Source organism: Pseudopipra pipra, chromosome 2 (assembly GCF_036250125.1).
Source record: "Pseudopipra pipra isolate bDixPip1 chromosome 2, bDixPip1.hap1, whole genome shotgun sequence".
Lineage (NCBI taxonomy): Eukaryota > Metazoa > Chordata > Aves > Passeriformes > Pipridae > Pseudopipra > Pseudopipra pipra.
Genome location: NC_087550.1, coordinates 21007751 through 21548022, shown reverse-complemented (window position 1 = coordinate 21548022; position 540272 = coordinate 21007751). Strand labels below are relative to the sequence as shown.

At 39.3% G+C, this 540272-nt stretch overlaps 8 protein-coding genes and 2 long non-coding RNA genes across 20 annotated transcripts; 5 read left to right on the top strand and 5 right to left on the bottom strand.

The window, feature by feature from the left end:
* Positions 1-15565: 15565 nt before the first annotated feature.
* Positions 15566-18267, bottom strand: LOC135409136 (uncharacterized). Its single transcript, XR_010428031.1, has 2 exons — positions 16986-18267; positions 15566-16450 (listed from the first exon to the last, which is right to left on the bottom strand). It is a non-coding gene; the product is annotated as an uncharacterized LOC135409136 (long non-coding RNA).
* Positions 18268-147065: 128798 nt separating this feature from the next.
* Positions 147066-205265, top strand: DCBLD2 (discoidin, CUB and LCCL domain containing 2). 4 transcript variants are annotated; one of them, XM_064644294.1, is made up of 17 exons: positions 147066-147156; positions 149676-149800; positions 151702-151821; positions 180617-180844; positions 183800-183937; positions 185145-185196; positions 186177-186249; positions 188755-188888; positions 189538-189578; positions 192125-192340; positions 193885-194009; positions 197466-197613; positions 198001-198180; positions 199122-199215; positions 199583-199632; positions 199911-200048; positions 201127-205265. In XM_064644294.1, exons 3-17 carry the CDS (start codon positions 151791-151793, stop codon positions 201567-201569), a joined length of 2091 nt encoding a protein of 696 aa, XP_064500364.1. In that variant the 5' UTR covers positions 147066-147156; positions 149676-149800; positions 151702-151790; the 3' UTR covers positions 201570-205265. The 4 variants fall into 4 exon arrangements, 3 of the variants coding, with proteins under 3 accessions (XP_064500364.1, XP_064500365.1, XP_064500363.1); XM_064644295.1 differs by lacking the exon at positions 149676-149800 and having other exon boundaries at positions 147131-147156; XR_010428033.1 differs by lacking the exons at positions 147066-147156; positions 149676-149800; positions 151702-151821 and adding exons at positions 163187-163392; positions 200325-200500 and having other exon boundaries at positions 201127-201211.
* On the bottom strand, positions 155842-159941 carry LOC135409148 (uncharacterized). Its single transcript, XR_010428036.1, has 2 exons — positions 159505-159941; positions 155842-156021 (listed from the first exon to the last, which is right to left on the bottom strand). It is a non-coding gene; the product is annotated as an uncharacterized LOC135409148 (long non-coding RNA).
* Positions 205266-215381: 10116 nt separating the features above from the next.
* LOC135409132 (cell cycle control protein 50C-like) lies at positions 215382-225679 on the bottom strand. The gene is made up of 7 exons (XM_064644283.1): positions 224884-225679; positions 223954-224064; positions 222688-222789; positions 221239-221329; positions 218988-219125; positions 217772-217981; positions 215382-216701 (listed from the first exon to the last, which is right to left on the bottom strand). Exons 1-7 carry the CDS (start codon positions 225097-225099, stop codon positions 216511-216513), a joined length of 1059 nt encoding a protein of 352 aa, XP_064500353.1. The 5' UTR covers positions 225100-225679; the 3' UTR covers positions 215382-216510.
* A 134-nt stretch (positions 225680-225813) lies between these two features.
* On the bottom strand, positions 225814-448302 carry CMSS1 (cms1 ribosomal small subunit homolog). Of its 3 annotated transcripts, none has more exons than XM_064644288.1 (10): positions 448226-448302; positions 246870-246970; positions 242156-242227; positions 239040-239169; positions 236217-236276; positions 235413-235515; positions 233775-233835; positions 232835-232922; positions 230936-231024; positions 225814-226523 (listed from the first exon to the last, which is right to left on the bottom strand). In XM_064644288.1, the coding sequence occupies exons 1-10, from the start codon at positions 448263-448265 to the stop codon at positions 226440-226442; spliced, it is 828 nt and encodes a 275-aa protein (XP_064500358.1). In that variant the 5' UTR covers positions 448266-448302; the 3' UTR covers positions 225814-226439. The 3 variants fall into 3 exon arrangements, with proteins under 3 accessions (XP_064500358.1, XP_064500357.1, XP_064500359.1); XM_064644287.1 differs by lacking the exon at positions 448226-448302 and adding an exon at positions 260236-260378; XM_064644289.1 differs by lacking the exon at positions 448226-448302 and adding an exon at positions 258544-258716.
* On the top strand, positions 258896-446533 carry FILIP1L (filamin A interacting protein 1 like). Of its 3 annotated transcripts, XM_064644276.1 has the most exons (9): positions 258896-259032; positions 302300-302442; positions 347503-347593; positions 368649-368935; positions 371119-371292; positions 378374-378552; positions 427312-430063; positions 442697-442881; positions 444133-446533. In XM_064644276.1, the coding sequence occupies exons 4-9, from the start codon at positions 368666-368668 to the stop codon at positions 444221-444223; spliced, it is 3651 nt and encodes a 1216-aa protein (XP_064500346.1). In that variant the 5' UTR covers positions 258896-259032; positions 302300-302442; positions 347503-347593; positions 368649-368665; the 3' UTR covers positions 444224-446533. The 3 variants fall into 3 exon arrangements, with proteins under 3 accessions (XP_064500346.1, XP_064500347.1, XP_064500348.1); XM_064644277.1 differs by lacking the exons at positions 258896-259032; positions 302300-302442 and adding an exon at positions 339400-339415; XM_064644278.1 differs by lacking the exons at positions 258896-259032; positions 302300-302442; positions 347503-347593; ... (1 more) ...; positions 371119-371292; positions 378374-378552 and adding an exon at positions 410711-411028.
* A 927-nt stretch (positions 448303-449229) lies between the features above and the next one.
* Positions 449230-479587, top strand: TBC1D23 (TBC1 domain family member 23). 3 transcript variants are annotated; one of them, XM_064644279.1, is made up of 19 exons: positions 449230-449386; positions 455688-455799; positions 456032-456137; positions 457793-457997; positions 459516-459639; positions 461758-461882; positions 461993-462036; positions 462922-463025; positions 463802-463924; positions 464875-464967; positions 467042-467212; positions 467425-467467; positions 468117-468223; positions 468894-469036; positions 470459-470503; positions 473557-473645; positions 475599-475734; positions 476663-476857; positions 477890-479587. In XM_064644279.1, the coding sequence occupies exons 1-19, from the start codon at positions 449349-449351 to the stop codon at positions 477969-477971; spliced, it is 2085 nt and encodes a 694-aa protein (XP_064500349.1). In that variant the 5' UTR covers positions 449230-449348; the 3' UTR covers positions 477972-479587. The 3 variants fall into 3 exon arrangements, with proteins under 3 accessions (XP_064500349.1, XP_064500350.1, XP_064500351.1); XM_064644281.1 differs by lacking the exon at positions 449230-449386 and adding an exon at positions 454882-454978; XM_064644280.1 differs by lacking the exon at positions 470459-470503 and having other exon boundaries at positions 449231-449386.
* Positions 479588-480563: 976 nt separating this feature from the next.
* NIT2 (nitrilase family member 2) lies at positions 480564-492357 on the top strand. 2 transcript variants are annotated; one of them, XM_064644284.1, is made up of 10 exons: positions 480565-480664; positions 482514-482632; positions 485159-485279; positions 485398-485486; positions 486824-486917; positions 487920-487994; positions 488407-488485; positions 489135-489233; positions 490266-490321; positions 490707-492357. In XM_064644284.1, the coding sequence occupies exons 1-10, from the start codon at positions 480637-480639 to the stop codon at positions 490793-490795; spliced, it is 849 nt and encodes a 282-aa protein (XP_064500354.1). In that variant the 5' UTR covers positions 480565-480636; the 3' UTR covers positions 490796-492357. The 2 variants fall into 2 exon arrangements, with proteins under 2 accessions (XP_064500355.1, XP_064500354.1); XM_064644285.1 differs by lacking the exon at positions 487920-487994 and having other exon boundaries at positions 480564-480664.
* Positions 492358-493919: 1562 nt separating this feature from the next.
* On the bottom strand, positions 493920-516328 carry TOMM70 (translocase of outer mitochondrial membrane 70). Its single transcript, XM_064644282.1, has 12 exons — positions 516061-516328; positions 507601-507774; positions 506200-506326; positions 504248-504357; positions 502786-502934; positions 501433-501640; positions 500708-500842; positions 499493-499600; positions 498355-498471; positions 497426-497523; positions 496953-497075; positions 493920-496022 (listed from the first exon to the last, which is right to left on the bottom strand). Exons 1-12 carry the CDS (start codon positions 516307-516309, stop codon positions 495869-495871), a joined length of 1752 nt encoding a protein of 583 aa, XP_064500352.1. The 5' UTR covers positions 516310-516328; the 3' UTR covers positions 493920-495868.
* Positions 516329-519464: 3136 nt separating this feature from the next.
* LNP1 (leukemia NUP98 fusion partner 1) lies at positions 519465-529183 on the top strand. The gene is made up of 3 exons (XM_064644275.1): positions 519465-519755; positions 526573-526818; positions 528850-529183. The coding sequence occupies exons 1-3, from the start codon at positions 519606-519608 to the stop codon at positions 529048-529050; spliced, it is 597 nt and encodes a 198-aa protein (XP_064500345.1). The 5' UTR covers positions 519465-519605; the 3' UTR covers positions 529051-529183.
* Positions 529184-540272: the final 11089 nt, after the last annotated feature.

The following is a 540272-nucleotide window of genomic DNA, read 5'->3' as shown; positions in this document are numbered from 1 at the left end:
AACATCTTGGTCAGAATTTCACTCACAAAAACTCTGAAAGGAAGCAGTTCATAAATATATGCTAGTATAGCTAAAGTTTTCTGTTCAAAATAAATCCATAGGGAAGAGAGACATAAAAATTTCGGAAGTTTTTTATATGAAACACTTTGAAACAAAGCATTTCATGAAAAAAAAAAACAAAATAAAAACCAACCAAATACTTGGAAGTATATTTTCAAAACCATTGTCATTCAAAAAGCCCCTTTCATTAGAACAACACAAAAATAAACACATCATCCCTTTTGATTTGCTAAAAACCGAAGACATTCATTGTTTTAGATTGTTATGCTGTAACTTTTGCAGTTGTCAGCAAATGCAAAAGGTATCTGTACAGCCTTGATTAGAAGTTCTCAGATCAGTATGAGAGCTCACTGATACAATAATCTCTCTTTCAGGTTAATACCTCTATGACACGCTATGTTTTTATTACTGCCATGATGATTACTACAGTTGCAGACTCTAGTTTGGCTGTTCATCTGCCTCTCTGAAGTCGAAGTAATAAGGTGGTTAGATTATAAATGGGAAAGGAAATAAATAGGATTTTGATTTCCCCCCCCTGGATTTTTAAAAGAAGTAGACAGCTATGGAAAGATTCCCTCAAACCAATGTACCCTTTGAATTTTACGGAAGTCCTGTTTAAGAGCTGAAGTGGAATATGGGTTGTGCTGGTTACTTTGCATGGAAGTTAGCTTTACCCTACATTCATTATTTTATTCCATGTGGTATTCAGCTGTTTCTGGTAATGGACATTAGCCAAATCATCCAATTAACAGATATTTTCAGTTTAAATATGAAAGGAAAAAGAAAGCCTGCCTTTCTCATGTTGAAACATAGTTTCTTAATTTTTTTCTCATGACAGTGTTTAATTGCATCCTTCGTTATTTTTGACAGTATTTAATTTCCTTTTTGCTTCACCCTGTGCCTGTGAAAATAAAAGTAGCAAAGTAACTTTAAAATAAAACAAGCAGGACAATTGATGGGAAAAAAAAAAAGAAAAGAAAAATGAGTTTTAAGAGAATTTTGAGTCTCTGGTTATGCTCTAGTTTGTCCATAACACAAAATCAAATATCTGGTCTCACAATTACATGTGAAGTTTTAATAGGATAAATGGATTGATTGAAAATACATTTTGAAGAGGTTATGAGAAAGGACTTACCTAGTAAGCACAGCCAAGATTTAAGCCATTATTTCAGATGTGAAGCATTTGGCAACAAGAGATGATTTTCATCAAAAAGGGTGCCCTAGTTCATTACTTTTGGTCTGAGAATAATTTGGTGCTTTGTTTAATGCTACTTAGAGTACCATCAAACAAAAATTATATAAATAGAATGAAAATCCATTTTTTTCTTTAATCAAATAACATAGAACCTTAAAGAAATTAGTAACATTATTTTACAGTCATATGAAGTGTGAGATATGACCTGTTAATATACAAAATTGACACACATCCCCCATGCAAAATCAACCTATTTATTTCTGAGTGAAAACTGGCACAATTGGCCCAAGTGACTGGAAAGCTAAGTGGCTTTGCTTGTTTATTATTGCAGTGCAGCATAGTTTCCACTGGATAGCTATGCTAAACTGATGTGATTTCAGTGCAGAGATGTATATACAAGTGGATAAACCCTCTCAGAGGCTTAATTTGACTTTACATTTAAGTTTTTTGATCAGAGCTTATTAACTTATCTGAGCATCAAGCCCTCCCTTCTTAGTGCATACATCTAATCATCCTATCATGCTAGGAAGTAGTTTGCTCCTCTTTCCCCTCTTCCTTCCCATAGTACAATTACTACAGACTCTTGAGTCTTCTGATGTTGTGGTATTTAGGTCTCTCTTACTTGGCCAGTTCTTTTGGGAAGAGAATTGTTTTGTTGCTGGGCTCTGCTGCTTGCTTGAGGGAACCATGGAAATTCAGGAGTATTCTTTGGCTTCTCAGAGATTCAATTCTGTTCTACCGGATTTGGAGGATTTGACTGCAGTAAGAACCATGCCTATGGAAAAGCAAACAGACCTCAGAGGTCATTTTTTAAAGCAGGAGCACCTTTGGAACATTAACACAAGCTCTGACAGGGTGGGCACAGAAGAGGAGGAAAGAAGGGAGCCAGAAAGATCCATGACTAATGCAACAGTAGTCCAAACAGATCTGAATCTTACGACAGATTTCAACTATGCCATGGACTGGCTTAACTCTGATCCCATTGAAATCAGACTTCAAGGAGGGGGAGAAGGGCACTACTGATTGCTTTTATATCATTCTGCCTTTCAGTCCAGTTCTGATCAAGTGCTGGAGTGTATTTAATGCACCCAGAAATTACATCTAGGAGTATCTTACTGCTACTGCTGATGATAAATTCATGAAATAACATACACTTCCTGTGCCTTGTGTGTGCCAAGTTTGTGCATGTCTGCATTCAAATACAGATGAAAAATTAAATTTGTTTGGCTCGAGCAGTTTTCACTGACAGCATAACTCATTCCTCTTGAGTTTCTGGATAAGCTGTAGCTGAAACTATTTGTTCTGCTTTCACTGCCCAGTGCCTGAAAGCTGGAGTTAGAGCTGTCTTGCTCTAAATCAAAGCTGTGTTGAGACACACCAGCAGCCAGGACAAAGGCTGTCGCTTTCCCAGTCCTCCCAGTTCACCCACACTTTAGAAGGAATAGACTTAGTTGCAGATAACATTGGGAATTCCACATGACTTTCAGTAATTACATTAAAATGGGTTTCTTGGTATTATTTTTTTAATCGTCTGATACGTGACAGTAGTCATAGGTCCAGACATCCTTCCTTTTTCGTGTTGGAAATACTGGTAATTTCATGTCCTGCAACAATGGTAATTGGAATGAAAGCATAGTTATAAGATCAGAAACTGTCAACCCATCTTTGTTGAAAGCATGTCTATTTTATCTTGACAACTAATTTACCTCAGCACTTTTCCAGGATCAGGAGACTGTCACTCCAGTTAAACAGAGACTCCTCCCAGCTAACAGAAATGTTAGTTAGCATTGGCAATTGCACCAATTCCGAATTGATTTTAGAAGGAAGTGTGAAGTTTTTAATCCTCCCTATTGATCAAATAGGGTGACTGTCCAAGAAGAAAATGTGGGGAGACTTCCAGCTTAAGAATGTGTCTTTAAAATGTGTTCAAAGCTTTTTGCAAGCATATATAGTAAATATAGAACCAGTTCTGGTTTACAGGATAATTAGTGACATTACTCTGGAAGCATGAGTTGGCCATAAAAATGTCACAAATCAATTAAGTCCATGTTCCAACCCTGTAAGTTGCTGCTGGTTGAAAAAGGAAAAAATCTCATAAATGAGATTTCTTAATTACCAACAATCTCTGGCTGGATTATTCTTTTATTGTTCTTGACTAGGAAATTTTGTTTGATTAATATATGAAGGTATTTGCTTCTATAGGAAGATATTAAGCATGCTTATCAGTTTTTTCAGGTGTTGTTAGTGCTTTGAGGTGCCTCAGTTTTCAGAAGAATCAGAAAGGTTTCAGGGTATATTAAGTTAGTACAAAGTATCAGCTGTCACTTTTGAAGGAGCAGTGTAGCAGATAGATGCACGATTTTTAATTTCCAGAATTCGTACTATGACTGTACTAAAACATAATATTTGCAGCCTTAAATCCTACATCTTCTATGCTTACTTATTCCTTTGGAAAATACCTTTTTATGACTTACTGCTTCCAGTGCATTGAATACAAACTTTTTCTTTGATATTGCAAGTTTTCCAAAATACCAAAGCAATGCGAGAGAAACATCATCTGTGTGTTTTGCCAAACAGATTGGCTTTGGCTACCCACATAAATTTTTTTGGATCTTTTGATCAAATCCTCCACCCTGTTTCAAATTTGGAATTCATGCCAAATATAGCATCCAGCAGTGAGATAAGTCTGAATTCTTTCATGTGAACTACAGTGGTTTGGGGTTTTTTTCATTCTTATTTGTGATAAATTTTCTGTTTATATTGTTAGAAATGATGGTCAATTTATTCCTCTAATAATTTGAAAATACTGTTGTCGCTTTTGAATTCAACCATCTTAACATGCATTCTCAGAAAAGTCGCATTCCAATGCTGATTACAAGTACTACTGCTTTTCATTTCATAAATGTTTGCAAATACATATTGCTAGCTTTTGTTATTATCCAAAATTTCAATAGTTGGGAAAAAATTATATTTTTACTGGAACATGACGTCTGGTTATTGGAAAACAAAAAGCAGACAGGGCTCACCCACTGAAGGCAGTGAGACTTTTTCTGAAATTTCCATTTAGTATGTCTGACAGAAATGGGCTTAAATGCATCATGCTGCTTCAGTTCCAGATATTTCCAAAACCATTGTTGGGAAACATTGTGGCTGATAGTTTTCATCAGGAATACTAGGTACAGCCAGATTACCTGTTACTTAAGAAATCGTAATTAAAAAAGAAACAGGTGTAAAAAAGTGTTTAAACTGTCCAGGATTGGAAGGATCCTATAAGGGACAATAAGAAAACTTAGTCAGCATGGTCAGGCAAAACAAAAAGAGGGATATGATTGTATTATATAAATATATTTGAAAAAGTGCTATTTAAACTAAGGGAAATGCTGACACAAGGACAAATGGATAGAAACTATTTGTGTACAGTTATTCTGGATTTAACAGTGTTGCTAATTCTAAAAGAAATGAGAATCTATGACAGCTTTTCCCTAAAAGTACCAAGAGCAAAAAAAACCCACCAAAAAATCCCCAACTCTCAAACCAAAAAAATTCTAATTGATTATAAGCAGAGCCTAAGCAGCATATGAAAAAGATTATATGGCATGGCTGCCTGCAAAAACAAGGGACTGAACTCAATGACCCAAGAGTCCCTTCCAATCTGCTGTTCTTAATTAGATATATGAGTATCATGGGAGCTCTTCTAGCCTCCAGCCTGTTCCTGCAAGAGGATCCTTTTATTTATGTAACTTCTCACTGATATCCCTGCAAATCTGCAGATCCCCACTGACGTGTAGGTGATATGGATTCTTGGATCAAATTCCAGGGAAGGGTTCAGGATCCCAGAAGAAAATTCTATATCTGGCTTCTGTTTTCCTTCTTGGTTTTGCATGCAGCTTCTGTTTCAATCCCCGAAGCTCCCTTCCCTTCATTGCTTCATTTTCATTGTGAAGATAACATTTCTTCTTGAAGAATGATTTAAAGGCTAATAAACCATATATTTATAGTTAAAATTTATATGGCTGGAAATATTTTTACATTCAGGAATTCCTGTTGCCGAGACCTGAGTGCCCTTGTCACCGAAATCTGTGCAAGTGGAACATTCAGTGGTTTTTAGCCCCTTGAACCAATGTTATAACTTTCATCACCACAGGTCAAGTCTTGTGCCATAAAACTTGAAACACATACTTCTCACGGGATCAGTGGGTGAATGTTAAGGTAGCCTAAGCTTCCAGTATCTATGGAGAAAAAATTGTAGTGGGACCCTTGAAAATGAAGTTCTTGACCTGGTAGCATCATAGATCATCACAACAGATGCCCTTTATGGTGCTCCATAATGCAGTAGTTTTTGAGACGGGATCCTTATCTTACCACTTACGATCAGTTCAAAGTACTTGCTGAAGTCTTTCCTTTATACAGCATAATCTGGCCTTTTTTGCCTCTTGCTTCACCTACAAATGAGGGTAGTGTTCTGAGGATTGAACATACTTGCAGGGAACGTCTGGAGTCTCTGATAGAAAGTCCTACTTGTAAATTACTATGATGATATTTCCTAGAAATAAAACATTGCATTGCTAGTTCTTACTGGCTACGATGGCAGATGGGAATGGAATGATTCCCATTAATTTGGGATGGCTGGTAACAAAGCCTGACAATTTATGTTACTGCTTTCAATTGTTCAGGTGTTCTCTAATGTGCTGTTTTCACAGGGAAGTTCGCCATGACAAAACCCCAACAGTTCTGGCTGTTCATGAGCTTGCTTCATGAAAGCCATGACCTCCAGAACTTCTGAAGGACTCTCTCCTCATACCAGCAGCCATAGTGCCAGGCACCCAGTGCCAAGAGAGAAGTACAGTACCAGGGCCTGAAAAGAATGCAAGCCAGCCTCAAATGCTGAATAAAGATGGCTGAAATTTTCTTTGCTCTTCATTCTGAGTGGAAAGGATTTGATTCTGGCATTTTCCTTTGGCAGTGTTTTATCTTTGACTTTGTACTGAGAATAGTGTATTCATATTCTGGATGCTGTAATCAATAATCTTAGAATTTTATTGTATTTTTAAAAATATGTTATTAGAGCAAACCTCTGCCCTTGACATGATTTGTACCATTGTTAAAAGCTTGTTAAATTCAATCCTGACCATTAAGCTGATGGAAAACCTGTAATACCACTACTTCAGTCTGCACTGCAGAAGGTAGCCGGGTATCTTATCTCTGAGAGTCTAAGGCACAACCACTAATCTGTGACAAGAACAGACCAAGAACAAGCTTGCAAGAAAAAAGCACAAGCCAAGAGGTTTCTATGGCCATGGGCTTGCAAACTTCTGCAAACACCTGTCTACTCAAAACCTGTGAATGGAAAAGAAAGATCTTTTACCTAAAGCGAGTCAGCCTGAAACTCCTGCTGCCTTGTAGCTGTAAATTGGAAGCTGAAGTGTCTTTCATTACTGTGTGGCACCTGACATGCTGCTCTTCTACTTGGCCTTTTTGTCACTGTTATCTGTACAGATGACAACCTGCAATTTCTCCAGTACATTACAATAAACAGCAATTGCATGTGACTTAAATTTAGACAGTTAAATGTTTTAGGAAGGCAAACTATCTTCATTTTCTAGTTAGTAGAAGAACTGAACTCATAAATATCACATTATCTTTGTTTATGCAGAGAACATGGGGAAAGGCAAGACTGTCTACCTGCAAGACGTGTCAGGACATCCTCCTTGCTTTATGTTGTTCATGCTCTTATTTCCCATTTAAAAACACTTCATAATCTGTACTGCTGTTTACCTTCAGAGACTGTCAGGAATTTTAGTAGTTGGTAGTATAATCTTTTGAGAATGCCACAAAATCTTAATTCCACTTTCAGATAGTTTAAACCTATTATGTAAATATTGTTGCCCCTCTTTCACAGGTATGGAAAATCACACCAAAGAGACTGTACCACTACCTGTTCAGTATGCTCAGTTCCAGACTTTTCAGATGGGTATTCAGAAACACTGAAGAGTAACATCTTCAGTTAAAGTTAGTATTAACAGTGATGAACATCTTATGCTTACCAGTCTCAAAATTTCAGAATTATTTACATTCTGGTAATCCCTATGTTTGGGTCTCAAAGCAAGCCATTTTACATTGCCTTGTATTCCAAAGCATTGAGTACCTGCCCTTTGAGGATCCATGCTCCTTCTCTTGACGGTGCTGAACATGGGGACTAAGATGTGTCAGAGTGGGACCCTCAGAATGAATGAACACACTTTGGAAAAAGCAAAGACATTAAAAGACTTACAGCAGAATTCACTGTAATTATGGTCAGAATTAACACAGAAAATCAGGAGATTGTCACTCCTTATATTGTAATTGTTGTAATTCTTTTCTCCACATGAAGCCAAATAGAATCTCTGTGAACACTTTCATAGATACATATTTTCTGCCTGAGGCTGATAGCATGTGTCTGAGGCATGTCAGAAATAAGTTGATCTTCTTTCTCTGTATGATCCAAAATGTGTCAGCAATATTTTTCATGTTAGATAGGTCAAAATCCATAATGATGCTGACCAAAACCAGAATCCTGTACTTAAAGCCAAAAAAAAAATAAAAAAAGCCGAAGATCCCATATAAGAATAGACTTTCTGCTGTTGATCCATTTTTCTTTGCAATTATGCCATCCCTACTGGGAGACGAGGTAGAAAGTGGTCTATCAAACCGTAGTGCCAGAAGTCAGAGAGCTGCACAGAGGTTTATAAGAAGTTCTGGTAAAATGTTGCTTACTTAGTATTTCTGTGGACGCATCCATGAGCAAGAAATGTAGGTGGTGAAAGGCTTCTGTAGGAAACGATGGGAGAAAGAATATTCTTTTTTTTAGACTACTTGCTTTATACTCTTCTAGGGTTTGGGGGTAGTTTTCTTGTTTGTTTTTTGTTTGTTTGGGTGGGTGGGTTGTTATTTTTTTGTTTGTTTGTTTGTTTGTTTTTGAGAGGAAAAAAGCAAGAAAATTAGGGTAGACACAACACAATTTTTTAAGGGTTTATGGATTTCAAACTGGGACTGGCTTCTGTCCTGCTTATTCAGAGTACAAGCAGAATGAGATTGAGTCAGTCTGCACCCACTGGGGTAGACATATTCTAGGTGGTGTTTTAAGGTGTGTATATGTTTGTGTTACATAAGAATGAAAGTCATGGCAAATATTCTTGTCTGTATCTTCCACTGTATAAATAATTTTGACAGCTTTGCTGAATAAATCAGGGTTGATTTAATATATACAGTCCTTGAACACTTTTCAAATGTTGCCATATAAACCTCTTGATGACCTGTTTATGATGATCTCTTATGAAGCCGCTTGGCTGTAGTGAAAGCTTCACTCTCTGCCTTTAGATGTAACTCTCTTCAGTATGAGAGAAGTGTAAGACTTACCAGCAGCACTACTGCAGCTTCTGCAAATGAAGTATCCTTTATACCATCAGACTGTTAATAAGGATAGGTGTGCATCTTTTCTTCAAACCAGGGAAAAACCACAGGAATTTAATGGAATGGATCTGTACAAAGGAAATCTGCATATATCACTACATCAGATGTTTTGTTGTACGTGATTTTAAACTGAATGCCATTTTCCTGCACATGAGAGTTTGTTGCAGCTGACATTTAAACTTGTTTTATAGACGGAAAACTGCAGACAGCTGTACATAACTTGGCCAAAACATCTCTGCTGGAGTGTCATCTCATAGGGCCTCATGTTTTCCCAAATTTCTGCTGTTTGTGGCTAGGGGGAGAAGTAAAACATTTTTTCTACTCTGTTTAACTACAAATCCATTTGATAAGGTTCAGCTTCAGTAACCAAATCACTTTTGAGAATGAAAGAAAATAAATTTTTCATTCTTAAAGAAAAAGTTTATAAGTCTTTTTGAACAGCTGTACTGCTGAGGTGGGTGTGGGTAGGATGTTGAAGTCTGTCAGGAAAGTTGCCAGAAAGGGTTTCATGGATTTGAATATGCTTAGGAAAAAAATAGCTCTTAATTATTTTTTTTTTTTTGTAAGGTGGGGTAGTGGTTAAAGAATATTCTCATTAGGTTATTTTCCTCATAAGCTAAATGCTGTCAGTTTGGCATGACTCAGGTCTGTGAACAATGCAAAGCTAACCTGCCTTTGAGGGAAAAACAGAGGCTATCTTCTTTCTGGACTTACAAAGCCTTCAGGAGGAGCCTAAGACATGAAAAGAGCTCCAGAGAAACTCTCCTTACACCACTGCTGCACATGGGATTTACAGTCCTGGAGCCTGCTCTTCGTCCTTTTTATGGTAGGGCAAGCTTCCATGAAAAGAATTAGGAAACTGTTGTTGTACTGTCCTGAGTTTGGGGAGAAAAATGCTTTTTCCCTATAAGAAACAGTTCTTACTTCCTCCCTGTTCTCATCCTACGGAATGAATAGGGATATAGGAACAAGGATAAATGCTTCCTTCCAAGATTATTCTTAGGATTTTATGACAATCATGAACAAATACAACATGTTACGGCATTAAATTTTTGCCTCTGCATCTCTATAGCACAGTGTAGCAACTACTGAACTTTTAATACATCTTCATGTAGCATTTACCTACCCTCTGTTGACCTCTCCTCCTGTCACTCATCAAACTTTCTAGTAACTTGGGACAGCAAAGACACTCCAAAGTGTGTGTGTGTGTGTGTGTGTGTGTGTGTGTGTGTGAGCGCTGCTTAATACTAGAGTTATTTCTGTTACATTTCACACAACCTAGAATTTGAGTCATGATGCATAAACTAGTGAATTAATGTGTTTCTGGGTTCTTTCAGGGTCAGTTTTTTTGAAGCCATACACTTATGTTTGGAAGATTGATTCTCTTGAACTCCAGAACTTTAATCTCAAGGGACATCTGTATTAAAGTAATTTAGTATTAGAGTCATAGGGTTTGTTTACACAGGGAATTGATCAGCATTGCTACAGCAGAAATAGCTTTACTTCAGTGTAACTCCCCCATGTGGACGTTGTGCTCTGGAATAAAATGGACTTATTTTTTAAATAATTACTCTTACTAATTGTTCCAGAATAGAGTGTCCACAGGAGGGAGTTACGCAGAAATAGCTATAACAGAATAGTTACAGCTCAGCTGATTAAATTCACTGAGTAAGAATGCCTTGTGCAAGGGTGGCATGAGATTTACAAGGGTAAAAATGCAGTAGTTGCAATCAATTCTGGTCTTGTCAACCAAGTGGGTTGCTAGTGTTAGCTGTTTCTCCTACACAAGGATTTGTAGTTTCCACAGCGTTCTGGGAAACTACAGCAATGTTGCTTTGATAGTGCTCTCCAAATAACTCAATAAATTTGATATAAAATACAGCTTTGTCTCCTCTCTCTCTCTCCCCCATTTATTTTCACCTTCTAAATTCAATTACAATTTGGACATACAACTCCTGGGTGAGAAATAAGTTTTTTACTTTTTTACACTGTTCCCTGACCTGCTGGTGTTTGTCAGTTCACTGACCCTTCATGCCTCTCATTACCTCTGAATTAAAGAACACCTTCTTGAAAGATCTCTTCACCCTTGTCACCGTATGGTCAGGCTTTATCACCAAAAAGGATGTCAGGATGTCTGGGTTTTTTGGTTGTATTCTGCCCTGTAACAGCAAAGGGCTGTTTTCTAAAATGTATTTTGGACATTGCTGATAGCTGCCTGAATTTCAAAGGGCTGGGAAAAAAAAGCAAACCACAACAAACCAGAGATGCAAGATAAAAGCAAAACTTTAACTTCTTCCATAAAACCTGCAGTTACAAAATAGATTTTGCGACTCTTCAGAAACCTTAAGGAATTGAGGTTTGGGGCAGTTTTGTGCAAGCTTCTTCTGTAAAGGTGAGAATTGTATGTTTTAGTCTCAGCTCTGCTAAAGAAGCAGTATGTGGCCTTAATAGAATCTCTTATGTGCCACCATTTGCTCTCTCTATGCACACCACACAGCATGTCTTACAGTTCAGACCATCAGGTAACAGGTGCTGTGTCACTACAAGAGCTAAACACTACTTTTTACTGCTAGACTTGCAAGTTCTTAAAGTATCATTGAGGGAAGTGGCTTAAATTGGAAGCAAAGGTGCTGAAACTCCGATAACCTCTTTGTGATGCATTGTGGGCAGTAAGGAGCTTATTCTTTCAGGTCTTCAAGACAATTCAAAAGTAGATGGTTGCATTGCCACAGAGATGAGTATGAATTAATATACCTCTTTTTCCAAGATGTATCACTGTGCTAACATAGTCACTCATGGTGCACAGTAACCTGTCTACCTCTAGGAGTGCTGGCCCAGCAGGCTTGCAGCCAGCTAGAATATGCAGTATAGACATTAATTACAATGGTTCCTCTGTGAGGTTTGCAATGGATTTGAAATAGTCACCCTCACTGAACCCTTTTAATTCGGTTTCCGATTTGCAGAATCAGTGTATTGTGAAGGAAGGAGTGAGTGGAGAAGAGGCCTGAAAAGGAAGGAAAAGTTTAACTACAGTTAAAATCAAGGATAATTCAGGAAAATAAGGTTTGCTGGCTCGCTGTCCTGAGTATAGCAACATAAATGTTTCAAATCAGTGACAACAGTATAGAATAAAAGAATTTGCACTAAATCTAGTGAGAGAAAGTCAGTAGTGAAAAGGACAGAACATGCCAAGGTTAGATGAAATTCTCGTGGAATCACAGCAAAGCAGCTAAACCAGATGGTTTCTTTCCCTTTGCCTCAATAAATAGCCTGTCCCTCTACCAATGCTGTTTCCAATGAGCATAAAAATCAGTGGAATCCTCTCCACTCTGCAACAGCCCTTTATATATTGAAATATTGCTGTTTCTTCTCTCTTTGGTTTTCTCTTCACTGGAAAAAACCTATTTCATCTTACTCAGTTTTTTCTCATAGGTCTTGCTGTGTAGATCTCCACTTGTTCTTGTTGCTCTCTTCTGGACTGTTTCCAGCAGGTTCATATGTCATTCATTCACAGCACTTGAGGCTTTACCTGTACCTCACCTAGAGGCTAAAGGGCTACTTTATTCCAAGTACTTTATATATTCTGGTATGTTTTTTATTTGCACTAGTTTTAACATGAGGAAGGAGAAGCAAGTGCTTTTGCAAGTAATCTAAACTTACTTGTTCATATTCAGACTAACACTCAAAGTGAATGGGGGGAAATGGGCTAGACCTGGGTTGCTACCAAACTTAACAGAAGCTGTGAATAAGGAGTGATTTCCTCCCACAGAAATAGTGTAAGAGGAGAACCAGAAAAATGACAAGAGAAAGAGCAGCAAATTAAAAGTGAGATTCTCTCAGCCAAAGGCATCAGAAAGATCAAGCAGCACAAGATTAAAATGGTTGTGCCTTGATGTTGGAGCTACAATTCTTTTGCTTCCTCTAACATGAGACCCATATGCATCATACAACTGTTAATTCAGATGAGGTGTTTCTAAGTTGGATTAAGAGGTAATAGAGGCATGCAGTCCCATCTGTATCTCTACACTTACTGTACTATGATTGCTTGCATTCAGATCAGGCTACTGGAGGGAATCTTACTAAGTATCACTTGTTTAATTGTGCAGTTTTGGCTGGCTTGATGTGGAAAGAAACAGAAAGCAGAGTGAGGATTAAAGAGGGAGCTGAAGCAGATCGAAGTAACCACGTGGTCGAAAGGACTTATTTTTATTTTCTGTTATGGAAGGTATATTCATTTTGCTGTGACTTAGACATCATGGCAAAAAGGGGCCCATGTATTATTCATGCAGCAACTTTAGCAAAGCTCTTCAAATGTTATATTTCAGGGTCACTGTGAGTACTTTTGTCCAGCACACTCTTTCAAAGGATTTACTGTAGCAGCATATTTTGTTTTTTCCTTTAAAAAGTGTCTCAGAAAATATGAACAAAATATTTTTTAAAAATAAAAGCTATAGGAGGAGCTCAGGTGGAGCAGAGAAATGTCTTATTATGGCCATGTAGTGCTGATCTGTAACAATTGAGGCTTTGAGCACTGAAAACTTTTAATGCCCTTACTTCTAATCTAGTGCAGTGCCTCTGTGGGGAGGGAACTCTTAAACCTGCACTTAACTCTGAGAATTTGTACTGAGGCATTGAAGAGATTTTTGTAAAGAAGGATGTCAGATATCTGTTTCTTTGTCCTGACTATTGAGTTACTGAATTCTGAAATTAGTTGTCTACCTGTCTAGTAATATAATACTTTTCAGTCACTGGATAATTACCTCTGCAGAAAGAACAGAGCAAAGCATTATCCCCATCCTCCCATGTGCCCTAATTTCTCAGCAGGTTTGTGGAAGACTACAGCCATTACCAGCAGTACAGTGAAGCCCACAAAAATGGGTCACCCATGTCACTACTGAGTGCCCTGTTTCCAACATGTGACATTGTGGCAGTGTGAATAATTCCCTGAGGGAATATTTAGTTCAGATTGATTAGCTGGTAACTGTAACAGTTAAACCAATATGCTATTTAACATTTGTCTTCATTAAACTGAAGAGACAGGATGTTTATTAAAAAGGAGAATGTTTCTTCTAAATGAAAAGAAATTGTAATTCAGACCAAATGCCTGCCTACTAGACTTTCACAGCTGCTATGCTTGAAGTGAGGGGATTCAGTGAGAACTGGTTTTGAACAGCACTCAGGTGGTCAGCTTAGTCTCCAGGGTCCTGTCCTGAAGTACTGCACTGCAGTTCTTTCATGTAGCAGCAACTCATGTTAAAAAGTGCCTGGATGTTAGGAAGAGGACAGTGGGCACACCATTCCATCTGTCTGCCTGGATGCAGATCCTGGATGACATACAGAGGATCCCTGGGGTTTTTTTCCCTCGCTCCCTGTGCAACTCGGAAAGCAGTCAGCCCTCTGCTTCCTCTCACCTCTCAGATTGCTATCTTCTCTAAATATCCCAGTCCAACATGAAAAGCTGGTTTAGTAGTTAAAAAACAGTTTGCAATGGTGCCAAATGAAAAACTCCAATGTGAAGCTGTCCTCAGAGGGCTGCAAGATCTGATCTAGGGGGTAAAGATTGGTTTTTCTATCCTCTTAGCCTGGCATGTGAAGCTGTTTCTTAAAGAATTTAAACTATGTAATTGAGGCTCTTTGTTTTGTTTTGTATTTTTCTTGAAACGGGACTAATATGGAAATTTAAAGATCTAAGTGGTCCCTTCTGAAAGTTCCTAACATTGCTATCAGTATCATTCCTTTTTATAAACAGAACTGTTACAGTTCTAAGAAATAAAGTATTCAAAGAATGCACTCATAAAAGATTACGCATACAATGGAATTTTTTAGCCTCAATGGGAACAGTAGGCTTTGTGAGAAGTGTTTGTGTGCAATGAACAAAATGTTTAAATCAATTTTTAAGCTGTTGCTAATGAAACACCACCGTTTGAATAAGGGGCTACAAGGTGTGGGTCTTACAGATGCACAGTGTATCAGTTCCTGCCTGGCATATCAAGACCCTAGGGGTTTAGAGTGTGAAACAAGTGTTCAAAAAGAACCATTCTAAAAGGGGAGGGGAGGAGGGAAAGAGTCTGAAATGCAGCTTGATGTGAGATTTATTCCCTTAGCTCGTGTTTTCTGTAGTTTCATCATATGATTTGGCAATTCTGCAGAGCTGGTGTTTAATACATCATGTGGGAGTGCAACAGAGCCTTGGCCAAGTGACAGACCTCACAGAAGAGTAGTTACATGACAGCTCATACCTGTTCCACTTTTGTAGTTCAGCTTTTATTCCTTTTGTGGTCTCCAGTCTGTTTCTCCCATCACATATCTGATCTAACCACATCAGGGGTTTCCTTTTGGGATCATGGCTACTGACACTGCCCCTACTCAGATTTTTCAATGAATGGGGAAGTCAGGGCCTTCAGCTTCATCCTCCCTTCAGATACTTTTTCTGCTGCTAGAAGTGAAGATACCCTTCACAACTCAACCTCAGCATTGCTCAAACTCAGCAATACAGAAACACAGTTTAGGATTACTTGGTTATTCTGAAGTGTCCAGTGAATGGTTCAAATGGGCATGTACATTCTAGCCTGAGTTGCTTCCAAATCATTTCCTCAAAGAACTGTCAAAGTTGGTTGAGGCTGCCAAAAGGTTCATTGCTGGATTCTTGGTCTTGAATAGATAACTCTCAAGCTTAAAATGAATTTTCACCATAGGTATATGAATGTTTCCATTGCAGATAGACCTTCTCACAAACATCTACAAAACCTTGCCATCACGTGTTTATTTCACACGTGTTTATTTCTATTGCACACGTGTTTATTTCTACAAACTTTCATGAATTAAAAGCAAAAAGAGACATACACACAAAAAGCCACCAAGTGCATTTAATAATTTTTTATTCAAGTGAATGTTTAGACTGACTGTTGCACAAAAGTTGCCTAGAACTGCATGGAGCTGAATATCTCTGCTATGAATTTATCTCTGGAATTTCCATAGGTTAGCAGAGTTTGTTACATACCATTTCAGCAAGGATAACTCACTAGAAAATACTGGGAAAATACTGCATCTAGCTAGACCTTTCTTTGGCCTATTTTTATTTATGGTGTTTTTGTTTAACTGCCACTGCATCTGGTGAGCACATTCAGACTGGGGAGACCAAAAAAAAATAAAAGGCATAGAGAGCAAGTGAGAAGTTCTTGGAATATTACAAGCTGCTGTGTGAGTGGGAATGGCAAGACAGGCAGGCAGAAAGCTCCTCTCTCCAAAGTTGACACTACAGTGAGAAAATCTGATACTTATTAGGGGGTGAATTGACTGAAGGAATAACTTTGAAGTAAATGTTCAGTTGCAAACGAATACTGAATATCTGCTCCTCTTAGTTTCTTTTCCCCTTGATTCTTATACCTTATGCTTTTTAAGATATTCTTTCTGAACTGTATTCTTTGAAAGCTTATGGTCCAGATGGCATTATGTTTTGTAGACCTAGGGGCTACTGTACATCTTAAAATTACTTTGGTCCCACTTAGACAATAAAACAGATTTTTGTCTAGTTACATATGCCATTTGGGATGAAGAAGAGATTACCCTGTATGCATTAAAAAGACAAATTATTTCACTATTGCATCAGCAACAAAGTTTATGTGCTGAATCCTCAGAAACAGCGAAGCCTGGTTTCCATGCTGTTCCTGTGCACCATGTTTTCCAAAGATGCTGTCTGCTGGCACATACAGCTCCTTCAGGCTCCAAATGTGTGTAAGCTGTTGCCTAAAACAAGAGGATGTATTGTCCTTAAAAAAAATGTGAGAGTAGAAAACCTCACCCTCATCCTTCACACATGGATTTATTCCATTACCAGGATTGCATAAACAAAGTGTGTCTTTTTCTAGTCTTCCTTTTTGTCTCCCTTAGAACTTAGTTCTCTGAAAGCTTTTCAAAACGGGAAAAAAAGCAACCCAAAACTTAAGGGAGCAGTTGAGGGGATCTAATTCACATTGACCATTTCTAACCTTTCCTTACCCATCCCTCAAAGGCCTAACCAGGACAAGAATTACCTTTAAATTGTATTCTGGCTGGACTCATGGCTTAGGGCCTGATTCCCAAAACCACTGGATAAAGAAGGTTATCTTTCTTGACAGTTTAGGTATTCTTAATGTGACTATGTTGCATGGTAAGCAACAATTTTTGCTTCATGACAGACAAAAGTAATGTTAAAAAGATTCAAACATTACCCATTCCAGTCAAAGTTGAACATGGGAAAAAAGAGAAGAGATAAACAAGGCATTAATCCATGCACACATACCTGCAGGTTTCTGTAAGATCTGTAAGATCCATCTTCTTGTTATGAGTGCAGACCTAATAGATGCAATGAAGTCTGTAGAGTTCTTGCGGTGTGTAAACAAGTGCAGTCACTTGGTCAAGTGTTGCTCCTCATCCACCCTCCACTCAAGTGCTGGTAGCTGCTTCAGTGACTGAAAGAAAAAATGGTCTGTTTTTCAACCCAAATGTGCTTTTTATTTGTTTAAAAACCATTAACAGCTGAGTTACAATGGTTTTGGGGTGTATCTGCATAGTAATGGTTGCTCCACCCAAACTCCAAGCCACAGGGGCTGGTGACAACTGGAACTGGCATCCATTTTGGTGCATGGCTGTGGTCTGGTGGTTCGGGCACCAATTCCATGCTCAAGCATCTGAATGGCTTCTCAAGCAGCACATGTCCAGGCATCTGGAAACCCAGGCAGCACAAATTCACACTTGTCTGCACCTGAGTATGCAAACATCCCTTCTCTTGCTGTAACAGCCTCAAAATTTCCCAGTTTCAGTGGAGCTTAGCAGCTCATCGTGAAAAGTTTGCAACTGTTTTTTCTGACTTAATTTTCACTTAGCATCAGCTGAAAGCAGGCTGGCCAGCTTGTTAACAGCGCTTGGCCGCGAAGGGCTGTAAAAAGGAGGCTCTGGAGTGCTCATACAGGATGCTGCAGAGTTAACTGCTGCTTTTGAGTAGAAACCTTTCCTACAATCTCTTATGCTGCAACAAGTAACGTTTGGGAGCAGAGGAGCCACAGAGGAAGGCCTGGCTGCTCTAGGAATCGTTGCCACAAATCTCCGGTGCCACCCGGCAAGGCCGGGTCACCGGTGGGACTCAGAGAGGCTTTCACGCAGACAGTTCCATGCTTGTCCCTTAGCGCTGCACAGACAAGGGACAGCGTGGCGCTGAGTAAACGAGGCAGGTTTAATTTGCTCCTTCCCTTGTTCCTACACAAACATTTGGTCACACGGGAAAAGCTGCCTTTCCGTACACGTGGGAAGAGACGTTTACGCAAACAGCCCCGCCTGCCACCGAAACAGGCGCCGCCCGCGGGCAGCCCAGGGGTGGGAGCAGCATCTCCCGCGAAGGGCGGCGAAGCGGGGCCGGAGCGCGGGGTGACACCGGGGCGGGGGGCGAGCACCGGGACGCGCCGGGGGCGGCGCCGGCCCCGGGCACGCACGTGCGGCCTCCCGCGAACCCGCCAGGTGGCGCCGTCCCCCGCCCGCGGGCGGCGCGGCCGCTCCCGGGGCCGCGAGTTCGCGTCCCGGGGCTCCCGCACGGGCGCTGCCGGGGGCTTGTCCCGCGGGAGAGGCACCTGGGAGCCGCGGGCTCTGCCTCCCGCGTCGCCTTATCCCCGGCCGGTGAGACCGGCCCAGAGGGAGGAAGGCCCGAGGAGGATGTTCTGCCCTGGGGAGAATTGTTCCGTGTCTAGACAAATCCATGATGTGGGGGGAGACGGAGGAAATGATGAGGGTAGCTGTTCACCGGGAATACGCCTAATCTCCTCGCACCCTTACGGGTTTAAATCCTGCGGGGCAGTCGGAGGAGATGGGGCGGCGTGTGTGCCGCTCTAGCTGGGTCCTGGGAGGCTGGAGATGGAAAATATTCAGCTGAACAAAAAGTGTCCCTGTTATTCAGAAAGAGAAGCGTGTCAGAAGTGTGAATGTTCCAACAGGCTTTTCCCCGGGAAAACTTTGAAGACGGAGGAAGAGTGACATTATTATATAGAGACACGAGGATGGGCGACCGGGTTCGGTTACACCTCTGCTCAGAATCGGAGCAAGAGCACAAAACTGATAGGCCAAATCTAAAAAAAAAAAAAAAATAAAATAAAAAAAAATTTTTGTAATCTAGCAGCCTGCCATGAAATGGAATTGTTGTTCTCTTGGCTGTCATGGTGATTGATTGCGTTTTTTCCTTATCACGGTGAGAAAGCTCTGGTTTCTTATCAGGCTGCTGTATTTTTGTGTGTTCTATATGTTTTATTATTTGCTAGTTATCATAAGAGCTGAATTAAATAAAGCTTGATTGCTTGACAGTTGTTTACATGTATATGGAATACACTTTCATAATTTTTAACAAATATTGAAATATATATATGAAACATTAACTACTTGAGTCTTAAGACCCTGAGAGCTACAAGAATATTGCAGGTTCTTGTCTCGGTTTGCACTAATTTTACAGTGACTGATAAGCACACTATTGTATTTCTTAGAAAAATCTGAACTTCCCAGAAATGTCTGAGGTATTACAGTGGCAAAACAACTCAGTTTTGCAGACTTTTGATGATTTTGAGTTTGATGACAAACACAGATGCAATTGTGTAATGCAATGCCTAATACAGGCCCTCTTTAGTTCATTTGATTCCTCTGGTGTGTTTTTGCCCTTCATTGCTGGAGTTATCTTTCCTGTAACCATTCATAGGTAAGAGACTTGTTAGTACTTTTCACTATTAAAACACAATCGTGTTCATTTTGTCCAAGACAAGAGGCTTGAACAAATTCCTGGGAACCCACCACACAGGGGTCCCCATAGGACTGTGAGGAAGTTGCTTCTCTCTACCTTATAGTGGGCTCAGATGTAAACCAGGAATCATGGTATCTCATCTGTGAGAGAGGTCAAGACTTGTAGGTGAAAAATGTGACTGTAAATTCAAAGCTTTAGGAATAAATGAATTGGCCTTATGCTGTGTAGAGAAATAGAATGAAAACCCCACCCTTTTGTGGTGACTGATCCAGTTTCTCTGAAGTCTTTTGGAAAAGAACTGACTTATTTCACATGTACAGAAATCTACACAAAGGCTATCCAAGCTTGTAAAGAGTCAGATGGACCAAGCTCACTAAAACCGTGCAAGATTCCAAAAGCACTCTGGAAAACTTGTTTTTCTTCCACTGGCAACACTGAAATTTTCATATCCCTGCATAAAAATTGTTTATCAAGCATTAAGTTATTACTGCATGGCATCTATAAAAATTATTTCTTTTCTCTGATTACTCCAAAAAGAAGGATTAATTTTATCTATATCTAAAGTATAGCTAGATATACTTTATCTATACTATTTTTTACCATTGAAGCATTCAGTTTACACACTATGAACATCCTCTAATCAAAATAATATGTAACAACATATGTGATCATGATAGAATTATTTCGCTAACAGTAATTTCTATAACAGTTGATTAAATAGACTCCTGTTGTTTCCACAGGTTTTTATAATGAGAACAAGGCTGGTGATGATGGTTTTCAGTTAAAAGTACAGTTATTTTTGTAATTCAGCAAGCTACTTCTTTCAGATACTCATAACTTTCAGAGCTCTCGGGCAGAATTATTACATTCTTGCTTATAGACAAGTAAAAATTTATCAGGAGATTTTCAACAAAACATATCCACCCTTTATAAGTCATACTGGTGCCAAGTATTAGAAACCACAGCCACAGTGAAGAATGCTTTTACTGCTCCTACCAAAACATAAATGTGCACGTGCCTATCTTAACAATAATTTAGATGTATGTGGTATAACTTGCCTTTTTGTAGCATTCACTGAGTCCCAAAATTTTGAAAATAGGTTTTAAACTTATAACTACTTGCTTAGATTTTTCAATACCCTATTATTTGCAAGTAGCGTCAAGGACATAGGTAATACTATGCTTTAGCAGTGTCTCTGTATTTATTTTATCTTGGCATGGCTGGAAAATTGTAGAAGGGAAGGAGCAAATATAGCACTTTTAAGATGTATTCTTCGTCTCTCATGCTGTCATGTTTATCTTCCCTCTGTCATATTTAGCTCTGATTTGCAGAGTGCAGAGAAATGCTTTTGTGCGATTTAAGGCTTACAGGTTCTTTAACATGTTTTCATAAACACTTCAGGAAAGCTGTGAGTTTTGGTGCTGCTGCTGATGTACTCAGTTAGGAGACTTAGAAAAAGAAGAAGTGTTAGGATGAAAGCTCCCAAGTTCTGTTTCCCACTTGGTTTTCATCCGGACATACAAATATTTCCGTTAACACAAATAAATAGGCATCCCTTTGGACTGGTTATTACAACCCTTTCAAAGGGGGGAAGACAGAATTTCATGAAAGGATATGGGTGCTTAGGGATATATGTGTGAGGAAGGAATCAACATCTGAAATAGGATGTGGCTCTACCATAAGCAAAATTTTAACCCCAATATGTTAGCTGTTTATTTACCTCTAGGTAAAATTTCTTCTTCAATCTCTGCTTTCTTACCTGGAAATTGAAAAAAAAAAATGTGATTGAAAGGTAATATCAATCAGTTGTTTAATACAAAAGTCTTTTTTTTCTTATTAGCTCTTTTGTGTTGACTGTAATAAGATGCCTAAGGAGGTCACCATGGTAAATTGTAAATTAATGCATTATATAATGCAAAGTTCAAGCGCAGTAAGTTTCAGTACAGCCCATGTATTTTTCCTATGTGGCTCTGTCCTCAAGTTTCAAAGAAATACGCATGCAAGCCAAATTCGAAGAAATTTTTTTTGGAGCTTTCACACTGAGAAACTTATTCAACCTTTCCAGCAGCTTAAAAAGCCATGCTTTTGAAAGTTTTTATGTAGATTCCACTTATATTGACTTTATTAAAGTTGTTAATCATTGCTTTTCCTTCTGGTCTGAATTAGAACGCTGCCCTAACTGCAGAGCTAGAAGGTGGCTCTCTTGAATATCTATGCTATTTCTTTATTTTTCTTCTGCTGTCCCACCAGTGTCTCAAAAAGTCTATTTTAGTATACTGTCTCTGCAGGGCCACCTGGTTTGTCCATGGCCTGCAAAAGATAAAGCAGGAATACTGTAGTGACAAACTTGTTTCTTTTTTGTCAGTTTGCTTGTTGTGACTTTAACTGCATATTGAATATGTATATGCCAGTTTAGTAGCACCATGAAAGATTTGGTATTGTACATATCCTAGAAGAGCTGTCATAGCCTGTCCCTGCTTCATTTTGGTTGTGCTGCATGTGTAATTTCATAAATAAACATTTATTCACAGAATGTAAATTTGGCTGAATCATTCTGCATATGTGAACCATTTATTCTTGAACAGAGTAACGTTCCGTATTCAGTAACTTAAATATTATATAACCACTGCAAAGCTTGTCCATTTGAAGGGTAAAAGAAAACACAATTTTCTTCTGGCCTCTTTCCTTCATTTCCGTAGAAACCTTTTCAATTGTGACTCTGCTTTGAAACACAAAAACGTTAGCTCCATTTTATTCAACAGAGATTTAGCTTGTGTTTATCAAAGGCATAGTGGAAAAAAAGTAACCATTTACTGCCTTTTGCTTCTGTTATCATTTAGACATGTTGTGTCACATGCAGCATCAAAGCTGTTTACTACATTTTTAGCATTTGCAATACAGGAGCAAACCCACTGCTGGAGGTAGTCACTGAATCACGGTAGGAATACTTTCAGTGTGTCCAACCTCTCTGGTACTGTCAGCAATATATGAGATACTTCACATAATTTGCATAGCATAGGCTGTGATTGCACAGTGTGTGAATGGTTATATGTAATTGTGAGTCACTGAATGCAGTAAGCAGGGAGCTTCATGGAAATACTGGGGTCCATTTTGCAAAACCAGCTGTGGTGACTAACTGCTGCCATCCAGAGGGATGTTGACAGGCTTCAGAGCTGGGCCCAGGTGAACGTCATGAAATTCATCAGGCCAACAAGGCCAAGTGCAAGAATCCTGCACCTGGGTTAGGGCAATCTCAAGCACAAATGCAGGCTGGGTAGAGAATGGGTTGAGTTCCTCTCTGAGGTGAGGGACTTTGGAGTTAGTGGGTGAAAAGTGAAAAACCTGGCAATGTTTGCTCACAGTCCAGAAAGCCATCTGTATCCCGGGCTTCATCAAAAGCAGCGTGGCCAGCAGGTCGGGGTAAGTGATTCTCCCACTCTGCTCTCTCTCATGAGACTCCACCTGGAGTGCTTCATCCAGTTCTGGGCCCCCAACATAAGAAGGATGTGGACCTGCTGTAGCAGGTCCAGAGGGGGGGCCAGGAAGATGATCAGGGGGCTGCAGCACCTCACCTATGAAGATAGGCTGAGAAGGTTGGGGTTGTTCAGCCTGGAGAAGGCTCCAGGAAGACCTTTTAGCAGCCTCGTAGTACCTAAAGATGGCCTGCAAGAAAGCTGAAGAGGGGCTTTTTACAAGAACATGTAGATGAGATATGAGGAATAAATTCTTTACTGTGAGGGTGGTGAGGCACAGGAACAGGTTGCCCAGAGAAGTTGTGGATGCCCCATCCCTGGAATTGTTCAAGGCCAGATTGGATGTGCCTTTGAGCAACTTGGTCTAGTGGAAGGTGTCCCTGCCTATGGGAGGGGGGCTGGAACTACCTGATCTTTAGACCCAAACCTTTCTATGGTTCTATGATTTGCACATGTGAGGTTTTATATTAGGACAATAGGACAATAGCAATCAGACAAAAAGCTGCAGTCCAAATATGGGGAGAGCCTTGTCTGATAAAAGACAGGAAAAGCTGGTAGCTCAGTAGCACAAGCATGAGTGACTCATGTAAGCAGCAGTGACCCCTGAAGTCAGTTTATAGTGTAACAGGTGGAGGGATTTAAGTATCTGAGTCTTTGAGCATACATTTCCCCATTATTTTTTCTTCTCCTTCTTCTCTTTCTCCTTCTTCTCCTCCTCTGTTGTCTTCTTCATCATCTTTTGTGTAACAAGGGGCTTGCTGATAAAGGATTGGTTTTCCTGTGCTTCCCACCTAGTTTGCCAACAGTTTGCTTTTATAGAGAATGAAAAGCTTGGTAAGTTCAAGGAGATAGACTGCAATTGTTCCTTCCTGAATCTGCACAAGTACCCCCTAGACATGTACAAAGCCTCATGCATTCATATTTTTTTAAAATTTTCTCACAGAAGAGCAACCTGTCAATCAGTTGAGCCTACCCAGCAGGCTCTCATGTATTTCTGGTAACTGTTCTTCTCTTGGACTAGCAAATTTGTGACTGTGAATAAAGAGGCCAGTCTGTTTAAGCTAAACTGTTGTATAATTCTAACAACAGGGGAAAAGCATAACATTAGAGAAACAGGATATTAAAATTATACTAAGTCTGTATATAGTTCATTTTTCCAAGGACCTGACTTTCTTCTTCCTAATAGGTCAATATTTCCCTACATTTCCCCTCATACGAAAGAATCTGATTTCTCAATCTCAACAGATAATCTTTCTCACTTTCTCTAAAGTGTACTTAATGAAAAATTTGTGAATTCCTGGATTCCTGCTCTCCCTGCAAGTACTGTTTCTCTCCTGGGGGGAAAAAAAACAAAACAACCGAACAACTCCAATTTGTCTATTACAGGTTCTATTAAAAAAAAAAAAAAATTAAACCCAAAACTGCAAAAATCCACAAGCTTTTGCCTTATGTAACAGATGTGTGAAGAGTGTTGAACTAGCCTCACCTTCATTTTCCAGCGTGACTGTGCCACTATTATATTAGTTCAGTATCTGTACATAGTAAATCAGTATATAGGATTCAGGAATTATCATGGTCAGATCCAAATCTATTGTAGAGGAGAGGCTTGTTCTTTGCATTGAGTCAGAAAAAGTAAATGAAAAAAGCAAAAAAAGAAAGGTATTATTGGTGTTCAGTCTCAAAAATAAATTGAAGTGGGGAAGATGTAAATACTTAGTTTGTAATTACTTAGTCTGTGTTCAGCTTCTCCTATATCTTTCAGGGTCAGCATGAGATTTAAAGTATCTAGGTGATTAAAGATCAAGGCTGTTTGAGACTTAAGGGATTTTATGCATTTAAGGCCTCTCTGTACACTTTGGGCTATCCTTTCATGCTAATTTTTTCAGTCCCTAATGGTAGAAAAGCTGGAATATAACAACCTTTGTGAGCTAAACTGTATGTCTGCTATGGCACTGCAGGGCTGAGAAGTGTACCACAGGCCAGATGCATGTCTAATGGGGCTAGGCTCAATGATATAGGATGTGGTTTGATCCAAAGTGAGAGATATTAGCTTAATTTTCCGTCTGCAAAAGAGTTCCACTGTTCTGTTTACATTACTTCTCTGAGCCTTTCTCAGCCTGTACACTTGGTACAGTTCTTTGGAAGAGAGTAATTTACCCTCTCCCTTCATAAGATATTTATCTGCAAACTCTCAGGTCTCCAAGAACCCCCTCTGTTCCCTCTTACTTTACCTTTTCAGACGTTGGCACACTGCTAACTATTCTTTCTGGCCAAAAAGTTCTGGATGTGGCCCTAAGCAGCGTCATTCAACACTGCTATTGAGTCAGACAGAAGGATGAATACAAAACATGTGCTGCTCCTGCTCCTTGTTACACAAGCCTCTGCACTTCTCAACAGAGGTTGCAGTGCAACTCCTATTTAATGAAAACATCTGACAACAGAATAAATTGTCTTATCAAGTTAAGATTTTAAAGATGCTCTTTAAGCCGTTCAGCTGTCCCAGACTCCATCTTATTTGATCCTCTGCTGTTTCAGTAGCAAACCTTCTGTTTCTGGAGTCTTATCCAGTTTTCTATGATCAGCCTTAGGAGGAAGGAATAGGTAAGGAACTATAAAATATTCTTTGCTTTTCCACCAAGCAGGCACCTGTTGCATTTTACTCAGCAGAAACTTGATGCTTTTCAAAGGCAAACTTTTGAAAAAATATCTTTGTGTCACTGTAAGGAAGGTGGTTTATCTGTCTTAAAAGACAGGGAGAAATTCATCCAGGGAAAAGAAATCTCCAAGGTCTTCATAGTTTTAGAGAACAGAGGTTCGTGACTGGTGATATTCAGGATCCCAAAGAACTTAAGGCCTTCTGTGAGTGAGCCTGAGCACAGTAATAAAATTTAAGTCCTCTGCAGTGATCTGGAGCAATCTCAGGAAGGGAGCACGCTACCTGCTCAACCCCACAAAGGGACAGAGCTGCCACTAGCAGCTCTGTGTAAGGAAGAGAGAAAAGACTTGCAGTGAAGCTCAGGGAAAGTCCAGAAGACCAAGCGAAGGTGCTGAGGCTAAAAGGGGCTATGTAGAGTGAGTAAGGAGGGATGATAGTAGCATAGAAAAAATACCGTGAGATTTTGAACCAAGGATATGAAGGGCATCGATAGGAACACTGCAAAGAAGGGGAGAGGGCTCTCTGCAAGCTGTACAGCCATGCAATTGAGAACACCTGACTTTTACTGCTGACTCTGTAACCATGCCAGAATCTTCTCCTTGTGTTTGAATTATTCAGCTATAATCTGGGAGCTTGTCTCATAGGGAGTATTCATATCATTTTGGTATTTGCTATGTAAAATGTAAGAAAGAAATACTTAGTGAAACCTTATCTTCAGCAAAAGCCTTGATGAATCTGACAATTATATTGGCAGACACATAAATACTATCCTGTCATTGACAATATATTTTTTCATGCAAAAGCAATTGATTGTACTTACTCTGTAGTGTTCTTTATCAACCTCATTAATTTCAAATGTACTACATACATTCACAGCTCAGATTCTGTTAAATCATTTCTGAATTTTGCAGTGTTCTTGCTTCAAGCTCATAGGTACAAGGAAAATCCTTTATATTTTCCATTGTGTCAGGTGGGGCAGACACTTTTTAAAAATCAAAGCTTTCACTATACCACTTCTCTGGCCAACATCCCTGAATGCTGAATGAGCTAAATTTCATATTTAGGAGCCAAAATAAATATTTCTGCCACTTACTGCTGGCAGTGTTAGTCTGATTCCACTCTAAGCTAGAGTAAAGATGTTCCTGGAAAAAGAAATCATTTCTTTCAGAATGTATTAGAAAGCTGGATGTATTCTGACCTTCAGGAATACAGGATTTAGCTGAAAATAGATTAATAAAGTTTCTATAGTGTTTCTGTAGTGTGTCTATGTAGATGCCAACATGCTGGGGAATATTTATTTCAGCTAATACAAGCTGTCTTACAGTATAGGCAATTAGTCTGGCTCCTTACATAGGCTTTTTTGTGCGGTCAGCAGATAAACAGTTACAGAAGGCAATTATTCTACTTACCTTTGTCATCTGTGCTGGGAACTGGTGAATTTCCCTGAGGTGTCTCCCTTTATTGATTACAGAGGAAACCTCTATAATCAGTCAGGTCTAGATGCTCAAATGACTTAAGTGACTACAATTATTTATGATAAATTTGCCCGGTACTGTAAGAATATACAGCACAGAATATATACAATATACAGCACAGAAAACTTGGAGAGCCCAGGAAATACAAAGTAGTGTGATTGGTGTGGCATAAAGGATTTATTGTTATACACAGTACACAGACAAGTCTCTGTCAACTGTGACTTATCCCAAATTTGTCTCATTTCTGCAGCCTAGAATCTTGCCTTCCAAAGTGGATGATAACTATTTAACCACAATTGCACCATCACACATCACTGACAGTTGTTTCATCTGCTGTGTGATGTAGAAAATTTTAAGTGTCTATGCTCAGGTATTACCAGCCATGCTCCAAACTCATGCTAAATTACCATTTTATCACACTGCATCTGTTTCAGAAAACATGTTCTCTGTCTGTTACCAGGTTGTCCACAATCTGTTTTGAGTAGTCTGATGAAATGCTGGCTGCTTTTGCAGATATGAAGTTAGTTGAACAGGATTCTGAGGTAGAGAAAAAATTCCTTCTGGAATAAAACTGGACGAAACTGATGAAAAAATAACCTTATATTTATCAAATGTCACAATCTGAATTTTCTCTGACTTTCCTAGAACTAGGAAAAAAGTGCTTAGTTCTACTCAAATGAGTTTTGGTGGACACCTTAAGAACGTAGGGGTGGCAAATGCTAAGTAGAACAGGTTGTTCTGACAGGCAGAATGATTGCTACCTAAGAAGAATGGCAACTTTCTCTCTAGGAAATTTTCCTTGCAAATTTGTTTATTCTGCATTTATGCTGCAAGCCAAGGATTATGCATAGAACTGAATACAAGTAAAGGCATATGTTGTACACTGTTGACAAAAGAACCCCATATCTCGTCACTAAGAGAATAATGTCCAAGCTGTTCAATAGCTAGTCCTAACCGTGCGAATATGGCCCGGTCCTCTAAATTCCTCTTCCACTGTATTTTTATAGAATCATAGAATCAGTTAGGTTGAAAAAGACCTCCAAGGTCATTGAGTCCAACCTCTGATCAATCTCTACCTTGTCAACTAAACTACAGCATTGAGTGCTATGTCCAGTTTTTTATTGAAGACCTCCAGGGGTGACTCCACCACCTCACTGGGCAACCTATTCCAATTCATGACAACCCTTTCCATGAAGCAATGCTTCCTGATGTCCAACCTGAACCTCAGCTGGTGCAGCTTGGGGCTATGTCCTATTGTCCTATTGCTGGTTGCCTGGGAAAAGAGGCTAACCCCTGCCTGCCTACAACCTCCTTTCAGGTAGTTGTAGAGAGTGATAAGGTCCCCCCAAGCCTCCTTTTCTCCAGGCTAAACACCCCCAGTTCCCTCAGCTGCTCCTCACAGAACTTACTCTCCAAAGTTCTTTACAAGCTTTGCCCTTCTCTGGACCTGCTCCAGCACCTCAATGTCCTTTTTGTAGTGAGGGACCCAGAACTGGACAGAGAATTCAAGATGTGGCCTCATCAGTGCTGAGTACAGAAGGATAATCACTTCCTTAGTCCTCTTGGCCATGGCATTTTTGATATAAGCCCAGATGCCATTGGCTTTCCTGGCCACCTGGGCACACTGCTGGCTCGTTCAGCCACTGTCAACCAGGACCCCCAGGTCTTTTGCTGCTGGGCCACTTTCCAGTCACTCTTCCCCACCCTGTAGCACTGCCTGGGATTGTTGTGACCCAAGTGCAGGACCCAGCACTTGGCCTTATTGAACCTCATACCATAGGCCTTGGCCCATCGATCCAGCCTGTCTTGATCCCTCTGCAGAGCCTTCCAGCTCTCTGGCAGAACAACACTCCCACCCAACTTGGTGTCATCCACAAACCTGCTAAGGATGCACTTGAATCCCTCATCCAGATCATCAATAAGGATATTAAACAGGCCTGGTCCCAACACAGAGCCTTGGGGAACCCCACTAGTCACCAGCTACCAACTGGATGCAGCACCATTCACCATCACTCCCTGGGCCCGGCCCTCCAGCCAGTTCTTAACCCAGCCAAGACTGCACCTGTCCAAGCCGTGGGCTGCCAGCATTTCCAGGAGAATGACATGGGACACAGTTTCAAAGGCTTTACCGAAGTCCAGGTAGATTACATCCACAGCGTCTCCCTCATCCACTAGGTGGGACACCTGGTCACAAAAGGAGATCAGGTCGATCCTCCCTCAAAATTTCTTTCAGACTGAACAAGAAGCAATTTATTAAACAATACCCATTAGCTAAGAGAATGGAGCAAAAAACAGTGAAGATGTAGGCAGCATGGTCTTGGGGTTTGGGGTTTTTTTTTGTTTTTTCAGAGAAGTGAGAGAAATGGCATGGAGTTATCCAGTGGTTTTGTTCTCTCTCGAGATGAAACGGTGTGACAGGTTTAGTAATCCCAGTTTCATGCTTCAACATGACAGTAGATCATGTTTAAAATAGTGACAACAAGGGGTGCCAGGTCAAAGGGAACAAAACAATCAAGCTTTGATAAGACTTGGTTATAATTTATTTAAAATAGGCACTTCCAAAGGTGGCTCAGGTGAGATTTAAAGAGAAAGGAAAAACAGTAACATTGACCTGGGAGACCAACAAGTGGTCAGCTAAGACAAAGGCAGCATTTTGAAGGAATGGCTAAGGTCCCACAGTGCTCACAGCCAGCATGCCAAGCAAAGAGCGAGACACTGGTTTGTTAGCAAAAAATCTTTTCAGTGATTGATTGGGTGAGTATCTGGTAAGTCTGTCCTCCAGATACAATTGTTACCTCAGGGACAGCAACCTACAGTAATTCATTTATAATCATCACCAACTTATAAATACAGGCTCCAGGAGTTTGCCTAACAGTGGAAATTCAATTGGAGCACCGAAGAGCAACCCAGGGTGTGAATTTGTTTTCTCTTAGTGGTGGTGGGAAGCAACTGTGGGTTCATACACAAAGTGAGAAGTTCTGAAACGGCAGAAAATTCTCTCATGTTGGTCTTCAGTTTTTGGTGGGACAAGCCATATGTGGTGATCTTCCTCCTCTCCCCTCCCCCTCCCTTCCAGTTTATCCAGAAAAGCACTGCTCATTACAGGCTATTCAAATGCCAAGTTTCATGTTTTGTTGTTTAGCCATCCTGGAATAGTTGTCCTGGAAAAACTTTGTAACAATGGGCAAAATGTTCAATACATTTATTTCTCACACACATATCTCAGAAGTGTCTCAGTAGATTTTTGGTTTGGTTTGGTTTGTTTTTCCCAACTGTTCTCCAGAAAAAATTGCCTTTGGTCCAATACTAAGCATAGAAGACTTTGGGCAAAATTACCATTATTTTATGAAATCAATGGATTATCATGGAAATTACTTGATAACTTATGCTAAGATAGCTATTAATGATGTCAGCTATAACATGACAATGTCACAGGTGTGGTTAGTAGCACTGTCTGCCTGCCCCTCATCTTCCCATAATAAGACCTTGCTTTTCCTTGCTTTATAACTTTGTCAAACTCACATGGTTTAGGCTGAAAATTTCCATGTCAGGTGTCTGCCCAAGGCTGATTATTTTGGAAAACTCAATTCAACCATTTCCAAAAATAAGACTAGAGGAAAATATGTTGGTTCTAACTATGTCTAAAAAGCTGTGGCAAACTTTTCCTTGAAAAGCTCTAGAACTCCAGTGCCTTAAGACACAGATATACCATTTTGTAGGGTGATGAGGCTGAAAGCAGAGGAAAAGCTTTGTATCAGTAATATAATTTTTGTTGTTCCACTCAATGCTAGGCACATATAGTCAAGTTATAAACCTCTAGGAGAACACGTTTTGCATGGGTTCTGAAAAGGCCTGCTTGAATGTAATGGTTTAATATTCCTAATTTATGTCTCTGTTCAGATCATTTTGCACCTTAGGCTTTGGCAAGACTTTCTTTGCAACTACAGATGTGTGCTACGTCTGATCTAGGTACAAGCAAAGGAAACACTAAAAGTAGGACCAATGGCAGAAGATGGAAGTAGGGATCTGAACAAGGAAATAAATGTGAATTATATTTTGATATATAGATCTGGGATGAAGGAATTATCTGTGGCTAGTCAAGGAGACAGGAAATAAGGAAAGAAGACATAAAGGAATCAAACTGAGTTCCTGTACCAGGAAGTGGGTGCTAGGTTTGGAGTCCTGAGGAATGGTTTCAAGGAATGAACTAGTGAAGTAAGTGAAACTGTGCAGATTTGGCCATAAACATAAGCAAAATACTTAGAAAAGCAAAGTCCATTTACTTTACTGCTTATTTTGCTTTACTGCTTACTTTCACTATGCTAAAGCCATGAAAGGTTGACTGGCTTGTGAGGATGATGAAGCAGGAGATGGGATATGCAAAGCAGCATGCATTTCTCCTAAATCTCTAATCTCCCAGTTTCTGCAGGAGCAGGATGTCCTACTCTTCGGCACTCATTTTGGTAATTTGACATGGGTCACAGCTTTTCTTCTCAGGCCAGCCATGAAAAAGTACTGACATTGCCCTAGCATGGCAACAGGTAGATGTTGTCAGGGCCCTAAGCACGTCTCTCTTTTCTGTACCTTTGGCTGCCTGGGCTCATGATCTTGGAGCGTTACACTTTGCACTCTGCTAGGGTGGTGTCCACAGCAAGCCTTGAATCAAAGAGAAGCTTTGATGAGCTCTTGTCTGCTTTTCTCAGGAACTGTTTTTAAGCTGAGGGTTTTGCCCTTGTTCTGTCTGAGCTGTGTTGCAGCTATTCCTATGCCTGACTGTGTTTCTTGCTCATCCATACTTGAAAACTTGACATCCTGGCTTGACTTCAGACTAGGGACTGTCTGGCAGTCTGGGCTCTTGACAGAACCTGGCTACCATCAGCAGACCTGCTTCCGTTTGGATACTGTAGGACTGCACCCTTTTTTGGTGAGGCCACTCTACCTGCTTGCCTTTCTATCACTCCAGCTCCTGACTCCCCTTCCTTTATGAATCAGCACCACTCTTGTTAATCTCTGGCAGTTTTGAGAAATCTTCAGAGGGCTCTGGACATCATTGAGGATGTTAGAGGAAATAGGACTGAGATAAACACAGTCAGGGAAGACAGGCAAAGGCTTGGCCTTGATGTAGAGTCTTTGAGAGCTTGAGCTGGTACTAATACTGGAGTTTCAATATTCCTCTGCTGTCAGCAACTACCTGTGAAATGCACTATCTTTTCTGATTATTTTTTCCTTGAAATGGAAATCCTAGAAGAAATGCAAATACTTATTTTCCTGTGGAGAATTAATATCTATAAAACCCTATAGCTGTCTAATCTAAGTTGGGATTTTATTGTTGCATGTCAGTTATCCACAGTAGGAAAAATGCTGTTCAGATATATATAGGATAACACCACTGAATATGAAAAACACACAAGCCTAAATAAGGTAGGAAAGTGAACCTGCAAGTAAAGCCTTGATATAATCTATACCAATTTAGCAGCTAAAGCTCACAAATGAGATTGCAGCACAGTATTCTAATTGCTGTGTGTTCTTGCCTACGGAAATGCAATCTCACTGAACAAAAGAAAAAATAGGATTAAAAAATAGGACAGGGAGGTGCAAAACCATGAGAAATCATCAGGATTGAACCAGTTGAAAAGCCAAATATTATCTAGTTTTTCTGGCTCACATCTGGCTCACGCTGACAGCAGACACAGACATGAACAATGTCATAATCTGAAATATTTGCCATTCCTAGGTGGTCTTTGACCATTGCATTGTTTGTTAGTTATTTTTTGATAGGACAGACTGTGAGTCTGTCTTGAGAGGAATTGTAAGGGAAGTGGTTAGGAGGTGTCTTTGCAAATGACATCAGAATGCAGAACCATGAAATTAAATGCTTTTCATTGCTGGGTAACCCCTTTGGCTTCATTTAACACTTCATTACTATAGCTTTACACCACTGTAGTCGTGGCAGTAACACTAGCAAAGAACTGAAATTAAGTCTTGGCAGATTAGGAAGGCTAAAATTAACTACATTTCTGAACATTTATCTTGCTATTTTAAGGGTAAAATAGTATATTTTCATTAAAATGGATCACGTTGACACTTGTTTTACTGCTGAAGCAGGTTTTTCAAGTCCTGATGAGAATTTAAATGTCACTACTGTATGTCAGCATTTATAAACTTGATTTCTATAGAAAGACAATATGGTGTTTATCTCCAATATATATGAGTAAAGTGTCCAAGCCAGTAGTGTCTGGAGTGAATTTTAATATTGTGCATTCATACTGTAGTGCATGAAAGTAATTTCTTTCTGGCAGAGCTTATTTCATCCAGGTTTGACATAAACAGATAAAATCATATTAATAAATCCAGACCTCAGTTTGTGTCAACAAGTACATACCTGATTTTAAAAAAAACGCAACACCACACCTCTGCTGTATGCTATTGTCTTGGTCAACCACCTTTGATGTTTAGCTGGCTGGTGTTTTTCTTAGTATTGGCAAAACGAGTCTTAGGCAGGTAGGGTGTATTTGACAGTGAGTAACTAAAAGAAATGAAACTAGCAGAGTACGTCAGTTTATAGCAGGTGGTGACTTGTAATTTAAGGAGAAGAGAATATGAAGTTTTGTGGTGTGGCATATACAGTTTCTAAGTACAGATGTTGAATGTTTTGTCATATGGGAACACTAGGAAGGATTTGCACAGCTAATCACAAATGAGTGCCAGTGACACCTTTTTTCAAAATTGCTGTTATGTATTTATTGTATGTATACCAAGAAAGTGTATTTCAGGAATGCGCTTAAAAATCGTATTTCTAATTTAAAATAAAAATACTAAGAAATAAATAGAATAGCAGTGATACTAAAATTCAGAATTAGATTGGAGCTGGTACTTAAACAGACTTCGAAATATGTGGATTTGGACAGCTCGGTTTGGAGGCAAAACCCACAAACATAAAGCCTCTTCCCTCTGGGACAATTCAAATCTAATTCCATAGGGTCTGGCTGAGACCCAGATCTATAGTGCAGTATTTGCCTGCAAGCATGTACACATAGGAGAGACGAGTAAAAGGGAGATCCTGTTTTGTTACACCAGAGATAGCTGGGATAATACAAGTGACCTTGAGATTAGCTCAGGTGGTTAGAGCATGGTGCTAATAACACCAGGGTCACTGGTGCAATCTCTGTACATTCACTTAATAGTTGGACTATCACATATCTAGAGCTGCATGCCTAAATGAACAATATGATCCATGGTCTCCAGAGTGCTAAAAAAAACCCCAAACAAATCAGGGCAGTCTCTTGAAAGTTCTCTCTGCTTTTATCCTATTGGAATTATATAACATTTAATAATCCCTTCTTTATTTTGAGACCTATTTGTTAGGTCCAGGAATTATTATTTCTTCTTGGCAACAGCAAATCCATCATTCTCTAATTTCCCCACCTTGGAAATTACATTTTTTGTTTTATAGTTGGCATCATCCTCAAAAGAAAACAAACAAGCTGGTAGTCAGTGAAAGAAAGGACAAGAAACATTAAAGAAAGGAAAGGGAAAAAAATCTTCAAATCATGTTTAGCCCCATCTGGCCCTAGAAAAACATGGAAATGGGTGATCGAATACAGATTCCAGGATGGGCTGCCTTTCAAGGGAAACAAAATCTGGATATTTCTATGTCTAGACCACAGAAGAAAAAATGCTTTGGTGCTAATTAACCCATTAAAAGCTTACAAACCCTGAGTGATGCCTGGCAACATATGTAGGGAAGTTAGCAGATTTAAGCTACCAAAGGAAATGTGGAAGGGTGTAGCCTGGGAGTCAGGAGATCTGGGTCCTGCTATTTACTCTACTACTGGCTTGCTCTTTCATTTTTGGTTGTATCAATAGTTCAGCTTATCTCTGCCTCATTTTTCCTCGCTGTAAAGTGGGATTGTGACACTGTGCTCCCTCCAAGAGCTCTCTGATACCGAGAGAGGAAAAATGCTATTAAGCCAGTGCTAGGTCTTGCTCTTCTATGTAGTATGTAATTTATCTGGATGTTTTCTAAGAAGAAACCACAGTCTATAAGATTGTTTGCTGTAGTCGAGTATTAAGCAGTCAGCAAGTAAGCAATCCTTTAGAACCAGCTATATTGAAAATAATATATTCCATGCTTCTCTCTCAGTGCACATGCTCAGAGGGGAAAATAATGTGTTTGTTTCTAAGTGAGGTTTAGAGACATTACTGGTATTAGCCTCTCAGAAACCTATTAATTATGCTTTAGACTGAGGGTTTTTTTAACTACTAATGAATATGCACCCTAAGTGTGTCCCTAAAAAGTAGTTTCAGTATGGATGGAAATGAAAAGGTAGAAACAGTATTTCAACCAAGCAGGTGCTGCCTTTGATTCTTTCCATGCTTCTCAGCTCATCCCTGCAACCACCTGCCATTCTGGTCCTGCTGGTTGGGAACAGAGTGGAAATTGTTCCCATATGACTGCTTTTTGAGTTAAACGAGTAGCTGCTAGAAGACAGAAAAATCCACATTACCTTCATCAAAGAGAAAAAAATCAAAATCCAGGCCTGCCTGGGTCTGGGAAATATAGTGATCATCCAGTTTTGCTCCCTACTCAGCTCCCTCTAATGCCTTGGCAACCCTCCCTGTTGTCTGTTACCACAGCTGCCAACTCAGATCTTGCTCAGGTCTTACTAATTTCACTGTCTGCATTACCCCCATTCCCATTTGGAAGCACATGTTCCTCATTTCTTTACATGACACCTTTTTCCTGGATTGGTCTGACTTTCACATACAGGAGATTTCAGAAATTGCTAGGAAGGAAAGTGGAGTTGATGAAGGCTTCTTTGGTGATGGCTTATGGGAACTCTGTTACAGCTTCAAAACTTAGACAAATCTTCAATAGTACAACGAGGTAATTAATTAATGCATACTTGGGGAAGGAGCTTGGGAGGAAAGAGTCAGTATCTCCATACCAGGCAGGGAGCAGCTGTACAGGATCAGAGCATTCCTGTCCCTCTGAATGGACTGTTGTCCTTATAGGACAGCATGGAGGGGGTTACTACAGTGTTACTACTTGTCAGAGTTGGTGGGGAGTGGAGTAAAGGGTGGGGAAATATGGATTAGTGCAGGTGGAAACAACAGCCAGAATATATACAGTCTTTTTCAGACCTTGTGCAGATCTCTCTACTTTCAGCAGTTTGGCACTTCCATGTTTCTAGACATTTCACACTAATAAATGAGTTCAGTCTGTTCCTTAGCATCTACCTAGCTGATGTTTGGGTTGTCACCTACTGATTGGCAGCCTGAGAAGTGCTCAAACAGAACTTTGTAAGTGCCCAAACAGTCTCCCCAGGTCAAGATGCCTGTTCAGCAAGAATGCTGGCTTAGATGTTTAAGTATTTGTACCTTGAGGTTCTAGATTTTACTGATAAGATTTCCTACCATGCTTTTCTCCATCCTTTCCTCTGTATTGCCTCTTTCTCTCTCCAGTTTCCTAAAATATATTTTTATCCTCCATCCTCCATTTAGGTATGTATTTTTGTTCATTCTTATTCTGGATTTCATCTCTCCTTCCATGCACCTGCACTCGCTCCTGCATGTCTTTGTCGCTGAATCACAGTTACACCAAGTAGACCTCTGAAGGTCTCTAATCCAGTCTGCCTGCTCAAAGCAGGCTGCTTAGGGCTGTGTCTAGTTGGGTTTTGGATATAGCCAAGGATGAAGATTCCACAACCTCTCTGGGCACATTTTCCAATGTCTGACTACCTTTAGTAAAAAAATTATTTTTCTTTCATTTAGATGGAACTTTCTGTACTTCAGTTTCTGCCCATTGCCTCTTGTTCTGTCAGTGCATCCCTTTGAGAAGAGTTGGCTTCATATTTTTTATTTCACCATCTCAAGTATTTATACATATTGATAAGCTCCCCCCTTTCTTTTGATAAGACCCTTCTCTTCTTTTTTATAGTCTCAGTTGGTTATCATATCAAACCTTAGACAGTGAGAGGACCACTGCAGTGCAAAAGCCCTAAGAAATGCTGGCTGATTACAGGATGAGACTGCCTGGAGTCATCAGACTGCCTGTTCTTAGGAGACAAGTGCCCCAAGGCAAATGGATGTTGCCAGGGGAGGAAACAGGCTGACCATGGGCAGGAGCTCTCTCTTGGACTCCTTGGACAGTGGTGACAGGGAGTTGAACTCAGTATTCAACTCAATATTGGCTTAAAGCTGGAGAAAGGGAAGCTGTGCCAGAAGAAAGTCTCCCCTGGAGAAAAGGAGCTCTAGACAGAAAGACAAATAGTTTAGAGGCCAATAGGGTCAGACATGTTCTTACTTCTTGGTTGAGATAAGAATGGAACATGGATTACTGCTTTCATAGAGTAGGTTGCTAAAGCTGTCTGGAAGGTGGCAGAAATTTGAAGTTCATTTGGGGGACACAGGGAGAATAGTATCCAGACCCTTGAAAATACACCTATGCTGACAAAAAAAAAACTAATGAAAGGAGCTTTGATAACAGAACTTTGATAAAAACTGGCATTACAGGGTACAGGACACATTGCTGCAACAAGGGTGTCAAATACCAGCTGCAAAGTTCACGTTTAGCTTTACATCCATTGCTATAGCATATTTTAGCATTTCATTTTTCCTCTTCAAGCTAGTCTCCTGTCTTAAGATATGACAGTTAATGGCCCTTCCAGAGACTTCCTAAGTTCATGGAAGTGAAAGCTTTAAATCATATCCTGCTAATACTCATGCCAGAAGTGTGAACAAAATGTGAACTCCAGAGGAGACAGTAATAAGGGAAGTCAAGTCAGCTGACCTTTTAAACCTGGTAAGCAGATTTTTAAAAATATGATCTGATTTGATAATATGAAGGAAACTTGTTTGAATTTAGTGCTTTGTTGCAATTTATCTTAACTCTTCAGTCAAATGAAGCATGTCAGCATATTAAATTAAACCTACATAAAACCAGACTGTCAAATCCACATTGATTTATAACCTGCGAGATTATAAAATTACAATTAAAGAAAATACAAACTTTGAACAGTACAGTTCTGTGTTCAGCTTTGGTTACTCAGGTAACCTTATCAGTTCTTACCAGTTCAAAAGCATTTTCTTGTCTAAATGGGAAACCTTTCTCTTAGATTAAGATTCAAATATATAACTTCATAGTTGAAAATGGAAGTATTTCGTTATTCTTTGTAGATAGATGGTCTTTCTACTCTTCACCAAATATAATGTGTATGTGTTTGTAGTACATATATATTTCCAATGTAAACCCTCATCAAGTTAGTCTTCCATCAAATAAAATTACTAACTTCAGCTCAGATTTCCTCTGCTGAGGATTGTGCTAACAATGGATTTTTGGTTTGATAGCTGAATATTTAAGAAGTCAGATCTAAATTGAATTATCTATTCCTGACCAATGTGAATAAATGACGGGGGTTTTGTGGGTCAAAATAACTTTTTGGCATTTAAAAAGAACAGATAAGTGGAGATGAATGACTAGACTTGAGGAATGTGGACAAAACAGGGAGGCTTTGGGGCTGTGAGATAAAAAAAAGAGTATTCTCTTCTTTGGCTTTTTCTTTGCTTTTTGTACAACTATCGCAGAATGTAACTTTCTATTAATGCTCAAATAAAGTGTTCTTTGTGCAGGGAAATGCTTATTTTTCCCAGTTTTCCTCTAAAGTGAAGAAAATAAACAAGAGCTGGTTCAGTCTAATATTTAAAAAATTTCCTGTCAAACAAAAAGCAATTATTTGCTCATTCCTACTGACTAGCTTTTTATAATTTGAGTGGAAGTAAGAAGGTCCATGAAGCAACAGCTTTCAGTAGTAATTTCCCAACTGTGTACAAAGAGCTAATACTTGATTTTGGGTTGCTTGAAGAAGCCCATCATTCCCATAAAATTTCCCGTGTCCTATTAGCTTATTATTTCTTTTTTCTCTGGAAAAAGTCACACTATACTATACAATTATGAAACATCATTCCTGTTAATGTTTTATAACATTGTATAGAATATTTTATAAGTATCTATTTTTTCTTCTTTCCAGATATTTTAATATTAAGTAGCCCCAGTGAAATTAAGCAAACTATGTTTTAAAAAGTGAAGTTATTTCAAATGATGTTGAAAACCACCATGTTTTGCTCACATAAGGTCATTCTGTTAACAAAATAAAAAGACAAACAATAGCAGCTCTGCTTATAAATCTGTTTTAGTGACATGTTTGTGTAAGTTTATCACTTTCTGAAAGATGAAAGCAGTCCACAGAAGATTTGGGAAAAGACAAATTAGAGGACACTTAAATGGTTTGGTAAGTGGAATTCTAACATAGTGTTCCTACTAATTCCATTGGAACCTAATTTCATTAGAAGTAGAAATATGCAGATGATATGCAAAAATATTTTGAATATCTGTTTGAGCAAAACAGTTTTGGACAGAAGTATTGATGCCCTCTATTAGTATTCCAACACTATTTGTACAAACCAAGAAATTTAGTGTGGAGATTGCTGAACAATGTCATGAATTGTGAACATTTGATACGTGTATCAAAACTCTCACCAGAAGTATTCAGATCTCATTTTTGTACATGTTTGTTTGGAAGGAGAAGTAAGGTGAAACCATGTGACTTGGGCAGCCAACACAGTAGGAGGAATGAAAATATAAAGCAATAGTTGTTTCAAATATGCTGTGACCAGGCTACAGGTCAACATTAGTTTGCCTAACCTATTTAATGACATGGAAGGTCTCTACAACCTGTGAACCAACAAAAAGTGCTAATTCAGTTGAATTCATAGCCCACTGTGAATAGTTAATACATCTGAAGAAAGACCAGTGTTTAGCCTTATCTGTGCGGGCTGATTAAATCATGCTGGAAACCACTACCATTGCTGCTTACTCACTGTTTATAAACTTAGGTCCTTTGTGTAGTTCTGATTTTTCTCTCTCACATACCTTTCTAATGAGGTGTTGAAGTTACTTTGTGAACTACTGAAGCTGAGTAGCCAATTTCTTAGCATTCCAGGACTAGCTAATATTTATACTTCTGCCATGTGTTCCTGAGTGCTAGTATCTATTCCTTGTTTTACTTGCAGCCTGTCACCATGTTATATTTCATAGGTAGCAGCCCTGCTGTAAAATGCTTTAGAAATATGCAAACAGAACAGTGGGATTTCACTACAGTAATTAGTGCACTGTTCAGGATCTTTACCTTTCTGCTTGAATAGCAATCTTTGCCATAATTTCTGTCTTTCTGGAGCTTAAACTGAAAAAAACAGCATGCAGAGGGACTCAAAGGACTAAAGTCAGAATGACTTTTCTATTCCTGATTCTCTTGGAGTCTGTGAGGGTGCTTGGTTGATGTTGCCGTGATAGTTCCTAAGTCACTCCCAGTGCGGTATTGTGGAATGAGCTGTATGAAGATAGTTATCTAGATCTAAAAGAATTTTAAGCATCTGACTTTAGGTTTTGATTATAATATAAAAAAATCTTGTAGAGAAATAAAGTGCAAAGCACATTCCCAGGTGGTTATTTGTCACTCATCACGACAAGTTATACATCAGCGGTTTGCATGGGCATTTCTGCCTTTGAAACATTTGTTTTGGAAACTCTTGCCCCATTGTGCAGCACAAAAAAGCACATATTCCTGTTCTTCATTATTGCATAGCCTTTGGTGTTGCTATTGATATTGCTTGAGTGCCACTGTGTGGCTGGTGCCCTTCTATCATGAGGGAAAATTGTTGTGACTTCAAATGCTGTAGCACATGTTTACCCAGTGGTCGAACTATTATTTCTCTCTCAGTCTTTCTTTTGTATTTGTCGTTGGGCGTTCTTTGTAGCCTCTCAGCAACATCAGTTTTCTCTCCAAAAACAAGAGTGAGGTCCTTGGCTGCCTGAAGCAGCCAGAAGTTTTGCTTAGATGTCAAAGAATGTGTGATAGAAGATTTTTCCCCATAGGGAGAAATCTTGATAAAGTGCAGTTGTGTTTGTTCCTGTTATGAGTGTAGGGTAAGATTCTTTCTGGATCTCCTCTAGGATAGTGTAATGAAAAAAGCAAAGAATTGTGGTGAGATTTTTTATAAAAGGTCTGGTTCTGTTAATGTGTAGGAGACCAAAATAGGTATCTGGTAAACCTGAGAAAGTTTGTGCTTGCATTAGTAAGGCTTTTGAAGAAAAGAAACTCAGGTCTGATATCTGCACAGCATTGCAGAGAGATTGTGGGCCTGACAGGGAAACGTGTATCATTTTGCTACTCTTGTGATGCAGTGGCATATCTCTGGCAGAGATAGCCCAGCAGACTTTTTGGTAAGCTTAGTTATTAGAGATGCTAAAATCTGTGAAACTAACCTGAGTCAGAAAGACATGGGTTTTCTTGAATTGTTTGTGGGCTACTACTGAGCTCTTGTGTGTAAAATCTCTAGGGTCCCTAACTCTAGGTTTGCTAGGGCTCCCATGTAGTATTGTACCAAATTGGACACCAGAAACAAAATGTTTGCCAACAACTGGAATTTTTATAAAATCTTGAAGACCTTGTTTGTTATCTCTGGGCTTTACACTCCAGATAAGGTTTGTAGCTCTTATTTCTAAAATCCAAACTATGTCTCATAGTGATTTTTTGCACGATAAAAGCCATATAAGGTAATAATTATAATAAAAATAATAAAATCCAAGTACTTATATTTCTTTTTGCCTTATGACAATATATAAAAAAGCACGTTCATCTTTCTGTAGCTGTGCTTAAATGTTGCAGATGTGCAGGGAATGGTATCTTGTCTGACTGACTAAATGAAGATTGTTACTTCTTTTGGACATGGAATAAATGAAAACAGTTTTGGCCCAAGATGAAAATGGGTAGAGCACAAACTGATGTGTTATGTTTTCTGCAACAGGATGTTATTAATAAAAACCAACAGCGAGAATTACTCAGCATTACAAATTCATAAATATTGGTTGAAAAATCTTAGGCCCCATTAAAATGCGCCCTTGACATCATAATAAATTCATTGGTAAATAAAGCAATTATATGTGATTAAGCAAGCCTACAACAATCTCAGTCTACCTTTCATCATTATTTTAGATTTTCCATAATGATATTTTGGCAAGTAAACTTGAATTTTGACTTCATAATAAATGCACTTTGGTATGATTAAAGGCATACCAAAATCTCTGACGGGAGCAGTCAAACTTCCCTTGTTTATCTGGCTGGCTCCATAACAGGAGAGGAGAGAGAGCTCCCGGAGCCAGGTTCTGTTTGTTCTGGTGGATGCTCACAGCACAAGTCTTAACTATCACAGCTTGTGCTCACTTCTAGAGTTTACTTTGGTGGCTGTTTTAATTTTATCCAATGTTAAGCCTATATGATTGGGTTTATTACCGTTTTCAGCAATGTTTTCCAATCCTAGCAAAATAAGTGTCTGACTATTTGGAAAGGCTCACAAGTCTTCCTAGAAGTTGCAGGTGTATCACAGACACATGTTCCTGCAAGGAGTGCTGTGCTTGGTCTCATCAGGAATATCTACTGTTGCAGCAGGACAAAGGGAGAAAATCAGCAGAAAAAGGCTATTTTCTTGAGAGGCCAACAGCAGGGCAGTCCTGGAGGGCCAACCAGCACCTGACTTTAACCGCGCACAACTCAGTGAACAAAAGCAACAACAGAGCAATGCACTGAAAAGGATGCAGAGACACTTCATAAATCTGTAATTCAAAGAACAGTTCACCACACATTCTAGGCTGACATTCAGGCGAGCTTATTCTATTCAAACCTTTTCCTCTCTCTTCATCCATGCCTTTGTAAAGTTGCATTCAGCAACCACCATTACTAACAAACGGTTAAGGTTATAAAATGTCTTGGACTAAGCTAATCCTGTAGAGGAACTGCTGATGCTTAGTCTCTGAGAGTGTTGAGAGAACAGAAAATTGGTGGGATGATGGGTTGGAGGAAGACACAGAATGCCTTTTGAGCATATTGCTTCCTATTCAAGTTCTCAGCTGGATGCCATATCAGGAATGTACTTTTTCATTTGGCCAGGAGAGTCAGTCCGTTTTTGATTCCGCAAGTGGTTGTTGGCATGTGAACCTGAAATCGAAAGAAATAAAATGGAAGAAGCCAAGTACTTCATGTAAGATTCGGAAAATAGTGTTACAGGCACGTACAGCATTATACAGCTACGATACTTTTGCAGTATTCTTACAATACAATAGAGAAAAATAAAAGGCCCACATGGTTACCAACTCTATATCTGTCGTGGGGATTTGGTGAAACAAGTGCAGTTATCCATCAGCAACCTGATTCTTCTTCTATTGAAGTCATATGGAGTTTTGCCAATGGCTTTAGTAGGTGAAAGAATAGGATCTGGTAGGCTATAGAGGAAGAAAAGCCAGCACTTGTAACATTTTCTCAGCATGTTATTGGATAAGTGCCACTGTCTAGAGGGCAGTGGGTGGCCCAGAGAGAAGTTTCAGAGAAAAGAGATAGAAAGCAAATTCAAACAATTTGGAGAAAAAAAGTCTTGTATAAAAGAATAGGCTAGGCTTTTGAGGGAGACATCACAGGTCTGATCTTTCTATTTACTAAAAACACTGGAGTAGTCCACTGCATCAGAAAAAAAACCCAAAACAGTAACAAGTCTAGGTCTGAGTTTTTAAGTGTGTTGTTTTCCAAATGGGTAGTTTTAGAGAGGTGCATGAGACAAAAGAAAATGGATTTGGATGGCCAGTGAATGTTCATAGCTGTCAGCCCAAAGAAGCCAGACCTGAAGTGAGTGCATAGGAAGATGTGCCTTGGAGACACATTTTGTGCCTTGGAGACTTTTGTTCATATATCCTTATTTTAGGAGAAATAACTTTAAATCCTTGTAGACTGGTGTTAGGATCTGGTTATTAGAAGATACCTCTGCCCGAACTAAGGAGCAAATGAGACCATATGCCAAAGTCAGTAGTATGGTTTTATTTAACAGTAAATATGAGAGAGAGAGAAATAGAAAGAGAAATGAAGGGAGGGGAAGAAAGAGGAGCGACTGAGGTCATTTGGCTTGTTTGGCCCTAGAGACCTCGTTGTGGTCTACAGCTTCCTCATGAGGAGAACTGCAAATGCAGGAACAGATCTCTTCCCTCTGGTGACCAGTGATAGGACACAAGGGAATGGCCTGAAGCTGTGCTTAACCCAGAGGGTGGTTGAGCACTGGAACAGGCTCCCCAGGGAAGTGGTCACAGCACCAAGCCTGACAGGGTTCAAGAAGTGTTGAACAGTGCTCTCAGGCACATGGTGGTTTTTGGAGTGGTCCTGTGCAGGGCCGGCAGTTGGACTTTGATGATCCTTATGAGTCCCTTCCAACTCTATATTCTAGGGTTCTATGATTCTATCCTATTTTTCTACTTGGAAACAGCAATATGTATTACCACTAGCAACAGGAAAGGTCAGAGCACAGGATACAAACTTTACACTCTTTAAAGTAATATTATGGAAGCCACAAAGCAATACACTGATGACAAAATTCCTAATTCACCTTTTATGTCCATTTTCAGCATTCACAGAGGGGGATACAGTGGAGATTTGTGCATCAGATTTGCTAAACTAAGTAAGAATTTACTATCTCAGAATGACCTGATGCCATTCATTAAACCAGGGATCAATGAAGACCCCTCTGTTTGTCATCTCATTATATTTATCTGCCAAGAATCTTAGCTAATACATTCATCAGTTTTATAATGGAAAATCAGTTTGTATATAGTAAAGAACTTGAATTTTCTTCTTACCAAGTTTTTAATGTTTACAATGAAAAGGTATGCATCTGGTCTACAGACTTTGCAATAACCACTCTTGGACAGATGAGCATAAGAAAAAAACTGGAAGGAATAGGGACTTCTGTTCCACTGATATCTCCTTTTGGGATCCTTCCAGCAAACATATATTTAAACACTTCTATAAACCTGCTGTCTCAGAAAAAATATCAACACCAATTGCATTTCAGCCTCTTTTACAACTTGATAATTGTATGTGCTGTTTTAGGGACTTATGAACCTCTATTTTAAACTAAAGTCACTGGTTTATATTGCTTAATGACTTTTCCAATTTGCTTTGGTTAAATCTGTTATTAGCACTGTGTGTGAACTGCAACTGGGGGTACACTGCATACACTTCTATTACTGCACATGCAGATTGTTAAAGGACATCAGCCTTAAGTCTTATTGCAATGTCACAAATGTCTTCTTACACCAAAGAATATGGGAAATGTTTTTGCTATGGAGTTTCTTAACTCTCTAGGTTTAGATGCACAATGAGGCCACACAGTTAAGACACCACTGAGCATGAGAACCATTCTTCGTTCTTTACAAAAATACCTCCTTTCTGAAAGCCATTTGCCCCATGAAGATAAGGGAGTTAAATGATTTTCCCAACAAGTTTACTATACTGCTGAAGAGCTGCAATGGCTGCCTGAGGAGTAACTCTACTAAACTTACAGATTTTCAGGTATACATGCTGGTCAGGGAGATGTGCTAAAGGAATGAAGGGCACATCTTGTGGCTCTTGATGGTGTCCACCGAGCACATACTCTGTTCAGCTGTAACAAAAAGTGGCTGCACAAATACATAACACTCGTCATCACACCAGATCTGTGTTCACTTCTGCAAGCAGATCCAAAATTAACACGCTCATCCTGTCTTGGTCAGATTGTATGGATAGTTTCAGGCTTCTCTCAGCTCAGTTCTCTTGCTTTCTGTAAAAGGTTCAGTAATGGAGTGAAGCATTTAAAAAAAAAATCATGATCCAGAGCTTTTGTTTATTTCCACAAGCAAATATAAGTTTGCTGAGGCTGCACTAGGTGTTCTGAGAATGGTAGAGAGGTCTATGCTAGTGTGAGAATCACTGGTAGTTGGTCTCATGACTTATATATATATATATATATGTCTGAGGAATGGTGCTATCAATAGCATAGCTTTCATAAAGAGTGATTCTCTTTACACCAGCTGTGCAGAACACACCTTTATGCACATACAGTTTCACATACACAACTTGAGATGGATTTAAAAAGGACTCAGGATATTGCTTTAAAAAATATATTACTACTGAAAAAAATGCTAATTAAGGCTATCCAGATTAATCAGATTGTCATATATGGTAGAATAAGAGAATAATTTTGAAGTAGAAGTTTAATATTCTTTAAACTCAAAGTCTCAACTTACTTAGGAATATAATTTTATTATGTAAAAAAAAATAATTCTTGCAAACAAAGCTGGTAATGCCTTGGTCTTGTGTTTGGGTTTTTTCAGTTTCTTTGTTTTGTTTTTCCTGCAAACTATAAAAATAGTATTCATTACAATACTCAATTTAGAATCTCTAGTATTGACAGGAAAAATTATGTAGTCTCCACGTAGACACTCATGTTATAGTAAAGAGAGTATTACAACTGACACGATCGTATCATGTACCCTGTTTTTTTTATCTGAACCTCCTTTTTGTGTAAGGATTATAGAGGCACGCACCCATTACATTTCCAGGCAAACACAGGTATACAACTTCACATACATATTCTTTGGTTCATGTATAAAGCATATGAAGTTGGATTCATTGTTTTTGTTGCCTGGGTAATTTCCACATGCATTTTATTCTGTGAGATCTGAGAGGAGGAGTTGCTGAGGGAAAACTAGAGGCAATATGATGTAAATGTGTCATATAAAGTCATATTGCAAAAAAATTATATATGCCAAACAGAAAGTTCCTTGAAACTATGCTTACCTCTGAGCACATGAATAGTTTTTTGTACAAAGTGACTGATGTCTAGTCTCCTATGAGAGGAAAAAAATATGGACCCCAAATTACTTGCTAAATTTTGCTTTTTAGTGTAGAAGACTTAGATGCCAAGTGTGCTAACTGTAGCCCACCTTCAATATTTGGCTGAAAACACTGATGAGCACTGTGAGGAGGAAGTTTTATGCCAAGCAAGCCAACAGCAGCTTAAGTAAAAAGGAACTTAATGGGATAAGTGAAAACAGACACTAATACTGTTTCAGTCTCTGCTACAGAGCCATATGGTTCTCCAGGAATTGTAACAAAGACACTTATATATGACCTTATTGCAAATCAAGTACTGCAATTAATGGAGTAATACCTTTAAGACTTTTTTTTTTTGGTGAGGATAAAAACTCATTTAATAAAAAAGAAAGTTCACACACTTGATAAGGAAAGCCTGTCTCTTGACAAGAATTATAAATACTTTCTATTGGACTTTACAATGGCTTTGATTTTTGCTTTTATAAAGAATTAAGTAAGAGGAAATTTTATTTGTATTTTCCAAGTTGCACTGCCAGAGACTTATGATAAAAACAGACTTTCAGGAACGCATTTGAAGGAAGTATATTCCACTGGATCTGTAGGACTTCCATGCTCTGACAGAGAGATTGGCATTTGTTGAACAAATGGGGAGGTTGGCTCTTCCCTGATTCAACAGGGAATCTACTTACAGATCCCATTCTGGAGGATTCAGTACTTATCTGTGAGAGGTGGACACGCTGGCCTGGGTGTGCCAACACTGTTTACACAGGAAGATGAATTTACCCTCCTCATTTTAAGTTCATTTCCTGGCCAAAAAAGTGTATGGAAACAGCAAAATTTAACCAATATGAAGAATGGCAAGAATTACTAGCTTGCAGGTTTAAGGATCTGTACTTACCTGTTTATTGTGGGGCTTATAGCGGCAGACATATTTCCCCTGATTTAGATTCTATGTTTTGTTCATCCTGCCAGGAAGCAGATATATATAGGATTATTAGGTACATGGAGTAAGAAGGGACTATAATTTCATTGTCCTAAAATGCAAATGTTTCTTTCCTTTTCTGACCTAAGGCAACAGCTCTTCAAATTTTATGAAAGATATGGAATTTGCTTGAGCTTCATTCTTTACTGCAAGATTCACTCATATTATCACGAGACATATCTTTTACTCTGGTATCATTTAGCAGGTCAGCACTGTGATTTTTCAGAGACCTCTCTCCACGCTAATTGGCATTTGATGTTGGCCAAGTGCTGGTCATGTAAGTCTTATAAGAATGATTCCTCTAAATTACTTAGACCAGGGCCAATAGCTTCTTGTTGGCTTCAGGTGAGATTGATCTCTTTTTTATGTATGTGCTTTAGCTGTAGAGAGAGAAATCATAATGCCTTGATTAAAATGGCAGGGGGGGATTTAGGGATTCACTGGTTTTTTTCCTAAGAGTAGGTCAGTGAAGTTTTGCCATTCTAGGGTAGCCAGACATGCACAGATACTGCTTCATTTTTTTGCTGCTGACTCCCTCCATAAGAGTGAAATTCCGTGATAGCTTCCTGCATGCAACTACAGAGGGAGAAAGCAAGTTTCCAAGACAACCCACTCACCACATCCAATATGTTACAGGGTATTACAGTCCTGAGAATGAAGAGCATCTTCCCACTGGTTTAATTCCCCAGTAGTAGGTACTTGACTGCATGTCACACTGCTTAGGCTATGTGCTGGGTACCAGAACAGAGGTTGTATTAGAAACAAAATAGATTTTTTTTTCTGCAATATTTCTGTAAGACTGGGGTTTTCTTAAAGTGTGTCACCATTCTCTGTGTTTCTCAGGACACTCAGTAGACTTCTTTTTTCTGGGTTCATAATTCTGTCTGCTCTAAACATAACTATCTTCTTTTATGTATAACATAAAAGATAAGACAACATTTAGCTCTGACAGATACTGGAGTTTGTTGCAAATGCATTCCACCTAATACTTAAAGCATTTCTAAGTGATTTTCCTCTGAAAATTTTTAGCTGTCTGTGTCTCTGGTAGATTTTGCTGTTGCATGTTCATCTGTTAAGATGGAAATAACATTTGAGCTGGAGAGGCCTACTTGTATATTTTCAGTGGCTTCTAAGCTATCAAATACATCTGATGTGTTGCCAGTCTGTGGCAATATTTTCTTCTAGACTTAAATTCTCACTCATGCAGATTACTGCCAGTAATTAAAAACTGACCCACTCCTTGAATTCCTTAGCTTTTTAAAGTAATGGCTGGCTTTGGATTTCTGAGGTTTTCATCAGATTTGTCTTTATTTTGTCATTACTATTCTGTTTTTTCTAAGTTTCAACAATCTTTTATTTTTACTTGCATCTAAATTGAGCTTAGAAAGACCATACCATCCACAAAAAGTTCATAACACATTTCTGTGATGCTTGTTATGTACAGGTATTATGTACTGAGGTTTTTTTAAGTAGTCTTTTCTTCAATATGCAAAACTCTTAAATGCCTCCCTCTTAAATTCAAGTTTTTCTAAGAATTCTCTTTATAGGGATCTATTTTAATTTGAATTTGCTTTGCCAAATTTGAGCTGTTTATGCTGATGTCTTCCATGTTGGTCTTAGCCTGAATTTTTGGTTTTAATGTTTCAGATTAAATGGTACAGATGTTTCCAAGAACAAGATTAGGGATAAATGCATTGTCTTTATCTATTGTTGATCTTTTTTTCATAAGTCAATCAGGAATCTCTAGAGCCTTTCATTCTTTGGAACAAAGATTTGAAGCATTAGGATAAGAGGAAAGCCATGAGGAAGAGATGCAAAAAGAAATGAAATGGAAACAAGCCCTAAGGGATCAAACAGTCTATCTAAACAATGTTCTTCTCCTGAATGTTGCTTTGGACCTGTGAGTCCCAAATGTTTCTTTCCTTTGTTATCGGCAATTAGTTCTGGCATTTTGGAAAATGATTATTAGCCTCTTTTATGTGCATGTTGATGTCACTTGGGCAGTCTTCACTATGGTATTTCTTGAGGGGTTTTTTAAGCTTTGGATTATGACTAACATGATTTTAACCTTTTTTACCATTTGTATGATTATGCATGTGGTTTATATCATGAGGATATTCCAAAGGCAGTTAATGCAATGCAAAGTTGAAGAAAGAAATGGACTTCCATAAAAAGCTCATGCTTTAGTGCGAGGACTGATGAAGCATAGCAAGAATAATAGTGCAGAAGGTGACAAGGGCAATACAAGGACTAAACAAAGGATGTATATAAAACAATTGTTAAGTTTTTTAATATAGAGCTATCACATAGCTCTAGATTCTGTCTAAGGAAAATGGAAGGCTGAAAACAGGGCTCATATGGGCACCTGTTTATACATGGCCTCTACCAGCGTAAGAGATTGTAATGTCACGTGTAAATAAAACTTTGTAATTCCTGCATCCATCTCTGACCAAAAAAAAGAATCAATTTATTTTTTAAGCTTTCTTTTACTTATGGTAAGATAACAAACCCTACTGTGTATTATTTTTGTAGGAGACATTTTATCACATTGAGTTTTCTGTCTTTACAGAACACATAGTCCTTTGCAAGCATAGACTTTGTATCTTGCAACATATCACATACTCTAGTCAACAGAATATCACTGTGTTTGCAGAGCTTGGTATTTTTCCCTGGCAATTCTCTGTGACACACGTGGTTCTGTCTTGCACCCTTCACTAATTAAAGTTTCCTTCCAAAATATATGTGTCAAAGCATTAACCAGCTGCATATGGGGGCGGGGGGACATTTTTATAGGACAAATGTAATGGAAAAGAAATTTGTCAAAGAAACTGTTTCACAGATCTAAAAAGATCAATAATGCAAAGCATTTTTTGCATCCTTGGCTCACACAGCCCCCATGAATGCGGGGAAAAAACCCTGGTGCTTAGAAAACGTTTTCCCTTCATGTAGTCCAGCATCACAGATCTGCGTTGCCACAAATCGTAGCCAAAGATAAGTAAAACTTATATTTCCTGTGAGGAAGATCTCTGAGTGTGGAAAAGGTTCAGGAACACATGGAGGCCAGAGTTCATATCGACTGAACACAATTTACTAAATCAGATGCAGAGATAAGACCTGCAGCCCCTAACAGAATCACACCACTACCCAAAACAGTTGTGTCCCACGATGGCATTAGAGCAGCTCTCTAAGTTGCTCAGACTAAGGATAGACTATCCATATATAATGAAAAGGGCAAGCCTGAAAAGCTGAAAAGAAGGAAAGAGCAAAGGCTGGGAAGAAGTCTTATTGGGAAAGATGAGGCAGAAGGCAGGAAGATTGAGAAGACGTGGCAAAGAATCTGTAACGATCCCAGGAAAAAAGATGCAATCACATAACAAGGCATGTTGCCATCATGCACATGCAGAATTAGACCAACTTGCTTTTCACATTTCCCAGTTTTTGAGTGTTTGACTCTAAGATTACTTTCGCAAGTTGGTGGTTGGTTTTTGTTTGTTTGTTTTTAATTTGGAACTATACACACATGTATAGAATGAATCCAACTGTCAACAGAGAATGTGAAAAGAGTGCATGCTGCTTTGGGTTGACATGTTTATATGTGCAAGTTATATCTGTAATATGCATTTTCAAATGGAAGATCTGAATGAACATAACACAGCAGATGTGGATTTGTTGCGATTTCCTCAGGAATGTATCTTATTTTGTACATCTACATGTTCTTCCGCATGCTCTGCAGAAAGACAAAATAGGCTGAAGATGTGTTAAAAAACCTTCTAGTGCAGCAAGCAGGAAAGGTTTCTGAGCACAATGGTTAGAGATAACTTGCCATCTGAAAGAGTGTACCTGAGTAAAAAGCACAATGGGGATGTTTTGGAAGTGGAGGAGAAGACAAGCCATTAAGGACAGCCTGGTTGCTCCTTTATCTTGTCCATCTGGCACAGAGCATGGCTAGTTTAAAGTCCCAAAATACTAAGTATGACACAGACCCATCCTATAAAACTGCCTTGTGTACCCTGCCCTTTCCCTGCTCTCGCTCTGGTTGAATAGATGAGAAAAGGCAGAGAGGTAAGGAGTGTCCATGCTAATCTCCAGATCAATTCCTCTTGCCTGTTAACTAGCTAGCTGATGGACTAAGAACTTAACTCCTCACAGAGTTCAAAATCATAGGGCAGTTTTTGCTTTTAAATCAAATTTATCTATTTGGCACAGCATGCTGTATGTCTGTTACAAGGATTAAGATAAACTGCAAGCCTATTCCTCCTCCTTTTTCTTCTGTCCCTTTTTTGTCTTTGAAACTTTCTAAAATGAATACCAGACAGTGTCCTTTGACAAAGGGGTAGAGCTTCCTGCAGTTGTTTCAGAAGCAGTTTTGAAGTTCTCATGGGAAAATCAGATTGCACATAGAGTCAAGTGTTTAAATAAATTCTTATCTTTTGTTCTAACATTAGCATCTATCAAATACAATAAGTTGTTAAAACAACATGAGGAATTTGAGACTGAAATTATTTGTTTATAGGGAATCATTTTTATTTGATTTGTCGTAGGGTGCAGGTACTGTTAGTGAGTGAATGAAAACTGGAATTTGCAGATGGAAGAGGCTGCCAAATACCCATTTTGGTGAGATTCAAATACCATTAAATCAATTTGAAACTCCCACTTACAGTTCTTATATATATTGTTTTAGTCTATAAATGTTAAAAGATACTCCAAAGTTTTTAAGAAAGATGTATTTATCTAAAGTGATAAAGGATCTGGGTGTAGGAGAGTAACATGAGTTCTGTTCAGGTATTTTTTCCCCCCTCATATTTGCACACAGGAGAATAGGGCTGTCCAAGCCCTGGATTCTTCCCCCTCCAATCCAAGCAGTCCCCACTCCTTTCTTCCAGATGAATATACAAGACTTCACATCCAGGCTTTTTTGCTGTCCATCAACTTATGACAGACAGTCAAGAAAATAGTGTGCCCTAAATGTCATATAAATGTTAGTCTTAATCAGCCAGCCAAATACAATATTTTGCTGCAGCTAAAAATGACTTAAAGAACCTGCCACACACACTTCTAAAAATTTCCCTAGAAAGGAAGGTTTAGGGAAAGTTCAAATGCATAGAATAAGTAGAACATAGTCATAACAGGATATGCCTTTTGTTACCCTTTGAGGAAGGGTCAACATCCGTGAGAAATGATACCTGTTTAAAATGTTATGGTAGAGGGGAATCCATTGATACTGGATGAGAAGGCCTACCTGTCTGTTCTCCTTGGAGAATATGCAAATAAGATTAAAAAAAAAAACCAACCCAACCCAAATGATCTCCATTTCATAGTATAGAAAACTAAGACTTGATATCTCAAGGCACTGTGAAAAAAAGAAGTGGTAGGGAAAGCTGTTTACACCATTTCACTTCCACATTATCAATAACTCTTTCACAAAAATTGGTCACAGCCATCTTTCCTTTATCATTATCCTTTGGCACTGTGTTAGGGGTGGTGGTTGGCCCCTTTTACAGTAGAGGTACCACTGCAGCAATTATAGCATTCTCTGTTTCTTAATGGTATATGATGAACTTTGCAAACATCTAAGAAAGCTGTGCTATGAATTACACTGTATTCTGAGCAACCCAGTGGTTATCTGAAGGGGCAGTCTTTCTCTTGATTAGCAGTTCCCAGTTCCTGATTAAGAAAGTGATAGCAAAAAATGAAACTAGGGATCCTTTATTGGGTCTCAGTAATTTTCAGGTCAAAGATCCTTCTGGCCAGTTACTGAATGAGGTTTTCAATCTGTCCCCATATTCAGTCACAAATGCTTGCTTTGTGTGGCATGTGTAGCACTTTACTCTTATGGTGAGTTGTAGTCATGTGGTGTGATACCTTTCACTCGTGTTCCAGTCAGATCTACTTGCTGACTTTGGTTTGTTATTATATTCTCATTTTATTTCCTCCTGGGACATTGATAATTAGGTGACATTTGGTATATTTGATAACAGCTTTTATTGGCTCTTGTGGATATCACTACTCTTTACAAACTGCTTTGGGGTGGAGCTCAACAGCCTTGCTGTGATTATAATCTGAAGGTCTTTGAGGAGGCTTGTTATTTTTCTGTGTTCAATACAGACTGTAATACATTAGCCTGTTAGTTGTCTTAATTTGTGTTCCTTTTTTAATTCATGCAACCAAATAGCTAAGCATATCAGCTTACAATTAGTTTCTTGTAGGGAGAATGAGAATTAACAAAGTGGTTTCCTGTTGTAAGGAAAGTTGATAATCCTCTTTAAATGCCAGCAATAAAAAGTTCCTATGTGTTATTTCCATTTGGAAAAAAACAACCTGATGATGGTAAAGTACTCATTTGAAGCAGTCCTGCTTATGCATATGGGATGTACACAAATCATGTTCATCTGACCATATTTGAACAAAAGCAGTTACTTGACCTTTAGCTCCATGCCTGTCTTTCTGGCAAGCTGCAACCAAAAAGCTGGTTCTTTGCCGTGCTGTTTGTCTCCTCCTTTCTGTTTTCCTCCTTGCTGTTTACAGTACGCACCTAGAGTTGAATGCATCTCCAAATCCTGATGGTTTCTTTTGTTTTCTTGCTTAACAGAAGGGCACTGAACCTTCTCTGATTTTGCCCAAGTATATGTGGCTTCTCCCACTTGATTAACTGTGGAGGGGTTTGTGATTTCCTTTAAATCACAGACTTGTCGAGTAGTGACTAATCAACCACTGGTATTCTGGGCAATTGTGAAAAATTTTGCCTATCAATTTCTTTCTGTATATTTTTCTTTCAGTGTCATGTAATTCCAGGAGGAAAATCAGATTTCCAGCCAGGATCCCTTCTACATAATTTGTTGCCCTTCAGTCAAAGAATTGTTTTGGGATTTTGGCAGTGAAACAAGCTAATAATCCAGTTCACTTAGCCTGAAAATGAACTCACCCTCACTTTTTCTCTGCCTGGCTTTAATGGTGTCAGAGATAAAATGGCAAAAGGCAGGTTTGTTTCCTTTTAACATGAATTGTTAAAAGGCTATAGCTCTGGCAACACTTCAGTGTGTCACTTTTGTAGTATGTTGCCAGAACTAGCAACTCCCATGAAACTACTATGTTTGCTTCATTCAAGCTGTGATAAAGGTGACTCCACCACAGTATAATCCTCCAGGCAACAATGGATAGAACAAGTCTTAACAAAGTTCAAAGCTCTGGATTTTTTTACTGAAAAGTACCTGGTTTTATTATTTTGACATTAAAACTACTTATTTTTTACTTTATTCAAGTTTTGTGATGTAAGTAACACTGACATTAGGTTGAGAATGTATTGCTGTTTCGAGAGAAGAGGTGAGAGAGAGCTAAGAAAGCTCTCAAGGTATTAATTTGGCAATTAGTATTTGAAGTCTGGATAAAAATATTGGCTGCCTTCTCTTGTTTGCTACTTATGCTCCACTTCTGAATAAGAAGCACATTTGTCTGAAGTTTGTTATTTGATATATACAATCATGTGCAATTTTAACTTTTCTCTACCTATATTGTGAATATTTTTACTGATTATAATAGAGACTTAAAACTCATCTTTCTTTCAGTTAATACATTCAGAGATTTGCCTTTTGCCTTTGATGTATGATGTAGGAGCAAAAGCTAGTTTCATCCACCACCTTGCTGGGCACTGGACTGTTCAGTCTGTTTTCTCCTTAGTCCTGCCAGTAGTGATTGTGGACCTACGTTGCTCTCCTGAGAAGATTTCAAAAATCAGTATTCCAGAAGCAATTCAGATCCGCTATGGGCCCCTAGTTTATGTAGGGGAATTTTATTCTCTTCTGGAAGAGTGAAGGGCCACAGAGAATCAATGTGAGCTAAATTCACTTTAAGGCTTCTTCATATTGCCTAAGCATCATCCAAAGATTTGGAATCGGATTCTCACATGCCTCATAGTTCTTAGGAATCTTCTCTGTTTTCTCTACCTAATGGAGAAAGATGGTTCAGCTGTATAGACTAAAGATATGCCAGGATTCTTTTAGAGGCAGAGTGTTGCAGTTACAGGTGGGTCTGCAGCTGCCTGCAGTCAGCCATGTCCCTCCTACTTCTGACCCTGGGGTCTAGTTGGCACAGTTTTGCAGTTGCAAATGCAGAAGACAATGAGGCGAAGCAATGAATCCTAACCCTGGCCAGTTTCTCTCTTTTCCATTTTTAATTCTTTCTTACCTCTCTGTTACAGGTCCTGCTCAACTGTTATGACCTTCAGCCAGGCATTCCTACCTCATACAATGACCCCAGCACTTCAGTATGATAACTGTCCTGGCTAGGGAGGACCCAGCATAAGGGGTTTGCCTCATGCTAAATCCCACTTACCTCTGTTCTTGTTCTTGGCTCCTGACTGGTCATGGGCCACAATAGGGCCACTCTACCTGTAGACCTGGACTCTTTGTGCCTTACAGCATGGTGGAGCTGTCAGTGCTTGCCTGTCCTGTGATTCTTCCCTTATGTCAGCCACAAAACTATGCAATATCTAATCAAGGGAAAAATATCCTTGGGCTCTGTATGGGTGTCTTGTCTAGACATCAAAACAATCTACAGAGAATAACACCCATTATCTGCTGTAAATGATACAGAAGTGGGAGCTGCACTTGTTCCTCCTGTTAAAAGGCAAGAACAATATCCCTTGCTCTTGCATGTGTAACCTGCACAGCTGTGTATATGTTAGTCTTGCCTTTGCCCACCTATGTCCATAATGCAGCTCTTTCCTGGTTTTGCAGAAATGATATGACACTTGCATCCAGAAGAGGTTATACAACTGGATTCACAACAAGAAGGAGGCACATCAGATGTGTTTTCTACTGAGCATTTCTTTCAAATTGTAACTTTCTTTTCAGTTCTTGACTCCTAATCCTGCTACATAAAAGCCTTGACAAAGTTTGAGAAGGGCTTGTGTGTTCCAGTGCAGGAGCCAGGAGGACATTATCTGATTGGCAAAATAACTTAGCAGTAGACTATCTCATTGCAGGATTCGCATCACCTAACACATTTACCATAAGCAACAATTGTTAATACACAGTACAAATGAGATTTATGAACTCTCTTACAGGATCCTTTTGCATGCAGTAGTATTTATGTGAGGTTCAGTGTAAGGGACTGTGAAAAACTAGAGCAGTGCTTTCCTTGCACTTTGAAGAGACCCCAGTTTGCCTGTGAGGTTCACTCCAAGGTACAGCATTTACTAGTGAGGCCTCTTTCTGATGGCACAAGTACATAGCATGTGTCCCATTGAGTGGGCCAAAGATCATCTGTATTAATCTCTTAGGAAATGAGAGCTAAGATGAAAATTACAGTTTCCAAACCAGACAGGTCTTGCTGTTACTTAATACACTTTTAACACAGAGGGGCATTTGTTACATGGGAGTCTTTGGCAGTAACTTCTTAACCGCCTTTTCCTGAAACTCTCACAGTTGAGAGTTGCTTTCTCAGACTAAGACTAAATTACTTATGAACACACAAACATAGTTATTTTGTTAATGCTTTGGATATTAGTGTGAATGATAACATAGCCCTAAGCAAATTTCTCTTCAGGTTTTAGACTTGTGAAGGAACAATAAGACCAATGATTCTAAAGGGGTTATTTATTGTAATTCTTACGTTGTGTCTTTGCAGAGTTTGCTATTTTTACCAACTAAAATGCAGGGAAATTCTCAAAAGCAGTTTAAAATAATAAACTTGTCTTAAGAACAGATCCTGTCAGCCTTGGCTCCTTCGTCTGTTTTGAAAGGAGCAGTGCTGTACCAGCAGCCATTCTTCTGGTGTGAGTTTCCCATGGGTTTTCACTGTGGTCAATCTCTAAGTTTTGACCAGATCTTAGACAGTGGCATTATTGGAATTAACAGCTTATGAAGGAGTCCTATGGAACAACATTTGCGTGCTTTACAGCTTGTATGACAGATTAGTGTAAAGTCTTGACCTCCTAAGACTGTTTTCCTCATTCCATCAGATGTCACTGAGAAAGGGGAGAAAAAATAAAAATAAAAAAAAAACCAACCAAACCAAAAATCCCCATGTCAGACTGTGTTGGGTTTTTTTTCCAAGAAGTGAAATGATCTACAAAAAATTGGTGATGCATGTACATGATATCTTGACTTTATATTGCAAATGTGTGTACCATGGAGATCAAAATACACAGCATCAGTGTGAAGAATGTATGCTTGTCCTGGGGACCTTTCACACAGAAAGAACTCGCAGCATTGTGTGATCTGTGGGCTCGTCCTGCACCGTGTGTGGGGCATTTATCTGCTGTTGCAGTGCTCCTTCAACTCTGTCTTCTTGGACCGCAACAGGTTTACCACGAGTAAGTCTGACAATAAAGTAAGCCATGTGATTGAGGGCCACCAAGAAACCTCACAAAAATGCTTTTATACAGATTGGTAGACAAAGTCCAGAAATGTGAGCATAAAGGAGCGTCTCCCTACAAGCTCTGTTGCGAGTCCATGCAGGGAGGTCCTCAAACATCTGAAGTACTTTAGCCATATCCCTGAACCTAACCCGTCAGTTACTGCCTTTGTTGCATCCCTGTCAGTAATAGGGAGCAATACAGCCTCAGCAACCTACTATCCAGAAACTGGGATGTCATCTGTACTACCAAAAAAACTGCCACTAACTTCATCCTGCCTGGAACAAATGGCATCCTATCACAACTGACTCACCGTTCCTCTCCAGTACATCTCTGTAGAGGATGGTGGTCAAAGTGGCTTGCAGATTTTACATCCTTACCTGAAGTGGTGCTGTATCAGACTTGATACAGAAAAGTTGGTGTCCCCACCTACTGAAGATGCAGATTCAGCTCTGACTTAGATACAATCTCTTTGTTTCAGTCTGCACCATTAGTGGGACTTCAGGCTGAACTGTGTCCTCACAGGCATGTGCCAACTCTTTTTTCATTTATCAAAATTACTGATAAAGGAATTACTCCCAGAATGATATATTAAACATATAGAAACAGAAGAAACACAGAAAACACAGAAAAGTGTGCATGTGCACATGGCAAATCTGCTCAGAAATGGAAGATCCATCGAAAACATAAAATCACTCGGTGGCAACTTTTAAGCTATTTTTCAGCACAGACCTACAATAATGTTGTTCTTTCAGAGATCGGGCCAGGTATGGTGATCAGAGCAGGCTGGCTGTGGGTATGGATTCCTTGATTCTTTTCCAGATCTGTAGTCAATCCTCTGGATCCTCCTGCTAAGGCAACAGCATCTGCAATAGCAATAGTCATGTATTTGAACAGAATATTTGGATTAGATCCCAAGTGAGCTCAGACAAGTCAATTAACATACTTGCTATGTCTCATCTGCATTTGGTTCAGTAATACTTTTTATACATGGCATCTGGGAGCAGTGATTAATGATCAGAATTTGTTCTTGAAATTCTTGAATGAAAGTGACTACATCAGTAAAGTGTCTAAATATTTTAATACGTCTGTCACATTTTTCTCTCAGTGCCAGTATTTTGTGCATTGTAAACTCTTCAGCACAGCATGGAACTCCAATCCCATTAAATTTTATGGAGCAACTTAATAAAAACGAGTTAAGTTCCAAAAAGAAAGCAAAGCTCAAGTACAAGCACAAAGAGTTTTGTAAGCCCTGTTGTGGGTCCATGCAAGGATGCCTGGGTGCATATGGAGTCCTCCTTACTCCATTGGTGCAGGCTACCTGTTCTTGACACATAAGTGTTTAGCACAAAAAATAGATACAGGAGATCAACTTATTTCTTCTGTGGCTTGTACTATAGCAACAGTTCATGTTTGCACAGGCAAACCTGCAATAGAAGGCATTCCATGTGCCCAAAGCCTGATTTGCAAAGAGAGACATTGAAGGCAAGGATTGTTAACAGACTTGCTGGTTCTACTGCTGAGGTTGCCAGAGGAATTCTCAGAGTTCCCAATTGTTAAATGGCTTTTGCCATGGGAATGTTTTGTGGCAGTGAATTGGTCTGAGACTACTGAGCCCAGTATTAAGCTGGTAGCATGCCTAACAAATTTAATAGATTTGGAGCCAGTAACCTACAAACAGATAGAAATGCTCCCAAATCCAAATGTAATTCTTTAGGAAGACTCTGTATTTCTTTACATACATCTAAAATAATGCTGACCAAGTAACAAAAGGATGTTTCATAGATATGAACCTTTCCTAATTGGTTTTAATCTCTTTTTAATATTTATACTCTCTTTTCTGATTGTTCTTTACTAACCTGTAAAGTCACAGAACTCGAGAGCTTCTTTGCTCATAACCATATCCCGTGATACTTAGAGAGAGGCAGAAACAGCTAAAAATAGTGAAACTCTCCTCTACACAGCCCCCTAGGAAAATATTATGATAAGCCCAGAGAGCAAGCAGGAAGGCTTGAAAAGGAAAGTAAGACATACCTCTCTGAATCTATACAAACCTTAGGAAAGCACGGCTTAAGAAATAGACCACATTTAAGCTTTTATTTTATATGAATCAATTTGCCTACCCAATGTAAAACACATGTCATAATCCATTCAGGTAATAGGAACAAGGAAAAATCTCTTTCTGTGATCTTGCTGCTTTCTCTGCACCCAGATGTGACCCTGGCAGATGATCAGGGACTTGTTTTACATTTTGTTGGTCAGCATTATACATCAGTAAGGCTGTCAGGGAGCTGCTGTTTTTCCTGCTTGGATGTCCACAATGAGGCAGAGTTGCCTGAACCACAGGGTGTCCACAAAACAACAACAAAAAGTTGATTTTTATATGAAGCATTTAGAGATGGGAAATAGAATACACTGTGACTAAGATTATCGAGATAATCATGATATTTGGGTGCTGTACTCTCATGATGAGTAGTATGATAACACCAAGGGGGAGAAAGGGGGTAGAAACCAGGGAGCTAATTTTCTGGGAGTATGCATTACTTCACATTGTATTTCAAGAGTATTAGTGTCATCTGATTTCAATATCTAGCTTTAGTGCTGTGCCCTTTGGAAGGTCAGTGCCTACAACATAGTAAAAACTGACTGGCAGGTTCTAATCACTTCTGCAAACCTTGTTCCTCAGTTTTTGCTGTAGTTTCAAAGGCAAGAAAGGACCCTTGCTTTGCAACCCCTTGTATGTGTGGTGAAAACAACACAATCAGAATTTTTGCACTTGGGTCATTTTAGGTGGCATTTTATTAGCAAATTCTCTTCTTGTAAGTTAAGGACAACTTCCAATGTTACAGGTGAAAGCCCATCTTTACAAAATCATGGCTAACTATGTGTATGTCAGTTCTGTGAATCTCAGGGGAGGGGGTTCCAAAAAAACCAAAACCAAACCTGAGCTGTTTTTCAGAGTGATTCACCATGAGTACAGTGAGCAAGAGCACATCTGCAGGTTGGTGCCCTCATCTTTCAGGCCTGCCTTGAGAAAATTTAATGTTACATAACTCAGGAAAAGCTGGATAATGGCTTACCCATCAGGAAAACATAAAATATTATATGCTTCTGTGAAGTTTTGGAAAGCTCCCCTTTCCTGTGTGTTTTATGTTCTGTTCACTAAGGAGCTCATGTAACCAGACATCATGCCATACCCTGGAATCTGTCTGAACAAATGTAGCAAGCAAATGGCTGGCAAAGTGCAAGTGTTGTACTCAAAACCTTATAACAACCAAAAGAACCCTTAACACAAACCCTTAAACAAATGAAAACCAACCACCAAAACTCCTGACTTCAAACACAGTATTCTAAGGACATTTTTCAAGAGGACTGTTTTCCTACCAAGAGAATTGGAAGACATATTAAAAACCCAGGTCAATATACTTTGCTCAAGGCTGAAGTGAACTTTGATATTTGTCCTTAACCCTTACACTGAGTTCTCTCACTCACTTGAGTTGCATACTGATCTCTCCACATGGTTTTTTATCTGTTAAATGTGAAGCATGCTTTCAATGGGGCCACTCTAACACTTAGGGTTTTTAAGGACAAAATATATGTGCTAAGTATTGCACATTTAACAGGAAATTAAGTCATGAAGTGATCTTAAAATACTTTTGACAGCACAGAAAAAGCTAAGAGTTCCCACTAGGAGAGTATTCCTTAGGTCACAGTTCTTATTTTGATCATAGTACATATGGAAAACTCATCATATATGCACAAATGCTGTAATTTACTGGAGAAATTGTACCAGGCTGGTGTGGAAGAAGCTTAACAGGGTGGTCAAAGTGAGGCACTCACACAAGATTGCTCAGAAAAAGCAAGGCATGCTTCTTAGCATGTTCAGGAAAGGCCTGGAGTAGACAAAGCAGAGCTCTAGCCTACCTTTCCAAGAATTCTTAATGTCAAGTGAAGCCTGGAGCTATAAAAACATTTTCATACCAGTCAGTCTGTTATACGCATAAAGCTGGTATTTTACAGGGCATTAAATAGTTTTGCCGTATTTGAAGTAATTTTCTCTTGTTGTTGCCAATTCAAATACATGCTTCATTTTCTGATCTTTGTTACTTGCTCCTGACTAGCTCCCCGTTCATAACTTTCCTTCCTCCAGCCTGCAGTTCTCAAGGGCATCTAATTTTTTACTTATTTTTCCTCTTGGTATTTCACTAATTTGTTTTCCATAACATCTAGATCATTTTCAAGTTATTGGCTTCATCTGTCCTTTTTGGTCTGTAGTCACTTTTCATCACTCCTATTCATTTATTATGTTTTTTCTTATCAAATTTGTTTTCTATTTTTGCCTTGCGAAATCGGTATTTATGCCTTAACCTCTCTCATTTAGTATTTTCCTACCCTGTCTAAGGGAAATAAAGCCATGAGATAATAGGGCACTTCTGTCTCATACATTCCTTTCCCAGGAGACCAGGATTGTTCCCATCAGCGCAGGACCTGACTTATTCCTTGCTGAGGTCATTTGTATACCAAGTTTTCAAACCCAATTTTCAATCCCTGAAACAGAAGGAAAAAATCTCATCTCAAGTATGATTTCTTGTAATGATCTAAAAATTTGTTTGAGATGGTAATCTCATATAATTAGTGGGTTAGTGATTGATTAACATGGGTAAAGGAAAACTAATGCAAGCTGAGGGATAATCTAGAGGAGTAACAGCCAAGAAAGCTGTTGCCAAATAGCTGTTATTTCCCTGGTGTCCACATGGACACTTGCCTTCTAATTTCATTAAGTTTTGGATGGAAGCTATTTTACTACTGTGAAGATTTTGGAGCTGTGTTACAAGTGGATTTTTATTTTAACCAACTGAAATGGACAGCTAAGTGTTTCTAATCTTGCCCTCAGAAGGGCCAAAACATTTAAATTTTAAATTCAGCAAACTTAATTTCTATATTTATACTGAAACACACACAGTATGGTCTTAAGCTCTGCCAGGGGAGGTTTAGGTTGGATATTAGGAAGAAATTTTTTACAGAGAGAGTAATCAGACATTGGAATGGGCTGCCCAGGGAGGTGGTGGATTCACTGTCCCTGGAGGTTTTTAAGATGAGACTGGATGTGGCACTCAGTGCCATGGTCTAGCAACCACGGCGGTGTTGGATCAGGGGTTGAATCTGATGATCTTGGAGGTCTTTTCCAACCCGGTTGATTCTATGATTCCCTTATTTATGTAAATTTAAGCACACAAACTTGAACCATTCATCAAAAAAACCTCAATACTAACATGAAATCCCTAGGCTTTCCAGCCCTTCTCTTAGCCAATGTGCTATAAGTTGTTCTGTCCTGGAGACAAAAGTGAAGACTACAAGAACTCCCTCTTTAAAACTCTGCTAAAGGCAGGCACAGCAGCACACTCAGAATCTCCTATCTTAGGCACTTTCAATGTCAGCCCTCTTATTGTAGGGTGTAGGTGAGTGCAGCACAGCCATCACCTCTTGATGTGTAAGGTTAAAATGGCAGAAAGCAAAGAACTATTCTTATTCCCTGACAGAGTGGATGGGAGAGGGAACTCTGCAATACACAGAAATAGTAAGCCTGGCAGTACTGCCACTGCTGCAGTTAGTTTTCCTCAGTGCTGGACTAACTAAATATAGGGCTGACAGTTGCATGGGAGAGTTATGCGTGAAATATGAAGTGCATGGAAGCTTTATAAAATGTCCTTGCCAAGACTTGCCTGGTAACCTCTAACTTACATATGTGCAGCAATGCCTTGTGACACAGGGAAAATTATATATGTGAAAATCCCCAACTCTACCTTAAAAAAATTGTTGCCAAAAGGAATATGGAGTAGTTAAGAAAAGCTCAGCCAGGACTACTGAGCATGTCTTACAGGTGAGCTCCCCTTCTGTTCATACCTCCTTCCCTCCCTTCTATTGGACCAGCAAAATCATTCTGCATCTCTGTATGTTTGGATAAATATTGTTAAAAATTAATTGGAAGTTGCAGTTACAGCTGTCTGAATAGGATGTATTTTTTATTATTTTTTCCCTTTCTGGTAAATGTTTTCTTTAATTTATTACTTGAAAAAAAATATAGCTGTATATAACCACAGGGGCAGACTGCAATGGTAACTCCATCTGCTGCATTTGTATCAGTTACCTAGAGCCTGACACTGCCTTAAGGAAACAGCAAAGTTTGCATGTGCAAGCAAGTAAGGCTTATCTAAGATAAACTCTAATTCCTAGCAGAATGAACATTATGCTGATAATGAAAGCCTCGGTAATTAAGGAGTCCTTAAGATATTTGTTTAGAAATAGCTTCATTGGCAGATGCGTCACTTCAGGTTCTCTATATAGCAGTCATTATACTTCTGAAAATACAGAATCTGGGGTGAGGAAGGCTGGAGGAGGAGATGAAACAAACTCTGGTGTTTCAATAGTAAATAATACAGTACAGGAGTAACATCTAGTCCAAGTTAGACCTAGGAGATACAGTTTTCAGAAAACTATTGCAATTGCAACCTTGCTGAATAGTGCTTTATTTTCTGTGTATTTGAGAAATAAGGGAGTTTATCACTTTATTTTAAATTAATGGCATTTGGGGTTATTTTTAGGTGTGAGCTATTTAATGTCTTAGACATTGTCTTAGAAGCACGGAAAGTTTTTTAAAGGCAGTAATTAATGTTTCACTTGAGGAAAAACTTGGAAAGGGCATAATGTTGCTCTTATAGGGTAAAAGTCTTGAGATTGGCTTTTTAATTTTGCCATAGCAAAAGCAAAATAAAACAGCTGAGATTTTGTTAAGAACAGAACACAGCTGCCAAAATCCGGTTCTGTCCCCTCAACATACATGTGTAGTTTAGAATTGTTAATAAAAAACCTCTGAGAATGCAGATTCTGAAACTTATCCAGTTGCCCAATGCTAGTAATGATGATGACTGAAGACATTCGTATCTCCCTTTTGTGTGTCACAACATATTTGTTGTGACAAATCATCCAACTGTATTTCTTGTAATTTTGGTTATCTGAAAACATGAAATAATGTTGAAAGAATTCAGAATGACAGTGATTCTCACTCTGTTCCACATGGGCTAGAAAACTGATTTACATCACCAGTGTCAGAAGGGGAGGAAGGAAATCGTATTAAAAGTATGTAAGGGAGAAAGTACATGAAAAGGGAAAATTTTGCCTATGCTTAGAAAGAATGAAAAATCTAATGTACATCTCTCTTTGGGCTGTCACTACTGCAGTCTCAGTAGTACACGAAACATTTTCAGAACTGCAAGGAGTAGAGTTTTATTGGCACCGCCGCACATACACATACAAGGACTCCCTTGTAAATGTCAGTGTCTTTTCTGGGAAATTGGGTACATCTGCAGATGTTTTAAAGAGCGCTGACAGAAAGTTGTTGCTTAAACTTCATTTATAATATGAAAGTGACAAGTTCTGTAATAAGCGCTACAGTAGGCAAAATGTTCTAATTCATGCTGTTCCTCTTTTCTTCTTGAATTCAAAGAGGGATGAATGTACTCACAACTTAAAGATGAATCCTGAAATAGAGTTTGTGTCAGATACTGTGACAGGACTAGGGAGATGATTAAGTATTAATGTGCTAATGGACATACAGGATCAAAATTCATAGGTAATTCAAAGAATCCTGTTGCATCTGATTCTGACTTTAGACATGTTCAAGTCTCTCACAGAATATGTTTTCTAAAGTCTAACATAAGACTGTGTTTGTGTTAACAGAGGTACTGCCCTTGTGAGGTGCTGAAAGTCCCTTGAACTTGAAGAGTATCCTGAATTTCCACTATCTTCAGCAAGAGAAGAAAATACCCAGCATCAGGTAGGAAGTAAAAGAGACCTGATTTGCCATCTGAAAAAATGAGAAATCTTGAGATATATCAAAGCGCCTTGCATTCCCAAGTCTTGCAAGTCCTCGTGAATTCAAAATGAGGTTTCATTGTTCCTTAGGTGAAAAATCTTAGAAACTTGTCATTAAGTCCTGAATTAAGTATTTCTTATTATTATCTGATTGTATCCATATTAGATTGCTCTCTTGGCCTTACATGTCTTCAGGGTGGTGCCAAGTATTCCTTTTATTTCCCCTCCATATTTTTAATCTTAGCATAAGTCAGAAGATAGGGGTATAGAGACCTAAAATTACTGAATTTTGCCCTTTCTACTCCCTCTACCCTGTGTATATAGTACATCCAGTGTCACCGCTGACATTTATAGTAGTTATGGTGCACTGCTCCAGATATTGGAAAATCTCCAGCGGGGAAGCTTGCTGCATATCTGCATATCTGCTCCTATTCCTAGCAAAGGATAAATGCCAACATAAATACTGATACAAATTCTCTCAAATAAGGGCATCTGACAGACAACAAGTATTTTTTTATTTGTGGACGGAAGTAAAGCTCAAGTGGCTGTTAGGAGTTCTGAATCTAGGTTTGGCTGTTTGTCTTCGAGAATCATCTCTCACAAAGTATGAACTATGCACTGGGTATAAAGAGTTGCACCAGTCTCTAAGAGTCTGGAATGGATAGTACAAAACACATTTAAAGTGCTGCCAGTTAGTCAGCTAATGACAACACACGTTTCATTGCTCACAAAAACCCTTTGGGTTGTGGCCTTGCTAGGATGCAGTTAGTCTCCAGTAGTTCTATAGTTTATCTTCACTGTGGAACCAAGTTGTTGAGATCCCAAAGCAGAAATGGATTTTCAGAAAGGTAAGGAGTTAGCTGGACATAAAGCCCAGCAATCCTATGCTGGAATAAGAAATAAATGCATAACCTAACTACCTAAAAAGTGGAAAGTTATATTGTTTAAATTTTTATTCTGTTTGTATCAGAGGGATGTGGTAATTCTTTAGTAGAGCATGGGAACTGGACACAGAGGTCTCAGATGGTCTTGACTGACCCTTTAAATTTTGCAAGCCAGAATGGAACTTCATGTGTCATGTCAGTCTTGCAACGAGGCAAGAGCAGAGGGCACGGCAGAACTGAATGATGGTGTATCAAAAAGCTGAAGTCAGACACAGAGGGAGCAGAGCAAGCAGCTGTCTGGCATGGAGGGAAGTTAGTGTTGGTTTCCTCTTTTTTCCTGGCCAGTGTGAATACCTAATGTTAAAGACTGGGAATGAAAGGGTTCTTATCTATGGCCACTCCTATGTTCCTGAATGTGCAAGTAAACACTAATTAAGGATAAATGCTTACGATCTGAAAGCGAACTAGTGATTCCTTAGTTAGTAGTGATTCTTTTGGCAGTAGCTTTGGTCAGTAGCCTCTCCACAGTAGAGACAGTAGAGGAAATGTTGCTGCCTGTCCTACAGTCTGGCCTCTCTTAATATTCCTTCCAAACAGTCTGTGAGAACTAAAGGCCACGCCTGTAAATCGAAAACCTCCTTTTGCATATCATCACTACTTGATAAATATAAATGTAGCCTGTTCACACTTAACTCCTGACACAAAAGTCTTATGAGTGTTTTCCATATGAGGGAGTTTATAACATGTACAGAAAAACATAGCACCTGATTTTTGAAATGCAGGTAGCAAGAAAGAAGTTGGCTCATTTAAGACTATATGGCTCTAAGACACTTCATAAAGAGTCTCCAGTGAGATAATTTGCAGTAGAATAACAGAAACCTTCCTTCAAAACCCTCAGGGAATTCAAAGCTGCACTGACAGTAGACTTGTATAGCTTCCTATGGGCTGACACTTATTCCTGAGAGATCACTGTCCCTGGGGTCTTCTCTCCATGTTTTCCTGGCAAACTTCCATACAATATGTGGTTACTGAAAGCTGTCCTCAGATGATCTTCAGGATTTCCCAGGTAGGAATTCCTGAAACTGAACTGGGATTACAGAATAGCTAATTTGAAAGCCCAGCTATGGTTTAAAATGAATTCAGTTCTATCCTCAGTGCTTCCAGTTTTAACTTTTACACTCAAGTGGTACAAATTATTTTACCACAGCCTAGCAGCTGAGCCTGTTGCCATGCAACTTTCTGACCCTTAAAAAAATAAAGTTAAAAGGTAGCAAAGAGCCATCACAGAACAGCAGGAAACTGTGTTTCTCAGAACTTTACAGTGTGCAGGTGTGGAAGTGCAGCATGCTCTGGCCTGCTGGTGCTAGCTGATGAGGAAGGTGTCCTTGGCATGGGATCTGGACTGCTCTTTTAAATGTAATGGTAGCTGACTGGTCCAAATAAAGTGGATCAAGTCACCTGTTTATTTAAAAGAGAAGATTTGAAAGAGTGCAGCTCTGGGTTGGAGACTAACCTCTACATTACCTGAACAAGGAGAGAGAAACCTGTGTTTATCTATGTTTACCTGTGTTTATCTATGTTTACACGTGACTACACCACTGGGTAAAATGCAGAACAGGCCCTTTTCACGCTTCCTCCTCTTGCCCACAATCTTCAAAGACCAGATGTGGTCTGATCTTTGATCTGTGTGTGGCGTGTCTGGAAGGGAACCAAAAAGAGCAGGAACTGTGGTGTTCTGCTGTCCGGGTTCTGCCATGGGCTGGTGAGGATGTAAACAAGGGTGGGGAAGGAGAGAGCTTTTGTCAGTCTCCAGTCTACTCTCAGGAAGGCAGGATGCCCAAAAGCTGAAAACATTGCAGCATTGTCTTTTGGAATAGACTGAACATGTGAAAAATCACTGTTCTAATGATAAACACTGTAATAAATATTGGCAGGACGTGACTCCAGCCTCTGCAAAAGCTTCTCTTTTTTTTTTTTGTAATTATAAAAGCAACTTGAATCACATTTTTCTTTAGCACATCTTTTTAAAGTTTGTTATCCTGCACCCCTCTCTAGATTGCCTGCCATATGGTGAAAGAAATGGCTCTTAAAATTGTTTTCTGTAGAACTGTAGTAGACATGAATACCAAACAACTTTACAAAACCACTAAATATTTGGCAAACTCCTAGTCTACTGTAATTTTAAAAAAATGTTCAAGACAAATGTTTATGTTGAAGGGGGGAAAAGTCCCCAGGATAGAGCTGTCAATTAATAGATAATTTCAGCTTTCCTATATAACCCTCTTCTGTAAGTCATACTTCATAAAGAGTGAATACTCTTCTAATTAAACTTTTCTAAACCCTAAAAAGCATTTGAATTGTGAGTGGATGCTGCTCTGGCTTTTCTGGCATGTTACATGCAGGACGTCTGGCCAATTCTCCAGTCTTCTCTCAGATATGTTACTGGTCCAAAATATTTTCACCAGACACCCTGAAGTGGAATCACAAGTTTGCCAATTTCCATTTTGTGTATCTTTCTTAGGAAACTGAAAATTACAGCTCGTGAGCACTGGCAGTTTGATTGCTCAATGTCCAAACTTAACTCACTGGAGCAAAATAACAACAAAGGTGCAGAAGATGGTGCCTGGCCTCTCACAACAAAAAGACTCAAAAGTTACCTTATTTCCAATTCAGGAGTTAGGTCAGGGAAAACTGATACTCTTAAACCACCAATGAAGTACAAATCAACAATTATGGTAGACCTTCATCAGCAAAGTTATTGCACTGTTGCACTGACATTTCCCTGAACCTGCCCCGGTCTCCAAAGCAAAAAAGCAATTCTTGGTATCTTTACACTGTGTAATTTTCAATTTTCTGAATTCTTTGAGCTTCCAGTCAGCACTTTTTTTGAGAAACATATATGTTATAAGAAAAGTTCTCAACAAAGGTCTCATATTCTGATTTCCTTGGACTTTACAGCAAGATTTCAAATGCTGTTGAAACTGCCAAAGAAGAAAAATGTGTGTTATAGTGTTACAGATGATAACATAGTCCAGCCTGGATTTTTAACTTCTACCCAGTGGTGTGGGAGCTTAAGCAATGTTATTTCACTAGGCCAGGAAGTCTAGGCAGAATTACACTAAAATACAGCTGAATGACCTGTTACATGAACTGAGCTCCTCAAGAAAGTATTTGGGAGTTTGGCAATGTAATGGTCCTGCAAGTTGATTCATTATTCACTAAAGCTCTAGCTTGTGGCTTGAACATCTCTTGTCCTCTGGAAAGGGATAATCTTTCCTAGATGCCCAATAAGGTCTCCAGTCCTCATATTGAAAAAATCTACTTTGGTTCAAGTAAAAGGCTTGAACTCCTTACCTATCATCCTCACTCCTGCCTGCCCCCTCCTCGCTCCCCAATTTATTCAAGAAAAATGCTAATCCCTCACCCCATCCCATGTCCTTGCTCGTTCCAAGCTGGGGCTATGTGGTCAGGCCACTTCTTCTCCTTCCAGAAAATAGTTTGGGTGGAAGGAATATGGAAAATGGAAGAGAGCTGTGGCTTTAGTAGTGAATCCCGCAGGATATGTAATGCTGTGGTGATCTGACTTTGGAGGATGAATATCCAGCTGATGTTGCTAGAAGCACTCTAGGAAGCTGGTACAGATAATAGCTAGGCCGGGTCCTGTGCTCCAAGTATGATTGCTCAGAGTTACAGGATACTTAAATCTGAAGCCAAGGAGGGTAGCCTTTTAAGAACAAGTTCAGATTTGCAGAACTGGAGAGTGAAATGATAGCTGTTTAGAAGGATACCACAATGCAACCAAAGCTCCTAAGTTCCCTAAATTCAGACTTTGGCTGAGATATTTTGTCCAAACTCATGTTTTAACTTTGAAGGTGGCGCAAATCCCATGTAACTATAGTCAGTGAGAGTTTCTAGGGAAATCCCTGCTAGGCAGACCAGCTGCAATTTGGAGGAAGTGATACAAGAAGTTGAAATACACATAGAGCCAAAAGGAGTATCAGATCAGGAGGGCACCATCTGGGTTGGTGTATGGTAGTAGCCTGGCTGACTCTGACATTCCTGAGCTCTTGCACCAACCCAGTTGTTCTCAAAGCCTGAAAACTTTTTTCGATCCTCTCTCAGTGTAATGTAGCCACTCCACCATGGAGCCCAGGAATTGATGGGGAGTGTATGGGCGATTTCCAGTGAAGGATAACCAAACATGCTGTGAACAGTAAGCTTTACACAGTGAATATTGTACTTGAAGCAGAATAATATGATGTCTTGTGAAGGAGGGACTTCAATCCCATGGGCAATCATCCAGAATTGTAAAAGAAGGCTTTTATAGTAGTGTATATCAGTTTATAAATATCATCAGAGGGTTAAAGTAACTGCTTACAGACAGGTCATCAAAATAAAGGAGCCCTGAGGGGTTCCAGGAGCAGCTTCAGTGGTAGGAACACAGTGTTTTTATTTGTACTTAGAGACAATCTATCACTAGTTTAGCAGCCTCTTAATTTTGTGCAGTATAAAATGGGAGGGAACAGTGTAACTTCTGGCTGTGTCATCCCAGCAACTGCTTTGTGTTCAATAAAGGGCGTCACTCATAAAGACTGCCAGATCAGCACATTTCACTGAGAAAAAATAAGACATTACTTTAAAATGTTAAAAGCTGTCCTGGCCAAAACATGATCTAGGGAGCAGTAACATGCAGAAGCAAGATGGTTATCTTGTGTCCGACTCTCTCCCTTTTTTTCTACCATCATGAATTTCTGCAAAGTAAGTGACCACCAAATTACGAAAGTAAAGTATGAGCAATTTGTTCATCCGGTTTCAAGTGGTCTAGTTCTGGTCCAACCACTGAACTGCTGCTCATTCAGACTGATTCTTTGGCCCATCTACTCTGAGGTGACAGCCTGTACCCCTCTTTGCACAGTTATCAGTGCCTATGTGACAATCATGCCATGCTCCTGTCCTGGCCAGCCTCCCAGTCAGAGTTTCCTTCTCCTCACTTGACTGGTGCAGGCAGGATCAGGTTGCCCTACAGAAAAAACAGGTGATATGGGGGATCATTACAGAGTGTCCAGCTGGAGGTTTGCAGCTGCTAGTAAGGATTACTGCGTCTCAAGAGGTTCACATTGCCTTTGTGAAGGTGTCTCATAAGTAAAAGTATCAGGGAAGTTTTAATTCAAATCAGATTATTCCTCCTCCAAGTCACAGAACAGGCAAGTTGTCATTTCATCCTCCTGGTTTGTTTCTGTAGAGCTGCCCCCAGGCCTGTGCTGGGGGTGAGTGCCAGCAGAGTGCTGGGACTGGCCTTCTCCAGCTGCCTCCTGAGCTGCCAGTGCTTTGGCTATTCTAGTATTATGCTGCTTGTGTGCTGTCAAAGGGGAAATTACACATTATGGGAAGACCAGAGAGAGTTGGTGACCCTAAACCACCAAACAGAAGATTTGAAAGGGGTTTTTAGAGCCAGAGCTTTCAAGCACACAGCCTGAAGTTAAACATTTAAATCTGTGTTTAGGCATCAAAATAAACAGGAGTCTGATTTTAGAGAGTTGTGGAACAATGTGGGTTTTCCACACTGTTCCCCAGAGTCTGTAATTTGTTCATTTCTGGCAGCCTCTTTAGATCTTTAGGAATGGAGTTGCAGTCCCAGCAATCTGGGGAAGCCTGAGAGCATCCCTCAAAACTTTAACAAGTAAGGAGCTGAGGACTGAAATCCAATAAAAAAGGAGGCTCCTAGTCTGAAACACGGCAGAAATCTGGGTGCCTGTGCTCAGGAGCAAGACAAAAACAAGCAAGCGAAAAAAGAAATAAAAAGTAGATCCTCTCTGTTTACTAACTTCCTGGCCTTGCCAGTCTTGTATGGCTTTCCTAAGCACTGCAGTTTCCACACCACAGCTAGATCCTTGGAGCTGAGATTACTCCCTTGGGAGAGAACAAAAGGTCCCAAAAGGGAGAGAACCTCACAGGTCCCCCCCCCCGGACCTGTGAGGCTTCTCCTTTATGAGCCTGCGTTCCACTCCTTGTGCTGTGATAGGAAACAAAGCACTGTTCTCATCTGTGTCCACTTTTTTTTTCTCTAAAGGAAACAATAGCAGGAATGCTTCAAATCACTGCTTCCCTTTCTGCATCATCAGTAGCCAGGGATACTGAGTGTTGCACTAAGTCAAGCACCATGGCTTTAACTAGTCCCCAAAACTGCAATAAAAATGAAACAATCCAGCCAATACTTTGATGTCTTTTTCTTACTAAATCCATGAAAACATGACTCCTACCAGCACTGGAAATTTTCCCAACAGCCTTTCTGACAAAATGCATTATTTTAGTTGACCAACAATGTCAACTTTTTAAAAACTTTTTCATAAAAATGTGAGAAAGTGAAATGTATGTTCCCACCAGTATAATTAATTTCTAGGTGGCTAGAGATGAGTTTTGCCTGCATGGAGCAGGGTCATGAATGGACACCTGAAGAAATGCGGAATTCATGCATTTATTGATAAAAATATAAAAAACAAGTACTCTTTTCTGATGGGCAAAAAAAGGCTTGAAAGGAAGACAAAGCAAATAATTCCACTCATTCCTTCAACTCAAACAATAGGTCAGTGTGCAGACATTGTGATGAACAGAAAATTCTCCATAAATATTTCAGGTTAATGGTTTTGCAGCATTCTGTCTGGTACAGGCTTCCCAGTGCTCATTGCCTTTATGTTGTAGATTGACACTATGAATTCTTGATAATTGAAAATTCTATTCTCTATAAGATAATGCACCACAGCCCACAGTTTGGCCAAGTATTTATTTCAGCCTTGAAAGAAAAAGGATGACAGCTCTGGGAGGCTGTACTCTAACAGCTCCAATATACTGGCACATATATGTATATATATATATATATGGGTGTATATATACACCCACAGCTGGCAACGCTGAGCTGTGCTGTATCTAGCAATCTATGGAATCTATCCCAAGACATGGAGACAGCAGAGACAGCTCAAGAAATGGGCAGTACTGTGTTGAGGACAAGGCACAATAGACAAGGAAGGTAAGTTGATTCAAGAGATGTCTGAATCCCCCTCCCTCTGCAGGTGGGATTCCTTTTTAATCCCCTGGATTAAAATCAGAAAGGCTCATTTGTCAGAGCCCCTTGAATAGAGAGCAACTCTACTCGCACTTACTTTGTTAGGGTACACAACTTTTCTGTTGGTGTTGCTCCTGACTTAATAAGAGTCTGTGTGAAACCTGAACCCATGCAGTGTGACTTCATGACCAGGCCAAATGCTTTTGATCCCATTCAGTAGAATCTCAACTCAGAAATAATTTCCACGTCTGTATTGTACATGATCACACTATCTGTTAGATCCATTTTTGCACCTCACAGATGGCTGACAGTATGCCACAGGAAAAAAAAAATGCAACAAATCTGCCTTTAGAGTGGGTGTCTTCTGATCATTACCTTGCTGGTAAGGGGGCACTTGAAAACTCAGTAGAGAGAAGGTAGTCACGCAATCACTTCTCTAAACATGTTAAGAAAGTATCTGTGCTAAGAGTAAGAGAGCTTGCTAACAGATCTGAAAGTGATGATGTTGATGTCTTACATGAAACGATTCTGGAAGAAAGAATTTTTCCCTTGGCAGTTGTTTTCCTCTTGCTGCTTTCAAGCATAGCAGTTCTCAATTGGTTTCTGAAAGCCCTCCACAAAAAGTTTTTGTCTTACAATTTGTGACCTCAATTGTCACTTTGCAAGAATTCAAGAATGAATGTCTTCTGAATATGAGAATGTGTACTTACATGATGTTAAAATTGCAACTAACACTACTGGAATTACTGTTTCTATGGCTGCTACTAAGTAATTTTGTTAAAATACATTGATCAAAAAAGCCATGTCTGCCCATAGCTGATTCCATAAAGGCCAGCTATCACAGAATCACTATCCTAGAAACCCAGCTTTGCTGAATGGGAGGCAGGCAGCAATGCACTTTTTGGAGGAGCTCCTGACATCTGCATGGGCCCTTTTTTCCCCAGAATTGTTTTAGTACAGCCAGCATTTTTCATGTGACAGTTGTCAAATAGCATGCTAGTGCCATCTTAATAGTTTTGTATCAACTAAGCAAGGGGGTTATGGGCAGAACATTATGGCTTGATGCTGTTTCCATACAAATTCTGGAATATGGCTGAAATTCTGCATTTTCCTATATTAGCTTTAGCTGGTTGTATCAATCATTAATGAGTGCTCTGTCAAATCTTTATGATTGCTTTCTCTGTTTGTCATCTAGCTTTGTCTTAGGGTATTAGCAATATCTAGCTTGTGTATCATGCTTTAATCAGCAGGCCTTGTGGTCCTTTGCTGAGAGATCAATGTCATTTGCTCTGAGAAATGGAGGGATTCTGGGAGTGAGGCAGTTACATATCACATGATGAAAACAGAAATTCAGTATTTTGTTTTAATGAAATTTGTACCATCCTTTGTGTCCACTGGAAGAAGACAGAGTTTCTGTGTGGAAATTATAATAGATGACCTCTGATTAAAGGTTGCAGTAGAATGTATGCATGCAGGAAGATCACGTTCATCTTGATCAAGCAACAATTGATTCTGATATTCCCTCACATTTTAGTTCCTGATATTATTGTCTTAATAGGGTTATTTCTGGATATTTTCTTTAGTCAAAAGTTTGAGCATTCATACAGTGCCATGTTTTCCTAGTTTAAATCCACTCAAGTGAAATATAACAGCATAAAACTGGAAGAATAAACAAATCTTTTTGATATGAGTGTATGATAAACCAGCACTCAGAGTAAGTTTCAAAATATCATTTTCTTATAAGTGCAAAGTGCCACTGAGATGTAGAGACTTCTGATATCTAGAGATGTAACATTTTCACAGTATGAAACATCTCTTCATAGAAACTCCAGTTCAGGAAAATGTTACAGCATGTTCTTAAGTCCCACAGAAGACAAAGCACATTCTTTTCTCAACCAGGACCAGAAAAACTGTCTCTTTCCCTCTTACCCTCCCATTCACAATCACATAAAGTCTCTGTACCAACTCAAAACATTGTATACATGGAAAAATATGTGTGTTTCATTACAGGCAGTTATGGATAAGTGGTTCTGTCCGTTCCGAAATAAATGAATCATCCTGTCTACATTTGTTCTTGATTTCATCTACTTCTCCCATCTGTTCTCTTCCTCTCTCTCTTCCAGCTCCCTCTGTTTTAGCAGAGTTTTTCAGTTCAACTGAGATCAGAAGTTGGCTCAGCATGTGTTTTCAAATTTTTTTGTATGTGTCTTAGCAAGGTTTTGTTCAGAGGTTTGTGGTTTTTTATTTCTAAAATCTCTATCTCTAAAAATGGATGCAAGTTCCAGGCCTTATGGTCTCCCTTTTGTGGGAAGTCATAACAGTTTCCCCTACAGGTGGTCAAGTGACAGAGGCAGGGTTAGCAGAAACCTGACTGATGAAGCCTCTCTGAGCTGAGTAATCTGCTCAGCTTCTAGTTTTCTGGGCAAGAGCTGCTCAATAGCCAGGCACATTTAGGGAGCAGAATGTGGGGTGTTTGTGAGACAGGGCTTGAGGACCTTATGTCCCTCTCACCTCATCCAGAGGGAACTTTGCACCACATCAAGTGCTTTGTATGTACTCCTGAGAGTATGGCCAGGTGTGGCAGTTTTATTTGTTTTACTTAGGTATACATATTCTATTCATGTAGCCCCAAATACCAACACTCATCAAAGGAGATTAAATAGAACAATAAAGCTTCTAAGTCATTGTTTTGATGAGGTTTCTAATTCAAACATTTCTGTATGGTTTAACCTATACAGTAAACAACTGGTTTGCTTCTTTTCTTCATCTGCTATGAAGGTATCTTTAAAATAAAGAAAAATGTAGCAAAGCAAATATGTCATTATTCACTTGGAACATGATTTAAAGTTTCTGAAGGGTCATGTATTTCTGCCCTGTTCTTTCTAAAAGAATCCTAGTTTGCTGCACATACATGACATTTGAGAACTCTTGTAGGTTTGTAGAACAACTTGATGTGTTCCAAAACCTAACACATTCGTTACAGTCACATGGAAAGCCGTAACCCTCACCGGTGCATTTGGAAAGCAGAAAGTTTTCCAGTGCAACTGAAAGATCCAATTCTGCTCTTCATACTGCCACCGAAAATTGAGAGTAACTCCACTTGAAATCAGCAAAATTCTTGCACTGGAGTAATATAAAAATCAGACATCGCTTTCTAGACATAACATTTTTCAGTTTTAACAATAAAACCAAGGAAAAAAATCCTTGAAATTTGCATCCCTTTTGTTTCTTTCCTGATCCCACTGACCCTCCCTTCAGCCATTTGGCTCTCAATTTTTTGAGTCTCTCACAGGCACTCAGTACAGATTCCAGTCTGCCACTAGATTAATTACTCTCAACTATTCTTTTTTGTCTCATACTGTCCAGCACACATCACTTCTGAATTTGCTTCTGTGGGTTTCTTCTTCCGTGCTGTTAGTCAGTGGCAGTCATTTTATTAACAGAGAGAGAAAGAGGCTCCTTGCTTAAAGTTCTTGTTCTAGAATAATTTTGAGCCACTATTACTGTCCTGACCCTAATAACCTTAGCCTGGCTTGGCAGCACAGCCCATGTAGTAATCACTAGGAGCGAGGAGCAGTCTGGCCATGCTCTGTAGGACAAGAGCCTTCAGAGATCATAGCTACTAGAAAATCAAGGGGTTTTCTAAGTGTGTGTGAAATGCATCTTTAAAAAAGCTTTCACAAAGACAGCAAAAAGGTCTCCTGGCAGGAGTGCCCCTTCCCCTGCCAAATTTTATATACATTCTTTAAAGTATTAAACAAATTGCCAATAAGAAATGGTCTAAGTTTTTTATGTGTGGGCAAACCTTACTTTTCCGTAACTTTCTTCTTAGAAACAATTGAACCATGACTCTTGAAATTTAAAAACACTTGAATAACAACAGCCTGAAGCAAACACCAGGCATGGAAAATTTCAACTGAACTTGTAAAAGTTTAACTAAGTTATAACAGCATCTTATAACATGAAACGTCAAAAAATCTCTTAATAACAACAGAATAAAGGTGAAGCAAATCCAGTATTTGTTTTTGAAGGGTTGATTAGGGCACATATAGAATCACAGGAAGAATAAATGGAAATAAATGAGTGGCAGGTAGTAATAGGTACCATGCACAAATTGTAAAAGTTGTAGAAAAGTTTAGGAAGCACTTCCGAGTATGTTTTTCTTAATATATTTTTTTCTAATCATAAGAAATGTTAGTGGCAGATTTAATAACAGTGAGAAAAATATAAAACACACTGGAAGGTTGCAAAGTGATGATAAAGTGATGAATGCTTTCAAACATCCAACTATTTTCATGGGTAAGGAATAGTATGTTGGGTGATCTTTTGCCTTTGTCATTCCAGTCTGATATTTTTGTAAACCACGTTAATGTATGGCAGTCTACGCTGTGGCAGCCACTCCCATTGCAGTGATATTAGATCCCGTTCCTCCCATCCATGACAAAGAAAACTCTCCATTGCAGGAAACAAAACGACATGTAAATCAACCTTTCCTATGCATTGTAATGTGTGGTTGTTAGCTGTGGATGACTTTACTAGTGTACATCTGGGCCATGTCACAGATGAAGCTTTCTGAAACCCTCTCTTGCACTTGGTTTTCCCACCTATTTCACCCACAGTTCATGTACCTCTTTTCTGTTGCTGAAAAATGAAGAACAGCTTTCCTTTCTTTGCTGTCCAAAAGGAGTTTTGCATCAGAGCAAAAAATAGTTAGTATTCATGAAGATGAACAGGCTCTAGCTGAAGTTCTTTGTCTAGGAGCTTACAGGCAGTCTTTCCTTCTGAGGACCAAAGTGTGCTAGCAACAAAGATGAGGTAACCATCTGCTGTCATGTTCTATACTATACCCACACAATGGCTTATGAAAGGTCATCAGTCCCTGGGGCTGTCAGTCCAGAACCTACAAAACCCACTGAATTACCTGATTTTTGGGACCTGCTCTTATGAAGGATTTAGGAGTAACTCTAAACGGTTTTTTGGTCCCTCTTGTTATCTGCATTGGAGGTGTTTCATATGGATGTGCATCTGTAAAAATGAGACATTTTGGCCTTCTTATTAGTAATTTCTGGGGTAGAATAAAATTATGTGGGATAGCTATACATCTTTCTCATCTATTCTTGGAAGAGCTGTTTGTGTCTTTAGGGGAGGATCAGCTCAGGCTGGTTCCTTCCAAGCATTCTGTTCCATCAGCCAAGTTTGTTCCCCTATCTTATACTATGGGGTTCCCCCCACATCCAAGAGGTTTATTTTACTAGACAAAAAACAGCAGTTACCCAAGATTCTGTGCAATCATATATAAATCTAGTTGGACCTCAGAATAGAGGTGCAACTTTCAGCATTTTCAACATTAATGAGCTAGATGATACGATACAAAAAAATACATGTATTTTCATTTGTTTAAGTAGAAAGGAATAAGTCCCAGTCTGTGCAGGGTACAGTCTTTTGAGCAGCATTGCCTGTCTTAATGAAAGTCTTAATGAAAGCTAGAGCTTTGTGGTATGCCAAATACAGAACATTCTGACAAAAGAGTAGAAAAGCATATTCCAAAGAAAGGAATGCAATTGTATTTAATTCCCTGACAATATTAGTCTGAGTTTGGGCTTAATTTGTCCTCTAATATATTTTTCCCCAACAGGCTTAATTTAATTTCATACTGTCTCTTTAACATGAAACAGTGGACTGCATCATAATATTTTCTCGTTTGCCAATATTTGCTTTTCCAAATATGTGCATTTCTTGAATGAGGTAAAACCAGATTGCTTTCTGGTTAGGCAGCAGACATTGTAGATGTCTTCAGAAATTCCCTGGTAAATGGCTAGGACTCAGCAAATCCTATGTGGTGTAGCATCCAAGATGTTGCAGGGAGGGACAATGACACTCTAAGGAAAATTTATCGATGGAGAGAACTTTCAGAAAAATGGTTAGTTTTCACTAGATTAATGTGATACTGACCTAGCCAGACATGACACAATACATTTCAACTCATATTCCAGACAAGACATGTTAATTATCTGCTGATTTATTTAGACTATAATTATCAGTCAATGTTGTTATTTTCCACCCTCAACTGGAAAGATGCATTTCTGTGAAATGTTGTGAAATATTTTATTGTCACTTTCAATCCAATCTAATGTTGATGGCAGAGGGATGATATCCTTTTTATCTGTTTTCTGTTATATAACAAAAAAAATTACACGAATTGGGTAGCCTACACAGTAATGGTTGCACACAGTCATTATTAGTGACTGCTACCATTTCAGGAGTTGATATCCCTAAGGACTATGGTCCATTTTACCATAAAAAATCAGGGGTAGGGGAAAGGACTGTGGACATCAGTTTGAAAAAACCCTTTAAAAAGAAAATATAGAATAGACAAAAATTGTAATCTCAATTTGTAGCTTTGGTTGGTCAAAAATCTCTGTGCTTGTTTCTGCTTATGGAAAAAATATCTTCTTGCAGGAGAGTTTCTGTGTATATGCTTCTTCTGTTTCACATGCTTTTAAAGCCCAAGGCCTTGCTTTTGGTTTCACTTACATTTGGGGTTTACTTTAGCAGGCTAATTTAAACAAATATACATCTGCTGTTAATGGGTCACATTTGCTGCTGTGTACCAGGAACAGCAAGCAGCCATTAATCCAAGCTAACTTGTTATTTAACCCAGATTTACAGCTGCGTATTGTCAGTGGACTTCCCCTCTCAGCTTGCCTGTGCTGCAGCAGTGTTTTTCAAAGTGAAGGTCATGGTCCCTTGAGGGCTTTGGAAAGGATCAAAGAGTGGGTTGGAAGTTGCAGAAGTGGTGTTAATCACTAGCAGCCCCAGCTGTGGTTCCACTGGATTTGCTTTGACTGCAGTGCTGGTGCAAGTATTCCTCCTATCCTTCCTCTCTGCTGTCAGCTCCTCTCCTGCACACCAGCCTCTGGGTAGCTCCCATTTGGGTCTGTGGAGTCACTGCACTCTGAACCAGATCGAGGGGTCGAGCTGGCTGCTGAAATGCTCTGCCACACAAACACACACTGACACAGCCAAATCTCTGTTTCCAAGCCCAGTTCACCATGCAGACGCAAAATACCAAAGTGTCTGTTGGCTTCGTGCAGGCTGTGGCACAGGGTAAGAACAAGCTGTGAACACCAGGTTAAGCAACATAGCCACCAGCTGGGAGCATGATGTGTCAGGTCATTCAGGGTCGGGGAAAGAGGAGGCTGTAAATACTTGCAACAGTTTTTAACTAGCCAGGAAACTACAAATTGACTTTAATTGCAGACAGTTTGTCTGCATGGAAGATGTGATTATTTAACTAATACAACATATATGAGCAGCCATTCTGAATCAGAGCAATGTTCTTATTAGCACTGTATCCTGCCTTCAACATGAGCCAAGAAGTGTACAAAGAATGCAAGCATACACAGTACTTTCCCCAAATACCCTCCTTGCTGCCAGCCACTTGCAGCTCAGGCACTTCTGAGCTGCATATGGTTGAATTTAGCAATCCTCAGTAGATTTCTCTTCTATGAATTTCTATTTTCCCTTAAACTCATGTAAAATTTTAGTCTCCACAACATCCAAAGACAGTTTATGCCTTCATAATAGTAATTGCAGCAAGTCCTTGTTTTTCTGCCTTGGAGAAAATTACCTACAGGTCACACATGGAGTCATACCAAGACAGATGAGCCAAAAGGAGTGGATGGGATTACCACAGTTTCAAGAGGTTAAAGAAAACTCTTTTTATTCAAAAGAGCTAACTTGATCACTGTGTACATGAGTAGTCTTCTAGAACTCAAGAGGCCGATCCTTTAGCTGGTGAGCGTGGGTTTATCTTTACAGACTTCAACAGCAGCAAATTTCAGTTGAGCCGTCATCAGGCTTGTAACATCTGCTTTTGCTGCTGAGGGTGTTCTGGGCAAGGGAGTTGAAAGCAATACTCCATGCACAGCCATCACAAATCAGAAAGTGAATAGCTTAGATTGGCATACAATGAATCATTGGTTAGCTAAACAGCAGCAGAGCTGTCTGGTCATTGATCAAACATTTCAATATCCAGAATTCAATGTTTGATTTTTGTTCATTGGATCAAAGCCCTGCCAACTTAATTTCTGCCAAGGATCCATCAAGCTTTTGTGCTGACCCCTTGTTGCAGACAAGCTGTACAAACTCCCCCTGCTGAAGCATTTGTCTCTTTCTAACAATGAGTATCAAATGGATAGGTATACAGTCCAAGCATAAAACCTGTCTCATTTGGCTTTCAGTTTCAGTAGGTTGTTCATTTGGTTTATCGGATATTGGTTGAGGTAGAATCAGAGAATCATTAGGATTGGAAAAGGTACCTCTTAAGTACACAAATGTATACTAGCTTTCCTTTTGGTAAATTCACATTACAGCCTCAATTCCTAGCTCACAGTAGCAAAAATGTGCCCTTCAGAGACTCATTTACTTTCTTTTAATGTGTATCTAAGACTGTGAAAAACAGCATTATCCGACATGTCACTCGTGTGGACAGAAGGTTGGAAAGCTCAGAAACACCAAGCTGATGACTTCTAAGCACATCTGAGCTATGACAAGGTAGATGTGCATGTACAGTGAGTACCAGAGAATAAACATCTACTGTAACATGCATGTTAGAAGGTGCTGTGAGTTAGCCCTGGCAGGCAGCTCATTCCTACCCAGATACTCACTCACTCTCTCCCAGGAGGATGAGGGAGAGAACTGGGAGGAATAAAGTAAGAAAACCTGTGGTTTGCAATAAAGACAGCTTAATAACAAAGGCAGTTGTGTGCACAAGCAAAGTAAAATAGCAAATTCATTCGCTACTTCCCACGGACAGGCCGGTATTCAACCATCTCCACGAAAGCTGTGCTCCATCGGGCATATTGGTGGCCTGGGAAGACAAGCACCATCACTCCAGATGTCCCCTCTCTTCTTCTCTCCCTAGCTTTTATTGTTAAGCACAGCACCTTTTGGTGTGTATGTCCCCATGGTCAGTTGGGGTCAGCTGTCCTGTCTGTGTCCCCTCCCAACCTCTTGTGCACCCTCAGCCTTCTTGTTGGTGGGGCGGTGTAAGAAACAGGCTGTGTAAGCACTGCTCAGCAGTAGCTAAAACTTCCCTGTGTTCTCAACACTGTTTTTGTTACAATTCCAATATATGGCATCACAGGAGCTGCTATGAAGAATATTAACTCTATCCTATCCAAGAGCAGTACAGAGTCTGTATTTTCTCCATACACTGGGCTGGGAACGCATTGATTAGCTTAGCAGTTCTAGAATTTTGCCAGTGGGAGGTCGGTACATCCTAAACATTAAAGAGAAAATAAAACAAAAAATCCAACAGCTAGTGTTGAGTAAAAGCCATGGAAGTATTAAGATGTTATCTTCACCACTTATCTTTTATCATCCAGGTTAATTAGCTGCTTCCTTAGTTTCGCGAATACTTCCTGTCAGTATTCAGAGAAAGGCTCCCAGAGGGATTGATCCAGAGCACTAATGCTCTGAATTGCTTTCAGAAGAGCTGCACTGTCTGTTCTCACCAGAGGGAGGACCTAGGAATGCCTTTGGCCTGCTATTTTAGGTGCATAGAACTGGGTGACTTTATTCCCCCTTTTTCAGAGGGTCTAAGTAACTGAAAATCACTTTAAGCATTTTCAAAATTGTATGTGTGTTTCCAATACAGTATATTTGAATTTAGTCTGTGTTACATTACATACTTCTGTATATACTGGCTTTCCAGTCTCTTTTTGTAATTAATATATAACACACTTCATCACAATACCTCAGAGTCCTGCAGTAGCACTCTTAATTTATGCAATGATAAGGCTGCCAGTGGGCCAGGGCGCTGGAATAGAACCAAAAAGATATAAGTTCTCTTTCCATCTCTGTTGCTGAAGGATAGCAGAAGTGTTGCTCTCCTCCCGCTGCTCATTTGGTTTTCTGGTCTGTGGAATTGGGATAAGAAGAGTGTATCCATAACCCTCATTGAAATGTATTAATGGAAAATTGAGATAGTAAATTTTGCTGTAAGGTTTAACATTTCATACTATTTGTGTAGGTGCTCTCTCATCAGTCAGAACTAGAATAACTTCTCAGCTCTGTGCTCCGTGTAAATGCTCTGGCTGCATCCTGACTCTCAGGGATACACACTGTCCTCCTCCTTGTCAAAAATTCAGGGAACCGTGGCTGCAAGAGGATCAGAGCCAGGTCACCAGGCTGAGCAGTCAAGGTATGAGGACTGTGAAGAGTCCTGCAGAATGGCCCTGATACAGACATTGACTGCAGTGAGCATGCATGCTAACTGCAAGCACATCCACACATACACACTGAGCGTACACACATATTAACACTCTGCTTTTCTTAGTAGTTGGGTCCTGCATTTTCACCACTGCCTTTACTAAAGGATCTAAAGAATGGATGCAATTATACTTGTCTTTATTTCATTGGTGGCTGTAAGTGGCACTTTGTTACTGCTGTAGTATACCTGTGGCACAGAGAATGTGTTTGGCAAATATCTATGATGTACTATCTTTAGAGTGACAGCATTTGAAGTCAGCTTAAAGTCTTGCAGACGTAAATGATACAGCTATGGCACAGCTTCTGTGAGCAGCCCTTTGCCTGTCGGGCTACACAAGAAAAATGCCATCATCCCCTGTGCTGTAGAAAACAGCTGTCCTTTTGGTAAGGATCACATGCTAGGAGAAGTTCTCATAACTTCTGGGGCCTGAGTCATGCAGATTGTGGACTCTGAAGAGCAGTGCATTTGAGAGGGCACAAACACTTTGGATGCTGAAAAACAATGTGTCTGTGCTGAAGGTAAATGTAATTTCATATTTTAACTGCCCTTGGTCCTCACAGTCTCCTTCAAGGACCATGTTTAACTTCTAGAACCTAAAGAACTTTCCAAATTATCTTTTAATCATAGAGCTTTTTTTTTGTTGTACCAACCCAGGATACTTCCCATGTGTTCTTTTGCTCTAAGCTGCATTGACCTAAGGTAAGACAGGCAATAAGCAAATCTGAACTAATGGCAGATTTCAGATGCAGTGTCTCACCAGAGCTAAACATGGAAGCTTTCCAGTACTCTGTGAGATATTTAATAGACTGAGAAATCTCCAAGAACTTAAAGAATGAGTCTATGAAAAAAAAGAAATTATTTCTTCAATTTTTTTTTTAAAAGTTTCTAAGCTGTGGTAACTGTGGATTCTGCCTCTGTTTGAGATCCATTGTATCTCTAGATAGGAGAATAAGAAAATTTTAAATCCTCAGCATACTTCTTTTAAAATGCAGAATAATCCTTTGTTTATTTTCCTTTAAAATCCAGAATAATCTTTGTTCAATCATACAGAATCCTTGATATTTAGCCCGATAAGTTGTAGATTTTATCTGTACCTGTTAACTCACATAACTCATGTAAAGTTGACAACTTCTAAATACAGTTGGGAGCATAATGGCATTTTTACTTGGTGCTTGGGTGGAAAAAGTTGAAGAAATATTATTTAGATTCAATTTGGAGGGCTCAGGAATATAGAAACTACAGACAGGTGTTTTTGGACAACTCCAAATATTTCATTTACTCTGAAATAAAACATTTTAATTCATTTTTTCATCATCATCATTGCTTCTTATAAGCTTTTTGTGCTTCCTTACTTATAAGGTAGGTCTTTCTAATGGAAAAAAGACATTTTAAAACCAGAAGTAAAAATGTCAAAGCAGACCACTCTGGCTCTCCCTAGACAAATATTTCATACAAAGAGAACTGGGGAAATTGCCTTTTAGTCTTCAAATTCTTTTAGTTGATCTTGGAACAAATTTTTGTCTGTTTCATTGCCTCCAGAGCTCCATTTCTTCTACCACATCTATTGCTCACTGCAAAAAAAAAAGAAAAGGGGGGGGGGGAAATGTTAGTGCCTAACTATTCAAAATAAACCCATCCAAATTCATGCCAGGAAAACCTTCTTGCCTTAGCACTATGTTCTGAAAACCTGCTCATACAGGTACTATGTGCTATAATGATGCAGATTCACTACAGCAGTTGTTAAAATTGCTTCATCTTGGTCGAGACTCCAGGCTACCTTTGAGCAAATCTGCAGCACTCGTGCATGCACAGGGAACCTGCCCCATGTGATGACCCAAGGGATATAACCATCTTCTCTGAAATTCCTGAAGTGTTTGTGTGGGAGCAGGCAGCTGCTGCCTTGAGCACAGGGTACACAAAGCAGCTTAACCAGAGCTTTGCATCATGGCTGAGAGCATCAGCTAGTCTGATCCAATACCTACCTACCCACTGAAGTCAATGACTTTGAATTAAATATGGTGAAGAGAAGCACAGTAAGACAATAACATGCACCAAAAGAAGCCAGCCTTGGACTAAAGGCAACAGTGAATGTTTCGCATAAGGAATACAGCAGCACTTTTGGGAAGATCCATTCCACAGGAAAATTCTAGGGTGACTTACCCAGCCCACTAGGATCACCATCTGTCTGAAAGAGGACAGACTGCAACCCATACAACTATGTCTATTATGGCTGAAACAAAGAAATTTGCTGTCACTAAATACTGCATCATAAATATTTCTTCAGTTCTGATCTTTCAGGTGCAGATCCTAAAATTGCATGACATCTTGAGCTACTTCTTGTGGGAAATAGGAGGTGTCAGATAGACTTGCCGTATTCATGCTCTCTCACTTGAGGAGGTTGCTCCACGTGTGTGGAAGGAAGGAACTGGATAGGAAAGATGGTGTTTTCTAGAATACTTGCTACTTTCTTGAACCCTTATTAAGACTGTGCACATGGTGCGTCTTCTTCACTCTTTCTCCAAGATGTGGGTTTTATGCTTCACTTGCAAAGCACTAAAGAAACCCCTAGAGAATCAAAAAAGCAGACATGCAGTTCTACTGAAAGAACTGGGAAACAATAATCCTTTTTCTCAAGTCTGATTATTGTCATTTTACTCACCTCATGAAATGAGAAAACATGTTTTCAAGTGGAATTATTTGGAATCAGTCTAGATGCAGGATATATATCATTCATCTGAGATGTAGAAACTTCTGGACTTATTTAGGAAAACATTGCTTTAAAGGGAGTTCCTCAGGAGAAAGCAATTAAATGTCATTTAGGAAAAAAATGCATATTGCAGCATAAATGATGAAATACGATTGCAAAATGTATATCTTTCTCTCCTGGATTTATTTTTTCTGGTTGGACCTTCTCCACAGACCTGGATGTATCCTGAACAGCAATAGCTAATCTTACTGAAATGTGGGAAAGTTTTTGGTGGTTTTGGGTGTGGGAAAATACCTGCCAAAAGGACAACTTCTTGTTGCTCAGATCAGACTTACAAAGTTCTGATCTGACTCAAATTCCCAAGGGTAAAAAGCAAGTGCATTGGGAGCCCATAAAAATCAATGGCAGTCTTTCTTTTTACTTCTCTGACCTTTAAAAACGACTCTGAGGTTGAAATCCTGCCCTCACTAACTACAGTGGTTCTTGGATGACGTCCATGTAAAAGTGTTTACTACCCTCGGAGCATTTCTTCAAAAAGTGGGGAGCTTCCCTGTGCTTGCTACATACTAACCCCACCAGCAAAGTGGAACCAGAACTTGGACGACTTTACATTAATTCAAATGTATTTATTGATGAAAGTACTTTGAGCAGTCCTTGTGAATATCTTCATCTTTTCTATCAAAATTGTGCAGATGGTGATGGGTTTTTCCCTGTGCTTGATTCCACCTAAGCAATTTCTGCCCTCCTCCTCCATGGGGCTCTGTGCAGGTACAGCAATCCCCATGGCTCTCTGCTCCTCAAAGGTCAAGGCTCCTGACTGTGGGTTGGAAAGGTATTGTGATGATTTGAAAGATTTAGTGACCTGCTTTTTCTCCCCTATGGGTGGGAGTGAAAACCTGGATACTTTTCATAACATCCAATTATCATATAGAAAACCCTGAGAGACTGAAGACTGCATTTTCCCCCTTAGGTTTAAGTAAAGTACTGTCTACCCAGAAACAACTACAGAGGCAAACATAAAAAAAAAAAAAATCTGTCTGTACACTTCTATTAGGTTGATTCCCTATGACTTTCGTGGCTACTACAGAGACTGGCATTTGTCTGGTTTCAATATTGAAGCTTTGAAAACGTATTAAGGTACTAAATATGAAAGAAGAAATGTGTCAGCCTCAGCCCTCCATTCACTTGATCACCACTAGCTGGGACAGCAGTTCATAAGCTTCAAGTGGTTGTGGTTAAAAATGCTTTTATGTCTATCTAAAGTTACCACCAATAATGCAGGCCCTCTACCAGCACTGTAGCAGGGTACAAGTTCTTGGAAGCTGTAATAATAGGATTGTTTATCTTCCTGCATGTATGATCATTTTAACCTTAATTGTAGCTGTTCATTTATTAAAATAAATAGCTCAGGAATATAACAAGTTTTAAATTCCAGCTGTTCAAACAGTCTTTTTATTTTCTTTGTGCACACAATTTGGTGGGCAATTTATTGTATCCATTTTCTTCCCTTTTTTTTTTTTAAACTAAGAAATGTGCAATATATTTTCCAGATATACTTGGGAACTATGTATTGAATCACCACTGGTTCAACACAAGGCCATAACAAAAACTTTGCTCTTTTTTCAATAGCACAAGTGACCTGTGATATTAATTGATTTCTGATTAAGATGATTTACAAAGTCTGCTTGAGACTGCTGCTGTGCAGCTTAATATTCCACCCATCCCTTCACTTTTCCCTTTGTGAATTACCTGCTTGCTCCTTTTCCCTGATCATCACTTAAATGCTTATTAGCATCCACTGTGCCTTCTTCCAAAGGGATACTACTATTTGTCCTTGAGATATACACCACACTCCATTTAACAGCCTTCTTTGGCATGAGAAGCTCTACTTCCTCCATCAGAAAGTTTACAGGGCATATACAGGTGTAGATTCAAGGCCAGTTTTCCCCATGCTCCTCCAGTGAAGCCAAAGAAGGGCTTGCCCATTTCCATCTTTTAAAGGAAGAGGCAAGAAGGCAGAGAGGATCTGGCCTTGAACTGTCCTCCCACACACTGTCAGTCCTGAGGAGATGCAGGGAAGGGGAGGCAACTTGTAGCAGCAGAGAGAATCAGCAGTGTTGGCTGGCATCCAGGCATGATTCAGAGTAGAAGTTACAAAAATGTGCTTAGGAACTGGTTATGATTTTAAACCTTTTATATACATTATTAAGTCAGAATGGAAGGGCAATAGAATCCCTGAATCTGAATGGGGTCTTCAAAAAGGAATTGTCTTTCTTTTGTACTTTTGTATTCTTGTTATCACACCATCTCACATGTCAAACCAAGCTGGTGACTTTCTTGCATTCAGTAATGCAAAACATAATGAATCATAGTCCCACTTCTAGGAAGATAAAAGATAAAGAAAATAATATTTTGCATCTACTAGGGAAATAGGACACACAAATATGAATGCCTTGATTTTCATTAGCATTTAAAGTTGGCAGTATATTTGTCTGGTCCTAAAGTGGATATAGATCACTTTAAAACCCCACCTTAGTACTAGAATACTGTAAAACATCCTTGTAAATCAAACAAAAGACAGGGTCTTCTGACCATTTATCTTCCGACCACAGACACTGTAAAATTCTGATGTGGTCAAGAAAGCTTGCAGCTTTCCTGCATGTTGACAGGTTTAAATAATCAGGAAGAGTGCATGTAAGGTCTGCTTCAGCTAGCTTATGTTGCCTAATTCTGGCATATAAATGCTTCCCATATCCTAAAAATGGCAAAACCTGTAAAATTCACCTCAAAGCACCCTGAAATTCTGAATCCAGTTTGTGAAAGGAGCCAACGAGTTCTGCTTCAGAACTTATTTCCTTTCAAAAGCAAAAAGAAAATCTTTGTGAAGGAGTGGTTGTTCACAGGACTACTATTTCTTGATTTTCTCTGCATGATGTTCTCCTTCACACAGATTAATTGTCAGCACATTCTGAGTGTGTCATCCCACTTCCAGCATACTGTAAGATGCTCATAGAGGAAAACATACTATTACTATGAAAGATAATGTTCTGTCCCACAGGAGACACTTGGCAGAAGGAAGAAGGAAATAAAGTCAGTTTGAAACTATAGCTGAATATTTGCAGACTCTGTTACAGAGCCTGAAAAACAGGAGAAATCCCAGAACGTTTCAGTTGTATTTGCTCTCCTATATCATGGGCCCCATGATCTAGGCAGGTCTGTTCCATGGTTCACAAAAAGTAATAGTGGGAGAGAATAGATTGAAGTCAAGGACAAAAAGAGGCAAAGAGAATAGAAGCAGATTTCCTAGCTTTTGATGAGAAATGTCTAATATGGATTGTAAAATCTGACCTGTCTTTAGAAATGTTTGCTTGAAGTTCTAAATCCTGATAATGCTTCATGAAAAGTATTATAAGCCTTCTAGGCAAGTGTGTGTGCACATGCATGCATGTGTGTGTTGTTCTGGGGTCTGCATTTTAGTTCTTCACTTTGGAACAGAAGCTCTTTCTTCTGCTTATGAAGAACTACTTGTAAGGAAATGATACTGAATTTGTAAGCAATGTACTGAAATGCTTATAATCTAAAAGAGAAGCTAAAATGTCCAGATACCAAGATAGGCAGAGGGCTTGTCTGGAAAAAATTTGGAAAGTTGCTCTGAATAATGTCTAACAAAAGATCCCCTTTCCACTTGGACAGTAAATAAACTAGAAGGAAAATAACTACTGTCCACAGGTATGACAAAAATAGCTGATTTCTGTGACAACCATGAACAGATGCATGAAGAAACCTTCCCAGGGTTTGCAAAGCACTGCTTGGGGGCATCAGAAAGCTTTGTAGACCAGGCTGACTGCTGATGTTCTACTGAATACCACACACATGGGAACCACCAGGGAAGTCAGAGATAAAGTGATTTTGTCTGAATCCCTTCCCCTCACTGCTTTGCACACATCAGCACACACCCAGTCCCATGCAGAACTTTCCAAATTGAAATCACACATTGTGCTTCCCCTGAAATGTGCAAGCCATCTGCCACAACTCTGGTTTTGAGCCATTTCTTTGTGAATTGGTGCTTATCAGTTTCGCTTGTTATTATTTGTACTTCGAGGCAGGTGATGAGGGAGTTGAAGACCACCAACACTGTCTTCATCTGACCAGATGCATACAGAATTATTTTCTATAAATAATGGATGAAGTTCCTAAAAACTGTGTTTCTATTTATACTTCTGGTGGATTTTTCATTAGTTCTGGCTTGTATGTTTATGGTTTTTAATGTGTCAATAAAGAAGAATAGCCAAGTATTGTAAGTGTATTATGACAGAAGTGCTAATAACTTCAAAGAAAATAATCTGTTTTATAAAAAATGGTGAAGGCAGAGTTTATGATTCACTATAAATATATGCTAATGTTTGAGAGCCAATGTTTTTAGCAAGTGTCATGAAGTATGTGAAGTACTAGTAAGTAGTATTTGTTTCCCCCTGGGAATGGCTGAGATGGGCATCATTGATATATGGGAGGCAAAAGGACAGTTTTGTTTTGCTTTCTTTTGATTTGGATTTGAAGGAAACTCTCCTGAAGAAGTGGCCTTTTTATTGCTTTGACCTGCATGAGCTTAGGATTTGGTTTGCTCTCCCATAAAGAATTCCATAGCCAGTAATTCTAATCCCCAAAACACTCCCCCCAAACACTGTCTAAAAGTTCAAAACATGTCTTTTTTTTTTTTTTTTTTTTTTTTTACATATTGCCTCAGAGGAGCACAGCTGCTCTGTGGGTTGTGGACAGAAATGTGATCTGATGCACACTTCCTTGAGCATGCATATGAATATATATGCATCTATACTACTTTTTTTTAACAGTACTGAACATACTAGAAAAATAAATGTTATTCTCTCACAAAATGGAAAAGGTCTCAATAATTTAATAACCTGGAGTATTAGTTTGATAGGAGTGTCTCTTGCTTGATAGGAGTGTAAAAATAAGATGAAAAATCAAAGAATCACAAAATAATTTGGGGTTAAAAGGGACCTGTGGAGCAGGACTGCTTTTAAAGTTTTTTCTTTTTGCTCATGGCCTTATCTAGTCCAATTTTAAATACCTCCAAAGAAAGAGAACCCACAACCTCCTTGGGCATGAAATATAATTTCTTCATATACTTCCATATTTGAAATGGGAATTTCCATGGCTGGCTTAGTGTTTTTGTAGTGATTCTAACCTTTCATATCCATTATAGGAAAAACATAGTTCAGCTCCTTGTATCATTAATTTAGGTTTTCTTTTTTCAGATGACTTTAGAGCAAGCAAACATGTCAGGTATACCAGTTTTTATTAAATATAGCACACAGATAGGAAGGCAATAGACACAACCTGTAATCTTAAGTACTAATAGTCAGATAGACAAGAAAAGTCTTCCAAAAGTCTGTGGAATTTTTAAAGGAAATCATAATTTGATTTTCACAAAAGAAAAATTGAAAGTGTTCAGTCCATTTGGGACACACTTGCCAGAAATATTTTAGTAAATGAATTTATTTTGTAAAGAAAAGAAAATTATTCACAGGAAATTAATTTAAAGGTTTTATCCAGAAACCTGAACCTGAGTTTTAGGTTTATCCCATGAGCATAACTCTCTGTCCAAAGAAATAAAATGTTGTATGCTTGCACCAGACAGCAGAGCAAACAATTGACAAACCAAGGCTCAGTAAGTAATGGGTAAGTTCAAGAAGATGGCATCCTTCCTGCAAATACCTTTTAAGCAGAAAAAACAGCAGTGTATGCCAGGCTCAATACTTGTAACAGTTTTTCATACACCACGTACATTGGTGCAATCTGCAGAACATGTTATTTTAGAAATTTACAAAACCAGGTTGGCTGCTTGATAAAAGGATAATCTAGTTTCTCAGTGTTTCATAGCCTTTGTCATTTGCAGCACTTCTAACAACAATCTCTAGGAAAATTGCCTCTATATACACAAAATCTGCAGTGATCTTGACCCGAATGGAGGCAGTTCCTTTAACAGTGTCCAGAAAATAAGTGAGTTTTACCCAATGACCAATCTCAAATGCAGGCTGCTCTGTTGTACCAAACCACCGTTGTTCACTTTATTCCAAATGGTTTACAGGGGAAAAAAATTGCTTGTGAGTGTTTGGCAGCACTTTAAAATCACTAAGGTCAGTTCTTTTAAAATATATGTCTACCCATAAAGCCAGAAGCCTTGGGATCATGAATGAAGTTTATGGATGTCTGAGACACAAGAGGAGAGTGTAATTGATACTTTGTTTCCCCATCCCATCTGAAAGGTTGGTTTTACTCCTCCGAAGTATGGTATCATTTAAGGAAGAAAGGAAGCACCTTGGTTGAACTCAATGCTCTTAGGGCCTTTTCCAACCTTAATGGTTCTCTGACCTCTCCTGCTGTGGAGAGTGCCACTCCATCAGGTACTCCTGGAAGTGGGTATAAAGTATTGGATTTTTAACTTGTTAGATATCTAGAGTAAATGCTCCTTTTTCTCCTTGGACAAGTGTGTTTCTTTCTTGGGAAGATAAAACAGAAGAATTTTCTGACAGATTGCATTTTAGTTGGTTCTGAATTGAGATCTTGAAAGATTGCATATACTGAGTAGAGTAGAGTATAGACAGGGGACTGATAAAGTTACATTAACATGAAGTTCTGGACTGTATCAATCAGTGTCACCACCTGGACTTGGCTCTGCTTTCTTTCCAGATGGAGCTGACAGTACGTGTAGAACTCATCACCCAGTAAGGAGTAAAGTAAAGATTTTGGCTATGAGAAAGTGTACAATGGATGGAATTACCCACGCTGGCATCCACCCAGCACATCAAAGCTACGAAATCCATGGTAGCGTGACGTAGCTTGTTTTATCTAGATGATACAGAATGACACAGAACGTGTTATCTAGATGTGATACAGATGATACAGTATGGGAGCATGGGAGAGTTTGGAGCTTTCTGTCTTATCCCTAAAGATGCATGTAAATTTGAAAAAAATAGTGATATTTAAATAATGCTGAAGCCTCACTGTTGTTTCCTCTTTCACAAGTGGACAGATGTACTAAAACCTGCAAGAGGAGCAATCAAAAGCAGAAAAATTTCCACAGGTGTTTTGCCAGAGGCTGGTGTGCCTCAACTCCGTTTCTCTAATCTGAAACTACAATGTCCTCCTTAATAATGTGAAATAAAAAACAGAGTGACAGGCAAAGGGGGAGATCAGCAGGAGAAAAGTAACATGGGCCACATTTAGATGCTGACCTTAAATCTGTGAACTACTCTCTTAATGAGGACCTCATAATCAACAAATGTTTCATGGACAGCATTTCTATGAATTTCCCCACAATAACCTCAGCTCTGCCCATGCTATCTTTGATATTTCCCCTTGGAAAGAGGCAGCATTGCTGTGACCAGTCTGAATATGTATTATCAGTGAGTATATATGTACTCTCTGGCAAGGTTGCTGCAGTTAAATTGTATTTGTAAGGACAGAGTTCTGCCTACATTCCCTCTGAATCTCTCTTCCACCCAGCAGTGTTTGACACCAGTTGAAGGAACTTCATTACCTACCTCTCTTTGAAATCAGTTCACAAAACTCAAGTGATTGAGCTGGGCAGACAGACTCACAGACTACACTTTTATGTTAGGCTCATTTCCTTGCAAAACTCCCACATTTTGTCAATCTCTGGGCTGAAGGCATGACTTGGCATCAGTGCATGTATAAAAAGTGGTCTTATTTACAGTGATCTCAAAAGTTATAATGCTGACCTCATAAATGTCCTTTCACGCTGTCGTGACTCTCCTCTTTTAATATGAAATTTCCCTGCCTGTGAAATTAGAACAATATAGAGGAGCAGCAGCTCAAGATTGTGACAGCAAAGATGTTATGGATTTTCTTACTAAAATGGTGGGGCATGTATGGGCAAATTAATTCTTTAAGAAAAGATTACCTGTCCTGTTCAGTAAACATTTAGTATGAGGTGTATAGTTTAGACAGGAAGAACTTCGAGGTTTTTTCATCAATATAATTTTGCCCCTCTAGAAAAATCTAGTCTGATACTCCAGACTAGAAAAATGAGTTTGGGTGCCCTGTGTCCAGAACTACAAAGCTTGGAGTCTGTTGGAAGCCTCATGCAGCTTCCACTTTTTCCCCATGCCAAAAAATTTAGATAAATTCAGAAAGGCTTCAGGTCTCCAAAAGTAAAGATCTTCAAGTTTTACGTTTACATGTGTCTTGTTTTGAATTCTACTGCTATATCCTGTAAAACATACTTGGACTGACATTAATTCCTTATTGGCTTGTAAAACTTCATCATCTCTCCCGAATCGACATGGGCACTGTTTACTAAGGTACCAGTTTCCCAAAAGATGCCAGACACCTATAGGGAAAATTTAGTCTAGGAATCAATGTTTGTCAGCTTTTTCTGAAGTTTTGGATTGAAAGATGATGACAAAGATGCTGTTAGCCCCAAAATCACAGCAATGTAACGGCAAATTGAGAAGCCAGTGGCAAGTGGTGTTCAAGCACAACCTCCATTCGTGCTACTGTCATTTGCTGTTGCTGCCCACTGGTATGTGCTGAAACAGTCTGTTTTGTAATGAGGTGATCACCATAAATTTGATTACCTAAGGACTGCTAGTGTTCTTCTAATGGTTTGTATGTGTGAGGGAGGGCAAGGTTCAAGCTAGCACAGGCTTGCCTGATAATTGGTAGGGATTTTGATGACTGATAAATCCAGGCCAGCTAACTTCATATACCTTCCCTGGGTTTACCTAACAAAGTGCAAGCTTTCAGGGCACTAAAACACTCATGTGACAACTGCCAAATTCACTAGTGCTGGCGGATGCATTGGAAAACAGGAAATTCCCTGGTCGAGGAGGTGAGATACAGCCCCCAGAAGGGGCACTAAAGGATCAGTCAGCAGAACAGGATGTATCAGCTGGACAGCTTACATAGCCCATGGGTTGATTCTAAACAGCAAATGTGATCAAAAGCAGACAGAAGTTTTAATTAGTTGGTGGGGTAAAGGGAATTGCTGTTGGTGATCAGCTGTGCAGTGGCAGGTAGTTTGGGATTTATCAACCAATTTGCTAATTTGTTAACATCTAAATTTTCACCTGTTACCTTCTTTTGGGCTACACTGTCAACCTTTGAAAATGGTCCTTGCTGCAGTTTGAAGGAAGCTGCAGGAAGCAGAATATAGGCTGAACATATTAGCAGTAGAGGGATGTGAAAAAGTGTGGGTTCTTTTGCCAAACTTCAGCTTTTCTGTGCTGAATTTGACTAATTTTTCTGTTCTGACCTCTAACACTCTTCTTTAAGGGCTCTTGCATTTCATATGTTTGAGTTGCTGAACACTCAGACAGTCACAGCAAAGACCTAATGGCTTATTCATCATGGATATCAGGTTTTCAAGACATAACTTGTTTTTTAGCAAACAGCACCTTTCTTAGCTGCAACTGTGCATCTCTTGGGCCTATTGTACAGAGGCAGCAAATATTCTCATGAAGTGAATGTTCCATTCTTTTCCATGTGGATAGACTTATTAAACTTTTAATTCTCCCAGTCTTCTTTATAGCATGATTCTCATTAAAATGTCATGAAAGTTCTACCAAAAATAATAATGGTAATTTTTATTCCTTTTAACACCTTTCTTCCCATAGTCCTTCAGAGACTGACAAACTAGATGTAACAAGTAACCACAACTGAAATGCAGCCAATTCTGAGGTGAAACAGAGCAGCTATAAAATGGCAAACAATAACATTTCAAAACAGGTTAGGAGAGGACAGAAGTAGTAATAGTATATGCAAGTGAAAATTCAGAGGGAATGTAAGAATACACAGCAGGAATTTGGTCAGTACATGCTGTATTTAAAGCTCATACTAAAAATAAGAATTGCAGAGTAGAGTTAGTAGCTGAATGTTCTTTTGATTCTACATTCGGCTTGTTGCCAAGCACTTACAGTGTGTGATAAAAAGCAATTGAAATGTTTGATCAAAATGTGAAACATTAGGATTTTGTTTAACACCATATCTATTATTAGGAAATTATAATTATTTTTACTGGTGAGAGCTATTCTATGCAAAATAAGTAGCCACCCAGGAAAAGAAATAGGTGTGAGGAGTATCCACTGAGTTTAAGCCAAGGAACACTCTGTGTTGGTCGACACTTTTACTCCTCATCACAGCTTGTCCACAGAAGGATGTGACACTTATTGACACTAGGGCACACGGTATATTGATGGCTTTCTGTATTATCCCTCAGTATTCTGTAAGGAAAATGAAGTGTCCAACCACCTAGAGTTTAATTTGCAAGTAATACTGTAAGAGACCCTGGAGCTGAAGTGTATCTCAGTAAATTTTGCCTTGTCTGTATTCTCTTATACGCACTCGGGATTTCCCTGCAGTACTTCTCAGGCAACATAAACAGCCTCTCTGTTCAGCCTGTGAAAGCTCCCATTTGCTCAACCGCCTGATGGAAGTGCATTGGTTTTAATTACTTTCATCAAGGTAATATTGGGGTTTGGAGAATGTAGACCCTACTGTGTCATTAGTCTTTTCCTGGCAATTTCTTCACACTGGTGAAGAAAGCTGGTAATGGCAGCTAAAGGATGCAAAAATGAAATGAAGCAGAATCTTTACTTCAGGTTGAGAAGACACACCAGGGCGGTGCATCCATCTCAGCCTAGGTCTGGTTCAGCAGTAGAAGCAGACCTGTACCCCAAGCATTTTTCCCTAAGCTGCTCAGGGCATTAAACCCAAGTGAAGGCACAGCCCCAGGGAGAGCTGCTTCCCAGCAACATTCAGTCCCCACCTGCCTCTTTTTTGGGGGGGATCCCAGTAGGCACCCTATTACTGGGAGAATATCACCAATTCTTACAGCTAATTTCTCTCCATCTCCTGTTTCCTGGACTGACACTGTCTCTGGAAGCTGGATGAACACCTTGAGATCTTCTCAGGGAGAGAGGGTGAAGAGGGGATCTGCTCTACTGCTGATGCACGGTTGAATTTTGCCACATCCGGATTGCAGACAGGAAAGGGATTTTTGGCTTTGTCCCTGTCCTCCATCATTAGAACAACAAAATTGGATTTTTGTGTATGTTGTTAGGAAGTCTGGAACTAACTTTCAATAGGAAGTAAAGCTTTATGTCTTTTAAAGTCCCTGATACTGTTTAGCTCTCATGAAAAAGCTGGCTTAGTGCATAGCCTGAAATTCAGATGAATAGTCCCTGCAGTTAAAATTGTTTTGCTGTTAGTCCAGCTAAAATGTGAGGAAGCACTCTGACACATATTAGACCTTACTGATAGCCATTATAACCTCCAAATCCAGATGTTTCAAGCCAAATTGTTTAGCAGATGAACATGCATTTCACAGGAAAAGCATGTTGCTAAGTCTGAGTAGTAGGTGTGATGGAAAATATGCTGTATTGGCGTCCAGCTAGCACAAAGGCCAACTTCATTCTCTTTGCTGCGTTGACATTCTTCAGCTTCTTTTCGACATTTTTTCTGTTTGTTCAGACAACCTGAATCTTGAGATGATGGAAGGATGCCTGCAGCCTCCTGGGTAAACTGGTGCTGTTAGCAGTTCAGCCAAATGCTGTAGCTTAAGACTCTACCAGAAATCCAAAGAACTCAAATGTCCGTACACTCCAGCCCAAGCAGACAAAGTGTAAATGTTTAGTCTGAGATATTTTATTCTCTTGTTTCTCTTCTATTTGAGAATGAACATCTAACCTGTCCTGGATTTTTAATATTTTTTTCTGCAATGGTTGAAAAATATAGTGAAGTCAGTTTGCTGAACCTGCATCCTCCAAGTCTCAGAGAAAGAATAAAAAATTAAAAATTCTCTAGGTTGAGGGGGTGGGAAGTTATTGCTACGGACTCTCCTGTGAAATCCATGATTTATGTTAAAAAAAAATTGAAAATGCCCTCAGGCAAAATATTTTCAGAAAGAGATTTTTTTAAAATTGTTGAAAATTTTATCCAATACGGACAAGAGAAAACATTCTTCCATGAAATGCTGGAGAGGTTTCAATGTATTGGGCAGCTGGGAAACATTATAGATCAAATTAAAACCTTCTGAGTTGAATTTTTCATGGTGATTGGTGATTATTACTTATTACAGTACATGTTAAATTGCCTTTGCTTGCTCTTGATGAGTTAGCTTACATATTCACTCTTGAGTAGCTGAAAGATTTGAGTAGTGGAATTAATTCTGCTTGGAAAGAAGCTCCCAGACTTCAGCATAAGATATATCTTTCTGGTCAAATATTTCCTGCCTTTCCTGGCTGGAAGTTTTTCTTACAATGAGACGGCTTACAATGGAAGATCTCATTGTTATTTCTTGCAGAGATGTGTGGGTGCTATTTTTTAGTTTTACTAGGTGACATAATGATGTCTATCTTAAAATAAATGCTTTTTGAGAACTTCATTTTCACAGACATTTCAGATGAAATCCAGCTGAATCACTGGGCCAGCAGCCACCCCAAATAATTGAGGCCATTAATTTCAGAAGAATGACATCAATGTTCAGTTTGCCCAGGAAGCAGAAAACTCAAGATTAGTTACCTAAGTTAGGATGTTGAGTTGCTATTTAGGTTATTCAATTCACTTAAGGTAATTTAATTATGGAGTAACCACATGCCAGGGATCCAATGAACAAACTCTCATTTACACATAGAATCATCAGTTCATTCTCATATTTTATGCTTGTGGTGATCTGTGGTACCAAAGCTTTCTGACTTATTTGAAGGTATATATTATCAAGAGATCAAGGGAGAGGAGCAAATTCCTCATTTAGTAGATTGTTGTGCTATAGGTGCTAGTGAAAAGAAAGGATTTTCAGCAGCATATATTGTTATGATGTTCACCAAGTCATTTATTCAGTAGTGACTTTGGGACTAGAGACCTGCAATTTGAATCACTGATAGCCTTTCTCCTGCTCTTTATCCATCCAAGTTCATTTTGCTCATTTGAGAGATAAGATTTAACAATTTTTTTTTAACAAATTAACAAATATTTCAGCAGCAACAGTTAAGTCTGTATCTAATAAGTTGTGCAGAACTGCAATAACTTGTAACAAAGAAGTCTTAGAACCAGCATGAAAATATTTTAAAGCTTCAACCAAGGCAGGAATAAGCTTTTTACCTTTATGTTTATCAGTAAGAAAGTTCTTCCTTGTTGCTCAGAACCTTTAACCCTCCAAACCTTGCTACTCTTATCTTTGTACAGAGCTATCTCCGTTATTTGCATTAGCAGAAACACGGGGGTGGGTTTGTGACACAGGGCTGTTTTTCAGACAGGGTAGGAAAATTCACAGGCAAAATACTACTCTGTTGAGTTGAAAGAGAAAGCTATGTCACATGATGGAGGAGCCATGTCACATGATGGAGGAGCCTTTCTTGTTACCCTCACTAAGTAAATCCATCATGCTTGCTTCTACTGTCAAGATGGATTACGTTGCTTAATTGTACTTATTTAGGTATTGACCCAAAGGTCTATTAAAAACAGCATGTTCTCCATGTAGCCTTCAAGAGAAGGAAAACTTAAAAAAAAAAATCTAAAATTTGTTAAAATTTTAAAAAATGAGAATTTTCTCTTTTTTACCCCCCCCCCCCCAAACTTGAGCAAATATTGCAAGATAGGTGTTGTGAATTTGCATTCAAAATTTTAACTGGATGCTTAATACAAAAGCCATACAGATAGTTCTCTGCCTTCTTCTACCCAACATATGGACAAACTCAGTATAAAGTAATACTTCGTTTTTCCTACCTTTATAGTCATGTAATAGCTTCAAAAATTGAATTTCCCCCCTTGCTCCCTTAGTTGTAATGGTTTTCCTCATGATCTGAGAGTTAGGATACATGGCTGTGCATCTGGAAACTTTTTATACTTATCTCCAAGATCTTAGTACAAATGTTACTAACAGGCGACCAACCAAGGAAATTATGATGCTTGGATTGTGTCTTTGAAAAGGATGTTTTGAGTGATGCGTGGTTATAATTTTCCGGATTGCATTCACATGTCAGAACTGGCAATTGCTTCCCGAAACAGCAGGTGTTCAGTCTGACAGACAAGATGGTAATAATAACCAGCAGAAAAATTTACAACAAATTCTATATAGCACAATATCTGTGTTTGACTACATGCAGAGTCATTAGGCAGTGGAAGTTTTATTAAATCTACAAACTGATAATAACAGAGACTGAATTCAGCTACTGAATTTGAGGAAAGTCAGTGAGCGATATGCGTGAATGCTCTTTAATTCCTTATTAAGATGACAAAGGCTTTTCCAGTGCAATCCCCATATATTTACTCCACGTTTCTTCCGTGTGAGCACCCCTGTAAACATCCCTGAGACACTTACCTGTCGTAGCTCCTTGGGTTGTCTCACTGCAAACTGAAGCAAACAAAATTATCAGTAACATAGGAAAGATGCCCCTGACAAGTTCTGAGGCATAGACATGGGTGCTGGAGGAAAATTTACAGTTTGATATATTCTTAACCAGAGGAAGGCTACATCGATGTTTTCAAAACCTTTTGTGTTGCAGCTCACATAGATATGTCATGGGATAGTTTAGAAAGAATAAACACAGTATTTCAATACAAACTTGGCAGAACAACCATAAAAGAACCGTTAAAAAAAAATCAGGGAAAAAAAAAAAAGAAAGAAAGAGTCTGGGTTTAGGATGTCTCTGTTTTTAGGCTATAGAAAAGACACGGAACTTATTCTGAACTGCTGGATGATCCTTCTGACAGGCCTATGCTCCTATTCTGACACGTACATATTCTCTTAAAATATATGTTGTTAAAATTTCTTCCAGGACAACATTAAGCTGAAAAGGTGGGTGATCCAAAGAAAATGTGCTTGCTATCCAAAATGCCTGTTGTTCCCTCATTTCAAATATTGACATTTGTCTGGGTGCTTCTCCTTGTTTAGGTTGTCCACAGACCAATTTAACTGAGGCCAGCCTGCCAAGAAATAAGATTTGTCTCAGTAGGAAACTTCATAATCATTACCACTGTTTAGTGCACACTTCTTGTCTCATTAATTTTCTTTTACTGTAATCAATCAATTTAACTTACAAATTTATGAAGTTTGCTACCTGAAAGTCACCATGCCACACTGTTCTGCCTTCACAGTAATGTTAAGTACACCATTTTTTTCTACATTTATTTTTAATTAATGTTTAGGTATGCATTAATGGTCAGTGTTGTTCAAAGATCTGTTTACTGGTACGTTATTTTGGGATTTTAATTAACTGCTGTGAGCTTGGTGTCAAAGAAAGGCATTAAAAGAAACATGTCACACATGATTACAGACCTGCAGTCAGACAGAAAATAGTTTTCATTCTATAAAAGTGTTTCTAGAATGGCTGAAATATCTCCGGAGAAGGCAAACTCTGGTGAAGACTTGCTAGCCTTGAGGTATGCCTTCATCTGTCCTTATTGCGTTGTAACTTTTGCTTTTTGATTCTTATAGTTATGTTGTCATTTCAAGGGACAATTTAATGGCACAGGACAATAGAGACAGCAAGTGAAAAACTGATTTTATTCTAGAAAAAGAAATTCACAGCAAAAGAGATCAAACACTAGAACAAGGTGCCAAAGAAATATTAAAATCTTCATCCTTGGAAATATTCTAGATTTGACTGGATATGACCCTGAGCAACCTGCTCTAACTTCAAAGAAGGATTTGCTTTTAGCAGAAACTTGGACTAGATGACCTCCAGAGGTCCTTTCCAACCTAAATCATTCTCAGATTCTGAGAATATTCTGCTCTTTTGTCAATAGTTTGTGAAGCAAGTGCTAGCATACAAAGGCTTATAAAATCTGAAATTTTAAAGGATAGCAATAAAATTGTAATAGTAAATTTTCCCCTCTGAATATCACAGTGACATAAAATATTTCACTGAGTTGTCAGGGACAGAATTCACCAGCATTTGTATCAGGGAGGCCTCTACTGTCTTGCCCTAGCTAATCAGTCTAACTCCTTTTTCTTTTTGATGAAAATAAAGCATCAGCCTTCACCTTTCACTGAGTTTTTCTGGCACTTTACCAATTCAAATATCATAGATGAACATTCTAATGAATGGTTCATTCCACCTCCCTGGAAGATTCTTCCCTCCTGCATGCTGACGATGCTTTTCCTTGTCTCATTTTAAATCTCCCAAATGACAGGGTTTCCACTACTGCATTTGCCAATCCAATTGTTAAACAACAAACAGAGCTCACTCTCATTAAGTTTTCCTTAATACCAACCTCAGTTTTCTCATCTTTTCCTGTTAATTGTATCTCGCATATTATATTAACATAGCACTCTCACTATATGTGTTTAAATATTTCTCACTCTTTTAGAAGCTTATATGTTATCACCTCCATTTTCCTCTGGATATTGCTCTTCCCAGCCATTTTTTGCTTCTCTGAAGTCTTGCCATGTTTTTGATCACTGGGCATGTGGAACTAAGCATCGCCTTCGAAGCCCACATGTATGGAAGCCAAGAAGAATTTAGGTTATTTTCCCCTTGCTCTGTGATGAGGTACCTCTGCAAAAACAGGACAGAAGTGCATTTAGCTTTCCTTTCCTGAATTTCTATTACAGCACAGCTGTAAAAATTTATCATCCACTGTCCCCATCAGGGCTCTTTCAGGATTGCTGCCTCCCAATGGAATAGCCCCACTGTGTGGGTGAACTCTGGGGTCTAACACATGATCCTTTAAGATAGGTTGTTAAAATCACTGGGTTCGTATTTCTCATTGGAAAAACAGAAACAGAGGATAAATGTAGTGAAATGCTCTATATGCATTGAAACCAGCCAAGCCATGGGATCTGGCTCTAGCCTAGCCTTCCTTTCAACATGTTTAAAATATTAATAGATGCTACCTAAATGCCATGCAGCTCTATGAAAGCAAAGCCTATGCGGAGATTTTCATGCAGCTCTTAACTTACATCATGTGTTGTAAACAGGTCATCTGATGGACATGGGACCAAATAAGAAATAGTTCAAGCATGTGAATGAAGCAAACAAGTGGAGAAAGGGAGAAGAGAATCAAACTCAGTGTGGGGAGAAGGAGGAGGGAAATGCCAAGGAAATGGTAATTCCCCAATGTAAATATCCTATATAGCTCTCCCCTTCAGAGTTCACATGATAAACTGAGAGCTATCCAAATTCTCATTCCCTTTCCTCTTGCCAATCTCTACTCCATTTGACTCCAACCCAGAGGAGTCCTGCTGAGTGTGTGTCTCTCTGTGTGTGCACAGAAGGGCCACTTGTACCTGCTTATCTTTTGGGTATGTTCTTCATTCAACACTACCAGGAATATGTTTCTGTTTAGCTAGAAAAAGAACATGTTCCATTTCACATTGAACCTCCCTTGAGGGAAAAGCAAACAAATGTGTTTAAATTGCAGGAAGAAAAGGTTCACCAATTCAAAATAGTCTGATGGGTCTCTAAACTCAAAACAGAAGCATGGGAGGCTTGCCCACCGGTATGAATATGTGACTCTCAATCACCAGAGAGGGAGGTCAGCATGCCAGCAGAGCTCTGCCTTCACTATGTCAGGAAAAATCAAGGGCCTTGTGCTAACTGAGAATTCATCAGTCTGTGACAGTAGTCTACATCCACATTTCTACATTGTCTGCAGTGAGGCATGCAGGCAGTCTTGCCAACAGATAAATATTCAACCCACTCCCTGGGGGATATTTCCACACAGTCTGACCTGTGAGACATTGAATGCAGGGCCCGTCATCTAGACCCCCTTCTATACCTGCTTCTGTTTATCATGAAACCTGACTGTAGAACCTATTAGATAAAACAGCCTCTGTTAAGCCTCTGAATAATAGCTGTGCTGCAGTAACAAGCCAGTCACGTCTGTCAAAAGCTTGGGAAAAGTTGTACTCAGTTCAAAACAGTACTTTTATTTCCAACTTTTTAACAGAGACCAGCTTCTAAATATGATATCTTTTTGCTAGTCTTTCTGGAAGTCAACCTTTCTGACTGTTTTTCTTTGGCATCTGCTATTCCAGCAAAGAATGATCTTAATAATTTTATAGAGAGATGGTTGGATTTTTCATTACACAGTTATTAGAAAAGCAATGCTTATGAATTGGTCAGTGTTTCCAATATATTACAGTTTGCATCTCCAAAGTCGAAGCAATAATGATTTTATTTTTTCATTTGAGCATACCTTAGGAACAACACAAATTTTCGCATTAGCCTGCCTGTAGGCTCTGTCCTGCCCTGTTTGCACTGGCTTCTCTTCTTGTTCTTTGTGCTCAGCGATAGCAAAATGGCTTCCTCTCAGTGGGAAAAAGGGTTATGAGGGTTTTCTTTTTCTGTCCGGCATCTGTTCACAAAATAAAACCCCACAAAATTGAGGGAATGATTTCATAGAGATGTACCAGAACTCTAAACCAGGCTACTGGACTTGCAACAGAAAATGCACTGAGAAAGATTTTTAGAAAAATGTCTGCTGATGCTGCATCTCTCAGTTTGGGGGGGGGGGAGATGGACAGCACCATTACGTACCCTAAATTAACCTGATTTTCAGGAAAAACAATTTCTGAAAAGGGGTTCCCTTTAAAAGTACATCAGAGTAAGGAATTCCATTCAAACATTTTTTTGGACAGCCGTTGTTTTTCTCTACCTCTTTTGTCTGTATCCATTAAATATTACCAACCCTTTTCTTCAGCTGTGTAATTTCCACACATAAGAGATAAACATCAAGTGAAAAGTTGCTGCTATCTTAAAAGGATCCTAAAAAGATGCTTCCCTCTTTACATCTGATTTCTCTGTGATGCAGGCATAGGCCTAGTTATTGACATAGATATGAATCGACATGTATTTTATTTGTGAAACAGTAATCTGAAAATGCTCATTAGATTTTTATAAGGGAGTTATTTTTATTTCCTTGAGCAAATTTTTTTAGCAAAATGATAATTATATAGAGTTAAAGATCCCAGTAAAGCAGCATTTCCCATGGGATGTATGCTCTATTTTATTTTTTACTATTTTTGTCATTTTGCCAAAGGAAAATCTGCTGTTCAAGGAGCAACAAGGATTGTCTGCTCCCAAAGGGCTAGGTTGCTGGGAGTGGCAGGGACTCCCCAGGACAACAGGGCAGGACCTCATCAGGCTTTGGTCCATCCCACTGCCCCTAGCCGTGGAGAAGGTCAGTGATCACCAGTCACATCCATCGCAGTGGGGAGACACAGGGTCAGCCTGTGGGTCAGGGTCTGGGTCAGTGGGGTCTGCAGGCAGGCACAGGCTGCCATAGCTGAGGCTGGGGCCAAGCAGAGCCTCAGCTTGCAGCAGCTCCCACAGGAAGGGGAGTCAGCCCTGCCTGAGCCCTCCTCACAATCAACAAAGGAAGGAGCCAGTCCTCAGCTATATCGCCTCTAAGTCAGTCCTGGGCCTCAGCAGCCAAACCTACAGGACAAAGGATGCTGTCACTACTTACAGGGGTTTTTATAGAGATTTGAAAGTAATGTTTTTAGAAACCATGAAGATGTCTGTTTCTAGTGAGAATGTTTAATAAGATCTAAGACTAGGTAGCCACCTTCGTGGTTTCTTCAAGAAGTGACAAAATTCAAATAAAAGACTTTCAGTTGCCTACAGTGCTTCTCTGTGCAGTACTAAGAGACATAACACGCAGGGACTGTGCTGTCCTAAGAATAGCTAATGCTGCACATTCCATAGATCTTTTAAAGAAAAGGTATCTGAGGGGTCAGAGGGAGAGGATGAGAGGGGATGAGTGATGTGGTCAGGCAACAAGTATAGAGATTGTTCAAAATCGACCATAAGGAAGATACTAAGATGCTAATTTACTGAAGTTTAGCGACCTCAGCATAACACATTGAATATAGCAGTCCCTTTTCTCCTCTGTGTCTGCACTGAAATCCCAATTACAGCCTTTCATGGATAAAACAGTCAGAGCAGTATTAGTGATCTGATGATTTGATTTCCTATTATCGACATAAGGACATATGTAAATAACATAAGGGACAAGCTGAGAAGCCCCACCTTGTTCTTCATAATTTCTTAGTCCAACCATCAATCACTATAACCATGGAAAAGGGATTTCACTGACAGATATTGAACTTGAATGGATATTGATAATTTGTGACATTAGCAACTCAGTGCTTGTTGCAGCACCTGGCTCTTTGCTATGTTGAACACCTACCATTAAAATTGCCTCAAATACTGAAACAGAGGTCAGGCCCTAAAATAAAACAGAAATCTAACTGTGCTGTCCCAGTCAGCCTCTGTTCTACCCTTAGAAATGAACTTGTTCTTTCTCAAATTATGTTTTCTCACTTCTCCCTGTTGAAAAATTTTCCACTGTGAACTCAGGCAATTAGTTTAAAATTGCCTCTTTTGCCTGGCAATGACCTGTTATGGACGATCTGGCTGTAACACAGGAAGAAAAAGTTCTCTTTCTGGAACAGCAAATATGATCTTTTATCACCCAATCCCATTTATTTTTTAGCCAAGGTGGGGGTGGGGATGGAATAGGAAGAAAACTATTTATTTCTGCATTTGCATTGTGTTATCAATATAGCAAGGATCCTGGAAAGTTTTAATTCCTGAGAGGTTTGCCAAAAGTATCCTTAAAGAAAGAACTAATTAAGTTGCATCCTTCTGGAAATAAAGAGGTTCTGTAATATGGCAACTGTATAGACCTGGAGACAGTATTATTTATAGTATTAAAATCTAGCTCTTATTTGGCATTTTTTCCGACTTGGTCTCCAAGTGTTTCACAAAGTTTCTCATCTCCATTTTGCAGATGAAGTAACTGAGATACTGACTGTAAACTGCCTGCAAAGCATTGCCCCAAATGCTAGCAGGAGAGCCAGGATCAGGATTTGAGACTTGTGGGCTTAACCCTTTGCATGGAGCAGGAATCCATGCAAGGGCACTGGCACCATCATGTGAGAGCACTAAATGATTGGGGTAATTTCTTTGGGGTGGATTTTGGAGGAGCACTCTGCTCTCCTCCCAGTCAGCCACAGTTCTAGCACTGGAGTCAGAGGGAGATGAGTTCTAGATTGTGAGTTTTTAAAGAAATCCCTGTCTTACTACATCTTATTTGGAGCAGCATCTATTATTAGGGAATCTGTTTGCCTTATTCACCATGAGTCAGTCCCACGTGATTACATCTCTGCAGCTGAAAGCCTCTTCTAAACTCCAATTTGAGATGAAGTAGCTACTCTGAAGGTGTTAGACTTTCTACACTTAGAGATAATACACCAAATCTATTATACTAGCAATTATGCCTTACTTACAGAGCCATAATCTTCTTCAGTAAATAATCAGTCAAGATTTGGTCTGTTTGGGTTTTTTCCTGCTTCCAAAAGAGCAAGTGGTTATCTTCAGAGTGCCTTGTTTTTCTCTCTGGCTGCAAAGTAGCCAGAGTCTTCACTAACATGGGAAACCCAGAGGCTCAGTGGAGTACGAACATCAGGTTTCAAAATGAAGGCCTGTGAAGGTCTTAAACATCTTATATCTTGTTGACAATGTCCAATATGTCCTTTCTTCTCTGCTAAAAAGAAGTTGTCCCCAGTATGTCCTTTAAAAATAGGGATAACAAAAGTATTCAATGGAAATAATTGTTATGATAAGAAATTCTATTGTTTTTATTCACTGTCGTTTGAACATCTGCAGCCTTCTTTTCACTCTTGAAGGAGGTAATTTTTAAATTCCCTCTATCCTGACATTTTGCATTTTGTGGCTAATTATATATGGAAAGATGAACGGTTGTATCAGATATAATCGAATTGAACTCTAGGATCCTGCAACTAAGAAGTGAGTAGAAACAGATGCCTGAATAAGAGCATCAGAAAAGGGCAAGTTCACACTAATACGTGTCAGCATTGTCATGTTTTCTAGCGATCTGCAATTCAGAGACTATCTGAAGCAGAAATGATGATGTGTTTAAGTTCTGTCAGGAAAAAGAGAGTATCAGTTCAGGAGACATTGTGTCTGGGTCTGGTGCAATCATGTGACAATTACATTTTAATGCCATATTGCTTTCTGTTTAATTCACTTTTTTTTCTGCAGTTTGCAGTACTTTGTGAATTACTTTTGAAAAGCCTGTTCTTGCTAATTGGCTGCAGTGGAAAATTTTTAGTATAGAATGAAGAATTGCTCTGATCTGATGTCACCTGACTCAGAAGTATTTTCCATTTCACCACAGGTCTACCCATTAGCACTGCTTCCAAAAGATGCCAGAATCAAATTCTGTATGTTCCATATTTAAGTCATTATCGAACAATTCTTGAAAAGGACAAATCTTAACATGAAATAAACCCAAATGGGAAACAAACATCTTCTTTTATTATGAGTTCTTAGCTGTGTGTTCAGATTTCTTTCAGGAGGACACCGGCATGTTTTGCCAATTACGTACTATAATCTGTAATCCTATAGGACTTCTTTTTTTTCTTCATAGAAAGACCTGCAACTGCTTCTCCAAATTGCTGAACAACTAATCCACTAAAATTGGGACAGCATGTTAAAGTTAATGATGTGCTATGTAAAAGTCTAGTGGTAGTGTGTCTCCTATCCAAAAATCTTTAGACTAGTGGCATTCCTTAGAGGAAAATCTCCATTTAGCTTACATCTGTAAGAGTGGTATGTATTACAAGCTTAATGTTAAGAAGGAAGTGGAATTATATGTATGATATAGAAGTTACAATTCTGATTATCAGCATGTTAATTTATTGTAGTTTTGGGTAATAAATTGTGCTTATACACTGTCATGGTTAAGTTTTCTCCTATATGCTCCAGTGGGCTAGTATATAAGTATGCATCACTACTTACCTACATAGTACCAATAATAAGAATTACACCAAGGCTAAAATGAATAAAATCTGTCAGTCTTGAGTGATGAAAGTTTAAAGCAGACAAACATGTGACAAGACATGGGACCAAAGAGTTAGCATCATGAATGTATGGGGAGTTACTGTAGAACATGACTGAAGAAAGAATAACTTTAATGAAGTAGATTTTCCAGTCCATGAAAATGTGTATTTTGAAGAAATTGCTCAGAAAGCAATTATTGCTGGGAATTATAGAAAAGATTTGGATTTCTCTGAAAGAGCTTGTGTTGCAGGATACCTAAATGAGTTAATGTGGTTTTCATTAATGCTAAAGAAACGCTGTCTGTTCTAATGTATATACAGAAAGGTTGTATCCTCTTTGTGCTGTTTTAAGTTAACTGAAGACACTAAAGGACTAAGGTGTACAATGAGCAGGTTCTGTCTAACCCAATGGCAATCCCACTGTTCCTCCGCTGCTACAGACCTCATCTCAGGCTTTCATACATATGTAAAATACACATGGATCTTTCTTATCATTTTGCTATGTGAAAATCTCCCCTATGTCTACTCAGTGAAAGTCCTTTGCAGTGAAATTTGAGTTCTCGCATATTTATTTGTTGCATCTCCTGAGACACGTGGCACAGGAAGTGAGAACTGAAAATGTCTGTGCTAATATGGCTTAACACCTCAAGGCAGCTGTTGGAGCTGAAACATCCTCTTGTTTGTATTTCTGCCTTATGCTGCTTTGTACAACCATGCTGCTGATTAGCAGCACAGTGAAAGTAGATATAGAGGGACCACATTTACAGGCATGACAAATCTAATGCTGCTGCTATGTCCCTGTCTCCCACTTCTCAGCTTCAGTTTCTGGAGCTCTTTTCTTTGCCACACAACATGTCTCCTGCCTTGGCTACAAACAGGATATGCTGAACTCTGAACCCAGAGAGAAATGTTTATGTGCTGTGCTGAAACTTGAGCTGTGCATCCCACCCTGGCTTCTTGCCTCATCATCACAAATCCCTACTCCTTTTCCATGGCACAGCACAGGCAGTGGCACTGCAGCACATAGATGCACAGCTCTGGCAACAGTGAGAGACTGAGGCAGGACCCACACAGGTCCCTTTATTTTGACAATGACTTCACATTTCTCCTGTTTTCCCTTTGGAATCACCACCATCCTAGGAAGAATAAAGACCTTTCTCAGGACAATCATGGTCTTCTCTAAGATTCATTCATCTTTCTACTTTAGAAGATGTTACTTTCCTTGCCACAGGGTTCCTCCCAGGCTGCCTCATTTTTTGGCTCCATATGGAGAACTTAGAGACGTCCTGCTGCTACAGCTCAGGAAGACTAATGCCCTAATGACAACTGAAAATGTTAAAAACACAAATGTAATTATTCTTTCAGTTCTCATTTGGGTGCTTTGATTTCAAAAATATTATTTTCATAGCTGCCTTTTTAATATTACTCATTACCTTCATGGCTGCTTTGCACAATGTTTTCCTTTTCACTTAAGATGTATTTCTTACGCTGGGAGAAGTGCGGCCAACGGTTTGAGAACAAGGCCAAGTGGCAGGAGTTCCCACATCCAACATCCAGTTCACCACTGATACTACATATTGCCCTGGGCAAATTGTCTAGTGGGCCTGCATATCTCAGAGTCACAGAATTGTTAGGGTTGGAAGGGACCTCTGGAGATCATCCAGTCCAACCCGCTTGCCAAGGCAGGGTCACCTAGAGCAGGTGACACAGGAACACGTTCAGGTGGGTTTTGAATGTCTCTAGAGAGGAAGACTCCACCATCTCCCTGGGCAGCCTGTTCTAGTGCTCTGCCATGCTCAGTGTAAAGAAGTTCTTCCTCGTGTTGACGTAAAACTTCTTGTGTTTTATTTTATGGCCATTGCTCCTCATCCTGTCACTGGGCATCCCTGAAAAGAGCCTGGCACCATCCTTTTGGCCCCTACCTTGGAGATATTTATATACATTAAATATCAGGTTCCCTATGGATTTGTAAAAGGAGTAGATCTACCCTACCCTATGGTAATATTCTGACTGTGATCACTGCCTCACCAGGGCAGTTGTGTTTGCACACCCCAGCAGACCTACCCACCTCTGTGCTGTCAGTGGATTTGATCTGAAAATATAGCATGGAAAAGAGGGTGTAAAAAGAAAGCGGAGCAAGTAGGATGTAAGGAGAATGCTGGCCCACTTCTCACCAGCATCATTGTCCCTAGAGGAAATCAAAGAAACATGAGTTTTGCAGACACTAGCCTCTTAGTTTAAATGCCTTCTGTGGTAAGCTTGATTACAGCTGTTGTTGGATACCTGTGCTTAGGCTTCACATAATTTGTTCCAGTGGAATAATTCTGTAAGTATAAAATTAGAAATGTTTGTTATTTTTCTTGGAAGATTTTTTTTTTCATAATAGAACTAAAAGGTTTTTAACTGCAACAAAACCAGAAGCCAGATTGGTCTATATAGTCATACTGAATTTTTTTCACTGCAGTTGGCTTCAAGCATGAAGAGAGTGGTGGGGAGCTGGTCAGTGTTTGGCAAGTTCTGCCAAGTGCTTACTGCTTAAACACAGCAGGTTTTTAACCTGAAGCACAATGTTTTCCATTGTGTATTATCCCAAAGCTCAAGTGATTCACAGAAACGAGCAGATCATTCTACATATAGAGAACTGGTATGCAAAGATTATTAAGACACTTCTGTTTTGTCTTCAATCAAGAAAGTGTATTTTTCATTTCGGTTGTAAACTATGCCACAGTATTCAGATCTTCATAGCTGCTACTAAAAGTCACAGAGTAAATTTAAGTTTCTCAGGACAAGGGTGGCTCAAATATTAGGTTTACAGCTGAATTATTTTCCAAAAGTACCAGTTGGCCACTCCCCCAAAGTGTAGGTTGCAGTCCATGAAGTTTTAATAAAACATTTAACCTGTTCAAAAATACTAAACTTGCTATTTCTATTTGAAGCTAAAGAAGAGGTATGAATATCTATAGGTGAGGTTTTTTAAGGATACTTTCCTTCAAATGTGATTATCAAAAAATAGTTTAAGAAAACATTTTCTGTTGTTACTGAATGCAAAGTAATGTATTAAGATGGTTTTATTAAACATTGATCAGAAGGATGAGCCAGGGAGTCAGGGAATTCTCTGTGATAGCTTTCCTACAGGCTGCTTGCTCAGGTAGGAAAGACAGTGCTGACGTTTCAAAACCACAATTCCCTAACTGTTTCAGAAAGAACCAAAATACCAGGGACATTAGGTCCCTCTGCTCAAATTGGTTATTCTCCTGTAGAAACACCTGTATTTGAAATCCACTCTGTGTATTATCTCTGTGGTGAAGCCAGGAGAATTATTATTGGCAACATTTTCAAGTCTTTAATGCCTAGATTTAAGCATCTAAATATGTGGCTTCATTTTTGAAGTACTAAACACATGCACACATGCACAGAGGCATACACACAGATTTTATTGAAGTCAGCTGGAGAAGCTGGGTCAGAAGCATTTTTGAAAATCAGACCACTTATCTAACTGCCTAAATATGGATTTATGAGCCTAACTTCAGACACACCCAAGTCTAGTTGTAGCTCTCACAGATACTAGTGTATTGTCCCAGCTCTGTGTGTCCTACACACTTCAGACTGACTAATTTTTAAGTCCTGTTCCAGAGTCATACTTCCTTAAATAAAGCTGAATTAAAAGAAAGTTGTTTGGGATAATTTCCATAAATTAAAACCAGGTATTACTATTCTTTTAATTCTAGGAGGCAAAGCATATTATTCTTCCTCTGCAGTAACAGGAATATAAATACAGTAGCCCTACTGTTAACTTCTGAGAATTAGAAAATCAGACTAATTTATTCCCCAGTTTTCCTTTTTGTTTCTTTCAAATATCATAGTGTTTACTGAATCAGTGGGGCAGCTTGTGATTATTGCTTATAAAGAGCAAGAGGAACCCCAGATAGCCCTTGCTGTGCCACTGCAGCATTGTAATTACATACTGCTTCCTGCTCCAGACTTGGGACAAAAATGCAACCTTACCCCAGGGGCATTAAAACTGAGCAAATATACCAATTTTACCAAAATTTTCCTCTGAAAGTGGATATCAACGAGGTGCGATTCTGTTGATTAGCACATGAGCACTGCTTGTCTATGATGTGAGCTCATGCAAACCTTGGGAGATTGAACCTTTTTGAGGATTCCATTTGTACATGGAATGGAATCATGTGCTTCACATTTCCCTGAACCAGGCACATATTCCACTGTCATGACTAATTCAGCTGAAGTCTATTTGTTCTCTCCTTTTCTTTTCTCTCTCCTCTTCCCACAGAGAAGCTGATTAATGCAGAGGGCACTGCAGGGCTGAAGCCAGCTGGGCTAGAACCTTTGATCAGATCTGAGATGGTTCTTCCCCCTGCCCCAAGATAACTTTGTTTCCTCTGCCTTTCAGCATGTAACTTATAAAGCGTGGTCTAAAATTGCGTGAGTGCTAAAAAAAAAAAAGCTAAAATGCAAACCAAAGAAAGATTTCCAATGGTTGAGTCCACACAGAAAAACATATAAATGAATGTCAACAATGAGTTTTGGACAAACTCCTTAAAATATCCTAATTTGCTTTATAAAAGAGTTTGTGCAGTGTCAATTCCGTTTTTGTAAAGATTTCCAGAAATGTACATTTAATATAGAATTTCCATTGACACTCATTTTGTCCACTGCAGGGCAGGTTTCCCTGCTATTTCTATTGTCTAGCTTTACCTTTCTCAACCTCTTCTGCAGTACCTCATTTCCTAGAAGCTCCTTACCAACTCCATAAACAATGAGTGACAAATTAAATGGAGATAGGTTAGTAGACACTTTAGTATCAGAAAAGAAACTGCAGGAGAAACTAAATTTAGCTCTGAGAAGTAGGAAAATAAGAAAGGAACAGTTCCAGGTGAAGATTGAAATGTGCATGCCAGACTACAAAGGAACAGACACCCAGCAACAAAAGCTTCAGTCAACACCAGTGGGAGATTCCCAGTTCACTTAAACAGTAATATCGTCAGAGCCCAACGTTCTGGGCAAAATGTCATAGCAGTGTAAAAAGGTGCTTTTCACAAGTAGAGCAATTGTTCCTCTCTTACAGATCTTCATAGTCTTGAAAACAAAGGATGAGGGAGAGAAAGCTGTAATATCTAATAAAAGGACTGGGGCACCAGCAGATTTTTGGCTGGCTAATAATAACTTCTTGCTTCTTGCTGCAAAAATGCCCTATCCCTTAGCTTCCTACCATGATTCAGTTCCTTTTTTTTTTTTTTGCTTGCATCAGTTCACTCTCCATTCAGTGTCATCAGCCTACTAATTCTAATTGTCCTGTCTTGTCCACAAGAATATTGAGTATGCCAGCTGCTTAGCTCCTTACTTAGAAAGCCAGAGATCTTCAAGAAAGGAACGTAGTCTGTACAGAGAATGTACACCACGGTGAAGAGGTGAAGGGGAAGAAGTGAACTTGACAGAGTGATGCTCAGAACAGGAAACCAAGGATGATACAATCAGACAGAAGCATGGGAACATGAAAGTATGAAAGTCAAATTACTTTGTTTTTTTTTCACTCATGTAAACAATTAGCCTATCAGTGTAAGGTTACCTCTGGTACTTTCCATCACATAAACAGGCTGTCTCACAGTCTGGGAATGATCTGGGAATCATCTGAAAACCAGATCATTTGAAATAATTGTGCCAACCCTGGACAGTGAAGCACTAAGAAAATTTAGATTTGTGAGGAAGGGAAGGTTTTGAGCTAGTCACACTACAAAAAGATATTAAACAATGACCCAAAAATGCATAGAAATTGGAGAATGCGTCAGAAGATGAGATGTAAGACAGGCTATTTGAGGTGAGAAACAAATCAACATGTTTCTAAGATCTGGAAGGATACAATAAGCAAAGTACGTTGCTGTCTTAACCACAGCAGGATTTTCAGTTCCTGGCTACCTTCATCAATAAGGATTCTGCTAAAAGGAAAGAAAATTACTCATCAGATGTTTTTGGCAGCAGGACAGAGGTTATTCAGTCATAGGGTCACGTGCAGTACAAAGCCATTTATGACATCTGCAGGACAAGGATTTTATTGTGGTTTTCTTATTGATTGCTCTAAAAAATACAAAATTGAGTGTAACTTTTATTTTGAGAGTAACACATACATGCACACAGGCAGAACTCTGGGAAGAGGTCTTGGACTGATGTGGTGTAATTCAGGATTTGGGTTAAGGTTGGTTGCATGTTTCCATATTTGTTATTAGGAAAAGTAAGTGCCACTTAAGGACACACTAGGTTTGATACAAAGACAGAGAAAAAAATTTCTTCTCCAAAAAGCATTAAAGCTTTGGGGTTTGTCCAGTTATAATACAGAACTTTTTTTAACACATTTGAAGTGTTAAAGAAGGCCAATGGGATCTTGTCCTGTATCAAAAATAGTGTGGCCAGCAGGAGCAGGGAAGTGATCCTTCCCCTGTACTCTGCGTTGGTGAGGCCACACCTTGAGTATTGTGTTCAGTTCTGGGCCCCTCAGTTCAGAAAGGATATTGAGGTGCTGGAGCGGGTCCAGAGAAGAGCGACAAGGCTGGTGAAGGGACTGGAGCATAAGTCCTATGGGGAGAGGCTGAGGGAGCTGGGGTTGTTTAGCCTGGAGAAGAGGAGGCTCAGAGGTGACCTCATCACCGTCTATAACTACCTGAAGGGAAGTTCTAGCCAGGTGGGGGTTGGTCTCTTCTCTCAGGCACTCAGCAATAGGACAAGGGGACACGGGCTTAAGCTCCGCCAGGGGAAATTTAAGTTGGATATCAGGAGAAAATTCTTTACAGAGAGAGTGATCAGGCATTGGAATGGGCTGCCCAGAGAGGTGGTGGATTCACCATCCCTGGAGATTTTTAAACGCAGATTGGACGTGGCACTGAGTGCCATGATCTAGTAAATGGACTGGATTTGGACCAAGGGTTGGACTCGATGATCTCGGAGGTCTTTTCCAACCCAATCGATTCTATGATTCTATGATTCTAAGTTAGACAAGCTGAAGCTTGTTTCTCACAGGCTTAGCAGCTTGAGATTTCTAAAGGAATCCTGGACAGAATGTAAATGTACATTTACCCTACTTCACTCCCCTCTTATACAGTGACGGGGGAGAAAGATCATTAAAACCTAGGGACATAAAACTATCTGCCTGTCCATGTATGCAGAAGAGCATGCTCTGATTTCTCTCCTCATCTAATCTCCCCTGGATCCTCAACAGCACACTTTAGCATTGTCATTTTTTTCTCTGTTATTTTCTAACAAATATGTTTCTCAAAGTCTGGTCTTCAGCAAGATAGTATTGATTTGAATCCTGAATGCAGATATGGGTGAACTGAACTCATTTTTCTTAGACATGTGAAGAAAATTAAAAACCTTTAAATTAAACTATGTATAACAATAGACCAGGTGAGCCTGTATTGCTTTGCTGAACCACCTCATTTAGAATATACTAAAACTTTGGGATTCATTCTTGTATGTATTTGGTTTCCCAAAGAACACCTGGACTGCTCTTATCCAGAGGCTTTAACTCATACAGTGCTTGGTCCTTTACAGAAGTCATGAATCTTAATTATCTTTAGTTTCCATAATAGTAGCAACCAAAAATCTCAGAAATTGCTAAGGGCACTAGTTCTCATCTTTTTATCATCATCTGTGATCTGATGTCATCATGTGAGATGGTAGTGGGGAAAGAATTTTCTCTATCCCATAACGCAGCCTGGTGTGTTAGGGTTGAGGTGAGATGTATTTAGGTCCCTTTTAATAGTGGACCATCATCTGCCCTTGGAATAATTTAGTAAAGGGATTTGCTTGATAAATTTTTATAAAATTGAGTGTTTCAAGAATCAAATTAATTTTTCAGCACAGACACTGCAGAAGATGGCATGCAGAAATCAGATATGTGGCAGACAGATATTGCACACACCAGCCAAAAATGCATCTATTTGACTGATGAAAAGAGACATCACTCCTGTGTGTGCTTTGTCAGTAAAACAACCATTTGTGTTGTTGATGCTATATGAAAATGTGAAGTTACTGCCTGTAAGATGCCAAAGTTAATGCCTGTCTGAGAGGACATCAGAAAATCCATATGTTTTCATCTCAGGCTTTATATAATCTGTTGTCAAATTTGTAAAACACACTGCTGATGGCATTTTGTCAGCTGTGAATCCTGTAGATATAGAATTACATCCTAGCCCCACTAAAGTTGGGTTTTGTCCTTATTTACAGTTGATCAAGCCTAGTAGGTAGACTACACTTGAGCTACACCACACTCCAGTAAAGCCAGTGAAGTTGCATCAGTGTAGCTGAGAAATGAATGTTCATTTATCATTCCAGCACGGGCTGTCTCCAGTCATTGTTTTCATCTGCTGCTGCCTCTGAGCCACCAGATCTTTGTGCCTGAGAATGTTTGAATCCTTTGTTTTCCTCCCCACCTAAACCGTATCCAATGGGCAGCATATTTTCCCTCAGATCTTTAATATTGATTAGGTAACTGAATTTAAATTTTAGAACTATGAAAGTTTGGAAACATCTGCAGACATTGAATAAAGTCTGTTTTCTCTTCCACAGTCTGCGAACAGCTGGAATCCTCAGCCTGAAAAGCCGCCTTTGTTTCCCAGGTTTCCATTACACATTTTTGTACCACACATGCAAACTATCCAGGCCTGTGCAGGAGGGACAATTCTTATTTTTGTGAAAGATGTTTGCCATTTTCCATTCTGCACTCTTCAGACCTCTCCTTGTCCAATAAATGTTAAGTTGTTAAAAATGTCCCATTTTTCCCTCTACGGCTGTATTTTTAGTGCAGATATTAGGCCAAAGTTTGATTTTGCACCAAATTTAGTCTGTCACACACAATTAAGTTCAGCAAAGTTTCTCTATATTTGTATTGAGGCATGACATAAACTTCTTGTTAATCTCTTCCTCCAAAGCTTTAGAACAAGTAGGGCATGTATTAACCATGATACCCACAAATAATATCAGTGGCATTGGTGAAGAGCTGTATGTTCCTTTTTTCCCCTCAGATTTGTATACATAAAGTATGCTAGGTGAAGATTTATAGACCTCACTCTTCAGTCTTTTATTGAGCATAATTCTTGTCTTGATATATGACTTCATTGATGTTCCTCTAATTTTCCATGATTAGGCCTATCAAAAACTGCGTTTAGGTATTAGGGATTAAGAATCAAAAACTGCATGCTGGGCATGTTGTTAGTGTATGAAATTATCCTGTAATTAAAATGTTTCATAGATAACATTTGGTTTGAGTCAGTAGTCTAACCCTAAATCCTTGGAATACTAGCAATGTCTGATCAATGTCTACCTTACTTTGTCCTAGGTAACAGAATTCTTTTCAGCATTTAGTACCTTGTTAAGGAATCCTTGAATACAGATAGAAATGTCTATGAAGCTGAGTGATCCCCACTTCCTAGTGAGGCAGTATGGCAATATTTTCAAACCTGGTACTAAAACCAAAAGATCGAGGAACAATATGTACAATATGTAGACATTCTTTGTCCTTGCAGTTCCACACTCAAAAGAAAAGGATTGTAGAAGATTGCTTAGTCTACCCTTTACCAAGGGCAGTACACTACTGCACTGTATTGTACCATACTTCTAGCTATGGCTGATAGAAAAAAATCCAGCTCGTACTGAAAATATGCCATGGAAACTGCTGCTTTCCAGTGTTGTGTATTCCAGGCTGAAATAACTTGATGCTTTGAAAAGTTTTTCAGTGTCTTCTCTGAATCTCTGTATTTTTTCTTGCTACAGTGCACTGTGGAGAACAATATACACATGTCTGCTCTTTGCAAAGACTTCTCACATTTTGGAGATTGTGCCTTCAAAACATTTTGAAGTGGCAGGAAAAGAGTTCGTAATAGTCAAGGTGTTTTGACTGAAATGCAGAGAAACCTGAATTCGAAGAACTGCCTTTTAGTGATTGTGTCCAATGATACTTGAAAAGACCTGGAACAAATGTAAGTAGAGCATTTGTCTGTGCCATGCTTTTAGTCTGTCTTCTGCGCAGTCTGGAGAAGTTACCAATTCTAGATTGACTAGAAGGATTAGGGATAGACAGAATCATATGAACAGCAATGTGCAAAACTGGTATTGAAAACTGTCTTAGAATCATGCATCTGATGAACAAGAGTGAGCTGAAAAGTAGTCCTACAACTAGGAATATTGATTAATAAGGTATGTCAATTTTTTTAATTATACCACCAAAAGGAAAATGAGAATAGCATTCACTAATAACCAAACTAGATAAAAGAAAAGTTTTTTAGGTTTTAAATCTACTTCCACTGAGGGACCAGGTAATGGACAGGGTACTGAGATTTTTAAATCAGTATTGAACTAATTTTTGCAGAAACACATTTCCAGTAAACCCTCGCCTTTCAATCTGTATACACAAACCATTAATGAAATTGACTGCTCACAGAATATGTTCAAGCACAGATTTAAAAAACAAAGCTGCTTCATTATTAAGTGTATTTGTCATATTAATATCACATTTGTCCTGCCCTTTCAAGGGTATGAGATCCCTGATTTTAAAGAGATCTTTTCAAAAAAACTCCTTGTTAGCTATTTACCTAAATTTAATTCCCTAAAACTTCCTCCTGTTATTTCTAGGTATTCTACCCTCTCTACCTCTCTACATTGATGGTATTTTTCTTGATCATAAACAGAATTGGATGTCTCTGGATTTTATTTTATTCCAGTCAAGACAAGAAGAGTGCAGGAGCTCAAATAAATTATAACTTTGAATAACACTAGTTATAAAAGAATGGCAAAGCTTCTTGGCAACACATTTGTGAGCCAGAGCCAGAGAACCAGAGACTAATGTCTAGTAAAAGATGTCAGATTCAATTTTTGCTGCCAATGTCTGGCGAGAAAAATCTGCTCAATACATGGTTTACCTCATATGACCCAGTTGGCCCTCAGAGAAAGGATGCCTAATTGTCATAAAGATAGTGCAGGTAAATTATAAGGAAAGCATGTAGTGCTTCCCTTACATCCTATTTCTTGCATATTATTGATTTCTGGATTTTAATACTAGGCATTTGTCCATAACAGTACTGTTAGGGGCTTATAGGAACTTCAGTCTGCTTAAAATAGTGAAATATTTGAGATTTGAATCATTGCTGGCAGTGGGTGCTAACCCAGTGGATTCAAGAGAGCTTCTGCTCTTCTTCACTGACACTATATCTCTTTGACCTCATTTTCATAAGGGGGGGAGAATTGCAAAGTCCTTGTGTTTCTGTGAAAAGAGTACACTTCCTTTCCCTTTGGCTTCCCCCAGTGGCATCAAAACCATATATTGAATCATACAGTGTTATTTTAAGGGACAGAACACATGATTTCTGTCAAATACATGAAGCAGAGCTAGCCACGTTTCAGCTCTTGTTCCAGAAAGTTGGGAGATTGTATGCAGGATTTTGGTGGCCTATTGCTCAGCCCAGAAGCAGCTGTGAGAAGGTACTAACCTGTACTAACTGTAGGGGAATGGCATGGGAGCAAAAATGGCTAGCAAGTTTATCTGATTGGGGCAAATTGGCAGTAATAGCAGCTCATATCCCAGAACTGTGACACCAGCACCGCAGTGACATTTCTGAGTATATGCCTTAGATATCCCAATAAATTAGAGATGGTATTTTTAAAATGCCATTTCTCTCAGGCTATATAGAAGCTGTTCCCTCTACAGTAAGCTCAGTGTGCACAAACTCTGACAGCTTGACAAAGGCATGCTCTCCAAAAAAGTCTGAAAACAATCTGAAGTCCCCATCTTTGCTACTTATTCCTGAATTGATCTCCATTAGGCACTTCATTATCTTGCTAGCTTGATCCTAGAGAGGTCAATCCAATGACTGTTTTTAAGAATGAGATACCAGAACACCTGTCTTGCCCTCCTTGACAAAAGGAGGAAGAAAAAGTGCGAAGAAAAATTCTGGGTCAAGGGCAAGACATCAGCTTGAAATTTATACCTACTTACCATAGAAATCTCAAATAATGTAAACACCACTTGAATTCCCTGAATACCATTTCATTACCATGACAAGACAACTCTACAAAGCCAAGAGATGAAATCAAAGCACGAAAAGCATGCCCAAAATGAAGCAGAACTAAAGTTTGGCCAGTTAACATTGACTGGCAAAATGTTAATCAAGACCAAGTTGCTCAGTGCTCACATTGGTCAGCAGATTACCATTCAACAGATCATCTCTCTATGATGCCCAAAATGTGCTCTGCTTTGGTATCAGCAGTTTCTATGGTCATCAGGGACACCAGTCCACATTAGGGCTGCCCAGCACATTTAGTCCAGCTGGTTGGAGACATGCCATTTGAAAAAAAAACCAACACAAAACAAACAAAAAACAAACAAACCAAACAAAAAACCCCCAATAACAACAAAAATAAAATCCAAAATAATCTAAAGTTGTTTTCAGTGCTGCTTGCAGTATTCATGCCTGACAAGATTTCTGACTGACTATGCAACTCCCAGATAGCAAAGACACAATTTTCAGTATATAAAATCTGATGAATAAGCTGTCCCCTGGGGTTTGGCAGGACTTAGTAACTGCCTGAGATCTGCTGTAATTTTCTCCACTTGGACTAAATCTTTCATCATATGGGATGCTTGAAAGTTACACAACTAAAAGCCATCTTTAACCACTCAAAAAATCAGGCTTGTTTTAGAGACTGAAAACTACAATTACATTAGGAGCATATGGGAACACTTGCTGTGAAAATCAGGCCGTTGTCATAAATGAGTGCTCTAGGCACACAAGTCTGGAATAAAAAGGCCAATAAACTGAACAGTATCATTAGTGAATGGCCCACCAGCAGCATTCAGTCAAAAGCTTGGAGATAACAGTTTGGATTTCATTCATTTAGATTTGCATGCAATCAGTTTGCGCAGCTGCTATTTAAGGTATATTTTAGAGCAACAGTGAGAACTTTTTCAGTTTGGGGTTCTGTACTTTGAGTGCATATTTTATGAAGCATGTGTTTGGCTAATTTCATTTTAGCAGCCTCTTTGATGACATGCATTTTTGAAACAGATGCTTATGCTGATGGAGTGTCATGTTCCAGGGTTAAGTGGGTCCTCCAAGACGTAGCTCTGACTGCTTGCTACTGGGGTCACTGAACTACTTCAGTGGTTTTATTTTAGCTCCCTGAAAGACATCACTTCTCGTTGCTTTAGCTTTTAGCAACATTCTTTTGCTTCCTGAAGACATTTTCTGACTTTAGCATGAATGCAGAGGACACTGTTCTAACAATTCAATCCTGACTAGTTTTCTTATTTTCAAGGCCATTGTAATTAACCATGTCCTTGGGTTACATATTGGTTCATACTCCAAAAACCAATACATAGCATCAAGTGAATATTGTTAGTCAAATTTTTACAAGCCAGAGCAATCTCCCAGTTTGCAGTCATCTCTCATGAAGAGATGCATACATGTCTATTCAGCACTTAAGAAAGTTTGTAAGAGAAGTCCAGCTGGCTACTGAAAATTGCCAGGGACTGATATTCAACTCACAGTTTAGTAATATTCTTATGTTTCTCACTTTGTCATTTGATCTCTCAGTGTTTCAGATCCCTCTCTGTCTAATGAGAATACTACAGCTCTCTCATCCTACAGTCTGTTGTTTTAAGGTGTAACTTTTCAAGGACTGGGAGACACTCTAATAATATGGTAGGAAGTACCATGATTTTACTTCTGTCTACAAACTGGTCTGTCTATGCCTATGTATCTCCTCTTCTATGCATCTCCACTAGAGAGTCATGCTCCCTATTGAACATGACATTTTGAATAGCCATTTATTACGAGATCAGCAAACTTGCTCCTAAGGAGTCAAAATTGTCATTCAGAATCAGCACTTGTCTCCCTTCAAGGCTACAGGGAAACTTTACTATTTGCCTTCCAGGTATTTATCTATTCCTCTTCAAGTTCACCTCTTCAGGTTATGTTGTGTGAGAATAAGATACGAGCAGATCCATGTAAGTCTGAGGTCCTTGTCATGGTCCCCTTTGTCACAGTATACAAATACTTCATAGTCCCTAGGATAGCTACCCTTTTTTCACTGATGTGAAGTAGGTCACAGATAGTACCCCTCTCACAAATGACACTCCCTACCTTTTATAAGGTGGTTTCTGGCAGTAGATCTAGAGGAGCACTACAAAACAGTTTGCACGTTTTAAAAAAAAAAACCAAAACCAAAAACAACAAATAAAAGAGTACAGATCAAGTGCATAATGTCCTTTTTTAGCTCTGAAGTGAGATTTAAATAGATTTTAGGTGCCAAGTCCAGGTGTGGACTCTGACTTTGTTAAGCATTCGCATCCTCTAGCTTTGCCAAAAAAGGATCTCCCAAGTACTAAACCCGTGTTTCTGCATATGCTCAGGACAGCTTCTGATTTGGCAAGGCTCATCCACCCCTACATCTGCTGTTCAAGTGTTTAATCTGACGTCTCTGGTAATTCCTATCCCAGCCTTCTATTACAATCTAATTCGGGGATAATTTGTAAACTGGCATTATTTATTGCAGATCAAGCCAATTTATAGTGTTAATAATGCTACTGTAGGAACATTAGCAGACCTCCAGAGTTTCTTCCTGAGCAGTTAATCTGGTTTATGGGAAATTCCTGAAAAAACACGTATTTCTTCTACTCATAGTTGATGTCCAGACATAATTTTGGCTAAAACAAAGCATCTGGATATCCTGAGGATGTTTCTATTATCGTCTCACCAGATAGGCATTACTTTCTGTAGAGCGAAAATGCTGCAGAATAATTTGTCCTTATGCAAGTCAACAAGTATTTACTGAATCAGAAACCACCCAGCTACATCAGAGAAGACATAGGTAGAATACACTTGGAAGAGAAGGAGCATGCGGTCATAGAAGTGGCAGGTTTTCTGATCTAGAAGGCATGGAGCTTTGTGTCAGTTCTTCAGGAGATGAAAATGAAGGGTCAGAAAAGAAACAGAGGCATTATATTCCCATTTCCTACAAAAACCAATAAATAAATAAGTAATATCTGACATTCAGTTTACCCTATATTTGTTAAGTATGGTGATTATTAAACTAAAGCTATAGATTAAAGACTGGCAGTTTGAAATACACTCCATTAATTTAGAGAATAACTGGAAAATATTCTTAGTCCCAGCACCTGCTGTTGAATTCCCCTGCTTTTCTGTGGTTTTACTATTACATTTTCCAATTTAAAAAAAAAAAAGAAAAAAGCAAAGCAGACTAGACAGAAGATATTGACAAATGCCCAAGGTAAATAAACTGGAAAAATGGTAAGAAAATGATATATAACTTTCTATAATAGTAAAGGGAATATAAAGTGAATAATATTAAGTTAAGAGACAATTCTGATGAAAAAGGTAAAAAACTGGAATGGTGTTCCTTTTAAACAAATATCCAAAATGTCCCCTGAATCCTAATGGGTGAAAGCTTCCTGTGTTGCTTCAACACAGAATATGGAATATGAATCAATCAATTTATGCAGTAGATTAATTACACATTTTTAATGTGAATCAGATCTCTCAGGTTCTTTACTTATAAATATCACCTTTATTGGCCCCATATGAGAGCTTGGTGCCAAGACCACCCAGTGACATGGCTTTACTTTGAAGGATGGAGGAAACTGTACAGTCTTAAATTCTCATGCAAACGCTGATTCTCAAATTCCTAACTTAAAGAATAGGAAGATGGAAACTCATAGCACATTACAACAAAAACATCCTTTGCACCTGGAAGAGAAAAAGCCACTTGTGAAGTTCCCTTCTGGCTTTCCCTGTGCTTCCCTAAGATGTCTCCAAAAGAGGAAGAAAAAGCTTTTATCTTAAAGGCAATTATCAAAAATCAATTACTTCCAGTTCAGGGCATTCTGTAGGTGCTTGAGACACTGCGTCATTAAACCCCTTCTGCTGTTCTAAAAGGGAAAGATCTAAAATGGGAAAGAAGGCCAGTACCATGTTAAACTACTTAAGAGGTCAAATAAAATCTGACTGCAGCCAGCAATGTTTGGATTCTTCCTTTGGCTCAGAGAACAAGCTGTACATTATCCAGTAAATGTGTACTCTACAAGGGGTCACAGGAAAAAACATCTGCCCATACTGGGCAGCTTCTTCGGTCCCCTCTTGTTGCCAAGTTCCTAAAAAATGCCCAGAAACATCCTGTCTGATGCATCAGATCCTTGCCCCTTCCTGGAGTGGTGGGTTCATGTCCACCCCAGGCCCCTGTGGATTAAACATGACATGGAATATGCAGAAAGATGGGCAAGAGCACTCATGAAGTGTTTGCTTGTCTTTCTCCTGACAAGGCTGCACCTCTTAAGTTTTTTATCCCAGCTCGAAGGGGATTGTGGAAACCCTGAGATGGAGAGAGAGCTCCTCACTCCTTTGTTTGTTTGCCTCCAGTCCACAGACTTAAAAATCAAGTATGTTCCAGCCTTACCCTGATGACAATTTGTCTGCTTGCAAGAAAGGAGATAAGATTCTCATCTCAATGGAGAGCATAAAACCAGCCCGCTTCCACTGCATTGACTCTCAATAGAAAACCAGCAAAGCAGGAGGTGGTGAAACCTCCGTGGAGAGAGCATAGCAGCACAGGAAAAGTACGTGGCATAGGGAGGGGTAGTTGCAGTAACATTTTCTGACCCACGTTTTTCCTGTAAATATATATTAAAATATATACATAGGCTTGTGTCTGTGTGTTTGTCAGTGTTCAAAGGCATAAAATGTACAGCTTTTGTCAGTAACAACAGGGATGGACTTTCAAAAAAATCAGTTGTTCTGAGACACACTGAAAAGAAGAGTCACATCATAAATGTGGGGAAAACCTTTTTTGCTTTCATATACCTGTAGCTTTACAGTGTCTAGGGCTGATTTTTGGCAGGGTAAAGCAAACAAATATAAGGAGAACTCCGCAATGTACCAAACATGGTGAACTTTATAGATACCTGCACTCAAGATTAATTTTTAGTGTTTCAATATCGTCTAGGATAGCAGTAATCTGCAAAAGGGATGGAAATTATTTCTCCTTTTTCTGAACGTGCTATCTACCATCCCGACTTTACTAAAAAAATTTAGATTGGAGCCGGCCTAACTATTTGGCTAACACGCTGGCTTCCTGCCTTCACCTTGAGCTTTTTTCTTTCCTCTAGGCATAGAAAAACTCAGCGGTCTGCTTAAAAATGAAGAAGCCATGACACCTAGCGGTGAGTCAAACACCAAAACTTCTATTTCCTACAGGATTCGCACGTGTTTTCCATAGGCAAATTGTTCTCGGTCAGACTGTAACGCAAGAGATGTGGGCATTACCCTCATAGCTCCAGACATCAAGGCAGCCCCTCATTTCTTTTGCAGTCCCCTGCATGTGTGTGTATGTGTGTATGTGTGTGTGTCTCTTGTTGCATCAGACTGCTGTGCCTCTCCACAGAGGCCATATCACTAAGGCCTGCTGTGCAGCCCCTGGTCATGCTCCCTATTGAACATGACATTTTGAATAGCCATTTATTTCGAGATCAGGTTAAGTGCCTTGACTTTGGAGAGAAAGGGAGCATGGCAGAATCCTGGCGTAAGACCAACTGGGAATTTCAGACTCATTTTCTTGTCGAGTACTTATTCATCAAGGCTGTTTTTAGATGGTGACTCAAAAAGTATTGTATGGCATGCTGCGAATTCCTGGCAGGCAGCTTAAACTGACTCAGTTGCTGGCAAATTCTTTTGCTTTTGAAGACTACTCGGAGTCTGCCTTGGTCAGCAACAGTCTAAAAGTACATACTGGCTGTGAGACCATGACAAGAAGTCGCACTGAAAAGCAGTAAACCAGTCTAGACATGTGCAAAAAAATTATAGGTTCTTTCCAAACAGTGGCAAGCCTTGGAGATTTTTTTTTTTATTTATTTTTTTAGGGAAGCAGAACAGTGTAGAGTTGTGCTAGCAGTAACTAGGCTGCAATCACCAAGTGGCAAGATTTCTTGGCTTGTTGAGCTAACTGGCTGGGGACTGGCCATTTTTTATCACAGGAATGAGCTTCAGTGCAAGAAATTTCAAGTCAAAACATCACTGTAAGTTGTTCAGGATTCTGGGTGCATAGCAGTGCAGCCTCACAGTTTCATGTCCATATTTGTTCATGCTATATCAAGCATACTTTCCATTGCCTTCAGTAAGACAAACTCCTTCCTCCTCCTCTGTCTTTCAGAAGAGATGCGTGATAAAATCACATGTTGTAACCAAGAAACAGAAACTAAATTCCTTGAATATACATGATTTGCTTTATCTTAATATTTATTTTACCGCATGTCCACATGTATTAGTACCTGTAACTTCCCCAGTTTGCTGTCTTGGGTATAATTAACACTTCTACCACCTGAGTGTCTGAATATAAGGCAAGTGAATATAAAAACATCAGTTCTGTCCAAAATGTTCCAGTTTCCATCCCTTGAATCATCAGCATGTGACCTATTCTGTGCCAATATTAATAACCATTGCTCATGGCTTTCAAGCAACTCAAACTATTTAAAAATTAATTCTGTTTACAGTGCCTTCTAGAGGAAGTATTTTGTAAGAGTGAATAACTCAAACTGACTAGTGGCTACCCACAAAATATGACTATCCAGTAACAAAATGAATCATTTAGAACTTGTTGGCAAGGAAAGAGCGTGTTGTTGGAGAAAATATCAAGCGGAGATCAGATCCAGGAACTGGGAGTCCTGGGTTCTCTTTCCACCATACCATACATTTCCCATGCTGCTCTGACAAAGGCAGACCTAACTGCAGTGGTGCAGGCAGCTTTTAGCCCCTACCACCCCAAATCACACTGTTTACTTTTTTTACACTGAGCTGTAGGCTGCGGGGCCCTGTTCAGCTGTGGCTCCTAGAAACACTTACAGTCATGGGATGGAGCCCATAGGCATGCCAGGTTATGCTTTGCATTTGGTTTTCCCTCTGTAAAATGGAGATGGCCACCAACTGATGCATGACAAGTTGTTTGAAGTCCCTGTTAGTGGCCAAGGGCTAGTATTACTTCAATCTTCACTGAAGAGAAACAACACAAAATGGAAAGACAATACTAATGCTGACAGCTCTAGAACCTGAAATAGGTAATGCAGCCATGGACAGAAACAGTGCAGGCAAAGTTTTTGAGGTGCCAAATAGAGAACATGACTTTGGGCTGTAGGTCCAACAACAATGATGTGTTTGATCATTCTCATGCCAGACAGGACAGTCCTCTGCAGTCTGTGTTACATGGGTACACACCAGAACCTTTTCTATCTGTTGCTCTTGCATTTTCATGATTTTCCTACTAACAGATAGGACAGAGGTAGCCATGAGGTATAAAGTAGCTGTCAAAGATGCACTGAGGAGTAAATATCTGGATGATATTCACTCGCATAGGAGTTTGAATGCTCTTCTAGGATGTGTTTTTTAAGTTACTCTCTGTAGTGAGTGCAGAGGTGATATGGACACTGAATCCCCAGGGTATCACACTCCCTTGCATGGCTAAGCACTGGACCCAGTGATATGGTCTCATCAGTCTGAGTGGAGGGGAAGATCACCTTCTCTGACCTACTGGCCACCCTCTTCCTTATGCAGCCACAGAAGCCATTGGCTACCTTCGCTGCAGAAGCACATCGCTAGTTTGTGTTCAACTTCTTGTCAATCAGGACATCCATCTGATATCTAGTTCCACATTAATGACTTGTTCCAGCTGTAGCTTTCTTCAACTTCCTTGATTTAATGGCTTGAGTTTCTTTTTAATACATAGATAAACAATCCTGGTCTGTTGCATGGGCTCTTTCTGCATCAATGCTATTTAATTATCAAGTAGCACCGGGATGTCTAAAAAGGCCTCCGGGCTGTTGACCGGTTTAGCAGAATAGAGGCATACTTAACTGCCTAGAGCCAACAGAACCAGCTGCATGTTACTGTGTTTTCTGTTGAACCAGGGTAATATCAAAGCTCTTGCTATGCCATAAACTTTAATGGCATCCTAACAACTGCAGAATAGCTTGAATTGAGGGAGGAGCTGCTTTTCCTGGTTGTTGTCTTTATTGTGGACAAAACAATGACATGTTCTCTACATATGTATTTGGGGCACCTCTCAAGTCTACATCTCTTTGTCCTACAGCAGGAAGGAAAATTCACCCTTCCCCTAGTGATTGAGTGAAATTCTCCTACAAAACCCACAACCACTGTCTCCAAAGAGCAACAAAAATGAACACAGTGGGTTAACACTCCAAAACCAGAAATACCCATAACCAACACTCTATGTCATCACATAACCTAGATTTCAGTTGAGAATTTGGGTGTTGTTTTAGATAACAAAATACAACATGTGTTCATCATTAATCTTCTTGAACATTTGTTTGGCCAGAAACTTTCTCTGATCAAGTCACTTATGTAAACAGGTCTATGCTTCGGATCGCAGTGGTAAGATATTATTCCAAGTACTTGCATTATAAGGAATCTCTCCATAACACTAGTGAGATACATTTACTGACAGCCTCAGTATTGGTGTCTGTACCCCAAAGACTTACATGTCCAGTTTAGATTTCAAAATTTAATGAAAATTAAAAGGGGAAAAGCATTACCTCTAAAAAATCTACCGTTTGTCCCTACTCTATCTGCAGTTTCAATATCAAACACTTTTGCATCTGCTTTGTAAAGAACTGAAAAGCTGTTTCTTCTTTCATTATCAAAAGGCAGATGTATTCATTGCAGCTGAACACCCTTTCATCATGTAACTTGATACCATTCATCATGTAGTTCTTTTTACAGGTACAGGACCATATGAAAAAAAAGAAAGAAAGAATGAGAAAAATAAGCTTTGTTTATTTAAGGAAAATAAATGTTACATTTTGGTTGTGTCACCTAGTTCTGGGCTTAACTGGTGTATTTTTTTTATGTTTGAAAATGTAGGCACATAAACTATCAAAAATTTTACTTGCAGAACATTGGTGGACTAAATTAAAACACGCAATTTCCTACAAGCTCTTGCTCCCCATAGTTGCTTGGTCTCTTCATGTCTTTCTGTTTCGGACCAAAACAAGAACAGGCAAACATGTTCTCTAGCTGCGTGTGAGCAGGGAGCAAGGCTCTCCTGGAGTTGTTATCACTGCAGCTACTTACTGACTGTGAACCTTGCCCAAACTTCTTTGTCTCTCTTTCTGCATTTTTAAAACATAAAATATATCTAAGAACTACCCAAGAGCCATACATACTTCTCGTTAGTGGGAAAGTTAGTTCTTCACAATCAGAAGAGTTAAAGCTTTGATTGCTTGAAGGTTAATGCAAGGCTTTAAACAGTCTAATAGCAATTCACGTCCAAATAGAAGGAGCCCCAAGTTTGCAACAAACACAGCCATTAGAAATATTTATCATTGAGTCAAAGCATTGAGGAGGATTAATCTCAACTGCGCCAATTCCAGAACACAGTATCTTAACTGCATTGCATATCTTGGACGTTGTCCTGAAACGCTTCCGAAGATTGTAGAGATAAAGAACTCTCGAGATATGGTTTTGTTTTGCTTTTAAATCCGTAATTCAATTTACCCAGGACAATTGTTTTAATAATTTCTTACAAAGTCCTGCATTCAGTAGCTGGGAAAATGGTACAAAAAAGACTGTGTTAAGTGGCATATAGAATAATAAGGAAAGTACAGAAACTAGAAAGGACAGAGTAAAGGGAGAAAAGACAACTACACTGGCTCTTAATATTTTAAAAGGCTGAAGGGATGAGAAGAAAATAGAGTTACTTTTGTAAGTGGAAAGTGAATTTGGTAGCTTTAGAAAGGTGACAGCTGGTATAAATGACATGGCTGCTTCTCCCTCCTTTTTGGCAGAAATGTACCCCTCAGGAAACATGCTGCCATTCAGCTGCATTTTACTGCTTTTAAATGCATTTTAAAGCTATATCTGCAATTCTGCAGAGCTTGAAACTAGACAATCAGAAATGCTGACGAACGAAATTAACCAAAGTCAGGTGTCCCCTTCCAAATCCAAGAGTATTAATGCGACCCTTTTTCCATTTGGATTTCTGTCCTAGTATACTGAACTGAACAGTTGTAAGTCTTCAATATACTGGGGTTTTTTTTCTGCCAAGTATTGCTCTGCAACCCCTCCATTTATGCAGCTTGGCCTGACACAACCCTGTCATGACAAAGTTTCATCCAGAGATATTATCCAGTTAGTATCTACAAGTGATTGAGATCCATAGAAGTCTAGATTGGGTGTTTGGAGTTGTTGGAAATTACAAAAATCCATTTTAGCCTGTTACATAAACTTGTTTTGAAAGCAAAAAGAAATTAGAAGCAGATAGGTTGGCTCACATAAAACAGATAGTTAAAACAATTGCGATAGTGAATATTTGCAGCTATAATCATGCAATGATTACGACAATGAGAAAAATAGGAGGAAATTTTTGTAGCTGAAGTCACCTAAATGTACTGTAAGTAATGGTCATGGAATGTGGTTGTCAGCTTTCATGTTGTTTATCTGAACAGATGCAGAGGAAAACTGATTTGGAAGAGCTAATGTCATCGTAGCTGTCATCTGAATCCCTCATAGGGATCCATCATTACCCTAACACACTTCTAATAGATCCGTGCTCTGGTGCTAAACCTGGATTTTGGCTGGATATGTCCAGGGAGAAAAACTCATTTGTGAGCCCTCATTTCCTGAGTCACAGCTTTGGAGTACATTTACCATCTGAATAGCTTTGGGGACAAGCATGTTAAAGGTGCAGCAAATAAGGTCTTGAGCTATTCTTTTTCAGAATCTGGACAGCTTCAAGGCTCCTTCTTACAATTTGAAAACTCAGTATTCCAGATTTCATTATTCCTGGACTTCAAATATATGTAGAAGTTTAAGAATGCAAACAGAGCCAAACACCTCCCAGTCTGCTGTCAAGATAATTTTGTTTTGATACTGCCAAAATGTAACGTTTAGATTCTGGAGTTTTTATACTTTTGCTTCCAAAACCAACTTCAGATTTCCTGTCTTTCCTTCTGAGGTGGTATAATTTCCTTTCTCCTCTTCATTCCATCACTCTCCAGTTTCCATCCTGAAGAAAATTATGACTCTGAAAAGCTCCATAGTTCAGCAACACAGAATCAATAGAATGTTAAGTGTTGAAAGGGACCTTAAAGATCATCTAGTCCCAACCCCCATCATGGGAAGAGTGAAACTGTCACAAGAGGCCCAGTAAACTGATGTTGTAGAAATGGTCTGAACGTACCTGGATAATTTGGAAATAGGATTTTAGCCATGAAAAAACTTCTCTCTAATGGAAGGAAAAGAAAGCTGGGCAATGAACAGTTTAAATATTCTTGGTTTTCTCTTACACATGATACATTTTCTTCATATTCTGCTCTGTTACGGCCAAAGTTAAAACTACTATGATCTTCATACCAAGCCTATATCTGGAGGATTGTGTAAGTCTTCTGGTTGCTCTGGATGTTACTGTTTCAGTAAGTGGAGATTTACAACAGTTTTATTAAATTTCTGTTAGTCTCTGTCTAAGTTATGAAGGAACCAAAGAGTTACATAATTTCAGAAAGTGATTGGATAGAATATTTACCTAAGGTGCTACTGACTGTTATGCAAAACACTGAAGCAATGTCAAATGCAGATTGAGCAAACTGGCCCTGTTACTGAAACTGTTTACAAATGACTGCAATGCAGGTTTAAAATGGTCAGTGCTCAAAATGGTCTTGGTATGAGACACACAGCATGGGAAAGGAATCAGTTTCCTCTTTTGTAATGGGGGTTATCTGAGTTTATTTCACATTTATTCTGTATAAAGTACTGGTACTAAAATTTAAAACTACTTGATGCTGCATTTCTAAGAACCTAAATGGTTGCCCATTTCTGAGTATCTTTTGGGTGTTAAAGGTGCCTGCAATCTGACTATGCATCCAGCTTTTGCATATGGGCCTGTTTCTCCAGTTGGCCTCTCTCTTAGTGATCCAAACCAAAATGCCTACTCCAGGGGTCCCTGTTTTGAGGACATTTCCATGTTAATATCTGAATTTTACTGCATGCTCTTGCCCACAGAGGCAGACAGCAATGTCTGTCTACTGCTCATAGTAAGCATTTTTTCAGTTTCCAGGAGCTGTGTCTGTGCTCAGAGGGAGCAGCCAGACTGTTCTCAAACTGTGTTCAGGGTCACACAGAGGAGACACCCTCTTGGAAGCTGCCTAGCTCTTTATTCCTTCCATCAGTCTAAAATAAGTGCCATTGAAAAGGTCTCATTCCTCTTTGTGTATGCAAAGACCATGGGCACACTTACAAGTCAATCTCTTTCAGATACTGCATACAAAATCAGAGGAAATAACAATGTTTGGATCTTTCAAGAAAATCTGAAGTGTCCAGATTTCTTTGGCAGACATTCCCACTTTGTTTTTCCAAGCTGAGAAGCATGGAAGTGCCCCTTTCACCTCTTTCCACCTCCCTGTCACTCATAAGTTTAAGGCTGATGATACTTGAACTGAGAGATAAAATTTAAAAGTGAATGGAAAAACACATCCAGCTGACCTAAAGGGGAACTGTGTCCTCTACCTGCTGCTGCCTTCTTCTGCATGTTTTACCTTCTTTCTGCAGGTTGACTCACTACATTGTTCTGCCATTTACTTATCTTCTGTTTTCTCTGTGTGCACAGCAAATCTCTGATGCTCATGGGACTGTTCCAAGTTCAATAAAATTTCATTTTCTGAAGATTATAAGATTCCTCCAACTCCAGTCAAGATCTTGAGCCAGAGGGAGGTCCAGTTTGCATAAAACTAAAGCTCTGCCACAGGCAAGTGACACATATATCTCATCAACAAAATTTTCAATCTGAAAGTGTTATTTTCTATGTGGGAAAAGTCAGCTTAAGTGACTATAAACTGCTGCTGAAATTTTAACTGGAATTATGCACACAGTCCTGGCTGGCATAAGCAGAAAATATTTGCACAGACATCCACTGTCCTGACCCACAGATAGAGTTCAAACAAACACTGATGGGAAAATTAAATTAGAAGTACAGGATATTGTCCTTCATTCTCTGCATTCAGGCTACTCCGATGGCAGAATCTGAAATTTATATGGCATTTTAATTGGTCATAAACAAACTCAAACTGATTCCAAGGCTGGATCTGAACAGATTTCATACATGAATATTTAATATTCATAATGTTTGCCAGAAGGACTATTCTGAATGTTGAAACTTTGCATTCATCTGCAAAACAAGGAAAGCAATAGAGGTAAACAGTGGAAACTTAGGCAGAATAGCCTATTAACATGCTTCACATGCTACTCTGTGCTGGGCTAAGGTGATACAGAAAACAGCTTTTTACTCCAGAAATCCTTTATGAGGGTCTTGTGGTGATAACATATTGACAGTGAATCAGACCCTGATATTTTGTCAGTAGAACAGCACTTAATTTTAAAGATACTGCCCATCTGTGGGCTTATTAAATCTAAATAAACTGCATGTCTAAGGCAATTTTATTCCTTGCATGACAAACCTAGGTTGCTTTTAATCTGATCCCTAAATAGACCTCTCCCCTTTGCATTTAGCCAAATATTTTGTTGTAAAACTTTAACAAGGGGAATGATGATTCACCTGAATTATAGCTATACATCTGCAGTAACTCTTTGCAAGGATGCTTGGATGTTCAACACACCCATGGGACGGCTTGCAAAATAATCCACAGGAATGTACATTAGAAAAACACAGCCATAAACATAGCAAGATGAAGGTTTGACTGGGAATTAGTCAGTTAAAGCAAATATTTTTGCACTGAGCGATTAGAATCACAATTAAAAGGTGTTCTCTTCACTATGTGGTAGATGGATACGGCTCACCTAAAAGAAATTGTTAGCTCTTAGGTCAGTAACTGTATTCTTAACAATTCTTACCAAGTGCAAGCAGAAAGGGCAGATAAAGAGCCCGAGACCAGGTTGGCCTGGTATCACACATGAAGATTGATTGAGGCAGAGCAAGTGCAATAACAAGCATTTCAATCGTGCCCTAGGCCTTGCTAGAAAAGAGCTTTTAAAAGGCAACAATAGAGACACTACTGCTGATACAGGAAAACCCCAGTGTGTATCATCTGGATCTCCCAGATGCAAGGCTGTGAACTTATGATGGACTGACTTGTCTATACCATGAGAGCACGTGGGGAGCATTTCATTGTTCTGTTCTTCTGCCACTATTCTTTGGACTTAGCCCCCACAGTAATTGGGCACTGGGCTGCACAGGGCCTCAATGATATCACATTATTTCTTTCCTGAACTATCATCACCATGCCCTGATTGTTACTTTTCTTCCAGAAAAAAATTGTACAAGTTCTGCTTTTCCTTGCTCAGAAAGCAGCAGAAAATGAAGACGATAAGCCTTAACAGCCCTAGCAGACACAACCTATTTGATATGCTATTTTTATTCCGCTCTCGTGTTGGAATTAAAAGGAAATATTTGCCACCTCCTTCTTCCCAATTAAAAATCTCCATATGGAAGTTGACTGGACATGCCAGATAGCACTCAAAAAAAAAAAAAAAAAGCTATAACAAAATGTAGAGGGGCTTCATCTAGTATTGTCAAGAAGTCAAGTTGTATGGAAATAAAGGGTGACATTATCCGGGAAGATAGCAATACTGTTTGTCTACAGCACCAAAGCAGTACTCTACAGCTGCACAATTGGAATTTAAGGGATTCAACAATGTTTTTATATGAAAGAGTTACACATTAGATGGAAAATATAATAGAAAGCGGATGCACTCATTTGGTCAATGATCAGAGAGATCCCAGCTCTACAAATCACTGTACAAGTGATGCGACAGCTTTGCAGCACAGGAGTTATACTGGTCTTTGAGGATATCCAGATTGCCTGAGCTGTTTCCATTCTGTGTTGTGGATGGATTCTATCTGCCATGGAGTTGCTGCCATAATTCCTATTTATTCTGGCTGTAGAAGAATAAAACACTAGACATTTGTGGGACTGGGTCTCATTTCATGGAAGAAAATGCAGAAAAAACTGACCAAGTCATAAAATAGTAAAGGTGATTTGGAGGAGGAGAGAGTAGAAAAAGCAATTTTTTAGAGAAAAGGATTTTGGAGCACTGGAAAGCTGCTGTAGCAAAAAAAAAATTACCTGATTGGAAACTAGACCTTTGATAGATGAACAAGAGAGAGAATGGGCTCCTCAGAGTTGCATGATGAAGAGTTCTGTTCCTTCTGCTACATCACTCATTCATGTCGTCTCCTAGTGCAGAAAGCAGAGACTCAGGGTCACTGCTGATTTAAAAATAGATCTGCTAACCTGTGGTTTAATAACTATAAGCAAAGTGTATACAATTTGTTAAGATTCAGGCCAAGTTTAGTCATATTTCCACAGCACAGCAAATCCACCTACCCCTCTGGCAAGAAAGTGAGAGATCATAGAATCAAGAACAAACATGTACTACTGGAGGATGCACATTACATTTTTAAGCTCAAACGCTTGAAAGTTTTTGCTATAGAGCAGTTAATGATGGGCCAAAACCCCAAAGGTTTTTTTATCCTCCTTCACCAGCTGTCAGCTTCAGCTGCAGATAAACCAGGATCCTAATATAAGCTTCGTAGATAAAGCCAGCAAAACATGCAAAGTTTAGACCATTCCCACAAACCCTGGTAAATTCCTTACACACAAGACCACGGTGCTTCTCAGTGTTTATTTTCCTTTTCTTCTGTTTGACAAATAGCAAAAGCATCAAATTTTTATATTTGTGCCTGGGAAATATAGTTGTCTCTATAAACCTGTGAACTTGGTCCAAGAGTCAAACTTTTATACCACACAGCCCTCTTATCTCTGCATAAAATCATTGTAAGCTTCGTTCTGTGTCAAAAACTGTGCTAACAATTGCAATATGCAGACGTTTTTTCTCTGAAAGAAAGAAAAAGTAAGAAGAAAAATATTTATTGGTTTACTGTAATTTGTGGAAGAAGCTTCATCATTATAGAAGAGCCTTCATCTTTCATAGCTAGGAAAAAAAAAGCATCATGCTCTGCTTTCAGATGCCTCCACTGGGAGGCATCCCTCAAACACTAGATAACACTGTCAGGCATAAGACAAACTCCAATCTCCGCCAGGAGTGGAACTGGAATTGAAGCTCAGACATTAGGCTTTATAAAGTTACTTGAGAAAAGCAATGACAATTAGAGGATTTATGTTTAAAACAAATCTTAGAATTTATGAAAATCTGCAGGACTAAGGCACCTACCTAAGGTTAAATATATGCTCAAGTACTTTATTGATTTGGGACCACAGCTGGGAGGGAAAAGCTTCTTGTGGGAGTCAGCTCAGCCTCCCAAATGTCTGTCAGTGATGAAATTAGAAAGCAGTCACATTTGCTAGTATTCAGGTTCTATTCTAAATAACCTGCGCTGACTTGAGGTTTACAGCAAATCTTGCTCAAAATCATGTCTAGCTGGGGAAAGAAAGAAGTCACTAGTATAAAATCAGGGACTCAACACTAAGAACTCATCTGTGAAAACCTACAGGAAGATACTGCTTCCTTATAGTACTAAACAGATCATTTCTGTAGTTACTGCATTAGAACTCTGCATAGGCTGTTCAGCACTTTGCAAACAGCATAATAATTCCCCACAAGTAGCTACAAGATGAACTAGATCACACTGAACCATGCACAGCAGTTGAAATCTCAATGGATATCAAAGCATTTAATAAATTAAAGACTGTGATAAGCAGACAGAATAGATAGTGAACTGTGTCATAGATTTCAACTATTGTAGGTTTCAGAAAATGTCCCACAACCTCTTCCAGGAAGATGAAATAGCAGATAGGTGGTTAGAGTTAATTCCCTCTAGTACAGTATCAGCTACTTAAACAAATTAATGAATAACTTAATGTTGATTTCAGCCCTCTTGCAAACATACACACATAGATCATCAATATTAAATTGATGGAGGATCAATTCCAGTTGCAGAACAGCAATTTATTATCTGATATTGTATACAAGCAGAATAATCTCCTCTCCTTAGCTACATAACTTTCCCCTCTGGCTGGAAGTTTGTGGGTTACATGAGGTTATATTTCTTTTGAGATACAGCTACACAGAGAAGATTTTGTTGATGCTGGGAACACAAACGATGATCACTTTTTAAGATCCTGAAAGAGGTAGGGAAAGTGGTCTGTTCTGAAGTTCAAGTAATTACAAAAAGCCCCAATTCATGAAGAGCTGTATTCAGCTAAAGAATTAAGATCGTATTGTCTTCATTCTGTCTTAACTTGTTAATTTTCTTATACTACCCTCATAGAAATAATGTAGTTCAAGTGAATGATCAGAACCCAGTGAGCACAGATCAGCCATGGATTAAAGATGAATTAAAGTTTTAATTTAATTAAAGGTTAATTAAAGACTGTGCATAAAGAAACCTCCAGATAAAGTTCCTGTCATCTTATCTGAGAGCATGACTATTGAAGTAATTTCTACAGCTTTACTTGAAAATCTTTATATATAACATCAACGTAGCAAGTCCTCTTCAAGTCTTTTCAAGGTGCCAATCCACTGCCTTATTCATACTGCTTTTCTCCATCTCTAGATTTGTCAGACACAATTCATTCCTTATACATCAGAAATAGTAGGTTTTGTCAGCTGCTGTTTCTCCAGATGTTTTGTAATCTCACATTTTATTAATGTCTCCAGCATATTGCCTGTAATTGTTTGTCTCTTGCCCTTCCAAATGGCTCTCCTGCTGACTAACAGGTCTCACCAGCAAGGTCAGCCAGAGAAGGCACTTGGATAGTTGTTCACACGTCACATGCAGTGTATTTTTTCATTCATTCAGTGACCACAGTATTTTCAATGGTGTATTTCAAAAACATATATCTACTGGCACAAAGCCTGCTTAATCCAATGGTGAAATGGGAATGAAACAGTTATAAATAAAAAGAGAAAAAAGAAAGAGGAGATGTTTCTCATACCTGTCATTTGAAATCTCATCTTTGAAAGAAAATCTCTGTCTTACAAATACTCTTTTGTGTCTAGTGTGTTTCAAGTTGCTACTAGTTTTCAGGTTATGCCCTGAAAGGAGCTGAAACTGTAGAAGGAGTAAGATGTGACAAGAGAGCTGGCAGGAATCCAGGAGATATTATTTGCACTGTGCAGATTTGAGGCAGCCTTATTATTTGGGATAACCTACTCAGTTTGGGGGTTGAAATCTTAGGCATTCAAATTCTATTTATGCTAAGCTCTAATGTGTATTTCTGTAAGGGTGGTGTCATTGCCACCTTTACTGTTGCCTTAGACTAGGTAATGGTGAAACAACAATAATATTATCTACACAACACATGTCAGTCCTTGTGTCCTTTGAATTAAAAGGCTTCAAGTACATTTAGAGACAGCATGAATGTAGCAGAAAGTAAGGATGATCACCTTATAAAAACATTGCTGGTGCTGGACAGCTAGACAAAATCTTCAGCTGCTTCTGCTGCTATTCCAAATTCAAGTTTGCCTCAATATCATCAAATAATTTTCTTTCAAAAGCCAAGACTTTACATAATTTTAGAGCACAAACTAACATGTCTGTTCTTGTGCAGATGCTTCTCTCCTCTCCCAAATGTTTGAAAACTTTAGACACCCATATCTTCCTGCAGATTGACTAAACATCCTTGCTACTGGTCATGCAATTTCATCTGTTAGTTCATTCAGTATGGTACAAGTGAGATTATTTAGTTTATCCTAAAGGATGTCATCAACATTTCTGAAAACTATGTCAAATGGAACTTTACATAGATTACCCTTGAGCTTCTGTACACAACAAGCCCTCGAGGTTCTTTTGATTGTATATCTATACTGAAATTCTCTGTGCAAATCCAGTTCAACCAGGTATTCAGACCTTCTCCTTGCTTGGCGTGTTCCTAATATCCAGCTTTAAGTGTGTCACTAACAGACACTTGCCCCATTCCCCAGTTCTTCCTTTTTGTCTGCCTGGATTTAAAGGAAGAGGCACATTTAGGCTAATACATAACTACTTACACAACTTTTGAAAAGCATGGACTGATATATAAGGATTAAAGGGCTGTGAGACAGCATATCTTCACCCATGGTTAACAGAGGGAGACTAAAAACTCTCATAAATTCTTTAATGTAGAAGTTAAGGATAAAAAATCACGTGCAAGTAGAGTGACACGAGGTTTTGGGAAGCAGCTGACAGCTGCTAGAAATTCATTGTAAAGCACATAAATTTTGAGCTTCTCTTTACAACCAACCAAGTTATCAGCAAAGGCCAAGTATTTGGCATTCTTTTTCCTGCTTTAGGCTACAAATATTAATGTTATCTCAACACGCATTATGAATTCATGTCCTTCATTAGGAATAACTAGGCAGGGAAACATGAAAATAGGCACTTCAGAGGCTCTGCAGCATTTCTCACACTGTAAGGAAGAATGACAGGGAATTTTAGAGAGCTCATTTACAGTGGGCATACACCAGATCTTAAGTAAGAGTCGCTCCAGAAATGCAGCTTATTGACAAAAGCTGTACATTTTAATAGACACAAGCAAAGTCACCTTGCATTAATTGTATTCTCTTCTGTTTTGGTGAAAACTAAAAATAGTTAAAGGCAACCGCCTTGTCTTTGAACTAAAAGAGAACAGAAGGGCTCATAGATGCAGAAGAAAATTAAAGAAATTCAAAGTTTTTAAAGAAATTACAGGCTGATCTGAGACCACTTCCTGACTAATATTGCATACAGATGAATACACATTATCTTCAAACACGTAGATATGCTGAAAAATATGTGTGACAGAGCTCCCACTACACTACACTACATCTTTTGTGTAATCATGCCAGCACACACTCCAGTGCTATTCCACAGATAAATTTTAAATGTAGGAAACACAGACTACTGAAGTATATTTGGCAGAAACAGAAGCTAGATCAGAGTGGGTGTCAAAGCTGAAGGCTTTCCATGATTGGAGGGAGGAAATGTCAGGACATCCTGAACGGTGTAGAATTTTGAGTTATGTACATCCTACTCTGAAGCCAGATATGCAGTGAGTCCTTATCGCGAGAGGAGGTAAAACGGAGCTTCTTGCCCAAAAACAAACTTGACATGCAAAACTTTTCAAATGAGTGTCTCCCAAAGCTCTGAGAAGCATGTCAACCCAGCAGCGTTACAGACAACCACGGCCCTCAGAGGCCATGCAGACCTTGCCCATGGGCGACAAAAGCCTGATATCCTTCATGCTCATTTTCTTATTAGGGTGTTGACAGAGTGATGTCATCCTGACATTACAGGGAAGTGCATAACTTACCATCTGTGGAGAAAATGTGACACTTTAGGATATAATTTCATTGCACACAAGTTAAACAAAAATTACCGAATTCTGTGCTGGTTTATTTTTGTTTTGAGACAAATATTTTTATCATTCCCAATATTCCATAGAAAGTATCTGTATTCAAATAGCTGAATAACTTTATTTTTGCATGTTTTCAATATTACTAGAATGAGTAACTTCACAAGAATTTCACAGGCAAGTTGACAAGCAGAGATATACTTTGGCTAGTGAAATCAACGTTTTTCAGTGGCAAAACATTACAATGGGGTGAATGTTCAACTAGCTCTATGTCCCAGCAGTTATAAGAACATTACAGATGAGGAAATCTCCAAGCTACCATAAATGTTGTAGGAAAGATTTCCCTCACTGCTCATTCATTGCCTTCCCTGGCAATCCAGGAAACATGTACAAATCATGTATATGGACACTTTCTAGCATTCATTTACTTTGAAGCAACAACAGCTTTACCTGTCCCTGCACATCACAACTCATTCTTTCAACACAAAGCAATGCCAGCACAGCAGGATGCAGAATAGTTCACTGTGACAGCTGTGTGATTATAGCTAATCCTTTGATTCATAGCACTTCTCAGTCCTTTATTATCAGAGAAAAAGACAAATGGGAAAACCTTTAGGCATTCTGTTGTCTGTATACATTGCTGCAGGTAAGAGCTGCAGTCCAGAACGCAGTGCTCCTTCTGTGCAAATCCTTCTGTGCACTGCTGCAAGTCACCACTTACCTGACCTGGCCACCACCTATCTGTGTGTACTGTTTTCTACATTTCAGATGAAAAATATGTCCAAAAGTGCCAAACACTGAGTAGAAAAATAGTTTTGAAAGTATTTTGCAGCTTCTCCTTTTGTTATCTAATGCACTCAAGATTTGAGTTTGATTCTGGTACAATTAAATATAGGTATGAGAGGTATTAGATTTTGTTAGTAGGGGTAATTTACTCTTCCTATCATTTAAACATATATGAATGAAAAACAAATGGGAATCTTTCTCTCCTGAGAAAGAAAAGTTTACATCAATACTGCTAGAAGAAGGAATACTCAAGAGACCTCATTTCCTCTTCTCTCCCACTTGCAAGTGGTTCTTAAAATAGATTTTCCTGCCCATAAACTATCTGGGGCTTTTGAAAGTTACATGAGCAGAAGGTAACATTTTCATTCATGCATTACAGGGAGATTTTACACCTAGGACACATTTCCTACATGCTCCAAATATTACCATCATTCTTGAGAAACTGGAACAGAAACTGAGAGACCAAATGTTTGTCTGTTCGACCTCTCAAAATTAAATGGGCACTTGTGCACAGTGTCTAGGATGTTCTGGTCCTGAACACTAAACAACAGTTATTTTTTGCTATTATAAAACAGAAAGCTACTAAATACAGGAATACGTAAGAGCTCATATAGAAACAAAATGTCCCTGCCATTGTGGACACATCTCTCTAAAGGACTAAAATAAAGACAGAACTTCTGTTTCTCAAAATTTTGAACTGAAGAATCCATTTGGAATTTAGGCTCTGAATTTGACTGGCCAATTCAAAAAGCAGTGGCTGATGAAGAATCTCGACCGCCTAAGAAATTGCCAATTCTGGAACACATTCTGCTTGTTTCAGATTCCACATGCTGCAATTATGAGTGAAACACACATCATAAGCTTATATACATATTAAAGTGTTAGAAGTTCACTTTTTCTTATTTTCTTCGTCCTTTTCATGAGATTTGTGTTCTAGTTTAGAAATTGGGAATAGCCTTCTCTGCCATGCTCACCAGAACAAGAGATGAGCAGATTCCTACTTCCAAGCATCTCAGTATAAACAAAAAGTAAGCAGGAAGATTATTACAAATGTTTGGGGATTTTCCTCTGCTTCTAGACAGGTGATAAAAGCAAAATGCAGAGGCTTCAGTAAAGACTGTGAAAACCTTAAGCAGCTCTAGTCCAATTGGCTACATCCATTCTGGAAAGCATCCAGCTGGGAACAGTGAGAGGAGGAAAGAGGAACCTAAAGTCCATAAATGGAGAAACTACAGTGCCTTTGCCAAGTCCTTGCTTTCAGATGGACTTTTTACCACACTGAAGGTAAAGAAGAGCTGACAGAAACGAGCCCTGAAGTACGAACCTGCATTTAACTAAACTGGTCACCAGATGTCACTGTCAAATGCACCGAACACAGCAGAGGAAGAACTATCCCTGTCAGGAACCGGTCAGCCCCGCTCAGCACCCCCAGCTGCGACTGCGTCCTCCATAGAGAACCAGGAAACATCAAAGCCTGACTTGAAACGGTAAAAACCTTGCAGAATCAGATATCCATTAAGGAGTTTGGACATTGACTGTCCCGGCGTTGAACGCAGATCTCAGATTAGGTGGAATTTTCCCCTTTCTCGATGCCAAGCATTAATAGCTGGTAGAAGGTGGCTTATACACACCTTACTAAATGTTTGAGCTTCGCTCTACGCGTATAAAACTTGGACCTTTAACCAAGGTTATACCATTCTAAGCACCATAAAAGCCTCTGTTGAAAGGGGATCTTTACAAATGTAAATTAAATTGTATCCCAATGGAAATGCTCAGTAGCAGCTACAACAAAATCACTTGGGCCATATGCACTTCATGGGAAGTTAGGACAATTAAATTTCTTTCCTCTCTGAGAGAGCATTCTGGACAACTCTCTTGCAAAAGTGAATTTTTAATACCAAAATGTTCACAGTTCCTGTTACTGCTTTTTATTCTGAATTACTAGCCGGAAATTTTAGTTTTTTGGTTATGAATGTGATTCCCGTGGTACTTCCTTTCTAGCAACAAATTTCTTGTGGGCCTATTCCAGCTGAAATAAGTAGTAATTTGGGGGTTTTGTACTTTAATAAACCAAGTAAGAAGTTTCTTGGGGTTTTATCTTCACTCTTTCTTTTCCCCTAACAAAAGAAAGATTCCTTATGTTATATTAAACTGATGGTTTGATGATATAAATACACAACAGACAGAAATTTGGCCTTCCTTTGTCTGTGTAACACTGGAGCTGCTTTTCTGTCCCCCTTTTTTTTTTACTTCTAATGAATTTATAATATTCTATGCCTTCCTCTACTTCTGTCTCCACACTTTTCACTCCCCTTTTTGCAGAGGCTGTGAATTACTGTTTATTCTTCTTTCTTACAAACCTTTTCTCCCTATTTTCCCACCTACAGTGGAAGAGGCTCAGTGAACTGCACTCACCCTTCCCCAGCCTCCACCACTACTACCGGAGGACAGAGGAATTGCAGTCTTGCTTACTCAGATGTAAATAACAGGCACCGCAACCCGCCCGTAGGCAGGGCCTGGGCGTGTGCCCGCGCTGGAGCCCCCTGTAAGCAGGGTGGCAGCCTCGTGGGCTGCTGCTTGACATGCCCAGCTGCCTTTGCCCAGAGGGCCCGGCTCCCAGCAGCAGGTGGGACTGCGCCGTGCGGCGCTGGGGTGAGACCAGTTGAAGTTAGATGGGTTCATGCAGGTGGGGATAGTGGGGAAGTTTCTTTTTAGAATTTTTTTCCAATTTCTTTATGCCCAGGGATTGGAGTAATCATGGGCTGATTATTGGTTTGTTCTCTGTTTCTGACCTGCTCCTTTAGGCTTTTTGCCAGTGTGTTGTTTAGGAATCTTGTGGTGGTGTTGTGTCTGAATATGTTTAGGGTTTTTTGCAGCGTCCTAACAGGGGAGAAGGTATTTGGATCCCACTATCCACAAAATCCTTGTCCTTTCTATCCAGGAACACCAGCTGTGACTTCCATTTTTCCTGGTCCTCCATGTTTTTCATCAATAAAATGCTTTTTCCGTCTCTGTGTTTTACAGTTTTGCATACACAATTTTTCTTTTGTCATGGTCTTATGATTCTACTGTATTTTTTAACCTTTTCCCCTGCAGGTGCAGGTTCTGATGGTGTTGAGGGGTTTGTCTGTTTACCCTTGGTGAGTCAAGGGAGCATGACGGGGGGAGGGGTTCCTAGGGTGCACTTGGAGGTCCCTGAAAGTCCCTGTAGGGCACTTGGGGGTCTCTGTGGGTCAATGGGGGGTCACTTATGGGTCTCTCTGAGATGCTTGGGGTCACTATGGAGCAGGATGTGGGTCTGGTGGTCACTTGTGGGTCCCTGAGGGCTTCTGTGGAGCACTTGAGGGTCCCTATAGGTTGCCTGGAGCTCTCTGTAGGGCACTTGGGGGTCTCTAAAGGTCCCTCTAGGCACTTATGTGGTCACTCTGGGGTCACTATGGGACACCACTGGGTCTCTATGGGATGTTTTGGGGCATCTGTGGGGTACTGGGGTGCCCTTGAGGGGTCCCTGCGGGGCAGCGGGCTGTCCTTGAGGGTCCCTGTGGGTCAGTGACAGGGCGCTACAAAGCCCTCGGCGGTGCCGACAAACCCGGCTCTCTTTTATGCAAAAAACCCACAGATAGGCTGCCCGCCAGTGGACGGCACCACGCCCCTTTATGCAAATATAGCCATCTATGGCAAGCGTGTCACGGGGTGGTGAAGCCGCGCGCTGAAGACGAAAAGCGGCGGGGGGGGGGGGCGGGAGGAGGCAGCGCTGAAGCTCCTGAGCTTTGGAGCCCCCAAAAACGGCGAAATGTCCTCCTGGGTCCCTCGGTGTCCCCGGCGGTCCCTCCATCTGTCCGCCCAGCCGCTGCTTGCCGCCGTTTCTCTGCCTTCCTCCCTCCCGGCCGCCGCACTCTGATTGGCCGCCGGCGTGAGGCGCGCGGTGCTCCCATTGGCTTAGCTCTTCGCGCGCCTCCGCAAAGTCGGCGCTGATTGGTCAGCGCCACGGCGGCTCCCGGCGCTGTCCAGTTGCTAAGGGCAGCCGCGCACTGATTGGCTGAGCACCGAAAACCCGGGGAGGCACCTCCCTGCCCAGTGGGCGGGGTGTGCTGGGGCGCGCGGCGCACTGATTGGCCCTGGGCGGAAATGGGAGGGGAGCGACCGAGGTGATATAAAGGGCGGCGCGGGGCGCGCCGCTGCGGGGTGGCGGCGGCGGGCGAGGTACGGTGGAGGTTAATTACCAAATGTAATTAATTAGCAAAATTAATAAGTTACCATCGCTCGTGGGGTTGACTAAGATACTCATTAAGCCGTTAGTTGGCGCCGCGGAGAGTTTTGAGGCGGCTTGGGGTCTTAGTCGGGGAAATCCGAAGGGGTTTGGAGCCTGTTTCGAGCCCATGTAGTGACTTAATTCGTTGCCTTAATTTAATCCATTGAGGGAATAATTTAATTACTTAATCGATTAATCAGTTTTAATCGCGGCTGTTTGGGGGAGCTTTGAGTCTTTTTAGGGGTTTCAGGTGTTCTGAGGGGGTTTAGGGCTAAAAACGCCTTTTAACCCCCGGTTTTCCTCAAGTTAAGGCGAATTGCCTCAAATTTTTTCAATTACAGGCAACTTTTACCTCAGGTTCTTTCATTCTGATTAAATTTGTTCCATTTAAATGCGGTTTCAGGGCTTTTTTGCCCCATTTTGGAGCCAAATTTCTCTTTTAAACGCTTTAACTGAATTTCTACCCTAATTAAACTAATTAACCCTAAAACTTAAATGTTTATTAATTAGTTGAAATGCAGTTATTAGCATTTGGGGGGCTTTTTGGTGCTTTCTTGAGGTGCCCAAAGCACCTTTACCCCACGGTTTTTTAATACTACTGCTTTAATTTATTACTATTAATTCAACATTTATTTAATTTGGGAGGATTTCTATGGGGGTTTGAGTTTTTTTGGAGGCGTTTTTGAGGTATTTCAAGGGCAAAATCGCCTTTTCATCCTCCCCTTTCTTAAATAACTTAAATATTCTAATTTATTTCTATTTATTCTATCTTAGTTTTATTTAAATTCTGGCGCTTTTTGAGGTGTTTTTGTGGCGTTTTGGGTCTTTCCTGAGGCATTTTGGTGCCCAAAACACTTTTTAATCCTTTCTTAAATATCACCCTAATTTTTCCTATTTATTCCTATTTATTCACACATAGAGTAGAGAGGGATATTCGTATTTACTCAGGGCATTTTAATGCCAAAATCACTTTCCAACCCCCCCTTTTTTTAAGTATAACTTAAATATCACCTTACTTACTCATATTTAGTCAAATATAGTCAATTTTATTTGAATTTCTAGGGGGTTTGAATGGATTTTGTGTCTTTTTTGTGGCATTTAGGATGAAAATCACCTTTTCACCCTCTACTTTTGCTCAATAATTTATATATTGCCTTTATTACTCAAGTTTAGCCAATTATAGTCAATTTTATTACATCAGGATTTTGAGGTGGTTTTGGAGCCTTTTGAGGTTTTCTTGGTCTTTTTTGAGGCATTTTAGAACCTACCCTGTCTTTAAACAATTTAAGTATTTATATTTATTCAAATTCAGGATTCCAGCAAATGAGTAGCAAGTTCTTTTGTGTATGTGTGTGTTTATGTTGTGTGTGTGTGCATGAAAGTCTGTGAAAGTCTGACTTCTTTGTTATTGTAGTGGAATTACAGTATAAACATACCAAAATTTGTAATACCCCAAATGGCTAGAACCTTCAGAGTCAAGATAAGAAAAAAACCCCAAGAATAAAAACCACTAAAAAGAGTGCAGCAGTAATCAACACAAATCCTGCTGTGCTAAAGAAATCCCTCAACAGCTCTGGAAAAACTATAATGCCAGACTAAACCAGCTGTTGCAGGGTGGATGTAAAACATCCTAATTACTCCAAGTATAAAAATACATTTGTTGCCACTGTCTTCTGAATAATCTAATTTTAGACAAATATCGTACTTCTATTTTGGAAGACCAAACTAAAAGTTAAGCAAAAATTTGTGTTTTGTGGATTTTCTTTAAGATTCTCACACAGGGGATGAGTAATCTTTTAAATAATGAGTGGAAAAGAACCAAATTTTCCTTATGTTTGATAAATATGTTAAAGATAAGAACATTGCCGGACTGTCAAGAAAATACACACAAAGTTATTATGAAAAAAATGAATTGTTTCATGGATGACATAATAAGAAGGAATATTTCTTTTTAAAACCTGTAACTAAATTACATGCACAGATCAAAATGGATGAGAAAAGTACCTGCAAGGCCAACCTTGCAGTTGCCACAAGGGTGCAGTGGGGAAGCAGAGAGCACAGATCCTACAGGAATGATAGCAAGGGAAGGCCAGAAAGAGAAGGCATGTTCCAGCACTGTCTACCTGGTTAGGGATGCCTGGCCAGCACCACTGCTTATTTGTAGCAGATCCCCCCTGTCCTTTGACAGGGAAAAGAGCACTGCTTTTGGATTTGCCATTCACTACATTTCTGCTGCAGATTCAGTCGAATGTAGAGTGTTATATCTTATTATACCATGGCAGTTAAATACATTAGAATTTTGAGGACCTCTGTCAGTGCATCTGTGTGCATGTGTGTACCTGTTTGAGTGCTTTCTGCTGTGATACCATACCAGCCAATCTGAGTGGATTTGGATGAAACAATGAGTATTTCTCTATATTATCATGCTGGTCCAGGTTTAAACTCATCCTAACTCAGTACTCTGGCTCAGGTGGAGAGCAAGCCAACTGCCTTATGACAGTCATCTTCAGTTTGGTAGTGGTTTGTGACCCAAGAAAAGGATTTTCCCACTGACTGAGCTGAAGTAAGGGAGAGGAGCCTGTCCTGAAGCTTATGGTAAGTGAAAAAACCTCCAGGTGATCTCCATGAAAAAGATAGCAGGTTTAGCAGCCAAGGATGACGATGCAATTAACTGATACTGGGTAAAGAGGACTAGCAAAATAGTTGCAGTTCTCTGCTCTGAAATGAAATGTCATACTACAATATGGCAACTGGGTAAAGGATCACATTCAATGTCTAATGACCTATGTCTTGCTTGTCAATAAAGTACTTGAGCAAGTAGTAGCTCTGCTTCCTTTGTTGATTGCAGCTGCTGTGTAGTGCTCACATTGTTGTAGCGATAGCCCAACCTTTCAAATTCCCATCATTCCTGTTTTTCTGCTTAGGATTTTTCAGCCCCTTATCCAAATGACTTTTGTAATGATTTGGTTGTTTAGTTGGTGAATTTTTGTGGCTGATTTTATCAAGTTTTTAGATGCATTTTTTATGTTCTACACCAGGCTGCTGTTAGTAGCCCTTTGTGTAGCAAAGCCTCTATATTCTGGGCTGAAAAAGTATTATATTTAGCAGTACCTTCTTCTGCAGCACAGTTTTCACCTGGCTCACTAATAAACCTCTGAAAGCCTAAACTGTCAAAAACACTTACAGACTTTGAGTTCCAAGGAGGGAACATGCCAGCTCTCATTCTCAGAAGGGTCAAACTCAAAGTACATCCAGACTTTCATAGTCACCTTCAGTCACCCCTATACGTAGGGTCTGAATGCATTTTCAGCATGAGATTGTCACCTGCAGGAGGTTTGTATTTCCTTTATTTTTTTTTTTACTAAAATTGTATCAGAAAGCATAATACTTTCAGTTTTGAGACACTGGATGTGTTACACTACACTACAGACCCTCTGCATTTCTTCAACCAGACCTGTACAGTAATTCCCTGATTTTATCAGTTGCACCACTCATATGGTCACTCTCACAAATTGGGCAGCCTGAATAGCTGAGGATCTGAAAAGTTTCTGTGGAATTGTGAAATGGGAGCTGATTCCTTTCTTCCCTCTTAATGCCTTGAGTATTTTAAGGCAACGTCTACTTGTCTGGAAGAAGTAGCTTTAAAATGATCAGTTTTACCTGTAAATATTATACAGATGAAATCCCAGAAAAGAGTCTTTATAATAGTGGAAGAAATGAAGGTGGTGTAAAAAGAAAGCCACAAAGATTATCTGAATGCTGGAAAAAAAGCCCTACTGTGAAGGACAGAATGAATGCAATTTGCTAAGCTTATCAAAAAAGAGTTTGAAAGCTAACTTGATTGTAGCAGAGAAGTACTAACACGCAGAGAACATACCATGTATTAAAAGTCTTTTTAACCTCAGGGAAGAGAATGTAAGCAAAAACAAGAAAGGCCCTCTGGGCAAAGGTTGGCCCCCTGTCCTGATAATTTCCAATGGGGAAGCTTAGGGTGTGATATTCTGAGAAGATATAAGACAATCAGACTCTAAAAGAAAGGCAGTGAAAGCTACCAAGGGAGGTGAATTTTTGTTTTATTACAAAAGGGTGTGCTAGTTATTATGGGAAGAAATTCAGGTTATTAAAAAAAAAGATATCAGGAAAAAATATTCTGAGACCAAAATACACTACAGTCCAGAGACATCTTCCAAAGGGAATCTTGGAAGCAGAAAAGCCTTGTAGTTTCAAAAGCGGATTTGACAAAGCAATAGAATAGGTCCTGCATTTTTAAGCTGGCTAGCAGAGATTTTTTCCAGCTGTAGCTTCTATGTGTCTGTGTTCCCTACCTTCTCTTTCCCCAACAGATGTTCTACTCCTCATTAAATAAGGAAGTATCAGCACCCTTTGCTGACTGTTCCTGAGTTTTCACTCGTAATTTAACCCCAGATTTAAAGTACTGCTGCACTGCTTTGCATCTATTTCACTGAAATAAATTCTGTGTATTTTTTCCCTTCGAGGTACTGTTCCTGCCCATGACTCAGCAGAGGGGAAGGAAAAAATGCTACCTGCAGTTTAACAGTTCTGTGAATGAAAAATCTTACTTTTAATGCACAGCTTGCAACCTGGTAGGAGTCAAGGTGTGTTTTATTAATTCTGTTTAATATCACACACTGAAGTTTGAGGCACCAATGGCAGGTGATTGATTTTTGTAAAAGTAGTTCCCATATCTCTAATTTCTTTAGAGTCTTTCTTTGTACATTGTCAGATTTAGATGCAATTCCCCCTCAAACATTAGGCTGGAGTCATTCTTCATCTTCCAGGGTTAACTAATCCATCATTAGACCCATGCAGATCCACATGAAATGTTTGCTTTTAAAGCCAAGCTTTCTTACATCAGGTTTTGACATTTTATTCACTTGGACAAGCTGATTAATGGTGTCAGCATTGTTCATTTGCTTTGCAATGCGTACTGAGCAGATGTTATACTGGCTTGTTGCCTCACGCTGAGCATGAAGAGGTAAATCCTGTGAGACCTTGCTTTTGTTAGCAGGTCAGTTACCAAAAGGTCAAATAACGTCCCTTAGTCTGTTTTATACATAAATATGATATTGATTAATTTTAGATATTTTGATTCAGTTATTCTGGGAGGGGCTTTCTATTGGAAGTACAGGGCCAAAACCTGACATGTCAGACTAGGCGAAATGTCTGTTGACTGTAAGGGTATTTTTTTCTGTGAGGGTTTCCAGGTTGAATCAGTTGTGAGTTGCTCTCATTATAGCTTGCATTTTTTCTCTCAGGAGGCATGCAGGCAAGGCCTGTAGGGAGACCTAATGTCTTTTCATCAAGCCAATGGGATGTAATAAAAGAATGTTTCAGGCACACAAATCCCTCTTTAGGCATGAAATGGAAACCACAAACTTCATGCTCAATACAGAATGAGAAGGGAACTTCAGAAATTAACCCACTGAAGTAGGACTACAGCTAGTAGAAGAGAATCAAATGCATTGATATAAATTTCAGAAATAAGACTTTGCCACAAATTTCGAGCCAGATTTCCCAAAGCTCAGGAAGTATTCAGAACCAGAGTTTTTGGGCTCTTGTCACATAATTTACAAAATAGAGGCTGTAAGCTTACATTATCTGTTGCCTGGGACAAAGATTTTGAATATTCTACTCTCACTGAGAGAAATAGAATTATTACCTTTCTACCTTCTGAAAATCCAATGGAATTATTAATTTTATTTAATTAACCAATGTATTAGTTTTATATGTACATATGTACAATTGTTAATGTATCAATTTGTTAATTCCCATGTGGGGTGTTGCTTTTTTTCCCTCCAAATTCTTTCTCCATCCTAGCCAGAAAGAAGAAAGAAAATTGAAAACATGCACATTAATCCCATACAGGTAAAACTTAATCTATTTCAGTGGATTCAAAATATGAATATTCACAATTTTATCAGGTCTTATAGCCATCTGTAAGGCTTAAGGCCTGGATCCCAACTGAATCTCTGTTAATACCCAGTATTAAGCCTTAAAAAGAGGTTTTATAAAATAATTTTTAGTATTTGTAATATTTAAATACCAGAAGTATTATATTATCATTTTTATGCAAGCTACTTCAGTTAGAATGATACAATTATATTGACACAATTCTGCTGGTCTGGAAAACCTCTTCCTTTATAACTGTTCTTGTCCCACAGGTTCCTAGGAGCTTGGTTATTTAGCTTAAGCTGAAGAGAATGGATTCAGCTCTGGAGGTCCACAGTTCACTGTCTGCTTTTGAAGGGCATGATTAATATTTAATTCAATATTTCATTCACATCTCTAAAAAGACAAACATAACTATAGTCTGTATTAAGTATATTTCCCGATAATTGCATGTAGATTGTTTATATTTCTTTCCCTAAGCATAGATACCCTAGCTACTTGCATGTTATTAAAATAAGTCTTTCTCTGTCTTAATAACCAGTACGTTGTAAGCCTGTTGCTTTAAACTGTTGAGAGTTTATATGCACTAAAAGTAACAAGGCTTTTACTTATTGAACCCCTTTAATATCCTGTGTATCTTTCCCTGTGTAAGCTGAGTTTCAGTTGTGACATAAAGTGGTTTCTAACCGAAATTGCCTTCCAGTTGACTGCACCCTTTCCCCTGAATGAGAATTTGCAAGTGAGAAAGCTACTGAAAGGTCAATGAATAGAGAGAAAAAGCCCCCTGAACAGAATGACAGCTGTCCCATCTTACCACTTCAAGTTACTGACTCCCTTGCTGTCCCCATGCATTCATTTGCATAACAGAGGTGATCATCTGGCCTTCATTTTGGTGAATGTAAATCACTACTGAAACATAAAATACATCCAAGAGAACACTCTGCACACTGGCATAAAAATGAAGGGGCTAGTGCTGCCTAGGGATACCTCAGGTGACAAAATAAAAACATCAGTGTACTGATTGGTTCTCATTGTGACAACTTCCATGAGAGGCTACAGGAAGTTTTCATGGTCTTGGTGAAAGAAGTGCTTCTTTTAGTTTACCTCCTTTCTCCCATTGCTGTAAAATTGTTTAAGAGGCTGGACCTCATACCTCAGTATATAACTTGCCACCAAAGCCATGGCCACTTTTGACACCCTCTTGGACTGGACTCCCAACAGGAAGATTTCTGCTTACATTGAGATATAATCATGTACTTAGTGGCCACCAAACCTAATGAAAAGACCCTTCTGATCTGCAACATCTCACTGATCCATTCTGCTTAAAATATATTTCCAGTTTCTCTGGAAAGAAACTATTTTCCTTCTCAGGAAGCAGCTGCAGGATTTATCCCTAATATTTAGAAATAAACTGAAAAGTACAGACTACGCTCCTACTCAACCTTTTTAACAAGGATTTCCTACCTTTTATTTTTGCTAGAGCAGGCCAGGCTGCCATGCCTCTCTCTCATTTAAAAGAACTCCTGGACATACACACTCATTCCAGTACTTCCCAGGAAAATGGCACATCTGTGTTGCTGTGCCTTGTCTCAGTAACCCTGTCAGTTACTGCTCTAACCTCCTAATGTTCAATATGGTAATTCTTTCCCTTTAAGTTTGCCCATAAGATATGATTTAGTGAACCTTTTCCTTCCCATCTGCTGCAACTGGCTGTCCAAATTCTTCAGGAGTCTCCCCAAATCAGTTACACTAACATCTGTATAACTCGGATCTCATTCACAGGAGAGACTGGCACTGCTAAGATTGCAATTCATCCAGCACCTCACATCTTTCTCAGGAAGTCTTGTCTGAGGAATACTGGGGCATGTGTCAGCAGAGAAACTGTGGTGTTGCACTTCAACAGGAGTGTATGTCATTTGTGCCTCATATGTCTGAAAATGGAAGGGGGTTAGGGAACTGAGTATTGCCAGTCACAAAGTTCAAAAAAACTGCTAGGGCTGAAAATGCTGTTTTACAAAAATGTGGGGTCAGGGAGTGCAAGTCTTTCTTCTATTTTTTGTGTTCCAGTTGATTTGGGCCATCTTTTAAAATTATTTCAACAACCATAAGGGCCAGAAACTTACTGTTTTGTAACATCTTTTATGTCTTTTTTTTTTTTTAGTTTGTATTTTGATTCTTGAAACTCTTCATAAAGCTTGAATTTCATATAGAATAGCCCTATTTCTTCTTTAAATTTGATGATATGCTCTCATTTTCATGTATGTATTAGCAAAGTGTAATATTTCTTTTAAAGCTTTTAATATTTTCAGGCTTCCTTCCATTTAAAATTATAATTCTCTGCTATGTCTATTAAATGCTGCACCAATTTTCTTGAAGTTGAGTAATTTTTGCCTTCAGTTCTACCTCTGAATTTCATCAGCACCAGTTAGGGCTGTCCATCAGCAGCACATTACTCAAACCTGTACAAAAAATATCCAGCTTTTTATCATTAATCTGGTATTTCTAGAATATATTTCTACATTTCAATTCTTCTCTTTTCAGTACAATTCATTTTACTCACCACTAATGTGGTTGCAGCTCAACTCAGCTCAGTTTGCTTTGCTGGGACTACATTCAATCAGGAAAAAAATTCAGGCTTGTCTCCAATTTCATTATCTGGAGGAGAAAGAGCTGGTATCAGCATGTTCATACCCTGATTAACAGTTTTAAGAACAAAGTATAAACACTTGAAATAAATTAATTTATTTGCTAAGGAAATTACCAATCTCATCTGCATCTATTTCTGAAACAGAAGATTTGTTTGAAGTTCTTCCTTTTGGATCTTAGCTTCCAGACATTGTCTTCACAAATCCCAGGTTGTAACATCATAATCTCCCCTCAAGGTTCTGTTTACATCTGAGGCTCCCCTGTAGACAGCATTAGGTACAAATACATTAGAACTTAAACATTAAGTTGTTCTCTGACGTTGATGTGTGGACATAGTATTTATCTTTAGATGGATAGAGAGGCCTGAAATATGTGACACTTAATTCCTCTCTTTCACCTTCGTAAGGACAAAAAAAAGGGTGCTATTAATTATTTTCCTAATTTCATAAATATGATCTGGTCTCCACAAGCATGTAAAAAGAGCTTAATCTAAAATTTTTCTAGTTAGCACTGGTCAATTAGATTGGAAGCAGAAATCAGTGTAAATCAAATCATAATTTAACCTGATACAGTGACTAAAGTAATTCAGAGGCAAGAACAAATAAGGGTGCAGGCAGAGAAGATGTCTAGAACATTATAGGCAAGATACAGAATTTGGAGGAGGTGCATGTCATGAAAGGTTGTTTCAACTTGGGCTTTGCATAAAAGAAGAAAAGCTAAAAGAGAAAACTAAAATCCTGACAAAAATGCAAAATTTTGAAGAGAAGGCAAGGAACAATACATTAACCATAAAACAGAGATAAAATGTATGGAAATAATTGAAGCAGCAGACTCATGATTCCTGATGCATCAAAACAGATACAGACTTAAGTCTGTATTCCAACAGAAGCTAAAGCCATGATTAAAATTTTGCCTGTGTTTATGTGCTTAATTAATCCTATAGTAATCATAGTCTCCTCCTTCAGCTTTCACTGAGCCGTAGGATTCACTGCATCCTGGGAATTTAGATTGCTCAATATTTCGAAATACTGCTTTTATTTAAGTGTACCAAGCCCACAGTTGCAAGATACAATTCGTCTTTAATGTTTTTCTAACAGTTTTTACTTGAAGGATCTTAGTAGTACTGGGCATTGATCCAATCAACATGAACTTGTTCAAAGGTAGAAGACAGTATATGAGATCCTCCCTAATATTTTCCTTCTTTATTTTGCCCTGTTTAAATAAGCAAAAAATAGCTTAATTTTTTCCCCAGCATCCATGAATTGTTTCACATATATGATGCAGTCAAACTGTAAAAGAAAATTGCTCTTGGAATTTATGCTACCATTTCCCCCCGATAATGACTTTAAAAAGTAAAATTAACAGATTTTCTTACCAAAATAACCCAGAAATAAATGTTAAATGTTAAATGTTTATTCTCTTTTAAAAACAGAAACCACTCAGCAACCAAATAACTCTGGAGTGTCAAATAAATGTGCTTTATTTACAGTCATGAGGCTTGTATCTGAAGTGAATTAAAAATTTATCTTAGGTCAATATATCATGGTGGTTTTGTAAATGTGTTTCTGAGGACAAGACTAACTACAGCCATTGATGTGAATAATACACAATCAATACCCATTTTCCTTTCTAAAATAATGAATTAAAATCCATCTGCAACTAGGACTTTGTTGTTATTCTTAAAAAAGAAAATCAGCATAGTAGGCAATTAAAACTGGAGCAAAGAAAAAAATGAAAACAAAGAGAGGAGGAGTAGAAGGATTTTTACTGAAAGCTGTTACAAAAACCAGAATTCCCAAATGAGATGAAAAAGAGTAGCCAAGAGCAACAAAAGATACATCTTAAGGTCCAGCTCCTGCAGTCTTTTAGTAGTACACATTTAGCTCATGCCACAGAGCAAGCTGTAGGATTCTGAAGTGTTTGCAAGATCAGACACCAACCATTCAGCTTGGCTGTAGGTTAGCAGTAACAACAGTTACTACAATAACATTTGAAACACCATGTAAACTCCTGAAGTTCCAGAGATGTTTCTATTCTCGAGAACTAACGATAGCTTAAATTACTCACGATTTTTCATGTATTTTCTTTAGATTTTTAATTTAAAATACTATGGAACCATTTATTAAAAGGTGTTTTCCAAGAAGCAGAAGGAAGAACTATAACTTTTTCAATAACAATTTCTGTTTAATTCAAATACTTGTAATAATTAAAAATAATAAGAGAAGGGTGGGGGTTTGTTTGAGTGTTGTTGTAGCTGTTATATTATAAAGCTGTATTTCAGTGAGTAATCCCTTTAAATACTCTGAAGCCTGCACAAATTTAGAGATGGCATATTTTTTCCATGGCATATTTTAAACACACCTGCTGAGCTGGGTTCATGGGCAGGACACTGGATCTATCTACTCTCAGGTAGAACAGCTACCTACCCGCAGGGCTTAAAGATTTCGTTTAATAATAAATGATCCTTTTAGAGTGGCATCAAGACATCCCTGTATTAGAGTGAAGAAGTTTGCATGTTCAGTATATCTGCTGGATAGTTCGCTGAGTCCAAGAGCATTAAAACCAACACAGCTTCACAAGAACATAGGAGGAACTAAAATAGAGCAGATGACCTTACTCAGGTCCCTCATTCTGAAATGAAATTTATGCATAGTAAACTCCATGTTACTGCTAGAAGACATTTTGGCTACAGAAAATTCTGCAGTTAGTTTAGTTCTGAGTATTATATGCTTAACATTATTTGCATACCTAAGCATGACATCTGAGCAAATTGCAAGACCTAACCTACTGGACATTTTGGAAAGCACAGAGTTAATGTGCCATAATGAGGCATTTGGCTCTTGTTTTCCTGGCATTAAGACCTCTTAATTTATCAGCCAAATTTGACTATACTGCCACTGTAGCTGTAATCTAAACAACCCTAAGAATATGCTAATTAAGCAGATTGCTAGCAGATAGATTCTCTTGGCTGGAATTCTACCATAAGCAGTGAAATTTGTTTTCTGGAAAAAGAGGTAAAATTATCTAATAATTCAGTGAATTGCAGAGAGAAACTGTGAACCTGAATATAGATCTGGACTTGCTCACAAGTGAATGTGTGGTAACAGTGCTAGTAATAACCTTCAGGTGTCTGCTGACATCAAAAAGGAGACATATGTCCCTTAGATGCACATACAGCACTTGTACTGGATGGCTGGGCCTTTGAATTCTGTCACAGAAAAAATCTAGACCATGTGTTACGTATCAAGATTCAAGGGATAAGAAAATGGAGGTGCTAGCAAAGATCTAATGTGTCAATACCATGAAGGAAGTCAATAATTTGTCTCCTTTAAATGCATTATTCCTTTTCTTTGAGTTCAGAAGAATCAACCTTTTCAGAGTAAGTTCTTATTTCAATTAGAGAACACAGATAAGTAACTACAGAAACTGGAAAGCTGAAATCTCTTTTGCTTATTTAGAACATCACCTTTGCTTATTTAGAACTACGGGAATTTCCTCCATAGTACATTACATATTGCCTTAGAATCCTATAGTCACAAGTGAGGTCAAAAAGGACCTTCAGGGGTTATCTAGTTCAACTCCTTCCTCAAACAGGTCTAATCACATCAAGTTGATCAGGGCCATGGCCAGGGGAGTCCTGAACATCTCCAAATATGGAGATTCTACAACTGCTTTGAGCAACCCCCATGTTTGACCATTCTCATGGTATTTTTTCCCCCTTTTATCTAGAATATGGAATTTACCATGTTGCAACTTGTGTCTGTTGGCTCTTGTGCCATCATCGTGCACCTCTGAGAAGAGGCTAGTTCCATTTTCCAGTCCTGTCCTGCAGTCAGGAAGTTGTAAGCAGCAACAAGATCTCCTTTTAGCATTCTCTTCTCCAAGATGAAAATATTCCAGCTGTCTCAGCATCTTCATGTGCATTGTGTTCTGCAACCTCTGGCTGTTTTGGAAGCCTTTTGATTGACTCTGTCCCATGTGTCAATATCGTTCTGTACTGGAGGGAGCCCAAAACTGGTCACAGTACTCAGATGAAATCTCATGAAAGATCACTTCCCTGGCCCTCTTGTTAATGCAGTTCAAGAAGCTGTGTTGGTTTAAATGCTCCTGGACTCAGCGAACTATCCAGCAGATATACTGAACATGCAAACTTCTTCACTATAATACAGGGATGTCTTGATGCCACAATTAAACTTGGATGTCCTAGTGGACAATTCAAATATGAGTCAGCAGTGTGCCCTCGCAGCAAAGGCAGCTTAATTGTGCAGAGTTGCTTCCAAACAGCTCCCAGCCTGTACTGTTGCATGGGGCTATTGCTTCCCTGCAGATGCAGGACCTTGGGATTGCTTTTGTGGAGCTCCCTCTGAATAGCAGCCCTGCCCTCCAGCTGAATTCAGCTTTCGAAATGTAATGAAAGAATGTAAAAACCTAAAGAGCTGTGGTGGGAAAGAAGCCCAATTGCTCATAAGCTTCTCAAGGGAAAATGAGAGAACCAGATGGAGATGATAGTTTCAGTTACCTCTAGAAGTTACTCACAATGGGAAGGAAATATTACAGAAATGCTTAGTTGGCAAAACATTCTCCTATCAGCAGTAAGAAGATGGTTTGGTCTTCTGTCTCATTATCTTGAAAACCAGTATTTGTGCTGATGTCTTAATACGTGTTGGCAACTTGCCTTATGAGATTGGTATCATATGTTATTATATTTGTATTTGCTTCCCACAGCATTTTAATTCTGTATCTGTTTTGATTTGATGACAGGGACAGTTCTAAGTCACAAACTAAAATGGAATCTTTATTACACAGTTCTGTTTCCCCCTGAGGAGATGCCTGGGAACTCTCATAGACCAAAATGTGCAGTACTCTGCCGCTGGTGTACCTAAACTCATCTTGTGCTGAAATCTTCTGAGAAGAAGGAAGATTCTGGAAGCCAGGGTGACCATCTGGATTTGTATAGTTCTTCAGATTGTTTTGTTGAATGAAAACCATGTATTAAGACAACTCTTCTGAGCAGTTGCATTGCTAATTCTTTGGCTCTGTAGATTCTATGAATCTTTAAGGCTTTTAGGGTGTAGAACCTCTAATAGTTCGTCACTGCTGTTGTCAGGATGGTGTTCCCTGTGCAAAATATGCAACCGAGGGCTCCACAAAAACCATTTCTGGTCAAGGAATGTGGCTTTGGGACAAATTTCAAAGATAGATTAAGCAAATTCTGCCTCTGGCTGCTCTTAGGAATTCTACAAGTTTTCACATCCCATTTAAAAATCAACCCTCTCACAGATTCAGATACTCCTTTTTTACATGAACAAATCAAAACATTTAGAATACTCAAATCAAGCCAACAAAACACCTTCACAACACAACACAACATAACACAGGAGGAAACCTCTATCAGGTTCACCAGAGACTGTTGTTGAGTTATGTGTAGGATGTTCAGATGTTCCTGTTAATGCACAACACTACTAAGCCACAAATTATTCAAGGAGTGATTTTTCCAGTACACAACAAATACCACTAATGATTAGTGATCTTAGGAATGTGCTCTCTGTAGTATAGAAAGGATATTATTGTAGTGATATAACTCTTTCACGTGACCTATGGCATGAACTTCTGTGTTTGGTGAATGGAAGACAAAGGGACACATATAAATTATTTTTGATTCATCTTCCATTACGTGTTGCACAATGTCTTGTTGACTATTACATCTTACAAGCTGACTTAAACCAGCCTCATCTGTGATATCCTTCCATTGACTTTGCTTTCATAGGGGTCTCTTCCTGTATCACTAAAAAGGTTTCAAAAGGGGGAAAATATGAAATGTTCTAAAATCCTCACGTTTATCATTCCCTAAATATATGAGACTCCACCTCTTGGCAGCTATGGCACAAGTATGTGCCAAACAAGTAAAAAAATGTTCATCAGAATTTTGCTGTCTTTAGTCTGAGCAACAAAATCTATTCTGGATTCTTCCATGATTTGGCACAAGTGGTATGGTTGATATGCTCGAGGAAGGAGAGATAATGCCCTACATGTTTCTTTGTGGGGAAAAAAAAAAAAAAAGCCCTTATTAAGCCCTAAGCATAGACTTGGACATAGATCAGTTTTCAGCATCTTAACAAGGAACAGTAATGTTAAAACCCAATCTAAATAGTTCTCCAAGTAACTCTGTGGATTGGCATAAACATGAACCATCCTCAAATGGTTTTTCTGACATTTTGGTGGAACCTGCACTAGACTACCCTGGCCAGAAAAGCAGTATCAGTATCTTAGAGCTGTTTGAGAGAAGTGGGGAATGATTTCTTCCTTAAGACACTTTTTACAGTGGAACTGTTGCACCTGGATACCACCAAGGTATCCAGTGCTTCCACAGCAGAAAGGATGGACCTGTAATAGCTGAAAGGCTGATCTTTGGAACCTGTGGAGTCCAAAGTCCCTTCTCCTTTGTGGTGAGAGAGAGTGTGGTCAGTGGAGTGCTGAGTATGTTTGAATCATGAAGCCGAAAGAAATGTTAAATGATATCTGTGTAGGTGTGGCTCCCACCCTTCCTCTTTGCCCTCTGACCTCGCTGCTGGGAGGAATCTCGGCTGTGACTGCAGCTGTGGAAGCATGGACATGGCAACATTTCATCAGCACCTGAAAATTACATTCTTTTCATCTGCTACTGAAAACCATGTAACAAGCTGTTCCGCTGCATGATGATGGTGGTATTACAAGGGTGACTGATGCTACCAGTGCTTAGGGTGCTCTTTTTCCTCCCAAATATGCTTGACAACATAGGGGTACTAATTCAGTACTATTATCGAAAATCTGTGCAAATTTGCTATTTTGCCTTCTTCTTGTGACTGTAAGACTTGAAAGTTACTTTTTTTTTTCTTTTAAGTGTTTATTCCCCATGGTTGAATTCAGCCTGCTAAGGCAAGGCTGATTACACATGGTACGTGTTCAAAAGCTAGAGGACTAAAACTGCAATGGCTTGGGACCTTGCAGCCAAGCTGAATTCACATTTGCGTGTGGAGATCTGTGACACCAGATTATCCTCTTCTCTTAACAACAGCAATATTCGTGTTTCCAAGGAGTTTTGTTTGGTTTTTTTCCCAGCAATTTTGCCTCACTTAATCTCTGCTTTGGGAGAAAAATCGGAGTACTATCAGCCAACTCGTAAAGGAGGACGGAGGCGGAATGAGGCGGGAATTCAGGGGCTGACTCCCAGGGAGTTTGGGGCCGTGAACCTCGCAGGCCGCCCGGGAGGGCGCGGCTCGGGGGCCCCTCGCTCGGCGGGGCCGCGGGCGGAGGCGCCGCCGGTCCCCGGGGCTCCCGCGGCGCCCGGGGCCGGCCGTGCGGGACGGCGGGGGGGCGGCAGGAAGCGGGGCGGCCCCGCCGCGCCCCCGGAAGCGGTTGGGCGGCCGCGGGCTGGCGGGCGCGCAGGGCAGGGCAGGGCAGAGACGCGGCCCGGCGCGGCCGCCCCGCAGCCCGCGATGCCCTCGGAGCGCCGGCCGCGCTGCCCACGCCGCGGGGCATGGTGAGCACGGGGCGGCCGCTCCCCGCGGGGACCCGCCGGGCGGCCTCGCTGCTCCGCCCCAGCCTCCTCCTCCTCCTGCTGCTGCTGCTGCGAGGCACCGGGGCGCAGAAAGGTGGGTGCAGAGCGGGCGGGCGAGCCTCGCTGCCCGGGGGCTCGCCAGACCAACCCTCCGGGGCTCTGCTGCTGCCAGGGGCAGCCCCCGCCGCTGGTCTCCCCCCCGGCGTGTGGCCCCAGTCCCCGAACCTGCCCCTCCCGAGGCAACAAAGGGCGAGAGAGCAGCCGCGTTTTTGAAAAAAAAAAAAAACAACACAAAACCAAACCAAACTCTTTTTTGCTCCCCAGGGGGGAGGTGGCGGCGGGAGGGCTTCGCCCCGGCGAGGTACGACCGGGGGGACTCGGGAGGGAGCCGGGGCTGTGGAGGCAGTTCGGGGGCACAGGGGCCGCCGGGGGCGGAGGGCGCCGTGGGGTTTGCCCTCCCGGACAACATCCCGTGTCGGGGCAGCTGCCCGAGGCGCCGGGGTTTGTCCTCCTTCGGACTCCGTGTGAAGTGGTTGGTGCGAGCGAGGAGGCGGATAAAGGGGAGATTCTGCTTGCTGTGAAAATGAGCTTACACGCGCCCAAGAGTGTGTAGAAGCGCGTAGAGAGGTGAGAATGACAGGGCAGAGTAGGATTTTTTTGTTGTTTAGAGAAATCGGCGAGATTTCTCCTCAGGGCGGAATGAATGATCAGGCTTTAGCACTTTGAAGATTACGGGGCACAGTTTGGTCACTTCATGGCAGAAGATCAGAGGATGCCACAGGAACTGTCACTTGGGTCATATGCTTGGGAGAAAGTGGTGGGAAGTGAGTGTTTTGACAGCATCATGAGACTTTCGCCTCTGTGAGTACAGGGATTGAGAAGATAAATTTTACGATTTTCAATTCCTCTTGCTTCTTTGCACTGGTCTTGCATCGTTTCAGAAACTGGTATCTGTTTTCACATAGCTTTCTCTTTCTGTACATCTCAGAGATGGAAATATGATTAAGTACCACAAATGCTGTGTTTGAATACACAAAGGGAGCAAGAAATATATGCTCTCTTCTGGTTTTACATTTTAATTAAATATATAACATTAATTAATTAAAACTTTTTTTAATTGAGAAAAATCAGAGATTTGTCCGTAGAGCAAGCTAGTCATGTGGACTTACCTTTTCCTTGTATTTCCAGCTAATTGCATTTAATTTTAAGTATGTTTCTATACACATAGGAAGCTAATGCTAATAAGCATTTGGCAAACCTGATTTTGTTTTGTTTTAGAGGAGAAGAAGACCCATTTGCTTTTGAGAGGAAATTGTGCAATTTTAACATTCAGTCTTTTGAAGGTTGCTGCTGAGAGTCAGGCAACAGCAAGGTGTTAGTTTGTGCTGTAGGAGCATCACGCTCCAGATACTTGTGCTGACGTGACACTTGTCTGACCTTTTGGTGAGCAGACTGACTTTGTTATTCTAGGGGAAAACTGAAATAACTGTGGGGGTGGGGAAGAGTCATAATTTTCCTCCAGATGATTGAGTGGAACTGGCTCAGTGAGTGGTCAGAGGTGTCTTAAAGGGGGTGGGACCATGCAGCAAGAGGTGGCACTGCGTGGAGAGCAGGCTTTTAAGTATATGTCACTTTATCTTTCTGTACTTTGAGAAACCACTGAAGAGCTCCTACCTGGAATTTCAGTTTACAGTGTCCCTCTAGTTACTGCCTAAAATTTGCACAGAAGTCTTGCTTTTGAACAGGAGGGGAATCTCTTTATTGACAAGCTTCATTTGATTTGGTAACAAAAATCAGAGCTTTTTTTGAGGCTGGGGTCTCTGGTGTTGTCAAATACAATGCTTCAGTATGAGAAACTGCTGGAGCTTCTTAGAAAAGTTCTGCTTGTGAGGGACTGTTTCCTAGCCAAAATATTTTCATTTATCTTATTCCAGAGAAGGCTGGGGAGCCCATCTCCTGTATCATTAAATGCTGACATAGTTCTAATTTGGATAAAACTCCCATACAGAAAGGAAACTGCTGTCTTGCTCGTGAAGGGTCTGCACAAAGCTGCTACTCAATTAGTGTATTAAATACATGCGCAGGCTTCTAAGAGAATATGTTGATTGACAATGAAAGTAACTGAGACTTAGGAATTTCCACAATTAAAGTTGCTTTTAAGCTCTTTTATGAAAGTACAGTGAGTGATACTATGTAGGAACCTAGCCTCATTCATTATGTTAGAGAGACTCTAACATAATGTTAATCTTCTGTTAATAAGCAACTATGCATTTTCTTTTCTGCTGTTCAGAAGCTCTAAGCCTCACATACTACATGGTGCTTAAATATTTTTCTGAAGATAGAGTGTTTTCATTTCTCATGTGCTTTTCTGTAGGGCACCTCCCTAATATGAACTGATTTAAAAATAACAATATGATTTTGGTAAAATGTGAAGCTTGTTTTTAGTATTGGGTCAAATGTTCTCCTCCTCTCCTTCCAGAGAACAGCAAACTGAGAAATGAAAAAGGGCAGGTATTGTTGTGGTGAATATGTTTTTCACTTAATAGCCCAATGTATTATCTTGTAGGATTTGAGTGAGATTTTTTTCAGTTTGTCATATTTTAAATCATTCAGTGTATGTAATTCAGCATTCCTTGGTAAAAGGTTTGAACTTGAGCGTCTCACTGTCTTGGAAAATTATGAACATTTTGTATTAGCTCAGACACCTTCAGAAGAACCTCATGCTGCATTTCATAGTCTCATGCACTGGGGAATGTCCAGCTGATGGCTGCGCAGGTCAGCTCTTCGGATTTTTGAAACAGTTCTGTAGTGACTCTAACTCCTGCTCGCAAGGAAATTGATATTTGAAAAATACTTAAAGTGTTTTATTTGTTTTTCATGTAATTAAGCAGGTGTGAATGAAAGCAAGCCAGCAACATGTAAGCTTCCTGCTCTGTGTGGATTGGTTTTAAGAAACAGTGCTCTTAGCAGATGTTTAGCTATTGACATAAATTTAGTATGGCCTGTTCATTAGCTAAGTTTAACCTCTTTTTTTTTTTTAATTTAGAAAAACACAGCTACATGAGAAATGGTTCCGTAGCTTTCATCAAAGTAAAATTGAATAATGGCTCAGTTATTCTGAAGGTATGAAGCTTGTAGGGTCTGTGGAGCAATAACTTTGTTATCACACGTAGTTTGGTAGCCATCTGTTGGGATTCTTAGTGGATACTGATGTACATATAAAATTGGGAAAAAAAAGCCCAAAGTTAAAAGTAACCTTTGATTCTGAAGTTGATTCCCAAGTGACTTGAAGCAGATTTGTTTGTAACCTTTTATTTAAAGAAATTAATGCAGGATGCTTGTTTTTGAATGTGATACCTGTACTTTGTTCTAAACAAATAGCAGCTCATCAGGATGTTGTTATATCCTCAAACCACGTTGAAGTAAGTGCAAGAAAGTGATTCACCTCTGTAGTGTAAAGTTTGCTTCAGTGTAGAAAAGAAAAAGAATTTTTGAATGTATACTGCTGAGTTACCATGATCTGAAAATCCAGGTGAAAGAGCTAATGACTCTATGCCCATTGAACCTAACGAAATGGTTTTCCATGTCCTCACGTTTTGTGATTGAGCTTCAGTATTTGTGGATCCTTTGTGTGTTCCCTGTTCCTTTTCACTGCTGTGTGCACTCCCCTTCTCTCCAAAGTGCTCCTGGTCTCACCTCTACACATCTGGCAAGGCAGCAGACAATGGTGGCTTTGACTGGGGCCAGTCCAGAATTTGGTATGTGCTGATCCGTCAGCCTTAATTTGGGGAGAAGGAAGCAAAGAGAAGATGCTTCTAGCTTCATAGCCATCACCTGGGCAAGAGGGAGGGAGAGACTGTAGCTTCCCCTTGATGTCCTGGAAGAGATGATTTTTTTCTAGAACAGGGGACTGACAAGGTTCCAGCTGCCAGGGTGGTCCATTGCAGGGGTTTTTTTCTGCTGCAGAGAGGTCCTGGTGTGTGAATATAAGGCACTACCACAAAACCAACTGCCATATGAGCAATTGTTGTGGGTTGCCCTTCATACAAGTGCTGTTTTGTATTCTTGCTAAATTAGATTGGGTGGTGTCTCATTGCCCCTTGTATCTGTTTTCCTTGGCTGAGCTCATCTGGGGGGAAGGGAGTCACAGCCAAACCCACAAGGAATTATTTTGATTTAAAAGACCCCCAGATTTTGGATGAGAGATTTATTATACTTCAAATTAACATCAGAGTAAGTGTCTTATAATGAGGAGGGCAGTGCTCTAATGAGCTACTTGGCTTTGCTAATGGGACAGTTTTACTTAAGAATGCAGAGTGTTTTGAAGATGCAGTTGTGGGAGTAGAGACTTGAGGATTCAGGGGTTCCTGCCATGTAGACGGGAGTGCTGATGCAAATCCCTTTCATCCTTGTGTTGAGAGGTATGGAAGAATTTTTCAAGACCAGGGCTTAAAGTTCTGCCAGGCTTATTCAGGTTTTATCATGCTCTTTTTCACTTCCCGGCATTGCGCCTTGAGGAAGATGAACAGTGCTCCAGAGAATTGTGTGGAGGAATGCTGGTCCTGGGGGGAAGTGAGCTGTATATTGGAAGTATAGACCTAAAAAGGGTGAACAAGAATCTCTGAAAACTTATTTTTCCTCCTCCATTTAATGAGCCTTATTTGAAGTGGTTAAGTGAGTCTGGTGGACAGAAGGTACATACATGTGTTCTGCAGAGACATCCTTTCTGGGTGGTTGCCTTGCAGGACTGGTGTTGTTCAGCTCAGCTCATCTTTAGGAGTCTGTTGAGGTTGTGCTAGCCTACTCTGCTTCTGTAAAGCAAACAGGAATCACTGTTTTGTGTAAATACTCTTAGAGTTATCGCACTTGGTCCCAGAATGTACTGATTTTGGATTTAAGTAGTACAATGTATATTGGTTTTATATGTATATCTGTGTATGTATATATATATGCACGCACACATATGTATACACATACACACACATATATATGTAAAAATATAGCATCTGAGCTACTGTTAAAAAGGTAATGTAACTGTTCTTTTAGAAGCTTATATGCTGTTGCTGTGTGCATCTCAAGCCAGCGACCTTCTAGCATGTTGGTGCGGTCTTTAGGAAAACTGTTTACCTGCTACTGAGTGGAGATGTTCAGATTTCAAAATTTGCATGAGTGTTTTCTTACGTTATTCATATAAGAGAAAAATAATCTGTCTCCATTTTCTGCAGTTCTGCCACCTGCTTTGTACTCTGGGAAATGATGCATTAGGTTTTTAATGTGATCACTGCTGTTCTGTGTAGTTTCAATCATCAGCTAGTTAAGCACTGCCTTGAATGCATCAGCTTTCATAGCTCAGATAGTCATCAGTTCAAATGCAATCCTTGTTGGAATTGCTGCTCAGCATATTGTGAAATGTTCCTACATTGTTATTTTATCCATATTTTAAAAGGCTTTTAAATTAGCTGTTCCATGTCACCCCCACTTTTGTAACTGCACTCTGTGCTTTGGGGAAAGCACTTAGTATTTTTTTTTTACCTGGAATTTGTTTTGTAGTCAAAGGATTTCCTTCCCTCATGCATTTTCTGATCGAGTTGCTTTTAGATTAATTTCTTTAAATCAAATATTGTGGAACATCTGTGGTCCTTTTATTTAAAATAGTGGTATAGTTCAAACCATTGTCCAAGCATGGAGTGTGGATTTCTTAATAAACTGCGATTAGGGAAGGCGGGGAGGGAGAGCAGTAGTAATGTTAATGTCAAAGGCCAAGTAGTAACTTGCATTAAAATAAGATCTATAAATTTGTCAGTGCTGGCTTTTTTATACCCAGTGGTGGGGTTGTTGTCTGTGAAGCCTGTTCATTAATGGAGCAAGACTGTGAAATACCAGATTTTGCTAAGCTCCATCCTTTGCCTTCCATTATTGGAGGCAAACAGTTTGAGCTGTGCTATTCATATTGTATTTGAGCTTGTTGCTTGATTATTGAACACTTTTTATGTTATTTGAGTTAAAAATTATACTTGAAAATGTAATAGTGATTTGACATTTGGACCACAGAGTAACACATTGATTTTGAAAATGGCTTCTGTTTGATGAGTTTCTTTGTCTAGTGCTTGAAAAAGAAAACAAACCCCAGCCTTTGGATGGGTAAGAAACATTTAACCTGTGCTGTTTCTTTTTGGATATGTTATTTCTGCTGTTTCCATGCATGACCACTTAGTTTCCCTTGGTGAAGAGCTGTAAAAGGATAACATTTCTTTATGTTGCTAAATTCTTCAAAAATTAAATTAAAGCAGATAGTTCATATCTGTTTAGCTGTCTCAGTTATTTCAATCAGTTGGACCTTGGCATTGCAACACAGTCACTTGGTACTGCTTATGACATTTGGATGCTTCCTGTTGGCATTTCTTACAAAATCTCTGCTTGTGTGGGTTGCATTCTTTTTTTCTCTGCAAATACCGAGAGCTAGTCTTTAAGGTTTAGACCAGCAAACAGCTGAAGGTTACTGAAGCTCAGTGATTAGTTATCTCTTTGACTTTGTGAGATGAGTTGCATCCTGAAAATCAAACTCATCAGTGTTTATCTTTGCAAAAAATGATAACTCATACTTCTAAATATTTTGCTGCAAGTTTCCAGTGAGACTGTGATTTGGGTTCACCTCCTTAGCTATAAAACAATTGAAATATGTTTGCAGTAGCAACATAAAACATAAGTGCATGAACCACCAGAAGTGCAAGGATTCCTAGCAGCTCTTGGCAATTGTTTAAAAAAGGTAAATTCTTTTGAAGAAAAGGATTCCTGGAAGCAGAATATGTGTAGATGGGGACTGGATATGTACATGTCAGATGCCTGCTTTTAATGTGTGTTAACATGGAAAGGACATTTTGGCCTGTTCACTGGTCTCTGTAGAATTGGTGTTTTGCATTGTGACTCAGGTAGTCATTAGTTTCTTACAGTTACTTGACTGCTGATCCGAACAACCTCTGTTCTTAGTATCTGACTGAAAATACGAAATTCTGTCCTAGTAATAGGAATTCCACGCATCTTGTTTCTGAATGGTATCACAGGAAGGTTCCAGTTCTGCCCCCTTGTTACGATAGCGTACATAGCTACGGCATTAGTGAGTGTTGTTGTGTAAGCTGAATCAAGTTTATGAACTTAGTGGTGTCATCCTTGGCAGTGCTAGTAGGTGCATTTTTAAGAATTTCTGAGAAACAGATGGTGTAGTGGTGGTGTGTTGTTTTTGTATTTTGTTTATTTGTTTTCCCACACGAGTGTTTAAAGCATGCTAGCTTTAGAAATAGTTAAAAATTCTCTCTCTTAAGGTACCACCACTCGAGTCTGAAAACTTCCCAGAAAGAAATTTAATGCAACGTCCTAAATTCCCTTTGGTTAGAATAGTGACTAGCCAACTGTAAGTCGTTGTGGTACACAAGAAATCATACTTAAAAGGGCCCTTCTGGTCACTATTGTGAATCCATCTTTCTGTAAGATAACTTAAAAATTAGGATCAGAGAAGTTCAAATTTGGCACTTTTTTCTTTTTAAGAGATAGAGTCTGGAGGTTTTTTGTTGTGTAGGTTTGTTTTTTTTTTTTCCCAGGTTTTTTTTTGGGGGGGGGGGCTGGGCTTTGTTTTATTTTTTGTTGGTTTTTGTTTTTTTTTTTAAGGAAATATTTTTCTAGTGCTTTTTTTACACTGGAGTTTGTCTTTCATTGGCAAGACTATATTGCAGCAGTTTTGTTAACTGCAGTATTAAAGAAAAAAGCTATTTTAAAAATTTTTTTTTGTTCTGTTCTGCATGGATATCTTTGGTTTTGTTAACATTTTTCATTGTTCAGTAAAAGTTTTAAGTAAGTATATTACATTTTAATGTTCCTGCATTCTTTATGATGTGAAAACTCAATTCAACTCCAGCAAAGTCACAGGACACTGCCTTATTACCCATGTTCCAGAGATCATGCATCATTTATGTACTGAAAAATGAAAATAGACTCAATAGTCAGGTCTACTATATGCTTTATTAAGCACTTCCGTCTTCACTTTATATTTCCCTTGTTAATCCCACCTCTAAACTCTCCTCCTAGATTTTTGAAGTTCTTTCTAAATTTACTTTCAGCTCAAGGAAGAGGTTTTGTCATCCAGGGTTGGAATAGTATCCATCAGAATGACAGTCCTTGCCAGCTACTAATCTTTGGATTGTCAGTCTTGCTGAAATTCAATGTATTGTGCGTGAGGCCCCATGGATTCTCTTTTTAAACTTTTTCCCTCACAGTGGTTCTTCTGATAGAACCATTTATTTAAAGAATATGTTGATTTTCTTGGTTCTTTACTTGATGTGCTGTCAGAGGTAATCATTTGATACATCCTTGAGGAATATTATTAATGGTGGAAAAAGGAACTTGAAAACTTGGTATGCTTCTGAAAATGGTTGTGAGCAGATAACTCTTTTGTCATGGTTTCTAAAAAAGATGATGGTGTGAAAGCTTCCCAGAGTGATGCTGTCAGTCATATTACTGTTTATCTTGGCCTGGTGTTTAAACAAAGTTTGTAAATAAATATTTGTAAAATTATTCCAGATTTGCAAAAGTTTAATTATTTTTCACACGTAAGTACCATTTTCTGTTCCTATTCCGTGGTCCTTTTGTGGTTTTCCTAGACTTAGATAGAACAATCCTAATACCTCACATGTTGCTTAACTGTGAAGTGGAAATCTTTTCATGTCTCTTAATTGCAGTTTCTTGGAGTAGATGTAGTAGCTGCTTTAGTGCCCAGTTGCAGCTTTGGACGTTGAGGGTTAACACTGAACTGTTTTAGCATTTGTGCCACAGTTCTCTTTAGTTTCACCCCAATATAAGGCCAAAAGTGTAAAAACAGGATGTATAAAGTGTTTTATTTATTAGACTTGTCAAGACAAGCGTCTTGCCTACAAGTATAGCTACTTGGATGTAAGTTTTTTTTGGTAAGTGTGTAGAGAAGCCCCACAGAAATGAGGCATGTGAAAGAACCTCAATATCTTGAGTGGAAAGATGAGTTAGGAAAACAATGGAAATAGAAGTTGACTTACAATGGAGCAATTTTGCTTTGCTACTTCTAAGAGTTTGGAGAGCTTTTGACTGGGAAAGGATAGTTTCTGCATATCTAGCATGTGTATGGAGTATGTTGTGCATGTATGTTTGCCAGCAAGTCCCCAAAGGTTTTCGTAGCTGGTAGCTGCTGTACCTTTAGCAGGACTGTAGCCAGTTAAAGCCCATATCTGTTCTTTTTAACTTTGCTCCAAAATGGTTAAGATGTGGGGAAAAACATAGTTCAGTGTGGTGGAAAGAAGCTATCGGTGCCTAATTTTTCTTTTACAAATCTGTGAGTTTTGTGGTAAAACAAGAAGCCCTGAACCACGTTATTTATTAAATTCTATTTTTATGGAGTTGTGTGCAGGTATGAAAATACATCTCATTATCACAAGGATAGAAAGAGTGATGCATTAAATTTAATGCTTGTGAACACTTATGTGCAAAGCCCCAGTGGTGACCAGTTTTTATCTTTTTCTCAGGTATATTTGAAAACATCAAATAAAGCATTTGCATTCCATTATCTCTTAGTTTTTAAAGAACTGTTTTCAAGTTCTCCAGTTCTGTTACACGAGGCATCATTTTCTTCTTGCTACCAAGAAGGTACAGCAAAGCTGATGGGCAGGTTTAAAGTTCACAGATAGTTTTTACTAAAGCTTTACAGACTGCTGACTACCTACATGCTCTTGCTATACTTTTTGTGATAATTTTGGCACTTAAAGTTTAAATTTACTGTCATCTTCCTAATTAATAATTTTATTATTCAGTTGATTATTTTGTTGATTTTATTCCTAGAGGATCAGAAGTATGAAAATACCTCTAAGGGCAAATATCTTTGTTTTACAGGGCAAAACTAGGAATGAGTTGCTTCTTAGAACAGATTGTGTAATAAATTTTATGATACTGGAATGAAGCCAAGTTATTCAAAATGGGAAAACTCCAAACAGTCCCCATTGTAATTTTGCAAGTAGATTAGAAAATGAATGTTAGAAATCAATGTCACCTACACTGGGAGAAGGAAGTACTGGTGTGGAGATGTGGAGTGTTCTGTTGTATCAGTTGGACGACAAACTTTAAAGAGGGTTAGAAACTGATATTTAAAGTCACTGTTCTTGGTGCAGCTACAGGGTGCAAATAGTTACCACTGGTTTTTGAAGTTTTCTTTTTGAAAGCACCAATATGCCCTACTGGGTTTTTTGGGGTTTTTGTTTTGTTTTGTTCAGGTACTCAAGCCATCAGCTTCCCTTCCTGCCAGCTTCTGTTGATTCCATGGTAGCCAAAAATTATTTTTACCTCTGGCTGCTGCTGTCTCACCCTCCTCCCTGTCCCTGTCTTGCATCCTCTGCCAGGAGCCTCTGTGCAGGCTCCAGTGACTGACTATTCAGCCATTCAACCGTATCCGTGCCCTTACTCAGCTAAAGGCAGGTGGGATGATAACCTGGACATAAAACTGTGGTGCAACTCAAGAAGGGCACAATGAGCCCCAGACAGGGTGGGAAGTGGTAGATGCTCATGAAAGGCAAGGTGGTGCTGCAGCATCTGGTGTTTGGATCAACGTGTGCCACCACGGATCTGCAGTGTAGGCTGTGCAGTCTCATTTATGAGATGGAAATGGAAGGGGAAAAATGATGCTTGTAATGTTAATTTAGCATGTGAATTACTGGTATGATTGGAGAACTTTTTGCCTCTTTGTTGACATACGTAAGGCTTGTGAAATTGCATGTGGTCCTGGTGTGGTGAGGAGTTGGAAGAACATACAAGAGAGTTGAAGGCCATTCTGTCCACGACTGTTGCTTATTGTCATAGTATTTTGTGTGACCATCTGTGTGTTATTTTTCATTTCCTTCATCATCTGTGTTTCTGCTGAAAGCACTGAAGCACTACAGTGTTTATGAAAGTGTTGGTGCAGATTGCAAAGTAGATGCTATGTCTTGGGAAGTGGGAAAACTGCATGTGCCAGACAAACGACAGCATACAACATGAGCTGTCCCTATGATGCAGCATGGGCAGCAGATCAGAAGGGCTTCTGCATTATGTGTCATTGAGCATAGAGTCCTCTTACAGAGTCCTCACGTAAATCACTTTTCACCATGGCTAGCCTGTCTTTGCAGGCTACTCTTGCCAGCATAGTATTTAAGCAAGTCATAGCTGTCCCTGGGGACTTACATCGTGTCCCTGACATCAGTAACTGCAACACTGTCTTATACAACTGGTCTTTTTTACTGTATATTTGAAGCAGTCAGTTTGATTAGTATACAATAGTAGGGGAAGCACCTGTCCTACCTGCTCTGACAACTTAATAATTGAAGATATTTTCTTTTAAAATGTTACCATATTCTGGATGCTAAATTTAGGAGGGCTAAGTGTTCCTCTTTTGTGTAAAATTCAGTGGCTGAATGCTAAGACTGCATTTCCCAGAAATGGTAATTGTAAAGCTATGTGTGCAGATGAAAATAATAAAGTGCTAATTATCACTAGCCCAGCACGTGGCCAGCGTTGTAAATGAAAACAGTAAAATTTTGTTGTAATGGCATCTTAAATTTTGTATTTTTGCTATAAGAACAAGAAGCAGCCTCTGTCTCCTCTCACCCCATGCTGCCTCCCCACTGATCTGCCAACATTTTCAAAGGCAAGATGCTTGTTGTGCTTTACCTTTTGTCCCGTTCCTATCTTTGTTAAACCTCAACCCATGATTTGATTACCCTCCTAAGGGTGCCCCACAGCGGGTAAATCAATCCAAGCTGAGACAGCTGTAATCCCACCTGCCCTCCTGCCACTGGCAGTGGCACAGTGAGCTGCTTCGGAGGGGTGAGTTGGTGAAATCTAACACTGTGGTGGGAATGGGTCGGGCACTGTCTACAACCAGCTCAGCTCCTCAAGCCAGTGCACCAGTCTCGAGTGACTGCTCTTCCCAGGGGAGGGATAGTTTCTGCATTTCTGGTTGGGATTCAGGGTTGTATAAAATGTAAACGCAGGTTGGCAGTGCTGGTGAAAGGAGCAGTTGCTGGTGTTTCCTTACTCTCACACCGTCCTATCCCTCTGTCAGGGAAGGTGCTGTTGAATGTGCACACTAAAATAAATTAGGGGATTGCTCTAGGTTAAAACTAACAGCTGTTTTTATGCCAGGTCCCTGGTCTGGTTATCCATGTGGCCACAGAAGTGTTCACCTCCTGTACCAGGAAGGGTGTGAGAACATGTGGCCAAAAGTGAGATGCAGACAAGGCTTGCTTTTGTCTGTGGCTGTGCTAATTTGAAGTGCCTTTGAGTGTTTATTGAGCTATGGCCTCTCTTATGAAAGTGTGGGGTATTTTATGTTGTGAAACAGCTGTAATGGGATGAAATGCCCAAACCAGTGTGTTACTGAGGCAAATAAATGGCTTAAAGATGAAAGTCAACTGTATGCTTGTGTTGGCTTGTTAAGAAAATTAATTCTGACAGAGGAACAGATTCCTTCCTGAAGAGAACAGCATTCTGTGGATTTTGGTGGAAACAGCAGTGAATTTGGAGGACACAAATAAGGGCATTTGAAAATACGTGAAAAAGCTGTTCAGAATTTGATGTCTCTGTGGTCTTAATTCCTCAGTGTTTCTTATTCATGGAACTGTTTTGTTCATTGTGTAAACTTCCTTGCCCACACTGAGAAAAGCAAAAAGTATCTTTTAGTGGCACACTGATAAAAAGTGGGGAAATACCGAGCACAGGAGCTAAACAGAAGAGAAGAAATTATAGTGGTGTATTGATTCAGAAAGAGTTGTGCATTTGGAGTTAAATGAATGCTTTAAAATACCCATTTTGCTTACTTAGCTCTAATAGATTTGGTTCTACCTTTGCTTAGTTAAGAAAGTTTTAATTGCATCCTATGTGTAGTCGCAAACACAGAAAATCAAAGCTTATATATGTAAAATCTTCTCAGGAAACCCGCTGGTTAAATTGAGTCTGTTCAAAAGTGTGAGTGTGTTAAAACTGAGATTAGTGTATTATAATTATAGATTATAATATTAAACTGTCTAATGTCTTTATTTTATCATTCACTCTTCTCCAAGTAAAGAGTGGGAAAGTATTAACTGGTCTTAAAAATTAATTTTTTATGTGTTTTGGTAGTGAGAACAAGATTAGCAGTCACTTACAGCAGCCAGTCTCAAAGGGAAAAAGTTCTGATTAATTGACTTCCACAACTATAAAGAATAATTAATTTATAATAATTATATATTGTATTATATATGTATATGGGTGTTAAGAGGGTACTTGGCACCCACTCCTGCACATTTCACTTTCTTCATATACCAAAACCCAGTATATTTTGATATGTTTGTGTTGGTTCAAGTCCTGTATTTTGTTGATATAAAGAACTTGGGTATAAGAAATTGTTTTAAATCATCTGCATGATTGCATAGACATCAGTGTGCCATAGCCCAGTGTTATATGTAATCTGTCAGGATAATTCATCCAGACCGCATTCAAAGGCGCCTGCAGAAGAGATGGATGGTTCTCCTGATGGCAGCAGTCTGCTTTTGTATGCTGGCTCCTTAGAGGGGCAGTCCACGTTTCTAACACACGTTTGGGTGAAGAGCCGAGCTCCCTCGTGTTTACAGTGGACATGGACCTCAGGACACATGGAATTCGATGCACGTCTGCAGAAGGGTCAGTGTGTGTCAGGTGTGATGTGTGTACACAGGTGATCTGGTGCTTCTGCCAGGGCTTTTTCTGTTCTGCAGGTGCAGTAGGTCTGTTGTGTGACAGAGAAGACTGAAAGAAAGCAGGAGGCTCGTTCAGCTGTGTTCTGACAACAGAGGTTGTCAGCCCATTCAGGAATAATTGATTTAGGAATTGATGTCTCTCTCTTCTGTGTGTTCTCAGATACTCCACTCCCATGCACACAGATAAGCAGAGGCAAAAGATTCTGTGGCGCTTGACTTCTGAATGAATGAGGTAGCCAATGCTCCTATATATGTGGCTGTAGTGCAAAGAATTGTATTTTCTCTTTTTCTTAGAGAAATTGCTGAGTATTGCAGATTGCTCCCCTGATACAGGATGTGTGTGTGTGTCTCTGGAGTTCATCGGTGGTATTTATACAACTTTGGCAGAAATGATGAAGCACCACTTTACATGGAGAGGCTCAAGAACTACCCTTCTCTAGTAGCAGTAAAACAAAATGTGATTTCATTGTCCTGTAGGTTTCGCTGGAAGTCTGATTTTTTTAGAATTTTGCAGATAGCTCCTGAATGATGCCCTTGGCAGACTGTATATGCTGTGGTAATCTTCAAATTCTTCAGGCATGAAGTGTCTGGCATTTCTGTTATCACTAACCTAAGTGAAACATACAACAAAATGTGATATAAAATGTCCTTTCAGAATGTGATACTTGTAAAAATTGGATTTATAGTAAGATGATGCTCTAGGTGCAGTTCAGCACAACTGTTTTTCCTTTCCATTCATTTCTATTATGATTTGACAGCAGGTTTTTTTAATATGGATAGAGGAGTATTTTTCCTTTCATGTTTTCAAGAAAACCTACAACAAAAAAAGATTTGTGATTGGCATTTCTATTAAATTGTGTGAGACAGACTAAAAAGCATTTCTCTCTAGCCACTGGAAACAAGACAGTGTTCCAAACTTCCAGGGGAAATTTTAACATTTTTAAGTGATGTGTCTTTTAAAGAAAAGTCACAATGTCTTTTTAAAATTTATAGTATTTTATTTGCATTTTATCACCTAAATGTGTGAGGATTTTTTTGGAGTTCTTTGCTTTTCTCATCGGAAAGGTGCCCTGTTCATCATGCAAATGCAGTGCAGGTATTGTTTCATGCAGTGCAGGTATTGTTTCATGCTTGAGACAGCTGAACAACAAGCTACTGGAAAGAATGGTTTAAATGAATGTTAGGCATGGTCTTATCTACTTCTAACTAGAGAAATTTATGGTTTAAATACAGTTTGGGTCAAAAAAGAGACCCAGGCACTCCTTTGACTTTCAGCAGCATAGACTTAGGATGCAAAAGTGCAGGGAACAATCAAAGATACAGAATCATGTGCATTATTGGCATTCTTGGATGTAAGAAATAACATTTGTGTTGTTACTGTGTTGCAATAAAAGGCCCATTGAGAGGCGAAATAATTAACTGCCAAGCATTCTAGATCATGCAAGCATTCTTACTTTCCTTAGAATGCTCTCAGAGCAGTTTATCTGCCCATACAGGTGAAAGTTACTATGATTTCATGTTCAAAAGGCCACTGTATTAGTGTATCTGCATAATATTTTCAATCTGTGAATGAATAAGGAGTTGCTTACCCCATCACAGGATTGGAAAAGCACAGAACTGGTTAACTGGCTCGTTTTTATTTAGGAAATAAACTAAAACTGACTGCTGCTCATGTTGAAAATTATTTTTATGTGTCTGCAGTATAAAGAGTTTTGAAATACTAGCCACAAATATCACCATGAACATATTTGTTGTTTTTATTTTTGTTCATATAATAAGTTCCATGCATTTGGTAGTGTCTGGGAGTACTTGCTTGCAAAAAGCCAGTTTACTAGCAAAGGAATCCATTTTTCTTGACTGTTAAGGATATTGTGACTAATAAGGAGTCTGACATTTGAATGTTTACTAACTAATAAACCAAGACCATACAGGTTTTGAGTGATAAAGCTTTCATTTTTCTTAGATTTATAACATGCTTTTGGAAAGAAACCAGAATTATAATGATACAAAGAACATGCAGTTTAAGTTACCTCTTTGTAACACTGGACGATTGTGTCTCATGTATTCAACAGCGGTAATTTAGAAAAGTAATTTATCATCTGTCACCCAAATGGAAATACTTGTCATGGGATAGAACAAAGTGTTTTAAAGCAGATTGCATTAATAAAAACATGGCTGAACAACAGCTTTACAAATAGAAATTTTGATTTTACTGGAGCAGATATTCCAGTTAACTTTTCCAGAGATGCATCATTTTGATTCAAGACTGCTAGCAAGAAAATATGCTGCAGTTTGCATCTGTTTATGAATCTGTATATGTCAGCAGCACTTCAACTTTTAGAACATGCAGCTGTCTTTCAATGTGCTCAGATTATAAAGAGAACAGTTTTTGCTATTAGAAATTAGGTGTGTTTGTGTCTTGGTTTAGAGACAAATACTGGGGTGGGAACTAGTTTGCAAACAGGTTAATCAGATCTAGTTAAGTTAATCACAGTTTGTTTCCAACTCTCTTCAGTGCATTGGACTGACTTTTCCATTCAGTCTTGCATGAAATACATTTAAGAATTTTGAAATTTAGTTAAAATTCTTAAATATGTGTACAGTCTTTGTCCCTAAAGCTTAGCTTACCTTTTCATGCTTCGTAGAGGAACTGCACATATTGTGTAATATGAAACACTTTCGGACTGACACCTTTAGCTCTCAAAACCAACTTCTGTCAATACAAATCATGTTGATTATTGTGAATGTTACTTTAAGAACATTTTTATTTCCAAACCAACACATAAATTCTTGCACTTTTTGTTCCACACACTAGGGGAAATTCATGTCTAGTTGTTGAAATTCATGTCTAGATTTATCAGTTTGCTCTTCATAATTTCATATGGAGAATACACAATTGGTGCTATTTTTTCCACTTGTTAAACAAGTCTTCATTAGTATTGTTATTGCTATTTAAAGTTAATACTCAAATGTTAGGTAGAGGACTCCAGGTTGGAGTTACAGTTTAATTTGTTGTACAAATACAGAAAAATTGAATGAGTTCTCTAAGTATGAATGAATTGCAGCATTAAAATTGTGGTGCAGTAGAAAACAACGTACTAGTGGTTTGGTAGTGCTCAGAGCTGTGTTCAGTTGTGTTCAGTACTGTTTGCTGTTCATTGGCTTTCTACTTCTTTTCCATCATGTGAATACAGTAACTACAGTAAAACCCATATGCTCTTGTTTCATTGGCAGGTTTCTCCCTCCTTTTCAGAATCTGCTTCCCTCTGTACTGAGGTGTAGAGGGAACGTGAAATAACAGGGACACTTTCTGTGCTGTCTGTGCAATTTTTAAAGCCATTGGGGATGAATTTTCATCTCATTGAGGAATTTGTAGCAGCTCTCTGGCCATCTGTGATGAGAAGCTAAACATAAGGCAACATTAGTTGCCTTAATTACTGTTTCCTCTGCATGCAACTTACCTTGGAGTCTTCTTCTAACGTGATTATTGTGGTTTGACTAAATCCCCAGTGAAGCCTTAAAGATGAATGTGTGAGCTGATTTCTTCTTGTTCTTTTGTAGGTGATGGATGTGGACACACTGTTCTGGGCCCTGAAAGTGGAACTCTCGCTTCCATAAACTACCCACGGACATCTCCCAATAGCACAGTTTGTGAATGGGAAATTCGGGTAAAGCCTGGGCAGCGAGTTCAGCTCAAATTCGGCGATTTTGATATTGATGACTCAGATTCTTGTCATTCCAGTTACCTAAGAGTTCACAATGGAATTGGCCCCAACAGGACAGAGATAGGTAGGAGCTTTTATAATTGATATTTGAGAACTGTGTCTTGTCTAAAACTTGGATATAACTTTTGTTACTTTTTGACAAAAACTAGATGCTAAATGCAACATAGATCCTATAATAATCTTTGATTCTTAAGATTATCAAAGGAAACCCCTTGGTTATGTGGGGGTTTTTTCTCAGACATTTCCCGGTAGCTTGCAAAGTTCTTGTAAGCACTGAAGAGGAAATTGTAGAACTATAAGGAGTGTGTATACATATATATATATATATATATATGTATCTTACCTGAAATGCCTTTCCTGTTATATGGATTCGCTCTGATTTGAGCTGTTTGTCTTGGTGGTATTAAAGGATGTCCAGCTTCAAAAGTCGTGTAGTTCAATACCCTCCATGTTTAGATAATATTCATAGTTTAATCTTTGCTCTCTTCAGGAGAACAAATTCAATTTCTTGACTAGAAGTCTGTGTTGTTTTTTTTGAAATAGCAGTGTGATGTTATAATCTGTGCCAAAGTATATGTAGGGTGTTAAGACCCTTGTAGTTACTTGGCATAAAACTCAAAATGAATTGTCATTCTCTCTTCTCTAATATTAGTTGTTATTATGCAGATTAATTCTATTTTCTTACCTAAAACTTTAATTTGGAGAGAGAGAAAGGGAGATTTACCACACTAAGATTGTTTTTTTGCAACTCAAATGCCGATCCCACTAAATAGAGTTTTTTTATAAAGAGACTAGTGGAGTGTTAGCTTTGTTAACCCTCTTTTCCAACTGCTACCTAGGTAAGAGTGTGTGAAAATAAGTATGTGCTTGGCGCTGTTGAGCCAGGCTTAGTCTAAAATAGGAAACACTGAATACCTTAAATGGCAAGGAACATCAAGTTCTGATAAGTCTATTACTCACTTTTACAAGTGACTTAATGGGTTCGAGTAAATTTTCTACTTCATTTGTTTCTCTTGACTTTCAGCTGTTCCCAGCTGGGGTAGTAGCACAGTATGTTGAGCAAATGTGTGTGTTGTTCTGCTCTTAATAAATTAAATCACAGAACAAACAGTGATATTAACAGTGGCAGGTACAGATGATGCAGGTTCTTGAATGTTCATGTTTGAGGCAACACACACTGGAGAGATTAAACGGTGACCTCAATTTCCTTAGAAGAAATCTGGATTTATCCTAAGTTTTTCCATTCAAGACTCCTGACATGCTCTAGTATTAAAATACTTGTATTACAGAAAGTCTGAAATGCAATCATACCTATTTTAATCTGAAATTACTTAAAAATTGATTAGATTAAAAAATAAATTGTTAGTGGATTACTTAGTTGATAAAGAGAAGGTTCCTAATGAAGCTTTTAAGGGCTAGTGCTTATTCCAAGCCTCTTGAATATTTATCAAGAAATCAAATGAAGATTCAAATAGTTGCTGTTAAGTTTGTCTCTAATGTGAGATTTAGAGGTGTTTTTTATAAAATTTCATTACAGCACAATCACTGTACATCTGCAGTCAGGTGTACTTCAGACACAGGAATTCCCTCTCCTGCTGTGATGGTGCTGTACACAAACACTGGGGTCCTTCAGTGCATAAGTACAGAAAAAATAGTAATATTACATCTTCTGCACATACAGTTGACAGAGGTGTCACTGCAGTCGTGTTTTGTCCATTTCTAGTGCCTGCTTTTTAAAAAGATTGCTAAAAATCTGGCAAGAGGCCAGGGAAGAGTTAGAAAAATGATTTATAGTCTCAAAACTATGTCTTGCCATGAATCATAAGGTGCATCAGTCTACAGTTTGTCAAGGGCTGTATGTCCATGGTGCAAGCAACACTGGGTAGTTTATCCAAGCTAGATTTAGGTGTCTTGCACTGTGTATTTGCCTGAAGAAGGGGATAAATGGTGTTTTGAGGACAGTCTGACCTACAGTGAGAGAAATCTCATGCTGGTCAGTCATGTAACAAGATCCAGTGGCTGAAAACAAAACTTATGGAATGATAAGCAAATGGAATGATAAGCTGAAACATATGGAGTGTCATTTACTGCTGGTGATTATCCACTTTGATTATCCACTGCAGAATCTTAAATAGGGTTATAGATGATTTTTACTATATCGAATGATCAAGGGAGCCTATAGAACGGAAGATTTTTTTTTTAACAGGTTAATGAACTGATCAGTATCTTTATTAAATTTTCTAGTTAGTAGGACTGAAGAATTCCATATTGACTTGAGTCTGTTTAGCAGCCATTCATCCAGTAATGTTATTCGATAGCAATTCTAAAACTTCATGGGGCAAATATTGTCAACATCTGTGGATTCCAGCATCTTAATTTGAATTGTGTTATTTTTGTTCACTTTGTATGGCAAGAGAAGTATCCAGATACAGAACCTGTGTATGTTTTTTAGATGCAGCAAAACAGAAGGTGAACCAACTAGCAGTTTATATTAACGGTGCTCACATATGCTTGTATGTTACTACTGAAACGTAGTGAATCATGCCTGTTGTTATCCAAAACTGAGAAAAGTACTTGACAGAAACCATGGAAAAGTTGACAAGGAAGAAGTGCCCCAGCAACTGAGGGAAGACGAAGGCTATTTTCTCATTCGCTTCTCATTTGCTTCTGTAGATGCTTCTCATTGCCCTAACTTGATCCTTTTTCTTGACATGTTCTTTGAAGTACTGACTGTGAAGGTTATGTATGATTAGAGGTGAATGGCATAAGGTCACGTTTATCTGCAAGTGTTAAGAGACTCTCACCTGTTGACAGTGACAAAATAAATGTGTTACCCGTAGTCTGCCATTAAATGGACACTAACAACCTTATTTAGTGTCATGTACGTGTGTTTGTTTTTGAATATACACTGGAAATAATGTGAGCTTACACTGCAAGTAAAATAAGGTGCTGCCAATGAAATAAGATGCTTATTACCTATGTTGGTTTGGGTCAGTCTTTGTTCTCCTTCTCTCCATAGGAAAATACTGTGGGTTTGACTTTCAAATGGATGGTTTAATTACTTCAAAAAGTAACGAGGTCACAGTACAGTTCATGAGCGGGATTCACGCTTCTGGACGTGGATTTCTTGCAGCTTATTCAACCACTGACAAATCAGGTATTTATAATTATTTGGTAATTTTTCTTTGTTGGCAAAATTAGAGCTGTCTAGTAAAAACACAGAACAAATTTATTTATTCCCACAATCCCACAAATTAACTTCTAAAAATTTAATACACTCTTGCTGTTACTTCTGTGTAGGACATTGGTCTGCCAGTTACTTAAAAGTTGCTGTAGTTTTAAAGAGATGGTATCATAGCTTGCCTTGAATAGCAGAGGAGGAATGTCAGTTGTCTGTTACGAATGAAAGAACTCCTTCATATTAAGGATAAAATGCATTTTTTCAGCTGGTAGTCAAGGTGGCAGATAACTATAAAGTTTTCCTATCAAACGGTGTATATTTTATACAGACTAACCTCATGGAAAATTTTATTTCAGTAGCAGTATCCTATACTCCCTCAGCTCTTTAATTACATAATCTGCTGACTACCTTTTAGTCTTTTTGCCATTTCTTGTTTTTTTGCCACGTTTTTGGTTACTCTAACCTTCTGAAAGAGGTTGCTATATTTGTTTTGCATCTCCTTCCACTCATTGTAAAGGTGAGTGACCTACGTGGTCCGTGAGGAAATGAAGGATTACAAGCAACTGCTTCAGTAGGCAAAAGGCTTGAAAAAACCCTCTCTGGAAATAATTCTAAAAAGAGCAGATAAAGACTTTCAGTTTTTAATTTTGTGGAGATTTTGTTGCTTTCCTCTCTATATGTTGGACTGTATGTGCTGAGCCACATCAGACACAAACATGAAATTTGAAGTATCTGTCATGGATGCCAATAACATGGCACTATAATATTTGTTCCTTGTACTGCTTAGGTTCAGCACTGCAGAATTGTTAAATGCTGAAAACACAGGCCTCTTTAGGTAGAATATTAATTTAATTTTGTGAAAAGAGCATATGTTTGTGTCTCTGAATTATCTTGGGTTCTCTGAAGTGTGGCTATAAATTAAAATTAAGCTGTACAGGAGATGAATTTTTGTAATATGTCTTATGTCACATTTTCAGTAGATTTTCCAGTTACTTAGACAAATTAGCAAGGTTCTACTGTAATACAAAATCTGTTGAAAGAAATTTAGTCGGAACATGGTTTCTTCATTCTGAGACTTTTGGTGAAGCCTCAGGGCTCAAATGTTTATTTTCATGCACTTTAAAAAGCATACTCAAACTTACTGTCTTTATTATCCTCTTGACCTGACATTTTTTCTTTCCAGACTTAATTACCTGTTTAGACAATGCAAGTCACTTTTCCGAACCAGAATTCAAGTAAGACTGATTTTTACCTGTTTCCACCCAATCTCTTTAATAAAGTAATTTTAGTGTTTCTACTTCACTGTTACTTATATCTGACTGCAGCTTGAAAATTGACCATCCAGAGAACTTGAGAAACAATTAGGGTTAGAGCTGGGTAATTTTAACATTTGCACTCCTGCTTCCTCCCTCTCTCCCGTTTTTGTTGTTTACATGCAGTATACAGTAGAACCTCGTTAATTTGCACTAACACATAGGAGCTAACATCTGATTCCCATAGAAAGAATATTACAGCAGGTATACACCTTAAATACTGAAATTCATATTATGGTTACCTAAGGAGCACTAAATGATGAAATGTGTTGAAAATTACAAACCCATTTCACAGTTTGGTGTGCATTAATGAGGTTCTGTGGAGACACAGAATACTGTACCTTCTGATGGGGGAAGCATTTGTTATTTCCCTGTTTTCTCCTTCTCCATTTCCATCTACAGGACAATGTTTAAAGCTGCAGAGTATTGTGAAGTACCTAAACTTACTTTTTGGAGGACATAAGCCATGGCATTGTGAAACATTTTGAAGTGCAATTTTTGCATTTCTCTTCCATTTTCCCAAGTTCCAGAATAGGGCTCTAACTGTAGGTTCTGACCTTACCATGTGCCAAAGTCTGACTCTCACTGTTTTCATGGAACCTGCAATATTGCTTCAATGTTGTTGAACTGTGGTGAAAATGTTAACAAGTTTACTCCAGTTCACTTTTGCAGATGTAATCATTTTCATGTTTGCAGTATGAAATGGCCCTGGAACATGAACATGGGCTGGCTCCAGAGGTGCCAGTGTCTTGCCTCTTGCTTTTCATTCAATTAGGATATATCCTTACATAGGGATATATGAATAACAGTGTATTGTAGATCAAATCGTAGTTACTATTTTGTAACATTAACAGAGTTGTAAGTGTATGTATATCTTGACTTGATATTTTGTTCACTTCCAGTAAGTATTGTCCAGCTGGATGTGTGATCCCTTTTGCTGATATTTCAGGCACTATTCCCCATGGATACCGAGATGTAAGTAAAAATAGTGTGGGCTCAAGTGAATTTTGGTAAAACACGCAATGCACAATACAAGTCAGCTATAGTTATTCATGTTAGTTCTGCTTCCTGGATGCTGGAATTTATACCTCCTAAAGTGAATAACATGGTATCCAGGTTTTGGCACTGCTGCTAAATGACAGGTGCTTCAGATGCTGCCCCCTCCAAGAAGTGAAATAGTGTAGTAGAGTCTCAAAACATTTTTGTAAGGGCTGCAGAGAAAGGTGGATCAATCAAAATATTGTTTTCTATTTCCTGTTTTGTTTTTGTTGGCTTTCTCACTTTGGGAAATTCAGATTTATAATGAAAGAACCAGTGAATGATGTCCTCCTGGTTTTTGACAATGTAATGTCTCTCACAGCAGGGTCTCAGTGGTTATATTAATTTTTTATTACAACTGGACAGATGAAATACTGTTTATGCTCAGCACCTATAAAATAATTTGCAAAACAAAGTTAATACTCTAAGATTAGTATTTCTGTAAAATGGAAATTAAATCTTCAATAATGTACTATTTACTTAAAACACTACAAAACCGTGTATAGTGTTTTTCTAATGTAAGATTTTGCAGCTGAATTAACAAACTTGCCATAGGACTGGAGGGTGTTTCCTTTGTTTTTTTTAGATTATTATAATTTTGCTAGCAATCTAGTAAAAATTACATGAAATCTCTGTTTTTTAAAAAATACTCCTTTAATAAGCCATTAGATCTAGCACAAAGACAATTTAAAAATGTTAGCATTCAAATATTTTAATATTAAATATGAACCTAAAGTGTGCCTGATTGTTTTTCTTTTCTCAAGTATGTGTAAATCCTTAAACAATCACCCACACGTAAAAATGTCACCACAAGGTAACTGTTATATGTTCTGGTCCACAGTGAGTCTTCACTAAATGGCTGTGAGGTAATTTTTGTTGCTGGTAACAAGGTGAAGTTGATTCTCTGCCTAACATATTTGCAGCATTCGTAGGAGTCCTGCTTGTTGGGAGGTTTTTTTGCCAAAATCTGGAAAAATTGTTTTCTATGGACAAAAAGGGAAACTTTCAGAAATAAATGCCCTATGACTTTCTTTTGTCACTTTTCTCACTTTATTCCACTGAATATAAAAGCAGAGAATTTCCCAGAAGTCAAGTTGTGTGCGAAGAAATCAAATTGTCCAGCCCACTTTTGGGCCAAGTTTCAGGTAGAGGTTTCTCATGCATCTCTTTCAAATGTACAGCAATTGCTTGTTGCTTTAAAAAATACTCTAAATCTTGATTCTTTGCTGTGTCACCCTATTGTAGACAGTCCTTGAGAGCTTGGAGCTCTCATTGCTGACATCTTCTGGTGGGCACAGAGGAGAGAGCTGCATCTACTGCAGAATCCCATGTTCATACTTCCAATGGAAAGGGGAGCTGTGTCGATCCCAGTCTTGCTGGATGTGAGGGGCTGCAGAATTGCAACATCTCTCATACCCCTGTGCTGCACATTGCAGGGACACCTGAGAATAGCTCTGTCTGTGCCTGTTGCACTGTGTGTAGCCAGTAATCCTCCAGAAATCTTGGTGCACGTGGTGGATGGTGCAAAGCCACTGCTGCTAAGCTCTTTTTGGAACTGGACTCTCTCTCTTCTCCTGAACACTAGAGTATTTCTTGGTCAAGCCCCTTTGGCTGGAAGGATTTGCTTCCCAGCTTGGCTAGTTTTGATCCAGGAGACAGAGGCACGTTTCTCTGCTCACTCTGCAGTGCCTGAAGGACTGATGTGATGAGTCCTGCTCACTTGGCACAGCCAGCCTGCAAGCCAGGGAGGTGTCACTGTGACATTTCTTAGTAGATCCAGTCATCCAGGGAGAGAAGGCAAGAACGTGATGTCCTGCAAAAACACTTTGTGTAACTGATATCCACTGACCTGTACAATGTAGGTAATTGACTTCTTTAGGATGGGTTTGTATTCATGTATTACTGTGGGTTTATATGGATCAGTGTCCTGGATAACCATTCAGGTTAAACCATGTTTAACCATGAGTTAAACTAAAAAATACAGCGCCTTGGCAAAAAGCTACAAAATCTGCAGTGCATCACTCCTTAATTGTGAGAAAATAAACAAACAAACTTTCAATGTGCTTTCTATTAAAAGATTTCCTATGTATTTATGTCTTCAATTTCTATTGTCTAACATGATTTATTGTAGGCTGAAAGTCTGGCTGTCTGGCTTTTTCAGACTGTTTTGCATTGGTGTTGGTTTGAGGGTATTTAGTTACAGGAGTTACATACCAAATACATCTGGGCAAGGACCCAGTGAAATTTAGGACCTTCTTTTTGTTCTTATAAATTTCATAATGAACTGTAGATGAGTCTGTTATTTCTAAATAAATTAGAACAGTATATTAATGTAATAATAACAAAGGCTATAACTGGATAGTGTAGCATTTACAATAGATGGTGTGGTATTTAATTTATTTACTTTGTAGTATTAAATTTTTCTTTCCCCCCCTCTTCAAGTCGTCATCCCTTTGTATGGCTGGTGTTCACGCAGGCGTTGTGTCAAATACCCTGGGTGGCCAAATTAACGTTGTGATCAGCAAGGGCATTCCCTACTATGAAGGCTCCTTGGCTAACAACGTCACCTCAAAGGTGTAAGTGTACTTCCTGTCTTTTCCTTATCTTTGGCACCTTAGATCTTGGTCGTGTCTCACTGAGGGATTAATTTCAGCTAGTGAAGCTACATGTTCCCCTGACAGGTTCTCTTCTCTGAGGTTCTCACAGTGCACTTTTGCTGCAATGTAATTGTTTACTAGATATTTTTAACCTGTAAAGATTAATTTTCCAAATTCTGTGAGGATTTTTTACCTGCTTGACTGTAAATTCCTAATGGTCTGTGGAAAAATAGTAATGTAATGGCAGCTTTTTAGTTACAGGGAAAAGAGTGTAGCTTGTCATTGTATCCCAGAAGTCCCAGGAATGAAAGTAGTCAGAGGAAATTGATTCTTGTTGTTATGATTAGCTTAATATGTAAGGGAGCATTTTAATGAAGATGTGCCTTTTGCCTGGTATGTTTGTTTGAAAGCCTCCAACTCTGTATCTCTGGACTAGCTTTCAGTTGAAAAGGTGTTTGTACTGAAAGCGCTGCAACTTGGTGGCAGAAAGCGTTGCTTTAATCACTAAGTGTTTGTTCAGGCATATGTGCATAGGTTTCACTGGCAAGCAGTCAGACAGGAAAAATAAATTGAAGACAGTTTGTTTCAGTTTACCTGAGTACTGCAAAACATCTTTTGTTCTCTGCAGGGGACCTTTATCTACAAGTCTCTTCACCTTTAAGACAAGTGGTAAGTGTTATCACATGTGTTAGATGTTATTACTTTGATGCAAACGTTGTGAGTAGGAATAAGTGTGCAGGTATATTACTTCTTAATTTTTGTTCTAGTTTGTGAGACTTATTTTACTGCATTCCTCAGTAATGTATATTTTTGAATTGTTTTACTATCTCAATTTGATGATAAATCCTCACTGCATTTATAGGTAAGCCTTGCTTATCTGCAGACAGAGATTCTTTCAAGTTACGTTCCTCTATTGTAGTCTAATTTAAAGTGACTTGATTCTCATACTTTAAACAGACTACTAAAGGAGAGCTGGGCATTAAGAGTTGCTCTTTATTTGTAACAACTGTGCATTCTGGTTTTCTTCCAGGTTTACTCCTTACACTTTCCTGGTTGTCTGTTAAGAAAGCTAGAAGAAATCTCAAAATGATTCCTCACCTTTCTCTTCCTTGTTTTACTTTTTCCCCCTCCCCTTTCCTTGCAGCTGAATGCTGTGTGGTAAATTACTGTCTCTCTTGCTCTGGAAGGGCATGTTGGGCCTTGCTCTGTGTCTAAGATATGTCCCTTCTTGGCTTTTATGTTTTGTTTTGTCCATGTGTGCCAGGTTGATGATTGTTATCACAAGTGTTGCCCTTTTTGAAGCTTTACTGCTTTGTGAGTTTTTACCTTCTATCTTACCTGTTTTTCAAATAGATTAGCTGCAGTTTTCTAAATGGAAGCTGGTTTTTCTCTAAGTTGCTTTGAATGCTGTCTTCGAGTGGATGTTGGCAGTACTGTGAAGACAGTGGCCTTTCCTCAGTGTCTTTAACTGTTTTAATAACAATATAAAATCCATAAAACCATCATGTCTGTTTTTCATAATGATAAAGTTAAAAAAAAGGGAGGGGGGACCATGCACATACTCTTCAAAAGTAAACAAATACTTTTCCTAATATAAATAAAAGGGATGCAGAATGGGGATATAAAGACAGGAATCTGATGGGCAGAGGTGTTTGGAGATGGAAATGTAAACAAACAGACAAAAATTAGAAAATATAATGTACCTAATAGTAAAATAATTTCTCTCCCAGACCCTCTGCAAGAGCTGAAAGAAGGAATTGCATGTCTGGTGTCCTTATGCATGAAGAATATTAAACACAGTGATCTGGGTGGGGTTTGCTGGTGTCTTTTTGCTGGTCTTTCAAAATGTGATTTGATAGTGTGTATGAAAGTAATTAATGGCCTGGAAATATGAAGAGATAGGACAAAATGCTGATCTAGATCTCTGGATTTCAGTGGCACGTGAGAAATTATTAAATAGAGACGAGATGCAGGTCTAGATTAAAATCTCTGTAGTTAAGTGACCTAGGAATTTGCTGAAGGCAAAAGAAAACTCCTGTAGTATGCTCAAATGAGGTTTATCAGACTGTGCTGAAGGTCCTACTCTGTTTCTTCTGTAGTAGTTGGTTTCATTTGATACGAAATAGAAGAGTGTGTTATTAATGCCAGAGGTGTGGTCTGTGCAGAGAAAGGTGAAATTATTTGTACAGGAAGACCTGGCTGACTTTGAGGCTTGAGTGATAGAAATTAACTGAAGAATCACAGAGCAAAAGGTAGAATGTCAGATGCTTACAGACTGAGGCATTTTTGCTTCAAACTGGCAACATGTTAAATGGAAACAAGAGATGAGGGAAAGGATTCTGTTAGTAAAGTGCTAACGTGATCCTGGGCTGTGGCAGGTGAAGTATGTCAAGTAGAGACAATAAACTATTAATGCCATCTCACAGGAGATGGACAAGGCCTTCCCTGGAATCCAGTCACACGTGGGCTCCCTTCAAGGATGAGTGCCCAACCTTGGTGCAGAGAGGGTGTGCTCACAGGAGAAGGGAAACTAGGCTGGGTTGCTCAGCCTGCCTAACTGAAGGAAAAGATTGCTCTCTGCTGCTATTTCTGGGAAGTACACCTGAGAGGAGAAAACTGTTGGCACTACAGAATAAGATTCAGCAAACAGCAAATGGATATCAACTAGCCACAAGGAGATTTAGCCCTGAATTTAGGATATGTTTGTTAGCCATCAGCAGAATGCAACATGGGAAGAAACTCATAGTAAGAATGCTGATTTCAGGGATGCATTTGAGCTCAAGACCAGGATTATGACATGACTTCCTACATGCTTTGATGTTCAAATTAAATTGTCATACTGAGGTGGGTTTAAAAAACAAGAAGTTATGAAGACACAAAAAGGAACAAATGATCAAGTAGTCTGTTTCCCATTCCTGCACCAACCATCTTAAACCGTGACGGTTCCCCCAAAGCTTCTCATTTAGTGCTCTGTGTGAGTGGTGGCTAAGAGGATATCCATGTTACTCTTGGAGCAGGCATAAATCATGGCAATCTCATTACTATGAAGTTGGGTTCCAATATCACTGTTAGAAAGCAGAAGACAGTGTGTTTTGTTGATAGTGTTGTTATGGAATAAATTTAGATGGCACTTTAATATTTGTACATAAAGTCTTAAAATCCAAGCAGAGTAGCTTCAGTTTTCATTTTCAGTCCTCACCTTTTCTGTTGTTCAGGTTGTTATGGGACACTGGGGATGGAATCTGGGGTAATTCCTGATTCCCAGATCACTTCATCGTCTGTTCTTGAGTGGCCTAACCAAACAGGACAAGTAAACATTTGGAAACCTGAAAATGCCAGACTAAAAAGGGTTGGTCCTCCTTGGGCTGCTCTTATCAGTGATGAACATCAGTGGTTGCAGATTGATTTGAATAAAGAAAAGAAAATAACAGGTAAGTGAATCTGATGTGATTTTTCAGCAGCATTCAAAAAGTTTGGTTACTGACATCCTTTTTTCCACTGCTAAGTCTTAGATAAAGTCCAGGAGACACTTAATTACCAATACCGCAAATTTGGAGGAGCCTGGAGCTGAAGAGGTATAGTTTCATAGTAGAAGACAGCTCTTCCATCAGAATTTGTTGAAGTTTTTCCTGTGGTTTTATTGGATCCTTGATGCTTCTCTTAGCCTGCTAATTGTCTGTTTTGAGGTGCAAATCGAAATCCAGTCAGCTCAATCCACTGGTACCTCCGATGCACATATACTGACTTAGGTTTCTAGATTTTCCCTAGTCCCTGTAAGGGCCATAGTGAATCCAACAGTAGAGACAAGAGTAGTTGCAGTGCAGTGTGAGATAAGCAGCAGGCAGAGTAAACCAGTTGGTAGCCTCCCTTTCATCTCCTTGCCTCAAGTGGAACTTGGGCTGGGAGTTGGGGATGGCGGCCCCTGAGCAGTCTGTGCCTTACTTCAGCAAACAGGCTCTGCTCCTTCACAAAAATGGTGATTTTAGTAGCTGTTTATTTGGTGAGACAGCTGGAAGTGCCGTTTCCCAGCCTGCTGTGGATGGTTTGCTTCACGTTCTGGGAGTTGAGGTCGCCTGCTTATGGTTACTGGTTCCCGTTGATGGCAGCCTTGCCCATTCTGAGTAGTGAAGCATCTTGGCATTTTGGGTTTAACCTCTGGTGTGGCAGTGCAGCTGTTGTATCTTTGGTATCGATGTTAGTGTTTTCTGTTTTGTTTTAATTGTGGAAAGGTGATTCACTGTTGATAATGGGCATGTTTGTCATCTGATTTAAATAAAAAATAAATTTGTTTTAGGTAGAGTGTTTAGTAGATAGAATCCTGGGCTTTAAGGCTATTGTGAAACGTTCTCCTTTGATTGGTTTGGGTTGTCTCTTTCAAATGCATGAATTGGTCTCTGTAACCTCAGCTGCACACCCTGCTATCAGCAGCTTGGCTTCCTGTCATTAAACAACTCTAGTTTACCAGCAGCCTTTGTTATTATCTCCCTAGGGACTATTTGGATGTTATGTGACTCCTCTAAATCATCCTGTGCTAATAAGCTTTTACAAAACAGCTTTCCTGTGTGAGTTGTTCTGCAGCATGGAAGCATCAACTGTAGGAATCTACAGTTCTTTCAGTGGTGCTTTTAGATTGGCAGTACAAGAGCAGGGAAGAGCAGTGCTGTCTCAGCAGCTGGAGACAGGAGCGGGCTGTGGTCAAACGAACGAGTCATTTCCATCAAGAAATGAGGGAAGAGTGCTTAGTAAGGTTATATCATGAAAATTAAAATACAAAAGTAAGTAAAATGATTATTAAGTTGCAGTCACTGTAGAAGTTTCAGACTCTGGCACCTTGGAGTTGGATAAACTTCTTGAAATAAGCTGGACCAGTGAAGACTCCAGACTATCTTAACTCTGGATTCAAAAGCTGATCTGTAAATTTTTACAAACTGGTAGCGGGTTTTTTTGTCTTAACTGGACACCTTCTTTTTCACAGGCATTATAACTACTGGATCAACTTTAGCAGAGTACTACTATTATGTCTCAGCCTACAGAATTTTATACAGTGATGATGCACAGAAGTGGACAGTGTACAGAGAACCTGGCATGGATAAAGATAAGGTAAAAATACCGTGCACTTTCTAGGTATGTTTTATGGAAATTTCACAATTGTAAATACAACTAATATTGGTAAGGTGAGAAAACATGAAGTATTCAAGAAAAAGGAAAAACATTTTAAAATCCAGTGTATTTTGTGAGTTTAGATTGCCCTCTTCTGGCCGTAAAATAAAATCTCAGCTGTTGAGCTGCCAGAATTTAGGCTTCAGGGTTAGTTTGATAATTTTCCTAGGAAACCTTTGCAGCTGTTGCCTTGTAATTTGAGCATTTTGTTCCTCTTGCACGTTCATGAAATTAAACAAATTGTGGAGCTTGAAACTACAGGCAATACATCTTTCTTTGCACTCTTTGTGTCATTAGGTTCAGTGCATGAAGAACCAGACATACCCAGGGAGTGTCAGCTGTGGTTAAATGACAGAAAAAATGGCTCAGTATTGTTCAAAATAACAGATTTGTCCTCTGCCATCACCTCATTTGATTCCAACTCAGCATATTCTGTGATTCTGTGATAGAGCCTTGCTTTTGGATGCATACGGTTGCAGGCTTCTCCCTTTGATTGAGCCTTTTGTAACTGCACACCAGAACGACTGGGAGGTGCTATTTGCTGTTTTTTCAAAGATGTTTGAAATTCCTAACGTTTTTCAGGGGGCTAGATGCTTTTCCAAGGCTTTCCTGTAGTCCTCTTTGCAAATAGCTTCTAGAGATCTGGCAGTACTCAAGAAAAACTTCTCCTGAACATTTTGTATATGAAAAAAAGTAAAATGCTTGAAAAATGCTTGAATTGGGGAAATGACAAATGAGAGTTGCAGTGTTGGAAAATTTTGTTTGACAGCACAGAGGGAAAGGGAGAGAGTTTGATAATAAATGGAATATGAAAATGATCTCTCGTCAAAAAACTTGTACTGTATTAAGCTTAGGCCAATTTTTTTTTTTTGTGCAAAAATTAGAGTAACAAAAAATACAGAGCTGCAGGTAAAGTTACTCTCATAACACTGGACATCAAATCTTGGCTAATAAAAGCCTGGAGTAAAGAATGACTTTACTGTTAATCTTTCTTGAAGGTAATAGTCATTACCAATTCTTGTCTTTGCTGTTACTTGCTCAGCCTCAGAAACCTGATGTGAGACTTAACTTTCAGTGTTGGACATCCGTGTCCTTAATCTGTAACTTGTGCACATGTTGCTTGGGCAGCCAGATGCAGCTTGTACTTTCTTTTAGTAATGGGCACTGGCAGGCACAGCACTAACAAGGACAGTTAGAGCAGTTTGGGCTGGGCACATCCCCTCAAGAAGTCACCTCTCTATCTTGCTTCTCATTTGCATCTTTACCAAAACAAGTGATTCTTTGGTGAGGTCTGTAGCTACAAGCCTGTCAGCTTAAAAAAAGAAGTGGCCCTTGTTTAGGGGAAAAGTGGCTTTAAATTGGAACACAGTCTTCTGTGGACACATGGGCTGTGACTACTTTGTGTTATTCATTTATTTCCAAAATAACACCATAAATTTATCCCTGCATTTAATCTGTCCTCATTTGTTGCTGTTAAATATATTTAAGAACAATAAACTTAAATTCAGAGCAGGACAGATATCAGTGAGAGCCATGTGCTTGTCCACCTGCACTGCAGGGAAGAACAGAGACTGCACCCTCGAGGGAAATACCTTGTGTTTGCCAACCTGGATTTTTAGTGTGGTGAATGGGTTAGCAGTTTTAGTCTGTTAGTGTCACGTGGATACATAGAAACAAAAATGCTGGTTACTAATTTAAGATGTAGAAAAAATAGTGCACTCAAACATGAAGTACTGCATTTAAATTACTGAGTGATTTATTTTTCCATGGCTAACTAAATTGACTCATGTATCTGTTTGGTCAGTCAGTGCTTTCAAACATGCAGACAGTCAGTGCCTATGCAGAGAGAAACCAAAATACTTACATCTGAGTAGTAATAATGGGGTTTGGGTGTCTTTTGAGAGTGGAGACATGTTATCTACATCAGGGAGCTAAGGAGTGAGTCCCTTGAAGGTCCCTGGGATCATTAGGGTTTGGTTTTTTGTCTTTTGAATGGATATTTTCCTGGAATAATTGTTTTATTTCAAAACTTTAGGGATATTCTAGTTATTTTGTTACAAAAACTTAAACACAGGAGTGCGATAAAAAAGTCTTGTGTATGGAGGTTGAAACAACAGCAATTTGCATTGATCAGAAATGCTCTAAAAGCTCTTGACTGCTCCATTTTATGCAGATACATCAGCTGTTACACAGTGAGCGCTTGCCCCTAAGAATGGTAGGGTGCTTTATTGTTTACCAAGTGGTGTGAGTGAGCAGACAACTCCCTGTAATAGTTGTTTTTTCAGGCAAGTGCCAAAATTCTGTTTTTCATTCTGTCCAATGTGATTTGCAGTATCAGTGCTTTAAAAACAAAGAACTCATTTACTGTCACCTCTGTGGTGACCTGTGTTGCAGCAGCACCACCACAGAGCTGCATGTGCAAAGCCAAAGCCCAACTGCTGTGCACTAACATGGGGAGACAGCTCACTTCCTACCCAAAGACATGGTGCCAAACCAGTCCTCTTAAAGGAGAGGCAGGGTTGGAATACTGGGACAAACTGCTCTATTGTTTTAAGCAGCTCCAAGGGTGCAAAACCTGTAGTTTACTGTGAGTTTGTTGGTGTGTTTATACTGCATTATGCAGTGACTGAGTTATCTCTCACTGGTTTTAAATTTCAACCAGACAGACCCTTTCTGTATTTGCACATTTTAATGAGTTCTTTGTGGGCGAGGATGGGCAGTGAAGGACCAGCTTGAGCTCATCCTTCACTCAAAGTCTGTGCCCTTCTCTTCCCGAACCCCATGGCTCAGTATGAGACTTGGAGAGCTTTCTCATTCTGAACCCGAATCCTTTACTTTACTTGTGGTTCGGCACTTGCAGACAGCAGCCACGAGAGGACAGTGTGGTTACGTACTTGATTGTGCCTTCTAATGCTTTCTCATAAATGCCAGCCCCAGACAGACTGTGCTTAACTGTTAGGCTGTGTGAAGACACTGCTTAATTGCTGCTTGCACAGTGTCACAATTCCTTGCTATATACATATATTTGAAGAGTAAGTGCAAAATACCAAAGAGGACCAAGTTAGAATTACTCAGTGCTGTAAACATGTGAGATGTCTTTAACAGCAGGCACTGCCTGGGGAGCATCAGCAGGATATTACATGGTACCTTTACTCTGAAGTAGGTAGCTGCATACATGTACACGTGCCTTTTTTGTTTTATTTAGTTCCATATGCAATGGGCCAAGTGAGTGGAGATGTGCAGGCAGCAGCGCTGTTCTGGGGTGAATTTTCAGGATCCTGCACTGCTTATTTTTCCTAAATAAACCATCAAAAATGGTTGTAGTTACTTAGTGGTTATTGCATTTGTATAATAATAATGTTTCTCTCTCTCTCTCTTTTTTTTTTTCTTTTCTAGGTATTTCAAGGGAATACTGAATTGTACCAGGAAGTTCGCAATAATTTCATTCCACCTATTATTGCACGCTTTTTTAGGATTAACCCCTTAAAATGGCACCAGAAAATTGCAATGAAAGTAGAACTGCTAGGATGTCAGTTTAGTATAGGTAAGGCAACTGAAAACTTTCATTGTGCAAGACAAGCAGTGAAATTATTAAGGTTAAAGGTTACATTGTAGGTATATTTTCAATGAGAAAAAAGTCCTTTCTGGCTGCATAATCCTTCTGTAAGCAATACTTCTGAATTTCTCCAGATCTTATTACACTTAACTGGAAAATACCGAATTTAGGTGTACACAAGTTGATTTTGAAAATGAGTGTTTCAAAAGACACCAGTCACTTGCTTCCCATGTTATTGACTCATGGGGGGTTCTCCTTATATAACATGAACAAAAGCTTTACAGCAAACTGTTTTGGCTGTCTTCTCCTGAAAAGGAGACATGGAAAACTAGCACTTCAAAGAAACCTTTTCTTATAAATTCTTTTCTTCTGAAGGTCGTGCTCCTAAAATCACCTTGCCACCACCACCACCACCACCTCAGAACAAGAATGATGAGAAGAATGCTGACTTCATTGATGACTTCATTCATTCAGTGAAGACTTCATTGCAGACAGATAAAACAACTTTCACACCTGAAATAAAGAACACTACAGTGACTCCAAGTGTAACCAAAGGTATCCACAGTAGAAGTGCTTGGGAACTCCTTATGGTGCTTTGGCGTATATTAAGTCTGTTTTCTAAATTTAAATTTTCCCAACACTTAACACATTATAGCAAATTATCAATATTTACTTCTTAGTATTTACCAGTTATTAAATACACATATGATGAAAGATGTACAGTTGCATACTGCATGTAGAAACAAAACCAATCTTCCAAGTCAGATATATATGTATATACAATGTGTATTATATATCTGGATAACAGTTCTGTCTTCCAAAGCTTGTTCAAACTGAGTTCAGCTTTTAATCCCTGAACAGGTTTTGTCAGAAGAAGTTGCAACTTGGACTTCTCTTCTGAATTAATCAAGTGTAACTGCTTTGTTATTGAATTAGATAATTTCTTAGAACAGAATGCTTTTGACATAGCAAATCTTTTATGGATCAGTCTTGTTGACATGGAAGTTGAAGAACATAATTTTGCTTATCAAAGAAAATGGTCAGAAAAGGGAGCAAGGTCACTGCAGACTGAGGCACTGCTAAAGTGTCCTTTGGATTGCAGGGGACAGGATGGTCTCATGTCACACACAGACCCAGCACAGGCTAACTGTGATTAACGGTTAAGGTACTGTGGTATTTACTTTTTAAAGGAGTTCAAACTTAAGTGGTTACACTAATGGATTTTGTAAATAATAAAACACATGTTCTAACAGAAAAATCTTATATTAAAACAAATTGGTTGATTTTGATGAAAAACCTTGTAAAAACACCAGCTGTGCGTGTGTGTAGAAGAGCCAGATGTTAATTGAAATTTACACTGTGGGAGCATCCAGCAGGGTAACTTAGCTGGGGGAATCCGGTGTGATGGACACTACATGTGGAAACTTTACCCAAGTAATTTCCATGATTTATGAGAAGCTCTTCTGTCTGACACCAGTTAATTTAATGGTTTTCAGATGTGGCATTGGCAGCAGTTCTGGTTCCAGTGCTGGTGATGGTCTTCACTACTCTGATTCTTATCTCAGTTTGTGCATGGCATTGGAGAAACCGGTAGGTGAATGAGAGTGCTTTAAATGAGTGTCAGTCTGGTGTGTGGGAATGAAATGCTGCATGTGTCACTGTGGGGACTGTGTGGTCTGCACTTGTGGAAGGAATTGTGTTCTCTCTGAGAAAACATTCACTTGAATAGTAAGGACAGCAAAACCAGCTTTTTGTAATTGTTTTCATTAGAAGTGCTTTTACTAAGGCCTGGTTTCTTCAGTAGCAGCAGACTGGTGATGGCAAGCCAGGTTACTGGTGCTTATACATTAAATTTGAGGACCAGTAACAGCCAAGGTGATAGTTGATGAGCATTAATTAATGCATCTTTTGATAAGCAGAGTAGCTAAAATACACCTTTTTTTTTTTTTTTTCACAGCAAGAAAAAAACTGAGGGCACATATGATCTACCTTACTGGGATCGTGCAGGTAACAAAAAGGTTTTATGAAATCCTTTACTCAGCATTCAGGAAGGTTGACTGGGTGAGAGTCACGTTGTCACCTCTGCCTCTTCAGTCTGCCAGAAAATATTAAAATACCTTGTAACTTTGCGGACATGCAAATACTGATAATCGAGTTATTTACCTGCTGCTACAAAATACGGGCTGTGGTGCAAAAATATTTTAAGTAGCTTAAAACACTATATATATATATATATATATAAATGAAGTCTTGAGTGGTTTGTTTGTTTTTTAATCCATGTGAAGGATGGTGGAAAGGAATGAAACAATTCCTCCCGACCAAATCAGCAGAACATGAAGAAACTCCTGTACGCTACAGCAGCAGTGAAATTAGTCACCTAAGACCAAGAGAAGTCCCAACAATGTTGCAAACAGAGTCTGCAGGTACATTTCACTGTTTTTGTGGGCCATGTAACATATATATCACATGCTAAAAAATGTCAGGAATTCGGCTACTTTTAGTTTTTTCCTGTTTTTTGGGGGGAACAGAGGAGAAATGAATAGTTCTCTGGGTAAGCACATTTCTTAAAATGCGGACCTTTTGAGATCTTTGAGTATCATAAAAGTATGTATTGACTTGATGTGCTGTAGATAAACACTTGCCTAAGTCAATGCAGTAATTGAAAATTTCTTTACTTGTACTTGTTCTTAAACCCCAAGAACCCCAAGGGTTGAAGAACTGGGTATATTTTCATGCACTGGAAATAATGTCATCACAGTCTCTTTATGCACAAATCTGAAATGTGGCACATGGTTCCCTACACTCACAATCATCCTTGTGCTGTGGAAAAGGAGGATTTACTGGTAATGGCATATGCCTTTTCCTGGTGGCCCAGGTATGAGAGGAAGATGACTGACTGTTCCTTTGGCTCTGTGCTTACAAGCTGATGGCAGAGTTAGGCAGATATGCAGAATTACAGCTTCACTGCAGGCAGAACTGCTTTTCTTTTTTTGGCTGCTTGTCTGTTTTTACTCAGCAAGCCAGTTTTCTCACCTCCAGCTTTTGTAACTTGGATTATCTGTTGAGCTAAAACATCTCAGCTGACCACATGCAGGCTTCCTCCCTCAGAGAACAAACCCTCCACCCCAAAGACCATTGTTATTCAAAGCAAGGAAAGATAATTTCAATTAAATCTAATTTTGCAGGGAAGAACATTTCAATAAGCTTTGTTTTCAGGCAGATTTGCAGTGTGGGAAGTTTCAGCTCACCAGGAAAGTATAAACCTGAGAAATGGGGATGTTGTGGCTATCCCAGTGGCTTTAACTATTGGGTGGAAAGGAATCCTTTTCCAAAGCGGTTGGCACTGGTGGACAGAGGCGGACCGCTGGTTTGATCTAGGATAATAATATTGACAATTATTATCCTGTGAAATATTGACAAATTGTATTTAATGTGATAGTGCTGTAAAAACCATTCCACTAAGTATGGCTTTATTTTGTTTTGTTGGGGCTTGCAACACAGAATATGCTCAGCCCCTGGTAGGGGGAATTGTCGGCACACTTCATCAGAGATCAACCTTCAAACCAGAGGAAGGAAAAGAAGCAAGTTATGCTGACCTGGACCCTTACAATTCACCCATACAAGAAGTTTACCACGCCTACGCCGAACCACTGCCTATAACTGGACCAGAGTACGCAACTCCCATAATCATGGACATGTCCAGCCATCCCAGCACACCTCTTGGCGTTCCTTCCATTTCCACCTTCAAAGCTGCAGGGAATCAAGCTCCTCCACTGGTTGGAACTTGCAGTAAACTGTTATCTAGGACAGACAGTGCCTCATCAGCACAGGCACTGTACGACATACCAAAGGGGCAGCCGGGGCCGGGCAGCACCGACGAACTGGTGTACCAGGTACCGCAGAGCGTGGCCCACCCCACTGGGAGCAAGGATGAACTCAGTTAGCTCACGAGTAAGACAGAATGATGGCTTGTTTTTAAAAGCCAGTTCCATAAAGCTGACAGTTCCATTTTTTTTTAATTCCATTGTTTTGATATTGTTAGTCTTAAATAATACGATGTTGAACCAAAAGATGTGGTATTGGGAGTCTGGGAAGACAGAAATTCTGCCTTTCCTAAAGCTGTACGTACAATTAACAGCTTGTCTCCTGCAAAACCGTGGACTTTTTTATTACTACTGTACAATTGTCTGTCAGACATGAGAGAAGAACTCTTCATGATTAGCTTCAGTAATTCATAGATGTGAATGATAAATGGGGAGAAACAATTTAAAGTACTAAAGCCAGTTCTTTCTTCCTAATGGTACTATTTCTTGGGGGGGAAAAAATCCCACCCCAAACCCCAAAGCTCCTAACTTTCTAAGATCTATATGTGGGCACTGCAGTTTCTAAAATCCCTTTTTTCTTATCAAATGTCTGCACAATTTTGGACTTTACCAACTGTCATGACTGATGGCAAAAATCTCATTGACTTCAAGACATAAACTATTTTTGTTTCTGAATTACATTATTGCAGCTTTCGTTCACAGGATGAGGAATCATCAGCTGTCTGTTCCTCTGAAGGTTCCTGCCTTTTTGGTTAGCCTTCCAAAACTAGAAGCTGCTGTCTCTGTGTCTTTCTGTTTCATCTCCTTAAGCCACTCAGTCTTGTTCCTTCCTAGGGATCCAGGAGGGACAAATTCACACAAGGAAACTACATGGCAACTGCTTTTTCGTTTTTCCCTCCTGATTGAAGGCTACTCTGAATAGCATCTGCCTCCAAGTCAGACTTCCCTAATGGTCAGTGTGCAGGAAGCATCCAGGTGTTGGAGGTGACTGAATTCAGAAAGGCCCTGCCCTGCCCTCCCCCAAAGTGTCTATTGTTGTGTGTTCAGGTGTGAGCTTATACAAAGAAAGATCTGTATATACTTCTGTGAGTGCTTAAGGAAGCACACAAATATTCTAATGGTGCACAGTTTGTGTTACACATGCATTTAGCACATATGGTACGTTTTAGCACAACTGACAAACTTTAGCCTTAGAGTTTTTCTTGTGATTGTTCTTATTAAAAGTATACAGGATTCCAAAACCTTTGCAAAAGAACCAGTACTGTTCCAAAGAGTGTCCATTTCAGACGTATTTAATGGAATTTGTATCCTTTGAATGTTCCAGTGTTCTCTACTATAAAAATTGCAGTAAGTCTTCTATTGAAGTAATGTAGACTAGTTTTAGCTAGGTCATCACAAAATGAAAACAGTTTGAATACCATGTTTGCCATTTTTTATCTTGTTAAAAAAGAAAAAGCACAGCTTTCTTACCTAAGTAGTAGGGGGGAAAAAAAAACCCCACAGTAAAAATGCTTTATTTTTTTCCTAACAGCAGTGTTGGGAGGATGCTGAATTAATTCATGCATGTGAGACCCCCTACCTAGACAGTAGCCCACTTTTATGGACTTCAGTGGTTACTGTTTGTTTTTGTAATGTAATTCAAAGCCTTGTTTACTACCCAGGTCCTTAAATAAGGTGGAGAACATTAAATCAAAAGTAAAATACTGTTCAAGAGTGGCTGCCACCATGCCTTAATACCAGTATGGTATCCTCACTTACCACTTGAAAAGTTGTTTGCAGAGGGGCTGTATATAAACTCTGTAACAAAAATTACTTGTGGCCTGTACAACATCTAAAATATGTTATTATGTAGAAACACAGAATGGTCTGGGTTGGAAGGGACCTTAAAGATCATCTCATTCCAACGCCCCTGCCCTGGGCACCTCCCACTAGACCAGGTTGCTCAAAGCCCCATCCAACGTGGCCTTAAACACTTCCAGGGATGGGGCAGCCACAACTTCTTTGGGCAACCTGTTCCAGTGCTTGAATACCCTCACAGTAAAGAATTTCTTCCTAATATCTAACCTAAATTTCCCCTCTTTCAATTTGTACGCATTGCTCCTTGTCCTGTCACTACAGTTCCTGATGAAGAGTCCCTCTCCAGCATCCCTGTAGGCCCCATTCAGATACTGGAAGGTGCTATGAGGTCTCCACACAATCTCCTCTTCTCCAGGCTGAACAGCTCCAATTTCTCAACCTGTCTTCTTCATAGGGGAGGTGCTCCAGTCCCCTGATCAACTTTCTAGATATCTCTGGACTTGCTCCAACAGGTCCGTGTCCTTCTTATGTTGGGGGCACCAGAGCTGGACACAGTATTCCAGGAGGGGTCTTACAAGAGCAGAGCAGAGAGGGAGAATCACCTCCCTCAACTTGCTGGCCATGATCCTTTGATGCAGCCCAGGCTGTGTTTCAATTTCTGGGCTGTGGGCAAACACTGCCAGCTTATGTTGAGTTTTTCATCAACCATCACCCCCAGGTCCTTACAGTCAGGGCTGCTCCCAATCCTTTCTCTGCCTAGCCTTTAGGTGTGCTTGGGATTGCCCCAACCCAGGTGTAGAACATTGCTTTGTTGAACTTCATGAGGTCCCACCTCTCAAGCCTGTCAAGTCCCTCTGGATGGCATCCCTTCCCTCCAGCATGTTGACTGCACCACACAGCCTGGTGTTGGCAGCAAACTTGCTGAGGGTGCACTTCAATCCATGTCACCATCAAAGATGTTGAACATATTCTGTGCTACCTTAAAGCCCAATTCTAAAATTTCTGATAATTCATTCTCATTCATTGAGAATGATTTTTTTTTTAATTATTTTTTTAAGAGTTGGGTGTATAAGCCTAAATGTGAATGTAATATAAGACCCATTTGTGAAAAACAAATTCTTGCCTATAATTGTACTTTTGATTTTATTGCAACTTTTTCTGCCTGACAAAGCTAGTCTGCAATCTTTGTAGTTCTGCTTAAACAGATAAGTGTTCTTATCAGCAGCAACTATGACTTTGAAATTATCTGAACTAATTTTATTTGAAAGGAGTGGGAAGTTAGTAGTTTCCACGAAGATGTGACAATACATACTTAATCAACCCAAGTTAAGAATCCTCTCCATTTTCAACCTGTTCCAGTTTAGGCTTGGAAAATTACCATAAAAATAAATGGATGTGTTCAGGTCAGTAAGAATAACACACCTGGATTTAATTTTTACTGCAGGCCGGGTGTGGTAGAACCATGGCTAGTGCAGGCTAAGGTGGTGTAAGAATTACAGTTTCTTTACAGTGGGTTATTTTTTAAGCAACCATAATGCAGCTTCATTATCTGAGCAGCATTAGCTGTTACAGGAATGGATGTTTTTAAGAATTTAAGCCCCTTTCCTGAAAGAATTTGGTCCCAAGCTTTGCTCCCTGCTTCAGGCTTCAAACATGTTACCTGCTAGGTAGGGCTAAAAAGGTAAGTTTGAATATGTAACAGTTGGGTTTAAAATGTATGCTACAAACATTAATTTCCAAATCTAAGTTGCATGACACACTTAAGACTAGAATTCACCTGTGTACAATAAAGCAAAGGTACATTTCATGGGTCTCTCTTACATGTGAAGATGTATGGATATAAAATGTATTTCAGTCTTGTTTGGCTTGAGTATTCTCCCAGAATGTATGTTCTTACCTCAGCATGTATTGTAGTTGCTCAGTATTTGTATATGTTGCTAGAACTTAGACTGTATAAATAGTGAGGGGTTTTTATATGTATGTTAAAAAGTATTTTAAATAAATTGTACATATGTATTACTCAGTATGTTTGCAATTAACACCTACCTTATGTCTAATTCATTTGTAGTTTGGAAATGCCAGGGTTATTTATGAGTTACCACACTACAACAGGGGTCTTTCCCTGCCTCCAAGAGTTTCTTGGCAGTAGGGATATGCAGCAACCCCTCAGCAGGTCCTGGTCTCTGCTCGCAGTGAGCACAACACCTCTGCACTGCTAGAGGAGTTGCTAGTTAAGTCTTCAACTAGACCACGGCTATTTTCCAGTTACTGAAAAAAAGCTGATGCTGCTTTTGCTTTTTCCCCTTTTTCATGTTAATTCTACTGGCACCGGAGTGCCTAATAAAAGAAGTTTGTCATAATTACTCTTCTTTTGCAAGTACAAAGTCAGAATTGGATCCTAAATGGCTTAGTTCTCTGCTCGTCAAACTGAAACATCCTTGTAACATTACAAGCAGACTTGTCTCCAGAAAATGAATGCCAGACCACCTGCAAGCAGGTTTGTAGTATCAAATTAGATGGACTAGTTTAAAAGGTAAACCTTGTTTCAACAGTAAAATAACATTCCCTTAGCTGCCAAGATCATGGAAAACTATCAGTTTTGCATTTCATGAACTAAAGAGACAAGAGAAAGAACTTTTCACAGCAGTTATTAGGAGAAATGAGGAATGGCTACAAGGAGAACAGAGGAGAGGGAATTTTAATTGATGACCTTTCAGAGAGTGTTTTTGTAGTTTTAAGATCAAACAGCACAAGTTTCACACATACCTCTAAGAGGCAATAAAGAAAGTAATTAAGTATGATGCAAATAAACCAAAAAGGCCAGTGATATTTTGTACTCCTTCACACTTCAAAGGGACAGACTTTTAACAGTCACTTCTGCTCTACCATAGTAAACTCAATTTAATGGAAAGATGAAAACTGGACAAACACCACTGGAAAACTCAGTACAAGTAAAAGATTTTAAACCCAGTGGGAACGTCATACAAAATATACTAAAAAGAAAGTGAACAGAAAAACTAAGAACAAAGGTTTTTTACAATTATCTACGATTATCTAGATTTCAAGTTTCACCCTTGAGACTAACAGAGGGTGTTGTTCAGATGACAGATGGGGAGAGGAGCAGGGGGACACCACCACAGCACGAGTGGCAGAGTTGAATTCTGAAGGATAGAGGGTGCAAAACCCAGGCAGCACTGAATCCAAGCCTAAAAAACAAACTGAAGCCTGACCCATGCTGACACAAAGCTGACACCCACACCACGGGAATATGTGGGATTTGTGGCTTTAGTTGTTGCATCTTCAGTTCTCTCCTTTTTATGTTGCCCCATATATTTTGGGTTTTTTTGTTTGTTTGTTTTGTTTTGTTTTGTTTTTAACTGAGAAATCTTTCTGTTCTTTAGGGGGCTCACTGTAAGTTGAGGTCCAGGGAAGTCTAGCTCAAAGCTCGACCCCACAGAGGACCTTATCACAAAGCTACAGAATTTTCATGGGAACTGAAACAGGAATGTGTAATTTATGTTCACTGCAATCTAGTAGGTAACAGTATTTTAAACAGGAGCACATTCAGACATGGAAACAGCACCTGTCTTGAACTGGTATGTGATGTATTGTTCAATCTCATGGCACAGCAGTGAAAATTCCTGATTCACAGGAATTAAAAACAAATTCAAGATTTTTTTTTAGCTCCTTCTGTGAACACAAAATAATATATCAGAAAAAACAGCACTGTAACACAAACACACAAATGTATGTAGAACATCTGTGATAGAATATACTCGGAATTAATTCAGGATGGCATTAGCAGAATAAGAATTAGAACATTCCCCAGAAACTGAGACAAAATACTCCAAACAAGCCTCTGCTTTTTTTCTTCAGGTTTTACAATGATGATTTTGGAACAAAAGAACAAAACAGAGACAAAAGATTAAATCCTAAAAGAAGTTGCTAAGCCATCCATATTAAAAGGTAACTTAGTCCAACCTCTCCTTCTGCCCCAAAAGTCTGGTTCACTGGGAGCAAAAGCTTGCATTTTTCAGTAAAACTCACATGTTTTGAAACTTTAAGAGATTTCCCAGCTGCAGCTTCATGCAACAACAAAGCCTAAAAACCTCATTAGTGTAAAAAAGTGACAGAACAGGGATTCTAATTCTCAGCCCACAAAAGACCATTCTAGCTGTAATCCTGGGAAGTCATGTTCCTTCAGACAAGTGGGTAAAAAGACCTCAAGATACGTCCTCAAAGAATTACTCAGCATCCTGTTTTAATACTTACCTGGCACAATATGCACCATATAAATGAGCACGCACCACATACAGTGTATTGTGTCTGATCCTACTGGATAAATCTCACTATCCTAAATTATTCAAGACAAAAAATTATTTTAGAGATTCAAGCACTAATGATAGTTCATTAAGCACTAGTGAAGAGCAGCTTTCCAAAATTGACAAACTTCAGGTATAACACATTCAAAAAGCAAGTTCCACTCCCATGCTCTCATCCACAGTTTCTAAGGCTTTGAACATGTAACACTTCTGATGGGGTCATTCTCTCTCCCAGCAGCAGCCAAATCTCCAATGTAATGTTAGGTCCCGATTTTGCAACTAGGACAGCTTCCACAATTGGATGGGGCAAGGTCCAGCATACTGCTGGAATAATTAGGTCTCAGAACCTGCCCAGACAATGTATGACAGGGGCTGGACATGCAAGAGGCTCCAAGTAAGCTCTGCTGTCACTTCCAAAAGGAATTTTTTTTTTTTTATGTGAGTGCTTCTAAGTCCTGGTTGTTTTTTATTAGCACTCCTTCTTTTATACCTACCTGAGAATCCTTCTGTTATTAGATGGCTGCTGCCTAGCTCATTATTTTACATTCCTGAGGGTATTTATAAGCATCTATTACACAGCTGTAATACATCACAGGGCAGCTGGTTCACACCAAACACAGAAACCACTCCTCAGCACCATAGACTTTCAGAATTTTCAGAGCTGTCTTCCAGTCCAGCTTTTGGGTAATCACAGCAAACCACAATACATTATTACTTCAACAGTTACCTTTGTTTCCCAAAATTAAATGGGGTCTAAATCCAGTACTTTGATGTAAAGGAAAAAACTTTAAGTCCTAACACAATTCCAGTTCCTAACAGCAGTTATAGCCAATGATATTTCAATTATGTTTGCACAGCAAAATAATTGATAGTTCTCTGCATATTTTATAGCTTTTTTCCCAACACAGTAGAGGAAGATGAAACCACACAGAGAACTGGTCTCCTGCATAAAGCAAATAAACAAAAATGAATGCTGATTATTTAAACAAACTTCTCTCATGAAACTAGACCTCCACTGGCAGCATTCCCAGTCCAAACAGTGGCAGATACTAAATTTGCCAGTATCAAGAGACTGAAACCATTATTCACTATTTCAAAAATTTAAATTTCTTTGCATCTGTATCATAATTTAAACTCACACAGTAAGGAGACAGCCACAGGACATCCAGTGCTAATAAAGCTGCCTGCAAGAATGAGTTCTGAGTAGACCTCAAAGAGAACTTGAGATACAGCTACATCACCGTTTTAAATACTTGTGCATATTTCCAAATTTGACTTTTTATGAGACACGTGTATGGCTATTGCATTAAATAATGCCACGAATATTTTTACCATAAGTCATGATGCCAGCCCTCTAGTAAGTTCATTAAAGATATCCTCCCATATTCCCACCTGTAGATGATGCTATTTTGCTTTCTGTCATCCCAGCAGAGACTCCAAAATATATTGGTATAACAAATTTCTTGTTGGTACTGCTGATCTTTTTCCTTAACACGTATCTGTGCACTTGAGATGCTTATTTTTCTGTCAGTCTCCACTCCCAGTGACTTCTCTGATTTATCAGTCTGCCAGAGGTGCCCAGCAGTTCATATGACTGGGTCCCACTACATACCAATTGAACCCTCTTTCATAAAGGACAGTTTAAAACTGCCCTCTAGTGATGAATTAATTTGTTGGTACAGAGAGGGAGGGGTACAAGAAAGCTTTTTTCCCAAGGAAATGCTATTATTAGATTTGCCTTTTCCATCGGTTTCTAAGGAAATCATGCTCTGCCTGCTTGTATCTCCCTCCAAACAACTTTTGAGTAACATTTGGTGGAGGAAAACCTGCCATCATGTTGATGATGTTACAGTTGTTAGGAATTTTATGAAATTGTTACTGACTGAGAGAGTGCAGAACAAATCCACAGCTCAGGTGACCTCTGTAGAGGCCTCCTTGCTTAAGAGCTACTGCTCCACCTCTTGCACCCAGGATCCAAAATAGGGACAACTCAATTAACTCTGGTATGCTCTTGAAACTCTGAAATTATATCCCCACTGTAGAAAAAGAACATATTTTAACCAGAACTCAGCATTATCAAATTGAAGTAATTATGGACAATAATCTTTCAACAGCTGAGAACACTTAAAATTACACTTCACACATTCATGCTTCATTTATTTCTATGACATGATCGCTATCACCTGTTAGGCAGATATGAGAATTGCTGACAAAACAAGTACATTCCAGGGCAAATCCCAAATTAAAAAACTTAACCTATGTGAGAATTGCTGACAAAACAAGTACATTCCAGGGCAAATCCCAAATTAAAAAACTTAACACTGTGTGAGACATTCCATTTCAATCAAAACCCCCAAAAACCAAAAAAAAATATGAAAATGCCCAGCAGGCTTGTGCCTTGCCTTCTCATTTTCTTACCTCCATTTGAAAAGCAACTCTTGACCTTTTTAATTCATATTTGGCTTTCCACTGGTTGCCCGAGGTGAAGTTATAAACCTAGAAGTCTGAATGATAAATTCCTCAAGCTACAGCCTCAAACCCATTGGCACAATTACAGTTTATACATCTGTTAAGCAGTTCTTGCAGTTAATTCATTTTATCAGTAACAAAAACACGCAGAGATAAAATCTTACCCATAGTTTTACTTATTAGCTCATCAACTTCATTCAGGATCAATGCTTTTTTTTTATTATTTACTGCAAAGCCAGAAATGACAGTGCAAGAAGAAAGCCTCCTCAAAGGCTTTCTAGGATTGTTGCTGGGTCTCATGTCAACAACAAGCTTAAAACATGGAAATTTGACTACAAGCACTGGTGTAAGGTGTGGATGATGACTCACTGATTATTCTTTTATTAGTTTTAGTCATTTTAATTTCAATTTCTGGGTGCCCCACATTTGGATGGCACCACGCAGGCCAGCAAAAGGCACCCCAGGCTGCAGCTGTCATCGAATGGCACAGCTTGGGAGCACTCCCTGCCACCCACCAGGATGAAGTGGCACCAGTGGGTGTCCCCGGTCCAGCGTAAAGCTGCTCCTTCCGCCCAGCGCTGGGGACACGGCCCCGTTGTCCTCTGCCAGCAGGGCAGATTCCTCGGCACACCCAGTGTGGGGAGGAGTGTTATTAACTGCAGATGTCATTATTGTCCTGAGCTGCTGTGAAGCCTCTCTCTGCACTGCCAAATAAGTGCCACGTTTTACCTCAGAGGCAGCACAGGGGTTCTGCACACTCTCCCCACATATTAACTCCTTATGACCACTGGGGCTATGGGCAGATACTACTTTCTTCCTTTTTTCATTTAACCATTATAGTTTTTCTGGACACATTTCTTTATCCAGTGTTTCCAGGTTCATTGTCATTAATAATACAGTCCTGAGAAAGCCCAGGGATTCATATAAGTTACCTGAGAAATCTCAAGAACTTTTAACCTAATCTTAAACCCTGAATCCTCCACTATTATAACTGGGTTAACAGAGCTGCTAATGGAACAGTTTCTCATTGCAGACAGGAATTGTCATGGGGAAAAAGGCAAATAACTTTAGGTAGTTGGGTTTGACACAGTAGAAAACCTTGTTTTTTCACAAGCTTTTTTAATTGTTTCGGTTTGAAAGGGATCATTTTGGGCACTTCAGTGCAAAGTGACAATGGCTGAAATTGAGCAGGAGTGCAACCAAATGGCCTTTTTTTCATCTTCTTTCATGCTGTACGTCTGTCCGCAGAGTACACAGTACATACTCAGTAGATGCACAGATCTTTTGGTTAGAGCTCTCTGAAATACAAGCTTTCTGGGGTATGAGCTATTTTGATATCTTTATCTATGGCAATTACCATTTGATGTCATCTAGATATTGGCTCCACTTGCACTGGACCAGAATGAGCCCTGCTGTCCTCTTCCTCTCCTAGGCAGCTACATGGGGAAAGGGAGAAAACATTTTTCATGCACTCATGGATGTGAGCAAAAGCAAAACAAGCCCCATTCTTCCTCTGTCTGGCTTCCCATAACCTGAGGAAAAAGAAGGACCCAGAGCAAACAAAAACTGCTACACAATCCCTCTTTTGGAAACAAGAGGCCACCAAAGGAAAAGCAACTGCCCAAGGCACTCCCAGCTCATAACAAAAGTGTTCTTGGAATTGTAGGGAATAATGCAATTACAGAGAACCCAGTCAAAACACTTAGCTAAAAGACTGTGCACCGTAGTTCAGAGCGCACTGAAAACAGAGAAACTTTTTTACTTACCTTGGCTGCTCCTCAAAATCATATGAGCTTTCCAGGTCACATGTCAGGATACATCATCATCTTAAGCATCTCAGCTAAATTTATTCGCCTCCATACCCAAGCGCAGATGAAGTACTTTTTCCTGCTTCCACCAATCCCCTCCTTGTGTGGTTACAGTTTTTCTTCAAATCAGCTCTGTCTCATGCCCTCCTGCTCCCAACCGAGGAGGACAGCACTTTTCTATCATGTTACAAGCAAATGCTTTCTCCTATTTCATATCTAAACTCAAATCCAGATTTGTATGCAACCTCTCTTAATATTATCAAAACTTACAAAGCCCTCCCCCCTTCCCTGAACTTTGACTTTACTCCTGTATTAGTTACATTTCTCAGAGGAAGGAGAGAAAACTTTTACATGGCGACGCATCTCTGAAATACACCACCCAAACACTAATACCAAAAATCGCCATGCAACACAGCTGTTAATATAAAATAGAGGCAGCATGTAACTAACATTTCCAGATTCTATAGCCCTGTGATCATGCTAATCTGTTTCACATGAAAGACTCATCCCTTTATTTCTAGATGAGATGAGTTAAGCAAATGTCTATGATTAGAAACGGAAAAACCAATCACGGCAGACAAATACTGGATGTATATGCATGAGACTGTAATGCCTGAAAAAGACTTGGAAAAATTCTCTAACTGAAGTGCTACTGAAAAGTCCTGTTAACACCTGATTCACTTTTATGTCTCTTTCTATGGATATAGAGTTATAACCATCAGTGAAATTTAATCCTAAAAGGAGTTGGCAACCAAAACTACTAAAATAGTTTTCGACATTAAAATGCAGCTCTCTCCTATACCTCCCTGTAATTTAGAAATGAGATTTAAATTGCATGTAAGTTTTTTATAATAATGGGATCTTGTCACCTCCCAATATTTTTGCCACTTTTAAAAACTGAACTCCAGAACTCCAGAAGATGAGACGCTCGCATGTGTAACTGTCATCTTCAAAATCATAAACACCAGAAACTTACATCCCATTTAGCTCACCTATTTTAAATCATATAAATTTAGATTACATCTGCTAAGAGGAATCCTTTCTCCAGTTTTCCATTTACTAAATATCCACTTCCCAAAAGAAAAAAACCTGAATAAATAATGTCCTCCTTTATATAACTGTTCTAGAAAAAAAGATGGGGAAAAGAAAAAAAAATGCACTATCTAGTACTTTCAGCACCTATAATATTATTAATTTCAGTCCACCAAACTTAAACCCCATTTCTGACATGCATCTTTTGTTAAGAGTGAAGTAAATAGCTAAGTTTCATTAGCTCAAAGGGACTGGATATACAGCAATGATACCAGATAAGGATTTAAGTAGCAGTAGCAAAGGAACCAAACAATTTAATGATTTTGATATGCGAAGATATTAAAAATAATGACAAAAAGCCTTTTACGGCTTAGTGAGGTAGCACTCACAGTGGTGCTGTTGACTTACACTTTTCAGGTACAGCTCTTAATGTCATTCAGCAATCCTAAACTTGGACACTTTTGCACGGAGTTGCCAAGTCTACCCACATTAATCTCTCAGCGAAAAGAGCCCACTTACCATTGGGAGAAGTATATTTGATAGATAATTAAAATTCCATTTTGAAAAGTTTTACCAAGGCACTTTTTTTTCCCCTCCTTACACAAGACACATAATCTTAATTCACAAAATCAAATGTGCAAGGCAAAAGCAGTGCTGTGCCAAAGACACAGTACCAGTCATGACACTCCAGGTATTTTGTAAGCAATTTGTACCTCAGCAGAAGTGCAACATCTCCAGTTCCTTCATACCTTGCTCTCCAAATATCAGTGTTGCTTTCCCTGATCAAACTGACCTAATGATCTCCTAATAGCCACAATAAATGAACTCAAAATCACACTGGATATTTGCTTGGAATCGTGCCTGCTGCTGGTATTAGCAGCGTAACAAAGGGGACAATCCCCTGCGACGTGCCACAGGGAGCAGTTAATGATGGCTTTTACCACCTTTCTGTTATGTTAGGTCAGTCCTCCAGCCAAGGCTCTCACTTCTATTCCAGCCCCTGCACTAGAGGGAATAAGGCAACAGCATCAAAAAAAACAAATCAATAAACATTTCATATAGGTAGGGGAGTATTCCCAGTGTGGGCACTGAGGAACACATCGACAAAACTTACTTGAAAAGGCACATTTGTGCAAGCCCTGGCACGAGGGGCAGACCAACAGCGTAACGGCAGCACTGGCACAAAAGGCACTGTAAGGAGGTTGCTAAAACATATTTCCCAGCCTTTTGAGCAAGGCAGATTGGGAGTAATTAATCAAAACTGCCATTCCCATTGCTCTGGTCTGCACGGCACAATCCCAAACAAGACAGACACTGCAGAGCTTCTCAGAGTTAACAACAGAAGTGGCTGGAGCTCAAGCAGCAGCTTCCAAGGACACTGCTCAGAGGGTACAAGAAAGATGCAAGGTGTGTTTAAAGCTGTGGTAAGATGAAAAATGAGATACTGGGTTTATAAATGAAGACTTAGACAACTTCTGGAAAAACAGGAAGACTTGTCAGAAGACAGGTTTTCCCTATGGAGCGGTTTGAAGGCAATGTACATTTCGAGAGAAGAAGTTCTTGCACAAACCTCTGGGAGATAATGGGCAAACACTATGTGCTAGACTGCAGACTGCATTTTCTAGGTAACTTTTTTTTGCTGGTAGACACTGACTCATTGAAATATATACCTCATTATTCAGTCTCCTTTTACTAATATTTTTACCAGATACTTCATGAAGAAATAAGATAAGTGACTATTGCGTGGTGACTTAACCACCCATATAATTTCCTGAAAGTCAGTTTCTTGGAGGATTTTAAAAAAATAAAAACAGAAAAAAGAAAGAGAAAAATAGAGAAGCTCCTGTAGTCTTTTAGGAGCCAGAAAACCTAAGTTCAGCTTTGGCAGGAACTCCCATCAAGGCTTTCCAGAGAGCTGCATGGAATTACATTTTCAAAAGGATTTAAAAGGTTTAGGAGCCTGTCCCATTGTTAAAAATGATTTAGACGAATGAGCTTAAGCATTGCTAAATGTACTGCTTCATGCTCTGTCTTGTCCAGCCCTGTGAGGGGTAGGGTTCTCCACAGCTACTGACAGATTCAGACACAAGGGTTGAAACACAGGAATTGTCTTTCTACAGTTTCCAGAAGGAGGTGACTGGCCCTGACTAGCAAAAGCAGATGGGAACACAGACCTTTGCCCAGGTCAGCATAAACCATCATGGAGTGAGACTGTGCTCCCAGGCTGGGCTGTCACCTCGAGCAGCGCCCCTTCTGCTGCTCATGGTTCAATTACAAAGTAGAGATTCAAGGCAGCAGCACCTTCTGTGGCTGCAAACACCTTCACCAGAGGCCATCTGTCAAAGCTCCTCAGCCCCAGACACTTTGAAAAGCAGACGTGGGTGCTTTGACAGTGGCACAGCCCCCCCTTCCCCGTGCCACACTCCCTTCTCTTGCTCTAGTCTGTGATTTCTTTCTTGTTCTAATGTGAAGTTTCCTTAGGATAAAGGGAGGCAAGTCACACATAATACTTATCAAAGTGTTTTATTCCGTTTGCGCTTTTGCAACAGAAAAATTGTTTTAAAAAATTTGGATGTACCACAGTATGCTTGACCTAAATTCTTCAGTGCTGTTCCTTCATTTTGTGAGAGACTCAAAATTAAGTCCTAAATATGTAAAATTTTGAACATGAAACATGAAAAATGACAAGCCTATTCATGAGCTGCAGTGTTTACTTTTTCAAAATTAAGTTGACAGGTTTTCTGGTTCTTTGTTTTCTACTGACAATAAGTCACCATTCTATGACATGTAAGATCTGTGAACTTTCACATGGAAGAGTGGAGTAGGTAGGAGTGTAATTGTGGCCTTGTAGTCATATCAGGTAGATGTTTCTGCTAAAATATTTAGAATTAAAGGAGTTTTTAATTTAAGCTTTTTATTACACCATGATTAAAAAAATTGTAAATCAGTGTTTTGATGTTCTCCAGCTGTCAGTACCTAGATAAAACCAATAAATTTGGTCTAAACAAACTCTGAACTCCTAATAAATGACCTGTATTCACTCATAAATTGAATATCAAGCTCAATTCAATCATAAATTGAGTATCAATGAATGTGCTGCGCTAAATTGGTTGCTTTTTCAGGATAGTTGAAAAAGGTATATAAAGCCCAAGCCATTCAGCATAGGTATGTGGCTCACAAACAGATTTTAGCAGTAAATTCTACCTGCTCAAGCATTTTGTTGGATCAAGTCCTCACTTTTTACCCATCCAAAGCTCCATTTAAGTCAAAAGAAATGTTTTATGAATTATGGGCTGAGTAAGGAACTAATATGGACCCTTACTCCTGGCCACACATTAGTACCATATCTCTTTGCCATTGCAATTCTAATCCACTATGTTATCTGTTGTTTGAAGCTCATCTCACTACTAGTTTCCTAGGAAACAAATTTAGGAGCACACACACACTAGTAAGAATCCTGCCTCAGGTAAGTTTGGTGTGAGATGATGGAAGAGCACTGCTCCTCAGTTTGCTTACATTCACCAAACCTGATACTGAAACAGGTCCAGAGCTCAGGGGAAAGAATGAAAGGTCTGTGCGGCACGTTCTTCATTCACAGCACACCTTTGCTTTTGTTCAGAAAGCCAGGGAACCTTATTGCCTCTGAAAGTATGTTTTCTTTTTTCTGAGTTTCAGGTGGATGGCAGTTATGACAAAACCTGCCAGGGTTGCTGCTGTGCCAGAAGCCACGTAGGCAATTCCCAGGAATGGGTTACTTCCTCCACTCCATACCACGGTTGAGAGAATCACGTGCTTCCTTCCCTTGAATTTGGAAACAGGGAAATCTGATAGAAGGATGTTAAGATTTCACTAACAAAGTTTATATTATTTTCAGGAGAAGAGAAAGGAAAGGTTAAATGCTCAAAAACTTTTCCAAGGCATAAAGAGTCTGGAGGTCTGCATTTGCTGCCAAAACTCCTTTAACTGATCTGTGATGTCTCTGCTATTCTGGATCCAAAAACTTGGTAGCAGCTGGTGGTAAGAAATCCAGTTATTTTAGTTACAGTCTTCGTGTGCACCTGGAAAGACTTTCTTTTTAAAAACATTGCAAATTTCAGATTCATAATTTATATAACTGCTACTGCATTAATTTGCTATGAAAACTTGAAAATGAGCCTTTGGGGCAGCTTATGATGATACTCCACACAGTCTCAGTGAGGATAAGTGCTCACCCCTACCTAATATGTCATACCCAGAATGTTATATGATTTTACCTTTCATTTCTCTCATGGAAGCTTTCAGAATAGGCTGTGCCATATTTAAAACCATAGCTCTATCAGCTGAGAGAGAAATTTACAGTCATCCTGACATAACTCCTGCTGACAAAAGGAGTGCTTTAGTCAGCAAAGTTCCTGCTGTTGGGTGTGAGAGGGCATTTGCACCAGCACAAAAGCTCCTGTTAGTCAGCACGTGGCCCAAATCCATCAGAAAGCTCTGGTGACCCAGGCATCCCGTGCTGTTCTAAGCAGCAGGGACACCTCTGCACATTGTGCACCCCCATAACAGAGCCCACCCATCTGATTAGGCCATTGTTATTTTCAGCTAAAACGGCATCTTCAATCATCCCTTCAGGTTCCCATTCTTCAGTTTTACTTGTGTGATGCACCTGTGTACTCTCACCAGCCAAAAGTAGCCCCCTCAGAAGTCAGAACCATCATGTGCTTCTGTTTGAGTAACAAGCCTTAACAGCCTCTGCATGGGCTAAAGAGAGTCCATCACCACTGACTGTCTCATTTTTCTTGGTGAGTCAGTTTGGGGCGTTCTGTGCAGTTTCTTTGCCAGTTTACCACAAAAATCCTACCTGCTTCCATCTCACTGTAACTATCTCACAGTCTTAGATAACATGAAAGGATACTATAGGAAATCTGGAAGGTGTAATTCCCTGCTGGCAGGCCATCTGCAAAGTGCCTGATCCGCCTGACACGGCGGTAAAGATTTCTGAAGGTGGCAAAGGCTGACACTCGCATCCAGATGATGAAGTCATCGTTGACATAACCGGTGTTCCTCTCATCTTCCTCGTCTAACAAATACACTGGCTTCTGCCAGTAAGGAGGTCTTGCTGTCCCTGATGGAAAAGAAACAAAGCAGGTAAGACACACTGTCAGTAAGAACAGTGGTTGCTGGCTAAATTCTGGGCCTACTCAAAACCAACACAGAACATGAGATATGGAAGAGACACGAGACACTACTCAATATTCAGAAATTATATATGCTAGGTAACAATTTTCACCCAAGCATCTCCACTCACCTCAAACATGAATGAACAGTTTAACAGTACTCAGAGGTTGCCACACATTAGAAACTTCAAGCTCAGGAAAAACAAAGTGACTTGCACAGATGAAAATACTGTTTATTCTGGATTCTTGTTGCCTCTTCAACAAGCAATGATGAGGAGCTTGCCTTCATTTTTATACATTAATTTACTCCTGCACAACCAGAGAGGCACCTTTTTGTAGCCTAATGGCATGGCCTATGATATTTAGAATCTGTCTCATGAAACTTAGTTAATTAACTCTTGCATTTTTCATCCAGCACAGCACTGCCCTGATGCACAATAGGGAGATATTAGTCCCACTTCAATACAGATCAACCATAACAAGGAAAGAGAAGAGCCCTAGGAAAGAGGTGTGAAAGAACTAGTGACGAAAGCAGTCTCAATTGCCTCACAACTGCCTAAGAATCTGCAAAGGCACAAAGGAAAGATGTGACATGCAACTCTCCTATACAGATATTTCCAATAGGAAAAAAACCCCAAAGCAACTGCATCCTTGCTTTCCCTGGTCAGATTAAGCATTACAAGTAACGATACAGAAGGGTGTTGATGTGGGCTAATTTCAGTCTTCCAAATCCATTTTCTTCCAATGTCTGTGGTCACTAATTAAAAAATAAAAAGGTGATATTTTGGCTAAATGTGTCTTCTGCTCTTAGTCACCCTCTAAAGCTGCTTCTCCAACCTGCTTTGGGAGGTATTTCTCCCAAAAGGGATTTTTCTCAGAATGAGAGACACATGAGCAGCGAGGTAGGGAAGCCATTGAAAAATGAGGAATACCAGCAGAAGGAACCATTCTTACCTGCAAATGCAGAAGAGAGATTGTATGATTCAGGATTGCGAAATTTCACATTTTTATCTGTCCACCAACTGTTTCCAGTCTTCAGCAGTGGCACTTGAATCACAGATGAGTTACGATTGTAAAAAAGATCAATAGTGTCTGCAGGGAATACAATAAGCAATACATTTGAGTAAAAGACAGTCATTCTAATTACCAGCATGACTAACAAAAAAATGTCACACTGAAGCACCTTTCAAGTGAATAGAAAACCAAAAAAGTCCTGGGAAAGGTTTCATCACGACTGTGTACAGAACAAGAGAAGAATTAGGGTTCCAGAGTTGTGTAACTTCTGAAGTTTTACACTGAACGTACTCCTACAAATAACCCTCTTGAAGAAACAATGCCTTGTAGGAACATGGGCACATGTATCTCATATCCATCAACTCCTGTGAGATTAACTTCTTTGCAAATCACTTTCAGAGCTCTCTGGCTAGCTACAGAAGTTACTCTCCTAGTACTCCAATACTTTCCTTAGTATTCCTTCGGCAGTTGTCCTCAACTGATTGCTTTGCTATATATAACGTGTTTTCAGGGAAGAGGGAAGAGGTGAAAGCACTATCAAGGGAATATAATTAGAGCTTGTCTATCAACTTGGACACAAACACTTTCTTCAATCAAAAAATATTCAGTTAAAACTGTGCTTAACCATGCCATCCTGTTTCACTGGGTGAAGAGTACTTGTTTTATCCATTTCCCTACTTAGATTAGTTTAACAAAAGGTAAAAATAATAGAGGTCTCATTAACATCTCTATAAACATCTGGGTGCCAATGGGATGAAGCAGGGATAGCTGGATGATAGAGATGGGGAGGGGCTGCTTTTTAGGAGACATGAAAAACACAACTCAGCTGCATGACATCAGCAAAAACGTACCTTTTTTTTATCCTGCTACAAAACCTGTGTTCACACTCCTTAAAGCTCAGACACACTCCACTCCCTATCTGTTTGTCACCAGTTCACTAACAGGAGTTGCAATTCTTTGAGCTCTGTCTGCTTAAATGCTTGCCTTGACTGCTCCCTCGCATGCTACTTTGGGTTAAAAACCTTTCCTGTGGTAGGAACTTGGCCATCTTCCCCATTTTATAAAACAAGATCAGAGAGCAGTCAAGACAACCAGCTAAACTGCCAAAAGCGAAAGGGAAGCACCTTCTCTCACAGAAGAGGGTCAGAAATGAGCTACCAGAGGGGAGGATTCAGACATCAACTCCTTCCCCCGCACCACCAGCAGATGGAACTTTTCACCACACTATGCACTGAGGACAGATGCAAAGGCAGACACTGGGAGGTTCACCCTCAGCAGGGGCTCCAGAACAGTGCGGGCTGCATGCAGGTAGCTTTGCTGGCCTAGGTCTGAGCCCAGTCCAGTAAATCAGACTTCCAGGGCAGCAGGAAGGTGCACAGGTAGATGAAAATCAAATGGATCTAAAAGTTACTGAATGCAGCTGGCCTTCACAAGTCTTCTGCTGCGGGTGGCTCAGCTGGCTGAAAACAGCCTCTGCCTTGCCAAAACCTGCTGTGTGCAACAGATTAAAAAAAAGGGTGTTGGGGCAGAGGGGCAGAGATTGGCAGACAAAAAAGATGGAGTAGGGGAGAAAAGTCTGTAAAGGTTTTTCGTCTCCTTTCTTTCCAAATAAATACATTCTGAAATCTCCTAAACTCATAGGCAGGTTATGCCCACTAGGTTACTTAAAAGAAGATCATACACGGGATCAAATTAAAACTGTGTACGCTTCCAGCTTTCAAAGACCAAAAAGGAAGACACATAGATCCAAAGGTCCAAACCAATTTGGAGAACGTGTCACCTCCTTCTAAGCACACCATGTGGCAAGGCACAATCTGTGCTTTCCCATCACTGTAAAGAATGTACTTTTTAGAAAGGAAGTACACTAAATCTGTTGTATCATTGTTCCTTATTTCAACAGGGATTCAATTCCTCAGTCCTGCTATACATTCACATTGAAGAGGGCCTTAAAAAACCAAAAAATCTCCCTCAGTTTCAAAATAAGGGGAAAGTTACTAAACAGTAGGAAGCAGAGCCCCATATTCACCAGAGTCTCCACCAAACAACACCTTTTGTGGGAGAAAGACAGAGACCTTGCAACATCGGACTAGTAATGGAATAATTTCAAGTATGGGGTAATGGAACACTCATGGGGTAATGGAATAGTTTCAAGTGGAAATTACTGAGGTGGGTGTGGAAGGTACGTACATACCATTGAACATGCTGTTGGCAATAGCCCCGCACGGCGCCATGGGGGTCCCATTTTTGTAGGTTGTGAAGGGTGCACAGTAGCTCCTCTGAATCTGCATTCAAGGTCACAGAACAATCAGGCACAGACCTGGAGTTTTGTTTTAATTTGCTGCTGTCCTGCCCCATTCCTTCTTCTGAAAAGCCATTGAAAAATTAAGCCTCCAGTACGTTCTGGTCACATTAGAGAAACATCCGAATGAATGAGTCTGTAGTTGAGGAACACCTTCCATATCATGGCACGTAAAACTTAAGGTCTTCATCAAATTCTGCTGTGGACTTGCAAGCTCCAGACTACAAAAACAGATTTGGGGATCTGCTATTGTAACACGGCTACAGCTGAAAATGTTCCAGGGAAGCCTTGGCTTATCATAGAACATTTTATTTTTCCTTCTTTTTAATTTTGACCTGGACTGCTTTAGTGCTGGAGAACAGCAGACATAGTTAGCCACATTACTGCAGTTCAACATGGAAAAATCTTGATGCGTGAACTGAAAAATAAAGGTCCACCTTGAATTTATCACATCTCTCCTATCCTAGTTCATGGGAAACTACAAATCTTCAGGTTTAAACATGGAAACATTTTCAAGTAAGTCCAATGACCTGTGTATCTGACTGGCACAAAAGCCAAAAGCAGTTGCATCTGGATGCAAACAAACAAGCTGACAGGACACTTAGAGAAGCAGATGTATGAGGAACATGTCTTGAACATTACAAGAAGCATTTTATAGAAACAACAGATTATTATGGCACAACCATCATACATACTGAAAGGACAGCATGTGGATTGTGTGTATATTAAGAAATGCTACTTTTAAGCCAAAGAAAATATGTTTTAGATTTGTAAGTAAAAAAACCTGAATGCCATGATTGTGTTCTCCAATTTCCTTATGCAGGTCTGCTGCAGGCAATGCTGTCTAGCTCCCTCTTTAGAGCTCTAAATTGTGTACTTAGAATGCTACATAAACACTTATTTCATCATAAACCTTTTCCTCCTCCTTGTCCACTTTCAAAGCCAGATGGCAAAATGAAAGACTTAGAATAACTAACTCTATAATAAAAGCACAGCTTAAAACATTTCTGGCTAAGAAGACCGAAAACATGAGGAGAAGCTTTCTGTAAATTTATTTGAAAAGGACAATGTATTTTTGAGTAGCACTCCTACAAGGTGCAGGTTTGAGAACTGCAACACTGGACTGACAGCTTTTATTTATCCCCTCAATCTTCCTCCCTTATTAATTTATTAGCTCTAATGACCGTAGCAATCATAAAAGCAGAGACCAAACACTAAAAATCTGTACTTCATCATTCCCTAGAGCCATCTAGACACACTTAACAAGTTATGCCTAGTTAGCTCTCCATATGGTAAAAGATGCACCTGCTGGTGATCTCATAACATAAAAAGAAAACTTACATTTACATTTCGACCCAACAGTTGTGCGTCACTTCTGGAGATCATGTATCGACGATGGTTTTGATAGAAGTTTTGCAGACCATAGTACATAAAAACATCACCCTAGAATTCAAAGATAAATCCCTTCAATAAGGTGAGTTCATGAACACAATGAGAAATCCTACTACTTGCTAAAAAAGAGAGGGGAAGAGAGTACTCAATTTGTATTAAAGTGTTGGTAACTACACTCTAAGCAATTCAGCAGACACAGGCTAGAATCTAGTCTTTACCCTAACTGAAAGTTTTAGTATTTTGGCACAAAATTAAACATACTTCAAATTACCAAACGAAACCTAAAATAAAAATGCCTGATAATTATTTTACTCAAGGTGGCATGGCTGGCCATGAACTTGGCCAATGAATAATTTCACTGAGACAGACACTCATTTTCCACAAAAGAAGGTGCACAAAAACCTTCAAATTAAATGGAGAATGCTAGGCAGGCAACTCAAGCATGAAAGATAATTATTCAACTATAAAAAAATCCCATTTTTCAGTTAAACTAACTTCTCATGTCAAACATCACTGTAATCTGAAGAATTACAAAGTATTTTAACAGCCCCTTCAATACTGAAGAATCTGAAAGTGACTTTATAATTTAAATTGCATTATAATTTTAAGGGAGCATTTATGCAACACTAAGTATAAGATCTCTTTGGTGGAACATGAAGCACTTGAACAGTCTCAACAACATGACCTGGTAGTTTAGGACAGGAAATGAAGGATACTTTTTCCAAATGAAACTGCAGAATCACATTGCTAGACTTGAGTTATTTCAAGGACCTTGGGGATTAACAGCATAACCCTTGTAAAAAAGACTACAGGGGTTTACTTATGTAAAGTGGTCAGAGCTTCAGATTTCCTTCTCAAGAGCTTAGCAGCGCAGTAACAAGTAACCCCAGACCAAGGGAAAGGGTTTGCTACTGACTCAGAGGGAGATACAGAGAGACGTCACCTCCATAATCAAATATAATTTCCTTCATCCCCGTCTTCTCCTTGGACATCTCCCAAATAAGGACAGAGGCAGTCTGGTCTGGATTATTTTTAACAAATCCAAAATGATTAATGAAGGCAAAAGCATAAAATTTTAAGTATTTCATGCTTTGAAGAAGTACCAAGAAAATTTAGTCAGGAGCTTTACAGAACAGAATTAGTGTATTTTATCATACAGGGATATAAGTAACAGGTGGTACTAAGCAAATTCAGTTGTTTCTTGCATCTACTTACCAATATATCTTCCTTTAGCGTGAAATTAACAGAACAATGGCATTCCTTATTCCAGTTAGAGGAATTTTCACGGAATTTTGAACAGTCTGAGCATTTATCTGAATAATCTATCTGGCAGAAGTGAACAAGTAGAGATATTATAATAAAGGACATGCACATAAGAAAAGGTTTTAGCTCCAAGACTTCTCAGAGCAGTTTTCTTCTAAGTGCACTGCCAAAAACATTGTTAAAAATGAAGAGGCAGAGAATGAGGACTTGGCCTCAATGAACATTCACAAAATTTATCCCCAGTTTAAAGCTGTTTTAGAGCCTTCTGATGACTGTTGCAGAACCTTCCCATCTGCTCCTCGGCACAGGAGTGCTGAGTGAAGAACACTTCTGCACCTTCTGCACTTCTGGCTGATCAAGTAATGCTTGACAAATCTCCACGTGCATCATGGCCCACCCCTGTTGAACAGCCTGGACGTAGTGCTGAGTGTTGGCTCCAACCAGGAGTCTATTAACAACACCACAGGTCTAAAAAGCCTTTCCTCCAGGAGGGATTTAAACATTAGGACTCCCTGTATTTTAAGATTTTGCCCGGGGAAACGTATATTCTTCTAGTACCAAACACTATCAAAGGGATTTGTTTCTTTCTCTTCAAAATCCCAGGAAATAATGGCAACATTTCAGGGATTACCAGCCAGTAGCAGTAATCATAACCCATATTTCAGACATTACCACCCAGTTAGCCACTCAGTGCTTGGGTTTTATTGATGACTGACAATCTCTGCAGATTTTCACAGGAATACTAGTTGTTGGACGTATGTCCAGGGCGTGAAGCCATTGCTACCATCTTTATTCAGAAGCAAAAATTCAAAGCCTTTTCCCTCCAAACCTAGCCCAGTTTCTATCTTACAGAATATCTAAGAACACCAGCCCCAAACCAACCTGGATTTCTCTGACGCTGTTTGCAGACAGTATAAGGCAGACTCCCACAGTAAGGCAGAATGCGCCCGTGAGGAAGAAGCTGGAGAGCACAGTCACAATATTAAGCTGGGGCTTCCAAGCTGGCAGCCTCTGCTGTTTGAAGGCACTGTTATCTGGACACCTAGAAGGATGTGCTTCTTCTTCTTCTTGTGAAGGAAAATTTGTCTTGTTTTTCATTTTCTTCTTGGTGAGAGGAAGGAATAATATACTTGTGCTGGAGAGTGTTTAAGCTGAGATATTGTCTTTATTGTTGGGAGACTGTATTGTTTGTTCAAACTGCATTATGGCCAGGAATTACTTATTAACTACATCTCTCTCTTCCTTGTTTTCTGTATTGTGCCTGGATCCCCATGATCAGCTTGTACCAATTGTGTACTTTGATCAGGGTGTCCAGTTCATGCCTCCTGGAAAAGCTTAAATATATTTTTCCTGTCCCACAGCTCTTGTTATGTAGGATTTGTTATGTCTTACTCATTTGCAGGGACACTGTCAGCTATACTGGAATTTCTGTGTAATGTCAGATGCATTATTTCTTCTCCCTTCACGCCCATAGCTGCCCAGCTAACAGGCAAGGCATACAACGAAAGGAGTTCTATTCCAAATGCACTGGATTCCACTGGGGAGGACTGCAGGAACTCAGACAGCACTGGACAGAAAACATTGCCTTTGAAGACCAATCCAATTTTCTTAACCTATTACATTCATTGTTATTGGCTGAGATGCAGTTAAAGGTTGTAAAAAGGTTATGGGTCCTTTATCACTCATTTTCAAAATATCTGATTTGGATCAATGGTTTTCCAAGATACTGATGATTTGATCACCTCTGTTCACCTTGTTCTCTGAAAAAGAATCCATCCATTCCCTACTATCCACAATGACAGAAGAAACACCCAGAGTTCATCTCCTTTTAATTTCAGTGGACAAACAGAAGAATATTTTTGGCACATTTCAACAGTTTAACCAGAATAAAATCTTGATATAATATACAGATAATTTATCATGTAAAAGCAAAAAACAGCATTTGGCCAGCTCTAGTACAGGTAGGTGAAAAATATCTTTTTGACCTGTTACTGAAATTCGTACAACTTTTGCAAGGACCTTCGAGGGCAAGAACTAGATTACCACTCTCATGAGAGAAATACATGTCTCCTTTGGGAAAGCAGAAGAGAACAGAAAATTGAGCTGTACAAAGACTTGCACACTCAGGTTTGCTCATCTTTGAAGTCTTAATAGTGACATATAGTACTAAATCTAGCAGGTGAAAGCAATAACGTAATTCTAATTTCAGTATGACGTTGTTCCTGCAATAAAAATCACACTAGAACTACAAACAAAACTTCTCTTTTATTATTAAAAGAAAAGGAAACTCAGAAAAAGTTGTAATGTGCATTCTTGCTGTCTTGACAGATGTCTGAAAAGTCAAAACTCTTGATTTCATCACCTGTTTATCACTTGCCAATTGCAGACAGGACAATAGTAAAATGCAGCTGCAAATTACTTCCTTGTTGGTAAACTCATTAAAAAAGTCCCAGCTTCACAGACCCCTCTCTGCACAGCTTTATAATACTCATCTCCAGTAGGTCAATTGTTTCTTTCTTTATCTAAAGAAAACAAAGTCAAAGAAAGCATAAAAAGATATTGAGTATTTATTTATTCAGATATCTTACTACAGGACTAGGAATTAAAAAAATTCCCATACAAGGTCCTCTAGAATGCTCCCATTTTCTAAAACATCTAGCATTTGCTCTACAACCCCGAAGTACAATTACAACTCCTGAAGTCCCAAATAACATGGCTACAGAAAAGCTGTCACTGGTAAGCAGTTAAAGCATGCCAGAGCAAAATGTCCATCCTGGGCTGGAAAATCCCTATAGGGCTTTACAGAGTAACAACTGGCATCAAGTAGATGAAAGGCAGTACCACTGGCACAGCGTTGTCTGTGTTTGAGACACCTGAATGAAAGTGAGCCTGAAGGTCAGGTCTGTATGTGCTGCATGCAAAGGACTTTGGCTTATAACACAGATATGGCTGTAGCTTATTGCTTATCTAAAGATAAAAGACAAATGCATTACAGAGTAAATATCGACTACCTATTTCAAAGGGAACACAAGATTCTTTATCATCATGGTTAGTCCAGAGTTCCCTTATAGCACCCTCTTCCCACTTAGAAATAACTTATTTGAAGTTTTCTCTCAGGATTATACCCTTCTATGTCTCCACTTTGCACAGGAACAAATGATGTAAGAAAGCCTCACCAATCTCTATTCCACACTGGATGTGCTACATGAAGGTATAAACAGTTGTCTTTCTTTCACAAACCTTTTCCACCTCTCACAATCCTTTTTACTTTCATGAAGCCTGAAACTTCAACCTTCCATATTTTCAAACTTACTGAAGGCTCAGTCTGTGTATTGTTTGCAGACAATACAATATTTTTTTTTGTTGAAAAAAACTCCACTTGAATCTTATGAACAAGTAATTTGAGAAGTTGAGGTAGCTCTGTATTGCCATCAACCTCTGTACATAAAATCTTTCAAAGCAGGAAGCTCGTCCTTTGGTCAGATCAAAAAGTATACAATCAATTTTTATTTAGACCTTTATGCTTTACTATAACTCCAGTGTGCCAAGACAAAGTCTGATAAACTCATTCATCCCTCCTGTGGTTTCTTTGAGAGCTTTCTTTTTATCTCCTTCTCTCCATTGTCTGGGATGAATGAAGCAGGAGACACAAACAGAGAATAAAAAAATCCAACAGTATTAACTAATGAGATATTGAGGCGACTCACAGAGCAGTGGATCAGGGCACTATCCATTATGTGGACGTCATGGGATACAGAACTGTCATGTGGAAAGATTCACGGGTTTTTAAAATCATGTATTTATCAGAATATACCACTGTGTACATAATTCTCTGGGTGAGCACAAAACCAGCAAATAGAATGGACAGGTGCTTCCAGCTGGTTTTGCTTTCTGGTGTAATTACAATGAAATTTAGCAACGTGGCACCTTAAATATGCAAAGAAGTTATTAACAATTGAGGTTTGCACTGAAAATAGGCCAGTATGCTTCGTTTCTAATTTTAAGTATACAATTTTTCCTTTACAACTAACACTGGATGAAAGAACTTAGTATGTCAAACCTCCAGTTCTCTCAATTATGCTTCTGGTACTATATTTGCTCTCTGAGAAGACTTATCCATAGCATGTATCCGACAATTTTTATACAATTAGAAAAGCTAAGACTGTATTCCATATTTCAAGTCTACAAGTTGATACAACATCCCATTGGTTTCTATGTGGTGTTAAGATGCCTTATCACCAAGACATTATTTGCATATCTTTCATTGCTGACATTCCTCATAGGTAACTTTCAGGAATCTGCCTGAGGTCTGCAGTGGGAAAAATTGCTGCAAGATACTCCACTTAGACAGCTCAAAATGTCAAAAATCTTTCTGTATGTTGTGTTACCTGAGCCAAGTGCAGGTTTGAAGATTTTTCTGTAATTACATATTCACTGGTTTGTAATCACACATCAATATCTACTGTTTATACTAACACTATAAATGAAGGCGTAACATATTTACTTACTTGGGTTTACCTTGAACTAAGCCTTAGCTTTTTATGCTAAGATAACCTTAAGATTTTGCCTTTATAAAACACACTCGGAGTCACAATTTTTTGCCTCCATTCCTAGACAGACATGCAGAAATGCTGTGGTATTAACTAGAGTGAGCTGAAGGGTATAGTTCAATAGCCTGCAATAGCCCAGAATGAAATGATAATCTTTGTTTTTTAGAGGTGCATCTCCTATGTTCTACAGTATGCATATTTACTTCAGTTGACTTAAAAAATCCATCCCACTGCAATCAGCACCTTTCATACTGCTATGTCTGCGAATTTGTGTTTTCTGCTCTTTAAGAAACTTAAGAGATATGTGCCAACATCATACAAAAAAGCCTTGTGCGTTAACCACACGAGGGAGCCCCCTTGCCTCCAAAAAGCAAAGCCAGGTTTTTTTGCTACGTCATTTCTGCAATGTATTTTTTTGCGGGGCCCTTTCACAGAATCATAGAATCAGCTGGGTTGGAAGGGACCTCCGAGATCAAGTCCAACCCTTGATCCAACATCACTGCAGTTGCTAGACCATGGCACTAAGTGCCACATCCAGTCTTATCTTAAAAACTTCCAGGGATGGAGAATCCACCCCTTCCCTGAGCAGCCCATTCCAATGTCTGATTACCCTTTCTGTAAAGAAATTCTTTCTAATATCTAACCTAAATCTCCCCTGGCACAGCTTCAGGCCATGCCCTCTTGTCTTGCTGTTAGTTGCCTGAGATTATTTGAGATTATTAGAAACATCTATCTTCGTATATGTGTGACTGTAAAATGCAGCACATTCAAGTACATGGATGGATTAATGACTGATAAAGTGTTTCACTTCAGCGTAATGTCCATAGGCAAAAAAAGTCCTCTTCCCTGGAGATTCTGCATGTAGGCCTGCTCTAATGTGCAAAAGAATGAAAACACTGGGCGGGAATCTGCGAGCTTTGTAACAACCACTAATGGAGGAGTCTGGCTCTTCATCTGGCTAGATACCAGGTGATGGCCCACAGCATATGGTAAACATATCTTGTCACAGCAATAAATACAAAAGCTGGACTACAGAATTGAAAATAATTGGGAATTACCCTGACAGGAATCTGCAGATGATGGATGGCTCTAAATAGTTTGCACCCTATGTCTTGTAAAAAAAAGGTAAAAGAAAGAAAAAGAAAAAAAATGAGAGAATTGTCTGAAGACTTACTTACAAGACGTTATCTTACTCTCAGATGGAGAAAAATAAATGCTTGTCCAAAGTTTTACTTAGTTTTTGAGGAAACTTTTCATAGAATCACAGAATATTCTGAGTTGAAAAGGACCCATAAGGAGCATGAAGTCCAACTCCTGGCCCTGCACAGGACCAACCCAAGAATCGCATCATGTGCCTGAGAGCATTGTCCAAATGTTTCTTGAACTCTATCAGGCTTGGTGCTGTGACCACTTCCCCGAGGAGCCTGTTCCAGTGCCCAACCACCCTCTGGGTGAAGAACCTTTTTCTAATATCCAACCTAAACCTCCCCTGACACAACTTCAGGCCATTCCCATGGGTCCTGTCACTGGTCACCACAGAGAAGAGATTAGTGCCTGCCTCCCCTCTTCCCCTCACAAGGAAGTTGTAACTTCAATGAGGTCTCCCCTCAGTGTCCTCCAGGCTGAACAGACCAAGTGACCTCAGCTGCTCCTCACGCGGCTTCCCCTCAAGGCCCTTCGCCATTTCGTTGCCCTCCTTTGGACACTGTCTAAGAGCTTAATATCTTTCTTATAATTGCTGTGACCAAAACTGCCACAATATTCAAGGTGAGGCCACACCAGGTCAGAGCAGAGGGGGACAATCCCCTCCCTCGACCGGCTGGCGATGCTTTGCCTGATGCTCCCCAGGACACGGTTGGCCCTCTTGGCTGCCAGGGCACTGCTGACTCATATTCAATTTGCTGTTGACCAGGACTCCCAGGTCCCTTTCTATGGCACTGCTTTCCAGCAGCTTATTCCCCAGTCTGTATGAACATCCAGGGTTGCCCCATCCCAGGTGCAGAATCCAGCACTTTCCCTTGTTAAACTTCATATAACTGATGATTGCTCAGCCCTCCAACTTGTCAAAGTCTAGGATTTTGTACAAAGTCTTCTTACTGAGAGAACTTCCTGGGAACAGGCAGAACAACTATCTAGCATAAACAGGGGAAACTCACAGCACAACCACAGAATTCACAGCTCTGACTTGGAACAATAAAGGAAAAAAATCTTTCTCAGGAGGTAATTTCAAGACCTGAGAGCACAGATTTATCAGACAATGTTAACTTCTCTGTGTTTCTGTATCACTGAAGACAGAAAGAAAATTTAACTGACAAAGTTCTGAGAACTAGAATCAAAAGTAATGAATACACAGAACATAATATATATAGGTGCTTATACAATACCTCAGGGATGTCCATCATTCTCCTTAGTTTCTGATCTCTCCAGTTCCAATCCAGAATCATATATTTGGTGGAGTTCAAGCACAGGCCATCTAAAAAGGCAACATAAATTTTACTACCAAGATACTATGACGTGCTTATCAAAATGATTTTTGGCTTTTACATCTTCTGCTGTCTGTTTCCAAGGAATCTAGTCTTTGAACACTTAAGTACTACATTTGCTGGTTGGAAAACTAATCCACTGACACTGCAAACTCCCTTAGCCACATAATCCCATGCCTTTTTGGAAGATAAACACAAAAGCAGAACAACTACTGTTGCCAGGCTTGTCAAGAGCTTAACATCCTGCCAGAAAATAATTCCTCAAGCTTCCTCTTGATGAAACCGCAGGAGTTGAATTTCCACAGCTGATGTTGTAACTGGTAAGTTACAAAGACCCTAGTCTGAAAATTCACATTAATGGGAACTGATGGTGTGCAGCAATTTACAGGACTGGGTGCCATGTGAAAGTGAGTCAGGTCAGTGGTGCTGCTGAAGAATCCCTTTATCCTTCAAATAAATAGTGGTGAAAAAAAAAAAGGCCCTTCTGAACTTGCCTTTCAGCTGTTCTCCTATTTTTTCCCTGGTCTTCTACAAAATGCCCACCATTTTTTCCCTACAGTTTTGATTCCTCTCCATTTTCTAAGTGACCTGGTACTGCAACACTAAAGTGTCAAAAAAGAACTAGACCTTAGGATATGATGACACATCTTGTGTCCATGCTATAAATTGCCTCTACCTAACAGAGAATCAGAATGGTTTGGGTTGGAAGGAACCTTAAAGATCATCTAGTTCCAAACCTCCTGCCATGGGCAGGGACACCTTCCACTAGACCAGGTTGCTCAAAGCCCCATCCAACCTGGCCTTGAACACTTCCAGGGATGAGGCATCCACAACTTCTCTGGGCAACTTGTTCCAGTGCCTCACCATCCTCACAGCAATGTGCTGACATGCTGAGCACTAACAATTTAATGTTGGTGGATGACAAAAGAAGCAAAAAAACTATGTTACTCCTGTACTCTTTTGGAAGGGGCAGTAGAGTCCCAATCCACAGCCAGTCCCTGACTAAGAGACCACAGTCAGAGCAAGGCAGTGTTTAGAAAAAGGAATGGAAAGAATTGCCTTGTCATCTTGTCATTTTGTTGTTTGTTTTTCTTTGTATATAACTCTCTATTGAGTAGGTAAAAGTACTCAAAATTTGGAAAGAGAAAAGGAGATTTATATAGAATAATTAATTTTATTACAGCTAAAACAGAAACAGGATCAAATCAGCAAGCAGATCTTTCATTCATCCCTCACAAAAGTTTACACTAAGATCAGAGTGACATATGATACAGTGACTTCTGCCTTTATTTCTTTTTGATTCACTTGTATTGTTTGGTTTCCTCGAGCTTTAAATCTTACACTGTGGTTTTGCAATCACTTTCAAGTCAGCATAAATCAGTATTCCCACCAAAAGAGGAAGTCCCCCACCTCTGCCTGCTCATTACCTGATTTTGTGTGCACACTGGTTTTGTTTTAATTGGGGTCAGTTCACTGTGAGCTGCCAAACAGTGTCTTGGGCTGGCACATGAAGCAGGAAGGGGGAATAGGTGAGCACTGATCAGCAGGAGTGAGGAAGTATTACTCTGCCTTTCTCTGCTAATACTGACTTATGCCAGCTTAGAGTGATCGTAAAACCAACCACTAGAATCTTGACCTTATTTTGACTGACACAGTACAAGTAGAGAAACAGAACTGTACAGTTTAGTAACCAAATCAGCAGATGCATGTCAACTTAAGCACTTCAAAACCAATTGAAGTCTCACTTCACATGAGACCAAATATGAGAAACCTAGGGAGAAAACCCTCCTTTTCTCCTACCTTGCTCCACTAGTGCTTTTACTCTCCCAGGAGTTCCAACCCCAATGTGGAACACACCTTTCTCCAACATATTCATCTGTTCCTTTATCTAAATTGAAGAGAGAAAGAAAAAAACAGAGTAAACCCACAATTGTTTTAAAATCTCTTTTCAAAGAGTTGGAAATAAATACAAGATCTCATAGTATCTCTTTCTAGAATACCACCAAGTAACAAATCCTATCTGTCTTTCAAACTGTCAGATCTGGAAGAAAGTTAAAGAAATATAACAAGCCAGCTGGGCATCACACTTCTCTAGAAGTTCAATCATTTTCAACTTTGAAAATCTGCTGTTGCACCAACTATTTTTGGAGGTGAGAACAGTAAGATTCCTTCAGCATTTAAGCAAATTCTCTGGAAAACTGACAAACTTGAATTAACTCTGAAGTCCTTCAAGATAAAGATACTGGAGAAAGGTGAAATAAAGCAAGTGACATTTGTGGGTTTGACAGCGTTCATATCTAAGGCCAAGTGTTTGCTTATTACTTCCAGTATCCCCAGTACTTGTGCTTTCTGACAGGTATGGATATGGGGTATCCAGGCATTCAATTGCCAGAATCCAAATGTGGGTGCTGGTACAGTTTGCTTCCACGGACCTATGTGTGCAGCCTTCTATTTCAACAGCCAAAAGGCACTTGAATGAACACTTCATGGGGATGTGGAACATCTTTAAAACATAGCACATGCAAAAGCATCTACATTCTGCCAAGAGCTGCACCAGAGTTACTGGAGATGCTGTTTGGCTGGATTCCTCACACTGCAGCAATGGGTTACCAAAGGAAGCTTTATCTAAAGGAAGGAACTTTATATGAACACTATATGAAAGGCACTACAGCCAAATGACTTTAAAAGAAAATGGTATGACATTATTTAGTTGTTTATTTGCTCTGTTAAAATTCCCTACCTTTATGTGCTTTGCAAACAACTTGAGGACTCTGCAGTCTCCTTTAAATGCTGTCATTGACCTAGCAATAAAAAAAATGAACAATGAAATGCATGAATCAGGGCTGGGATTAAGACCACACATGAAGAAAGCAAAACTAACTGGCATTTCTCAATATGCTTGAGACACACAGTCCCCCAGTGAACCCTGCTTGTACTCTGAACACTATGTACATTCTTGTTTGCTACTTATCAACAGGATCCACAACTGGACAGACACAGTAGAAGATATCAGTAGGGGGCAATATTGTTTAGACAGCTTTTCAGATAATATTCAATAATTATGGCCTATGCTTTCACAGCTAACTTAGTTCAAAGCTGATTAATCACCAAATCCTAACTAAAAAATAACTCAGTTACTGAGATACAGGCACGAATGTGTGTGCACACAAAAGGAATGGATCAACCCACATTTTATAGTCTTTCTGCAGCCACAGTCTTCACTGCAGAGATTGCCCAAATTCTAGTTAACCAAAACTCATTTGTTGGAAACCCTGACGTGTTTTTCTGATATTTTACTTTGGCACACAGGAACAATGCTATGTTATGTATTAATCAAGCAGGAGACAACATATTCAATATTTGCTGAATGCTGCTTAAGACAGCTTTGTCTGCATGTTTTATTCAGTGTGCTGAATTTTCAATTTGCACAGCTAAAGGTTTGTATATACAAGTATACATACAAACCACCTAAGCCTCAGATGCTACTTTCTGCATGCAGGGGCTAAGCACTACTGGCACATCTGCCTTATCTATGCTTCTGTCTGTGTCATGGAGTTAAACTTTCCAGCTCTGAACCTCATTTGGCACTGACAGGTAATCACAGGAAATGTGCTCAAGACACAGAAGACAAACATGAAATTTGTGACGTATACATTAATTCATCAGAGTCATTAAGACTTCTGGAGTGAGAAAGAGGAGAGAGGAGAGAGGAGAGAGGAGAGAGGAGAGAGGAGAGAGGAGAGAGGAGAGAGGAGAGAGGAGAGGAGAGAGGAGAGAGGAGAGAGGAGAGAGGAGAGAGGAGAGAGGAGAGAGGAGAGAGGAGAGAGGAGGAGAGAGAAGAGAGGAGAAGAGAGAAGAGAGGAGAAGAGAGAAAAGAGGAGAAGAGAGAAAAGAGGACAGGGAACACTGAAAACTGTCACCACTGCACAGCAGTTTTCTCACCCAGAGCCAGCTGAGAACACTGATACAGACCTGGAGGCTCTCAGGCCACACTGGCACTTGAGGCCCTGGAATGCCATGCCCTCACTGCCTTTGATGCAAAGTCCATGGTTCCTAGTGTTGGATCTTGATGCTTTTTGCATTTGCTCTGTTCCCAAGTACAACATGTTGCATGTTTCCCTCAACTTGGTTACACTTTATTTTTGGTTTTTAACAAAAGTAACATTTCCAGGCAACTGAAGTACTGAGTGTTACTTTAGTCTAAACCGAATACCACACTCCCAGAGTCTAAAGAAGGAAGGGATATTGCATCAGTGTGAGTCAGTGAATTTACTGGCTAGCAGAGGACAGCGTCCCAGTTTTGCCTTTATGTCTGTGGTTCCAAGACAAAACCTCTGACTGACTGCCAACCTCAACACAACATTTGCTATCGACATACTTGATGAGTTCCAAGGAGCGAAGGGCAGAACTGCAGATAACCAGCATCACCACTGACTTCTTCTCCTTGTGGTTTCTACGGAGTTTTGCCCACTTAGGACAGACTGCAATGAAAAAGCCCTTGAACACACAGAGAAAGTACTACATGCCACAATTTTAAATTACAGGAGTACATGATGAACGGTAGCCAGCAGCGAGAACACACATGCTGACTCCTATGAGGTCTGGATCTTTGGCAACACTTCTACATTTAGTCACGGCTGAGAAACTGGAGAAAGAAATGCCCAAAATAAATAAAATACAGAAATATCACATAACTGAACAAATTAGATAAGCTTTAATAATCAATAGTTTGTAAGGTGACAGGCAAATGTGCCTTCATTTGCCACATACGGCAATTTGTATTAGAGAAAACCAACTGAAAAGAAACATTTACCAGACAAGAAGTTCTATATAACTATAAAAGAGAATAAAAATTCTCTTGGTTCATGTCAGCAGACAGCTGCAGGATTTTTACTGTCAGACAATACATACACCTACTTAAGAAGCCACAATAAATTACTGACAAATAATCCCTAGCAATGAAAAAAAACCCCAGAACATTTTGATACAAAAAAAAAAAAAAGATAGAATAAAAGAGACAGAAAAACAAGACTTGTTATAAAAAAATATGAAAAACCACTTAAAGTGATTAATATTTCATAATAAACGATATTTGGAGCTACAGATAAAAAATGCCATAATATTGCCTTAATAATATTTTTCATACAACTTTTGTCTCACCCAGATCAACATTTTAACTCACTTTCCTTCAGGTATGAAGAAAAACTGTGCGTGAGATCATTGGATGGCAAAAAACAGGAATCTGAAAACATAAAGGAAAAAATATTTTTGTTGATGCATTTTAACAGCAAAGGGAGAATATATGTTTGCAGCATAACCACTAGTTATATTGATTAAAACCCAACAGTGTAAAATCCATCATCAATAAATTACCATTTCTGAAACAAAAATTAATGTACACTTCTTGTTGAAATTTCATCTTGGCTAAATCCATGAAGGTAAAATCTCTCAACTCAACTGCAATTCCTCTCTTTTCTCCCACTATGAAACCATGAATACAGGGCTGCACAGGTGTGATCACATACCTGAAAATATTTTTTCATATGTCTTTGCCACAATGAATCAAAAGTCTTAGCCAAAAGGCTCACAGTGCTGGACTGTTCCTCCAATGCACCTACAACGAAATACGCTTGTACGTCCCCCAGACAATTCATACTGTGTAAATGCAAGAACCTACCAATAACCTACCTGTCAGTAAGTTTGTTCCACTTTCTGGCCTTTCACATCGTGGTAATCTACCTAACTATATTGACCCTAATGGCAACACCTCCACTGAATTTAATGCCTTTGTCTCCCTTCATTTCCTACTGACTTTCTCTTCCCTGGTCACTACGTTAACTAGTAAGTCTTTTAAAAGCACTCTGTGGCAGACATGCCCTTTTAACTTCAAGCTTCATATAAAGGCAATGAAGAAAGACAAGATCATAACAGGTTCTTTGGAAGGTCCTTTCTGTTTATATAGACAGTCTAAGTTCTTAAGAAGGTGATTAAAATTTGATGGTCTGAAAACTTGCTACTGATGTAAAGGGTTCTTTGCCTGATGGAACAACATGCTCCTGCAGAATATTAACAATTCTGTCTTTAAGGACCTACATATTTGTCATCATGAAGCACACACATCAGAGCATCTGTCTATGGATGTTTGTTGACATATTTTAACTGAATTAGAAAGGTTTCTTAAAGATGTTATTCATGTTCACATGGATGGTGCATTGTGCAGATGCTGACAGCATCAATCCATGGTTTTCACTGGAACAGAGAGTGTGACAAATGTGGTTTGTAGCTAATGCCTGGCTGAAGTCCGGTCTGTGCACTTTCTTGAGGACAGCCACTCTCCATTATTATAGTTTTCATTTAATGGGTGTTGTCTTGCTAAAAACTTTTATTTTGCATTGATCTATTAAATCCAGAGATTGACATTTACTGGGACTTGAGCTCCAAAGGAAATGAATGTGTACAACTGAGGGATCAGCAGCTGATTTACTTTAAAAATCATGTTTAAAAGATGCACTTGATGCTGGTGGGGAAAGACAGGGGCTGCCTTTCTTAATACATTGTCTCATTAATGACTGAACAATTCAAGAGACGGTTTTGAAGGACAGAGCTTCAGTCCCTGACTTCTCACCAACAGTCCAGCAACACTGGAGTATGTACAACAATTTTAAATGAAAGTTTCAGAAATGAGGAAAGAAACACATAGCTCCAGACTGCAGCAAGAGTCCATGCTGACTACAAACCTGGCCTTCTGCAGTTTGTCAGTTAACAGGAACACACAACTCCAAAATAGTTGCTTGTTATTTGCTTAGTGCTTTGACGTGAACGACTTGACAACCGTACAAGTTCATAAACTCCTTGGCACTCTAAGCTTTCAAGGCCCAGCATAAAAATTAAGAAAAAATATCTCCATCCAACCCAAGATCCAATCCATATGGAAATGGGTCACTTCACTAGCCCAAAGGGCTCTTCTAATAAGAAAGAAATCAAAGCAATTTATTATTTTCTAAAAACCTTATAGGACCAAAAGTACTTAACACAAGCTTTTCAAAGCAATCTGTATGGGACTTCTCCAGGTTTTCTTGATCCAACAAGAAAGCTGAACCTGCCCCACAGAAATAAAGGAGGGTCAACCTAAAAAAATGGGTGATAAGGAAGAGCATATTTATCTAGAAAGACAGGCTTATGCACTAAAAGAGAAAAAGTACTGCTGGTCTAGACAGCTTCTCTATTTGGCAAAGGTCTCTAACAGTTCAAGAAGTACAAAAGGTGAATGCAGGTTAGTTAGCAGGCTGTTTGCTCCTCATAAGCACTGCCAAAAAATACTGGACAGTGTCTCTATCTGCAGAGTAAGAGGCAGAGAAGTTCAGTGTTGCCATCATCTCTAATGCAACCTCCAACAGACAAAAGCTAATCCTGCTCTGTCCTGCTTTTTGCCTTTTCTATCACTGGCTTCTAACTGGAGGCAGAATACAGGGGACAAAGAGGGTCCTTTTCATGGTTAAAACTTGGTCACTTCCAATGTGGACCAAAATTACCATCTCAATTCGTGCCATTCCTTGAAAAACCATTGTGTTAAACATCTCATAACCATGTCAGAATGATGTCGCATTATTTCTTGGTTTACTCCTGTCAGCCCTCCTATTATGCATCTGGATTGACCCAGATATCTCAGAAACAAAATACAGTTCCACTCCCTAAGCATCTTGGAAGCTACTATTAGGAATCATATAATTTCTACTAGAAAGTGAGCCCCAGAAATTAATACTTTACAATAAAAGGACACATTTAAACAATGTTTCATTTCTGTGACTCCAAGAAACCTCACAATTATTCCAAAGAAACTGACATCTCAACTTAAACAGCAAATTAGTATATAGTGTAAGAAAATATTTCCATTAAAAAGTACAACTCAAGACCTATCCCAAAAATCACTTTTCTTCTGCACAAAAAGAACTCAACAGCATAATGAAAAACCCATTATTTATATATTAAATACAGGATAAGTTACCTGAGAGCTTTAATTCCTCTATTTCAATCACTGAACGGTTTTCACCAAAATGCTGACTGAGCAGATTTTGTAGATCTTCAGGGACACCAGGTTTTGAAGCAGTTTTTTGCAGAATATCAGAAATTTTCTTCTAAAAAGACAAGTAAAATGGGTTAAGTATGGTATTTTTATATTTTCTGCTGCTCTTTGGCTAGCTAACAACATCATAAATAAATGTTCCTCCATAATTCATACAGTTGTATTTGTTTAATTACAGCTTAAGTGGAAAAACACCTTATAATGGGAAAAGATTCCCTTTGTCTTTAGTGGGAATGCAGATACTTGAGATACTTTGATGAGACGGTCTGGGAGCCTGTACACAAAAAGTCTTGTGAACTCACCTGAAATATCAGTGTAACAAAAATATAATTGAAAGCTGCTTTTTTGAGTTTTGCTATTACTACCTTTAAGTATCAGTTTGAATTATTTTTTTTTATAATTTATTTAATTTATTATTCTTAAAGTGTAACAACAGGAATCAGATGACTATATAAGATTTGGTCATATTTTGATTAAAATAGAGTAACTATCTATCTGTTTTGGAAGGACTTATTAGCTTTACTCACAGAATACCATGCCAGGCTGATGAAAATTATTTAAAAGCTAACAAAGAAAACAGAAGTCAAGCAGAAAGAGTTCATCAGCTACTCTGCTATTCCAAATTGTATAATTTTTAAATCAAGCTAATAATTTGTAGAACCTGGATATGAGTTCATAATGATTGTGTTTTACACCTTAGGAATGTTAGCAAATAGCAGGTCTTGAATTATCACTAAAGTGAAAGTGTTGCTTTATCTTCTCCCATAGTTAAAAGGATCATGGGGGTAGAATAGCCCAAGGTTCCTGTTATCTGAATGATCAGTCAGCATGTAAGAAAACAGCAAAGTTTCAAGGACAGAGGCAACCTGGAGAGAATGACAAGAATGTGAAGCCTCTCCTGTTCTCGCTGAGATATGATTAATTTTTGGAAGGCCAGCTTAAGGTTTCTCAGCTGTGTAAGCAAAACGGAACTTGCCATCAAGAGGACATGTGGCAGCATAAGCCCAGAAGTGAAAAGGAGCAGAAGAGTGTGGTTAGGATGGAGCAATAGGGTATGTATTTGCGAGGCAAAGTGAGACTTCACAGAGATGTGCTGGACCTGGAAAAATTTGTGGCAGCTTTGGAGGGATGGTGGGTACCTTCAGTTTGGCAGGCTAAGGTCTGGGGCAGCAAAGATCAATGGACATTTTGAAGAGAGCTACGGCAGGAACTTTAACATAGGAGACAGACCTTCTGTGATCCCTCTTTCCCTCATTCCATCTCAGCACCCACTCACTCCTCTTTTCCATTTCCTACCACTCTGTCTCTCCTTCTTTCCCAATACACTCCAAATGCTCCCATAACAGCAGCATAAGGGGCAGAAGGCTGAACAGGGAAGGTCCATATGGGGGCAGCTGAAGCAGCAAAAGCAAAATAAGCAGCTGCCTCTTCCAACCATCTGCCACTTTGGCCACTGCTTTCACCTCTGCTAAAAGCCACCTGTGTGTTTGCAAGACCCCAAGTGAACCTTTGACGGTGGGACAAATGGAGATGAAGTGCTTATGCCTTCCTCTCAGTCTACCTTTGTCCTGGTGCAAAGCCCCCTGCAGTCCCTGGAAGACTTTCCAGAGGATGTCTGGCTGTTCAGCAGGTTTCTGCAGTGCTTGAATCTGTAGCATTCCTTCCCAAGATTCACCCTCCTTTATCACTGTTGTATTTTTCTGCCATGCAACAACGGTCTTCCCAAAGAATGACCAGAGGCCATCTGCAGCACAGACAGCCTCTGCGGGAGGCCCACAACCAAACCTCTTTGTTGTTCCTCCTATCAACCACAAAGGCTTTTCTCCATCCCCTGTCCCACAACCTGCCTCTTAAGTGACCCACATTTGTGAACCTCTTGCAGGCAGTAAGATAGAACTATCAGGCTCATTTTACTTGGTAATTCAGTGTAAGATGCTGTTCCACAGGACCATTACATCATTCATTGGGCCACTTGGCTCCTTCAGGAAACTTATGACCCTCTGGAGGTGAGAAGCCTGATACTAATGAGAAATTCTGTAAGAGCAAGAGCAAGGACACCCGAGCAAACTCTCTTTCTTCAAGAAGAGCTGTGGGGAAATGTTCCTTATGCAGATAGTTTTATTATTTTTCTTCCAATTCATTCCAGATGCTTAAAAGCATCTTCCTTATTTTTGGAGAGAGTATTTTGTTTGGAACCCATAGATCAACCTAATAAATGTTTCCTAATGGGATTTTTTGACTGGCTGTCTATGTCAACTTAGTGGCCTGGCCCCACTGAAACCAAAGGTGTAACTAAGTGCCTGTTGTTTGCCTGAGAATGGGGTCTCCTTGTTCAGTCAGTTCGCCAGCTTCTGCCATGGGATGCCCTTGCTCCAGCAGCAGTGCAGTAAGTACCACAGTCACTTCTGCCAGAGCCGCATTTAAAACAAAATCCCACTCTTCCCTCTTCCCATTCTCTAGATGATTAAGAGGCCTGACATAACACAAAAAGGCCACCTCTCAGCCTTGTGAGGGAGCCAACTATTTACAGTCTGTCCTAAAAGACAATTAACTTGCCTGGTGCCATATAATCACCATTTAGGCTGCAGAGTGTGTTGGATGTCATGGGTGAGGATGGAGCATGGCCAGAGGGACAATACAGAGTATCTATTTATATACTTATGTTATGAGGAGAAGAACGAACGAGGGCAGCTTTTGGCTCAAAGGACGTAACAGCAGCTGGAATGGGGTCAGATTCTACAGCAACTGAAATTTCACCTTCCTTTGACACAGTCACACTTTCCTGGTGTGCCAACCCTTGCAAGTGGGGTGCAGGCATGTACAACCCTTGAGTGGAGTGTACACACAATGCCAAAGTTTAGGTTGGGAATAGGTATTTTGAGTGAGGTCTAAAAATTAGGAATTTCTATTCTCCTCTAAAAGAAGATGCAACATTATGACCATATTACTTCTCATCATTATGGGGTTGTCTGAATTATGAATCTTGTAGTACATACACCCACTGCCCAGTACCCAAACACACTCTAGGACATTCATACCTTCTTTCTCCTCTTTGCCTTTACAGTGGTCTCTTGTTTTTCTTCAGGCTGACTTAGAAAACACTCTGTAGGCTGCAAAGCACATTAAAAAAAAAAAAGTAAGAAAAAAAAGTCACCAAAGGGAGGTAAGAGGGGATACAGAAACCATAATGTTGGGTTAGGGGAAAACAAATAAAACCAAACTTCTCCACCTGTAGAAGGGATCAAATTCTTACAGTTACATGTATAGGAAGTAATTTTGGAATTGAGATCGCTGTTGTAACCAAGAGGGGAGTAAGAGAACAGAAAGTTGAAATATTCAAGGTACAGTTGTAATTCCATGAAGTGGTAAAAAGCAGGTTTTGGTACTTTGGAAAAAAACAGCATGAGGAAAACATGAACAAAACCTATCACAAACTTTATATTTTTAAGCTCTATTATTGTGTTTGATAGTTTTTCTAAACTTTGCCAGTAGTGTTCTAAAATAGCTGGGTCTAAGGTGAGCATCCAGATGGTAAAAGGTAGCATGGAACTGGGCGAGATTAATTGGAAACAATCATGCTCTGGATTTCCTTTTACACTTGTAATGTAAAATTTAGGAAAACGTGTTTCAAATTTGTCCTACCCCAGTCTTGCTTTGTCTCCTCATAGCAGGCAGGGTCAGATGCACACAAGAAAAATACATGCTGCATTTCAGAATAGTTCAACACATGCTGCTATCACTAACCCTCTTTTGTGCCTGAGAAAACAGGCTGAATTCGTCCATTTGTACCAGAGTCACTGTTCACATGATCCAGGGATAGGATTTGTCCTCATCCACCTAAAATTGTCCAAAACACAGGAAGCAAAGCACAGGCTTTCCTTATTTTGAGCACAGCAATTCTCTTTTGCCTTCTTGGGGACTTTTACCTCATGGAAATGCAAATTAATCTACACAGAGGGGCTTTAAAGCTTAATAAGTGACTTGATGAAGAGTAATGGGAAAATAGGCTGAGCTGCAGTGAAAAAGTTCCCTGATATTAGGATGCATTTGGCTGGAAAAATCTGCTCTTGTGAGAAAATGTAGAGAAGACTCATCACATGGAGCATTAAAAAGCTTAGGAACAGCAAATCCAGTGTTATTCCCTGGGGAAAGCCTGAAAGAAAAGTATCAGCAGCATAGGGAGCCTAGCTGAAAGCCAGAGATGTTCATTTGTTCCCTTGTTAAAGGGCTGCTTCAAGCAGGCCAAGAGGGCCAGAGTATTTGGGCCTTTCTGGGCCCTCTTTAACAGGAGGACACTTCACAACAACTGGTATTGCATGACCCTACCCAGCACATTTGTGCCTTTCCAAGCCCACTCTCATATCCTTATCAGAAGCATGTTTTGAAGACTAATTGTTCATATTATGCCTACTGTACCCTTTTTCTCCTAGCTCCCCTAAGTTAGCTATAAAAAGAGGTAACCACCATGCTCAACACAAACAAATGTCCTATTGCTTGCTCCTGCTTTCTGTGCCATGAGGCAACCAGACTCATTGCATTTGCAAAGGCTGTAGTATTGTACAGGAGTGACCCTGCAACTGCTTGAGGAATGAAATGAAACTTCAGAACTACCAGAGAAGATTTGGCTGGGGACTGACTACAGCCAGCAAAACACTCTACAACCAGGACTGGAATGTAGCACAGCCCAGATCAATACCCAGGAGAAGGTGAGGTAGGGACCATATCTTGCCCCAACAACAGAGATCTGTCACTGTGATCTTCTCAGGTATAAACACATGTTATCTTCACCAGAAATCAAGGGAATACTGCAAGAAGAAATTAATTTCAACTAACAAACTTGTTCCAGGGTTAACATAAGCGTTTTTGGTTTATTTTTGGTTTGTTTCTATTTTAAAAATCTCTGTCCTGACTCTGATTCAAGTGCTTTTAAAACACCATCATATGTTTCTTCATTCCTATCCCTACCATTAGCATTCCCAGACACTGAGACTGAAAGAGCTACCCTTTCCTCTACCCTTACGCATCCCAGCTGTCCATAGGTACTCAAAGACCACTTGCCAGGTGTTTTAATAATAAATTCTATTTTCAACATCATATTTTATGCAGAGAACAAGTCTTTGGATTGATTTAGTCAAGGGATACTAACAATCAACCAAAAAATCAGAAAGGAGCCAACCTGAATCTCTGTCCTCCGGCTAAGTGTGATGGTTCCCTATCCTAGTAGTGCTATCACTCTTCCAGCATATTGAAAAATGTCACTCATTCACTCTGGGCCCATTTGTCCCTTCACACACATTGTGATCTGATGTATGTAACTCTGCAAAACACTCCCAGTTAGTATCTGCATGAGAAAAGAATGAAACCTGCAAGAGAACTGAAAAATTTTCTCTACAAGAAAATCTTCTCACTGCTAACCCTTCATTCAGATGTTTAAAAGTATCACCAAATACCATGGTTTCTTTTTTGAAGGCAGTATGTAACCCTTCCTTTCAACAGCAACAGAAGCACACAGTAGACAATACAAGTACAAAGCAGGCTTGTAGTCAAAGCCTTGCTTCCTTAGAGAAGCATGTTAAGATTCAAAATTACCTCCTTTACACTGAATATATGTATTTAGACATAGTATATTATTAGCCCAGCAATAATAACAACTCCTCTTTATTCAGACATTAAAAATCATGCCATAAGAAAAACATAAACTTCATGGTTGTAAATGGCTGTAAACTTACACATCTTTGATGATCTGCAGTTTAAAGTACTTCAGCATCTGATTTAGACTGAACTTCTGACCCTTATCCAAATGTTCACTGCCTACCTACTCACGAAATAGTTCTCTGCATGCCACCCTTAAGAAAAGGTCATTTGCATACTTTTCTTATGCAAGACACAGAGCAGACAACCAACTGCTTTTTGACATGGCTCCCTTGTGCTCTGTGTTTTTATGCTATTTTTACATGGAAATTCTTAAAATGCAGAAAACAGGAAATTTGTGCCGAGACCACTGATTTATGAACTAAAATGTCATAAATTCCTTGTTTGTTAATCCCAGACAGAACATAAAATATTTCCTGTATTATGTTTCTAACATATTTTTTTCTTTACATGTTGCCAAAGGTACTGGAAATTCAAATGTAGAGTGAAAACATTCTTGCACGCGTGTGAAAGTTTACATTCTAAGTCAGACCTATACTCCGACTTTTGGAGCTTGAAACAAAGTAAACACAACAATGTGTCATTCAGAGTGGAGACAAATTATTCATTTCATTGTAAGCCTGAGGACAGCCTGCAGACTAGGAACATAAATGTTCATAATCCTATTTGGTTGTCTCGTGACTGGCTTTAAGGTTCCAAGTCCACTGTAGAACAGCTTCCAGCCTGTGAATAAGGCATGGATGAGTAAAATGGGTTTTGTTATATGCACCAGAACTACAAAACTACCAGCTTTTCATAAATACCTCTGATTTTGCAAGTGTTTTGCTGTAAAGGACAGTAACACATCCATGACTTTGAGCTGCCATAAAGCATTTCCCTCTTGTAGTTCCGTGTCTAAACATCAAATTACCTGATTCCAAAATGCAGACTGATATTCTTTATATGACAGAAAGAGCTGTGGCAGGTGTTCTGCTACAGCTGAGCAGTCTCAGGACACCTTGGCAAGTACCTTGTGTTGGCTACTCCTTTCTAATGTTCTTATAAAAAGAGTCAAGCAACTTCCCCAAACAAAGTGTCTTAACTTACTTCTAAATGCTTAAGTGAAAATAATGTTGATGAAACTGGCTCCATAAGAATTGTCACCAAGCTGAAGTCCTCAGCATTTGATCCCCTGGTAGAGCATGTACAAAGTCAATACAGTTTTCTCCTGTATGGCTTGGTTCTCTTCCCTAATCAAAACGTTGAACTAGTTCAGATATTTGGATCACTTCACCTTTGGTCTCCTTGGAAAGACACCCAAAAGCATTGTAATTGCTACCATGTTGTTTACACTTCTCTGTTACAAAAAAAGAACACCCCTGTAAAAGGTTTTCACTTGGGCAATTGCCTAGGCATTACGTAGTGAATTTACTACTGACCTAGAGGTCAAAATTAATATCTATAACCTCAAGGAGAGATAGCTTCCAATGCAATTTTAGCTCTCTGACAGTCACTCAGTTGATTCTCCCATATGGTGTCAGGAAGGCAGAACATATTTACCTTCAAATAAGAAACTTCTTAAAGTCATCTGACCTCTAGATGATTTTTTTCTAGACGCTGCCTCTCCTTTGGCATACTCCATGTAATGCTGAACAACACAGTTCCCACTGTGATTAAATGAAGCTTTTAGCAGTGCAAGGGTAAGAAAACATTAATCCGTGTAGGACCCAAATTCTTCTTCACTTGAATCTTGCACAGGGGACATGCTTGGGCAGAGAAGTTGTACAATATATAAATATAGCTTTCTAGACTTTGTGTGTGCAGGGAAAAGGAAAAAATTATAGGGTAGGACACTCGGTAGCACTATCCAGGCTTTTATCACTAGACAGACACTTTGTTGCCTGGCAACCTCAACTCACACAAAACAAGAGTGAAGTTATTATTGAAATGTACTTGAACGTGATCGCATCTAAACAAGGCAAAATAATTTTAAAAAATCTTATTACATGAACAGGTCAGATAAAGAGTGAAGAGAACTGTCCCTTTACTGAACAACAGGAGGTTTCTGTTTCTCTATGCATTATTATCTTTGTGCTCTAAACAATCACTAAATTTACAAACCTGCTTTCTTTTCTTTTTCACAGCAGGTTTGGAATCTGAATCTTGATGTGTTGCTGTCTTGTTATCACTTGCTTTCTCAACAGCTTCATCATCTGAAGGATCTAATGAAGAAAAAAAGAAGAGGGTTTTTTACTGTTTTTCAAACCCATAAATCTTTGCATTCAAAAAAACGGAAAAAATCCTCATCTGAAAGGTTGTCACAATAATACAATCTCAAGATTGGCAATAAGCACAGCTGTAGTGATTCTTTTATCCTTTCCAGAACACTAGTATTTGAAATTTATTCTAAGATAAGGCCCAAGCTTCTCCTCGTCTTCACAGTATTACATCTGGCAGGCAACATATTTCTTTTCTTTCTGGAATGCTGCACAGTGGGTGCCAGCTGCAGGATCACAGGTGGAAATACCTGACCTTTCCAAAATCTCCGCTGAATTAAGCCAAGCAGTGAACAATGAAAAAATGTTTCTGATATACTACATCTTAACTCACATGACATCTCTCCTCACTATTTCAGAACAAGTAAAACATAGTCTTGGATCTGTAGTGCTGCATTCACCACATATAATTACAGACCTATCTTTTAAAACCCCAAAACAAGCATTAACACTGGTATGGAAGACTAATGGCAATATGATCCACGGGATCACTGTAAAAATACATTTCACTTGCTAAGTTTGATTGCACTTCTTTTAAAATAAGTCATCTCTTCCTACCAAAACAAGTCTTGCAGGTGAAGGAAAAAAAAATAAAAATCCAACCAAGCACACACAAAAATGCACAAAACCCCCACCCTAAGTTGCCAAATGCCTTACTGACACCAATTAAAGAGGAAAAATCACAAGATTGCTATAATGTCCTACTGTATAAAAAAATGTGCACACGTTTCCTGCTAGTACACTTTGTGTGTCTCTTACTTCACTAATAATTAGACAAAGGCACCATTCCCAAAGTTTAAGCAGTACATTCACAAAACTAAAATAGGCTTATGTTTTGAAAGAAAGCTATTTAAAATCAGAAGTCTTTACTCATTCTCTGCTTCATCTCTTTTATCTACAGAAAGACTTTGGGGAAAAAATATATGCACAGCAACAGCTACTTCTAATACTGTTATACTAGTGCTTGAGATGTAGTGAAACACAGACATTTCTGCTGGGGACTGAATTACTTCCTTGATCATTGCCAGAAGCATTATCGTCCATCAAACTGAATTAATTCAACTTCTGTATCTGGAATATTTCTGCCCAACAGGTACTTAGTCATTATTGCAATCTCCTGTATTCCAAAGTCATAAATTTACAGCTTCAAGATGGGTACAAACTGAAAGAGGGCAAATTTGGGCTAGATATTAGGAAGAAATTCTTTACTGTGAGGGAGGTGAGATACTGGAACAGATTGCTCATTGTGGATGCCCCAACCCTGGCAGTGTTCAAGTCGGAAAAAGCCTCATGCAACCTGTTCTAGTGGGAGGTGTTGTAGACTAGGGGGCATTTAGACTAGATGATCTTTAAGGTCCCTTCCAACCCTTAACATTCTATGATTCTATGATTCTGTTGCAAAGTCGAAAGACAACAAGTAAAGAAAATCATTGAATGTTTTAGCAGGTTGGATGCTGTTTGTCGTGAAATCTTACTTGCAAACCTTACTTTGCAAATCTTACTTGCAAAATCTTATTGGCAAACCACAAGGGCTTTAGAAACAGAACAGCAACTGAGAATTTTTTTTCTGTTCCATACAACTAAGAGACTCCTAAGTGAAGGGGTTGGATAAACATGTTAATGAACTTAATTAAGACCAAATGCTATGGAAGAAATGACAGCATTTGTTTGCATCTCAACATAGGATGAAGACATATTCTGAAATCTTAAACAGGAATTCACCAAGAAAAGTCCTCACTTTCCAGATCTAGAGCAAATGCAGAAATGTGTATCACGGGAAGATTGCAGCTCAGCTGCCTATTTGCTTCATCCTCTTTGCAGGCACAGCCACCGAATTGGCAGCTGAATAAAGGGACTGTGGCCACACAAGTGCCTGAGCCCATGTGGATATATATGTCTAGCCCTGTACAGCCAACACGTGGCAGTAGGTGAACTGGGGAAGAGAGAAAGCTGAAGGTTTGTGAGGTCAAATATCTTTCTGTTCTCCTGAGAATGTCCAAGTGCTCCTACACACAGCAAGAGCTCCTTCCCTGGCCTATTCCTCTCCAAAATCACTGACCACTTATATTCTCCAGCCACTTTGGAATCTCAGATGTAATACTTCATTAGAAGAAGATGGAAAAATCACATCATTCAGCTTATTCCAGAAAGTTTAAATGGTATCTTGGTAACTCAGTGTTACCACTAGGCATTACCATCAGCTTGTTTACCTCTGTATCACCCTTCCACTGGCAAATTTATTGTGCTATATTTTGGTAGGGCAGCTTCTGTGTTTAAGGGCCCATCACTGACTTCTGCCTTATTTGCCCTGACTCCAGAGACACTGGAGGGGTGACCAGCTTTAACACACACCAGCTCCACGCTCCTGGAGTCCTGGACACACTACATCAAAGCAGGCTGTGGAGATATTATATAAATGAAGTACATAAAAGAAATTGAAATCACCTCTTCATCCCTCTTGCTCACTGTGCTTAAACTCCAAATACCCATTCCAGAGTATATCCGTGAATGTCTCACTGAATTGAATTGCTGTGCAAGCTCTTTCCAATGTTTCACATTGGAAATAAATGAGAATTCCATGAAATAGATTCAGGGGAAGCTGCCTGTGATCTGCAAGCATTCCTTCTTAAATCCCACTTGGCATGCTCTGAAAGGCAAACAGGAGTCGCCTAAGAGGTTTTAAATAACCTCCTCTCTTTCTCACAACTGAAAGACACACTGCTAGCAATAGCAATCTAAAACTGGATAAATGGTTTCCATGCTCTGAAATAGCCTGACAAACAATGTACCACCTGTTCACTGCCCATCTGAGTTTTGGACAGCACTTCATGATGCAACGTCCTCTGCTTTCAGCAAGAAGTGAGAGAAGAGGGTATAGACTAAGGCTTAATATAAAAAATCAGTGAAAACAGTTCTAATTTGAGCATCTTTCTGCAGTACCTGAGTATCTTTATTTCAAACAACAGGAGAACTTTTTATCTGTTCCAGAAACAACCACCCACGTCCCAGGAAAGAGAGAGAAGCTAGATTCAAGCTGTGATTTTTTGTGACACCGTGTCAGCTCCCATGACGACAGGAGCATTTTGTTGAGGGCATCAAAGTACCACAGGCCAGATTCTGCCAACCATGCTCACATTAAACAGTGTACCCTTCTCTGCAAATAGTTACCTTGATGTCAGTGAGGTTATTCACAAAACAAATCATAACTTGATGCAAATAAATGCTGAAGCTCACAGATCACAAACATGTCTGTAACAGACCAGCACTGTTTGCTCTGCTTTGAGATGTCGAGCTTCCCAGGAGACTCCTCTCTGCTAGAATAGGAGAAAGCACAAACCCTTCCTTAAGAATGAACTGGCACAAATGCAGAAGCAAATTGATTAGTACAACACTGCCTTTCATCTCGCTTGAGGTGCAAATGAGCAGGCAGGCAGGCACTGACAGAGTGCACTGCTTGAAGGGCTGATGTTGTTCAGTCCATCAATCCTCTGCATTTGCTTTCCTGCGGTGGACGGACCTTGCACAACCACAAGGTCATCAAAGACATCAGAGCCATCACGTAATGCTCTAGATACAGAAAAATAAATGGGAATTCCACAACTCTTCACGTGTTTTGCTTTGATATTACATCAGTGGCATGGCACATATTGACAGGCTTCCCAGTCATTAAGTGTTTATATTTGATTTTATTTTGAACCATGCGAAAATGGAAAAAGCCATTTCTAATTAACACACACACACACACACAGAGGAATAAGACTTCCTTATTTATGATATTGATCACTGTTTAAAATTATTGAGTGCAATGGTTTCTAACTTCTTTGCATTAATATATGCATATATGTCTAAGTACATCAATATGTATACTAATTATATACATATACATACCTATATTATACATACACATCTGTATGTTTATACACATTCACATAAAAAAGCACACAGATATTTAGATAATTTAACAGATTCCCATTAATAATCACCTTTATTAACTAATATATTCACAAAGAATACGTATTTGCTTGGTTATTTAGACTAGTATTTTTAAAGGCAGACAAGACCTTAATGACATAGAATGTAATGGCATGTGCTTTGATGTGAATCCAATTTTATTCATATAAGATAGCAAGTACATATAAATTTGCATTTGCTAGGCTGATTCAACATTACTGAGACTTCTGACCTTCACATGCCACTTTTCTACTCTGGAGTTATTAACAAAGGAGTCATAGTGACTACAACATAAATGAATTTCTGTAAGAACTAAGGGTGACTGAAAAATGAAGCTCTTCTAGGCAAGACACCTCCAAAGGCCCCAGAATAAATAAAAAGTTTCACCTGAAAACAGTCTTTAAATTCTTAGAAAAATGCAACTTGTGCTTCAAGTAGCCTATGACTGAAATACAGGTAAAGGCAGCTCACAGAAATTACGGCAGGGATGGGAAGCTCATTACAGGAAGAGAATATGAAGAGAACAAATGGAGTTTTTTGAGAGAGAAGGGGAGGTGAGGTCCTTAGAACTGCTTATAATGTAGGAACAATGAAAATATAATTAAAAAGAAACCTTGGAACAGAAAAATATTATTTTGCATACATACCCAAAGATAAATGAAGGAACGGTTTCCACTAAGTGGGGGTTTGTTTGTTTTTTTTTTTAATCTGGAAGCAAAGCAAGATCAGGCACCTGCTCGGTATCCACAAGGCCCCCAGTGACACAGGACAAGTTCATTTCTTACCATTAAATTAATCTCTGACAAAATTTGGAGTGAACCTGTTTTACATGCCCATGAGTGAGAATCCCTCAATTTTTATTTGATGTATCTGGCATTGCCCACAATCAGAGACACACTCTGGGTCAGAAGAATCTCTGGATCTGAACAGAAATTCCTGCTTTCTCTCTTATGCTCCCATCAGGGCTACATATCAGTACCAGACTAGAATCACATGAAAACAGAGTTTGTACAAAATTTATTATTGATCTGCCCCCGCTTTTCCCCCTCCCAATTTCCATCTTCCTCTGACTGTTCCAAATTTGCTTCATATCTGAAATCAGATTTTAAATAAAGCCTGTGTTTTCTGATTTTTAACAAAAAGCCCCGTAGTACTGTGGAAACAGGTTTTTTATTTCTTATGCTCTCTTTCCAGTTTCAGATATTCTTTCCGGTTCAAATATATACTTTCAGAAAAGTACGTGCTTGTTGTTACTCTGTAAGCAGACATAGTTCACTCAGTTTGGGTGTGCTCTGATGTCTTAATTTCAGGCTGCTTTGCAGGCAATATTTTTATTTATTGGTTGACTAAACAGACTGATCTGTGTTCAGCAAGGTGTGGGAAAAATACTTCTCAGGGGTCTCCACTTTAAATTCCACTTTAAATATATTTGACGCTGATTAAAAGGCCAAATGTGTTGAGTCTTTTCTTAATTGCCATTTTTCTTTGGGAGGAGGGAGGAGAGGGGCAGAGATGAGGTCAGAGAAAATAAAAAAATTAAAGTCTGAGACTTTTTTATTATTCTCATAGTTTTGCTATTAAAAACTGGCCTAAATCTTCAGTGAATCAGATTAAACAATTTTAACGTCAATGCACTACTTAGAATTTTTCTCATGGCATCTCTCCTGCACGTCCCACCAGGTACACGCCGTGCAAGGACAATTAATGTTCTGTAAAAGGTAACAACTGTCAGCAAAATTGGCTCCCAAGTCCCTGTTCATCCTTGCTCAGCTGAGAGACCTCCTATTGCCAGCAGAGTTGTGCTGATCACAGTAACTAAGCTAAAGGTGGTGATGGCAGTATTTTAACATATCCCTACGGCATCACTCCTCAAGGCAGGATAACCTGAAGCTCAGGCATGTCCTGCCACCAGGATCAAACAACAGATGAGGTCTTTTAAATGAAACAGGCCTAGCTGGTGGGCTGGTTAACTAAGAAGAAAGGATTAAAATTTTAAATATTTTAAAGTACTCCAAACTCAACCCCTGACAAAAGGGAAAGGTTCTGCACCGCAGTGGGAGAAGGAGGTATGGAAGCTGGTGGTTCACAGCAGAAATAGGTAAGCAGCAGCTCAAACTGCCTCCTGGACAAATCCTAAATTACTCAGTTGTGTGCCACCAGCACAGCTAACCCCAAAAGGAGGATCTCTTTCATGTCTACCAGGACAATCCTTTCCAAGTTCCCTCCCCATAGGCAATGGACAGCTTTGAATTTTCCGGTTGAGAAGCCTAATAATAGCTCAGATACCCTGGAGCCCATGGTGCAAAGACAACCGGCCAAGCAATAGTTAGTTATGAAGCTCTTCTGAGATTTCCAGACCAGCCACATGGAATGGCTAAGAATGCAAATTTTATTATTAATATGGTTCTTCAGACCACTTGCTGGCTATATACCATGACAGTATTTTACAAATTGCTAGTAAATGAGATAAATATGTCAGACACAAAAGTGTCTGTCCTTGGGGAAGATCATCACATAACCATTGCATCAAAAATAGCTACAACAGTGTCAGTACCCTTTTCATTTTTCAAATTGCTCTGACTAAATTAGAAAGGGTCCCCTGGTACCCCCAGAAAAATAAATAATTCTCCCCATCACAGGCATGCATCACGTGCAGTGGCATAACTGAGACATCCAGATGACATATTACAGAAAAGAAAAAACCAACCAAAACATCTTACCTCCTTGAACAAGGATTAGCTAAATAATTTAAAACAGTATAGCAAAACATGATTTAGTCTTAGGAATCAGTATAAGAACACATACAAGAAATGAAAAATTAATATTTAGTTGCATCAAAAGATATAATATTACAGCTCAGTGCAAATCTTTGATGCAAGTTTTGCATTTTAGCTTGCAAACCAGTGTAATGAATCAAATTAAGTGCCTTCATTCATAGTGTCTGAAAATATGTGGGTATTTTGACCATTTGGAACTAAAAGAGGGAATGCTGTGAATGAACTGGTATCTGTTACTGCTACTAGGAAGCAAGAAGCTGGGCATAAAGCTCTGTTGCAGGTTATTATCAGTTAGTTACCTTTCCTTTTTCAACTTTATCAGCCTACTGCAACAGAGAACAGAGTTGTCTCTCTGTCCGGGCTGAGATAATCTCCACGGTAATTACAAGTGGTGCCACTCTCCATCATCCCAAATCATCCACAGTCCCCTACGGCCTCGGCACTGTTTTGCCTTTCTACCTCTAAGAACAAAGGACTCCTTCTGCAAAACAGACCCATTCCAGCACAAGAGTAAGTTTTCATATCTGTGAGGATGCCTTGAACTGCAGACTTTACCCTGACAAGGTATGTGAAAAAAGGTATTTTAAAGTGCACTTGTGAGGCACATCTGAAGGACACACAATAAGTAACTGAGCAGAAACACATACAGTTCTATCAAAGAATCAAAAGTGCTTCAACTTTGTCCCATTAGGTAACATTCAGATGGTACAAGCTTCTTCACACTCCACCCAGCCTAAGCCTGTGCCAAGCCAGAATCTCCTGTTAATAGTCTATAGAAATTCCCTGTAATAATTTCTAAGTATTTACAATAGCTTGTACTACAAAGGCAAACACAATATTCTTCTAAAAATGCAAACTTCTTCCTAGGGCAGTTCAAAAGGCACATCTACTACAAACTATTCTTTTTGCCTGATAAATCTGGTGACAGGATAATCAGTTTAGGTTCTTCTTCCTTACACTGAAGGACAATTTAAATTAAAATCACTGCCCACTCAAGTAAAAAAGAACTGGCCTTAATGGAATAATATCAACTTAATTTTCACTATGCTCTGATATGATAAAATTTTTTTATCTCACAGACTTAACTATCTGCGATGCAAAGGATCTCCCACAATACACTCATAACAACTACCCCTTTTTTTTTTACATTTTCCCTTTAATATTCAAAATAGGTACTTCCAAACTAATTTTTGACATGACTTGCTGACTGGCAGTGAACTAAAAGACAAAACAAAGAGCATATGAGAAAATAAGATCAGAGGAAATTCTCTGTTGCACACATGTAAGCACAAAAGAATAAACTTTATATGATCGAGGTTAGGTCCAGCTTTTGGTATAGCAAGAACCTAGCCCTGTTCATAATTTGACTTTTCCATTTTGCCTGTAAGACAGAAACATGGTAGAAAAATCACAAAACATGACTGATCAGAGGTAAAAGTAGCAGGCCACTTTTAATAAAAATAACTTTTTCACCTGCAAGGGAAGGATTGAATTTGACATCCTGTCGCTGCCTCACACAACGAATACCAGCATCACCAAGGTAAGCAGTGAGAACTCAACATCCATTTAGTCACTGTAGTTTTAAAACCCATAGTAGGCAAACACAAAGATCTGACATGTTAGGAATATGACAGGCCCTTTTACTGTTCGGCATCCAATTTAATTTCTTCATTATGGGCTTGCCAAACGAGCAACTAGAGACTGAAGACACAAAAATACTTCAGCACAGGGTGCAAATCAGTTCTGTTGTTTGCTCTAATACCCTTTGCCAATGTTATCATGAGTGAAGGCTGAGATGACATCCACAAATCGCTTCAGTCTACTCTTTTTCTTTTGTTCTCTCAAAAACTATCCTTTATGCTGAAACTTCCAACGACCTCCTTATATCTCCAAATTAAGTTTAAAAGCATATTTCTAAAGAGATGGAGAAGTGGAAGACTGTTCAGTTTGTTTGTAAGCAGCATGGGGCTTTGGGTGTTTACAAATCTACCGGATGAACATTATAAATGTTAAGCTTGCAAAAACAGTTTCTCTTCTTGATAAATGCCAGGCATTACATACCATATAGTCAGTTCAGAAACCACTCAAAAGGATGCCAGCAATACAGTGCAACAGTTTATGCTCATAACAGAGCACTATCCAACTCCGAAAAAGAGGAATAGGGCAAGCCAGGATATGGCTGAGCATATTGGAAACTGGCAGAGACGTTATGGTTCGCAATCTCACCTTGTAAATGCTCTGTGGGATCTTTAAACAACTACAAGTGTCTAGGAATTTGGGGTTAATCAAGAGAAAAAACAGTTGACAAATACTAGTTACAGAATGTATGATTGTATTGAGGGAGAATCCCACAAGTCTGGCTTGAAAAAGTCTCAACCCCAACAGAGCCATCTGAGGGAGCAAACAGACTGGGCTCTGCAAAAGCCAGACCCAAATTACTCCAGAGAAAATGCTACCAAAGAAAGCTGGGCAGGTAAAGAGAAAAACTGACTATGAAGAAGCAGAAAGACCATCCACCATCATAAGGAAAACACAAGTTAAGAGCCCAGGAAAAGCTAGGCACAAACTAGGGCCTGACTCTTTACTACATTTCCTTTTTCGTGGTGTGGACAGGAAAATTATGCAAAAGTCACCCTAAAAAAAACTTGAGTGTATACAGCCGTCAAACAAAACACTTTTTCATCCATCTTAACAAACACATACAACCACTCTAAGTGTCTTTCCCCCTTCTTTCAGGATGTTTGCATCACTGGCGTTGGTCAAGCACCATTTACAGCCCTGTACACACAAACAGCATCGTTCTAGACAAGCCTCTCCAAAGATCAACACTCCTTGCCCAAAGCCAACCAGCGTATTACTTGTAGGAGCAAGAAATCACCCCCTTTCCACAATACTCACATGGCAGAAGTGCATGTCACAGTTCCTGACAAAGTATGACTATTCCTGTGCTTTATGACCCAGCAAGCACTGTGATTCCTTCTTTTTCTAAGAACTACAGATCTATCATGTACGGAAGTTGCTCCAGTTGTTTGCTGCAGTGGGTGAAAAGCTGGTGAAAAAGAGAGTGAAAAGTATACCACTCATGCTGGGAAGAAGTATATATTTCCTCCCTAATCCTCATCTCTTTCATGGTCTGAACGAAGGGATCTGTGGTGATTTCAATATCCTAGCCTTAGAGGGAGGGCAGAAGCAGCAGTGGCACTGTGCAGCTGGAATTGGTAGGGTTGGTCTGGATCTCATGAGAGCACCACCCTGGAGCACAGACAGCACAATGCTATCAGTATGTAATAATGTTGGTGACCCATACATTTAGAATTTCACTACTTACCCAGTGCTAATATATTACTCAATATACATCTATCTGGAGGTGGACTCATTAATTTTTCAAGTTCTCCCTTCAAAATCAAACACTAGCATCCTTCATTTGTTATAATTTTCACTTCTAAAAACATTTATTCTTGTTAATGGGGAAGAAAGAGGTAAACTGGGAGGAAAGAGGAACTTGGATAAATCCATAAAATCACTTAATGGGTGGGCTCTAGCCTAGGTCTGACTGTGAGCAAGTTTTAGCCAGGAATGTAGCCCAGATGTGATGTCTCCCTTAATACTGCCAGGGATTCATATTTTTTACTATTCTGTATATTGGGAAGCAGCTGTGGCTCACAGCTGTAGTTCTTGCTGTGAGGGTAACACAGAGAGCTGGCTGATCCTGTGGACTTCAAGTCTATAGATCACGATAAAATTACACAGTGGAACTTGCCAAAAATAGTAGGCTGCAATTAAAAAAGATACACAGCACACTTCACAAAAACTTAACAGCACAAATTATTGTTCACAGATACACATTGCTACTTTACTGACTACTGGTACCATTCCCGCCTTTTTGGCTCATGGATATTTTGCAGACATTTTGCATCTACAGTATGCAGTTATCACAGTCCTGATGTTCTCTCAGTCAGGTTTTCTCAGAATATTGAAAATTGTATGCATGCATACAATGTAGCATGCACTCAGATATATGTTACCACCAAAAAATATATCCCACTGAAGAACAATACTGCAAATAATCTTTCATCCCAACTCTCTTACCCATCTTCACACAGAACATGAGAGTTGACATTCTGAGCTGCTCCAATTTCTGCAGCTTTTTTTATTTAGAAGCCTTCATATGACATAGCAGTATCAGGTCCCCGTTTGACAGAGTATCAGGTTAACTCATATCAAGTTAAACTCTCCTTCAGGTTAAGAACAAAATACCCTGACATGTTGCTACATAGAGTTAGAGTGGCAAATTCCCTGGATTATAAAGCATCTATTGAAAACCAGTTCCCCATCTAAGGCACAAGGGTTATGCTTCTGTGCCTCTTATTCTTTGCTTCCTCCTCTGCATATACTACACATTGCTGTGCAGTTTGGTCTCTGATACTGCAGATGCCCTTTCAGGCTATCCTAGCATCTCACATTTATACAGTGCTAGAATATCCATTTGTGGATTTAACTCACTTTTACAGAAAGTCTTGTTTATTATAAGAGCAAGTGAAAGAAAGGATAATTGTTAGAAGCTTTTAGAGAAATACTGTACACTGATACATTAAGGTTTTTGAGAGGAAGAAAGGCATCAGGCTTGTCATCTATGTCAGTGCTCTCTATTTAAAACTAACAAATTACAATGCAATCTATCATCTGTACAGGCCTTTTGTGAACTGACATGCGGCTCAGTTGCCTAAATGAAGAAATAAAGCACATTATGAGTCAATCAGTTCTAACTATCATGAAAACAAGAGCTCATACCTACATTCATTTGCTGCATGCAGATGGTCGATTGCTTTTCTGTCCTTCTATGCTGCAGTCCCGTTCCCTCAGATCCTCTCTACTAAGAAAAGGGACATACTCGGAGGTCAGTTTTCCAACAAGGTCATCTGCCTTCAGAGTATGAAGAGAATTGCACAGAAAGTGGGTTGGGCTATATTTAGAGTTTGGTCCAACTCCGTGCCAAGGTCCCCCCCGCTGTCTCTCTCTTGCAGCACCGTCTCAGGTTTATTCTTGCAGATTCTCAGCCCACAGAACACATGAGGAGAGGAAAGTCCCTCTGAGCTACTGCTGGGTTGAGGTTTTTTGCAATTTGCTAAAAACAAGTGGATCAGCAGTTCAGATGAGAACTTCTTAAATCCCTAACTCTTCTAGTATTTATTTTCCTTTATTTAAGTGGATTTTCCCTTTTCAGTTGAATAAGGAGAGGAAACTGCCTGGGATAGAGCAAAAAGACTCTCCTGAGCTAAGGTAAGGTTGCTTCATTTTTGTACTGTCATTGTAATTATAGAGCAATTGATGATGACTTGGATTAGATATGCTTTTTCTGCTAGACCAGTTCTGCATGTCAGCATTAAGGGTATTTTTGGATAATTAAATTCTTCATTTCAAAATATCAATTTTCATTATCTTTGTCTATAGGAAAATGGTAAAATAAAAGGATATCAGCATGTGCAATAGAATATACATTATCTGATTTTACCTGTTTAAATTAATGTAAAAAGCACACAGCCATGCCAATAGACTGTATCATTCCAAAAATAAGAGAAAATCAAATGTGTGACTATATGCACAATGATTACATATACAGGCATGCATTTAGATGTGCTGAGTGATGTTTTATCCATGTTATTTTGTACAACACGAGCAAGCAGGGCATCAGGTCTGCAATACAGGGCTTGCTGCAAAGAGCACAGATATAAGTAAAAAATTATAATTAATAAATAAACACCTGCTCAAATCCCTTTATAGTTCTAAAGAAAGTTGCTCAGCTCCGGAGTACAGGCAGTGTTACAGATCATACTGGTCTCCTTTCCACTGAATGCTATACATTGGTTCAGCACTGCTTCTCCTTTTAAAAATACATATAGCTCAACAGTTTTCCTCAGCACCATTTTAAACTGCTGTGATTCATAAGGGAGAAAAGACCTGGACAGAGTACATCATGGCATACCTGTCTGTAAGGAGATCCTAACACACTTCAGGTCACATGGACATCATGATACTGTGGTGTGGACTCCAACATGAGACTATTATCATGTAAAGACAGTCTGGAGCCATGGATTTAGCACTGGCACACACACACACAGACTTTCTAATGCAACATGACCATAGCAAACACACAGGAACAGTAACCTGAAAAAATTGGGTAGAAAGGTCCACTTGACCCAAAAGTCCAAACACTAATGTGACAGCACAAAAAAGTTCTTCACAACAGAATCACTACATAAAAGTCTTAGCAGAAGCAACTAAAGAAAGGCAGATGGATTCTGGATTAAAAGAAAGCAAAGGGCAAGGGAGGTCACCAAGTCACAGGGAGTTCAGCTAAGCCATGACAACTGGATGAATTCCTGTAATTATTTCAGGTTATCTTTACTTAATGTAGCTATTGGTTAAACAATGCCATGCAACAGGTTGTAAAAGCAAAAGATTACAAATTGGCAAAAGTCTTACCTGCTAAAGGAACTTCTATTTTGGTTATCTCCAACTCTGTATAAGACCATCTCATCATCCTTTGCTTCTGATTTTGCTTAGTAATTTATGCTTGGAGTCTTAAGTTTGTTTGAAGGATGTCATAAACACCACGCATTTCACACATAATATCTTCCTAGCAGTCCTTAGACTCTTTAACAAATGATAATTACGGCAGCATGCTATTGAGCCAACTTGGGCTGTGTGGCATGTGATAATTCAGATTCATCCAGAAGGTTCGTATTGCAAGAACTTGAAGATGAGGTTGTTACAGAAGGGTTACTGAAGTACTGTAAATGCATTCATCAAATTCATCAGCAAGCAAAAGGCTTCAGAGTATAAAAGCACTAGTGCAGTTTAAGATTGGCAACAATCTTTTATAAACAGTTGTTACACACTGAAAAGAGGAAAAATACATCTTTATACATTTTTAAATGTTCAGGTTTTGCCTAAAGTTATTGCTTAATGAATCAATCTACTTTTTGTGACACTTTGTGGTATCTATTCTCCATTTGTATGTGGGAAAATATTATTCCCCTATCAATGCTAAAGACATCAGGGGTGTAGAGTTGGCTTTAAAAAAAGGCAGTACGAATGTGACTGAGCTTATTAACACAGCATTCACAAAGACCCCCTGGCAGATGGACAGGAGCACTGCTGCATCACAGTGGCAGACAGGGACTGGCTTGTTTTGAAGGGAGGGTCATCACACCTTCCCCAGAGGATCTGAGCCTAAAATGTGTCCATCACCCAAACTGGTAGGAGGTTTGTTGACATGGAGATGAGAGAATGACAGCATTGGAAAATGACAGTATCTCTTCGATGACAGATACGAGCATGGCGTTGCTAGAAGAAGCTAGAAAGAAGCACATCTGTGTTAAAAGGCCTCATCATACTCTAATGTAAACAAACTTCAATCTGCTTCTAACCTCTTTCTGGTTGGGGCTGATCCTACTTGGTAGGATCCTCCTCTTCCTATTCTCTCCTCTCCGTTATAAAATTCCAGTGCCATGAGCTAGCTTCATCTTGCTAAGGTGTGATATCCAATGGAGATCGTAGCAGAAATCACCATGGAAGGGAAAAAAATAAAATAAAATATAGAGGAAGAAATTATGGTTTTTTTATCTAGTGTAAAAAAGACTGACACCCTTCTTTTCTATTAGGGGGGTTGATGGGGCTGAAACCCCCTTTCCTCAGTTGTGGCAGAGGGCATGGCCATATATATTGAATGACATGTCCAAGGCTGTGGAGGAGGAGGAAGAGAAGGCTTGGCTGATGATGTGTGCTGCCAGCTGGCCAGGCAAAGCTCCAAGGGGACATTCACAAACTCCTTGCTTTGGCACAGTCCCCCTCAGCTGACAGGTGTAAGCAGGGCCACAGCCAGATGGCTAAATCCAAACAGCGCCATGGGGATAAGTCCCATGAGCAGTCAGATCCCTACTACTACTCACTGTATTTATGTTCTGGCTTGGAGCTTTCTTCTGGTGCAACCAAACAACAAACAATGCTGGGATTTTCCTCCCTCCCTGCCAAACTGAACTGACAGAAACAAGCTGGGATTTTGAGGGGAGTCAAAGCATATCTCAGCTCATACTGAACAAGTATGTTTAGCAAGAGGCCCTGTCAGATGCTACAGCATTGTTGGTACGTGGCTCTGGTGTCAACTAGCAGGACTCAAGACTCACTCCACTCACCACCATCTGGTGCTACAGCCAACATCCAGGCAGGGACACCCAGAAAGGGATTGGAAGAGCGTGAGAAGGGTAAAGGTGGCACCTAGAGTGTCAGTCTGTGAGTACTTGGGTACAGTTCTGTGTGTATACCTGCATGAGAGGGGAACACGGTATTCAGTATGAAAAAGGGCTGCTACAACTGTTGAACTGAAATTTTCTTTCCAAGCCCTTAGCGACTATTGCCATGACTTCTGAATATACTTTCCAGGAAGAATGTAGGATGATATGACAATACATGCTGTATAGATACTTATAGATGCAGAAAAAGCACAAAGCTACAGTTAAGCAAACAGTTAATGAAATAATTACAGTCATTCTGCTAAGCAGTGGTTTCCTCTGAGACTTACTGGTAACAAGGACAGGGAAGAAAATCAAAGTCCATATTCACAACCAGCCACACAGCCCCAAGCTTTGTCTGACCTGCTTTCACAAATTCATCTCTCAAATATAGGAAGGAAAAAACCCAACAATGTAATTTTTCCATAGGATGCTGCCTGTGCACCAGTGGTAGTGATATCTTGTTGCAGAAAACAGTCTGCTCTGAGGTGAGGAATAGTCTCATTGCCAGCATTTTCTTTCAGCAGGATACACTGTTGGGACTAACAGAAACATCTCCAATGCTGGTTTTCAGATTCTGCATTACAAAATATTAGTTTTGACAGTAGCGGATTGACTCTTGTCTACTCAAAGCACAATGAAGTTTCATGCTCACCTAAGCATAATAAGGTTCAGGATAAGGAATCTACCAGAACACCTACTGGCCTGGTACTCTATTGGCCTGCAGTACCACACTGCTTTGCAGTTGAAACTGCCAGCTCCAGACTCATGAAAACTGCAGGTAAACCACTGTTGGCTACATTCTGTGCCCTCCTTCTCACCCAGATATCTTTGTGGTCCCATTCAGTACAATTCTATGGGTCTCAGTCCTGCTTTTTGTGTACCAATCCTGTGCAGGATTGGTACACAACCCATTCATTTGAGACGAGGTGAGTGGGGCACAGCCCCTGCACAGAAACAGGAACCTGGGGTCTTCTCAGAGCAGGAGAAGGGAAGGCAGAAGGAGCAGCCCCATCTGACATCTGACACTGACCACCAGCATAACTGAGGACAGCAGATGCAGCTGCTTTCCCTGGTCACATCTGTGTCTCTCACCTGCAGTCATACAATGCACATACATATGTATGCAGCTGTGTACAGACAAATTACAAAGTTGCAGCATGGAGAGATCTATTCATTATCCCTTAACACCAAAACATACTATTTTATGCTAAAATGAAGCATCCCCTTTGAAAAATGCACTCATTTTATACAGACTCCCACTAGACGAAACAGAGAGCAACTATGATGGCTTTGCCTAAAAATGCTGATGTGAATAAAATTAAACAACTGAAAGCAGTTTACCTGGAATATTATAAAACAGTGTGCAGGGCAATGAAACAGCATGTATATACCCAGTGCAGTGGTCGTTACCTATACTTGAAAATATTCCTTCGAAAGTATTTAAAAATGGAGGATGTACAGCTGGCCACCTGCATGGATTGTTCCTCTCATTTTCACAGAGCTAGTCCCAGCTCCAGGCTCAGTGATAGCTCCAGAAATAAGCTGAAAACAGAGTGCTCCAGTGGGGACATGTTTCTTACAGCAGTAATGGAGATACACAGCATGCTCAGAGGGACCTCTGCTCCCTCAGGAGAGCTCAGCAGGAGCTGGGAGCCTGGGAAAGAACCAGCACAGCAATGGCTGTGCTTTGATGAAGCAGTTTCTCTACAAAGGGTGTATGTGTGGCTTTCTGCTGCTCTGTGACATCTGCCAAGGAAAGGGATTATATGCAAGGCTAGACTGTATCCGTACATTTCAAATGAGGATGAACAGAGTTAACTTTGAAACTATTTGCAATGAAACTCCCACCTATACAATGCGGCTTTAAGTCATGTAGGAAAAACAGTTAAAACTGGGATTATACAAAACTAACACACATTTCATATCTTACATTACATTAGCCCAAATTCTTTCAATTGCAGCAAATTCATAGTGACCACTACTGATGCAAAAATGCCACAAGAAGTAATCCAACAGCACTGAATTCTTCTGTCTCAGACATCAGAGAGTGAAAGAACATATGCACAGCTGCAATACTGTAAATTACAATTTCACACAAAATGAATCACAGTCCTGTTAAAAGAAACCCTTGGAGGTGAACTTTTCCACTTTTCACTCATAATCAGCTTTTTAGTATACTAATCTGATCTGCAGGCATTCACTTGAGCAGGTGTCCAATCTCTAGCATGCAAGTAACATTAAAAAAAAAAATCACCATTTTCAATGCAGTTGTATTTAGCACAGTACTCATGCAATTTTCTTAACCACTAATAATATTACAGATGAATATAAGAGTGAAGGATAAAAAGAAAGTAAAAGAATCTCCAAATGAATGTCAAATGTTTGAGATGCTCTCCCTAAAGAGACTATTTAAAAAGCACGTGCAAAGTATACTGAGGAATAGGGATTTTACATCATCTTCTCAGTACAAGAGAAAAGCAAAGGGTTGAGATGAGGCATCAGGACTCACGTGTTTGAGCACATACTGTTGCTCTGTGGTTTATCTCACACAACCAAGCCAAAGGGCTGCACATTCCCCACTGAAGGTACCCCCACCGAGCAGCACTGACCCACACAGGGGGTGAGATCACTCAGGCTGTGATGGAGTTTCTCGATACAGACAAGTAGACACCAAGAGGTTGAAATTGTATGACCTCTCAACTCTTTTGCAACTTGAGACTCTTGAAGGGGGAAAACCAGAGTCTTTGTTCCCTCGCGCCAGCTTTCATCTGACCTCCAGCTGTCTGAGGTGGACAACATGTAGTCTAATTATAGGTTTATTGAGTCTTCCCAGAGATTGGCTCCTTACGTAGGCAAAGGATCTCACAAACCTCTTTCAGAGCACAGATATTCCTCCATTTTAGACTGCCCTATCATAAATGTGCAAGGCAGGTTTCCCATCAGATTTGCTCCTTTGCCACTGAAACAAAAGGAAGAAGGCTAGGCTTCATCAAACAATGCAGGGTATGGAGGGATCACTAGAGAAGGCACTCCTCCCTACTGCCCTTTTCTGTGACACGTCACTTAAACAGAGCTGCTAATATTAAAGACATTTTTATTAATAAAAGTGCAAAGCTATGATATGTACTAAGCAGTTAATATTATACTTTACCATGGTTGATGATGTACTATATATGAGCTGATATGCTGTGTTTCCTTTGTGTGCATGCCCACTGCACGTGGTCAGAGGAGGGAACCCTAGATGATTTATTTAGGTGGAAGTCAGGTGCACATATATGCTTTGTTATACTAAAGAGCTTGGGAGTACACATTTCTACATCTGATAGGGACTGCTTAGCCTTTAGCAAATTACTAGCACTTCCTGCATCTCAGTTCGTCTTACTGCAATAAAAAAAAAAAAGTAGAGATATCCCTTAATGGGGTGTTTTGGAGCCTAAATAACATATGTAAAGTGCTATGGGATTCTGGAAGAAACCGCTATAGTAGAATATAATAGTTGTTTATTATATTCTGACAAGAAAGGACATGAAATTCCTTTCTTAAAACCTTGAAAAAGCATCAGCGTTTTTAAAATTATTTTTGAGAATCCAAACCAGTTGCATTCAGACCATTAAGATGAAGACCAAACCTGGGGCTTGCTCTGCCAGAGAGTTACAACTCAGTAGGGTCCCTTTTAATTCTGAGTTACAATTCTCCAGGTCCCAGTATTGACAGTCACAATCAAAGGCTTCTTTGTCATGTCCTTGCTATTCAGCAGCTTCTGGGAGAGTGCCTTGACATGACACAAGCGAATGATAAGGATTAGCCTTATCCAAAGAATTTCACTACCGCATCCAGCTCAAGGACAAACTGATGACAGACTACGTAAAGCCAGGGTCAGAATATATACAGCATGGGAGAGACAGAAGCAGTCCTTTATCGAGTTCCTGAAGTCTGAACTCTGGAGACAGCCTCGTAAGGCAGATGTCCTCTGGTATCCTGTATGAATTCACATGATGTGAATTCTTCATTCGAGACCCTGTTGGGAAAAGTGATCTCCTCCTCCCTGATTTACTGCAGAACTGCTGATAAGGAAACCCCGCTGTAGGAGAACACTACCCACAGCACAACAGGGATGAGATAGGCAGCACATCTGCAGAGGAGAGATTGGCATCTTAGCCAAAGTTACAGAAAACAGTAATCGTAAAATACTCCAAGTCTTACAATATGGAAAACAGTATAACACTCAAACCAGAGATACTTTGTCTCTCACTGTTTGTCTTTAGGAGCAGAAAGAACGGCTGTATACAATTTGTGATATTAAACAGAGCCCAGCACAGCAATAAAAAACCCCCCAAAACAAACCTAAGTACTGTCATGGTAATTTTATCCTTTTGCTTATTTTTTAAAAAAACTGAACTAATTACTTAGCTCAGTAATGGTCAGGACTAGAAGGCTACACCAGGACTGTAATTAAGGTAAAACCCTGGGGAACAATTTTGATTATAGTGGAGGTTTCAGCTGACTACATTTTAATTAATCAGAGTAGTACAGCACTCTGAATCCCCAGATATCCCATATCAATCTGTAGACTAACATGACTTGTTTCAGAGCATATTTTAACATTGCTCTAATGAATTCTTCAACAATTCTTTTAAGTCTCAGAGGTAATCTAATTTCTTTTCTATTTCTACTATAGAGGCTTTCAACTGACATTTCAACCATATATCACTAAAATCACGTGCCTGTGGAATGCCAAATATAGCCTCAGAAACCAAATACCTCTTCAATAATTGTATTAATTAAAAGCTCAGAGGATTTCCTAATTACGAAAGAAGTCTTTTTCATATCGATAAAGCATTTTAATTTAAAATAGGTCTCTACTGTAATAAAGACAAGCCACAGTAGCATTTGGTTAAAAAGCTCAGTAGTGAACTAGCATAATAATATATCATCCAACATAGGATAAACATATACATTGTCAATGACATGAGAAAAATGGGACATTCATGTTTCGACATATGGTGCAGTGTCTACATTTTCTGTATAATCCAGGCTTTAGTGAGTCATGCTTAAGGTCTGACAAAACATGCATAGAAATGTGGCAAATGAAGAATCAGATCCCAAAATAAGGAAGTTTTGAGCTAACATACCATAGGATCCAGCAGAGATGATATAATTTATATCTTTAAATTCACAAAGCACATAAATTTTCCTAAGCATTTTTCTTCCTAAGCATTTTTCTCCGCATCATGAATTCACCAGTGTTTTGCTACTGTTTGGAAGTGAAACTGTTAAACTGCCCAGGACTCTTCCTGTTTCTAATGAGATGCTGCAGTCCCCAAAATCAGATAAATGTGACCTGCAGAGGTGGTTGTACACTGTCCCTGTCCAGCAGCAGTAGTAGGTACCAAATCTTCCCCCAAGAGGGATGTAAAAGCCAGAAAAAGATCCAGATAGTGTGAAAAAACCAGGAAAAAAAAAGACCAGGAAAAAACCCCTGAAGACAGTGCTGAAGCTGAAAGGGCTAAACCCCAAAAAAGGGCAATGTACACCACTAAAGTTAGCATCAGTGCTGGCAGGGAAGAGGATGAAAACAGCAGATGTGGAGCTCTAGTTCTGAACCAGTACACTTCTCCTTATTGTTATATTGAAAATGCTTTTTTCACAAAATGCTGTTCTCCACAAAACCCAACCCTCTCCCCTTCTCAACAGTGTGAGCTGATGCACCACCTGTTCAGTGTCTGGACAGTCAAGGTTCCTTGGTCCCTCTTAGAGGCATTGTCATACAGTTGTAGAAACACCCTTGGACCCAGCAGCACCTACCCCTACTAAGGTGTACCAGCTCATTGCTACACCACTGGGTCAAATGTAGCCCAACTCTGCCAGCTGTCCACTGTTGGTACCTAAACCTTTTGAGAAGACAGGCACTGAAAAGACTGTGGGCAAGAAAGATAAGTAAATTCACATGATCCCTTACCCCAGTGTATCCATAAAGCTGCCAAAACCCAGCCAAATTAAAACAAAATATGAGTTAGATTAGTTTTCCAGGATGAAACTGTTCTGTGTAGCGTATCTCACTTCTGTGTAGAAGTAACAAAGAAAACATGATTTAAGAGAATGAAAATGGATTTCCTTTGGCAATAGGAAACATACAGACCTATGCTCACATCTCTAGTAAGGCATCTAGTTCAGCAAGCACTATTTTCTGTTAGCTTCTGCTAACCTAACAATACCACAGATATTCTATTTTACAATTGTCTTTACCACAACTATTATAGAAATAATTTTTACAGTAAATAATCACAGAATTGTGTATAGGCAATAGCATTCTCTGGAGCATGTAAAATTATTCCAGGCTGCAAACTGATCATTCGTACCAAGCAGTAATTGTTTGTGAAACCAGTGCTTGGAGAGTTTGGACTGAAAACCTCAAAAAGGAAAAAACATCAAATTATTACCACAGAGCAGGGCACAAAACCTGACTTTTTGGAGAGGCAGTCTCTGCACAGATTTGCAAGCCTCAATCATTTTTAATTCTTTTTTTTTTCCCCACACACACTGGGTGACCAAGCAAGTATTTAGTTCAGGTTTCAAAGAGCCTGTAACACCCACTGGGTACACAGCAACTTATACAGTGTTCAAACCAGAAGGAAAGGAACAGCTGCTACTGCTCTCCCTGCCTCACGTTAAGCACCAGGAGCGGGAACCCCGCACCAGGAGTGGTGTGAAAGTACCAGCACTCACACGCTGCAGCCTCCAGTGACCTAGAATTCCCCTCCTAATTTTCCATTCTTTGCTCATGCCTTATCTTTTAATTGCATCCAAGGATGTGGAAAGGTAAATAACGTGGTGCACTTTACCTGGGGCTGACCCTAAAAGCTGCTTCAAAACTGCAAGCATGGGCAGATCCTAGCCAGGACCTCTGAAGGGAGCTCAAAAGAGCTTGAGCCTACAAAGCCTTATCACTCCACGGCTCTGAACAATACTCTGGTTGCTAACTGAGTTCCCTAGCAATATCAAGAGGAACTAATGTCCCAAGATTTTTCTACATGGAAGTAATTAAGAAAGTGGAGATAAATTAAAGGAAGGTGGGAACCTAAAACATGCCATCCTCAAGACCTAGGTGATCTTGACAGAAGTCAGGTTTTTGCAGCTTCCCTTAAGCTTAGAGTCCCAGGACACAGACCTTGGCAGGAGGTTTGCCCTAAAAAACCCCATCACGTTGCAGGTAAACCCATGACTGTGTTAAAAGTCACCCGCCACTCACACCCTGAAGTCACTGAATGCAGGAAGGAAGACAGCATTATTTCTGAAAATGGGGAGGGAGAGCTTCTTCTAGGCAGAGAATTGCTCTGTCTTCATTCTTGTACCAGTAGGAGTACCAGTGTATCAGTATGGTACCAGTACAGTGCACCAATGATTTATGAACATGTATTATAGTAACAAACATGCTCATGATTCCAAGTTGTATCTATCATGAGAACTCCAGAGGAAAGTGACAAAAAATGCTGCTTTACTGCAAGCATTGGTTTTACTGGGTTTAGTTTGTTTTCTTCTAAAAGTAGTGAATCTGTACTTCTCCTCCTTAAATTGTTCATGCACTGATTGGGAGTGGAGGCTGTACAGTTTAAACAACCAAATCACAAGCATGCCTACCAAGTAAACCTTGCATGGACAGGGAGGGAAACCTCATGCACAAGAGTCTTCAAGCTGCCTACACATGGAGCAGTTTCCTCCTGCAGGGTTCCTGGGAAAATCCATTCAGCCATTTAATGGCTTTTAAGAGCAGGTAAAATAGAGACAGAAATACAGGGCACTGGGAGGGAACACAGACAAAGCAAGGCATTTTTGGATAGGCTTAGACAGTTTCTGGCACTTTTAACACCAGTTAAGACTGGCAGAAATTTTGTGGAGAAGAATCATTTTTGTCTCCACCGTTCAAGGAAGATGAAGATCATGGCTTCATTCATTGCACAGATCAGCCTCACTAGACAGTAATAAACAAGTTGTAAAAGAGGTAGGTCAAGTGTCCAACCTGTGTACAACACAGAAAGCTTTTAAGAAATCAAACAATCCTCTTCTTAACTCCTAAACTGAAAATGGGAAGCAGAAGTGACTGCAGAAGACTTTAATCCAAACTGCCACTGTTCTGGTTTGTTGGTCAAGACTAGTGTTAGCATGTACTTCAAGAAGGTCACAGTACCCTTGTACTCTGCTATACAAGGGTAAAACAAAGTTCCTGATGATGTATTCTTGTGTTCAATTATGGGGCATTTCTCAAAGAGAATTCTGACTTGGACAAATACTTGAAAGAGAGCTGGGACTTGGATAGATCCATAGATAGGTCCATAGATCTGCCTGCTGCATTCAACACAATCAACTACAAGGTGTGAGGGACTTGCCTTCAGAACCAAACAGGAGTCAATCTCAATCTGTCTCAGATGGTTCATCTCGTTCCTCTCAGGAGGCCCAAAGCAGGCAGCTGCTCCTCCTCACTAGGAGTATCCCAACAGATTAGTCTCCATTCCCCATGAAGCTATACATTATTAATCTTATCTGAAGCAGACAGTGCTGACGCCCAGCTTCCTCAGTGTCTGGAAGAACACCAGCTGTCTTCAGCTCAGCACAAGTAAACAGAGAGAATGTGTGCATGCATCAACAAGAAATATTTCTTGAAACTTTAAAGGATTCAGAATCCTTCTCCTCTTCTTTCCCCCATGCACTATCAAAGCAGCTGCCTGGGATTCATACCCCACTCCACTGGTCTGCATGCCCAGGTGTAATGGACTCTTTTCTTTATTTTCTGCTTACAAGACAACTGTGCCACTTCCTCTCACACAAGGACCTGGCCCCAACAGCCCATCCTTTTGGAGTTTTTTTTGAGATGGGTTACACAAGGACTGTCTTTACCAGACCAACAGAAGGAAATACCCAGATTATGTAGCCAATTGAGGATAGGGCAGCACACCTCCCAGCACACAGGAGTGGACACTAAAGAAAATTACTGTACTCAACAATTCCTTAAAATGTACCTCTTAGAGGTCCTTCATGATCTTGGTTTAAAGGTTCAGCAATTTCTGTGGTCCTTTTTTGTCATTAGCTATAGAGTATTATTACAGCCAAGAGATGCCACATAGTTGCTAGTGCTGTAAATAAAAAAGTTAATTTCTACTGAAACATAACCAAATTGAGGAAGAAATTTTTATGTTGAATTTAAAAACTAGTTCATAAGAGGCAGCAGGTAAAACTCATATTCACCACCCCTTCTCAGAAGTGATCAAAATAACTGGATGGCAAATTACACAAAAAAACAGGAAGAAATGGATTTTTACTGACTTACGGAGCTTTCAAAGCCTCCAACAATCTCAGAGACATTTTAATGGGTGTGTAGATGTGGCATAGACTGGTCACAAATACATAGCTCAACAGGTAACTTCACTCCTTAAAAACCAAAGAAGACAAGGTACTGTAGCTAATTTTGCACCAGAAACTTGTTTCTTTGACCAGGTTTGGATTTCAGGATGCAGTCCAGCAGTGAGTTGGTTTATGAACAGTCACATTAACATACACATATCTTGCATACCCTTTCTTCTCAAGGAATTCAGGGGTCTCTACTGTGTCAACATTACATATGAGGAAGCACTATTTTTTAAAAAAAGTATTTTACTCTGGGGTAAAATGATTACCACACAGCTTTTGATACCATAAATCAGGAACTGAGACTTTGCTCGCAAGTGGGAAAGTGTTCTACAGTTTGAAATGTTACAGCCAAGCGATGAAAGATCATTCAAGCAACCTTAAATGGCTCACACACAGTTATTTTTACTGTAGAAATGGACACACCATGTTTGGGTCTAGTAAAAGCACATTATTTTTTATTATGGAAAAGACACTAATTCAACTCACTATTTCCCACAGGTTTACAGCACTAATAAATCCGGATTTGTGTCATTAATCTCTAGCACTAATAACTGACTACCAGTAAGAGTGCAGTAAGTGGTGATTACAGCAAGAGAAATGCTCCATAATACAGATGTTACTGCCTTTGTGTGTGGAGGCACCGTGTGGTGAGTGAGTATTAACTTCAAAGACCAGGCTCATTTTACGCAGTTGGGCTCTCTGACGAAAGCTGAATTTGGATCATGTTAGTGTAATAACACGTTCCCAAGTTTTATTCTATTTTTTAAATTGGTAATTATAATGAAACACTATGGTTGAATAGTATCACCCTCACCCACTTAACACCGTCAAAACAAGATATCATTGTTACTTTTTCTAAAGCTTGTTTTTGGCAAAGCAAGTCACCTGTACTCCCAGGTACTGTTTAGAAAGCAAGATTAGTAGATTAAGCCATTCACCTCCTCAAATATTGCACTTTCTACATTGCCATATTTACCACATAACTTCAGGCAGGCAAATAAAAATCTGTCATAAATCTGTGATTGCCTCTGAGCTGCCTGACAGGGCTCTTTATTCCTCTTGGAGCAGACTGATTAAGTTTTGTAGCACAAACCCCAGTATGAAGAACTTGAAAAAATAACGATTTCCAAGTAGAAGGCTGAAACATATTACATATCCATACTCAAATTCCACAAGGTGAATTTACTCCTATATTTACCTGGCAAGTACGTACGAAGGGGTTTTGACTGTTTATCATCGTAGCAAAGGAAGACGAGATAAGCATTTATAACTTGTCAAATTACCTATAGCCTATAGGCTTCTCCACACTCATATCTGGGTTTGACCCTTATCTTCTATGTATTTCTATTTAGATATTTTCACTAAACCTTCCTCACAAGGCACTGACAATTAGTTTCCATTACCTGATTTCCAATTAACCAGTGGTCTTCAGAGTCTATCTAATGTCTCAAATAATGTAGGGATTTGGAGCCAAGTCCTGCCTGTTTATACAGGACAAAGCTATTTAAATACACAGTAATAAGAGAGTTTGATTTTAATCACATTAGACACAGTATTTGTCCAAGCAAAACCACAAGGGGAATACACTAAAAACCAAAACAAAATTAACCCCCCAAAACTTGGCTGTTGAAAGAAAATTATGGCTGCATCTCCCATGTTAGAAATGTTGATAAATGAGTTCTGAGTTGCTGCCAAGGTTACAGACATTCTGAATATGTATTGGCTGTTCAGATACCAGTCACAAGATTTAAAGAATAAAACAACATCTAGTTTTGTATAGATCTGATACTTCACATAAAATTATACAAGCTGTTTCCTTTTTTTCTTGTTTTGTTTTATTAAAACCAACCACCATCCTGCATGTGTTCAGAAGAATACACATTTATCGGGAGTCTTTTAATCAATCATAGCAATTTATAAACCCATTTAAAAAATTAAATATTTAGAGGTCATGTAAGCAATGAACTCAAAGAATGGCTGAGATCCAAGCATTGTGTAGACTGAATGATGTGATTCTCCAGACATTTTTCTGCCCATGTGGAGCCATCAAAGAATTCTGGGGTTTTTTTAAACATCAAGACAAAAATTAAGGAAGGAAACAGAAAGCCATATGAGGATTGAGAACTATGAAATGAGACAAGGGTAATGCAAGAGGGGTCATATCCCACCACTCAAACATGGGCCAGCAGAAGGGAAGGAATGAGAAATGAAGAAAAGTCAGAGCAGCAATGGTGGCCAGGTCTTTTCTTGAAGAGAGCTTAAGAGTAAAATTAAAACAAAAACCAATCCTAACACTTCTCTTCAGATATCAGCTACTCTCTGTACTCTCCTCACTGATTTGAACAGGACTTTTACCAGACAACCATTCTCAATTGCCACTTGGACCCTGAGGTGCTTGAAAGTGCTGAGAACTCAATTGTCATGTCAGCATTAAATGTGATTGGCAAAATACTCTGCACCACTAATATCTTTCCTTGATCGAAGAACTCCCTGGAGGTGATCAAGGAAAAGGGAAAGAAGAAATAACACCTCACTCTTGAGAAATTATCTGCCATTTCAGACCACAGGACAACCCCAGAAAAGTGCTGCCTCTGCTTCAGTTCAACAAGAGCACAAGACACTGCGGTACCCTCTTCTGATTTTGACAGCCATGCAAAAGATTAATCTCCCACCCTGCCACCAACCAGGCCAGGTCTCTGTAGCAATTTGCAGCAATATACTTCATTGGGCTACTCTGCTAAATTATGTGCAGATGCTTCTGTAGTAAATCTTTTCTTAGTTGTGTGCTTCAGAAAAAATGAACTGGAAAACTCTGCTTCATCGGTTCCATATCAGCCACAAAAACCCATGAAGTCAAGCTCGAAGGCCCCTGGAGAATTCCGGAGCACCACTGTCACATCCCGATTTTACAGTTTCCTCCGCTCAGCTGAAAGGATGTTTAAAACCAACATTTCTGGGGACAAAGAAAATCTCATTTCATTCTTCTCTCATTATTGAAGTGTGGCTGAAACCTTCTATTCTCAGAACAGCCAAAAATAAATAAATGCTGGTACATGCAGGCAAATTTTAGCCTGAGAAGTGGAATTTCTCACAAGAACTTCTGAGCAGCTGAAGATACAGGAAGGGACACTATAACTTGCTCTCAGCTAGTGCAGCTGCTAACATGATTATATGGTCTCCCTTTAAGGTTCATTTGCACAAATGGAGGAAAATCTACCAGTAAATAACAGAGTAATTTATCACCATGTCCATAAACCTCTCATCCTGTAACTGCCATACACCTGAATATCATCAGGAAAGCAGATCCCATACTCAAAGTGAATGCCATTTAAGACCTTCCTGTAAACTCAAGCTCTGTTCCAGACCCTGAGATGCTGCTTCTTAGCACCATGACAGCAACCATTGTGCTGACGGTCTGGTTGTTCCTTAGAAACAACATTGCCCTTCCATGCCTGATTCTTCTGCTTTCTCAGGTTAACTTCTGTATCTGAAAAGCTTGTTTGGTGCTTCCACTCATCTACACCATGCATTAAAACCCTACATATTAAACCCTTAGTTCTTTATTTTGAGTTTAAGGCCGAGACTGAGAATCTAATAAAACCCAGGATGCTCAAGCTACAGCCTAAAACTACAAATTACAGTCCTTTTGCCAGCACCTTCCGTATCTATACTGCAAAAATACTCCAAAGCTTATCAGAAAAACCCCTCAACTTCTATACAAGTAGAGTGAGATTTCAGAGGACAGCCACTGTCTTTACCACAAACAGATATGCCAGAACACAGAAGGGGAAGTTGATTTTTCTCAAATCACACACCAAGTTAACGGCATTGCCAGGAACAAAATGCAAACCTCACTGATGTGGTAAAACATCTATAAGCCCCACGTGTGGCTTTTCTGCTTATTTATTGTATGTGTCTCTAAATCTACTTATTTTTCACATGGTGAATATGTAAAACTGAACTATGCTTTTCCCACAGTTGTGAAGTGTTACACACAACTGCTCGTTATTTTCCCTGAATGAATTACCACCAGAGTGGGAAACATTCCTTTGAGGAACCTTCGTTCACTTAAAATCCTATGCCTTTATGCTTGTAGTTACCATGTGCCAGTTACTAGAAATATTACCATACTTCTCTTATTTCTGAAAATGCTTTGCGGTTAAATAGGGCAAATCCATCCTGCCCCTCACTACTCATAAGGTTGCTTCTCCAAGTGCCCACTGTGCTCAACTCCACAAGGGTAAGTTCAAGTTACAAGTTACACTCACAAAAGGAAAAGAAAGCCATCAAGCATCCCCTGTAGTGTTAGTGGCACATAGGCAGGGAAGCTCAAACAGGCAGCAGGGAAAGAGAAGCTGCTGCACTCCTCCTATTCCCTGCTTTGCATGTGCAAGATCCCTGTTTCACAGGACACCGTTAGTGACTCCTTGTCCCACACAGAGCCCACAGTGTGGTTCTCACTGCACATCCCCTTTGCTCTGCCTCTTAGGGAAACAGGATTTATATATGGCAACCACAATATCTGTGTGTATGTCTATGTCTGTGTGTTGATCCCAGAGTTTTTGTCTCGGCCCACAGCTATTGAGCCAAGGTTTGACAAAAGGCTAGAGAAAGCAAATTCCTGCAAGTTCTTACAAGTTTTGTGCAAACAGGCACGAAGGAGATTCTATAATTATCTTTGTCAAAGGCGAGGCTGGCATGTGCGATCCCAAAGACAACGGAGAATCTCAGCAAATTCCTCAGCCATGGAAAAAGTTTCCACTGAGACTCACAGTCAACCAATGGACACAAATTTATAGGAAAGTACGCATATTCAACCCCAGTACTCAGAAAACTACTCATTTGGCCAGTCAGGCACTGCAAAACATAGTCATTTGAATGATTTATTCCATTCTTTGTTTTAAGAAATCTTTCCCAGTATTGGAACAGGAGGGAGCAAACCGGTGGGTGACACACATTTGCTAGCACAGCAAGGATCTTTATAAAAGCAGATTTTGTATTTTCCATATTAAGCAAAAAATAGCCAGTGAGAGGGTGTGGCAAGGGATCCTGTTTGTTTCTAAGCTTGTCTTTTCAGACACTTTGCCTGCATGTACATTCAAATACAGAACAGCATCCATTCTGAAATAAGCTCCATGGTAGAGCCAACATATCTGTTCGGGGGTAACTAAGTTTACTTTCTCGAGGTCTGTCAGAGCACAGATATTTATTATGAATATTTTGATCACACCTCCCCAGCCAGCACTGGCCATGGCTGCTTAAATAAGAGGGGAAAGGGGAAGACTGACCCCCATTACCAACCCTTTTCAAGTCCTGCCCTTTATTTGTCTGTGCCCAGTTCAGCCACAACAAACCAACCTGGTAATGGCCCATTACTCATGCTGTTTACCACTAACCCTGCTCATGACGATCCAAGGCAGTCACAGAGCAAAGACAAGCCACTCACCTGGGAGATCTGCAGGCAATTGTGGGAAGCCAACAATGACCTTTCAGCCAGCAAAAACTACAGCAGGAAGACAGTGCTCGAACAAACCCTATCACGCGACATAAAACTTCCCCATTGGCATAATAATGCAAGGGGAAACTATTTCCCACTGCAGTTTACTATATGAGGATGTAGCCTCAACACAAAAGGACACACGAATTTCCAGGCTCAAACAGTTGTGACAGACCACAGCATGCACACTCTTAAGGAGTTCAGACCTGGCCAGGCACATATCACATAGCCCACCACAACAGCAGTACTCCTGCAAAAACCAGCTACTTAACAACAGAGGCAGCACGATAGAGCACAGGGGCCTCAGACACATGGCTGCACTGCCCAGAGAGTCTCACCAGTTAGTGAGAATTGAGCTTTGACATACTTTCCCTTGAACCTTCATCCTCCCAGAAACTAAACAGACACTATGGCAGGAGAGCTGTGGACTCCCTACGACTCTGTTCACATACCCCAACTGCATCAAATCTTACTACTTAATACCACCACCCTCTCTCCACCTTACAGATAGCTTCCTTTCTTCCCTGCATGAAACTTTGAATGTTATTTTTCACAGGTAGAAATTACCAACACAGATAGAATTCTTACATTCTTTAAAAAATATATATTTAAAAAAAGCTTTCTGTTTGCACCAAATATATCTCTATCTATTCCAAACCTCCATGACTCAGTCTCTATCCATAAATACTTTAATGGGATTTATTCAATTTATTTTCTAGTTTCCCAGGTGATGACACAACAGACCTTCAACCTGGTCTTGCGCAATCAGCAGAGGAGAGGTCAGTGAATTGGCAATAACAAAGTATTTGAGAGCCAGCAACAGGGAGGGGGAGTTTAGATATCTAACAATAATGCACTAGCACAGTTGCATCCTTCCCTCCACAAAGACTCCAGCAGAAGAAAAAGCTTAGAAGCAGATCCTTCACACTGTAATCTCCTGCCCTGTTTTGATCTGGTACTTAAGCACAGTCTGATTTGCTTGCCTTCACCTGCAGCTGGGGACCTGCAACAGGGACAAAGATCTGGCGCCTGAAATCTAGAGAAGGGTCCAAAATACAACAGTTCGTACACATTTGTGAAACTTGTAACAGACAATCAGGCAAGGACCTCAGTTTAGTCTTCCTGCCCTGGCTTTCTATTGCTTTCACACTCCCCAAGTCAATAGCAACTTCTCATTGTAGGAATTTAGGATGAACATGGATTTCTTGCCATGCTGGATTTCAGGCATGTCTGCCGCCACCAAAACAGGCTCAGTGTGCCTCTTCTGTGGGAAGCAATGGGAAAACCATTCCAGCAAAGCTGCTCTACCAGGGCTGGGTCACAATAGTAGCAGTGAACGTGGGCTACAGGGAACTCCTGAGCAAATCAGATCCCTGATATGAGAAAAAGTGGGCCAGAAAGACACTCATGTGAGGCAAGAGGATGGAAGAACACTTCTCTTTAGTGATACTGAGAACTAGAAAAGGCTGAAGTTTGGCATAGAGAAATACACAGGCTGAAACATCATTTTCAAAAAAACCCCAACACCCTAAAAGCCCTCCTCCCTCCATGGACTCCTGCACAGCAATATAAGACTCCTGAGTTGGAAGCTCAACAAAACAGTTCAACTTCTCTCATCATAGAAGAGCCTTATTTGCTCACCAGAACATGGGAATCAAAAAGCAGCAAAATATTTTTAAAACATCAGTTTAAATCCAGACCAGTTCTCCCTCCTCAGTAAGGCTTCAGTGTAGCTTCTCCTGTTAGCGAGGGACTGGAAGTGGTGATATTTCAGGCCTATTCTTCAGCAGTGCTTTAAAATCCCTGGCTCTGAATCGAGCCTGCCAATCAGCCACCTTGCTCTGTTTGCACACAAACCCAAGTGGAGTAACCTGAGGAGACATTAGCAACTCAACACTCACCACAGCTTCAGTCGTGGTCTGACCAAGTGGCACAAGCTCTTAACCACAGCATGCTGCGCACGCTAATCCCTCCTTGATAGCTCATGTCAGCTCCCACTGTGAATCACTGCAGACAGTAATGGATTTTGGCTTGACAAGTGGACTCAATTGCACTTTTTGGAGTGAGAAAGATTATCATTCCTACCTAAATTATGTGATGATCCTGACTGCAGTCGATCAACAATCTCCAAATGGTGCCTTACCAGAGCTAATGCGAAGCCAGGGGTATCGCAGCTGAGACTGCCTGAACAGCTCAGCCATCCCCTTCAGGGGAAAACACCAAAGGAGCTGATGTCATTTACACGTTACCTGACTGTGTGGAACAAACTTGTTGGCAGCCAACCAGAACACAACAGTGACACTTTAAAAGAAGTGTTCAGGACATGCTTTTCATTACCACAGTCAATCCAAACACAGCATCGCTGCCTCCACCTTATCCCACTGTGAAAGACATTAAAAAGCTAAAGCAATAGCAACGTGTGGCTGATGAAGACATTCCACTGGGAACTGGACTATGCTGAACACCGAGCAGGAACATCAAGTTACACATTTTCTGTATCCCAAGGTGTTTTTTCATGGCACGTTAGACTTTCTGATTTTATTTTTTTTGTATATTTAATAATTGTGCTTAAGCTCCCTGAGGCTCAAGTGTGCTGGTTTTGCCTGGGGTAGGGTTAATTTTCTTCATAGCAGTTAGTACGGACGTGTGTTTTGGATTTGTGCTGGGAACAGGTGACAACACAGGGATATTTTCCTTATTGCTGAGCAGTGCTTGCACAGAGTTGAGGCCTTTTCTGCTTCTCACACTGCCCCATCAGCAAGCAGCCTGGGGTGCATAAGGAGTTGGGTGGGGACAAAGCTGGGATATCTGGCCTCAACTGACCAAAGGGATATTCCATACTATATGGAGTCATGCTCAGCATATAAAGCTGGGGGAAGAAGGAGGAAGAGGGATGTTCAGAGTGATGGCATTTGTCTTCCAAAGTCACCATTACATTTGATAGAGCCCTGTTTTTAGGGGATGGCTGAGCACCTGCCTGCCCATGGGCAGTGGTGAATGAATTCCTTGTTTTGCTTTTCTTGCGTGTGAGGCTTTTGCTTTACTTATTAAACTGTCTTTATCTCAGCTCATGAATTTTCTCACTTTTACTCTTCTGATTCTCTCCCCTATTCTGCTGTGAGGGGAGAAAGTTGGATGGTGCTTAATTGCTGACTGGGGTTAAACCATGACAACAAAAATAAAAATCAATTCAAATAAAGTAAAAAAGGAAATGATGAAAAAAGCCAACAACCCTTCCATTTTTTTTCTCCCCTCCAAATTAATTCTTTTTCTTATGACTTCTGTTTCACTCTGCACCTCCTTCACTTTAAAAATATGAGAGTAGAATTGGATACTCCAAAAAATCAGAATTTCAGTAACACACCGCTAAGCACTTACTTACAACATTAGGCACTGATATTGTAAGCTGATAATACTAGATCTGCTCAGAAAAACTGCTGTAATCTTGTGTGATTAAAACCTAAAAGTATCAAACTGCTCAGACATCCAGCGGGCAAGGGGAATGAAAGAAGCTCCAAGGCCTCAGGTCCAGAGCAAGGTGATGCTGGAGGCAGTGTGGCACAGAAATGTGGGCAGCCAACAGGGCACAGGGAGAGAATTCATTTGACTTGCCTATCCAGACAGGCCAGGCACTTTAAGAGATACCCATGGCATTCACAGCTGGCTGGTTGGAGGAAGCAGTGGATGAGAGTCTGTTCAAAACAAGGCTCCTTCTCACTCATCTACACTGGGAAGAGGTCTTTCAAACACTATAAAGAACAAAGTTTTTGAAGGCATGACTGTTTTTGATGTATATGCCAATAAATTAATAGCTCTGTCAGCATGGACGGAGTCAATTATCTGAATACAAGACACCACACGCTGTCACTTTTAAAACAAGGACAATTATTTCCTTCCAACTGATACCTTCTTATTGCTATTGGCAAATTTCAAAGTATTCAAGAGAAAAAATTGGTGAGAACAAACATGGGGATTAGCTGGAAAAACAGTGTTTCTTTAGTTATGGTCAGTATTTTTAATTGCAATAGGAGTCAGAACACATTCTCCTAGTTACAACGTAATTTAAGCAGTCTATTATTCAGTATTGTGTCAAATCAATATTCTGCAAAACGTTAACCTCCATCTCAGGTTCATCCCCCTATGCCATTCCCAATATCCTTGTTCCAAAAAACCACTGCATTTAATCCCAAAGTTCATAAAGCAGATAACAAATGCTATTGCACTTGACTCAAGAGAATTACTCACCCAGTTCTCTTGAAATCTCTAAGGAAGCTCCTGCTGGTATAATATTTAAGACTTTGGTCCCCAGAGCAACATTTCTCATATGACTTCAGGCCTAAAGCTACCTAAGTTTCACCAAAACTGCTCAGACATGTTGATGCTGGCATCAGCTCAAGTTCTTTTAAAATACAGTTAAGATGTGCAATAAATAAAGAACAATGAAGTCACCACATGAGAAAAATTTTCAAAGTTAGTGATCAGAAAAAAGCAAGGCAGATCTTGCACATAAACATGAGCAATCATTTCAAAGGGTGGCTGAGTGCCCCCTTCACGCAGGGCTTGCTCAGCCATTATGTTCTTCAAAGGACTGCATGTCTTACCCTTCAGCTCTGTTAAGATGCTATCGATCAAGGATGAAGATACACGTTAATATGCAACCTTCCAGAGGTGTTTGAAATTCCATCTGATCCTCATCAAAGGAAAAAATTCCTCACCCTTACTACAGAGTGTAACAAGTTACCAAACGCCCCTGAGCAGGATGGCTAAAACAACGCCTTCCCCCCACTGCAACACCATCAGCTCCAGGTGAACCATATGGGTTCTCCATGTGATCCTCATCTTTCAATAGTGGCTTTGAACCAAGAATGCTACTATTGAAGAACAAGGGCGGAAGGGCTGAATCCCAAGATAAGTAAGGAGCAGGGCTGACCTCATATGCTGTTCCCTAAGGCATAGCATTTAGGATTGCATGAGGTTCCTGGAAACAGTATATGAGAAACAGACATTGAGGTTTTACCATTCATAGGCAGGAAGCAAACAACATTTAGCAGGAATTAAACCCACTTATTATTCAGAGAAATTTAAAACACAAACCCCACAAAAAAATCATGCTGGGGTTAAAGCAGTTCTTTGATCCATGAGGGAATACAGCATGAACAGGTCACAAGAAAGTAGCACACATGCACACCTGCAAAGGTATAGAGAGAACTAGAGCTGCAGCTCTCCAGTGCTCTTCAAGAAACTGCATCAGATGGCTACTGCATCAGAAAAATAAGAATTACATTTGCTTGGCTCAGATCCACTCCCAGAGATGTCAGTAGAAAAAAACTGCCAAAACCTCCAAAACAAACAACACATTTCAGTGGGAAGAAAATCAAGCTACTGGTGAGTACTTCTGAAAATCCTTCCCATCCTACTTGCACACTCTGCTGAGACAAAGCTGTCAAAGCGTTTCAGCTCTTGTCCACTTGGAGGTCCATCTCATGCAGATGAGCCTCATCCCTGTGTTTCTCCCTTAATACATGGAAGAAATCAACTGTATAAAGAATGTACTTTCAACATTCCCTAATACTGAAGATTCTCCTTCTGTTCTTAACATGCTGCAGACATTCAGGGGAAGTTAACTGGGAAATAAAAGTTTGAGAAACATCAGCAATACAGAAAAACAAAAACCAGAAGATACATATGATTGGCCCAAAATTTCATGCCTATCACTGCAGCAAGCCACAATCTTTTATTCAAAAAATTTCACTTTTTTTTCCCACTGTGATGTCCTCAAGGACAAGTATCTCTAGACTTTATATCACAGGCACCTCAGCTGCCTAAGATGCAGCATTAGAACCCATAGTTGAAGGCATCTGGTGTTGTTCTCAATTCACATACTCCATGACAAGCTTATGTGGACCACACTGATCATCCATAATAGAAACAATACAAGTCCTGTATTGGTCCCCTGCCACCTAGATGGTCTTAAGATAGGTAAAACTAGAGCAATGATACTGAACCAGGAGAACATCAGTGACCAATTATTTCAGGGAAAAGACTTTTGCTTGGGTTAAACAGGTCTACAGTGATCTCCTCTAGTTTTTTTTCCCCAGTAAGCTGCAAGCTGTTCTGAGCAGTTGAGGAATACTGAATACTCAGGCAATACTTTGAGTCAATATTTTTGTGTTTTCTTCCCTTAGAGGTACTTTAACAACTAATGAAGAAATAATTTTAAAAGTCCAATACTCATTGCTTAGTGTCAGCAGAACTCAAAGAGCCACGTATATATTTTAACATATTTATCAACCACAGTGCTAGAGAAAACTACATGGGCACGCAACTGGTCAGTCTTTCACAACAGACACCAGTTTTTGGCAAAAAATATTTGTTTCTTTCAGTACCAAAAAGCCATGTTTTTTAGGACCATAGAAAGATGAAGCAAAACAGCTTTTGATCAATTCCATCTCATGCAGCCAAAGTCTCACACCCAACTACTAAAAAAGCATTCTCTTGATGTAGCCAAGCTGTACTACACTGATATCTGAGTATTATCCTGGTGCCAGAAATACTTGATTCATAAAAATCTGGAATTCTATCAAAAAGCTGATGGGACATAAAAATCTCAAGTGATAGGTACACCATCAGTGCACTGAGAACCTCTCAGCTTGGAGCCCACACATTAAAAAATGTAAACGCTTACATTAGGTTCTGCAAGAGAACAGACACATACTCAGGGCACCCCAAGGCCAACTCACTGCTCTGCCCCCTGGCTTTATAATTCTACATATAAGTGAAATAAACCCAGCTCAAAGCAGCATTCTGAAAACTGAATGTACTCAAAAGTTCCATTTATGTTCCTATGTCCTAGCAGACGGGTATAAAACATAATAAAAATATCAGGAATTAAATATTTAGGAACTGTGATCTCAAAGACAAGAACAGAACAATTTCAACTGAAGTCAATGGAATTATACCCTCTGACATGAGATCATAACAGGCACTCAAAACATACCTTAAATCATTAAATCCCCAGATGCAATGCCAGTGGCCAACATCTATATTAGCCACATGTGCATTATCCTGAAAGGAGGTTTTAATTATTTTTATAGTGAGATAATGTTCCCTTGACAATCTTAAAGTCTAGTAGCATGTAACAATTAAATTTAATTCTTGAGAAGACAACAGCACACGTCTGCTACTTTGAATCTATATAAAAATTAGCAATTTTTCCATTTCTTCACAGTAACAGTGACTTTTCCACAATACCATAAAGCTATGGACAAACTACATACAGAAATTTGAGGACAAAGTAGGATAAAGTCTTCTATGAGGCGAAGTAAAAACTGGAAGTTTTACATTTGGCCAGTTGCAGGAAAAATGGGAAAGACAACACTTCATTCTGTAACAAAGTATCAGCTAACATACTTAGCAGAGGGAAACCAGTTCTTCACTAGCCAAATCTGACTTCTATTCAGTGAACTAAAAATATATCTGCAGAGGTTTGACCTCAAAATTTGGAACTTTCTTCCTTCCAGATGCACAATAGCTCAAAATTATGCATTTTCAGGTCAGGATTCAAAGGCCCCCCTACTGCCTATTCCCCACAGAAGTTAATCACCAAGCATTAGGTAGCACAGCCAGTGCTAGAGAGTAAGGAAACAATTATTCCCACTTATGGATAGAAAAATTGAGCCATCAGTCTCTTCTGTCTTTTCTAGGATACACTTTACAGGATTGCTGTGCAAGGTTTAGCACGCTGCATGATGCCACCACTGACCCTTCCCAGCGCTGCTCTCTCGTGTTTGCTCCTAAACAAATTAGAGGAAAGAAAAAAGCTCAGTCATCAGGGTAGTGAACAAACATACTGACACTCAGGAGATGCATAGAAAAGGTAACCTAAAGATGGCTATAAGGAAAACCTATTTAAAGTTTGTTTTGCCAGAGGAAAACCAGGGAGCTGACACACCTTAATCAGCAGCATCACTAAAGATCAAGCCAACTGTTGACCTCAGGCAGTTAATCCAAACTACAATTTCATTTGTCTGTGCTACAAATTGAAGGAGAGAGCACTCAGGGTTTTTTTTAATTAAAAAAAAATACTGTCCCATGAGTAAGAATTTCTTCTAATGTGTCACCTTAATTCTTATAATGCCATGGCTGCATGTGGAAATGGTCACTCAGGAGTGTCAGCAGCATTTTCAGGCCTTTTTCTGCACTATGGATATGTGATTAAAAGAACTAGTGGATCACACTAGTTTCTCTAAAATGTACAATCCCATAATTTTCCCAGCATGATCCTGTGGGCAAGGAGGCAGGAAGGTTAGTTGCGGTCATTCGTAAAGAAAACAAACTTTAGTTTTGGGAGAATAATGTTCCTTTCTTCTCTAAATAACTGTTCACCTGCATGGCAGTGCTATGAGGGACCTCATCATTATGTCCCTCCCCTGCCCAGCTCACACAAAAGAGGGTGTCCAACTCTCCAGCAGCACAGTGACTGCAGAGTCGTGATGCTGAACGAACCAAATCCCACCTGGCATCCTTTTCAACAGTACTCAAAGGAGATATGGATCTTGTTACATGCTCTGCAGATCCCAGGACCAGAAATGTTCATTTAGACATGCTACTGGAGGTTACCAACGTTCATGGAAGGAATGAATCCTAATTCCCACCAGCAGCTCTACCCCAGCACAGTAATAACAAAGACAATCTGCCACCCAAGGTGACCACTTCTGGTTCACTTTGAACCAGAGCTACTTTCTGTCAGTGGCCAAACCACAGTGATGAAACAGATTTCTTTATGTGATGCAATCCTCTGCCACAACATAGATACTACCAGATAGTGTCATCATCTTGCATTTTCTTTTGTGAATGAAGATGCTCAGTCTGACCACCTGTGTGTCAAACAGAGGGAGAAGGTCAGCTGAGAAGGTAGCTTTGGATTGTTTCTTGGCAATGCACTCTGGCCCTGGGCTGTAAACTCTGACAATACCACACATAAAGCAGGTTATGCTCTTCACCCAGCGAACGACGAGGTGCGTCTCCTCAGCAAGGAAGGGAGCTCTCATAGCTTACATCTGGCTACAACTCTGCCAAGTGAGAAACACAAGGCTGGAAACTGAGCTGCCTCACAGCAACAGAAGCTAAAAAATACAAAGACCGTGATGCAAAAAAAGGTTAAAATTCACAAAAGAAGTGAATTAGAAAGGCTCGAGTAACCGCAAGCAAAGAGCAACAAATCTCAGAGGTGCTCTGCCTTGCAAGAGAAGCAGCTGAGTGTGCAAGGGTGAGCACCAACCCATTCTGGCTACCTATGCAGAGTGGAGGAGGAAGGACATGCATGGGATCCCCTCTGGAAGCACAGTTAGCTAGCCAGCTCCAATGGTAGCAGGAACACACATCAAGGGAGAACATACAAACAGACAGAGCACCACAGCGGACAAAATGCTTGTCCCCTATGAGACATAGTTTAGATGTGCAGTTGTTTGGTTCTTACCAAATTTAAAAGACTAATCAGCCTATTAAGACAAATTCCTGTGACAAGCTGATCTTATATTACCGATGATGTAGGGATCTTATATTGTCAAGGATCAAGAGCACCAGTAAGATTCTCCATGCACAGGGACACTAAGGGATAGAACTCCTGCAGCTTTCCTTCTGGGGTGACCCCTAACATTAGTCCAACATGACATGTTCACGAAACTCCCAAGTACCTAAGTATAATAATCTAGCAGATTATACTCTGTTCTGTATTTTTTCCTCCAAAGAATTTACAGGTTAGGATTTTATTTTTTTTTAATAACTTCAGCATAGCTAGTGAGCGGTTCAATAGCTCTCCCCAGTTTTTGGCTACGTTTGTACAGTCCAGTAAAAGGAACTGCTGGAAAGTGGGCACATATTTTTATAGTAAAAGGAAATTCATGAGATCCTACTCTTGATTCTCTAAATTCCTTTACAAATCCATTTGGAAGCAACAGTTTCATCCCACACCAGAAATGACACCTCCTTTATTGGCATGGGGATGAGGAATGGGGAGTTACAAATCATGCAGTCATTAGGAATATGAGACATCTCAAAGACAAAATCTAAATAGATGGACTAAACTTTTCTACAGCCACTGGCAAAGAAAGTGAGTATAATTATGTAGGAACAGAGAATGCATCCATACAGCTATTACTCAGTGCATGAGCCCTGAGCAACTCCATTTGATTATCCCATGTTTAATTCAGAGGAGTAAGACAGTCCCTCCATCTGAAAAATTAATCCAATACAAATTAAAATCCTAAGGAAGTAAACGTAGCAAGCTGTTTAAAAGACATTCTAAATAAAACCACAGTACAATGGATGTTTGTCATATAAGAAACGAAGGTGTACAGTTTGATGGGTTTTGTTTAACTGCTAATTTTGAGGTCAAGCCTTGTTTGCATATTTATTTCATTCAAACTACAAATGAGAAAAAATATATTCAGCCTATAACAATCTTGTGTATAGCTAACTTTTATTTGTAATAAGGCTGTTTCACTCTACTTTTTAACTTGTTTTTGAACTCCAGCTCCTTAAGTTAAAGAGATTGTAAAATTTGCAGACAGACTTGACTTCTCCTTTACATGGAAAGAAGAGCTCTTCACAGCTACCTCATAGTAACACCCTCCTTGGCAACAGCAGTAGAGATCCACCACTGTTAGCCAAGAAGAAACAAGAGCTGGGGGAAAAAAAGCTATTGTGGTGGAGGTTTTTTTTCTATCTTTCATTCAGAAGTGACAAGGAGACATAGCTCATTATGTCAAAGACAGTACACAGCTCTGACCTGCTTGTCACACAAAAGCAATAAATTGCCTTCCTAAGGAAGCAGCACCTACCTAAATAAATTAGCTAGTAGGTTGGAAACACCTTGCATCACCATGCCAGGGCTTTTAGGTCATGAAGGCAGTCAAGTGGGTTCGGAGTCAGATAAGCAAATATCTCATTTGTTTCAAAAGCTCAAATCATGTGGTATTTCACAAACTTTTCCCTACTGCAACATCTTACTTGGTTTATCCAGTTAAAAGGCTCCAGAAACAGTGATACTGTAAAGGAATTATATTACCATCCTGTTAGGAAGGATGCTGAAGACATGGGAGAAACACCCACAAAAGTAGTAAAGGAAGGTCTATCATCTGTAATTGCACTGCTCTGCATCGCTGTGTAATCAAGTACAAAACCCATCCGGTTCTTGTTCCCTCCTCAGTCTCTCACCTTGAATCTGCCAACTTTTCCCATCCTTTAGCAGATCCTGACCATTCACATCTCTCTTACACCTCAACCCTATTAGCTCAGCTAACCTACTTGGGATCTTTACTGTGCCTTTGACTTATACAGGAATTTTTCTGTTACTGCAAAGGAATCCTAACCAAAGTCTTCAAATAATGCCAAAACACATGCTTAGAGCTACACAGTTAGTCTGAAAAATGAAGCAATACTGCAGTTAGATCCATTACATGTTCTTACAGTGACTAATAATTTCTTTTGTGTTTTAAAAGTAAAGACTTTTAAGAATCAACCGAAGCATGGGAAAGTATTTAATGTGATTTTCCAAAGCGTAGTATTTCTGAAGCTCTGCCAGTCATGCAGTAGATTGAACACAGCATTACAAAGTATTCTCACATGTAACCACAGGGACTCTATGATACAGGTTATTTAAAGCCTTGTGAGATTCACTCACAATTCTAGGTAAAGCATTCTTCTTAAAGTATTTCACTGGCAAGTGTCCGAAGCTGTGTTCCAAAAACTAAAGTGCAAATTTTACAGCCTCTAGCCCTAGCAATTCACATCCTACAAAATAATCACAAATTTTATCTTTTGCAGAACAGCTGGGATCCCATGCCCTTGCAAGACAATTTCTATATTTTGTTCCCTAAGAAAAAAAAAATATCACAAGAGCTGCTAGCAGGTTGGAAGCAGGTCTACAACACTAATGTCAGGGCCTTTTTATTTCCTTTATTTTAAACTCCCTGGGGAATCTAACGATCAAAACTTAGCAAAGTGAGTAAGTATGTTGTGCAAGAGGATTGTTAGATCTCTTGGCTTCAAACTAAAAAGACTATAAAACAAAATTCCTATTATGGATATTTCTTGATGTCTGGTGGTCTGTCATGCATTCCCAATACGGATAGTAATTTTCATCCTCTTGCCATTAAGATCTCTGATTAAAAAGCATTGCTGCAATACTTCCATGAAATTACTGTAATTTGGGAATTTTACTTCTGGAAAAAATGTTACAGAATAATTAACATGTCTATCAATTCCATTCTCTTAGTTAATGCCAAAAGCAGGAGGGATGAATTATTAACCACTTGCTTGCTTTGGCTATCACATTGACAGAATGTCATAGAATACCAGAAACATTTAGGTTGGAAAGGATCCTTCTGTTGAAATCCCTTTTAGCATTTCCGCAATGACAGAAGCTTCCTCTCCTTCTGCCCACACAGATTTGTCCGAATGGACACTGCAATCTCACAACAAACATCTGAAACAGCTGTGTCTTCCTAGAAGCATCTCAACTAATACTTCACTGCTGATCCACAAAAAATGAAAGCAGACAAATTTGAGGCATATTTTATACTTATGCTTAAGCAATTCTTGGGTAAAGCGTAATAAGTTGGTTTTGATCTATGAAGTTCTCTGTATCTCTGAGCTGACTATGTTAAGGAATGAGATGGTCCAAGACTTGTCATCAGCAGAAAATCTTTCCAAAGCTTTCCTTACTAAAAGTGAAATCTATGTGGAATGTTTTTATGTACAGTAACCCACCACTGTGGATTACAACCAGGGAGCAGCAAATGGTTTGAAGCTTCACCAGTGTGACTGAGAAAAGAATCCAGCTTAAGTGCCATAAACACCATAAGCCAAATCTCAGTCACATGGAATTAAATGGCAAACCTACTGATTTTGTAGAATTCAAACTTTACTTTCTAGTCATAGACACTTACCTATTAAAAAGTTTTTCAAATGGAGGAAAAGTCAAGCTAGAAATTTGTTTTGGGGCAAAGGAGCTGATTTTAGTTTTAACTTTGGAAAATGGATGGTATATGGGTCATCATTTTGAAATTCTAAGGAAAGTAACTGCAATTACCAGATGCTTTTATGAGAGCAGTGGTGAGTAAAAACTAGCCACTAGGCACATTCTAACATGCCGAATTGGCTAATGATCAAGTAAAGAGGTGGTTGCATTCAGCTGAAACATAAGCACCATTTTTTTAAAAGATTCCTTTCTAAACAATCCTTGGAATTTATAGACAGATTTTATTTGCATTTCCTGCAACAAATTTTATGATGATGCCCAGAAAGAGATGGAAGTTATGATGTAGCGTTACTAATCTACTTATCCAAGTATTTTGGACACTGATTACAGCATTATGAAGAACAGCCACAGTGCAGGCACAGGGGCAATGAAAAGGATGCTGAAGGTCATCCTTTCATAGGGGGCATGAAAAGGCTTAAAGGAAGCACAGTAGGATGGCACCGCTTGTCAATGCTCAGGAAAGTCAGTTTGGTCATATCACTTCCTTCACTGCCTATCCAAACCACCAGCTCAAGCTCCAGCTGCTCACATAGCATGGTACAAAGTCTAAAAATATACATGGTTACCAGTTTCCAACAAATTTCAATTTGTATGCTCAGGATTTATATGATTTTAGGTGACTCTTGCTAGGATGATTAGGAGAACAGGTCTGATCTGACAATGCTCTCAAAAGAAGTGAGGCTGACACAGCTCCATACTCCCATGTGCAATCAGGAGCAAGGCTGAAAACATGTTCTCAGGAGGTAACACACAACTCCTCCTGGCTGAGCAGGAAGAGCTCTGCTAGTTAGAATATTTCATAATTATACACAGTACTTATTATGCATGTACGTGTATATTTATATGCGCCCCCACATGGGCAATACAGATTCCTTCAGCAGCTGGGCTTAGACACTCAGTCTGCCCAGTAACCACTTCTGGATCCCAGTCCTCCCAGTTGCTGGCACCAAGACAAACAAGTCCCCAAGGGCATTGCCCCACTCCATCTGCTGGCACAGACTGTCACACACACATCCAGATCTGCCTGGGACTCCACTGCTCTGCACACACATCCTTGACTCCCAAACCACTTCACCTACTCACTGGACCAATATTTGCTACTGGTTCCACAGTCAGCTGCACACCCATGCTCTCTCCAGGTGCTGCATGAGGGATACACAGGCCTCTGGCCTCTGGTCCCACCTCAGTGACTTAGCACGTGGTTTCACTCACCTGGGTGTCCCCAGGTGCTGACACCAGGCACATGGGCCCTGCACCCCACAGTCCCAGTCCAGCTGATGGCACCCAGACCCCCACTTGCTCAGCTGCTGCACCACAGTTGCTATATTCAGCCACCCACTTAGACACAGACTAGAGAACAGAGACTCTCACCCAGGAAAGAGGTAGAAAGGAATACAAGATGACAACAGCACAGTCTGTCCTGTCAGGCACACAGCATGACTGGACAAGTGTACTGACCAGCAAAGGATTTTAACACAATTGGCCCTTTTTATGCCCTTAGTCCTCTATTTTCCCACACTATTTCCTCCACGAATCACCTAAGTGCCTCTCTTTGCCTTTGGTTCTTCCCCCAAACAACCCATATTAAGCCCTGCACAATCTCAAAATGCTCTTCCCTTGCATCCCATCATGTGTGCCATACACTGCAGCAGAAACACCCTACTGTCCAAGAAGTGTTTTGCCATTTGCTCATCAAATTGTGGTGCTGAAGTTCTCCTGGGACTGTCCTGGAAATGACTCAGACCTGGTGTCCCTTCCTCTGAGCCTTTAGTTCAGTTTTCTGTCTGTCATTGTGTCCTTGTGCTCCTCTGGGCTTGTGGAGGTGGAACTTTGGTGGGCTGATGGCCTCTGTGATGGTCTAGGAGGAGATCAGGGCAGGAAACCAGGTGGATTCCCCTGTCTTTGTCTGTGCCCACATATTGTAGCAGATTGTCCTGTACAAGAGTGACCTGGCAACTAAAACGCTCTGCCCCGAGCTTTCTTTTCCTTTTCAACTTATTTATTTTTTTGTAATTGGTGATGAACATCTGCTCCTCCTGTTGAGCATTTGGTATAATTTAGAGAAAGAATGAAAGGCATCTGTATTAGAAAGACAAACAGAGGCACTGAGATCAGACCAAACAATCCTCACAGAAAGCATGAAAAGAAATTTCAGCTAAATGTAAAGGTGAATTTTCCAAATTCCAGTACCCCTCTCTTTAGAAGAGAATGCTTTAAGCATTTGTCTGTGATTATTTTAAACTTTCAGTTTACTATGAGGCAAAGAACTCCATAAACCTCATTTAGCATTCATCCTCACCATGGGTACCTTCAGCCTGGCCCAACCAGAGCTCACAAGCTGGCTTTGACACATGGGATCCTTCCAGCTAGTCCAGCACATCACCTTGGGAGAAGAGGAGGAGTGGTGGCCAGTGCAGCTGACAGGCCTCCCTGGCCAAGGCAGGCACGAAGAGCTGGGCTGGCTGACCATGGTCCCACCCAAAGGTATTTTTGCTTTCTGCCCAAGCACTGCAGGCAGCAGCCCTGTACTCTTGTGGGGAACTGTAAAGCATTTTGACCAATTCTTTCCAAGAGTGGGGAAAATTACTGCTGCTTATGTAATCTGGCTTTTGCCAAATGTGAATGTGAACGTCAGCTGAGCTGACGTTAGCTTTTAAGTTAAAGAGCCAAAACATTTTTCATTCTGATGCGCTTTTGGCTTCCACCATCGGCTATAGATTCTGCTAAAAAGTTACATCACAGTCCTAAGTGTCATCTATACCATTAGGACCAAGCAAGGTCCTGATTTTGTTTAAGGTACAGTTCAGAAGGCAATACAGGGAATACAGGGACACTGAGTCATACATTAGCAGCACCAGCACTGAACTGTGTAAGCCCCACAGGTCCCAGGTACTGTGTGATACCTGGTTTACCCATATGATGGTGGGCTACCTCACTGACCTCTGGCTCATGGAAAGACATGGTCCCAAGTGTCTTCAGACAGTCTGCAAACTTTCCACCTTGTTTGTTAAACTGGAAACTTATTTAACCTCTTAATTGACAGCACATAATTGTATTGATTTACACTCAGTCTGTTCATAACATATCCCTTGGAGAAGTTAATTGAGTTTTCTATACCGCTTAATATAAATATGTATCATGAAATGAAGATATACATCCCAAGAAAAGAAAACAGAGACAATTAAGAAGGATCCCTCTCAACAAAAACAGCATACTGATTAACTGAAATCCCATCTCATAATTTGTCAGGAAATGGCAGTGATGCATATCAATTTCAAAATAATAAGCATTAAATAAACACAGAAAACCAACTGAAGGAAGGCTCTTATGAAAGCCTTTTACAGCACTAATAAACCCCAAATCCTGGAAAACTTAAAATGGTCCAAGACCACATGTTCTTAACCCGGTACAAAAACTGGCTTATAAACTGCATATAAATTAAGAACAAAACAATGGCAATAGTCTTCATATCACTCCTGCAATGAGAAATGGCTCATCCAAGAAAAGGATACCAACCCACCTGCCTCCACTGTAATTGGAGTTCGGGTCAATTCTTACTGTCATTCAGGTTTCTACCTGCTTGAATGACAGTTGGTCACACTGATGCTAAGAAAACCAAATATAGGGAAAAAGAGTCTCTTCTGTTCAACTCATGATACCTTAAAAGCAAACAACTCATGAGGACATACTGTTGCAAATAGGCGTGACAAAAAACACGAGCTCCCTCTTCTGTAAATAGTTTTGGTTGGCAAAGCATAAAAGAGTCACTGCACACTTCTTTGCCCATCTGACTACTAAGGGATGACTTCAGGCTAGTAAGGTTAAGGAAACAGCTGAGAGCAGCAGTTCCATTTTTAACTATTTTTAATTCAGAAGCCCCGAAACACTGTCCAACAAGGAGCAAATTTAAACTAAACACACAGGTCAGTGTTTTGTGTCCCACTGTCCCCTGATTAAATTTTAGACACCGTGTGCTGCTGTTGTTGTTTTGATGCACTTTGTTTAAGTAAGTTTGTTTTAAGTAAGTAAGCTACACTTCTAAACAGTGAGAGAGCTCAGTAACAAATCAGCTATAACTTATATAGTTAATCTTTGTTAATTCTCCATCACCTGAAGCCTTAAATCAATATTGGGCAACTCCTCAAAAGATAAGCTGCAGCTCAGCCAAGTTTACTGAGCTGTATAAAAACCTACTAGATTAGGCTCTAAGGTTTGGGTTTATGTAAGATTGCCACCATGACATAATGTCTCCAACCTTAAGTATTCACTAGGCTATTTAATACCCAAAATACAAAGGCCGTATGTGGGAGCTATTGATTCTAGTGGACACAAAGGTGGGTATGTAAAACACACTACTATATGACAAATAAGAAAAAATAGAGTGCAGTAACTCCAAAAGGGGCAACTTTGATGAGGTATGGAAAATTACTGCACACGCTACTACACTGCAGATACAGTGCTGAAAATAAAATTCACATACTATAACAGGACAAACACAACTACAGAACATATCTGTCTTACCAGTGTCATGGCAACTGTAAAAGAAAACACACACACTGACCTGAAATAGTAGCAACTTCTTCCCGTTAAGAGTATTGCTTATAAGGGAACAAGCAAGAGCCGGCTGACCACATATCCATAAAAGCTGGGAATGCTTTCTGTTTCCAGAGACTGTTTCAATGCCTTTACTATTTAAAAAGAAAAAAAAAAGGGGGGGGGGGCAAAAAAGGTGGGTTTGTCCCTGATTCTATAGTCCCCAAGTGCATGAAGTTAACAAGCTGAACAGATGCACACTTCAGGAACTTTTAATTCAAACTGTCTAGTTTCATCTTGGAACTTGCTGATAAACACAAACTCCCTTAACAGACCCTGAGCCCACAGGCTGATCTAACCCTTACACAAGCATCCCCCTCCTTTGTCCCACTAAAGAGACAACAACCTGCTCACACAAGGAGGCTGACAAATTCAAAAAGAAACAGCTGTATCTGCCCAGCCAGGGCATTTCAGCCCTGTCCACTGAACAGCCTTCACATTACTAAGATTCATTGCTTCAATGCCATTAACTGCAGTGAATTTGTAAGAAATGCTATGGACAATTGGATATTGGTTGACTGGAGACTGCTTCCTAAGGAAAATCTTGCATGATACATTTTACAACTGTCTCTCAGATATTGTACCTTGTCACTGCTGGCCCATTTCAAAAGAGAGAGAGAAGTCCTGAAGATGGTAAGGTGAGAAAGTCTGGTGAGAAACCAATGCAAAGAAAGGAGATTATAATCAGAGTGTGGGGAGAAAAGAATCCACTCTGCCCCTCTAAGTCTTATTTGGTGGTACAGGACCAAAACAGCTTCTGAGTGGATGTAGCAGACACTGGCTATTGCCTGGTAGAGGTTTAATCAGGGAGGACAGTGTGGTGGAAGTTACCAAGAAGCTGGATATATCCAAGCAGAAAAGAACACACATCTAGTCATTATCATACCTTCAAGCCACAAACAGTTTGGATTCGCTTATTTAACCATAATATATTTTTCTATTAGCAAATGACTACGTATGTATGTTCACAAGTTCTCCACATCTGAGCGAAAACCCAAACCAGAAAATCCTGCCTAGAATCAAGTATTATTTACCATCTCCTACAATAAATATAACAAAAGTAAGCTTACTCTCAAGCTTACTCACATACTGCACTAGACACTTAAATATCGTCTAGCAATCAAAAATAAGAGCTAATCATATACCCCTCATGTCTTTACTGTGACTAAGACAGCAGTCTGATTTACAAGTACTTCAGAAATTTGTGTAAACAAGATTAACATGGAAACTGTTCTGCAGCTCAGTGACCTGTTGGAACCAACTGAACACAACTGCTGTGCACATGGTCCTCCCAAGTCACACAGGCCTGTAAGCCACCAAATGGAAAGGAAAAATGGCAAAATAATGTTTTTGGGGTTTTTTTGCATTTAATAACCACTAATAGTTTGGACTGCTATTCTCTATGCTGTTCACTGACTTTTAAAAAGCTCTCATTTAAACATCTAGAATACCTTATTTCTCATGACTACTTAATCCAGTTCTCCAATCTGAAAGTCCTAACTGCTGCTGTTTGAAGCATGCAGAACATTACTTGCATATACTTTATAAAAATGGCATTGCAGAACATTACTTGCATATACTTTATAAAAATGGCATTTGTTAGTAAAAGCAAAGCTTTTAAAGCTTAGGGGAAATAGCCTTGGGGTTTTCCTCTTCTGAAAGCTTAAAGTTTTATAAGTGAACCTAAAGGACTGCCAGACTTCTAAAGTGACAACACATTACGAAAAAATTTCCTATGTGTTTCGCAAATTTGAAGTCAGTCACATTTCACTACTGACATCAGGGCTTTTAATATCAGCTCTAATGAAATATAATTCTCCAATGACATAACTGTGAAGTACAGCATTTTCATTTCACTAGCTGGCAGGGAGGTTTTGGCCTTATTATTATTATTATTTCTTACGTAGAGCCAGAAGTGTTCTAGGCCCTGCACAGACATGTCTGAAGAAAAGGCCTTTTCCTTGTATCTGCTGTAAACACCAAGACCACAGGGTATTCAGCCTAACAGAACAGGTCACACTTTCTCATACGATTGCTATGGCCGAGCTATATGTTAGGACACAAGAATATGAAGATAGTGTAAGAAATACTTTGCTTTCATCTTCTCTGCAGTTTCCCTTTCACTAAATCTCTTTGGGTGGGATTGGATGGTTTCTGGTTTGGGACAGTTTCACTGTTTATTGAAAAAACCTACACTCAATGATGAAATTCCAGCCATCATCAAAAAAACCCTGAGGGGAGTGAGGTGCAAGCCGAGGATTAAAATGATAGTCTTGTTTTTAAACCTGGTTCTTCCTGAGGTCACGATTCCTCTGCTTGATGAGAGAGAGATTTATTTTAAAATATGTGCAGGCACAGTTTAACAGTTTAGCTACACACCAATAAAACCCAAAAAGCTCCCATTTGCAAAAGACCAAACTAAGGACATAACCACAAAGAGCTCTCCCTTCCCTAAACCCTGACCATCCAAGAAACGGGATGAGAGAAGAAACCAAACTTCTCCTTCCCTGAGGCATATACCCCCTGATGACTGAGATGAAATCTGAGCATGGCAGATAGCAGTCAGAAGGGGAGACTTGTCTACTCAGAAGCCCCAGAGTGGTTGGCAGGAGCACCTGACATGGTGAGACCCCTGACATGAGCATTTTTTTCTGAATTTGTTGTAGGAACGAGCAACAACAATAGCAATGTTGTACTCACCCCTTCCCCTACACATACTGTTCAATGCACATGTTTCCTCAGGTCTCCAGCATTGTTACTTGGGAAAGAAATGTGTCTCAGTTTGGCTGTACATTGTGCTCTAGGACTGAGCAACATTCCTCGTATCACTGAGTGCTCAGGGACACCCAGGGGACACTGCTGTACACAGGTCCAGCTCCAGTTTAAGAGGGAATTTGAAAGGGGTATCTCATGGCACATTTCAAAGTAACAAGTCTAGGCCTGACCTGCTAAAACATGCCTACAAAGTGATACGCTATCTTGACAAGTACAAAGGGGAAGCCACTGTTGTGGCAACATCTCCCAGTGGTTTTCCTGAGTGGAAGGTAGCAGGACACAGCCTCTTTGCCACAGGGCTGATGCATACACCCTCAGCTTGGGTGGGAAAAAGAATAAGAATGAGCATTCGGTACATTAAATTGAAAGGTGGAGAAAAAAGCCTCCAAAAAACATAAGGGACAGATGTCCGGTGAGAGTTAACAAACACCAAGGTTCATTTGTGGCATGTTGGCCTCTTGTGTAACTCTTATGATAACACCTTGTTGGATTCATAAAACATAAAAGTAGTAGATCAGCAGCAACGTCCCCTTTGCACTGGACTCTGATCAAGGTATCTCAGGACCCGTGCCCTCTTTTTGGCTCTTTCTGAAATCTTCAAGCATTTTTTAATGGGGGTTTGCAGAACCTGAACTGCAGCCTAAACACAGTCTGAACTCACACTGAATGACAGCTGCACATCAGCTCCGTTCGAGGCTACAGCAGAAACTGGAAATCATGCTTGATTTTTCTACTTTGGGGGGCAGGTAAGGAGGAGAAGAGTCCATGTAATACATTATGGTGCAGCTTGCAGCAGTGGTGGTTGTCTCTTTTGGCGACGCAGTTCATTTCTGAAAAGATAGCGACGCAGGATGAAGTAGGTGTTATCCTTCAGCTTCTCCAGACTGCTGACAAACATTAGACTGGTCTCCAACACTGATGGAATACAGAAGAGAAAACAGAGAGTATGGCTTCCCAAAAACGGGCAAAAACTTTGGTTCTCTCTGGAGGATGCTCTGGGAAGTGGCAGGGGATAAATGGGTTCACATGGTCTTTTCCAGCTCCATGCAACTTAACATAAATTAACAGGAATACAGATCTCCCCACCTCTTAGGGGCTGCGTGAAACTCGCAGCAGACAACAGCACAGTAGGGGAAAAACTGCCATGCATGTCTGCTCTCCACAGATCCAAGAGATCACAGACAGGACTCTAACATGCTTGCTGGAGGCTTTGCCTCAGAAAGGAAAGAATCGAAACCATGTAAGGATGGCAGGGTTTGGCCCATCTTAAATGCTGGCATTTATAATGGAGAACAGTGTGTCACTGGATGCCTATTATAGACACTCATGGCTTGCTTTTCACAATGTCATGTAATGATGCTTTGTACTGAGATTTCATACAGTAGTAGTTCCTCAGTTTAAGTAACTGCATTTTCTGCTTGTGGGAAATGGTTTGCTTTGACCATATCCAACAAGCTATTGTCCCACCAATCATACTGCCATAATCATTTCCCAACATTTGTTTTAAGGCACTGCCATTTCTTAAGAGCTCTCTTACATCTATTACAGGGCAGTGTAAGCCTGAAACCAACAAAATACTCTTCCCCAAAAGACAACATCCTTTTCATCAGGCAGTGAAGCAATACAAGGCTTAGGAAGGGGAAAAACTAGTTAAATAGTTACTAAAGCTATCTAGAGTCCCTGCCTATGAACTCAAAAAATACTACTTCTCACACAGTTCTAGAGTCCTAATATGTAAAGTTATACTAAAAGAGTATTAAAACTTTTACATCTTCCACCCACAAAAATGGAGCAGTCCTCTCCTACCCCTCCAAAGCTTCCAGCCTCAAATATCCTGGCGTAAAATGATCAGACAAAATAGGTGACTTATGTTTTTATTGGTTCCTCCAGACTATGACAACATTTCCTAAAACACTGAGCCAGGAAACTATTAATGTCTCTGAAAAAGTGGAAAGGGTCAGGCTATTTCAAAGGAAATGTGTTTGCTAAGAAGCCTTTGTGTTAGATGTACAGGCCACTCAAGATGTGATTAATAATAATAAAATTATTTAGCATTCACATGATATTTCTAGCTTTAAGGTATATTGTGAACATAATTGTAACGCCACTGTATTAAGAAAACATTACCCCTTTTCACCTTTTTGAGAACTAAAATAAGAAGGTTAATAAGCTTGCCTAAGATTTTGTTAAGCAGCATATCCATTCAAGATTATAATGTCCCACAGATCTGTATGTGTTCCCTATCTCAGACTGTTATTGGAGAGAGAAATGAAAATTTTCTCAACTCAGGACCATTAGAAAAGAGGAAGACCTGGAAGATTTTCTAGATTTATCTCAGCTGTGTTGGACAGCACAGGTTAGGTCAGGGATTTGCAGGTGGGGTCAGGGATTCCTATGTGTGTTTTATACACAAGCATTAAACCAGAGCAACCAGCACTCTAATGGGAGCATAGCATACTGCGTGCAGGACAGAAAGACATCCCACAGAGACTCCTCAAATCCTTCTAATTTTCTAGCACATACTACATGTACATACCTCTTTGTTTTGGCTGCTTTGTCAGTAGTCTGGGAATTATCAAGGGGGACACAAAAGCCTTGGAAGTAAGGGTGCTCCAAAGATATCACCACTTCATTTGTAGCCAGAACAATTTCACTCACAAACCCTGTTCTGATCCTGACTACACTAGAATATGCACAAAGGTCAGTTCCCTAATGCAGGAGTTCAAAGTAGATTTAAACCTAACCTGCCTAAGGCATGTACAGTACAATGCATTTTACACAGAAGAATGCTGGGGATCCTAAAGAAGCACAAGTCACTCTGTTCTTACTGACAATCACCATCGGGTCAAGGTCACACTACAAACACTGCAGGTAAAAATCCCACTATTGCACAGTGCCACCTCCTGGGCAAGCAAGACTGCAAAAACACCCTCATGCCTCCCTTCTCTCCTGCAGCATCCAGCGTTTTGGTGTTGTCTTCCATGCACTGTCAGGCCAGGCACTACCTCTATTCTCAGAAGGCAGACCATGAATTCACGGAAAGAAGAGCACGTTGTTTACATCTCTCACCATGAAACGTGAGAAGCAGCAGCCCACTCTTGAGAGAGGCAGTATCTGCACAGGCAAGCACCACGCAAGCCCACAGGATTAAGGTCACTCTGGTTTGCTGGCTAATCACAAATTAGCAATCAAGGCTTCCTTTCAATATCAAAACAGGAAATGGGAGTGGAGGAAGCGAAAGCTTAATAATTTCTTGCATGTTAACAAGTTACATGAGCCACTCCAATAAAAAAGTTTTGCTAAAGGAGCTTGAACCTAGCACACTGTCCCAAAATGGCAAACATTTATATTTAAAACCAAGCTATGCGTCTCCAAAAGAAAACGGATGATAACATTTAATTCAGCATAACTTAATTTCCAGGATAAGAGGACATCAAGCTGTGAACTGAAGTTGAGGATCCTACTCCATTGTAATCACAAATGTTGAGATTATAATCCCCAACCAAAACCTACAAAGGTAATCCTGGCATCTCTCTTGAAACATTAAGAGAAAAAACAGGATCAGAAGGGTAACCTTTTAGTTACCACAAACTGTTAAATCCATAATGGCCTCTGACAAAGGAGCAAGAAAATCAGACATAATGTGTTAGCTCCATTTCTTCATCTTTTAGGGCTACTGTACACATTGGCTCTGCACATCAACCTGACCACACAGTAAAGTGTCAGGAAAGCTGGGAAATGAAGTCCCTGTAATATAATGAGAATCCTAAAATAGCAGAGGATTCTCTGGCCTCCATGCCAAACACAGGGAGGAACATCTCTCCGTCTTTAGGCCACCTGTCAAATAGGAAAAGCTTGGCCCATTATACAGTCCTAACTTGGTGCTATCTTCACTGCAGGAGGAAGAAAAATAGCTTTGTGCAACTGTTGAGCAATTCTCAAGAGTTCAAGATAGATGAAAGGCCAGTTTCTTGATTGCCTAGAGATATTAGGACAGATTAGGGACAAAAGTAAGATGACTTAAATGGGTGTATGCAGACTGATGTTTTGAGGGACCAAAACTGCAAGGTAGAACTCCTTGATTTTTATGGGTGTGCCCAGCAAAAAAGAAAAATCTCTTGGGAGAACTCGTAAGACTCCACAGTACAGAAAAAGATGATTTCAGTGGGCTGCATAAAGAACAGAAGAGAAGCAATGAAATTTGGGAAAAAAACCCTGCTGTCAACATATCCACTACACAATCTCCCTATCTCCCAGGGATGCAAGCAAGGGCAGACATATAACACAGATACTTAACACAGCCCACAATATGCTGGCAACAGTAAATAAGGGGCTAAAACTGTCTGAGTGCATGCTCTGCATTATGGAGTGTGAAAGTAAGTTTTCCCCCTAGTTTCAGCAGTAGAGACACAGGTAATCCTAGTTCCAGGGCAGCATTTACCATAAGATATTGTCTGCCATAAGCCACCACAATGTACTTGCTACACTGTGCTCGTAGCTGGAAATGCAGACCTTACTGTGGACTTTTGCATTATTGCTCTGAGCAACAAAAAAGTGGAAAAAGTCTGTTTTGCATATGAACTTCCATCCGGGATCCTCCAGGGTCAGATCGTTTTCACAGCAGGCATTCCCTGTTTCCAAGCTGACAGGAGGCGGAGCAGAATTAATCAGCCTGGGCTTTAGACCACCCTTTAGCAAAAATTATGCAGAAGAGTTTTGAAAGCTGCAAAACAATGACTCTGTAAGACTGCTGGGTTTGGTGTTGGGGTTTTTTGTTCTCTTTTGTAAGACTTAATCACAGGTAGGTATTACATCTTTCCCTGCAAACGCTGATACTCCTTCCAAAGGCCTCATGTTGTGACCTTGCACTCCAAGACTCACTGTTATCAACTGTGTCCAGGCATTTATTTCTGTGGAGTCACTGACTAATCACTTCTTTCTTAGGATGTTTGTATCCAGGGCAGTCATGCCACTTCCTACTACGTGAGAAAGACCATGACGACTTTGAAGGACGGCCACCTTCTCTGTTGCCAAAATGATGGCATCTGCCAGAACATTCAGGTTTCCAGCCTGTGATGCTCCAGCAGGTTAGCTGATCTTCACTTAACTTCTGTAGCTCAAAATGCTTTTCCTTAAGCCAGAGATTTCCAATTTTCCTTCCCTCTACTCCCAGTGTACAAGGTGAGAGTTTCCAGAGAAGGTTACTTTGGTAAGGAGTGCTGATGAGTTTGTACCTGTTTAGCAGGTATTACTCTATCAACAATCCACTGTCAAAAAATGGAGGCAAAACATGCAGACAATTCTTAGAGATAAACTATGATCCACGTTGTCCTTGCCCTACATTCACATAACATCCAAGCTCACATGTGCCATTCATTTAAGTGTCTAAAGGAAGACGGAGTTGCAACCAGTTTCTCTGAACCAGACACCAGGTAGCTGTTAAATAATATTAAGAATGATTTCACCATGAGATACTTGGATTGGATCTCACCCAAAAACTTTTTATATATTGCGTATATTACTGTTTTGCTGCAAATGCTGTCCCAAAGCAAGAACTTTGACAAATATATGCATGAGATCATCCAGATGAGGAGACTGTATGTTTACAGAGGTGTGGTAACACTTGACAAAAGAGATTATCTTTTTCAGTCTGTCTTCCAAAATAAAGGTTTTCTTGGATGATGAACTCGGGGGTTCCCAGAGTTTTGTTCATGGAGGGCAACTTAATGGGTGGGACATCAGGGTAAGGGCTGCATAACAAAAAAATCAATCAGCATGACAGCACAGAACAGCCACGATTTAAAATCTGTCTGAGGGTCACATACTTAGCAGCTTTCCAGGTCAGTCTCTGGGAACCCTTGACTCAGATGCCGAATTCTTGTGAGGAATATAATTGATTCTTATGGGGGGTTTTCCTCCTCAAAGACATATTTCTCACAGTTTTCTTTTTTGTGATGACTACTGGGCTCTGCATTACATGAGCAGAAGAATGACAAGGCAAGAGCAGACATGCTAACCTTTCAATGTATAATGTAGCTGTAAATGCCTGTAAGCTCAAAAAAAGCGGCAGTCTTTATTGAGAATGCCTCCAGCCCTAGAAGCAGCTCACATTATATTTGGGAGGTGGTGGAAGGGGCTCTTCGGTAGACTTTTAAAGTTTATTTTCACAGTCTAAAGGTTTGGGAAGGTAATGATAACTTCCAGTATTCTCTAGAATACTGCTGTCATTGTGGTCTTGTTATTTGCATGACATGGTTTCTCTGTGCCACAAACACACACAAAGAGGAAATATTTCTGCCTTGCATTATCTCTGCAAGTGAGAGATTGCCTACAAAGGGAAAGTAACAGCTGTGGAGATATACTGCCACAAAGGATATCAGCCTCCATTTACATCTCTTCAAGTGGAACTGACAAATGTGAACTGCACCTAAGATTTGAGCAGCAACTGTGCCAGTCAGATGACAATTCAATCACGGGAAAAGTAAGACAAAGAAGATTTTTGGTTTACAGATGTTCTGCACTTAAACTTCATGCACATATTTTCAATGGCCTCTCATTCCCATTTGCACACAGATTGACAAAATAAGAGATATGAGCAACTTGTTCTCCTGTTTGCAGGGTTGGCAGTAAGTCTCACACAGCTGGTATGCCTGTGTCTGCTAATAACAAGGCTGCAGCTTTCTGTACCTCAGGCAAATTAATGGAAAACATCTACTTTACTCCTTTGGTACGAGTAGGTGTAATGAAGAATTCCCTTTTGTCAACAGAAACTATCTGAGGAACAAACTATGAGTCTTTCTCAGCAAACTTTCGGAGTTTTAATTCAGATGTGAGGGGGAAAGCCACCAGTGAAATGAAGAAGTAAACAGATAAAAATCTCTGTAATGTCCTCTCTGCTCAGAGCTCAGAAAAGCTCTGCTATGCAGGGAGACCTGGCGTCAGCCCCATGCTCCCCCAAGACGAAAGGAACTCCATCAGGGTGTGAGCTGCAGTCCCCAGCAAAGAATTTCTTTTGTCTCTGTTAGTCTGGCAGACCTGAGAATGAACTCCTCAACTTCTGGGCAGGAAAGCATGTGTTGGGTCATGCACTCCTGTCATGCTGGATCACAGGGTACTGCCAGTGGTTGGAGAACTGTGTGACAAGAAGAAAAAAAGTGTTCTGGCATGGTTGGAGCACCGTTGTTAAAAGGTCTCCTGTCAGTAAGCAGGAGTGACTGACTGGCAGAGATCTGGCTTAACTGGAGCAAACTCCATTGTGCTCCTCATCCCACAGGAGAGGCGTGGCTGGTTGAGAAATCAAGGCTAATGCTGCCCCTGCCTCCATACTGAAGAGAAAAAAACCCCAGCTGCCTCTTCGGCCAAACAGGCACGGTCCAGGTTAAGCTGTGGGAGACCGTGAGGTCAAAGCCTCATGTGATGGTCTCGTGTTCACCATGTGCACTCTGCCAGGTCTGGTCAGGGAGTCAGACAGCTCTCAGAAAGGTGACGAGTACACGTGAAACAGAAAGGTCCAAGAAATATCACTTGCTTTTAGCTGAAGATCAGACAGTGAGGACGTTTGGCAAAGTCACACAGCTGCGACAAAGGGTATGTCACGCAGCAGGTTTTCTATGATGCACCCAGCCAAGGAGGCTGCATCTGACCTGTGGTCTGTTTAAGAAATACAGCTTCACTGTCTTCTGTGTTTTATCTCATTGTGATCAAGGGTCGCGAGGCAGTCAGCCTATTGTTCTTGCCACATGATAAGTAACTAGCTACATGTAAACAAAGCAATTAAGCTCCATAAGGAACTGTTTGCCATGCAAAGCTGAACTAAACATTGCATTTTGTTTCGGGAATTCAAATATGGTAAATTACTGACAGTTAACTATGACCATGGGATTATTGGCTGCACAGAAAGGGTAAGCAGAACAGGCAGCACAAGCTGGAAAATCACCTTTTATCCTCTTCACCCTGACACTAACCATCTTGAGACCCTTCTGGTCTCACTGCTAGCTGCATTTTGCTGAGTATCACCTTAGCATAACTAATTCATGATTATGGGGGAATAGACAGATAAAATTCTTATGCTGGCACAGCTGGTTCTTCAGCTGCAAAACTACCAGGCTCCATCAGTATCTCTCCAGGAGAATAGCTCAGTTGTTAACCTCTTAACATATCTGGCAGTCAGACAATTCATTAGGGAATAACACAGCACACAAATACACACCAACTCATTATTTTCTTATTAGCTGTACTCCTGTTGCATCTAAAAGCCCTAATCAATATCAGACTGTCAACTTGCTGAACAGAATATGCACAGAGGAAGAAAGAATCCCCTCTCACATGTCCACAAGACCAGAAGACTGGATACTTCGAACCCAACACAAACATCCAACTCAAAAAAAAAACCACAACCAAACCAAAACAAACCAACTCTCCCATTGCTAATTTGTGTACATGTTCAGCTTTGCAGACTGAATAGTCCTATTTTACATATTAATGGAATGCAGAAATATTTAATAGATAAGGCAGAAAAAGAACCACCAAAATAAAACCAGAAAGGAAGCATTACGAAATCTATTGGGGGGTTAATAAAGGCAAAAGTAAAAATGCATTCTGTTATAGCACCCACTGGAACATTCACTTTTATATTTTAAATGTGCACACTTTACTCCTTTTCAAAGATTTAGCAGCTATCCCCCATTACAGACCTGCACTACAGCTCTGTGTCTGTCACTGCAGAACAGAAGGAACTGAGCTGAAGCAGGCACAAGACTGAGGGAGAAAAACCAGGGTTAGGCTGAAGAGTACACAGTGAAGTGGGTGCTGAGCCCTGAGTCAGATAGATCCCAGCACAGCAAGGGTAAGGACAGAGCCTGGAAGGTGATGGCAGCTTTAATGATAAGTTCATAAAGTTCACATTGGAAACCCTGGAGTTAAAACCACAGTCATGGTGGATTTTCTCATTCCCACTAGTCACGCTCTCTCAACCAACTCAGCTATGTGGTATCTATGCTTACGCTGCCTTAGAAACATCCCAGCCTCCTGATGAAGCTACTAGATAAATTGTAAGTTTTGAAATACAGCTAGACAAAGGTTAAAGAAAACAAACTGTGGTCTGTTATTTACTGTAGTGCTGCAGCACACGTCTGCATCTCTGATGAAGGGTGAAAAACACCATTTTGTGCAACAGACTGGCAAGGACAGCCGCTGGGAGGCTGAAATGGCCTGTTATGGTGGTGTCTTCCAAATGACATAAAGCTGTAGGAGAGTGGGACATAGGCTGTGCTGATGCTCTTTCCAATACAGTAACAGAAGCAGCACAACTTAAACACACACAAACAAAGAAGCCAAAACACTCTAATTTGGTTCCTTTTACAAATTCTGGGTGCCAAAATGGGAGCAGAGACCTGGACAAAATGAACAGAAATAGCCTTAAATTTCTTTCTGAGTTTCACCCACCATCATAAATATTACTCTCCATCAGATTATTACAACTAAACTTTTATATTCCTTGCAAATACAGGCACACCTTCAAAGCTGCCCATGGACAATGGAGGATCACTGAGTATCCTATATAGGAGGCAACAGAGCCCGGACCACACAGAAAAACAGTCAACTGGGTTTTGAATCAAAAATCCACATTGAGTGCTGCTTTTCTGTCCCTCAGGCTTTTACTTTTTGCCCACTAAAGGGAATCCTTTATTCATCAGAGACAAAAAGGTCTAGAGTACCTTCTTGGGACACATCTTAGGGTGGGATAAGGTGGGAAGGGATGCAGGCCTGGACTATAGCCTGTTTGGAGTCACATAGGGACTCAGAGAGTTTGGGACTCATCCTATAGGAAGATCAAGTTAACCCAGAAGAGTCAGAAAGCTGTGAAGGGTTGGAATCCAAAGCCAGGGGTGAGCGGGGCTAGACCTGGGACAGACGGCAGGACACTCGTTTGCTCCCAGTCTCAGTGAAACTGATATCTATGGAAAGGTCCCGTTCCTCTTGCAGCCAACACAGGAACAACAGGTGTGGTCTACAGCTTTCTTGTCACAGGGTGATCACAGTATATGAATTCTGACTGCGAAGCACTTGAGACTGGGAAGAAAAAGGAAAACTGCTTCTAGACCATGCAGTGACTAGAGACGCCAAGGCTCAAGCTTTCATCAAACAGGCACAACTACTGTCATTGGATAGTTGTCCCATTGTCCATTGGATAGTTCAGCATCCATCCTTTCCAACACAACATTTCAGAGGAAGCTATTGTAGAAGTGCTGGTGTATGACATTCAGGATGCACTCTCCAAAATGTGCAAGTGTAGTACAAGCTTAGATTTACCCTTATTCCTTACTTAAACATGGTATTTCTCTGTCTTCTCTAACCTCTGCACCATCTTTCAGTATTTTAATCTTGGCTCCATTAACCATATGCTCTGCTCTTTTCTGCTCTGCCTTCACTCTCTCTGGCTTTCCTCTTCCTCACTAAAACAGCCCTTCCTTCTTGAATTCTGTTCCCTCACCAACACAACAAAAATCGTAACACTAATCTGATTTCACATGTGTAGCACAGTTGATTTTACTTTTGCATTCCCCATATTTTCCTCTCCAATGACGCTGTCCACATATCCTTTGGGACATGGCCTGTTTAAATTTGAACTGTGAACAGAATCTCATCTGGCCCTTCAGTGTGCCCTGAACAAAGGCACTTAACAATACTAGTTGGTTAACTTGCTTCTTACAATACACTGTATTCCACCTTTGGATTTGAAGTTTTAGGTCAACACATTAATGCTGTGTCATCCACCAGTACAGCACCTGATGCAATTTTCTTCAAGGTCACTTTGCCAACAACTTTGAAGGTGGTTGAGAAATTCTACCTCAAACCCTAGGCAAGAGGCAAAGCTGCTGTATCAGGGAAAATTCTTCTGAGGTACAGAGCAAACAGCCTCTAAATTTCATCCTTAAGAAACATAAGGCAGAGTTCCTACCCAGCCCTTGCCTCTGCATCTAAGAGGGCTTGGTAAGCACTTGCATACCATGGTGTTGAGCATGGCAGTAAAACCTAGAAGGATCATTTAAACAAGCCAGGACCTGGGCATCCTGTTTCTCATGGCACCATCCTCATAATATACGACTGCTGCCAAAAATGACAGTATAAATTTCCCAATGAACCCAAGACATGGTTGACAAATATCCAAAAAAAGAATAAAAAATATTTATATCTTAAAACACGCCGACTGGGTAAACAAGATTGTAGCTTGGTCTCTGCTATGTCCTGCTTACCAGTGTGCAGGCTGAAGCAGACATAAATGTTTACAGCAGTCACTGCTGTGCATGCACACATGCCCCATGGGCTGCCCTCCCCCCCCCTTGCCTGGCAGGAGCAGAGCAAGCCCTGAATAGAAGGATGGTGCCCTGTTTCAGGTAAGCTCCTGAACTGACCGCTTACACTAGACTGAAGGTCTTAGACATCAGGACAGCAGGTCTAATTTCCAATGCCATCTTTCTATTTCCAGCTCTACTATATATTGATACACCACACTACCGTAAAGAAGCAAGACCTTTTTTAAAGCTATTAACATCCCAAGTTCTTCTGAAATTTGCCATCCTAGTCAAAGAACCTCAGATGCACTTATTCTGCAAATTCCTTCTTATAAACCCACCATTAATAGGAGACAATCTGCAATCTATTGAACTGTTATTAACAGAACCAACAATAACAATCAATTAAGTGCTACTATCTAGCCAGTTGTTCTAGTTTTACCATCACCGTGTTTTCTCTCCTTTCCTTACTGCCTGAGAGACACCAACAGAGTGTTTACCTATCCAGCCATGTAAACACAGCAATGGCAGAGGATATGCTTGAAAATTGTCTGAACTATTAATGAGGATAAAAGTGGATCCTTTTTCCCCTGAGTAGTCAAAGCCATTATTTGTAACAGGGATATGTAAAAAACATTAAAGTAGATGCATGAACTTTTAGCTGATGATATGCCGTAGTCCATTACATCTGAGGAAGTGTTGTTACAGGGAATGCTAGTGAGAGCATTTTGATATGGGCCACAGGACTGGCTAACACCAGTTTCACTGCTCAGTGTAGCATATTTTTCCTATTATGTAATGCTCATTGTAGGTATTATAATGATACATAACTGAAAGCCATCAGTAAAGGCTTTCACAAGGGACTATGCAAAGAAAACTGATACAATGATAAAGAGACAGCACTTGATTGTTTTTCCTTACAATCTTTTGTACCTTTTGGTGGCTGCTAAATTGGTATGTTCTGATCAGATCTCCCAACCTCACCTGCCACCTTTATGATACCATTTGTCAGACCAAATTTAGAAAACAGCTGCTGGGAAAAGGGCTGCTGTCTCATCACTTGTGGAAGGTCACTAAATAAGGAGGCGGTGGGGAGGAGGGAGCTCTCTGTCAGGTCACTTCACATCATTACAGGCTGTACAAGCACCATCTTTTGCAGGACAATTTTTTTCAGCACATGCAGATTCCAAAATGGTTAGAAAACAAAGTAACTAGCTGGGGCAATTATGGGGAAACCTCTCAAAATATGAAACCGTATTAGGTGGCCTTTTATTGACTATGCCTCATTTAAAGTTTATATGTCATGAGGGCAGACTTGCAGAAATTCTCATGAATGCAGTGCAATCAAGCTTATATTAAAACTAGGCAGACATTTTCACCACCAAAGCCAAGATTTCATTAGGAACGTTTCTCTGGTTTCTCTGTTGAACTTTCTACATTTATAGGACTCTGTCAAAATTACCTCTTAAAGATTTGAGACTGAATTAACTGAGACCTTCCAGGGTGCTATTTATTACCACGAAAAAGTATACTAATTTGAGTATTTAGGGTAGTTTAGGGTATTCAGACTTTATGTCTTATAAGAAACTTCAACTGTGCTGACAACGAGAAGCAGATGAAAAGTACTGCTTCCATTCCCAACCTCATATATTATAATTGTATTAAATGATCATTTAATCGTTAAAAGAAGTGTGCAATGCAAATGAAAGTTCAGAAAGTAAACAGTTTACTGTCTCAAAATCCCTTCTGTCACTGATAGACTGCAGAGGTCTAAGAATCCACATCAAGTGGAATTTAATAAACAGGTTTGATTTATTATTAAAAATTCATGTGAAATTAAATGACTGAGCACTACTTCAAAGCAACTAGCTATCCAGTTACTCCTCCAGTTTATTCATAATCCCACTTCCTCACCAAATACTCTAAATTCAATACAATATAATTACAAAATGCTGAATTGCATGTAGAAGCCTGCCTATCAGTTCTTTAAAATACCACAGTGAAGAGATGCTTATTTTAACCTCACTATGTAAAATATAATTTTGGAAACCCCCTATAATTCCAGCATGATATCACCACAGTTGGTCTAAAAATGCAATATTTTAAAATTTAATACCTAATATTTTGGGGAAAAATATTTGCATCTTGTAAAGTGAGAAAGAAAGGCAGCTCAAGTCTGTTTGTCCTTAAAAAAAAGTTTGTTACACAACGAGAAAAAAAATCCACCAGCTACTTAAACCAAACAAAACATTCAATTACAAGTCCCAGTCCATTTTGGCACCTGGTCAGTGCAGATGCATGCACAGTGTGCAAGGTGTAGGACAAAAACATAAGAAGTTGCACGTTGTCTCATACAGTGGAAAAGGGATAAGACCTAGAAACAAAATGATTTGCTGATAACAAGCCCACATAGTCATTGGTTCCAGAGATTCCTCTCCTTCATTTGCCTCTTCAGTGCCTTCTGGGCCATTAGAAAGGCAAATTCCATCAAGCAGAGATCTCAGTAAGGCCATTCCAAACATCAAAGGCAGCAACAAAGATGACACACAAACAAATATGAGAAGGACATAAAAGAAGACAAGTCTGGAGCAGCTGTCAGAATAAAGGAAGCAAGACTGAGGCTGGGCAGACAATAAGAGATCAGAAAAAGAAATGCTGGCAGATTAGCATCAAGCTGGGCAGTGAAAGCAAAAAAAAGGAAAATTGGTTATTGCTCTCCCCTGGAACAGAAAAGCAGTCAAGCTAAGAGGAAGAAGCTGGTGAAAGAACATAACTGTCACTATAATATTAGCCTTGCCAAACTTTAAATTCCTTTAAAACAGGCAAATTCAGTGTCTTAAAAAATGAACGGGAAGCACACGCTATTTCTCTGGCAGCCAATACTGAGAAAGTATGCAGGATAAAATGACAGAATTCTGTCCTTGTATGAATGCAATCAGAGAAGTTGGAAAGGAGGAAAAATTTGAAGATGTTGCAAGCGTAAGGGAGGAGAATGCTAAGCTTCCATTGCATGTAGGCAACCAGCACGGGTCGAAAGACAAGTCCAGACACACTGCAACAGCTCTGTGAGGGTCAGGTATGAGAGCAGCCCAGCAGTGACTACATGAACATAGAGCATTTGCCATCCTAGTCAAAGAACCTCAGATGCACTTATTCTGCAAATTCTTTCTTATAAACCTGTCAACCTTGTCAGTAACCCATCTGGTAACAGTGACTCCCTCACAGTAGCAAAAACATGGTGTAAGAGTACAGGGAACTTAATGCTGTGGGGAATAACGAGATTCTCCATTCCTATCTGAGTCTTTTTGAAAGAAGAAACAGCTTCCAGTTGGGTAGAATCTGAAAACTACATCTCTTGGATTCAGTTCTTGAAGTTCGACAACAGCAGTCCTTGCTGCAAAAGATTCTGGAGTTGCTGAAAAGAAGTAATACAGGAACTCTGAGCTACAAAGTCATTCAATGATTTTCTCATCTATCAGAAGACAATTAGAACTCAGGCCTGCAACCTAAAATCCGTGTTATAGTTACTGCAACCTCTATTTTTTCTAGAGTAAAAATTATATCCATCCAGACAATAAAACAGGATTGTGATTTGAAGTCAAATTAGTACCATAATGAATTCTGGAGTCCCAAAGTAATTTGTTCTTTCTCTTGACTCAGTCTTCCAAGTAACTACATGATGCCTAACACAGTGGGTTTGGGGGCATGGAAAGTCACACACTGGAGTTTGTCTCAAAACAACCGGCTTCAGCTCAAGTGCAAGACCAAATCTTTACATAACAGTAACTACTTCAACAAATTCAGGATAGATGTTAACTTCCACAAGGGCATGAAATAGCCACATTTATATGAAGCCCTTGATTAATGTCTTACCATGTCCAAGTACTTTATTAAAGTCAGGAATTGAGTATGTGGCACTTATCTGGGTAAATGATGCCTGTGTATAAAATGCAGCTTCCATCCCATCTGCACTACAAACTAAAACAGCATGGTCAGCCAATTCAGATTTTTGCTGTGCTTGTAGTTTAGGTAGATCCAATCTACCTCAAGACTCAGAAGAGATCAAATCCAGTTGAAGATTTTAAGAGAAAAGAGTATTAGATGTAGACAGCAGAGCCAAAGATGATACAGATATAATTTGTGCAATTTGTACCATGGAAGCCCCAAGAGAATTATCAGTCAGGCTGCCTGTGGCATTTGTGAATGGGTAACATTCTAATTAACACCGTGCCCATGCCCCAAGCAATTACATAGACATTCTCAGAGCTATTGGAAGACTAAACTGATGGAATCATGACTCCAAATGGGCAGTGTCACAGAGCTGGTAGAAGGCTGAACCATGACCTCAACTGTAGAAGGCTGAACCATGACCTCAATTTCACCCCCAGCTGGACAGTGTAATACAACTTCTGTCCAACCCATGCATCTTAATAAAAAAGGAAAAATCTATACTAGAAGTGCAAGCAATACTTCAGTAGATGTTCAGACCATGGTCTGAGATACATGTGTTCTGTGAGGGAGAAAGGGAGGGAATGAAATTATCAGCCTAAGGGTACACTCCAGTATTTCTTCAGTGACTTTTGTACATGAAGTCTTGCATCTTTCCATTGTCTCAGGACTCCAGGCAGTTTCCATCGTCTAAAAAGGAAAAAAACCCCAGTAGTTCGCAAAGAGAATTATTTGGGCCTGTAGCTATTTGTGTTTTAATATAAAATATTGAACTGAAGTGAATTAAAAAAGCAGCTAATCTATGCTGTGAATACTGTGGTGCATAGGCAAATATAAAGTATATCAGTGAGTCTTATTTCCTGATGTAAAAGCTTGGTCTGCATAGAAATTCAGTCTGCAAACCTGAATATTTTACAGAGCTACTCAATTACATATGTCAGACATTCTCCACTTTTCTGTTATGGGGGCTGAAAATGTGCCAGTCAACTTTTGTGCTGTTCTACCTTGTGATGACTACACATTTGAGTCATGTTAAGAATGTAGCAAAAGAAGTCAGGAGCAGTCCTTCTAGTTTAAGTCTATAATGATTTAGAACCCTACACAAGTATTTGTAGTAGTTTTTAAAGGGATGAAAATGTCCCAATAGCGTGCCCCTGAGCTGCTGTGATACAACTAAAGCATAAAATCACTAAAATTTGGTGTCAAGAAGTAGACTTTTTGTAATTTTAATTGTTTCTTAATTAGAGAAGAGACTATAGGGCATGTGTGGTTTACAATATTACATAATACAAATAGCATTCATTTTAACAATTGTCTTAAATGCAGATTTAAACAATTGGCCAAAATATTGCCTCAAATATTACCATGTCTATCTAATTAAAAAAAAATTCTTTTAAAAGCACTCAAATGCAGTTATACTAGGAAATCCATAAAATCCTATTTAAGTGATGTAACAAGTCTTATCTAACCCAGTTGGATGGAACATCGATCCTAGAATTTCTTTATTCTGTGGGTTTATATAAAAAAGAGATGAGACCATATCTGCATCTAAATTCAACAAAATATTTTTTTTTTAAAGAAACACAAGGTTTGAATTCATAGAAGTGCAGAAAATTATGTGGATAGGTCAACGGTATTACTCCAAATTCAGCTTTCGGGAACCACATCCGTCAAATACACTGCTCTCTTTCTGCCTCCCCATTTTTTGCCAAATACTGATATGTGAGGGCAAGACAGGGAGGGATAAGAAAGATCCTAAAGAAGGGAGCTTCCAACCACATGCTATTCTGTTTTCTACTACTTCATAGTAGACTTCAATTTTTTTACACTTTATGTATCACACACTATTTGAGATATATATATATCATACACATCATTAGTATGCATTATATCATCACATAAATTTCCCTTTCTTGCCTCAAAATCTCTCAGTCAATGTACATTTCCTCATGCTTTCTGTGCTTCCATGACCAGTTCCACTGAGCTGTGTACTGTAAACTAGAGATTTTGTTTCTCTTGTGCTCAAGGACTGTTGTATTTTTCCTCTGTGTTCCTGCACCTCACCAATTTTTCCTGCACAGTAAAAAAATTCAATAGACTTTTCTCCTCTTTTTCTACCCACACAGTAAAGAGGTACCTTCACCTATTATATGCCAGACCAAATGACACAAAATTAAAGGACTAGCCATTCTGCTTCCGGCATAATTGACAGTCCAACTGTTGTGACCTTTGCTTGTTCTCTAGAAGAAAGCTGTAGAGGCCTCAGTTCATTTTTCAAGGGTTTTTTAATCAATTTTTTATTTTAAAGTGAGAGAGAGAAAAACCTATAGTTCACCAGCAGGGTCAGGGAAGTGAGTTTGCTCCTAAGGGATGAGAAGAACGACAGGACAAGCAACAGCTACCAGTGACAACCCATCACCAAGCAATGAAAGTACAAATAAGAATAAAGTCTGGCAAAGTTTCAAGTTTGGAGAAGTAAGAAAAGTAAAGCAGGAAACATAAATTTGGGACAGAAGACCAGAAACGAAGGGAGACAGAGTCAAGTGACAATATGAAGCTGCACAGCACATGGGAGATCACCAGCTCTGGGATTAAATCCCACAAAAGCTTCCAGAACACATTCAGGTTGGAAGCATCTGCTTATTTGATTAAAAAGATCAGGAAATATAGGAATCAAATGCCTGCCAACAAAAATGCCAGGCTTCTCCAGCAAGAACGACACTGCAGTCTTAAAGAAAATCCACCTTGGGTTCAAGTGCTTGATTTTGTTCTAAATATCTGAAGGACACAAAACAAGATAGGAGGACAGGGCTGTTGGAAAGCAAGGCAGAGCAGTGAGAGTTTTATTCTCGCTTTAGATGTGCAGTACACGGGATTGACTGAAAATAGCTAGGCAATGATACTTGTTACGTTCTGGAGATTAGGATCAGGCAAAGGCTTTTTGCTGGCTGCCAGCATTTGAACAGTTTTGAGACATATCAGAAGATTATGTGATTCCAAAAGACCTTTTTTTTTTAAAAAAAAAAAAAGCAAGCAACTAGTGGGTGCTTTTAATAGATGTTGAGTACAGTCAGGCTTTGTTTGAGAAAGCATTGCTTATCTCAAAATAAGCAGGATCCAGACAAAATGCTTCATCGGTTCACTGCCTTCTAACAAGATCTTTACTTAGGAGCTCTACTCATTGTTTTGAACAAATGTAACTTGAAAACAAAGCCAGAAGAACCTAATTGGTAGCAAAAGGTATTTGCTAAATAATCAGGGCATGGGTGATGCTAGATGGACAGTCACTCCAGGACAAAAGCAGTGTCTCAAAAGCTTGTACGTGGATTCCAAGCTGTATCATCTACTCTCAGTGTGGTTGCAGCCTCCAGCAAAAGTGATGAGGGAATTACTGTTTGCTCTCCCTCACCTGAGCAGGAGCCTAATCTTGTACAAGAGAACAGTCACAAGCACTACAGGAGGTGGACTCATGTTTTGGCCAACAGGAAATGAGATTAACAAGAGATGACAATTGGGGTGATTTAAAAAAACCTGCACAACTCCGCCATTCCCCCCATGAGCGGTGACAACTGGCTGGCTATTGGATTCCAACCTGAGTTGGATAAAAGCATCTGGAATACTGATAAGAGACACAACACTAACTCCACTTTTGACACACAGTAGTCACCAGTACAGAAACATTTTTTTTCCTTTTTGTTTTTTTTTTGGTCAAAAATTGGAAATAGTGACTCACTAGCTCTGCATCCTACAAATCCTACCCCCTGCTAAGAAGTTTAATCATTTGCAGCCCCTCCCATCACATTGCAGTCAGTTGAAAAGGCTTCGGTTTTTAAAGGAAACTTGTGATTTTCATAACATTTTCTCTTCATAGCGAAGTAAGCCATTTAAATCTCTCTACTTTATTACATGCTCCAGTACACCAAGCAGTCTGAAGACAGGGAAATGGATTAGATAAATAGAAATATTTTTGTTATGACCTAATTTAAGGATCTTAAAAATAATACGATGACTTCAAAAACTGCAAGGCATCAAAAGGCTTAAAAGAATTGCAGAGACATGAGAGTGCAAGATATCTGGCAAGTATTGATAGAGTAATGTTTAACTCGAATGAGAAACAGGAGGCATTCAGAGACACATGGTTACCATTCACATAAATTTATGGCCAGGGCATTTCTGTTACTGTAATACTCTTTGTACCAGGAGCCATATGCAATGGCTCGCTCTTTTATGTGCAATGTCCGTTTATGTCATATTGGTGAAAATTAAAGCAAGGTTTGCATTTGGAATTTGCTGGCTGCCAGTACAACGTAAAAGATGAAGGTAGTATGGCTTCTGCTCTTTATAAAAGAAATCAACAGTCCTAGGAGAAGCAATCTTGCAGCTTAGTAAGAAAGAGGAGATGGCTACGAGACAAAAGTATACATGCCCACTAATAATGCAATTAACATCAGTCTAGTGCACTTCAAGCTACACCTTTAATAAAACTGCCTAATTTTTCTATCAAACTAAAGAACACACTGCTTCCTTGATTACTTTAAAAGTTCATTTGTGCATTTGCAGTAGCACTGAAACTTCATAAGCATTATTGCTTGTTCTACAGGATGCCTTCAGTGAGCCACTGCCTACCACACTGTCAATGGTTTTCTGGTTCTATGAACAGAAATTTAAAGTGAATAAAATACAGTCTGCAAAGCAGGCACACAATGCCACCTCTATTGCAATTCCCTCATTAGAGTTTATATTATCTTCCATATTACATTCTTCCTTACAGAAGCACTTACACATCACAGCAGCCTGAGTAATAAAACCCCAAATTATAAATAGTAACAACTTCTCCTTATCTGGCAGTAAGTGTCTAGGATCCCAAATATGGTGAAGCAATTCGTAAACTGGAGAAATAATGAGTTGTAGGAAAAAATATTCCAATCTTATCACAAACTGTTTTTCCAGTGGGTGCCTGCCTCCACCTGTACACCAAATTCACATTCAGATATGATGGGAAGAACTCCTCAGTCACACACTGTTCACTACTCTGTCCTTTGATTCTTGGGTATGATGCCTGCCCTCCCCAAACTGTTCTTTGGTTTGTCAGGTTTACGGCTTCTCCTAAAGTAACTTACTTCAAGAGAAGAAAAATATTTTACCTAAAACCACAGGAAACAGCACTGCCCCAATCCTAACCCACGTTCGGTTCATCTCTTGCTGCATTTTTAAGTTCCACTGCATGTGTCTGCATCTTTCTGTCATGTCTTCTATTCTTTGTCACCTCTCTGAGCATATTTGTACAGCCCAATACTGCACTGTAAACCCCCAAATTTACACTTAGTTGGCCGCTGAGACAAATGTTTTCCCTTTTCCTCTGATAAAACAACATGCCAGAGTGGTTCTTTACATTAAAGCAGGGACAGAGGAGTCGCAACAAAACCCAGCTCCACAGGGTGGCTGGCATAGTGGACAGAGCCCAGCCCAACACCTATGACAACTCCAAATAATGACAAGAAAACTACATGTTATAGTGGCTCATTCTCATTTGTTTTCCCACAGTGCAGCCAGAGACAAAAGCAGCAAGGCCCCAGCTGAGGTTAAATCGAGAAAAAACTCTTCTCATAAGTAAAAGTTCTTCAAAGGGAGATAGGTTTATTAGGTCAGAAACATTTTACCCTGTGAGTTGGTGAAGCCTCAAAAGCATAAGAGTATCAGTGCTCCAAAGAAAGTTAAAATGTGTTCATGCAATAAGCTTCTTCCCCTAGCTTCCCTGACAATTGCTTCATCAAGACTGACCCTTTTCCAACATCTTCCTCCTAAAAAGGCTTTTTTGGAGAATAATAGTGCATTTTACAGATGGAACAGCTTGTTTTGCTTCTTGTTCGTTTGCTAAAAAACAAACCTGACTACAAACCCAACAACCACCCCAAAATGAAAAAAAAAAAAAAAAGGTTTCTACTTGGAAGAAGCATTCCTGGAAGGAAAAAAAATAAAAATTAAGTACCTCACGAACACAGCAGAAAGATTGTTGGTTGTCTCACTCTGCTGGAATGCTTTACAAAATCCCTTACATCCCCACACGGAATAAAATGTCACAGTAGTTCTTGACGCTTCACCTATATTTTACAAATACCTCAGTTGAGAGGTCATGTAAATTTTCTTCTCAGTTCTTCAGTGTGCTTTGATTTCTATATTTTTTTAAGGCAATTTTCAGATTATGGATTTCATTTAACAGACCTGATTATCATAATGGAGAGTAAAGAGGAAAGGGGAGAAATACGGTTATCACGGATAACATTTTCAGAATTTCCCTCACGAGTTACACAATCCCATGAAATTTCAGTGGGATTGATAATAAGCCCAATACAACCTAGATGCTGTCCACCCAATAAACACACCCGCCTACCCCACCCCAATAGTGACAGGCTTCCAACCAGGGCTGTACCTTACTGAAATAATATATTTGCCACAGACAATCCCTCCCACAGACAATGCATGTAAAGTGTAAGCATTATCTAAGTCACTGGGTGTTACAGATATCACAAATGCACACAATGGTTTGTCTTGTCTGTTTACTCAGGGCTTTTCACAGCCACAGTTTAATTCTTGCTCAAGGCCACAAAATTTTCATGGGAAACAAAATTTTTTGCAAGTCAAGGCAGTTGGAGACTTTTAAGGGCCTAGTCTTTCAATAAGTGCAATCACATGAAATTAAGAAGTGAAATGTTAAAAAGAAATGTTCTGTCCAGCTTTCAACATTCATGGAGATGGCTGCTTTTTTCCCCATCAGCATCTGAGCAGCTGATAAGTGAGAACTTCAGGAAGCTGGCAAGGTTGCCATGTATAAGATATCAACACCCCAAACCTTTAACAGTAACTTAAGCACAGTGAAAACTGACTGCAGTACACTAAAACTGCACAAGAGATTCAGGATGCATCATTTGGGTAGGACAACTCGACAATTTTTACACCTCTGGTAACCAATCTCTTGCTGCTTGTGTTATGCAATTAATGCCATTCACACGTTAACAAAGAAAAAAAAAAGCAAAAGCCTCAGGCTTCACTGCTTTTCCTAAATGTGAGTACCCTGTTGCTCTGTTATTGCAAAGACATTTCTATTGGTATAGATGACTAATGGAGGGTTTATAAATTACTAATTCCCAAAAGCTGCTTTAAAGCTTACATTTCACATATTTTTTTACTCAAGTTCCATATTAGAAGAGGGGATTAGTGTCACTGTTTTAGAGATTACTGCATATTAGTATAAAGACTTACAGAATTTTGAGTCAGTGCCATTGAAGCACAGCACTGTGCTGTATGGGAAACTGTTACTGCACTTATAATAGCTCATAATATGTTCAGAAATGCAACAAATCTGAAAAAAATCTCAGATCTAATTCACTATGTTCATGCATTTAAAATTTAAAATAATGCATGCAGTGCTTTACACTTATTTGCTCTTCCATAAACACGATGGAATTTTGACATTTAAGCAAAAAGACTGCTCTGATTTATTTGCAGATTAAGTTGTATTTTTGTGCTAAGTGCTCAGCTACTCTGCTGCACAGACCAAATCATGACATTTGTTCATATATGGTTATTTGGTTACTCTCAGATGCATGGAAACTGGGAAAAAAAAAACAAACCACCAAAAAAACCCCACACTAAACCAAGAAGTTACTCAGTTAAAAGCTCTCTCCATCTGCCTGGAGTTTTATTAATAACTCATCACCATGGTATCACAGCATCTTAAGAAAAATAAAACACAGAGATAGTTGCTAGGCTCTCCAGCCTCTAAGGCTAAAAGGGAATACTTCTTGGGGAAAAGTGGGAGAAATTGTTTTGGTCTGTTTCCTTATCACTCTTGAGGGTGAGGCTAAGCCAAGAGATGGGCCTCATATTGTGTTCTGAAAGCTGCGAGTATTGTGGCCATCATTCAAATATGTTACCCATGATCCAGGTCTCTGCACTAACACTTACATAAAAAAAAAAACCAAAAAAACCCCAGAAAAACTGTGAAGGGACAAAACTTAAGGAAAAAGGGAATGGGATGAAGGAATGCATTGATTTCTGCAGCACTCCCACTTACCCCTTGAAAGGACCCTTCAACCAATTGTCTTAACCACAATAAGCTGTTTGCTAACATGCACTGAACTCCTGCAGAAGGGGCTCCAGCATCGGCACACGGCACAGACTTGCCCTCACTGAGCCCCACAGTGTCGTGCTGTAAATGCATCTGATATCAGTGGGGGGAAACAGGGAATAGTTCAATGACAGATTCTCTACCCTGAAGAGTTTCAGCTGTTTCTCACAAGTATTTTCAAACTGACTAAATTTGAGAAGTGCTACCCTTTACCTGTAACACTTTACCCATCAATACTGAGAGGGAGGATGTCCCCATGACTCTGACAGGTTTAGGCTCCAGAAGAAACAGGCACTCTTTATACTTATAAACATTATCTGCTTCAAGAAGGGAAATCAGCTTAAAATATACTATAACATCTTCAGAATTTTCATTCAGAGAAGCATCAAGCTTAAATGCAGTAAAACACACATTACAGATGGATTTTGTCTGCAGTGCACATCCCTTTTCAAAAAGCAGGTACTGCAAGGTTGCTCATGTCCAACTGTTGCCACACTATTACTCCAGGAAAGAATGTGGCTTCAAAAGAAAATTTGTAGAAACAACACATATACTGTAGAGTACAAGAGTGTGCTTCCTACTTATAAATAATTACACTATTGACTTAATTCATTCTAAGGCCAAAAATAATGCAGTCAGATGTGGCACCTTTAGTTGATACTCTGTTCTGATGAAGTGTCCACGAGCAGGGAAGCTTTACAGAACCATTACCTGTTCTGTTAGGGAGACACATCAGCCATGCAAACTATCCAGCCCACCATCTGTGAGAGGGGCAGTGAGTGATTACACCATTTCCTTCCCTCTTCCCTGTTCAGATCAGAAAGCAAACAGGGTTACAAAAAGAACCATAGGATGCATCAGATTCATCTCCAGTGCCGTCTCCTTGAAGTCACAGCACTCATTACTTTCTTCACATATAAAGTTAACACAGCAGAAAGATTGTGTAGCTCAAGGGAGAGGGAAGACCAGAAGCACCAGGGAAGCACCCGCTGAAGGGCTGGCACAACACAAAAAGCCACAAGCAGCTGGCTTGGTGCACTCCCCCAGAGACACCGCCATAGCTCAACACATGTCCCTCTCAGAAGGGTCTTTACTCCTGCCTGCTGTTTATTATGCCTTCTATCACATGTTTTTTACACTCATGTTACTAAAGCAGAAGTCTGTCACCCCCACCAAGTATAAAAGGCTGTGCTTTGGTCTCTCAGGTGGCCTCAGGGTAAGTTACAAGAGAAGTTAAGCACAGGAGGAGACTGTCCTTGGGCTTCAGTTGTTTAGCTAATTAGTGCCAGCAACAAGAAGACAGAAAATCCTTTTCTTTTTTCTAGATTTGAGAGGTCGCAATTCCTGCAACATGAACCTGTGTGCTCCTTAGGGTCTGGTCCTCCTTTTAGGGTGAAAAAGAAGCATAGATTAAGGTAAAAATCTCTGGAAACAAACAAAGAAATCACCCTAATCTAACCCTGTCTGTCAGGCCTGGGGCATTTTATCCCTCTCTGTACCCAGAACATATACAACTAATTCTATTTTCTAGAACAGTAATTGTTGATTGATGAGTCATCTTTCCTGTAAATTTATTTTTTTAAGTGATTTTGGCATTGTTCCTTGAAATTCCTCTCTGACTATGTAATGGAAATTTTGACCTCACACTCTAGTTTCTCTTAACATCACAGATACTGAGATTTTGACTTTAGGAAGACCAAACAGTTGAATAAAGGATGCAATGAAGAAATCTGTAGCTTGAAAAGAAAGCAAGCTGTACTAAATAAACAACTGAGTAAATATTTAGCTGTATGGCCATTAGGTTGCGTTCCTAATAATACAGCAACACATTTATCATAATTAAGAATTCATGGGGTAGGCGGTTGCTTCCCTCTTTCCCCTCCCAAAATTGGTCATGTGGCCGAAGCTGTTGGCAAGTGAAATTTGCCAAACTATATAAAAGTTTAGTTTTTTCCTTTTACTTAGCAACTCCTCATATTAAAGTTTGGAAAATATACTGCAATTAGTCATCAGAAAATACAAAGTAGAAAAATGTAAACCAGAAGAAAGTCAAAAGTAACCAGAACCTCCAAAAAAATACATCCATGAGACACAATTATTGCAGTGGGTAGCATGACACTTTTCAGATGGCAACCACCAAGAATAAGCGCTTTTCATCTCCCTATTCTTCCTCTATTTGGAGGCAACGGGGAAAGGTCATGGTAGCCCAAATTTCTCAGCTACACAGAGTTCAAAAGACATGATGAAGAACTTGGAATTTTGAACTGCCTTAGTCCCACAAGAAGAATTAGATGGATCTTCAAAGCAAGAATAAAAGTGAACGCATTTGAGAACTACTCTGATTTATCTAAAATATCATTTAATAAATAGAAGACAACTTCTTCTTTCCACTCAGCCTGCATGCAGCAGGCAGGAAAACCCTGCAGCATTCACAAACAGACAGGTGCCACTAAGCACCTGCTGGAGGCTCTACCCAGTAATTTTAACCAGCCACTTACAATCACCATGGTAAGCTAAAGCTATGAAGTGGTACATTCATGACTCATGAAGGCCAAGCCTATTTAAAATGAATTTACACTCATGCCTGTCTTCCAAGGGACATGACAACACGAGCTTCAAATTATGCACTCTTGGCAAAACTCTAAACAAGATTCCTCAAATGACAGCACCATTATGGTCTATGCCAGAGGGCATCCCACTCTATCCCACCCATGCTACTACCAACCAGTTTTCATTCAGGCCAATCAAAGGAGACAGGGTATTTGGAAATGAGCTCTAACCACAGGGCAGCCCACAGCAGGCTCTTCACAAGCTTCATTAGACAGGGACCAACTTAAATGGCCAATTTAAGCCATGGAGAAAAGAGCAACTTTGAAACTCTGCAGACAGTCGCTGCTCTTCCCCATCAACGTGGCACTCTGAATGGAAACTATGCACCCAACAGTTCCTTACCTCGGACTACACCTAGGCTGGGACATGTGACTGTGCTGCTGGGACTCCAGACAGCTTTGCAGCTGTTTTTGAGACTCCTAGGAATGTCTGTTCTCAGTCTGTTGGTTTGATGGAATGAGTTAATGTGACTTGTACAGGTGTGATGGCTGACTGATAAGGTGTCAAAAAACACTTGTGATGATACTGAAAAAAATAAAAATCTATGTGTTGCAACATTCCCAGCTGTTATCATAACCTCAATAAGGCTGAGTTCTCAAAAGAACTGGTAGCGGAGGGGGCAGATAAGAAGGGAAAGAAGGGAAGAAGGGAAGGAGGGAAAGAAGACAGTAAAATTAGTTGTTTGATACCTTTCCAGCCTCAGCAATTAATCTAACAGTTGGTAAAACCCATTCATATATGCAAATAAGAAAAAAAAATTCTTCACTTTCCACATAGAGAACATTTATGAAAAAAAACACAAACCAGCTCAAACTTTCTGAGAACAGGTAACAGCCAAGTTGAAACTGTTTCTGTACACATTAATAGCTCAGAGGTGGTTGTAAATTAGTAAAATAATGCCTGTGACCTGGTGTGAAACATAGAGAATTTCAACACAAGCTATTACAGACTTCCTTACATACAGTCATTAGTGGATGCAGGAGAGAAATGGCCAAAAGCTTTCTTGTTCCACTGATGCAATTTTAAGTAAAGCATTTCCAAAAATCTCCTTATCATTCTTTTGAGCTTCACAGGCAAACTTTCACTGATTCAAACGTAAGTCGATACTGGGGGAGATGAGTGTTCTTTCTAGTGACAAAACATGCAAATATCATACGGAAAGTTGAGCAGAATATGGGGAAAAAACATTTAGCATCTGTGTAGTTACTTCTGCTGCTAGGGAAACTTCCACCAGATGTTACCTCAGCTGCCTTCCAAACCACTATCACATCTGCTCTCTTCCTTACTGAATACCAGTGGTAACTGAACTAATTTTTCATTCAACTCATATTTGTACAATATTTTAAACACCCTTGAAGAACTCATTTTTAAGGAGTTACAAGACCCACAAAAAGCAATGTGAAAAAACCCTGTAATTACATGATTGAATAACCTGAAATTCTCAAGTTATTTAATACATAGAAAATACCATCATCTATACAAAAATATTATTGGAAGTCATTATATTGTTCATAAACAGAAGTACTGGAACAACAACAGAAATAATGGTCCACAAAAACTACCAGAACTAAAGAGGGAAAGGGAAGAAAAAACTTCATTATTAAATTCACGTTTTTATTAGGGAGACTAAAATTCTTCCATAAGACCTTTCTTATATACCAAGAACTGAAATTACTTCTGTATTCAGTTACTGAAAATCCCCTCTGCCTATCACCTTTGTTGTATGGAAGATCAGCTTACACTTAGCAGCAGTGGAAGTATTGCACTTGTAGCCAGCGTGGGGAGGGGGATAGCGAAAAAAATGCTAAACCACCAAAAAACCCCATGCACACACAAAAAACGAACCACTAAACACAAAAAGAAAAAGACCACACAGATAAAAACTCCTTATCCTAACATTTTCTGTTCTGGAATTTTAAAAATTATCCTAAACTTAAGCTTACACATAGGAAATATATAGTATCTGTGTGATCTAAAATAATCTAAAAGGAAGTATCTTTGTAAGACTGGTACTGTAATCCAGTTTATCTATTATTCTCAACAGTCATTATTTTTAAAATGTATAAAGAAGTAATAATTAGTCCGAACTCAAGTTATTCTCCAGACTTTTTACTTTCAGCCCAAAAACTTTTTCTAGTTATTTTCTAGATATGTTGCACTACACTATATAATGTAGAGAAAAATACAATAAAGACATCAGAAAAGCAAAAAAAAATGTTGAGATCCATGTTGCCACTGTCCTCCAGCTGATACCCTGGGTGACCCCGAACAAATCACTTAGTCACATTCCCACCAAAAATGGGAGAAGGCTCCAGACTCTGAAAAATGACTGTGAGACTGAAAAATGTTTACAGAGCAGCTTGCAATCATCAAACAGAGGGCTCTGCAAATGGAAAGTATTACAACATATGCGATGTTCTAGCCATGCATTTATAAAAACACCCCCCAAAAATCAGAAAAAAGAACCTTTACAATCATGACTAGGCACATGTTGCAAACAGAAATGAAAATCCTGTTTCTTTGGTATAGCTCTTTGATTTTTCATTACTTACCCTTGATAAAGACTAGGTCTATAAATAAGAAAAATAAATCAGAAGCTCATCCATACAGGATCATATGAAAGCTATTGAAATACTTTTCAAACTGCAGCATGACAAGGTTCTTGGAAAGAGGCAGTATCTAGTACCAGATTTAACTCCTATAGCTAAAAGTCAGATTTCCAGCTATCAAGGTCTTTCTTCGGGTTTCAGTCACCTTTGTAAAGTAAGAGATAAAAGGAAAAGAAGCACTTTTTGTAAAAGGGAGAGATTCAGAAGGGACAAAACAATGTGTGTCAGGTCAGGATGCAACAAAGCTGATACTAGCCCTTGATTCGACAGATGGAATGAGAAGCCCATGCCTTGGATTTGCACATGAGAAATCAAGATAAGTTGGTTTTCACTTGCAGATGAGAAATCAAAGTATATTTGTTTACAGGAAGAGAGGGTGTCACCACCTGAAAGGAACCCAGAAAGTTTTTCTTTCTTCTCCTCCTTGGTAGAATTTGGATGAGGGAACAAAGAAACCAAATGCCACTGTTTCCTAGCAAAATCCTTATTCAAGCAAACAAAGAAATACATTCATCAATTACAAAGGTGGTGCATAACACCAACTCATCATTGTTTCCAAATCCATAGCATAAGCAAAGCAAAAGCCTACTATTTTTCCCATAATTATTTTTTCTTACAAAAAATCAGCTACACTCTTCATTCAACATGTAAATCTAAAGAGATTCTAAAGAAATCAGCATTTTCTCTCCATGTGTGAAATGAACGATTAGCCTAAACAACTAAAAGCATCAGAGTGCCTAATATCCATTGGTTTCTTCCAGTGTTCATCCATACTGCACATCTGACAGTTGTTTCAAAGAAAATCTGGATTGAATAACATGATTCAGATGTGAAGAGACTGACAATAAACAGCATTTTAGTACCACTCAGTCATAAAACAGCAAGCTTTAGTACTGCATGTCCACATTAGGAAAAATGAAACCATTTCTTCCGAGAACAACATGCTGGGTGTTTGACCCATGTGCCTGCAATGAAAACCAGGGGAAATTTGTTTTCCTAATTTCCCTTGTTCCTTCAACATTTAAAATCAGTCATACATAATAAAGTATAACTACTAAAAAAATCCCAACTTTTATTTTAAAATCTTATAAAAATAATTTTGAATGGATTACCCATTTTTGTCATTTTTCAGAAAACCATTTTACGATGCTGTTGTTCTTAAAGAACAATGCTAACACAAGAGCTACAAACAAAGCCATAAAAGGCTTTTCTCAAACATTACTAAGTGGATTGGATGGCCTATGATGAATGCAAAAGCCTTCAGTGCAAGCATGTCAGGATGCTAACATAAGTGATAGGCCTACCCATGGCAAGGAGGCAACTACAAAGCTCTGAGAAGAAACACAAAACACAGTGACTTCTTCCACATTTTAAAAGGGCCTTCCTTATCTCCCTTCAAATCTCTACATGAAGAGTCTTTTAGTAGTTTCCATAACCACTACTTCTTCTATAAAATGGATAAAAGAACAAACAGTGTGTAACTGGACTCACCACATTTCTCAAGTCTTCTAGGCTATGGTGGACAGATGAATTTATCCTGCTGTAAGAAAAAAAAACTTCACAAATGCAAATATATACCACAACACACCACTAGCAGATGGTGATTACAAAATGTGTATGAGGGAGGCTCGGGTGTGCTTAGTCATACAGTTCACAAGGAAAGACAGATTACTATGGATATGTTGCCACAATGATCCATAATTTTCAAAATTCAAAGCTGAAAATAGATTTCAGAATAGAATTTGAACAGCATTGTCAAAACCAGCAAGATATGGACAAAAGAAAAAAAAGGCATGACTGTAAACTTGCATTGTTTTTGTAATCTTTTTGTGCCTAATGGTTACAGATAGAGATGAGATACAGAACAAGGTGGCCACTGGTCTGACAATACGTCTACTTCTCAAAGCTCAGTAGAAGCCAGATATAAAGAAGCAAATAGCCTTTCTTAGCCAGTCTATCCATGTTACTGATGGTATGATCTTTCTATTAATTACTTAATAGCAGTCCTTTTATTGTTAATGGATGTGGTTTATGCAAATTTTATCCACTACTGATGCAGATTCATAAATTACTCTAAATTACAGTGCTGTAATTGGACAGTGTTGACACGAAACTTGAGTAGTGTAGGAATTTCCAGAGGCACGATGCCAGAGCCAAAGTTTAATTTCAGCTTGAAGCAAAGTTCCGTTGCACCTTTAGGCTACTCATCTCCATTTCCTCCCCTCTAAACCTGCCTCCCAGGATGGGGCTAGAGGTTTAATTAATGAATGTGAATCATCTTAGCACTGCCTCTTGAATTCCAGATATAATCAATAATGAGCCACACTCTTACTCAGGCACACCTTCCACTACGCCTCTCAGAAGCGGTCTTGCAAAACACCAAACCAAAGCTGGGCTATTTTTAATCTCTGCCAGCAAGTGCAGCAGTCTGCCTCTAAGTGTGCAGCCACTTTCATACAGCCTGCACTCTGACCTCTTGCATCGTGGCTTCCCTGCTAACCATGCTCGAGTCAGCAACCTAAGAGACAGCAGTCAGATGACAATCCACGTGTACCTGCCTTTGCAGCCCCCATGTGCTGAGCAGAGACCATCACTGATTGTGAGCACGCATCCTCTGCCAGGAGTCACCTCTCCTCAGAGGATATGCCTCCCTTTTCCCACACACAGCCACAGGGCAGGTCAACACTCCTCAAACAAACTGAGCTGCTTGCATGATCACTCCCTAATCATTTCCACCCAAGGCAGACTAGCACAGATGAGCTCCTTCAGCTTTTTTGGTTGAGCTTGCTTGTTCTGACCAGAACAGGCCAGAGAACAATTGCAGCTGTGAAACTGGGAATGAGGGGGTAGAAGAATATTGCAAGATATGCGTGGTAAATTCTTGTATGTGACCAGCACACCATTAATCAATGCCCAAGGACTTGTTCAAATTATGCAGCTGCCAGATGTGCTCCTCTCTGTGTCTTCGTGTCGTTCATATGACTTTACACTCATGAGACTCCCTGTGTACCAGATTTGATCACCTCCATCTCTCTGTTTAAGTACTTTTGTATGTTGTGATCCCAGTTGTTTTTAGCATCTGTATGAAGAAAATAATTTCAGGCACGTGCTATTGAAGAGACAGGTTTTTTATTTGACACTAAACAGCTTAACATTGTAACAGCAAAAGGAAAGGGAAGCTACTGGACATATTGTAACTGGAAAGTACCATTACTTTCCATCTGGTAACCTCCTGACAATTCCAGAGGTATCACAGCAGGCATGTTCCTGTCCCACCTCCCTGTTCAATACTTCATGACAGTCATCATCACCCTCTTGTCTGGTCACTAGGATCACTTCAGCATAAACTGCAGGCTAAGATATTCACAGAGTAATTTCAATCCTTATCTTCAGAGCTGTGAGACAGCTTGTGCGTGAACGTCCAGTTTTAATGACAAGACAAAGTGATGGAGAAGCTGTTATTATCACTCTCAGAGGCAAGCTGTTCCTCTAATTTCCAAGACCAGTTTCAGCAAGGAAGTGTAAGGAAAAGAGCTGCCAGAAAAAAATAATTAAACCTACATCAGCCATTTAATACACAAAAAAGAATTAAGCTCCTGTCAGTCGTAAGTTCCTCAAGGTCTGACTGCTTCTGTACCAAGTATATTGCCAGATCCATTAAAGAAAATGAGAACAAAACCAATGCACGTGCATGCATGTGCCCAGACACACACAGTGGATGATAATCACTTCACTCAGATCTCAGGGCAAGATCCATTTCAACTATCTGCTAATTACCATGCTGGAAAAGATATTATATCTGGATTTTGTAATTGTTATTTAAAAAAACAAACAAACATATATGTGTTGTTAACACATGACAAAACATGAGCATCTCAGACCTATCTGAAACCTACCACTTGCTTCATTTCATCAAAACAAGGCAGGTGGTGTGCTCATCACCAAAAGCTGGCTGTCCTTACTGACATTATGTTACAATCAAGACATTACAGGCCCCTTGTTACTGACTGCAAACCAGAGACCAGAATGTTGAAAGAATTAATGCTTTCACCTTATTCTAACTGGTTAAATTTAGTTTCACTTGGCAACTCTGCCAGGTCAAAAAGGAGCAAATTAACTCAGACATCAAATCTTTCCACTATACATAGAAGTTGTTAGCAAACTCACACATACTTTCCATCCATTTACGTTCACTGGCACCAAAGCACTGAGAGAGTATGAACTCCGTTCCCCTTTTCCCCCGAAGCGACATTCTCTGAAACCTTCATTACCTAAACTGAAAATAGTTATAGGACAACTAAAAGCAGTTACACATTTAAACCCAATATATTAGTCAACAGCTGATTATATTAAAAGTGGGATACTCATTTAAGAATATCCTTACAAAAATCCCTAAGAAATCCCACGGCTTTTTAAGTTGTAATCAATTTATAGCATAGAAACTGAGTCAACTGCTATGTAATCAAAGCTCCTCACGAAAAGTAAAGTTTTGCAATGACTCAACATGCTTTGTTCTCAACCTGCATGAGCCTGAAACACTGCAATCACTACCAAGAGCAGCTCACAGAATCTTCCCTCTAAGATCCACAGGAAGACATTTTCACCTTCCTCTCCTACTCAGAAATTCTCCTTATTGCTCTGTTAGAAAATGGAATCTGCCTTTCTCTGCCACAGTACTGCCTTCCAAACACAATGCCCCTCTTTTGATATCTGTGGGTAATTAAGTGCTTCTAATATGACTGTGACACTTCCATGTCTTTATTTTTCTTCCCAGTTTGCTCCAGGATCCTAACCTAAAATAGTCTTGACACCTCCGCAGAAAGACTCTCCCTGCCCTAAAATGCTTGGTCTCTTCTTAACATGCTGGATGAGGTTGGCAGGAGAGACTATACTGTGATCTAACTTTCAGTTTTTCAGTCCTCCACACCCTGCTGTCCCTTTGCCCACAAGTCCAGATCAGGGATGCAGGCAGGAAGGGATGCTGTTCACTGCTGCAGAAGAGAGACCTCCTCTGTATGGAAATGCAGAAACCTTCCTGTGAAAAGCCTTCCTTTTGCATTTGGAACAGACTTTGGTTTAAGTAAAGGCAAATTTTCCTATTCAAATGGGAAATGAGCAGAAAATCCAACACATATGAGTAAAAACTAATGTGCGTGAGCGTTCCCATGCCTGGTGAATAATTATTACCTGCAGAAACAGGCAGTGCAGATCCTGCTCCTCCTTCTTTTTTTTTTTTTTTTTTTTTTGGTGATTTTTTTTTCCCCCTCCTTTTTTCTCCCCTTTTTTCCTTTTCTTCAAGTATAGCATCAAAAGAAAACTAAGACCTCCTGGAGACATAAATGAAACATTTCTGCTCTGGAACAGCATCAGCATCTGGACACCTGGCAAAACATAGTTTAATACCTATTGTACCTATTTCTCAACCCCCCTGAAAGCAAACATGAAGAGTCTTGCCTTTCTTCTTATTTACCAACAACAATTAAAGCCAAGAGCGTCCAGAAGTCCATTTCAATGGATTTTGTTCTGGTTACATTACAACAGATTGCTTTGATCCGGGGGAGGGAGGAAGAGAAGAGCAGAGAACATCTTAAGTTCACAAAGCTGAAAGCCAAGATGCACAAAACTGAAGCATTCCAAAGTTAAAAATAATCGTCTTTAAACTGCAAGAGCAGAGCTGTAATTTTGAGCAGTACAGCATGACATCATGGTTTATGTGGGGCCAGCTCAATAAATCAAACTGTGCCTAATTAGAGATCATACTGCAAATCTACATTATTTAGGTGAATAATTAAAACAGGACAGTCCATAACACAAGCCAGATATGTTTACTAAAATACATTTTTTTCAAACTTTTATGTTCACTACTGCTTACAACCCTTTCATATTTAGTAAATTATAGACCCCTCAGCTTTTATTTTAGGCTGACTTCACTTTCAAGGAATTCTTCAATTAACTTTACATTGCTTCAAGCTCTTCATCCAATGAGAAAACAATCTGTGGTTTCTTACTTCTTCCAGTGCCAATGGCTGCCCTCCACGTTTGACTTGCAGACTTACTGTCTTTTAGAGCCAGGGTCTGTTTGTCTAAAATCAGCCTAGTTGTCATAGTATTTTGACAAGTTCTCTGTAAAAGGAGAACAAACCTTTGTGGTGGTTAAACTGCTATGAATAATGAAGGTTGTTCTCACAACCTCAACAGATAAGTGCCAAAATTAAGGAACATTCAGCAATAAACTCAGAGCTGAAAGCCCTGACTACCTCAGTTGCCCTTCTTTCCCACCTACTCCAATTTTTCCCATTTTGACTTTTCTCAGTTGTTTTTCTAAAATGTGTGTTTTTTCTCAAATCTAAAAGCTATGACAGGCTCAAACATTTACAGTCTAAAAAAAACCCAGTGCTATCAAACATTGCTATCTGTAGATGGTCAGGACGCCTCTGGAATTGTTGGAAATGCTGTGGAGACTTTGACTATCAGTTACTGTGTAGATAACGTTAAATCAAGAGCCAAAGAGTTTAATAAAAAGCATGAGGTGAACAAAAGGGACAGGATTCATTTCTTAACTGCACATTTTTCCTCCTAGAGCTTGAGAGATTTGTAAGTAATTTTTTAATAACAGATTAGAAAACTGGAGAGAGTTGGCAGTTCTCCTTCCTTTTCCCTTCTGACATTTGATTTGGTAAATGGACCAACATACAGAGCATTAGAAGAATTGTAAAGGCAATGAGTGAGAAGCAAAACATTTAACGTTCTCAACAAAAAAGGACTATACAAAAATGAGAGACATGTCTATTAATGCAGTATTATGTTGTGCAAATAGTTTTATAATACAGAACAGTAACCAAGCACAAGAGAAAGCATCATTCACTTCTTAATACACAGATTTTTAGATTAGAAAATCCAGAGGGTTTTAAAGGAATCAAAGTGCATGAAATATTACATGCACTACACAGCAGTATTTATAAAGGTATGACAAATGAATCTCCCTAAACCACAGCCACCATGATCAGCATATCCTTAAAAAGAAAGGTACCTTTCAGACTTCCATTTGAATTCTTTGTTACAATAAATATGCATCAAACTTGTAATTTTTTTTTTTAATTTAAGACTGTCTTTGTGGACAGAAATATTATGACTGACCTCTGTTAACAGCAAGCATTCAGAGCCATAGCCATTCCAATTGTCTTACATTCTCATGTGCAGCAACAGAGTTCTCAGAAATAAAAAAAAGAAACCCTGTAACTATTTGGACATACTTCTGAAAGCAACAGTGAAAATTAAGAAAGGAGCCTTCCCAAAGAAGTATCTATTTTTGCAATGTGTGCTTTTAAAGCACAATGCTTACAGAATGAAATACTTCAGTTCTCTTGTGTAAACTTGTACAGATTGTTTGCTATTGATCTTTTGAGTCATGTTTTGGCAGTAAACTGGTATCCTTGTAGAAAATATAAGTACTGCAGAACAAGTGATGTAATCTACATCTATATTTAATTAATTTCTTCCTTTTTCGCAGTTAAATTTATATTTCAAAATAAATAATCTGAACTCCATACTTCAATTTCTTCCCCCGATTATGAGCTTTGTGCTAATGAAAAACTTCAGAGGAGACAGCTTGTTTGTAGGATCATGGCTCCCTTAAGTCAAAGGACAGAACTCAGATGGAAGAAAGCAGTGTTTCTATCTGTACACAAGATGTAGGACTATTAACTATTTTCTTAACGGAATGAGAGAAAGTGACTCTATAAAACCAGTGCAAAAACTGATCTCAAGGAAGTGAAATCTAGTTTTTTCACAGCGGATTTTTCTTTCCTCCTTGCCCCCAGGCTGCTTGTCTATTCAGAAAACAAAACAGAAAATGGCACTGCAGCAAGGCTACCCATATGGCCCAGGAGTGTGCTGTGTGTATATACACATACACTGCATGCTGATGTGGCCCAGAGCAAGTGCCACAATGTCCAGGTTTCTGGTCCTTTGTTAGTTTGGATAGAAGTGGAAAGAACATACAGAGGCAGGCAGCTGACAGAGTGAAACTAATGCAGTGCTCTTGACTGGTAATTACAGCTTTGCTCAGCCTCCAACTCTCAAATATGGTAATTCTTTAACCAACAAAAGAGACTGCTAGGAAAGGACAATAGTGAGTGAAAGTACATAAGCAAGAGCACGTGCAAGAGATGGAACATGAGTGCTTTCCCCCTTTCCTCCTCTCAGGTTTCTCCCATCAACTGAGAACCACTACCCAAAGGCTTGAATCTCTTCTAAATCTGGTTACTCTAAAAATAAGAACATGGTCAAGACCAATATATAGAGAACAAATACAGGAATCCCACCTTTTACATTTTTACATTTTAGATTAATGTTTTCTTATCTCTCTGAAGCAGTGACTGATGCCAGCTTTTTCATACCTTTTCCTTGCTCTTCATGCACCAGTGTCAGTCCCTATCTATCCTAATCTCCTTGTCACACTGCTTTCCACCTCCTCTTCACTGCCACCTGGGATCCAGTTACATGGGAAGCAGTAAAGATGAGGACAAGCACCATGCACCCACTTCTGGGTAACCACAAGCTTTGTCTCGTGAAATAAAGCAACTCTCCAGAGTTCATTTGAGAACATCACTAATGGCCCTTCAGGTAGAATGGCAAGGAAAGAGCAAACTTAAGACTTGAGAAAAATTAAAATCAACACAACTTGCAGGGATTTTATTAGAGGCTGAAACCCACATAAAATCTGTTTCAGTAATAAGCGAGAGATTTTTGCCTTACATTACACAAAATGTAATTAGACTAGAGGACTACAGAGGGTCCTTCTGAATAAGTTGTGACAATACAGATGCCAGAGCATTCTAAAGATCAGGATTATTTCCCAGTATAAATTACACTATTTCATGTTTTAGTTTTGGTCTTCTAAAAACAGACAAACCCCAAAGGAATATTGTGCACACAGCAGCCCAGAGTCTGCCTTTAGATACTGTCCAAATGACATACTACTTTGACCAAGAAGATAGCAATACCTCTGTTTCCATTAATTCTCTACTAAGAATCACAGGATTCAAATTGTTGATTTCCAGCATTACCTCATGCCCTGGCCTCTCACTGATTAATTAAAACTGTACACGTATAGGAAAAAGAACAAAAAAGCAGAACTGGAGTCCTGTGAACCAGCGTGTCCCTGATAAAAGAAACGGACTGCTGTTCTCAAGTCCTTTCCATAGGTTGATTGTGAATTGTAACCAGACAAGATCTCCTTTTTCAAGCTTCCAGTAACTGGCAAACATGTCTACTGCACAGGAAGTCATATTTATAGTTGCATTACTCCCCACAATATACCAATTCTCTTATAATCGACAGTAGTTTCTAGGCCTGCTAAATGAAAGATCTTTTCCCTTGAGGTTGCAGCCTTTCAATGGGAAGCTTCCAAGTCTACAGTTCGTACGGGTGTGGAGGGAAAAAACACAGGACAGTACAGCCCCCACTTCATTATTACACAGTAAAGACATATCAGGCTTTTTTTTTCTTTTTTTTTGAAAAAAAGAAACAACAACTCTGGAATACTGGTATTGCAACTTGTGTTAATTACTCAGTTGAATCATCATTTAATTTACAATGTGTGCTCAACTTACCTACTTTTTACTATCTAGCTTTAAATTCTTCCTGGGTATAGACAGATGAAGAAGTTATACTACATAAGCTTCATTATATGCTTGGGCAGGGCCTGTGAGCATGCAGATATTCCACAAGAAATCCAAAGCAGCATATCGCTTCATTAAAGGGAAATATATTCCAAACTTCTCCAAACTACTGCAGATGACAGTTAATAACTTGCTTGTGCATTTTTACAATCATTCTGCATACAGAAAATCGTTAAGAAAACCCCAAACAGCTACTTGAAATTTTCAAACTCTCTTCCAGCAACCATATCAGAGTATTTAAAAAGGCACAGCACTAACTTTGGCCAAGGATTCCCCCTCCTGTCTTAAATACAGAGAAAAAGAATACCATTTTTTTAAAGGAACATAGATTAATACTTTACCAAAGGAGACATTCTTCAAAAGCCAAAAATCACCGCAAAAGTCATTCTTACCTAAAATTGGAAGAAAAGAGACAGAAGAAAGTAAGAATGATTAAGAATCATCCCTTGGAGCATTGCACCTTCAAAATAACAAGCATTCCTGAACAATATTTTACAGATATCATGACAGTTGTGGAACAAATCTAAAGAAAACAAGTTACACCAGAACAGGAAATTGCAATTTCTTTGAAACAATAATTAACCTTAAGAAGGAAACCACTACTAATATAAACAAACAAGTAATAAAGGAAACTGTTTTACCACAGGGAAACCTGTCTTAAAGCAGGGTAACAAGGGAATATAAAAAGTTCTTCAGAAGTGATGGGCCTCTGCAGAAAATTGGAGCAATTCTGTAACAAGGATCATGCTTCTAATAGGTCATCTTCCAGGTTTCAAAGAGGAGGCTGGACCACAGAAATTCAGGAACTTTTAAATACAGGACTCAAATTTAAACTGAGTCTAATCTCATACTGTTGTCACTTAAATGTAATTGGGAGGAGTTTGAAGGATATTTATCAGGCTAAACTGCTTTCATAATCATCGCTTTCATCATTGTTATTTATAAATAACTACAGTTAGAGTAAGCACAAGCACCATGGTGATTATTTCATTATATTAAATGGGAATCAGAAATGAGAAAAGATGAAAAAGCTTGAATTTCTTTCATCATAAGATGACAATTCCAAAATTTTGCATGACAAACATGCATACAAAATTGAAAGCGGGTCTAATGTTTAGAATTCAAAATACTTTTCACATAAAAACTCATTCTCAAATCTGAAGTATTTTTTACTTTTTACTTTTACCGTTTGCAATTCTTAAACAGTTGCAAGTGAGCAGTAGTCCTCCTGTATTTACTCCACTGGGAGAAAAGAAGTTCACAGTGGTGTAAGAAAGTTGTAACTAAAATAAATACTAAAAAACAGAAACAATTTTATTTCAGATGTTAAGACAGCTATCTGCAAGAACAGCATTTCAGACTGTCCTTATTTGTTCTTGTTTATTATACTGATGCCCTTTGTGGCTTCTTGTATTTTAGCAACTGGAACATACACAGTAAAGCTAGCAACACAACACAAGTTTAGTAAAGGCAGCCATAATTGGATTTAAAAAAACTACCACAAAAAAGAGCAAGCAGCTTTACAAACAGTGGAACCAATGTGGTTTGGCATCCCATGAATTTGTGTCCTGTGGGGATTTGAAAAAACTAAAGTAAGTCCAAAAGCTCATACCAAGATCTCTCTCTCCTATCTCGGAAGTCATTTGAATGAAATTTGTTGAAACTTATTACATCAAAATCTGTTCCTCAGCTGGTCCATCCCCACCACCGGGAATGACTTTCAGAACAGCAGGTAAAAGTTCTTCTTCCCTAGAATAATAGGCCAATAACAGAAGTACCAGATCCAGTAGTTCCATTTTTATGAAGTGGCACTTAACTCGAACTTTCCTGATGTCTGAATCAGTTTCTGAATATCATGCAGTGTAACTTTTGTGACTTCTTGTTATCTTTTAAACACATTTAGGAGAATCACTACAAAAGAAAAACCTTTATACAATGCTAAAATAGATTCCCCATCAGCAAATTCCAATATTTACCTGCAAGAAGATTTTAGTAAATTCAGAAATGGAAAATATTTGTTATGGTGATCTAAAAGACACCATACCAGTGCCTCATCACTCTCACAAAGTGAGTTTTTTCCTATCTCTCCTAAAGGGATTTGGGAAATGGAAATTTCCAAAGCTAGACAAATGGCAGAAAATAACATGTACAAATTAAGAATGCCACAGAGTTGCACTCAGGAAGTTGAAGAGGTTATCTCTGGAAACACCTTCTCAAATGGAAAAATGGTGGCAGCAGCAATTATGGGAGATGAGGGAAAGTCAGGCCTATCTAAAGACAAGACAAACAAACCCACCAATTCCCAGGAGAACACTTAGACCAAGAATGAAGGAAGATCTCTGTTGGTTAAGTTACTCACTTTTCACATGCTGTTAAACCAAAGAGCAACAGGGCATTCAGAAACCCTCCGAATTACCCTGTAGCTATTTACCTACTTGAGCTCACACCAAGGGCTCCATGGTAGCTGAGCAGTGAGCAAGGAAATGTCAAAGAGCAACAACCCTGCAAGGGGCTGGTTTACTGCAAGGGGCTGTTTTAGCCACCAGTGAACCAGGAACAAAGGCTTAGCCTCTGAGAAAGACCTAGAAGAGGTAAAGTCTCAAAAGAAACAGAAGAAATCTCATCACAAAGGCGTTGTCTGGGCCCTCCTCAAAAGCCAGAGGGAGCCAAAAGAAAGGCTCCAGGCACAGACCTTTGCACAGTTGTTCCACTGCATCACAAGCATGAACCATCTCTCTTTGACATGTGATACCTTCCCAGCACAAACTCTGAGCATCATGCCTACCCTGAGATCATAATTTTCTTCAATTCCACTTGTTCTGTTCGGAGGTTTTAGATCTGGTTTGGTTTTAGGTTTTTTAATTTGTTTGTTTGGGGTTTTTTGGCTTTTTTTTCTTATTGTTTGGGGTTTTTTTGAGGGTTTTGGTTTTGGTTTTTTTTAACACTTAGATTCCCCATATCCTTCTGGTAACTTGTAATAAGAGACTGCTCAACTGATGAATGGATTACAGCAATATGCAAACTCTGAAAGCAGATTTGAAAAAGCATTTCTGTGCGCTCTCCCGGGAAGATAAGATGCCAACACCAAATTGAAATAATTTGCTGCAGGCTTCCTATGGCCCTGGTATAACTAATGTACCAGCAAAGGTCAGAGGAAGAAAGGCATACACAGCAAAAGTGAAATACTAAATCTTCACTGTTCTGGAGACTCCATAGGGCTTTTTCTGAATAGGTAAGAATCTAATGTTGGCCTTTTGCATCCCCCTATATCTTTGGTGAAATACAAGATAAAAACTACTGAAGTACCAAGATGACCCTACAAAGCATTTGAGAAAGCTTCCTATCTGCACACAGAAACACATGGTAACCTGTAGTATTATCAGACCAGCTGTCTGAAGCTTGAGAACACACCATAAATGCCAACCAAAGAAAAGCATGTGCAAAAGTCAAACTACTCTTTAGTTAATCTAGATTTAAGTAGCCCAATAAATAAGACTACAAACTATAGTTCTGGCCATTTAAGCCACTTAGTTCTTTTGGCTTGGTACACTTGTTATCTGGCCACCTGAGCCAGGACACTGCTGCCAAAATCTGTTTCCTGCCTTTCAGGCCCTTCCTCAATCAGAGCTTCCTCTGAATTTTTGAGTTCGACTGAGCCAAGGAGCCAGCCGGAGCTCGCTCTCTCCCCGCAGGGCTGTTTGTCACTATGTGCAGCAAAAGGCAACTACAACTTGATGAACCTGAGGGTGGGCCATGTCCTGCTTCATAAAACTGCAGGAGAAGTGAAGGTACAAGTTTTACGGAACAGTTTCTTTTTTCACTTTTACTTCATTCAGTGTCTTTCAATTTTGAGAAAAAAACTTTTAAGCTTTGTTTATTTTCTAGTTGAAAGTGCAAAAGAAGAGGGCTTTAGACAAAAAGCAAAAAATCATTTCTACAGCCAAAGCACTGGCTATTTAGCCAGAAGAAAACAAAAGCCAGAAATACCATTTCACCGCTCAAACTGAAAGACAGATTCTAGAAACACAGCTTACATAAAGGCACGTGTCAAACAATATGCTTATTTTTTGCCTAAACACTGACTCACCGAATAAAATCTATGTTACTCTTTTATATAAACAGTTCCTTTAAAAGCAGTAAAATTAAATACAGACAACACTAAGCTGAACATGAACTTTTGCCATCCCCATTCAGGCATCTGTGTAATTATAATCATTAACTCCATTAGCATGTGTTCCACGTTGAGAACTCTTGAGTTTTTTAATGATATGTTTCCATTAAGAATTTACTCATCTAGTGCATCTTTTCAGATTTAAAGATCATAGGATAAGTTTTCTTTAAGATATGTTTCCAAAATGCAGTCAGAAACTGCATATAAAATTTTATCTCAGGCATCAGTATGGCCTTTATTAGAAGTAGCTGAGCCTTGCAGAACTAAGGTTGTTTTTTTTTTTTTCTGGCTAATTATTCACTTTGACCATTCTTTTCTCTTAAGGCAATGTTATTTCCAAGAAATGTCACTTATCTAAGTATCAAGGTTGTTTACATTCTACACAAATGTTACGCTCTCAAGCTTTCGTTTTTCAAAATGTCAAAAAGTAAAGGGGATGATGCTGTGCTTGTAAAAACATTCTTTATTAACAGAATGAGTCTCATGGCATTTTAGGTTTCCCACAAGACATTTTTCTGTCTATCATTTTAGAACTTTTTCCCACACATCATGTTCCTGATATAGGCTTTGGCAGGTTGTGAGATGTGAGCTGGCTGGAAAACTATAGCTTGCTTTCAGCATGCTCTTGTACAGTTAAACATTAAGCACTTTTTGCACAAGATAATTCAGACTGAGCAGCTCACACAAAGACACAGTTTCAGCTGAGGAAACCTGAAGAATGCCAAAGACTTTGTGACCGTTCTACAGAGAAAACAAAAGAATCTTGAAAAAATAATCAGCATTACTTGCAAATTCTACACTGACTTCATTCTAGTCTCCTAAGAGAGACTCAAGAGAGTCTGACAGCTAAAGGACACACATACACAACTAGGAGAGCAAATGCCGTCTTCAGGTACAAAAAAGGCCCAATCAGCCAGCCCTCAATAAAGAGAATGACCAAGACTTAAAAGTATATCAGAGAACATGCTCAAGATTTCTTGATCATTAAGTTCGATTTCCCAAGTATTTAATTAAGGCATCAATAGGTGAATCAGATTTGATGGGAATCATTGTACCTGCAGCCCAAGGAAGTTTCAAAAGCTGGAGACAGCATCACAAATTGGCTGTTTGCATTTTGTAAGCTTTGATCTGTACAAATACACAAGAAGAAACGGGAGACTTTACTGACAGACAGCAACTGACTCATGGTCCTGTTGCAAAGCTTACTAATGTCATAACACTATCACTGCTAAACCCATGAATGTGAAAAAGACTTTAGTTGATAAGAATCAGAATGCATGTAAGAAGAGAGAAAGTTTCTAAAGCTCTCTGGATCACAGATATCTAATGGCACTTTTCATTTAGCCTTATGGTCAGCTATCTGCAAAAAGTGTATTTAATGTTTCATAAACATGGACTTTAAAACAAAAGTGCTTCTAATCAGATTTGGCAGGAAAGGGAGAAATGCATACATAGAATGAGGTAAGTGTGATCTTGCCCAGCTGAAGAACAGGGAATGGCAGGGCTTCAGGCCATGACTCACACAGACACTAAACAGTAGAGAGCTACAGATAATTCTCAGGTAAACTTTGCATGAGCCACTACGTCATCCTTCTCTACCCTTCCTGCATTAATCATGTCATTAGTAACCTGACGCAGCCCGAGAAGAATGTCTGATTTACAGGGAGCAGAGCAACGCTAGCAGAACAAACACTTTGGCAGGTCAAAAAAGGAAAGACCAACCTAAACTTCATTTCAGTTTGAACCACACCCTAAAAGAACATGGAAACTAGAAAAAGAAAACCCAAAAAAAGATATCTTCCCACCGTGAGATTGTATACTTCATTCAAAGTTCCTGATGAACCAGTTACTTAGAGTACAAATATGAAGGATTTGCAAAAGGGCATGGATAAAAAACCAGCCCAAACACGTACCTAAACAAAGCAAAGAAGGAAAAAAAACCCCCAAGCTTTCTTTTGAAGTTTTCACCACAGTTACGTAATTTCCATGTTAGTCTAGATGTTTTTAAACATCTTTCATAGCGTATAGTTGTGAATCAATTGTACAATGAGTACAAAGTGTACTGTTAGGATTCATGTCTCAGCCAGGTATCTTGGCTACCCCACTAAATATAGGAAGGACAAGGGGAAACACTGGGGCAAGAGAAAACCTGAAAATTTCAGAATTTCTTTTTAAAATTATTACTCATTCTGAATTGATAGCAGTTGCTTCAGTAAATGTGGCTATAATTTAGAATATTCTATATGGCTATTTCACCTTAAACATCTTGAAAACGAAATGACCATTTGAAGGAAGGGCAGACCACTTCCATTCACTTTAAGCAAATAAAAACCCCTGCAGATTAAAAGCAGAATTAAATTATCCTTGTTTTCTTGAAACAAAGAAAATTATCACCCAAAATACGCAAGGGGTAGTAGCAGGTAGTAGTAGCAGCAGCTGTGTTATTAAGTCCCCCAAAGCCATTTCACAGTAGCAATTCTCAGATCATCCACAGAAAATGGCAACCCCACTGCTTTGGTTTTGTACAGGTTCTTGTGGCTTCATCTGCTTCTAATTTTTCCCAAGTGGGCTGCCTATTTTCTTTTTCCTTCCCATAGAACACTCCCTTTTCCCTCACTTTCCTCTCATTTTATCTTAGTATCAATCCTGTGAACTTTCAAATTGATTTCTTAGCTTCACAACTTTAAACCACAGGATTGCAGGTCTACTTTCTGTCTTAAAGCAAAGCTCTAGAAATTGAAATCTCCTTTGTCTTTGACCCACTACAATGGCTGCACGTGAGCTACTGATAACTGAAGTGACACATTTAGATAAAAACATCTGATCATTTTGTTCTTAATCAATAATAATGGCATCCTTTTCTCAATATTAAAAATAACATACAAAATAGGACCAACTGTATTCCTACAATGTTAAGACAATGTATCAAAATAACAAAGAATGCAAAAAAGCAAGGAAAATGCATTTATCTTCTGACACCAGTTTGGAAAGTATCTCCATCGTGCCATGACAGTAGGCCTAAATCTCTCCTTAAAATTGAATCAAGATGTTTTGAATGTTTGCTCAACTCATGTAAATGACATGTCCCTTTTCTGGCTTCTTGCTCTAAAGTCAACATTGACTTGAGAGAAGCAAAAGGCTGTTTTGTCCCTGACAGTTGTTCAATGTCATACGTAGAAAAACACTAATAACCCCATATCTCAAATAGGCAGTAATCTGCCTTAAAACTATTCCCTTTCTCATCAGTTTTTTCGAAGGTCAGCTAAAGAGTATGTGGGCAACAGTGAAAAATCTCTCAGAAGAATGCCTACATCGATAAACAGGGTTTGCCAGAAAACAGGAGCTTGGTAAGAGAGATCTGTTTGTGCTTCATTCAGCAAAGGTGTTAAAGACAGTTTAACAATTTCGTTTTATTTTGGGAGGAGTGGGGGTGTCTAGCTTGTCTTTTTTAATTTAAGACCTGAAACCAAAGAAGAGATTTAGAGATAAAATGCCAACAGATTAATGAATATTATATAGCGTATGTGAACACCCTGGGGAAAACCTGCACTGGGATAAACAACAGATTCCATCTTCCCCTGCCCTGAGGAGCATAAACCAGGCTCACAGTTTACACCTGATCTAATGGTGGCTTTCAAAACAAATACATTTCATACATATCTAGCAAATATTCCTCTTTCCACTCTGCACCCAAAACTTTCTCTTGGAAAAAAAGTCTCTTCCTTGACAAAGTCTTCAAGAGTATCTTTCAAATCTGCCAATAGCTTGCACTACATAGTACACCTAAAAATTTTAAACTGACCTTTGTCCCCTCTGAGAAAGCTGTCTGCTCCAAATGGCCCACACACACTCCGCAGAAAGCCAAGAAACTCTTTCAAACATATAAGGTATCTGTCACATGGGTTGAGCCTGTGTGTGCCTTTAACACATACTAAAGGCTGACAAGAGCTTTCCACAGTTTTGAGGACACATCTGGGTCCTTAGAGGCCTTTCCTATATCTTCCTTTGTGCCACTGCCTCCTTCCATGTCCACATCTAAAAAAAGGGTCTCAAACATTAACTCATGCCTTGGAAGTAACATGCACGTGGACTTTGTCAGTACAGGCTGTAGAAAGGCAAGGAGGAGGAACACTCACAGCCCACTCAGCCTGCACACCTACTGTAGTGAGAGTCCTCCCCCAGGAAGCTGCAGTTTCCCAAAAGGAACATGCAATGGAGTTTGCATGTCTGTTATACGCCCCATGCAAATGCACAGAGTTTTCTGGTGGTGGGAACTGAATTTGATATCTTCTTGCCAACTTAAAAATCCACGCCTAGTAAAGGAAAACAAAATCAAAGACACAAAACAGACAATGGCTGCAGAGACACCAGAAAAATGTAATGACTATAACAAAAGGCAACAGCAAGAGTGTGACAAGGGTGTATTAATGGGTCAAAAACCAGGCTGAAATGACTCAGAGGCAGAATCAAATCCCAGCAAATCTCCTTCAGAGACTGCAGGCCTTCATGCAGTTTGTATTCAAGTTCTCTTGAGACCATTAAAAAGAAGGCTTTATCTGGTCTTTCACCTCTCAGTCAGAAGGGCACCTTACCAAAACAGGTATCCCCTTTTAGCAGAGCAGAAACAGGCTCAGAAGCATCAAACTGTACCCTCTGAAAGAAGGGCAGCAAGTCAGAGCAGAGCACAAGCAACTCCTACCAAACTGCCACTGGTGCAATGCAAATAGTTTTCTTAAAGTGATTGTAAAACTTTGGTAAGAAAATGCTGGTCAAGAGAGTTTATACAACTACTGCTCAAAGAGCACATCCACAGGCAATAAATGTGGAGAGAGGGGACAGCACTGGAGTGACTTAGGCATTTTATCCCATTCATTCAAGGGAAGGCATGTCTAACTATCCTAAACTACAGCATTCCTCTTTCAAAATACTGCCTACTACCTTTGGAACCAGGACTTTCCTGCACCCTATATACTTCAATTTTTCTGCTTTTTTATTAATGCATATGTAGGCATAATTTCAAGTATGCAAGAGAGAGCAGTACGTTGTGATTTTGAGTATTACTTCATTCACATGTAACTACTCACAAAACTGATACCTCTAATCCATCCATGCCAGGCCTTATCTCAATTATCAGCCTTAAACAGCTCAGTAACACAAAGGTTAAAACATGAATTGAACATAAATCTCAGTTCCTTGGATTTAAAAAAAACCACCAAATCAATCCTGAAGTCCTAGTCTATTCACTAAAAAATCCACAGATTTTCAAACAGAGCTCTCTAAGCAGTAAGGCATCATATTCCTTGATGTTCCTTGTGCACCATGGAAGAGCCCTTGAAGGGGACAGTCACAACAGCCTGGTTTTAGTTTCTTTCAGAATACCAAGACAAGTGCCAAATTCCTCTATACATTTGATGGAGAAGTATTTTAGCTGGATGCATAAAGATGAAGGAGAAAGGCCAGAATACATTGAGATCAAAAAGGGACAGTCACAGAACTGGCAGAAATTATGAACTGAACAGAAAAGAAACCAACCACATTTGGGGCATGGGTGAGACATGGAACAGACCTCTCTACAGTTGCCAGAAAAGCAACAGAAAGCCCCAAAATTACACTTGCTGCAAACCATTACTCAGGGAGTGACTCAAAATAGTAAAGCTCTATTTGGTTCTTAAGAAAAGTACTATGACAATGTGTCAAAAAGTGTTACACTATCTTAGTATCTGTGAAAGTTATGTAGAATGACTTTCAGTTATATGCAAAAGCTATGTAAAAAGCTTCCTTTCTCTCAGCATGGAGGGCTTGGAGGGCTGAATTCTAGTAAGAAATCCCTGAGAACCTGCCCTCATTTCCTTGAGGATTTAACATATTGGACAAGTCACTGGGGTCTTGACAGGTGCACCAAATTCACATCTGGTATTTTCTTACTACCTCCTTCTCTGACTAAAGACAAGAAAGGACCAGAAAGCATCTTATTGTGCTATATTGAAAATCAGGAAAAAAATTTTTTTCCCTTCTTTTGAAGCAGAAGCAGAGAATTTCCTTATGTACATCTTGTTATACTGGTCAAAACCAACCCAACATACTGTGAAGAAAAAAAAATCCCTTAAATAACACATTTTTAACATCATTATTACATGAAAACAATTTAATTAAATGCTTCATGATAAATCTCCCTGAAAAGCCAAGGAGACAGACTGATGGATCAACATACTTTCCCATATCTTGGATCGCTAGATGATTTCATAAGGTGAATGTTTACACTGCATTTTACAGAATATTTTTTTGGTTTTAACCAACAGTTAGTAAAACAGGATTCTGGTTTAATCTCCCTCCTGAGTTGGTAACTGTCCAGTAATTGGATAAAGTTTCTCAAAAGGTTAGCCCTTTTTGACTTCAGACACTGAATTCCATGCTTCACTATCAAGAATTTGGAACTTAAATAAGAAAGCCACTACAGATCCAAAGTTTGGTGCCTGTAACATTAAAACACAAAGACAAGTAAAATATAAGTGACAATGCGGGGCATTTGCAGTTTTAAAAACTCAAACATGTTTCTTTTGTTACGGGGCATTATTGGAGCCTTTGTGGTGTTTGTTATCATATTAAAATAGTCAACAGAAAAGTGACCAAATGGCACATTAACTGAAAAAACACGAGGAAGATTATCTTGGGAGTACTTGAGATTACCTGACATTGACACAGAGACAATTATACACATCCAAAAAGCAACATAGCCTAGTAGAACTTTAGAAATCTAAGAGTTCAAGAAAGAGTTATCCAGAACACATGAGCTAACCCAGACTAACTGGTGCCTTCTCCCTCTACTCTGTCATTATCCATCAGTAATAGTTGGTTTAATACTAGCAATATATTATGCGGTTTTTCACTCTTGGCAATAACTTCCAGAAACAGCAGACAAATATAAAATATAATTCAGTCTGAAACAACTGTGTGTGTATACTAAATGAGTTGCTACCAGCAAATAACAAAAATATGCCTTGCTGCATCCAAATAATCCCTTCCCTTTCTTTTCTGTTACATCCTTGGGTCATCATCTAAAAACACAGATCATGCTCGTTTCATTCCTCCGCATGTAGCAGGGCTGAGTTCAGTTTCACTCAGGTCTTCCTTCCAGTATCCTGCCTTTATCTCCTTGTGCACCTCACCTGAACACTTCGTCACACCTCTGTAAAAAAGACCAACCTTTGCCAGTACACCATTCAACATCCCACAGCTCCCTGGCTGTGGGCTAAGCTTTTCAAAGGGCCCTTCGAGAGCAGTGACCCAGTCTCACACACTCGGGAATCTCCAAAGATGAAATTACCTGTATAAGTTCTAGCAGCTAGAATTTGCTCACTCCTTACCAACAGAAATGAATGGTTTTCAAACTGCGGAAGAATACAGGGAAAAAGTACAGAAGAAACAAGCCTTTAAATGAAACAATAATTCAAGGGTAAATAGCTGTGCTTTATTTTAATATTCTTACAGGCATCTGCTAGACTTCATTGTCTAGCATATCATTCATGTGCAACTTTTTAAATAGTAGAATCTTTACTCAATCTATTCTAACTTTTAATAAATTATTTTTAATAAATTTATCAAGTTAATTCTGAAATAAGGACCTCTGCAATGTAAAGAAATCTCTCAAGCAATATTTACTTATGCTTGCTAAAACTAATCATTTACTTTTGAATTTTACTGCAGATTCATACAATAAGAGACACAGTTCTGGAGACAACTAAGAGGAAATTTAGGGGAAAATATCCCTAACTATCAGCAGAAGATCTCTGAACCGGTAAGAATTATTTCTATTTGCAGGTTTTTAAGTGGGTGCTACTGAAAAATATAAATAAAATATAAAGTCATTTCTCATGTATGAATTTTTCAGTACGATGAAAATAACAATAACCTGTACATATAGGACACTTTTTGCAGATAACTTGGTAGACTGACTAGTAAAAAATGTTAGATCTTCCAAAAGCCAAACCATTCCTTCATTTCTTTGCAAATATTTAGATTTTCTCACACTTCCTACACTGGGAATGTGAGGGCATTGCTCCATTTATCCAATTCTTTTAAATTCTAAGTCATAGAATGCACTGGGGGGAAAATGGGATTTTGTTCTGCTTATTAAGGAATTCACTTGATTAAATTAGTGAAAAGCTTGTTAGATATCAAATCAGTTTTTGAGTGTAAAGTAAATGTGAAAATGTGTTCTAAGTAGATTTGTATTTCTCTCACATCACTTTTTCAAGTCAAAGATACCGCTTAAAAATAGTAAACAAAACTATCAAAGGTTTTGATATGTGAATCCTCCATATGATTAAAAAGTAGGTTCATATAGCCAGCAATATCATTATATTAAATACATACAGTGGTTAACTCATCTGCTTTTGCCATTTGCACACTAGAGCAACAAGCAATGGTTTTTTTTGGACTGAAATAATGTTTCTGTAAACACATTCTGGAATTTTACTGTTTCGTTTAAATTAATGTGGATCTTACAGTAAGTGGCCCTGGGAGAAAGCACATTTCTGATGTCTTTGCACGAAACACATACCTTCCTGAAACACTTCCTGTCTTGCACCCGTGTTTGGATATTATCACTCTTGTCTGACAAGAATGAGGTCAGCTAGGATTTGGAGGGATACTTTACAGCAGCTGTCCGGCAGTTCTTTGAAACTCCACAAGCCTTTAACTCCTGAACTGCCTCACCAAAACAATGTAGTCTTGCAGGGACACTGGAAGAACAAAGACTTTTCAGGGTGCACAGGATGGAAGTCACTGAACAGTCTCAAAGTGCTTAACCGAGGGAAATGAACGGCCAAGCTAATGAGAAAGATCACAAAGAGGACATGTGATGTGAAACTGAGAAGTGTTGCCACCTTTGCAGCAGTCAGGCCGAAACAGGGATGGGGAGGCAAGACAGCAGGATATATGCAGAAGAAAGAGACACCTTGTGCTTCAAAAACAGCAGAGAGAGACTCAGGTTTAAAATAGTAAGGTTTATCAGCACTCTCCCACAGAGACCCCCCTTGGCCAACTCTCAGCAAATAAAACTGTCCAGTTGCTCAGTAGAACCAAAAGCTGAACTAAAGCTGTATAAGCAGCAAACAGTCCTCTGGATTTGCACAGAACTTAGTTATAAAGCGACACAACAAACTTCCATCCTCAACAACCTCACAAAACTTCCTGATGTTTTAAAATTAGCTGTCTCAAGTCAGGCAGAGTGTCAGAAACCTTTTAAATTCATTTATGAAGCAGCATTCACACAATCACTCACATGAGCTCTGTGTATGAATGAATCTTTCAGTAGCAAAAATGTGATCTGTATCAATCATGCCCATATTTCTATTAAATGAGCCAAAATTTGCACCCATGTTATATTGGCTGTAGGAGAACAGAGCCACAATGATGCAGACTAATGACACCTGGCATACAAGCTTTACTTGTATAAAAGTTCATGTGTTTAATTTTTTTTTTTTAATTAGAGTAGAAATTCCACTTATGGTGTAAATTTACTTCTGATCAGTTTACTGAACTGCATTGGCCACTGTTTCCGCTTGAGAAGCTTTAAGATGATACAGACTCACCACATCACCAAACCCAAGTTTCTTTGCTTTATTGTTTTTTGACACACTGTGTAAGAGCTGTCGAGGAGACACCACCACACCACAATCTCTCCAATTCAGGCACCAGAGCAGGCTGTGAGAGAACAGCAGTTAGAAGTGCAGAGTATGTTTTTTAAAAGGCTCAGCTATGAGACTGGTGAGAGACTGTGATCATGCAGCAAAAATATCCTGATAAGACGTGAAATCCACAGCTTCTTACTTTCCTTTTTCACTATGGTTTCACAGGTATTGCACATATCCTCCCTCTTCTTGTACAGCGAGCCTAGTTTGCACCTCCTTTCGAGAACACTGTGATGATTTTGTGATTTAAACCATAATTTAGTAACAATATTAAGGTTGGCATAGTTTTAAAAGAGCAGTGTTCCTCCTTAGGCTGCATACCACTCACTCTTTGCAGGGTTTTGGCAGCAAGCAACTTAGCTCATCTGTTATCATACTGTGCAACGCTTCAGAATACATACCGGATCTAAGAAAGCATTTACAAACTTGGGAAAAAACATCTTTCACAAAACTGCTTCTGTGTTGCAAAAAGCCTGTATGCCTTTAGCTGCTTGTGTTCCCACCTGAGGTTGGGCGTATCCACACGTAACGTATGTTGTACGTGTACGTGCAGGTCTGCAGGACAACCCTCTGTGCTTCCTTCCAAATGGCAACTTTTCAAAAAGCAGCTGCCACTGTGCACCTTATTGTGTACTGTAACTCAAGCTAAAGGCAGAGAAGCAAGTCAACACACAAGAAATTAGCTTAGCAAACCAAGCAAAACACAAAGACAAAAAGCAAAAGTAAGCAATTTCCAATTACTTCATCTGGCTCATGAATCAAACGAACAAACGTTCATGAATCAAGTAACATTCAAATGAATGTCCTTGTCCTATCACTACAGTTCCTGATGAACTTAGTTATAACGATTAGACTAAGCATATATTTACTGTTTATATAGATATATATATACAATTAAAAAATAAAATAGAGGGAACCAATTAAATGATAATAGACCAGAAACATTCTGGGGTTTGAAGCAATTGCAAAAGCTACTGTGTTCCTGGAAACTCATACAATAGCTCAAATTAGTTTGGACCGTTACATGCCCAAGACAAATACAAACATGTTCTTCAGGGACAAATTATCTTTGATGAAGTGGGGAAAAAATGCCCAATCTTACAAGCGGCTTATATGAATAATTTTACTTTTTGCTTACCAATGAAACATTGATTTCATCTTAATCTAACTTTAAGTGCCTAAAACTGGCCTTTTCATAGCTTATATGTAAGTATCTTAGTGATACAGAGGAGCAGGGTCAGAGAGAAGAGAACAAGGGAAACCAGTTAGGAAGATTTAAGAGACACCAGACTTTGTGCAGAAAATCCAGTCTGAGGGAAACACAAGAAAATACAATAAAAGAAACTCTAACAGCTACTACTGCTTCACCTGATACGTGCAGGTTGATTTAAAATGTTCACAGCACCCTTCAGCAGCAGGTACCACAATACCTCTCCTAGAACACTTGTAGCTTGAGGTATGTGAATGATCACTGGTTCACTCGGTTAACAAAAGCAGACAGGGACAAGAAGGAAGCCTGAATCATTTTGCCAAAGCTAACCAGAAAGCAACCCCTGACAGTTTTGGTGGGGGTTCTGCTCTGGAAATATAAGAACCAGGAAACATAAATGAGGGAAAAATTTCACAAAGTCTTATGAGGACTGCAAAATAATTTCCACAGGAATGCAGAGGAAGTCTCATCCCTTGTGATACCTAAAACTAGATGGAACAAAATAGTGGAAAGGAACCCAAGGAAAAAGCTAGTACTGACAAGTAGACAGACTATATGGAATACATCTTTTCTTGCATCTCTGACTTATATTAGCATTTTTGTGGCTCTTGAGGCAGCAAGGTAGGAGCTTTGGTTTATACTCCATAAACACAAGCCAAAAGCCTCCCACGGTTCCATTTGGTAACGTCAGCTTAACATGCTCAAATATACACAGACTTCTGACAATGAGTCAAGTTCCCACTCAAACACAAATTATGCCAAAAACCACCCAAAATTATTTCAACTAATAAACACTTGGTTAAAAAACATGTCAAATCAACTTGGTCTTTACATCAATTTAACCGCCTCTTACCACAAGCATTGCCTAAGCCAAAATGTGCTGCAGGAAGCACCAAAAGATAAAGGCGATTGAAAACATTCTCACAGCACTCCTCTGACTGTCATCACTCCTATGGTTGCACAAAGCTTAGGACTCTGCACTTGGAAAAGAGATTCTCCCACAACTGGGCTTGTGTTGTGAAAATCTTTGTAAGGATGTCAATGTCCTGACTCTTGAAGACTAGAATTTGGGGCAAATACTGCACCAAAACTTATTTCTTAAAAGAAATATCAAAATCTTGTATCACATCATGGTACACAGTTTCAAAGCTCTTTCAAAAGAGTTGTCCTTATAGAAGACACCTCTTCACGAGAAATACAATACTTGAAAATATGCACACTGCTACCCCAAGTTCATACAGATGCTGTTCATTAGCATATTTATTCTGTTTACAAAACTGTGACATTTGGACTTCAGATTTTTCCCAATTCCATTCCAACTCCCCTACTAAGTTTGTAAACTGAACATTAAAAAGACAGCCAAAGCGAAAAAATAAAAATTCAACAGAAAGGACACAACCAAAGTGCAAAGTAACTTGTGATGTGCTGCATTTATAGATCCTGAAATTGTCTTCTCCAAATGGCTGTTCTTTCCAAATTTTCACAATTACAGTAATGCAGAAGGCAGAGCTGGTGTGGTTAGCTCCTACCCAAGGGGCCTTTCCAATGTAAGTAGCATCTCTAATAGACCATTCTGACAAGCAATTAGATAAAAGTAAGGCAAACTTCCACCAGACAGATGAAAGGAATACAACAGAAATGCATGTCAGCTAAAACATTGATTGCAATACTATCTCTAGTAGCAGTTATAGCAGCTAAAAGCTGGTTTTCCTAATCAGGACTGAGCCACACTTGAGAGGCCATGCTGAAGTGTATCTTTTTCCATAATAGTGAGTCTTTTCCTCTGCAACTACCATTCTGGAGCTAACTGTGGAAAAATAAATACTAAATTCACTCAAAACACTTGAGAAAAAAGTTCTCAAACCCAGTTCAACAGAAAACACATGTATCCAAACACAATGTCCTGTCTCCATATGTATTTCCTCCTACAGAATGGTGACATGAGCTAAAATTTCATTCCCACTGAGAGATCTGTTGACTATGCATGGAAAGATGAATCACTATTCTCAATGGAAATAATGACTCGTGACAGCAGTTAACTTTTCATATATAAAGTACCACATGAGCAAAGTTAGCCTGACTCCCTGCTGTAAATAATTAGTGGATTGAAACAAAATGTATTTCACTACCTTGCTTTAAAAAGCACTGGAGAATTAATAGTCCAGAGTCTTACCTGTGCTACAGGAAAAATGCAGGAGGAAAGCCAGAGGCTGATCTAGTTCAAAAACCTTTCTGAAAGTGGTCAAAAGCAGATGCTTGGGCAAAGACAACATTTGGGAGCATCAACAGGGTGATCATTCTCCTAGTGTGCCCTCAGCTGTCACTTAAGGATTTTAGCTGCCTTCAGACTATTCTGCTAAACTACCACAACCAAACTGTTTCTCTGTGAATCTCCCTGCTGGCTGCACTGATACCTCTGGCTCAGCTGTCTCCTGTGGCACTGACCTCTATGGGTTAGCAGCTGTGTGCTGTACAATGAAGTACTTCACTTTGTTTCACTTTTGTGGCAAACTGATCCACTGAGTGTCCCCGATTATCATGCTATGAGTAAATAATTATTTCCATTTACTCCATGTGTACTGCTCAGGCTATCTGAGTCCTATCACATGCCTCTTACACATTTTCTTTCCCATTTGAACAGTCATGGCCTGCTAGTCCTAGGACGTAAGAGCACAGGTAATCTGGTTCTACTTTACATTTTATGGAGATAGGGGATCAACAGTATCCAATACCCAAAATACGTTTGCACAAAGGCATAATGATGCCTTCCAGTTTAGCTCACTTGCTGTGTTAAAGCTCTCTGGTTTCTGAGCAGTGCTAGAGACTGAGCTGAAGCACTCTTAGAACAATGAGGAGAGATCCCCTACAAACCCTCTTTGCTGAGTAACAGTTGCTAATAACTACCTTGGGACTTCTTAGAGATGGAAGTACCTAATTAAATAGGCTGATGAGCCATCTAATATCATAATTTTCCTCTTACAAGTCTGACACTAATACTTCAGCAAAACACGTAGTGGTACGCTGCAGCTTTGAGAAGCAACACTCAATCCTTTGGGAAGGAAGAGTGCAGAACAGGGAAGGAAGGAGGCTTTCACACCTCAGTGCTTAGATACCTAGCCAGTCAGTCTCCCGCTGTACCTCACGGAGAAAGCAGGGTTTCTCCCAAGAAGGAATACACCCATGGAATTGTGGAAGTGCCCTCTGAAAACCAGTCCTATCTCTCTTCACTGCCTACAGCCAGGTAGGCTGGGTACATATGCAAAGCTAGTGTGAAAACCTTCCTGAACACTACTCTGAAAGCAAACATTTATAATAAGAGATCTGATTCTGGACACGGGATCAACCTTTTTAATAAGGCACCATGGTCTCAGCTCTTATAATTTTCCCTTACAGTGAAGTAAGTTTGCATATATTTTATATCTGTAAATATATAGGAGCTTTATTTGTGTCCCACAATAGGGCGCAGATGCTCCCTCCAGTTCAACCTGCATGCATAGCTTCCCTAAGACAAAGGTGAAACTACAACATTGGTGGCCACTTCTCCAAAACTGTCATACACATGTTTTGTCAAGGGCTTCTCTCCTTGCTCCCTTCTGCCTCGTCATCCCCCCAGGCCATCCTGAGTCCCCAAGGCCAAGGTAAGCTGGTACAGAGGTGCTCTGTGCTCAGTGCCAGGCTGGGCTGCCCACTCCAGGGCAGGGGATACGGCAAAGCCCAAAGGTACCTCAAGGGGCAGCACTGGCAACTCCCACTGCTCCAGCACCAGACAATGGCCAAAACTCTGCCTTTGTTGTACCTGCCAGGCCGGGGAGCAGATGACCAGGGTCTATGCTTAACCAGGCAGCTGCAAATTCGACAAAGCTATTTCTTGCAAGTATTGTACAAGCCCTTTGGGAAAGTAGCCTTAAATCTCCGCAGGGTTACGTCTTGCACAGGTGGCCTGTATAGCTTCACAGGATCCTGTTCTTAATATTTTTTTTCAAAGCTTGCTCACTGCATTTATTACTGTAGTTCTGACTAAGCCTCCAAACTATTTTTACGGGCCCTTAACAATAGTAATCATTGAGTATCAAGTTCTGCTTGCTAAACTGAATTGTATCTAGTCCAAATTCTTAAAACTCCACATCTCTGACAAATTCTGTTGATCACAGAACATAAAGGATATCAACTGGGATAACACTGGTTTAACAGATATATGAAGAAGATCACAAGAACAAGAATTTGCCATAAGGCTTCTTCATTGTTCAGATCCCGAAGAAATGCAGTGCATTGCAACACCCTCTTAGCAACAACCTCTTTTTGAAAGGTGCAATGCAGCTGAAGTAAGGTAAAGATGATCAGGTTTCTGAATCCTCACTCCTGTTAATTTTTTCAGTGGCATTTAAGAACCCTGTCTAGGACCCAGCAGAACATTAAGAAGTCGTATGTATCATCGTTCAAATAAAGCAACATTAAATCTAGAATATACATTTGCAAAAGGCTACTTTCATTTTACTTAACTATTTTGATGGGCAGCAAAAATCGAATCTTTTTACTAACTCATAGAAGAGCAACTTATTCCAATTCAATTCCATTTCCTGAAACAAGAAGTACTACTATCTACTGTTGAAGCATTAGCCTGTAACCATATACATTTTAAAGAAATCATTAACTAATATTAAAAAGATGGGTATGTTTCAGCTGTGCAGCTCTAATTTGCATGAAGCTGAAATTATGACCAAAACAATCTCACTATGTAAATGCTCTGAATATAAACCTACAGAGTTTGTCTTAAGCTCATTCAAAAAAATGAAATAATGATGAACATGTATGATAAAATGGTTTTCCTGACATTATTAATATCAGTGTTAAAAACAACAATCTACTTCATATTTATCATACATATGCATTTCTTCCTTATTTTTTCCTTCAGTTCTAACCATAAAAAACAAACTGGACAGTCAGTTTTACTTCTCAGTTATCATGAATATGATAACTCTCTCCTATCCCAGTGAATTTTATGGTTTGGTGGTTGTTACGGGGTTTTTTTGGCAGTGGGGGGTTTTTTTGATTTTTTTATTTGTTTGTTTGGGGGGTTTTTTGTGCATGTGTGTGTGGGGTTTTTTTCCATTTTCTTCTTTTTTTTAAGGTTATATGTCAAGAAAATGACTAAACCTTAAAGAGAAAATATCTTATTCTGTCTAGATTTGTTTCCTTAATTAACTAATATGCTCGTGTCAACAAGAGACCTTTAAAATGCTACAATTTGAGACTGTCCAGATGACATTTAAAGGAAAATACACGTATTCAGAGTAAGACTAGCGATAAGAGTCAGAAAATACAGTCCCTAACCCTGTAATCCAATCTTGCACATGCAGCCCTACAGACTCTGCTGTGCTTACCTGCACAAGGAAAGCTTGCAGAATGCCACCATATGCACTCTGATGTTTACTGGATATTCGGTATGAAATGATGCAGGACAGACTCTCTAGCCTTTCAGTTAAAGCCTTACCTCTATTTTATCTCTGGAAATTTATTTAAGCAGAAAACTTAAATTTTGGTGTCAGAGGAGTGTTAAGACCTGTGATAATTCCTCAAATAGAATTGCTTGCACTCACAGGAACATTTAGCTATTCAGGGCTGCATATCATCTTAATCAAGGTAAATCCACTCTACTGTAAACGGTTTTTAAACACTTAATCACTTAAAACAGAATTGATTTGATCAGAGCACTAAGAAAAATTATCCTCTTAGAGAAAGAATGTAAACACTCTTAATGCCTGGGAACATATGATCACTACATGCACACACCTGCTGTGTGTTAAAATGATTCCTTTACAACCACTCAGCAATGATAGGACGGGAGGGTGTCCGCTTTGGATTTTTTTTTTCTTGCTAAGGAAATGTTCACAAACAAACTTACAAGTCAGAAGTTTGACCAGGAAGCATCTTTTTCATATATATATGCGTGTGTGTATATATATATGTATATATATTTCTTTCCATATATGAGAGATGTCTGTACGTATGTAACGCAGAAGTACGAGGACTCAAATAAGAAGGTGCACAGGTATTTTCAGAAGTGGCATAACCTGCTGGTTTAATGTATAACAAATTAGCATTATTTCTGTGCAGAAGAGGCACAGTGCTCTCAGGAGCTAAATATGAGCTTCTGATAAAATAATTTCAGTGAAATCTTGCTAAGCAGCAAGCTAAGGAAACTGGCTGTGCCTGCAGGCATATGACTCATTGTTTCTCTAAGAAGGACTTGCATGTTAAATGCAAACATTACATATAATCACCTGTTCATGCCCTCCTAAACACATCTAAAAAACTGCAGACTTGTCCTCAGCTACCAGGAAAACACCAGTAGGAACATAATATAATTACCACCAAGACCAAAAAAAGCAACTCCAACGGGCCTCTCCTGGCAGATCAGCCCATTTACAAAACCTGCTGCTCAGGGAGCCGTTCCTCCCCAAATTTTCTCATTATAATTGCAGGGCTGAACACTGTCAGCAGAAGGGTCCCTACTGTGTCCTCAGGTTCCACCTTGCTTCTGCCTAGTTCCACATGGTTTGTCACTGACCATCACAGAAGCAGGTGGACAAGCCTTCTACAAGTCTCTCCAGCACCAACACACAAGTAATAAAGCTCCACCAAAATGTAGGACAACTGGTGCCAAGCAGTTAAGCTGGGCAATATGAAGATTCTGCCTTAATTTTAAGTAGCACTCTTCCAAAAGAATAAAGAGGTGTTTTAAGTGGGCTTTTCAGAGAGGCCTTTATCGGGGTGGAGATGAGGAAGAAGGCATCCAGACCTTTCTGAACATCAGACTCTTGTAAAATATTCTTAGATGCTCTCATTTATGTCTGCAAAATCCCTTTCCTCAACTCCACTAGCCACTGGGCTAGCAGCTGGCCACAGACATATTTTATTTGAACAAGTGGAGAAACAAAGAGAGGAACAAACAACAGTATGTGCTCCAAACCACCTCTGGAGCATGCCTTGCCCTTCCCCCGAGGACTCAGCTACAGTATAATCAAAACCAGGATGAAGTCACAGCTGCAGTCACAAATCAACAACTTTTGCCTTAACATGTGAACCTCATGTAGTAAAATTGTGGGGTCCTTATGCAGCAATGAAAGGAATATAGGAGTTTTCTCTGTTTGTCCTATGCCAAAACGCAGACGATGGCCTCAAGACCAAACTTCCAAGAGGGGAAAAAAAAAGAAGAAAGCGCAGCTAGCGACAGAGAGGGGGTATATCTACCTGGCTCACTGACCTCCGCTCTACTTTCATTTTACCGTGAGGCATTTTAACTTCACAGCTTTCAAGAAACTTCCTACTAGAAAGCTGCAGTTTCCAGTGCATTTTTATTGCATTTTCCAAAGTTGCGTCAGCAGAGCACAGCATATTCCTATGGGAGCCAAAGGTCCAACGCTGTAAGGCGTTATAATAAATAATAAGGAATGTCGTGGCTAGTAAAATCTGTAATGTGAACACATTCAAAAATTAATTTCACTGTGTACAGTTACTTTTAAAACTCAGTGCTTTTCATATTTTCCTGGCAGCCACATATACCCGCAGTCACTAATTAATATGAACAATATAAAAAAATACAAGCCATCACTCAAAGCCATAATTTTACTTTGCTTATTTAAAGCAATAATCAATCTTAATGAAAAAAATTCTTCAAAAACTAAAAACGAACTACAAAGCTGACTTGAGGATCTACTAGGAAGCTCACATTTCCTTTGTGTTCATTTCTCTGGAGGTGAACATAGATAATGAGAAATATTCTGCTGTCACAACATTAACAGATAGAACTAAGATTAATAAGAACAAAATGAAAGAATAATAAAAGCCAAAGGAAACAAAAGAAAAAGCCTCTAAAACGACAAAAAGCAGTAATCCACATTCTTGTCACAAAAAGAGATTTTGATTCAAAAGACCAGCACAACACTGACTTCCACTTCCACCAAAGCCTAGAAATTAACATTTTCAAAATTTGTTAGGAGCACCTTCTGACCCTTGGGCACCCTGGTCAAAATCGTGCATCTTGTCACCATGAATCATTGCAAGACCCCAATGGCAGCATATGTGGAGTGGGATAAGCAGGATACAGGGCAGTGCCACTCAGTACTCCTGGCTCAGAGATGAGGAGGGAACTCATGCCATTCACCTGCACAGCAACATCCCTTACCCTCACCAAAACCCCAAACCTCTGTTCCACAGACAGTAAGGTCTGATCTGCATAGAAAAGTTATGGTGAGAGGACTGGAGACCTGAGAGAGATTTTCTTTCCATTAAATTCCTGGGAAAAAATATTTAGGATATTTATCCAAATTTTTCTCTTGAATATTAAATATGGAGAATGGGGGCATGGGGAGTAGAGTGAGGAATCTTCCCTGGCCATGTGTGTGTTACTATTTTGTAGTTGCAGCTGGAAAAGGAAAATGTGAGAGCCAATTTTTTGCACAACTAAAGATTATCCCAGTCAGACAAAAAAGATGTTAGCCTGCTGTTACATACTTAGATATTGTCATGAAGGAGTGAAGCAAGCAAGGATAAAATAACACAAAATCACCCAGGTTTTGTATTACAGAATACAAAGAAAACTTTAGAATTCCTCTGAAGTACCAAATCACAGAATGTAATAAAGATTAGAACTTTAGGATATACGAGGAAAACCCAGCCCAGAGCTAAAAGAAAACCCTAAAATCTAAAAAAAAGGAGAAAATTGAATTATTTCATTTCTGATCAGATAAACCAACAAAAGATTATTGCCCATCTTCTAGATAGCAGCAGAATACAGCAATTGATGGAGATGGTATTAAAAATGTTTCGCTTAAAGCAAAACACAAAAAAATGCCAAACCAACTACTTGGAAATGCTTGGTTTAGATACAAGCCTGAAGTCCTACCTAGCATTCACAGAGGCTTTGTGCCAGCATGACAAAACCAGTAAAATCCTTCAAAAGAGAAATGCTATTCTCAACAGCTTCTATGAGTTAAGAACTCTCTGCTATCAGACAGCACATAAAGAATTAGTCTGAACTATAAAAGATACAGCTCATGAAGGAAACAGACATTACGAGACAGATAAGAAAGAAAACCCAGGGTTTAGGAAGAATAAAAATTAATTTATTCTCCTGAAAGCTGTCTAAAGGCGGGGAATTCCAGATGAGGGGGGAAGTTCACAAACTTTCAAAGCTTAGCTCATATGTGTTCTGTGTTGCTTGGATGCAAAAAGAGATAAAAATCAAACCAAAACCAACCAAGCAAACAAAACAAAAAAATCAGATGTAAAATTTCTGCGAAGCCCTGAAAGCCATACCTGGGCATTTCACTTAACTTCAATAGCCACCAAAGAAATAAAATGATAAAATTAAGAACATGTCAATGGACTCACTATTACAGAAAACTCTTGATCATTTACTGTTAAAGACAGTAATCTGAAGCAGAGCATTCCAAACGACAGATCAGAAAAAACAACAGAGTTGGTTTTGAAAAGTTATTTTATTCATGTCTGTCTTGGTAAAATTAGGGAGCATCTGTGGATTCTCCCACCTCCTTATTCTCCAAACAAGGCATCTCCTCTTAGAGTAAGCTGCAAATGATCAAATCAATAGAATAATGATCTTGATTGTCTTTGCCAGCTCCCCATAGACATGAGTTCACAAGAGAGGCAGCCACGCAGCTTCCTCAGACATTAGTAAAGACTTTTGATCTTTCTTTGAAGAAACTTTTCTCAGGATATTTAAAAGTCTGTGGTTTATTTTCATGTGTGGGGAAAAGCAACGCTGAGTTGATCACTCCCACACAAATGTCTCTACAAATCCACACTTGTCAAAAATACCCTTGAAGAAAATTAACACATCTGCACTTTGAAGGTGTTCAGTTTTACTTGGTAGCCCTTGCTGTGGTCTCTGCTGCCTATTTCATGACCAAAAAAAAAAAAAAAAAAAAAAAGACTAAATTGGAAATGGAGATGGCTGCAAGGGTTAAGAAGTTTGGATCTCAGATACCCAGACCAATTACTGTGGAGTAACAAATTAACTTATACTAGATAATATATATTAGATAATCCTTGCTTACTAACCATAGATTTTTCATTGAAAACAAAACCAAGATACTCCAAAACTTCGTGTACTTCTACTGCTCTTTTGATGAAAGCTTATAAAGGACCACTTATTTCGTAATTGCCATTAGCATCAAGCACAAGAGCATTACACATATACACACTTGGTACACAAATACATTATTTAAAACATTGTATATGTGTGTACAGTGACACATACACACACCGAAATACAAGAAATACCATTTGTCTCTTCCTTTCCTTTTGCCCACAGCTATTATAGCTAATAACATCATAACACTGTATTTCTTCAATTAAATTCTTTTTAGACAATTGTGATTATAGGCTGCTTTTCAAAGTGACCTTATACCACATTACCAGCATGTTGAAGGGCACAGAAGATGACTGTCACAAGCACTTTGCCAGAAAAAATTTACCTTCCATCAGAAAGGTAGGAGCATACTACAGTAAACACAGTGGCCACTGAAGTGGTGCTGGTATGTGCAACTATATATGTGCAGGAAAAGCTAATCACTCTAAAGTCAGAGATGTAAAAATTGCACTGGACTGAGTAAATTTCTTTTGCCTTTTATGTTAGTGTCTAATTACAAAACAAGTATGAAACACTTTACTTCCAAAAGAAAGAAAACCCAAACCTAAATCCAAGGAAGTAGACAGAAAAAAAAAAAAAGTTCCCCATACTAATATCAACCCGCTATTCCCAGCAGTGGAAAGTTAAAGACGTTCTACCTCTTTTAATTTTTATTCCTCCTTAACCTTTTGAAACCATGAATACATGGGATTACATTAGTGTTGTCACACTGCAGCAGCACATTGAAGCTACGGTGCACATACAACTTCATTTTCCCACTACAACTGAGCCCTTGGCTTCACACTGTGGCCTTGTGGCTTCTGTAGTGCCTCACTGAGAAGACAAATCACCTCAAACCAATCTACTGTGTCTAACTACAGAAACTATATACCTATAATGTAATAAATACACTATAATTTTCCAGGACTACCATCAACTTAGTAAAATGCTGGACCACAAAATACAAAAGCTGAATTCCTGTAGAGGAGTGAGGAGAAGGGTTTAGCAGAAGTTCCAAACTATGACCAGAGATAATGAAAAAAATCAGTCCATGTACTGATTTCTGAGCTGGAACCTTTGTGAGATCCAGGTCTTCATTTCAGAATTCCAAACAAATACCCAGTTTTGCCAGAGAAATGCTGTGTGACACATCAAGGAGCCAAAACTCTTGCTTTTCTCATGGATCATCACAAAGAGCTCTATTACCCATACTGCTTGGTTTTATGGACCATCTGAAGAATCTCACTTAGAACAAGATTTGACAGCTCTGAATACAAGTATACATTCCCAACAATACACTCCTAATGTGAAAATTTCAAGTATGTTTAAGGTGAGCAGCTTATGCTTTCATGCAGAGCACTGTGAATGCGAGTCCTTTAAACTGCCACAGGATGAACTCAAATATGTGGACAAACACAACCTAAGACTTAGCAGAAGGTGGGCTGAGATCACTTAATCAACAGAAAGGGCTTAACTTGAGCTCAGAGCCACAAAACCAACAGCTGGCCACATGGCACAGGTTCTTTTTTCTACTTCCAGGCACAAAATCCTGTGATGTGTGTGTGTATATAATATCTACATCTATATCTATATGTACCTGTGGTTAGAGACATTACAAGAACAAAGACCAGATCACAAGTTCACGCACCAATAATGAAATGACAGACAAGTGACACATTCTTCAAAAGGACCTGGTCAAAATCTCCCACACAAACTCAGCCTTCTAAAGATGACTGTAAGCTTGTACATTTGCAAAATGGACCTGGGAAGATTTCACCTAACCACAATCACTACAAATGTGCAAAACTCTACAGGATTGGAAGTGGGAAGAGAAAACAACAGGTGGTGGAAATTTCACAGTATCTTTACTGTGAGAAGAGTAACAGGACAACTCCAACACAGTTCAAAAGACATCTTTCTGTCTCAGAAGAGGATCCCTGTATCCAAGGGATGAGGAATCTGACTTGTGGTCAGATGAACATAAACCACGACCAGCACAAAAATGACATCAAGTTCTGCTTTTCCTGTCTGGGAGCGTTCATATCCTCAGCTGAATCCACATTTTCTCACCGTTTGAGTAACTGCTGTTCTTGCAGGATCCCCAAGGGCTTCAGAGACCAAAATTTGACAAGATCCTGTGAGAAGGGAAACAGACTGCTAATTTATTTTCTTTCTCCTGCTTGACTTCCTGCAACTCTGCACGCCAACAGATTCATCAGGATACACAGGTAAGCACTCCTGCAATGGTCTTCCCAGATAACCAACTTAATCTTGCAGAGTTTCCCTGCCAGGATGGAAACACACAGTTATCCCAGATTCCCTGGGTGAAGAACCCACTAGAGTCTCTTCTTACTGAGCAGCTTGTGCACCAAACCAGCACAGAGTCTACTGAGAACGAGAGCAGAGCCCAAGCGCAATAGCTGGTCATGGTATGACAGAACATCCCTCTGGACAGAAGCCACTGCAAACAGTTTCCAGGAAAACACTAAAGTAGTCTACCCAAAAAGAAAGGCTGTTGTCTTTGGAAGTGGTGAAGTGGTGTAAATCTACCACAAAGAAATGTATTTCCACTTAGGGGAAGAATGAAAGTCCTAAAGGCATTCTGTCAGAAGGCACCAGTGATGCTGTGAAAGGGACAGATACTGGGATTCCAACTAATAAAAAGAATTCTTCATGTTCTCCCACAGTTCAGCACGGCTCATTTGCTAGCCCACAGGCCACACCAGGACTACAGAAGAAGAACAAGACAAACTTGCTTCTTTTTCTGGTGGAGGATGCGATGTGGCCCAGCCAAAAGTGCCTTCCCATGCTTGGACGCTACCTGGCATACAGCCACACAAGAACAGGGACAGGAGATTAATTTCTCCTGAGGTATGAACATGATGCTTCAAAGTAGGCTTTGCTACACAGGGAAGGGAAAAAATAGTCTGTGGACCTGTAGCAATTAAGGTGAGACCAGCTTTTTTCTTGCCCCAAACTACACATAGGCATTTCCAAAAGACATCATGTTCTTTGCGCTCTCCCATTACACTGCTATGCTGAGCAACCACATCTCATTTAAAAGTCACTCTGTTGGTAGGAGTCCTATCAATTTCAGCAAATCAAAAGCATTGCCCTTTAAGGGATGTTAAAAACCAGAAAGACAGGATTTCTTGCTTAGTCATGGATTTTTGGAAGAAACATCAAGTTCTTAACTATTCAGGGTCCTTACCCTGGGATTAAGGGAAGATTTGGTCCTGTGAGGGATTTTGTTAGCTCATAAGTCAATCACCGAGAAAGAGAAAACACTAAAGGGGAAAATAAATGGGAGAAAAAGGGATGTCTCTTAAAACCCGATGATGAAGTCATCTCTGAAGGGTATTTCAGTCTTTCCCACAAAAGTGCAGGGATTTCTGAACCACCTGCTTATTCACTGCTGCCAAAGAGACAAATGCAGTTTCATCTCCTTCAGAATATAATCAAGGGGGTGGAGACCACGTTAACATCATAGAAACATTTGGTCATTTATTCATCTGTCTCTTAAGGAAAGTATACTTTGACCATTCAGATTACTTGTTCATCACCAAGAAGAGGAAAATTTCTCCTTTATATGCAGAAAGACTGCATGTTCAGAAATGAGCAAGGATTTTAAAGAACAGAACAGAAAACAAATTATAAAACAAACAAGAACACGAACACTGTGAATTCAAACTTTGCTGAGTATGTCACTTGCAATAATTCAATTAACCAGAATGTTACAAGGTAACTCATCCTCACTCCATTTTGAACCTGGAACTAGCCTACCAAGCTGCATGGAATCCGATGAGTCTGGGCACCCGCACATTGTGACTTCAAGCAAGATATCAGTGCAAAATCTTCAGTAAAACAGACATCTCATAACGTGAAGTAAAGCCCAAAAGTGCAGAACACACTTGTGCTCTTCACTTAGCACAATTATGGAAAGTTAATCTCTATTAATAAAGTACCCACTGCATGGTGGTCTGTGATTTCAGCAGACGTTCACTACATGATCCGAATCGTCTCTTTCAATCTTCTTTTAATTTTGATGCAAGCAAGGGTTCACAACGTATCATATGAGAACACTGGCAAGTATTCTTCTTTCTTCTGTTCACATATCTACAATCCCTGCTGTTTAGTAATTGACCCAAAACAGATGAAAGATCACAAGCGCAAGGCAAGGCATGTACACCCAATCAAATCTTTCTTAGCAGTTGTTGTTTACTGTTTTCTAAGGCATCTCATACCGTCATCCTTCTTGGTGGTACAGAGTAAGCTTCTATACAGAAGTTTGCCACAAGATGCAAGAGTCAGTCCTCCAGGAGAAATCAAAGAGCCTCTGTGAACTACAAGCTCTGTTACAAGAAGAAACACTTCTTCCTTACCTCTTTTTTTTGCATGACAGCTTTCTTGTATATCATTATAAAATCTATGTGAAAATAGGTTGAACCAGATATGCAAAAAGGCAAATTTTATGCTCATTAGTCTAATCTTGAGAGCCTGGCCTCACTATTTTGGGTGCCATGAGACAACTGATAGTCACAGACTTTATGAATTTATTAACTTTTTTACTTTGCGGGGAAAAAAACCCAGTTGTTCTTCATTAACATTCAAGAACATGGAAGGAGTTGCTCAAAACAGAAAATAACCCAACATACCAAAATACACATGCGGAAAATTTCAAATGACACTACTTCTACCTGGAATGTCTCACTATGGTAATTCAAAGGTTTAATAACATTGCAGAAAGCCAGCATTCTCTGGACTAGACTGGATGTTTTTTCTGTTTTCTGCCGTGGTGCAAGGGCATGACAGAGTAGCTGATATTCTGTCCAGAATGTCAGGTGCACTTTGAAGGTTACTCCCTTAGATGGTGCCACATTTAGGGAGTCTGATAATTTGAGGGTGGTGAGAAGTTTCAAGGTAGGTGGATGGAATGTTTATTTTTGTCCATTTCTGAGGTCCTGCTTTGGTTGCTACACCAGCAGCTACACTGTGAGGTAATCTGAAGTTGGGAATTGCCCTTCTGTTACTCACACCTACCTCCTTTGACAACCACATTAGTACTAGCATTCTTATGTAAACAGACAACACCACAAATAATAATGCCTGTTAATGTGCAGGTAATAAGAAGGCTTAAATAAATCAACTGAAAAAGAATATGTTAGTAAAGCAGGCCACTGCTACCAGAGTGCTCCTGCCTCTTTCAGCTACATTCAAGTACCATAAAAAAAAAGTGCTTAAAGCACACATTTATTTTGTCACTTCAACCTCTAATAATTCATGTTAATTGCTAAATCTGATAAATATTTGCATTAGCAGTTTCGATAGCAGGCACTGGCATTAGGGAATGTCAGAACAGAAGACAGTGGAAGTGTACATAAGAACTCTCAACAAGAAAAGAAAAATACTCTCTGGGAGACTGCAAAGACACCATCTCCATGGGAATGTAACCTACCTGGCAAGTCAGTTGGATTTCCCAGGGACCAAATGTCTTTTGCCAGTGCAATAAGAACTGATCTACCTGATTAGGAAGTAGGTGTGACAAGCCTAAAAGGGAGTCACAGCTATCCCTCTGCAGCTGTGAAAAACTGTGTGGCATGGTGTCTTGAAGCCAACAGCATGCACACAGTGTAAGAGAAAATGCAGGGGAGGATGTCCTTCTTGGCAGGATTGCTGAGACTACTGTCTTTCCAAGTTCAGGATTTCCAGGTGCAGCCAACTCAAAAAGGTACAAAAGTCTTCCTTAAATACAGCTTTCTTTTTCCTTTCTTTCTTTCAAAGAAATGTCATATTGACACTTCTTGTCAACAATTATGACAGTAATTTGATGTCCAGTTGAGATTGCTGCTGCAACTGGCACCCATGATGGAAAAACACAAGGACTTTTTGGACTATTTATGCATTTCATAGTGTCCTGTGCTTGTGGCAACAAAGCACACAGACAAAGTCTGAGTACATTCAGGTTACCTGATTTAGCTTACAAATCCCTGCATCTTATAAACACAAGCCTTTAACTGTACACAAAAGCCAAGCAGGCTTTCAGCATCTTACACTCAAAGGAAACCAGTGGTCTTCTTCCAAAGTAATATTACTCCATCAGCAAGGTGTAAAAGGTGAGTAAGCCTAACAAGCAGACCACAGTGAATAAAGTCAAACTATATTTGACTGAAAGACCAGGATGAACACTAACTTAAACTAATCATCACCAGCTAACATCACTGCCATCCTGCCGTGAACAACTCGATGTGTCCTCGATGCACTATAGCAAGATCCCATCATAGTATGACACTTGATGCCTCACAAAACAGGTTCCATTGCACATTGCCATGCAAATCTGACAAACCTTACTTTCTTGACACCTGGAAAATCAAGTTTTTCTTACTGAACACCAGCTATTATGAGTGCTTCAAATCAGACTAAAAGAGACATCAGCACTACAGGAAATGTGACTTGCTTTTTTTGTAAAATTTTTGACAAATTCTCCCCACTCTCAGTCATCATCCATTAGAAACCAAAAGCTTCTTCCACCTCCTCTGTTCTTGCAGAAAAACAACAAAAGGAAGTGTTCGTAGCGTTCAGTGGAAAATTACCTCAGTTAAGGAGTGCAATCACAGAGTTTAGGATTTAGAGTCAGAATCTGGTAGAAGGGAGTGGGGGAGGACGCTTGGAAAGAACTTTATCAGCCACAGATTTGTTGGGCCAAAAAGCAGCTGCACAGTCATCTCCTACCTATCATAGGCCATAATCATTTTCTGGACCTTGCAGCAATTAGTTTTACAGTTTAATAAGAAGATTTGTGCCTTATTTCTATTTGGAACATGTTTAGTTTCACCTTTGAATCACACCATCAGGTTTTTGTTTGGTAGATGGTATCCATGACCACAGTTTTCCAATAGAGGTGCACTATAATCCATTCATACCTTAATCTGAGTGGTGATAACCAAAACAGAGTTCCTGAGGTTAATCAATATTTACACAGTGTTAGTCATTTATCTGCAAAGGCATTAAAGTATGTTTCCTTAACAGTGGCACTTCAAAGGGGTCTAGTTAGGATAAGTCTCTCTTTTACCAGGTACTAACACCTCTAGAGTGCTGGACTCCAGCACCTAAGAAGTAGTAAGGTTTTATACTACGTGGTTTTCAGAGGTGGAAAAGTCATGAATGGCAAGCTGGTTTGGTTTTGGAGGTGATAGTGGTGGTATTGCAGAGGGAGCATTTCCAGTGTTGCTCACTCCTTGCAGTTTGGATGTACATGCTAACCCCTACATTTTGCCAAACGTGGATAATGCAACCACATAATTCAGAGTAGTGGAAGACCACTTTCGTGCTCTCCCTTGGAAAGACAAGGCAAAACAGAATACAGTAAAGACTCAGACACTACTAAATAGGAACAGAAAGATCTTCCTAGTGAAAACCTTCTAAATCTAAATTTGCCCCATCATAAGAAGTATTTACCTGAAAGGTGAGGTAGGTCTTGTCTCTCAAATGGGAACTGTGGTGTGTGGTGATGTGCCTGTCACTGCTGCTAAAGATGCTGCCTTTGCAAATTCCGAGGAGGGAATTGTTACAAGGTGTAAAACCAGCAAAGACTCACTTCACTACAGACACCCAGTAAGGATCACAGCCCAGTCCTGTTGGTTTACACAAGGTTGTCAGCTTTTGCTGAATGACAAATAGGCCTGTGTGGGAGGGAAAACTACTATTCTGGAGGGACCAACACCCACCATCACCTATAGCAATAATTTTATAACCTCTGTTAGTTAAAGCAATTACTTTTTTCCCCAATTTCCTCCAGTTTCAGAGATATAAACCATGCATTCCAGAAGCAACAGCACCGAAAGCCCAACCAGACCAAAGCTGAGCCAGCCACGGCCAAAAGATCACCATAAGGAAGAGGCTGGTTGCAGTGGGAAAGGAAATGTGCAAAGGCAACAGAAAGAGAAGGACAAGGGAGCCCAAGCCAGTACAATCCTAAGAAGCCCTAAGGCAGAGAAAAAACAAAGAAGTTCTTTCAAGAAAAGGGAAGATCTCTCTCGCGATGACTTGCTATTTCTTCTTAGTGTCCTAGAGGGTGAATTACAGGTAATGTATGGTCTTATTTTACATTTCGAATTAAAAGATATCCCCACTCCCCCATCCACCACAAAGCCCAAACTGCTTTTATGTCAAGGAAACACCTGACCTAATTTGATTCAGGACAAATATGAACTGCAAAGTACAAAACCCCCCTAAAATTATGGGAAATGTAATCCCACGTAACTTCTCAAAGCCGAGAACTCGCCAAACTTTCCAGTTGTGCTGCCCCATTCTAAATATTTTGAATACAAAATGTTTGTCGCTGTAAAACTGATATGAAGAACATATTACAGACCTTTAAGATCTTTTAGTTAATTATTTCTTATCCCCCCTCTCCTGTGAAGTCATGAGCATTACTCCCTATGACTCAGTATGTGCCAGACTGCAAGAAGTAACTTGCTCAACAGTATTCTAACATCTTTTGCTAGAAAAATAAACATAGCCATTTTATTTCCCATAATATGAAGCATAAGTGTTGCATGCCACTTAGCCCACAAGACACTGGATTTTGAAGAGAGAGCATTTTCCTACCTAGAAAAGGAACCAGCTGTCAAGTGGTAAATGATGCCTAACCTGGTCAAACGTAATTGCAGGAAGTGGGAACCAGATTTCCAGTGAGCAAGTAAAATATTTCTGTGACAGGCTTATTGCACAGAAGTAATGAAAGCCACTTTAAAACTGCTCACAGGCAGAGGAAAAAGCAAACTGGCCAAAGTGGTATAAATGGGTGCAGCACATGGTTTCAGAGTTTATTACCTAAACAGTGCCTGGGCAGTTCTATTCTTAACATATGTGTATATGTTTATGTAATAACACATACATGCTTAACAGAACACACATGAAATATAAATATTTAATAGATGTACCAATCTCTGAGGGGAGGTCCAAGGCAAACTTCTACAGATTGTTCCATTATGCAAACAGAACAACTTCCATGTTTGCAAAATATTTCTCTCCTGCTTACTTGGCCTTTCTTAATTTAGATTAAAATTCAGATGTCACACACTCCTCCAGAACAGTTCTCTCTTCCTCTCAGTAAGAGAATTCTTTTAAATATATAAAAATATATTTATTTATATTACACGCACATTCTTCATTACACTTGTGTAATATAAATATATAAATTCACACACAGTTCAATTCTTAAGATTTAAAATTGGAATACAGTGAAATGAGAAACTAGAAAACAAGGAGTCTAACATGAACATTTTAAATCATGTCTGAAATTCAAAACGAAGCATATGAATGAAAAAGGTAAGAAGTCACTTTTTATTCCTAATTTTCCACCTCCTGTAATGCCAAGTTAAATCTCTGAAGATCAGCTGTCAATCCAACCATAATTATATTTTTAAGTTAGATGCCATTACTTTCCAAATTCCAGAACATTTAAGATGCACAAAGATCACTCCTCTACTTTTTTCTCACAATGCTAAGAATTACAAATAGAGTATTTTGTATTTTAAATTTGTTTAAACAGTCATAAATAGGGATACAGAAGTCTTCCAGCCAAAAGGAGTCAGAGTGAAAGTGTTATCCTTTCCTGATACATCCTTCTTTCTGGTTTCCTTCCTTCCTATTCTACCCCTCTAGGACTAGCACATACTTTCTTCTGAGATCACTGCAGACAATGGATGTTTGAGACAGTTCATGCAGTTATGTCAGTCAATGCAACGGAGGAGGGGGCAACCTCCACCACCAGAGGAGGCAGGGTGGGGTAAAAAGAACAGACATGGAAACATCTGTAAGGGGGTTAAAGCACAGAAGCCATCTGCACCCAAAACATACAGAATGTATAACATTTTCAGGCTTCAAGAAGCATTCTATCATTTTGCACTAACAATTTAAAGTCAATTTCTAATACTACAAGTCAAACTTTGCCCTGAAATTTTGTTTTATGAATGCTACACACTGGTCCAGTAACAGCAACACAATGTCATCACTAACAAAGTACTTAGGTTTTTGATGAAAGTTCTGAAGATTTTGGAGTCTCTACTGAACGAGCCAAATACAAAGATCGATACTTCCCCTTATGCTTTTCAAATGTCTTCACATTATTATTTTGGGTCATTTTACATACACAGGAATATTTACAATGTTTTTCAGTTTTCTTAAAATCAAAAGCAAAGAGTTAATCTGTAAAGACATTTATACATTTTAACAAGACAAAGCCTTACTTTGTGTTTCTGCAGGCCCAAGATGAAGTTATAGGAGTACTTAAGGCTGAAAAAATTGACTTGGCTTTGCTTGAAGCACAATACGGCTTTGTTACTCCCAAGAAGGTGTTAGAGGCACTCCAGCGAGATGCTATTCAAACAAAGGCTGAGCAATGGCAAGAAGATATCTATGAAAAGCCTATGGGAGAGGTAAGAACAAGTAATTGATATTTAACCGGAGTTCCCACCAAATTCAACAGGAAATATCTCACCCACTTCTGAGGAAGAAAGCAAATGAGCTCTAAATCTAGAATCTAAAACAAGTGTAAGTGACAGCAAAACAAAGTCCAGGGTCCAGTTGGGACCCAAATCTAATGATCCTCACTTGTACTGTGGGCTGGTGGCTTTACACATTGAGAGACATGATTTTGTCTAATTCAAACTCTGGTAATCACCCTTCTATTCCTGAAACCATCTTTCCTCCCCCCCCCCCCCCCTTTCTGTTATCCATATTCACAGCCCATACAAACAGAAGCTTCCCCAATCCCCCTTTGTTCCATGAAGGCCACTGTCAGTAAGGGCCCATTCCAAAGCAATGACACAGCTGCCAACCTTTGCATATCCCAACTCCCATTAATTTGGGGGGAAGTTACAGCTACACCTGCTTGGTCTGAGTAGTTACTATAATGAGCTGGCATTAGAAACTTCATCCAGGCAGGAATCTATTATTCTCACATTACACCTAAGTAACCTTTAGTTTAATTACACTGCTGCAGCAGCCCCCATACTTTCTGAACAATGTTATCTGATTAATTTCTGCCCTGCAATGCAAATCACTGGATATTAAACCCCCTTCATATCAGAATGTGGTTTTTTATCCCAGGTAATTGTCTCCAATTCACATAAACATTTTTTAATATGCTGCTCAGTATAAATAAACATCATAAAAACAAAAGCAGAAACTATGAATAAAATTCTCCTACCAAAGGTTGTTCAAATTTTCTGACCAGAAAGGTACCTAAGGATACAGAGATCATTTCAGGAAAATTATAGGAGGCAAAAGGTCAACACTCATTCAGAAGCTCAAAGGTTAAAATCTCTGGATATAATCTGAAACAGATAAAGTTCAAGTGTGAAGGTTAAATTATTTTACAACATTGGGGCATTATGTCACAGAAACTTTGAGCACAAATGGAAATAATTTGAGGAGAAGTCCAAAGAAGTTTGAAAACGCAAGCTCAGTCTGTTACTTTACATGTAAAGTTTATACACACTTGTTCCTTCTTACACTTAATGGCAGAAAAAGAATTTCTAACACCACTGGATCTGGCAATTTCAGAAGGCAAAGGTAAATATCCTGAGAGCAAGTGAAAGGCTAGAAGGACCACTGCCACTCCTTGGTCTTGGTAAACCAAGGATGCTGTAGTAGGTAGGCATTCCACAATTTCAATTTCAAAATCCCCCTAAATTATGTCAGAAATACATTTAAGGGTTTTTTGTATTTTTAAAACATATATGAAAATCAAAGGAGAGATGAAACCAGCCACAAAGTCTGGGAACAGACCATTTAAATTCCCCCTTTGCCACACCTTTGTTTCTGCCTGTGCATCTCACTCTTGACAGTTTAGTCTGGTAGCCCTGAACACAGAGTATCTTCCCATAAATAAAGTGAAAATACAATGAATTTCAGAAGGCAACTGCAGGATTTCCAGTTCTTTAACGTTCTCTCACAACTCTCTCATATATTCTAATCTTTAAGTTTCTTGGCAAATTTGGTTAAGAATATAGTGGGAAAATTTGGTGACTGGACTCATTGGGAACAGGATTCATAGGTGAAGAAATGTAGCAAATTAGAAAACAGCAGTAATACATCTTCCTTTGCAAAACGTACGAGGAGTGTGACAGACTAAAATCACGTCTTCCCTTCCTACGAGGAGAGTTTTTAAATTTCTTTTAAAAAACTGAGGGCTTTTTCAGTCAAACTTGCTCTACAGCTATTTCTTTCTATCAGATAAGATTACTCTTCTTCCTCACACTTGAGGGACATAAAAGAAAACAGGCTTTCATTTCGTTTTTGCTTCTGACTCAAAGCCCTGAAAAGGTTTTCCATCTTTGCACGGTTCATAAATGGAGACCGAGTCAGTTATTCACAAAAAAATCTGTCTTCAGATCAACTGCCACTTCTCTTGAATAGAAAACAAAGAGTATTCAATGTTCTAGTAAATCTAGAATAAAAATATAAGAATCGTTTTCCCACACTCAAAAATAACCAGGTTTTTTTCTCTAAAGAATCAAAAAAATACCAGAGAAGGTGATGTAGGAAAAAAGAGATAAAGAGATAGATACTGCAGAATTTATGGTGTCTTTTTCTCATGTCTCAAATCTTCACAGAATTAGAAAGCAGATTCTGGTTTCTAACTCTCCCCAGCATCCAATAATGCAGCCAAAAGATAAAAAAAACTGGGTGCTTCACTATTTGAAATGGGATGAACAATAACTCCTATGACTTGGAGATCTCCTTAAAAGCAGCGAAACTAGATGAAAGCCTATATTCTGCATCCATTAAGAATAATTAAAAACATAATCCATTTTTAAAGGCCAATCTACTTGGGGAAAGATGCACCCTCATCAGCCTTCTAACAAAGTATATCTGACTGTATCCTCACAACATCTTCTAAGTGTTGGTCAAAACTTTCCAAGGACGACAGCTGTAGAATACCAATAATTTAGTCATAGGAAGAGCCTGTTGACAATGCAGCATTCGGGAAAAGACCAACACATCTGCATGGAAATTTGGCTCACCTAGGGTTGAAAAAGGCAAGTGCTCCCATAGTCTCTGGTAATCCCGAGCTCAGGGTTATACACTTACAAACAATGACCATGAGAATATTATTCCCCTGAACTTTGGATAAAGAAATGTAACACTACAAAACAGTCTAAAAAGAGAAAGATGAAGAGTTCAGTTCCAATGTAATGGATTCGAGATACACCACCCTAGTTTGACTTCAGACACGAGTTGGTGGCAAAATGTATTTAAACTATTAAATTTGTGTGAATTTTTAGCTTGCTGAACTATTCACAGTTACGTAAGGCTATGCCTCTTATTTTCCATTGTATTGTACAGCATGTTCAAGTATTAATTCTAGCGAAAAGCCCATATGGTTAGCAAGAACAAAACAACAAATCACTTAATTAAGATTTTATCACTTTAATTTTCAACAGAAGACATTTATACTGCTGCTTATTAGTCCTCTGTGTTTTTTAGCTAAGAACTGGTGTAGCCTGAGTAATCTTGTGTGTGTTCATATAAATGGATATTTCTGCATGGGCAGATTTAGCATTTGGCCAGAGTAACTAAGAACCCCAGGCTCTTGGAGATGCTTCTGTGTGAGGATCTCACATTAGCAGGGGTTCACACAACTTCTCTCTCTTCCCTACTGGATACATGGAGTCAGCCACAAGATCCCACAGGGAAAATGCAAGAGTCAAATCTGCTCCCCAGGAAGGTGCCCTTATTCTGTAGAGGAATGCAACAGTTTCCCAACAAACCACACAGAAGTGCAGCAACCCAGTACCAGGTTTTGGTCTGGTTGGTGCTGCAGGGAGGGAGAGCTGCTGCACAGGAACACACACAGGTGTCACAAGGCCAAGTGCCCATACCCGTTACACATCTTATATGCAGATCTCAAGTGTCTGCATTAATTGTGATGTAGGATCTGCAGTCTCTCCAATTCTCTTCTCTATAACCCACCTGTACCAGAAGACAGTCCCAGCACTTCTTTCCGTCTCTCCCAAATGGAATCACAAGCTCACACTCTCCACCTTGTTCCCACAACAGCCAAACACCCGTGGTAGAACTCATTTGGCAGCACGCTGGAAAAGGAACCTAAATGCATCTCTTAATTTGAGCAACAGGAGAAAACTGCAACATGCAAACTGCTTTAATGCAGCAGCTTATTTACTTTTCTCTCTTACCCTTTAATATAAGCAGGTCTCCCCAGGACACTATTGTTCTTTTTCCCAGTTTAAAATTCCTCGTTCCACTTTCCTGCCTTGAATACACACCTCACCCATCCCAAAAACCAGTTTGTAATCCAAACCAGTTGTAATCTCAACACTGACAAAAGCACTACTGTGAAGTGAAAGGCACTGGCATCGCTCACTGAGAGCTGCAAAACAAAAACCTGGAGTTACTTCTTGCATACATGCTGCTTGGATTACTGCTTCACTTAACCTCTTGTAGCCATTCAACAAATACTCCAGAGTTAAAATATACTGAACCTATAAAACCCTGCTGGCACGTCCCACATCCTTTACACCCAACAGTGCAGAAGCAGAATTATTTTATACTTGGTTACTGTTGCTTGGTTGATGACTAACCCCCATCCCCATCAAGCATTTACATGTTCAGAACCAGGCTCATTTGATTTATGATCAGCTTGTAGCCACAAATTTCAGTTTTCTTATGATAGCAATTTACACATCCCCTTTGATTACTACACGTACTTTGGACGTGGTGCTCCAATCCACACTAATGCTTATCTCTACTTTTTTAACCCCATTCATGCAGACTGCCTGCCAAAAGCACTTGGAAGTTTAAGCCTTTGCCTTCTTCCAATCTGACCTCACACTGAGGGCTGCGACCAGCAAGCACTCATGCAAAGCTGATGCCCAGCTCATGTCAATTTAAGCAAGACAGGGCCACAGTTGCAAGCAGCACTGCATCAGAACTTTATCAAAAAACAGGAGGCAGGTTGCTTTCTGAGAACAGTGTAAATTCACCTGACAGCAGGATCTTTAAAAAGATAAGGATCAGAAACTCAGGTGACGGTGCTTCATGCATCTACAATAGTTGTTCCAAAAAATCCCTCCAAAATCTTGGACGGGGGGGGGAAGGTCGATTAAACCTTTTTCTGGTAAATTAGTAGCTGAACAAAAGTTTCAATTTGTGAAATTTCCACTTATGCTAAAATAAGGGAGAGTGTGAAGAAATTAAAATGGACAGTTTTCTTCAACCTGACCTTTTAAGGCAATCCAGATCAACCTCTGTAAAAGATACTGAAAACACAGCCCAAAAGATTACTGTATAAGGCGACACTTGCTTACTGAGAAAGTTTGAACATGCAAGGGTTGAGGTAAGAAATGTTTTTCCAGGAGAGGTCCCTGCTTCAGGATTATGATTCCAGAAAGCTGTTGCTATAAGGTGTACAAATTATTAGTGAGCAAGATGAAAAAAACCTAAATGATCTGCTGTAAGAGCACCACAAAACAGCCAAAACAACAACAAAAAACCCCATAGGTTTCTGTGTATTTCTTCATCAGGCATGAAATTAGCTCAGCTATTTTACAACAGAAAAGACTCTCTCTCAATGTCATAAATTGAAAGTGCAGGAAATTTTCAAAATGGTCCACGTTTTTGTTGGAATATTCTGGACTCAAACTATTTTCAAAGTCTTGTCAACAGCTCTTTTTTCTTTTCATAGCAGTGTCAAAAAAAGTTAACAATTACTTAGGAGAAACATAAGAGAATATATATAGCTTTAAAAAAAGCTAAGATAAGCAGGGGGAGACTTGGAAGTCTATGCAGAAATTGATGATATCCTCACTTATTCGAGGAACTCATGTTCAGGCATTCCAACTCTTCCTGTCATCATTTCTACTGGCCAAACTGTGCATAAACATGAGGAAAAGATAATTAATCATACTGCTTGGAATTAAATTGTCCAAAATAAGCAGTGGCCCTAAGAATCTGAAGATCCAGTGCTTCTTGTAGCACATGGAATTCCTTGTGGGAGAAACATCAGAGAACCAGAACCAGCTTTGCTTCCCACACTGCCCATTTGGGAATTCTTTCCTATTAATAGAGTGAAGCACTACAATCAGATTGACCTACTAGAATAGACTATAGTTAAAAGAAGGCATTGAGCTGTGAGCTGAAAATTTCTCTTTTCCAAAAAGGTTACAAGGATTCCTATGACCGGGTGAAGGAGTCTCCAAAGGTGAACAAGCAGGGAAAAAAGTTGCTCACAAATACAGACTCTTCCCAGGTCTTTAGCTGGCCTCCAGTGATCCTCCCTGAAACTTCAGCTACATCAGTAATGTCTAAAGAGGAAAACCACTTATGGTTTCATACGCACACTTGCATAAGTCGGTCACATTCTGAATTCAAAATTATAACAGAATCCCCAGAATTATCTCTAAGTTTGAGGACATTATTTAATAGTTTAACAGCACAGGTCCAGCAAACAGTTATGCCAACAACTCTGTGGTTCAGAAAAACTAAAACCAATTACCAAAACCTAAAATAGATTGTTTGACTTAAAGTATTGCTATATAACAATGTTTAGAAAAATTGAAAATTTTCCACTGAAAGGGTGGTCAAGGATTGGAATGGGATGCCCAGGGAGGTGGTGGAGTTGCCATCCCTGAAAGTGTTCAAGAAATGACTTCATGTGGCACTTAGTGCTGTGGTTTAGTTGGCACAGTGGTCTTCAGTTTAAAGCTGGACTGGATGATCTTGGAGGTCTTTTCCAACCTTAAGGAATCTATGATTAGAAGTCAAGCAGAAATCCTTGAGGAAGGGGAGGGAATTTGATGTTCAAAGTGTGCTATAAAGGCGCCATCTGTAAGACGAAGATCTCAACAACATGTGCAATTTGAGGAACAAAACAGGAAATGATGCTGTTAAAAGAAATACTTCTAACTATTAAAAAATTTAGCACTTACTTATTCCAGAAACCCAGAGCCATGCTCAGAGTAAGCACAAGAGACAGGATTGTTTTCCACTCTTGGCACTACCATGCATTTACTGTCAAACCAGAAAATGGCTTTTTGATGTACCTGCCTACCCTCACAAAAACAATTTAATGCTCTTATTTCCTCTGCAGCTACAAGTGAGGCAGCTATTTCTATTCAACCAAAGCCAGTCATCCACTGTGTGAAGCAGTGGACGAGGCTACTTCTGCCAAGACATCTGGTTTCTCTACCACAATGATCAATGAGAAAAGCACAGCCCTGGGAACAGTAACTGTTAATTAGTAGCTGTTGAGGAACAGCCATGGCAGGAGGAGGAAAAGAAGGCAACTGAGGGTCCTGCAAAACAGTACCTTATTTTTCAAATTCGTCAGAATTTGACTGACAGAATTAAATAAACCTTTCCAAACAGATACCAAAAGACCTGGCCATTAGGCTATAAGTGCAGTTTTTATTATTATGCCACTCTTAAAATTTCTCAATAATGAAGCGAAGCAAAAGTTTCAAACTATTTCAGGAGTTTTTGCTTTTTTTGTAGCTTGATAAAGTTGTAGAGAAACAGAAAGAAACTCACAGACGAATGCTGGATCAACTTGTAATGGTAGAAAAATCACACAGACAGACTCTGTATGAACTAGAGGAGGAGAAGAGGAAGCACAGCAAATACATGGAAAAAAGCGATGAGTTTACAAACTTGCTGGAACAAGAATGTGAAAGGTAAGGCTACCTCTTGCCACAGTATTAAGAAATATGTACAATTTAATATTACATCTAAAGATCTGTCTGCTTTCTTCCCCTGCATCCACTAAAAATCAGAAATATTTGCGGAGTTATCTTTTGAGAGTTCAGTTGTGAAAACATGACTAATACTTTTAAATAATAATAATGCCTACATCTCCATGAGCAGGTGAGGTAGGATAAACAGTTGGCAGATTCTTCAGCACTTTTGCAGGATGACATGGATGTTACACTGTAGAGAATACAGGGAGACATGCAAATGTATAAAGTTACAACAACAAGACACAGGTGAACCTTTCAGTGTGTTTTAGATGCTCGGTATACACTACAGTATGTAAGTAACAGAATAACAGAAATCAGGCAGGCAGCCTTTGATGGCAGAAGAAAAAGACATGAGGAAAAGTAGGTGTTTGTCAGACAGAGAGAGGAAGCAAAAGTAGAGGATAATTTACGGAAAGCTTTGAAAATAAGAATTACAAAGTTCTCATATCAGGATTAGCGTAAACCCCATAAATCCAACTTTATTATAAAGTGTAACCTAAAAGCATCACAGCTTGTTTAAGCACAGTCTTACAATATCAATACCAATTCTCAGAAGAATTTAACAATTTAATATCATTTACTGTCTTTAAAAAAAGCAACTTTATACTGTGGCTTTTCTGAATCTGCAGTAAAACTGAACACATCCTAAGGAAAAAAATATCAAAGAACATTTCCTATTCCCTGGATAGCTAGTCCAGAAGATAGGAGAATATTGTCTCAGTTTCCTTTCGCTTAGGAACAGATGGAAATGTTTGGGTGTGAGAATGTCAAGCCTATTCTAAACTCACATTATGCATAGATAATTCTTCCTTTGCTTCGCCTGTGTAACATCATGTTCTACGCATTTTGGCAGTGTTCGCACTCTGCACTACACCTCTCTCCTGCACGTCTATCAAAGACAGCACATATGCTTCCCACCAAGTACCCAGCCATATTTATGGCTTGAAACTACAGAGGCTGGGGAGAAAAACCCTTTGTTTCCCAGAAAAAATGTACACAGATGCAGGCAAGCACAAGCACGCAGAGAAGAGCACATACTGCGAACTGTTCTTGTGAAACATCATAGTATCAGGAACCAAAGCCTCAGATCAATGGAAGTGTTCATCTCTGCTGTCTTCTCAAAATCTCAGACACTCATCTCTTAGAGCTAAACAACTACAGTTGCTAAAAGTGAGAAAATGTTATGTCAGATGCATGTGCTCACACTGTGTGAAAAGCTGCACAGAAGAAAAGACTAAGCACCAGAGTCGTTGCAATTTATTTATTTATTTTTAAACAGGATAGGCATGGGATTAAAACTCTCTTCCCAGCCCCTTCTCCATAACCCTCCCTCCCCCTCCACCCCCCTTCCCCAAGAAGATTATAAAACATTTACCACTGTCATCTACAACATTTAGTCTAGCTGCCTGGAAAATGGTGGGAAGAGGGAGGAGTACTGAGGTGCCTAATAAGACCTTAGAGGATGTAATAATAGATTTCAGATTAAGTCTCAATTTTCGTAATCTTTTTTTTTTGGAGAACGTATTTTATGTGGAAAAGCTTAAGGGGGTGTGATGTCACATGTTGAGCTGATTCCAAAATGTTTGCCAAGTAATGTCGCCATCAAGATCTCCATGCAATTGCCTGCCATAACAAAAAAAAAAAACCAACAAAAAGCTCCAAAACCAAAAAAACACTCAGCAAGTTAAGGCACAGCTCTTTCTACATTAGCCTGCCTGACACAGCAAAGTGACCTTTTCTTCCATTTCAAAAACCTTAGTCCAATTTAAATTTTCTCAGGATGTGAATTTTGCATTTGGATTAGGAACAAATAGAACTCTACCAAAAGTTTCATACATAAAGCAATGACAAATGAATCTTTGTTTACTCCCAATTCAATTCAATTCCCCCCCCCCCAAAAAAAAAGGCAGAAAAGCAGTAAGTATTCATCAATGAATTTACTTTTTGTTTTCAGCCAGAAGCAATATTCTCTATTGGATGTGTAATGGACATATAGTATTCTTAAGAGTATTTCAGATTCAAAGCAAAATCCCGAGCTTCAATTAGTCAAAAAAAGTATCTTGCTTTTATCAAAGAGCAAGGGTACAGTATATGCTAAAGATATCCTTCAAAAGTATAGAATGTATGCAAGCCAAAGAAGGTACATGAATAATATGTGACTATGTGATCAAAATGAAAAAAACTTAGACGTTACGAAACACTAATGCTGAAGTTCTGAAAACTACTACTGATAGCAAGAAGAAAGAAACTATTAGTCAGATCCAACTCCTACGTACTGTTCTGGATACATTCACAAATAAGACAGAAACAAAGCATTTCCTCTTTCTTGTATATGGGCTCAGGAAGAACTGAAAAATTCTTAAATGAAAATTTTAGTGATGAATTTATGTTTTACATAAACTAGGCAACCCTCCACCCCTAGGGCGTTTCTGCTGCCTTACGCCCTTCATCGACGACATTTCTCATTAAAAGTTAATGTTTGGATTGTGCAAAATATTAAGAGTCTTCCATGACTCAGTAAAAACTCTTCACCTTAAACAATTGAGACTCACTTTGACTTCATAATAAGGAAACAAGACTCTTTGTCCTCAGCAGTTGTACATTGTCAGATTTGGGAGTTTAAGTTTTTGACAGGACTAGTGACAGCTTTCAAGGTATGAGAACCAGATTAGCATTTAAGGTTAACCCTTTATGCATTTTAAGCATTCTTCTTATTGGCAGCCAAAACTAATCCTCCATAGTTGTAGTTTCGAGATAGAGACTGGTCTTCAAACTGAACAGAGTGTCATTACTTACAAGAGACATTTACCAGTAAACAAATGATGAAATCATACTACCATCATTATACTGATTCATCTTCAGTCATATGTACTTTTAACACACGGAGACAGTGATAAGCCTCTAACAGATAAGAAAAGGTTCTGAGGAGAAAAGGAGACCAGTGGACAACAACTGGATAGGTCCTTCCTGCACTTCAACGTGAATTATACTCTGTGGGTGTGCAGATCAGACAGGAACACCAAGACAAACCACTTGTGCATGGCAGTGTACTAGACAAAGTCAACCAGAGTCCAGAAGGGAAATATTTATTGCATTGTTGGAGCCTAAAGAAATACAGCACTAAAGCTCATAGTAACATAATAATAAAAAAAAAATCCAGAAGCTAGATACACAATGAGCTGCACATGAAGAACTGCAGTATAAAAGCCACTGACCTTGTTTAGAAGTACTTGCATTTCATGGGGTTGGAGGATGGAGAGCAGGATTAAGGATTAGAGGAAAACTTACTTTAGATTGTAATGCAGATTCCTCTGTATCTTCCCTGAGGATGTACCCATTTGTCCAAAAATACTAATCCACAATCTGTATTTTTGCAGCACAGTTAAATAATACAAGCTGCTGTTTTAAAAAACATTTTATGAGGGTAAAATATGAAACTAGAAGGTTTTCCAGATATGCATGTTCCTGGTTTGAAAACACATGGCACATGTGTGCAAGTATTTACGCATTTACACAGTACTCTCTACCCACACCAAAAAAAAGAAACAAAACAGCAAAATAGTAAAATGTTTAGCACTTACACAGTCCTTTTCCACTGCAAATCTCAAGGAGCTTTAAATGTTATGTAAGCACATTTATTCCCCATTTTCTAATTATTGAAAGAAATCACGAGCACTTGGATGAAAGGAAGAAATGTTCCAATGTATAGGTGTGTTCCATCTTCAAACTTTCTGTATACTATATAGCCCCAAATATACAAGGGGTAAAGCTTTATTATGAAGATACATGGGTTAAATAACTGAATGTTATTCAACAGGACAGGGAAAAAGATCAGTTTGTTAATAAGCAATGTAAATAGATTTTTAAAGGCAGTTATGATAAATATTGCTCTCAGAATTCAAATATTAGCACAAAACTCTGCAGGTTGGTATAGAAGCAATTAATAAGATCTTAAGTTTAAGGATCATCTACCAATATGAGAGCCCTTTTCTATAGAGAGGAAAGCCATAAGTTTTTCTTTTAGCTCTGAATTCACACTTGCAAAGGTCATTTAGAGAACCTAGTCCAAAGAAGAACATCATACAGTTGTTTACAGACAAGAAAAGCCTAATGTTTCCTAAATGCAAACTTATGCCCTATGCTTTAAGCAAGTGAAAAACCCTAAGCCAGTCACCTAACCATTCCACTTCATCAGACTACAGATGACAAAACACAGATGTGTTCTTAACACATCAAGTAAAGGACCTTCTCAGTGTTAAGATAAAAGTAATAATTATACCCATCTGAGGGGTCGGCATTCACCAAGCACAAAAAAATGAAACCTAATCTGCACAAGTCTCACACCTGTAGTCTTTCTCATCTAGAAAAACACCACAAAACACTGTGTTTTTTGCTCCAACTGCTGCCACCCTCAAGGTCAGTCAGTTAATGTGACCACCTGTTGAGTGATACAGGTTGGAACTGATCTCTGGAGATCTCCAGCACAACTTGCTGAGTGTAGGGCTAACTTCACAGTCAGATCAGGTTGCTCAGATCCTTGTCCAGCTGACTATTGAAGATCCCCAAGGGTCAGTGATTCTGCTGGCTGCCTGGGGTCCTTATGCAGTCTTAGGCATCTTCATCAAAAGACCTTTTCCCTCAGTTTCATTGTAGGCATCGTTCTGGTCTGGCTTCTGTGGAATGTTTAACCAAAACCACTCTCAATAAGAGATTAATAATGTCTCTTCTGGCAAAGCTCTGAACCTAATCCATCTTCACTGTCTCTGATCTTTCAGCTGCCTTGGGCACAAATGAGCTTTCAGCACTTCCTTGTCATCTTGCCCACACAGAGTTTCTGTGACTCCATCTGGACACATTTCTCTGAGTGTTTCAGTGTACTCTGAACTGGAAACTTGGCATTGTCCACCTCTGCTCTGTTCATAGGACCCCATAGGTCTTATTCTCCAGGTCCTTTCTTTGTCCATTTACTCTGCTTCTCCTCACAGAAACTCAAAGCCAGCCATCACCTCTATGATGACTCAAGCCTACTCCAACCACCACCAAAACAACAAATCTCACCATGTGAGCAACCTGTCATCATCCCCAACTCCATGAGACAAGAAGGGAACTCAGTCTTTTAACTCTCTGCCCTTGGCTTCATCCTTACAATTCTCTAATAGCTCCATTCTTAAAACTGGGGTAACAAAGACATACCACTTGTCATTCAGCCTGTTGTACCTAGGCACATTTTTACCTGAACCTTTCTAGATTTAAGACTCACAAATTTTTCTTCATAGCATCTCCAAGAAAAATAAATATTGAAAAAAACCAAAACAAAAGAACAAACAAACAAAAAATTCCCACTCACATATAAACCAAACATATCTTTCTGTACTTCCAAATAACTAAATCCTTTTCCAGGCCCTCACTTCAATTTTTTTATCATTTCCACATTAGCTGTTTCAGCCTTCTATGTATCTTCACTGAATGCACACTCAATACTGCATTAAAGCCATGTATTTCCTCTTGTGTACCCTCACAGTACATTCTTACCCTCTAAGGAAATGTTATTACATGGACTAAACATCACACTAAAGCTGTACCAAAATTAAATCATATTATGTTATAATACTGCTCAGGTATTGAGTAAGTAAGAAAGGAGATTTCATGACACTGAGCACTCTAGGTAAAGTGTTTTGGGGTTTTTTTTCAGTGTCAGATTAAAGTAATTGCTACACACAGTAGGTCAAGTGAGCAGTGCTTGAAAATTGGGACAGGCCATCAAGGAGAGGAGTGATCTTAGCTAAAAGGTGAAGTGTGTTAGTATGTTACCAGGATAACATTGCTATACTTTAATTCAAACACATTTACACATTGGAACAACAACATATTGAAGGTCTGGAAAATTCAGTATTCTATAAGAGTGCGTATAATTAATATTTGCTATTTTTCTTAATGAAGCCAATTAAATATTAAGAAGCAGGACCTTATCTCTATAGAAAGCTGCAGTAAAAATAAACACCGTTGACTTATTTATTCTACATGTGTTACCAGAGGTTTTTAATTTCATGCACACTGAACTATTGTTGTCGATTGCATTGTACTCAAATGCAATCATTTCCTTTTAGCTTTCTGGCAATGAGTTCTATGTATTACATATGCCAGAGACTATGTCTTGCAAGCTGTGGAATGGATGCCAGATCTCTGTACATTTGACCTTTTTCATGGGTATCTAGTGCTCTGTAGGTGACTAAGAAAGACCCACCACAAGCAAAATATTAGCATTCTTATTCTACATTACACTCCAATGGGACAGCCCCACTAATAATACCACTGAGGCACAAAGACAGACTCAAGGAAGTGATGTACACAGATTAATTACCTCATGCTCGTATGTGAAAAACTATGTACTGTTGCACTACATAACTTTCAACAGATGTTGTGAAATCAAATCCTTGTCAAAATTCAAGGATTCAAAGATTCTTACAACAGTCTCTGTGCATGGTGGAAGACAAAAATAACTTATCTTAGAGCAAATAAATAGAATTTAGGGTTGAGACCCTAAAACTGTTAAACAAGGTCACATTCTGTTTTTCAATACTAAAATTAAGAACAAATAGAAATAGATACAGGGCTTTCAACTCAGCGTTAATGTAACTGAGAAATTCTCTAGATCCATGGTGCAATTCTAAATTATTCCACCTACTGTAATCAGCACACAGGTGCAAGATCTAGATGATAACCATTTCTCATGCAACTCCACTGACACTGGTGGAATGACACAGAGAAGTGAGACTCATATTTAGTTGTTTTTTTTTAATTCTGAGCACATAACATGTCTGTTCACTGCTTCAGGCGCACTATAACAATTACCAACCAACACTATCATTGCACACTTTGAGGATGGGGAGGACAAAATGAATAACCTTAGTCAGAAGATGCTCTCCTACACTGCTACCCTCATGAGGGGCGAAAGAGCTGCTCATTGCCCTATGCCCTCCCTGCAAAAGGACACAAATTCTCCTAAAAGGGACAACTGTGGAGAGCCACCCTGGTGGTAGCTCTGGTCAGCACTTTTAACACCAGTGTCAGAGCTCAAAGGGAAAGATGATCTTGCTAAGTTGGTAAGTCTTAAAATATTTATGACTCTTGTAAATCAACATCTAATCAGTGACCAGCATGAAGCACTGGCCAAATATGCTCCTGGTGTGGCACTGCCCTCAGTAATGAGGCCCTCACTCTAGTCACCAATTTACATTTCCAAATAAGACTGAGTGCACCACTCCATGTGTGGCACAGCAGAACGAGCCTAATCATAAGCAACAATAAAAGCAGATGACTGTACCAAGACCTGTGACCAAAAAAAGACACTGTGCACTTCTGATTCATTGCAGGGTGGGGCTGTGAGAGAAGGAGAAATTGGCACAGGATTTCATAACCGGAGTTTGAAAAGAAAACACACAGCATCAGACAGACAGAAAAATCTATAAATCGTTCTCTAAGATAGAAAATTTGACACTACCATAATTTTCCAGGACAAACCATTGCTATGGGAAAAGTTGTACTCCTATCTGAATGTGGAGGAGGAGAAATCTCAATGATCTTTCTCGTGGCAGAAAAATTTAAGGGACTTGCATGTGCTATAATTAGTTTCGTATCTCAAGAACAGGCAAGAGAAAAATGGCCATGAGAATGAAGGTCACACATCAGTTACCAAGACTTGAGATCTAAACTCAACCAAGTTTCCCATGGCATGCTGTGAGTTTCAGTGCACTCATGCCCAGCTAGAAAATCTCTGAGTATTATATACACGTACAAAAGAACTTTAAGAAAAATGTCACAGCCTCAGTCTCCATGCTGAGACAGTCATTTTAAACAGAGAATAAATAAGAAAAATCAGAAGCACTAAATCTGTCGAGAACAGAGATTATTTGAAAAAATTGTTAAAAATAAACATCTAAATCTTCTTACATGATAATTTTGATTTTCATGGAAGTACATTATTTTGTTTCTTGAGCCTGAAATGCACATTGTACAGCCTTTCAGGAAAACACCACACATTTGGATAAGGTGCCTGAAGACCAAGAGTGTGAACACATTGAAAAAGTAAGTTCAATACTTGAACCTTTCTGCTAAGAATATTGGGAAAAAACCCACAGAATATGTATAAATTCAGAAATTAACTAAAAGTTCAAGAAGGACATATGAACTTTCATTTTTAAAATTTGTGCTTCAGTCCCCTATTGGGGGAGAGGGGGGAGGCAGGTCAGGTGGGTGGCTCAGAGTAGCAAATGAGAGTAGTCAGAAGAAAAACCATTAGACCATCTAGTCTCTCCCTTGGCAACAGAGGGTTGTTCTCCAAGCATGCTGTTGTCAATTTTCCTTCTTATTTCAAATGCCAAAATGCACAAAGGTCTCAATCCCTGTAGAAATGTTCTATAAAAGTTGCATTGTCATAAATAAAATTATACTTTTATATCTGTTCAATAATTTATTGTCCTTAACAGCTCAATACAGTACTTCCTTTCCCTATTGAAAGATAACTAGAAACTTGGCTAAGGCTGAAAAAGAACCCATTTTGGTCACAGACAGACCCAGCTGAGATCCACAGCAGCTAAAACTCTAAGAGGAGAGTCTGAGTGAGCTGCAGCAAGGTCTGCTGCTTCAGGAGGATTCTGAAGGGAGAACTGCCTACTCCCCTTCCGCGGTAGGTCCCAGCTGCACAGCCCTTGGGATAAAAAACCCAACACAATGGCCCCCATGAGGCATGATTTGAAGGAACTCCAAAGACTGAGCAGCAGAGAATTAACCAGTCCCTTCACACTCCCACAGAAAAGTTTATGCTGTGAAACATGACCAGTAAAAGCTAAATCTTGCACGGACACACTGACAACAGAAGGCTCCAGCACTAAAGACTCTCGAACCATAACTTGATCATCAACAACATTAGTTTACAAGCAGATAAAAATCCAAACCCAATAGCTGTGACTGAAAGAGGACAGGGGAAATATTCTGCCATTCATTGCCCCCCCTCCAAACTAGGAAATTAAAAGTGCCAAAGGGCTAATAACACTGAAAATACCCAGACAGTTAACTGATTTATGTCGGCCAGGTTTGGCCTAGCATCAGTTACCTTCTCCCAGACTCCACCTTTGCCAAGAGTGTTGGAGAAGGGAAACTCACTGAATCCAGAAACATGGTTGTTTTCAAATATGTACGTAAGCTTGACGAGATATACCTTGCACAGGGCTGCTCCCATTCTCTGCCCAAGACACTTCGAGCAGCCTCAGCAGAGACAGCATCCAAGTTATGGCATCGCAAAAGAGTGTCACCAAAACTGCTCTTTGCCTTATTTACTTCCTTGCCAATACCTTTTCAGTCACACATTTTGCTTGAAATTACAAGAGCTGATTAAAAACCTGCAGCTTAAAACAGAGCTCTTGACTTTTAAAAGCCATCAAAGTCTTGCCTTTTATATGCTACTGGGAAACTCCTCTGCCTGAGCACTTTGATTCACAGTACCTTCAAGTCACTGGGGATAGACACATATCCCACAAACATTATCAGGGTATAAACCCCTGTTTTTCTTAAACTGTCCTTCCATTTCAGTTACCATCTCACTCACACTTCCTTGCACACCATGCTAGCCTCCCTCCTCACAGCCTGAATAAAACCAGACAATTTTGTGGAAAAGAAAGTAAAACTCAGCACAAATGGAGATCATGCACCCTCCTCTCCCTTCAATTTGATTTGTATGCTAAAAATGTCAGGGTTATCAGGAAATTCTTAGCACTGTAAACCTTAGTCTGACATACAAAATTTATGACTATGAAGATGACTTTTAGGAATGTTCAGATCCCACAATTTGCATTTAAGTCATCAGGAAATTGGGACATCGTTTATTAAATGTTTAGACAATATTTCACATTTCTCATTTCAAAACTTCATCTTACATCCAACTGAGGAACTGAGAAGCAAGACTCACTCACTGAAATCCTAAAATTCTCCCTTTTATTCAATAGTCTTGCCAGCTAAACTCTGGATGTCCTCGTATTCTGTCAGACAGGAGAATGAGTCAGACTGTCCCTAATTGGCTTTCTAAAAGGGAAATTGAGAAGTTTGAGGACATATTTGGATAAACACACTTACTGGATAAAGTTACTTAACTTTTTATATCTCTAAGTTTGCTTCAAAATCCTTATAGGCTAGATTTAAGAATAGCCAATAAAAACTATAGGTTATAAATAAACTTAATGAAAACCACTGTATTAAAACTCAGAGGACCTTGTAAACATGCTTATCAAAGCTTCACCACTGTAATACAGCACTACATCCATAAATCCATGTTATAAATTGCTAGTCACCCACCACAACTCTTACTGAAATATCAGCCCTATATAGATCATCTTTGGTTCAGAACCCATTTTTCTCAGTGTCTCTGAACACAATTTAACAGCCAACACTGTGGCTCTGATTGAAAAAGCAATGAACAAACTCTGACTTTATACAGTTCAACTCTCCTTAACAGACAGTGAAAACTGCTGTTATTGTCTGTGTGTGCTTTAGGTCTCCCTGAGTGCAGTATTTGGCCTAGAAATAAAGGATTATTGAGATACACAGTACTAAACCTACAGAAGGGCATAAATACTGAGCTAATTTACCTTCCTAATCTCTCAGTTTACCAAAGGGTAAGGAAATTTATAATATCATTTTGGAATGCATCATTTCTTGCAATTGCAGATATTCAACAGCATGGAGTTTTATCAAAGGAATGTACCTTACAGATTCAAGATCCTGAACTCTGTGAATTCCCATCTTCTTTAGCTCTGTATTAGCTTCAGATGCAAAGTAAGAAAAGTAAGAAAAGCAGGCATTCCAATGCAAAGAAAGAAAAGAAGGTATTCAAAACCTTTCATAAAACACATTTTTATATGATTATCTGTTAGCCTGTTTTCCATAGATGCTCATAAGAATTATCAAATTTTAAGAACAGTTTGGTCTAAATTTCTTGTCTGAAACCAATCTTAAAGTTAAGCTAATTTCATATAATATCAGGTTTCACTGCCAGCATTTCATTACAATGTGTATAATACTTACATATGCAAAGATCTGAGTCTCAAAACAAGTATAGACAAACTTACCCTTGGGTATTCTGATTACTAAATGCAAAGATAGTTGGTTTTATGGTATCCAGCAGATATCCATTTCTTGGAGAAAACTGAGAAGGAGCTGTTCATGCAACACATAAAAGAATTTGCAAAGTGCTTGAAATAAAAAAATTAGCTTTTTAGCCACCTGACAACAAGACTGTCTCCATGGCTACATCTTTAAAATAATTCTAGTACCAAAGCACAGGTTAAGGCAGTACAGTTGTATTTCAGAAAGTAGTTGAGAAAGTGATGCAGAAAGAAAGAGTTCAGTTTTATTAAGACTACAGAAAGACTGCTGGAATAGGATGCACAAACTTTACCTAAAGTAAAACAAAATTAGGCTGCTGGTATTTAAGCTTAAAATTCGGAAGAAGACTGTTTAAACTCAGTAGAATGTTGGCAGGTGCAAATGCATGCACAGTCCAGGATGATACATCAATTAAGAATGAAATTGTTATAACTCTGTATTCTTGGATAAAGCATTTAAGTAGCTAATGAAGTTTGACAGGAAGTAGCAAAGCTCTTTCTATCCAAAGAGCATTTCAAACAAGCAGAATTAAAAAAAAGAAAAAAAGAAACCAAACCAAAACAAAACAACAAAAAAATAAAACCACAAAAAAACCAACAAACCAAACAGCCAAAGAACAAGGGTGCAAGGACTCCCATTCAGTTCCAGGTCCAAGAATCCAACATAAAAATTAGTCTGTCCAGTTGTAAATGTAGACATGGATAGAATATGATTTCTAAAGTATGTGAGAAGAAAACACTCAGAGGAATATGATTATACTATTGATACGGTATTTAAAACAGAATTAGAAAACACATTATTCTGATGTAGGAGCTGCACAGCTGTTACAAAGAAAAAGAAGGAGAGCAGAAAAGTGGAGAAAAATAATATATTTAACTGTGTAAAAGCATATCCAGACTTTCTGTGAGTTGAAGTACATATATAAAAAGATAATCATATAAACGTTAGACTACTGACCATAGATCCAAAATAATGACAAGGGCAGGAATCAGAATCTGGACATTCTTCTCCTCTGAACACTAAGGTATAAACTTAATTTGGTTCATTTGTCACAACCTTAGTTCTTTCTCATTTGTATTCTTCCCTGACTGACAGCATCAGAGTCCAATATTTTGGAAGTCAAGGCGGTTTTCACATTAGGCTATGGAGAAAGAGCCTGTGAAGCCATCTGAAACTGATCTGCTAAGAGAAAAAGCTTTAAATCAAATTTGCACAACACAAAGCAACAAGCTTATTAGCACTTTACTAGGACTAAATGGTATTTAAGTACTCTAAAAGAACTTGAATGAGAACCTGATGAACTATGAGCAGATGGGTAATTCCTCCCATAAAGCAGACAGGGAAATGGGAGGCAGCACTACTTTTTAACAAGAAACTATAGTAATGAAGAGAAGTGGCACATATCTGGCAAACACAAAAAACTCCAGCCAGCTGAGAGGAAAGCAGAATCACGTGCCAAGTCTGCTCTCCTTCCCCACCTGTCCTTAAGTAACACTCTGCTGTTCTATCCTGCTAATTTCTGATATCTGAACTGAAGCAAGACTGAGTTTAGAGCAGTTCGTTTACCGTCTCCTGGCAGGGATATGTTTTTCATGCACTTTGATGTGCATTAAAAAAAACCCTAAGGGTCTAACTATTTGCTTACAATTGTTTGAAATAAATATTTATCAAGCCCTATTTTTAATTGAGTTTCTTGGGCTATGCACCTACCCATCATCATCATCCCATTTTCTCATCCCTAAACTAATTTCAACTAAAATGCAAGAAAGAAACAAAGACTTCTAAATTATTAAATGCCTACAGGGCTTTTGAAAACAGGTATCTTTTAGTGTCCAGGATATTAAGCAAGAGTCCATTTTGACCCCAGTAAGAGGACATTGCAGAAAAAATTTGTATTCATCCTAACAGGGTGGAAGCCTAGTACCTGGCACATTATTGGACAATAAAAAAATCCAGTCATGAAACAAACTTCCATAACTCATTTTGTTTCACTACTACACAAACAGCTTTTTTCCACAGCAAATAATGCTGGATTTACAAACCTTACAGAAAGAGCTATCCATCCTTACTGCACACAAAATTAAGAAGTAACATCAGAAGTTTGATTTGCCATTGCAAAAGCTGAATATTTAGAAAGCTGTAGAATATCACAACCTTCACTTTTTTTCTTTTCTTTCTAAAAAGCTAAGAATGAGATCATAGGAACCCATGCGTAAATCTCTTGAAAATATCTGCAATGAAATATTTAGTCAAATTTTAAAGAAATAAGTACTAGCATGTGGGGTCATAGTTTCAAAAGAGCTTAGGCATCCAGCCTTCTTATTCTTAAGAGAACTGCAGCCAGACTTCCCAATGCATTAAGGCATGCAGCAGTTCATAAAAATAATGGGGAGAGGAATAAAGATGCTGAGCTCATGGGAACAGTTAGGCTTTTAAAAATTATTCCTAATAGAGCCAAGCTCTCCTACCTCCAAGAAGAAAGGGAGAGGCTGTTTGTTTTTAAAAGAAAAATACTAAAAATATCTTGAATTACATTTATCTTAAAAAATGCTGGAGGGAACATACTGCAAGACCTCTTCAACTGAATCCACACAAATAAAAAAGCAATTATGCAAAATGTATATGATGAATATTTAAGACACTGAAATATCTTCAAGAATTAGGACATAGGAATACTTGAATCCTAATACGAGATGACACTAAGACCAAGAATGCAGAAAAAAACCACTGTGAACCATTTGAACATCACTTTCTTGCAGCATCCAGAGCTCTACCTCAATTCTTTCAGAAACTTCTCCTCATGTTTGTTCAGCTGTTATAATTACAGCAGGAAAGAAAAAAGCTGATTATTTGCTGTGCAACACTTAGGAAGTTCTCCCTTATTTGACAAAAACTTCTCACTTTCCTCAAGTGTAAAACTGAACGATGACACAACACTAAGTCATTACTGGTGTCAAGCCTTATTCACTGTCATTGCACTTAGAACAAATACATAAAACAAGAGAGTACATACACCTACGTGCTAGAGGAATTCATAAGCTCTTCATAAAGTATATTCTAAGCAGGCATTCCTATGCAAGTTCCATGCATTCGTTTCTCATTTTTTAAAAAATATATTTATTCTATTTTATCCATCTGTCCTCAGATATGCCAGTCCTTAGTACTGCAATAATTCCATTTAATTTCCTTTTCTGTTCTTATCATCAAGTCTATAAAGAGTACATATTCTTGCAGTCATTACGGCAAAACACCTATTTTTGGTTGCAGCCCAAAAAGAATCCTAACCTTCATTTTCTTTTCAGGTAATGTTTCTGTTTCTCCACTCTTACATGAGGTATCCAGACAATCTTATAATAGCTATATTACCTCACCTTTTAGTAAGCTTAACATGGAGTGAATTCTGTCTTCCTAGGGCTCATGTTCCCCTCTCTGCTTTCCACTGTAGCTGTAAATTATGTTTGGAAACAAAAGGTAAACTCTGTTCCATGTTTGACATCAGAGGTGTGATTCAGCTTACAGATGAAGATATCTAAAGCAAGGGGCTTTGCTCAGATGTCTCCATTTTGGAGGTGGCACCTGAGATCGCAGTGTTGTCCATGGAAATGTACTCATGACAGCCCCACTCAGCTGACTGAAGACAGACATCTTCACATCGACTAAAATCCCACTCCAAAAGTGATGACTTGTAGATAACTCAGCTAAGTCACTGCTCCTTTCTGTAACCTCTCCTGGAATAGGTAATTTGAAAGATAGATCCTGCACCGGGCTGTTGATTTATAACACATTTGCAGCACAGGTTCTTGTACTTCTCCCTCGTGCAGGTATTGACCACTGACTGGCCCAGGTTATGTGTTTCACATCCACTGCATCTGCCCATTCAGGTTTCTTACCATCCTACTTCTGGCAACACAGTTAGACCTCACATTTCAGTTCTCAAGGAAACACTCTTTTGGAAGAAAATTAATTCAGGAAATGGGAGGGGGAAAAAAGGCAATCAGCAAAATCACAGAAATATCTGAAAATTACGCATTTCATAGAAGTCCACTAACTTCCATGCTTCACTCTGAGTTTGTTACAAATGGAATGTGATAAGCAGGTATGTGATGTGTGGTGGAATTTGTGTCAATCCTCACTGGGATACACTTGCTAGTAAACGATGAAATGGTTAGGAAATTCATGCTAAACCCACATGGTTAAAAAAAAAAAAAGAAATGTGAGAAAGAAAAAAAGTTCTTTGATTACTGCTGTCTTTTCTCATTATTCATGTTAGCATATCCCTATTTATCAGCAAAGAAAAGGGAAAACATATAATGACATTTTCACGGGAAAGGGAAAAAAATACAACCACTATTTGACTCTAAACTGTTTGGCTAAGTTTTTAGTTACAAAATGTGTTTACATTAAGAACCTGAGCTTTGTTTGAATGTTTACTTTATAAAAGTTCTGAGTTGAGAAGCTTGCAGAGTGAACTGCATGATACTGTCAGTGTAAATTACAGGTTTTGTTTGCCACAGCCCTCTGCAATGAGGAGCTGGCCAAGAGCCAAACAAAAGTGCATAATTTAAAACACTCAATCAGTTATATTCTGAGACATTTTGTTTAGTGTTTAATAAGCTCTCCAGGGATGGAGAAATTACTAAAGCACATTGTCTTGACATGAGCTAAAATGGTCCTCTCTCGTCACCACATTTCTGGGAATCTGACATTAATGCATTCGATGAACATAGGTCCATATAAACACATACATACACATATATACACACTCATATTTTTGTACATATGGGTACTGAGATACATTTTATTTCACAGTTTTACACATCTGATGTTCTTAATCGAATTATTCCATCTTTCAGCTGAAATGTCCATATTCAGTGAAATTTCCATACACATTTATATATTCACTCGTCTGCTCTCTCTGCCCAAGTTCTTGTTTCATATATTAAGAGAGGACACAATCAAATGCATCACACACAATGCATCACAAACAGAGAGTGAAGGCAGTTCAGGAGCTGTTCTTTAGTCTACCTTACATTATAGAGACAGAGAGCCTCTATGAACATAAAACCATGGTAACTCCAAAATTAAAAGTACATCAAAAAGCTTGTTTGCTTTTATTGATGATGAGGTTATGACACTTTCACCAGAAATTTCTAACCCAAAAATTTAGGAAATTCTGCTGAGCCTGTTGATGCAAAACAGAGGCACTGAAACGGTTAACAGTTGTTTCTGAGGATTCAGCAACATGCATGAAAAAGAAGGGAAAATTACTACTTTGAAATCAAATGTATCTCCTATCAGAAATCAAAATAAGACATTATTAGAGAACAGATTATTCTCTCCCTGCATACCTTACAGTTTACCTCCTACACTTTTGTTAGGCATCCCATATCAAGAGTCCTGACCTCATGCTAGAATAAGTGTCCTAACATCGTTTACAAGATCTTTTTATTCTCTACTTTCAAGTCACTGTGAAATAGTAATGGCTGTTTTTGATACCCTAAATACAATTAAATCAATAAAAAAAATTAAACTAAGATATTTTGGATTCCTGGAAGGGAGCAAACAGAACAGATTTTGTAATACTTATTCCCAGAAGGGAAGGAATGAATCAGAAACGTAAAATTCCTGACCTGGTGACCATAATCTCAAAAAGTGCATTTAGGTTCCAATTACTGTCATCTATTTACATTGTTGAAATATTTATTTCATTAGTGTACAGGTAGGCTATTTTTACACACTTTATTTTCTCCACACTAGTTAGCTAACATTTTAGGAGTTTACATCTTTTAAAAACATACAAACATTCTGCTTAAAAGGAAATGGCATAAAATAGCATCAGAAGACATTCTAGACTTTAAAAACCAAATATTTACATCAGATCTTTATTCTACTCATGTTGCATCCTCCTCTTAGAATATTTACAAACTTGAAATCATAATCTCCAATAAAGCCCCCAAAGCATTAGATTTGTTGTCTCTTTAGTTTATTCAGAGAGCTCTAAAGAATATGCAATTTTTAATCATCTCTAGGCAAAATTTCAACATGGAAAACAATCTACAACAGCATCAGCAATCTGGACAGAATGGGGAAGTAAACAAGCATACTGATCCCTTAGACCCAGGGAAGAAACTCATCCCAGCACAGCAAACCAACACTGCTTATATTTAAGCCTGAAAAAAACAATTCAAATGACAGTTGACAAAAGGATTTAAAGAATTCTAAAAGCTCAAATCTACCCATTTAGAAGTCACAGCTGAGAGAACATCCCATCTTCTCAGCATTAGAAAAGGCAACCATGACAGTGACACCCAAATCAAAGTCAATTAGTGACTCTCCTCAAAATAGCTCATACCCACTGCCATGTGACAGCACAGGTAAGACACACAGAAGGCAGGTGAGCATGATTAACCATGCCAATGTTTTTAGAATCAGCTACACTGTTGGTGGTCATCCTTATAATATGTTAGATCTTCAGATATCTGTAGAAAGATGCATCAGGTGAACTAAGAACAAGGTTTTGTTAAGGAAGGTAAGGAAAGATGCATGAAGAGATTGCTCTAGTTCAAATTCTGTGTGGCAAATTTAATGGGATTTCAGATCAGCAGCTCTGCAAGTGAAGGAGACAGCTACTTCTGATTAATGCCCTACAACACTAGTGCTGAGAAGTTAAAGCTAGACCAGGATCAAAAAGGGTTTCTCTCAGTGCCTCTACAGCAAACCTGACAAATACAAGTTTAACACAGGACAAAGTAATTTTGTCTGCACCACTGACAAATTTGGAGTTTAGTCTACAAACAAAGCAGTCTGCTGAAAACTGAACATCAGACTGAGACTGTAATTCAGAGAATGGGAAACAAGAGGTCCCTTCCCTGCCCCTCTGCTGAAAAGGCTGCCAGCATTCCTCAAGAAATAACTACTCGTGCACGTGTGTTCCATGCCCAGCAAGCAGCCCACACATGTCCATTCGAAATCTGCCCTTCTACAAGATCAGTGTCAGTCATGGCACACAAACGTTGCTTAAAAAGGCTGCACAAACTACTTGGAGTTTCCCACAACATAAAGATGTCACTCCTTGAGACTACAGTTACATGGTGGTGGAGTATAGTGACCATACACTCACTCTCTTCTGACACTTGACAGTGGGCAACAGTTTGTATGTTTTAACCAAAGTACTGAGGCAAAAAGCTCTACCTCAAACATTACAAGTCCCCACAGCATTTTATGCGGGTGTGATGGCCAATTCAAGGAAAAAGCTCCCATCAGCTGAAGTGTTTATGATACAAAATGTAGTTATTTCCTTGGCCATTGCTCGCTCAGAAACTGAAACACAACCAGAACTCTACAAGCTGATTCATAATTAGGAAGCAGGGCCCCAGAACAAGGATACAAGTCCTTGTCCCTTCTGACCTGCATCACTGCAGTCCACACATAATTAATCACAGGATTCTGCACGCATGGAAGTGATTCCACCAGTCAACTTACTAAAACAAAACAAAACAGAAAAAAAACAATCCCCACCCAAACAAATTCTGGGACAATTGAACACATTTACATTTAAGTAAAATAAAATATACAGAAGATACCAAATAGAATATTTGTAATAATTTTCCTGCAACTTCTTTGAAAATGTCTCCTCTTTCCTCTAAAACAAGTAGTACATTAATAAATTTTGCTGTACAGGTTCCCCTCCCCAGCTAAAACGGAAGAAAGAAAACCCCTAACTAACTCCACAGATTTCTACAGTTTCCAGATGCCATTTCCTGGCTTTTTGCTAACACGGGTGACAACCAAAATAACATAAATAGGTTTCCTTTCAAAACATTTGTTTCCATTCCTTTTGCTATTTGCGATGTCACTTACTCTGATAAAGAAACTAGCTCAGATTTCTCAAGTTTTCAGAGTGTTACTTGTTAATGAAGAGTACTATGGAGGCTGTTTTGTTTTTATTTTTTGTTTTAAAAAAGCTACAGCTGGTTTTTTATCTATTTTTAGAAGTTTAACACTGCACATTTTCTGAATCTAAGTTTGGTAAAGCTTCACCTCCCCAAAATAATACATTTGTTGGCATAATGCAACCAACTTATGAGTATTTCTTTATAATCTCACATAAGACTTACCATCTCAAAATTAAATCAGTAGACCATAAAATCCCAGACCCAAAAGAGGTCAGAGAGAAGAGTTAAAATTAAAATATCGTTTAGTTGATTTTCCTTTTCCATGTGAGGACTCAGATCCCCACGGAATAAGCACCATAACACAACCAATCAGTTGCCAAGCTACAGTTCTCCAAGGGCCCCCCCACTCTTGTGAAAAAGAGGCCACACTTTTGAAGGCAAATGTGGTGGGAGACATTCTCCCAGGGTTTTGATTAATTATTTCTCAATAGAAAGAAAACAGACTGCTTTCCTCCTAAGCATTTTTTTGGGGATTATTTGGATTGAAGAGTTTTCACCTTCAGGCCAAAGTATGTTCCTAAACACACAATCTGCATGTCAACAGAAGCTCTACAGGACCAGGTTTGATCTTGACCTTCCCAACAACACTCTCCCTTGAAATTAATTATGTAACTCAAGGCATAAACTTAACTGAGGGAACAGAAAGAGCTACCCACATTCTCTCCACATCACATAGAGTTTGAGATACTGCATTTTGCTTACAATTGTGCACAGATGTATGCGTGGGTAGAAACTCTTCTTTGACTAAGTCAGCAGGTTACCTCAGCATGTACTTCACCCTGGAAACACTATTTCAGATGATGCCTGTTTCCAGGACAGCTATTCTTCTCAATAAGCAGTAAATCTTAGGTAACATTAGGCCATAAACATGCGTGCTAACTCAACATGGTAAAAAAGAATGCATAAAACTGAACATTAAAATAAAGGACATTTTCAATTTTTCCTCTTTTAAAATGAGAATATGAGCAAAGGTAGGTTTGTTTATCTGCATCCAGATTTACCCCTCTACTCCTTTGCTGAGGCTCTGAACCTCTCATATCACCTTCCACTCCCTCAGAGAGCTGAGACATTATGAAGGCATTGCAAGATGTAGGCTACGCATAGAAAATCTGAATAAATGGAGCGTCAATTTTTTGTCTTTAAATAAATCAGTCGCTCAGAAGTTAAGTGTACCAATTATGTGGCTAACGTTAGGGCAACAAATTTTTCCTTGCCCTTCTGCTGCCATATGCCTGTCATTTTCTTCCTACAGTTTCCACTCACTGTTTCAAACATATGTTGCCACTTATGTGCCAAGAAAGGAATCTCTGAATTACCCCCTTCAAGTAGGATGAAATGGCAGACTGAATGGAGCCAGAGAGAGCACCATTAGCAGTTGTTCACACTTCTGTTTTCTCTTAACTTCCTCTTCTCCAAAGTTTATTCCTCCTATGCAAGGGGATGTAGAACTATAAAGCCATCTATGACTCATGCTGCAAAATATATAGCTGCAGCCACGTACCAGAGAAGCAATTTTTAAATTTTTTTTTAAAGGCCACCTTAAATAAACTTTCTCTCCTTTCAGTTTCCAGATGGAAGATTCTTTTGTGAATCGCTTACCCAAGCATCAACACTGGTGATCCAACATTCTTTTCTTGTAAACTCACTGCTCAGTTTACCAGTGGTTTGCAGCCTCTCTCCCTGCAACTCCTGCACATACTTGACAGTTCCAGAGCAGTGGAGCTCAAAGAACACCTATAACACTACGTGTGCTCTTGTTTTTGTCTTTTCAGTACATGCCTTGCTTTTCATTTGAGGGTCTTCAGTATTACACACACTTTTGTCCCAGTGGTTCTTGAAAGATTCAGTATTTTGAGGCCAACACTTCCAAAATGAGTATCTTGTTTCAAGATTTTAATGGGAGCACTGACCATCTGGAACTGGTCTGGAGAAGAACTGGGGGGATTCTATGAAATTACCAAATCAAATTTATGATTCCTAAGGACATGTTGGGACAGGCACAATAACAAAAGAAGTTGCCAACAAGTTCCCACACCTCAACAAATATATCTCAAAAACGATGTCAGTATTGATGGATTACTCTTACTGGTGCTGAATTTAGTCTGGGAGCAGGGCAAGAGGGAAGAGAGGAACAAAACCCATGGCCTTGGGTTCAGTCAGTATTTTCACTGAAAAACACCTTCCAGATTTAAAAGTACACCTATCTAAAGGCTGACTAGAAGTCTTTATTTGAAAATTTGGTGCAATTTTACCCTGAAGTCATGTACAAAAACTGCATTAAGACAACACAGGAAATCACATGTAGATCATCATAACATAAAGCTCAGAATTTTTAACGTGAGGTATTTGTTTGTCTGATTTGTTTTTTTAATGTGGTCTCATTTCCCACAGAGTAGGGACTTACCTATTTATTTAATTTATTTTACTTAATATGAGGTTTATGAAATCTGGGTTCACTAAAACTAGACTGAGATCACACAAAATACCACGACAATCAATAAAAGACCAAACTTTGGTGTCACTTTCATGTAGTTTGAGAACTATAAACCCCATATTATACCTTTCACAAAAAAAGGTCTTACTAAAAACCAGATCAGTTCTGAACAGGACCAATTAAAATCACCAGACATATAACAATAATTTTGCACATATGGCCCTTAACAAATCAATAACTGTAAAAAGTGCTTAGATTAGCTCAGAAAGACAAATTTAATATTCCATAACCAAAAAAATTTCTTTCCAGTATTTTTAAGCAGATCATTTTCCAACAAATTAAAACCACAGTCTGAGTGGAAATTGGTCTACCTCCTTTGAATTCATTAAGAACAGTAATTATGCCATGTGAAAGTTCAGCAAATCAGTCTCTAAACATATCCATAAAACTCTTCTCGTTCTTTCTGTTTGTTTCAATACACTTAAGTGCATTTACAGAAAGAAGATGAACTCCTTTAACCAATTTAAAATCTTATTTTCTTTAGTTACACTCTTCCCAAGCGAATCCTATCCCCAGGCTATTATTTCACTTCACAGTTGTTGCTAGGATGGTTAGGAAATGGTTAATTCTGCAAGATTACATCTTCCATATGCAACCACCATTCAGCATCCCACCCTAAGGGTACAATCAACCAATAAAGGCTTTGTTCTGATTATGTAATGCAGATATTTTATATCCCACTTGAGAGCTCTTTTGGATGTACAGACAGCTATAGCATAGTGACTTTGCAATTAAGATGATGTAATACTACTTTGGAAGCAACAAAATATCTGAGCATGCCCACTGTGAACCAGAGAATTCAGGAGCCCAAACACTTTTCAGTCTGAACCACTCAACTGCTCCAGAGCTGTGTCTCTGTTTACGGTTTGCTTGCTCTGTAGCTTTTACAAACTTTCTGACACCAAAAACAGAATCACAATTTTCTTCCAAACTAGTAAAACAAAAAAACCATTTAGAACAACCCAACTTCATTTGAATTTAATAGGTTTGCAAAAAATGGAACAAAACCCTCTCCCAACTTGTATCTATGAATACAAAAGCAAAAAATATTTCTTTAAGTAACTTTAAATAACACATGATCAAAAAGCATCAGCCAAAAGAACACGTACAAGATCTGTCCAATTCCAAAGAGAGAAGTTATACATGGAAATCCAACTTGTATCAATACATCCATAGCTTAAGAGTTATGAAAGTGTTTAACTTAGGATTGACATTCAACTATTGCACACAAACACATTCCCTTTACATTCATTGTTCATCGAAGTAGAAACAGTAGTGAAGTAGAAACAGTAGCAGTCTATGAAGTCATAAAACATACAAACACTTTTAAAAGGACTGTCACCTGATGGGGTTTTACATATAGCAGCTTTCATATTTCAGATCAGTGAAGAAGTGTTTTTTAAAAGAGAAAAAAAGTCCACCAAATATAAAATATTCAAATACCCACCAGAAAAATCACAAACAAAACAATAAGATTCTATTATCAGCTCAGTAAAATCACTCTCAATTAAGAAATTACTAAGAAGAGAGAGACAGAACAATGTCAGGGTCAGAAGAATGAAGACAGACAAAAAAAACCAAAACCAAACCTAGAGCTCTACTAGAAAACAAAGTGAACATTTTTCTTCATTGTGAAAGAGGTGACCACTTGCACTACACTCAGTGCCCATGACATTGACAGTAATAAGTCGGTCCTATCTGAAATAAGAGATTTCTAAGATAAGTCCCCGTAGAAAAGCAAGACAGCCAGCTTCCTTTCTAAACTCAGATTAATGTCAAAGTGAAAAGCATGCATTTGGTACTCTATGTGGATTACTTCCTGATTCTGGACCTCTTCCCTTTCCCACTGACCTCCCTAAGGGGAACAACAGTGCAATCAATAAGCCTCCTTACATTCCAGTAGAAAGCTAAAAATGCCTCTAACCAGTCCTTCCCACTCACTCCACTGGACATTGGCATCTTCACATGGTCCTTCCTCCACTTCCAATAGTTCACTAAAAAATTTTCTTCTTTCAACATGACAAACTGGAACCTAACCTGACAAATGTAAGCCTCCTTTTCTGGTGAAGAAGTTAAAGAAAAAAAACCCAAACAAACAACTCCACAAGGTGATTTGGTTTCTCTGCTATACTGTAGTTATGAAAAGAAATGAATCATTATACTTGCAAAAGAATCCACAAACATGATTTCTCACCTTCTTTTTGTATTACTTACATTAATACTATTCCCTGAAGCCTGTAGAAATTCACTACCAAAAATGGGCAACTTTCCTGCTTTTGAGAAGTACCTAAGACAGAGAAGATGCTTCCAAGAAAGCATTTTCCACAATACTGAAGCAAAAGTAATGAGACAAAGTTTGGTTAAATGACCCAAACTCTGTGACATCAACACATGTGGAACCCATACCAGTGCAGCATTTGAAGCTCAGGTATCACAAACAGCCCCTCAGTCACTTCTAAAAAGTGGAAGAAATCAAAATCCATTAGAACCATCATCCCTTAAAGTTCAGAAGTATCCACAACTCCTTTGTGTACAACTGCATATGCAAACTTTTCACAGTAATTCCTGGAAGGGCTGGAGGCACTTCAGAACTCACTCCCACTCAGATCCTGCCCTCCACAAGCAAAGCCACCAACAAGGGTTTCCACAAGCCTCTGAGGTATGAGTGTTTCTGTTGCAGGGATACCTCTGCCTACCAGAACTGCTCCAAGAACTGTAACCACCCACCACACTGACCACTGAGCAAAATACACTTTGCAACATCTCTTGGGCATGACTTGCTTCGATTCAGATACACGCAGATAGCTAAAAGTTAAGGCTCCACTTACGTTCCCAAGCCCCGAGGTCAAAGGCATTTTATAGCTCTCAAAGTGTTTATTCTTGTCAAGCCCTGTATAACCTTATGTCACTCTGGACACATCTTAGGTGTCTAGCAAAATAACTCCTGTTTTGGTAGTGTTGGATTCGTGTACGCTCGCTCCTCTTTACTCAGCAGCAAAGTCAAGGACTGTTTGTTTTATGTGAGAATAGCCTCTGCCCATCTACTATGGAAATTTGAAATAAAAACAAATAAACCCAGAAAAACAGAATAAAACAGAAATGCAAAGAACTAACAAACTTCACGTGTCCCAAAACACAGACATCTTAGAGCAGGAAAAGCCAACTTGAATCAAACTAAGAGGTCGTGCACAACTGGATTATTTAACCCATACAACACACATTAGGAATTCCGAAAATACTTGTTCTTTTGCAGCTTTCTAGTTCTAGGCCTCTATTTATTATACATGGAATGGAGACATTTCATTATGTATCTTTTTAAAATTAAAGTAAATAATAAGTAGTGTCATTTTCCACAAAAAGGCTGCAAGTCCTCGCTACTGGCTAGAGTTTTGCACAAATATTTACCTATACATGCAGTTATGTATTTACTGGGAAGGAGACGGGGGGAGGTGTGTGAACAACCCACAGGTCAACAAATTTACAATGCTTAAATCTTTGTTCTGTAGAGTCACCTAAGAGTACTAAGGTCTATGGTATTTTGTTATATCCATTTAAGAAATCAGCTTAACTTTCTTCTTAACAATACGGTCTGCTTATCAGATAAATTATTAGCAATTATCAAATGTACAATAAGATTTTTGTAGCAAAAGATGCCACTTCAGATTTCATTTATACGAAATCGTATCACTACAAGAAAGAACCCAATATATCACTGTATTTAATCAACTCTACACAGTTCATCATGATCACACCCTTTATAAAGACAATTTGTATGGACTGTAGCTATCTTTCATCTAATTAATATTAGTCTTCCTATTATGAGCTCCTGAGTTCATTGACCAGGGGAAATGGAAGCCAGAATTTATGCTCTGTCAGAATGCTTTCAACTAAGTTATCAACGGGAAATGATGTTAAAAGGAATAAAAACTTCACCCTTATGATTAAAAATAGGTAATTGAACAAAACAGATTAAAAACAAAGTACTCAACAACTAAAAAACCCCACTAAAAAAAAGTAGTGGGAAAGGTTGTCTTTCCTTCAGTGCTGGAAGATAATTTCTTTAAACCACTTTCTTTGTTCTTGAGTTCAATTTTCAAGCATGAAGCAAGCTGTAGGTTATTCAAGCATTGAGTTCATCTCTTAAAAGACTTTCTTAGTAATAGTCCATCCTGTTGACATAACACGCAGAGACATGAGATCAATAAAAGTGTTCCCAGATATGTCACATCTACGGCATTGCTGAGTTGAAGGTAATGGTTCTTAAGGCTGACATGTCTCATGCAAGCTGCCATAAAGAGGCCAAATTAATACCCTTTTGTATTTGTTCCCCTTCCTCACTCAGGGGTTTTGTGAAATTTTTGTTGCAGACTCTGGAGCTGTGGAGTGTCTGAGTCTGTTAAATACATTTCCCCAAGCCCAAGAGACTCCCTGAACAGTACCTGCTGTGGGCAAGACTAACACAAAGAGCTACACGTGACTACACACTAGGAGATCAAGAAATTCTGTAAATACTTTTCCAGACCAGAGAATTGAACCGCACTACTAAGTCACATTTCTAAACTATGAATCTATCGGATAGCTCAGCAATTCTGAATCCCAAAGGGATCAAAGTTGTACAAGTTACATTACATCCCTAAGAATCCACAATCTAAAACAGCCTGTATAGGATACACTTGCCTCTGCATTATTTCAATATATATTCCTTGACCAGGTATCGAAATCACCAATAACTTGAGGGACTGTGCTTTCAACAGGGACTAGTGTATAGCTACTGAAGTTACAGAGAATGAGAAAAGCCTTTTTAAATGCAGGAATCCAAAGGCGGGCGGGATTTATCAAAGTAGAAAGTATGTCTGTTATTACATAGGTTTTGTAACCTAAATGCAGCATCTAGAAACCCAAAGAAGGGCCTCTGGGCCCAAGAACATACTTGTGTTTTACTCTACTTTTGCAGGCAGCCCAACAAAAAATGTTTTCTCCCTTTGCAAAGTTTGCCTTCCTTAGAATCCACAGTCATTCTCTTACAACATTACTCCCTTTCAGACAAGCTTTTTAACAGCTACATTTTCACTGGGTTAATCTGTAGGAGGCAAGAGAAGCCTGCTCAACAGAATTATAACAATGAAATGTAGGACTCAAGATTTATTTGAATTCTGGATTCTCTCTACTTAACCACTAAAAAGAAAAAAAAAAACTATGACAACTTTGTACTCCTCTTTGTATAATCCCAATGGCGTTAACAAGCCTTCTTACAGTTCCTATGCTGTATTCAAGACCGCAGTCACCTCAGTGGGTGCCTGACAAGCCTGTGCTCTCAAAGCAGGCAACAGCCTCATGAGGCTCCTGTAAAACTTGCAACCTGCAAGAAATGCACTGAATGCCAAATCCCTTTTACCTGCGTGCTGGGCTTTGCACTCCGAGCCATGGGTGGCACAGCGTTGCTCAGCAACACAGGAAGAAGCAGCCACGAGGGGAAAAGCATAAGGGAAGAGATGGTGAATAATGCAGAGGAACTGAATGAACCTGCAATAACTCGAGCTACTTTTTCACCTCATATCATCAAACCTTTGAAAGGAGCATCCTCCACTGGCACCATGTTCAGTTCATGTCAATGCAAAAAGCTGAGTCAGCTTGACTCAAACGTGAGTTTTTATTCAAACAAGAACTGAACTGCTCAGAAAGGGGTTTGATCGCTGAATAAAACGACTGAATTCACATCTTAAGTTAACACATAAAAAAGATCTGAGACAGGGTTTCATGTGGAATCAGACTTGAAGCTCAAAATTTTTCAGTCAGACAGTTGCCCTGAAGTTCTACAGAAAGAATCTTGCTTTGAATGAATTTCAAAGGAGACAGATGAAGAAAAGGAGGCAACTAATTACATAGTGTCACACATTTTTTCTGAGGTCTAATAAATAAAGACAGACATTTAAAATATGTTCTACTTCCAAGCATGTCCACAGACATGGAATTCAGAATCTTCCAAGGTACCTTATCGCAACAGTCTTCACATGATTACAACTCAGTTGTGCTATTGCATTAATACCGACATGACTGTCATGCCTTCAGAAATAGCCCAACTAGACAGGCACACTTGTGGGTGGGAGAGGTGGGGGTTATAAAAAAAAACTCACTGCAGAACCCATCACAAACAAAAGAAACATTCAGTCCCAAACTCCTCCTTAAAATACACTATTATACAGAGTTTTCGTAAACTAAAGAACAGTATCTCATTTCATTACGGAGAAAAGATTAATTGGCTATATATGGTTTATAGAGATTCAGGGAAGGTATAAAAATTAAATTCTTTTAATCTTTGGTAAGCTCTGCCATGCAAAATATGTCCTTTTCATAAAAACGTATCATGGTCCCTTATGTTAAAGGAAACCATCTCACAAGCAGATATGAAGCACTTGCAAGTTCTCCTTAGAAGTCATTAGCAGTTAAAAGACGCAGTCATCAGTTTCCCAACGCAGTGACCAACATAAAGGGATCTAATTATCCCCAATATTTGGCTAGGAATTCTATTTGTATCTGCCAAAAAAATGGAATAATGGAATCTGCAAACAATAGGAGAGTCTGGGAAAATATTTCTTCCTGCTGCCAAAAAAAATTAAAAACACACCGTAATGAAGATATGAATCTCTTTCCGTCCGTGGTCCATAGTAAAAGACACATGAATCTCAAGAATGTTATCTTTAGAACTTTCCCCTGCTTCTGCCCCTTGCCTTCCACATGCATTTATGAGTTGTCAATGCATTTCAGACTGTCACTAAGCCATAATAGCCTCCATATTTCCTTATTGTAATATTCAGACGTTAATCTATACATCAGGATATAAACCACTAAAACACTTTAGTGATGAAATCTAAGAGATCAAACACAATGCTTAGAGAAATAATAAATTGGATAGAAAAATTTTGAAGGATGCTATTAATCCAAGAAATAATTAGAGTGAGCTTTCTTCCACTGAATTATGTCAAAACTCCCACAGATCTCAGAGACAAGGCTGAGCACATAGTGGAAAAATATCCTTGGAGTCAAATGAGTTATTAAAACATTAAATATCAGATCCCATTTATACAAGGCATTAAAATTCAACTTGTCAATCCTGCATGTTTCAGTTCATCAGGTATCACATGCAAAACTTAAGCACACCACCTCTAAAAAAGCAAAGTTTTAAGTAATGTAAAATTCTAATAAAATCTTTGACAGCATGGGTACTTCTGTAGATTTCTATTTTAGGAATACAAAAGTAGCCTAAAGATTTAGAGCCCAGGGAGAATTTCAAAAACTCAAGCTTCAACAATATCTGCATGAGGTAAATGGGACCAAGAGCCTGATTTAGCCAAGCATTTCAATATATCATTAAAATCAGAGTTCTGCTGAAGTCCTTTCCTTTTTCAACAAAAACACACAGGGCTATGTTTTAAGTGCTTTGTTGAACTGAGGCCCAAGTTCTAATTTCCTTTATTTATCTTAGATACAAAATGGCCAAAGGAAGGGGTCAAATGCTGTAATAGATAGGTTATGGGTTTAAGGACACTGGAACTGCTGCTGTGACTTGCCATGGGAAGAAAAAGGAAAGAGAAGTAGTTTAACGATGGAAGTAATGGGAGGAATTCAGATAGTTTAAGATGAAGTCTAAACAATTGCCTCAAAGTCTTTTAGCTCATTTATCCCCTCTTTTCCTTGCCTCGTACAGTCTTCCATCTTTCCAGTTTCTATTTTTTTCAAGTAAAATCCTGAGAGAACATGGGCACAAATAACAACACAAAATGATAAGCAGAGAGACTAGACAGAAGTCACTGAAAGCAGGCTGCAGAGAGCAGCCCTGCATTGTCAGGGGATGAACCAAATGATCTAACAAGATTTTCATTTGGTCTCTGATTTCTACAAATTCAGTTTCTTTCGCTGTCACAATACATGCAAATACACCAAGTACGTGCAAAACTATGTCTAGTAACTAAGGAAACAGAATTCATTTTCAGGGAGCAATGGAGAATGAGGCAGGAATAGCTGCCTGCTCAAAGGGGTTTTTTTTCTCTTTGGTACAGTTCACCAGTGCCAGGATTCCACCTACAGATACTGGAAGACACTGTGAAAAAGCAGTAAACGAAGGCTTCTCTGCAACTCTATTTATTACCTCGAATATAAATAAGCTTTTCGTGTTATAGTAATTCAAAATTTGGAATTTTTAATCATATATTCCTTAACAGGACTTGGAATAATACTGTACTCTATCCTTTAAGCTGTGACAGCATAAGAGAAGGAAGTCAGGTCATTACACACTCAGCTGATTCTCTTCGATAAAGCTGGTTTGCAGAAGGTCACAGATGTGCACTTTTGTATTGCAGAGGAGAATTAATTAAGAAACTAGAAGTTCATACTTGGGCCATCCCCAGATGTAAACACAGACTTATAAACAGGAGGACTTGCATTCCCTACTCCCTGCTCCCAGACTGCCAATAAACTTATCACCAGCACTATCTGAGCTGCGTTCCTTGCAACTCCAGAACAGAACTGGACTGCAAGGATGGATTTTTGACCACCAGCTTTTGAGAAGTCCTCTTCTTCAAAGCTGCTTATGGCCTAAAACAACTGTTTCATGTGGGAGGACAAAAATGCAGGCAATTTTCATACAGACTACAGAAATAGGGTGTGTGTAGGTGAAGGGGAAGATGCAGAAAAACAAAACAATTGCAAAGGGAAGGAAAGAAAAAAAACCCAAGTAAAATACAGAAACAGTAGTTTTCACTCTAAGCATTCGTACGCTTGCATACACAAACATATATGTAAAAAAAGAATGCATCCACATCAACCCCCTAGCTCCCTTCCACACAGTAACTTACCTGACACCCTCTGCAAATTAGAACTGAACACAGCAGTATCTCCACAGCCTGCCCTGAGACAGGACCTTGCACCTGCAGTTGTCCTGTCTCTAAACAGAGTCCCAACAGGAAGGGTGAGTTTGTAGCTGAAGATATTCCCCATACCAAGGTCACCTGGATGACCTTTTATGTAGTTCAAATGATACACAGATAGTTTTGAGAAAAAATAGACAAAATGTTAGTTTCCAAAAACATTAGCCAAGTGACTGAATAGGCCAATTTGGGCTAAAGGTTATTCTAGTTTTGTTTGGATTTGATTATTAAATCTTCCTGGAATAGCAAATAAAATATTATCCCGGTCTGTCCACTGCTGTCTTCAAATAAGACATTTCTCTATCTCCAAAACAATTTTGGAAGGGTTAGTATACAGTACTGCACTGTTAAATAGGCTTGGAAGTTTTTGATCAAGCACCCAAATCCCAACTTCCACACAAATTTACAAAGAGGGATCACCCATACACATAAGCAGCACAGTGCTGAGGAAGTCTTTACCTAGGAGCAGTGGGAAGGGTTGCCTGGAATTTTCCAGCTAAAGAATAATTTTCAGGCTACACTCGGGGTAAATATGTGCAAAGTAGCTAAAAGATGTCTGTCTTGTTAACGAAATGCAAACAGTTTAATCACCATTTGTCTTCATACCCACAGACAACACCCCCAAATAAGTAAATTGCCTTAAGTTAGCATTATGTTCTAGTAGGACATAAGTCACAAAAAGAAGGCAGTAGGACAGTTTAAGCCATACCGAAGTTTATCTGAAGACTGAAATTCAAGTGGTGCAAATAAATGAATTGTGGATGCATCTACTTTAACATTCTGCAGTCTAGTAGTGTAGAATGCCTTTCCATGGTCTAATTTACCCATCAACACAAAAGGAGTTTATTCCATTGACTCCCATTTACCCTTAGTGGAATTTCAACAACAAATTTTGTGCCCATTTCAAGTATTTCTTCCTTGTGTTCTCAATGTTTATTCAGGGTGTACACCAAAGGACAGGGAATACAAGAGATACATTTTAAGCTCTTCAATCTAAATCTTACTTTTTGGCTTCCTGCCTCTTTCCTAAATATTAAAACAAATGACTCATTTCTTTAAGACCTCCTTACTAAAAATAGTTGCTTGGACTGCTTAATTGTGTTAGCTGAAACACAAACATACGAAAAAGGAAAGGGTTTTGTAGAAAAAACATTGAAGAGAAAAAAAAAAATCAGATTTCATCTGGCCTTCCCATCATCACTTAGAGAATTGTTTTGTAGTTACATCATCAGGAAATAAAATACTATCCTCCAAGGACCCCGACTCTTTACAGAAGGAAAAAAAAAAGGAAGGCTCGAAGTTCATATCCCCCTCAGAGGAGTTCAGCTAAAGTCACATTTTTTGTCATATTAAAAAAAAAAAAAAAAAAAAGGAAAGAAAAACAGAAAAACTCCCTTAGAACAACTAATTAAAGAAGATGACCTGGGATTGAATTTTTCCTTTCTCGAATTTTAGGCTGCGAGTCTGAGTGGAAAACACTGTACCTAATCAGCTAACAACTGCTAACGACCTTATTATCAGTAATAGAAAGGAACTGCCCTAACCCGAACCTTCCGCACATTCTTCTTGGCCATGAACTGGTAGACAAATGAAATTTTTCACACAGTCCTGAGCGTCAGCTGGAGCCAGAACACATTAACAAGCTTTCCAAGCCCTGGCTATCACTGAAGTACACGAGTCAGACACGACGAGTCTGCACAACACAGAGCGCCTTATATGGCAAGGCAATGACGTAATGCTCCATAGGCTTGGGGCATGCAAAGAGCCTATCTCTCATTGTTTAGTGGGACTGCTGGAATGCTCACATCCCTGATGCTACAGCTCAGCGCCCCGCACCATGGAGCAATAGCTGACCCAGGAGTTCTATAGTCCAGGAGCGCAAGGTAAGGGAGAGGGTGGGAAGCAAGCTTCTTCTGGCAAGCACTGGCGCTTCTTGCTTTTTCCTATTGAGATACTTTCTAAAAAAGTTGCTTCCTAAAAAAAAGGGGTGAGGACTGAGAAACAATGAAATACCCCAGAACAGCACCAGGAGGTCTAGAAGATGTCTGGTTGCTCAGATATAGGGTGACTACTGCAAACATTACAAACTGTATTTTAAACAATTCCTACAGAGCCAACAGGCAAGGAATTAATTTAATGTTAAAGAAGGAGGGAGTTATGAATTACACACACTTTCCAAATGGTCGGATAAAATCATGACTGCATTTAAAGCTGTGGAAAGAGTCCAACAGTATTGTAATATATTAGGTAGAGCTACTGCCTCTCTTTATGCTGTATTTACATGCATATGCTATATATTAGTAGACATGTATGCACATATGTCTCTAAGCATTTACTATACTTTTGAACAACTTCTACCGTAGTTTACAGAGTGATGTATAAATTGCCACAAACATTACTTTGCAATAAGATTTTGCTATGTCTGAAAAAAAAACCACAGTTGTAACTAGTTTAATTACTAACAAACTTTTCAACTCCTACACACTGCTTCCCTCTTCTGTGTTTTGTGTGCAAGTGTCAAACCACAAGAGAACTGAACTGTCAGATTTTGATGAAAAAAACTTTAAATCCTGGTCAAAAACATGACGAGACTTTAAAAAAAATCAGAAAATCCACTGGTCTCTTCAAGGCTTATTCTGCAAGCTGCTCAACAGCATCGCACTTATTAACTCCAGAAAACAGAGAATGAAAAACAGTTCTGACAAGGCACTAAGCACCTTGAAAGATTAGACCTTAGTATGTTTATAACTCACACCTGCATAGCACACAAAATTACACTGTCCTCTCCCTTGATTAAGGGCCAAACCCTGTCAAATCCTTCTTTATAGGAACAACTGCAATTAAGTCATTTGTACTGTCCTACTTGCAGATTCAAACTACTAAACACTGCTCTCCAAAGTCTTATGTGTAATTTAAAATATTAGGAAATTTAGACTCCTTAAGACCTTCAAACTCAAACTCTTCTTGAAACATGTTTTTATCGTATGTTTTCATTTTCCTTAATATTAAATTAAATCAGCATGAAACGTTAGGACAGCAGAAAGGGCTCTTTTCCCCTTAATTTGATATTTTAAATCCTGCAAAATCCCTATTCAAGTACATGTTTAAGAAAAATCAAAGCTGATACAATCATATGCATTGTTGTAGTATCATGCATACACAGATTTAGAGGCTAACTCAAAATAACGTGTGAATATTTTCGTGACTTTTTTGGCTTTAAACAATAAGAAAATATTAAGCAGTTATTTTCTACATGCTTCTAAAAATATAAACATATAGACAGACATTTCGTTTCAAAGATAATTCAGGTATTTGTGTATTATTAACCTTGGCATTTAGATAAAAGTCACATCCATGTTTCCAGCATGATCTTTCTTGCGACAAGCTAAGTTTACACCTCTGTTGATGCCTCGAGTCTGCCTTGCTGTAGAATAAGGGAAAGGACACTGTATAGTATATGCAGAATGAAAAGAATCCTAGCAACCAGAACAAATATAATTTTATAGCAGAAAATCAATACTCCAGACCAGTATCCTAAGCTCCTTAAAAAGTTTTCTGCTCGCTATTCTGTCCTATCCGCAGACTTGCAACGTATTTCCTAGCAGTTCTAAAACAATTACTTAGTTTCACAAATATCCAGTGTCAAGTTAAAAAGTGGAAAAGTTAGCTCCTTTATGAAAAGATGTGTTACAAACTGAAGTTAAGTAATAGTCCTCAAAAAGTGTGTCTGAGGAGAAGGGACTGAATTGAAGGACTACAGTATGTTGAAGAAAAAATAGAAATAGAAATGCTACACAGACAATAAACATACAAATTTGATAAAGTCAGTAAGCAGAAAAAGAAAAAAAGCCTACCCCTAGGTAAGAGACTATTTCAGCTCCTACAAATCCGACAGAGAAGGGTAACTTTTTATCATTAATTACTGCTTTAGCAGTATTTAAGGTACCAGCTGTACTGCAAATACTGCTAGCCTAATACAAATCATAACAGCTATCAAAAGCCAGAACTCTATTTCCCGTAATCTGTCTTCCTTAGATTGAAAGGGAAAACATTCTTCACTTGATAGAGCCAAGTTTGCTCTCACTTCTACTGGTAAAACTCCAAAATAATTAGACTGAGGTATAATGATTAAACTGTCTCACTACTGTGTGTGCCCCTGTCCCCCCATGCCCCTCGCCCCAGTATTAGACTACTTTGTTCTTAACAGTATTGAGTATTAATTGATAGGCATTCCTAAATTTAAGAGATTAAAATGTAAGTTTGTGTTAATTAACAGTAAAAGGAGATAGTGAAAAAATTAATTATCACATAATGCACTCTAAACTATATTTCTTAATTTAAATTTCTTTTTATAGTAATTTCTCACAACATCCAACGTGAAAGCATTTTAAGAACAAATATATCCTCCAAAAATGAAAGTCAACTTCCTATTAAACTGCATTGACCCTTTGTTCCTTTCCCGTCACTTCCCTTTCCTCCACTGACAAACATCTGCTGACAGCAGAATTTTTAGAGATTTGATCCAGTAGACCATGGGATCTAGCTTAAACTTAGTTTCTATTCCCCATCAGTACTAGTAAAATCAAATTATTTCTTCATTTGTGCTGAGTAACAGCATTTTTATATTAGTTATCTAATAGTATGATGAATTACCAAATTTGCTATTGTCATGGGATAAAAAAAAACAGCCTGGTTTTATTCCCAGCGAGTGTCTCCTCTGTGGCAGTTCTTAAAAGACTGGTATTTTTCTTCAGTAAAAATTCTTCACCATGTGTAGTTTGGCATGGGCAAGTGAGCAATCACTGCTCCTCTGGACCCCTCCTGCAAGCAGCTTTTCTCAAATCCTGGATGTGGTATTACCTGAGTACAGTTAATTAAAAAAACAATTAAAATATTTAAGTCAGAGAATCCTAAGGAGTTTTCTATGTAGGAAGCCATATATTTAAAAAACATCGCATAAAACTTTAGTTCTGTCTCATGAATAGTTTGCCTTAATACTTCAGCCTGTCATCAAGTTGATTTGAACTTAGAAACTATTCCTCATCAATAATTTTTAATTCTTTAGGTTTGGTTTTCTCATATTGAATGGATTCTGCCATGGCACCTTTGAGGTTTAGGTTGAGCTTTTTGATGCAGTTGAAAGCTTAGTTAATTCAATCATTCACTAACTGTATTACTTGGCTCCAAGAAGGTAACAGACATCGCTGAAAAATTCTAAATATAGTGCCCAGTCTTGTCATTTAAGTGAAGTAATGGGCATTTTGACTCTTAACACCTCTCAGTACATTATACTGATTTTGAGGTTTACTGTGTTTTCTGTCAGCAAGATAAAATGCACTTTGATTGCACATCCAGTGCACCATGTTGTTTCTGGAAGTTCAATAATTGCACTCACACCAGTGCAGCAATGCAGCATGCTCAAGCTTTCACAGCTCACTTGAGAAAAGTGTTTACAAATTCTAGGAAAATATGTTTGAAGATTTTCTGAGGCAGTCTGTAGCTGCCAGTTAAAAACAATAGAAAAAACACCTCCCAAAGCACTGCCTCCTCACCAGAACGACAGAACTGAGCTGACAATGGAGAGGTGAATGTTCACGCAATAAGGGTTAGCTGAGAAAATACCTAGCAACAGCATTGTATAACCCTCCTTTCATAACTATATGGAAACTTTGTGGTGAAAGGTCACACTAAGCTTGCCAGACAACATTTCAGCACAACTCAAAAGCCCTGTAGCCTTGGTCATTCCAGTTAACAAATGCGTGTACTTTGTACCTGTTGAAGAAGTCACCCTTTCTGCTACAGCTCATTGTTCACATGATGATGATGTAACACAACTGCTTGACTACAGCCTCATGCTGGGCAGGTGACCACCAGAGAGTGGCTGCTCAGGTAAAGAAGCAGAACTTGAGCCATTTTGCTTCACCATGCATACTCAGAGAAGCTGAGAAACCAAAGCCCACAACCACCTCCCTGCTCACACCCGAGGTTCAACAAACCTTTGCAGACATATGTCAGGTAGGGTAGACAAGGCTCCAGTGAACATGACTGAAAACATGGATAGGAAAAAAGTACTCCTGACAAGAAAAACACTAATCTTGCATAAATTTCAAGGATGTGAAACAATGCATCAGGCTTCATTATCCTTTACAGATTTCCAAAGGCCTGGGAAGGAAAACAACAATTGCACTTCAAAGAAATGACAGAGCTCTTAAAATCTGCTGTAAACCTAATACTCAAAGCATTTTCTTTCACATTCATTGCAGAGAGTTGATTTAAAACTTTGTCATTTTTTATCAGACACAAAGCTTATCTAGTGTTTGCATAGCAACCATTGCAATGAGAGCATTTCCAAATGAGGAAAAATTTTTAAAACTGAAATGAAGCAGCATGTTGGTACTACCATGAAACACCCCCCCCAAAAATGGAAGTAATGCACTCATAGTTACATACTGGATTTCAGAACATAGACAAAACCATCTAAGAGTTAAGGTTAAGCTGACTGAATTCTGTCAACTTTCTATGGATTTAATAATTTTTGGTACAGTTTACATAACTATCAGTCATTAATTATGAAGAAAACTAGGAAGTTTTATTACTTTTGAGCTTGGCCTACCCAAAACTAATGTCACCCATCATATTCCCAAACATGATTCTATTCTACTTAGCTACACAGAGGTTTCTCAGAAGAAGCCTAATAAATGCCACAGTTGCTTTTGGTTTCAACGTCAAAATGCTCTCCCCGGTCAAGCACATTCTGCCTGTCAGTAGAGCCATTCTGCTACATATCCATACCTAGATAAAGGAAAGTTATTTATATAAGCCTAATTCATTTTTAAAATTTTGGTCACTTGAACCTGAGGGTGTAACAGCTCCACATTTGGGGCAGCCAACCCTAATCTAAATATCTGAAATCCAACACTGAACACACTAGGCTCGGATGTAGGAAGATGGGGGGGAAAATGCAATCTGTAAATGCTCAAAGCTGAAACATTTTCTCATCTTGCACAACAGTACCATATACTCTCTCATGTAAAGAGAAGAGTCTTTGCACTAGCAGCCCTTTATCATTCCCAAATTAAACACCAAATTGCCTTCAATGAAATGGCCACTGTGAACCCTGGCAGCATTAAAACTTCTAAAATATGTGTTTCTTAAAACATATCTGATATATAAATGGGCATGGTAATTTGTGTACATATGAGTAAGCAGAGCAGGGGGACGAAAAGCCTCTAAAGTAAAGTCAGCAAGTACAGGTTCAGTATAGGTCAATCCAAGACAAAGAGCTGCCTACAAGGGTAGTGCAGGGACAACACCAACTGGTGGGGAATGTTCAGGCTCGCAGCAAAAGATGCACACATTGGTTCCCTTCTGGGAAAGCAGCAGACAACAGCTGACAGGAATCTTCAAGCTTACAAACTTTGCAAACCCCTATAAAGGAGGAGGGAAGAAAATGTAACTGGGTATACAAAGGAGCAGCCACTTTGAAAGGTGTCTCCTTGCCCTTGCTTTGTTCCCACCTCTTCACTTAAAGCTCCATATGATTACTGTCATCTCTGTAAATAGAACATTTCCCTGTTTCAATCAGGATTAACTGGGTGGGAGGAATCAGAAATTGCCATGGTAACATTTTATAACTTGTAAATTACTCTCTCTTATATATCTAGACTAATGCAGTTAACCAAACTTGCAAGTTCTGTTTAGAGATAACTATCTCTTTATTTTCAACATTTGAAACCTATTATAAATTGATGATAAAAGATAAAATGTATTACATCACAAACATACTGTACATAAAAGCATGCTACGGCTCCTTCCTTTTGAGTGAGATCTGAAATAAGAAAATATAACCTGAACATCACAGACTATCAGCCAAGAGGCAAAAAAAGAGATCATATAGGGCATGTAGCCAAATGTCACATAATTATACTGAGTTATAAATCAATTTGAGGTACAATAACAAGGCACAGAATGTTCAACTGAATTAACAGTTCTTTGATGAACAGGGAACACTTGAAGTCGTTCACATGAAGGGGAAAGGGAAGCATACATGCCCATGACGCTCCTCTTTCCTAAAAAAAGTCTTTTTGTATGACAGTTTTTGAAAGGCAAAGAACACTGGAAAACAACTAAAGATGGAAAAAATAACTATCTCCCTTGGCTTTAGGAAGACTGCTCAGACCAATTTTAAGAGTTTGAAAAATCACTGGTCACAGAATAGCTAGAACTAGTTAAATCCACTTTTTTCATCCCAACAGTTTAGGGTTTTTTCCCTAGGAAATAGAGAAACATTTATTTTCCAAAGCAAGCAAGTTACTCCAACTGCTGAACACACATGCAAGTAGCTAAAAAAACCAAAACATCACAACCACCCCAAACATTGTTATTGGCACTTTGAGTGGGCATATGACTAAAGAACCCAATTTCTTTTACTCTTAAGCAGGGTATCTGATCTTTAATACAGTGAAATCCCTAAGCTGCACAAAAATGGAAAAATATTACCTCAACACATCATAATCAACAGATCTGAAAGTAAAAGATGTTCTTACGTTAAACAATCTGTCACAGGTGAGGAGACTACTTAAACTATTCCTTGCTATTTAAATATGTCAATTAAATCTATGAAGTAAACCTTGGTTAGAACTATAACCATTAAATAAATTCTCAGACTATATCATCTTTAGGTCTCCAATATCGATGCCTATCCTATAGTCTAAAACAATGTGTTTTGAAGAGGATCAGTTTGGAGAAACCATGTAAACTTAAATCCTGAACAAGAGCACTTATGCTAAGGATTAACATGTTTTAGACAAAAAGGTGCATTGACTTTGCACCAGGAGATGATTCATCAAGTACTTCAAGGTCAGTGTGGCCAGAGGCCTGCTGAGACAAGAGAAAATGCAACTTCCAAACCTTTAGCAGCATTAGAACAGATAGCAAGAAAGTGAACTATCTCCCAGGTAGCAAAGTTGCTGTAACTGCAGAGGTTCAATACCTAGAATGGTACCCAGAAGCAATTTGTAATGCATCAGGAATAGTTCTAATACAATTTCTGAAAGTCACACAGTACAAAAGAGGAAACTGGCAGAATTGTTCATCATTTGTAGCTTCAAAGCTAACTTTAGCTATTTAACCATGCTGCAATGCATTGCTACCATCTCTCTCACCTGTGTCCTCCAAGACGAAGTGCTGGCCAAGCCCATCTTAGAGAAAATGGACACCTTCACATTATCAGGTTTATGGGAAACACATTTAGCTTCAAAGTGAAATTTCTGTTTGACATGAGCATTATGGCTGCTCTTATTACTTACAGCCTTGGCTACTAGAAAAAGTTGCAACTCGCAGTAAACATGATAAAAGTCTTTTGCCTATTTGGAAATCCTCAACTGCTCTGCTTCAAGCAACATAGCATCAAGGAAAATTCAAATACCTCAAGCTAATTTTGCAGTAATAATTAAAATTTATGTTTTCTGCCAAAAAAGAAGGAATAGGGTACCACCCAAACACTCAGAGTTTACTATACACATACACAGAGCTACTTCAGGCAATAAGCACACCAGAAAAAGGGCTTAGGATTTTGTCTTAAAGATGTATGTATATAATAAAGATTTTATGAGTATGAACAGGACAAGACCCTCAAGAAGGAATTTGAATCCTCCTGCAAAGCAGTGACACCATCTATATAATAATTCCTGAGAAATGTCTAATTGTTTTTAACTAGAGCCAATTCTTCCAAATGATGACAAACTCTCAGTCTTCCCTGACAGTCCCATTCAGTACTAACTTTATTTAACACACAATGTTTAATCTAGATGGTTCTGATCAAAATTTCAGCACATAAATTCTTGTCTTGTGCACTGAGCACAAGGAGGGCACAACAAAGTTTGCAGCCAAGTTCCACCTGTCTAGAAGCCAGTGGTAACTGTATGACTGAGCAGCTTATCCAGGGCTGGCAGCCGTTAGCAGGATGCCTTCAGTTCAAAAGACTAAGTGCGCACGGCAGGATGGAAAGTTCTAAGTTTTACCACTGCTGATGAGTGATAATATATAAATAAGGCCATGGTTGGCATAAGAGATAGGCACAGTGCCTATTTTGCCCATGGACGAAAATGTGGCCCCAGACATTTATTTTTATATCAAACTTATGTTAAAATTGTTTTAGAGAACATCCAGTTCCTGCAAATGTTATGGGAAAATGACATTTACGACTAACCAGTCTCCTCTGAGTAACATGATGTGTTATTGTTGGCTGAGTGCCATTTTCTGTCATACCAAAAATATTAACTAATTGAAGTTAAAAGAAAGTTTGGATAAATTGGATCCCTGCACAGTTATGACCAGTTCTGGTCAAGACAGCAGCACCAGCACTGCCTCAGGTGAATCAGATACCGGAAAAGCACCTATTTTCCCAAGTGCCCCTCCCATAAAAAGAGTCCATAAAAGAGATCCACTTTGAACCTACACATTATGATGCTACATACAGAATAAAAAAATCACAAGACTTATCTATAGAAATAGCTTAAAGAAACCTCAGATAACTATTATTGTTAAATTACGGTTTGCAAACTTACACAGAGCTGAAGCAACTGACTCGTTCAGAGAATCAGAACTTCTGCAAACTTCTCAATTCAAGGATGCAGAATAAGTAGCCAAGACAAAAACTCAAGACTTCCAATTATTACACTTCCATCAACAGTAAATACAGCATGGCAGTGATAACTGCATTTGCCTTGTACAAAGTAAACACACATGGCTGGGATCATCAGTGGGCAAGATGCACTCCCTTGTTTGTGCCTAATCTTCCCACGGGGAATGGGGGTGAAGACAGGGCTCTAAAAGACTGTTTTAAGGAGCTGAGCTAACTCCTGTTACAATTTTTCCCTCGGTAAATCCTAGCAGTATTGCAGGATCCCAGCAGTATGCAGTGGTACCCACTACTAGCACTGACACTTGAGCAGAAAATGCAAACCCATCCACCTGCCCATGGGGTAGGGGGTGGTAGGGTGGGGGTGGATTAAGCCCTGTCCTGTTTATCTCTGCAGTACTGAGTGGTTTATAACACTGGTGATTTAAAAACAGCTCAATAACTGTGGTGGAGCAATAATGTTCTAGAAGGAATGCTTAAAGTATACACTTCAAACAAAACTCAGGTTCACAAAGACTCAAGATCTCTCCCATCAATTTAACTTGTTGGAATGTAACATCAAAGCATCAAATGCAATAATTTCAATGATGACAACATTTAAAAATGATGAATTATAAAAAGCAGCAGTTGTCTTAGTTTATTTTGTGTAGTTACTTTACACTGAAAACCTATATGAGTTAATACTAATTCTCAAAATAATCTGTTACAGTAAGTTCACACTGCTTTTCCACTTTGATAAATCTGAGGTTCAGGCACAAAATTCTACTTGTTAAGGATGAATACAAGACAGAAGCAGGACCTGAGTTAGTAACTGAGAAGTTCTGCCTCAGTTTTGTTGGTTTGACCCCTATACCACATCTCTTGTGGTTCATCTTTCCATTTCCTCCTAAAAGCTTTCCATCTGCAAAACTATAATTTTCTGGCTGACGTAAATTTAAAGAGTTCCAAATTCTGGTGTTGCATCTGAAATGACTTGCTTTATTTCTGACTTTACAGGCAGTGTGGAGAGAGAGTGAGAGAGATGGGGGAGGGAGGGAGGGTGCTGAATGTGCACTGTGGCAACATGAAAAAATCCCAAACTATTAACTAACAAAACCCAAGGGGTATTCCCATGAGCTGCTTACCTTATTGATGCATTTAGAATCAGAAGAGGATTAACAGTCATGCTACATGTACAATCATACGGTACTGAAATGCCAACACTAATAGATACTGACTTCAAAGAATACCTGAAATAGCTGTTAAGTCTAGAAAGAGGGAAGAAGAAAGAAGAGTGCATCTCAAAAATGGTGACACATCAGAGTCCAGCTCACAATTCACTGTGCTGTGTTTTATAACAGCTGAACTCTGGGACCCAGAGTTTTTAAGGCTAACTTCAAGTAAAGCTCATTAATACTGTGGTTTTGTCGAGTCAGTGTTCATTTGAAATTGTTTTTCAGGACAGATAGTCAAGGAAAAAAACAAATCAAAAAAAACCAACCTGCCAACAATTTCATAGGACAGCAACTTCTTCAATCCCACCTAAAAATCCCGCTCCCACCTTCCTACCATAATCTCAGGCATTGCAGATGGCTGCCATTAGAAGATTAGAAATGAGCATCACAATAAGTATCACATTGCACATTTGAATCCTTACAGCCACAGAAAGCATTAATGCTTTTTACACAAGATTGATGTTTGGATAGATGATTTCCAAGAACATCTTGGAAATCTAATTCAAGACAGAAAATTATTTTCTTAAACTGAGGTTTCATAATAAAAGAGAATTTTAGTGATGAAGTAAAATTACTCAAACTGGAAGTTAATCTGGTCTTAAATTAACCAACATAAATTTGCTAAAAGTTTCTCACACCATTTACTGCCACTGAATTTACACAGGATTTCATAACATTTATGAGTGCAAATATCCCTATATCACCAGGAAGAATTTGCAGCAGCTTAGTAGTTGTGAAATCATGGTTACAAACAACATTAGTGTCCCAGATTAATTAATTTTTAAAAGCATATATTATCTGCACATGTTTACTCAGCATCACAGCTAAATACATCTGGTTATCCATTTGAATTTTTGCCCGTTAACCCAGAACTGGCAATACCATTCATCATCTATGACTTTTATTAAGACTTGTAAAGCAAGTCAGCATTTTAAGCATCAGATAAAACGATAATTACTTTGTGATAGTCTGTGGAGTAATAAGCAGAACTCACACCCCCCTCATTAAAAGTTCTCACTTTACAAAATAGATTTCCTTATTGGGACATTTGCCTTACACAGTCTCTTGCAGTGGAGACACCTTTTGTGGAGGTTTGCATCCTAGTACAACCTAATTATTTGAAATTTACATATATAAATTACCCTACTGGAAAACAAATTTTAGAGTAAGTGTTCACATTCTGTTGGGAAGTGCTGACTGATTCAGATAAAGCCAACAGATTACACAACAGCTATGGTATGTTGTTGCTGCTGTAATTCCAAAGGCTTTTGACTTTCTTTATGACAGGGGAAAAAAGAAGCATTAATAAAGATAATAGAGAGCCATAAAAAAGCTGTAGCATATGTCTTCATAAAAACTGCACATCAATAAGTAGAACTATAGGCAAAGGAAAATAAAAAAATTAAAAAAATGCATAGCCACCCCAAACCCAGAAACATTTTAACAAATCCAAATTTTGTTTCAATAAACTGTGGAAGGCACAGACTGGCTTTCTTACAAAAATAAATATTTAACTGCACTGGTGTCAAAAAATTACAACAACTTGTAAGATTTACCAGAAATGATGAAGCATGTTTCTTCTCTTATTAAGGGCCAGACCACGTCTTACTGCTAACTGGGAAGAATGCCTCAAAGGAAGAGGCATGACTTCATCTACATTTAAAAGCTTTCAGCTCAGTGCTTTTATTTGCATTGTACCAGGGAAACTCAAGTATATGGCCAAAAACTTTAGAAGCAAGTCTCCCTCATGTTATAACCTGTAAAGCCTCTAGTAAACCATGTCTCTTATATGGGGAAGGATGAAGAGCAAGAGCCAGTTAAAAATATGTATCTTTATGATTTAAAAAAAAAAAAATCGCAGAAATTAAAAATCGCAGTCATTTTTGTAGAATGATCGCATACAAATATGGATAATGTGTATATTAAAAACTCATTTGATGGAAGGAATGATAAAAGCAGAGCTTTACAAGCCATCACCTATTTTACTTGCATCCTTACAGAACGTAGTCTTTTCTAAAGTTATCACTATGACATTGCTTAAATCATTTTTATTCTTATTATTCAGAGAATAATGATTCATTCCAGAACAAACTAAAACAAATAAGAAATAAGTCTTGCAATTTCAGTCTCCCATGCTTTCTTTGGTTTCCATGAAACTCAAAGGAAAAGCAGCCCTCTTAGAATCCTGTAAAGACATAAATGAAACAACATCCATGTAATGAATGTCACCCAGAAAATGGATAATGCCACTTAAAGACAAAATGTCATCACATGACGCCAGGACAGTGAACTGTTATGGGAGTCTCCACATCTTGTAGAGAACACAATCATTATGTTGCCAAATGTAATGTCGTGTAGCTGAAGCTATGTGCACTTGGAAAAAAACATGGAACACAACTGAATGCATGACCTTAACACCAAGAAGCTGTAGGATGCATACTGAGGAAAACAATTACAATGGACCGAGGAGAGCTGAGAAATACAATTTCTTTCAGGACATAAAGAAGCAGTCGACTGGTATTACAAACAATATTAAGCCACAATAAAGCAATAATTTATAACAGAAACTCTGAAGAAAAAGTAATGACAATGCCCAGACTCTGCTTAACTACCTAACAGTCATGTTCATAAAAACAATTTCCAATGTCCATTTTTGCTGGGCCCAATTCAGAAAGGGTTCTTGTAGTCCTGCGAAGTCAGCTGCTTAGAATTGTGTGAAAGCTTTGACCAAATGATATACCCACCTTTGCCTCATACTAAATTACATGATGATAAAATTCAACTGGCAATGAAAATGACAGTGGAGTGCCTGTTCTTTTCGTAAAATTATTATTTATTTAAGTCAGCTTTTTCAACCTTCGCATATTTTTAGTAAAATTGCTCTGTCAAATACTCTGGATACTACTCTTCTTCAGAAAGAGTATTTTAGATGAAGTTAGCACAAAGTATTTTTATCTTGTGATAAAAGTCACTTTGTGCTATAATCAGTTAAAGAACTTCTTCAATGAAGCCTGCAATTTGCTTAATTCAAATAATATACATAATCAAGCATTCACCCACAGTAGTCAGGTTCCCAAAAAAAAAGTTGCCAAAAAAAAACAACTTACCAAAACTAAGCAATTAATTTAAGAACACAAGCAAACAAATAAATAACACCAACTCCTCCAAACATTTTAGGGTCCTCTTCCATTCCTAAGTGTATATGTGCAGAGACAGACATTGTGACCTACTGAACCATGAAAGAGGAATTCAGCAGTCAAGGAAAAACTCTTGTACAAATATTAAAAGACAGCCAGTTGACTTTTTTCAATATCAATCTCAACTCTATCCGAGAAATCACTACCTATTTGGCACTGTTGAGGTATTTTATGTATAGCTATAGATATTACCAAAAACAAAGGCAAAAACGTAATAACACAGTAGCAAAAAATTTACCATGCTTAATACATCCCTTTTTTCTTTTTGGAAACACATTAAAACCCTTTAACTCACAGCTTCTGCACTATGCTCTTAACCTCAGTCAAGTGATCTTACACAAGTATTTTTTAAAAAATGAAACAGACCTCAGGGATTACACGTATTTGCTTGAGAGTCTGTTCTCTTAAAACAGGCTTTTATCTTAAAACTGCATTTTATCTTTTGAATGAAGGAAGCATTTTTTAAATACCTGAAGTCTTTTGGCATGACCAAAGAAACTGAATCTCTTGAAAATCCTTATCAGTTTATACAACAATCCAGGTACCAGTAATTTAGGCATTTTGTTCAAATTGCCCAAGCAACACAGACTTGATCAGACCTGACTTGAGTGTCAACTTAAAATTTATTATGTATCCACAATCATCTTATTTGCATTAAAAAAATATATAGCATCCCCATGAATATTACAATTGTTTGTTACTATTTGACCTAAGGGCTTTCTTTCTAAAGCCATTTAAGAGGCATGAGTTACTGGAGCATTAGAGTTTCACTTGGCTAGAGAGGTATTAACTAGTTAATATAGAAATGTTGGGTTAAACACTGATTAACCTAAGTATTAATGACCACAGATAAATTTGCCTTACAAAAACCAATTTTACTGAAGCAAGTTAAAATAAATCAAATGCTAATAAGTCTCAGTAACAGTATTAATATGTCTTAACTTCAAACACACACAAAAACTGAGTTAATTCCAAATGAAATTGTTAGTTGTGCTTCTGTTATGGTTTTATATCTATGGCAACAGTAAATCATCAATTGAACTTCACTACTAAAGCATTTAGAGACAAGGGTGGGGAGAGAAGAGAGATTTTTAAACTAAAAAGAATTCAAACTGAAAGTAGCACTGAAAAGTGGACAGAAGTTTATATACCATCAACACAGTAAAAAGCTGCCTTTGAAGTTCGTGCAGTCCTCTCCCCATTTATTTGTTCTGCCAACCAGTAGCATTCCTTCAAACTAACTTTGAAAACTTCTCCCCCTACATTTCTGCTTTTTCATGTCTGTTTTCCCCATTATGTTAATTGACTGTTACAAAGAATATGTGACTGCTTCAAGTCTTTGATTTCAACTCTGCTTATGGCTATGTTCTATCCTGTCATGTTTTCATATAAAGCATTTCATTACATTCAATGCAGTGCAACTTAGGCCCTAAAATAAAAACAGCAGGGACTGTGAAGATCTTTTAAGAAATTTTATAGCCATGGACTTCTATACAATATCATCATTAAATCGGACAAGTCTGATGGACAGTTGTAGAATAGCAAGGACTTCCCCTCTCTGTGCTGGAAAACCACAATGCTGCCAAAGGGGATGCTGCTGAGGCAGTCTGTTGCCCAGAAATATATGCCTCCAGTCAGTCAACAGCTAATTAAGAGCTGAGCAAAGGAGGCTGTTATCTAAGCTCTTCCTGAACTAAAAGGATGGCTGCAACAAGAACTTGTCAGTGGGAAGCTGTAAAGACTCATCTCTTGGACAAGGGCATCACAATAGTGACCGTAGACAAATGTGGGACAGGAATCTTAAGTTTCAGCAGCAACTTCTAGACAGTTGTCATCATATTTCAGAGGGGGGAAAAACAAAGAGGCCTCAGCTAAAGAGTGCTGAAATATTCATTTTGTACTAGCACAGTCCTGATAACACAGGTCATTTCCCTCACATGATCTACACAATTCAATCTGTACCATACATATGAACAACAGTGAGACATACAAATTCTAATACTTTATTACTTCGACCTCAGCTTTTCAGACTTTTGTTTAATACCAGAATATACCTATAGGTTGGCTGTAGGAAAAATGTAATTGAAAGGAGGCATATGTGCTGGACAAACCTAATCATACTTTAGGCCAACTTCTTCACAAACATCTCCCTGACAAAGGAAAGCCTACAAAAGAACCTAATTACTTGAGGTATTTGGAGGTTTAAACAAATGCACAACCTTATCCCAAGTCTCTAGCAAATTAAATATGTTAATCCTCAGTCTTTATTGAGATGCAACATAAACTTGTAAAACTAATTTTGGAAAATCGTCATGAAAATCTTCAAGAATCATGTAAAAGCAGGGTTACACTTAAGCATATCTGCAAGCTTTGGACAAAAGACTGAAGTCAAGCCTAACTACCATCAAGACATTTGGGCTTTGTTAAGTTCACAAGGCACAACCTGAATACCTGTTTATCTGCTGACTGTATTTTTGTGTGTGTATGTTTGATACAGGGTCAGATACTGCATTTTCACTGAGGACTGACTTACCTGCATGGTTTAATTTTGGTCTGATGTGCTGCTTACAAATTCACATTAGCCTGACTAACTGCCTAATGTGGCTACATTTCCTTCACCTCCTTGAACATCTACGAGGTTTAATCATAAAACATCAGGATGGTTTATAAGTAACGAAGTTAGGAGGTTGATGATGCTGTAAATTATGCCTGCCCTTGAGGACTGCACTGATTTGATTTCTCAAACTCTATAATGATCACATTTCTTTGCATATACCTAGCCTCAGCAAACAGCTAAGGTAAGTGCAGTTCCAGTGCAGAATACTAAATAGTTTTGTTCCACTGCCACCTGTCAAAAGTTAAAAATGTAATCAAAGATGCAGAATTACTGAAGTTGCTAAGTCTAAATGAATGTTCATTACAAAAGAACTTCTGAATAGAAAGTAAGGCCAGTGGGCACTTCCAAATGATGCTGCAAGGAGAGGTCTGCTCGTAGTTACAAGTGCACATGCAGTTAAAGTGGACATGCACATCTGGCATGTCATAATATTTCAAGTGTGTTTTTAAATGCCCATTAAAATGGCTACAAAATACAATATTTTTTCCTCCCACAGATTGAAAAAGCTTCTTGAACAAGAAACAGCATATCAGGCAAAAAAAGAGAAGGAAAACAACAAGAAAATAGCTAAACTGAAAGAAGAATTAACTAAACTGAAATCTTTTGCTTTAATGGTGGTGGATGAACAGCAAAGACTCACTGAGCAGTTGAATCAACAAAGTAAAAAAATTCAAGAACTAACCACTTCTACAGAGCAAGCACATGAGAAGCTGGCTTTTGCTGAAGCAAAAATTCAAGAAGAGAAACAGAGAGCCAGCAGGCTGGAGGCTGAACTTCAAGCCCAAAGCAGTAAGATTTCCCAAGACCAAGAAGCAATGATGGCCAAACTAACCAACGAAGACAGTCAGAATCGCCAGCTCCGGCTGAAATTAACTGCTCTCAGCAGACAAATCGATGAGCTGGAAGAGACCAACAAATCTCTACGAAAAGCAGAAGAAGAACTGCAAGACCTAAGGGATAAGATAAATAAGGGAGAGTGTGGCAATGCCACACTTATGACTGAAGTAGAAGAACTACGGAAACGACTGCTGGAGATGGAAGGAAAAGATGAAGAGCTCATAAAAATGGAAGATCAGTGCAGAGAGCTTAATAAAAAATTAGAAAAAGAAGCATCACAGAGCAAGAACCTTAAAGGGGAAGTCGATAAACTTAACAAAAGAATTATGGAGCTGGAGAAACTAGAAGACGCTTTCAACAAGAGTAAACAGGAATGTTACTCCCTGAAATGCAATCTAGAAAGGGAAAAAATGTTAACAAAGCAGCTGTCCCACGAGCTGGATGGTTTAAAAGCTAGAGTTGGTGAGCTTGAAGCAATTGAAAGTAAGTTAGAAAAAACTGAGTTTACACTCAAAGAAGATTTGACAAAGCTGAAAAGCCTAACAGTGATGCTTGTGGATGAAAGAAAAACTATGGGAGAAAAAATAAAGCAAACAGAAGAAAAGCTTCAAGCTGCAACTTCTCAGCTTCAGGTGGAACAAAATAAAGTGATGTCGGTTACAGAAAAACTAATTGAGGAAAGTAAAAAGGCACTGAAATCAAAATCTGATGCAGAGGAAAAAATGTCCAGCGTGACGAAAGAAAGAGATGAACTGAAAAACAAACTCAAAGCAGAAGAGGAGAAAGGAAGTGATCTTGTTTCCAAAGTGAATATTCTAAGAAAAAGACTCCAATCACTAGAAGATGTTGAAAAAGAGTTTCTTAAAAGTAAACTTAAGGATGGTACTAAATCTAGCACCTCCTTGCAGCAGGAAAACAACATAATCAAAGAGCTTTCTCAAGAAGTTGAGAGGCTTAAGCAGAAGCTCAAAGAAATGAAGGCCATAGAGGATGACCTTATGAAAACTGAAGATGAATTTGAGTGTCTAGAACGAAAATATGTCAATGAACGGGACAGAGCCAAGCTCCTATCAGAGGAGCTGGAAGCTGTGAAAATGGAAATGGCTAGGTATAAATTAACAGAAAAGGCAGAGTCCAATCAGGAGCAGCGCCTTTTTAAGAAGCTTAAAGAAGAGGAAGCTAAATCCAGTCATCTTTCCAGAGAAGTAGATGCACTGAAAGAAAAAATGCATGAGTACATGGAAACAGAAGAGCTAATCTGCCACCTCCGAGGCGATCATTCAGTCTTACAGAGGAAACTTCTCCAGCAAGAAAACAAGAACAGGGACTTAGCGAGAGAGATGGAAAGCCTCAGGAAAGAGCTGGAGAGGTACAGATCCTTCAGCAAGAACTTCAGGCCTGGTCACAATGGAAGGAGAATGTCTGATGTGCAAGTTTTTTCTAAAGAAATCCAAACTGATCCAGCAGACAATGAACCACCCGATTACAAAACGCTCATGCCTTTAGAGCGAGTCATAAATGGGCAGCTCTATGAAGACAGTGATAATGAGGACAAAGGCAATAATGAGGAGGAACAAACAGCGGCTTTCAAAAGCAACTCATCCACTGTCAATGCCATAAACAAAAAATTATGGATCCCGTGGATGAAGTCCAAAGAGAGCCATCCTCAAAATGGAAAGATACATACAAAGCAAAATGGAAACTGTGCACAGACTGGAGATCTAGTGCTAAGCCATACACCTGGCCAACCTCTTCACATAAAAGTAACTCCAGATCATGGACAGAACACAGCAACCCTTGAAATAACTAGTCCTACCACTGAAAGCCCTCACTCCTACAAAAGCACAGCGGTTATACCCAACTGTGGCACTCCAAAGCAAAGAATAACCATTATTCAAAACGCCTCCTTAACACCTGTAAAATCGAAAGCAGGAGAAGGTTACACGACCCCAGAGCACGTAATTTCTCCTATTACTATGACTACTTTTGCAAGATCTCAAACGCCTGAATCGTGTGGTTCTCTAACTCCTGAAAGAACAATGTCCCCTTTGGCTTTACCCGGCTCAAGTTCTCAGGAACAAACTCTCTCCCCGGAGCCTTTGGAAATGGGAGCCAAGCACGCTGTTTTTAGAGTATCCCCAGACAGGCAGTCATCATGGCAGTTTCAGAGATCTAACAGTACAGGATCAAGTGTAATAACTACTGAGGATAACAAAATCCACATTCATTTAGGAAGTCCTTACGTCCAAGCTCTCACCAGTTCCAAGCCCATCAGCCCTTGTAGTCCAGTGCAAGACAACAGAACTCCAGCACTAGCCAATGGCCTACCCAATAAGCCCACCAATAAAATCACCAGCAGTATTACTATCACACCAACAGCCACTCCTCTTCCACGGCAATCACAAATTACAGTAAGTAATGTCTATAACTGACCCCCATCCATGCTGAGCACCCTTACCAGCAACCCATCCCGTTTTTCATCCCAGCAAGAATTATTTGGAACAGCCTCTTTACTTTGGGAAAGATCTGTGCATGAACTACAACGGTATATGGAACTAACGTTAAGTTTTGCCTGCTTAGTGTTATCAAGTGTGCACTTACTGTATATCTTCTCATTAAAATACAGTTATGTAAAATATTTAGTCTTACACTTGTATAAATGCATCTTTATGTATTGCCATTTTCAAAATAACTCACATTACTTTTGACTGCAACTTGCCTTGGTGAAATATTTTAACATTACAAAAAACAGTAAATAATTGATTATTTTCATCATTGCTTGCTGAATATTTTTGTTTGTTATGTGTGGTTTGTATTTTTCTGCATGTATGGTAGAATTTGAATTAAGCCATAATACTGCCTGCTAATTTCAAATAAGACTTAATTCATTATCTCCCCTGCTATTCCCAACTCCTCCGAGCCCTCTCATTTCAGATAATTATCAGTACATCACACACAAACACTCAAAATATTATGTATTGTATCTCAGTACAAATTTATGATGCATACGTGATAAGTTCCAGAGCACAACTACCACTCTTCCTCCCTATCTTTTTTAACACTGTTTGGTTAAAACTTTTTTTAAACTTTCCTGTAAACTTTCTAATATGTGAACTGAGTTCAGAAGCTTGTATCACAAAATATTTCTCCCCAAACAAGGGGTTTTTTTCCAATACAACAGAAAAATTGCAATCATTTAGGTATGCTGTAAAACAACAAACAGCAACACTTACATTCATAAACAATAATTCAGATGAATGGATTTGACCATAATATTCAAATTTCATCTAAGCTCTTAGCCATCAGTTTGAAATGCAATATACATCACACAGGTCCACTGAAAAAGAAACAAGAGTACCAAACCATGGCATACCTTCATGTTTTTCACATAATAGGCAGAGAAAAGTTGATAGGAGCATTATGAAGCAATACTACATCAAGTCTCCAAACACGTAGGCCTCTAGGTCCGGGATAAATAGGACTACCACACAAAATGGACAAAACAGGTTAAGGTATTTCAGTGATGGTTACATATTTGTGCCTAAGAGAAGGACAGAAATGTAATCAATTCTGTTCTTTACACATGTGCTTCACAGTCATTTTTAACCTCCTAAAAAATACTGCTAGTGGTAGATCAACTTCACACTGAATGCAAATCAGTCCAGAAGACCTGGAATGCCCTTTCAAACATCTATTTTTCGCAAAGGCTGAACACCGCAAATCTAAATTGTAACAGTTGCTCTTATTCTCAAAAGTTAAATGCCTAGATACTTATTGCTTTTGAGGGGGTGCTATTTAAAAAAAAAAAATTAACCTTCTTATCAACAAGGAAGTTTGCGAGTAAGCAGAAAGTCCCCATTCGTTAAATCCTTATCTTTATTCTGCGTATATTACCCACAGAAAAAAAATATTTCTGCAGTATAACTCAGCAACAGATTCAGCAAAGAACTTTGGCACATGCTTTCACATAACAAGGGGACTTCTATCATTTTAAGTCTTTTTGATGGACAGGAATCTAAATGTTTACAACTGCAGATAATAACTGCTTTTAGAACAGTTTCTATTCAAAATCAAAGTCCACTACCTACACACAATTTTTCCTCAGTAAAATTAATGGGAAGAAAAAATATTAAATCACAAGATATGTGATAGAAATGGATATAAACATATGTATTACAGTTGAACAGTGGCAATTTTAAAAAACAAAATGTGGACCTGCACAAGCCTATCTTAATGTCAGACATAACCTGAAGGCTTCCTAAGAGGTCCTTTCTCCTTTTTTTGTCTCACTTGATCTCCATGGCTGCACAAGTGAGATCTAAGATCTGGGTCAGAAGAGGTGCATATTCATACCGTACAAAGCATACTTCAACTCACACCAGCTTCAGCAAAAGTTACTGACCAAGACAGCAGCCAAGTCTGGCAAGTCAAGATTATAGAAATTTTAGCATGTGTTAACTATATGAACAAGTTCCTTAACTATGTTCAGGTTGCACATTCTTAACCCCCAGGCTCAGTCAAACCCAAAAAGTGGTACATGTTCTCTGCACTTCTGTTCTTTGGGATACTGCATATCCTGCTGATCCATACCTGAGATCTCTGCAGGAACACATTACAAGCATGGTACTGAATTACTGTGTTTGAAGTACCCACTTGCCAGCATACCAACAGACACCAAATTCTCCAAAAATTAAAGGATTAACAGTCGTTCTCCAGAGGCACTAATATTTTCTTCAGTTAGACTTAAAAAGCTTGTAGAAAAAAAATAATTTCATATCTGCCTTCCAAAATACACAGAAATGTGTTGATCATTAACCACCTGGCCATCAATTACAACATCTTATAAAAGAAAAGCACAAATCAGGACATAGCAATAAGCACACTTAGTCCTTTGGACAATGACCAAGCTATTATGAGTAAGGACATTCAGACTTTAAAGCTAAGTTTTGAATACAAAACCAAGGTGAGAGTTCACACCATTTATAAGTTTAATCATTAAACAGGACAGTAGTTCTGTCCCTGTCTTAAACTGGTAATGCTTTATTAGTAACTGCTCAATTACCAAAAGACAAAGGAAGCAGCCACTCATGACCATTAACTCCAAAGGAAGAAGCATCAGCACTGCATGTAAATGAAAATGCTACATTTCCTAAAAACACACCTTGATTAAGGGATGCTTACATTCCCCTACTGATAAAACATTCTTTGTGCAGATCTTAATTGACTTCCCAGCACAGTTTCTGTCAGTCATTTCCACAGATGAAAAATGAAATAATTATTTTGCCTGAAAATAAGGTTTGCAGAATAAAACAGGTTCTTCCTCTTCAGATTCCCAAGATCCATTTCAAAGCACCAGGCAGAGAAAATAAACACCTGGATGTTATTTGCTGAGAGCTGAAACTTAGCTGTTTAAACAGAAACAAGTTAGCTGTAATTTTATCATAAAATAGCAAATCGAAAGCACAGCTTAAGGACTCAAATTGCTGATATACAAATTAACTTCAAGTTGTTCAGATCATCACTCCATATTTAAGATTATTTCCATTTTGCTGAGTGGGAATATCCACCTGCTTCCTTGGCAGACAAAGAGAAAACAGCAAAGAGAAATTTTAATGATTTATCTGCAAATTGATTCAAGCACTCTGAACAAAAATATCAAGCATAATCATACTAAAATTCAAGTAAGGAAGCTTTTCTAGGAATTTCAAGCATTCCATAAATGGTAAGTATGGCTGTTAATTTGGAGGCTGAGATGCTTTTCCTTTCAGCATTTGCTCCAAAGCCTGAAGTCTGATAGGTATGTAATGATTCATTTGAATGTTAAAGGGAAATAGGGTTGCATGGTGAGCAGCAAATATCAGAGGGATTAAACTGTGAAAGAGTGTAAAAGCAGTTTTCAGCAGATCATAATATCAACCCTTCTCTTTTCCAAAACCCTTGGCAAGCGTCTCCCCTCAAGTCTAAAAATCTACTCTTTTCCCCAGATGTTAAGTTCCCAGGAAAAGAAAGAGAGGATTAACAGTTTAAAAAATGACAGCACTTACCAGCCCACCTTCCTGCCCCTTTTCAATTTTATTTCAGTGAGTAATCAAATGGACACTAGCAAAGGCAACACAAACACTTTGGTGCTTAGCATTTTTAAGCCATTCTTTTTATGTGAATTAATATTTCAGAAGAAATACTTGCAATTTTTGTCCTTGCAGGGAAGATGGATGAGGGAAGGGAAGGGAAGGAAAAGGAGGAAAAGCAAAAAGAGAATAAGAAGCAATAATGGTAATCTGAGAGCAAAGTGCCCATAGTATAGTATTTCAGGTTATTTAAAAACTGCCTGTAAGTCACTAATTAAGAAACAGAATTGACAAAAATTACAGGAGCAGCCAGCTAATCTTCCTGATCCAAACCACTGTAGACAATATGGTGTCTGGGGACAGAATGTAAGGCTGTAATAAAAAAAAAAAAGATCTGTATGTAAGCATTTCATGCAAAGCTTAAGAAGGCGTGCTCCTCACACTGGGGAAAAAAATAATGAGAAACAGAACTGTACAGCACTACTTTCTGAATAAGACTGAATGGATGCTGCAGGGTTAGGTGATGGAAACGGAGTAACCATCTGCAGGATGACTTTGTCCCTAGGAAACAGACACTGAGACAGGCAAAACAAAAACTGACAACTGCCTAATCTCCAGGCTTAAGCAAAAACCAAAACATTATGTTACCAAGAAACAGAAGAAAGAAAGATCTTATGGTTCAAGTACAGCACAAGTGGGTATATAGAGATGTTTTAAAATTAACACCAAGTACTGTAAGTGGGAAATTGCTCAAAAAAGAAAAAAAGACCAATCTCAAAAATTTAAGCAGCACGAAGTGCTTTCACAAATTTGCAGCCAGTAGCCCCAAGATGTAGCTGAATTCTCTCTGTGCTGTACACAGCACATCAGCCAATGACCCATCATATTGTGGGCACCCAGAAAGCCTCAAATATCAGAGTTGACAACTGAATATGATTCTCTTCTGACCACTAAGCAAAGTACTCTCAAGAAGCAAATTCTGAGTACAAGAGGAAAGACTTCTTTCATTCAGTGTCTCTCCACTTGCCACACAGTGCCTTGACCTCACAGGGTCCTCACAGTGGGATGGGCAAAAGAAGCTGCCTTCCCTTTCCCACCCCTGCCACAACCTATATCACAAAATATTGCCCTTTCAGTTATGCTGTCACCACTGTTCAGGAAGGCAGTATTGTGAGGCAGGTCAAGAAACTAACTTCGATTAAAAATAAATAAATAAAATCAAAACCCCCACACTCCACAAATTTCATTAAAGAAAAAAAAACAACAAACAAAATCAAACAAAGAACCCCAACAAAGTAGAATCCCGTTCACAGCACAGCTTTGCAGAAGAGTTTACATCAGCATAACTGAAGGGACAAGCAAAAAGGGAAAAGGATGAGCACTTTATACTGCAATCGCTGCCAAAGCCCTGGTCCCTTCACCTTTGATACTACCACTATTGTCTGACGAGATACAATCTAGGATGCATATACATCACACACAGCACTTCAAATATACAACAAACATTTATCAGTCCCATTAACATCCTTCTGGATCTCTTTTGTGAGAGAAGTTAACTGACTTGTGCAAAATATGAGCATGACAACATGGATTGTGATTAGTATCTATATTTCCTTATCCTTTATCGCCTCATACTCAAGCCACTATAGATCATGTTTTATCCCGTAGAAACATCAATCTTAACTGGATAAAAGGCAGACAGTTTTTAATTTTAATTATAATACTTACATATATTAGAAAAATTATATATATATTAAAAATAGGACTCTGATTAACACACCTTTTTACGTGGCCCTCCCAGAGGAAAACAGCCTGTTCACAGCCAGAGAAAAAGCCACAATGGTAAAAGCAGAGGGTTCTTTTTCCTTCTCCATGCAGAACGCATTAGAGTCCAATCTGGTTACCCGTGTAAACTTTTTCAACATATATATTCACTAACGTGGGAAAAACATATTCAAAGCTTTTGAACAGTCGATATGAAGACATTTTCACATTAAAAGCTGTGAGTGGGTGCGAGCACAATTCCAAACATCTCTAAAAACTGCATAACTTAGCAATACCAAAACACAAATATCTCTACCTGCCCACAATCTGTACAAAACGATACTCATTGTCAAGAATCTTACTCAATAAATGGGAGTGCAGCTTTAAACCAAGTGAAGTGATGATCCCACACAATTGTATTATGTCTAAAAGCACTGACAGCTGAGCACCTGCAGAAGCATTTAAGTGCCGGCACCACCCTCTGCAGGACAGAATTACTCTTGCAGCGTGTTTAGGACTCAGTAAAACGGCCACACACCACTTCTGCTCCCAGGGACCCCCAGGTGCCCTAACGAGGTGCCCGAGACCCCTCTGATTTTCAAGAGGCAAAGGGAAGACAACTCACAGCAAACAACTGTTCATTTCAGAGAACCACCAGCTCCATGATGATGCTGGTAAACCAGCCCCAGGGAAATCCTTGTCCTAGGGGAGCTGACCCACAACATAACCTTACCTCTCCCTGCATACATTTCCCACTGTAGACATGTCCCAAGGAAAGCAAGGCACATAAAAGAATTTTAGTAACTGGGAACACAACTTCTGCCTCCAATCCCACTTCTTTTCCCCGCTACCAGCAAGTACATTTAAGCTTGGTATTCAGAAAATAAGAGTGCAGTGACACATTTGAGTACATTAGTGGAAATTGTGTCACATATACAGAAATAATTTCTAATATTAATACAGATTTTTCTGTCAGATGTGTCATATTATTGAAATCAAGAGTGCTGTAATAGACCAAATATCAGCAGAAGAGAAGACACAAAAAACTGAGGTTAAAAGGGACCTCAGGACATTTTCCAGCCTATTCCTTTAGTATAACTTGACTTAAGCCCTTCCAAACAAAAACCTGGCTTATATGGTTCTAAGAAACTTCTGCAATGACAATTTCACAGTTACCCTGGGAATCTGCAACAGGGCTGAAATAACTTTGCCATTAAGAAGCTTGCTAATTCCTAAAGTAAATTGATCTTGCTGAAATTGTAATGCAGTATTTGCTTTCCTATCCCCCCACTGGACTTTGAAAACTATTTTCTCTGCAACAGACTTTCACATATTAGAAGACAATTATCATGTCTTTTCTCAGTTTTGTTTTCTCCAGATTAAACAAACCCAACTGCTCTCCCACTTAATGGCTCAAGTACTACAACTATACAAGATAACTAATAATTTGCCCTCTGCTGAGCTGTTTATAATGTGACAATGCAGTGAGCCAAGCCAGACAACCCTCTGGCAAAGGTCCTACCAATTGCAGAAAGTGTAAGGATTATACTGCTCCTGCTTGCACATCTCAGTATAGTCACCCACACAAGTGGGTTACACAAAACGAAATGCAGAGCAACTGAGACTTCTCACTTTGGACTCCTAGAAGACAAATTACAGGACCTAGTGAAAGACAAATACAGAAAAGGAAATATCTGAATGCCCTGTGCAGTTGAGGATGCCTAACCGGAAATTTCAGCCAAAGCTATCGGGTTTGGAGACCAAAGGGAATATTCGTGTTTATCACTTAATCTTAGCTCATTCTCACTTGCAGACCTGTCTTATGTTCTGACTGCATTCAACCATCCAGAAACAAGCTTCAGTCTGGCAAGAGGCATGTTTGTACACACACAGATATGTGGTCTTCAGTGTAAAGGATCTTCAGCACCACTCTCTGGCCACTATCACTAAAGCTGAAAACTACACTCGCTCAGATTTCTTAAACTAAAAATTTAAGCAGTGAGAAAGAACCTTATCTAAAGCTATTTCTCCTTGATCAAATTATACAATGACTGTAGAAAGGCAAATAAAAAAACTTACAGCAGAAGTACCACATGCTCCCCCCTATTTAAATGAATAAAGTTCAAACAGGAAGCAAAGCTTTCAGAAGGAAAAAGAAAAAATTAGTACCAAAAGAAGAACCACTTTAACAGCACAGAAACAGAAATATTTTCTCTCCCTGACACTCCCACAGACGCTTGCCTTAGCCCACTCCCCAGAAAGCAATCACTGTATTGTGTTACAATATCTGATGGCCCATATAAATAAAATAAGCCACCTCTGTGCCCGTGGGGGAGGGAAAAAGGTGTATATATATGTATGTATATATATCCTGGTATTTCAAAGAATGCTTTCTCAGTTGGCTTCCTGAAATTAAGAAGGGCTATTTTCACAGTTATGTGTGAGAAGGTCACAATTGTCACCTGTGCAGTATCTGTCCCCACTCCTGAAGTACCTGCTTCACCTTGAGACAACAAACACATCCTCTGTGTATGAGTTCTCATTCTAACACCCTTTATTCTGCCAATTCCTATTACAGGTGATTGATGTCTACTTCAGAAGTTAATTGAAAAATTAAGTTAAAAGATCCTTATGAAAATGCAGCTTTCTTGATTCTTAGATCATTGCTTGTCTTGAAAATTAGATTTAACTGCTTATTTCTACAACTGTAAGCACTGTGGACAAAAACTTTGCTATTTTCCGAGTCTACTGCCTTAAACTAGCATGGTGCTGTTATATTTACAGACAGGCATACCACATAATCTTATAATTTAAAAAACTGGGATGGTTTAATGTCTTTGGGGTTAATTGTCTTTGCTATTACAGCAATTACTTACTGATGCTTACCTAACTGTGTTTAGACACATTAAGTAAAAGAAAACTGCACAACTCAGATAGGTCGCTCCCAGGTAACATTTTGTTTCTAGGGATGTTTCAAGAGCACTAATGCAAACAAGGCATTTCCAGAACATGAACGGCAACTCAGCTTGTTTTTTGAAGGATAAACATATCTTATTTCCTCTTCTATTCCTTGGAATGATAGCAGACATAAAAAGTGGCCTACATATGGGAACTCAAGGAGCAATAACTAAACAGCAATGATGAACACAGAGCCAGAAAATTCAGAATACTAAGGAGAGTCCAAAAAAAATAGGGAGACTAAAACCCATTCCTCTTGAAGGTGAAAATAAATTGGTAGAAAGGGTGCATACACTCGAAGAGATTCTTGGTATGCACACAGATTTCCCATACCTAGATAAGAATTAAAAATCAAATTGAAAAAGCCCACCAAAATCTACCTATAGGGTTTTTTTAGTCATTCAGGTCTGTCCAAAAAACAAAACAGACATCCTAAGGTACAAGCATGCCACAGCCAATGTATCTGCTTATGTGCCTCTATACTAACCAGTAGGGAAGGAACTAGGAGGACTGCACAAGCAGCTTCAGTACACGTACAACTAAACCAATGCAGAATTTTATATACAGTTACTTCCAAGTGCTTTCCAGACTCCTTGTGCAAACTATAGGCCAGGGTATTTTCACACCTGACTTCCCACTGATTTAATAAAACCTTAGAGCCTAAATACTATTTAGATGCACAAAAACTTTAAGAATCTGGACCTACAAATATCTTCTTGAAGTACTAACACAGTTGTTCAATCAATTACAGACAGAATACTCCAACCACTTTTAATCTTATGCAATCTCTGAACTGGAACACTTCTCAGAAAAAAACCCCAAAACCAAACAACCAAACACAACTCTTTCTTGGAGATACAATCACACTTCAGTACACAAGACTCTACATAGATATTTTTATCTATTCATCTCAATATACATAGAAAATTATGGTTAATCTAATTCTTTTTGTAGTTGGGACACAGACACGTTTTCTGTCATCTCTCTAATTACATCAGTCTCTAATTACTAGTAGCCTGCTAGTAATAGCCCACCCAAACATTTTATTCTCAATTCTGTGCCTCATCTACCAGGCCACATCACACAGCCAGAGGTAAACTCTTCCAACTCATTCCTCAAGGGAAGCCATATGGCAGTAACATAATTATCCCCTCCAACATCAACCCCTTCTTTCTTAACACGTTTCCTTTGGGAACTGAAGCAAAATGCTTTTTGGTTTGGGGGTGCATACTAACAATACGAATGTTAACATTCAAGACTGTAATGAAAATGCATGTTAATTTTTTTTATTCAGCATTTAACGACAAGTTTCAGTCCAGTTTAAGTGAAAACGCCGTGGTGCGGTGCAAAAGGAAAACTTCGCTGCCACCTAGCGGTAAAAAATCTTTAAGAATACGGCAAAGAAAAAGGCATCTCCTTTTTTCCTATTCACTTTCAAAGTCAAACTCTTTCCTTTCTCAATACACTAAAAAAGAAAAAAAAAAAAAAACGAAAAAAAACCTTGAAACTTTCCGATTTTAAAATAAAAATATGAAACACGTTTTACTCAGACTACATATATCATCTTTGGTAGTGACCAGCAGTAACTGCTTACAAACTTTTAAGACAGAGTACTAAACCCAGCCTCTAGCAGTCTACAACTTAGAGTCATCCACAGCTGAAATCCACATCACATCTTTGTGTTTAGCAGTCCTTGATGGATGCCACGAAGCAGTCTAAACTCTCTCCAAACCAATTTATATCATCACTCAAAAATTGTTCCAAAGAGTTTCACAGCTCATTAACAAGGGAAAATACTTTCCACATACCTTTAACCTACCTTCAGTGGATGCCCTCTCAGGCATCTGAGAACTTCCCTATGGCTAGATTTCTGCTGTTTATTTTTCTCACCACAATCTATTTCCCAAACTTGCAAAGGCCTAGTGTATGTTATTAATCTTCATGCAGAAAACATTCCATAAGTGTCAGCCTTTGCCACATTTTCTTCATTTTTCCTCTCCATTCAGCTGTTTGGACAGAACTCTGCAAAACACTTACAATGTAGGCATGGTTTGGAGTTACACACTAAAAAAATGACAGGTTTGATTTTTTTCTTTTCCTAGTAATTCCTAACTGCCTGCTACTTTTTTAATAATTGCCAGTCGCTGAGCAATGAGGACAATTTAGTGACTCCAAGATCTTGTGTTCTGAGTGACAATAGATGTCACTACTGTATGGAACTAGTTTTCCCTACATATACTATTTTTAATTTGCTAACACTGAACTGATACACATTTTTATCACGTTCTTACTCAATACCATGAACTATCAGCTCTGCTTCTAATAACCTCCCTTTTACACCATATGCAAATGTTATCATTTCAGTACTGTCTTTCCATGCAGTTTGTGAACATGTTGAATACCAGAGTGTCTCAGGTTTAGATGCTGTCTCCACAATACTATTAAAACTAGGTCTCTGCTCTGCTTTCTATCCCCTTTTAACCATGAGAACTTTCCTTCTTTTTCCACAGCTTCCACACAGACTTTGTTTCAAACTATACTCTTTTGTTAGAGACCACTATCAAGTCTTTTTTTTTTTAATCAAAATGTTACATGGTCACACCTGCAACAGCAAGTTAAAGGCTTTCCTATATCTTTCCCTTAGACATGGGTCAACCCAAACTACAGGAAACTTCTTGAACTTACAAAGCAGCCTAGCTGGATACAAACTACCTATGCCAAATGAACCTTCCTCTGGACCAGCTCTCAAGCTATGCCTCCAAATTTTTCCAGAGACAGATCCACAGTGTGGACTATTCAAACAATCCAATGCTACTGCCAATTTAACAGTTACGGTGCCTGGGAACATTCACAAACACTGCACAAACACTTGTTCATCATTAGACAATCTGACACCATAAATCTATATAACAATATCTAACATACTTGAATATTATCCTCGACAAGAAATGTGGATGTTTTCCCATCACAAAATTAGTAGCCATGTGGGTGAACATCTTATTTCTTATTGTCATTTTGATCAGTTCAGCAGTTATACTTCAGAATCTTTTGTGAAGCTTTACTCTAAAGTGGCATCACACTCCTCTGGCATCGCCAACAATTTCAGTGGTGGATTCCACACCACTAATAAGGATTCTGCAATTTTAAATATCATCTCCTTCAGAACTCTTAGAAACACACACACTGTTCTGGGAGATTGGTACTGTTCTATCTTTTTGTTCTCAAACTCCAATTAAACCCAGGTTGATTTTTTTTCTTTACTCATGATCCATTAAGCACAAACGTGATGTGCAAATTTTCACAAATTCCTCCATGAGCACATGCAATGATCTTATGTTGGCTCCGTTTTATCCCTCTGAGAACCCCTATCATATGCAATTAGCTACAGGTAAATGGCAGGCTCTTGAATTGTGATTTTTTTTTTTTAAGTAATTCCAGGCAGGAATTACTTTATGGTCGCTAGGAAGTTGTTTCCCAAACCTTGTTTTGATCTAGCTCATTCTTATTCATACTTAATCTACCAGAGTTTTGACACTGTTTTCTACTCTTCTAATTTGAGCACCATTTCCATTTCATGTTTTTTATAAAAATTCTTCATTGAAATTCTTTTACCCTGAGCTCGACTGAAAAAGGTATATAAGAAGGCTTATGGTACAAAAAGCTTTTCTATGAGTAGTGTGTGTTTAATCCTAGTTTCAGATAATGGTACCTTTTAAACAAGCTTCTTGCCTTGACAGTTCTTCACCCCTTTTAAGCACACATATTAACTTTTTTTTTCTTGTATATTTATCTCTTTGCAATTAAATATGACTATGATGGATTCTGGAGGGAGAGTTCTCTTACAAATACATTAATTTTGTGTACACTGGTCACTGTCAAAGAATGATCTCTCATTCAACAGTATGAGCTAGGTATTGTCTGCTACTCAGGACTTAATCAAGACTTGCTTCTGCATGTGGAAGTTCTCTGATTATTCACGCAGAGGTGTCACACACTCACTCAGCTCCTGGGGCTGATGCTCTAGTCAGAGAACTGCCAGGAAACCCTTCTTATTTATAGTCTGGATTTCAATCCATTCAGATTCTTTGATATTCAGCAATCAAGTAGGTAAGTTAAATACAAAGCTTCACTCTCATCACCAACAAGATCAAGGAAGTTCAGACAAACAGTTCTAAGAGCAATGCATTCAGATTTACAAAGTGGAAAAGACATTAACAAGCTAATGCATTCCTTGTTTTCTCGGTTTATTTCAAGATCACCAACGCCTTCCGTCGGTCAGCTCCAACTCGGATCCCCAAACCAAAGCCTACCAGCACAACCAAAGCACCTGCCAAAATTCCTGCCGGGCACCTCAACAGACCACTCCAAGCCAGCACTGCTGGAAAGATACACATTATAAGGACTGTGTCTAAAACCTGCCTTCAAAGTGGAGGGAAAAGGTAAATGATTTTCTATGATCTATGACATTAAAATAGATTTAAGCAACCTGAATCTCAATAGCGGTTGTTTCCACTGGGGAAAAATCTGGAACTATCCACATGGTCAGCATATCTATGGCCACCAATCACAGGACATCAGGAGACAGTCAAATTCTTAGGAGCCAAAGGTAACTAACTGCATGTCTGCAGAGACCAAGCTATGCCCCCTTCTTTCTGGTGCAATTCCAGATTTTGGCACTCACAGTACAGAAGCACAGGAGAAACAAATAAGTTTCTACTATAAATTCCATTTTGACAAGTTCCATAAATAAAAATAGTAAGTTTGGCTCAGTAGATTTATAAAAATGTGGTCAATCACTTCAAGAGGGGTTGCAGGAGGTGTTGTTTTGTTTTCAAAGCTGGTCTAGTCAAGAAGTGTTTCAGTATGGATATCTTGTGTTCGGTAGTAAAGACAGAATGAAGAGAGGGATGGAGAAATCTGCTCTCATATAACACACTGAACTTAGAGAAATGCAGAGCTCCTTGTTGTGCCAAGCATCACTTTAAAAGCATGATTTGAAGATCAACAATTCTCTCGTTAATGATTTAACTAGCGTGATTATCTCCACTTGAATTCATGCAGATGTTATATTAGGGAAGCAGATGCAAGACTCAAGATGGATATTGTTTGCATTAACTATATAAACTTTCACCATCTGGACTGCAGTAATCAGATTTCGGCTCACTTAAACAGTATTTTGGAGCTGATCAAAATTAGTATCACGCTTAACAGAAAGTTGTGACTTACACAGAAGTGCAATTTTGCTCTTGTGTTCCTTCACAATCCTGACCTTCCTTTCAACTGCTCACATTCAAGTAAAATACGTAACTGCGTTCCTAGTGAAGGAGTTTATTTAAAAACTCTTTGCACAATCAGTTCTGGTTCATCCATGAGAGAATCTGCCTTTTTGCTTTTAAAAGACTTAAAGTTCTCTCAAAGTTTCCTTTCAGTCAATGCACTCAAAAAAAAACCAACTTTAGGAGAGACTCCATGCCCATTGTTTTCAATTTTCAGAAACGTAGAAATTGCTGCTCTGACAAGAAAATTTCTCACTGTTCAACAGAAAGTTAAAACTAACAGAATACTATTATTGTAAGGAATGTCTCCACAGGAATTGTGTAATACCAACTAACATGAGTTGCTGGTTTAGAATATAAAAATTCATTTATTTCTCTGATATTAATGTCTCCCTCATTCTTCTTCCCTAACAGAGTGCATTCCAACAGTCTAAATGGCTCAACAGATAATTCCTGGGGAAACTCCTTACACATAGGTGTTTCTTTAAGAACTGCCAAATCCTAATTCCTACGTAAAGCAAAAGCTGGTGGTGATCACAATTCCATAGCCAGAACTGCAGTCCTTTTCCTGAAGCAAGGAAAGATTTTGATGCACTCAGTTACCTGATTTTGCCCTTTTATTTCAAATCTAGAAGTTTAACTTAACCACTGAGACAGTACAACACATTAGCACTGCTGTGTGACCATTTTTGCAGACGTGTAAGAAACCTATGCTTCCCTCAACAGCTTCACAAGTTCTCTAGAAGTACTTAAGAAAAGGAAAAGTTTAGAAAGATCACTCTACTGAAAAATTATTTCAGCTTGTGTTACACAAGACACACCTGTGTCAAAATGGAGACATCAAAAAATTACTTTTTCATAATAAAAAGAAAAGGCTTCCAATTTTATTCATTAAATCTGCAGCTGTCAAGTTCAAGACTCCATGTCATGTATGTCCAGATCCAAATACAGCTCACAGAAGCACACCACTAAATATTCTGCAACTTGCAAAATTGAGTGTATATAAATGTGAAGAAACACAGAATTCAAACAGCAGCTGTCAACTTGGCATGCTTACCAGAGAGATCTTCAAATACATGACCAAATTCAATCATAAGGGACAGCAACTCATTGATGAGCCAGAAAAAAAAAAAGATGCAAACCTCTCCATATACAGGTGCACCAACAGATCTCAGCTCCAGTCAAGCACCAGCACTCCCACTGAATGCACTACAAGGAACAGTCTGCTTCTCAGTAGCTGCAAATCACACATTACAAATTGATGCTGCCTGGCATCCTTTATAGCCAGTCTACAGAAAGAAAAGAGAACCTCTGGCAAAAGAAATCAATTCCCACAACAGCATCCTTTGCTTTGGAGCCCACAGAACACTGCCAAATCATCTTCCATGGCCCCATATTATATTTCTCACCTATCTGTACTGCTGCCATACAAGAGTTTCTGACTTTTGCTCCTCTCTTGTGATGACATGGTTCATTTCTACCTGTGAGGAACACAGCCCACATAGACTCTTACTTAAGGATCTCAAACTGACAAACAGGGATACTACACTTCTACGGGATTAAGGGCGATAAAGAAAGCATAGAGAATGAAAGAGAAGGAGTGGTAACACAAAAGGAGGAAACTGGAAGAATTTCTGACAAATAGAGGTACATCCCTCTCCCTCAAACTGCTTGGGAGATGTGTCATGCTGGCTACAGGCAAGACACAGACATTTATAGTGCTGTGAGAAGTGCTCTTTCTGTTCATGGAGAGAAGAGGAAAAACTTGGTGTCCTTCACCAGTACAAAACAAACTCCTCATTATTCCCTATCCTCTCCCTTATAACTCTGAATGCAATATAAAAATCCTACTAAAGACTGGACAGAGTTGTGACACGATCTGGAAAAAGGGAGGTAAGGAAATCCTACAGTTGCATGAGATGGGGCATGTGTAACACTAAAAAACACTGCTAAGTAGAGAATAATCCCTAACCACTCTCTCCACACTTCTCCTCTCAAAGTTAAAGGTTGGATGAAGAAGTTATTGGGCAAGACTCTTTAGTTTGTGTCATGTGATAAGGTAAACAGATGGGTAATCCCTTCAGGGTTTTTTTCTTGGGTCTTGTGGGGGTTTTTTTACATCTATAAACCACCTGCAGTAGGGTAAACTTTCATGTCTCAAAGTGAGAGTAACTACTTTTAACCTTTAATATGGATTCTAAAATAATGATTTCCAATGATGTGGCCAAAAGCAAATTTAGAATTATTTATATATCCATATACTAGGATATACATTTATATGTATATTGTGTTTTCATACTCTTTAACTGAAGTGTATGAAAGATGTTCATACTCGTCTTAAAAGTAGCCTTTTCTAACTACAAGTTTCTAACTACAGGTTGCTAAAATCTAAGACACTTTTGAGGGCTGAGTTATTAGGAAGAATGTTCTGTTGGTCAGAATTTATTCTAGGGTTAATCATAAAGGATTTGGCAAAAGATCAGTGTTTAAAAATTACATTTCAAATTCTCTGCATCTACTGTTGGGGCAGAGATGCTATTTTAGAACAGGTCAAAAAATGAAGTCAAATAGTAAATTTTTTTTTTAATGAAACTTGATGTTTCACAGAGATAAAACTAATCAAGTCTGTAAAAGGTGCTCACTAATTCTCTTGTATTGCTGCTTACATTGTATATTGTAACCCCTGATTTCCTCTTTCATGCCAAATGATTTTAATGCATTTTACAGTATCCATAAGATACAGTACAAATTAACCTCTGATGTTTTACGTGAAAAATAGCTACACAAAATAAAAGTAACAGATGTTCTTACTTTACTGATGGCTTGTCTCAACTTAATCCAACAACAGGCTCCATAAAAAGAACCTGCCAACGAGTTTACAAGGTGGGCTATGGACAGCAGAGTATATGGTTTGCACAACTCTCACCTGTCATCATTATTTGTCACACATTCAAAGCATGTTCTTGGAGTAAGGTATATAGAGCTGGATTAGACACCTCCAGAAGTTATTTTCCACCTGAATTATTTTAGGAGCTCAAAAATGCAATTGCAAAAATCCCAAGGAGTTTTACACAACTGGAAGAGCTGTCATTCACAGTCTCGCCCCAAAGTCAGATGATTTATCCATTATGTCAAAATTTTATCATCAAAGTCCTGCTCTGTATCCAGCTTCTAGAAGAAAGCTGCCAACATTATAATAATCTGCTGATCACCTACCCCAAATGAAACCTGTGGTTGGGAGAATGTGCTGGTAGGTAGACTCTTAAGAAACATTCCTAATGAAGAGCATTTACCATGGGAACTGGAACTGCTTAAGGAACCTACATCAGACTAAAAATAAAAATGGAATGCCCAGAAGCCTTATTAGGGCTCATGACCCATCTTTATTACATACGTACAATTTTTATATTGTTTCCTCTCTAACTGTTCTCCAAGTTCCTTTTCACAGAAAATAAGCAACAATTATCAAAAATTCAAAGATCTGGAGTCTTCCCAGAGATGCAGATAACTCCCAACAACTCCCAATTTTTACCAATATTGTATTAAAAATAAATTTAAAAAATAATCAATCAAATAGGGCACTATAAAGCCTAAAGTCATTTTTGCTGCCTAGATCTACCTAAATTTCCATACTAAATCTCAACATTACAGATAAAGCACTTTACAGCCTGTGGTTGCAAGACACATTGAAAAAAGAGAAGTACAGGAAACAGATATTATAGGCATCAGAACAAAGAGACAAATCAGCCAGAGTACCATACTCCAAAGAGCAAGGGCTGGAGAAAAGCTGTTTAACTCCTGCTCTTTTACAGCAACACATGGCACATGACACACACCAAAGAGCACATGGGTGATGCTTTTCAAGCACCACAGGTATTTTCCCCTCCAAATGCTCTACTATGGATTAACTGTTTCCAAGGTCTGTAAGTAAGTTCACGTGTGACGGCAATGAACACAGAATACTCTGAGTTGGAAGGGACCCACAAGGAAAACACATTATGCAAAAGTCTTTCATCAGGTAAACTCGGTTTGGAAGAAAATACGGTTTAGGGGGACAGCTGTGAATTCAAAGCAAGAGGTTTTTTCCCTTCACCTGGCCCCACTTTTTAAACGTCGCTTAAATGCATTTTTGTTGAGTGGGTTCCTGTTGCTACCTAAGTACTTATATTTTCCTTTGCCTATCCATCGCCTATCCCAGGTCTGAGGGGCCAGAGATTAGACATCAACCAGCCGCCGAGATTTTGCTCTACAAGCAAACCCGCCATCGGTAGCAAGCAGGGGAAAGCAGACACGGGAGAAACAGCGAGTGAGAGTGGAAAACTTGCAGAAGTAAATTAAAAGCGGAGAAGGGAAAGGCGGGGGGCTGGAGGGAGGGGGGAAATAGAAAGGAAAAAAAAAACAAACGCAAAACGAAAAGGAAGGGGGGCCGGAGAGGAGATGGGGGGCTGGATCTCAGTAAAACTTGCTCCAAGGCCATGGTGAGGAGCGAGCTCCAGGAGGGGAATACCTGGAATGTCCCACCACGGCTCCTCCAGCGTGTCCCCCATGCCGCCACCGCCGCCGCGCGCCGCCGCGCCTGCGCACTGGCCGCGGGGCCGCGCCGGGGGCGGGGGGCGGCGGGGCTCGGGGAGAGAGGTTCCTTGGGCGAGCCTTACGGACTGTTCTCTAAAATAAACGTGGGCGTTTAAGATGTGAGGGCTTTGGTTTGTTTCTTTCTTTCTTTTGGGTTTTGTCTTTTTTTTTTTTTTTTAAAGTGAATAATGCAGACGAGGCGAGAAAAAGAGGAAAGGAGTAAAAAAAGTGTTACCCGCTCCCTCACAGCGCCCGTGTGATTGCCTCAACCCGGCTCTATACCGTAAAATACCTACTTTCTCGATTGAGATGTTTTACGTGAAGAGGTTGCGTGTTACCCGGGAACGGATGCTCTCGGCTCTTTGGGAGCCGGAGCCTGCAGGTTAAGCGAGGCTGTGTCTTTTCCCACAGGAGCCGTCCCGCTTAAAGTCTGGGCGTTACCTACTGGAGCACATCCCGAGTCAAGCCGTGGAAGTGAAACAGGAGTGTAAGGACTGGAATTTATCATAAGGCGGCACTGTTACTCCGTGTATAAACCGCTCCAATGGTCCTTCTGAACTTCCATCGAGAAACACTGATTGGTTTTCCCCTTTGAGGGTGCAGGTGGGTAAGGAACGTGCGCGGCAGAGCGTTAGCGTTGTCCTGCCCGGGGTTCCTCATGGGCGCTACCAGGTGGTTTTTAGCCCCGGCGAACAGGGTTCTCTGTGTAAATCTCGTGGATTTCGCCCCGAGTACAGCCTGGGGCACATCACAGACTGTGGGGGAAGGCGCTTAATAATCAAACCTACGTACGGCAGAGCTTTGTGAAAACCGAAAGCGCTCAGATGTTCCTGCCTCGGGCGCTGAGAGGCTCGCCCCGGCCCGTCCCCTCCCGCCGCACCGCCCCCCTCCCGTGCCAGGCTTCCGCGCCGTACGGCCCGCGCCCTCGCTTCCCGGCAGGACGGGGGAGGCGGGGACAGCAGCTGGGAAGGGGACAGGCTCGGGAAGGAGTGGCGTCGGGAGAGGAAAACTCCTCCCGAGCGCGCTTTACGGCCGGGCGGCGGGGCACGTCAACAGCGATGGCGGAAGGGGAAGAGACGCCGCCGCCGAGCAGCTGGTGAGTTACGGGGGTGTCGGTGCCTCTCTCCCGCTCCTCTCTTCTCCGCGGCGGGGCCGAGGGGCAGGAGGGGAGAGGGGCTGAAATCGTCCCCTCCCGCCGCCGCTTCCCCCTCGGGACCCGCCGCTCTCGGTGTGTGAGGGGGTCGCGGTGGGAGCCCCGAGCAGACGCCGCCGGCCGGCTCCGGGGTCCCGGGAGAGGAAGGGCCCCGTCCACACACGGGAGAGACACTGAACAAGGGCCTTGGGCCGTGCCCAGCCCGGGGCGAAGCGGTCGCTCCGGTTTAAAATGACAGCTTTAATAAGCTCTAGGAACTGCTCCAGGAGTCTGCCTGGAGTGGAGTTGCTTTGTTCAGTTCAGCTTCCCCTTTCGCTGCGTGCCTGCTCTCAAGCACAGGTGACAACTGTAGGTCCCTGCCTTGTTTTCTGAATGATTTTGCTCGCCACCCTCATTTAGTGCAGCTATTACTTATAATGGATTTTACATTGAACCTCTAGGACAAGAATAGAGACTATTTCTGGAGCGTGTATAGGATCATTTTGATGGTAACATGATGCGATTTTAGTATTTGTTGTATGCGTATTCACTTGAGATTGCTGAGGCTTAAACAAACATTGTGTTTAAACACTGAAGCTATTCTTACTGCACCCAGCATCTCCATTCATGGCATCTTCACTTGTTTTTGTCTTTGTGCTTCTGCATTGCCTGTGATTTCTCTCTGTGGCTCTGTGCCACAGCTGTTCTTTGTCCTTTTCGCGCACACGCTTCTCAAACAATTACTTTACAGACCTGCTTTTTATGATCACTTCAAATCTGATGTTTTCGCTTTTAGGTTTTATTTGATGTGGCGGATTCCAAGTGTCTTGCAAACTATGCTTAGCCTTCTTTGTGTGTAGTTATCTTACTGTAGAGGAGCCAGAAGACACATGCAGGTGTAGCTGGAATCTGTTCTTTGTCTAGCTTGGTTCTACAAGTACAGCTCTTGGATAAAACAACTTACTGTCATTTACTAGAAATTGAAAATCAGTTGGAGTAGTTTTTTAGTTTTTTTTTCTAGTTATAGAATCAGAACTAAAGAAGCTCTATAAAGTACTGTGTTGCATAAGCATTATTTCTAAGTACAGACTTGACTGTTTAATCACGTAATTACAAAGCTGATGACGGACTCATTGACAGTGCAGTCTTGACACTTTGAAATATAACCCTTGACATTGAATAAGAACCATGTTGAAATATCTCTGAAAGAAATACTTCAAACCTCTTTCATTACTAATGTTGAAAGAATATTGCTGTGTCCCAGATCACAACAATGAGGATAAGGACGTGTGTGGTCTCCAGACATATTTCGAGGCACAGCCTACATTGCTGATATTCTCACTGCCAGCCTCAAAACTATGATAAATTTGATATGCTGGTACTACCAGAAAAGACAAACTTGAAGGCATTTGTTAGATTTTTTAAGTGTTTATGGGAACAATTCAAGAGGTTTATGCTTAAATGCTACATTAATATTTGAGAATACATCTTGTTACTAGAGCTGTATGCTGTGAATAATATAAAGTTGTAATCCCCATTTAGAAACTTCACACAGCTTTTTGGTTTTGTTATGTTTTTTTTAAAACAAGTTTCAGTGAAATATTTTCTTTTTCATTTATTGATTTAAACTGTTGTGTTGTCTTCATATCTTAGTGCTGTGAACAGTTGTTGTTTTTCTAAGTAGAATGTGTATCTTGTGAAAGAGCTATTTGATGTAAATTACTACTTTATTGTATTTTGAAGTATATAGGATTTCAAGTTAAAAAAACAAAAACAAAACGGTACTTGTGTGTGTTTGAGCTCTGCTGGGAGAAAAACTGACAGTGCTGATTCCATATCCTCTTCACTTCCTTAGGAGTGATTAAAAGGCAGATATAATTTTGTGTTCAGAGACTGTGACAGCACCTTTAGTGTGTAGAATCTGGATGTGCTTACTAACACAAAATGCCCTTTATGTTTTTCCTGTGTTAACTTGACATGCAGTGCTGATATAAGTGATTTGGAAGGCAGAAGGGGGAAAAATGTAAGAAACTAATTATGATTTAAAGCCCTCAAAATCTGTACTGAGTGCTTGGTGTTTTGTTCAACAAAAACGAGGGCAATTTGCCACTGTACAATACAATTAAAAAAAACCCAAACAACATCGCCACCATGACAGACTTTGAAAGATGAAATTGTCAGGTTTTATTTCAATATATAAAGGAAGTTTATCAAAAGTTTTGATTTAAAAATGAACAAAAACAACTTTTTTCCTAATGATTAATGCTCAAGCTTCGGGGAGCTTGATGAAGTAGTAATTTTTTATTGTAAGATCTATACTTTGATAGTTAAGACCTGAACTAATTAAATATGACTGTAGCCACAGATGGAATTGTTCCTGTGCATTCAACTTTGCATTGGAATAATCCATTTTACAGGTCCAAAAATACACTCCAACTGTTTAAGACAACAGGATGACAAATCTGGTTCACATATACCTTTTCCATGCTCAGAATCTGGCTTATTAGTGCTTGAAGCCATGATATTTCTTCTGAAAGCACACAAACAAAAAAATTCCTTTCCAGTCAAGCAGAAAACTGACATACTTGAGGAAAAAAATAGAAGTAAAAATGTCAGGGAATTGTTTTACTCCAAAATTCCGTTGGGGAAAAAAAAGAAGATTCGAGGGTGTTCTGAATACAATGGATATTTTGAAGTAAATGTGAGGGATTGATTTTTGTTTGTTTACTTTCAATAGAGAACAAGCACTCATTAATTTCAGAGTAATATAGCTTTTGCTGAAGCTTTTTCCCAGTAGTCAGGAAAATCGTAAATTAAAAGTAGAAACCAGAGTGAACAGATTTTTAAAAGCATAAAACTGATCGTAGCATTCTTAATACTACATGTAGTTTATTGGTCACTTCCTATTATCTTTTCCCCGATGTTCACATCCCCACATTTTTAATCCCTCTATTAGTTTTTATAAGCATTGCCGAGAACCTCAGTCACAATATAAATAGTACCTAAAAAAACCCAAGAAGTGGGTTAATCTGAATTCCCAGCAGTTGATCAATTTTCCATGCCTTCAGCTTTCTCTCCCATCTTAAGTGTTTTAGTTAAAAAAAGCCCCGTTACTATCTGTGAACGTAGTTAGCTATTGATTGTAATATGTCACCAGACTGACAGGAATTTCAGAGATCCTTCTGCAAGTATGGAAATTTGCTCCAGATATACTAATAGGAGCATTGTGCATTGTGACATTTAGAACAGTGTGTCATGTGGGAATTAACCTTTCAGGCCATGGCTTGGAATAGGCCAGAATTCTACACATCTAACCAAGATTTTGAATAGCATCTAGAAACAGGCAGTGAAGCCATGGTAGAGCAGAAAGTACAGATGTTCAGATCTGGGGGAATTTGCCAATAAGGAGAAGTGCTGCATTCTTTTTAAAGTAAGTTTAATAATTGTCCATGTGAATAGAAGACTTCCTAGCTGATCCTCACTCAGGAAAGACAAGGATCCAGATTGCAAGCAGTTTACTGGAGTATTTATAGAACAACACTGACTGAAATAAGGTAAACCACAGCCGGTGGACATGTGTTAAAGCACCGAAATCACTTTCATACTTAGTACTTTGCAAGTTAGTCTGAAGAAAATATTAATTAAAAAAGAATTTCCTCAGTCTTTGAAAATTCCTTACTTCCAGGCTGTGAGCAATCTTGGGAGTTGATGGAGGAAAAGAGTAGCTAATTGAGTCACAATAGAACAATGCATTTTTTTTCCCCTGCTGTTTTTTCATTTAACTCCATGTTGATAATGCATCACATCTCTTCTTGTGGCAGATGGACATGTTTTTTAAGGTGAAGTAGTAAAACTAGCATTTGCCTGTCATCCTTATGGTGTACAAAGTGGGGGTGACAGTACTTGGAAGAAGTTTTTGCAAATGGTAATATATTATCAAGCAGCAGAAGCACACATTTGCAGATAACATGTTGAAGTTGATATTAACACATGCACAGCTTTCTAAGCTATGAATATTGGCTACTAGTAACTGGTAGAATTAGGACTTGTGGGTCTGTGAAACATTCTTTGCTGGGTGATTTTATAATTAGTGTAGATGTGCTTTTAAGTGTTTTCCTTGGGTGACATAGAAACCAAGTTTAAGTATTGCAGTTTAAGACCTTTCTAGCTGAAGTGGAATTTGCATGCATCTGTTGCATTCATTTCCACATGCATACCTGTTTAATACTTGGACAGTATTTGCAGCAACTAGTTGTATTTTGTGTGCTGTAATTCATGGCCTGTTGCTCTCCAGTCTGTCGTATCTAGTGTTCACAGAAATGTGCAATATGTCTAAGAGCCGATGTGTAACTTCTGTTAAAGTTAGATCATTATAGAGTTCATGAACTTCTGCTGAGGGCTAGGATGTCTCTTTGTGTAAATGTCCTAGAAATACTTGATTTTTTTATTTGGGGTTAACTGATTCATTAGTTTAACTTTTCTAGTGTTAGTCATTACATATACAATTGGACAACAGGATAGGTGATGGAAGTGCAAGTGTACTTGGATATTCCCCTCCCTCTCCATCTCTGTCTCGGGAAGGGGATCATCAGCCCATGCAACCTGTAGTCCTACAAGAGTGCTTTGGGATTTTATTTTTTTTTTAAATACTAAAAATGTGAGAAAATAAGGCAAGTCAGTCTCTTTGTAAACTGTGCTTTCTTTCATCCAAAGTTGCAAAATTACTCGAAGGAAGCAGACAGTTAGTTGTACCCCAGTGTATATTTGAAATGTGATTTAAAGTGCTACCAAAAAATACTCCCAAAGAAGCTGGGTGATACAGTGCAAGGAAAATGTTTACTCTTCAAACTTGTAAATACTTCGGGAAGTCTATGAGTAAGTCTAGCTTGTTGTTTATTGCTAAGTGTCTGCATACCTTCTTACAGGTTTGAGATTTTAATCTGTTTATCCAAAAGGGTGATATTTAGAAAGTCAGAAGTATGCGTTTTAAGTTTTCAGAGGACCAAACTTGTGAACCTTTATATCAAGGAGTCAGTTGTGGATAAATGCAAATTAAAGAAGTAGCTGAGAGTTCAACAGCTGACATTCTTTTTCTGTGGGTATTTGAATTGACTACATAGTACGTAAGGTGGAGTAACTGAGAATTACACTGATAACACTTTAACATCTGTTACTCCATGTGTGTATAAATAGATGTGTTATTCACAAGGAATGCATCTTTGCACTTGAATATCTGTCCTGGATAAAGTTGTGTTTTATGTTTTTCTCTGGCTGTAAACCTCCTGGCTGTGTGTTTAAGTTGTCAGGTATATGAAGGAAAGCCTTTCCTAAGGCATATGTCAGAGCTAGAAGAGTTAAGAGGATGTAGAAAGGGAGAAGTTTTGCCTATGGGACCTATGTATCACTGCCATTGCTGTTTTTCCAGTGAACCTGGTGTTTTGCCACTGCTGTGCTACATGATATTGAAATTCCTGAAATCATCAGATGTGGTTCTCTCATTATTGACAGCATGGAAACATTGAAACAGTCTGCAGAAGCTATCAGAGAGATTGTAAAGTAATAATTTCTGAATGCATACCTTCTTATCTGTAATGCTTGTGAACTTTTGTTGTCTTACTATGGCAACTGTCATTACTCTTCGACTGTCTTGTGTATTTTGCTACTCTCTACACTATTATTAATATTTTTATCTGTTTTAGTTCAGTCTTGTGCGTATGTCCACACTTAGAATGCTGGAACTTGATTGTTAAATAAATCTGAGTTTGACTAAAAGCTCCTCTCCCATTTCAGGGAAAGATGAGGTTAAAAACTGGCTGTTCTAAACCTTTGAAACAAGTGTTCTGTTTTCTAGGTCATCTAATACTTTATTTAAAAATAACTCCACCATCTAATGTAGGTGTAATGTTTGCTTTGTGCGTGCGTGAAAATATGCTGAAATGGAAAGTTGCTGAAAGTTGTAAACTGCAACTAAATTTGCGTTTCTCTGATACATCTTGCAACATTTGTCACTTAGAGAAAACAAAAAAGCAGACTTTTTCTTCTTGTATGTAAATTGAATGGAATTAGAAGTTGAACAAGCAGCCTTAAAAATAAAGGAATAAATAACACTTTGCAAGTATTTATTTTTAGTAATTGCCAAGTTGTCTTATGTCTTTACCTATGTGTGGGATTTGCCTGACAGTAGCCTTCAGTCTAAATCTATTTAATAATAAACATTGAAAAAAATTGTGTAATTGATTTTTAACATTACGTGTCATTATTTTAGGATAAAGGATCTTGCAGACGCTCTAGAAGAAGGAGGCTGTGATCTTGAAACTGTGAGAAACATCATTCAAGGAAGGCAATTACCTGCTGATCTGAGGGCCAAAGTCTGGAAGGTGAATATGAGCTTAAATTAAGAAGCAGGAAATACTTGATGTTGTATTTCATTTGAGCCAAGCGAGTTAATTACCAGTCATCTCTGCAGAGATGTACTGCTGGAATTTTAATATGCATGTATGTTGATTCAGTTTTAGAATAGTTCTATTTAGTTAAATTACTGAGTTCAGTCATTGGGTAACTACAAAAAGACACTAAAATGTTTAGAGGGCTTTCTGTTTTTGTTTTCAGATTGCACTTAATGTTGTAGGAAAGGGAGACAGCCTCGCATCCTGGGATGGCTCCTTAGACCTACCTGAACAGACTATAATTCATAAGGATTGCCAAGAGCTAATTGGTAAGTTCAAGTACATTTAGATCACCTGTGTGAAAGTTTCTGCATTCTCAGTTGTCTTAGGACTTTGTTGTTTGAATTAAATAACCTGAATGATGTTTACATTCAGGAAGCTTTGAGGAGGAAGGTGAGACAGCAGAAAAAAATCAGTAAGAAATTGTAAGAGAACAGTAGAATCTTACCTGTACTCTGACCTTGGCATGGGTGACATCATGGAAGTTTAAACTATTAGCTTGATAGTTTGCATGGTCAGAAACCTTCATGAGTTGAAAAAATCGTCATTGCTTTCCAAGCTCCAGTTTTTAAAGCACACATTCTTTGTATAGTGTCCTTCAAGTTTTTAATTGTGTAGTGACTGGTTCTTAATCTGAAAAACTGGTGTAGCACCAAAATGCATATAACATTTAAGGGAAGAAATTTATTACACATTTCGGAGTTCAAAGGCTATTTTACAGAAAAATATTTTTTAATAGTGTTTCCAGAGAAAATGAAAGGTTGTGTTTGTGAAAGCAAGATGCTGCCAGGACACAGGCAATAATACTCCAGTGTGTCTGTAAGGAGCTGCCACAGCATATGTTTGGCAGCTCGTCACAAAAATGGCCAAATCCCTGACACCATGAAACAGCATTAATATCAGTGATCAGTTGATGCAGTCAGTGCCAACTCATCATAAATTAGGATACTTCTTAATGACATCCATAAAAGAATCTTCTGTTGTATAACCTGTCATACTTTTATTTGTTCTTGCATGGTTGAAAGTTAAGGCAGAGAACGGAGATGCTGCAGTTCCACACTTTATAGCTCTAGAATCTAGCAGGGCTTATTTTCCTTCTCTCTCTGTCCTGTAAAGAAAGGAATGAGAGTGGAATTTCCACTGTGTTGTTTAATCACAGGATCTTTTCAGGGTGATGGCAAAACTTCCCAATTAGTACTCATTATTTTCCTGAGGGGTAGAGGAAAGGAATTCCCAAATATTGACTGGCTTTGATGAGAAACTATTAAAGACTTCTGTAATAAAAAATATCATTAAGAGTAATGAGATTCACAGGCTTCTTGTAACTGAGGAAGAAGGATGTTTGCTGGAAATTTAATGCCACTGTATTAATGTAGTGTGTAGGTATCTCTTTCCTCCATCCTGGACATAAAAAAATGTGATTTATAAGTCTGTAAGCCTAGCTGATCTCAGACTTCTGATTTGGATAAATCTGCATATCAGTCGACTTTTGAGGAATTAAAGGTGTGCATTGTGGGTTGATCTGTGTTGAAATTCAAATGAATTTGTTGTAGAGTTGAGCATAAGTTGTGTGCTGAGCACATAAAATAGGAATAGAAGAGGGGAATTCTATGCATTAAAAGAATCTACATCTTTGTTTCATATAGATCCTGGAAAACCCAAACTTCTTTCATCCTGTTGTTGTGGTATTTGAATGATACTTAAATGCCTTATCCTACTGGGGTTATAAAATCACTTGTATTTTGATACCTTTTTGAATACCTTTCTGTAAGCATTTAATCCAAACTGCCAGTCTTTTGTTTGTCTGTTTTTGTTACCATTTTCCCCTGAGCAGTCCTTATTGGTGCAATTGTGCTATGAAATAATCTCGTTCACTTTCTTCAAAAAGCCATCAATACAGTTTATATTTCTGTACCTCTTTCAGACCAGCTGTCGGTGCCAGAAGAGGAGAAGTCAGTATTAATTTTGGATATTGAGTCTGTTATTACATTTTACTGTAAATCCCGCAATGTTAAATACAGTTCCTGCCTCGGCTGGATACACCTCCTCAAACCTCTGGTGCACCTTCATTTGCCCCGCAGTGATTTGTACAACTGTTTTTATGCTATCATGAATAAATTCATCCCAAGGTAAGACTCTTTCTTTTGCCACTGTGCTATTTTCATTGGCACCAGGAGTAGTTTCTGAAAGGATGTGCACGTTGGGTTTGGTTAAAGTAGCAAAGTGGTCAGATGCCATCATGTGTTAATAAACTGAACCATCTTCTGGTACCTGTTGGCCTGAAATCCAGGAGGTGGTTGAATTGGTTTAAGATGTAAAGAATTAGCACGTGACTGACGTAGGCTCGAGGTGCCTTTTAATGAACAACTGCCATATAATGCAATATCAGAAATACTTATTTATGAACTAGTTCACATATGTTATGGGAAAGTGTTTTTCCCATTTTTGGTATCTAAAATACTTCTATCTCCATAACCATTAATTCGTAAGCACTAATTAAGTCTCAAAACCTCTTTAGAAGTAGTTGACATTTTCCCTATAATCTGCTGAGTTGTGACTGACATGACTATTTTAAGTTGCTAGATATTTTTATTTGTAATAAAAAATATTAAGTGGGAGGGTTTCATGCTTTTATGTAGGTGATCTCCTTAAAACAAGTTTTTATTTCTGTTGGAATAACACCATGACACTCCAACAAGGCTGTAGTGTCTTCTGATTAAGGCCTTGTGAAATAAATGTATGGATAGTCTGTAATTAAAGATCTTAGTCTGGTTCCCTGGAGAGGAGACTCCAGCCCAGCTGATGGATGTGTGCCATAGTATGAGAAGTGCACGTTTGGTGTTGTGGCAGGAGGCATTTACCAGTCCTGTCACTTGACTCAGCTTGTGTCCAGTTCTCGTCTGAGATGCTGTTGGGCTCTGGGCTCTGTGCGGTGGCAGTGGCGTTATGGTCACCTAACTCAGGGGCTTGCAGACTATCTGCTGCTTGAGTTTCTCTGTAGAAATCTAGGTGGTGTTTCAATGAGGTATAAACTGTCTCCTCTGACCTTTTCTCTTCAATGGGAGAATTTGAAAGACATAGAAAGGTAACTTATAGGAGACCTGCAAACCTCTGCTTGGGTCAGTTTGGTCTTCGTTTGACGTTTGACTGCTGGACCATGATTAGTATTTGATGAAAGTGATGGTTTTAACTTCTTGCTGGTTTTGATTTTTAAATCATATACTTTTTACTCATATTTTTCTAACTGTAATGAAAGATTTATTGGGAATTTAATCTAACAAAATATTGAATTACTTATATTTTTAAATTAGAATTATTCTAAAATTCTATTATTCTGTTAACAACGTTGGTACCATGCTTGTCTTGTTTTGATATTTAAATCTGGTTTAAATACTTCTGTATTGTATGATCTGTCAAGTGTTGGCAGTATTTCATTCTTTCTGCTGCCTTCTTAATATATGGGGTTTTCAGTGTTGGTTTTGTTTTGGTTTAACTCTTGAGGCAGGTTGACTTCATGCTCAGTGCCTGTGAATTAAAAGAACAATGAACAGGAAATTACACAATCAGAGATAAAGAATTGCTACTGTAAGTCTGAAAACTGCAGTATTACAGAGGAGTTTATGACTATTTTCACTGCTACCTTTTAGGGATTGTTTTATGAAGGGAAGACCATTTCATCTATTTAGACTCCTTCTCCAATACCATGAGCCTGAACTCTGCTCCTTTCTTGATACCAAGAAGATGACTCCAGACTCATATGCACTCAACTGGGTAATAAAGTGAAAGTAGGGAAACATAATGAAAAATAAATTTCTGTTGAAACTTCAGTACATGTTGCCAGTTTGTGCAAGAGTAGTACAAGCAAATAGAACTGCATATATTGAAATAAATTGCATGTTTTAGTTTAATGTGGGCTTTTTGTCTTCACTTGTTTAACATAAGATATGAGGTCTTGTTAACATCACATTTTTGGTGTTCTGGATATTAATTGAGCCACAGATGTTAGGAACTTCTTGGAATAAGTGAGAATGAGAGCAGCTGACATACTCAAAAAGTAAGAAGACCCAATATTACTTTTGATAGAGGGCAGCTATATGCTTGTAGATATGGATATACATCAGTCTGATGTGTCTTTTAAAGTCCAAATACGAATTGTTTTAAAACCTCCATGCTATATTTATGATATATTTATGTCTGTTACAATTTAGGCACATATATTTTACAGCTCTTGAAGCATTAGTCATTTCCTGTTCAAAACTACCTCAAGCTGGGTGTAGTTGTAAGGATGCTTACCTCAATCATTTTTCTGTAAAGCTTGTGTAGCAGGACTACAACATAAAGCAGAATTTTCGTGTTTCAGTGCTACTACAAAATCATGATGGCTGTGCTTGCACATGCAAAGTCTGTAATTTAATAAAGAAGACTTTGACACATGAACTCTTCTAGGCTGTTCTTTCATACCCATTGCCTTTGTCAATTTTTTTTCAACTCTGAACTTTCAGTCAAAGAAGACTGAAATGAATTATTAAACTGTGAGGTCTGTATTTGCTGGGGTTTTTTTTAAGGCTGCTTCCAATTTTCTTATAAAAATGTGTCCAGGAAGAATTTTGATATGCTCAGAATCTGCCTTTTGCCAGTTATGAGCCTTCAAAAGAGGTATCAGGTCTTTTTTATTTTTTTTTTTACTACTCAATCTCCATTTTTAATAGAATTTTCCTTAGTAAATAAAAAGTTCTTTGAAGTTGTTTATTAAAATTTTAGTGCTTAATTAGGAGAAAAGAAAAATCTTCCCTCTGAAGGGTGGTGGGGAAGTGAGATAGGTGTAGCTGCCAGTATTCAGTGCCATGCTTTCTGGTGTACAATTTCAGCAAAAAGTCTTAAGCCTCATTTTATATTATGATATTACAGTAAAATTCCTTGTTTCATCTGTGAAAATTCTTATTCTATATAGAGATATTGTTACTATGAAGAAATATATGAGCAACATACAGAGACCTGTCACCTGTCATTATCTTATTGTTCACTAAGTCAGAATTGAATAGATCTTATCTTTTGCTAAGAAATTATACTAGGAAATGTTGAAATATTCCATGAAAGTGTTTAAAAACAGAGACTGAGCTTTTGAAAGCTGTGGCTCTGTTGATACAGAATTTGCATGCACCAGCAAGTTCTGTAAGACCCCAGTGAAGTCAGCTGGTATGCATTTGAGTTAGGTGTGATTGCAAATATTATCTGACACATATGAAAAGAAGTTCCTGCCTTTTATCCTCTTTGAATTTTTGCATATCAGAGAGGATGTATTTTCAAGTGGGAACATGGGAACAGGCAAAGAGTTTCTTAAATGGTAATGAAAATTTCCTGTTGCTTGCAAATGTTTAATTAGTCGCAAAGCATCTTAATGTAATGTTAAGTAAGTGATGTTGTTAAACTAATGTTGCAACCATGTTCAATTAGCTCAATTCTACTGTGAAAAATAAAAATAATTATGTTTGCAGGATCCTTTCAAAGTCCTAATTGCTATGCTATTTGAGTAAATATATTCTCCTATGAATTTCTTGTTGGTGTAATTGATATTTAGCAGTGTCTATGAGCTAAACAGTATTCCAGCTTGATTGTGTTGTCTGTGGTTGAATTGACAACACTGACAGTGTACAGCCAACTTTGCCTTCCCACGAGGTGTCTTTGTTCACAGATAATCTGTAGTGTTATGCACTGTTTCCATAAAAATTGGGTTTGAGGGTAGAACTATCCTTCAGTGCACAGTGCAGACAGATGTTTTACCATAATTTGGCTGGGTTTATTTTGTTAGATATCTCAGTTAAAAATGTTATCGTGATAAGATTGTTCCTGGTTATTGCTTTTTCTCACATTATTTTCCAAATTTTTTAGCTTGGAAGCCTCTTCTCATATTACTGTTCAGCTGAAGTCACTCAGGCAATATGGGATGGATATCTACAACAAGCAGATCCATTCTTTATTTATTTCTTAATGTTGATCATCCTTGTCAATGCAAAGTAAGTGTATAGTTAATTTGGAATATTCTTTGCTGACACTGTTTTAATTCAGGTTTGTTTCATTTTGGTTTTACTGACTTAATCTGTGCCTGTGACTTTACTGTTTTCAGAGACGTTATCTTAGCACAAGAATCAGATAAAGAAGAAATGATAAGTAAGTACTGCTCTTACATAACTGCTAGTGAAATATTTACCATATACTGTAATTCCCATTTATTATTATTTTTAATTACTGAATAACTGAATGATTTATTTCCATGTGACTTTTCTCATTAATCCCTCACCCATTAATTCCTTTCTTAACTGTTCTTTGCTGCATCATATTTGCCCTCAACATTCTCTCCTTGTGTTTCCTCTTAGTAGTCCCACACCTAGTTTTATACTTCAGTTTGAAGTATTTGAAACAATTATTGTGTTTCTAAGCCCAAAGCAGCAGTTTTCAAATCCTTCTTTAAATCTACTGCACTCGTTGTATTTTCTGGATTATTATCTTCATATGCACTTGATTTGAGCCTATTTCATTGTTCTTGTCTTACCCTCTTCTGTTTTTATAGAAAATACCCTACATTTCTAGTGAGCATATTTCATCTGCCTTTGTATTTTTTCACATACATAATACAATATAATTGTAGTAGTTAAAAATGAGAGTGCTTGGAATTTTTCATCTTCACCATTTACTGTAGAACTACACTCTTGTATCACCCTGGACATATAACAGGAAGACTGTCTTGGTCAGACCTTTTTAAAAAAAGTAGTTGACCTAGAATTACAACTGAAAACTAAAATTATGTAGAAGAATGTGTTAAAAATTAGTTGGCGTAGAAGGTTTGAACTTTTAGCAAAAAGCATAAGTTTCCTATGGATAAGGAGTATTTCTTCTCTTTCCATCTAGAGAGTGGATCAATATTAATGTTGAATCAATAAACTAGCTTACGTTATGCCTTATTAAAAATAAGTGTTCTTACTATTTGAAAATATGTGTGTTGCTTCATTTCTATGTCTGAAACAGTGTTGCACTTATGTTGTTTGTCTGTCTCAGAATTCTTAGAAACTTCACCAGCCAATCTTGATTTAGAGGATATAGAAGATCTCTTCTCTTTGGCACAATATTACTGTAGCAAAACTCCAGCTTCTTTCAGGAAGGTAATAACAGTAATCTTGAAATTCTCTTCTTTTTGGTGGCTGTTTAAGCACTCATTAACTTTAAATGTTTCATTGCAGTTTTTTTAAACAATTTTTTCATGTTGTTACTCTGATGGTCGTTACTGTTAGGATCTTTGTAAGATAAGAAGGTTAAGTGAAACATCTTGGAGAGAAGCTTCCCTGCAATATTCTTACTTCCTGACTGATGACCTTGTTTTGCAAACCAGTTTCTTGTAAGAAGTCATGAAGTTTCTTGTAAGAAGTCATATTGACACAACTGCAGTGTAGTAGACTGCAGCACAGTCCTGGCTGTACTTGTGATAGCAAAGAGGAAAGGGTTGCTTACTAGAGATAAAGCTGTTATCACCTGCACTGTTTTTGCAGCTCTTCCTTACTCGAGATATCTGACTTCACTGAATGAAATTAAATATTTGATAGCCATTGCCTTTGGCTTGTATGTACTTTCTCTGATCCTTGTAGACAGGTATGTGAGATTTTTTTGAGGGACAAACCAAAACAAACAACCAAGAGACAAATACCAGAGGCACTTCATCATGTTGGTGTGGTCAAAATGGTGAACAAGCATGTTTTTAATGGAAGTTCAGGCCCTGACATGATTTTCAGTTTCAGTTAATCAAAAATATGATTACTATGTGGATAGGATAAGCATGTGTCAAGTTTAATGTTTGTGACTTAGTGGATATAGTTTTATTTTAAACTTTCACATCTAAAGACAATGGCTCCAGTTAACTTTTTTTTTTTTCTTGCCTTATTAGGACAACCACAGTCTTTTTGGCAGCAGCTTGCTGGGCCTCAAAGATGATGACACAGATTTGAGCCAAGCTCTCTGTCTAGCAGTTTCTGTGTCTGAGATTCTCCAAGCAAATCAGCAACAAGGAGTCAGTATACCAAATTAACCTTCACACCCCAACTTTATAGAAAAGGAAAAGAATCACTTACTACTGACAAATATTTTTAAATGCGAACAGCACAAATATATATTTGCTATTTCAGAAAAAAATGGTTTTGTCTTGAAGTTGTCTCCCTTGTAAAGGATCTGCTGACTTCAGTGCATTAGTGCTGTAGCAACTAGAGCTTAATACAGGTGATTTGAATCTGAGGAGTGTAAGCTTAAAGTAATATCTCACTAATTTGAATTTCCACATGTAGCCTACAGGAGAGAAAAATTTCAAACCCACTTCTCAGTACCTTTGAGTATGTTGTCTTTTGTCAATTAAAAGTTTAAATGAACAAATAAAATTGATTAATGCTATTTTGGTAGTAGTTAGTTGCAGACATTGTTAGATGCAGGGACTTGACTTTCATTGTTGAAGACCAATATATGGATCATAGTATAGTTAGATTACAGTGTTTCTTATTGACTACTGACTTTTTGTAGCAGTTTCCAGGGCCCAGTGTTGTCATTAATAGCTTGTTGGGGTTTTTTTCTAGTCCAAATACAGTTAAGCATCTCTTTATATCCTGTTTAAATCAGTGGGATATAAAACTCTCCTGTGCTGATTAGTAGTGGACTGTTGCATTGTCTTGTTGATGCGTGCCTTCGTACCAACTGCTTGTTCTCAGTAGAGGAGAGATAATTACACTGTGTATTGCACTTGGGTGATCCTTTCCCGTGCACAAGCTGATGCATTAATGGAAAGCCACTACTAGAATACTGCTGGTGGTCTGGTAACTGCAGAAGTTCAGGTTAATCAAAAGATTTTTCAACAGCTGTTAGCCCCTTCGAGCAGTTCCTGTAGTATTGGAATTAGTATTAAAATGTAATTGAATTATGTCAATAATTACACAATTTTAAAATTTTGTAACAGGCCAAATCCTTCTCTTTCAGGAAGGAGTAAGGTTCTTTGTAGTGGATTGTCGTCCTGCAGAGCAATACAATGCTGGCCATTTATCAACAGCCTTTCATTTAGACTCGGATTTGGTTCGTATGCTTTTTGTTTCTTCACTGATACTTGAGTCCTGAGAGAGAAGGAGAGAGAAATGTCTGTCTTGAAAATAAAGTATCCTTAGTGTAGGCTTTAGTCTGTGGACTCAGTGTCTAGCTATGTGATGAAGTTTCAAAAGTTAGCTTCTCTAAAGGAGATTGTAGAACCATCATTTTACCAAGAAGTTTAGTCCTTAATGACATTAGAATTTGGGATTCCAGGCTTCCTATTCTTTGGTTAGGACTGGAAACCCATACAGACTAAAGACTAGTCATTGCTTGGAGGAAAAATCTCTTTTTAGCATCATTTTCCAGTGAAAGGTGTCATGAATTTTAACAAGAAGCGTTTTTTTTCTCTGTCTTTTTTTTGTCTGTCAGTCCTACCACAGTCTGTTTTTAAGGAGCATATGTCTTGAAAAGGATTTGGTTGCTTCTTTAAAATTTTTGCAGTACAATATGAGAGGAAGTGCAATTATTTTGGGACTGAGGTGTACTATTGATTAATAACTTCAATAAAGATTTTGCTGCACTTTCCATTTGATTTTGAAGTCAGAACTGAACATTCAGTCATATTTTTCTCTGTTCTTTTTTCCCCTTCAACTGACTATAACAGTGTATTCTTCACTTTTAGATTAACCCTCATTTACTTTACTTTGCAGTCTATGGAATATGTATGGAATGTATATACCCCACAAAAGACTTTTATACCTTACTTAGTTAAGAAGTTCAGTCCTACATCTAGTATCTTTACCTCTCTAATTAAAAGTATGCATTATTCAGTATTATTTCCACAAATACAATTATACAGGAGGGAAAATGAGGCTGAGGGGAGACTTTAGCACACCCTATAACTATCTGAAAGGAGGTCATAGCAAGGTGGGTATCAGTCTCTTCTCCTAAGTAACAAGCAATACGACAAGAGGAAGTGGGTTCAGGTTTCCCCAGGGGAGACTTATGTTGAATACTAGGAAAAATTTCTTCACCAGAAAGGTTGTCAAGCATTGGAACAGGCTGCCCAGGGAAGAGATTGAGTCACCATCCCTGGAGGTGTTATAAAGACCTGTAAACGTGGTACTTGGGGACGTGGCTTAGTAGGGGAGAGTTGACAGTGTCAGAGTATGTGCAAAGTACACAAAATTTACTGTAAGGACAGACAGCAGGGAAAGAAAGCTCTTTGGAATCCATCTCATTTATAGATAGATAGAGAAAGTAGTGAGGTTATAAAGCAGCCACATTTGGCTCTAGGAAGACCCCAGTTAATGTTCAACTTGACTTACTGATGGCTGAGTTATGTGTTTATGACTGAACTTCATCATTTAATCCACTGTAAAGGCTAGATAATGAGAATCCCTCCTCCTCCCCTCCCCTCCCCAGTCCAGTTACAGGTCAGAATTTCCTTATGAATTCCCCACAAATGCAGGTTAAAATTTAACCTGAATTGAGAAAGTCTTTGTTTCTCCATCTCTTTCTTATAGCAACTCATGTTTTTGCATCATAGTAGGCCTTCAGGAGACCACAGCCTCAATTTTTTGAGAGTACAAAGAATCACAGATATCTCCTTGTACTCCCAATGGTAATTTTTTTCCCAATTCTTGATAAATAAATGAGAAAAAGCTTAGTGGGGAGACAAGAAGAGAACCTTTCAGGCACCTAGAAATCCTACGCATTTTAAAAGGTTTCAACTGTGTAAAGTTTGAGCGTGTTGTGTTTAAGCATATGTAAATGTAGAAACCAGTCCCACTGCTGTATTACCAAATGAATGCAACATGAAAGTTGCAAAGACTCCTTCCTCTCTTATTTGATGCCTGCAAAAATAAACTAACAGATGTTAGTTGTGTTTCTTTCCTGGGGAGAACAAGGTGGAGTGAGGAAGAAAAGGACCATTCTCAGTGTTCTTTACGGAACATGAGGTTCCAGTCAGGTGGTCTCGTGTTTGTGTGACTTGTACAGTTCTTTTGTTGCCTTGTTTGTGCTCAACAAATAATAACCATTCTCAAAGTTTGTTTCTTTTCACAACTCATGTTACAGTATGTTGGTGTTAAACAGCAGTTTCTGTTTGTTCGCTCCACAGATGCTTCAAAACCCATCAGAATTTGCACAGTCTGTAAAATCCCTTTTAGAAGCACAAAAACAATCTATTGAGTCTGGCTCCATAGCTGGTGGGGAACATCTGTGCTTCATGGGAAGTGGCAGGGAAGAAGAAGATATGTACATGAACATGGTGTTAGCACACTTCCTACAGGTACAACTAAACTGCTGTTGATTTTAATAGCTGAGATAAAATGTGTCTGTGTATCATTGATAATAAATGACAAAACATTTTCCCCTTAACTGTTTTCTACATTACTCAAGTTTACAGTTTTTATTAAACAAACTAACCCATGTTTCATTACCATACTTGTAGACTTACTCCACAGATTTTTGTTTTAACCAAAATTGTCTTTTCTGTTGCAGAAAAATAAGGAGTACGTAAGCATTGCCAAAGGAGGATTTATGGGTAAGCTTATTAATAATTAACTTTGGCTTGAGAAAACTTGCTATCTTGTCGTTGTTGATATTTTTGTGAGGCTTTTCCTAAAAATCATCTAAATGAGTAGCAAATAGGTCTCATTTGTCAGGTTTTTGTTTTGTTAAGCGAACACTGTGCACTTGCACATTTGTGGTTACACAAATTTCTGAATGGAGAAAAATTAAAGCAAGAAATGGGGAAATTCCCTCTTTCTTCTAAGTTATCATTCTTGATGTTTTAGCCCCTATAGATTGCAGACTCTATGAAGAGTTCATACTTCTGCAGTTTATGTTGCTGGAAATCATCAGGCTTTACAGCAGTGGAGAGATCTGTGCTACAATATGAGTATAGAGGCATTACTAGTCAATACATGCAGTGTCATAAGAGCTGTCTTCAAGATCAGAGCAGTGATTTATTTTTAGTTGCTGCTGTTTACTTTACTAAAATAAAGATTATCCTTATGCCTTTGTACTAGTGAAAGAAAAACCAAGAATTATTATAGTGGTATCTGAATTAATCTGTTTTATTAAATCATGTGGAGAAAAATTGTTACCCATTAGTCTCAGGTATATACAATATTTTCATCAACACATGAAATCCAGTGTAATTTTGAATGTTTTTGATGGCCCTTTAACAGCTCTCCAGCAGCACTTAGCAGATATCAATGTGGAAGGACCAGAAAGTGGATATGGCCACTGGATTGCTAGTACCTCAGGCTCAAGAAATGGCATAAACTCTGTTGATGTAAGTGAATTTTAAGCCCAAGTGGTATAGTGGGGTGGAAGCCCCAGGTGTACTGAACTTTTTCTTCATTTTCCTCATTCTGTGCTGTAAAATGCCTTACTGCAAGTCATGACTGTTTACAGTTGTATGTTTAATTTCAAACTGTATTCACTGTCTAATCAGAGGTAACCTAAACATTTTTATTCTCTCGATGGGAAGAGCTTGTAGAAAAGAACTTGCTTGCAGTCATTCTCTGGCAGAATACATGTAATACATAACTCTTTTCCTGTCTGTTGTTCACTCAGTGAATAAATTACTGTAACGTGGCATACAATTTCATGGCAAAGCTCAAAATTTTATCTTTTCTGCAGCTGATATGTTATGCATAAAATTTGGCTTTTAATTTGGATGAAATATGTCATTAATAGGATTCCTTCCTCTAGATTTACATAGCAGAGTGCTCAGTAATATGGTTTGTCAAGCTTGCTTTATTGGATCATCTTTACTTCAGATACATGTCATTGCTGTTATTTGACGGAACTCTAAAGAAATACTTAATTCTGTAATTAATGTTCTGCTGAGTAGCAAAAAGTAGATTACTATCTTGTAGTCTGTTTCCTTTCTTAATAAACTAAGAGATGAAATAACATTATTTTTATATGATTAATCCTGAGAGGAGTTACTTTTACAGGGTGATGCTCCTAATGGTTCAGGTGATGGAAAAGGAGTTAAGTCCCTGGTGAATAAAATGACGGTTGCTTTGAAGACTAAATCTGTGAACATGAAAGAAAAAGTTATTAGTTTTATTGAAAATACATCTACTCCAGTGGACAGGTACGTCATTTATATCTCACCGTGAATTAGCCATGAGGAGGAATGACTTCCCATTCCATATGGGTATTTTATAAGAGTGAAAACTGGGCTAATTAGGAAAAAAAGTTGTCTTCCAGTTTCAGTTTTTATATTTTCTACCTCTACCCTCCTCACAATTTTATCATGACCTGGTAACCCTACCATCCTGCCTTAGTAGTGCAAAGCCAGTGTGAGAAGCCTTTTCTCTTGGATACTTATCTAGAATTTGTTGCTGTATGGTTAGTTTGACTTCTTTTAGTGCGTTGGTTTTGTATTCAGTCTAAAAGTGAAGAATGATTTCACTTTTATTTTAGTTCCTGTCCATGCTGACTCTAATGGAATGAATTAATGACAGCAGGATTATGGATGGCGTTTTTTTCTTTGGTTGGTTTCATTCTGTTTTGATTTTCTGGCTGCTGCATGTTGTCAATCTGAGGTTAACTTCTTTTAAGATCTTGATTTTTCAAGTTCTGATGTAAAGCTGCTTTTCAAACCCAGAATTCACCTTCAAGTGCAGCTAGGAACAAGAATGTACAAATATGTTAAAAGACACTTTCAAATTTGAAATTCATTATTCCAAGTACTTACCTTAACTAGGTACAAGAATAAAAGCTTTCATCTGTCAAAGCTTTAAATGAATAGCCTGTTGTAGTTCTTTAAAGTCCAGTATTTGAAGTTGTATGTTGCCAAGACATTGATATTCAACAATCTCAGAGAATTAGTGTTTCTTTGATAGCAGGATTTAAAATACATGCCAAATGAACAGTAGTTTTTAGTCATCTTTACCTAATCAAAAGTTACAGATCAGTCCTTTTCATGTTGGAAATGTTCTTTTAAATTAGTATGAAGAGGCAAAAAAATATTAAATAACATTTGGTAGTAGCTTTTGTTGTGTGAAGAATTAAACTGAATGAATGTGAAGATTTAAACTGAAAGAGTGTAGATTTAGATTAGATATGAGTAAGAAATTCTTTACTGTGAGGGTGTGAGACATTGGAACAGGTTGCCCAGAGGAGTTGTGGATGCCCCATGCCTCGCAGTGTTCAAGACCAGGCTGGAATGGGGCTTTGAGCCACCTGGTCTAGGGGAAGGTGTCTGCTTATTGCACTGGGGTTGGAACAAGATGGTCTTTAGGGTCCCTTCCAACCCAAGTCATTTTGTGAAATCAAATAAGGCTTATATGTAAGCCATACATAGCATGGAAAATGCATCTTTTAGTCGATTTTTTTACAAATATTTCTCTACCTTGTGTGTAGCTGTCATGAAGCATTGCTTTTATTTATAAGCATCGTCCTTGAAGAAGATACATTGCCAATATAGAGAATTTCAATTATTTATCTAGATTTTTCCTTTGCATTTTTTTTTTTAATTCTTTGTTCTGTCCTCTGCCCCAATGTACTATAGAATACCTTTCAATATTTCCTGGCCAGACAGAGCAAGCCTGGAGCGGTAAGCTTGATAATTAAGCAGTCTGACTAAAACCACCTTTCTTGTATTGAGCATGGCATCACAATATTTGTAAGCATTGGTTACACTGACAAGATTGCTTGCATATTTTTATATATTTTTTTTAATATATTAAAGCTATTGCTTTTTACAAGTACTGGTCAAGAGACTAAAGGAAGAAAAAGAATGTATTGGCAGTGCTTTCTTCTCTTAGTTTCTGCTTTGTTATTTCTGTTCTCTTTCTTATTATTGCTTTGTATAGAATTTTTTTTACTTGTCATTCCTGTTGACATTTTATTAATTACTTGTACTAGTAGAAGACTGCAGGAGCAATTACTGAACAAATTAAGACTTAAAGTTTTAACAAGACAGACAAGTATGGAACATAAACTGTTCATAAAGCATCCTTAGAGCTTAGATATGACAGGGAACCCATATTGGAGTTCTGTCTGGAAATCTCAAATTTTTGTGCTTCTTATCACATGGTGGTAGAACATGCTGATAGAAACAGACATGCTCATTACTGGGAAAAGAAAAATGCTGAGTTAATAAGTAAATATGCTTTGCAACTCTCCCTCATTTTGTTCACATAACTATTGCAATTCATGTAAATGTGGAGGCCCCTCACATTTGTCTCAGATGTATTGCCTTATAATTATTTCAGAAATAAAAGTTGTGAATTGATATTGTGTAAAATTGCTTGTGATAAATGAAGAGTGGCTCGTTCATAATCACTTCAGAACTTTGAGCATACTTTAGGAACTCTGTACCATTTGACCCTCATACACTGAAATGCATGAAGATTCATGCTGGATGAATTATTGAGGATTCAAAATGCTATTTAGGTTTTCAAGGATTTTGGACCAATCTTTCTTTCGAGTAGTTTGCACATAATTTGAGATGGGACTTGCCCGTAAGTGTTGCAGAATGGTGTTGTGTGAGCAAAACCAATAGTAATGTTAACTGGTATTCTACTTAAAAAAAAAAAAAAGGTGGGAATAGCCCAATAGCACATAGTATGTTTTGTTAACTTAGAAATCCTAAAGATCATGGGGATCTTACCCCACATTTACCCGATCAGTTTCTAGAATATGGTAAGAAAGTGTTAAAATTCCAACTTCAGTGATTCTTCCGTAACTCAAAAGACACGTGAATCTGTATTTGTAACCAAGAAGTTTTGATATGTTGAGGTTTTACTTTGGTTATTTTGCTTACTCCTTTCACTTCAATTGCTTATCTTCTTTCATTGGGAAGATGCAATAATAAATTAGTTCACACTGTATGTCACTGGAGCATTTTCTTAAAATTGCAGCTCTTAAAACCCTAGAATGGCATTTTTTCTCCATCCATTCAATTAGATCCACTTTGTGTTTATCTCTAGTAGGTTTCATTTGGCAGGTTTGTCACTAAAGGAGGTTGCATTCAATTTGTAACAATGTAACAATAGCTTTCCGTGTAAACACCTTAAAGGAAATCCATTTCTAGTTTAAGTTGTTACCGGGGTTTTATAAAGTAGCTTCTTATTGTCTCTTGTCTTGACTAACTTCAATTTATAAACACCAGTGAGATCTTCTCTTAGATCCTTTCTGTGTCGTTCAATTTGACACTATTTATATGTGCTGCTTCTTACTCAATTGGTTATGTGCTACTAAAGCATATTTACAAAACCCTCCATATAGAAGCAATGCCCTCTTGAATTGTCAGTGTCATTGATGCTTATTGTCTTAAACACTAATGAGCATGTTTTTGTATGTCTGGTTTTTGTTCCATTATAGACTGCATTTTATGTTTTGTTGGGTTTTTTTCTATTTAGCTTTTCCTTTCATTTTGTCTGTGTCAGTAAATATAACCCATGGAAAATGTAGTTTTCTAATTTTCAATTCTACTTTCAGGTATACCTAAGTACTAGTATTAGTTTGCCTATTACTAAAGAGATTCCCTGTCTAGCACTAAAGAGGTTCCCTGTCTATTTTGGTTCTACAGTAGCATGTAAACTGGAGTTTGTGAATATATTTAAAACAGGAAACAAGTCTTAAAATTAATAGGAAACATAAATCCACATTCTAGGGAAGGAGGTTTTTGAAATAGGGGAAGGGAGAGGCATGTGTTGGTTTGGTTCTGGGTTTTTTACACTATTGTTGCCAGTTCTAGAGACTAAAATCATGAACTGTTTATTTTTTTTTCAGCCACTGCCTGTTTTGTGGCTTTCTGAACCTTTAGGTTTTTCTCATATTTTTCAGGTATTGTCAGTGGTTGAGGGCAAGAACATTTAACAATTCAGCTGTGACCGTGTAATCACAGCATTCTGAGCTGGAGCTTTAAAGTATTTGGGGATTTGCAGCTGTTACTGTCAAACATTAAGACTCAGTTGTGTGTGTTTCTGTCATTTAATATGATCTGTAGAAGCAACAGAGATGTGATTTTTGAGGTCAATATCACAGTGATGCTGTAATTGTAGCAGTAGGAACTGTTTAACCAAATATTTCAGGATTTGACTCGTGCTGGACAAAGTAATGGACAGGAAGTCAAAGTTCACCCTACAGTGGATGTTTTATAATAACCCCACTTTGAAATTCTCAAGATATTTCGTTATTTTTCAAAGAATTAGCAAGAAAAATTACCTTCCTGACATATTAGTTAGTCATCTTTATTTTTCCCTTCATCCACATGTGGCATCCTTGTGAAGCTACGCTGACTGCCCAGATCTATTTCAGTCTCACGCTAGAAACTTGGCATGTTGTCAGTTTGCAGGTCTCTAGTGTATGTTGTCAATTAAGAAAGTGCCTTTTTTCAACAAAACAGTAATTCTTTTCAGTGTCTTTGTTACATCAGTCAGCCTCACCACGTCACTGAAGTACGTGCTTTCACTAACCAAGCTGCTCGATGGGTCACACATCTTCCTTGCAGGCAGCTTCATGAAATTCTCTCGTCCCTCTCTGTTGCACAGCTGTGTTTGCATTTTGCTAATATGTTATTGTAGAAGTCATACCATCAGTTTGAAAGTTACTTTTCTTCTCCCATCCCATGTCTTCTCCTGCCCTTTTCATTGCCAACAGGCATGTCAGCAGCAGTGACAGAGTAGGAAAACCCTACCGTGGTGTGAAACCGGTATTCAGCATCGGGGATGAAGAAGAGTACGATACTGGTACAGTAGAAGATTTTCCTCTTACCTCGATTATCTTATTTAGACAAAATTATTAAGTTGGGCTAAATCATAAGAGTATATTTTATACCTTTGTCTTGCAATCTGACATTTTTCTAACTATTATCCTTCATCGTATTTGTTATGGTGGTGCCTCGGACCAACCCTCTTCAAATATATAGAAGCAGACTAAGTAAAAAATAATTTGTGGTAGGCACCAAACAGCCAACAGGAAGAAATAGAAATGCATGGGTTTAGTGGATTTTTTTTGTTTTTACTTGTTATTTCTGTAGAAAGATGTGTTTTTCTACACTGGTCTTGTACATATAAACTGACAGTTGTACCTCTATTACTTCACTACAGTAAGCAAAATATAAAGGACCTAATTTTGCTGATATAACTCAATTTGATTATCTAGTATTTGCAGTTAATATAATGATCTGAATTTCTGAAATATAGTTGGAGTTAGACTTAATATGGCTAATGTGTGCACACCTTTCCAGTGTTTTGGACTTTGCTTTTCAGCATTGAATCAATTAATAATTGATTCCTCTCTTGATATGCATGCAGAACACTGTAGGAAAAAAAACCATGCAATTTTTGTTTAATTTTTTTATCCGACTGAAAAATTACAAGCAAAACTGGAACACCACACACTTCACAAAGGTTTGTTTGGGTTTTTTTGAGACCAGTGCTAATATCAGAGTGGTGAAGACCTGCTGTTGTCCTAGTTTTGTTCTGGTAGTTTTAGCTCACTCCCAATCATCATTATCTCACAAGTAACCATTCTGTGACCAAAAGGTATGCTCAGCTTCCATGGGAGAAACAAATAACTAGTCTAAGAATCTTTGACTTGCAAAATAATTTAGGAAGATTAATGAAAGAGAGTCATAGGATCTGGAATTGTTTAAATAAGATTGATGACAAAGAGTTCATCATCGTCTGCTATAAAAATTGTGAAGGAGCAAAATTAAATTGTCAGGCAGAAGCTTTAGCACTAACAAGATGCTTCTCCAAATGCCGTGTAATTAAGTTTGCACAGCTCTTTGAGCATCCATAATAGTGTTTGGGAAAGCCTGTGTGCTTTCAGAAAACCAGCTCCTCAAAGACAGATTGTCTAGAACATGTTTTCGGTAGTGGTTGTTTGCTAAGTTCTACTTACATTTGCTTTTAAAAGACTATTAGACTTAGTAAGTAAGCAGAATTGCTGCAATGATTTGAATAAGCAAAGCCAGCACATATGAAGTGAAATATATATTAGTTTGGAACGGAAGAATGCAAAAAAAGAACCTGTTTCTCTGTAATTGTTTTTGTGAAGTTTTAGTGTTCTGAGGGTTTTTGTAGTAAATAATTGCCATCAGCTCTAATAATTGCAGCCTGCCCTAGGTGGCTCTGCTTGAGCGGGGGCTTTCACAACAGGCATAACTGAACATTAGAAGTTTTGCTATGTGAAAAAGGTACTTTAAAGAAGGAAAAGTGGTCCACAAAAATAATACCTGGCCTTGAAAGGGATCAGCAGGTGTATTTTTCTTCTTGTACAAGAAACTAGAAGCCACAAGAGGAGACTTTCCTGGACTGTAGTTGGTTTGGTTTTGGTACCCCTTGCCAAAAGATATTGGTGGTGTAGATGCAAAAGGTTTACATGGCTTCAAGGAGTTTCTGGACAAGTTCATGTAAAAGAAATCCATGAAACTTTACTGAATAGACAAATTGGACCAGCCAAAGATATCCCCTGAGCTAAAAATAATTGTTTGCTGAGAGAAAATTAAAAGAGAAATATCAGATACGCCTGCCTTTTTCTTTCTTCCCTCTGAATAATTGTTTATGGCTAAGTGGACCTTGGTTTGAACCAGTGTAGCTCCTCTGGGTTTAAGTGAATTGAAAAGTTGTCTGGTGGTGAGTAAAAATACTTTCTTTTTTTTTTTTCTATGTTTTTACCTCCTCCCTTCAAAACAGATGAAATTGATAGCTCCTCAATGTCAGACGATGATCGAAAAGAGGTCGTCAACATCCAAACATGGATAAATAAACCTGATGTGAAGTATAACTTTCCATGTAATGAAGTAAAAGAAAATGGTCATATGTTTCCCAGGTACTGAAATTACTCCGAAGTTTAATGAAAATGTCTGTCTTGATTAAAAAAAAAATGTTGGTCAATTAAGTTATTCTTTATATTAAACTAGGAAATGAAAGTGCGAAACAACCTAGAACAAAATGTTACCACTATATCCCTATTTTTATCTTTGCAGTGTTATAGAATGGTAATTATGTATAAAACCTAGTATGAAGTTTTGCTTTGCAGAACAAGACAGTAAGAAAACTATGTTCAATATACATAGGCTTATTTTCAAGACCAGCTAGACCCAAGTACTTGTGGCTCTATTTTTTTCTTATCTGCTTTTCTCTATGCCTTGTACTTGGCACCCATCTTGCCCTAAGATTCAGTTACCTTGCTGATCTTGCAAGAGCAGAGAATGATGCTTGTTGTATTCTGACTTCCCCAAACAGCACACATACCATTGAATCTGCATAACAGAAAATCACAACAGATTTTCTCTTGCATCATGGTCTGTTCTTGTCTTTTATTAGTATTTTCCCTTTAGATTTATTTTCTATGGTGTACGATTAGTAATCTAATGATGGAAGGGTGAAAGAGTGGCTTGGAGGCACCTTCTGTACTCTGTGTGGCCTGACATGTTACTGGTGGTTGTGATCTTTGCTGATAGAACTCAGGGCTGTTGTGTTGAGGTGATCATGGTAACTGCTCACTCTGGTTTTGTATGCTGTTAAGGATGCCATGCTCATTTTAAAAATTGGCTATGATACAATACTCAAGGAAAATCTGAAGTATTTTGTAGACCTTTCTAATTCCACATTATGAAAGTATTCAAACTACTTCTTAGATTTGGAAATTGTTTTATCTAGCTCTCTCCATTAGCTTATTTGTAAAATTTAGCTTTCTAAATACCTGATACTTAGTTAATTAGCAAATTTAATTTGTATTTTTCTTTTCCTTCAAGTCATCTCCTAGTAACAGCAACTCATATGTACTGTTTGAGAGAGATTCCATCACGAAAAGGTCTGGCTTACATACAGTCTCGACAGGCACTCAACTCTGTAGTCAAAATCACGTCCAAGAAGAAACACCCAGAACTGATCACCTTTAAATATGGAAATAGCAATACTTCAGGCATAGAAATTTTGGCAGTTGAAAGGTAAGCCATCTCAGTAGCAGGGGTGTAAGTAGTCATGATATCCAGAATGCTGTCAGCTGGAAGTCGGGCATGCTGTAATTCCCAGAATTGAGTCCCAAAGTAATAGTTTTTATTTAGGAATAGGTAATTCTTATGTGAACTAGAAAAAAAGATCTGCCAGCAGAAAAAGGAGCCTTTACTTTCCTCCAGCAGAGAGGAACTACAATGACAGCTGTTGGGGATGGGATGTGTGCAAGTGTTTTCTTTTTGTAATATGTCTTAAATAAAAATGAAGTGGACAACCATCTGCAGCTAAAATAGGGATTTGTGAAGAATGGGATTTAACAGAGTGGTCATTTTTCTATGGGATCATGTTTTTAGGCATCTCACTCTTCCTGTGCATTGTACTAGGAGTCCAGAAGCCTAACCTCAAAACTCTGAACCCCTGAAAGTTAGGTATGTCAGGCTTCTTTCCACTGGTGTGGCCTGATTTTTCTTGGCACTGTTTTAACATCAGTTGGACATTTTCTTATCCTTTTCCTTGGAGAGAATTGTGTGCAGTGGCTGCTCCATTCTCTCGAGGTGGGAAATGAGTTTCCTACCTAAATAGGGAAGTTTGGTATGGGCCAGACAAAGATAAATTAAAGCATTGCAGAAAACTTTTCTGTTTGTTGAATTACTTTGTCACAACCTTGTTGGCTGGAGCAGATTGATCTCGAGCTATTTATAGGAATTTTAAACAAAAAGCCAAGCAAGGACTGCTATGCTTCAGTGAGACAGCAGAGATGTTGAACTGCCTGACCTATACCACTGTCAATTAATGAAGAACATTTCCTTTCCAAGATGGCCTGTGAAGCAATTCTAGGTTCACAAACAGAAAGTGTTTCATAGTATAAGCAGGAATTAAATCGTATTTTCTCAGTATTTTTCATCTTAATATATTCCCCTCATCTCTTCCTCCTAACCAGAGAAAGAATCAAAAGAATTATGAAATTTATGCTTAAAAATTTTATACTGAATTAATGATGCCTTTTTCTAATCTTTTTTTTTAAGGTATTTGATTCCAAATGCAGGTGATGCTACCAAAGCCATAAAACAACAGATCATGAAAGTATTGGATGCCTTGGAGAGTTAGTAACTAAAGACTTTGTAGAGACCAGTTTATAAAGAAGAAGCAACTAAGATACTGTATGTGGACACAAGCTGACTGTTTCCCAACGGAATACTAACTTATGAGAATTTTTCTGTTTGCTGGTGGAAGTGCCTGAGTAGCAGGCTTAAGATAGGGTAAATTATTATCAATTTCTGAAACGGTTTTTTAATTTTTTTATTATAACTTCTTGGTTTTGAAGAAATGTTTATTATAAAGGTCAGTTTGTTTCACTTTAATGCAGCCTTAATGGGAGTGATCTGCATCTTTGCAGAAGCAGATGCAGCTGGGTTCACATTAAGTGTATTAAAGGAATGAACCACTGTGAGATACAGAGAAGCGGTTGAAAACAGAATGGTTTTTAAATTACTGTCCCTTGAAAGTAAATGCCTACGGTCTATAAATCTGATTTTGGGTAGTATCAAAGGTAATTAAAGACTTAGGTTTATGAGCAGAGCAGATACAAATCTTAGAAATACTGTTTCCTCATTAAAAATGGTAAAGTCCAGTTTGGGCTGCAAATAAATGCAAAAAATACAAGCAATTTGTAAAGTTAACTTTTTTTTAAGTCTTACCAACTACTTGGTAAAGTGACTGGCATTGGTGGTATGGGTTATTTCTAAATACCAATATTAACTGTAGTTTTTACTACTGGACTGTGGTTTTTTTTAATTAAGCAGAATTTTGCATTTCATAGATTGAGGCTGTTTCTCATGCAAAGATGAATATGTGCATTGAAATTAATGTTTCATTACAGAATATGACAGTTGAAAACAAGTTACCTTGTGCCTCAGAAACAAAATGTTTGAGACATTTAGATGTTTAAAAACCTTCAGTTCAGCACAAAAGTGAGTACATGCTGACAACAAGAAAACGAATTCACACAAATTAAGTGAAGAGATTCCAGTGCTATGCCTGTGATAAATATGTTCTTAACCTGTTGCCTTCATTGATTCAAGCATTTGTGTAAATTATTTTAAGTAACAACTTCTAAATTAATTAATGGCAACTATGTGATTGTTTATCATCAGCTTTCCGCTTGTTCATGAACAGTTCTCATGGTAAAAAGCTCAGAACAGGAATGTTCTTATGAACAAGGCATAGCATCTTTGTAGACTGATAGGAAATCATCAAAAACTGTTAAATAAAGATAGTGGGGATTAGCTTTGCTGCATAAAGTCTTCTGAGTATTTCTGTCAAAACCTACGATTTGGTACTTCATCAGGAGATAAAATAAGTTAAACTGACCTTTATAAAAAACACTTATTCTAAGTTATTTTACTAGGAATCAAGCTAGGGCACCTTAATTCTGGAACTAATTCCTTTTTTTTTTTCCTTCTTAGTATCTGAGTAAACACCAATAGAACTTGAACTGTTGAAGATATTTGCATGAAATTGCACCTGGGCCAATGCTCATGTATTTATAGTTTTGCCCAGCAGCTGTTGTATTACATTTTCCTCTTCCTAATCCCTTCTGAAAATATCCTCAAGAGTCTCTGACTCTGTGCCTACTTCAGCAATGAGATTTTTTTCATGTAAAGATGTTTGTGCTACTGTTTATAAACTACAGTTGTAAATAAACCAGTACAATTTGAACATAACTTGTTCTGTCAGAATGCATTTAGCTGCATACTGTGTGAATTCTCTGAATCAATTAGAAGTTTTCCCTAAAGGTGTTTTGTAAATGGAAGTGACTTTGGTCTTTGGAGTGAAGAAGCTGACTACAGATCATCAGAACCTACTGCCAGTGACTTCCTAACGTAAGTATTTTGGTATTTAGACTAATTCCATTGAGTACTTTTGGGTGAGCTTTCATAGAAAGGTCAAAATGAATTAACAAGTGATCAAATTATAGAAGGGGTTTCTGCATAAATTCCAGACTTCTCAACATCATATTTTTTATTATGAAAATGTTGACAGAATGATACAACATATTTTTCCTAGTCAGAAGGAGAAAAAGGGAAAATTACACTCAGTTGTTAAACAGGGGTATTTGAGTATTAAATATGGAAAGTGGCTAATGTGTATGCTTCCCTGTGAGGACAACAAATACAGACCTTTTAGATCTACAATAAGTAAAGCAACAGTGAGTTCTTAAATCTCTTCTGTGTAGACATGTATATAGCCTCCACTGGACCCACTCCAGTAGCTCCTTGTCTTTCTTGTACTGAGGAGCCCAGAACTGGATGCAGCTATCCGGACGTGGAGTACTGTGGGGATGTCTCTGCCTTAGGAGATGCTGTTCTTACAGAGGAAGATAGATGGGGATGTCCCAGGTGAATGAGTTACCTGTCAACTGGTACAGATCCCTTGGGATGAGCCCTTAACAAGCATAAGGCTGCATAGGGCAGGGGGAAAGGCCGTAGACACAGCAGCTGCTGAGCTCCAGGTTTGGGTGCACAGCTGTGTCCTTGCGGGATGCTGGAGTGGCGCTGGAGGAGCACCGCCAGTTCCCTGCCACCCACTGGGGTCACGCAGGAAGGTGGGTGCTTCATCCCCTGCTTGTTTTCCTGCTCAGAGCTCAGATCTGGGAGCCAGCGGACCACTTAGAGGCAGCGTTTGAGTCGGTTTTAGCTGAACCGCGGGCCGGGACTGCGTGTCCCGGCAGCCCCTCCGCGCCCGCGCATGCTCCGTGCGGGACCGGCCGGGGATGCGGGCGGCGAGCGGAGCCATGGCGTGTGAGTGGGGGCCCCTCTCCCTCTCCTCCCCGCGCCCCCGGCCTCCCCCGCCCGGGCACAGGGAAAAGGCACGGCGTGGGGATCGCCCCGCGGTGCCCAGCCCCGGTGCGGCCGGGAAAGGCCTCGGTCCGGAGCCCCTGGAGGGCTGCGAAGTAGTGCAGGAGCAAGGGAGCTGTGCTGTGCGGGGACCGGGACGCAGCGCTCGCCGTGCGGGGTCAGCTCGTCAGGGGATGTGGACAGAGCGGGCGTTTTACAGAAAAAGACAGCCCCCCCCCCCCCCAAAAAAAAAAAAGCTTGTTTTGTAGTGATACAAATGCAAACCATTATTGTTCTGTGACGCGCCTTTACCTGGTGATGGTCTGCATTGCTGTAGGTTTATCCTGAGAATTGCTTTTAAGGAAGTTTCTGAGGCAGCTTATCCAGGCTGGAAGCAGGGATCTCTCTCTGCAGCACTGTTGCACATTTCTCTGCATTTCTCTTACTTCTACATCTGGACGGTTTTACATCTATTTATGCCCACAGTTTTGTTTATTCTGTTGTGACTGAGCTTTAATTTTGCCCTTTAACAAACTCCAAACTTGAGGCATAGGGAAAATAAGATTATTGTTTTTCTAGCATTTTAAACATTATTGGATTTTTTTCCTAGTAGATGCTCTTTTGTTCTTTGTTTACTTCTGTGTTTTGGGGGCTTTTTTGATTTGTTGGGGTTTTTTGTTTGTTTGTTTTCAAAAGTGAGTTTATGCTGAAATGTAAATCTTTAATTGTCCAATTTCTCCGAGCTAAAACACATTCCACAAGTACGGCAAAGTTTTTGACAGATTCCTGGTATGGTTACCTAAGTGGGTCTGGAAACTATGGTCACATCTGTTCAGAATATCAGTTAAGGTTTATTTACTCAATAGACCCAACAGTAAAAGTCTCTCGATCAGAAGAGTGACAAAGGGAGCAGTTAATCATTTGCTTAACCTCTAGAAATTAGCTGCTTAGCTACTGAAGTGAGAACTAAAGTAGGAAAAAGGATGTACCTTCACTGTTCCTGGCCCAATCAACATTTTGCTTGAATCAGCTCTTCCTGTTTCCCTGACCACTGAGGCTGTGTTGCTCACAGCTTTGTCTTTTTCCTACAGTAATTATAACCTCTTTCCAGAGCAGAGAGGTACTTTGTGGCTGGGGTACTTTTCTTTATGAAGCCAGAGGGGGTTTTTTGGGGTTCTTTTTGTTGTTTGTTTTTAGAGTTTATTTGTTTGTTTGTTTAAAAGGAAACTCTGAAAGCTTGCAAATATAGAACCTGCTCAGTGACAGTAAAACTGTTGATAACACTTGCAACTGTGTTTTGGCTAGAAACCAAATTGCAAAGAAGTTATTAGGAAAGATGTTACCTTTATTGGCCTTCATAGCCATTTCCCAGACTAGGTATGATTTGAGGGATAAATTCCCTTATTTGGGGCTTTGGGGATTATCCAATTCTTTGGTTTGCTAGTGACATTTTAGGACACGCAGTGTCACACATCTTTTTGGCTCGATGACCTGTGGTCTCCCTTTCTGCACCATGGCACCTTCCATTGGAACATGGGCTGGGAACTGTCTGGGCTGAGTGAACTGGCACAAGAACTCTGTGATCTTTGCCCTGGGCATGGTGATGGCCGTGCATGGTTCCCATTAGCAAGCCTGGCCTTCAGTGTTCTCCCTGTGCTATGAGAGCCATGGACCACAGAATGAGTTGGAAGTGGTTTGTATATATGCTTGTAGATTAAAAAATTTATTTTGTTAAGTGCTTGTCACTGAGTTCAAATTTTGAAGAGTTTCCTGGGTGAATTCCACTGAATGTTTTTTTCTTTTCTGCTATTAGCCTTCCGCCTCGCTCTTATTCAGCTTCACGTGTCTGCTGTTAAATCAGATAATCTTCAACGAGCCTGTGGACTGGTTAGAGAAGCATCAGCTAAAGGAGCAAAAGTTGTGGCTCTACCTGTGAGTAAAGGTCCTGGTCTACTTGGTACCTATGCCTCAAACCCTTCAAAACCTCTTGCTAATGTTACTAAGGCATTCTATATTCCTGTTTCTCTCTGCATAGCTTACAAGCTGTGGGAGGCTTCAAAATAAAAATTAAAAAAAAAAAAAGAAAAAAAGAAAAAAAGAAAAACAGGTTCTATCTAGCAGCACACTTAAGAGGTGGGGGACAAGAAGGGAGGGAGGAAAGCAGGTTTTCCTTTTTTGTAGTGTAAGAGTCTGGCAAAGTTTTTGCTAATTTAAATCCCAGGCAATTCCATCATTTTTACATTCTGAATTCATGTAAGTAGCACTGTAGTTGGAATTTTTGCTGAAGAAATGCAGAAAAAGGTGATTTTCAGCTAAAGAATGTTGACATGAAGGTGAAAGAAGACAGGTACATGGTGACTCTCTTTGCTGTAGGCATTCCAGATATATCCACAGAGAAACAAAACAGACTTAAGACATTTCCAGCAGGTTATATGTGGCTGAATTACGATGAAAGGGCACTTCTCTTGTGACTTCCTTGTGTGGGAACATAAGTAGCCACTTAAAATTACCGATCATTTCTGATTTACTTCTTGAACTTCAGCTATGATGACTGTGCTGAATTTTCACACAGATGGGTGTGTTGGCAACAAGATGACCTTCCTAGTGCAGCTTTGAGCTTTTCCCCTCTCTTCCTGGGAGTACATGTGTTGCTCCTGTACCCTGCAGCCTCTGACTCAGGAGTGCAAAGTTCTTCTCTGGGTGAACTTTTGGTCTCAGTTTTACACACAGAATGTTTTCTCTCCTGCTGTCACAGGGGAAGCATTAAGCAACCTTCCCAGCTCCTCTCTGCTAACACAGTGCTTGTGTTGCAAATGTAATAACCACGGAGTGTTCTGCCTGGGCCTCCTACATGGAGATTACCTATTATTTGCTGGTTTCATCATGTGTACAAATATTGGGTTTCCCAGACTTATTTAGTTGAGATACTTACTTTACTAATGATGATTTATGCTTTTAGCATAAAAGTTGTCAAACAAGGGCAAGGTATTTCACAGACTTTTGGGAAGTAAATTTTGTACTGGTATTAGGACATGGGCATGAATATTCCCTCTGTTTTGTTTTTTGGTTTGGCTTTTTTGGTGGGGTTTTTTTTGTATGTTTGTTTTGATTTTTTAAAATAAGTTTATATAAAGAACAGAAGTAAGTCACACTGACTATATAATCTGCACCTTTGTAGAGGCATGTGGCAGTTTTCCTGTGACATATTAGCCTTTTCATTTCTGAACATGGAAAAATTTGTGAGAGAAATACAATTTGTAATATTTATGGATAAAAAAATAAAAGCAGAATCCATTTGAATCTAAAAATTGATAGAAAGCAATTCAGAGATCTGTCCCTGTGTTTTTTCTACTTTGGAGGGCACAGGACTAGATGATCTGTGCAGACAGTCTGCAGTTCTGTCCCAGTGTCAGCTTGTGCACAGCCCCAGGCAGTGCCACTGCTGGCTGGCACAGAGCTCTGCTTGTTCTCTGCAGCCCCTGGTTTCAGTGCCACCCACGTGGGCACTGCAAGTGGCAAGATGAAGGTGGAGGCAGCTGGCTTTGGTTTCATTTCCTTGAAGATCAGCCCAGCTTTCAAAAGCCTGGGAAGCTCATTTGGCAGCCTGCAGAGACTTTCCTTCCTGCTTCTTCCACTACAAGTTCTGCTGTGGATTAGCTGGCACCTGCTGGCCCAGTGTCTGCATTTGGGGCAAAAATACCCACCCACTTTTGGTTCAGTTAGTCTGGTTCAGTAGAACCCAACTCAGTTGTTAAGAAGTTTGCTTGACCAGGCAAGGCATAAATGTTTATTGTGCTATTCACAGCTTGATTTTTTTTTTCTCCTTTTTTGGGGGAAGGGTGAGGGGTGGGTTGGTTACAACATCCGGTGAGCCAAGGTAACAGTGGAGGCAGATGCCTGGGCTAGGAGTCACCAAAGAGTAAGTGCTGGTACTGTTTGATAGTTTATCTGTGGCCCTCAGCTGTACTCCTTTAGGGGACAAGAAAAGTGTTGGGTGGGGTGTCTCACGACCTCACAGAGCTGGCAAGTGTAATAATTCAGACTGAAAGTTCTTGATGTCTTGGACATCTCAATTACCACTGCCCACCTAGTTTAGGCATCTAAACTACTCCATTAATCTGACTGTCTAAAGATTACATGTCTGGTTCTGAAGGATAGCAGATCTTTAACTAGGGCCTAAGACAGAGGACACTGTCCAGTTGTGAGGAAATAGCATTTAAAGGATTGTTTTAGGAAAACAATGAGTAATTTTGAGAAATGCACACCCGCATTTCACCAGGTTAAAGCCTCTCTGGCCTTCCTGATATTTTTAAATTTGCTTATTGAGTTCCTATAAACTAAACTCCTGTAACTAAACATTGTTTGAGAACATTTTTAGAGAGGGGTTTGAAAAGCCAAGTACATCTCCATGTAGTGATGTTACTGGATTTTAGCTGTTTCTTTTCCATCCACTTCTAGGAATGTTTTAATTCTCCATATGGAACCCAATACTTTAAGGAGTATGCAGAGAAGATCCCTGGGGAATCGACACAAAAGCTCTCAGAAGTTGCAAAGGAGTGCAACATATATCTCATTGGAGGTAGTTTACTCTTAGTGACTGTCTCATTGAGGAAAAGAAGGGCAATGTCTGTTAGTGCCATTGGATCAAAATCAGATATAATACAGTGGGGCAAATCTTTGTTCTTGCCTTTACAAAGGATCCATTCCAGAAGAGGATGGTGGAAAGCTGTATAATACATGTACTGTCTTTGGGCCTGATGGTGCTATGCTGGCAAAGCATAGGAAGGTAAGATGGCAGAATATTGTTATGAAAAGGTTTCTCAGCAGTGTTGCACAAATTATGTCATTTGTACCTAAAGGTGATAGAAATTAGTAGAATCATTAATAATAGTTGTGTACTGTCAGCGACATTTCATGTACTTTTTATTTGGGACATGTAAACACCCCTTCAGAAGCTGGCCATAAATTTGGTCTAGATGAGGATGACAAACTAAAGAAGGTATAATTGCCTTTCCCTATATGCTGGGAAAACTGTGATAAAAAGTAAAACCTGATCAAACCCAGATATCTGATCTAAGTCTAAAACATAGTGCCACTTAAGTGGGATCAGGGTTTTCCCTCAGCTTCCCAATGTATTTAGTCCTTCTGTTATTGTAAATACTGTTCTTTACATACTTTATGTGCTATATGTATGATTAGTGGAGACAACCAAAGCCCAGGTTCCACAGTGAAGCTGTAACTGCTGTTTGTGGTAGATGTTTGCTTAATGGCACCTTCCACCTCAACATTGCTTTGTGCCTTCTGAGAAACTACCTTCTCTTTGTAACTCTAGAGTGTTAAATCTTACTATGCACACAGGTAGCACTCCAAAGGTGAACAACAGCTTATTTCTTTCAAGAATAAACAAAAAACAGGATGCAAGGTTACTTGGAAAAAATAAGATGGTGCAAAATACCTCTGGGTGCAGGTATTCACTTACTTTGTTAACTAATTCTACAGTTAGCTGCACTATTAGATCACTTTCTGAATTATTGTGTTGCCTACCATCTTTCATACCCCACCAGTCTGCAAGCCTACCAGTTCATAGAATGAGTGCAGGCTTGTACTGTGTAAGTATGAACAAGTAATAATACAAATCCAGCACTATTATTAGGAAGCTCCAGTCAGGAAGAGAATCTTCCATTGAAACAGAGGGACAAAGACTGTCTGCAGGGCCTCAGAGGCATCTGCAAAGCTGGGAGCTTTATGACTTAGTGAAGGTATTTCCTGGAGAAGTTTTGCAGAAATGAGACTCGAATCTTAGAGAGGAAAATATCACCCTTTTTAACCTGCTTTAAAAATCATCCTGCCGAATTCAAGACATTTTATATATATCCTTTCTTTTGCAAAATTACTCGTTAGATCAAGATGTTGCTGTTTTGCAGGGATTTGCAATTTCAGACAGGTATATTTCTTTAAAGAAAACTACTTTAATTATTGTTGGGGATCTAACAGTCTTAAGCAATGTTTAGTTTGGATCCTGACAAAAGAGTAGTCTAGATAACAGTGGAAAACATGGGACAAGTAGAAAGAGGCTCAAATACCAAGCACATGTTATTGTTATTAATCACAGTATAATTGCAGGTTCATTTGTTTGACATTAATGTTCCTGGGAAGATACAGTTCAAAGAGTCTGAAACACTGAGTCCAGGGAATAGTTTCTCCATGTTTGACACACGTGAGTACAAGACAAGCCCTCTCTTTAAGGAGCTGTGCTACAGTAACACCACAATCATTCTGGAGTTCTCTTCCCCCTCCTCCTTCCGAGCAATGGATTTTTAGACTATCAGATTTATATTAGGCATTTGACAGCCACAGCAAATGCAGTTTAATTTTGCTTCAAATGTGTGGTCACTCCTGAAACCTTTAAAAAGGCAACGTGGCTGCAAAAGGACAGAGGAGTAGAAAGGGTTGAAGCACACATTGTGGCACTTGCCTTAATTAAATAATGCTCCTATTGATTTGTTAAAGAGAAGTGACTGTATTTTTTTATAGCAGTTACAGCTTGAAAATGGTTCTTATAAAACATGGCTTGTACAAGCTGCTACAACTATACAAACAGCTGTAACAAACAGCTCCACTGACACATTGTTTCATGTGAGGATGATACAATAATGGAGACAATTAACTGTAACTTGTAAATCGCATTCCAATGTTCTTGAATCAACCACATCAGACGAAAAAGAAAGATATTTACTCTTCCCCACCCCACAGTGTTCAGAAATTAACACAGCTTGTTTACTGAGGTCTCCAAAGAGTCTCATCTCCCGTGGTCACTTTCTCCTCCTTGCAATGTGCATGGTCTAAGAAAGGACATGACTGCAGTTTTAGTCCATGACAAACAGTGAGTGCTTTCTTTTCTTGAAAAGGAAATAATTGAAAAACTTGCAGCTAAATGAGAGAGGAATATGTTACACAAAGACCCGATAGAACATGATTTTGTGGAAACAGCTGTTGTTAAAGGGTAGATAAGACTGCTTCTCATAAGTCTTTCATCATGAAACATGAATTCCCCCCCACCAATAGCCAATGCTTGTTGGACACACATTTAATTATAGCTCCTCTTGTTGCTGTGAGACATAAAATAACAATTGACAGGAGGGCTACAGGGAGTCTTGTAACTGCTTTTGTGTACTTCGTGATAGCGATATGACTGTTGTCTCTTGTGTTTTGAGAACAGCATACTGTAAAGTGGGCCTGGGCATCTGCTATGACATGAGATTTGCTGAGATGGCTCAAATCTACGGCCAGAAAGGTGAGGCTGGGTCACCTGAAGGAGCAGGGTGAGCCCTAAGGCCAGAAGTAAGCAGGGCTGTTTCAGGGTGGTACGTAGTGAGCAATCTGTGTGACCGGGCATTCTCATCCTCACCCAGTAACACAAAATGCATCTTGTGGCCAAGACTCTTATCCAGATGAGTGACTCTTCTCACCAAGTATCCATCATTTCCTGATACACATTTGCTGATGCAGTGAGGGAATTGGGTATATCCCCATATTAGGGCTTTGCTGATTTAATTAATCACCTGTGTTATGCATGGACAGGCTCTGGTTGGTTCCATTTTGGGCAGAATTTGTGAAGTTGAAAGAAACTTTATCTTGAGGGCCCCTGTAGGGTAAACCCATCTTCCTCTTAATAATGTTTGGGTTCTAACTGTCTTTTAACAAAGGTTGCCAGCTGCTGATATATCCAGGGGCTTTTAACCTGACAACAGGACCAGCTCACTGGGAACTCTTACAGAGGGGACGGTAAGATCACAGTAACAGCTTATCCTCCTGTTCCAGAGGGAGCTTTACTGCATGGAACTGAACTGTTCTTGTGTTCCACATGACACTATGCAGCAGAAGTGGTGCTACAGGGCCTGTCTGCCATTGGAGCTGCACCATTCCTCATGATGCGTGGCCTTGCATGGGACACCAAAATGATTTTGCTGTCAAGCAGAAAAGCAGGAACTACTTAGTCTTTACTCCTGCCAGCCCCTAGCAGTTATGCCCTTTCAAGGACCTTTTCCCATGGTTCTATAAACACCCTTCACACACAAATTCTAGAGAGGAGAGCCAATAACCATTTGAGAACTGCTCTAATTACAGATAGAAATAGACTCTGAGATTCCTAAATGCAGTATTGTTGGTCAGCTTCAGTCAACTTTCTTACATACCGAATGAAAATGGGAACAACATGATATTCTGTGCACTAACACTGGAGCCAGGTGCCAGAGACTTCTCTTTCCAGGCTCTGCTTTCTCTGACCTTCATATCATTTACAGTTTTGGCTAGTCCTTAGGAGGATATAAAGCTTGTCATTCAGAGTGAATTCTTTCTCTTCTGCTCAGTTAAATGGTAGAATAAAAAGCAATTCTCACTTTCTCCCCCTTCCCTCATCTTTCTCTGAACACAGTGCTGTTGATAACCAAGTCTACGTAGCTACCATATCTCCTGCTAGAGATGAAAAAGCATCCTATGTTGCCTGGGGACACAGCACTGTAGTAAATCCATGGTGAGTTCAATTAAAAACAACAAAACACCACCTTTTTTTTTGTTAAAAAATGTGTTTTACTGGACGCTTCAGTCCCACATTTCCACCTACTCTTAAAAATGTAAATTCTTGGTAAAAAGCACATGAGACTTAAGCCTGCATTCTCAAAACCATCATTTAAAATTGTCAAACTGAAAAACAAGAAACTAAAACTAGTTTAAAAGTATGTACTCATTTTGGTAGTAAAGATGCTACTTAGTACTAGCATTTAGCATTAGCTTTGCTGCTGACCTTTTCAACTTGTCCCTGAAGTTCAGTCCATTATATATTATTCATACAGTAATTTTCTGTGTAGAACCAAACCATGTTAAACAGCTTACACAAAACTATTTCATTTCCTCAAAGAACAACATTGCTTTGACATAATAAAGAACAAGAAGAATGTATTCGGCTAGAGAAGAGATATATTCTGACTTGAGCAGAAGTCATGCAGGTGCACAGGAGGTAAAAGTGACCAAATCTTCAGGCAGCTATTTTTCTTTCAAATAAACCCACCGATAGTTCTCTTCCAGCTGATTGTAAAGTCAGAAAATCTTTGTCTGTGTTCTGAGCTTTTAACTTTAGATGATGCAAACCGTGACAGAACACTTCAGCGGGAGACACGCTAAATCGTGTTCAGTAGTTCATGCTGAGTAAAAGCATACTCCTATTAAAAGCCAGTAGGATCTTGAAAGGAGAAAGTGTTAGTCTTTGCCATATATGGTTGTCCCTTTACCCTTGAGGTATGTTGCATGCTCACATGCCCTGGTTCTTGATCTTTGGAACACACGTGAAGGATACATATATCACACAGAAAATGTGCCACATATAAAGCCTGAAAGCCATTTCCATCATGCCAGAGTTATGAATTATGATGCTATTTTTAGGAGAGCCCTGTGTTTACAGCTGTAGGCATCAAGAGTAGGAACTCCCTTTTGTACAAACAGCAGCAACTGGACTGATTCCTTGAGACCGATGTGTTAATGCTGTGAACAAATGTGCTTAATTTTGCAGGGGTGAAGTCATAGCCAAAGCTGGGGCTGAGGAAACAGTTGTATACACAGATATAGGTAAGGGTAAAGTTGCTTTGGTTTTTTTCCCCATTGTTTTTTCTCAAGTACAGGCCATGAGACTAAGGAGAGACAGTTTTTTAAGTCTGTGGCCTTGCACATGCAACTACAGATAATGCAGCATTCCAATGCCTTTTCCCCCTTTGCTGGGTTAAAGCAAGAACAAGCAGCACTTAGTTCTACTCCTGTCATTTCCTTACTTAGGAGGAAGCTGCCACCTAAGGAAAGAGCAAAGCTGAGGGTCTTCAGCCCTGGCTGCCCACTTGCAGTGCCCTACAGGTCCATTCTCCTTGATAGTTCTCTTTTTCCTGCCTTACCTCAGAGCAAGTCAAGAGCTTTCTTTTTTTGGCTGCTGTTCTCATAACTCTTTCTTCTCCCCCTGTAGATCTGAAGAAACTTGCAGAAATACGTCAACAAATTCCTATTTTAAGCCAGAAGCGTTGTGACCTCTATGGTGTAGAGATGAAAAAGTGAAGCTGGGTGAAGAGGGAAGGTTCAAGTGCCACAATGGCTGTTCCCTTCATCTTCAGGATTCCTTGACTGCTTGCTCTACAATTTACTGCCGAATGTGCCAGTTAAAAAACCACCACACAAAAAAAAACTTAATGGTGCAATTCTAAAGTTGATTCAAATCCTACTTTTATATCTCCTCTCTTAAGTATTTCATACTTAAGTATTTCATAGTTCAACACAGCAGTGATTAACATTGCTTTTATGCATGACAATGTTTTAGTTACCTTTTGGGGGCTTTTTTGTAGAACACAGAAATGGAAACTTTGTTCTCTGAAACTCAAATCAGCTTTCGTATTATGAATTTTCCAGTGAATTATCAGATAATCTAGAAGCATCATTCTTCCCACTCAGTCCTTTATAGATGTATGGGCCTTAACAAAGCTCCTGGAATGCCCTACTTCTAACTTGGAAATCTTAACATTTAACACTGAGCAAAACAGGCCAAATTCTGCTCTGCACTACTGGGGACAATGCAAGAAGCTGCCAGACAGAGCTATTGCTATAGAAGAATCTGTAACAGTTTTTGGTTCATGTGTTCTTGCCTGGATTATGTGTATTGAATCTTCCTTATGGCAATTCCTGTTTATTGTTGAAGTAACGCGGGTTACTGTGTTGTTAAAACAATTCCCATGTTGCCAGACCTTGGCTCTATATAATATAGTGCTTCCCTAATATAGTCTGAATGGGGTTTAATTCTGGTGCCTGGTCGTTCTCACTGGAAAAGGCTGAGGGTAGTCAGTCAAAGGGGTTAGGAAACTTGTTCCACTGACAAGCCTTTCTGCCCCCAATCTTCCAGAAAACTGCTCAGTGTTTAAATGCATTATTGCTACCATGGGCCAGCAGCCACCCACTGCAGGGAACACACTCCCTCCTGTGCTGCTCTTGCTGAAGAGACAAAACAAACTGATTATGAAAGATGGCTTTAAAATACTGACAACCAGCCAAGCATGTTGTAGTTTTGACTGGGGTTTCTTCTTAGAAGGAAGACACCTTTTAATGTAAAAAGAATTTGCAAATGATGCCTTTTTTTCCTCCTTGAGATGAAAAAAAGAAGCAACTCTCCAGCCTATACTAATAGGCTTTCAGATTTCTAGCAGCATAAAAAAACAGTAAGGCTAAAGATTTCAAAATACAAAAATGGAAAGGGGAGGTTTTGTCTTGGTCTAGCTAACTATATTATCCCCCAAACCACCTTACCTTTTATTCACGTTCAGCCATCCTCCTCTTCCCACAGCTGCTTTTGTTACTATTCTTTTGGTTCTCTGCAATGAGCCAGATGTGTGCTTTATAGAGGAAAATGAACACTTGAATGAAGTCAAATCCTGATGCATCCTTCCTCTCAAAAGACAGGTCCCACCCTTCCACTCAGTGGCATTAACTATTTCAGCAGGTCTTTTGGTCTGTATTTTCACTGCATTTTGGTGTACATACTGGACTGGAACTCTTAAGAAACAAGCCACAGAACATAAAGTGAAATGAAGATTTATTTGTTGGAAAATAAATATTAAAAAATTAACAATTTACCATTCGAGCCAAGTCTCCTGCATTAGATTAGTGCCTCCCACATACTCAACAATCTGCATCCATGATGGCCATTGCTGGGCTCCAACTTCTAAATCATAGGAACTATTATGCATCCATTTTCCTAAACTATTCTGTCATTCCCTCTCCTCTTAGTTTAACATGCAGCAGTAACTAAATACTACCTTTGGAGGATTAAAGTAGTGCAGGACTCTCGTAAGTTGACCACTGAAATTTGAAAATGAAAAGTGCAGTCTGCAACAGACTGGGGCCTGGACCCTCCTCCCCTGGAATCCCAAATGGAGGACGGATGAAAATCTGTCACAAGCTACTTTGGTGAACTCAGTTCAAGAGCTGACATGAGCTCAGTCCTCTTCAGTCTGTCAGGACAACTTCTAAGCACCTTAGTTTAGTGGGATATTTAGTAGGGTCTCAAGTGTGCTCCACTCAAAAGTGATACAAATGGGACTGTGAGTTTTTGAGGGTTTCAATGAAAAGAAGTACACTATCAACTCAGATATAATACTTAAAGAAGCCAATACTCAACCTCTGTATTGATAGAAAACAGGCACTTTTAAGTAGTCATATTATACATGTGCACCAGTATTCTGTAAGTATAGAAAACCAACCACAAACAACCCCAAAATAGTTGCAGAATTTCCAGTTGCAATAATTTAAATTCTTTTTAAAGAAAAGGCAGAAACACTGTACTGCCTGTTGTATTGGGCAGTGTGAGTATCACTAGGCTGGTTAAAGCAGCATCTAAGCTGCTCTTGACAGTTCCAGAGTAAGTTACAGTGCAGCTCTTCAGCATGTGTTAGTTCCCTCTTCACTTTCAATCTGCAGCTAGAGCCTAGTAATGCAAGTCACAGCTTAGAACCATAGAATATGCTGAGTTGGAAGGGACCCACCAGGATCATGAAGTCCAACTCCTGGCCCTGCACAGGACACCCCAAGAATCACACCATGTGCCTGAGACTGTTGTCCCTGTGAACAACAGGGATTATACATGATCAGAATTAAGTTGCAAGACAACTGTATGTAGAAGAAACTTCCCAGAGTATCCCTCTAGGATACACCAGGTTTATCAGTACAAGATTCCTACATAATTTCAACAGTTTTATTTTTTTTTAAATAGCAATATGTAGTAGTTTGTTTCACTTCAGCTCTCGATTCTCAAAGTTCACGTGCACACCTGGCTTAAAGTAAAACCTCTGCTCTATCAGCCATTTAAAGAAAGTCCCTTTCACTAAAGGGATCACCTGCATACACACATTAACAGGATGTCAGCTACTCAGACTCCCAGCTTTCCTGGCTCGACTTCCTTTCCCCTGTAATCTTAGCTCTCAAGATCATACCTCTGTGGGTGACGGAAGCAAGCGAAGATCAGATTTGTTGATTCCACATCTCCTCCTCATTCTTAAAGGTTGAAGTGAGAGCAGATGATAAGGAGTCAGTCAGTACTAGTTTGTCCTAGATTTGGAGCAACATCAAATAAGCACAGAGCTCACCACAGCAGAGAACACTTCCATCAAAACCTGTTCTTATACATGTCAGAGAGAGATACTTGAAGGTAGTATTTATTTTTTCAGTTTACAGGTGATATGTCATTTACAAAAAAATTACAGACAATGCATCCTTTCAGTGCAGTTTCAAACTAGTTCAAGAACAGGCAAAAGTCTGTGATGATTTGGAATGCTAGTAATTGACAGCACATGCTTTTTTCCCTTAATTGATTGGGTGGGGTAAGGAATGGGGTACAGGTGGGGTGATGAGGAGAAAATGCCAATGTAAATAAGGCCATGCGAATAAAAACTCCTCAGGAGAACAGGACTCCTCAGTCTGGCATATTTTTGTTCTCAGGTAATTGATGCAGAGATTGGAAGTTCGAGAAGACATTTGACACTTGTTACGTGCAGTGCCCTTAGAAGCTGCCAGTACCTTCCCATACCTTCAATTCTACACCAGTGCTATGATTTCAGATCACCTACTGAGCTAGCTAAAATAGAATGATTAAATCTTTATGTCTACTCTCCACCATTTGAATTCTCAACTGTAGTTGCTGGGAGAAAGGAAGGTCAAGTTGAAAATGCAAGCTGCTGCTGTATGGTGGCACAACTACAGAACAAGACAGTTTGACTACAGCATCATTAATTTCTTTAAAAGATTAAATACATTAGACAATTCACCACAAACAAATCTATGATTTCAGGATGGAAAGAAGCCCAAACTAGTGTGTCATAAGTTAAGCTACATCATTTGCATGAGGTTTATCCAGCCACATCAACCCAGGGAGAGGCAAGATGGACTGACTGACTTCCACACCCAAAGCAAGGGTGAAGTTCCTAACTAAAGGAAGACTATTCCACAATTCGCCCCTCTCCTGTTTGCAGCACAGTTGCTTCCTTTCTACAGTATTTGTAATCTCGGATAAGACAAAGTCTATGGAACAAGGAAAGCAGTGCAGACTCCATATTCATTATTTGAAGTTTTAGCCTATGCTTTGTTCCTTATCTCACTTAATTCTGCAAAGGGGCTCTTAAAAGGAGCAGTAACACAGCAGGCTCTAGAGACTGAAGAGAATTTAGATGGTCTGTTACATTTATGCAAAAGCATCAGAGATTACAAAGATTATATGCAAGCATGACCTTACCTTTGGGAGCTTGACTCCCAGCAGTACTTTCTGTTCTTGGAAGTCCCTCTGAACCCTCCAGAACAACTTCCCATGACATTCAAGTAAGGACTGCTGCACAGGAACACAGCCTTTCTTCCTGTGAAGTCTATGCTGAAGCAGTGTTACCTGACCTCCTTCCCCAGCCAACCTTTTTTACTTGCTCTCCTAATCAGTTCTCTAGGGCTTTCTGAGGTGAAGATAAGGACTATCAAATTAATTCCCTAATAGCTGCCACAGGACTATTTCTAAGTTATGCAGAAGGTGGAAGGGAATTTAAGGGAAGATTGTGCATGCTTGCATATATTTACAGGGATTCTCTCCACATCTACTGACTTAAAAAAACCCTCTATTATTAAAGTTTGAATATTAATTTTTGCCTTTTTGTAAAATTAAAATCAACCCTCAAGGATTAATAGGATATAAAAAAGAAATCTATTTTACAGCACTGACTAGTATTACCTTTAAAATCAACAGGAAAAAACCCCACATGCTGTATTATTATTTGAAAAAGCAAAAATCGCCCACAACGTAATCACCCAAAATGAACCAGTGTGAAGTTTTTATTTGCATGGCCAAAATATCTTCCTTTTGTTCCCCTGCAACTTTATTTCCCTTAACACGCCTTAAGGTTTTTGCTGCAGAAGGAACAAGATGCAGCACTGCATACTTCCTTGAACAACCACTCCCACAACACCTAAACATTTAACAGATGTAGCAAATGACAACACCATGAACGGGAAAAAACTAAGTTCCACCATTCAGCATGGTCTGCAACAGCGTCTCTAGGGCTGGCTGAAGTGGGCAACTTCACTTTAGAAGGCCATTTCCTCCTTGTTCCTTTACAGTGTCGGTGGTTTCAATCCATACTTCTTTGCAACTTCTGTCTGGGCATAGGCAGCATCACAGAGGGAGTAGAGGTGGGCCATCTCCATTTCAGATTTGGCCAGGTTGATAGCTTTGTTGAACATTTCAATGGCTTTATCCAGATTACCTCTGAAATAAATGAAAATTTAGTCCAATTAAGACAGCCAAAGCAATTTTTTAATCTCTGCAACATCTTTTTGCCTTCAGGACTTGCACTCTCCCCTGCCAGCAACTTAAGAGGACTTCAGGAGGAACCACCATAAGAACTGAGAGAAGCTGTTACCAAGGCTAAGCAACTAGGACAGCTGTTAAACAGCCCTCCTCTTGAGAGCCCCCACGGGTGGCAGTGCAGGATAAAATGTTCTCACCAGGACACCAAGTTTATTTACTACAAAGATAATGCTGGGACAACTGAATGAACTCTTGTCTCCCTTCAAAAGTCTTTGTATACGTAAGAGGAAAACTTGCACAGACAGAAGCATGTTATTTAAACAGGAAAAGCTTGCAAAATTTCTCATCCTTTTGATGACTGGGCATATTAAAAAAAGACTCCACTATACTCTCAGCTACACCCCAAACTTTTGCCCAATTGCAATACAGTGTTACAGAACAGTGCATTAGTGTTTCCTTGGTACCCTGAGAACTTGCAATCTGCAGTCCTGTTGGTTACAGGAGAGAACAGCACAGGACCTTCAGTACAAATGGCCCATTATGTTTAAGGACAACATTAGATACAAGTGAAGCCTAGTGATGATTAAGGAAGTCACTTTAAATGCACAAGGGATGTATTTAAACATACACAGACTCATCTGCATGTTGTCCAATAAGTATGAAAGTCATGAACATGTGAAATTGTCAGATCATAAGTCAGAATTATGCTACAGAGAATGGAAGGCTTTACCTAAGAGTAACAGAACAGAAATCAGGACTTTGGGTGAGAGCTAGCCTTGCACAGCACCAGGGAGAAGACCTTAACACTTATGATCCATAAGGAAATTTAAAGAACTACTGTAATTTCAAAAGTAACTAAGAACTCTTAACACTGCAATTCAGCATTACCTTTGCACTTCAATCGTTCCCATGGTTTCATATGCAAAATCACATTTGTTATCAATCTCAATGGCCTTGCTTATGAGTTCTAACCCTTTGTCTAAGTCTTGCTTCCACTGGAGCTGAAGTAAACTAGAAGAGAAAGAAAATTTCAAACAGACTTCACATACTCCTCTGAAAACCCTGATCATGGTAAGCAAAACCATCCCAAACGTATAGTGTATTTCATTTCTAATGTGGGGTAGGCAGTAACTTAGTAACTTCATGACTTTTAAAAACACCTATATGAATGTCACCTCCAATGAGCCACGCTACCACTTTAACAACACTAAAGAAAGGCAGTTTTTTTCCCAAGAAGACCTGTTACATGTTGTTTTATGAAAGAAAAAACTTCAACGCAAAGCTGAAACATTCAGTTCAGGTTGAATCATCTGAATATGCCAACTGCCCTCAGCCAAAAGGACTGCAAACTCAATACATACCCTTTATGAACATATGTAGTAGCATTGTCTGGCTCAAGGTCAATGCATTTATCATACATTTCATCAGCCTTGCCAAACTGCTGTTGATCAGTTAGTGCCTGCATCAAAAGAGAAACTACATGTCAATAAGCAACCAAAGCATGCACTCTGCACTGTGCTAATTCTAATTAAAACCATATTGACAATGTGTAATTGGATATAGTTCTTTTATTGTAGAGCAGGTCAGGCACATCAGTTAAGGTTCAAAATTGAGGCTCCTTTACAAGAAAATTGCTGGGCTTGAAGTGCAAGAATTACTGACCCCAGTACTACCTGTAATGGGAGGTTCAGAAGCAACACACTATGTTCTGCAACTAAAAACCATTCTAACAGACTGGAAGCCTCAGTTCTTCCTTTCCAAATATACTTCTTTCAAAAAGAAAGGCATCTGTATTACCTACCTACTTAAAATCAGAACATCTCATATGTCCTACTAAAACCAGCAGTGTGTTTTCTTAGAAGAATTACAGTCTCCGTTACAAGTGCACTCCAAACAGCTTTCTAAACCAGGACACTTGTAGCAAAACAAAACTTTTATCCCAGTTCCACACATTTAACTCCCAAATTACCTAGAGAAACCCTGACATTCATCACGTGAGATGCCACACACATGCAGGAAGGGGGGAATCACACAGGAATGACCTCTGTCTCCTAATAACCACCCTCACTCTCATTATTCTGCTCTATATTCTGCTCCACTAATTCTCCCTCTACTTCCTCTACCCCAGACAACCCATAACCATAAATGCAGGCAGCTTATTCAAGACAGCATGTGTTATCTCAGAACTCAGTATCAAAAATCTGCATATATTATTTGAAGAAATATATGTTATCCAAGAAAAAAAATGCAAAAGAATGCAGCATTTTCTTCAAGAGTGAGAAAAACATACCTGAGCATAGAGTGCATAGCCTTCAGCACACTTTGGAAATTTTTTAATGACATCTTCAAAGCCTTTCATGGCTGCTTGCACAGTCAAAGCATTACTTCCTGTATAAGCCTGGCGATACTATTCATGAAAAAAGAAAGAAAAATATTACATATTATCATACTACAAAAAGGGTAATCAGACCTGCATCATAATAATTCAAAGTTTACATACATACACACACATACACATACACACACACACACACATATATATATATATAAAGAAGAGAACTGGGATTGTTCAGCCTGGAAAGAGAAGGCTTCGGGGTGACCTAATTGTGGCTTTTCAGTACCTGAAGGGAGCCTACAAGAAATGTGGAGAGGGACTTTTTACAAGGGCACGTAATGACAGGACAAGGGGGAATGCTTCAAACTGAAAGAGGGCAGGTTTAGACTAGATATTAGGAAAAAAATTCTTTGCTGTGAGGGTGGTGAGGCACTGGAACAGGTTGCCCAGAGAAGCTGTGGATACCCCATCCATGGCAGTGTTCAAGGTCAGGCTGGATGGGGCTTTGAGCAACCTGGTCTAGTGAAAGGTATCCCTGCCCTTGGCAGGGGGGTTGGAACTGGATGATCTTTAAGGTCCCTTCCAATCCAGGCCATTCTGATTCTGTGATAAATTCCAGACAGTGACATGGCTGTACACTCTGATTTTGGGAACCTACCACATGTCCAAGCCTCTGGATTTGGAGAGGAAAAGGGGTGAAAGCAGGAAGTCATAAGGCCTGATAGTTGTGATAGCCTCTCTCTATTTCAAATGCCTAGAAATTCCAAACCTAGCATTCCTCCTTGTTCACACCATGCAAAGCTGTCCTGAGAAGATTCTTGCAGACTGAGTCATTGCACTAACTTGAGATAGTTTGTTTCCAGTTTCTTGAAGATGAGAGTCTTTCACGACAGTAAAACTTTATAAATATCAATTTTATGTGATCCAACTGGAATGAAGATTTTTTTGTTCCTCTCCCACAAAACAGAAAATTTTATTTTGGAATAAATTTTATTCCAATTCTATTAAATTGGAATAAACCAGAGAAACACAGTATATTTTCCAGAACTCTTTAAAGAAAAAACACCCAGATAAAGACAAGCAAGTTACCTACCAGAGCAAAACATTTCTGTGCTTGAGCCAAGGCAGAATTGGGTCGCAACCGGATACATTCATCAAAGTCTTCCACAGCCTCCTCAATTTGGTCAAGCAGGATTTTCAGCTAGTCAGAATGAAAGAAAATCCTATTTCTGTATTTCATCTGTGCTTCAGACACTTAGGTGATAATTCAATTAGTGTCAGTTACTCATATCATCTCCAGCACAGTTTCAGAACCGTCTAGAAACCTACAGAACCCGTAACTAAAATCACTGCTATAAAATATGAAAGCTGCCAGTGAAACTCTGGCTACATGCAGAAGAAGGCAATGTCTGTGTGTAGAGATTGGAAATGCTTGCATTTTAGACTGTTGCCATTACTGCTTTAGCATTATGTCCAGGCTCCAAAGCTATGCTGTATTTTCTCAAGTCATTTTGCCTCTCCGTAGTCAATGTCTGTGGACTATTTCAATGCTGAAACATTTCGGCTGTTCCAGCTTGCATTTCAACTTTTTTTTGTTTGGTTGAGGGTTTTTTTTGTTTTGTTTTGCCACTCTCATTCCTCCACAAGAGTAGAGCTCACTTCATCGTTCTCTGACTTTACCGTGAAACTACGGTAAAACACTAATTTTCAATCTGCAGGAAACTTTTATTCCCTTCAATCAACACAAAGCACCACTTTTATTTCTGAGCACTAAGGAGATGCAATGAATTCATGGAGAAAGACACTTGATCCATGGAAGTCTTCCTTACAAATACGACTTAGCATATCTGCCTATGACAATGTTCCTTTTTACTGCCAGCACTATTCATATTACAGGTCTGTGGAAGCAGGCCTTTCTAGGTCTAGAGATTAGTCAAGGACACAGCAGGGATGAGCTGAACAGATGCAAGTCTAGGCCACACTGCTGCAGGTGTTTTCAGGAACACGCTGTAATTTCCCCCTGTGCAGATGCTGCTCTGCCATTCAGGCCCCTCCACAGAACAGCTTATGTACTTTTATATCAGAGGTCATACTGATGGAGCGTTGAACCTCTGTTCCTCTGCATTCTTCCCTATAGCTACAGAAATAAACTGCTTCTGCCTGGCCTGAACCTGCAAATTAGACTGTGTGTTTATTCCTCAAAAGCTCCCACTTATGAATTCATGTTTTCCTGCCACAAACAGTATAAAGTGTCTTCAATGAAGTACTGATCACTTTTCCTTTTAGTATATATTGAAATATTTCTTACTTGTCCTCGATGGTGGTAAACATCTGCATTCTGAGGATCAATATCAGCAGCCATGTTAAAGTCTTGTGTGGACAGCACAGGCTGCTGCTGCTGCATATACATACTGCCTCGTTTGATCAGGGCATTCGCTCGGAGCTGTAAAACATGGTCAAAGAAACATCCAGTGTTCCTCCACATTTAAGGCTTCATTTCAATTACAGCAAATTTTTCATTTGACTAGTTTCTCCCACTGATGGATTTCAATTATTCTAAGCAGAAATAAGTTTCATATTATTATTTACATTTATTTATTTCTAAATAAATCAACTCCCTTACTTAATTTCAAATATGTCAGCTTATGCTTCCATCTCAGTGGAGTTTCACACCCCCCCAAAATCCTTTTTAATTCCTATGCTTACAGATAGATCAATGTTTTTTGAAGCAGCTGAATATGCAAGTGCAAGTAATGTTTTTGACTTATCTGTGAACTGATTTTTCAGAGTGGATATACCCTCCAATTCATAAAACTTCCCCTGTTCTTTAGTTTGTACTACTTGGCACCTCAAAAACCAACAAGCCCTTAAAAAAACAATTTGTCAGGAATAAAAAGACAAAACAGTAAATAAACAAGAAGACTTCCATTACAATATTTGAAAACTTGGAAAAACAACCTCTTGAACTATATCCTAGGTTTATCATCTAACTTCTCAGCCCCAAACTACCATCCAGCTGTGACAAATTCTTACCTTCACATTTGCATCTTCCATGCTGATGACCTGATCTAGGTCTGGTTTGGCAGCACTTGCATTGCCAATAAGTAAGTAGAAAGTAGCTCTCAGGAGCAAAGCTTCTGCCATGTATTTTCCCTTTGCTTCAATTTCTTTTGTGCTTTCACTGATGATTTTGTCATAGTTCTCTTCTTCCATATATTGTTTTGCTCTCAAATAGCCAGAGCTGTAAATGATGTAAAACAGTCATATATCTACGTGCCTTTACTGGACACTACAATTTCAATTCAGATTTTTCATTAAATCATTACAAATACTAACTTTTGCTACACTGTTACAGCACTAGCATAGTTCCATTGAAACATCCATTCCTGGAGGGAGCCATCGTAGATGGGAAACAATTTAGCAAAGAATGGCCAAATTACATCAGAAATAAAGAAGAAAAATGTTTTAAAGCTTTGGAACTTGAACTTCATTTGTCCCTTGGTTTTCATTTTGGTTTTTTTTTTCACATGAAGAACAGCAATAATCTCTGCCTTGAAACAAGAGGGTTGGGGTGGAATTCCAGGTCAGGAAAAGTGAAATATTAAACCTAGCAATCTGCAGCTTATATGTGGAAGAATGGATTTAAGGGCAAATATTACGGTAAGCACAGTATTGTTTCCAGCTGTGTCCTGGATTCAGTGAATCTGCCTGCAGATCAGGACATTCTATCTTACTTTACAAGAAAATCATAATGCTGTTTGCAATGGTTTCCATTAGTAACATAGCAGTGCTATCTTCCAAAAATAAAGTTGAAAGCAGCATAGTAAGCTAAAGAACCATTTATGTGGTGCTCAAGCCCCACTAAAAAAGCCCAAACAAAGCAACCCTCAAGCTTTTCTGTGTCAGAACAAACTTCTCATTTATGGGCAATTTGATTCCAGGAAGGTAAAACACCCTTTCAGGTTCAGTTGCTGTAAATTCATAGTTTTCATTTAAAAATACCCTTTTCCTAGCTTGTCTTCCCCCTTCCAATCCAAAGGCTAACTTGTTCTCCTCCTTGGAAACACTCCTTCAGTGTAAAATATTCCTCTCTCCAGAAGCGTCATTCACCACTCTCCAGTCCTCCCATCTCCTAAGATTTACTATCATACTGTAGTAAATATTCAGCATAACTTCCCAATCTCATTGTCCTTCCTCTGTCTGGTGGAGGTTTAGAACCAGTCAGTCAGCTGTCACCCAGATTTCATTTTTAATACTGATATAATTTATCATAGGATTTCCCTTGTCAAGCACTATAAAAACAGCACGTTACACTAAATAAAATGTCCAAATCACTGAAAACTTAATTCCAGTACCAAACAATTCCCAACTGTACTGTACACTCACTTCTCTTTTACTTCGGAAGCTTCTCCCTCCTTATCCTTATCTTCATCTGATTTCTCACCCTTAAGCAAAGGTTGGGAGATTATATCATCTGTGAAAGAACTGAAGTAGGATTTAATGAACTGTGGTGAGGGCATCAGAGGCTCACGATTCTGAAACAGAGAAATGTAATTTCAAGTAATTAGATGGTAAATTCAGATGGTAAAGATGGAAATGGATAAGAAATGTGATTACAAAAAGAAATTGATGCAAGAACCAATGTATGACTTTTCACTATCTCATTTGATAGTCTAATATTTTCAATTTGACAGTTTGACGTTTAGGGATTCTTTAAGCTTCAGATCCCAGTGCAATACCCATTATCAGTGGATATAAAGTGAAGATATTCCAGGGAGGAGGGAGATAATATCTTTCTGCATATGTGGCTAGAAATGAGGACTCTTAGGATATCATAAGACATCGGGTAGATGTACCAAGGCAGTAAGTATGCACATAAATTGAGTGAAAAATCCAAGCTGGTGGTTTAAGCATGAGCCTGAATTCAAGTAGATTCCGAACAGCAATTTACTCTTTTCTCCAACTTGGCCAAGAGAAGCTGCTGTCTATCATTACAATGGAGACTAATAAGGCAATATCCTAGTTCTGTGTGGAACTTGGCCCAGATATCGCACATTTTACCAAAAGTCCCAGAAGCAACACCTCTCAGCTGCAGAATCTTTTCTACAGCCAAAAAATACTTCTTGCTCAAAATAAACACTGCGCACAAAAATGACAATTCAATCTGCCCTGCAAGAAAACACTGAATGCACTCTTCTGAAGCACATCTATTTTGTGATGCTGTCACCACCCTACTAATAGCATAATTCATTTTTGCTACCTCAACATCACACATTTATGTGAGTTTCTGTAGGAAAGAAATTCAGCATCTCAAAACCAACATGGATTTCAGTACTTCAACTACCATCAAAAAACAAGGAAGAATGTTTGAATAACAAGCAAGAAGGTGTTAATACCTGCTGTAAACCTACAGCCACTTAAAATGACTACTCCTGGCTATCCCTATACCCCCATAGTTCTCTTTTCTGCAGTTTCCAAATGTTCATGCAAAGAAATCTGTTCCAACACATCCAGTTTCCATTTAGTTGCAACCTCAGAAAAGCACCACATAGGGCAGCACACCATCTTAGGGTGTCTCCTGAATGTCAGAATAAATTTGATTACTAAATGGAAACAACTGTTAGAAGTAGATGTCTCTTCCCTACTGAGGTTTCAAAAACTTTGGACAGGTCCCAAAGGAAAATAACATTGGTACAATAGCAGCTTTGTGCAACATGGTTCCTGTCGCTTCTTACACTTCAGCAGATGAAGACAGTGACTTGTTCACAATTGCCAGAATGCCAACAACCAATGTTTCAACAACTAGTCAGGTGAAATAACAATTTGTCAGCAATATCACAAGTCCTACCTTGTATTTCTCTTTGGCCTTTTCTTTTCCCAGGAGTTTAAGAACTTTATCAGCTAATAACATACTTTGCTGGTTTTGGAAGGCTTCTAAAATGCAGACTGCAGTGACATCTAGGAAACAACATACAAAAGTGAGATTAAAGAAATTCTGATAGTCACTGGAAAATGACAAAATGTGCCACTGTTGCAACTAATACACATCCTGTTCAAGGGCAATAGCCAGTGTTCAGTTTGCTGTATTTACCAAGACATCAATTTGTATTTAAAATTATCTTCCTGAGATAAAAGGACTTTGTGATAGTGAGTGAAAGAAATTACATTTATTTTTCTCTTGCTGTTTTTATCTAGAGACAGACACACTTAGATGGACAGTGAAAATGTATCCCTCCATCAGGGGCTTCCCCCATTTTGAAACTTGGAGGGTAGTATTATGTTCATACTATGTTCACATTAAATAAAAATACAAACACAGCTTCTCTTCTGGGACTCGTGCTACTTTTCTACTTTTAAAATTCTCAGTCAGTCTCATCACATCTTACTTCTTCCTCAGTTCAAGAAATCTTCCCATATTATATCTCAATTTTTTCTGCTCACCTCCGTGACTTTGGAATGGAGCAAGGAGAAATACCCTGCTGGCCTATTTAAAGTGCCAACCCATATCACATTGCTTTCATTCACACATAGAAACCTCTGCAAAAGTTAACCCACTGCTGCCTGAATCGTGCTTTGCAGAGTGAAATGTGCTCCTAGAGTACACTCCTTCTCTGGATCCTCTAGTTAATGCAAAACTACCATGGATTTTTCCTGTTTAATTTTCATTTAAACACCAGTGAAGACGAACAGAGTTTGGCCTTGAAATTCAAGCAGCATATTGCCTGAATAAGCTTGAAAAGCAAACGTCTTACCCTGGAGTTTTAGTACAGTCTCTGTAATTCTACACTGCTATAGGGACTATAAAGCCATCATTTTTGCAGAAACTCCCTGCAATTCTGGCATGGTCAGGATGCACATGGGAGTCCCCGGGAATACACCCAGAAAGAGCAGCTGTACAACCTCAGTAGACATGCTTTGCCCAAAGCAAACTAGTGCCTGGGCTTGGGTGCAGCACCAACACCTTCCCAAATTATACTGCCAGGAATCACTGGAGAGTTTTTTTCTGGCAGTGGAAGGGTCTTCTGGGGTTTGTTGGGTTTTGCTTTCCTCCACTACATGGACATATCCTACTTCCTGGGATTTTACTGGCCAGAAGTGGTTGGTAGGTAAAAGCAGAATTACAGAAAAACTGTGTAGTTCATAAAAAGCAAGAAAATTTCAGGTCTGAAAAAACTGCAAGCTAAAAGTCAAACACAAACAAAGGCTGAAATAATTGTCACCAACATGCTATTGACATAAAACACAAGTTACATTTAAAAGCTGTTCTACTGTCACAGGGACACTTAATCTCTCTTGGGGCTTTTATCAGCTGGCAGTTCGTCACAACTCCATAAGGTTTTACATTTTGTGATAGCACTCTGGAAGTGCAGCTGATAGTGACTGCAAAGGAGTACCTAAATGAACTAAGTTGTCCTTTTCTATTTACTATGGTCTTAAAAGGCATAAAGGCATTCTGCCAGCAAATAAACAGACAGGTGGATAAAATTTCCACATCTTATTTACCTTCTAATTTAGCAGACCTAATTCCTAGCTGTTACACATAATGAAACTAATCTAACAGTTAGATTTGCCAGTCAAAGCACTGCCTTATTTTCTGTCCTTCTTTGATAATGAGCACAGCTGAAAATTTCATTTGCCTTTTAACCAGGAATGATTTGTATCTGCAGTAGCTAAGAGTGGTTTTAATAATTCTGTATTACTGTAGCTACAAAAGTAAACCCAAAACAATTCCAGAAGTTACCATCTCCAAAGCACCAGAGTTAATTCCACTTTTAAGTACGCACATCATGAGACACTCACCTTCTAAACATTCCTTCTTATTGTCTAGCTTCTCGTGAGCCTTTGCACGCCTGAAGAGAGCTTTTACATATTTAGGATTAAGCTCAACGGCCTTTGTGCAATCTTGTGCCACTTCTGTCCATTTTTGCTGCGGGTAGAAAAACACCACAGTGAGAGAGGCCCCACTCAGCTGCACTGTATTAGCTTTCCATAACCAGCTCTGGGTCATGTGCACCCGACAGGAGCTGCAGTTCCCAGGGCTCTGGTTCTACCTGCTGGCTTCTATTTCTGCAAGTTTCTCAATAAGAAACTACCTGGGCACCACTGCAAGCCACCTGCACCAGAAAAGCCACAGAGCAGAAAAGAATCATAGAATAGATTGGGTTGGAAAAGACCTCCAAGATCATCAAGTCCAACCCCTGATCCAACTCCCATTATATCATGGCACTAAGGGCCACGTCCAATCTCTTTTTAAAAACCTCCAGGGATGGTGAATCCACCACCTCTCTGGGTAGGCCGTTCCAATGCCTGATAAAAGGAATTCCTATAGGAAAATTAAACCAGACAGTTGAGTTCATGCAAAGATGCTTGCAGGAGGTAACATTGGGACTGAAAGACTGGTATAAAACATCTAGAAGGAAAGAAGATGGAAATATAATGAAAACAAACAACTTTAACAAAGTGCTAAAGCACTTTTTAGACAAAAAAGTTTATTTCAAAACAGGCTTTTCTAATAGAGGGACCACACATATTTGAGACTCATTATGGCATGAATTTGTGTTAGACAAGAACTGTTTTATCCCTCCTCCAACACCAGATTTCTCTAATCAGTCTCTCACTTGATACTTCAGACTGCACAAAGCCATTTTTCCATTCCTTTATAAAGCTCACTAACTTGACCTCATAAGCAAATCTATGATACTGTAATAAGCAACACTGATTGACTTCTAAAACTAATACCAAGTACACTCAGCTATCAAGTAAATGTCACTTTCCCATGTGTGAAATTTAGGTCTTGACCTTTAGTAGGATTTCCAGGATTTCTTTGTTTAAATTTTGAAGTAGCATTCTTCCAAAATATTTGGCCTTTCACCTAACAGTTAAAGAAACTAGTAGAGAGAAGCAAAATCAACTTATATAAAAGAAAATTGTTCCAAAGGATAAGAAATTAAAACCTTGTCTTAGAAGAACAGGATGCATAAGAATTACATAAGATAGCCTGAGAGTAGTTAACAGAAAATAATTTTATTTATATGTAGAAAAGTATGATGAGCTAGTGAAAAACAGCAGCAAGCAACAGCATCTTGTTGTGCAGGCAGCAGATATCATCACCTGGGATCTTTCAGTGTACAGAAGTGACAAAATACAAAACTGATAATGCTACATTTTTGAATAAACACATGATTATCTTAAATTTCTTACCAGTTGTTCATAGGCAGCAGCTCTATTTTGATAGAAGGTAGAAAGATCGAGGTTTTTCTCAGGAGGGCACAGGCTGATAGCCTCAGTATAACACTGAATAGCTGACTCATATTTTCCTGCTTTAAAGTACTTGTTTCCTTTGTTCTTGGCTGCTTGGGCTCTACCAAGAGGGCTCTGAAAAAGAAAGTGATAGGTCAGTTCAAGTAAGAAAAGCACCACAGCACATAAACTATGCACTTAAGGGCTGATCTTCAAAGGTACAAAAATGAATCTAAACTCTAGCCTAAACTTTTGAAAAATATCACTGATTTCATTTCCTGGAAACAAACAACAGACTTTCTTTTGCAAGTGTATCAGATAGGAGACAACCTTTTCAAAAGATTCACTACAATGGTATTAAACAATGCAGTGATTTCTGTTTGGAAAGCTAAACAGATTGTAATCTTACACAGCTGGTGATCAGAAGAACCAATGAGGTAAGTTATTTCTCTAAAGACTAAATGTGCAAAGACAACAAAGCCCTCAAAGCAATTGAAACAGAAGAGTTTCCTACTGAAATGAATATAGCCTATAAGACTAGAGGTGACTCATCAAACTATGAATTAAATATGGAAAACACTTTGTGGAAAGACCTACTGAGCAAAACAAATAAAACCTGTAAGGAAAATAAAGCTCTTTTGCCTTTCATACACTAGACAAAATTAACTATATTTATAGCTGACTCCTTTAGAGTTTTACACACTGCTTCATCCAAGGAGAAGTGCTGGACCATCACTATCTTAGCAGAGGATGGAAAACTTTGCTAACTGTCCTGAGACCCTGCTAAGGGCATTTTTGTGTTCTGTACCACATGTTGATCCTCTGTTTCTGCAGAAACTAACACTGCCACCTGTAACCCCTAGATTTACACCAGTCATCAAACGCTGTGGTTTATAAGGAATCAGATGTAAAAATGCTCTCTTTATCAAAGGGGTATGACCCACATTCAAGAAATACAGAGCTGCAAAAGATCCTAACCTTGACCTTCTGGATTTCTGCTCCTCTTTCACAGCCTAGCTTCAAGGATCAACCTTTTGGGGCAGTTCTGGCTAAGATGCCTGACCAAAATGAACAGATGTATGAGCACACATGCCATTCTACTGGCCTCTCTGAGGAGGGAAAGAGTACAGACTGGGGGCCTTAAACAAAAGCTGCAGGATTCACTACATCTCACCTGCATGGAAAAGATCATCTAGGATTTGCTGGAAATTGTAAATGCAGCTCTTTGACCATACTTCTGCCTTCTCTCCCCTCTCATCCACCACCAGCACCAAACTACACCCAGGTGACTGTAACACAAATTTGAAAGCATCTTTGCATTTCATCTGCCTGTTCCCCTTCATGTCTGCTCACTTCATGCCAATCCGACCATTTTTAGCATTCAGGTGATTTTTAAAACTGGAAACCTGAAGAGAAGCCAGATGTTGCTGTACAGTCTGTCTTTTAAGGCCTGAATCCCAATTCTGGCATGAGAGAATAAGATAATTATTCTTATGGGTAGTAGTCTTAGTTCCTACATAAAAACAGGCATACAAATAGAACAAAAGTATCTTACAGGCACTTGCCTGAGGGGAGACTTACAAGTGAAACCATATAAGGCAGAGAATTTCTTAAATATCCCTACTGCCAGAAAAGCTCTTCTCTCACAAGTCACTAATCACTGGGCTTACAGGAAATCAATCTACACCATCTTTATTGTTCACAGAACAAGACAATCTGCATGGCTTTCAGATTTTTCTACTGCAAGACTTTAAATTTAAATTGATAAAAGATTATTAACTTCAGCAGTTACACTGTGTGTAACTTCATGGATACATAAGCCAGAATTAGAGTGCAAATATTTTTACTGAGGGCCAAGTAACTGTGTATCTGATAAGTTGTTTCTTTAGAACTGAAACTAAAGTCAGAAAACGTTAAATTTATTTCAAGTACATCTTAAATTTAGCTCAAAATACAATGCTTCTCTTTTAACTAAGGGAAGGGCTACACATATGTAGCAAACCTAAATGCATGACAGTCAGCTTGAATTTTTCCTTCTGCATTTCTACAGCAAACCCTTTGTGATACGATCTACAAAATTCAACGCTCTTCCTATTAACTTGAATCAAAAAAGAAAAACACGCAATACAGGCTACATTCATACATGTGTTCCCAGAACGAAAATTATTTAAGACTGCAGAGATTAAGCCTATACTGCAATTAGATGACTACTTTGTGAACACTGACAATTCCTTCAGCCTAGGGATCTCCTACCCCAACACGTGCCTCAGGCTGAGCGGTGCGTGTGCTCCATCCCACGCACTCTGATCGCCCCGCACAACAGTCCTTGCACAGAGACAGGAGTTACAGATGAAAGCTATTGGATAACAGGCAAGTGCAATGGCTGCTCCAGTGCCAGGTGTGGGATAGGAATTTTAACTGGAAGCAAGACTCTGTAGGTCTGGGGCTGTCACTGCTGGTTCTTGGGAAGCATCAAGTCTTCAGACAAGCCTAAGTGCGCTCAACAGGGACCAAAAACTTTAGAGGCTATGAACAGGATATCAAAGTTATTACAGTTAGTAACTCTGTTATCAGAGTAAGCCTTTAGTAACAGTTGCAGGACTGCAGACCACACAACCAGCTACACAGAAGTGAATCACGGAATATGTGCTGACTCCACTGTTGCTCTTTGATGCACTCATTCCATGATTAAAGAAATTTGGGGGTAAGGAGTCAGGACTGAGAGCGCAACACGCTGTTATGTAATAAAGTCATCGGTAATGCCCATGGCAAGGAAGAAATCAATTTGTTTGTTTGTTTATGCTGCCTTAAGCTTGACTCCTAGCTCTCAGAACTTTTATGTCTGCAACCTTAGTCAAACTACTCTGCTGCAGCCCTCGGTATGCACGTCACCGAATCGCCGAATCTAATGTGTGTTTTTGTTGGGTTTGGGGTTTGGTTTTGGTTGGTTGGGTTTTTTTGGTGTTTTTTTTTTTTTTTGCTGTTTAGAGGTTTTTTGGTGGCTGTTTATTTTAAAAGATATAACACTCACATCTCATTATATGCTGCAAAACCTTTTTGTGACAGCCCAAATAAGAATATGAAAATTAATTCTTAACATAAGACTGGTTTCTGAAAGTTTGTGAAGTCTTAAATTTAACCCTGACAAGACCTGTAAGCAAATTTTTTAATATTTTTCTTATCCCTCCAGTCCTTCTCAATTACTACCAGGATGTACACAAGATATGTACATAAGAAACTGATTATACAAGCAAACCTCATGTATCTCATGCACAAGTAATGGAAAAACCTCACTTCTTCCACTTCCTTGCCAAAGTACTGATTCTAGACCTTATTTTCCAATTTCACTGCTTCTCCTTACCTGACCCATTGCCATCCTATGTGGTGCACTGGACATTTTTTATCCCCAAGGTGAAGGTCTATATAGAGCAAGAAAAACTCTCCCGTTTGTCATCTTCTGGTCTAAGAATCTGTGCAACTACCAAACCAGCTCAATGAAATGAATGTAAGTTCACAGTAAGTTAAAAACAAATAACTCAAAAGTTATTTGCAGTTACCCAAAAAATAACATCTCAGTACTTCGAACTGCTTTCAGCAACTGTTCATTAACAAGCCTTAACAGAGTTTAAGCCAAAGGACACTTGTGTGATTGAGTTGTCAGTTATCCAGGTAACTAAACAAGCAGATTGCTACCTGTCTAAAGACTAGACAGCACTGACAAAAATTTCTTAGTAGCTACTTTAACCTCAGCAAACATGCTTTCCTCACAAAATGTCCAGAAACTCCATGCAAATAGCAACTTTACAGCAACAGTCTGCCAGCAGCAAGAATAACAATGCTTAGTAACCCCCAGCAATGGTAATATTGCTAAACTAGCAGTTCAGAACTTTATATATTTGAGGGAGACTGTTATTCAAAGCAGAACAAGAAATTTCCTGCCGGCCAACCATGACAGTGATTGACAACAGAAGCATGAGCAGAGAGTTTCAGCATTTTCTTTTGGCTGAAAAGGATTTGCATGAGCCCTTGTCTGACAGATGACATGGAGGGGTACTACTGTTTCAGCCATCTTCATTCAACTCACAAAAAAATAAAGCCCTGGTCTAGATCTCTTTTTTCTCTCCAAGTGAGAGGACCCTCTTGATGACGTACCAAAAAAAAAAAAAAAGGTGTTCTTTTCTGAATACCTAATTTTCCCCGTATTTTTTTTCTGGACTAAGGTTCATTTCAAGTCTTATTTCAAACCTATACTGAAAAGCATTAACTGAGTAAAAATTGCTTCAAGAGTCTCCTTAGCACTAAAACCACTATGAGGAAAAGTATGTTTATATGAGCCCAAGATGTGAATTCAGAGTGCAAGCAAGGATGTATTTATTATAATTAGAAATAACAAAGCTGAATTTACAGTACAATTTGACAATGTTCTCAGTCACCATCCTGTTAAATGAATTTGCCATTCAAGCCTACCACGAATAAGCAAACTGCACAGATGACAAGAGTCTAACAATTGTTCTTCTGCTATTATACACACATTTAAGGGTTCTCTACACCTGTCCACTACAGCTGGCATGAAACAGAAGATTTAGAGTAGGTCGGTAGAGATATTTATTAGGCAACAGGTGCAGAGTACAATAGAAATTACTTTTTACATACTTTGCTCAGATCAATTCAGAGTAAGTACCAAGATGAATATATCTAGACAAAGGGACTTCATTTGATCATACCCTGATCGAACCACACAGCAGTGAGAGAGGCAACACTCAGCAGTTGCCATTAAAACAGACACTGGAAAGAAGCCACACTAGTTGGCTGCTGATCCCAATATGTGGCACCACAAAAGACAAGGAGTTTGGTCACATTCACTCACTAGGGCACTCAAGGACTGTATCCAGCTCACAGAAAAACGTGCAGACAGTGAACTGCTGTGGACCCAAATGGCTTTCTTTGCAGTACACAAAGCCACTGGCTGACGTCCTCACATACCAAAACCACAGGGTTACCCCATGAACTTGCTGAAAGAGTTAAGGGGTGAGATTTGGGCTACCACAGAGTTGCAAAATGAAGTGATTTCAACTTAAAGAGAAAAAAAATACTGAAGCAACCAACACATTACCTCACTGACTAACCAGTACTCACTCCTGTCAGACAAGGATAGTATAAAACTTGCTAAGAAGGTATTATGGAATAAGTAAAAAAACATTAATCAACTGGGCATCAACAAAAGCAATAAATGCGATGGGCTCCAACATGTTTAAGTTATACAGTACTCACTACAAACTAGGAGAGCACGTAAAAAGCAACTGCTGTTACTGAGTAACTATAACACATTCCATTGAAATAACAAGAAACAACGAAAACTTCTGTAATTAACAGATGCAATTTGACTTCACAACCTTTGAGTCATCCACAGATGTAGTTTTATCATCATCACTTAACTGGTCCAATAATACCAGTTTACTGTGCTGTTGAGGAGCTGTGCTTACAGGAGAAGGAATCTCAAAAGTAGTTCAGCTTTTCCCAATATAGCACCTATGCTAAGGGCTCCTGCCAACACAATGTCAGTCACAGATCACACACTTGACCAGTGCATCAATGCCAGGGAGAAGCCTCCAGTGCAGACACAGCCTGGGAAAAAAATATGAGGCCTGTGCAGCAGGTAAAAGGAAAGCTTGAACTGCATGCAAAATAGTAACAAGTCTGAATAAAGAACAAGGAAGATCTTAGAGCCTGCGTACTTTCAAAGAACAAAGAAAAAAATCCAAGGTCGTGTCTTCAGAAACAATGAACAAAGCACCACATGGATACAAGGGCTGATTAAATGAAATTCACAAAAAAGTATAAGCCCTTAGTTACATTTATGAGTAAAAGAATAATTAGCTGACACAGCTGTTGGTAGTGAATTCATTACTGACCTTTCTGAAAGACTCCGCTCTTGTGTTTCAACTGAATGAAGTACTGGCTCTTATTCACTGTGCAGATTTGTATGTGAAATCAGACTGAGTTTAAAAAAATACCCTACCACATTAGAAAGGCAGACTAATACAATGCAGGTAGTTTTACAACTAAAGCATCTGCATCGTTATATTTTCAACCAGGGGTCTCATCAATAATATCCATAACTAATAAAATACGAGGGGAAACATGAAATCCACATGGCATCATCACTTTGGATATGAACAACAGGAAGAGAATCCTCCACACACAAAGCAGTCAAGAAAACTTGCAGTCACATTAATTTTCCTGCTGTGGCCATACTTTGACCAGCTAGACAATTATCTCATGTCATCAGTCAAATCTGGTAACTTCTTCTACAGTTTTTCTAAGTAGTATCGCTCATTTTTTTACAGTGTAATTACACTCTTCAAAGAACTCTGGGTCATACCACACAACTTAGATGCATAGTCTTCCAGTATTTTAATTTGTGGAGCAATCTGATATACCTAGACAAACAATATTTTAAATCAAACGCTATATAAGTGTTTTAAATGTTTTAAGAGATTGCTTCAAGTACAACTGCAGAATGACTACAAACCACTGGATTTTATATTCTGGAATTCAGAAACACAGTCAAGAAACCCAGAGCGAACACACTAACTGGGAAGCCACTGCAGCTATACAAAGGTCACAGGCAGGCTGCAAACCAGAGCTCACATCCAGCAACCACACTTCCATAAATGTGCCAGATGCTGCTTGCAGCCACAAGCCAAAATTACCATGGTAAACAAAGTCTGAATTTGTCCTCTCTACACAACTTGCTCAGTAGTGTGTGGTGCCCGTGAAGGAACAAATCACTGCATTCAAGAAACTGCCTCAAGGTCCAGCATAGGTTTTATAGCTCACTATGCTTCCAGGAATGCCCTAGGGTAGCCATGATTCACCAGTTAGGGAAGTTACCACCTTCCTCACCACTCCCATGTGTTCCTGCCACTGCCTGCCCACACACTGATCTTCATCACTGAACGATCAAAGCTAAAACCAACTTTTTCCAGTCTTGGAAGCCGATTTTTTTCCCTCCTGATCATTTCAGACAGGAAATTTAAACTGTCGTCTGACAATTCAAAGCGTTTAGAGTGGTGCACAAGAATGGGAAAAGAAAATGCCAGACAGGATTTTCTTATCAAAGCTAATCCGTTTGTCAAATCCATCATTTTAAACATGTTTGTAAACTGCACCTCACCTCAGTAATGCAGCATGACTGGTAATGTACTTCTGTGACAGCAGATGTGCAAAAAGGGCACCTTAGAGGCATTTTTCTACATACAGATATGCAAGAGAATTTGAATTTGATGTGGATTCCAATATTGCCTCTTGTCCTTCAGTTTTTGAGAGCATGTCTACTTAGGCAAACTCTTCCTAAAGTCTGTTCCTTAAACTGTAGGGCTTTTGTATCTTTGTGGAACATGTTTCGTTTTAAAATGATCTTGATTCTGTTTTCTTTCCCCCCCTGCTGTATTCAGCATCTAACAGGCAACAGATCACAGATTTCCTTTCCAAAACACTATTCCCAGACACAACTTACTGACAGCTATTCTACACCTCAGAAGAAGAGGTACATTTCCCCCTCAGCAGCACATTGTCAGATCCACGTTCAGCAATGCGCCTTCCCATGCACCAGTCCCACCATGACTGGAACAAACACACAGGAAACAAGCTAATCTCGACTGCTGCGAGGTGAGGGCAGAACTGTGACCAGGAACTACGGGTCACACCGGGCGACCATAGAAAGACACGGAGCCCCTGGAGGGGTCCAGTGGGTGAGGGAACTGGAACATCTCGCTTACAAGGAAAGGCTGAAGGAGCTGAGTCTGTTCAGCCTCGAGACAGCTGAGAGGGGACCTCATTAATGTGTATAAATATCTGAAAGGAGGGTGTAAAGAGGACAGAGCCAGGCTCTGCTCGGTGGTGCAGAGCAGTAAGACAAGAGGCAACCGGCAGAAACTGATGCACAGGAAGTTCCTCCTGAACACGAGGAAGAACTTCTTCACTGTGCGGGTGACCGTGGTGCTGGAACAGGTTGCCCAGAGAGGGCGTGGAGAACAACCGTCCGGACACAATCCTGTGCCATGTGCTCTAGCACGACCCTGCTTGAGCAAGGAATTTGGACCAGACGACTCACTGCGGTCCTTTCCAACCCGATCCATTCTGTGATTCTGTGACCTGCCGGGCGTGTCACGCGGAGCACGACCAGGATGCCACCCGAGATTCATCCCCTCACACGCCTCCCTCCGGGACCGGCACTCCGAGAGCCGCTTCCCGGACCATTCCAGCGGCCCGCCCTGCCCACCCTCCCGCAGATCGCAGCCGAACACCCCTTCGCTGCCCCGCGCGGGACCTCGGCCCCAGCCCCAGCCCCGGCCCCCCGCGCCCGGCCGGGCGAGCCCGGTCCCTGCCGCCACCCCCGGCGGCGCCGCCCCCGCTCACCATCTCCTCGTGCCCGGGCCCGTCGGGCTGCCCGGAGCCCGCATCGCCGCCGGGCCCGGGGCTCGCCCGCCCCTCGGGGGTCTTCCTCTCGCTCGCGCCCTTCCCGCGCCGCGCCGCCCGCCGCCCCCACAGGTAGATGGCTCCGGCGCCCAGCAGGATGGGCGCGCCCAGCACCAGTGCCAGCTGCCAGCGGGACAGCCCCGCGGGGCCGCCGCCGCCCGCCGGCTCCACGGGCTTCGAGGCGGCCATGACGCCCGGGCGGAGCAGCGGGAGGAGGGTCAGCGGACACGCGGGGCGCGCCGGGAGCGCGGGGCTGAGCCGCGCCCGCCGCCCGCCCGCACCGCCCCTGCCGGCCCGGCGGGGCAGCGCAGCCCCGGCCAGGGAACACGGGGAGGCCGCGGGGCTCAGGGACGCGGCGGGAGCGGCGGGGGTGTCAGCCCAAAAAACGCTGCAGGGGCCTCGGATCCGGGCTGATGTTGTGCGGAAGGAGTTCTGGGCCGCTCACATGCGGAGTGCACTCCACATCTGGACTGCTCTGTCCGGCTCTGGGCTCCTCAGGACAAGAGACACGTGGAGCTCCTGGAGAAGATCCAGTGGAGCGCAACGAGGGTGATTAAGGGGCTGGAGCACCTTTCTTACGAGGAAAGGCTGAGGGAGCTGGGTCTGTTCAGCCTCGAGAAGAGACGGCTGAGAGGGGACCTCATTAAACTGTGTAAATATCTAAAAGTGGGCTTCCAAGAGGATGGAACCAGGCTCTTCTTGGTGGTGCCAAGCGATAGGACAAGAGGCAAGAGCAGAAACTGATGCACAGGAAATTCCTTCTGAACATGAGGAAGTGTGCAGATGACCAGAACAGGTTGCCCAGAGAGGTTGTGGAGTCTCCATCACTGGAGATACTCAAGAACCATCTAGACAGAATCCTGTGCCCCATGCTCTGGGATGACCCTGCTCGAGCAGGGAGGTTGGACCAGGTGATTCGCTGTAGTCCCTTCTGACCTGACCCTGTCTGTAATTCTGTTCTTCTGTGATTCTGTGTAGTTTCAGCTAATATGGCTGATGTAAAGTTTCTAGGACTTTGTATTGGAGCATTTTGAAGCAATTCTTTTTATAAATAACATCTTTAAGTCATTAATTCAGTCTGTCATAAAAATAATTTAATATGCAGTACTGGAATTTTGTACTTGTTGTATACATGTGCATGTATGCCCATTTAGCATCCTTACCTGTAGGCAGAGGAAGCTTATGTTTCTGTCTCCACTTATTTCCATGGACCATTTGCCTGAGGATGAAGAGGAGTTGTCTTTGATATGTTTTTATACTCAGAAAGCTCTAGTCATCTCATGGCTAGAAATTTCATTGTAGATGACAGGGAAATGGAAGGAATATGTGTGAAGAAACATATTGCAGTGAAGAAAAAAAGGACTGAAAATATAAACAACTGGAAGATTGCAAAGCAAATACTTCAGGACCCCAACTAAAATTTGCCCTGCTGCACTCTGAGTCAGTAGTGCCCGGTAGTAAACAGCTTGAGATGTATCCTCTAATTTATGGATTATTACTGTTTACATAAAGATTTTTCGACAAAGCTGTGGGACAACCTCTCTCCCACTTCTCTCTGTCACCTGTCTCAGCGTGGCAGGAGCATTTCCTGTTCCACACAACAGCCTGCAGTTCTGTCTTGCATGTCAGAAAAGAAGAAACTCAAACCACAAAGTAGAAAACAAGTATCCAACAGGTTGGTGACTTCCTACTGGGACAGCCTCAATTCCACCCACGTGATGCTTCCTATAAGCTGCTGTAGGCCTTCAGATATATCTTGCCTGAACACATGAGTGGCCTCAAGGATGTGAGTCAAATTCAGGCTGTCAGAATATGGCCAGGAGTGTTCTTCACCACCTGAAGAATCAGCCTACACATCCTTTTTATTGCTTCAGGTATATTTTTATTGTACTGCTTTGCAGGTATTCCCCTTGCTCCTATTCATCTGTGCCTCTGCCAGGAAAGCAGCCTGCTGCAGGTTCGATTGTGTCCAAGCTCTGATACATCACACCTGAGCCAATGCTATCTCCCATACATGGAGACCCATGTACTCCAGGTCCCTGTGCTACACAGTCTTGCCTGCCTCGGACAAAGTAAAACTTGGGCACATAGGCATCCATAACCAATTGGTCCCTTTACCCATACTGTTTAGAATGAAGAGTCCTACATTGTAGTTAAACCTCCTACCTACACCCACATGAATGAAACTGGACTTTTGTTACTACATCTGTATTTCTAAGTAGGTTGTGGAATAGGCAAGGTTTAATGCTGGACCCCTGATCCTCTGTAATGCTAAATTACCAGCCAGCTTTTTAGCATACTTCTGGCCAAGGCCATCTCCACAGCAATGCCTAGGCACTGGGAGAACACCTAGAACACACGAAGGACTGCTTCCAGTAAGAAGTTAGATTTGGGTTCTTCCTCTTATGCAGTCTTCCAACACTACTCCAACAGGCTCTACAGCCTTAGAGCCCTCCTCCTTGTCCTTCTGCCATGTCCCCAGGCATGTAACACATCTTCCAGTTTCATACCATACAGTCAACAGTTTTACGGACCACAAGAGAGTTTTTGTGTTATATCAGCTAATTTAAAATAAAGAATACACAAAAATTACAACAAAATATTACAACCACAGTGCAGTACGTAGAGCCTCAAGGAGATGCACAGCACAAGCGCCATGTAGGGTACGTGTGATCAGTGTAGCAACTGAGTCTCAGGGCCAGAAAACAGTCTCTGGCCCTATTCTGTTTGTGGTCTAGACATGGCCTATGTGGGTTACACCCAGGGCTGGTGAGGAGGAATCAGACATATTTTTACCCTGGTGGATGAAATTATTCTGGTGAAAAGCAGCTGACATGAGTTTCCACTGTCTGTCATAACCCAAAAATGAACAAGCGGTTCCTTCAAGGGGGGCTTGGTTCTACCTAGACAGACCACATTTCCTAAATACTGAAGGAAGAGCAGAGGCAACAGAAGTCAGGATGGAGAGAAACCTGGGAAGAGCTGGCCGTTTGTGCTCCCTCCCACAGAGCCAGTTATGTCTCTGCAAGCAGCCGTGCCAGTTCCTGACCAACATCAATACGTCGATTCTGCTTCTCAAAATCACAGGCCTACTTTGGGTTTGTGTCCGCACCTCCCAGGCATGTAACTGTGGGCAATTCTCCATTGGTATTGACAGCTGGTGCTCTCAACAGCCACACACACAGAGCACAGAGCAGCCACCACTCCCCCCACCAGCCCCCTGCGGCAGTGTCATATTGGACAGCGCTGCAATGGAAAGGTTAAAAGAAACCTCGTTGAAAAGAAATGAGAAAGGATTGACTTTATGTTTAGACGGTGCCCAGGGCTGCAGTGGGATGGGTTTGTGCAGAAAGAGTGGTTGAAACTGCATCTCTGCTTCCTCTTCTTGGCAGAACAGTGTGAAATTGCTGGCTTGGTGGTGGAATTTGACCTTGCTTTTCCTTGTCTGGTTGGGAGACACCCCCCCAAGTTTGGAACATCTGTACATGGAATATGACGAGGATGATGATATCTTCTTTGCAAAATGGATGAGCAGCTTCTGGGGCCACAACTTGATCGATGAGAATGAGAAAGAGGGTAGAGGCCACAAGAAACGTCAGACACGATTCTGTAATGAGAGGAGAGCATCCCTACCGGTAAGAACTGTGTGCAGTTTTCTCTGTGTGTGCATGTGGTTTATGCATAAATATAAGTTCCATCCCCAGGAGCACGGCCCTAGAAATGCATCAGGATACATATGGTACACCTTACCAAGTAAGTTCAGTTCCTGCTGGCAGCAGCTAGTTGCTTTTTGGATTTAGCTGCCAACCAGGGTCAGGCCTCTGGTGTCTTCGAATACAGGAAAACTGGCAAATTCCAAGATAAATGATGACAGGACCAGAAACACAAGAAGAAGCATGTAATAGCTGCCTAACTATACATTACAGTGTTTTTCTGTCTGCCCAGCATGACCTGGCAGAGATCAAAACATTTTGTGACTGGCATGCATAAAGACTGTCTTTAACAAGTCCGTTCTCATATGTAAAACTATGTAACTCCATATATATTAATAGGATTTGGACCTAATTCTGCAACTATACTATCTCCTGGGAGTTTTACTCTCTGGGATTTAGCTGTTTGCAGGTGCAACTTCTAATTTAAAAATCTGGTCTCTTCTGATTTAAAAATCTGACTCTGAAAAGAAGGATACAATACATAACAAAGCTTATTAAACTGTGAAGTAAGATTTTAAGGTAGAAGTATAGTCTTGGTTCTTAAACTAACAAAATAGTTTGGAAAGGGGCAAGATTCATGTGCAGAAGTAGGTTTTTAAGGCAGCTCACAACTGTCTGGTGTTGAAAATCAAGTTAAACTGAAAACAGCTTTCACATTCTTCTTTTTACTCAAAGATTGTTGCTTTTATTTCAGCTCTTAGAAGAATATTTAGGTGGTCCAAACCTGTCTGTTTTTTCCCAACTACATCAGTTGGCTAAACAAAGATACTGTGTTTCCTTAAAGCCATTTTATACTTACATCCTTAGATCATTTTGGCTGCAACAAAGCAAATGCTAATATATGGAGGAGAAACAGCTAATCTTTTCCAAACTTTTTTTTTATGCCATGTTATGTTTTCACCTTGCAAGTTCTCCACTGGAACTGCCATGTTTTAAGCTATGGGATTTTTCATGTTCAAAAAAGTCGGCTAAGAAACTAAAAGAGTCCAAAACCACCTTCTCCCTCTTTAAATTCATGGACATGCTGCAGAGGTAACCTTCAGTCTTAATGTCTGGTCTGATGAGCCACATTTGCTATTTACTGTTATATTTCACCTTTGCCACAGATTGCAAAACAGACTCTGAACTAGAGCTTTGCTGGTGTATTCCATCAGAATGCTGGAAACATAATATCTGTTGGTGTTGGGGGCGGTTAATTAATTGTACTGTATATTATTTTTTTCCTTCAGAGATCTGTGCATATATGATTTCTATAGACCTCAATACAGACTGAAGTGTAAGAATGAACTTTAAATCACTTTCCATTCAGCACCGTGCTGAACACATCTTGTATATTCTTGTACATTGTGTCTGTATTAGTGTGTGCACTGACATTTAGTTTGAAGCATGTTCCTGTATTGTTTGTTCAAAAACTATTTAAATATTTAACTAATAGCTATTCAAATACTTTGCTGTAGTTGCATCCCTAAATCCATACCTTGAATTTGGATTAAGTTAGCTGACAGAAAGACTGTGATTTTTTGACATTGTTGTTCAACAAGGTAAAATTATCATGTACACATATATGTCTGGCTTTTTCATTAATGCTTCACACAAATTTGTCTTGCTCTCCTAGTTTTATGTATAAGATATAAATTTTAACTGCTTTATTTCTCAGAGCCAGAAGTTGACTAGAGGAGTGAGAAGGGAAGATTTGTTTGGTGATTTTATGATTTGAGGATAAATTCTGAGATGAAACTTTTGATTTGGAAGTTGTCTAGTTGGTGGTAAATAGCACTAAAACATGTTGCCTTTAACTAAAGCTAGAAATTAAATCACTAATGATGCCTGAGAAATACCTTCAGAAAGAGCATCTGGTGATTGAGAGCAACAACTTGCTATTGCACCTGGCCATGTGTTTTGTACAGTTACTACAAATTATAACGACTGTAAGATTCATTATTACAAATGTTAACTACTGTGAGATTCAAAACACTTGTACTGTTATTTAAATATTGTCTTCATTTAATCAGAACTGTGCAATTAGTCAAGAGGAATAATAACTGAGATTAGACAGCATTTCTTCTGTAAATTAATACCTTCACAGCAGATGACAGTGTACCCTTTTGTCTGTCTCAACATCTTACTTTGAAGTAACTCCACTGTCCAGGTGAAAATCAAGTCAGGAGGTTCTGACACAGCTGTTGACAAAAGTTCCTTGTGCAGATACAATGGTACTGCCAAAACAGCACTGCCAGCACACTTTTTCTTGTATCCAAGGCTGATATGCAGTGCATCAGCAATAGTGCAGCCCTGCCCACAGGGACTGCAGCTGCACCAGGAGTGTTTGGGTATTACATAGCAAAATGCTCACATTGTAGCACAAAAGGTGGTTTTATATAACGCCGGAAATCACTTTCAGCTCCAAATTGGTGGGTTGGTCTTTGTGGTATTTTCTGTGCAGTAGTAAGACATTCAAGCCACTGCTCTCACCTCAAACACAATAATAAACTTCTGTGGCATCCTATCATGGTACAGCCCCCTCCAAAAATAAGCATAAAGCTTTGTAGAATAACTCACAAACTAACAACAGTTTTCATTGTTTTTTTCCCAACATCTGGGTGTACCTCACAAACATTACTGAGATGAGCTTCACAAAATGCTTTTGCTATTGTCATTCACATTTTGCAGAGGGAAACATAAATTATATTCATCCTTCCCTGGGTCACGGGCAAGTCAGGCTAAAACATGCAACTCTCCTGAAAAGCGTCAGAGTTGTATATGATGCTGTGGGCCAACAGTGAATGTGAAAACTGCCTGGAGAGAACTGTTTCCATCTCCTCTATTTAGCTTGTTCCCCTGGAAAACTTTAGGCAAATTAACTGTGATACTCTTTTTGAAGCCTCCAGCTATGACTTTCCTTGATACATTCTAGTTATCCTTCACCATTTTGGTTCAGGACAGTTCTTACCTCCTAGACATTTTGTTGTGGGGAAAAGATAGGGGGCAAAGGGGCGCTGATAAGAGTTTTACAACCTATACATGTATCAGCCTTCAAATAGGTTTTGCTGCTCACAGGAGAAAATCTGATAAGAGCAGCTGAGAGTGGGAGTAGAACGACTGACTGCTGTTGAAGTTACTAACATTTAATTTACACTAAAGTCAGACTGAATATTTACCACCATATTGTTACTAGAGATCAGTTGGATCCCAGACCAAAACATTTTTTAAGGAATATATGCTTGTTTACAAGCTTTTCAGAAGGAAAGGAAGCCATGGGACAGCAGCCAAACGTCCAGTATTCCAAAATATCCCTAAAATACTGGAGTCATTGGTTAAACTTCAGCAAACGGAACACTCGTGCTGACACACTGAAGACTAATTTTCTTACTGACAGCTGTGCAAGCACTCAGATCAAGTGCAAAAGATGCAAGCAATCAGCTTGTCTACAACAGAAATTGAGAAAGAGATTAGGCAAATTGTATTGACACCAATTTCTTGAAGTATTTTTGTTTGTGTACTTTTTGTATGTTTTAGATGGGCAATTAGCAGATTAGCTGTTTTGTGAATAGATGCTGAGCATGACTGGCCTTTACCCAAAGGCAGAAAAAAAGAGTACTAAAGGGAGTGAGAAACAATCATTGAGATCCTTTGGTGCTTCTGGATTTCCCAGAGCTGGCAAAAAATCCCCATTTTGATACCTGGAGCATTTAACATTCTTCCTTCTCGTGTCTTTTCCCTTGTTTCACTTCCTCTCCACTTCTCCAGTTTAAGAACTACTTGAGGTGAGATCCTGAGAGGCAGAGACCAAGGTGAGTTCACTAAAGAGGTACCAGATGTAGGCGTGAGGCAGCTGCTGGGCCAAGGACAGGAGCTGATGCTGGGACTGTGCTCAGAGAACTTTGTCAAGGGACGACTGTAGCAGTGGGTGCACACCCAGGAGTGCAGATATAGAGGCAATCTCTGTTGGCAGCAGCTGCTGAGACTTCAGGAGGGGAAAGCATAGATTAAAGCAGTCTTCATCCATTCTTATTTACAGTGTTACCAAGCAATCAATTTGGCATTAAACACGTGTATTAATGCATGTATTAAATCTATGAAATAGGAAGAAAAACACTTGGATTTTATCTGCGGTGAGTGCCAGATCTGCTTCATCTCTGAACTTCATTTTATGACTCTCAGTTTTTCACAGTCAATATTAAATAAAAGAAGACTAATGTCCTGTGCTAGATATAAGCCATGAAATGTCCATGCTTGAGGAGTTATGGTGAGGCTCTTGTCTTCTGTAGGGTTGTGTCCACAAGTCAGCAATATGCTGACATGCCTTAGCACGCTGTCCTAGGTATGGTGGGATGTATCGTGAAAGGGCACTGTGAGAGAAGGCACAGTCACAGTAATATGGTTGCACAGGTATTTACCCTTAGTCCACTGAGGCAGATGGGCATTTCAGAGGAAAGCCTGTCCTTTTTCTGGACCATTGCTGCCATGTCAATAAGTAAACTGTAGTCTTTCTTTAGGGGCTTAATTATAATTCCCTCTGTGAAGGGAAATTAAAAAGCAATGTCCTAGTAAAAGAAAACATTTACTAACATTGCAAAACAGGATTGATAGAATACAATCCCCCATTTCAGCTGTCCTCCCGTGGGTTTTTTTCACCCAAAACCCTCTAAGAACAACCAGTGATTTTTACTGTGAGACAATTTTTATTTCCAGGAAACAATATATGTTGATGACACAGAAGACATTTAGCTTGTTGAGTTTGGCATGGCATATGTGCTCCTATCCCTCAAGCACAATGTGATTGCTTTCATGCTTTTTAAAGTAACAATACAATATGACCTTACAGAACTTACAGCTGTATCGATTGGTTTGAAACCAAAGTAAAAATAGTGTGGCAGAAATCATTAACATTACTCTCAGAGGCAGTCCATAATACTGGACATAGTAAGCTTATGTCTGGTAAAAAAAAATTGAACTAGTACCATACATTTGGAAAACTCTTCACTATTATGTACTTCTGTCAGGTGTGAGATTTATTATTTTTAGCATCTCTCATCAAGCCTGTCTAATGTGATATAACCACAACCACATGAAGGCAGAGCCTCACTATTTAGAGAAAGGCTGCACAGGTCCCTGTTGTGTTTATACAATATATATATTATATATATATTTATATATATAATAGCATCTGGGCCAGAGTAAATGAAATTGTGTACAGGACATATTTCAGGTGGCAACTATACCAATTTGATTAAGCTTTCCTCCATTTGTTAATAAATCAAAACAAACAGTACACACACACTCCTCCCCAACAAACCCTACTCTGAGTGTAGGATTTTCTACTGGATTTTCTTAGAAAGCATTTCAGAATCTGTAGAATAGAACTTCAATTGTTTGAAACAATCACAGCTCCCTTGAAGGCAGCAGAGCTTCTCCAGGTTAATTTGTAGTTGAAGACTTAGCGTCAGGCTTATACAAAACATAGAATCACAGAATCAATTAGGTTGGAAAAGACCCCTGAGATCATCAAATCCGACCTTTGATTGAACACCTTCATGCCAACTAGACCATGGCACTAAGTGCCACATCCAGTGTTTCCTTAAACACCTCCAGCGATGGTGACTCCACCACCTCCGTGGGCAGTCCTTTCCAATGACATCCTGTGTGTGAAGAAATTCCTCATAATATCCAAAACATATACCCATTCAAACATGTATGCAGCAGTTGGATGCCTGGAATGCCCTCACCTGACACCTGCAGGGGTGTCATTTTCAGTACCTCCTGTCTCTGAGTTTTCACCACCTGCACCTTACCAGTGTTCAGCTACTCATCCTGAAAAAGCATCAGCAGCTGGCAGGGTTTGGCTCTCTGTAGTGTCCTTCTCACCCATCACATCTACAGGTCTGTCTATTTCTAAAACCACCAATACATGACTCTGCAGGACACAGCAGTTCTGTAGCAGTTTACTCTCTTTTACAGACATTCAATTAAACACAGCTGATGCAGATCAATAACTTTTATCTGCATGTCAGGCCTGGGAAAACTGAATCACAAAGAAACTAAACAGCTACCTACTCTCTCCCCACATCAGCCCTACAAATGTAATTGTAGGAAGTCTGTTTTCTACCACTTCTCTGGCAGAGATGTGTCCCTCCGTGCCCTGAAAGTGCTCCCTCATCAGTTCACGATAAATGTGCCCAAGAAACCAGCAGAAAATTAAAAGCTGGGCAATAAAGCTTCATGTCTGCAAGCTGAAATTTGACAGAACTGGGCTAGAAATGGTTGCTGTCACACTCAAATTAATTCAAACATCTGATAAAATTTGGAGCACCCATGGGTCAAATCCTGTATCTGAGTCCTCTTTCCACAAAAGACTTGGTCTTTGATTTTTTAGGGTCCTGCCCAGAAACTGCAGCCAGATCAAGGCCTGAGTTTTTGAGGTTCCAGTTCCAGTTCCAGTTCCTTTTAGTGCCAGTGAAATCTAAGAGGACCCAGCAACTTTACCTGTGAAATGCTCATTTGGGTGCCAAAGCTTAGATACTCAAAACCAGGAATAATAGGAAATTCTGCAGCTGCTGCCTCCAGAAAAGCAAGTTCTTGGCAGTGTGATTCTCCTGCACATAAGAGGAAAGACACAGGATTCTGGGCATGGTCCTTCACTCTGCACCACTGTTGGGAGAGTGTCTGTGGCAGAAAAATAATCTACTTTGTGTGCTTTGCTTTAATATTTAGTACTCAACAAAGACCTTTTGTTTTTCAGGCCAAGCTTTCCTCCCTCCATGCAACACGACTTCATGATTCTGCCAAAGGCTCATCTTCAGGCCATCTCAAGGGCTCCAAGGAATTTCAAGAAGACCAAGATGTCAAATGCCACTGCCACAGGAAGGCAAGCAGAACAGCTTCAGCAGACAGCTCAGGCCCGGACACAAGATCAAATTCCATTCAGGAGTTTGCAGAGTCCTTTGAAAAGCAATTGCATCTCAAAAGCAAGCGCTCAGTTTCTTTGGTAGGTGACAACCACCTTAATATCACTACCTAAGAAAAAGCCCAATCAACCAACAAGTGAGCCAGCTTTATCCTTTGTGTAATAGCTGTGACTTTGCTGGAGAAAGTGCAGAAATTAACTTGAACTAGAATTTCTCATATTATGTCGTCTCAAATTACTACAGCAGCACAAACAAGGTTAAAGTTATATCAATAGTGTGAGGCTTCTTGATGAAGTGTTGCCATCTAGGCTTATTCAGAAACATTTATCCTCAAAATGAGGTACTGCACTAGCTGTGGCAATATTTTCAGAGTTTTCTGTGGCTGTGACAACAAAACATGACAATATAAAACCAGGTTTGCTTCACTTTTGCCATGAGACCCAGCTCACTTTCTCACTGCTGCTGACCTGGTTTAACCTATATGGTATTATCTGTAAGACTGTCAGACACTGCAGTGTTTGAGAGGCTTCTCTTTTACCCCTTGGGACTCCATTCATCTCCTTTCTGCAGTGTCACCACACTGCTGCAGCGGCAGCTATTGCTATAAGTGGCTGAACATAATTTCACTGTAAGGGCATGCATTCCCATTTCATTCTTTTCCTCATCATTCTGTCCTGAGACAAGACCATTTTTTGTATGGATTGTGTTGAGGAAGTAGCCAATAACAACATTTTGTCTATGACACTTTAACACATTTTTGTAATTATGATACATAATATCTGATGTATCATACAATGGAAGGAAGGGTAATAAATCCTAACTCATTTTTACATACCAGAATGCTATCAAATTGTCACCCCATTCAAAAAGCTGTGCTTGAATAACACTTGACATTATCACCAGATAGCCATAGAAGGAAGTATCTTTTTATTTTTCCAGTTTGTTGACACTGACAGTTTGAATGAAAAAGTAATTTTCATCTCTCTTTGCAGACCTTCTGTGCACCAAAAGGGAGAAAAAAAATATCTCTTTTCAATAAGCATCATTATTACATGACCAGTTCAACAATTATGGTCCTTGATGACCAGTCTTCTAAGAATATGTAGAATTATGGTGATGACAGCACTGTTATGCCATTGTCAAGATTTTAAGTGTATTCTCTAATCTTATTTTTCCCCTTTAGGAACTACTCAATTTATTTCATTTTGGAATTCACATTGCCTCATGTGCCAATGCTCACTAGTGGTTGTCTGGTTTATCATTTCTAATTTCTCAAAAATGCCTATGGCTAGAAAGTCGGTGAGTGTGTAATAATTGTATGATGGGTATAGTGAGCATAATGTATTAAATATGACATCAGTTCCAGATAAAATATGCATTGCTGTACCCTTCTGTAAGCCACGGTGGCGTGTGCTGAGCTGTATTTTAATCTGTCTTTCAAGTAGACCAGGTTGTTGTCATTTCCTCAGTCGCCAGTGACATTTGAGAGATGTGAAGGACTTGAGGATCTCAGAGAACTGAGCAAGAGGTGTTAGAGATTTGAAAAGAAATTTGAGCTTAAACTTGTGTCTCCAAATTTTGCATTCAGAGCTCTGTGGGTGCAATTCAAACCACCATGATGACACAAGTGAAAGAAAAGTGTGGGAAAGGTAATTCATCTCCTTCCCTGCATATTGCTTTTCTCTTAAAAACGTGTCTTTGAGAATACTTCATGACCTTCAGCACTTGTTTTCAGTGAGGCCTATGTGGCTGGTACTGAACAGCCTTCAGGCACGTAAAGATGGATCATGTGAAAGGACAGAAATGTGGAGTCTGGGCTGAAATCTTGGAGCCTGTCTGTTTTTCCCTCCCATACTCAAGTCTGCTGGGCAGGTGACCCTTCTATCATACACAGAGTATAATCAAGGCATGTTTGCTGCTTCTTGCTGAGTTTTGGGGTGACTGCCTTGAGCCTTGAATTTGAGCCCATCATGGTAGACCTGATCATGCTGAGGCAGGTTACTGGAATATTTTTGTTATACATTACTAATCAAATAAAATAATGAGCTTGCTTTTTTTTATTCATGTAGGAGTCACTTTTAATTCCCAGCTGTTTCTTCCCTGCCTTTTAGCAACCTGAAGGCGTGAAGGAGAGACGAGAAAGAGAAAGATTGCATTTGAGAAAAAGCAAGTCTCATAAGAGAATGGAAGAGAAATCAGAGCCAAGGAGAGAACGAGAAGAAGCTGAAGGTTCAGAAGTACCTGCAAAACACAACGAACAGTTTCCATCACAAGCAAGCAGTCAGAAAGGATATTTATGTACAGGCAGCTAGAATGCATTGAGATAATCAATTTTAACACTCCCCCTGAAGAGCAGAGGGAGAATTCTTGTTTTGTTTTGACTAGAAGAGGCCTGATAGCTAGAATAAACCCTAAGCTGTAAAACAAAAGTAAAATTCAACTACATCATTAACACCATGTTACTACCTTCCTTTCTTTACTTTTGTTAGGAATGTGACCTTTGTCATAGGAGTATATCAGTAGCAAGATCCAAGTTAGCAATTAACCACCATAAGAGGGTTTCAGAGAAATTTAGCATTGTGGCAGGACAGTGATGGATGTGCTCATTTAAGAGAAGGCCACCATGAATGTATTACAGAGCCGTGCAAAGTCATCCAAAGCCTTATGTTTCTGTTTTAACTAAAAGCAGGCTTACTGGTAGGTTTGGGAAGAAAAAAGTACACATAAACAGCCACCTGCTTCCTGGCCCTGATGTTCACTTAGATTTGTCTTGAAAACGCGTATCTTTTCGCTTTGACAGTCTTTCAACTCCAAATTTATGGACTTTTTCTCTTCTTCACCTCCCTGATGTCTCACTTCTCTCTGCTTTCCCTATCGCTATGCATTATGACTCTTGTTTCTCTGACATCCCTCAACCCTCTCCCATTTCCCATGTCCTCAGTCCCATTTCCCCAGTCACACAACTAGTTCATTTTCCCAGATTTAACCTCATCACCTTGCTTCTTTTGTGGCTTTCCCCCTCTCCATTTACTACTTTGTAATCCTTTCTTGTAGCTACCAACCTTTTTTGCTGCATCTCTACTCATGCCTCATCAAAATTTGAGCTTTGCTGAAAGTTCTCCAGGAAAACCAGAGATGTCCTATCTCTCTTACTTCCATATAATCTCTTCAAGGGGTTGCTGAGGCACTGCAACCCTTTTTACTTTTTTTCTTTTCTTGAACTTGGGCCAAACCAAGGGAATTGGAACTGTCATGATCCATGAAAAGCAGGAGTTAGGAAAACTCCATTCCTCTGCCTGAAGATCTCCTGAACACAGGTGTAAATCTCATCTCCACATGCTCACAAACACATACACATCCCCATAATTCCCCCATGCTTCCCTTTCTTCAACAGGCAAGTTTTCTCTCTAGACACAACCTTGCCCTCTTTGGGAATATTCTCCCCAGGCCCAGTATGGAGAAAGCCTGCTTTGGATAATATAGTTAGAGAAGAGTGAAGACTAATGAAATCATGAACAAAAGCCAAAGTCTGATGGATATTCTTCCTGTGATTTTCTGTAATTAACAAAGATCTTACTATTTTACCTTAGAGCCTTAATTTTGAAGTTCAACCTTTTAAAATATTAGGGCATCCTTAAAACTTTGTAAGAACTTATCTCCATTAAAGGATTGTGTTTTGTTTTGTTTTTTTCAAGTAGGGCTTTGGGGGATATATAAGAAAGCAATTGAATCTTTGCCAATGCTTGTAAATTGCTTCTTGCATGGTAACTTATATTATAAACTAATAAATCTGAGGGGAAAAATGTTGTTCCTATGCATAGTTCGTGTCCTCCTCAATCCAGATTGAATTTTTCATGAAGTTCTTCTGTCAGCCCAAACTTACATACAGATGGCTTTCCTTTTATAACTGTTATTTGAAGATTGCATTACAACAGACCAGGATAGAAAGGAACATGGACATCTGTGTCTGAGCTGCTCAGATAAAACCTCTCACATATATCCTTTCGTGTAGCAGCCTGCCCTCACATCTTGTGAGAGCTGAATGCCGTGGCTGCAGCCTGGATTTCAGACCATCAGCCATCTCCTCCTGTTTTACAGACACATTAACTCAACAGGCCCTGGCAGAATTTTATCGTGTTCATCAGACTAACGTGCTGGTTGTACACCACACCTGATGAACAGAAAGTGCCAAGAAGAGCTAAAATAGAAAAGTCATATGTGGCTGGCCCTGACTTGCTGTTTTCCATCTCCACCAAAGCAGAGTCAAGCCTCACTGCCACCGAGGCAGCTGGGCAGGTCTGCCTGCAGACAGCTGCAGTGTGTAGCACTGAACCCCATCTCTCAGATGGGAGAGTCTGTGAGTGTTCATGTCCTTCTTGAACTGGCCCATCAGTCCCACTGTGTGACACTGGAATGAGAAGCTTTCAAATTATGTCCTCTGTTTGCTCAAAAGTGTTCTCCCTTGCTGCCTGTCATGCCTGACTAGACCAACAGCCCTTTCCAGTTCAGTCCCATCTAGCCTGGTGCAATAGTATTACTTAGAAGGACTGAAGCTTGCACGATAGAATGAAATCATTCTCCACAGAAATTAACAAGTATTCCACAATGAATCGGGCATTTGGGAAGGAAGGTAATCACCCGAAGAGGAATCTGATTGTAATGGCATGTCTGATATTTCTGTTTCCACAGGAAGGGGAATGGGGATATACAAGTAGTCAGAGAGGTTTTTATTCTCACAGTAGGTCACCAATTCAGTCATGACTGGCATAAAAAGTAGTCCCTGCCTTGATTCCCATCCTGAATTCCTGGAGCAGCGGGGCTGTGGGTAGTTTCTGCATGGATGCATGGATGCCCCTTCTTGTGCAAACACTGCTTTTTCTGCCCTTTCCAAGATGACTGCAAATTGCATCAGAGTCCAAACCTTGGACATGAAGGAGGTCAGTTAGTAGGAAGCAAAGACAAAGGGATGAAAAAATGTCTTTTCCAAAATGCTCATTACCAGGAAATGTTGAAAACACAGAACAGTTTTACAAGAAAGGGGAACGAGCAGGAAAACTGATGTGACTCAGGGGCCCATGAAGGATACTTTAAACTTGCTGTGTCTCACTAGACCACAGTCTGGTAAAACACTCATCCCTGTGGATCCTTCCCAGCACTTCAAGCTAACTAGAAAGTGCTGGTGTGGGAAGTCAAGGTGTGGGTACATACAAGCATTTCAAGTGCAAGATACAGTTACACCCCGGTGTTTTCTGAGAGGGCTAAGAAGGGAACATCAGCTGCTTTCATGTAATTTTTTAGGTGGGCATTCCCAAAGCAAAATATTTATGCTTTTGTGCTTCTCAGGTATTGTTTAATTGCAGCATGGTTTTGAGGATGAATTAATTTATGAGTACTTCTTAACTTATCATGCATTATTATATGAAATGCCAGACCCAAAAAAGCAAAATGAAGCAATAGCTAAACAAGAATTTCTGGGAAAAAAATAGGAAATATTTAAATACTTAACTAAAATAAAGAAACCATGATGTATAACTGAAGAAGAATATAATAGCCATTAAAAAAAGAAGCAAAATATTAAATATGCAAAAAATGAAAATGTTAATCTGTAGTTTTTTGCTCTTTAGCACAAAAAAAGGTATTTGGATAAGCACAGCTCTGGCTCTGAATGCACTCCGTGTACATGTGAATAGTGTAAAAACACATAGAGATATAATCAAACTTGATAACCAAAATTATTCACACAGAAATGAATCATAATCATGGGACTTGGAGTTTATACAGCCATCTGCCAAAACCATTGAAAACAAACAGGTCTTGAAACATGTCCAGAAGGATATTGCAGCCAAAATTTAGTCAATCAATGAGAGAAATGAACATTGAAATCCAACAGTCTATCATAGATAATGCCCTGCCTGCAGTTGTTGTGCCAGAGCTTTAGGTAACTGTGCATGAACAAATGTGAAATGTGAAAATAAACACGCTCATCATAGGAAAAATTGCTTGTGGAGTGTTGATTTCCATTTTCACTGTTAGATTGGCTTGACAGATGATATTCCTCCTGTTAGGAGGATCCCCCTGAATCCTAGCCCCATCTCTCCTGTTCTTTGGAAAAGATAACTTCATTCAGCTGTGTCTTGTCTGTAAATTAGACAGAAAATAGGAGAAAGAAGTGATACAACACATCAGAGACTAATATTCTGTCATATTTGATGTATTCTTGTCCTTCTTATACATTTGTCAAAATGCTTCAATTCATGCAATTTCTAAACTCATAGAGTTTTGGTGTGTGGAGAAGACCCCCCAACTTGTGATATTTATACATAAATTTTCATCAAAAAGCCAGCAAAGTCCATACAGAGAGTCCTCATCCTAGATAATTAGTCCTCATCCTGATATTGAAGTATCAAAAAAGAACTCTCTTTTTGCTCCAAAGCTTGAGCAGAAGGATTCATGGACATGGTTCCCCTGGATTTCCCTGCAACCATATCCCATTGTGTGAGGTTTTGGCCCTTTGGAAAGCAACTCTTCCTGGACTTCTTATGTAATGGATCTCAGTTCTCTGCTCTTCATATATACACAAAATACATCTTAAACATTTCTCAGAAGCATTTTAAATCTAGTGGGTCTACCCCCTGAGGACTCCTATACAGAGAATTTTGTCTGTCAGAAAGCAGCTACAGTGACTTTAGGTTAGCACAAGTTTACGCCTGGGAGAGGGGAATGATTAGGGCATTCCTTTGCACTCATGGACCCAGCAGCAATAAAAAGTCCTCAGGGAGAACAAAGTAACTTTGAGCTGCTCTCACCTGTGCAGGAGTGGCAATCAAAAGTTAGACCAGGATTTGGGATGCAGAAAGTGTGTGTACTGGGGGAAGTTTTTGCATAGGGCTCTGGTCTGTGGAAAGTTCCCTACCCATGGCAGAGGGGTTGGAACTAGACAATCTCTGAAGTTCTGTTCCAACCCAAACCATTCTATGATTCTATGATGTTTAAGAGCTCAATCAGTCCAGCTTACCCCTCTCCACAGAGGTAAAGTAAATGGTATAATTGGTGCCTGTATTGATAACCTCAGGAAAGGGACCAAGCATTAAGTACTCCTCTCTTTGGAGGTTGTTTCTGTAGGTGACATCTGAGACACGTTGTTGGAGTGAGAGAAGCAGATGTAACTGCTGTGCTAGCTGTACTTTAAAACTCAAAACTTTGTCTTAGGACTGCTTGGTCTGCTATCAAATAAACAAAATAGAAAGCACTGGATACCGTATTCTTCTAGAAAAAAATAAAGCTGTGTCTGATCTGGATCCTGATGAAGTTATTCTGATGATAACAGGACTTCATCTAATAATAGTATCCTCATTTCCTCAATATCATCAATTCAGCAAATATTTTGGACCAGGGATCTTAATTTCTGAACAGAATATATCAACTCCACCTCTCAAAATTCCTGGGAAATAACAGGAATTCCTGCACTGAAATTCTGTTTGCTGGTGGTCTTTTCCACTTGCTTTTAGGAGTGTATTTAAAAGTGGATGCTAAAGAAACCAACCTGTCCAGCTTGTCTTGTCCAGGTGCTTCTGTAAAGTCAGTGGCAGGCTCTTGTCATCTGTGATGAAGAAGTCAAGCCTTTAGGACTACAGAGGGGAACTATTCAAAGCTTGATTCTAGTTACAGAAGAAGAAAGAAACCAAAACTTTACTCAGTGAATTAATACAATATGAGGTTAGTGTAAGGGGGATGGAGTTTTATACAGTTCAGAGGTGAACTTCGAAGATAAAAACTCCTAGCTCCTTCCCAGGGGCTAGGAAAGAAGTAAAAAATATTTTTACAATTCCTCGGACAGTGTAAATAAAAATTACACTTTTGCCACAAAAGACATTTCTTACAAGTTATTTCACTTAGGATCGTTAAACGACTAGGTAACCTTTATAGCCATTTTCCAGCAGAGGGAGTCTGTCCATACCAAGTGAGAACATGCACTATGGTCCACTGGAAGCACGAGTTTGAGACTCAAATTAATTACAGTGCCAGCAGGAGACAACCATAGCCAAGAGTACAGGTTCCTATGGTCAAATTTTGCCCCGTGTTGTTCATATATGACTTTTTTTATATGAAGGAAATCAATATACACTGAAAGCCATGGCAGAGCTTAGTCTGGTATTAGGCAATGCACTATTTACCCCGTGGTCAGCAGAAAACCTTGATCCGGCTCTGGGCATCCCATACTGCTGAATCACTAGTTGGCAGCTCATTACTGCAGGTGTTTCCCAAACTGTCCTATTCCTCTACCCTCCATTTCCAGGGTACAGCCCACACTCCCCTCCTTTAACTGGTTGGAGAGCTGCTGTGCAGCCCTGGATGCCCCACCCCCAAGCACACCGAATGCCCAGGCTGGTGGGAAGGGATGAGCACCACACCCTGCAGAGGGATGGAGGTCTCCACGGCTGCTGTTTTCCTTGGAGTCAACAGGTGACCAGCATCATAGACAGCTCACCCAGCCACTGCCCATGGAGCTGTTCCTGCACCCAGCCAAGCTTCTCTTCACCTCTGTTGCAGCCCTGAGGTTCACCAGCTTCCACTCTGCACTCAGAAACTAAGGTGGGTTGTCTGCCCACACCTCTCTGAAACTTTCTTCATGTACTTGCCTGTAGTCACTATATCACAACTAAGGGATTTGCTGCTCCCAGTGCTCAGACTTGCTTTCCTTATTTTCAATGTTAAATGAGCAAGAGATTTTGGGAAGCTCTCACCAAATCCTTACTAGGAGAGAGAATACATTTCTTGCCCCAGGTTTATTCTGACAGAACAATCATATGTGATGCCAGAAGTTTCTCAGTGAGAAAAAGCAATAGCATTTTTATTCTTATAAGCAGCACAAGTACTTTTCATATGCAGAATAGCTGAAGAGGCTAAATTTTAAGGTACATTTCAAAACATCTCTGTTCATCAAATGCAACCTCTCCTCTACAAGAGCGAAGTGAGCCGAGTGGCACATCCACACACATTTCGGCTGGTCCAGTTCAGCCTCTGGCGGATGAGGGGAGGTTTGTGCTGCTTTGCTGGGCTGTGAACTGCAATGGCAAAGGGCAGGGATTCACTCCTGTTGGGCAGCTTTGCTGTCCCCCAGCAGTGGGACAGAAATAAGCACCTGGGGAGCAGCAGGAGTCTTAAACCACTCAGCTTCTTTGTACAGTCAATGTGAGTTACAGTCCTTGGCCTCTCATTATTATTTCAGAGGAAATCTGGTGATATAAAACCATGTTGAACTTCATTCTCCAAATACATACAAATATGCTGATTGAAGGGGGAGTTGCTCATGGTTGTGAAACAAAGTGCAAATAGACACATTGGCAGGATCAGTTCATATGTCCTGTCAAATAAATACATACATTTGTTCAGAAACAAAAAGGAAGTAAAAAACTGAATTTCATAAAACAATCAAAGTAAGTCACAGGAATGTCAAAACAAAGCTGACAGTAATTGAAAGAGGATGTTTTGGCTGGGAATTTCAGCATGAGACCCAGAATCAGAATTGACCCTCTTTCCCTTTTACACTAATCACTGGCTTACTAAATTAGTTGGAAATTTAATTTTTATTGTACCTGTTCACCAAGGTACAAACTAACATTTTATTTTTATATAATATATACACTCTGCATACATAGAAGCACACACACACACATATATATATACACACACATAGACGTGCTGACAATTATACATTTGTATGTCTATGCATCTCCCAAGAGAAGTGTTTCTGTGGGTTTCTGTCCACCACTCCCCCTACCTGGCCACAAACTAGTACTTTTCGAGCTATCTCTGGGTTTCTCTGCTTTCCCTCAGTTCTCTTTCTTTCTCTGAAACAGGCTTCTCCCTGTCAATCCCCAGCTTCCCAACAACAGCCTTTTCCTACAAAGCTGCTCTGCTGACTGCCTGTGACCCCATTACATCCAACACCGCCCTGTGAGCTCAAACTCATGTTCAAATGTGCCTGTGTTGATAAGGTGTCTGTGCCAATGGACAGACATTTCGACAGACATTTCAATGTTATGGGAAACCGGGTGAAAAGGCAGGACCATGTGGGAGTCAGCACTGTGGAAGTGGCCCTGTCTACCCTGGCAGTGCCAGCTGGGCTTTTGGATTAAAGCACAGGGGAAGAAGAGCCAAGTGAATTAGCTCTGAGGCACCACTGCAGCTGTGACTAGGTGCCTGGCTTGGGAGCAGTGTTGGTGACACCAGGGATGAGGAGCTCAGACTGGATTTTTTCATGGGACTGTCTCCTTAGCGCATCCCTGGAGAGGACTGTAGTGGAGACAGCCCAGAGCTGCCTTTGGGAGAAAGCTGGTTTCTGAGATGTGTTTTATGTTGATGGGAGGGACCTGGGGTGGGAATTCTACAAATTCTGTTTTGGGAGGGCAAAGTTTTGCTAAGCAACAGCCAGGTGGGAGATCCTGGTGAGATGAGACATGTGGCCACACCTGTAAGGAGCTGGTTAGGAGGACAGTGACCGAGGGGAAAGTGTTTGTCTCCAGGAGATATTGCACTTGATCACAGAGACTTTTGTGACTTGGATGGGCTCCTGCCTTATTACTGCTCTTTCTCTTTCATGTGTGATAAGTGTGTGTATTGGGGGAGGTTTTTGCATCAGAGATTTTCTGGCCCTGGTGACCCATGAGATGAAGACCAGTGCAACAACAACCACATGCTCCTGCTCTGCATGGCAAGTAGGAGGATGTTTACCTGCCATGCTGCACGAGAGCCACAGGAAAAGGGTCACAGGAGACAATGTCCTTGCAGCGGGACATGGGATTTAGAATCTCTCTACCACTCCACGTTCATCTCCCACAGCTCTGCTTCTGCTCTCACTTTCTCTCTTGCCCTGAAAAAGCATTTTCCCCTCTTTCTCCCTAGCCTGGGCTACAGCTGATACTTTTCATATAAATTCTTAAGTGGCCAGTTTTCCCATCCTGTTCTTTCTGTTTCATATCTCTGTCCAGAGGGTTGTTCCCCCTGATGTCCTCCCCCAGCCAGCTCTCCTGACTCACCCGAGGTACGTGCAGAACTTCAAAAAGTGAGTCAGAGAGACTGAGAGAACAAGATGAAACAATGAGGAAGACAAAACAGCAACAACAAAAAAACATGTTGAAAGAACACCATTAGGTTTACAAAGTTACACTCTGAAAAGCTGGACAAATCTAGACCTAATGCTGCCTTTGGAAGTGTAGTTCAACCCCCTCTTCCCTTCCCCCACACAATGTGTATTATGTGACATGATTTAATTGTTTGGCTGCATACTATTTTTCCCACGGGACTAGTACCTCATTTAGTGTAAACGCAGGACAGCGTCTGGGAATGAAGCTGGTCTCTGCATTTCCTGGATTAAGTGTGGGACTAGGAGCCCCATTTATCACTGTGCAAACCAGAGAGTTTGCTGAATTCAGAGCTGCCAGTTTCTTCGTAAGGTTTTCTGGGGTGGCTTTCCTGCAGCCTCCAAACATTTATCATCGCAGTGTGCATTAAAGGTGAGGAGATACTATTTCCAGGGAACTGGGAACTTTTTATTATGATTTGCTCACTTTTTTTGAATGCTCCATTGGCCCTGGCATTGGTTCAGAATACTTTATGATTTAACCAACTGCTCCAGCAGACTTCATTTGCTGTTCTCAGCGCTTGGTGCTCCTATAAAACCTATAACCTAAATGTTTCCTTCCAGGTGCCTCAAAATAAGAAACCATCAGCCAAACACAGACATGCAGATATCTCATCTAGAAGTGACCAAGGAACTTCATGGAGTCAGGGAGAATTTCTAGTTATTTCAGCCTCTATTTCTTTCCTCAGCTAGCAAATTACTCACCGTTTTCCCACAGCCCTCTGCCTTAGGTTTCCATGTCCCAGTTTCTGGAACTACTGATAAACTAGGACTTGCCTTGACATCTGACCCTGAGTGAGTACACCAGATGAGCTCTCCACTGCTTGTCGCTATTGGGAAGTTATACTTTGTAGACATGTTTGACTACTCTGTTGTTGACCATCCTTCATCAAAAAACCCATCTCATTTTTCCCAGCATGAATAAACTCTCACTTTCTAATATAAAACCTGCTTCACAAGCTGAAGCATAGTAAAAACTAATGTCATTCCACATTCTCAGAGATGATTTTCAGACTTCTGTGTTGACATTTGCAGCTTTAATATAACTTTTGCTCTCATTCATCTGATATATGATGAGACGAGAAAAAGCAAAGATTATTATTTGGCAATGTCAGGACAGGGATCATCTTTTTTTATTCATATTTGTACTTGTCATGGTTTAACACGTGCAAAAGCAGGACAGTACTGAAGATGACCTCATCTGCACAGCTCTCAGTGTCAAGACATATATTTATTTCAAGCACTGAAATTCTGAGAAGAAAAACCTTTGGGATCTGCAAACTACTTTCTCCTAGTGCTTCTGCTTTTCCCAGATTTCTCTGTTCTTCATCATCATCGTACAGGAATAGAGAAGTCTGGGGAGAAAATTCTTACTGCTAACACTCCTGGCATTTCTGGCTTTATTACACTAGATTCCCCATGCCAAATTGCTAGATTAGTTCAAAGGACTCTAATCAACTTGAAATGTAGCCAATTATCTGTGAATTATAGATTGTTTCAGGTAATGCTCCTGCAGTCAGTGCAGTTCCTCTGTTAATGCAGATAGCAGTAAGCTGAGCTCTTCCAACTTTTTTATCTCTGTGATTGTTTTTGCATGTTCTTCTAGATGAAAGACTTTCATAAGGGGGGATGCCTTTTTATATGCTAGGACTCAGCTTGACAAACTGCATGGAGAAGACATAAACTTGAAAAAAGCACCCTTTTTGAAAGTTTCTTACAAAGGTCTTACAGGCTACTTGTAAAAACCAAAAAGCAAAAGTACTGCAAACAACAACAACATAGTTAATAATTATTAACATTAATAAAATTTAAAATGTCATTTATAATTTTCCTAGTTAGAACAGCTGGGACCAGCTCATCACTGTGTGGGTGTAACCCAAAACTGTGTATTCTATACTGTTCCATGCCATTTCCCAGAAACTGTTAACAATAGACCATTTACAGCAGCTGCCCAGAGTATGCCTGACTCCTCAGGCTATAAGCTGGGTGTTAAGAGGCCTGTGAGATAGGAGAATGCTCCTGTCCTCATACCCATTGTGGAACTCCCCGCCCTGAGGGAGGTACTGGGCATTCCTGCCTGAACCTGAGTATGTATAATCTTGGGGTCTTGGGACTTCGGTACCACTCGTGGGATCCAGAGAAGGACCGGAACTTGGACTGGACTGTGACCACCACTCTCAACCGGACTGCAACCACCACTCTCAACCAGACTGCAATCACCACCCTTGACTGGACTGCAACAGCACTCTCACCAACAGGTTTTCCCTCTCCTTTTACTTTGGACTCAGGGGGGCCCAATGAACACCACTCTGTTCATGCCCCAGGGTGCTGGGTTATACATCTGGGTTTTGTGGGTTAAAACCAATTGTTTGTCTGTGTAATTGTATTTAT

What these genes read in the sequence shown, in the direction of transcription:
- DCBLD2 (XM_064644293.1), top strand. Translation starts at nt 163,278, where the DNA reads ATGGTGAGCACGGGGCGGCCGCTCCCCGCGGGGACCCGCCGGGCGGCC. An exon ending in AACAACGTCACCTCAAAGGT is followed by an intron (nt 188,889 to 189,537) that starts GTAAGTGTACTT and finishes TGTTCTCTGCAG; the next exon opens with GGGACCTTTATCTACAAGTC. An exon ending in ACCTTACTGGGATCGTGCAG is followed by an intron (nt 199,633 to 199,910) that starts GTAACAAAAAGG and finishes ATCCATGTGAAG; the next exon opens with GATGGTGGAAAGGAATGAAA.
- LOC135409132 (XM_064644283.1), bottom strand. Translation starts at nt 225,099, where the DNA reads ATGAAAAACAAGACAAATTTTCCTTCACAAGAAGAAGAAGAAGCACAT. An exon ending in TCTCTCTTCTGCATTTGCAG is followed by an intron (nt 217,982 to 218,987) that starts GTAAGAATGGTT and finishes CTTTTCCATCAG; the next exon opens with GGACAGCAAGACCTCCTTAC. An exon ending in CACCTTCCAGATTTCCTATA is followed by an intron (nt 216,702 to 217,771) that starts GTATCCTTTCAT and finishes TCCTTCTATCAG; the next exon opens with ATTTCCCTGTTTCCAAATTC.
- CMSS1 (XM_064644287.1), bottom strand. Translation starts at nt 260,293, where the DNA reads ATGATGAGATGGTCTTATACAGAGTTGGAGATAACCAAAATAGAAGTT. An exon ending in CGCTCCTTGGAACTCATCAA is followed by an intron (nt 233,836 to 235,412) that starts GTATGTCGATAG and finishes TTTTATTGCTAG; the next exon opens with GTCAATGACAGCATTTAAAG. An exon ending in TGTTTGCAAAGCACATAAAG is followed by an intron (nt 232,923 to 233,774) that starts GTAGGGAATTTT and finishes TCTTCAATTTAG; the next exon opens with ATAAAGGAACAGATGAATAT.
- FILIP1L (XM_064644276.1), top strand. Translation starts at nt 368,666, where the DNA reads ATGCATTCCAGAAGCAACAGCACCGAAAGCCCAACCAGACCAAAGCTG. An exon ending in CTGGAACAAGAATGTGAAAG is followed by an intron (nt 378,553 to 427,311) that starts GTAAGGCTACCT and finishes TTCCTCCCACAG; the next exon opens with ATTGAAAAAGCTTCTTGAAC. An exon ending in CACGGCAATCACAAATTACA is followed by an intron (nt 430,064 to 442,696) that starts GTAAGTAATGTC and finishes GTTTATTTCAAG; the next exon opens with ATCACCAACGCCTTCCGTCG.
- TBC1D23 (XM_064644281.1), top strand. Translation starts at nt 454,932, where the DNA reads ATGGAAACATTGAAACAGTCTGCAGAAGCTATCAGAGAGATTGTAAA. An exon ending in ACTCATATGCACTCAACTGG is followed by an intron (nt 459,640 to 461,757) that starts GTAATAAAGTGA and finishes CAAATTTTTTAG; the next exon opens with CTTGGAAGCCTCTTCTCATA. An exon ending in AATGGTCATATGTTTCCCAG is followed by an intron (nt 475,735 to 476,662) that starts GTACTGAAATTA and finishes TTTTCCTTCAAG; the next exon opens with TCATCTCCTAGTAACAGCAA.
- NIT2 (XM_064644284.1), top strand. Translation starts at nt 480,637, where the DNA reads ATGCGGGCGGCGAGCGGAGCCATGGCGT. An exon ending in CAACATATATCTCATTGGAG is followed by an intron (nt 485,280 to 485,397) that starts GTAGTTTACTCT and finishes GCCTTTACAAAG; the next exon opens with GATCCATTCCAGAAGAGGAT. An exon ending in AGCACTGTAGTAAATCCATG is followed by an intron (nt 489,234 to 490,265) that starts GTGAGTTCAATT and finishes TTAATTTTGCAG; the next exon opens with GGGTGAAGTCATAGCCAAAG.
- TOMM70 (XM_064644282.1), bottom strand. Translation starts at nt 516,309, where the DNA reads ATGGCCGCCTCGAAGCCCGTGGAGCCGGCGGGCGGCGGCGGCCCCGCG. An exon ending in GGCCCGGGCACGAGGAGATG is followed by an intron (nt 507,775 to 516,060) that starts GTGAGCGGGGGC and finishes TTTCTTTTTCAG; the next exon opens with AGCCCTCTTGGTAGAGCCCA. An exon ending in ACTACATATGTTCATAAAGG is followed by an intron (nt 497,076 to 497,425) that starts GTATGTATTGAG and finishes TTTCTCTTCTAG; the next exon opens with TTTACTTCAGCTCCAGTGGA.
- LNP1 (XM_064644275.1), top strand. Translation starts at nt 519,606, where the DNA reads ATGGAATATGACGAGGATGATGATATCTTCTTTGCAAAATGGATGAGC. An exon ending in AGAGGAGAGCATCCCTACCG is followed by an intron (nt 519,756 to 526,572) that starts GTAAGAACTGTG and finishes TTTGTTTTTCAG; the next exon opens with GCCAAGCTTTCCTCCCTCCA. An exon ending in GCAAGCGCTCAGTTTCTTTG is followed by an intron (nt 526,819 to 528,849) that starts GTAGGTGACAAC and finishes CCTGCCTTTTAG; the next exon opens with CAACCTGAAGGCGTGAAGGA.